Here is a 573,356-nt window from a genome sequence, read left to right as displayed (position 1 = left end):
AACTCGTGGACATTCAAAGAAGCTGAATGTTGGAAGATTCAGGACAGACAAAAGGAAGTACTTCTTTACTCAGCGCATAGTTAAACTATGGAATTTGCTCCCACAAGATGCAGTAATGGCCACCAGCTTGGACGGCTTTAAAAGAAGATTAGACAAATTCATGGAGGACAGGGCTATCAATGGCTACTAGCCGTGATGGCTGTGCTGTGCCACCCTAGTCAGAGGCAGCATGCTTCTGAAAACCAGTTGCCGGAAGCCTCAGGAGGGGAGAGTGTTCTTGCACTCGGGTCCTGCTTGCGGGCTTCCCCCAGGCACCTGGTTGGCCACTGTGAGAACAGGATGCTGGACTAGATGGGCCACTGGCCTGATCCAGCAGGCTCTTCTTATGTTCTTATGTTCTAACATTTGGGGCAGCATCGCAGAATGACTAATAAAGCAGCATGATGCGTGGATGGTCCTGCATAAATCCACCATTAATGCACTATTATTGGATCAATGACACATTGCAGAATACAATTGGCAATAAGACACACAAATATGAAAATAACTCACTGCCCTATATGTTCGTTCTGTGAAGTACATTTACAAATGTATTTTCATGTTTGTGGGTCTTATTTTGATTGTGTTTGATACATAGGGATCATTACTGCATATTGTACTGTATGTTGCAGAACGCACTTACAAAAAAAAAATTAGTCTGGGGAGAGGGCCATGGTCTGAAGCCATGAGTAGCCATGAGTCAGAATCGACTTGAAGGTAGTCCATTGCCGTTTTTACTTAATTACTTTAACACCATTTGTCTTTCCTCAAAGCCGTTTTTGGAAGGACAAATTAAATGAGCTATAACCACTAATCTCAGTTCTTTTTCAGAGATCTCTCCGCAACTCCTATTTATATTTTTAAGGGGGGAGGAAGACATTACTAGTTCCGTGGAGGCAGATATCTTAAATATCTTCAATAAAATGTCATTTAAAATATAATGAAATATTTCTGGCTAAGGAGAACCCCTCTTTTAAAGCACGTGTTCTGCCTTCTAAGCAGTAGCAAGGACTCCTGAAGCAGGAGATTTCAAAGGCATTGTCTAGCTTGCAGCTCAGTGTAGCTCTTAAATAAAATATGGATTAATAAAGCAGATGTCATATAGGCAGGCCATAGCTGGTATGCACTGTGACGTGTAAATGGCAATTTGCCACTTTCACTCAGTATAGGAGTATCCTCAGAAGTGGTGCCTGTTGCAGTTCTGAAACTGATAGGATGAAAAGGTGTTTTGTTATAGCTTTTTTTTAAAAAAATCCACATAACTCACAAAGAAATGCTTTTCACCGTACGGACACCAATCAATATAGTTTGTCACATCTGAGTACTCATTGTGGCTTCGCATATGTCAATCCTGACCCATGGTTTTAGCTTCTGTTTTCTTGTACTAAAAGAAAGCACAAAGGAACATCCTCGGAGCCCCAAACAGATGGAAGATCAGTGATTGAATCTCCCACTCTTTTTTGTTGTTATGTGCCTTCAAGTCGATTACGACGTATGACGACCCTATGAATCAGTGACCTCCAAGAGCATCTGTCGTGAACCACCCTGTTCAGATCTTGTAAGTTCAGGTCTGTGGCTTCATTTATGGAATCAATCCATCTCTTGTTTGGCCTTCCTCTTTTTCTACACCCTTCTGTTTTTCCCAGCATTATTGTCTTTTCTAGTGAATCATGTCTTCTCATGATGTGTCCAAAGTATTAGTTGTTGTTTTTTCAGCTGTGGATGCTCTCATCTGGAGGAGCAAGCTAAGTCCCTGCCTTGGAGCTACTGATGGAGGAGAAATTTGATGCAGTTAACATTTAAATGCGAATCTACCTAATTTACACTTTCTGAAACAATATGAGAACCAAAACACAGCCGTCCTTAGAAATTCTCACTTCTCTGAATTTTGTGGTGCAGTTCTCCAACCAAATGTTTATAAAAATGCATCAAGTAGGGGAAAGTGCACATAAAAATGAATATATTAACAAAAATAACATACAAAATGCATTAAATTAGGTAAAATGCCTTGCAATAATGCACACATTCATGAAAAGTGCATATAAAAATCTGTAGAAATTCACACTAAAATGCTAATGTGTTTTCATTTGTTAACAAAAATCAGAAATTGCTGCAAAAATGTGGAGAACTAAACTGAGAGAACCGAAATTGACAGATCCATCCATCCCTACCCAGAGCTACTAACTTTGCTGAAGAAAATAAAAATACAAGGCAATATCATGCCTGCATTCCCCCCTAATAAGTCTAACAACAGTTTAGTTTGTGTGTGAGAGAGGGCCATTAAGTTTTTGATTGCGTTTTAACATACAGTATCTGTTGTCTTTTAAAAGCAACTTCCAACAGAAGCGTCCCTCCAGCCACTATGGTGGTGGTGATGATTTCTTCCAGGATCATAGCATTCCTCCCCTCCACATCTGCATGTTGCAACCCTGATCCTAGCAACCCTGATCCTAATCAGTCTGCACACCCCATCCAAGGTTGTTATGGGGGGGAGGGGAAGTGCTCACATTTACAGTCTTTCTAACTTGGCGCCTTCCATATGTTTTGGACATCAACTCCCATAATCTCTGGACATTAGCTCTGGTCAGGGATGACGAGATGTATATTTTTAGGACCCACCCTATTTTTGTGATGTTTATGATTTTAAATCATTTTTAATGGTTTTTAATGATGTATTTTAAACTGTCCACCCTGGGATCTCAGGGTGAAAGGTGGGTGGAGGAGAAGAAGAAGAAGAAGAAGAAGAAGAAGAAGAAGAAGAAGAAGAAGAGGAGCTGCAGCAGCAGGCTGAAGCTGATGGGAATGGGATGTCAAAACATATGAAGGGCACCAGGTTGAAGGAGTCTGGATTTAACATATAGTTTGGCTGACAGAGAGAAAGAGATCAGGAAAATGGGGTGAGGGCGCAGAACTTGGAAAAGTTACTTTTTTGATCTACAACTCCCATCAGCCCAATCCAGTGGCCATGCTAGCTGTGGCTGATGGGAGTTGTAGTTCAAAAAAGTAACTTTTCCAAGCTCTGGGAGGGGTAATCACTCTTTCCACAATTGCTGCTGCTTCAATCATACTCAGAGTCACTCCTTCCTTCCATGGCTTCTTTTTTTAAAAAGGTGAGCGAGATACAGTCTTCAATCTTCTGTGTCACCTTTGTTTTGGTCTGACTTCATTCTGGTATTTCATTATAGACTTCATTATAGTATTTGACACTTCTGACACAGGAATCACATATTTACATAGGCCATTCAGTGGCCTGTGTATACAATTGGCCAAACAGAGTGGCAAGGCATTTTGTGGACTGTATCACTTGAGGCTGCAGATGAGTTTGCATATTTAAATACTTTGTCCACGGGGGAGGAGGAGTCCACATGCATAGATTACCTAGCTTGTCAGGAAAAACAGTCAAATCTAACTTTCCTGGCATGCTAGATTGCAGTGTGCAGGGAGGGTGGGGATTTTTTTAGGGGGGGCACACAAACTTGCAACTATGAGATCAAATTATATAGATGGATATTTGATAGTTGGGCTGATGTTATGGGGTCGTATTAGCAGATGCTGCAAGAAGTCCAGTATGATGCTACTTCTCCCTCCTCCTTTTAAGCTCAGCACAGCACTAGCATCTTATGCTTCTCCCTGAGGCACGGAATGATGCTGTGTCTGCTGTTAGCCCACATTTCTCCGGCAGCTGTTCCACCTACATCCGCGTTTGCTGAGCGTGTGCCTTCCCGAAGAGAGTTGCAGAGCAAGCTGAGAGCTCAGAGGCATTACAAAACGAGTGTCTCTGCTGCTGTTTTGAAACAACTGCTTGGAGGTTTGCAGTCCAGGGGCCACAGAAGCCGTGGGAAACCTACTGGGATCTCACAGGTAGGAAGGGAAGGTTTGGACATGGCAAGATGTAGATAACAAGCAGAGGTTTTTGTTCTTTTGGAGGCCTTCTGTTTCCTGGAACAGAAGAACTATGCTAATTTCTGGCCATCTATTGACAGTCCCCAAAGGTAGTACCTACTACACATGTTACCAATTGTAGGACATTTACTGCAGCAACTTCTCCTAGGTAAGCATTCTTGTGGGGAGGCAGTTAAGCAGATACCTGAGTACTATCAAGACTGGAAGAAACAAAATTTAAGAGTGTGTCTAATATAAAATTAAGATGAGTCTCCTCCCTCGGTTTGATGCCCATACCTAAAGAGAGGCAGGTTCCACCCCTCAAGCTGCATTTTATCTCATTTTAATAGTGCTTTTTACATGACCAGAGCTGGTATTAAACTGATTGCATGAGTGTGATCAATGGTGTGGGGTACTTCTGTTATAAACAAAACGCCCTAGCCCCTTTTAGGAGTTCTAGTGGCTGGTGGTTCGCTCCCAGATACTCACTCAATAGAGCTCAAGAACGAACGAAACAAGATGGAGGATGGAGTATATTTATTGCTAACACGTGCACATGGAGAAGGGCCAAGCCAGTTCTGACTCAACTAGGCACAGTCAAGTCTTTTATCAACTTTGTTTTACTAATTATTCATGCATCATTATGATCATAATTACATCACTTTAATCCCTGCCCATCTCCTTCTGGTAACATCCCCTTTTCCTAAAGTCCATATTTGGAACTTGTTATTCACAACTTGTTTACACCATTTCAACCTTGAATGTTTCACTCATATCTGATACCTTTCTTCAATACAGCTGCATCTCGCAACAAAGCCTTATTTTCCCAAAGCCTAATGTTTCCAATTATTTTGCAAACATAGCTTCAAACAAACAATGATAATGCAAGTCAGCAAATTAGCATTTCTCCTAACACACACACAAGTAAATTAACTGTCAGCAAATTAATACACAAGCAAGTTAACTGTCAGTTTGCTTATGCTATAATTCTAAACAGGCCTAGCACTTTTTACTTTAAAGCAACATGAGGGAAACTATATTTTTCATTTAAACACATGAAGTTCAGTGTCACACTTCTGGATCCATTACTGTTGCTTGAGGCTCAGGTGGTCTTCCTGGCACAGAGTGCCTTCCATCAGCTTCAGCTGGTGCTCTAGCTGCGTCCCTATCTGGCCAGGGATAGCTTAACTTCTGTTGTCTGCGCACTGGTATCCTCTAAGTCAGACTACTGCAATGCATTATACATGGGGCTATCTTTGAAGATGGTTTGGAAATTACAGCTGGTGCAGAATTCAGCAGCCAAGAGTGCTGACCAGGGTAAGATGGTCCAAGCATGTGAAACTAATTATGGCATGACTGCACTGGGTACTAAAATTAGTTTCTGGGCTGAATTCAAAGTGCTGGTTTTAACCTATAAAGACTTGTGCAGCTCAGGACCCCAATACCTCAAGGACTGCTTTTCCCCACATGAACCAACCCAGACCCTGCACTTGTCATCTGAGGGCCTTCTCTGTGTGTCCCCTCAGAGGAAGGTACGGAGAGTGGCAAAATGAGAATGGGGTTCTCAGTGGTGCCTCCCTGCTTGAGGAATGCTTTCCCTAGGGAGACCTACCTGGTGCCATCATTATCTGTTTTTAGGCACCCAGCAAAAATGTTTACATTCTAAAAACTGTTACCCTGGAGAGTATTAGATGTATTTGTGACCTCTTTTTTGCTCATCTTCTTAGTGGGGTGGGTTGAGTTAGATCTGCCTTTCTATATATACTATGGATGTGCTTTTTAAGTTTTTAATTTATTCTGGTTTTTTATACTTGCTGTTAGTGTTTGTTTCACCTTGAAAGTCGCTTTGGATCACTTTTTGTGAAAACAGCAGCTAATAAATGCAATAAATAACCAAAACAACCATGGAGCCAGCCCTGACCCTGAGACTCGGGACAAAGTTTTGAGGGCCTGCATCTGTTGCTGGGCCAGCAGGAGACAGATTGGGGGTGCTGTTGGTTTACTGGCTACCCTGTAGCCCAGCTGAGCTGTCAGAGTCAGTCCCAAGCATAGTTTTGGAGAACCCCAGGATGGTGGTCCTGGGTGCTTTCAACATTATTGCCGAGGTTGTTTCGTCTGGTCTGGCTGTTGCTGAACGTCAGCTCTGATCAGTCCCAGACAGCTTGCCTAATGGTTAGTCAGGAATGATGGTAATTGGAGTCCAGCAACACAGGGCCACAGGTACCCCATCCCTCAATTAAAGCTTTGATAATGGCAGCTGTCACCAAACATAATAGGTAAGCCATTTTAAGTTTACCAATAATTTTTAAATTATTGTTATGTTTTTTTATTGAAATGTTTTTGAATGGTTTGTTCATTTTATACTGCTTATTGCTATGTTATTTATGTCTTTGATATTTTGTTAATATGGGTATAATTATTATAGTGACTGAAATGTTATTCATATCACTCCCTCTAATAGCGAACTCAGGTGATGTGTGCCAACAGAATTAGAACTAAGCCTGGGCCACTGAGGAGTACCAACATGCTCAGGGGAACCTGGTGCGCATTACAAAACCCTGGGTAGGTGAATCGGGGTGGTGGTGGCCAGATCTGGATCTGACCCAACTTCACCTGCCCAGGTATGTGGTGCAATAGGAATCCTGGGTTTTTTGGGGGGGGATGTCAGGGCATTAGTCTCTCAGTCTAATTTACCTCACATGGCTATTGCGAGGATAAAAATGGAGAACCATGTAGACCTTCTTGAGCTCCTTGGAGCAAAGGTGGGATATAAATATGAATAATAAACAAGCAAACAAAAGCAACCTGCATCCCTGGGCAGGAAGTCCGATTTGAAGTCCCATTTGAGAATCTCAGGGGTGTGTCTGGCCTGTGATGGCAATAGCGCAAGGGTGGATTTTGCATGTGCGTACATCCTGGCAGCTGGAGGTCGGCAACATGTGCAGCTGGCCTACAACTCCTGCAGCTTATTTTGGGCACGTGGGGAAGCCTACACACACACAAGCAATTGAGATTAGGTTACATTGTTTTTATAATGTGGTTTGTGGTTTTAGTATATGAGAGCACTTTTGCTACACTTCATTCGGTGACCTCTGTGGGAAGAAGGCTTTAAAAAAAAAAGAAATCCACCCCAAAGGTGACCTGTAGTAGTATAAGGTTATAGTCACCTAAGACATTTTCCTCTCTCCACAAGAAAGAAGCCAACTCAAGCCCCTTTCTTTTGTTCCTAGGCAGCTGCCGCCAGTTCATTAAATGGAAGATCTTACATTTCCAGTTTGAAGGGCTGCCAAAGCAATGCCATGCCTTTCTCAGCCTGTTCCAGCAATGTCTTCATGTCCTTTAAATGTCAGCTTTGATTATTCTGCTGTCATCTTGTGATTGAGGTAGGAATATGAGACCCTTGTAAATCCCATGTCTCTCAAAGGATGAAAAGTGAAAGAGAATCTCTATAGCCGTCAATCCATCAGCTGATGCAGAGACTCCAAGCAAAGAGGCAGCCAGATTCGTCACTCGTGTGTGGTGAAGGCAGTGAGATGTGCAACCATCCTCAGCTTAGTTGACAAAGCAGTTGCAGTAACTGGCTTATTGCTAATTTAATTTGACACAGGAAGGCTGCTGTGTTGATACTCTTAGTGACCCCTCACCTTGCTAAGAAGTTAAGGGCAGGCGGCGCAATCCACCCAGCATCCCTCATTCATCTCAAGTGGGACTCCTGTCTCAGAAGTGTTTTGATCCAGATCCAGGATGCTGGATTAGATGGGACATTGGCTCTTCTTATGTTCTTATGCTATCTAACACTGGAACACAGGAAGCTGCCTTACAATGAAGCAGACCCTTAGTCCATCTAGCTCAGTGTGGTCTACACTGACTGGCAGCAGCTCTCTGGAGTTTCAGGCAGGAGTCTGTCCTGGCTCTACCAGGAGATGCCAGGGATTGAACTTGGGCCTTTTGCATACATCTGCATACAAAGCAGATGCTGTACCACTGCACCACGACCCTTCCCCAGCAGTTTGGGTGCCTCATACAGAAAACAGCTCATTTTTTTATCCTGTTTGTCCCCACAAGTCAATTTTGCAGTGTGCGTCCCACCCCATATTTATACTCTGACTTTCCCTTTGAGAAGGGATACCAAGGTGATTGTTCCACAACAGATCTTTACAGCAGGGTAGGAAAGCCCTTCAGGTGTTGCTGGATTACAGCTCCCATCACCCTTGATCATTGGCCATGTTGGCTTGGGCTGACGGGAGTTGGAGTCCAGCAACATTTTGAGTCACAGATTCCCCACCCCTTCTATAAAGATCTCTTGTGGAAAGCATGCCGTGTTCTGTCACAAAGAGCCCCTTCAGACTGGTGTTTTATTGCGGATATGTTCTGCAATACGTTCTTGACGCAACAAAAATGCATTAGCAGTGAATTTATCCTGCTTTATTAGTTGTTCAGCAATGCTCTCCCGATGCTACCCCATAGTATTGCTGTCTGGAGAGGCTATAGTGCAACAGAAGAAGGACCAAAAAAGCAACAGCCTCCAGAGCATTTGTGAGATGAAAAGTTGCAGGATTTCCGCGGGAAGTTACAGGACATGCACTGATTGGAAACAAAGGTCTGCACAATTAGCTGAACTCGCCCACCCCACCCATTTACTGTATCCAGACAGGGGGCTTGCCAAATATACATCAGTTTTGCTGACGCAGGCAGGCAGCAAAAACAGACTGGTAACTTATAAAACAATTGTACCCCCACGTTCAGTAGAAAATTATTCTTTGGCGTGTAGCGTTACAACAATCACTTAAAAAAGCAACTGAAGCAGAAAATCAATAAGATTAACAAAAATAATGGAACAGCAGAGGCAGAATAAAACACAGCAGCTGCTTCAAAGAGAGGTTAAAAACAAATCTACCTAACTGATTGCCGCTTTCTGCAGGAGAGGGCACCCTGCAGATACCATCCTAACAGCAGGTCTGTTCTGCACAATGTCTGAATTGGGCCTTTAACGTGATGGCACCTTTGGCACGCCCTCCCATTGCACATTACCCAGACACCTGCTTTACTGGCTTTGGCACCGTTAAAGATGTTCTTCTTTGGACATGCCTTTTCAATTGAGTTCTTTATCCCAGGTGGTATCTGTATTGGATTTGAATTTTTTTACATATCTGCAATTGTTTTAACTGTTTTTTTATATATGTAACTTTGGTTTATGGTTTTGTTTATGTTGTAAATCACTTTGAGATGCCTCCTCGAGGTTGCTAGGTTGCTAGGTAGGATGCTGAAAGCCAGGACCTCCAAGGTGGCTTTCTCTGAAATGCTACCGGTTCCACGCGCAGGACCAGCCATACAGGCCCAGCTTCGCAGTCTCAATGCGTGGATGAGACGATGGTGTCGGGTGGAAGGGTTCGGATTTGTTAGGCACTGGGGATCATTTTGGGACAAGCCGGGCCTGTACAAAAGGGACGGGCTCCACTTGAACCAGAATGGAACCAGACTGCTGGCACTTAAAATTAAAAAGGTAGCAGAGCAGCTTTTAAACTGACTGAGGGGGGAAACCCGACAGGAGCTGAGAAAGGTCCGGTTCGGAATAAACCTCCCCCCTGGGATAAAAACCAAAGAAATGATGAAATTTTAAAAGGGGTAGGCCTAGAAGTAGGCATTGTGAGAGCAGGGGCACAGGATATAAATTCAGAAGAGCAAAATTACCACAGGCCTAACCACAAGTGCCAAAGACACTTGAAGAGAGACACTGCTTACAAGTGCCTGTACGCTAATGCTAGGAGCCTCCGAACCAAGATGGGAGAACTGGAGTGCTTGGTCTTAGAGAAGAGCATTGATATAGTGAGCATAACCGAGACCTGGTGGAACGGAGAAAACCAGTGGGATACGGTTATCCTTGGATATAAACTATATCGGAAGGACAGGGAAGGACGTATTGGTGGCGGAGTCGCTCTATATGTGAAAGAAGGCATTGAATCCAGCAAACTCGAAACCCCAAAAGAGGCAGACTCCTCCACAGAATCATTGTGGGTGGTGATACCATGCCCCAGGAGGGACTTAATACTGGGAACGATCTATCGTCCCCCTGATCAAAATGCTCAGGGAGACCTTGAGATGAGATATGAAATTGAGGAAGCATCCAAACTAGGAAATGTGGTAGTAATGGGTGACTTCAACTACCCGGACATAGACTGGCTGCATATGTGTTCCAGTCATGACAAAGAAGCAAAGTTTCTAGATATTCTAAATGACTATTCCCTAGATCAGTTGGTCATGGAACCGACCAGAGGGACGGCAACCCTGGACTTAATCCTCAGTGGGGACCGGGACCTGGTGCGAGATGTAAGTGTTGTTGAACCGATTGGGAGCAGTGACCACAGTGCTATTAAATTAAACATACATGTAACTGGCCAATTGCCAAGAAAATCCAACACGGTCACATTTGACTTCAAAAGAGGAAACTTCACAAAAATGAGGGGATTGGTAAAAAGAAAGCTGAAAAACAAAGTCCAGAGGGTCACATCACTCGAAAATGCTTGGAAGTTGTTTAAAAACACTATATTAGAAGCTCAACTGGAGTGCATACCGCAGATCAGAAAAGGTACTGCCAGGGCCAAGAAGATGCCAGCATGGTTAACGAGCAAAGTCAAGGAAGCTCTTAGAGGCAAAAAGTCTTCCTTCAGAAAATGGAAGTCTTGTCCGAATGAAGAAAATAAAAAAGAACACAAACTCTGGCAAAAGAAATGCAAGAAGACAATAAGGGATGCTAAAAAAGAATTTGAGGAGCACATTGCTAAGAACATAAAAACCAACAACAAAAAATTCTATAAATACATTCAAAGCAGGAGACCATCTAGGGAGACAATTGGACCCTTGGATGATAAGGGAGTCAAAGGTGTACTAAAGAACGATAAGGATATTGCAGAGAAGCTAAATGAATTCTTTGCATCTGTCTTCACAGTGGAAGATATAGGGCAGATCCCTGAACCTGAACTAACATTTGCAGGAAGGGATTCTGAGGAACTAAGACAAATAGTGGTAACGAGAGAGGAAGTTCTAAGCTTAATGGACAATATAAAACTGACAAATCACCGGGCCCGGATGGCATCCACCTGAGAGTTCTCAAAGAACTCAAAGGTGAAATTGCTGATCTGCTAACTAAAATATGTAACTTGTCCCTCGGGTCCTCCTCCGTGCCTGAGGACTGGAAAGTGGCAAATGTAACACCAATCTTCAAAAAGGGATCCAGAGGAGATCCCGGAAATTACAGGCCAGTTAGCTTAACTTCTGTCCCTGGAAAACTGGTAGAAAGTATTATTAAAGCTAGATTAACCAAGCACATAGAAGAACAAGCCTTGCTGAAGCAGAGCCAGCATGGCTTCTGCAAGGGAAAGTCCTGTCTCAGTAACCTATTAGAATTCTTTGAGAGTGTCAACAAGCATATAGATAGAGGTGATCCAGTGGACATAGTGTACTTAGACTTTCAAAAAGCGTTTGACAAGGTACCTCACCAAAGGCTTCTGAGGAAGCTTAGCAGTCATGGAATAAGAGGAGAGGTCCTCTTGTGGATAAGGAATTGGTTAAGAAGCAGAAAGCAGAGAGTAGGAATAAACGGACAGTTCTCCCAATGGAGGGCTGTAGAAAGTGGAGTCCCTCAAGGATCGGTATTGGGACCTGTACTTTTCAACTTGTTCATTAATGACCTAGAATTAGGAGTGAGCAGTGAAGTGGCCAAGTTTGCTGACGACACTAAATTGTTCAGGGTTGTTAAAACAAAAAGGGATTGCGAAGAGCTCCAAAAAGACCTCTCCAAACTGAGTGAATGGGCGGAAAAATGGCAAATGCAATTCAATATAAACAAGTGTAAAATTATGCATATTGGAGCAAAAAATCTTAATTTCACATATACGCTCATGGGGTCTGAACTGGCGGTGACCGACCAGGAGAGAGACCTCGGGGTTGTAGTGGACAGCACGATGAAAATGTCGACCCAGTGTGCGGCAGCTGTGAAAAAGGCAAATTCCATGCTAGCGATAATTAGGAAAGGTATTGAAAATAAAACAGCCGATATCATAATGCCGTTGTATAAATCTATGGTGCGGCCGCATTTGGAATACTGTGTACAGTTCTGGTCACCTCATCTCAAAAAGGATATTCTAGAGTTGGAAAAGGTTCAGAAGAGGGCAACCAGAATGATCAAGGGGATGGAGCGACTCCCTTACGAGGAAAGGTTGCAGCATTTGGGGCTTTTTAGTTTAGAGAAAAGGCGGGTCAGAGGAGACATGATAGAAGTGTATAAAATTATGCATGGCATTGAGAAAGTGGATAGAGAAAAGTTCTTCTCCCTCTCTCATAATACTAGAACTCGTGGACATTCAAAGAAGCTGAATGTTGGAAGATTCAGGACAGACAAAAGGAAGTACTTCTTTACTCAGCGCATAGTTAAACTATGGAATTTGCTCCCACAAGATGCAGTAATGGCCACCAGCTTGGACGGCTTTAAAAGAAGATTAGACAAATTCATGGAGGACAGGGCTATCAATGGCTACTAGCCATGATGGCTGTGCTCTGCCACCCTAGTCAGAGGCAGCATGCTTCTGAAAACCAGTTGCCGGAAGCCTCAGGAGGGGAGAGTGTTCTTGCACTCGGGTCCTGCTTGCGGGCTTCCCCCAGGCACCTGGTTGGCCACTGTGAGAACAGGATGCTGGACTAGATGGGCCACTGGCCTGATCCAGCAGGCTCTTCTTATGTTCTTATGTTCTTATGTTCCTGGGCAGGCTTTGTACTTTTGGTTTTCCCCAGGGGCAAAAGAGTAGGGAATGGAGCTAGATGCTATGAGGCAGACCAGTTCCCTACTGCACATGAATTTGTAGTCCTAACTGAGACGACTTGCTTGTGCAAGTTCATATCTACAGCTGTTTCTCTGTATCTACACTGGTTTGTTTGTTTTTGCATTTATTCCCACCTCCAAGGAGCTCACAGTGGTATAAGTGGTTCTTCCGCTCCCCTCCGTTTTATCCTCACAACAGCCTTATTCATCTTACTGTTCATTATTTATTTGTTAGCACATATATATCCCACCTTTCCTCCAAGGAGCTCAAAGTGGTGTACCAGATTTTCCCCTCTGCATTTTATCCTCACAATGAGGCTGAAAGACAGTGACTGGCCCAAGGTCACACCGTGAGCTTCATGGGTGAGTGGGGATTTGAACCTGGGTCTCCCAGGTCCTACTCTGACTATTACACTACAGATCAGGGATTCTAACAATCGAACCATTTTTTAGGGAGGGCGCTTTTGTTGTTAAATAATTAGGAGCCAGACACCTTTGCCAACCTCTTGCATCTCACCCAGCAATCTACCTGTAAAATCTGCCTTCTGCCTACCTTAACCTTGGCTGTGACTTAACAGATTCCTGTGACAGACTCAACATACCAAACTGGCTGTGTTGACATCCTTATGTTGAACAGTTAACAGTCAGCAAATTCATGCTGTGTGTTTTGATTTGGGGGTCCATTTGCTGCTGTGTTATATTATCTTATTTGCCATATTTCATCAGTAGAGGCCCCTCATATAGTACAAGTGGAGCACTGCCAACCCAAAGTTGTAGCCTGTTCCTTTCTCTGTTCCTTACGTTCATATTCAATACATTACTTCACATTTAGAGACACTCTGGACTTGTTTTGGTCCATCTCCTGTGTTGGCCAATCATCTCTGGACAGCTGTGTCATTCACAATCATCCCTATTTTTTTTTCTTTATTTTAAAAATTTATATCACACTTTTCACCATCTAGGTCTCAAAGCAGCTTACAACAATAAAAATATACAATATACAAAATATAAAACATCAATTAAACCTCAGAAATCTAAAATATCAAAAAAGCAGAAAAGATAAAATTTAAATGGTCCCACTCCTGTCTCCAGGGATATTTTTTTTAAAGAAATCAAATATGAGTGGCTTATGAATGGCAGTGGACCCCTTTGAACCTCCTTTTTAAAAAAAAAAATATCCTGCTTTCCCAATGGATTAAACTACTGGCCAATGAGGAGTCCCTCAGAAATGCACTGAAAGTCCCATAGGGTTTGGGCAGGCTTATAAACTGCCTCCCCAAACAATCAGATGCATAATTTCCATCTGAGGCAATCAAATGCATGCATTTGCTGTCTGCCAGTTGTTCCAATCTGAGTTTGCTTTACTATTCCTTCATTTTTGCAAGCAGCAAGGTAAAGCAGCAAGAAGCACAATCTTTTTTTTCCTTTTACTGGCCCGCCTTTGACAGCAGAAATGTATCTCTGTGCGTTCATTGGTCTGGGTTTATGACTGATAAATTAATTTTATCAAAGAGAGGAGTAGTGGGAAACAACCCCCAAATCATATTTTTCTGGCATAGGAGAGGAAGGGGAGGGAAAAGGACCAGACCACTCATGGGTCTGGCTTCTCTGTTTTGGGGAGGGGAAAACTTGACCTTTTGTGTCTACATGCCCAGGCAGAGCAGCAGCATTGCCTTTTGCGGGAAAGCCAATTTTTCCAGCCGCCTTATAATCTCTGAATATTGCTAGCATTTCTAACCTGTAGTTTGGATGGTCCACATACCATGCTGCTTACTTTGTAAATCTAAATATCAGTATACCTATGTCTTTCTTTGGCTGCCCTAGCATGCTTATTAGCATTCTTGGTCCTTTTGACTTTTCCTTTATCTTTGACTCATGCTTCTTTACCTCAGCATCTCTCTTTTTTCTTCTCCTTCCATCCTCACGGGCTCCAGAATCTCTTTAGCTATTTATCCCCTTCTCATGGGAAAACTATTGCCAACCTGATGCTCCAAAGCATCAATTTTGAAACAAAAAGCCCACAAAGGGCTTGGGCAGTGCTCGGCAGTAGCCGCAGCCAGCACCCAGCTGCTGGATTTTCCCACCGCTTTGCTGTGGCTGCCATTTTATACCACAAACGACCCCGGCAAGAGAATTTCTAGAAGCACCTGTGGAGGAGCCCTTTTGGTGAGCGCTGGCATTCCTTTCAGTGGCAAACCAGCTATGGTATCCAGAGTCCCAAAGGGTGGTGAGTCTGCCTTTGTGATACAGTGCAGCCCAGAAGCAACCATGGTGGCATCGCCACCTCTTCCCTTGTTTCCCGTGCAACAGCCCTGCTTGACGCGCGGCAACCATGGTTTCCTGCCCCACTCATCTTGCTCAGTGCAAATTAAGAATAGGAGCTTCTCTCCTCAGATGAGGACTCCTCCATCATGCCTCAGCTGCCCCCCTCCTTCAGGGAGGGAGACTCCAGGTCTTATGTCAGATTTTGAGGCCAAGTATACCCACAGAACTACTTACTCCAGGCCTTTCCTTCCCTCCCCCTCTATAGTTTAGTCTCAGCAGCCATCTCTCCAGAAACCTTTCCTCCCAAACCTCTCCTGCCCTGAAGGCCTCCAACAGGTGAAAGAGGCTATGGTTTCTGACACGGCTGCTGAATTGTCTAAGGAGGAAACGCCTAAACGTTTTAAATTTTTTTAAAAAATTAAATTGTGTTTTAAATTGTTTTTAAAAGATGTGTTTTTAAATTTGTATATTTGTTTTAATGTTTTTAGTTACTGTAAACCGCCCAGAGAGCTTCAGCTATGGGGCAGTATATAAGTACAATAAATAAATAAACGTGCCATGCCCCCTGCTTCAGTCCCAGACCTTTCTGACATGGCACCCCCTCAACTTAAGCATCCAGCAGGGGGCAACCAGATCTGACAGAGACCTCTCTTAGCCTTTTCAATGTTCTAAGAGGAATATCCCCATTGAGATCTAATATGCCTTTATAACATACAACCTGATACACTGGAAAACTAGGGGCTTGAAGAGGGTGAATGGCGCGAAATGCTAGGAATCTGACTCAGTCTCTAGCGTAGCCAGTGAAGAGGCACTTGTGTGAAAACAAAACCAACTTTATTTTATAACAGATGTATTTTACTAAGAAGCAAGTTCAAGTTCACTGGTTGTTCATAAGTATGTGGTTTCATAAATTGCCTCCAGGTCTTTGACTTAAGTTGCTCTATGTTCTTTAAACACTTTAAAGCCCTACCTGGCCTACTCTAATATTCCTTCACTAGCTCCAGCCTCTCACCAACTAATGCAAAAACAATAAACAACGCTGACCCTACACTCTAACACTAAAAACCCCAAGCTTCTCCTAACTATGCCCCTAACTAACTGCCAAAAGAGTCACACACTCAAATATATTGTTGCGTGCCTCCCCAATCTCCAAGTGGTGAGATTTCCTGGGGTCCCTGCACTTGCCCTAAGTTTGGTTCCCTTGGGAAGAAGGTCAGCAAAGACTGTGGTGTCTTTATGAAATATGGTTTGTTTATTTACACACATTCCAACCTGAGCTTAGGATGGAGGTGTTCAAGGCATCAGCAGTCCAATATCCAGCATTTCCATCAGGGTTACAGGAGGCATCCTAAAGCCATGGTGCAGATAGCCAGTCTCTCTGCCTGCTTCAGTTCCCAGCCTTTCTCAGACACAACACACAAGCCTCTCCTAGGCGCCAGGAGGGGGGGGGAGGCTCTCCTGAAGAGTTTCAATGACAAAAGGATATCCCTGGCTCATTCACCAGTTGCTGGGCACCTGATAGACCCATTAACCTACCTGGCCACTCTATTAGCTTAACAAAAGAAACTCATCTGACCAGCAGAGAGAGTTTCTCACCCCAAGGCACAGGATTCCAAATCAGAGGCTGGAAGGGGACTCATAGAAATTATCCATTACAACCCCCTAAACTCACAACACCATAGACCTCTCACTCTCAGTCACTCAGCCTATTGCTATCCAGCACACTCCAACATTCTGCTCGCTCATTCCCTCTCCCAGCACTCACCACGTCTTTAAATACTCTAATATAAACCACTTGCCTTAAACATTATAACACACAAACATGAAACATTTGCATAAAAGTATGGAACATCACATTGGCTGCCTGCTTCCTTTCATTCTAGAGATTGATGCCCAAGTAACATTTCAGATCCCGTGGGAGGAAACAGCACCTCAGAATCAGGGGGCTGGTTTGGACCAAAGAGGCAGGCCGCCACCACCCACCGTGGATTTTGTCCCGCTAGCAAACAGAGATCCTTTGCTTGCTGTCCAAAACTCTGCCTCAAAGCCAAGGTGGTTTGTGGGTTTTTTGGGGGGTGGGTGGGGAGTGTTTGTTAGTTTTTGTAAAACCTAAACTGGAACTAAGTTTTTTTCAGAAAAACCTGGACTCGAACTGCTTTAGTCTCTGGTGAACTGGAACACATAAAATACTAACTGGATTCCCTTAACATGACAGTGATTACTATCCATTGGTGCTAGAGCCACTTGCTTCTGTTTTTTCCTTTTCTTTTATTAGCATTTTGGTACAACAATAGCAGAGATGACATGTATTATGTGCCTGACTATCAATACAGAGTTTGTATTTCGGGTTGAAGTTACTGTTGTGGAATCATTTTATTAAATACAAACAGATTACTCCTTGGAGAGGCAGCTGTACCCTGTGTGTACTCATGCCATTTTTTCCTGAGGCTCATAATTCTTAATCATGTGTCCCCCTGCTCAAGTTAAGCCCCTCAGGCTATATCATGCTTTGGGTAAATTTTTTCCTGTACATTTTCCTTCTCAATAAGCCAAATTGCAAGAGCTGTGCCTGTACACTTTTTTAAGCCCACCAGAAGATCTGGAGGTCTAATTTAAAATTTCTCATCTCCATCACAAGCTCACTGTATGGGACTGAGTACATTATTTTGGTACATTAGGTTCTCATTAGAGAAGATTGACCAGGTGGCCTGTGTACCTTCTCAGTCTGCTCACTTGGCGCTGGGCAACATCAAGGCTGCTGCTGCTCCCTCTTCTTAGGCTTCTTTCTCTTTAAACTGGACTTGCACCAGACATTCCTTGAAACAAAACTCCTCCAAAAAGAGGACTGTCCTCTGTAAACTAGCACATGGCTACCCCTCCCATTTCCTCCTTCACCCTCCTGTCTTGAGCACAGTAGGATACTGGATACCTGAACTGGGTATATCTGTATGCTGTTGCTTAGAGAGAGTGAGAGAATTCAGACTGGAAGGGGCAAGCCCACACGTGACTGTTCTTGAATGCTCTTCCTAGGAATCCACTTGGAAATAATGGTCCTGTCAGTTGTGTCTGTTATTTTCCCAGCAGGCTGCACCAAGTGTTTTGCAGCCAGTTGATTGAAAATTAAGGTTATCAAAAGAAAAACATGTACTGCCCCAAAGGAAGTGCCTCACGTTCATTCAGACTGATTTTGTACTAAGCCACAGCATAACATTGGATGGGCCTATGCTGCATCCTGGTTGGAAGACCAGAGCAAAGAATACTTTTGTCGTTCTAAATGGACATTGTGCATCACTCCCTGGTAATACTTTACATTTCCTTATTGTAAGTATTCACATCATGGAACACTGCTGGCTATCGGGCAACTCTGGAACTAGCCTTCTTTCTTCAGTGCAGGGATGGGGAACCTGTGGCCGTCCGGATAGTGCTGGACTATAACTCCCATCATTCCTAACCATGGTCCATGCTGGCTGAGGCTGATTGGAGTTGGAGTCTAAAGGAACCCCTGCTTTAGGAGTATCTTACTTTTAGCACTGGTACATTTATCACAGCTACATCAGGCTTAGCCAGTATGGTGCCCTCCAGATGTTAGATTAAAACTCCCATCAGCCGCAGCAACTGTGGCCAGGAACAACGGAAGCTGTAATCCAACATCATCTAGAAGGTACCATGCTGTACATGGTGTGAAAATATGGGAAGAGGAAAGCCCAGTTATTCTTTTTTAATTGCAGATTCTTTTCCAAGAGTCTCGTACCAAATCTCCAAAGAATTCCGTACCAAATGGTGAAATCAGATGGACAGAATCACCACAATTTCTGGAGTAGGCAATTTCATTCCTAAGAGAAGCTTTCAAAGGGAAGTAAATGTTCTTGATGATAGGGCATATATATGCAGTATTTTCATTAGGTACATATAATGACATGCAATATTTCAGCTACTCAGCCTTTTAAACTTGTTTTTAAAATGATGGACACTGTCCAACAGAGATCCATAAAAGTCGTAAGTGTTGGTCATGCTTCTGGATATGTATATGTAAGGGAGCTAGCTTTGTTTTTTCCAGGGTACAACTTTTAAATGCTATGTAACCCTACAACATGAGCTTTCCCAAAAATCCAGGAAAAAAACAAAGGTTTCACAATGTTGCCCTCAAATCTGTCAAGAAGGTGTTATTAACATAATAGCCTTGTGTCACAATTCAACATCAAAGCAAAGTAAGATCAACGGACTTCAGAACACATGTAACGTGTTGGATTGTGGTTCCTGGTTTGGGGAGGAAAGAGCGTTTGTACTGGTCCTGATGTGCTGTTGCACACAAACGTGTTGCTTGGTAAAGCACCATTGCCCTCTACTGGAGGGAGTGCAACATGTGCTCTCACATGTGGAGGCGAACACACTCTGACCTTGGCTTCCTGCACTTGCCATCACAAATATTTTAAGGGCAATGGAAGCAAAGGGATGCAGCATGGAGGTGCATCAAACAAACCAAAGTGTGTCTTTCAAGGTTTTAGGCTGCAGAAAATAATGCTCACCTACTTGGTTACATATCCTATTCATTCTACTGTTTATTCACTAATAGGCAAAAAACCCTTGCTATTTAAGAACGTACCTATAGCTAACAGATATTTCTATCGAACTTTAAAAAGCAGGGAAATTTGGCAGCTATAGTGAATGCACCAGGGGAGCAAGAGACCTGACTTCCTCTCTGAGATATTGTACTGCCCTACACATTTGTAAAAATGCAAACACAATTTGGGTTGGTCTTTCACAGTCAAATCCACTTCCTGTGTAGCTTGGAAGAATTTGGTAACATGTGCCTCTGAGCATATGGTGAGTGGTGGCAACACCTGCCATCTCCAAAGATGGAGAATTACATTTTTGTATGTTTCTTGGTGTTCTTCTTACTTTGCTTCTTTCCTGTATTACTGTTATTTCTACAGAAAACCTAACCTAGAAAATTATATTTCTCTCATTATTCATCTTAGAAATTTGTGTGAAATTTATTTTTATTAATTTCAAAGCCTTTTTATTAGTCAATGCCATATGATGGTGAAGACAGCCTTTTGTGTTTCAAACTAGAGGTTATGTTCTATTTTTATTTTGGATGCATTAACAATTTAATCTGAAACTGCATTTTGATGTAAAATCAGACTGATTAAAATATGTTGCTACTTAAGCAATGACTCTAGCTATTTGAAAAAACAAACGGCCTGCCCAAGATGCATGTTTTCAGCCTGCTATGCTTAAACCACTCCACTCAAGGAAAGGTGGGCATGGTCAATTAAAAACATGGTGCACAACTAAACATTTGCTAGAATATATTTCACCTCCCACTGTTTTATTTTGTACAAACTGAGACACACCTAATGTGCACTGGAGACTGTGCTGCAGAATAATCAGTGCCATTATTCCCAATTATTTTTGGAGTTTTTTTAGTGTAAATTTTGCAAAGTGTTGCTGTACTTTACATATTCACAGAAACAGAAGCAAAAGAAAATGATTTCCTATAGGAAACGTCACTAAAATTGTAAAGTAAATCAAACATATTTAAAGTGACTATCTGAACTATGTCAACTGTCTTAATATTGTTGCTTCCTCTCTGCTGAAACAAGATCAGCACAGCACGTCTTGTTTTTGTTATTTGAGCTGATTGCAGATGTTGCCAGCAGTCACCATATGCTCAGAGGCACATGTTACTAAATTATTCCAAGCTACACAGGAAGTGGATTGGACTGTGAAAGACCAACCCAAATTGTGTTCTCATTTTTACAAATGTGTAGGGCAGTACAGTATCTCAGAGAGAAAGTCAGGTCTCCTGCTCCCCTGATGCATTCACTATAGCTGCCCAATTTCCCTGCTTTTTAAAGTCTGATAGAAATATTTGTTGGCTATAGTTACATTAAGAACATAAGAACATAAGAAGAGCCTGCTGGATCAGGCCAGTGGCCCATCTAGTCCAGCATCCTGTTCTCACAGTGGCCAACCAGGTGCCTGGGGGAAGCCCGCAAGCAGGACCCAAGTGCAAGAACACTCTCCCCTCCTGAGGCTTCCAGCAACTGGTTTTCAGAAGCATACTGCCTCTGACTAGGGTGGCAGAGCACAGCCATCTTGGCTAGTAGCCATTACAGAATTACTTGGGTGCGTGGCAGCATTAATCATTGATATCCCAACCCATTCATAACTTTAAACTAAAGAGATTAAAGAACCCTATTACTATTAAAAGTAGGAATGATTACCTCTCCTAGGCCCTGAGTGGGCGGCTGAATACAGCTGAAGCTATGTGGAAGTGTGTGACGCCCTTCCCTGGCTCTCCCTGTCAGGTTCCTACCTGACTTATACCATACGGGCTTTTTTTGCCTTAGTTAATTTCTCTGCTTTCCAGGAGGTAAGAAATGGGATCCAGTGCAAGTTTGCTGAGAATGGGTTGATCATTTATTTGCCTGCATATTGAGTTCAATGCGATTGACTCCCCTGTAGTCATGCTTAGGATAGGTGAAACTGACTATGGGGGGATGGAGAGAGGAGGGAGAGGAGGAAGCACTGGGGGAGGGGAGCAGGCATGAGGGGGAGGGGAGGAGGGCAGGTTTGATCATTTGCATGCTTATTGAGTTCAGTGAGATTTTCTCCTGTAGAATCATCTTAGGATCTGTGAAACTGACCATGGAAGGAGGAGGAGAAAGGAGGGAGGCTGGAGTGGGAAGGAGAGGAGGAAGAAGGAAGAAAAAAGGAAAGAAGGAAGGAGGGAGGGAGAGGAGGGGGAAGGAAAGAAGAGGGGAGGGGAAAGGCAGGTCTGATCATTTGTACGCTTACTGAATTCAATGGAATTTACTCCCTTGCAATCATGCTTAGAATAGGTAAAACCGACCATGGAGGAGAGGGAGGAGAAAGAAGGGGGAGGGGAATGGAAAGGGATAGGGAGGGGGCAAAAGGGAGGGGATAGGAGGGAGGAGGAGGGGAGGGCAGTTTTCATCATTTGCATGCGTTTTGAGTTCAATGGGATTTACTTCTGTACAATCATGCTTAGGATAGGTGAAGCTGATGCGGGAGGGGCAGGGAGGGGAGAAGAGAAGAGGGAGGAAAGGGGAGGGGAGGGGATTGGGTGGGCGGGCACTGGGCAGAAGAAAAGGCTCTTTCCTTTCCAAAAGGAAAACACTGTGAACATTATCTTTGTTTTTCAGGGTTTCCCCCAATTTTTTATTCAATGGCAGGCACATGTAGTCTCCCACCCAAATTTAAACCAAAGCTATCCCTGGCCACATCCACACCAGACATTTATTCGCTTTAAACAGTCCTGGTTTCCCCCAAAGAATCCTGGGAAGTGTAGTTTGTGAAGGGTGCTGAAAGTTGCTAGGAAAGGCCCTATTCTTCTCTCAGAGCTACAATCCCCAGGAGAGGGGCTGACTGTTAAACCACTCTGGCCACTGGAGCTCTGTCAGGGGAATAGAAGTCTCCTAACAACTCTCAGCACCATTCACAAACCATAGTTCCCAGGATTCTTTGGGGGAAGCCATGACTGTCTAAAGTGAAATACAGGTCTGGTGTGGGTGTGGCCATCTGATTAGCCAAGTCAAACAGCTGTGAGTCTGGCTTTTAGAACACTGACGGTTCTTACTGATCGTGCCCGATGCTATAATAGACTTCAATGTTAAATTTCTTACATTCATTAAAAATCAGCCATGCATTTTTTAAACTTTTAAACTGCAGAAGATGAAGGTCACAGTATGGGGCAACGTCTAATAGGATTATAGGTACTCTGTGAACATGGCTGATTTTTAATTAATTTCAACAAATTATGAGACCACTGACAGAAAGAAGTCCAACAGGGGTCTGGAATTTCCCCCCCCTCATTTCACATTTTGAACTCTCGATTCTCTCTGAGTGTTTTCACACAGTACATAGTTACTATGGAATTCACTCCCACAAGAGGCAGTGATGGCCACCAACTTGGATGGCTTTAAAAGGGATTAGACAAATTCATGGAGGATAAGGCTTTCAGTGGCATCTAACCCTAATGGCTATGTTCAGTCTCCATTGTCAGAGGCAGCATGAATACCAGTTGCTGGAAATTCCAGGAGAGGGTGCTGTTGTACTCAGGTCCTACTTTTAAAAAGGTAAAGGTGTCCCCGCACTTATAGTGCGAGTCGTTTCTGACTCTTAGGGTGGGGTCTTGTGTCATTTACTAGGCAGACGGTATATATGGGGCGGGATTGCCAGTTCCTTCCCCGGCCTTTCTTTACCCCCCAGCATATGCCGGGTACTCATTTTACCGACCACGGATGGATGGAAGGCTGAGTGGACCTCAACCCTTTACCGATTTGACTTCCTCCTTCTGTTTGAATCGAACTCCAGCCGTGAGCAGAGCTTCAGCTGCGTTACCGTTGCTTACCACTCTGCGCCACAGAGGGCCAGGTCCTACTTTAGGGCTTCCCATAGGCATCTGGCTGGCCACTCTGAGAACAGAGTGCTGGACTAGATGAGCCTCTAGCCTGATCTAGCAGGGCTCTTCTTATGTTCTTACTTTACAGCATGCTTCTCCCAAATGTTCCAAGTACTTCATGCATTATCTCAGTACTTCTTACAATAGGTGGAGCAAAACAAAACAAAAATAGTTTTGAAAACACACAGCTGGTATGAAAACAAATTTTGCCTTCAAGACAGCAAATGGCAAAGTATTTTGTTGACACAGTCTAAATAATTGACAAAGACGACAGAATGCAAACAACTAACTGAACCAGAAAGTATTACAAAGCAGGGGCAGGTGGGGGTTTGCATGTATGAAATTAACGCCGGAGCAACAAGGACGGCCTTTCAATCAATCACCACCTGCGGCGACCACATTTCACATCAGCCAGAAATGGCCTCAGTCCCCCTATCTGTAATATGGAGAGAACAACAATGGCCGATTTTGTAGGCTTATTGCAATGTACGTGAAACTCCTTTCATTCCAATGCAGTGATACATGCCAAGTATGCCATTAGTTTTAAGAAATAACATCCCAAATCTGGGATTGTCATTTACATTTCCTTAATTTTTTTTACCATGGACTGTGAAAAAGACAAATAATTGGATGTTTGATTGATCACTAGAAGCTAAAATGATGAAACTGAGGTTATCATACTTTGGACACATAACGTGAAGACATGATTCACTAGAAAAGGCAATAATGCTGGGAAAAACAGAAGGAAGTAGAAAAAGATGAAGGCCAAACAAGAGATGGATTGATTCCATAAAGAAAGCCACAGACCTGAACTTACAAGATCTGAACAGGGTGGTTCATGACAGATGCTCGTGAAGGTCACGGATTCATAGGGTTGCCATAAGTCATAATTGACTTGAAGGCACATAACACATTTTTTTCTGCATTAAAGTTTACACTTGTTTGCCTGACATTACTTGGACTAAACCTTAATCACTGGCCACTAGTTATGCTGGCTGATAGGAGTTGGAGAACAAAAACATCTGAAGGAAACAGGTTCCTCTGCCCCTGGACTAAACCAGTGTGCTTACACAAGGATCCACACATTGGGCTAATTACTGGCTCTATTGTGTGGACAAAACATGGGCAAATTTTGACAAATGGCAAATTACTATCCTATCTAAAAACTAAGTGCTCCCACATGTAGACCTGACAGGTTCCTGACTGCTTGGATAGAGCCCTGTGCATGTACAGGTATATGTGCATGTATAGACATTCTAACGTGTGTGCATCAGAGGACATCCCTCTATGTCCGTTTCATTCACGGCACATAACATTTGAAAAGGGCACACATCTGAACTAGGGATGGAAAAATCTGTCAATTTTGATTCTCTCCATTTCTCATTTTTTTCAGTCTTAAATACTCCACATTTCTGCAGCAATTTGCAATTAAAAAAAACACAGACTCATGAAATTCTCCAGCATTTTAATGCAAATGTCTCCTCATAAACACACTTTGGTAGGCAGTTTTGATTAATGTATACATTTTGCAAGAAATTTATTGTCATTTAATGCATTGTATGTTATTTTCACTTAAATATTCATTTTTATGCACACTTTCCCCTAACAAATGCATTTTTGTGAACAGTGTTTGGCAAACTGCATTGCAAAATTCAGGTAAGTGAATTTCAAAGGATGGCTGTGCTTTGGTTCTCATATTGTTTCTCAAAGTGCAAATTTGATAAATTCAACTTGAAATGCAAACTGGATTCCTCACGCATTCCAAATCTGAACATGGGATAGGCTAAGCTGTGGCCCTCCAGATGTTTTAGACTAAAGGCTCCCATCAGCCCCAGAATGGAACTTCATATGCATTATCTTGGCCTTAGGGGGAGAAAATTCTGCTGGGAGGGTGCAAATTATTTTCTAAATCCTCCTCTGCAGGTGCAACCTTTGGCTTGTCCCCAACAGGGCCTCAGGACAGATTGGAAAACGATGTGGAAATCAGGCTCTATGCCAACATTCCTAACTCTTGCGACATCTGCAGCAAGTGCAATGCCCCACTCAAAGTCACTGACGTCACCTGGACATCACACAGGTAATACATTTGGGGATCACTTCAAAATTAGTCTGCAGGAGCTGGATCTAGGTTCAAGGGAGCCCTGGACAAAGAATTGGGACATTACATTTCTTACTACATAAGAAACAAAAGCTGGATTCATCACAAGTTACATTGGAGGGGGGTTCTGTACCACTTACTGGTACCTACTAGGACCTCTTGGATGTTTTGTTATTAAGAACATGAGAAGAGCCTGCTGGATCAGACCAATGGCCCATCTAGTCCAGCATCTTGTTCTCACAGTGGCCAACCAGATGCCTATGGGAAGCCCACAAGGAAGACCTGAGCACAAGAGCGTACTCTCCTCCTGCAGTTTCCAGCATCTGGTGTTTGTAAGCATAGAGCATAGAAGTCATGGCTAGTAGCCACTGATAGACGTATCCTTCATGAATTTGTCTAATCCTCTTTTAAAGCCATCCAAGCTGGTGGCCATCACTGCCTGCTGTGGAAGTAAGTTCCTTAGTTCATGCACTGTATGAAGTATTTTTTGTCTGTCCTGAATCCTCCAACATTCAGCTTCATTGGATGTCCACAAATTCTAACGTTATGACAGAGGAAGAAAAACTTTTCTCTATCCACTTTCTCCATGCCATGCATAATTTCGTACGCTTCTGTTGCCTCTTTTCTGTAAACTAAAAAGACCCATTTTAGTTCAACAATAGTGAATATTCAGCAAAATATCCACACAATTTAGTTCAACAAAAATTCAACAATATTCACCCTTATTGTCTCTTTTACTCTGCCCCCCTGGTCTCTGATCATAAACGAAGATGTCAATCCAGTGTGCAGTAGCAATGAAAAAGGCAGTGTTAAGGATAATTAGAAACAGAACTGAAAATAAAACTACCAAGATCATAATGCTGTTATACAAATCTACGATGCAACCAAACTGTTTCTCTAAGAAAGTCATACTTCCCAGCTCTGCTCTACATTCAGGGTTGGCGCTGGCCCACGCAAGTTTGCTGCCAAAGCAATTCAAGAGTCCTATCCCAGAAACCCTTACAGTGTAAGCACAATCAAAGAGATCCTTGGGCATGCATCTCAGATCACATGCTGCTTTATCAGTGCTGTTAACACAACTGCCATCTAAACAAGTGGCTCACCTGTTGTGGATGGACTGTCTGGCCCTTCACTGCATTCTTGATAAGCTGGATCCTTTCAGCAAGTTATTTAAAAAAATGTAACTACTACATATAAGACTTTGTGTTCATCTGTAATTTAACTCCACCACAGGCTGAATGAAACAAAACTGTACTGCAGCATACCTACTGAATATGCAACAGCAGAGATGATTCAGTATGTAACTTAAGGGTTAATTCTGAAAGTCAACTAGCCAACAGCGGGACTGGTGGAGGTGTTGCAGGCACAGTGGCATGATCTTCAGTAAGGTACCACGTGCTCTGATTGGCTGTGTAGTTCTGAGAGAGTTTTTCCTCCGTTTATTTGGCTGTATGTTTCTCTCTTATGTACAAGGGCTGAAGTAAGACAAACAAAACCCCTCTGTTCCATTCTCCTCAAATATACATTGTTTATGTTCAGTTTGCTAAGTAAAATCTCATTAGGACTTTTCTCTCTGGGTTCTATCTGCGTTATTTCAGTGACTTTGCTAACAATACCTACTGACATTTTCAGTTCCCCAGATAACCTAACCCAGTCCATTCAACAGTTGAAAAATTCTTAGGACACAGTGCAGATTCTCCAATCAGTCAAATGCATTACTCCACTTTGGCTTATTCCAACTGGAGATTGTTCCTGCACATTCCAAAACGTCACAAAATACTTCTCATCATTTAAATATTAATCCCACAGAGAGGCTACTATAGAACACAAAAAAGGAACAGCAAACACAAACTTGGTAAAGTCAGGATTTTTTATTAACTTCTGTTATCTGTTCTGCTGCAAAGCAAGAAACCTTATCTGTAGAAGGTGGCCACACCTCCACAGTTCCACTTCAAAATGTGAGATCTGGCTCTAATCGCCTGCAACCTTCTCTAATTCTGAAGGCAACAATACAGTTTTATTATAAAACCTGATTGAAAGCAGACTGCTGTACCGGAGCAGGGGGAAGAGAGAAATAAAACCTGCAGAGCTGAAAAGCACGTTTGTGCCATGGAATTAAGGCTGTTAGAGTTCTACTTTATCAATGCTTAGGCTTATTTTAGGAACAAAGGTTATTCTACTCCAGATGTAATTATGAACTTCAAACTCTGACATCATATAATTACATTTATTCAACTAAAAAACCACGCACAAGACACTGACTAGTAGAAGGCAGACCCAAAAAAAGGTGAATGTTTTGATTTGCAGTCACTTGTGGGTCTAGATCACCACAATTTGAATCAAAGGGTGCACATTTTCCTTGAAAATTTCCTTGATAAGCTGTTCAGAGTCGGACCTTCAGTATACCACTAATTTAGGACACTCTACAGTGAAGAAAGTGTTTTGCATAGGTTTAATTCAGGTCACTCCTCAATGGATTTTATGTATTTCTCATATGCATCTTCACTCATGAGTTCATCAAGTTCTGAAGGGTTATCCACAGTCATCTTGATAAGCCAACCTGTGAGCAAGAAAACAATACAGCTTTTTAGAAAAAGCATACATAGCTCCATGAAATTCTAGGAATTGCTAGCACTTAACCTGAGCAGCTTCCGTTCATGTTGGCACGCAAAAGTCTCAGAGAAAATTAGTACTACTTCACTAGTTGAAGATGAGAAATAATATAATAATGATAAATGTAGGGTTAATGTGGTGGATAAACAAGCTGAGCTGTGTACCAGAAAGTCCTTTTTCCAATCTCATTGCTGCTATGAACTCACATGGGGAGGGAGCCTTTTTAAGGTTGAGGGCTGCATTCCCTTCTGGACAATCTTCCAAGGCCACATGCCAGTGGTTGGAGAGGCCAGAGGCAAAAGTGGGCAGAATAGCAAATGTTAATTTTACCTTTGTACAGTAGGCTACTTTCTACACACATTCACACAGCCATCTCTGTCCTCAATCCAGGTAAGCAAAAAGCATTGTCAGAGTTCAAGGACAACATTCCAGCCTCGCAAAAGCACCCAGACACCTTTCACCATGTGAACAGGGCCTATTTTGGGGGCCCTTCCCACCAATTGCCACCCTAATACTAACTTGTTCAGGATGTGGGAAGGACTGGTATGACTGGTCCATCAGTATGGTGCCAGGCCTTTAAATATTACATGAGCACCACAGGACAACGCCGTAGAAAAACTGCTTTCACACCACTGCTAAAACAGCTAAAGGACATCCTAATCCTCTGAAGTTTTAATTACAGCCAAATTGACAGTGTTCCATTCCCTCAGAGAAGTAAGTCTGCAAACTCTCCTTCAGTGATGCTGAAAGACCAGCTTCATCATGCTCCTCCCTCAACTGTCACCTACATCAGTCATTCCATCAGGCTATACAAGAGAGGGAGACAGATGGGGCTGCAGGGCTTCTCTGTCTACTCTAGTGAAAAGACCAGCAATTTTTGGCTCCTCCTCTCCTTGAAATCTTTCCATTCCAGCAACTGCCTGAGAGTTTGCTTTGTTTCTCCTCCCTCCCAATCACTTTTCCTTTTGTGTTACGTCTTTCAGAATGTAAGTCTGAGGGCAGGGACTATCTTATCACTGACATTTATAAGCTGCTCTGGGAACCCCTTTTCAGCTTTTAAGTAAACAGTTTAGTTCCCTTTGCAACTGACGATTCTGAGCTCACCCTGGAAGCTTCACTGCCACAAGCACAACATAATAGTAAATGAGTTTGACTGTTAGCATCCCAATCTTCTGCTCAACGATGGGGGAAACACTTTTGAGAAGCAAATTGCAGTCTCTTACCATCTTGGTAGCAAGATTTGTTGACAAGTCCTGGATTATCAGCAAGGGCAGTGTTAATTTCTGTTACTTCTCCTGTGAGGGGGGAATAGAGTTCACTAGCAGCCTTCACACTTTCCAAAGCACCAAACTCATCTGAAATACAGAATTGGAGAGAAGCAAAGCACTTAATCTAGAAAATGAAGATGTGACATTGAATGGGTTTCAGAGAAGTCGAGAACTCCACACCCTAGAATTCAGGAGCTCCAGTGTTGAAAGATTAGGCAAAGCCACCAGGAGTTCAGTTAAATTTAAGTTCCATTTCAACTTAAGAGTAGAAAAAACCTATGTTTCCTCTCCCTCTATATAAGAATTAAAAATATGGAAGAGCAGCTTAGATCCCAAGAAGTGCACAGTTAGTTCTGTTCACCTAAGAGGCATTTTTCAAACAGCACCCCCCCATGCCACATGGCCAGCTTTCAAAAGTAAGTAGCTTTCAAAAGTTGTTTGTGCTATAACATGGCATGGGGGGGCATTGAGAAGACCTACTACTCAAGGTTTTTTTAAAAGAAAAATCACTTGGAAAATTGGTTTTGGGGGTTCTAAGCCAAGAAAGGCATTACTATTTAATTTGAAATTCATTGTTTAAGTATTAATTGTTAAATGTTGTTAAGTGCTGTCAAGTGTTAAGTCATTTTTATTAATGGCTTGGAGAAGGTGCAAGGAACGCTAAACAAATTTGCAGATGATACAAAATTGGGAGGGATAGCTATTACCCTGGTGGCCAGAAACAAAATTTAAGAAGGATGCAGGGAAACTGGAACTCAGAGGAGGAGGATCAGGGAACTGGAAACAAAGCCCTATGAAGAGAGGCTGAAAGAACTGGGCATGTTGAGCCCCAATAAGAGAAGACTGAGGGGAGATATGACAGTCGTCTTCAAGTACTTGAAAGGTTGTCACAAAGAGGAAGGCCAGAATCTCCTCTCAATCATCCCAGAGTGCAGGGAGCAGAAAAATGGGCCCAAGTTACAGGAAGCCAGATTTTGGCTGAACATCAGGAAAAACTTCCTAACTGTTAGAGCAGTACAACAGTAGAACCAATGACCTAGGAAGGTGGTGAGCTCTCCAACCCTGGAGGCATTCCAGAGGCAGCTGGACAGATATGCTTTAAGTTGGATTCCTGCATCGAGCAGGGGGTTGGACTCAGTGTCCTTATAGGTCCCTTTCAACTCTACTATTCTATGATTCTAAGTGTTAAATTATCAAAAAGCAAAGTAGAAAACATGCTTACCCTGTTTGTTCAACTTTGTTCCAATTTCTGGAAGGCTACAATAAACAACATCTCCTAATGCCTCCTGAAACAAAAATGTTCAAACATCAGTAGTCATTAAGCAAAACAGCTATCAAAACATTAGCATCCCCCATAAGAATTTAAGCAGACAACAAATGCCATCATATTACAACTCCCCTCATAAGCTGGTGGTACTATTCCTATCGCCATTCCCAAGATTCACCTCAAATTTCAAAGGCTACAGATCCTCTTTTCCCACATTTGTCTTTGAATAAGCTTTAGAATGTCAAACTAAAACTTCATAAACAAGGCATATATATGTTTGGATTCTCCTGCACAGCAAGGTCAAATTGGAGGGCAATGAATGAAGAGAGAAGCAGCTGGGGATTCTCTCAGCCACACCAGCTTAGGAGTACCTTGCACACACACAGTACCGTGTTACCATCTGGCCACCTACAGCCAGACAAGCTGTTGCTAGGGGAGGACCGGTCCCCTTCCCTAGATTTCTTGTGTGTGTGCATTTTAATTGGATCAAGGCAAAGCATCAAGTACTGCTGCACTGGCTCCAACCTTCCTCCTGTAATATAGGAACTGGGTGGTATTCAACACTAGTCCTACTCAGAGTAGACCCACGAAGTTAATCAGCATGACTAACTTAGGTTCAGTGATTTAAATGGGACTACTCTGAGTAGGACTAACTAGATAACTTACTGACTGCACAGGGGTCTAGAGAATAACACTGTGCACCAAGGGCATCTAGAGTAGACATGCGGGAACAATGAAACACCAGTGGACCAATGGATGAGTTAAACATGGCCACAGCTGTATTGGTTACACTATGTGAGGGTTTGGCATAGCACAGGGCAGCTTTTGCTAACCTGGTGCCCTTCAGATGTTTTGGACTGCAACTCCCATCAGCCTCAGCCATAGTTATCATCCAAAACATTTGGAGGGCACCAGGTTGCCAAAGGCAGGCATAAGGCAAGGATCTGCCTGTTAGGTAGCCTGTCCACTGACTAGGAATGGGTGAATCTGTCAATTTTGGCTTTTCTCTGTTTCTCATTTTCCCAATCAGTTCTCCGTATATCCACAACAGTTTGCCATTTTTTATATTAAAAAAGTCCTTGTGAAAATTCATCAGCATTTTAGTGCAAGCTTCTCCTAAGATACACATTTTTGCATGCAATTTCCCCAAATATAATGCATTTTACATTTTATTTTCACTAACATATGCATTCCTATGCAAACTTTATCCCAGTATATGCATTTTTGTACACATTACTGGGTGGGAGAACTGCACGGCAAAATTGGGAAAGGTGCCAATTTTAAAGATCGCTGTGTTTTGGTTCATGTACTGTTTCAGAAAGTGCAAATTAGGTATATTTGCCTTTAAATGCAAACAAAATCGAATTTCTCCCCCATCCCTACTGCAGGCTGATGCAAGGCCCACCCTGCCTCTTGAGAAACCATGAGGTGGCTGCCACACATTCTGGACACGCTGTGGCACCAGCCATTCCTTGTGGGTCTCACCAGCAACCTGGGCTCGCAAAAATCTGCCCCAGCCCACCCACCCCCAACCTAGGGCTGAGGTGTAAAGGAGCCACCTCCTCAACCATTTTAGGGATCTCCTCACTAACCAGGGATTCCCCTCAGTGCCCTTCCCTGCCAAGCATTGTGACAGGTCAAAATATAACTGCAACACAACATGCTCTTTTGAGCTATGAAGAAAACATTTTCGCACAGATGCTCTTTATTTTCACAGGTGAGGAATGGAGGCACTTTTCAAGCACTCCATGACAAAGTCTCGCTTTGCATCTTGTGCAATTTGTGTCCCACCAAGCTGGACGCAGCCCAAACGATAGGCACATTCCCAATTTCATTTAAGGAACTACATTATCCTTATGTAGACAGCCAAAGGTTTAGGTGGTACCTGCAAACCAAATAAATATCTAAGTAGGCACAGAAACATTTCTATTTCTTAGGCTCCAACACACACAGGGCCATTCTGTTGTTGCTGTTGTGCTTGCAAATTCATATACCTTCTTGAAATATTTAGGTGCACAGGAAACCAACCAGGCACGTAGGAATTTTCCAGCTCCAGTTATAAGGAAGTACTCAGCCCTATAAACGCTAACATTAAAAAGTATTGTCAACAATTAAACAAACAGAAAGCAATAAGATCTTTGAGCCAAGACTCCCATTGAGTCCTAAGTGTACTATATAGAACCCAAACTGATGAAGGGGGGAGAGAACAGTTAAAGTGGCCAATAATGTTCTCTAGACAGGCTTCCAGTTCCAAGTCCGCAATTTGGCTCTGTATGCAGAATAGGCAATTAAGGCCATAAAGGAGCCAAAGACCAAGGCCGACACAGCAGGTTGATAGATGTAAATTGTGCAGGATGATGCCAAGAGCTGAGGAGGAAAACAGTACCTGGGCAAAGTTGCTGATTCCTACAGTTCCAATACTGTTTTCAACCGTTATCCATTCATGCTTGTCTGTGAATCGACGGGCTGAATAAAGCAAATGGGACATTTCAATACATCTCGCTTCTCTAAACCCTATTCTTTACCTTAAGGTTCTATCTTAAAAACCGTAGGCATGAAATGCATCTAAGCTTTCCTAGTTCCAAATCCTCAAAGAGTTAGAGAAAGTCAACTCTTAGTAGCCCGCCTGTTTTACATACCTAAGCATTCAACAAATACACATTTTTCCTACCTTTTTCTGCTATGAATACTTCTTTTGTTTCTTTTATTTTTTAAAAAAATATTAAGTTGTAACCCATGTTAGTCATGTTAGTGGGTCTGCTCTAAGTAAAACTTAGTTGGATACAACCAGCTGAAATAACCGTGTTCAAATACTGTGCTAAAATACAAAGATTTAATGTAACATTAGAGACAAAGCTGTGGGACCTGCAACAAAATGTTGTAGTGTATTCTCATTTCCTAATAGGAATGCTCCTGTTCAGGGTTCCAGCCTGCTAGCCACGCCCTCCATCAGCAGTCCATTGCATTCTCCCTCCACATCCCCATCAGTTTTCTTTTCCAGCAGACACCCAACATTCTGTGACTACTGGACATGCTTAACCCCTCCCCGACTTTTTCCCCAGGGGTGTCCCCTTGGGTCTACTTCTTAAAAAATGTGTTTTGTACTTCTGTTTATTTATTAAGTGTATATCCTGCTCTTCCAAAGGAGCACAGGGCAGCAGGTTCTAACAAACCTTGGGGTTCCCCCGAGCGTGCAAGAGCTTCTTGTTTCTCAGTGGCCCCATTTTGCCTCCAGTCCTGGTGGCACTCATCACCTGAGTTCATTATTAGAAGGAACAACACTCTTAAAACATTTCAAGGCAGATAGCTTTCCCATCGCACACCAGGAAGGGCGGGATATTAATTAATTAATTAATCAAAGTGTTTTTAAAATAAAGGAAGCAAAAGGAGATTCTGGAACACAGGGATTCTATATTAGAACCTATGGAAGACTTTACAGCTTCAAAATAGAATGTTGCACTGCTACACTTTTATTTTATTTATTTATTTATTTATTACATTTATATACCACCCCATAGCCAAAGCTCTCTGGGCGGTTTACAGCAATTAAAAATATTAGAAACAATATACAAATTTTAAAACACACACACACAAAAAATTAAAAACAATTTAAAAACAATTTAAAAACGCATGATAAAATGCCTGGGAGAAGAGGAAAGTCTTGACCTGGTGCTGAAAAGATAAGTGTTGGCACCAGGTGCACCTCATCATAAAGGTCATTCCATAATTTGGGGGCCACCACTGAGAAAGCCCTCTTCCCTTGTTGCCATCCTCCCAGCTTTCCTCGGAATAGGCACCTGGAGGAGGGCCTTGGATGTTGAGCGTAGTGTACCGGTGTACTTTTGCGCCAGCTTCGATATGTTAGTTTGCATGGGCAGAAGAGCTGGATAGAAAGGGTGCACTTCCCTCTACCCACAATCTGTAGTACAGATCAGAGGGCTGGTGTATGATAGTGGTTTAAAAAAACTGACCTATACAACAAATCTTATTTCTGCCCTGAACAAACTAGGTAGCCCAGCCCTGTATTTAAGCACTTGCCTATTAGCCATAGGCAACAAGGAATTCCATTCAAGCAAGTGAGCAGACTGATGCATCTAAGCATCTGGCATAGACACAAGCAGGTCGCCAAAGAAAAGAAAAATGCAGCAGGCTGTTGGAGGAGGGACAGAGCTCTCTCTATCTCTCTCTTTCTCTCTCTCCCCTTTGCCAGCTTCCCTGGGGCAAGCTATTCCACAGTGCATACACGTTTGTTTTTAAAGAAATTACTGAACGATGAAGAAGCCAAATACTGCTGCATTGGACCTTAAAGACTGAAGTTCAAGTTCCACTCTAGCCCTGTACTCACTGTGTGGCACTGAACAAATGGCAATGCTCAACCTCAATTCCTCTATCTGCACAATGCACAACAGAAATTATGCACTTTAAAGTGAAGACAAGCATATTCCATCCTCATGTCAATGGGCACCAAATCTGGAATTTAATAAATCCTGGTGCGAATTCATCCAAGACTGCAATCCTTACTCTAGGAGTAAACCCCATTGAACACAATGTGACTTACTTCTAAGTAAAGAACTCACATGCAGCATTCCAATATTCAGTACTGCTGAATTACACCCTGTACCCCCTCCTTATACTTGTAAAAGCTTACTTTACTGTAATCCAACCTTGTAAATAAACCCATACCAGTAACTAACCTGCAAAAGAGGGGGGGGCCCACCTAGCATGCTAGTTGTTACTGTACCCCTGCTCAGGCGTAATGCCCAAACAGGAAATAATAAACCATGCTGAAGACACAAGGCCATGCATTTTTGACCATCCCATCATTGCCTGCTCGGTTATCTCCAGACCTTCCTGTATTTATTTATTTATTAAATTTATATCCCGCCCTTCCTCCAGGGAAGATCTCCTTCGGATCATGCAGAGGCTTTCTGCATTCAAGCAGATATGGGTAGAAGCCTGCTTCAGCCCTTCTAGGCTCAACGCAGGAAGGTCCAGAACACAGAGCATTGGAGGCAAGGCCAGCATGTGGGCCCCATGACTCCAACACGGGTGAGTATTTCTTGTTTGGGCTTAAGGCTAGCAAAGGATGGTATAATTTCCCTATCCGTGTGATCATTCTACACTTGACGCATTAAAGACGAATCACCTTCTGGCTGCATTCATAGGCACTGGGTGTGACAATATAGCCAAACAAGGGGCTACCAAAGAAATCAGCATCCCTATGCCAAGCACTGCATGCCATAATGTGATAAAATGCACCCCACCTCCCAACTGATTAATATCTGAGTCCTGGTGTTATCACATGTTATGTTCCAGTCTAACCTGTTCTATATTCTGGTGGGAAACTAACGAAGATGAATTTGCAGCAGTCAAATACATAGAACAGGGTTATGGAAACTTAAAATGTGGTGACATCAGGACACAGGTAATGTAGAGAGTGATCTAATTTGGCATATTTATTTTACTTGAATGCTGTACACAAAGCTGAAAACTGAAGTTGCCATTCTTGCCTAATACTGTACTTGCAGCTGGCATCTGTTCCTTGTTATTAATGAACTCATGAAACAGAAAAATGTCCATGGCAAAATAAAGCACTGGAAAAATTTCCACCCACATCACTGCTGCAATCCTATGCATACAGTGAATATAGTGATGCTTACTTCTGTGTAAATATTCATAGGGTTGTACTGTAAGTTACAGCAAGATTCCAGGTTGGAAGAGATAGAGTGGGGAATAGAATAGAACAGAACTATCATTCAAGCTGCAGCAAAATATAATAACCAATACCTCTTAGATTGGCTTTAAAAATAATCTTAACCTTAGAAAGAAATGTGTATTTAGCTATCGATGCACAGATAAGAACTCAATGAAGAAATTCTTCCAAGAATAACAGAGCCTTCCTCAACCTGGTGGATTAACATGGTTAATGGTCAGGGATGAGGGGAGTTGGAGTCTAGCAACATCTGGAGAGCATTAGGTTAAGAAAGGCTGCATTAATAGTTTACAGCAGGAGAAGGGATGGGGAGGAGGGAATGATAGCATGTCACTGATGCAGATCATTTATGGCCTGGTTCACACATACATGATCATAACTTGCCAATGAAGTGAGGGCTTGCAACTGTTGGAACATCAGCAGTACAGATAAATACAATTTTTTGCCTCACGCCGTTGCAAGCCCAATGGTTGCTTCTCTAGTGCGGCCATGAGGAAGCCAGAAGCTTCTCTTTCCACTTTTCATTAACCACAGTTTAGCATTATGCTTGAACCATAAGCGGTGGTTAATCTTAGCTACAGTTTACTAAAACAAGCTAGCTTCATAAACCAAGTTTTGCAGCTCAGATCAATGGATGATCTGTGAACGCTGCCACTATCCAGCTTACATTACCAACCCTTTCTTAATGAAATAAATTGTTGAGCATGGTAGCAAAGGCTTTGCTCCCATTGAGCAAGTTCTCTTAGGTCTCAATCCCAAAGGAAGGACACTTCTGCCAAGTTAATTATTCATATGGCACCTCCCACTGAAGCGGGTCTACTGACAGGAGGCAATTATATCAAGTTGATACATTATGTAGCCTGCATTAGTTGCCAACCTGCTTCCAGATACAATTCCAAGTTTTGGTATTACCTTTAAAGCCTAAATGGCTCAGGTCCAGGATACCTTATGGATCATCTCATCCCCTATTATCCTGCCCACTCCCTAAGATCAGGAGAGGCCCTCCTGTGTGTCCTGCCAAGGGTGGAACCACATCTGGGTGGGACAAGAGAAAAGGCCTGCTCAGTGGCTGTGCCCAGATTATGGAAAAACTTGCCCCATGAAGTGCAGTTGCCCCCCCTCTCTGTTTTTCACCTGTTACTGGAAAACCTTTTATCCTAGTAGGCATTTATTTTATGAAATAGGCTATGCTTTTATGATTTTTTTAAACTGCTAATCTTGTCTCTTATTCGCGATTATTATATATTGGTTTATGAAATGAACAGTAATGATTTGTGTTGTAAGCCATTCTAAGTGGCAGGCAAGCTAGAAAGGTTTCAGCAAAATAAAATAAAAATATTGTTCAACAGAAGGAAACGCAGCATAGTTTACACACAACACAATGCTGGTTCAAACATGCAAAATAGTATAGGGGTACAACCCTCTCTTGGCTCTTCCATTTCAGCTGATCCAGCAAGCTTTTATTTAAAAGTGTTTAAGCAAGAGTATGCAGTCATAATCATTGGACACAAGATTAATAGAGGAGCAGCTTTAATTTTTAAGAGATTGTGAGTCTGAAAACCTGCTTTGTAAATTTAAACACGTCTTTCACTCTGTTTCCAATGTTCAAAGTGTCACTGCTTATGTAGCTAAAACAGCACAACCCATGCGCAAGAGGGAGGTATCAGCAGGCTCAGGGAAACCCAAATGTTTGCAGAAGTACAAAAAAAAATCTTAGAAATGTATTTTTTTAAAGGAGTGGATCCAAAAACAGCCCAATGAGGACTAAAGCAGGCTCAGTTGCCATGGAATCCTAGCTCACTGTTAGGAGGGAGAAAACAGAAAACCAGAGGGGAGGGTGGAATGGAATAAAGTGTTCTGAACAGGAGAATGCCATGCTGCAACATTTTGTTGCAGGTCCCACTTGTAAATGTACCCCAAGAACAAGTACTTCAAGCAGGATTGAAATGATGCCAGGTTACCCCTACCCTAGCACATCAACTCAAATGCACAGGATCATTTTACAGTCCTGCATGAATATTAGGCTGTAATCACTAACAGGCAAAAAAAAACAACCCTTGCAGTTTAAGAACGTACCTATAGCCAATAGATATTTCTATCAAACTTTAAAAAGCAGGGAAATTCGGCAGCTATAGCGAATGTACCAGGAAAGCCAGAGACCTGACCTCCTCTCTGAGATATTGTACTACCCTACAAATTTGGGTTGGTCTTTCACAGTTCAATCTACTTCCTGTATAGCGTAGAACAGCCTTTCCCAACCAGTGTGCCTCCAGATGTTGGACCACAATCCCCATCTTTCCTGTCCATTGGCAATGCTGGCTGAGGCTGATGGGTGTTGTGGTCCAACAACAACTGGAGGCACACTGGTTGGGAAAGGCTGCCTTAGAAGAATAACATGTGAAATGGGATCGGATGCAAGTTTGCTGAGAATGCATTGATCATTTACACGGTTATTGAGTTTATAATGAGATTTACTCCCTTGCAATCATGCTTAGGAAAGGTGAAACTGACCACGGAGGAAGGAGGCTGGAGCAGGGAGGGGAGAAGGAAGGGAGGAGAAATGGAGGGGAGGGGCAGGAGGGAGGTGATAGGAGGGGGGAGGAGGGTTGATCATTTGCATGTTTATTGAGTTTAATGGAATTTACTCCCCTGCAATCATGATTACAAAAGGTGAAACTGTCCATGGGGGCAAGGGATAAGTGGGGGGGAGGAAGAGCGCTGGAGTGAAAAGGGGAGGAAGGGAGGGGAGCAGGAAGGAGGGGAAAGGGGAGGAAGGGAGGGGAGCAGGAAGGAGGGGGAGGGGAAGGAGGGGGAGGGGAAGGAGGGGGAGGGGAAATGCAGGTTTGATCATTTGTATGCTTATTGAGTTCAATGAGATTTATTCCTATGCAATCATACTTAGGATATGTGAAACTGACATGGGAAAAGAACAGATAGGAAAGTGGAGGGGAGAGGGGGTAGGGGTAGGGAGAAGAGGAGATTGGGTGGGTGGCCACTGGGCAGGGGGAAAGTCCCTTTCCTTTTCAAAAGGAAAACATTATAAACAGTATCATTATTTTTCTAGGTTTTCCCCACCTTTTCATTCTACAGCAGACGCATGTCTCCCACCCAAATTTAAACAAAAGCTGACCCTGGCCACATCCTCACCAGACATTTATTCCACTTTAAACGATCATAGCATCCCTCAAAAAATCCTGGGAAGTGTAGATTGTGAAGGTTGCTGAGAGTTGTTTAGGAGACTGTTACTTCCCTCACAGAGCTCCAATTCCCAGAATTCTCTGGGAAGAGGGGCTGACTGTTAGACCACTCTGGCCACTGGAGCTCTGTCAAGAGAATAGGAGTCTCCTGATTAGGCAAGCCAAGCAGCTGTGAGTCTGGCTTTTAGAACACTGACAGTTGGTTCTTACTGAGCATGCCTGCCCTATCGCAGACTGCAATGTTAATTGTCTTAAATTAATTAAAAATCAGCTATGCATTTTTTAAACTTTTAAACTGCAGAAGATGACGGTCAGAGTACGGGGCAAGGTCAGTAATAGGATTAGAGGTACTCTGTGAACATGGCTGATTTGTAATTAATTTCAACAAATTATGAGACCACTAACAGAAAAAAGTCCAACAGGGGTCTGGATTTTTTTCTCGTTTTAGACTTTATACTGACTATTCTCTCTGAGTGGTTTGTGTTATCGCCATGAAAATTTAGAGGGTTGTTAAGCAAGCGTTTCTGAGTTCGGGACTATAAGTTTTTGTTTTGAAATGAGCTTATGGGAAGCAGCAGAATGGCATGGGGGTATTTTCAATCTAACATGGCGAAACGCAAAAAAAATCCATGCTGGCTATAATATACAGCCACTCTCGTAGCTGTATAATCTCTCTCTCACACACACACACTTTGAAGCCCTCCCAAACTCCCTCTCCCCTTTACTTCCCCAGCATCCTCTGCACCATGAGCAAGCTCAACTTAGGGGTCCCCCCAATATGCACAAACCACTTGGACACAATCTAGACCCAAGTTCTTCAGCACAAGCTACCATCAAAGTGAATGAAGAGTCTTGCAGAACCTTAAACAATACAGCAGTGGGGAACTTTTTTTACCATTGCCTTCTGGGCGCCACATGTCTATGCTGAGTGGGGCAAAAATCCATGGGCAACGGATGTGACTTGTACATTTGTACAACAAAGCATGCTCCGGTTATCACGAGATTTCTACACACATACACTGGCGACAAATAGCCCAACAGTGGCCTAAACCATCGTTTAAATTTGAATGTACAATTGCCCCAGTCGTATGGGAAGAATATTATGCCAATTTGTTTCAAAATACTAACTCTAGCTCTCGGAATCCAATGTACATACCAACCGATATCCCTTCCTGGCCGCCTGTCTTAATGGAAGAGATTTTAGAACTTATAGCGGACTTGAAGCCCAACAAGGCTCCTGGACCTGACAGTATACCTCCGGAAGTGTTCAAGACTAATGCCAAGTGGTGGGCCCCAATCCTTGCCGTATTGTTTACTACAATAAACTCTACAATGCAAATTCCTGAGGGTTGGGGAACCGCAATTATTGTACCCATCTATAAGAAAGGCTCTCTTTTAGACCCGGCCAATTATAGACCAATTAAGTTTGCTAAACATAATAAGCAAACTGTATACGAGCTATCTTTATAAAAAACTATTGCATTGGATAAATCTAAATGAAATTTTGGCCCCAGAACAAGCCGGGTTTCGTCTAGGGCGTTCAACCCTTGATCATGCCCTTGTTCTGCAACACTTGATAAACAAATATAGTTGCAAAAAGAGAGGAGCCATGTATACGGCTTTTATTGACCTCAAATCGGCATTCGATCTGATTTCAAGAACAAGACTATGGGAGAAATTGTCAGCTCTGAATATAGATAGGCGCTTACTATTACTTATACAGGGTCTATATGCCAACACATATTTGCAAATTCGCTGTAATAATATGAGGCATTTAACTAATCCAATTCCTACATTTAAAGGACTAAAGCAAGGCTGTATATTGGCGCCCCTTCTGTTTAATATTTATATTAACGCAGTAGTGGAAAGCCTTGCCTCTACTTCCTCCCACTCTCCGAAATTGGCTGGTGCCTCGAGATTTTGCCTTCTTTATGCAGATGATATAGCCCTCTTATCTCTAACACCGATTGGATTGAAAAGACTCCTGAGGGCATTTGCTTCTTTTTGTTTGAAGGAAGAACTTGTAATAAATTATGAGAAAACAAAGGTCCTTGTATTTACAAGGAGAAGAATACATCATGTATGGAGAATTAATAATTATTCTATAGATCAGGTTAAATCCTTCAGATATTTGGGAATCGTTTTCCAAGCAATTGGTTCCCAGCAAATGCACTTTAAATATTCATTGCTAAATGCAAAGCAAACAACTAAGGCCTTACTTTCATTCTTCTATAACAAGGGAGGCCAACTTGTTCCACCTATTATAAAAGTTTTTGTAGCAAAAGTTATTCCACAACTACTTTATGGTGCCCAACTATTCATAAGCGAGAATATCTCAAGCTTAGAATCTATTCAAAATTCATTTCTTAGAGCTGTCCTTGGAGTACCTTCTTGTGTGCCTAGCTTTATATTGAGGTTCGAAGTTGGCCTTCAGTCTATTGAATCCCTTGTTTGGAAAATGAAAATATTACTATGGCTAAAATTGCTATTTAATCCGAATGGACTGGCCCCTCATGTTCTATTAGATTCCTTTCATTCTCCTTGGGTTAAATCTGTCCTTGATAAAATATCCAAACTAGGATTTTCTCTCCCAATTATTTTACAGATGGGCCTAGATTCAGCAAGTACAGCAATTAAACAGCATATTAATGACAATGATTTTCAACATCATTTAATGCAAATTAGAAACCAAAGACATAATCCTAAGTTTTTCACTTTAATGATTTATTTATCGACTTTGGAATTACCTAAATATAGGAGAGCTTTTACGTTAGTTAGGTTGAATATACTTCCCTCTGCTTTGTTAATGGGTAGATATAACAAAACACCCTATTCCGAAAGACTATGCCCATGCGGGGCTGATGAGATCGAGACCAATGAACATGTGCTTTTTCGTTGTTCCTTTTATCATGACTTAAGACAGCAAATACTTGTGCCCATTTTAAAGTCATTACCCGTTAGATCAGAAAGATTTTATCCAGACTATTTGCTAGGGGATTCTTCTCCCCAGGTCACTTTTGCAGTAGCTAAATATACATCTGCTGCAATTCATTGGAGAAAGTTATGTGTCAAGTGACAGTTACTTTTTAAATATTTTAAAAATACAATTTCTGTACATATATGCAATTTTTCCTGCCGTTGTTTTTGTGTATAACTGGTCTTCGACTGTAATAATAAAGATTTGATTTGATACACACATACACACACCCCTTCATCAAGGCAAACAAGAGGAATCATCACAGTTCAAGGTAAAAGCACACAGTGAAGGTGCAGAGCAGGTCTGGTGTGGCTTAGGGAAAGGGCATAGCCTTGGGGATATAGCCTGGGGATAATTGTGAGGGCCACATAGAGAAGCCTAGAGGGCCGCATTCAGCCCTTTGGGCCTGAGGTTCTCCACACCTGGACTAATACATTTGTTGTGACATATGCTTTCATGGGCCTGAGCCCATTTGCCTCATGCACAAAATACTATCCTCAACTTGCAGAATTTAATCTTAAGGAAAGTGAAAAAAACCAGAGGGGGTTGGGGTGGGAGGTAATGCAGTAAATTATTATGCCACACACCAACAAACGCCAGATTGAGTCCAAAGAGTCAGATCCAATCAGAATGAGCGTCTGACTGGAGATGCATTGGCAAACCAAGATGATGCAGCAAGAAAATGAACCCTGCTCAGACAACATTACATCCATGGATGTTCCAACGCTTGAGAGGTGGACGCAATAATGCATCCCTAGCCATGTTCCCTACCTCCATTATTTGATTAGGTCTTCTGCACACAGGCTCCATGCATGAGATCTACATCCTGCAAAAATCCTGAGTAGATTGCAGAAAGTCAGGCCATGGGCCGAGGTGTAAGCTCTGCACTGCACACAAGACGCAATTAAAGCTTGAAAAACTAGAGCTGGGCCAACCAGTACAATCAGTCTCCAGCCCCCACCCCAAAGGTTAAATATCCAGGAATCCCACATCATCTGGGCAACACTTGAACTCTGCACACACCACACATTTAAACTACATTCCCTCCCCCCAGGAATCCTGGGAACTGGGGGAAGGGGAATTGAATTAATAATAATAAAATAATAAAATTTTATTTGTTAGTCGCCTATCTGTCCGACTTAACGGACACTCTAGGCGACTTACATAGAATAAAATATACAATCAACACATTCAGCAATTTAATCTAACACCAAAAACAATAATTAAAACATCAAGAAAAACTAATCACCCCAACGTTCTTAAAGGCCTGCCTGAATAGCCAGGTCTTTAAAGCTCGACGGAAACTCATCAGGGAGGAGGCATGTACTTGAAATGTATGTCTTAAACACAGCCTCAGTTTTGTGCAGCCTAATCCGAGGCATGTTACTCAGAAGTCAGTCCAATTCTGTGCTCAACATGCCTTACTCCAGACTAAGTGAGCTTAGAATGGCTGCCTTGACCATATCTACTCAGAAGTAAATCCTACTGAATTCAATGGGGCTTACTCCCAGCCAGGGCTTTTTTGTGATAGTACTACTCAGAACCTGGCAACCGTTGGGTACTGGCACCCACAAAACTTTTATCAAGGCATGAGCACCAGCACCTCATTTTTTAAAAAAAAAACCCCAAAAAAACACTGCCCCTAGGTAACAGTATATAAGTGTCTCAGGTGCCCGAGACTCTGGATTTTGCTGCAGGAGCAGACACTGGATGCAAATCTAGGCACATCTGCTCGGGGCTTAAGCCACCTTGAACTATGGATGGGCAAGAATCTAGATTCCGTTCACATTTCAAACTGAATCTATCAAACTTGCACGTTCCAAAACACAATATGAGGAGCGAAACATAGCCATCCTTCAAAATTTGCACTTATTTGAATTTTGCAATGCAGTTCACCAACCAAACTATGTTTACAAAAAATCATGTTAGGGTAAAGCGTGCATAAAAATAAATATACGAGCGGGGGGGAAATCAGAAATGTATTAGCGCAGTGTTTAAGGTGTTGGACTACGACCTGGGAGACCAGGGTTCGAATGCCCACATAGCCATGAAGCTCATTGGGTGACCTTGGGCCAGTCACTGCCTCTCCGCCTCATGAAAACCCAATTTATAGGGTCGCCATAAGTCGGAATTGACTTGAAGGCAGTACATTTACATTTGATAGGGAATTGCTTGCAAAATATGTAGAAGACATACATACCCCTACAAGATTAATTACTAATTGCTATTAGAAGAAATTTGCTAAAATGCTGGAGAGTTTTCAGGAGGGTTTAAAATCGCAAATTGCTGCAGAAATGTGGAGAACTGAATTTAAGACTCGAAAAATGAGAAACCAAAACAAAGAACTTTCCATCTCTACCTCGAACTCGGGGGGACTGAAACTTCTGAGTAAACATGCCGAAGTTCGGCCTGGGCCACTGCACTCTCAGGCACGCTTATTTAGGAATCAGCTCCCTTGGAGGCAGAGGGGCTTTCTTCTGAGTAAATACGCCTACGCTTGGGCTGAATGGCGGCGTTCCTAGGCACGCTTCCTTGCGAGGAACCCCCTTTCGATTGAGAAGAGCTCCCTTCCGAGAAAAACATGCACAGGCTTGGGTTGCAAGGATGCAAAGCAGTAGACACATACACACCCCTCAAATGAAATGAATGAGAGCTACGTTAAAGGGCAGCACTGACTACTTTTGCTATCCTCCTCGTCCTCCGCAGCCCCATTCCTTGCAAAGAGGGGGAGCGGCTTGCGCAGGAGACTTCCCTTTTGGATTAGGCCCCTTGCCCTGCATCCGCCGCAACCCCCAGGTGCTTCTCCGCCCGGGGCCCAGCAGCGCTCATTCCTCCTCCTCGCCTCCGTCTCGCTTTCCCTTCTTCTCGCCACGCCGGCCGCGACTCACCGGCGAGCAGCAAAGCGGCGCTGGTGCTGAGCCTCCTAGCAGGGACGGCCTGGCGGCTGCAGCTCTCCACCCAAGCGGCCGGAGGGGGACAGCCGGCGAAGGCGCGGCGCGGCCTGCCCAAGCCGGCTGCAGGAGCGGCAGTAGCAGTCCCGAGCCCGACCCGCCGCAGCGCTCGCCAAGCCGTCAGCGCCGCTGCCATGGCGGGGTCGCTCCACAGAAACCGGGGCCTGAAGGGACAAACAGCCAAGAGAAGCGGGAGGAGACAAGGCGGAGGCGGGCCTTGCTGAGGGGGCCTGGCCTGGTGAAGTGAAAGAAAGCCCTGAGGGGACGCACAAGAGGGTGGCGGCGCCAACTGTTCCTTCTCATTGTATTTATTTAGGCATTTATTAACTGCCCATCGACCATGTCCTCTGGGCGGTTTACAAAAAAACCCAACAACAACCGAGAATGCAACTATACAAAAAATTAGAACAATAACACTCAATACCAAATCTCCCCATAAAAAAACAGTCAACACACGCAACATGTACCCCTTCTAAAACAGCATTTAAAACCTGGCTTCCAGAAAAGAAATGGTTCCAAGGACGAACATCATGTACTAACCACGATTCTAAAAAGGGCTAGGGGCATGTTTTTGTCACCACAAAGAGCTTAGGATAGGCACCAGGTGAGCTTCACTGGGGAAGGCATTCCGTAACTGCTGGAGAAATTGTCTTTGTTAAAAGTAAGATGGCATGGTATAGCCAAACATAACAAAACAGCCAAAAAAATAACTGGGGAAATCATTGGGAAACAATACTGAGACATAAATATACATCACAAAACTGAGAGACTCTGCATAAAATAATATTGCAACATCTACATTTCATGCATTGGTGCAGGAAGGGAATTAAGGGCATTGTGTACAATATGAAATAAAATCCCACCACACGGCATAAACTTTTTCAGAGTCCTCTGCCCCTTTGCAGATCTTCAAATCACGACTAATCTTTTCCAAAACTGCCAAGTTCCACAAGTTTTTGTAGAGTAATGTAAATTTTGAAGCGCAGGAACTCCTCATGACAGCCCCCACAGTTATGTCCCAAAAGACAGTGCAGAAACTCACTCAGCTATGTGTTGATTGTACACACACACACCTATCTAGACATATGCACCAAAGAGCAATGTGGTGTAGTGGTTTGAGTGTTGTACTCAGACCTCAGAAAGAATTCAAATCCCTACTCAGCCATGGAAGTATATAGGAAGCTGCCTGCTGTAAAACTGAGTCACACCATTGGTCCATCTAGCTCAGTATTGTCTACACTGAGTGGCAGCAGCTCTCCAGGGTTTCAGGCAGGGGACATTCCCAGCCCTATCTGGAGATGCCATTGGGGGTCAAGCCTGGTATTTCTGCATGCAAACCAGATTACCGCTGAGCTATGGCCCTAAGGGTTCACTGGGTGACTTTGGGCTAGTAACTTTCTCTCAGCCTAACCTACCTCGCAGGGTGGTTGTGAGGATGAAACTGGGAGGGCGAGAATCCTATCATCTTCGAGGAAAGGAAAGGAGAATCACATTGGAGGAAAGGTGGGGTATAGCAAAATAAATAAATTGTAGCAAGATAAATAAATTGTAGCATAATGCCCCCCTTTAGGATGCACACCTTAACGTGGTGAGGGGGTTTGAGTGTGCTGAAGAAGCTGAGAGCAATGCCGTCAGGAGTCTAGACCAAGAGGCTAGACTCCTAGCAGGGGCACCCAAGGTGGCATGGTCAAAGCTGAGACACCAGACTAAGATGCATCCAAACTCAGAGGAAGGCAATGGTAAACCACTTCTGAATACCTCTTACCATGAAAACCCTATGAACAGAGTATCCAAAATGCAACACAAGATAGTGCTGGAAGATGACACCCCCAGGTCAGAAGGCACTCACTGAGCTATTGGGGAAGAACAAAGGACAAGTACGAGTAGCGCTGTGACTAATGACACAGCTGGGTCAAAGCCGAAAGGAAGCCCAGAGGCTGATGCGCACAGATGCGAAAGGAGAGTCCGGAGTTGTACGACACACCCAATAGGAACATGGAATGTGAGAAGCATGAACCAGGGAAAGTTAGAAATTGTCAAGCAAGAAATGGAACGTATCAACATTACAATACTTGGTGGGAGTGAATTAAAATGGACAGGAATGGGACATTTTCAATCAGGCAACTACAAAATATTTTATGCAGGAAATGAGAAATCAAGAAGAAACAGGGTTGCTTTAATAGTGAGAAGTGATGTAGCAAAAGCAATTAGGAGCTACAACGCAAGGTCTAAGCTAGTGATATCAATGAGATTAAACGGAAAACCTATTAACCATCATCCATGTCTACGCTCCAATGTCAAACGCAGAAGAAGAGGAATTGAAGAGATTTTATGCAGAAGTACAGGAGGAAATTGATCACACCCCAAAACAAGATGTGATGATAATCATGGGGGACTAGAATGCAAAAGTAGGGAACAGAGAAGAACTAGGAATTGTGGGGAAATGGGGCTTAGGAGACAGAAATGAAGCAGGAGAAAGACTTATTGAATTCTGTAAAGCCAATAATTTGTTTCTTGCCATCACTTTTTGAGCAACCAAAAAGACGACTGTACACGTGGACATCACCAGATGGTCAATATAAGAATCAAATTCATTATATAATTGGTAACAGAAGATAGAGAAGTTCCATACTTTCTGCAAAAACAAGACCAGGAGCAGACTGCGGTACAGATCATGAACTGGTCGTATCGAAAATCAGAGTAAAGCTAAAGAAGAAGAACAAAAGCAATCATAATGCCAAAATACAATTTAAATAACATCCCAGAAGAATATAAAGATCAAATAAGGAACAGGTTTGAGGCTTTAAACTTAGTTGACAGAGAGCCAGAAGAACTATGGAATGAAGTCAGAGACATTATCAGGGAAGAATGCAAAAAGACAATACCTTTAGTTAAAAAGAGAGAAAGACCTCAATGGATGACTGAAGAAACTCTTAAAATGGTTAAAGAGAGAAGAAAAGCAAAACCAAAAGGAGATAGATACATGGTCAGAACCCTAAATGCAACAATACAGTGACTAGTACATAGGGACAAAGAGAACTATTACAATAGTTACTGTATAGAAATAGAAGACAACAAAAAGGGAAGAACAAGAGCCCTATTCCAAAAGATTAGAGAAATGAAAGGGAAATTTAAACCACGAGTAGGGATGTTGAATAATCAACAGAGGAACACACTGACTGACCGAGATGAAATAAAAGGAAGATGAAAGCAATACACTGAAGAACTCTATTAAAGAGATGCAAGGATGACAGATTCATTCACGGAGGAACCATATGATGAAGAAGCAGAAATTTTAGAATGTGAGGTAAAAGCTGCTCTTAAAATACTTGGAAGAAGCAAATCACCAGGAACAGATAGCATACCAATAGAGTTGCTACAAGCTACTGAGACTGAATCTGTCCAAAATTTGACAAAAATTTGTCAAGAAATATGGAAAACTAAACAATAACCCACAGACTGGAAGTGTTCAATATATATCCCAATTCCAAAGAAAGGGGATCCCAGGAAATGCAGTAATTATTGAACGATTGCCTTAATATCCCATGCAAGCTCAAGATTCTACAACAAAGGCTCTTACCATATATGGAGTGAGAAATGCCAGACATCCAAGCTGGATTTAGAAAAGGAAGAGGCACCAGAGATCATATTGCAAACTTACGTTGGATAATGGAAACGGAGCAAGGAATTTCAGAAGAAAATCACCCTGTGCTTTATAGATTACAGCAAAGCCTTTGACTGTGTAGATCATGAAAAACTATGGAATGCTTTAAAAGAAATGGGGGTGCCACAGCATCTCATTGTCCTGATGCGCAACCTGTACTCTGCACAAGAGGCTACTGTAAGGACAGAATATGGAGAAACCGATTGGTCCCCAATAGGAAAGGGTGTGAGACGGGTGTATTTTATCACTCTATTTGTTTAATCTATACACAGAACATATAATACGGAAAGCGGGATTGGACCAATATGAAGGTCTGAAAATTGGAGGGAGAAACATATGCAGACAATACCATACTACTAGCAGAAACCAGTAATGATTTGAAACGAATGCTGATGAGAGTTAAAGAGGAAAGCACAAAAGCAGGACTACAGCTGAACGTCAAAAAGACCAAAGTAATGACAACAGAAGATTTATGTAACTTTAAAGCTGACAATGAGGACATTGAACTTGTCAAGGATTATCAATACCTCGGCACAGTCATTAACCAAAATGGAGACAATAGTCAAGAAATCAGAAGAAGGCTAGGACTGGGGAGGGCAGCTATGAGAGAACTTAGAAAAGGTCCTCAAATGCAAAGATGTATCACTGAACACCAAAGTCAGGATCATTCAGACCATGGTATTCCCGATCTCTATGTATGGAAGTGAAAGTTGGACAATGAAAAAAGCGGATAAGAGAAAAATCAACTGATTTGAATTGTGGTGTTGGAGGAGAGCTTTGCGCATACCATGGACCACGAAAAAGACAAATAATTGAGTGTTAGAACAAATTAAACCAGAACTGTCACTTGAAGTTAAATGATGAAACTGAGGTTATCCTACTTTGGACACATCATGAAAAGGCATGATTCACTTTTGTTATGTGCCTTCAAGACGATTATGACTTATAGTGACCCTATGAATCAGCAACCTCCAAGAGCATCTGTCATGAGCCACCCTGTTCAGATCTTGTAAGTTCAGGTCTGTGGCTTCCTTTATGGAATCAATCCATCTCTTGTTTGCCCTTCCTCTTTTTCTACTCCCTTCTGATTTTCCCAGCATTATTGCCTTTTCTAGTGAATCCTAGCACCAAACAGTGCTTGGAAATGCATGAAAAAAATAAACCCCAGTTGGCTTCAGGAGGGGGTGATTACCATGATTTGGAGTGGAGAAGCAGAGGCAGAAAGAGTTGCATGATCCTTTCTTTTCCGTATCTGATGCTTCAATTCCTCCTTCCAAGGAGTTTCCACCTATGGTTTTCCAAATGCATGCTTAGAAAACACTCTTTTGGAACGCCATAGGAGGAAAGTGGTTGAATACGGCAATATAGAACAGAGAAGAGGTAGACAGGAAACTTACTAAGCACTCCTTCCACTCTACTACAAAATGGCCTTTTCCCTTAATTTTTTTTAAAAAAGTTGTTAGGGCTTTGTTATTTATGTTTCTATGAAACATTGAGTTACTATGAAGTTCTAGATGTACAGGTCAGATTGCTTTGGGACCTTACCCTTATGTTTTCTATTTTAATGGATGTCCTGGAATGCAGAATATTTTATATAATACTCTGTTGTCTGTATGCCATACTACAACTATTATATTAGTTTTATATTATAACATTTTGTAATTGCACGTATTGGTGTTAAAGTTAATTGCCGATTTTCCACATAAGCTAGGATTGCCAGGTCAGAAGCATCCCAAACCCTGAGATTTTAGGGGTGGGCCCTAGTGATGTCACAGGGCAAGCTGTAGTGATGTCACAGGCAGAGCTTGGAAAAGTTACTTTTTTGAACTACAACTCCCATCAGCCCCAGCCAGCATGGCCACTGGATTGGGCTGATGGGAGTTGTCGTTCAAAAAAGTAACTTTTCCAAGCTCTGGACAGGGCAGGCCCAAGTGATGTAACCAGGGTGAGCCTTAGTGATGTCACAGGAGCAGGCCCTAGTGATGTCATTACCATGATACATTAAGCATCAACCACAGTTGCTAGGAGCATACAATTCAAACAAAAACATTTCTCTGATTGGAAATTAAGGAAGAAATCTTAGCTAAAAGAAGAAGCCTGGGTAGGGAACATTTAATCTAGCCTACTTGTTTCTGGCAAGAAGGGTTTAAGTGCCCTCAGGCCAGGCCAGTCACCAGAAGGTTATTGTAGGAAGAAAGGAGCCTAGTGTTGTGGAGATGTTAAATGGGAGCACTCAGGAGTAAAGATGGATGCCCCTGAAGGCTGCAATTCTAAACACACTTACTAAGCCCCATAGAACTCAATAAGACTTACTTCTGAGTAGATATGGTTTGGTTTGTGCTGTTGGTAAAGCTTGACTAGGGATCCCCTGCAAAGATATCCATATCCAAGCAGGGTTGGCAACTCCCTGCCTAAATGCCCTGCCCCTACCTTTTAACATGTCTGCTCCAAACTTCTTTACAGATTTGACCCTTCACTTCAGAAAGAGGTTTGAGAAATCAGTAAGAGTAAGAAGATTATGTACCCTTTTCTGTCCAATTGCAGTGAGGTTAAAGGTAAATGAATTGCAAACAGAAAAAGAAAAAGAAAAGACAGTGATGATTTCCTAAATGCAATACCATACCAGCCACAGCAAAATTCATATGAGTAAGGCAGAAAATCCAGCATCCCACAACCAGTCAGGATTCCTAACCAAAAAGAAAAACAAAAAAAATCCTAGCAGCCAGTCAGCCAAAGTCACAGAAATTCCCATGCAGTACAACCTGACTCAGGGGCTGCAGTTAGTGCAGAATGCTGTGGCGAGATTGCTAATATGAGTGAGACCCTATCAGCACATACCTCTGCTCTGAAATCTGCACTGGTTGCCGATTTGCTACCAGGCCAAGCTCAAGGTGTGCTTTCCATGTTACTGCTCTTGTAAGAAGCCAGTCCTTTAGTGTGGCAACACCTACGCTTTGGAACTCTCTGCCTATTGACATTAGGCAGACACCTTCATTGTATTCTTTTCAGCACCTGCTAAAAACATTTTTGTTTAGGCAAGCCTACCCAGCAGGTAGAAGCTACTGTGTTTTTTATCTGTTTTTAACTCGTTGGTTTTATTATATTGAATGTTTTTAAATACCTGTCTTTAACTGTTTTTGCCAATAATTGTTTTGTTTTAATTCCTTCTGTAAACTGCTTTGAGATTTTTTGCAATAACGTAATATATAAATGTAAATAAAATACATAAATAAATTTTGGAGTCACTGTGGCCCTTTTGTCTCTTTCCACTATTAGGAACAAAGGACAACCTTATACTGACTCAGGCCATTTGATACCATCTAGCTCAATACTGATGACATGGACTAGCATTGGCTCTCCAGGATTCCAGGCGATAGTCTTTTCCTGGAAATTGAATTTAGACCTTTGCATGCAAAGCATATGCCCTGCCACTGAGCTACAACCCTTCCCCTGTTATATTTTAAACTTGTTCTTTTCAATTCACTAATGAATGCACATCATACCTAGGGCAGATCCACACCATTCATTTAAAGCACATTCAACACACATTTGAAGCACATGAATTCCACCACAGAATCATGGGAACTGCAGTTTGTTAAGGGTGGTGGGAAAAATAATTGTGGGGGGGAAACTACATTTCCCAGGATTCTTTAGGGGAAATCATACACTAAATGTGAGGTGGATGCTTTAAATGTATTGTGTGGATCTACTTAATAAACTTCACCTGCATGTAAATGGTTTTAATTAATTTTTTATAATGAAAATGAGCTTTAGTGTTTACTAGGTGACCATGGGCTACTCACCATCTCTCAGCCTAATCTGCCCCTCAGGATGAAAACAATAGAGGGGAAGTATGAACACCCCAAGGAAGAAGGGCACACTTAAAATGTAGAGTTTCTTCCTATCCACTTTCTCCACACCATGCATAATTTTATATAGCTCTATCATGTCCCCTCTTACTCACCTTTTTTCTAAAATAAAAAGCCCCAAATGTTGCAGCCTTCCTTCACAGAGCCATCTTCAGCCTATCTTTAACGTACAACATTCCTAACTAAAGCAGTTTGTAAGAATAAATTATGCACTCAACTGGCAATGATTTTATAATTTGTTTTAAACAATTCAGCCCAATGATGCTCTGGATTTTTAGTGTTTATTACATTACACTTAATTACAGAATAAAGCAGAATGCACAATTAAGCAAGCATCAGTTTTATAGTTGTGTTTGGCATTCATCTATCAGTACAGGATTAAGGCTACCATCTTAAATACAATTACTGGAGGGCAGGTCAAGGCCTCAGTCAATGAAAATAATCCTGCTTTCTTCCACAGCATTTCACAAACACGGGAGCCACAATATCTAAAGGCAGCTGCAACTGTTGTAAATTGAAGTAGGAAATGAGACCAGTTGTTAGTTGCTCACAGGTCCTTCCAGTTGCTTGTCATAGGCTGGTGTATGGTCAGTTTTGCATTTTATTCCAAGGAAACTGCAAGTTTTCTTCAACATGAGGTCAACTATCTCTTCCTCTTCTGAAGCCTTAAAAAAAACAGACTCACAGTTTTTAGGATTATGTACGTAACAATGGATTGCTTAGGTAGAATCTGTGCCAATGATATTACAGGTAGGAAAAAGCAGAACACAAGAGGTCCTACTACATACTGTAATAGGTCACTCTGCAGTCGCTACAGGGTAGGGTGGCCAGGTGAAAAAGAGGACTCCTGCGCTTGTAACAGTTGTGTAAAGAGGGAACCTCAGTAGGGATAGCTTGTTATCCAAGCTAACCCTGCTGAAATTCCCAGTTGAATTCAAACGTTCCGAATTAATGTGCATATGCATAGGCTGTGCACAAAGACTGTAAATACTTGCCAAAAGAAAGGAAGACAAACATGCAGAAAAATGTATTGATGGAGATGATGGTGATTCTTGACAATACCTCACAGTTAGCAAGGAGGGAGCTTAACCATGAGCCCGGGTTTGGATGCCACACTAAATCAAACCTTGGCTCAGCATGGCATGGGAGTCACAAGGACTGGGGAGGAGCAAAGTGGCTGTGAGCTCCTCTCTGGGAGCCTGTATGTTTACACAGTCCTGGTAAGCCATAGTTTGGCTTGCCATATCATTCAAATCTGGCCAGGGGCTGTGCTCACATGGAATGCTAAAACTATAGTTTAGTACTATGTAGATGTGGAACAGTGAGTCCAAGCAAAGAATCTGGATCTCTCTTTCCCCTTTCCACAGCCAGGAGGCAGACCTCCACAGATGTTAGTTCCATAAGAACAGCTGCTTGTTGTGTTGTATGAACCACGAAGCCCGGCTTAAAACAAGCTCTGGTTTTTAAACAAGCCAGCTTCATAATCTACAGTCTTAAATTGGCTTGTTCTGGAACTTACCAGAGTTTGTTGTAAATCAGGTTTCCTAGTTCATAGGCCACGACAAGCAGCATTATTTATTTATTACTATTTATTTATTATATTGATATCCCGCCCTTCCAGAAGAAGCCAGAACAGCAAACAAAAAAACACTCTAAAACATCGTAAAAACAGAAGACTTTAAAACGTATTAAAACAAAGCATCTTAAAAAACATATTAAAACAAAGCATCTTTAAAAACATCTTTTTTTAAAAAAAAGCATTAAAAACAACTAAAAAAGCAATTCCAGCACAGACGCAGACTGGGATAAGGTCTCTTCTTAAAAGGCTTGTTGAAAAAGGAAGGTCTTTAGTAGGCGCCAAAAAGATAACAGAGATGGTGCCTATCTAATTATTTGAAATTATATGAAAGTGAAAGTAACCGGAGGAGGAAAGAGGTGGGGGGCAGGTGATCCTGGATGCTCTGGTCAGCCTTGCTGCAGCTCATCCACATACCACTAAATTGTGGTTTAGTGTTATTTGCTCAGCTCATGCATTGCCTTGGTTAGTGGGATCTCCCATTATATAAAGCCCTAGGGCAGATAGCATCCTTAAACCCTGGGATTCACACAATCCTTCTGCAAACAAACCTGGTAATGCTTCTGTTCCTCGCTGAAAGCCACAAGGATCACGGAAATGAAGAGATTGAGCACCACAAATGTCATAAAAATGATGCAGGAGCCAATCAAAAAGGACCCCAAAATAGGGTTGTAGTCCAAGACCTGAAAGACACACATAAATTTCAATAAAGCATTTCAGGATAGAGAACATTATTTTCAGGGACACTACCTGTGAATTATTTTAAAACTTCAAGTAGCTAGTGTCCTGTGTATGCATCATTGTTACCGAGATACATTCTGGCTTAATGCTGAACAGTATGCTTCCTTGTACATGTTGCGTAGTGTAGATAAATAATACTTTTTTTGGTGGGGGGACCGGCCCAGTGAGGGTTGTGGTCTGAGAAGAGGGGTTGTAGCTTGGGGAGAATTCCAAGGGCAAGATAGGGAGGTCTAGAGGGCTGCATAAGGCCCCCAAGCCTGAAGTTCTCCCCTACTCCAGTCTTAAACCATGTACGTGGATGGTGCTAAACAAATAACTGTGCTATGGTTTCATTTTATCCAACCTCAGCTGCAAGAAAAATTTCTGACGGTCAAATGCCAAACCTCTTCATAGTTGAAGATTCCTAGCTGAAGGCTGACCATTGTCTCTGCAGAATCAAACAGGGTCTTGTAAGAGTTCAGCTTCCAGCCATATATCAAGTTTGTCTGCAAATTACAGAGAAAGAAAGAAAGAAAAAGAAAAATGAAGAATAAGTCTCACATGCCAATCACAAAGGCTAGTTAGCAACTGACACAGATCACTTGGAAAGTCTAGCTTCTCAATAATACTCATGACTATTTTTCTGCTCATACACAGAGTATCCTGCAGTGCTGGTGTGATGTTTCTAAACCACTTCAGAGATGAAGGGTTTAGGTTAATTAAGGGTGAAGACAAACATAACAATAATTTAAAACACCAGATCCCAGCAGGGAAATGAGCCCATTTTTAAAGCATAATTACTGTTGCTGCCAGTGCTTCCTCAAACCCTTTCCCCCTCTCAAGCTAGTTTAAAACACACAATTCGGACAAAATACGGACAAACTCTCTCTGTAATACCATTTAAAGGACAAAACTCCATAACTGGTGCCAATAAGAGTTTTCTTCACATTGCGTAGAGCAGTTTCAGAAGAGTAAATTTAGTGAGGACTACAAGCTCTGGCATAGAGTTAAAATCCACACAACCCTTCACCACAGTTCCAGTCCTGATTGCCTCCCCGCCCCCAGTCCAAAGGTAAAGGTGTATATACGCAGACCGTATATATGGGGTGGGATTGCCAGTTCCTTCCCCGGCCTTTCTTTACCCCCCAGCGTATCCCGGGTATTCATTTTACTGACCACAGATGGATGGAAGGCTGAGTGGACCTCGACCCTTTTTACCGGAGATTCGACTTCCTCCTTCCGTTGGAATCAAACTCCGGCCGTGAGCAGAGCTTCGGCTGCATTACCGCCACTTACCACTCTGCGCCACGGAGGATCTTATTATGGGTGGAACTCTTAAAAAAAATATGAACAAGCCAATCCAAATGATGGACAGGGTGGGAAAGGGTCCCACTGAAAACAGATGAAAGAGAAGACTACTCACAGCAATGGAGTAGGCAAGGAACATGATTATAATCACAGTCGCAAATCCTGATATGTCCCCCCAGGCCCTCCTCAAGGTCGAGGTGATCATGTTCAGCTTGGGATTCAGCCGCAAGAGGTGCCAGAGTTTCACGGTGGCAAGGAGTACCAGAAAGGCAACCAGGTAGCCCAGAACTGCATCAACAGTTGCCGTCTGATTGAAGCTTGCAAACCTGAAGGAATACGGGATCCATAATGAGCATGGAGGCTGGTCCATTTGGGCAAAAGGTGAACCACCCTACCAACCTCATTTGCCCTTGCCTGCCTGCCTCTGAATTTCAAAATGTGTTCATTCATAGATCCATCCCATCCCATTTTTGTATTAATTTGCATTTTTTTAAAAAAGCACACAAACTTTATTTGTGTTTAAATATATGTAGTATCACAACGCGTACATTTTAATACATCTTTTATCTCAATGTGCACGGTTCTAAACATTTTTATCTAAAAGTACACATTTTTATTTTAATGGATTTTGGTACTTTTTAAAACAAAACAAAACTATTGCAGAATTTGGAAGAGTGCAAAATCAAAAGGATAATTATGTCTGGATCCACACATTAAGTGTGGGAGATGCAGATCACGTCAGTTTGCACTGGAATTTACAGTAACTGAATTCCTGAAGCATCACTGCTTGCATGGAAATCACAAAAGCTGGTTAGCAGTTCTTCCCTTCCCTATGCCCGTTGGGATGAGGACGGAGAGCCCTTACTCATCCTTATGCTCTTGATAGTAACTGATGTCCTGCAAGCCCAAGATTGTCCGTCTTACAAACACCAGCAGGGCGCTCCAGCTGATGAAGATGATGGCCAGCTCCAACAAGTTCCACTTGCTGCAGAAGTAATTCCATTTTAGAGCCCGCATCAACTTTCCCTGTTGGAACAAAGTGTTCAGTTCCAAAGAGTGCATAATGTGACCAATAGGGGGAAAGGCAGATTATATTGCTTCAATGCAACCTCGTTTAGATGACTTAGATGACTAGCCAACCATGACCTCACATCTAATGTCACATGATCAGGCATTGAGGATAGGGCGGCCCCCTTTCCCCCCCACGGAAAGTTCCTCTGCTTTTAAGCAACTACCTAATGTGCAGAAATTTAACATGGAAATCAAGCTAAGAGAAATACTTCTGAAGACAAAGCCATTCAACACTATTTAACTGTTATCTATTCCCAACTATATTCACAGTGCATGTGCAGAGAGCTGAGGTGGCCTAAGCCAAGGATGGGGGACCTGTTGCCCTCCAGATGTTGTTGGACTCCAACTCCCATCAGCCCCAGCCAGCATGGCTATTGGTCAGGGATGATGGGATTTGTAGCCCAACAGCTTCTAGAGGGCCGCAAGTTCCCCATCCCTGACATAAGCCATGAGCTGCAAAACTCTGGTCGGTTCAAAGTTCAGCTCAAATACAAATATGTTGGTCAGCCTTAGGCAAGCTACTATACTATCTCCAATGACCTTTGGGAATGCCACAAGAGAAGGAACTAATCAGCTTTTAGGAGAGCATTCCAAAGCTCCAAGGTCCCACCCTCTCAAGAATTACAAGTCTTGGGTTGTAGTTCTGTAGAAAGACCCACAGAAATCAATGGGGCTTACTTCTGAGAAGATCTATTCAACTGCACTGTCAGAGTTCCTTAATCCCTGCTGACATTTTCTATGCATAAGCAAGAACCAGTAGGGAGTGGCAATTGATTGGCAGTGTGAAGGAAAGACAAGCACTATAATGAAATCCCTGGGTTGGTGGCAGCAAGTGCTGCAGTAGTATAGTAGCAGTATTTTATTTTTATTTTATTTATTTGCGGTCATAGACCCATAGTCTGGATGCAGCAAAGTCTAAATACAATATAATACAAGTCATTGCATAATCTATAGTACAAGAAATAAATACAAACCATTAAGAACCATAATGAACCAAATAAAATAACACTCTGGCTGCGAAATTCATAAAAGGATATTAACTACAAAAAAGAGGAATACGTATCTGCTGGGCCGCGTGTACAAATTTGGCAACTTGGATGGTAATTTCTTTCTCTGATCCAGAGAGTAAATAAACAATCTTAGCTACCGGCGGTTTGTGACTGACTTTCGCCAATATAAAATTAAGGAACTTAATATGAATCTGAGAGTACAAGGGACAGAAGAGGAGGGTATGTTGGAGGGTTTCAATGTTACCAGCACCACAAGGGCATACACGAAGTTCGTAAGGGACCCCCCTGAACCTCCCTTCCAGTACCGCAGAATATAGTGAGTTGAACCTAGCTTTAGAAAAGGCTGAACGAAGTTTAGGAATTGTGAGCAAATCTAAATAGGAAGCAGGTTTTCCAGGATCAAAGTTTAGATTCAAATATAAAGGAGAGCATATTTTAGTCGCCGAACTAATTGAAGTCTGATAGTCAATGTCCTTAAATCGGGAGCGAATTATGGCTAGAGCATTGCTTGGCAATTGAGATGATAAGTATTCTCTAGAGAGGCCCATTTGCGTCAGTTTCATTTCCAGTTTTTTGTTCCAATTGGAAGGCCAATTATCTTTCCAGAGTAGGGATAAAAATCCGGGAGGAGTATTAGATGATATTTTAACCCAATAATTTACAGTCGTCAGCCAAGCCTGACATTCCATCGAAATAAACCCACATTCTAATCTAAGTGCCGCGGAAGGTACACATCCTAATAGGCAGCGTAAAAGAATGGAAAGAACAGCCACAACTGAAGTATTCAATGAATGGATCCAAATTGGAATTCCATATAAAAGTTAGGGGATGATTTTATTTCTAAATATCTGGAAGATCGCTGGAATGAATTGTCCCCCTTTATAATAGAAATATCGCAGCAAACTCTTTAAGGAATTCCTAGCTCTCATAACCGCCATTCTTATATGAGTAGAACAGTTCATCGAAGAATGGAAAGTGATGCCAAGGTATTTATATTGGGCTACTTGTTCAATTTGGTGTCCATTAATTGTCCATACTGGGATGTTTATTCGTTTTGAAAACACTAGGATTTTTGTTTTATCGTAATTAATCACTAGGTGGTTCGCTATACAGTATGACATAAACGCTCTTAACATACGTTTAAGGCCTACCTTCGATAGTGAAAGGAGTACGGCATCATCCGCGTATAGCAATAGAGGACAACTCTCAGCCGCTATCTTAGGAGTATGGAAATCGTGAGAGAGGCAGCGTTCATTCAAATCATTTATGAATAGAATGAAAAGGAGAGGGGCAGCCCCAGAACATATGTGAGCAAACCATTTGAGCCTCTGGTCTACAGAAAGCATAGACCAGCAGTAGGGGGACCTGTGGCACTCCAGATGTTATTGGGCTCCGACTCACATTAGCCCTGCCCAATAAGGCCACTGGCCAGGGGTGGTGGGAGTTGTACTACAAAACATCTGGAGGCCACCAGGTTGAGGAAGCCTGGTCTAAAGGCATTGTTCTCACCTAGGGTACAAGAGGTCCCAAGCTCATATCACAGACAAGCCTTGCTTTCTGGGTTCAGGGTGGAAGGGAGCCCTGTATCTTAGAGAAGGTCTTCCACAATGCAGAGATACTGTGCCTCTAAATACCAGTCTGTGGGAACTGACAGCATGTCAACACCCAAGTCTTGCTTGTGGGCTTCCCATTGTGGCATCTGATTGGCCATTTTGTGAAGCAGGATGCTGGACTAGGTGGACTTTTGGCCCGATCCAGCAGGGCTCTTTCTGGTGTTCTTACCTGTCCCACCATGTAGTAGATGACAAAGAGGAAATAAATTACTTCTGCCGCTACCACAAAGATATGCAAGCCATCCGTGTATGGATAAAGCCGGACACTCTGCAGCTCGGACCGCGTGAAAAGGGCCCCTATGAAAGCAAAGGAGAGGTTAATATTCTGCTATACAGGGCAGTCCATCTTTCAGCAGGTACGACTTGTTGTGAAAAGTTAAGACAACCTGCACAAAGGTGAAATGCCCTCTTCTATGCAGCTATTACATGTATTGAAACCCTGGCTATCTTTCCATCTGACTGCCCTGAAGCTCACAGTATCTCCATAATATGCTGAGTTGATATTTAATTCCTATGGCAATTAGGAGGCAAAATGCACCAGGCAGTCTCCCAGAGTTATGCACAACCTGGTCTTTTCTTGCCTGAAAACACTGGAGCAGATATCAGGCTCTCACCTAAGGCATTGGTTTCAAACATGAGGCTTACGATGCAGAAGAGGTTCACATTTGCATTGTAGACAGTGAACTCGACAAACACGGCTCGCGTGAAGGTATCCAGCCAGACATTATTGAAGAGGTACTGGAGGATTCTGCCAAAAAATGAAAAGCAGGAATGTGATGAGTAGCAACCAGTGGGGCATCATGGATGGGGCTCTGTCGCTCTCTGGGCTTTCCAATACTTAGTTGGTGCTGCTACGGAATCAGAGGGAGAACGGCAAGGCACAGAGAGCTTGATGCAGTGCAGCAGGTGGCAATGGAGCCAATCCAACACTCCTGTTGCTGTTGGCTGTGGTCCTAAGAATGGGAAGATGCTAAGGAGTCAATGAGCAATATTCAGTCTGAAAATCCGGAAGAACATGAGAGGGTAGAACCCATTAACTTCATCCATAAGGTCAATCCAGCACAAAGTCTCCTTAGATAGTCATTGATTTAAGCCAGACTTCCCCAACCTGGAATCCTCCAAATGTTTTGAACTACAATTCCTATCAGACCCACAGCCTCCTTTATCTGGCCTGAATGTGCAAAATGTAAAGAAGAACTCAGTAACCTCAGCAGAAAAATGCAAACAATGCCAATGCACAATCGAAATGCAAGCCCTGCATAACAGCTATTCCAGGTCTCAAACTTTATCATGAAATTGCACCCTGAAAATTGCATGTGTGCAATTGCAAAATGCATGAACGCTTTTTTGCAAAGAACACAAGTCTATCGCTCTGCTGAGACTTTTCCCTTCTATTTTGATTTTCTTGCAAGAGATCTCCTTGCAGAGAAAGCAGCAGCAACTGCATGCTCTGCACAACATCAACATCCATTTCCCAGATGGGGGCCAAGGATTCCCACCCCTGAATTAATTTAACTGATTAAACTTTACAGAAATACTGCTGCTAGCTGCTGCTGCCACAACAACAACAGAATAAACGGGGGGGGGGGAACCACACGCAACAGAGATAAGGTACCTGGAGGCATTGTGGGCCTCTGTCCCCAAGTGTACCACATATCCGCCACCTCTATAGACAGCCAGTTTGCCCCAGATTGCGTGCCCTCTCAGTTTGGACTGGCTCTGATACTGCCACGCAGAACTGAGCTCTGAAGAGTTATCCAGGGAAGAGATGTTCCAATGCACTCCATAGTCTGCCACGTCTTCCGTGTCAAAAGAATAGGAAGCACGGCATTCACCAACCGTCAGCTGCAGTTTTGGAGCTACTGGGCAAGTGTTGCCCTTCACTCGCACTTGGCGGATCCGGGCACTGCCCACCAGCTTGGAGTTGCCATCTGTGATAAAACCTTGTTGGAATTTTAAGAGAGTGGGGGGCAGGGGAGAGAGAGAGAAAGCGTCCCTTCTGTAAACTTTTGCAGTGCTTTCAAAGTTAGTATGTGCCACACCAATAAGTTTTATTTTTACTCATTTATTGTATTTCTAAGTATGGCAATGTTGTCTGACAGACAAACAAATATCTTAACAAAGCACAAAATTCTGGCAAATAAACACATAGGTCACATCCACACCTTACATTCAAAGCACATGGCTTCCCCCAGAGAACTGTAATTTACTTCCCACAGAACTATAGTTCCCAGCACCCTTAACCAACTATAGTCCCTAGGATTTTTGGTGGGAAGCCATGTGATTTAAATGTGTGATTTGTGGATGCGATAACTGAGGCAGCATGTTACAATTCTAAACATATCTGCTGGCATAAAAACACCATAAGGGTAAGATTCTATAAGGCAATGATAGAGAAACTTTTTCAGCCTGAAAGCCACATTCCTTTCAAGGCAACCTTCTGCGGGCCACACACCAGTGATGGGCAGGGCCAGAAGTAACAGCAGGCAGAGCAACAAAAATGAACTTTACTTTTGCACAGTAGGCTAGTTTCTACACACATTTGCACACAAACACACACACACTTCTCCATCTTCCATCCAGGCAAAGAAGAGTTCAAGGGCACATTCCACCTAGGCAAAAACGCCCAAATATGGTGCAAAGCAGGGCTGGTGAGTGATGTGGTCTCAGGAGGGTCCGGAGAGCCAGACAGAGAGGCCTGGCGGGCCACATTTGCCTCCTGGTCATGGACCTGAAGTTCTCCATCCCCGCTACAAGGGAAAACATGCATACAACGGAGACTAAAATTATTCCAGTAGTAAATTTAAAACACTACAACTTTAAAACAAAAAAATCCCTCAAAAAGCACTGGGTGAACAGAAAAGCCTTTGCCTGGTGCCAAAATAGATATATATATGACTGTAGGCACCAGGCGAATATCTCAAGGGAGAGCACTCCATAACCACTGAAGAGCCACAGCAGAGAAGGCCCCTCTCTTTTACAACCACCCTCAGAACTTCAGATGGAGGGGCCACTTGGAGAATGGCTTCCATCGATGATCTCAGGGTACAGATAGGAACATATTGGAAGAGGCAAACAGATATGGGGAACCTCAGGTTTAAGGAGGCCAATGCAGCCCTCCATGCTCTCTGTCTGGCCCTTGGAACTCTCCCCAAGCCACACTCCTCACTGGCCCCATTTCAAACTCAAAGTGTTTTTGGCTGGCTGGCTGAAATGTCTCCTTGATAATGTCTCTCACTTGTCTGGATAGAGGTTAGAGAGGGCTCCACAAGTGGTTGCAGATACAAGTCTACTGTACAAAGGTACAATTTGCATTTGTTGCTCCACCTACTTTTGCTTCTGGCCCCACCTACCACTGATACTCGGCCCCCAGAAAGTTGCCTAGAAGGGAAGGTGGCCCTGGGGCCGAAAAGGTTTCCTCACCCCTGTTTTAAAGTAAAATACTGACGTCCCAAGCCATTCAGAGCTCTAGAAACAGATCAGGAGCCAATGAAGGCATAAGTTTCCAGACTGTTTTCAAAGTAGGGATGGACAAGTCTGTCATTTTCAGTTCTCCAGGTTTCTCATTTTTCCAGTCTTAAATTCAGTTCTCCACATTTCCATGTTGACTTGCTATTTTTTTTTTAAATTCCTCAGGAAAATTTGTCAGTATTTTTGTGCCAATTTCTCCTTATCAACATATTTTTGTATGTTGTTTTGACTGATATACACATTTGTGAAAGCACTTTTCTCTTATATATTGCATTTTTATATGATGATTTCACTAATATATGCATTTTAATGCCCAACTCTACCCTATTATATACATTTTTGTACCCATAACTTGGCTGGAGAACTGCACTGCAAAATTCGAATATCTGTGAATTTCAAAGGATGGCTGTGTTTTGGTTCTCATCTTGTTTCAAAAAGAGTGAATTTGGTAGGTTCACCTTTAAATGTGAATTGAATCAAACGTCTCCCCCATCCCTGACTCAAAGACAACCCTACATACAACACATTACTGTAATCCAAACAGGAGGTCAGTTTTCTCTCTAAGATGTTTAGCTTAAACATTAGGATGTCCTGCCTCAACATAACCAGAGCTTGGAAAAGTTACTTTTTTTGAACTACAGCTCCCATCAGCCCCAGCCAGCATGGCGACTGGATTGGGCTGATGGGAGTTGTAGTTCAAAAAAGTAACTTTTCCAAGCTCTGAACATAACACATCTTTGTACCTCGATGTGGGCCATACAAATTGCTGACTAAGGTAGTTCTGGCCCATTTGAAGAAATCCTGATAACTGAAGATGTCTTGGAATCCATCCGTGAAGCTGTTCTCAATGTGTTTGTTCAGATAATAGGAGTTAGGATCTCGCTGGCCATAGGCAACCAAGAGCAACATCCACAAGAAACCCAAGTAGGCTGGGGAAAGGAACAGGAAAGCAAAGCAACAGCAGTTATATTTCCAAGGGTGCTTCTAAACAGGGGGCATTGCATCACAAACAGTTAGTAATCAGATCTAATTTTGCTTTTGCTTTCATACATTCCAGTTCATTCAGCCATGGAAATTCATTCCTATTCTGCTACTTGTTGACTACACCAGAAGGTGGAGCTTCATGGAATGTACCTGGGCTGTATTTTTCATAATCACTTCTTCCCTCCCCTCCTTTTTTCTGTCCTAGGCATACACACAGGAATTTCTGTATCTGTGTGCTAGGAATGGAAAGAGCAGTCATTAGGTTCTCAGTTTCTCCTTTTCCCAGGATTAAATTCAGTTCTCCACATTTCTGCAGCAATTTGCGATTTTTTAAAAAGAAAAAAAATCCTCATGAAAATTCTCAAGCATTTCAGCATAAATTTCTCCTAATGAACACATTTTTGTAGGGAGTTTTGAGTAATAAGCACAAATTTTGCAAGCCATTTTTCATCATATAATGCATTCTTGCATGCTATTTTCACTCATCTATTCATTTTTATGCACGTCTTCCCCTAAAGTATGCATTTTTGTAAACAATGTTTGGCTGGCGAATTGCATTGCAAAATTCAAATAAGTGTGAATTATGAAGGATGGCTATGTTTCGGTTCTCATGTTGTTTCGAAAGTGCAGATTTGGCTTGATATGCAAACTGAATTGAATCCTCACCCATCCCTACTATGTGCACAGACACCTTTAAAAAAAAATCCAGAAAGTGTGCAAGAGCACAAGATAAAACGTTACCAGAATTAGGACGCAATCCTAACCCCACTTTCCTGAGAGTTAGTACTCTTGAATTCAGTAGAATTTGCTTCCAAATTGACCTGGTTAGGATTATGCTGTAAGTTATTACGTTTCACAATGTGTAGTGCAGGGTTGTTTGTTTTCGTAGAGGGCAAGTGGTGGCTGGTGCCCACTGGCACTGGCAGGGCAGATGGAAAGTTGACTAACAGTAGGTAGAGCCAAAGCCAAGCACAGGCAGAGCCATCCCCTGGCTGGTTATAAGGAAGAAAGCAGGCAGGTGGGGCTGGCTGAAGTTGGTAGGGCAGTGCCCCATTCATCCTTAAGGGACAACTCTCCACTGTAGAGGGCAATACCAATTTCCATTTGTCTTTTTCATTTTTGAACACTAAAGTCTTGCTCACACAAAAAAGTGTACTGCAATTACAGTCTCCAAGTTAACTCCCCACATTTACTGTGTTGAGATCTTGAGAGAATAGCTCCTCCAAACTGGATGTGCCTTGGGGTGTGGGTGTGTGTTTTATTGAAACTTTTGTAGTTGTGTGGTGTTCTTTTTTTTAAGAGCTGTCAGAGGGCAGTCCTATGTTTGAGAGCTCTCTTTTTGAAGAGCTGTCTGGTCCAGCTTAACAATGAAGAACTCTTAAGAAGAGAGACTGCAGGGCCTTGAAGTTGCCATCAAAAGGTAGCACCTGGGCAGCACACAGGACACGTGGACACAGTCTTCCCCACCAGGCTGAGATCCTTGCGTTTCTATTTAAATTTATAGTAATAATTTCCGAGTCTACATCTGTATATATAAAAATGACACATGCAATTTTTATGCAAATCTGTCCTCTTTATTTTTGGCATTAAATGGCCACCAAATTCAAAGCCTTCTCCTAAACCTCCTTTTTTCACCCACTGACCCCGGTCGTTTTGGAGTTCATAAACGTACCCAGTATTTCTCTAATCAGGGCAAATGCTTTCTGCTCCTTGATGTGGTTATTTTTCATCTTCTCAATGTCGGTAGCAGGGGGAGGCTGGTAGGTGTTGCTTCCGCTGTCCCTGCGGGCCCCAAAGATAGGGTTTGAGTCACCTGTGGAAGAAGAGGAGGTAGCAGCCTATTACTGGCCTAGAATGTATCAGATGGAAGCAAGAAATATTGGGAGACTGTGGCTAAGTGACAATCGGCCTACAAATCACCAATCTCAAGTGGGTGCAAGCAGATTCTTGGCTGTTGTGAGAAGTGTAGTTTCCGGTGAGGAACAGTGAAACTGAATTTGGACTAGCACTAGATCCAGTTTTGATTGTTAACATCAGGCAACTGTGATTGTCTACATTTTTCAGTCTGAGGGCACTGTCCTTTCTGGGCAGCCCTTCAAGGGACCACAAGCCAGCAGTGGGCAGGGCCAGAAGCAAATGTGGGTGGAGAAAAATTGTTAATTTACTCACACATCCCTCTCTATCCTTCATCCAGGCACGCAAGAAGCATTATCAGAGTTCAAGGACACAATTGCTCAAGGAAGGTGTGAAGGAGATACAGTGAGGGGCGAGCCCTGGGGCAAAGAGATATGACTGGGGAGGGGACATGGCCTGGAGAAAGCCCTGAGGGCCAGATAGAGAGGCTTGGAGGGCCACATCTGCCCCCCTCCATCCTGAGGTTCGCCATCTACATTATGATTGTGGTGCAGGAGGGGGGGAGACACAAATAGGAATGAGATTCAAAACTAGCCGTTACAATGATTGCAAAGATTAAGAAAGCTTCTCTTAGCAACACAGATTGAAAAGGGTTGAGCTTTATCAACTGTTCAACAACCTGAGCCAGAACACAGGCATCACAATGTAAATGAGCTCATAGACATACCCACACCAAGCAACAAAAGCTCGATGAAGTAGGACGGGATTTGCTGGGGTTGGGGGCTCAAAGATAAGTAGGTGGGTTTTCGACCATTGGAATAGGCTCCAAAGTATTGTGTTGAATGTTATAGCCTTGTTTCATGCACTGGCACCAGGATTTTCAGATAAAACCATCTGTGGATTCCCCCACAACCTGGCCGCCATTGCATAGTAATTTAGCAATAGTTTGATATGTCAATTTGCTTTTACCAAAGCAGAAAGTTAACCTCTGCAGGTGGAAACACTCAGAAAGCAACCTCCAAGAAAGACCAAGGGTGCTTCCAAACCCCCTATTTATTGAGCATTCATCCTGATTTGTTTGCAGGGAAACTGGGCAGTGTCAGCTATTTATTGAGCATTCATTCTGATTTGTGTGAAGGGGGCTTAGATGCTGCTGCATAAAAGCAAGTGTTATCCCACACTGTCCTATGCATTTTCCCATCATCACTTTCCTTATCTCAAAAAGTCCAATCCTTTGGGGAAGCCAGTTTGTTGTGCGAGATCTCCCAAACAACTCTAATTGTGCAACCTGAATTTGCCAGTATGTGATTGAATCCCACTCCAAAATAGCAACAGTCTGGAAGCACCCAAAACTGCTGAGGTCATTCATAAGGGGGCAGGCACTCCTTCAAGGACCCAGGTCATTTGTTTATTTATTAGTTATCACATTTATATCCCACCTTTCCTCCAAGGAGCTCAATGTGGCAATGTTTCTCCCCCTCTTCATTTTATCCTCACAAAAACCCTATGAGGTAGGTTAGGCTGAGAGATAGTGACTGGCCCAAGGTCACCCAGTGAGCTTCATGGCCAAGTGGGGATTTGAACCCTGGTCTCTCAGGTCATGGTCCACCATTCTAACCACTACACCACACTGGCTCTCTCGTTTAGAGCTTTATAGGTTGAAAGCTGGCACTTTTAAATACAGAGTAAACAAAAATATCTTTGTGGTTTGTCAACCATCTCCAGGCACAATTCTAAACAAATAAATAAATACACAGCATTGTACTTTTACTTGCAGTCACTGCCTTGTGGGGTGGGGAACCTGTGGCCCTCCAGATGTTGGACTTCAACTTCCATCAGCCTCAGCCTGCCTAGCCAACAGTCAGCAATGTTGAGAATTGGAGTCCCGCAACTTATGGCAAGCCACAGGTCCCCCACCCCTGCACTAGCTGATTAATAGTACAATCTTATGCCTGATCAGAAGTAAAACCAAAACCAAAAATCCCCACTGAGTTCAGTGAGATTTACTACCAAGCAGGTGTTACACACAATTTCGAGGTTCATACCGCTGGATGAGATCCCAATACTCAAACAACATGAGACTCAAGGTTCCAAACCAAAGTTTTATTACGTTTGCAAACGGAGACCCACAGGCAGCTCTTGCCAGTCCAGTGAGGTCTGAAGTTACAGTTCTCACAAGCATAGATATATTCTTCTATCACTAGGCAGATTGCACAAAGCACGCAGGTGGGAGTCTTGGGAATCTTGGGAGTCTTAGCCTGGCATAGTTACGCACAGCATACAAGATGATACAGTTGTATGTGAATCTCACTTGTTGTTCCAGTGTCGACCTTCATCCCTTAACCCTTGCATGTCAGACAACTTAACATTGGCTTTTACTAAAGATCTATTTCACATGGAAATTAATTCAAAATTTTCCATTCTAACACAGGTATGCATAGCAATCCTAAACATACTTACTGGGCACAATCTCCACTGAACATTATAGGACTTACCTCCAAGTAAACATGTACAAGAGTGCACTTTGCTACCACAACATCTGTCAGCACGATCGTTTAATTTTTAAAAAACCAGTATGATAATTTAATTTAAAAAAAACATAGTTATCTATAAACACTGAGGCCTTCATCACCAACCAAAAGCTTATTCTTAATGCTGACTGTAGTGCTGTTTTGCGCTAAGATACTTATTGGATATAATTGTTTTATGCTGTTTTAAATTTATATGTAACCAGCAGGTTTTCATTGGGAAAAGGAAGATAGAATATACATATTTAAAAATCAATTTAAATACCTCAGTAGAGAAGCTGAATTATTTAAAAATGCAAAATAGCACAGACTTACCTAATACCTAGGGCTATGGACAAAGAAAGCATAGTATGACTGAAGCGTAGAAAAGATCACAGATATCAAGCAGTGCATATGATCCAACACCCACCATGGCTATTGAAATGGGCAGGAGGAGAGAAAATGTTTGGCTTAAGGTGCGATAAAAATAGATCTCCCCCCAAGGGGGAAAGGCCTAAGTGGAGCGAGGAGCTCTGCTTCACAGGCAGTGAAACTTTCACTTTTCTAAGATGATGAGGGAATCTGGCAGGTGTCCAGTATAGCTTGGCCTAGTGCTAATTTTGTCAGTGAAACTGATGTGGTGAGAGGCAATTTCACAACGAAAACCTGATGATCCGCAGTTCTAATTGCCCCTTACGGTACACAAATTCAAGGAGAGGATACAGGTCTGCACATGTACAGGTGTTTGTGGGAAAGAGTGTACACTTGTTGATTTGTATAGTTTAGCTATAACAAACAGTGAGGTTGTTTTAGGTACTGCTTTGGGGAATTTGTTTCTTTTCTGCTTTGTTTTGTATTTCACTGATTATATTGAGGTTCCAATTCATAATTTTATTCTATTATAATGTGTTAATGCTTTTCTTTGGAAGCTGTCTTGAGAATGGTATAAAAATTTTAAAAAATAAAAGGATATACATGCTTTAGATAAATAAATACAAGGTATTGGTTTCCTTTGGATACAAAAGCATTGGGGATTTATGGTGTCCTTGTGAGATGTATTGTGATTTACAAATATACAAACAGAGCATATTGGAAGTAAATCGACTCATACAGCGGGTAGCACAAGCACTGATCCTGCTTCAAATTTCCCAAAGTAACAGCACAGATCCCTACAGCATGTTCCCCATCGCTTCTGGTCCAGTTAACTCCAGCAGAAAAAACAAAGCAAACAGCAACAAAAATCTCCTGGCTCTCTCCTCCATCTCTAAATTAGAACTACAGCTGCTTCTGGCTTTGTCTGCCTTTCCCTTAAAGTCCAATGCTGACACTTTGTGAAGTCAGAGGAAAGAAATTCTAGGCAATCCTTTCCCAACAACAAGCCCTCTAGATGTTTTGAACTCCGGCTCCCATCAGCCCCAGACAGCATGAACAATAGTCAGGGATGATGGGAGTTGAAGTACAACTACATCTGGAGGATATCAGTCCAGAGAAGACAATGTTATTAAGGTAGCTTAATAGTCACCTGGAGCAGACAATGGACCATCAATAGATGTGTTCTCCTCATCTTCCTGTTCCATCTTTTTTAGAACCAGAGCAAAGAAAGCAGCAAATCCAAGAACCTGGAAAGCAATGGTTGCAAACATGGAGACATGTTTTGACATAGATAGAAGTAGTCTTTAAGACTGAACTTGACACCCTGTTGCCACTTTTCCATTGGGAGAAAAGAGATTGATGCAGTCCACTTTGCTTTCTAAACAGAGATGGAGCCCATGAACCACTGGAAAAATTGGACATTGGGAATGTGTTTCACTCTGTCTGAAGCTGGCACAGATATGATACCACTGGCCTAGAGTGGTTTAGTTGTTGTGGTTACACACACACACACACACACCTTGGAACAATCGTTTTATGGAATTGCTGATAATTCTGTGTTAGAGTTCATGAGCCAGTACACATGACTACAATTTTCAGGCTTCCCTTTGTTTGGACTCATTATGCTTAAAGAAGTTTGCAACTTGTTCCCATGTTAGAGTAGGCATATCTGTAAATCAAAAGTCAAAACAAAACTCTGCAATCCTTCCTACATACGTTTAGAGGGTCTCTTGGTACACTGGTTTGACCTCAGACTAGTAACAAGCAAATAAAAATAAATAAATAAAAGGGACATCAGAAGGGCCCCATAGCATCCTTTCTGCAAGTGGCCCACAAAAGCAAATCATTTGGTGCCTCCTCTTCATTCACTAGCCCAGGATATCCAGTTGTATTCAAACCTTGACCATTCAGTGACATTGCCCCTTATATGAGCACATATAAATGGCACATTCACCATCAAGTCCTATGTAACTACAGCATGTGATAAAAGGAAGAGCCATAGCCCACTGGTAGAGCATCTGCTTTGCATGCAGAAGGTCCCAAATTTAAGCCCCAGCATCTCTAGGTAGGGTTGGGAATGTCCCTTAGTTTGAACCCTGGAGAGCCACTGCCAGTCAGTGCAGACAATACTGAGCTAGATGGACCAATGGTTTGACTCGGTATAAGGCAGCTTCCTATGTTCCTAAAGGAGCCTACCTTTAAGGGTTGCGTGATGAAAAGACTTTCAAAGAAGGAGATGGCCATGGAGATCAGCCACTTGATGGAGTTGTCCTTGCCATAATGCAACCCATACAGCATTGTGAAGAATCCGGATACGCCGCTGGTGATGGCTACCAGGAACCAGCCAATGAATACAAACCACCAGGGCAAGCCTTTGGGTGTTGGTTCCTTCTTACGATCTCCTGGAAAGCTGGGAGTTGGTGAGTCCCTGCTGAAGCAAGAAAGCTGGGTAATGATGTTGTACCCCATATGCAAGAACGCAAATCAGTGGTGAAAATCAAATGCCAAAGCAGCATCTTAGCTGGAGGTATGTGTTAAATGAAAAGGAGAAGGGCATAATAAGGTGACTGATGGCTGAGTAGGATGACCTCCAGGCCCCTTCCAATTCTATGATTCTTGATTGTGACTGTGAGGTCTGCCAAATTTGGTCAACCCAGTAGGACTCCCTCCTCCAAACTGGGAAATGTGCTAATTTGCTCTGTGGAAGGCAGCCTTTGCCCACCAGGTGTTTTGGACTGCACCTTCATCAGCCTCAGCCAGCACAGCTGTGCGGTGCTATGCTGGCTGGGCTGATGGGAGTTGCAGTCCAAATATCTGGAGAGCAACAGGTTGGTGAAGGCTGGTGTCAGGAGTGACTAAAGAAAGTAGATTGAGCAATTGCAGCAGAGACTCAGCCAAAAGAGGCTGCAAGTCAGAGAGTGAAATATAGCCCTGAAAGCATTTTTTGGGGTGCAAGGGATCCCCTAGAAATTTGATGGGGGCAGCAGTGTCAATTGAGGTGTTAATGCCGTGAATCTCCACCTATGCTAAACCTGTATGTTTGTGTAAACACACCAAATATCACAGAGTGCCTTACATTTCCAGTGACCTTATTTCCTTATTCCAAGCAAACCAGCCCACGATACCCACTGAAACCTCACTATTCTGAGAAATAAAACAAACATATAAAATATATCTTATGTATTTTATACAGAAATATATAAAATTCAGAGAGCCAGTGTGGTGTAGTAGTTAAGGTGCTGGACTACGACCTGGGAGACCGGGGTTCGAATCCCCACACAGCCATGAAGCTCACTGGGTGACCTTGGGCCAGTCACTGCCTCTCAGCCTCAGAGGAAGGCAATGGTAAAACCCCTCTGAATACCACTTCCCATGAAAACCCTATTCATAGGGTCGCCATAAGTCAGGATCGACTTGAAGGCAGTCCATTTCCATTTTTCCATATAAAATTCAAGAATACCTCTAAGATATTAAACATCAAACAATATAGTCAAAAGGGTTGGACACCCCATTAAATGTGATATACTGGGAATGATTTTTCTTTCGTTGCCAGTGCAAATGTTGCCACCCTCAGAGTAACAGACAGGTCATTGCCTGAGAGATGGGCATATACAGTGTAGGACAACAACAACAGAAAGTGGCTAGCATGTAAAACTGGGGAATAGGAGGAAGGAAAACCAAAATGCTAGAAAAATAAGTATTTATTTGTAATCCAAGCCCAACGCATTTCAGCCTTTGTATATTTAGGCCTTCATCAGGGGAATAAAGGCTGGCAAGAAGTATCTCCAAATAGAAAACTGCCGAGGAAGAGGAAGGTCTTCAATAGGCGCCGAGACGTTTGCATCTGTGAAAGCAGTTTGCTATTTGGAGATGGCATACAGAATGAACTGAGTATGCCTGAAAGCATATTCACAATAAGTAACTGTTCCAACTAGAACCAAAATTCATTAGTCTTGAAGAGACAGTAGGACAATGGTAACATTTATGATATGGACAGAACCTTGGAATCACCATTGGAGTTAGCTAATATTTTCTGATTGGTTTGGAATGATGTTATGTGGGCAAGGACTCATAAGATTAGTCAAATCATTGTCACAGGTTCAGAGCTTGGAAAAGTTAATTTTTTGAACTACAACTCCCATCAGCCCAATCCAGTGGTCATGTTGGCTGGGGCTGATGGGAGTTGTAGTTTTAAAAAGTAACATTTCCAAGCTCTGCACATGTTGTACCTGTACTCTATAGAACAGCTTGCACACAGTGCCTCAGTGCAGTCTCTCCTGGATGCTTCTGAGGGGCTGACCCTGCATATGGCCCTGCATATGCTTGTAAAGAATAAAGGCCTACCTTTTTGCTTCAAGCCTGTGTCTTCAATTTTATTTAAGGACCCCCAGCAAAAGATCCCAATGGAGAAAAATTTCTTCTACAATAGTGCTTGTAAACACCTTTATATAAGTCAAATGCATGGGCGCATGGCAGTTGGGGGAGACCACAGTTTACTGTAGAAATCATAGAGTTCTGCATTTTGTCTGGAAGTTATATGCAGAGATAGCACCAAAGCTGGCCTTCCCCAAATATATTATTTTACCTCTCGCTGATGGGTGTTGCAGAGCACAGCTGGCTTTCCAGGAAGACTTTCATGTGCCGAACCTGCCTTACAGCCTGAGAGTAGCTTTGTGGGTTCTGGAATCTATGAGGCCCCAGCAGTTCCATTTCCATCTCCACATGCTGCAGCTGCATGTGGAGGCAACGGTTGTAGTCTCGATGCTTCAGCCTTTCGCCCACTCCTTTCTCTGGAGTTGGGGTCCTTGTTTTCTCTCCAGAGGAAAAAGAAAATTAAAACATGTTTACTTGGAAGTTACAGGGACACATTTATTTATTTAACTACAATCCTACACATGCTTATCCAGAAGTAAGCCCCATTGACCTTGATGGGATCTTCTTCTGAGTAGGCATGGCTGGGATGATGATGGTGATGATGATTCCTTTTAATAGCAAACTCAGGTGGCGAGTGCCGACAGATTGGAGACAAAATGGGGCCAATGAGAAACAAAAGGGCTGCATCAGTATGTGCCAGGGAACCCTGAAGTTTTCAGCAATACAAAACATCTTTTTTGGAAGAAGGTGGGGGAAAGAAGTGGGGGGAAATATAATGCTTAGTAGCCACAGAATATTGACAGTCAGTTGGAAAAGAAAACTGGAAATCTGAGGGGAGGGGGAAAGAATGGAATGGAGTATCCTGGAGAAGGGCATGGCTGGCAACCTAATAAGTAGCAGGTTTTGTTGCAGATCTTCTATTTTTATTATTATTTATTAACTTTGTTAGTCGCTTTTCTACACAAATACGTGCACACAAAGCGACTTGCAGTTAATAAAAATTAAAAGATTAATATAAACGTTTTTAAAAATAGTATATAAGGGGGTGGCGCAACCCTTCTTAGGAAGGCTATACAACAGAAGCCCTCCAAAGCCTTCCAAAATTAATAACCAAATGCCTGGGAGAAGATAAATGTTTTTGCCCGGTGCCTAAAGATGGATAACGATGGTGCCAGGTGCACCTCCCTGGGGAAAGTGTTCCACAAACTCGTTCTCGTGTTGCCAGTCTCCACACCTCCTTTGGAAGGGGCACATGAAGAAGGACCTCCAATGCCAAGCGCAGGGTCCGGGTTCATATAAGGATAAGCGGTCCATGAGGTATTGGCGTCCTGATGTGTAAGGCTTTTTAGGTCAAAACCAGCACTTTGAATAAATAATAATAATAATAATAACAACAATAACCACTACTACTACTACTATTTTGTAAAGCTCTACAGATTTTTTTTAAAAAAAGGATATTCCTGCCCACAAGCATTCTATGTAGTAGACAGGACACAAGAGGAAAAGGATGCAGCGGGAAGAGGAAAACAAGGAAACTCAGGCACCAATTCTTAAAGTTAGAATCTACAGAAATCAAGCCATTTGGGGGATAAAAGGAGTGAGAAATAAAAATGCCCATGCCACACTGTAAATAACTGTTCTAAAAGGCCAACAAAAAGATTGTGTTGTTTGCTTGTTTATGACACACCACACCCCAGGAGCTGAGAGCCACTCACAATAATTCAAAATCATGTCTATCCCTGGCCCAAAAGGGCTCAGAGTCTTAAGTAATGGGCATTAACAGTCTGAAGAAATAAATGAGAACATTATTTTACTATTATTATTGATGATAATAATAATAATACATTGTAAGTATGACAACAATAGTTTAACAGAGCTAGAGTTCTGCAGAAGCCTTATTGTTTTGAAGCAGGCAGGTCTGGAACTGGGACAGTCTTTTCCCACTGAAGGGAACAAACCATGAATTCATTTGCATAGCCCCGCCTCCAAAGCAAGTGGGAGGAGTGACCTACTTCCAAATAACCTCTACTACTAGAGAATTCTTTCAACGGGCAACATTTTCTTCTCCCCATTATTCCTGCATGCTCTTCTTCCAAAATACAGCATTTTGAAAGTGTACATTGCATTCAGTTAATGACAGGGAGATTCCTGCCTAAAGCGCAGTTCAGAGCATTGTGTGAACTATATACCTGAAAGACCTTCTTACCTAGGGTTGCCAGGTCGGAACCATCCAAAAACCTGAGAAAATGGGGGCGGGCCCTAGTGACGTCATGGGGCGGGCCCTAGTGACGTCATGGGGCGGGCCCTAGTGACGTCACGGGGCGGGCCCTAGTGATGTCACAGGGCGGGCCCTAGTGACGTCACAGGGCGGGCCCTAGTGACGTCACGGGGCGGGCCCTAGTGACGTCACGGGGCGGGCCCTAGTGACGTCACGGGGCGGGCCCTAGTGACGTCACGGGGCGGGCCCTAGTGACGTCATGAAGCATGATACATTGTATCAACCACGCTTGCGTGCAGCATACCATTCAAAAAAAAATTTCTGATTGGAAATTAAAATAGAAATCTTACCTAAAAGAGGTCCAGCTGAAGTGACAAGGTCATTCCTTCTCACCATCTTAGGGAGTATGGATGGAAAATGGAAATGGAATGCCTTCAAGTCGATCCCAACTTTTGGTGACCCTATGAATAGGGTTTTCATGGTAAGAGGTATTCAGAGGTGGTTTACCATTGCCTTCCTCTGACTTTGGACACATATACTTTGGACACATAATGAGAAGACATGATTCATTAGAAAAGACAATAATACTGGGGAAAACAGAAGGGAGTAGAAAAAGAGAAAGACCAAACAAGAGATGGATTGATTCCATAAAGGAAGCTACAGACCTGAACTTGCAAGATCTGAACAGGGTGGTTTATGACAGATGCTATTGGGGTCGCTGATTCATAGGGTCACCATAAGTTGAAATTGACTTGAAGGCACATTAACAACAACAACTGAATTAAAGATACAAAAAAGGAAAGTGGAAGGTGTTTTATTTTATTTTTTACAGCCTGGAGAAGTGGTAAGAGGTAAAGTCAGGAATGAATGCATTTTTTTAATGAACAAGATAGCATGTTGAACTATCTTGTAAAAATGAACTAAGAGTGCTTGCAGCAGCTATGCTAATGCAGAGTGAGCCAGTTGTTATCTGCATGGTGCTATGAAGTCAGTTGTATGTTAACTGTATGCTCATGCAACAGATGGTATAGCACAGTGGGGAGGAGAGCCTGGCTGGGAGTCCAGAGTCTATGAGTTCAAATCCCCACTCGTGTCTCCTGGATGTCAAGGGCCAGCTAAAGATCACCCCCACAGTGAGTGGCTCAGGGATTATGTGCCCTGCCACCTGTGGGCAAGGTGCATAGTCGCAAGGAGCCGTTTCCCCCAGCTGGCAGTTGCGGACAAGGAAGGGACTGGCTTGTGCAGCTGTGGCAAGCTGAGCAGGCCCTAGCCAGGTGGGGAGTACTAGCCTTAGATGGTAAACCGCCTCTGAATACCGCTTACCATGAAATCCCTATTCATAGGGTAGCCATAAGTCGGAATCGACTTGAAGGCAGTCCATTTCCATTTCCATGCATATAATTAAACAGATGCAGTCAAGTTTTTGGACTTTATTGTGATTGCTGGCCAAGCAGGATAGGGCTCATGGGAGTTTTAGTACAATATCTGGAGGATGCTACTTTGGCTGCCTTTGGGATAATAGATGGCAGCCTTAAGTCTGAAATGGTGTTTGGAATTCTGTAGAGACCAGCCAGTACACATTATGTCATAAGGCCAATTCTTAACCATTTGGCTGTGGCAGTTACCTGAAATTGCTCTTTCGTGGGCTCTCACAAACACCACCAAGCTTTTCTTTTAAAACAGATCAGCTTGTTTAAGTACATACAAAGAATAAAAAAGGAAGTCAACTGACAAGAACAAGACACTTTTTTTCTAAGCAAAATTGATCAAAGAAAAAAAGTATGCTTGTGTGTGTGCCTGTGCGTTTGTGTGTAACACACACACACACACACACACACACACACACACACACACACTTACATGTAGCATAGAATCACAGAGCTAGAAGGGGCCTTTTAGTCCTTCTAGTCTAAGCCCCTGCTGGAAGTCCAAAACCCAGAACAAGATCAGGTCTGTTCGCTTAAATTGCCACATTAGAGACTTAATGAGACAACACGAGTCAGTTTATTGGGAACTTTCCTACAACAGGGTGACCATATGCTTAGATCTGATAGACCTGAAGCAGCTGACAATTTAGGGCAGACTTCCCCAGCTTGGGGCCCTCCAGATGTTAGCTGGTGGCAGCTGTATGCCCAAAGATATCTGGAAGGCACCAGGTTGGGGAAGGCTGCTTTGGGGAGATGGGAAATGTGCAGAAAAATGGAACAATGGCACACATTCCTATTTGTTGTCATTTCAATCTCACTCCCACATCCTGTCAAGAAAAGACAATTACATGATGATTCTGTCCGTTTCCAGCAGTGCAATTATCCAGAGGAAATAGTAAGAAACTGAGGATTAGGGCCAAACTCTCTCTTTCTCTCTCCAGCCTCTCTCTCTTTCTCTCTCTCCAGCATCTCTCTCTTTCTCCAGCATCGCTCTCTTTCTCTCTCTCTCTCTCTCTCTCCAGCATCTCTCTCTCTCTCAGCATCTCTCTCTTTCTCCAGCATCTCTCTCTTTCTCCAGCATCTCTCTCTTTCTCCAGCATCTCTCTCTCTCTCCAGCATCTCTCTCTTTCTCCAGCATCTCTCTCTCTCTCCAGCATCTCTCTCTTTCTCTCTCTCTCTTTCTCTCTCTTTCTCCAGCATCGTTCTCTTTCTCTCTCTCTTTCTCCAGCATCTGTCTCTTTCTCTCTCTCTCTCAGCATCTCTCTCTTTCTCCAGCATCTCTCTCTTTCTCCAGCATCGCTCTCTTTCTCCAGCATCGCTCTCTTTCTCCAGCATCGCTCTCTTTCTCCAGCATCGCTCTCTTTCTCTCTCTCTCTCTTTCTCCAGCATCTCTCTCTTTCTCTCTCTCTCTCTCTCTCCAGCATCTGTCTCTCTCTCTCTCTCTCTCAGCATCTCTCTCTTTCTCCAGCATCTCTCTCTTTCTCCAGCATCGCTCTCTTTCTCCAGCATCGCTCTCTTTCTCTCTCTCTCTCTCTCTCTCTCTCTCTCTCTCCAGCATCGCTCTCTTTCTCCAGCATCTCTCTCTTTCTCCAGCATCTCTCTCTTTCTCCAGCATCTCTCTCTTTCTCCAGCATCTCTCTCTTTCTCCAGCATCTCTCTCTTTCTCCAGCATCTCTCTCTTTCTCCAGCATCTCTCTCTTTCTCCAGCATCTCTCTCTTTCTCCAGCATCTCTCTCTTTCTCTCTCTCCAGCATCTCTCTCTTTCTCCAGCATCTCTCTCTCTCTCCAGCATCTCTCTCTTTCTCCAGCCTCTCTCTCTTTATCTCTCTTTCTCCAGCATCTCTCTCTTTCTCCAGCCTCTCTCTCTTTCTCTCTCTCTCTCCAGCCTGCTACCCACAGCAGCAGTGGACGCCGGACGGGGCCAGCTCCTTCTTAGCCCCGAGGACGCCCGGCCGCTTCACCCCTCGTGCTGTGGGCGCCGCTGGGCGGCAGCGGCCGCAATGCGCTCCCTGGCCGCCGCTGCCGCCACTGCCGAGCTCCATCGCGGCCACTCCCGCCCAGCGGCGCCCACAGCAGGAGGGAGAATGACAGCGCCGCACTCACCCGACTGGCCTTTTAAGCAGCGCCCGCCTCGCGCGCCCAGGGCCAGCCCCTCGTTGCCGCTCCCGCCCGCCCCTGTCCAAGACAGGCTGCTGCCTGGGAAGACAGAGCCCGGCCCCAGCGGCACCAGCTCTCCCTGCCTCAATGACAAAGGGCGGGAAGGCAGCCAATGAAAAGCTGGAGATCATCCAGTTTAAGCAAAGTATTGCCGGAGGCCGGAGACGGCCCCTTTTCCCCTGAAACTCCGGCCAAAAACCGGAGACCTGGCAACCCTATTTACCTCTTATATAATCAATCAATCACGGCGGTCTGCAAGTGAGGGCCTCCTGCAGATGCCATCTTATCAGGAGGTCCATTCCACACAACATAGGAAGCGGACCTTTAGTGTTATGGCACCGACCCTTTGGAATTCCCTCCCCTTAAAAATTAGACAGGCACCATCTCTGTTACCTTTTCGGTGCCTACTGAAGACCTTCCTCTTTCAACAAGCCTTTAAGCAGAGACCTTATCCCAGCCTGCAACTAGGTTGGAATTAGTTTTAGATGGTTTAATTGTTTTATTATTGATGTGTTTGCCACCCTGGGCTCCTTTAGGAGGAAGGGTGGGATATAAACCTAATAAATAAATAAGCAAACTGAAGGCCTGGCCCTGCTATTAGGCAGAGTGAGGCGACTGCCTCAGGCAGCAGCAGTTCCCTGACTGTTCCTCTCTGTTGGAGGACAGTTCTATGTATGCCACGTGGCCTGTCCTGGTTCCCCTAAACCCTCCAGCTGCCAGCATTGAAATAAGATTCAGCTGCCAGTCCAGTCAGCTTCTATGTATGAAATGGGGAGGGGGTGTCATCTTGCCTTCGCCACAGGCAGTGCACAGGCAGTGCAGTCTCAGAGAATGAAATGATCAGCCGTTAGGACTGCATGCCTGCCAGACTGTTCTCTGTCCTTGGGAGCCGCTATCACCTTTGCATCCCTGACTCCTGAAATTGCCAGCTTGTCACTTACCTTGTAAATCCACCAAGCCAAGAGTGATGATAATTGGGTCGTCTTTCTTCTTGCTCTCGGTGTAAAATTCTTGTCCGATCCTGTTCTGCTGGCAGATAACATCCTCAACCAAGGCCAAGAGCTTGTTGATGTCGGTCGATCTGCCAAAATCGGGTCCTGGGGAAGGCAGGGGAGCCTTGAGGGTTTTGAACAGGGAGTTGGCAATTCGCCGGATATCCTGGATCAAATCAAAAAATTATGGCGACGGTGAAAGAAACAATTTGCTGAAATTATGAAAATGTAATCTGTGTTAGCTTCACACAGAGAACAGGCAAGCTTTTCCTACTTTGATTCAACATAGAAACCCTAAGAAACCATTTCCACCCAAAGTAACATGAACAGAATGATAGCTCAATTGTAGAATATTTGCTTTGCACGCAGAAAGTCCCAGGTTTAAACCCCAACATATCTAGGTAGGCCTGGGAATATCCCGTCTAAAATCTTGGAGAGCTGCTGCCAGTCAGTGTAGGAAATATTGAGTTAGATGGACCAAGGGTCTGAATCTGCCTAAAGCAGCTTCCTACCTTCCTATATATCGGGGTTCCTAAACTGTGGTCCGTGGAGCTTCATTCAGGTGGTTCGCGGCATGTCTGTGGGTTTGTGGTTCAAGACAGGAGATAGCACATCCATCACAGTAAACATTCATATTGATTTTTAATTGTATTTTAATTGCTTTTATTTCTTACATTGCATTATAATATGAATTCTATGGAATGCAATAAAATATAATATCTAAGAAATAAATGAAGCAATTAAAATACAATTAAAATCATACAACATCTAACACAGTGCTTTGCAAGTGCTGCAAGAGGCAGAAAAAGATCATAAAGTGGTCCACTGGGCCCCTCAGCAATTTTCAAGTGGTCCATGGGGAAGAAAAGTTTGGGAACCGTTGCTATATAGCATTGTGGAAAAAAAGAGGACAAGGCTCTTGAATGAAGTCGTATTTGTCTCACAAGGAAAGAAAATGTTGGGAGAAGAGAGCAACTACGTAGTATTCTCATAATGTACATTGAGCCTATGCTAGGGATGGGATCCGTTGGCCAGTGCCACTTTGAAATCATTCCATCGACCTAACAGGCAGGATCGAATTGAGTTCATTCTTTGTCCACTATCCATTGCTTTTACCGGTCCAGTTTTCTTCCTCCAAAAAATATCAATATCAATATCATTATTTTGAAATAAAATATAATTATTTTGAAAGGAATTATTGACATTTTGGGGAAAAACAGTATTTTGAAAGGAAGTAGCTATATTTTGCAAGGAAAGTGACTATTGCATCCTCCTCGTCCTCCACTATTATAGGCTTGGCTTTCTTCCTCCATGCTTGGAGCTTGGATTATTCAAGGGGAGGGAGAGGTACAGAGAGAGACAGAGAAAGACAGAGGGACAGCAAGACACACACACAGAGATGTACTGCTGTGCTGTGAATAAAGCCAATAAAAGAACAATATATTTGAGGGAATACTTAAAGGGAGAAATCTGGTGTCAGGAGAAAGCAACTGAAGTTCAGAAAAAAATGGATCTCTCCGCAAAGATGGAGAATATGTGGACCGTTGAAAAATGTGGTGCTAAATCCTAATTCAAATGAATTCTCACCTATCCCTAGCCTATGCTGCTCAAATATTGTGTCCTTGATTATATGGATGGAAGGGTGTTTTCAGGATAAGACACTCGGGCAGAAATCCAGGGCCCCACTCAGCAAGTGAGGAGCGCAGTTCAAAAATGCAGCAGTTTACCAGATTTTAAAGTAGAGAAATATTCATTACCATCTTAGGAAGTGGTGTAGGTTGGACAAGATCATGATGTCTGGAGTCTAAATTTTTATTATTTGATTTATATCCCACCCTTCCTCCCAGTAGGAGCCCAGGGCAGCAAACAAAAGCACTAAAAACACTTTAAAACATCATAAAAACAGAGTTTAAAATATATTAAAACATCTTTAAAATATTTTTTGAAAAAAGCTTTAAAATGTTTTTTGAAAAAAGCTTTAAAACATCTTTTAAAAAAGGTTTAAAACATGTATTTTTTTAAAAAAATAAGGTTTAAAAACATATTGTTATGGGTTTGGGATTGAGATGGATGATTTCTATGAGTCCCCTTCCAGCCTCTGATTTGGAACCCTGCCCCTGGGGATGAGAAACCCACTCCACTGGTCAGATGAGTCCCCTTTTGTCAATCTAATAGAGTGGCCAGGTGGGTGAATGAGTCTATCAAGTGCCCATTAACTGGCGAATGAGCCAGGGAGATCCTATTGTTATTGAAACTCTTCAGGAGAGCCCCCCCCCTCCTCAGGCCAAGGAGAGGCTTGTGCTTTTTAGTTGAGTCTGAGGAAAGGCTAGGACCTAGAGGTAGGCAGAGAAGCTGGCTCTCTGCACCATGGCTTTCGGGTGCCTCCTGTAAGCCTGATGAAAGATGAAAGATCTGTTGGACTGCTGATGCTTTGAACCTCTCCATCTTAAGCTCAGGTTGGAATGTGTGTAAATAAATAAACCATATTTCATAAAGACACCACAGTCTCCACTGACCTTCTTTCCAAGGAAACCAAACCCTAGGTAAGCACATGGACCCCTGGAGATCTCTCACTGCTTGGAGATTGGGGTGGCGCGCAACACTATTAAAAAGCAAATCCAACAGAGATGCAGACTGGGATGAGGACTCTACTTAAAAGGCTTGTTGAAAGAGGAAGGTCTTCAATAGATAACGTAAAGATAACAGAGGTGGTGCCTGTCTAATATTTCAGGGGAGGGAATTCCACAGGGTAGGTGCCGCCACACTGAAGGTCCATTTCCTATGTTGTGCGGAATTGACCTCCTGATAAGATGGTATCTGCAGAAGGCCCTCATCTGCGGAGCACAGTGATCGACTGGGTATATAAGGGATAAGATAATCTTTCAGGTATCCTGGTCCCAAGCTGTATAGGGCTTTTTACACCAAAACTAGAACCTTGAACTTGGCCTGGTAGCAAATGGGCAGCCAGTGCAATTCTTTCAGCAGCAGAGTGACATGTTGGCGATACCCTGCCCTAGTGAGCAGTCTCGCCACTGCATTTTGCACCATCTGCAGCTTCCGGACTAACCATGTCTATGTGAGGGTAGCCTCACATAGAGTGCATTACAGTAATCCAGCCTGAAGGTTGTCAGCACATGGACAACAGTGGACAGACTATCCTGGTCCAGAAATGGCCTCAGCTGTCATACCAGCCAAAGCTGGTAAAAGGCACTCCTAGCCACTGAAGTCACCTGGGCCTCTAGCGACAAAGATGGATCCAGGAGCACCCCAAACTATGGACCTGCTGTTTCAGAGGGAGTATGACCCCATCCAAAGCAGGCAACTGACCAATTATCCGAACTCGGGGAACCACCAACCCATAGCGCCTCCAAACTCATTTTATTGGCCCTCGTCCAACTCACTGCTGAGTCCAGGCAGTGGTCTAGGGCTTACACGGCCTCTCCCAATTCAGATGTTACAGAGAAATAGAGCTGAGTATCATCAGTGTACTGCTGACACCTTAGCCCAAATCTCCTGATGACCGCTCCCAAGGGCTTCATATAGATGTTAAACAGCATGGGGGACAAGATGGTACCCTGCGGCACCCCACAGCACAACTGCCACGGGGCCGAAAGACAATCACCCAATACTATTATCTGAAAACAACCTTAGAGATAGGATCAAAATCACTGTAAAACAGTGATCTGATACCCATCTCACCAACTCAGCCAAGAAGGTTACCATGGTCAATGATTTCAAAAGCCACTGAGAGATCGAGTTAAGAGTAGCAGAATCACACTCCCCCTGTCCTTCTCCCAATAAAGGTCATCCATCAGGGAGACCAAGGTCGATTCAGTCCCATAACCAGGCCTGAACCCGGACTGGTATGGATCAAGATAATCTGTTTCATCCAAGAATACTTGCAATTGCTGTGCCACAACCTTCTCTATCACCTTCCCTAAGAAGGGGGTATTTGCCTCCAGTCGGTAATTGTTGCAAAACAATGTGTCCAAGGTGGGCTATTTCAGGAGCAGTCGGATCACAGCCTTCTTCAGGTGGCTGGAACCACTCTCTCCTGCAACAGTGCGTTGACCACACCCTGGATCCACTAGGTCAAACCCCCTCAGCAAGCTTTAATAAGCCAAGAAGGGCAAGGGTCGAGAGGACACGCTGCTGGCCACATCATCGCAAGCACCTTGTCTACGTCATTAGGCCGCATCAACTGAAACTGAAGTTGCAGCAGATGTTGCACTGACACCTCACTGGGGACTACAGCAGATGTGGATGGGGCATCAAGATTGCTACGGAGGTGAGCAACTTTTCCCTCAAAGTGCCTTGCAAACAATTCACAGTAGGCCTCCTAAGGGTCTAATATGGAAAAGCTCCACTGGACGGCTACTTAAGGATGCAATGGTGACAGAGAAATGGGACTTCTTCACTGCCCTCACCGCCGCACAGTAGGCACGGTTATGACGTTTTACTCGTGCCCGATCAGCTTCATAGCACGTCGTTCACCACTTGCGCTCTAGCCGTCATCCAGCCTGTTTCATTGCCCTTAACTCACTTATGTACCAAGATACAAACCGGGCTCCACAATGCCAAAGAGGGTGCTCAGGGGCAACCATGTCAAGAGCCCGACATGCCTCGCTGTTCCACAGCTTGACAAGGGCTTCAATAGGGCCATCTCCTCTATCTACTGGGAACTCCCCCAGGGCATTTAGGAATCCAGTGGATTCCATTAGCCTCCGTGGGCGGACCATCTTAATCTGTCCACCACCCTGCAGGGGAGGATCGGAGCCAAATCTGCTTTACATGCACCAGGTCCCAACTTCACTCCCTGGGCTAGGAAACAAGTAAATCAGCAAGTAAATCAGGAGGAATTCAGGAGGAATGCTCATTGTTGTATAATTTCCCTGGAAACAAATCAAGATGAATGCTCAATCAACAAGTTATCTGGAGGAGCCCAGTGATATAGAGCACCTGCTTTACATGTAGAAGGGTCAGTAGCTGGCATCTCCAAGCAGGATTGGGAGAGACTCCTGTCTGAACCCTGCAGAGCTGCTGCCAGCAAGTGTAGATGATGCTGAGCAAGATGGATAAGTGGTCTGACTCGGTATAAAGCAGTGACCTATATAATCCCTAAACGGTACACATACAACAATTTAACACAATTCTTAACATGCAAAATTCAGAAACAAGTATGCGTTACATGTCCAGATAGGCTGGTTGAAACAAAACAGTTTTTAGCAAGCATTTGAAACAACACAGCGAGGATGTCTTCCTCATGTTAATAGGCAAGGAGTTCCAGAGCACAGGTCCTGCCACACTGAAAGCGTGACTCCTCACAGATGTGGAGCAGATGTTATATGGTACTCGAAAGACTGCTATGTTTCGTAGATTGAAGCCCTGGAGCAGACACGTCCCTCAAGTAAAGTGGCCGCATGCTGTTCTCTAACCGCATCACTGTACATACAGTCACGTAACTAAAGATTAGGGGGAAGTGTGTTTTAATGAGAAGTTAGGGAAGGGGAACAAACTTCAACAACAACGACAGGCTGTGGTGGACAATGCTAATGCTTCTAGGATCCTCACCAGTTTGTAAAAACTATTGAAGCTCGTTCTGCGAGTTATGCTCACAGGGTGGGGATCTTCAGGCCCAGGGCCCTCAGGACTGTCCCCAGCCACACCCCTTTCCTCAAGCCATGCCCCTCAGGCCTGCTTGGGTGCCTTCCACAAGTGTTTTTGTCCTTAAACTCTGACAATGTCTTTTGCTTGCCTGAATGGAGGATAAAGAGGGGTGTATGCGGAAACCAGATTACTTTGCAAACATAAAATTGCTCCACCCACTTTCTGACCCCGCACCCCACTGGCATGGCATGCCCGGAAAGTTGCCCAGAGAGGAATGTGGCCCGTGGGCTGAAAAAGTTCCCTACCCCTGCTATAGCAGTCCCATCAGATGGAAACTGGGAGGGGGGAGATGATGCACCCACCCAAGGGCATGAACTGAGGGAAAATAGGAAGAAATAGAGCAAAGAGAATGCCATGGCTGAAGATTTTGGACCCCACTGAAGTGCAGGAAACATTTGAGTAGTTAAGGAGAAGGAACAGAAAATCACTCTGTTCTGATTTTACTTCCACCTCAGGCAGCAAAATGCCTACGCCCTGTGTGATTATGCAACAACTAGAATCAAGAGAATCCTAACTTTTAATATCAAACTACCAGACAAGCTGGAGCCTTAGAAAGTTGCTGGTTTTATGATCAATCAAAGCAAGATTCTGGCAAAACAAAATGTCCATCCCCAGCAACTCTAGTTGCCAGGTTTGCTTGAGACTCTGAAGAGACAATGGCAGTCACAGGAGGACTAGTCCAGAAGTTACAGGAGGACTAGTCCAGAAGGCATTAGGAGCTGATAAGGAGGACACTGCCCTGCACCTCACCTCCCAGCAGCAGTGTCATTACAGCTTACCTGGAAGAGGGAGCAAGGTGGTGGGGGATGGGATCCATTGGGCGGTGCTGGTTTGAAAGGATTCCATTGACCCAACAGGCCAGTATTGATTTGAGTTCATTCTTTGTCTGGTAGCTGCTGCTCTTACCAATCCATTTTTTCCCCACAAAAAAATATTGTGATACTTTTAAAGGAAATATCAATATTTTGAAAGGAAATAGCAATAAAATTATCATTCTTACTATCAATATTTTGGAGAGTTGTTTTTTTAAAACGTTTTTGAAAATAGCCGCAGAAAATCCCTGCATAAAAATCTGATCCACAACAATAAAGCATAAGCAAATTAATTGGAAATTGGATACCAAACCTGAATTGGGTGGAAATCTGGCACATCTCTAGCAGGCACACTGATGCAACCGATACATAGGTCAGGCCAGACTATTTTGTTTATGTAGCTTAGTGTTGCCTTTTCTGACTGGCAGTGACCCTCTAGGGTCTTAACATAGGAAGCTGCCTTATACTGAGTCAGACTATTTTTCCATCTAACTTGGTATTCTTGACACTGACTGGCAGCAGCTCTCCAGGGTTTCAGGCAGGAGTCTCTCCCAGCCCTACATGGAGTCTCCGGAGACTGAACCTGGGACCTTCTGCATGCAAAGCATGTGCTCTACCGCCACTGAGTGATGGTCAGGCAAAGTATATGACTGCTTTGTGTGTTCACTTGACTTGCCTTGATCACAGCCTCTGGAGTGAGTGACACATTCTGAGGAGCCTGATGAGGAGCGACAGGTAAATCAGGAGACACTCGCCCACTTTTCCCCGGTTTCTTTGCTTTCTTAGGCTGAGATCGGATGTTCCTGAAGATCTGGACGATGAGCAGGTTGATGGGGAACATGAGAAGAGAGCTCTCAAATCCGATCATCACCTCCTGCCATGTGAACTCTATCTTACCTGGCAAGGTCAGGTGGAAAAGAGGAGTTACAGTTAGAGTTGGGGAGACATCTGATTTTGTTCGCATTTTGATGAGAAACTGCCTAATTTGTACTTCTAGAACCAATACCCAAACCAAAACACGCCTATTCTTCAAAATTCACACTTCTCGAATTTTGCAGTGCAGTTCTCCAAACAAACCATGTGTACAAAAATGTATACGTTAAGGAAAAGTACATATAAAATGCATAAATTCATGAAAACAAATACAAAAATGTTTAATTTTAGGGCAAATTATTTACAAAAATGTGTATATTATTCAGAACTGCATGCAAAAAACGTGTTCATTGGGAGAAATTTGCCCTGAAATGCTGTTTAATTTACACAAGGATTTTATTTATAAAAAAGAAAACCCCACAAATTCCTGCAGAAATGTGAAGAACTGAATTTTTTTGTTGTTGTTATGTGCCTCCAAGTCGACTACGACTTATGGCGACCCTATGAATCAGTGACCTCCAAAAGCATCTGCCGTGAACCACCCTGTTCAGATCTTGTGAGTTAAATTTAAGACTGGAAAAATGAGACTGAGACAAACTGAAATAGACAGATTCATCCATCCCTAGCTATAGTCTTATTCTGCGAAAGCACTGTATGAGTGTATGCATCAAACGTTTTAAGTGTAGGTTTCACTATTACCTAACAACAGGCAGAATGTTTATTTGAGGAACAGGGAAAGCAAATTCACAGTAAATTGAAGTGTGGGATGAACTTCTAGGAGGAGAGGTGGGATATTATTATTATTATTATTATTATTATTATTATTATTATTTGGGATGCCAGCACTCCAGCCTGAGGAAGCCATGCCCTATGATTTGGAGGCTAAACCACATAATCCCAGATACATGTTGGAGAGCGTTCCTCGAAGCATTTATACAGCAGGCTTCACACACTCAAAGCACTTCACACAGGCAGTCTCCGAAATCCTTAAAACGGCTCTGTAAAGTAGGTCAATGTGGTTATTCCCAGAATTCTGAAGAAACTAACAAAATAATGATCTACTTAAAGTTACTTAGTAGCGATGCCAACCCCAAAGCAGGGGGAACCCATCGGACCTATAGAATTCCCTCTCAATCATCAGGCTATTTATCTATTTTTATTTAGACCAGGGATGTGGAACCTCTGGTCTCCAGCCCAAACTTGGCCTGCCACATGCTTCATTTGGCTTGTGAGGCCATTGTGGGGAAGCCATGCCCACCCACCCTACACCCGACATCATACATGACATCAGGTGTGGGGCAGATAAGGGCGGGGCTTCAAAAGAAGAACTAGGAGCATAAAGTGGACTCTTGATTGTTCCTTTGCTAGAGCAAGGTGTGCTCCCAATGTTCAGGAAGAGGGTGCCTTGCTCAAGGAGGGGGAAGTGGTTTCCATTCAATGGCTCTTTGAGGCCACCCCATGTGGCGTCTTTTCACTTCTGATATCGGAGGTGGAAAGGAACAGCCAGGGAGGCTGGCAGAGCACAGGGCTGGCAATGCCTCTTACACTGTAGTTCCCAAGTTTGGGAACCCAGCATGAGGGATTTTTGACAGGTGAATGTGACAACCACCTGTCAGCCATGTCATAATAACACCATGTGATTGACAGGTGGGTTGCCCCACCCACCTGTCATAGTTGGCCCGGAAGTTGGGGCCAGAAGGGTTGCCCACTCCTGATTTAGACAATTTATATACCACTTAACTACAGTTGTCTCTATGCTGTGTTCCTTCACCACGGTTCCTCATTTCCCAAGCAAGCAGTGCAGATGGCATGGAGTTACCTAAATCCATTTTCTGGTCAGCTGGATCCTTGGGCACTCCCCAGAACATGATGCTGGTCAGCATGGTGCACAGAAGTAGCGAGAAGCAGCAAGATACCCTCTGGGCTCGCGTGAAGGAGCTCCGTGGTGAACGGTTGAAAATGGAATACCAGATATGCCCATCGCGGAAACCCTTGGAGGTCTTCATAAAAAACAGGTTGCTGGAGAGGAGCAAACAAGATGTCAGATTGGACAGGACCAGGAGTAGCATTTTAAAAGAAACAACATTCCAATCGGGCTTCAGGACTGGGCATGGAACTGAAACAGCCTTGGTCGCTCTGGTGGATGATATGAGGAGGGCGTTAGATAGGGGAGAACATACCTTCCTCATCCTCCTGGATCTCTCAGCGGCTTTCAATACCGTTGACCACGGTATCCTGCTAAACCGCCTGAAGAGTTTGGGAATAGGAGGCACTGTTTTACAGTGGTTCCGTTCCTATCTCTCAGGCAGGTACCAACGGGTGGCATTGGGAGATGAGGTTTCAGACCCTTGGCCTCTTAATTGTGGAGTGCCACAGGGTTCTATTCTCTCCCCCATGCAATTCAACATCTATGTGAAGCCGCTGGGTGCCATCATCAGGAGTTTTGGGCTGCAGTGTCACCAGTATGCGGATGACACTCAGCTCTATCTCTCATTTAAGTCCTCACCAGAGTTGGCTGTGAACACCATGTCCAAGTGTCTGGAGGCCGTAAGTGGATGGATGGGCGAGAACAGACTGAAGCTGAACCCTGACAAGACCGAGGTGTGGCTCGTGGGTGACAAAAGAAGGCTGGGAGATATCGACTTGGTGCTGAATGGGGTGAGATTACCGCTGAAGGACCAGGTCCGCAGCCTAGGGGTCATTCTTGACTCCCAGCTGTCCATGGAGGCTCAGGTTTCGGCAGTGAGCCGGGCAGCTTGGTATCAATTGCATCTGATACGGAGGCTGCGACCCTACCTTCCTGTGCATCTGCTCCCACGAGTGATACATGCCCTGGTCTCCTCTCGCTTAGACTACTGTAATGCGCTCTATGTGGGGTTACCCATGAAAACAGTCCGGAAATAGCAACTGGTACAGAATGCAGCGGCACGTTTGATCACACATTGTCGCTGCCGGGATCATATCACCCCAGTGTTAAGAGATCTGCACTGGTTACCAGTTGTTTACCAGACCCAATTCAAGGTGTTGGTCTTGACCTTTAAAACCCTATACGGTTTCAGGCCACTTTATCTGAAGGAACGCCTCCAGCATCACCAATTAGGCCGCCTAACAAGTTCAGCCACACAGGACCTTCTCTCGGTCCCACCAGTCAAAACAGCTAGGCTGGTGCGGACCAGAGAGAGGGCATTTTCGGTTGTGGCCCCCACTCTCTGGAATTCTCTTCCTTTTGACCTTCGACATGCCTCCTCCCTGATGGGTTTTCGCTGAGCCTTAAAGACCTGGCTATTCAGGCAGGCCTACAGAATCCTCGGGGTGGATGAGTTTTTATAATGTATTAATTGATGTTTTAGACTACCTTGTGCCTTTTTTGATTGTATACTGTATTTTATTATGTTTGCTGTAAGTCGCCTAGAGTGTCCGTTAATTCGGACAGATAGGCGACTAACAAATAAAATTTATTATTATTTATTATTACCACCTAGATTCTACAGAATCAACCAGGGATTGGCAGGGATGGCCAACTTCATTATAACCTTTTTTTTAAATAAAGAAAATGTTTTGAAAGCTTTTTTTAAAAAGTTTTTAAAGATGTTTTGTTTTAATGTATTTTAAAGTCTGTTTTTGATGTTTTAAAGTGTTTTTAGTGCTTTTGTTTGCCGCCCTGGGCTCCTGCTGGGAGGAAGGGTAGGATGTAAATCAAATAATGAATGAATGAATGAATATCTACCTAAATAAAAATATAAGCACCATGCTGCAGTTCACAGCCCTACAGACAGGTGGCACTTTGAATATTTTACGTTCAGGTCATGCACAACCCCCATTCATTTCAGTGGGACTTGTCTAGCCAAACTTCCCAGAGGGCTTTCCCCCCCTATTATCATACCCAATTTATCTCAAAAGTATCTGTTTATGCAGATTATGCTTCAGTTTGCACACATCACATCCACATGGAAGGGATGGCATGCATGCATGCCATCAACCAAGATGGCAGTGGAGGCATCAGCCCCTTAGGGAAGCCTTGCTCACCATCTTGGTTGATGACAGGCATGTGTACACAGCACGGGCAGCACTCACCAAGAGAAAGGTAGGTAGGTGGAACATGCGTGTGTGCGTGCGTGTGCTGGGGCCCAGGGAAGGCTGGTGCCCAAGGGCCCCGGCATGCCTGGCACCAGCCCTGACACTACTCAACATGTTTTGCCTCTCTCTCTTTCTATTTAACCTAACATACCTGAACTGCTTCATATCCTGCTCAGTGGCTTTGGGGAACACTTTATCTAGGACACAATCTCCGACATCAATGGATAGCCAAGAGTTGCAGAGGAAATACCATTTCTGATCAGTGGCGGTATCATGAACCAGCACACGGTTCACATACCTGTGAACAAACAACAGAAAGAAATTAACACTGCTGATTTGGGACAGTTCTCACAACTCACAACCCATCTGAAAGTGCACGTGAGCCTCCATTGCCGTATTTGTGCCATGTGTGATTGTTCTTAATGCAGATTATGCAACTGTGCATCATAGCCAATCTAGTTTTTATGGTCATTTAATAGAAAGTAACAGCAGCACTTTGCCTCTCATATGAGAACAAAGTCAGAGCAAAATCATCATTATCTTCATCATTTATCAATCACAAAAAGAAGTCCCAAAGTGACTTGACAAGTAAAATACAACACACAAAAGCAATTTAAAACTGGGGGGAGAAAAATAAAACAATGAACAATACAGAATACATAAAATGCTCATCTAGTAACATATTCAGAAGGATGAGTCCTACCCACCCCACTAAAAGATGAACATCACCACAGGAGACAACTTAAATCCCAAAGCCTGGGTAAATCTTAGCCTTGCACCAGGTGCATCCCTGAGGACAGCATTTCACAGATGAGAGGCCACCACTAAAAAGGCCCTTTCTCATGTGGCCAGACTCCATACCTCCTTCAGGCTGGGAACACGGAAAAGGGCCTCTGACAAAGACTGTGGGGTCTGGGCAGGCTCATATGGGGAGAGGCAATCCTTGAGGTATTATTATTATCATTATTATTATTAGGCAGTCATCTTCATTGTATTGTTGTTTCATACCTGCTAACAACTTTTTTGTGGTTGCAAACCTACCCAGAACTGTAATTTTATTTATGTATATTTTGTTTTTTAAACTGTTAAATATTAGGCAGGTGCCATCTCTGTTATCTTTTTGGCATCTGCTGAAGACCTTCCTCTTTCAACAAGCTTTTCAAGTACAGACTGTATCCCATTCTGCATCTGTGTTTTAAGGTGTTTTTGCTTGGGCTCCTGGGAGGATGGCAGAATATGAATTTAATAAATAATAATGCTTAGAATAGACCCATTGAATTGTATCCAATGTTAGTTCTACTCTGAGTAGACCCATTAACAATATATTAAAAATAATGACAATTACAATAATTAGTTGCTTTGTTCAAAAAGAACTCAAAGCGACAAACATTAAAAACAACCTAAAATACTCCCAATACTATGCATAAAAAGCAAAATCCAACTCACCCCCACCCCTCTAAAAATATGCAGAGAATTAAGTCCCAAAGGCCTACATGAATAAAAATGTTTTTATCTGGCATCTAAAAACAGATAGTGATGGTGCCAGGTGTGCCTCCCTGGGGAGAGTATTGCACAAAGGAGGAGCCATCACTGAGAAGGCCTGGGAATTTAGGTCCATTAATTTCAGTGGGTCTACTCTGAATAGAACTTGGATATAACCCACTGCAATTCACAGACCTAAGTTAGTCATGTCCATTTATTTCAAAGGATCTACTCTGAGTAGGACTAGCACTGGATGCCACCTATACTGGACAAAACAATTAAACTATATTAAAGCCCAAATGCCTGGGGACTTCCGGGAAGGGTGACTTAGCCTGTGCCTGCTTTTGAGACGGGCTCCTGCCTCAAAAGAAGCTTATTCAGATATATCAGTCAGTTTTTTCTTTTTTTTTTGACTGATTAAACTTCTCCCGGGTAGGGAGAAACGAAGAGATTAACCTCAAAGCCTATTTTTGTTGGGACGACCAGATCTCATTAATTTATGGGACGAGGTCCAGCCGACGAAGGTGGGACGGATTTTCAACAGCAAGCTCTATCTGTTAAAGCGAACGTTCATCTTATCTTCTAAGAGAGAACGCACTAACAGGCAAGCACCCTTCTTTCTATATTTTTCTTTTACTTGACTTAAATTGTTGCTGTTTAAAAGAGATTTGCCAGATTGATCAGTTTTTGACATCTCACTGGGGAGCCGTAACTTCTCTCTGCTACGCACTAATTAATAGCTTATCTCTGTTTTTGTTGCAAAAAGCTGTCCTGGATTTGCATTCTAAAGATATACACAGAAGAGGGATTTCTATTCCAGATTTTTATTTTGAAAAATATTATACTGTTTTGAGACTACTCTCTTTTTGGTCTATTTTATTTTGACGAATCTGTTTCTTGACGATTGCCATTAATTGTTTCGATCCTGGGAACTGCATTTTGTTTACTTAACTATTGGAGAGATAAGGCTGTCTGCTCTGTTTATACTGTGATGTCACCAAGTTTGGAGTATTAACCCAATTGTTGCTGAAATAAGAAGTGGTTTTCCTATATTTTTCTTTTAAAATGGCAATTAAGAAAGTGGCTGAAAATCTGGAAATAACTATGTTTCAGAAAATAATGGATGAGATTGAGATAACGAAAATTGAATTGAGTAAAATGAAGCAGGAGATTAAAGATATAAGGGTCCCTGTGAGAGAGGTGACCCTGGAAGGGGTCCCTGTGAGAGAGGTGACCCCGGAGATTGGAACAGGGGTCCCTGTGAGAGAGGAGACCCTGGAGACTGGAATAGGGGTCCCTGTGAGAGAGGAGATCCCGGAGATTGGAACCAACGTGGAACAGGAACAAGATTTGGAGTCTATGGACTTTAGAAATAAAATCTATTGTTTGGAACTCAATGTTATCTCTGAAGAAATGAATGAAGATTCTAGAGATAAAGTTATCAATGGCATGGATAATCTTCTGGACTGGAATGATGTGATGGAGCCCAATATAGAGAAAATCTATGGAATTAACTGCAGCCATGTGACAATGGAAAAACTTTTAAGAGATGACCCAGTGTATTTTGAAAAAAAGAACAGAGATATGATTTTACAGCAGTATTTCAGCAACCTATTCAGAATGGATGGCAAGAAAATATTTGGGATAGAGGTAATTCCCATCAGACTCTTACTTTATGACTATGGCTTTGACAGCAAGATTATTATGGAATACTGATAATGGAAGATTGGATATTGAAATTACTGGACTTAACAAGACTACTGAAGATGGAAGATGGAAAATGGAACTAATAGAGATAATAGAACAATGGCTACTGAAATTATTGAACCTAACAGATTCTGATGTGATGGATTAATTGAAATGTTTATTTTGACTATGGTTATGACAATAAGATTATCATAATTAGTAATGAGATGGATTAATCGATATGCTTATCTGGAAAAAAAAATTGATAGATATATTTCTTAAAGAATTGAAACCTCTCTTTGACTTTTTGTGGAAAGAATAAAGTAATGTTTATGAGATTTGATGATTAAGTAAGATAACTACTGGAGGAAAGTGATTTTATAATATGACTTAAGAGACAGGATTGTTATATATTATAGACTTATAACTGATTTGATCTTTGACAAATGGGAAGTCAATATTTTACTCTTTATTTTTTATTTTTGTTTTTTTTTTTTCTTTTTTTCTTTTTGTTTAACTATTTTTGATTTTGTTTTTTGTCTTTGAATGTTTTATGATTTTGTCTTGTATGTTTTATGAAAATCTGAATAAAAAATTATTGAAAGCCCAAATGCCTGGGAGAATAGGAATGTTTTCACCTGGCTCTTAAAAGCTGACAATGGGGAGAGCTTTCTGTCAGGTGATTGACAGGTGGGCAACCCTGCGCACCTGTTACAGTGGCCCATGGGGGTGAGGTGGGGGTATTCAGGATCCAGCCCACCATCCAGACTCTGCTTCCCAGCCTTGGTTTAAAGGACACTCCTTGCTCTCCTCCATCTCTTTGCCTCTTGCATACCAGGAAGGGCTCTCTCCTGAATTGTCATGCCACAGTCTGATGCTCCCCAGCTCCCCGAGAGGAAAGAGCGTACACAGGAGGAAGACATCCACGCCTCCTCGCTCAAAGATGGGTGTATCGGGGTCCACCAGGTGGTGTGGCTCGCTCTCTCCTTCCTGGCCATACAAAGTGAGCGTCACCTGGGATAGCAAGGATATGCAGCGATCAGTTCAATTGCTATACTGTACACCTGACCACAGTGTTCATGCTTGTAATTGTGTGCCACCAAATCCTGAACTGCGCTGTTCTAGCAAATGACAGCTAATGGGTGTCTAAGCAGAGCAAATCCATCCTAATCTGCACTGCCTGGCAGTGGCTATCTTGGATTTCAGGTAGAAGTCTTTCGACAGTCCTATGGAGATTAAACCCGAGACCTTTTGCATGCAAAACAGATGCTCTAGAGCTGAGCTATGGCCCTTCCCCTAACTACAGCCTTTCCTTCATGTACAACAATAACCAGGCTCCCACTGGTACCTTAGAGGTTGTAGCAGCACCTCGACGGTGTCCAGTAAAAACAGTCACCAGATAGCGATACTGAGCAAAGGGGTCATTGTCCTCCAACACCGTTATCTTCACCTAGAGAGAAATATGGCAACATCAGCAAAGACAGGGGAATGATAAATGAAAAGATGCCATGCAGGGAAGGGGAGATTAATTACTAGGTCTGGGGCTGCTGGTTAAAGAAAAATGAAGCACCTTATGCACAACTTCCAGGCTATGCAGAACTCTTCTTCAGTCAGAATCTAAAAAGGATCTTATTCTCTGTATTCAATATTTTTGAAACATTTTGAACATTTTGTGATTATTATGCCATTATTTATCTGAAATATATTTGTAACCCAGCTTGACCACTGTCCAGTTTCCCATTGGCTCTTCCATTCAGAAGAGGTCCACATGACTCAGAAGCTCATATAGTGAGAGATATTTACATATCTATTGATTTGCAAAAAAATTCTACACTGCCAATGCTAAGAAAAAAATGTCGTTGAACAGCATGAACTCAACAATAAAATTACATTCATAAGACAAGTATAAATGCATCAGAAACAGTCAATCAGGTTCATAATCCATATAGCTGATCTACCCCTCAGGTAAGGGCACCAGCAGGATTTTTTTTTTCTGGGGGGCGAAGTAAAACACTGAAAGAATATTGCCTGTATATTTTGTCTCATATCTCAGGTTCTACCAATGCTACAAATGTACCCTTTTTAAAAAATGAAAGATGGGTATCTAAGGATTATGGTTAATCAGGGGGAGGAAGGCAACTACCCAACCTTCCCCTCCCCCTCCCCCTCCCCCTCCCTCCCCATGGTTGCCCATGCCTCAAAGAAAGCCTGGATGAACAGGCTGCTGCTCTAGTAACAGATATCATTAACATAAGCAACAAATGAGATACTACCAAACTATCAGACTAAGGTCTGTGTCCTTCAATGGTGAACATGGCACATCGCCATCTTGTGGCTACTGCACAATTCTAAGATGTGCCTGGAAACAGGAGCAGGTGTGTTTTTCTGCTCTGATTCCCACCCCCTAATAATTTCTTTATACCTCCAGTGACACACGTGTGGTCTCCAAATTTTTGCAATGCCCTCTACATGGAGTTGCCTTTGAAGTTGGTCCGGAAGCTGCAGCTAGGCTATGAAGTGGTGGGTCAGCCTACCAAGAACGAATACATCCATTCTGAAGGAGAAGCATTAACTGCCAACATGTTCCTGAGCCAAGTTCAAAGTGTTTGTGTTGACATCTACAGCTCTGCACCAACCTTCCCCAACCGCGTGCCATCCAGGTGTTGTTGAACTCCAACTCCTGTCAGTCACAGTCAGCATGGACAAAGGTCTGGAGCGATGAAAGTTGTAGTCCAGCAACATCTAGAGGGCACCATCTTCAGGAAGGCTGTCCTACATACAGTAGCTTAGGACATGGGGGGGAACTTGTTTTCAGCCTGAGAGCCACATTCCCTTCTAGGTAAACATCTGTGTTGTTGCTTCACTTTTAAAACTGCATATGTGCCCTGGCCTGCTCCTATTAATTGTTTGATTGATTTTATTGTGCTTTAACAATATTGTATCCAAACTTGGCGTTCTTTTATAATGAGAAGTGCATGACAAATTTCACAAATAAATAGTTTTACTGCCTGCACATTTAGCCATCATTTCACCTATTGCTCACCATCCCATGGTAACCATCACCTTTGCAAGCTGATGGGGAATTCTTCATATTGCAGGAGAGAAGTTCTAATTTTGTACATGACTTACTTTGGCATCATCTTGGATGTCTTTTCTTCTGGCCCAGATTAGAACCAGCAGGTAGATGAGGAAGATACAGCCCACAGTTGTCACCACTACGGGGTTGTCCACAAAGGTGGCAAACAACTCCACCGTTCTGCTGACGTCGACAGTGTTTGGCATCACAAAGAAGGAGCTGCCGAAGAATGTCAGGTGGTTACAAAGACACTGAGTGCCATTGAGAGATGTTTTGGGCCCAACCTGCAAGCCAAGGAACAGTTGTCTTTATGACCATATGTTGTATCCAAATAAGTTATACTCACAGCAGACTAGGGATGGGCAAGAATTTTGATTCTCTTTGTGTTTCAAGCTGAAAATATCAGATTTGCACTTTCTGAAACTATATGAGAACTGAAACACAACCATCCTTCAAAACTCGCACTTACTCAAATTTTGCGATGTAGTTCACCAACAAAACAATGTTTACAAAAATGCACGTTACAAGAAAGTTTGCATAAAAATGAATATACAGTATGAGTGAAAATAACATGCAAAATGCATTATATGAAGAGAAATGACTTGCAAAAATGTGAACATATAAATTGTGGCACAAATGTGGGGAATTGAATTTAAGATTGGAAAAATGAGAAACGGAGAGACCCTAATTTGACAGATCTTTCCATCTCTAGGGTAGACCCATTGATATTCATGGGCCCAAGCTATTTATAGCCATTAATTTCAGTGCATCTACTCTGAGTAGAATTAGCTTTGGATCCAACCCTGCCAACCTATCCCATCTGCACAAAATCACAAGCTTATGGGTGGTATTGAATGCTACTCAGGGTAGACCCATTGAATGAATAGGGCTTAGATGCATACAACCCTACGTGTAGACATTTTCACATTCTTATAGGAAGCTGCATTATACCAAGTCAGCTCATTGGCCCATCTAGTTCAATACTGTCTACTCTGTCTGGTAGCAACTCTCCAGAGCTTCATTTCCAGCCCTATCTGGAGATGCCACAGATTCAACGTGGGACCTTCTGCATGCTAGAAAGATGTTCTGCCACTGAGCTATGGTCCTTCCCTAAATACTTTGCTCAGTACACCCCAAATCTAGCTCCTCCACTGTGTTATTCTCTGGCTTCTTTCTACTCACGCGGCATCCGTAGCTGTTCCAATTCCCTTGGTGTTCATCCCAGAATACGCACTGAGACACAAAGCAAGTGATGGAAATATTTATGTCATGGGTGGCAAGGGGTTCCAATTCTGTTTCTGGTCTCACTACAAAATAGTATTCCCCTTCTCCAAAAACAAGGTCTTCTGGGTGAAGGATCCAAGAATAGACCTTATCTGGAACAGAAGAGGTTAAGGTAAGAACTTCTGGGGCTGACCCTATCTGTATGCAACTCCTCTTCTGGCTCCAAGTCCTTGACCTCACCCCATGAAGAAAGGGCATCCAACTCAGAATCATAACACTAACAAACTAGCATTCCTAATTGATGTTTTGACAGCACTAACTAATTTTGAACCACCAAGAATCTACATTTAGTCCCAGGAGAATCAGGATTGTTTTGAGAACCCCTTCCAGGCTTACACCACCTTTTGGTTGAGGAGCAAGCAGCAAGGCATCTAACAGAGAGTTCATTTTTACCTCTAGTGTTTCTCTTGTGAGGAAGGTGTGTCATCAATTCATAGTCAGTCTCGTTGGGATGATAGCCATATCCCAAATATAGGATGAGTGGAATGTCTTGGTCCAGTTCGAGATGGATCACTAGAGATGAGTTTACTGAAGTCACGTTGACTTGGAGAGCACTGAGATTTCCCAGATTCATCACACTCAGACCATCTTGCATTGCTGAATTCCGTGGCAGCATTATCTATGTTTAAAGACAACAATTAAATTCTGGAGATGCATCCAAACCCTGAGAAACTGCAAAATAAGTATTAGAGGGGAGACCCAATTGAAGTATAAATATAAGTATGTGCATTTTTATACATTACATTTCTGTTCCACCTCTTCCATGGAACTCAAGGTACCTTACATAGGGTTTCAACTGCCCAGGCAGTCTCAGTCCAGGTACTGACCACATCTAGACTTGTTTGCCTTCAGCAAGGTGGCTGCATCAAATATCTTCAGACCATGCCTTGGGTCCTTTGTAGAGATGCTCTATATTAGGGATGACTAACTGATGGCCCTCCAGATGGTGCTGGACTACAGCTCCCATCATCCCTGACCATAGGCCAGGGATGAGGAATAGAGGGTTGTCTCCAACTATATCCTACTCAGAGTAGACTTAATTAAATTAATGACTTTAGTTATGCCCATTAATTTCAATGGGGTTACTCAGAGGAGCTGCGGCCATTTCCGAATTGGGATAGCCTGATCACTGTTGATCCTCCAGGCTGGATTACTGTAATGCGCTGTATGTTGGGGTGCCCTTGAGGTTGGTCCAGAAGCTGCAGCTGGTGAAAAATGCGGGGGCACGACCGCTCACTGGGGAAGGGTATCACCAACATGTGACCCTACTGCTGAAAGAATTGCACTGGCTGCCCGTTAGCTACTGGGCCAAGTTCAAGGTTCTAGTTTTGGTGTACAAACCCTATACAACTTTGGATCAGGATACTTGAAAAATCTTCTTACCCCTTATATATTTAGTCGATCATAATGCTCTGCAGGTAAGGGCCTCCTGCAGATACCATCTTATCAGGAGGTCCATTTTGCCCAACATAGTAAGCGGACCTTTAGTATACTGGCACCTACCCTGTGGAATTCCCTCCCCTTAAATATTAGACAGGCATCATCTGTTTATCTTTTCGGCGCCTACTGAAGACCTTCCTCTTTCAACAAGCCTTTTAATTAGAATCCTTATTCCACTCTGCGTCTCTGTTGGAATTGCTTTTTCAGATGTTTTTAAAGCTTTTTTTTTAAAAGATGTTTTTAAAGCTTTTTTGTTTTCATATATTGTAAAGTCTGTTTTTATGATGTTTTAGAATGTTTTTAGTGCTTTTGTTTGCCACCCTGTGCTGCTACTGGGAGGAAGGGTGGGATACAAATTCAATAAATAAATAAATAAATAAAATAATGTGGGCTGGAACCCTGGATCTGGTCAGTGGGCCCAGTCTTATCTCCCCCACCTCCATGGGCCAAGTTGTCTACCTGTCACTCAACTGATGTCACAATGACACGAGGTGACTGGTTTTGCCCATGTGGATGATCAGCTGGTTGTTAGTGCTTGCAAAGTGCTATGTGCTATGTACAGAGCTTTACCTGTGCCACCAGTTGACTGATTGGTAGTGCCTATAACCACCCCTTTGGCTCAACTGCTTGTTTAACTGCCCCACAATTAGATGGGCAAAGAAAAAAAATTGTTTGCACTTCAAGCCAAATCTATCAAATTTGCACTTTCTGAAACAGTATGTGAACTGAAACACAGCCATCGTTCAACATTTGCACTTACCTGAATTTTGCAATATGTTTGCCAACCAACCAATGTTTACACAAATGCACATGATAGGGGAAAGTGTCCATATTAGTGAATATATGAGTAAAAATAATGTACAAAAATACATTATATGACGAGAAATGGCTTGCAAAAATGTGTACATTAATGTGTACATTAAATGTGGGTGAGCTGGGAGGAGTTGATCTGAACCGGCTTTGCCCACCTGGATACTTAGTACAACACCAGCAGAGGTTGCAGGGATGGGGGGGAGGAGTTGCTATGGTCTACAGAACTTCCATCTCTGTCTCCAGGAAACCACTCTGTCTTGGAGCTGGCTGTGAGGGCCTGCACCTGGTGTCAGGCCAAGGAGACAGGAAACTAGGGTTGCTGCCAGTGTACTGTCCACCTTGCTGCCCAGCAGCTTCTCTGACTGAGCTGGTGGAGGCCATCTCGGCTGTGGTATTGGAAGAGCCCAGAACGATAGTCCTGGGTGATTTCCATGTCTACGCTGAGGCTGCCTCTAGTGTTCCAGCTCAGGACTTCATGCCCTCCATGACAACCATGGGGCTGTCTCAAGTTGTCACCGGCCCGACGCATAGGGCAGGGCACACCCTTGAGTTGGTTTTTGCTCCAAATGGAGGAAGGGGTGGTCTGGAGATGGGAGGGTGGATGTAACCCCATTGTCATGGTCAGACCACTTCCTGGTGAAGTTTAGACTTATGGCTCCGATCCTTTCCTGCAGGGGTGGTGGACAGATTAAGATGGTCCGCCCCTGGAGACTAATGGTAAGCGGACCTTTAGTGTAGTGGTACCTACCCTTTGGAATTCCGTCCCCTTAGATATTAGACAGGCGCCATTTCTGTTATCTTTTCAGCACCTATTGAAGACCTTCCTCTTTCAACAAGCCTTTTGAGACCTTATCACAGTCTGTGTCTGTGTTGGAACTGCTTTTTAATGTGTTTTTAACTTTTTTTAAAGATGTCTTGAAAGCTTTTTTAAAAAATGTTTTTAAAGATGTTTCATTTTAATGTGTTTTAAAGTCTGTTTTTATGGTGTTTTAAAGTGTTTTTAGTGCTTTGGTTTGCCGCCCTGGGATCCTGCTGGGAGGAAGGGCGAGATATAAATAAAATAATAAATAAAAATAAATAAATATTAAGTAAATAAAAACTGCCTGCAAAAATGTGTTGGTTAAAGCAAATTCACACTAAAATGCTGGAAACTTAAAAAAAAAACCTACAAATTGCTGCAGAAATGTGGAAAACTGAAGATCGGAAAAATGAGAAACGGAGAGGACTGAAATTATCAGCTCTTCCCATCCCTGGCCACAATTGATGTCAGGTGTGTAGGGCAGGTGTGTGTGACAAATATGAAGTCTGGCAGACCAACCTAATTAGGCCCACGGGTTAGAGGTTCTCCATCCCATCATTGGCTATGCTGGTTGGGGCTGATTAGAGTTGGAGTTCAACAACACTGAAGGGCCACAGGTTCCTCACTACTGCTCTGTATGGCTAGGAGTTGGGCATTCCCCTCACCACAACACAGCTCAGCAGTGAGTAAACGATGTGCGGCCCTATTTCCAAAAAGCACACAGTCCTGTTCTTCTTGGAAATGCATGTAAGGAAAATTACCTCAATGTCTTCTGTAAGGTTATGAACTGGAATGACCAGTCCACCGAGGCTGGTGAGGGTGAGACCTGCCACAGCGCCGTGGATATCAAAGCTGTCACTTGCCGAAAAGGGGTTCACAGACAAGCTCACCATCTAGAAAAAGGGATATTTCATGATCAAAACACATTTGCTCAGTTGTATTCGATATCAGGCTTGAAATGACCAAGATTCATACACAAGGATCCCATTGCACCAGAAACTCATTTGTGATCAGGCAGGTGATGGGACGAATGAATTTAGCATTCCCACTGGTTCAGGAAGCTTGTGTGAAGTGGTCGGGCTTTTGGATGGATTTGGTTGGCATGACTGAAGGCCAAGAGATTCAGTGTTACATGGGCATACCATATGAAGAGGTATAAACACAGAACCCTCATTTTAATATTTAACTCTGGGATGTATACCTGCTCCTTGGGGACTCCCTTAGCATAAGGTTCTTTGGATTCACACACACACACAAATGATAATCCTGCAATACTGGAAGTCCCCTTGGTGGACCTCTGAGTTAGTTGTACATTAAATCTCCTATATTGCACTATATACAGTTCACCTAGGAATAGATTCCTCTATTCATTCCAGAATTTTCTGGAAAGTCAATCATGTGGTTTTGTAATTTTGAAATCAGATGGTTGGTGGCTAATGCAGACATGTTGGTTGGTTGTCATTTGTAGCTTTACATGTGCTTGCAGCTAGAAAGCTACAAGGTACTTTTTTGACCCAAAATCAGTCAAAGGGGATTTTTTTTTTAATCTATTTGATTTTGGGAACTTTACAATTGTAAGTTTTTATAATTAGCACTTCTGGGAATGGATACATTTTAAGTTACTCTTGGATTGTCTTTTTGTGGTTTATACTGTATTGTACTAGTCATTGGGTTGTACCCAACTAAATGTGGTCGGATAGACCATCTGAAATTAATGAACCTAAGTTAGACAAGTCTATCCATTTCAGTGGGCCTACTCTGAGTAGGACTAACATTGTTTTAACTTTTAAAAAAATCTTTGCCCCAGTGAAAATCTGGCTAATATGCTATATCTTTGTGCTAAGCAAACTGCCACATACTCAGCTAGACACCCTCACACTATCACATTTGTATGACCTGAACCTCATATGGCTTTTTGTTGTTGTTGTTGCTGCTGCTGCTGTTAGTATCATCATCACCATCATCATTTATTACCTGCTTTTCACCCAAAGGTAGCAGGGTGGGTTACAACATTTTTAAAATGCAGCATTAAAAACAACTAAAAACAAAGGGTGGGTCCTAAAAATACACATCTAAGGCCTCAAAGGCCAGGGTAAAGAGGTGTGTCTTCTTGTTGCTACTACTACTGCCACTACTAATGTTAGTATTATTTAGGCTTGTTCGTCACTTGTTACACAGAGGTCTCCAAGCAACTTACAACATATTTAACAACACAAGCATAAATAAAATATAATAGTGACCCGTTCATACAAAAACACATGGAATTTATAAAAAAAACAAATGCATAAAAAATTATTCTGCTGCTCCAATTCTTCTTTGCCTGTCTTCTTTTTTAAAAAAAAGTTTTATTGATTTTTATACACCTTATACCCAACATCTGTCCCCACCCCACCCGCTATACATCACTTCAAATACCCATTTATTCATATCCTTGTATTTTGCACTCCATACTTCATTACCGTTCTCACTCATCTCATAATACACCCAAACTTTCTTGTTAATTTCTTCTTCTATGCTAAACAAAGATGATCTGACTATATCTGTTTGTTCGAATACCTACACCTTCCTCAGCTTAGCCTTGTGCCCTTGGTGCGGGGCGCCTTTTGTGGGGCAGAGCATGACCCCAGACAGTGATGGGAAGGGGGATTTCATCCTCTTGCCTGTGCCTGCTCTCATGGGATCACCAGCAATCCCAGGAAGGGGGATTTCATCCTCTTGCCTGTGCTTGCTCTCATGGGATCACCAGTAATCCCAGGTGATCCCACAAGAACTGTAGTGGGACAGGGACATACCCAGGGTTATAAAATACCTTGGCCTGCCAGATACTGACTGTTTGTTCTAATACCTTATACTTCCCCTCCCCCATCATTTTTTCCACCCTTTATTGGATAGGTGAGGAACAGGTAAGTGAGTTATGTAGGCCACTTCTGTCGTGATTTCTTCGTTTATATTGTTATGAACACCAATAAAAACCTTAATAAGAACAGAAGACAATGTATCCCCAGAGCAAGCCAAGTCACAGTAAACACGGTTCACTTGCCCTGATGTCCATTGTCTCATCGCTGTCTCCTGAGATGCTGAGAGAAGAGGCAGAGGGCAGAGTGAAGCTGGCAGAGCTGGAGCTGGAGATATTAATGGATGTGCTGCCTGCATTGTCTGTCTGCAACCTTTCCAGAGAAAGATCGGGGGGGGGAGAAGTCAGAGAAGATGAGAACACAGAAGAGAAAAACAAGGAAGTAGAATTTAAAGGCTGTAGAAGAAAAAGGTGGTAGAATTAAGTGGGTACTTTTTACCAAGTCAGGCCATTGGTGTACCTAGCTCAGTATTGTCTACACCAGAGGCGGGAAAACGTTTTCAGCCCAAGGGCCACATTCTTTTCTGGACAACCTTCTGCAGGCCACATGCCAGTGGTGGGTGGGCCCAGAAGCAAAACTGGGTGGAGCAATGAATGCGATGTTTTAAAAAACCCTTTGTACAGTAGTCTATATCTTCCATCCAAGCAAGCAAGAAGCATGATCAAAGTTCAAGGACACATTTCAGCCAAGCAAACATGAAAAGTAGCAAAAGTCAAAGATGCAAGAAGAGGCATGGTTTACCTGTTGATGTACATGGCTGCAGAGGGGGCTGTGAGCACCAGGGGTTCGTTGTCAGGCAATTTCCCAATCAAGAGAGCACTCTGGAGGTTTTCAATCGTGGTTAGAAGCTGCTGTGACACCAAACCCTATGAGAGAAGAAATGAACCACCCCCTGTGACATTCTTCAGTGGCAGCTTTAGAATGCATAATTATGCTCTTGCCTTGCTTAGATCTGGGGCGCTTCCAGACTGTCATTGTTCCCAGGTGGGATTCAATCTCATACCAGCAAATTCTCATACCAGCATTAAGAGCTGATTGGGAGGTCCTGCACAGCAAACTTGCTTCACCAAAAGATCAGACTTTTTGTGATAAGGAAAGTGATCATGGGAAAATACACAGAAAACTGTGGAGTAAGATTTGCTTTGATGCTACATCATCTAACCTTCCCGCAAACAAATAAGAATGAATGCTCATTAAATAAATCACTTTGGGATGCCTCCATAAATGTAGCAAACAAACAAACAATAGCCAACATCTTCTGATCTCCACCCAAACAGAATGAATGCTCAGTTAATAGGTCATCTGGGAGCACCCTTGGCATGAATCCAAGCCTTCCAATTGCGTCTTGATTCCTGCTACAGCTACTGCAGTATTGCACCTATTGCAATCTTTTCAAGGGCTTATAGGACTAAAGGAGAGGGGGAGAATATGTTTCAGCCCGTGGGCTACACTTCCTTATGGAAGACCTTCTGGAGGCAGCATGTAGCGCTGGGCAAGGCCAGAAAGAAAGGTGGATTTGGCCAGAGGCGAAAAGTCAGCAAGGCCAGAGGCAAAAGTGGGCAGAGCAACCGATGCAATTCTTGCACATCTGGGGTAACCTTAAAGCTTGGCTAATTTATTGTAGCAGGACCTTGCATAGCCAAGAACCTACTTCATCAGAACCTCTTGACTATAAAAAAAATCATGCTACAATTGAGGACAGGCAAATCTGACCATTTTTTCTCTCATTTTCTCAGTCTTAAGTTCTCTGCATTTCAACATGAGTTTGCTACTTTTTTTAAAAAAAAAAAGTCCTCCTGAAAATTCATCAGGATTTTAGTGTGAATTTTTTCCTAATACTTCTGCCATTTTGCCTCACATACACATTTTTGCAAAGCAATTCCCGCTAATATAATGCATGACTGTGTGCTGTTTTCACTAATATAAGCATTTCTATACACACTATCCCAATATATGCATTTTGTTATGCATTGCTTGACTAAAGAACTGCACTGCAAAATTCCAAAAAAATGAGAATATGGAAGGACGGCTGTTTTTTTGGTTCGCACATTGTTTTGGAAAGTGCAAATTATATAGGTTCACCTTTAAATGCGAATGAATCAAATTCTTCTCCCACCCCTAGCCACAATAATCTATATACTTTTGTGTGCCTTTGTCTCCAACATTTTCGAGTTAAATGCCCACCTGTGCAGTCTCTGGTGCGGAAGCATCGTCTGTCTCATTTTGTGCAGTAGCTTCAAGGACATTGCTCACTGCATTGAACAGATAGCTGGCAGCCTCCTTGCGCTTCAGGTCATCTTCACCATCTTCGGTATTCACAATCAGCAAAGATTCACTGACATCCTTCAAAGTATGACCTGCTTCCACCTGGATGAGAAAAGAGGGCTCTGAACACCTCCAGAGTAGAGAGAACACAGCAGGTTTTTCTTAATTCCCTTCTAAAATTCCAAATTCAGATGAGGAGGTAATGATGGGCCAACACCCCTCTTAAACCCACTGTGGATTAGTGAGGGTCCTCTGCCAGGGGGCATTCAACACACCCATGTTATGTTTCCATCCAATGAAGCTGAATGTTGGGAGATTCAGGACAGCCAAAAGGAAGTACTTCTTCACACAGGACATAGTTAAACTATGGAATCCATTCCCTCAAGAGGCAGTGATAGCCATCAACATGGATGGTTTTAAAAGAGGATTAGCCAAATTCATGGAGGACAAGGCTATCAATGGCTACTAGCCATGATGGCTATGTTCTGCCTCCACTGTCAGAGGCAGTACGGCACACCGAATATGCCTTTAGATACTGGGGATCACAAGTGGAAAGAGTGCTGTTGTGCTCAGGTCACTTGCCGGCTCCTCTTAGGCACGTATTGGCCATTGTGAGAACAGGATGCTGGACTAGAGAAGCTTTTGGCCTGATCCAGCAGGGCTTATGATCTTATGCCTAGTGCAAGGAGGAGGGTTCCATCTACCATAAGCAGGTTCCTTTTCCTCCATGCAACTTCTGCCCCACCTTAAGTTGTACCATCTTTCTCTAAGAAAAAATAAATCACAGAATAGTTCTTTCAATTTTCTCCCCCCCCAATTTTCCAATTTTTTTCTTACCTGTTGTAGAACCACTCTCTGCTCCTAGATTCTCATATTGTCAATACATCTGTGGCCACTGTGCATGGACCACATGCAGCTAGGAAGAAATGCCCATTACTTGCATAACTCACCTGGGCAGAGGAAGAGAGCTCTTCACTCCTGTAAGTGATTTCTTTGAGCACCTCTGACATCTTAAGAGCTGTCTGCATTGATGTTACATTAACAGCGGAGAGGGTCGTCAGCATTAGCTCTCGTAACTTGGAATGCAAAGGGAAATCATGAGAGACCATATCAATGGGTGGTTATTGTTTCCTATAGATCTGGGGTGGGCAGAACACCACCCCAAGGGCCACAATCCTTTTTTGGTCCATGGGCACATTTATATTTCTGAGTGAGTGCCATGGGTACCATCCGCTTGGGCCATTTCTCTCTCCTCCTCCTCTGGATCACCCCATGCCCCCCAAGGCACAAAAAGAGAAAATGCAGACACATTTCCCTTTTCCAAGTGATATGAGTAAAAGTCAGATCCAGTAAAATCAATTTGAGCCTTGAAAATCCCACAGAGGTAAAAAAAAAAGGAACTGGGAAAGAGTGTCACTCTTCCAACTTCCTTCTTCAGCTCTATGTACTTTTTGGGAGATAGAAAGGTAACCACCCTTGTCACCTCATGACCAGAGTAGTGATGGGGGACCCCTCAGGGGCTTCATAGGCACCAGAAGAAGACCTCAAGGACACCACTGAGCACATGGGCACCATGTTGACGAGCCTGTGATTTGCAGCACCCTACAGAATATCAGATTGGTTGAAAAATGGCCATTTTCTAAGGTTGCCCCTGTTCTGTGGTATCCCTTTCCCTCTGCCATAAGTAAAGAAGCCACCATCAGTTGCTTCAGATGTCTTGTGAAGATGTATCTTTTTGTGCAGGCTTTCCCTAACCCATAAGATTAGAGCTTGCTTTATGTGTTTCAATCCCGTGAATTCCTGTTTTATTTTCTTTTATGTTTTTATACAGATTTTTTATTTTAGTTTGTATTTTTGCTTTAATGGATATCGCTCTTATATTGTACATAGTGTACACAGCTTAAAGATTTTTTAAATATGAAATGGTTTAGAAAGGATTTTAAATAAATAAATAAATAAATAAAAAGAGTTTCTGACTCCCAATGGTTTAACAATAGCAAAAACAAAAAGCCTTTCTCCTCCCCTCTCCCCACCTCCTACATTTAGTAGCTGAAATCAAGTAAGCTTGAGAAAACAGGAGTCAATTTGTGTTAAAGAATTAGTGTGTGAACTCCTGTTCTGGTACTGAAAGCAAATTCCTGGGCTTTGCTTGTGCTCAGAGGTGCCAGGTCCTACAATTCTATGTCCTCCTTCCTGAGCCACTATTTTGTACTTGGCTTCAGTTGGTGGACCTTAGGGTTCTAGAGAAAAACAACATAGACCCTGCAAGTCTAAAGTATGCTCACCCCTGCACAGGTTGGGAAGGGGCTTTTATGTCTAATCTGAGATGGCATTCACTCTTTTGGAAGTACAACAGCAGGGACCATTCAGTCAGTAACCTAAGGGTTAATTCTGTTTACAGTTTGACAGTTACCCAGGAAGGGGGTGGTGCAGGGCAGAATTATCCATTAGGCTTAGTAGGCTGAAGCCTAGGGGACCGGAGCTCTTGGGGGCCCATGCAAGAACTTCCGAACCGCCTGCCATCCCCTTTTTTGCGGTTTGCCATCAATCAAGATGGCGGCCAAGGTTTCCCTAAGGGGCTGAAGCCTCTGCCGCCATCTTGGTTGATGGCATGCATGCGTGCTACACGCGCGCATTGCTGCCATCAACCAAGATGGTGGCAGAGGCTTCAACCCCTTAGGGAAACCTCGGCCGCCATTTTGATTGATAGTAAACCTGTGTGTGCAGTGCGCGCAGCCGCAAAAAAAGCAGAAAGGTAGGTGAAGCGGGGGGGATGGGATGGGACTGCGGGTGGCTCAGAAGCTCCTGTCCTGCGATCCCTCCTGCGGCTGTTTCCGTGGATCTGCCTAAGAGGAGAAGGGAACACCAATCAGCCTAGGGGCCCTCCTCAGCTTAATCGGGCCCTGGGGTGGTGGAGATGTTGCCCAGCAACCAGTCAGTTGGGAATTCATTGTCCATGAGGGAAACTGTTGTGATTTGACAGTTGGAGGAGTTGGAGAGAAAAGTGGTTCTGAAGAAAATTTTCCCCTGTGTAAGCCTGACCTAAGAAAGACAACCCTCTCTGTATATTTCTCCTCAAGTTATATCATATACCCTCTGTTTTGTTCAGTTTACCCTCAGTAAAATTTTATTTATTTATTTCATTTATATCCCACCTTTCCTCCAATGAGCTCAGGGTGCTGTACAAACATGGTTCTCCCCTTCCCATCTTATCCTCACAACAAGGTGGTGAGGTAGGTTAGACCAAGAGACTGTAACTGGCCCAAGGTCACCCCACAAGCTTCATGGCTGAGTAAGGATTTGAACCCTGGTCTCCCAGGTCCTAGTCCAACACTGTAACCATTACACCACACCATATTACCGGTTTCTTTTCTCTCTCGACTCCATCTGCTTTATTCCAGTCACTCTGCTAACATACTCTAATTGCAAACTCAGAGATAACCTACCTGCTGGCAATATAATCAGAGGAATATTTTGACTCCGTGAGACTGAAGGGAATTTATACACATGAGATGAATGTGTAGCCTTTTAGAGCATAAGTGCGTGTCCCTGTGTCTTTCAAAAGGATAATTATTAATGCTAATTAAACCATTCTTTATGCTTCTCCAGCTTCTTTCATTTGGACATCTAGAGGGGTTTTGGAAATACCATTAGGATTTGGACCCTCAAAGCACTCTTAAGAATACAAAGCCCGTGCCACAATGATTCACGAACTGGGGAACAAGGCCATATCTACAGGACACCCTGCTTATTAGGAAAGGACCCATTAATAGGATGGGCTGCATTTTCATTCTTCCACACAAGATTACTGCAGTGGTATCTATTTGGGGAAGAAGACTAAAGTAATTACAACAGAAAATTTATGTAACTTTAAAGTTGACAATGAGGACATTGAACTTGTCAAGGATTATCAATGCAGTTATTAACCAAAATAGTCAAGAAATCAGAAGAAGGCTAGAAGTGGGGGCAGCTATCAGAGAACTAGAAAAGGTCCTCAAATGCAAAGATGTATCACTGAACACTAAAGTCAGGATCATTCAGACCATGGTATTCCCGATCTCTATGTATGGAAGTGAAAGTTGGACAATGAAAAAAGCGGATAAGAGAAAAATCAACTCATTTGAAATGTGGTGTTGGCAGAGACCATTGCTGATACCATGGACTGCAAAAAAGTCAAATAATTGGGTGTTAGAACAAATTAAACCAGAACTATCACTAGAAGCTAAAATGATGAAACGGAGGTTATCATACTTTGGACACATCATGAGAAGACATGATTCACTAGAAAAGACAGTAATGCTGGGAAAAACAGAAGGGAGTAGAAAAGAGAAAGACCAAACAAGAGATGGATTGATTCCATCAAGGAAGCCACAGACCTGAACTTACAAGATCTGAACAGGGTGGTTTATAACAGATGCTTTTGGAAGTCACTGATTCATAGGGTTGCCTTAAGTAGTAATCAACCTGAAGGCACATAACACACACATCTATGTGGGGACACCTTTGAAATGAGACCCTAACCTTCATTTGGTACAGAATGCTGCAGCAAGACTGTTATCTGGCACTTGAAGATGACAACATACAGTAGGGTCCCACTCATACGGTGGGTTACGTTCCAGACCCCTGCTGTAAAGCGGAACTCATTGAATAGAATGGTGTGCAGTGCCCGAAAACCGCCGTAAAAGCAGAACAAGCGCCATATGAGTGGGGCTTTAGTCTAATTGCGTCTAATTGAAACCGCTGTATTAGCAAATCGCTGTAAAGCGAAGCACCATAAAGAAGGGCCCTACTGTATTAGGTATTTGTTTCCAGGCTCAACATAAAATGTGGGCACTGGCTTTAAAGCCTAAACAGCTTGCCTTTCAGAAACTGCTTGCTTCCCTATGAACCTACTTGGAAGCACTGCTCTCTCTACTGCTTGCATACAAGATCCAGTATGCAGGCAAGAGAGACAGGGCCTTTTCAGTGGTGGTGCTGTGATTGTGGAACTCCATCTGTGAGGAGAATTGATGGCCTCTTCCCACCTTTTGAGAGTTCATAAAGATCCTTTTTTTACCTAGCTTTTAATTAGTGATCTGCTGTTTTTAATGATATCTCTGCTGGAGTTGTAATGCTGCCTCCTTTGGATGTTTTAACTATTAAATGGAAAGAGTATTTTATAATTTGCTTTATGCTGCATTATTCATTTTTATTGCCAGCACTTTGTTTATTACTTTAATAGAATAGTGGGATATAAATAATTAACAAATTAACTATCAAATATCTTCTTTACTGTTGCAACAATGATCTCTGCCCACGCAACTCTTAATGCTGTTGGCACAGTGGGTCTTTGCATAGGTGTCACTGCCATTGGGCAAAATCCTCTGAAGCCACAGAGGGCCTGGGCAGCCACATGCCAGGCAGCTGAATGCTGAGGGAAGTGGCTGTGATCAGACCAGATCAGCCAATGATATCAGGAGATTTTAATTCTACAATCCATGAGTATTTTTAGTAACTAAACTATACAAAGGTTGCTGACACACCAAAGGCTTTTGAGTAAAAATGGTTCTAGGAGTGAATAGATAGAGCTTACCTCTTTCCGTGTATCTGTCCGCAGAGATGAATTAACACTCTCTTCTCTTGTCTCTTGATTAAGTACAGAAGATACTGACTTGTACAACTGGAACAGAGACATACTGTTGTTCTCTCCTTTTAGGATGCTGTTTGATTTTTCTGAAATAATGGCCTGCAAGGTCTGGTTCCCACTGCTTATATCCTCATGCTGAACCTGTTAAAACAAGGAGAAAATGCACATAACTGTTTATTCCACAACCACCAAAAACATTGTCAAATAAGAGCATAAGAACAGCCTGGCTGTTGGATCAGCCAATGCCTCATCTAGTCCAGCATCCTGTTCTCACAGTGGCCAACCAGATGCCTGTGGAAAACTCGCAAGCAGGACCTGAGCATACTAACAGTCTCCCCTGCTGCGGTTTGCAGCAACTGGTATTCAGAAGCATACTTCCTCCAACAGTGAAGGTAGAACATAGTCATCCGGGTTAGTAGCCATGCCATGCAACTGAGTGCCACATAAATGTGATGTTATTGTTAGCCCTAGCTCCTTTCTTTTAGCAGTATGTGAGGCAGTGTCTTTTTTAAAATAAGTGCCAGATGCAGATGCCCAAGATTCAGATCAGGACCATGATGGCAGCAGCTACACTTTGGAACTCCCTGCCTATTGACATCAGGCAGGTGCCTTCGTTGTATTCTTTTTGGCATATTTGCAAGCCTATCCGGACACATAGAAGTTACATGTGTTTTGATCTGCTTTTGGCTTATTGTTGATTGAAATGTTTTTAAATACCTGTTGTTAAATGTCTTTTATTGATAATTTTAATGCGCTTTTTTTAATAATCCGCTTTGAGGTTTCACTATAATCAAGCAGCATATAAATGTTGTTAAATAAAATAAATAATAATAATAATAATAAAATTTTATTTGTTAGTCGCCTATCTGTCCGAACTAACGGACACTCTAGGCGACGTACAACAATATAAAATACAATATACAATCAAAGCCACAATCAACAATTAATCTAAAACCATCCTTCAATTAATACATCATAAAAACTAATCCACCCCAGAAATCCTATAGGCCTGCCTGAAAAGCCAGGTCTTTAAGGCTCGGCGAAAACCCATCAGGGAGGAGGCATGTCAATAATAAAAAATGATATTGGGCTAGGGGGCTTTAGCCATTTGCTCTCGCCATGGTCCCAATCCAAATCAGTTCTGTCACGTCTGTTGCTTGCAATGGGAAGAAAGTTTCCAGACAGGGGCTTCATTTTGTAAAATGTGCCCTTTAGATATCACAAACAGGTTGACGCCAACAAGTCTGTGGGGTTTTTTTTATCTTAGCAGATTATCCACCTGCTATGTCTCCTTTCCTTCTTTCCTTTCTGTCCCTACCACCAAAAACTGGCGGGATCTTGGAAAGGCCAGAAAAACATGTTCAGGGGGCTAGACTAAGCCTCTGAACTGTGGGTTACCCATCCTTGGTTTACATAATAGATTCCGTTCTTTTCACCTTCCCAGATTACAAAATTTAGGCATTGATAGCTGATAAAGTAAGTGATATCGTACCTACCCTGACAGTGGCACTAGTGTAAACGGTGTCACCATAGCTGTTGCTCACAGCAATTTTAATCTGTAAAAGAAAGTTATTGTCTGCTTGTCCGAGTGGCAGGTAAACTGAGGGTAGAGCAGAATCTAGTCCACAATGCAGGAGAGAGTCTGAAAGAGGCAGGAGAGAGGGAGATCAGTTCAGGCGACAGAGTGGGAAACAGATTTTTCCATGTCAGAGAAGTCTCCAATGTGACAACAGCAAGAAACCATTTCTTATGTTGGAAGTGGCGCAAGAGGAACTCCTGTTTGGGATTTTTTGTTTGTATCCCCAAAGGCCCCCTCTCGGATGCACACCTTAACGTGGTGAAGGGGTTTGAGAGTGTTGAAGAAGCTGAGAGCAATGCCATCAGGAGTCTAGACCAAGAGGCTAGACTCCTAGCAGGGGCACCCAAGGCGGAATGGTCAAAGCTGAAACACCAGACTAAAATGCATCCAAACTCAGAGGAAGGCAATGGTAAACCATTTCTGAATACCTCTTACCATGAAAACCCTATGAACAGAGTATCCAAGGAAGTCACAGACCTGAACTTACAAGATCTGAACAGGGTGGTTCATGACAGATGCTCTTGGAGGTCGCTGATTCATAGGGTCGCCATAAGTCGTAGTCGACTTGGAGGCACATAACAACAACAATTCCCAAAGGAAGATAGAGTTAGGGTCCTCCAACTGGCTAGGCTTGCCTACCTTTACCTGTGCTCCTCTCTGCCTAACTTCCTTCTGTTGTATACTGATATGCGCAGGGAAGATGACCTCCCCCCCCCTTTGTCTTCTTTGACTGTCTGAGGAGAGAGGAGACATCTTTGTCTTTACTCTTTTCTCCTGTACCATGAAGGCAATACTCAAGTCTGGGCATTGCACTTCCAACTTAGTTAGTTAGTTAGAACTAGGTATCTTTCCTATCTACTATGTATTTCTATAAATTTATTATTTATTTATTTTGTATATTTGTACGCCACTTTTCATCACCAGGTGACCTCAAAGCAGCTTCCATAGCAAGAACAAAATAATATCATAAAAACAATTCAGAACATAATAATAATTCAAAAACTACAGCAGTATCAATAAATAACACCACAAAATATCACAAAACAGGCTGAAATCTCAAATCTAGCCTGCAAAAGAGACTAGATAAATAAAGTATCTTTTTCTTATTTTACTAAGTCTTAAGTCTCAGTGATTATATGCAGGGTAAAAGGCTGCTTCTTAGGTAAATACACACACTGGCACATGCAGCTCAGAACGCTGAGTTACTCTGCATATGCGTAACATCTTGATCCATGCTAGGCTTGGATTACAATGACTAGATGCACATTTGTTTTTCATTTTTTCATTCTCTATTTATGCCCAATGGTTCTAACACAGGAGCGGGAAATCTGTGGCCCTCCAGATGTTGCTGGACTACATCTCCCATTGTCCCTCACTAGGGATGGGCAAACCTGTCCATTTTGGTTTCTCTCCATTTTTCTTGTTTCCAGTCTTGAGTTCAGTTCTCCACATTTCCGCATCAATTGGCAAATTCTTTTTTCTTTTTTTTAAGTCCTCATGAAAATGCATCAGCTTTTTCATGCAAATTTCTCGTAATATGCACATTTGTATACAATTTTGCCTAATATACACATCTTTGCAAAGCAATTTCCCCATATATAATGCATTTTTATATGCTATCTTCACTAATATATGCATTTTACTGCACACTTGGTACAGATGCATTTTGGTTCCCACTCCTTGGCTGGGGAACTGCATTGCAAAATTCAGAGATGTGCAAATTTCGAAGGGTGGCTGCATTTTGGTTTGTGTATTGTTTCTGAAAGTGCAAATTAGGTACATATTATCAAAGCAATCCTCCCAAGGCTCCAGGTATGAACAATTCAATAAAACAAATAATTCTTTACAGAAAATTTTGCTATTAATTTTGTGTGGCCCAGTGTGGCAAAATGGTTACAATGTTGGTCTATGACCTCGGAGGCCAGGGTTTAAATCCCCACTTGGCCATGAAGCTCACTGGGTGACCTTGGGCCAGTCACTGCCTCTCAACCCAACCTACCTCACAGGGTTTTGCGAGGATAAAGTGCTGAGGGGGAGAAACATGTATGTGGTATGCCACCTTGAGCTCCTTGCAGAAAAAGTGGGATATAAATGCAGTAATTAATAAATAAAATAAGACAAAGGGTAATAATTACCAACACAGTTTTGTGCAAATTCTGGGAGCTCTATGTACTTTGCAAGCAAGGAAAAGGTAACCACCCTTGCCAGCTCAGGATCAGGGATCAATCACTTGGTGGAGGTGGTCAGGGGCTTCATGGGCACCAAGCAAAGGCCTCAGACTGAAAAAAAGGCTCCCCATGTAGAGTCTGGCCCTTGCCGATTTCTTCGAGTTACAGAAGTGCATTCAGTGATAGATGATGGAACATGTGAATTAGACACAACCATCTCTGGCTCTTACTTGGCTCCAAGTAGAAGCAATAGGTGAGTGTGGGGGTGTCAACTGGAAGGCATCGATCCACCAGGCAGGAAGAGTGACAGGAGATAGAGAAGCTGGTGAGTACTGATCCTTGCGCAGGAGATACTGTACATACTGGGGCTACAGGAGGAGGCACAGTGCTGACAATGTAGGTTTCTTCACCATATTTGTGCTCATTCATTGCTGGGAGGTTTAGAAAGAAAACAGGTCAAGAGTGAGTTTGTTATGGTTTGTGTAAGGCTGGAATATGCACTAAGTGCTTGATGTTTCTGGATTAACCCTTATACATTTTGCTAAACAGTTTATCGTATTATACTGGTGTCTCCAGTGCTGCACCTGTGGGCACTGCAGCAGCACCCATGGGAGCATATTGCAACACCCCTGAGCATCTCCAGCAGCTGGTATTCAGACATGCTGTGGAGGCAAAGCATAGCCATCATGGCTAGTAGCCACTGATAGCCAATGTACTGTTGTTATTGTTGCTGCTATTGATGATGATGATGATAATGATATATTATCCTAATGTTCTACTCGTAAATGCTCAAAGCAGCTTACAGACAGAAAAAAAACCAATCGATAGCATACAATATTAAAACCACCAATTTGAAGCAAACAATTGTTAAAGCAGTAATTAAAGCAGATTGTCCAAATTTTGGGTGTCTTACTTGTTACTTTAATTCGAAAAGCTTCCCCTTGGCTTTGCAAGAAAGTGCTGTTGAGCACCAGAGTCGCTGTGCCGCTTTGAAGCAACTTGAGGGAGCTTTGTGGGAAAACATTCAAGCTACAGCTTGGTGGGAGAGGACTTGACTGGGGTTGGAGAAAGGAACCAAAGGGGAGGGAAGGGGAGGGAGGAGGGGAGGGAGAGAGAGAGAGAGAGAGAGAGAGAGAGAGAGAGAGAGAGAGAGAGAGAGAGAGAGAGAGAGAGAGAGAGAGAAGAAAAATCATGGATCAAAAAGAAAAAATTTCAAGTCAGCTTTCTACTAGGTCTTCCAAAGAGGTTGTTCTCAAGATCTAGCTGGATGTTTTATCTAGTTTTCAAACAGCTGTGTTAAAATCTCCCTTTTAAAAAAAAGATAATTAGGTGTTGGTAATCTTGCCTTCTGTCTCTAAGGGTTCTTCCAGACTGTTGCTAAATTCAGGTCATCTAATCTCCTCGCAAACAAATCAAAGTGTATGCTCGTTAAATAGCTGACAGCGTTAAATCTCCCTGCAAACAAATCAGGATAAAAGCTCAATAAATAGGGCATCTGGAAGCACCCAATATTGGCTATTTAATGAGCATCCATTCTGATTTGTTTGCAGTGAGGTTAGATGATGTTGCATCAAAATAAGTATTTCCCCACTTTTCTGTGCATTTTCCCATCACTTTCCTTATCACAAAAAGTCTGGGGGAAAGTGGACAACCAATGAACTGCAATTGTGTAGCCTGAATTTGCTGGTAGCAACAGTCTGAAGGCACCTATCGTCTAATCTCCCTGCAAGCAAATCAGGATGAAGGCTCAATAAACAGGTCATCTTGAAGCACTCACTGCAGCTCTAAGGCTAAAAAAGGTTCTCCTATCTATCTATCTGTCTATCTGTCTGTCTGTCTGTCTGTCATTATTACTTATTAGCTTGTTATCTAAAAGGTCTCCAAGTAAATTACATGTAAAACCATAAACATAAATGCATTATACCACAGAAAAAAGAAAAATCCATATATAACATTCATATTTTAAGGACAGGGCAGCAGGCTGTCTTCTCTGTAGGGAGACTTTGGACTTAAACAGGCATTTAATTATTTCATTAATTTCTCCTGACACGTTTGCCATTCCACATGGGACGCTACTATGCTTTGGCATGCAATCTACAAATATTCTTTCTTAGACTGTGCATGTGTGTGTGCATGCCCGAGCCTTTGACACCTGAGATGTGTAATTTTAGGATCCACCCTATTTTTGTGATGTTTGTGGTTTTACGTTGCTTTCAGTTGTTTTATGCATGTATTTAATTGTTGTAACCCACCCTGGGATCTCATGGTGAAGGGCGGAATCATAATCATAATCATAATAAATTCTTAATGTGGGCAATGGGCTCACCTTTCTGTGGAATGTATGATCTAAGTACCACTTGTGCAGAGTAGCCTTTGAGTCTGTTCCTGCGGAGACTTGGAGCGTAACATCTTCAGTGACATTCACTGGTTTGCAGTTTGTCTCGCAGCTAGGAGGAATGCAGGGGCTGCAGTTAGCAAGCTCAAGGAAATGCCCAAAGGGCACAGATTCTGCTTGTCTACCAAATGAGCTCTATGGTGTTGGGCACATGGCTATCACCAATGCTGCGGCTCTCTGATATTCATAGCTGGGATTTTCAGATATTGTTCAGTTGAACAGCCTTTTTTAAGGCTGTTGTTACATGATTTCCCAAGCACACCTGACCTGTTGGATCTGCATTTTGTCATTCACCCACCACCCTCTCTGCGCAGCTACCACTTGCATCACAAGAATGTAAGAAAAGTCCTGCTGGATCAGTCCAAAGGCTCATCTAGTCCAGCATCCTGTTCTCACAGTGGCCAACCAGATACCCTAATGCAGGCACAGTGAAACTCTAAGGATTCAGGCCTCTCTGTCTGGCCCTCACAGCCCCCTCAGCCACACCACCTTCTGGCTCTGCTTTGCACCCTCAGTGTTTTTGCCTGGCTGGAAGGTGTCCTCGAACTCTGATCATGCCTCCTGCGTGGATGAAGAATAGAGTGGGGTGTGTGTGCAGAAACCAGCATACCTTACAAAGGTAACAATTTAAACTTGTTGCTCCACACATATTTACCTCTTGCCCTGCCCACCTCCGATATGTGGCCCTCGGAAGTTTGTCCAGAAGAAAATGTGGCCCTTGGGCTGAAAAATGTTCCCCTGTTCTAATGGGAAACCTACCAGCAGGACATGACCACAGTAGCACTCTTCCCACTTGGGTTTCCCAGGAACTGGTATTCAGAAGTAACAGCTTCCTTCTGAGGCTTTCATCTGGCGTTATCAGGACCTCAGAGCTCAAGGAAATGAAGTTCAACACACCTGATTCGCGGTCTCAGGTCTTGTTTTGCTGTAATGTAGAGGCATTGCTCATCCTGCTTTTCTTCCTTCTCTGGGCTTTTGACTGTAACTTTCACAGTCACTGCGGAGCTGGGAGCAGGTAAGCAGGCAGGTGGGATGTGGACCTCTCTTTGGTCTGTGGGGATGGATTGCTGTTGCACACATTGCTCCCATTCTGGCCAGCAGTAACCTTCAAAGGCAATTTTCAGCTGAATCAATTGCTGAAAGGATCTCTCTCACAACCACCCCAGAACTCAGCACCCATCCAAATATGATGGGATGAACTTTCTATGGTGAATCAAAGTTGGTGTTATTGGTTTTTATGTTCCAAAGAGACTGCAGCTGCAAACACCTCATATGTTTAAAGTGCATGACTTCCCTCAAAGAATCCTGGGAACTGTTGTTGGTTAAGGGTCCTGGGAATTGCAGCTCTATGAGGGGTAAACTACATCTCCCAGGATTCTTTGGGGGAAGCCATGTGCTTTAAATGCATGGTGTGTATGCAGCCATTGTCTGCCCCAAAATAGAGAAGGGCAAATCCTTCTTTTCCCAATTCGAAATGGGCTTATCCTTTCTCAGTTTTTTCTAACAATTCTCAGGATAAGCTCTGAGATTTCAAAAAGACCTGAACCATTGGGGTATAACGGAATTGAGCACTGGGTACACAATTTAAACCTGATGTAATGTATACTGATGGCTATGTGCAGTAATTTCAAATGTTTTGGTTATGGGAGGCAATAAATTTGTTATTTCCAAATTGCAGGGATTCTGAACACCATCACTGTCCCAAAACTCGACATCACTACCCCCAAAACACATAAGTTCTGCAGAAGAGGTATCTTTCCTAGCCCTAGGCCAAGAACCCCATAAAGGCCCCCACGGAGCTCCATAAGTCAGTTACCATCTGAAATCAGACAAGTACCTCTCATCATGATATTTATTTAGGCAGCCATTAAATACATTTCCTTGAATAAGTCTTCCCCTAAAGTGTGACCCAGTCATTTTGTGGAATATTGATTGCACAATTATGGAAATGGTTTTATGCTTTTAGTTTATTGCATCTGTAGTTTTTGTGGTTTATTTTATTTTATCTATCCGTAGCACAGAGTGGTAAGCGGCGGTAACGCAGCCGAAGTTCTGCTCACGGCCGTACCCGGCATATGCTGGGGGGTAAAGAAAGGCCGGGGGAACTGGCAATACCACCCCATATATACGGTCTGCCTAGTAAACGTCGCAAGACGGCACCCTAAGAGTCGGAAACGACTCGCACTATAAGTGCGGGGACACCTTTACCTTTTGTACTACTTTGGTAGCTTTGGTTGTGAAGCAGTTTATAAATCTTCATATAAATATCCTCTTTCAATGAGCGCCCCCAGCTCCACAAAACAAGCAGGTAATCAGCTATATATGTAACTAGACTAGGGACAGACGAATCTGTCATTTTCAGTTTCTCTCAGTTTCTAAATTTTCCAAGTATAAATTCAGATCTCCACATTTCCAGTGTGAATGGTTTACATCGAACATAGACAAGTTTGCATGCAACTTCACCTAATATACACATTTTTCCAAAGCACTTTCCCCTGAAAATATGCATTTTTGTGTGTTATTTTCAGTAATATATGCATTTTTGTGTGTTATTTTCAGTAATTCATGCATTTTTTTGGGCACTGTACCCCAGTATATGCATTTTTGTATACCTCACTTGTCTGAAGAACTGCACTGCAAAATTCAGAGAAGTGAGAGTTTTGAAAGATGGCTGTGTTTTGGTCCTCGTATGAGTTCAAAAAGTGCAAATCAGGTAGGTTTGCCTTTAAACACAAACCAAATCGAATTTCTCTCCCATCCCTAAACTAAGCTGTACAAACCAAACACATGAGCTTGCTTAGAAAATGAGGATGATTTCATCTACTTTTGAGTGGAGAGTCCTGGTCACAGTGCAACGGGAAGAAAACAGCAAAACATATCACACATACCACAAGACCAAGTGTAGACAGAGTTGTTGCTGTCATCAGGCCAGCCAAGAACAATAGTTGTGAAGAGGCCGGCATGGCGGCTGGGCTTAATATAGATCTTATTTTTCCCTTTGGCATCCTAAACCAGAGAGAAAAGGAATAGTCAGAGCAGTTGTATGTTCCATCTGCAAGCAGATGCAGAAAAGGAACAACCAGAGCGATCACAGGGCTTGAGCAACTCCCCCACAAGGAAAACTCACATCTGGGGCTTTTTAGATTAGTCTAGGAAAAAAGAAGTGACATGATAAAGGTGTGTAAAAGAATGCATGGGGTGAAGAAAATGGATAATGCTAAAAGCTGGGGGCATCCATTTAGGCTGATTGGCAGGGGATTCAAGCTAGATGAAAGGAAGTACTTCTTTACATAGCTGAAGCATGGAATCCACTCCCATAAGAAAAAGTGATGGCCAAGATGAAGTGATGGCCACCAACTTGGGTGGCTTTACAAGGGAGTTAGACAAATTCATGAAGGATAAATCAATCAGTGGCTACTAGCCACGACAGGTATGTTCTCCCTCCACTGTTGGAAGCAGTATGCCTCTAAACACCAGTTATGGGAGTCACAAGTAGGGAAAGTACTGTTGTGCTCAGGTCTTCCTTGTTGGCTTCTCAAAGGCACTGTGAGAACAGGATGCTGGGCTAGTTAGGCCATTTGGTCTAATTCAGCTACATAGTTCTTCTTACGTTCTTCAGGGTCTTATGTTTTGGTGCATGTTTCATTTGCTCTAAGGAACTCTTGCCTCTTGATGCCTTCTGAGAACCTTCACTATTTTTATCTTGTCATGATATAGACCATGATTAGTCCCAAACTGCAGTCAAGGCAGCCTTTCTCAACCTTTGGGTCCCCAGATGTTGCTGGGCTACATCCCATAATTCCTGACCATTGGCCATGCTGGCTGGGGCTGATGGGAGCTGTAGTCCAGCAACATCTGGGGAACCCAAAGGTTGGACAAGGCTGAGTTAGGGGATAAAGGCTGGGAGGAATGGACATTCCCAAGGCTCCATAATGACTTTATAAGCATGCAGGAATGTGAACTTAACACTTTTTGTGATGTGAATTTTCCTCTTGCTTTGTAAAAACAAAGCTAAAAACTAAAACTCTTTTCTTGTATGTCATCCTAATAGTATTACTGAAGGGCAGCCACATTTACAAAAAATAAAGACAATAAGTTGTATCCAATATTGTAGTGAACCATTAAAATCATGGACATGACTAACTTAGGTCCATTAATTTCAACAGATTTTCTCTAACATAGCTGGATACAACCCAATAACAGTGCAATCCTAAGCACGTTTACTTAGAGCAGGGATAAGGATCCTGTGGCCTTCCAGATGTGATTGGACTCCGACTCCTATCAGGCCCTGCCAGCGATGATTGAAGTTGTACTCAAGGATCACAGGCTCCCCATCCGTGACTTAGAAGTCCCTGGTATTCAACAGAGCTTACCCCCAGTCAAGAATGCTTAGGGTTTCAGCCTGGATAAATCCAGTGCTATAACCACTCCATCACATTCTTAAAAAAGGAAAACAATCCCTATGAAATATTTCCGAAAGGAATTTGTCAGCTATTTTTTTTCCATCAGTACTCACAACTCTTCTTTCACCATTCATGTTAGAATTCTCTCCGTCCTCAAGGGTATCTGTCCAATACAGAGAATAACACAGAAGGCTTTAACAGCACCTGCCAATGTAAGGCTGACCTTTTCCATATAAACCATGGTTATTTTTTCCTGATCTGCATGAAAGTCATAGAGTAGATGGTAACAATGGCTCCTATGAAGGATTAGATTTGTTCCCAGTAAGGAGGGAGACAGAATTCAGCTCACAGGGCTTTGAGGCCTTGTGCTCAGCACCCAGCTGTTGAATCTGGTTCCATTCCTCTCTTACAGCCCCTGTGCACAGCCTAATGCATGCGTGGAACCATTTTTCAGCCTGACGGCCCCAGGCCAGCCCTACCATTAGGCAGAATATGGCAACCACCTCAGATGGCAATAGCAGCCCCCTGCTTGTTCCTCCTGAGCCCCCCCCCCCCGCTGTTATCCTCTGCTGGAGGACAAAGTTCTGTATGCCACATGACCTGTCCAGGACCCTCTAAACTGGGCCACATGTTCACAATATATTTAAAGCAGTATCATGCCACTTTAAACAGCCATGGCTTCCCCCAAAGCATCCTGGGAGATGTAGTTGGTTAAGGGTGCTGAGAGTTGTTCCCAATTCCTCCCACAGAGCTACGTTTCCCAGACTGGCTTAACAATCAATCCCTTTTCCCAGGGAATTCTCTGAACAGTACCTCTGTGAGGTGAATAGGGGTTTCCCAACAACTCTTAGCACCTTTAACAAACTGCAGTTCCCAGGATTATTTGTGGGAAACCATGGCTGCAATCATTCCCTCTTCCTGGGAATTAGAGCTAGCAGAAACTCCTAGCAGATGGAGCCTAGTCTCCTGTCTCAGGTGGAGTCATGGATGCTGTCCCATTGCTATCATTGAAGCAGGAGTCAGCAGCCATTGTGACTGGTTTCTCTGGTTTGAATGGGGAGCGGATGCCATCTTGTCCTTCACCTCAAGCAGCAAAATGTCCTAGGCCAGCCCTGGGAGGGCCACATGGCCCTGTAGGTAGCCCCCAGGGGCCACATGCCAATGGTGGGCAAGTCCAAGGCCAAAAGTGTGTGGGACCAAAGCCAATGCACACCCCCTTCACACCAACACAACACACACCCTATTTATCCATCAGCCATTTACCTCACACTCTTTCACTCTCACTCTCTCAAACTCTCTGTACCCTCCTCTCAATTCACAGACACTAGTGCCTTCACTGCTATCTCTATTGTGTGAACCAGAGCAATGCTGGAGCATTTTTGCACCCAAAGCAGCAGTTTCAAAATGATACCCCTCTTCTGAAACTCAGATTTGGAAAGCAGCTCTGGTCATCTGGTTTGCCAGGCCAGAAAGGTTCCCCACTCCAGGTTTAAAATGTGCTGGGAATAATACTCCCAAACATGGTAAACAGCATAATACATGACTGTATTATTTTGGCTGCCAATAAAAACCTCCTGAGTGGAGAGTACTGCTTGCCAATCGTCCTGGGCATTGGGATGGGAAGATACAGTCAATTTCAGTTCTCTCAGTTTCTCATTTTTCCAACCTTAAATTCAGTTCTCGACATTTCTGCAGTAATTTGCCATTTTTTTAAAAAAAAGAATCAAAAAAATTCTCTAACATTTTAGTGTGAATATCTCTTAATAAACTCATATTTGTAGGCAGTTTTGACAGATGGATGCATTTTTGTAAGCAATTTCTCATCACATAATGCTTTTTTGTACGTTCATTTCACTCATATATTCTTTTCTTTTTCTTGCACAATTTCCCCTAACATATGCATTTTTGTAAAGAATGCTTGGTTGGTGAACTGCATTGCAAAATTTGAAGAAATGCAGATTTCAAAGGACAGCTGTGTTTCGGTTCTTATATTGTTTTTGAAAGTGCGGATTTTATATATTCAGCTTGAAATGCAAACTGAACTGAATTTCTCACTCACCCCTAGTCCTAGATAGACAGCAGATGTTTTTCAGTGAGAGTTAATGACAGGCCCTTTGCAGACAGAAGCTTAATTTAAAAATTATTGTTGTTCTATTAAATAAACTTTATTTGATGCAAGTCATTATTTGGCATCATCAAGGACCCGCAGTTACCTTCTTCATGAGAACTGTTAGATGAGACGGTGACAGTTCCTGCATCAATGCTCATGTTCGAGAAGGCATTCATAGCAAACACCTTGACCAGAAAGGTACCTGAGAAAGGCAAATGGCAGAAGTTAAATAGAGAGCACAGTTTTTTAAAAAAATAGCCTGGAAACTGTTAGGGGGTGGAGCTTGTTAGGTCAGGCCGCACAGTCTACTGGTGCCTATCAGGGAAGGGTAGTGCCTAGTCAAAAGGGGGGCTGAACATGGCATCATGTGGCAGAAGCAGGGCTTGATGGACAAAAGGTGGAACCAATAGAAACAATGCAAACAAGTACCGTTCGCACATGAGTTTATAGCACCTTTGGCGCACAGAGTGTTGGCAATACTGAGCTAGGTGGACCAATGGTTTGACTGTCCATGGAATGGGTGGAGGAGAGGGCACCATATTGTCCTTCACCTCAGGCAGCAAAATGTCCATGAGGCTTAGAAGGAGACCAACAACAACTACCTATGAAAACCATTGCTACCTCACAAAATTCATTTTTATGATGTTTAGGCTTTCCCTGAGGTACGGCCCAGTCATTTACCAAATATTAATTGTAGGAATGGTTTTATTCTTTTTAGAGTTTGTAGAAATAGTTTAATTTTTTTCCCAGAATTTGTATTTTTTATATTTTGTCTTGTTTTTATCCTGTCGTAGAACACTTTGATGGCCTCCGGCTGTGAAGCGGTTTATAAATTTGTTAAATAAATTAATAAATAAAAACTGCTTCAGTTGAAACCTGAAATGGTAGCAATGGTAAGCACCTTTTTAATATTTTGACCAGGGTGCCCAAATGCTGCCCTGGGCTCCTTTTGCAGGAAGGGGGGATAAAATTTAATAAATACATAAACAATCCCTTCCCTGTAGTATACTGTACAGTAGGGCCCCACTCATACAGCGGGTTAAGTTCCGGACCCCCGCTGTAAAGCGAAAACCACTGTAAAGAGGAACGTATTGAAGATAATGGTGCGTGTCGTGCAAAAATGGCGCGAAAATGGCATGCGACGAGCAAACACCGCCATAAAAGCGGAACAAGTGCCGTAGGAGTGGGGCCTTTCTGCAATTGACAACCGCTGTATTAGCAGAATGCTGTAAAGCGAAGCGCTGTAAAGCGGGGCCCTACTGTATACTGTAAATATTCCCTTCCCTGCTCTCATTTTTTGTATTTGTAAGTAAGGCTCATCCAACTCAACAACATGTTTGTGGTTTTGTATGGAAGTACCTTCAGACTTCACTGGGATTCTGTAGGTCTCTGCTTCTCCTTCAGGGAAGTCCTTCAAGTAGGAAAATGTCTCATTCAACCCAGTCACCTCAAACCTCAGTTTTTCAGGAGCACCATGACACACAGAGACTTTTATCTCCAGATCTTCTCCTGATTCCACAGAGGAGGAGCTTAATGTGGCCTGAAGACCAGAGATTGGTTCGACTAAATGAACGGTGAGGATTTCTGAAATGTCTGTTTCTGTGGTGTTGCTGGACGCCACGATTTCAAGGTGATGTAGCCCAGGACCAATCAGCTGCTGGGATGCACCATCCAGGGTCAGATTATGAGGCACAATTCCTGTCTTTGCACTGGACTCCATCAGAGTCTCGTTATCAGCCAGCACAGTGTAGGTCACTCCACTACCTGAAAAGCAAAAGAGTTCCAACATGGACATCTGTGGGCTGTAAATTATCTTTTGTTCTGCATCCTTCCACTATAAAATCACTGTTATAGGATTGGGGGACTGATCTTCATTCCAAGGAAACCAAACCCTTGGTAAGTGCAGGAACCTCTAGAAGTCTCACACTAGTCAGAGATTGGGGTGTGCATAACAGTACATTTATTTCATGTACCAAATACTATATTAATTCATTTAATGTAATACTATAGTGGTAACATTTATTTATTTATTTAATTAATTTATTTAATTTATTTATTTATTTATTTATTTATATAGCACCATCAGTGTGCATGGGGCTTCATACTGACTTACAAAATAATCAAATGTAAAAAAAATAAAAACACCATTAAAAATGAAACCAAGACAGATGTAAAGCAACATCAAAACAAGCCAAAAAAAAAAAACCTGTTAAAGTTAAAGTTTAAAATATTAGAAATCAATTATAACATGCCTTTGTGGATAAAATTGTTTTCAGTGCCTGTCTAAAATGGGAAAGGAGGGAACCCACTGGACCTTCCTGGGGAGATAATTCCACAGCTGTGTCACCACCACTGAAAAGGCCCCCTGTTTGCCACCTGCCAATCCAATTGCTTTTTGTCAGTGTAAGCATCTTTGCTCTGCTCTTCAGCCGAAAAGGATCTTAGAGCAACTTACTGGGGTGGGAGGGGAGTCAGATTTACAATCTAAAGGCACAACAGAAAAGTTTCAGTTCTTCTAATGACCTACTAGGATGGAAACAGTATAGATAACTTGATGGAATAGCTACTGCTAGGAGACAGATGATGGAGAAGAGGAACCAAAGAATCTTTCAGCAGAGCCGATGAAATAGCACTGCTTCCCTTTTCTCCTTCTGCTACAGTCTCATGGAATGTCTGCTGCTAGATTACAGTTGAAAGAGAGCCAAAGAGAGCTGGTATCTTAGCAGAGTCGATGCAATGATCCTGCTTGTCTTCCCTCCCTCCATTGCAGCCTGATGGCAATTAATTGTTAATGAAAGCTACCTCAGGTACCAGAAGTCATCATTAGGCAGGAATCCTCTCTCCCTCCCAATTTCTTTTCTAAACATGGGGAGTGTGACCATGCCAGTGGCATCCCCTATACTGCTCTTTTAAAGAAAGGGGATGGAGGTTTAAGAGCTATTTGGGAGGCTTTGTGTGGTGGTGTCCAATGAAAAGTGAACTCTGGGATAAATTTGGATGTGTATGCAAAAATACAGAGGTGCATTTCACTGAATTGCACCCAAGGTGGTGGGCTGCAACATTCAATTACATTGCTAAGGCACTCCGAAGCTATGTTTTGCTGAATCACTTTTTCCTGGTTTTTATACCTATTTTCCTCCAGATGACTTACATCACCTTTGCTGTTAAGCAACAGTTCCTTGCCTGATCCTATATCTCAGGAGTATAACACTTTTAAGAAAGGAAGCGGCAAATCTAGTTCCTCTCAGTTTCTCATTTTTCCTATCTTTACTTTAGTTCTCTACATTTCCACATCTGTTTCTGTTTCTGGTTTTGTTATTGGTTTTTTTTAAAAAGCCCTCATGAAAACTCGCCAACATTTTAGTCGTATAAGCAATCTTATTGTTCCAATCCACTCTGAAATCATTTTGTTCAAACTACTATTGAGCTGCAAATATATATCTACCTAAATAAAAATATAAGCACCATGCTGCAGTTTGCAGCCCCACAGACAGGTGGCACTGTGAACTATAGCGCTAATGCTTCTCCCCCACCACCTGCAATCCACTTGCGCTACCTGCCACTGCCTGCATTGGCAAGCACGCAAGGCAGCAGTGGCAGCCTGGCCAAGGAGGGGAGCCGGGCAACTGGGTGGCAACCTAGGCATTTGTCCAGGGGAGGAGGTGGTATGGGGCAGCAGCAACTGCTGCTGCTGCAGCAGCCTGTGTTGGTGGACAGGAGGCCGGTGTGTGGCCTAGGTGTGCTGCGTGGTGGCAGGCACTGTTTGTCTGGGGAAGCAGCAGCAGAGGAGGAACAGATAAGGGAAAAGGGTTGGAGGGGGAAGTGGGGGTGCCTGAGGGTGTGGAATTATGTGAGGGGAGTGTGGTTGCCTGGGGTGTAGTGGGGGAGTTGGGGCTGGGGTTGGTGAGGGTGGGGGGCTGAGGAGTAGGGCAGGCAGAACTAGCAGGGGATTGAGGAGCGGAACAAGCAGGGGGACAGAGCCCCCCTAGCATATATATGTATAGATATTTATATAAATATATACATATATATACACACACATATATCTACTGCTCTGACCTCCATTAAGTTCCACTTGAATCCATAACGTCTCCTCATAAAGAGTCCTGCAAAGTGAGTTGTTTCCTACTTCGTACTTGCTGAAGCACCCGGTGACCAAAAGCTTGTCCATTTTATCTTGAACCGTCATCAGTTTCTGAGCTGTTACATGCCATTCACTGGTTGTGCACTCCACGAAGATGGTGAATTCTCCAGGAGAAGTATAGCGATGGGTCACATTGCTGGACAAGCTTAAGGCACATAATGGAAAATGTTAGAAACTGAACAAGCGAGACCTGCAACAAAACATTGTGGTGTGAGGTGCTCCAGTTCAGGGTTCTAGCCGGCCAGCCATTTCCTCTGTGATGTCACCTGTTTATATGTATATACTTCATGGTAAGTAAAGTTTGTGAGTCGGTGGAATGAGTGACAGGAAGTGGGCATTTGCATGTGGTTGGTGACTGGCTGAGGGAGTGGAGGGCAGAAAGGTAGATGGGTGATATCTGGAGGGAGTGAGGTGTGCTTGAGGAGATGTGTTAAAACAATAGAGGTCGGATTTAAATTCAGTTGGTTCCATGGCAACTGAGGACAGAGATTAAAAGTTACAAGGTCTAGGTTTTGAGTGGGGTCCAGGGCGAGACTTATGATTGTAAAAGAGAATAGACAGAAGTTAAAACAGTAATTTAAACATATGTGCTGGAGGAGAATAAAGTTGCTTCTTAATTGATGATATCTTTCAAATACAAATAATCAATATTCTGTTGTTTTCATCATCCCACGCCTCTGGCTTGATTTCTCCCCAAAAGGGAAGGTAATATAGATGAAGTCATGCAAGTATTTGGACCCGAGGTAAAGGTCCTGGTGGCAGAATTGCTCAGTGCGTGATGGAAGGCATTGCCTGCTGAGGTAAAGGCCTAGTAAGACAGGGTCTTGCCATGAAAAGAAAGACAGCAGGGATGCCACATCCTCTTTGAGGATACTCCATTCCATTTCTCTCCCATTTCATCCTCAGTCATCCTTCCTTCGGGCCCCTCCACTTCATACACTTCCATCATGGAAAACACTCCAGGGGTGGGCGTGGCCAGAGGCAAACGTGGGTGGAGCAATGGATAAGACTCTTACCTTTGTACATTAGGCTACACAGCAGCCGTGCAAAAAGAAAACATTTCAACACACAAACACACAGCATCCAGGCAAGCAAAAGGCATTATCACAGTTCAAGAACCTATCCCAGCCAGGCAAATGCACTCTCAGAAGGCCTGGGAAGAGGGGTGCAGCCTGGAGAGAGTCCCAAGGGCCAGACAGATAGTTCTCGAGGGCCTCCTATCCTATGGTCTCCAGGCCTGTAGTTACCCACTCCTGATTTAGAGCATCTTTGACAATTTAGAAACCATTTAGTGATGATGACAGTAGGTGGTATGCTGTGATCACTCTACTCAGTGTAGACCCATTGCAGTACATAAACATGGCTAACTTAAGTTTATTCACTTCAGTGGGTCTACTCTGAGTAGGACATAGGGCTCATCCATACCTCCATTTAATCTGTAATGTAAGCCCCTTAGGTCTCTATTAATTCACCCCTGTCCACGTGACGTTCCCCGCCAACTTCCACCTCCCTGCTCTTCTCCTAACTAAATCTGGAGTTTCCTTACCCAGCAATACTCTGAATAGTTCTGGGTAGCAAAACTCCAGATTTAGTTAGAAGAAAATCAGGGAGAGCAGAAGTTGGTGGGGAACGTCATATGGACGAATTAATGGAGACATGAGGGGCTTATGTTACAGATTAAATGGGGGTATTAATGAGCCCTTAATTGAATACAACCCAATAATGGTCAACTAATAAAACCATATAGCCGGAGCAAGATCATATACGTCCCCCTTGCCGAACTGCAAAAGCTTTGGCTTACGTTGGTGGGTAGTATGGATCCATAGTGTTCCCGTCTCCAGTGCTAATTATGCAGGAGAGATTGCCAGAGTAAGGAGAGAGTAGCCATTTCAGCGATATGGTGATATTTTCAAAGATTACACTTGTCTCTGTCACAGCCAGCCGCAAGCCTGTAAAACAGTGCACACAATAACAGCGCCACTCTGCGACCATGGAAAGGCTGAGGTCATGCACGTGAAGCTGCCTTCTACCGAGTCCGGCCACACTGGTCCATCTTTGTACAAGGCAGCCACTGAAAAATGCTTCCCAGCCTACGGCCAATCCCCATGGTGTGGGTGGAGAAAGTGCTTCGCTTACCTTCCATGCAATGGTATTGAACAGACAGATAGCTTCCCAAACTTGGGCAAGGGTCTCCAAAGAAGGTCCCATCAGCAGCTACCTGGCATGCTTGGAGTCCATGGCACTGCCCTGCAAGGTTTGATTTGACAATTTTACAGCAGTATTACAGAAGCTTTAAGGCCATTGAAGTGACAGCCAAGGTGTCACAAAGCAATCCTACCCATGTTTACTCATAGGACCATCGGAAAGTGGCTTCTACCAAGTCAGGTCGTTGGTCCATCTAGCTCAGAACTGTCTTCACCAACTGGCAGTGGGTTTCCATTTTAAAAAATGCCTCATGAAAATTCATCTGCATTTTAATGCAATTTTCCCCCCTAATGGACATGTTTGTATGCAATTTTGCCTAATATACACATTTTTGCAAAGGTATAGCCCCTGAAATAGACCCTCCGTGGCGCAGAGTGGTAAGCGGCGGTAACACAGCCGAAGCTCTGCTCACGGCCGGAGTTCGATTCCAACAGAAGGAGGAAGTCGAATCTCCGGTAAAAAGGGTCGAGGTCCACTCAGCCTTCCATCCATCCGTGGTCGCTAAAATGAGTACCCGGCATATGCTGGGGAGTAAAGAAAGACCAGGGAAGGAACTGGCAATCCCACCCCATATATACGGTCTGCCTAGTAAACGTCACAAGACGTCACCCTAAGAGTCGGAAACGACTCGCACTATAAGTGCGGGGACACCTTTTCACCTTTAGCCCCTGAAATAACATTTGTATGTTATTTTCACAGATATATGCATTTTTATGTAAGTTTACCTTTAAATGGAAACTGGATTGAATTTGTCCCCCATCCCTACTCACAGCACTGAAACCCCAAAGCCTTACCTGCAACTTCATCCTTAACACTGATCCAGCTGCATTCTTCTTCCACATCAAACTGCAAGGGAGTTTCTAGCACACAGTAGTGAGGAGTTTTCCGGCCATAGAAGCTGTCTCCAATTTGAATGACTTCTCCGGAGCCACACTGCACCGTGGCGTTGAAATTGTCACAGGCAATGCTGCTGCCTGATTCTGCACAAAAAAGGAAACACCGTGAGTGTGCATTGTTGTCAGCTAAGTACCAATAACTATAGCTCAGTGGAAGAGCATCTGCCTTCCTCACCTGAAAAAGGATATGGTAGAGTTGGAAAAGGTTCAGAAAAGGGCAACCAGAATGATCAAGGGATGGAGCAACTCCCCTATGAGGAAAGGTTGCAGCATTTGAGGCTTTTTAGTTTAGAGAAAAAGGCGAATAAGGGGTGATATGATAAAAGTGTGTAAAATTATGCATGGCAATAGTGGATAGAGAAAGGTTTTTCTCCCTCTCTCATAACAGAAGAACTCATGGGCAGCCAATGAAGCTGAATGTTGGAATATTCAGAACAGACAAAAGAAAGTACTTCTTCACCCAACGCATAGTTAAATCTATGGAATTCGCTCCCACAAGAGGTAGAGTTGGGCACCAAGTGGATGGCTTTAAAACAGGATTAGACAGATTCATGTAGGATAAGGCTAGGATAAGGGGGGAGGGCTGTAGTTCAGTGGTAGAGCATCTGCCTTGCATGCAGAAGGTCCCAGGTTCAATCCCCGGCATCTCCAGGAAGGGCAGGGACTTCCTGCCTGAAACCCTGAAGAGCTGCTGCCAGTCAGTGTAGACAATACTGAGCTAGGTGGACCAATGGTCTGATTCAGTATAAGGCAGCTTCCTATGTTTCTATATCAATGGCTACTAGCCATGATGGCTATGTTCTGCCTCCACAGTCAGAAACAGTATGCTTCCGTATACCAGTTGCTGGAAACCACAGGAAAGGAGAGAGCTCTTGCACTCAGGTTCTGATTGTAACTTTTCCATAGGCATCTGACTGGCCACTGCAAAAACAGGATGCTGGACTAGATGGGCCATTGGCCTGATCCAGCAGGCTTTTCTTATGTTCTTGCATGCAGAAAGTCCCAGGTTCAATCCACAGCATCACCAAGTACAGCTGGGAGAGACCCTGTCAGAAATCCTGGAGAGCTGCTGCCCAGACTTGGCACCAACGGGCAGCCAGGTTGGGCACTGGCCAAGGGCCCCTGGTGTTGAGAGGGGCCCCTGCTGCTGGAGCTGGGCAGGTGTAGCTCCCACTCTGCAATCCACACTAGCATCGGGTCACGGAGTCTGCACCCCACAACCCAATGCTGGTACAGATCATGAAGAAAGGCAACCTCCCGCCGCCACCATGGGCTGGCTGCGCAACTTCATGCGGTGCCGTAGCACTGCATCACCATCCTGCGCATGCATGCTTACCATCACCCAAGATGGCGGTGGGGGCATCAACAGCACTGCTGCCTTCAAAGGCCCCTGCAGTCTGGTGCTCAAGGGCCCGCTGCAGTCTGGTGCTGCCCTGGCTGGTGCCATTCAGTGTACGCAATATTGAGGTAGATGCACCAATGATCTGACTCAGAGGAAAGCAGCTTCCTATGTTCCTGTCATTGGGCTAAGGTGGCAACTTTATTGGGGAAGGGCCAGAGCTCAGTGTGCTTTGCATGCAGAAAGTCCCAGTTTCAATCCCTGGCATCTCCAGGTAGGGCTGGGAGAGACTCCGTGCCTGAAACCCTGCATAGCCACTGCCAGCCAGTGTAAGCAATACTGAACTAGATGAACCACTGGTCTGACATGTTACAAGGCAGCTTCCTAGGAACCTGTTCCATACTCTCCAGCATTTCCCCGCTGTCTTACACATCACAGAGGAAACAGTCTCGTGGACTCCTAATAGCTCTATTCTCAAGCTGAGGATCACTGAGCCATCCCCAGACTGCCCTCCCCTATATAGGGCATTATATGTTACTGAAATCTCTTCTTGCTTTACGGTAAAGCAAACCTCCATCATAGCTCACTTATTTTAAATGGTTGTTTTGTTTTTAATATATTTAAAAGTCTGTTTTTTATGATATGTTAAAAGTGTTTTTAGTGCTTTTGTTTGCCACCCTGGGAACCTACTGGGAGGAAGGGCAGGATATAAATAGAATAAATAAATAAATAAAATAAAGCAGAGTTGCCTCCAGGTTTCAGGGAGCCCTTCGCAAAATATAATATGCACCTTCTCCAAGAAGATCTACGTGGCCGCCAAGCGGGGGGCCGCTGCCGCCACCGCCATTTACAATGGCAGTGGGATGGGGAACGACATCCAGGCCATGACCCATCCTGCTTCTGTGGGACCGGCTGGTGCTGGGGAAAGCTTACTCGTATTTTGCCATCAGAGAAGCTGATTAGAAGTTCAACTGAAGGTGCCGGACTTGCAAGCATAAAAGGAAAGAGAGAGAACCAACTCACAGCTTTGTTGGGGGCAGCCTGAGATGTTTCTGCCACTCCAGGCGCCTGCACCACCCTCTATTTTCACTGGAAGTTGTAGTCGCTGTTTTTTTAAATAATGTTATTTGTTATTTAATTTTTGTAAATGGTATTGTTTTCTTGATGTATTTTTATATTTGTGTTTTTCTTGTAAGCGACCTTGAGGGCCTTGTAGCCATAAGGCGGGGTATAAATAAACTATAATAATAATAATAATAATAATAATAATAATAATAATAATAATAATAATAATAATAATAAATACAACTTTTACAACTTTGCTCTGTGGCATTATGGGAAATTAAGCTGGTGGCTCCAAGCTGACCATTTAAAAAAAACCCATTCACTCCTGGAGATAAACATAATAGTACTAATGTTTCCTCTTAACCCTTCCCTGACCCAAACAACGAATCCCATGCTGTTGCTTTTCCAAAAGCTTGAGTGGAAATTTCATAGGCTTGGGAGCACGTCCAGAATGCTCCTCTAGGTGGCATGGATAAGATTCAGAAAACTATCAAGAGAGAAAATTGTAGCTACCAGAAGTAGGACCTACAACAAGATGTTGCAGTGTGAAATGCTTCTATTCTGAGTTGAGGCCTTTTCTAGGATACTTCATTTCATGACCAACCCTTCCTCCTGTTTTTCTGGGCTCCCCCCCCCAACAGTCATTTAGCATTCTGTGGCCACTGACAAAACTTATTTGGGCTGTTTTGGGGTTCCCTCCTTCTTCTGTACTTCTGCAAACTTTGGGGTTGCTTGAGCATGCTGAGATCTCCCTCCTGTTTCTCAATGAACCTGTTTTGGAACATTTCTCTTGGCACCCCCCCACCTGAGTTCATTATTGGAAGGAGTAAGAGCAAGGTATTGTACACACACTAGAACTACTGATCCAGACAGGAAAATTGAACTAATCAAGGAGATGTTGATTGAACTAATCAAGGGATTGACACTTTCTTTAAGCATGGAGAAGGGTTAGGTTGGCCTCGTGTCCTGCTTTATGGAGGACAGCCCCTTATTTGAGATGTCTTCTGTTTGGACAGCTGTCTGATCCAGGTTCAGTTTAAAGATATAGAATCAAAAGATTGAAGTTGCCCATCAACCATTATTACCTCAATAGCAGACTAAGGAGGCACACAGGTCACCTGAGGTGCTTCTAGACAACCTGTTTATTGGTCCTGATTTGTTTGCAGGGAGATTAGACAACACGGGCTGTTTATGATCACTCGTTCTGATTTGTTTTGGGGGAAGTCAGATGATGTGCATCAAAGCAAATGTTTTCCCAAACTTTCCTTTGCATTGTCCCACCACTTTCATTATGGCACAAAGTCCAATCTTTTGGGGAAGCAGGTTTCTTTGCACAAGATCTCCCAATCGACTATATTTGTGCAATTTGAATTTGCCAATCTGAGATGGAATCCCATGTGAAAATAGTGACAGTCTGGAAGCACCCCTGGCCACTTATCTTACTATGGTGAGATATACTGTACTACTATTTAAATTATAGTAATTATTTCTAAATTCACACCTATAAATATACATAAGCAAATCTGTACGAATCTGTGCAAATCTCTCTCTTACTTTTTTACCTCCTTTTGCCTGATGTGCAATGTAAGTAGCCACCCTAACGAGCTCTTACCAAACTCGCAGATAAAGTCAAATTCCTGGCTGCAGTTCTCTGTTATACCCCAATCATAGCCAGAATTTTTCAGGATATAGCCACACGAAGACAAGAGGACTGAAGGCAGATCTTGGTGCCACTTGGTGAAGGTGATATTCGAGGTATCCAGCCAAACCATGGAGCCTGCATAGACAGAAACCTGCATAGTGAGTGTATATACACTACCAATTGTCTATGCGACAGGTAGGGATGGAACCATTTGTCAACTATAGTTCTCTCAGTTTCTCAGTTTTCTACTCTTAAATTTGGTTCTCCACATTTCTGCAGCAATTGGCAATTTTTTAAAAAAATTATCATGAAATTCCCAGCATTTTAGCTCAAATTTCTTCTAATAAACACATTTTTGTATGCAGTTTTAACTAAGGAACACACTGATGCAAGCAGTTTCTCCTAATATATTGCATTTTTGCATGTTACTTTCATGGATATATGCAATTTTATGCACATTATCTCCTGTGCATGTTTGTAAACATTGTTTGGTTGGAGAACTGCATTCTGATGAGTGCATATTTTGAAAGATGACTATGTTTCGGCTCTCACAGTGTTTCAGAAAGTGTGGATTTGATAGATTCAGCTTTTAATGTGAACCAAATCAAATTTCTCCCTCATCCCTTGCTGCAGAAAAAAGAGCCTGCCAAGATCTCCTTATTTGGACAATAGGAACCGCCAAATCTGTCAATTCACATTTCTCTGTTTCTCATTTTTCCAGTCTTAAATACAGTTTGCCTCATTCTGGCATCAGTTTGCAATTATTTTTATTTTTATTTAAAAGTCCATAAAAATTTGTCAGCATTTTAGTACACTTTTCCTACCACACAGTTTTGTAAGCAATTTTCTGCAATATAATGCATTTTGTTATAATGCTGTTATGTGCATTTTAATACACATGTTCCCCTAATATATGCATAGTGTACACATTTCTGATTGCATCACAAAATTCAGGGAAGTGTGAATTTCAAAGGATAGCAGTGTTTTGGTCTGCTTTTTTTTTTTTTTTTGGAAGTGAGAATTGGGTAGCTTCACATTAAAATGTGAACCAAACCAAATTTCTTCCCCATTTCTATAGGATAATGGTCCTAAGGAAATCCAAAGCAGATTTTGTGCACACCCGCAAGGCTGTCAGGTGGAGACAGCCCCAAATCAACCAGGGTCAGGTTAGATCTCCCAGAGGGATCCAGGCCTGTCAGGGGGCAGGACATTTGACAGGAAAAAGGTGCTTTAGCTGAGTGCACCTGTTCCCAGCAGGGGAGTACACACTTGCAGTCAAACTGAGCAGGATTGAACTATCTGATCACCAGCGGAAGGTGCAATCCTGCTGGTTGTAGGGATCTGCTTTGCCAGAGTGCTCTCTGCTCACCAGCTGATGAGCAGAGGATTTAATCCTGCAGGCTGCAGGGGTCTGCTTCGCTAGCATGTCCTCCACAGGAAACGTGCTGGCAACACAGCACCCAGCAGGATTGAACTCTCCTGCTCGCTGCAGTGCCAACAGAGCAGGGGGAGGATACAGCATCTTCTTCCACTCCCCTTCCAATCATATGTTTAATTAGGGTTTTAAAAGCCTTAAACATTAGCCCACAGCCAGAGCTTGGAAAAGTTACTTTTTTGAACTACAACTCCCATCAGCCCAATCCAGTGGCCATGCTGGCTGGGGCTGATGGGAGTTGTAGTTTAAAAAAGTAACTTTTCCAAGCTCTGCCCACAGCCCTGAATTGATTCAGGTCTGGATCCGGGGGGGGGGCTGTGCATAATTCTATTGCCCAGCCTCTGCTTGAAGATCTCAGGAACAGAGAACCTCTCCCCAGGTCATTGGTTCCATTATCAGAAGAACAGAAGAACATAAGAAGAGCCTGCTGGATCAGGCCAGTGGCCCATCTAGTCCAGCATCCTGTTCTTTCAGTGGCCAACCAGCTGCCTGGGGGAAGCCCGCAAGCAGGACCCGAGTGCAAGAACACTCTCCCCTCCCGAGGCTTCCGGCAACTGGTTTTCAGAAGCATGCTGCCTCTGACTAGGGTGGCAGAGCACAGCCATCATGGCTAGTAGCCATTGATAGCCCTGTCCTCCATGAATTTGTCTAATCTTCTTTTAAAGCCATCCAAGCTGGTGGCCATTACTGCATCTTGTGGGAGCAAATTCCATAGTTTAACTATGCGCTGAGTAAAAGAAGTACTTCCTTTTGTCTATCCTGAATCTTCCAACATTCAGCTTCTCTGAATGTCCACGAGTTCTAGTATTATGAGAGAGGGAGAAAAATTTTTCTCTATCCACTTTCTCAATGCCATGCATAATTTTATACACTTCTATCATGTCTCCTCTGACCTGCCTTTTCTCAAAACTAAAAACCCCAAATGCTGCAACCTTTCCTCATAAGGGAGTCACTCCATCCCCTTGATCATTCTGGTTGCCCTCTTCTGAACCTTTTCCAACTCTAGAATATCCTTTTTGAGATGAGGCGACCAGAACTGTACACAGTATTCCAAATGCGGCCGCACCATAGATTTATACAACGGCATTATGATATCGGCTGTTTTATTTTCAGTACCTTTCCTAATTATCCCTAGCATGGAATTTGCCTTTTTCACAGCTGCCGCACACTGGGTCGACATTTTCATCGTGCTGTCCACTACAACCCCGAGGTCTCTCTCCTGGTCGGTCACCGCCAGTTCAGACCCCATGAGCATATATGTGAAATTCAGATTTTTTGCTCCAATATGCATAATTTTACACTTCTTTATACTGAATTACATTTGCCATTTTTCTGCCCATTCACTCAGTTTGGAGAGGTCTTTTTGGAGCTCTTCGCAATCCCTTTTTGTTTTAACAACCCTGAACAATTTAATATCATCAGCAAACTTGGCCACTTCAGTGCTCACTCCTAATTCTAGGTCGTTAATGAACATGTTGAAAAGTACAGGTCCCAATACCGATCCTTGAGGAACTCCACTTTCTACAGCCCTCCATTGGGAGAACTGTCCATTTATTCCTACTCTCTGCTTTCTGCTTCTTAACCAATTCCTTATCCACGAGAGGACCTCTCCTCTTATTCCATGACTGCTAAGCTTCCTCAGAAGTCTTTGGTGAGGTACCTTGTCAAACGCTTTTTGAAAGTAAGTACACTATGTCCACTGGATCACCTCTATCTATATGCTTGTTGACACTCTCAAAGAATTCTAATAGGTTAATCTAGCTTTAATAATACTTTCTACCAGTTTTCCAGGGACAGAAGTTAAGCTAACTGGCCTGTAATTGCCGGGATCCCCCCTGGATCCCTTTTTGAAGATTGGTGTTACATTTGCCACTTTCCAGTCCTCAGGCACAGAGGAGGACCCGAGGGACAAGTTACATATTTTAGTTAGCACATCAGCAATTTCACATTTGAGTTCCTTGAGAACTCTCGGGTGGATGCCATCCGGGCCTGATGATTTGTCAGTTTTTATATTGTCCACTAAGCCTAGAATTTCGTCTCTCGTTACCACTATTTGTCTCAGTTACTCAGAATCCCTTCCTGCAAATCTTAGTTCAGGTTCAGGGATCTGCCCTATATCTTCCACTGTGAAGACAGATGCAAAGAATTCATTTAGCTTCTCTGCAATCTCCTTATCGTTCTTTAGTACACCTTTGACTCCCTTATCATCCAAGGGTCCAATCGCATCCCTAGATGATCTCTTGCTTTGAATGTATTTATAGAATTTTTTGTTGTTGGTTTTTATGTTCTTAGCAATGTGCTTTTTTAGCATCCCTTATTGTCTTCTTGCATTTCTTTTGCCAGAGTTTGTGTTCCTTTTTATTTTCTTCATTCGGACAAGACTTCCATTTTCTGAAGGAAGACGTTTTGCCTCTAAGAGCTTCCTTGACTTTGTTCGTTAACCATGCTGGCATCTTCTTGGCCCTGGCGGTACCTTTTCTAATCTGTGGTATGCACTCCAGTTGAGCTTCTAATAAGTGTTTTTAAACAACTTCCAAGCATTTTCGAGTGATGTGACCCTCTGGACTTTGTTTTTCAGCTTTCTGTTTACCAATCCCCTCATTTTTGTGAAGTTTCCTCTTTTGAAGTCAAATGTGACCATGTTGGATTTCCTTGGCAATCGGTCATTTACATGTATGTTTAATTTAATAGCACTATGATCACTGCTCCCAATCGGTTCAACAACACTTACATCTCGCACCAGGTCCCGGTCCCCACTGAGGATTAAGTCCAGGGTTGCCGTCCCTCTGGTCAGTTCCATGACCAACTGGTCTAGGGCATAGTCATTTAGAATATCTAGAAATTTTGCTTTTTTGTCATGACTGGAACATATCAACCTGCCCTAACTCTTAAAAAAGCCCCCCTAATCTTCAACCAACGTTCCTCCTCCTGTAACTTAAATCCATTCGTTCTAATGTTGCCCCCTAAGAACAAGTTTTTGCCCTCTTCTACTTGACGGACCTTCAAGTGATTGAACTTGCTTCAAATATACTTGGCTCCTCATGCATGCAAACAAAATGTTTTTGCACAACATCATTGGCATCAAACTGACAGCCCATATCCCACCCATTTAATATGGATTTACCTTTTCCTAAAAAAAAAACTATCTTTAAATAAACAAAAACCAAATGTGTTTCCAATTATCTGTTTGCAGTATCTGAATGACCTTTTACAATATTAAGCCTCCATCTGAAAGTCCAACATATCGCTAGCATAACATTTTTGAAAATTGCTTCATCTTCTTTTGTCATTTAGAAGCACCCCATCTGGTTCCTTATTCTTACACAGCCTCTGTCTCCCCAGCTGCATTTTCTAAGGAACACTTATTTTAAATTCAACCATTAAAACTAGAAGCTTGATTGGGGAAAAAAGATTAAAGCAGCGATATCCAGTGCTCTGCATTTTCCGTTAGTTAGATATGCATTGTGCAAGGCGATTGCCATTTCACAGATCTCAGGAATCCAGTTTAAATGGGACTCTGTCACCAGCAGGATTTGGTTGGCTAACATCTCATCAGTGAAACAATGAAAACATTCTTAGTATAATTTGATCCACTGATGTTCTGCATGCTTGTTTATGTTTTACATTTATATCCCACCTTTCTTCTAAGGAACTCAAGGTGACGATACATAGTTCGCCCTAACCCCCATTTTATCCTCACGACAAACCTGTGAGGGAGGCTAGGCTCAAAAAGTGCAGCCGGCCTGAGGTCACTCTGCCCTGCCCAGTATTACGCAGAACTCTTATCTTTTCCTACCTTCGGTAGTCTCATTTGAGGCAGAACTGTAGGTTATCCCAATCCACCACTCTTTGTCCTCAGAGATGTGCTCCTGCAAAAATGTCTGGGTTTCCTCATTTTCAATAAAGACCAGGTGGCCCCCTCCTCTCTCGCACCAGCTCTGGGCACTCGTGAACGTGCGCTGGAGCCTCACAAACTCATAGCACGACTGGTTGAAAGCCACTTGATATTTTGAACACGGTATCCCTTCCACAGGGGTTAAATCCTCTGCGGTTGAACATAAGGCAAGAAGGACAAGAATTATGACAAGAAGCTTCATGCTTGGCTCAACGGCTCACTAAGTCCTGTCTGGGGACTGATGGGAGCCCACCACTCTTTGTGACCCTTCCTGCAGATCTTTGGGGTGTCATTCTATTCTAGCATTTGTTCCCCTCCCTCTTCCCTTCCCTGGATAATACTAGCAACAGTCTGTGGAACAGCTTGCTCCCAATAAACAAAGGTTATTGCATCTGCAAATGCCCAGGGGGGGGAGAAAGATGGCCTGACGCTAAGATGCACCAATGGATATGAGAAAGGCCATTGTTCAAACTGTCCATCTCCAAATGAAGACAGCATACGCAGTGGGCTTTCATTTATAACCTTCCATGTGAGCGGAGAAGATTACTTTGATATATATATACACAGTGGGCACACGGCAACTGAAGATAAAGGACCCTGTAAAAGAAGCTATTGTACTTTTATGGCTGGGCATTCAACCTCAAAATAGCAATTTAGAAACCAAGAAAGCTGGTGCCCCATGATAATCAGGCAGAAATTATGTATGTGCAATAAGGCATTGGGACTGCTGGGGTGTAGTCATCTGGGGTCTCAGACCCCTTACTTTTTGGGGAGCAGGGTCCCAGCAGAGTCCCTATGTCTCCAGCATCCTACAAGCCAATCAGAATGAAAGGGGAATGTCTTCTGATATGCCTTCTTGTCCTTTCCTGCTTACTGAAGCCAGAGTGAAAGGAGATGAGTCAGCCACTGAGAAGACTCTTCTCAGTAGCTAATATTCTCCCGGCTTATTGTGGGACAATGCATTGCACATTGCTATGAAGGATTAGCAAGGATCTCATTCTCAACCCAGCTGTGACTATCATGAAGGGACCCTACACTTCTGAATTTGCCACTACACTACTGTTCTTACTCAGAGTAGACCCTTTGAAACTGATGGACATGTCTAACTTAGGTCCATTAATTTCAATGGGGCTACTCTGAGAAGAACTTAGTTTGATACAAACCTCTGTTTTGCCACACATAAAGCAGGGCACATAAAGCACTTGCATGCACTAGAGATGGATGAATCTGTCAGTTTTGGTTTCTCTCGGATTCTCCTTTTTTCTGTCTTAAGCTCAGTTCTCCACATTTCAACATCATTTATTTTTTTAAAAAAGTCCTCATGGAAATTCATCAGCATTTTAGCCTGAATTCCTCCTAGCGTACACACTTTTGTATGCATTTTTGCCTAACGTACACATTTTTCATGCTACTTTCACAATGAACATTCAGGCACACTTTACACTAGGATATGCTTCGTTGTACACATTAATTGGCTGATGAACTGCATCGCAAAATTCAGAAAAGTGTGAATTTTGAAAGATGGCTCTTTCGGTTCATATGTTGTTTCAGAAAGCACTAATTTGATAGGTGTGCCCTTAAACGTGAACTGAATCTTCCCCATTAGTAGCACGTACCTTGATGCACATGGGCAGCCAATTCCAGCAGTTCTTCATCTTTAAATAAGGGGTGAAGGATTGTGGGAATGAGATACAGACAGCATGTGTAAATGGCTGAGGATGGATCAGGCCAGTGGAGGCTGAGCACCTTGGACAGCTCCTTGAAAGTTTGCGCTAAAACCCTGAGTGGATTCACTACCCCACTGACATGGGAGCCACCGGCTGCCACTGGATCAGGAAGTCTCCTGGTGCTGCAGCATACATCTAGATTTTTTAGCCTGCCATTGTGTGAACCAGCCGAGAGAGTTACCAGGATGGCAAAGATCAAAGACAGACGTAGCATTTTAAGCACAGCAAAAGCTTTTTGGTAACAGCCTGCTTGATACCCACTTTTTCCAAGTCTTAGGATGAGTTGACATCAACTGATTTTGCAAGCTTGCAAATGAACTGGGGAGAAAGTCCCTTTCCTTCCCTGATACTAATTAAGTTATAACTGTGATAGGCACATACAGGCCAGCACCTATTAAATCACCACATATGTATGTCTAATTAAGGTTTTAAAAACCCTAATTAAACATTGGCCGCACCTCCAAATCTATTGAGGGCCAGATCTGGGGTGGAACAGGTGGTCTCCAGGTCAGCCTGGATCAGCCCAGAGGGCTGCGCACAGCCATAAATGTGATGTGTGTTGAGGGATGAATTCTAGACTTCCTGAGAGTTTGCCCAGGTCTATGTGAATCTGCTGACTCCATCGGTTAAGCGGACCTCAGGCTCTTTTTAAAAACAGTATAATCTGAATACCTAACTTTCCTCTCGCAATGGAGACACACAGTGAAGAAGGAATTATAGGAATGTCCTAGAATGGACATTCTGCTTCTTTTTCTCCCACCTGTTTCCAGTGGTTCCCTTACTTAATTTTAGCCTCTGGACTTAATGATCTTAGAGGTGTGGGGGGGTTCTTTAGAGGGTAATGTGCAGTTGTTACTATCTAAATGATGGCCAGCAGGAGTGCAATCCTCTGGGGTCATGGGGGGCTGTAGATCCCCTTACTTTTTTGGGAGCAGGGTCCCAGCCAGATCCCTGTGTATGAGCCAATCAGCATGAAATGGGAGCATGTTAGCTACTGAGAAGAGTCCTTGCCCTTTCATGCTGATTGAAGCCAATCAAAGTGAAAGGAAGTGAGTCATCCACTGAGAAGACTCCTCTAAGTAGCTAACACACAGCCTCCTCTTGCTGATTGGCTCCAAGGGATGTCTGTTCTAGTGAAGTATGGACTTGCAAACTGACAGGGAGAGCAAGGGTGCTGAGGAAAAGTGGAAAGGGGGTGTGGCTGTGAGGGGGCATGGTGTGACTATCATGAAGGGATCCTGCACTTCTGAATTTGCCACTACACTGCTGAGCACAAGCCAGCGACCCACATCAGCTATGCTGTCACAGCAGGCAGCAGCAAAAAAGAGTAAAGAAAAAAGAAAACAGATATGAGTAATGAAACACATGGGAATTTTAAGAAATGAATAAGAAAACAAATGAGATCTTTAATACTGAAAAATAATAGGATTACAAACTATTTTCTTTTCTTGCATACCCTTTCTCTGCAAGTTTGCAGCAGAAACTTACACATTGTCAAAGAACAGATATGCATAAAATTTGCATATGATTTGCATGTGCGGGTTTATATGTACAGACGCACCTTTTGCTGCCATTTAAATAGAAATATAAGCCATTTTCCCACCATAGTGGGGGAGACTGTGGCCAGGTGGCCCGTCTGCCTGCTCAGTTCAGCTATCCAGGTGTTAACTGTGATGGGCAACTCTGAGGCACACCCGGTCTCCCTTCTTACAGTTCTTGATCTTTAAGCCAGGATTGGACTGGACAGCCCTTTAAAGAGAGGGTTGTCCTCCAATAGCCCTTCAAAGAGAGGATTATCCTCCATAAAGGAGGACACATGGCCACCCTAGAAGGTGATGCTGCATGCTGTTTGCACCGGCTGGTAAGGAGGAGAGAGACGGGAGAGGCCAGCAAGCCCACCTCTGTGTGCCTCCCTAGGAACCTTACCAGCCTTGAGGCCCATGAGTTTCATCAGGACTGGGAAGGGAAAAGAAACACCAGCTGTGGTTATTTGCCACTCCCTTTTTCTTTCCTGTTTGTTTGTTTTGCTCTGTCGCTATTGTGGACAAGGGATGGGAGGTTCTTGCTGCGCTTGCGGTCAGTGATTCATGCCACTCAGGCTGACAGCCTGGATAGGTTGGAGAGCGGATGTGTGTGTGTATGTGAAAGGTGTTCAGCTGCTCAAAAGCCACCAAGGGACAGTCTGTTGGCACAGAGGGGGGCCCTCTTTGGGTAGAAACACACTCCCTGTTCTGCTAGTTCCAATGCGTCTCCACCTCTCTTTTCTGAAAATGGGGGCACAGGACTCTAGTCAAACCATGCCTGTTTTTACTGTAAACCTGATGGGAGCAGCTTGAGTGTGTTTTAATTCAGCTTCAAAGAGATTTGCCAACTCATTGGCAAATCAACCATTCCCCCTCCAGGTGTGGCTAATGGAAACACTTTTGTGTAGATAATTTTAATTAATTAATTTAATATCCTACCCTTCCAGTTTTTACATGTTCATGTTCACCCAAATGTTCCCCATGCCCTCCAAGGCACTGCGCAGAAATGTGCCCCTTTCTAACAAAGGTTTCCTTGATTCCTCAGAGCCCATTTCATAACATACTTTCTTCTGCATTATATAAGCTTAGTCAGCTAATCCAGCTGCTGCTGTCACAAGGCTATTGAGGTGCTTATCTTAATTGGTAAGATGACTGTAATAAATCCTCCCTTGATAAGCTATCTTGACTGGGTACAAAAACTAACCCTTGTGTCAAGTTTTCACATTCAGTACATGCACTCAAAGTTAACAACTGAGACTTAAGGCTGCAAACCTACACCCACCAGTGTGTATGTCCCACTAAATTCAGTTGGACTGGCTTCTAAATAGACATGCTAGGATTGCACTCAAAGACTCATTGCCAACTCTTTATTTAGCATTCCATTTATACCCCACCTTTCCTCCAAGGAGCTCAAGGTGGTGTTCATGGTTCTCCCCTTTTCTATTTTATCCTCACAGGAACCCTGTAAGGTAGGTTAGGCTAAGAGCCTGTGACTGGCCCAGTGAACTTCATGGCTAAGTTGAGATTTGAATCCTGGTTTCCCAGGTCCTAGTCCAATCACCTAACCACTACATCACACTGGCTACAACATGTTACTTCTAACAAGGGCAATGCACATGATCCTCCCAGAGTACAGATTCTGCAATTGGTAGGGTGCACAACCAAGTTTGAGATTTGCATGGACTGCCTCATGTGCAGATTCCCATGCGCATATTCCATTCCGTCGGCCACCAAAACTGGGTGGATTCACCTAACCACTACATCACACTGGCTACAACATGTTACTTCTAACAAGGGCAATGCACATGATCCTCCCAGAGTACAGATTCTGCAATTGGTAGGGTGCACAACCAAGTTTGAGATTTGCATGGACTGCCTCATGTGCAGATTCCCATGCGCATATTCCATTCCGTCGGCCACCAAAACTGGGTGGATTCTATTGTATTAATACATTCACATGTAATGCTAAGCCATTGTTTATCACTACATGAGTAGTAATGAGCCTGAACAAAATGTAGGGATGGGCAAGAATTCCGATTCAGTTCCTATTTCAAGCCAAATCTATCAAATTCATACTTTCCAAAACAATATGAGAACCAAAACACAGCCATCCTTCGAAAGTTGCACTTACTCGAATTTTGTGATGTAGTTCGCCAACCAAGCAATGTTTACAAAAAGGGGAAAGTGTGCATAGAAATGAATATATATGAGTGAAAACATGCAAAAAAAAAGCATTATATGATGAGAAATGGCTTCCAAAAATGTGTACATTAGTCAAAATTGCTTACAAAATTGTGTTCATTAGTACTAAAATGCTGGAGAATTTTCATGAGGATTTAACAAAAATAGCAAATTGCTCCAGAAATGTGGAGACCTGAATTTAAGATTGGGAAAATGAGAAACCAAAACTGATAGATCTTTCCATCCCTAGCAAAATGCCAGGCTTGCATGCTCTCCTCCCCCCATCTGGCTAGGTGGAAGACTTCTGTGGAAATTAGTTTCCCTTTCAGAGATTAGCTTGTCTTGTTGATGAACCAAGAATTCCAAACTCTGTTAAGTTTCAAAACAAACCACCTTCAAACTACAGTTTATGAAGCTAGCTTGTTGCTGAACTAACCAGAGTTTGTTTTAAGCCAATGCACTTGAGGAAACGAGTCAGATTTGTTCTGGATTTGAGAAGGAGGAGCCCACAGGGCATGGTAGGCTGGTGGATGCAGCACTGTGGATAGCTCCAAGTGTGCAGCTTCCTCCAACAAAGGCTGGAAGCAATCTGAGCCCTTTTGGGCCTCTGCAACGTCAGAAGCTTTGTACTGAGTCAGACCATTGATCCATTGAGCTCAGTATTGTCTGCACTGACTGGCAGCAGCTCTCCAGGTTTTCAGGCAGGGCTCTCTCGCAGCCCTAACTGGAGATGACAGGGATTGAACCTGGGACTTTCTGCAAGCAGAGCAGATGTTCAACCACTGAGCTATGGCCCTTCGCCAAGTCTACATCTTCTAGGCTGCATTCAGATCTGGGGTTTATTGGATTAGTTTTACTGATTATATTTATAGCGCTTCTGTCTCAATTTCTAACATTCCTTTCGCACTGCTGTACCTGTTGCTTTATGGAACTGGTGGTGCCTACCCTTTGGAATTCCCTCCCCTTAAATATTAGACAGGCACCATCTCTGTTGTCTTTTCAGTGCCTGCTGAAGAAGACCTTCCTCTTTCAACAAGCCCTTTAAGTAGAGACCTTATCCCAGTCTGTGTCTATGTTGGAATTGCTTTTTAAGATTTTTAAAATATTTTTTTAACAGTGTTTTTATGATGTTTTGTTTTAAGGACGTTTTTAAGATGTTTTGTTTTTAAGATGTTTTTAGTGTTTTGACCCTTGTTTGCCGCACTGGGCTCCTTCTGGGAGGAAGAGCAGGATATAAATTTAATAAATAAATGTAATAAAATAATGTTATTGGACATGTTGTCACTCCCCCACCCTTTCTGCAGATGTGCCCTTCTGTTCCCCCATGAAAACGGCCAGAAGGATCAGTAGCCAGCCAAATTTTGTCACTTCAGTTCTGCAATTTTCTTTGTTAATGGGATTGCAAATGGATATTTTTCTGGAAGCGATTACCATGGAAATGAGTGCTAAACTTCTGCTATATTCTGCTAGATTTCCAGAAGTGGCTTTTATGTTCAGATGCAGAAATTATCAGGTAAGGAAATGTCAGGAAAATGGAATGAAGTGCTGTCTGAGTGCAATGCTAGACATCACCCTCTTGTGCAGACCTTTGTGTTTTAAAAGGGCTATCCCTGTGGCCTGAAGATGGGCACTTTTCCTATATTCTGTGGCCTCCTTCATGATGCATGCCCTGCACCATTGCACTGGCAAAGTCATGTGGACAGCACTCAGTTCCTCAGGCACAGGGAAAGGAAGGCGCTAGGGCCATGGTTATGGCTTTACAAACCCTGGTTCCATGGGAGGTGGTTCAGTGGACTCCTGCCAGCTGGTCTTGGGTTCAGTAGTCTCCCAGTCACCAGCATCTGGCTCAGAGCCTGGAACCTGGTTTGACTCCTCAGCCACTAATCATGGCTTGGTGTCAAGGGCACTGTTGGATCCCTGAGTCCATCCATAAGTCCACCGTAAGATTAAATGATGCCAGATAATATATGTTGCTGCAGGTGTCTGAGCTGGAGCTGTTCTTTGGTCCACTGTAAGATTCAGTGGGGGGCATTGAAGCTGATGGGTGTGGCTAACTTAGGTTCATTAATTTCAGGGGGTCTACTCTGAGTAGGACTTTGGGTGGTGTTCAACTAAGTCTACTCAGAGTAGGCCTATTGAAATTAATGGTCCTAAGTTAGTCATGTCCATTAACTTCAGTAGGTCTACTCTGAGTAGGACTAGCTTTAGATACAACCCACAATTTGCTTACTCAAGAGCTTTCTAGGTGATGTTAGTGGGTAGAATGGGCACATGCAAGGGGAGCAGGATTGTGGCAGCTAGCTTCACATGGGGGTGTTGGAAGGTCTGAAGGACGCCCATGCATCTGCAAGCATCCTGCTATCACAGGCAGTATGCCCCTGAAAACCAGTTGCTGGAAATTGCAACTGGGGAGAGAGCTGTTATGCTCAGGTCCTGCTTGTGGGCTTCCCAAGGGCATCTGGTTGGCCACTGTGAGAACAAGATGCTGGACTAGATGGGCCACTGGCCTGATCCTGGAGGGCTCTTTCTAGGTTCTTAAGCGCACATGCATAAGGAACTCTCTGCAATATCATGAAACCTTGATTAATGCTCAGGTATTAAATACACTTTTATTTTATTGCAAACAGAGATCGTATCTCAAAGAATATGATTAGACTTTGCAACTCCTGGCATAAGGCGATAACACCCAATCAGTTTCAATTAAGATATTTCACTTCACTCTGACCTTACCCATTTTGCTGTTGCATTCTCTGGTTCATAACACAGTCTGGGCAGATTCATATCTGCACCAAGATTGCAGCTACTATCATTTACAGACCCTGTTTTTACTACTGAATTATGGAATTGTAAAGTGCACCCAATAAAAGAGCTTAATTGTTTAAAAACAATTAAGCCTGCTTCATTTTGTACAGCAACATTATGTCCCTCACGCAGATAAATGATGGGATCAAAGGTCACTAGCTATTGACAACTAAGATATCATTGCTGTTGACTGTAATAAATAGAAATGAACAAGAGGGTCCTGCAGCAAAAGGTTGCAGCATGGAGAGCTCCTGCTCAGGTTTCCAAACAGTACACACCATTCCATTCCTTCTCCTGCCTTGTTTTACCATTCCATCATCCAGCTTTGCCTCTTTTGGAGCCAAAGAAGGCTATGCACTTTTGATGTCCTCCAAACAGCTTTTCTGCTTTCCATTTCTTTGTCATGCTCTGGACAGAATGTTGGGAACAGAGTATTACATTCACAGATTGGGCCTCTGTGGTATCCATTTTAAAACATGCAATGGATAGCTTAGTGCTGAAGCACAGACGTGGCATGTAAAATGTCCCAGGTTTGTTTAGGTTGGGTTATGTTCAACAAATTCCTACTCAGAGTAGACCCATTAACTTAAATGGGCCTACTCTAAGTAAGAATAGCATTGTATACCACCTGTTGTATCCAATGTAGCACTAAGTTAAAGTCACTTAGCGGTATACTTGTTCCACTGGGGAAATGTTTTGTGCCAGTGGAAAGTTGTACAAGAGAATGCATAAACAGGTTGCAGGTAACTTGGCTGCATAATAGTGCGATCTGTTGTGCAACAAGTTTCTATTAGGGCAACTGTTGTACTATATTCCCCCAGTGTGTGTTAGTTTTAATTACTGATATTCTCTCCTTTTTTCTTTCTGTTTTGATAGCAAAATGACAGAGTAAATTAATCTTTATGCCCTTAGCTGTGGTCAAAGGAAGTAGGGCCTGCAAACAGGAAACTTCTAATTAAAGGCACATGAACCTATAAAAGTCTAAATAGTGCTTTGTTTGCCCTGGAGAGACTGCATCATAATTTTTTTTAAATTGCCACAAATCAGGTTTGTAGGGGGTCAAAACAGGAGGACAAACCTAGAAAGCATTGGAATGCAATAGGCTAATGTTGCCTGGATTCTCCGCAAAAAAACAACAACCGCTACTGTACCTACTGTAACATATTCCCCTAGCTTTGGTTTTACTTTATAAGGAAAAGATCAAGATTAGGACCTCTGTGCTTTTCTCATATTGGGTAGCACCATCCTGCACTGTGGTGTAGTAGTTAGAGTGCTGGGCTGAATAAGGTTTAAATCCTTACTCAGCCATGAAACTCACTGGGTGACCTTGGGGCAGTTGCTGCCTCTCAGTTTAACCTACCTCACAGGGTTGTTGTGAGGATAAGATAGAGAGTGGGAGAAGCATGTATGCCACCTTGAGCTCCTTGGGGGAATGGTGGGATAAAAATGCAATCATAAAATAAAATCAATATTCCAAGGCTCATGTGGAGCATATAACCTCACTGTTTGTGCTGTTCAGGTTTGTTCTACCTCCACTATGGAAAGCAGTGTGCCTCTGCATGTCAGTGGCTTGAAATCACAAGTTCAGGCTAGACCAAAGATAGAACTTTTTAGAGCACATAGAATTGCTCTCACAAGATGCGGTGATGGATGGTTTCAAACGAAGGATGAGACAGATTCATGGAGGATAAAGCAATGTTCTACCTCCACTATTGAAGACAGTGTGCCTCTGCATGTCAGTGGCTTGAAATCACAAGTTGGGAGACTGCTGTTGCACCATTTTGCTTTTGGGGTTCCCATCAACATCTGGTTGGCCGCTGTGAGAACAGGATGCTGGGCTGGGTGGACCTCTGGTGTGATCCAACAGGGTTCTTCATATGTTCTTACACATTCTTAATAGTGGCGACTTATGGCTCCATGTCTGTGGGGCAGTGGAATACACTCCGGGATTAGTCCAAATGTTCAAGGAGCAAATTTTGAAGAATAGCTATATATATGTATATTCTGCCCTTCCTCCCAGTAGGAGCCCAGGGCAGCAAACAAAAGCACTAAAAACACGTTAAAACATCATAAATACAGACTTAAAAATATATTAAAACAAAAAATCTTTAAAACATTTTTTTAAAAAAGCTTTAAAAACACCTTTAAAAAAAGAAGAGGTTTTAAAACATATTAAAAAGCAATTCCAACACAGATGCAGACTGGGATAAAGTTTCAAAAATCTTGATGAAAGAGGAAGGTCTTCAGTAGGCACTGAAAACATAACAGAGATGGCGCCTGTCTAATATTTAAGGGGAAGGGATTCCAAAGGGTAGGTGCCACTACACTAAAGGTCCATTTCTTATGTTGTGCACAATGGACCTCTTGATAAGATGGTATCTGCAGGAGGCCCTCACCTGCAGAGCTCAGTGATCGACTGGGTATATAAGGGGTAAGATGGTCTTTCAGGTATCCTGGTCCCAAGCTGTATAGGGCTTTGTACACCAAAACTAGAACCTTGAACTTGGCCCAGTAGCTAATAGGTAGATGGTGCAATTCTTTCAGCAGTGGTTTGACATGTTGGAGATATCCTGCCCCAGTGAGCAGTCTCGCCACCACATTTGCACCAGCTGCAGCTTCCGGACCAACATCAAGGGCAGCCCAACATAGAGTGCATTACAGTAATTGAGCCTAGAGGTTACAAGTGCGTGGACAACAGTGGTCAACCTATCCCGGTCCAGAAACAGCTGCAGCTGTCTTACCATCTGAAGCTGGTAAAAGGCACTCCTAGCCACTGAGGTCACCTGGACCTCTAGTGACAAAGATGGATCCAGGAGCACCCTCAGACTACAGACCTGCTCTTTCAGAGGAAGTATGACCCCATCCAAAGCAGGCAACTGACCAATTATCTGAACTCGGGAACCACCAACCTATAGTGCCTCTGCCTTGCTAGGATTCAGACTCAGTTTATTGGCCCTCATCCAGCCCACCACCATGTCCAGGCAGCAGTCAAGGGCTTACATGGCCTCTCCCAATTCAGATGTTACAGAGAAATAGAGCTGGGTATCATCAGCGTACTACTGACACCTCGCCCCAAAGCTCCTGATGATCACTCCCAAGGGCTTCATATAGATGTTAAACAGCAGAGGAACAAGATGGTACCTTACAGCACCCTGCAGCACAACTGCCAGGGGGCCGAAAGACAATCACCCAATACTATTTTCTGAAAACAACCTTGGAGTTAGGATCGGAATCACTGTAAAACAGTGCCTCCAATACCCATCTCACCAACTCAGCCCAGAAGGATGCCATGGCCAATGGTATCAAAAGCCGCTGAGAGATCAAGTAAGAGTAACAGGGTTGCACTCCTCCTGTCCTTCTCCCGATAAAGGTCATCCATCAGGGAGACCAAGGCTGATTCAGTCCCATAACCAGGCCTGAACCCAGACTGGAATGGGTCAACATAACCTGTTTCATCCAAGAGTATTTGCAATTGTTGCTCCACAACCTTCTCAATCACCTTCCCTAAGAAGGGGATATTTGCAACCGGTTGGTAGTTCTCGCAAACCAGTAGGCCCAGGGTGGACTTTTTCAGGAGTGGTCGGATCACCACCTCTTTCAGGGTGGCTGGAACCACTCCCTCCCGCAACAATGTGTTGACTGCACCCTGGATCTACTCGGTCAAACACCCTCAGCAAGCTTTAATAAGCAAAGAAGGGCAAGGGTCAAGAGGACACATTGCTGGCTGCAGTGTCACAAGCACCTTGTCCACATCATCAGGCCGCATCAACTGAAAATGTTCCCAAGACGTTGCAGCAGACATTGCACTAGACACCTCACTGGGGACTAAAGTAGATGTGGATGGGGCATCAAGATTGCTACAGAGGCGAGCAATTTTACCCTCAAAGTGCCTTGCAAACAATTCACAGTGGGCCTCTGAAGGGTCTAAAACTCAATTTTCTGGAGTGGATGTCAACAGACCCATGACAATATGGAAACGCTCCACTGGGGGGGTTACTTGAGGATGCAACGGAGGCAGAGAAGTGGGCCTTCTTTGCTGCCCTCACTGCCACACAGTAGACATGGTTATGTTTTATGTGTGCCCAATCAGCCTCACAGCATGTCTTTCACCACTTGCGCTCTAGCCATTGTCCAGCCTGTTTCATTGCCCTTAGCTCACTGGTGTACCAAGGTGCAAACTGGGCTCCATAATGCCAGAGAGGGCACTCAGAGGCAACCGTGTCAAGATCCCAACACACCTCGCTGTTCCACAGCATGACAAGGGCTTCAACAGGGTCACCTGCTCTATCTACTGGAAACTCCCCAGGGCATTCAGGAATCCTGTGGATTTCGTTAGTCTCCAGGGGAGGACCATCTTCACCTGTCCACCACCCCTGCAGGGGAGGATTGGAGCCATGTCCAAACTTCACCAGGAAGTGGTCTGACCATGACAATGGGGTAACAGCCACACACACCCCATTCTCCAAACCACCCCTTCCTCCATCTGGAGCAAAAACCAAGTTGAGGATGTGTCCTGCCCTATGCATCAGGCTGGTGACAACTTGCAACCCGAGCCGGAATAATAGAGGCAGCCTCAGCATGGACGTTGAAATCACCCAGGACTATCATTCTGAGCTCCTCCAATACCACACCCAAGATGGCCTCCACCTGCTCAGTCTGAAAGCTGCTGGGCAGCAGGGTGGATGGTACACCACCAGCAGCCTTAGTTTCCTGTCTCCTTGGCCTGACATGAGGTGCAGGCCCTCACAGCCAGCTCCAAGACATAGTGGTTTCCTGGAGACAGAGATGGAAGTTCTGTAGACCACAGCAACTCCCTGCTGCCTGTGCTGGTGTTGCACTGAGTATTCAGGTGGGCAAAGCTGGGTCAGATCAATTCCTCCCAGCTCACCCACCCAGGTCTCAGTAATGCACACCAAATCAGCACCTTCATCCACAATCAAATCTTGGAAGAGTGTAGTCTTATTGTGTACCAATCTGGCGTTAAACAACAGCACACACAGGCCAGAGGGCACAGCAGATGAGCAACAAGGAACCCGTCCATGGGAGGAGTGGGAGCGAGGAACAAGGTGCAGATAGCCTTGCCCTCTTCTTCTATGATAGTTCACCACCTCCCCATGACTATACCTCCCTCTACCCATGATCACTGGAACTGGGGTGGTATCACCCATGTTCTACCTTACTAAGACTCCTCCTAAACACCTGGTATGGACCCAACAAGAGCCCACCAACAAAACCTACCTGAACCAGTTATCCCAGTAGGCCTCCGAGAGAATTGGGAACAGTCAGACCCACTCAATAACTTTCACACAGGGCACATCTACCCCCCCCCCGGTCTCACATCCAGGAGGGTCAGCCTTCTGCCAGTTACAGACTCTCACTCTGAAGGCATCTGGCGACTTTCTCCTATAATTCAGTTCACTGCACTGGCTCTCACCCTGTGCTGGAACTACATATTTACCATACACCCTCCCCACTACCAACCCCCTCTAGACTGCTTTAAAAAAATAGCAGGGGGTAGCGCCCTCGCCCTCAGGACTCCCCAAGGGCAGCCAAGCTTTTATGCCCCCTGACCTAGCCAGGAGCTGATGCAAGAGGCTGCAAGATTAACTGCAGCCTCTCTCTGGAGCTGGGGTCAGGCAGGGATCTCAGTCCTTGCAGCACTTACGAGGGACTTCAGCTGTCTCAAGAGACAGCAACCCAGAGGAGCAGACAAGCAAGCACCCAGATGCTCATTCCCAGGGCAGGTCTTCTCCAGTCCCCCAAAGCTGCAGCTCCCGCAAGATACCAATAATGACACATTGTCTAGAATCAAAGAAAATATGCTTCTTCCTTCAGAAATATTTACCCATTTACAAATATTAGGGAAATGTAACTGATAGATAAATCAACTAAAATTCATTGGATTAATTCATTACAGTTTCTCTGATCAGTTTGCAGCCCTAATAAGCAACATTAACTACCTTCGTTACAGTTATACTCCGTATGTCTTACCCCAGGGGTGGGGAACTTGCGGCCCTCCACATGTTGTTGGACTCCAACTCCCATCAACCCCAACCAGCATGACCAATGGTCAGGAACTATGGGAATTGTATTCCAGGAACATCCAAAGGGTTACAGGTTCCCCAGCCCTGTCTTAGCCCATATATGCTACATATGCCTACTCAACCACTTCGATCTGCAGTAGTTGCACTTTCACAGGTGCCGCTTAACTTTCATTCTCCATTTATGAGAAACTGATATTTTAGTCTGGCAACATCTGTTCTCTGGAACTCCCTGCCTCTTAATACGAGGCAGGCCTGCTAAAAAGTGTTTGTTTAGGCAAGCCTGCTGGGGCATGTAATTTTACCCTGTGCATTTGTTTTTTAAATCTGTGGTTATGTTTTGATCGTTTGACTATGCCTACTGTTTTCAAAGTCTTTTTGTTGCTCTAATGAATATTTTATCCCAGAGGTCCCCTTCCTGGTGTCCGCAAGCTTCATTCAGGTGGTCCGTGGCATGTCCACATTAAAACGTCATCTTGATTTTTCATTGCATTTTTATTGCTGGTTTTGTCGTATTACAGCTTGGGTTCTATAAAATGCAAATAATACAATCAAATACAATTTAAGAAATAAAAGAAACAATAAAAATACAGTTAAAATCCATCCAACATCTAGCATCGTCCATTACAATTGCTACAACAGGCAGGAAAAAATCATTCAGTGGTCTGACAAAACCATCAGCAATTTTCAAGAGGTACATACAGTCTGGAAACCACTGATCCCATTTAGCGTAAACTTGCTTAGATCTATTCGTGACTTTATTGTCGTGCACTAGCCTTGCTACATAAATAATAATAATAATTTGTTGATAATAATGATAATGATAATACAATAGTTGAGAATAAGGTTTGTTTATTATTCTCTTGCATATCAAAGTGGTAAAGACACAGGTGCTGGATGAAGTGAACTTTCCAAGCAAATAAAAAGCCAAGGTAGCCCTGATTTTGGGGGGCTTTCTCCTCAAACTGGGCAATTCAAAACCCAGCAAATTCAAGGCACCAGATAGCTGATTAGCCTTTCCCCTCTTTTTAAACTGGAGAACAGTTGGGAGGAGAGTCCAGAGTCTGTGAGTTCAAATCCCCGCTCATGTCTCCTGGGTGCAAAGGGCCAGCTAAAGATCACCCCACAGTGAGTGGCTCAGGGGTTACGTGTCCTGCCACCTGTGCAGCTGTGGGCAAGCTGCGTAGTCCCAATGAGCCCAGTTGCCCCCCAGCTGGCAGTTGCAGACAAGGAAGGGGCTAGCTTTTGCAGCTGTGGCAAGCTGAGCAGGCTCTAGCCAGCTGGGGAGAACTAGCCTCAGAGGGAGGCAACGGTATACTACCTCTGAATACCACTTACCATGAAAACCCTATTCATAGAGCAGCCATAAGTCGGGATCGACTTGAAGGCAGTCCATTTCCATTTGTCAAACTGGAGAAAGTGTGAACCAGAGGGAGGTGAAGTCAGTGCAGGGGATTAACGCTGGGCTGTTATAGACCACATGGCCAGCCTTCAGCCACTAACCGTAAGCTGGAGGCGGACTTTGTCTTTTACCCCTGTAAATATAAGCAAGCAGAAAACCGGTCTCTTCCCCCCCAACCCACCCCGCAGCACGAAACATTAACAACGCCAGCTGGGCAGATGGCAGCCCCTTCAGGGATGGTGGAAGCTATTTTTGCCCGGAATGTAGAGGAACACCCCGAGCCCCTCAAAGCAGAAGTGCGCGGTAAGTGCCCCAAGGGAGCTAGTCAATTGCAAAGGAAATCCCCAAGGTGGGAGGCGAAGGGGGAGTCCTGCACTTCTGCAGAGAAGTGTTATTTTTCCTCGCTTGGGACAAGCTTGGAACGAGAGATCTGAGAGACTGAGAGGGGGAAAGCGCCCTGACAGCATCTCCTTGCAATCGTTGCATCTTTGCTCAGAGCAGCAAGTCCCGCTGAGGGGGGGCGGGGTTGCTGACCAGGTAGAACGTTTAAGATCGCGGCTAAGTCAGATTACAGTTGGATTCCACACACATGTACACCTTTCTGTCTGTCTTTCCGTCTGTCTGTGAACATTTCCTACCACGTGGTATGGAGTGTGGATTCCCTGACATTGACACTGAGGCTCAACCTCCAGCTGGAACGGAAGAGGGTTAAATACATGGAAATCCCTAAAGCTATGCGGCGGCATCCACACCAGACACTTATCCCACATTAAACTGTCACGGATTCCCACAAATGATCCTGGGAAGGGTAGTTTGTAAAGGGTGCTGAGAGAGACCCCTCTTCCCCTCACAGGGCTACAATTCCCAGAGTGGGTTAACAGCCAATCCCTCTTCCCCAGAAACTCTGGGAATTGTAGCTCTGTGAGGGGAATCGGGGTCTCCTAACTCTCAGCACCCTTCGCAAACTACAGTTCCCAGCATACTTTGGGGGGAAGCCATGACTGCCTCCCTCACTCCCATTTCCCCCTGGTACTTCCACTTTTCCCTGGTCGTGGTTGAATGTGCTCTCATCTTTATGTTCCTCCTCCTCTTGCTGATACTTTACCTGCCTAGTCAGCAAGTTGCCCACTTCCTTGAAGCTTGCGTATAAATGTCGGGACACCCTGCTCTATTTTTCTTAGAATGGGTGACAGAAGATAATCATGAAATACTGTTTATCACATTTTGATCCTCTCCTCCTCCTCCAAGGAGTTCATGGCAGCATACATGATTCTCTCTCTCGCTCTCTCCCCACCCACCCCATTTGATCCTTGTCTAACAACAATCCTGTTTGGTAGGCTAAACGCAGTGCATTCTTCAACTATGGGTCCTCAGATGTTGTTGGACTACAGCTTAGCCAGTGGTCAGAGATGATGGGAGCCTGGCAACATCTGGGGACCCAAGGTTGAAGAACGGTGGGCCACTAGAGTAAGAGTGACTGACACACATTACTTTGAAAGCACATGACAGGCAGGGCCATAGCTCATTGGTAGAACATCTGCCTTGCATGCAGAAGGTCCCAAATTCAATCCCTGGCATTTCCAGGTAAAGCTCGGAGAATTCCCAGTCTGAAATCTTGGACAGCTGCGGTCAGGCAGTGTAGATAATACTGCACTAGATGGACCCATGGTCTGACTCTGGATGAGGCAAATTCTTATACCCCCTTAAAAAAAAGAAGAACCCTGGTGTAGTTTGTTAAGGGTCCTGGGAATTGTAGCTCTGTGAGAGGTCAACTGTAGTTTGCAGGATTATCTGGGGGAAGTAATGTCCTTTAAATGTATGTTGTGTACCCAGCCAGCCAGAAATATACTGACTCAAGGGCACTCAATGAAATTTAATGGCTGTGCTAAGGATCTGAACCTCCTCAGTCCTATCTTGACATGCTAACTGCACTGCACTGGCTTACTCAACCATGTGTATGTGAGTGTGATCTTAGAACAGGAATGGGGAACCTGTGGCCCTCCAGATATTGTTGGACCACAACTCCCATCAGCCCCAGTCAACCTGGTAGACGGTCAGGGATGATGGGAGTTGTAGTCTAGCAAGATCAGGAAGACCAAGGATTCCCTATCCATATATATTAAGATAAAGTCTAATATAGCTCTGTTGCTCCTTCTAGTAGCAAACTCTGGTGGTAAGTGCTACAGTTAACAAACTACCATCCCCAGGATTCTTTGGGGAAAGTCATGTGCTGTAAATGTATGGTGTGTGTATGCAGCCATGCTGTTATTTCTCTGTTTTGTTATGTTTTTATGTGTGGATTTTAGCCACATGCACATGCACCCACGTCTCCCCCATTATCACTGCTAGAGTTCCAGCCTGGTTCATGCTGCAAGGAGGTTGGGGGGGGGCAGCCAAAGGTGGGACGGAATCTAGATTCTGCCTTGGACAGCGCAAAGGCGAAGGTGAGCCTTGAGCAGACCAAACCTCAGGATCGCTGTTGTCATGGCAAAGCCAACAAAGAACTCTTGCATCCCCTACATCACTCTGCCAACTGGTTCATACTACTCATTGTTGTCATCAGGCGATAATAACTTTACTACCAAAGATCTACTGCTGAAATTCACAGCAGCCAATGCTGATGCACTGCAGTTCACACTGACCTAAGAAGAGCCCCGCCAGATCAGGCCAAAAGCCTGTCTAGTCCAGCATCCTATTCTCACAGTGGCCAACCAGATGCCCAAGGGAAGCCCACAACAGAATGTGAGTGCACTTTCTCCACTTGCGATTCCCTAGACTGGAATTCAGAAGTCATAGACCCTTCGACAGTGGAAATAGAACATAGCCATTGTGGCTAATAGCCATAGATAGCTTTATCCTCCATGAATTTTAAAGCCAGCCAAGTTGGTGGCCATCACTAACTCTTGGGGAAACAAATTTCATAGTTTAGCTATGCACTGTGTGAAGAAGTACTTTCTTTTGTCTGTCCTGAATCTTCCAACATTCAGCTTTATTGAATGTCCAGAAGCTCTAATGTTAGAGAGAAGTTCTTCTCCCTCTCTCCTAACTATGTTTCTCCACAGGTTATTATGTGGACAAATGTGTGCTAGAAAACCTTGGATACAATTCAGTTCTCTGCACATGCATACATAAATACTATTTAGTTCTTGCCATCAGATGCTACATATACTTATATCTGGAGCTGCGTTCACTACACACTTTACATTTAAAGCACCCTCCTAAGAATCCTAGGAACTGTAATTTATTCCTCACAGAGGTACAATTCACAGCTCCCTTAAACTACAATTCCTAGGATTATTTGGGAGAAGGGACGTGCTTTAAACACAACGCTAAACATTTCCAATTATATAGATCCCACAGGCAACTTTTTCTCTCGCCTAACTATCTTTAGTGTCAAAATGGGTTTGCCCTAATGTTTAACCCAATTTTTCCTACCTTTTTACAGCAGCAACATGTTTATTATAAAATGACTTGTTCTAATCCATTGTAAATGTTTTATGAAAGAGCTGGGTTTAATCTAACATGCTTATTTGCATAACATGACTTGATTAGCTACAATGCCCATCACCCTAAACAAACTACAGTTACCAGGATTCTTTGGGGAAAGTTCATGCGCGTTAAAGGTTAGACAGTGTCAACTGTTGATTGCTCATTCTTCTTGATTTGTTTGTGGAGAGGTTATACAATGGGCTCCCATCAGTTCTCATATCACATGGCTGTGCTGGGTAGGGCTGCTTTAGGACCTTGTTCAATAAATAAATAAATAGTTTTAAATTTTAAAGTTGTGTTTTAAATTGTTTTTAAAATATGTGTTTTAAATTGTATATTTGTTTTAATGTTTTTGATTGCTGTAAACCACCCAGAGAGCTTCGGCAATGGGGCGGTATACAAGTGCAATAAATAAATAAATAAAATAATAAAGGCTGGCTATGTGAGATTCAACTAGAGGTTAGCCCCATGGAATCCTTTTCCTTATTTGCTTGTTTCTTTGAACATCCAACCTCCTGTCCTTTTTAAAAGCAGTTTGCAATGTGCCATGAGAGAGAGAGAATTGTTCACAGAGGGAAAATATCTAAAGCTCCCTCCGGCTGACTGACCCATTTTCAGAGTTTTTGGAACTTGGCTCCTTTTACTTGACATTCCTTTACAGCCAATGGCTTGGAGATATTGCTGTCATAAATCCTGCCATGCTCAATACTTCTAATACTGGCATTGTTACGGGAACGTGGGTGTCTTGGGATATAAATGTAAATACCGCTATGAAAGATTGTGACATCTAACAATGTTTCTGGTAAGTCATATTTCTACAAGGAGAGAGAGAGAGAGAGAGATTACCAGTGGATTTCAATGGACAGCATTGTTGTCTGTACAATAAGTGAGAATTTCCAGTTTGTCACTTAAGAATGTAAGGATGTAAGTAGAGTCCAGTTGGTTTATATTGAAGCTACTGCTTTGGTCTGAGAAGGGCTGTGGCTCAGTGGTAGAGCATCTGCTTCGCGTGCAGAAGGTACCAAGTTCACCTCCAGGCAGGGGTGGGAATGGCCCTCTTCTGAAACCATGAAGAGCCACTGCCAGCCAGTGTAGACCAGGGTTTACCAAAGTAGCTGAGGTTGATCTCCTGGGCTCAGTGGGACTGTGCAGGGAGTGAATAAAGACCTGAAGGTTGAAAAGGGCCTCGGGGCAGAAAAGAAGCTTTCAAGGTATAATGCAAAAAAAATTAATTAGGAACTATGAGCTTCAGAAACAAAGGGCATGGGCATGTACGGAGTGCATCTTCCTTGCCAATGAGGAACCTCCGTGTTTAATAAGATGATGCCGCAATACAATCGTATTCCTTATTTTTTACATTTTAGGATTAATGAGTACTGGTGAGTGATTATTAATAAATGCTGATTATATATTCATATATCTTGACTATTTCATTTACATGCCTAAAAATTTGGGTTGGGGTCAATGACAATTTTATAAGCTTGTCAGGAGGTCAATGAACTCAGGAGTTAAGGAAGCCCTGGGGTGGACAGTACTGAGCTAGATAAACCAAGGGTCTGACTCAGTATAAAGCAACTTCTTCTGTGTCTATCTAGTCTAGTATCCTGTTTCTCACAGTGGCCAATTCCATGTAGGGCATGGTCCTCACCCACTGGCCCTAAGCATGGAAGGTCCCTAGAGCCAACATGGCTCATACCTGTTAACAAATAACATCTGCAACAAAATGTTGCAGCATAGAGACTTCCCTGTTCAGGATTCCAGCCACTTCATTCTGTTTCCCCTAGTTTTCCATTTCTGTCCTGCTCCCTGTTGGGTTCTTCAAAGGCTGGTAGACCAATTAGAGTTTTCGTAAATTAGCCGAGTTTAGTTTAGTGTAGCTTGCTCAGGGCTCTGTGCCGCATGGGTGTGATTTTACCTGACAGAAAGCGAGCTTTTACCTTGCTTGAAATCACTCAGACTTAGACTTGGTTTCAAAATAAGAAAAGATTATTAAGAGAAATACATACTGGATAAGAAAGGTGCTACTTCTGGCTAGCTAAGTTGGAGGCTGCAGTGACCATGCATGGATGTTGCCCTTCACGCTAGAGGAGAGGAGACAAAGAGAACGTGGCTCCTTCTCCTCCGGTGATCAGCAGAGAAGAGAGAAATGGGAAGGCGAGTCAGAGATGTGAATAGCTACCTGAGACATCAGTTTACATGGAAGGAAGACAGACAGAAAAGATGAGCACAGCTCAGTGCCCGTCTGCCCAGCTATGAGGACTATCTCTCTACCTCTCTCCCCACAAAAAGAGGACCAAAGGGGAGTTGTTCTTGTCACACTTCTAACACCCCCAACCATCAGTCACCATTCAGTGGCCACTGAGTCCTCATTGGTCGGCTTTGGATATATGCAATGTGTGGGTTTGTCCTAACAGTAGAATCATAGAATCATAGAGTTGGAAGGGGCCTTGTAGGCCATCGAGTCCAACCCCCTGCTCATGGCAGGAAATCCACAGCTAGAGCATCTCCCGCAGATAGCTGTCCAGCCTCTGCTTGAAGACATCCAGCAAAGGGGATCCCACCACCTCCCTAGGCAGTCGGTTCCATTGCCGAACTGCCCTTACTGTCAAGAAGTTCCTTCTAATGTCCAATCTGAATCTACGCTCCTGCAACCATTAGACCTAGTCCTACCCTCTGGGGCAGCAGTGAACAAATCTGTACCCTCCTCTATGTGACAGCCCTTCAGGTACTTAAAGAGTGTAATCATGTCGCCCCTCAGCCTTCTCTTCACCAGACTGAACATGCCAAGTTCCTTCAACCTTTCCTCATAAGACTTGTTCTCCATACCAGCTATCATCCTTGTCGCCCTCTTCTGAACCCGCTCTAACTTGTCTATATCTTTCTTAAAATGAGGCGCCCAGAACTGAACGCAGTATTCCAGATGAGGCCTGACTAATGCAGAATATAGTGGGACTATTACTTCCCTCGACCTGGAAACTATAGCTCTGTTTATGCATCCCAAAACCGCGTTTGCCTTTTTTGCTGCAGCATCACACTGCTGGGTCATGTTCAACCTGCAATCCACTACAATTCCAAGGTCCTTCTCACATGCACTACTGCTAAGCCGGGTATTTCCCATCCTGTACCCGTGCATTTTGTTTTTGTGGCCTAAATGCAGGATCCTGCATAGGTGGGGGGATACATAGAAAAAAACAGTAGGGGGGAGGTAGATGTTACAGTAGCATGATGTTTTTGAAGGGCTTCTTCCTTTGAATAATGCCACCCTATTGACTCAGGACACCTTTTTCCCTAATACCCCTGACACCTATGTCTGATTCTACCCTCATATTTTTAAAACTGCCAAAACAGCCTAGTCCAATCACTTTTGACATGTTACAAAATTGATCCTCAGATTGCCATAATAGGTTGGCAGGAGTGAGGATTGGGCAGGATGGGGCCATGCAACAAAAATACTTTTGGTGCTCTGCTGAGGTAGAAGCAAATATCCCACTTCATAATAAATCCTTCCCTTTTTGCAGGCGAGATCCCAAGCTGGATGGAGGGAATCCTTCTCCGCAATGGTCCAGGCATGCATACAATTGGGGAAAGCAAATACAACCACTGGTTTGACGGCATGGCTTTGTTGCACAGTTTTACAATAAAAAATGGTAGGTTTATATGTATGGAGTATGAATTCTTGTTATTACTAAAAACGTCTCAGTTCGCCCATGTTTTCCTTGACTCTTAGGGCTGACTCCTGTTGCCTTTGATTACTGTGATGTTCCTCAGATGTGTGTGTTATAATCTGAAACTGTTGTGCTATTTTCTGGAAAATGAAAAGCAGTACAGACATTCTTCTTGGTGTCATCATTGTTGTCATGTAGCTAACATAGTGCCCTCCAGATATTGTTGGACTACAACTCACATCAGCCCCAGTTGGCCTGGCCAATGGTTAGAGATGATGGGAACTGCAGACCAGCAACATCTGGAGGGAACCTGTTAGCTATCCCTGATCTAATGTATCTCCTTCTTCATGTGTTCACAATGCATTTTGGTATCTTCAGCATAATGGAGACATGCATGGGGATGCCAGGAACTGAACCTGGGATTTCTGTATGCAAACCTTGTGCTGTACCACTGAACTACGGCCCTTCTGCAAACCAAGGATGATGCGCTTATCAGAGTTGTCAGCCATGTTACCTTAATGGAAAAATAATGCTCAAGAGGCGGTTTTACCCTTAGTTACCACAGGATGGAGACACACCACAGGAGATGAAAAGCAAGGAGTCCATGCCATAATAATGGCATTAGTCTCTTATGGTGCCAAAGACTAGTGCATTCATTATGGCATAAGCTTCTGTAGAGAATAGGTTGTGGCTGTCTCTGTCATGCCCTGCATGAGTGTGTCCCGGAGGTATTGGCTGGCCATTGCTGGACAGAGGCTGTGCACACAACATCCAATTAAAGCACATGGCTTTCCCCAGGGAATTTGGGAACTACAGTTTGTTAAGGGTGCTAGGGATTTTAGCTCTGTGAAGGATAAACTACAGTTCTGAGGATTCTTTGGGGGAAGTCATGTACTTTAAATATATGGCGTGCAAGCAGCTAGAGAATGCTAAATTAAGGGATGCTGAGGTATAATAGAAAAGGGCAGCTTCTCAAGCTCAAATGCAGAGACAGCTAGGGATGTGGGAGAAATTAACCACATTTAAAGCCAAATCTATCAAATTCACACTTTTTGAAACAATATGATAGCTGTTTAAAACAATAGCTGTTGTTTTAAATATGTTTTTAATTACTTGTATTTAATTGTTGATAAAAAAAATTTGTAAACTGCTTAGAGGTCTTTCCATTCAAGCGGCATATAAATGTTGTTAAATAAATAAAAATATGGTGTAAGACTGCCCCTCCTGATAGCAATAATGCAGTAACATTGGGGAAGCATCACAGAACAACTAAAGACAAATGTTGTCTGGATAGTCCAGTATAAATCCACTTCTAATCCACTATTATTGTGTCAATGGGATGTTCTGTTTATTTTATTATTACATTTATATCCTGCCCTTCCTCTCAAAGGAACACAGGGTAGCAAGCAAGCAAAGAAAAACCTAAAGACAATCCCAGTACAGATGCAGACTGGGAAAGATCTCTACTTGGCTTGTTGAAGAACACACGCACATGCACACGCACACGCACACACAGAGACAAACCCCCGCCTCCTGCTGCCCATCTAGAGGGGGTCTAGCACGATTTTTAAATATTTAGCACAGTTGAGGCTCATGACTTAGAACTCTTCTCCCTAAACCAGTGTTTCCCAACTAGGGGGCCACCAGATGTTGTTGCACCACAATTCCCATCTTTCCTAACCATTGGCAATGCTGGCTGAGGCTGATGGGAGTTGTGGTCCAACAACATCTGGTGGCCCACTAGTTGGGAAAGGCTGCCCTAAACCCTGGAGTAAGTTAAAGGGGGTTCAGCCCAGTCGTAGACCATCTGATTTGCATGCAGAAGGTCCTAGGTTCAATCCCTGGCATCTCCAGTTACAAAACTTCTGGAAGGCACCAGGTAGATAAAGGCTGGTCTAGAGGGTTGCCTATTAAACTAGAGGGACAAATATTATAATTTGGAATAAGGCAGCTTCCTAAGTGTATGTGGGATGGGGTAAGCGATTAATGTCGTTGGCTTCCTAGTAATAAAGGAGAAGTACTCTGCATATGTTCAGAGGCACTGCATTCTCTAGCTCACATATTCCAAGGTGAACATCCAGCACTGGAACAAGTGCTAGAACTGGGCCACAGTTTACAATTAAAACCATATTGCTATTTAAAATGCTATTTAAATGGGCTCCTACTGGGAGAAAGGGTGGGATATCATTATTATTATTATTAACAACAACAACAACAACAACAATAAATGGATAGCCTTGCACCTTGTAATACCTCCTCTTACCTTCAGGAGGAAAGTCTGTGCAAGTCTTTTAAAAGGCTGGGAAACCTATGGCCTTACAGACGTTGATGGACTCCAACTCCCATGAGCCCTTTTCACCATGGCCAATGGGATGATGGGAGTTGTAGGCCCACAACATCCGGAGGGTCACAAGTTCCCCAGCAACCTTCCCCAAGCTGGTGCCATTCAGCTGATTTGGACTACACGGTCCATCAACTCTGACCATGCTGGCTAAAGCTGATGGGAATTTTAGCCTAAAACATCTGGAGGACACCACCTTGGAGAAGGTGGCTTTAAAGCCATTTCTGTGTGCTTCTGATCCTGGTTGCTGAGTTCTCAGCTCTGCTGCATCATCACCAGACTGTCCAGGCAAACAATAATCTCAAAGGGCAAAAAGCATGTTTGTACTTGTGATTTCTTGCCTTTTCAAATAATGAAGCAAAAGCCTCTTTATGTAGGATTAATGTGATGCCAGGGGAACGCCATGGTGCCCAGACTAGTATACAACCCACAATTAATCTATGGGATTCGCCTTTGCGGTGATGGACACTTGCTTAGACTAGTTTTCCAAAGGCAACAGGCTTCATTAGATGGCTGTTTGGTTTGATCATCCAGCAATGTGTGATCCAATGCAACTCTATGTTCAGGGCAAGGGCTGCAGGTCCTTGACAGAGCTTCTGCTTTGCATGCAGAAGGTCCCTGGTTCAAACCCCCACATCTCCAGGTAGGGCTAGAAGAGAACCCTGCCTGAAATTCTGGAGAGCCACTACAAGTGAGTGGAGACAATACTGAGCTAAGTGGACCAATGGTCTGACTTCATATAAGGCAACTTCCTATGTTCAGTGGGACTTACTCCTGGGGAGTACTACCCCAAGCCTGTGATATGGCCAATCCAGTACTGGGGTGAAAGAATAATACAGATGGCAGAACCCACAAATATCCCACTGGCGATGACTTTTGCTGATTCCCCCCCTCTCTGAAGCCCCCAGTGCTGTTTCTCACACTTGTTACAGAGGGTCCCCTGACCTTCCTGCCGGTGAAAGCAAAGTCTGGCTTCAGCTAGGGATGGGTGACAAGTTCAATTCAGTTCACATTTCAAGCCAAATTTATCAAATTTGCACTATCCAAAACAATATGAGAACTGAAACACAGAAATTTGCACTGATTTGAGTTTTGTGATGCACTTCAGCCAACCACACAATGTTTACAAAAGTGCATGCATTAGAGGAAAGTGTGCATAAAAATAAATATATGAGTGAAAATGACAAGCAAAAAATGCATCATATGATAAGAAATGTCTTGCAAAAATATGAACGTTAGTCAACACTGCATATAAAAAGCATTTATCAGGAGAAATTTGCACTAAAATGCTGGAGAAGTTTCATGAGGCTTTTTAAAAAAATTATTACAAATTGCTACAGAAATGTGGAGAACTGAATTTAAGACTGGAAAAAATGAGAAACTGAGAGAACTGAACCTGGCAGATCTTTCTGTCCCGAGCTCCAACCCATAATCTACATGTCCCAGTTTTCACCTATCTCTTCATATAGTGACATCACAATTGTCATCACTAATGCATGTATGTAGTTAGTTGTTTTTAAAAGAGGGGGGGAACTCATCCACACAAAGGAAAAGGGAGGGAAATACACACACACATGGATGAAGGGAAATGGAGAGCCAGTGTGATCATCAGAACATGGGTAAACAATGTGTTGCCCTCCAGATATTTTCCCATCATCTCTGACAATTGGCTTGGAATGATGGGAGTTGTTGTCCAAAACAGCTGGGTTCCCTGGGAAGAGGGACTGGTTGTTAAGCCACTCTGGGAACAGTACTCTGTGAGGAGAATAGGGGTCTCCTAACAGCTCTCAGTGCTCTTAAACTACAGATCCCAGGATGCTTTGGGAGAGGCCATGACTGTCTAAAGTGGTATAATACTGCTTTAAGTGTACAGTGCAGATATGGCATAAGCCGAGATCCAGGACCGTCTATAACCCCATCCCATATCATGATTTGGGGGGGGGGGGATTTTTCATGGAAAACTATCAGGGTGGCCAGTATGGAGCCCTGTAGATGTTGTTGGACTATAGCTCCCATCATCCCTAGCTATATTGGCCACCATATTGGCCACCTCTGACAATATATTCATTTTTACATCACGTCCCCATCATAACAGATTTCAGGGCAGTGTACAGTATTAAGAAAAATATTTTAAAAATTACAAAAGCAATGAAAACTTTAAAACTTACTCAAAAACAATAGGACTATAACTATGATGTCGGGATAAAGAAGGACACTTCCAGACTCACTATTTTGGGGGTGAGATTCAATCACATACCAGCAAATTCAGGTTGCACAATCAGAGTTGATTGGGAGGTCTTGCACAAAAAACGGCTTCCCCAAAAGATGAGACGTTTTTGAGAAAACAAAAGTGATGGAAACTGCACTGGAAACTGTGGAGGGTAACACTTGCTTTGACACGTCATCTAACATCCCCACAAACACATCAGAATGGATGCTCATTAATTAGCCAACGTCATCTAATCCCCCTGCAAAGAGTGTTCCTCTTGTGTCCTTAATGTGTGATGATGATGACGATTACATATATGTCCCACCCTTCCTCCCAGTAGGAGCCTAGGGCGGCAAACAAAAGTGCTAAAAACACTCTAAAACATCATAAAAAGAGACTTTAAAATATATTACAAAATATCATTAAAAATGTATTAAAACAAAACAGGTTTAAAAACAGGTTTTTTAAAAAAGCTTTAAAAACATATTAAAAAGCAATTCCAACACAGACACAGAATGTGTGATCCTGAAGTGATTCTTATAACTAGGTCTGCTGATGTCAAATCAGAGTGTGTCTGTTACACACAAATATAAAATTCAGTTTGTAACACAAGTAGGAAACTAGGGCCATATTAATCCACCCATGAGTAGCTCAAATGTGCATATATGAAGCTTTCCTTTCCTTTTCTTATCAGGTGAAGTTTTCTATCGAAGCAAATACCTCCGCAGCGACACGTACAATTGTAATATTGAGGCAAACAGAATTGTGGTGTCAGAATTTGGAACAATGGCTTATCCAGATCCGTGCAAAAACATATTTGCCAAGTAAGCAATTATTTCTGTGCACAGTTCAATGCTTTCTTTTCCATCCTATGTGCTTGGAGTCCATTCTCTGACGTCCTCAAGGAGGAGCAACTGTCAGGGCTGCCCACCCACCCCTGTCCGTCCACCCCTGTCATTGTCCCCATTATCTTGCGTGAGTTGGAGGGAAATCACCTGCAGCGCAGAGCCTCCTGTACTCATGGAAGCTCCCCACATGATGTAGAACCCTGATTTTCTAGGAACATAGGAAGCTGCCTTTACTAAATCAGACTATGGGTCTATCTAGCTCCATATTGCCTGCACGGACTGGCAGTGGCTCTCTAGGGTTTCTGGTAAGGAGTCTTTCCCAGTTCTGCCTGCAAATGCTGGGGTCTGAACCTGAACCTGCATGTATAGCATATGCTGTACCACTGAGCTACATGCAAAGGGCCTATGTAATCAGAGCAAGCTCCCGACTGCAGATGGTCACCCTCTCAACTTGTGGAAGGTGACACTGGCCTGGTCTGCACATGCTAAACCACGGTTTTATGCTAAACCATAGTTTGGTTTATTGAACAATGTGTGAACCCAGCTCAGCAGCTCAACTGTGGTTTGTCAACTATGGTTAACATTAACCATGGCTTAGTACTATGTGTGAACCAGAACAGTGACAGGGCACAGAGATGGCACAACCCTTCCCTTTCTAATTTCTTTTCAATATAATGCCTCCTTGCAAAGTGCTGTTTTTCACACAGACACACACCCATCCCTTCAACTGAAGGTTGATGGTACTGCTAATTTTCTCCTGCCCTTTTGCTTCCATAGTGGAAACCTCAATGGACCGCTGTGAGCTATTACGTCTAGCAATAGCCCAAACAAAGGAAATGGTCAGCCAGCCATCTTAATAATAAATACCTATCTGGGAACAGGATTTCCTTCTCATTTTCATTGGCTCAGAGGCCTCTGTTGCCTTCTGCATAGGCAGACACAGCCTAAGCTACAGCTGCAAATATTTCTTTGCAGGTGTAGCTTGAAATTAAGCCAAGGATGCAAAGCATCTTCCTTTGCGGACTTGAGCCACACCTGCAAAATAATACAAGTTTGCTCAGTCTGTTTAACATTATCATATCATTTGCAAATTCAACGTGAATATAAATCAGAGGATATGTGTGTGCAATTTCACCCAGGTCACGTAGCTGCAGACTGCCATTTTAATGCAGGCTCTGCCTACCTGTCTGATAAAAATAGCTTCACTTCTTTCACATTATGTGACAGAGGACAAGAGGAAGTACCGCAGCTCACTGGTAGAGCTCATGTTTTGCATGTAGAAAGTCCCAGGTTCATTCCCCGGCATCAGGTAGGGCTAGGGAAGATCCCTGTCTGAAAAGCTGGAGAGCCACTGCCAGTAGAGCTCAGGAGTTGGACTACCAGGCCATTTGGGCAAACTGCATCCATCTTTTTCTGGTCTCATGTCATATATGATGTCAGATGTGGGAAAGTTCAAGCTGCAACCAAGAGGAAGAATAATTGGAAAACTATATATATACACACCAAAAAACGATACCAAATGATACCCCGGCTAGAATTCAAGAAGTTTTGTCCTTTGTAGCCCAGTTTGCGTTCAAGCCGTGGCTGCAAATGTTTCTTTGCAGGTGCAGCTTGAAATCAAGCTAAGGATGCAAAGTGACTTCCTTTGCAGGCTTGAGCCTTGTCTGCAAAAGAACAGCGTTCTGGCCCAAAGTTGGCGCTTTTAAAAAATGTGAATGCTGCAACCTGAACTGCAAAGTAAAAGATTCTTCCTGTGGAGGCGTAGCTTGAAATCAAAGGAAGGGAAGAATCAGGAGGGCACAGAAGATGCTTCAAATTCTTTCCTTTGATTGTATTTCACCTGATGTCGTTATGACATGTGGTGAATGGCAGCTCAACCCACCGGTCAGAGTGGCCCATGGGGGTGGGTGAGTTGGAACGTTCAGAAGCTGGCCTGCCAGTCAGATCCACTTCTCCACCCCTGGTGGGAAACAATAATAAGCTATAACTAATGGTCTGACTTGGTAGAAGGCAGTTTCCAATAAGTACCTCTCTGTTGTACAGTAGGAGCAAACAGAGATTGCGTAATGGGAGGCAAAAGGATTAGTGTTATGTGTCACAACAGTGGTAATCCAGCCATACGTTTCCACCCATAAACAAGTTTTGAAAACTTAGACAAGTTGCAGTGATGGAGCACAATTTCTAGGGAGACTGGCCAGGTTACTTGGTAGAGCGGAGGCGGGGCCTTGGGGAGAGGCTGTGAGCTGGGTGGGAAAGGCCCTGTGGGCCAGAAGTCCCTCCCCCCTCCTATAAGTGTTCCTCCTCCAGCCCTGTATACAGTCACGTGTAGTACATAAAGCAGGGGTGGGGGATGTGTAGCCCTCCTAGACGTGCAACTCCTTCCTGGACTTCCAGCTCCCATCAGCCCCAGCCATCATGATCAATAGTCAAGGATGATGGGAGTTGTAGTCCAAAGCATCTGGAGCAGCCACAGGTTCCCCATCTCTGCTATAAAGGGACTCTGCTTGAGTTTTAGCTGGGAAATGTGCATTGATGTTTCATCTTTATGAAGATATCTGTCTGCATTAATTTTGTGGAAGATTCCCTACCGGCATTTCAGAGAAGGGGAACGCAGCTTCGGAAGTGACCTATATACTAGATACCCAACACTCCATTTTTCAGAATAAAAAAAAAATCAGTACACCAGCTTTCCCCTAACCTGGTGCCTTCAAGATATTTTGGAGAACAACTCCATCATCCCTCATCATTGGCCGTGCTGGCTAGGGATGATGGGACATCTGAAAGGCACCAGGTTGGGGGAGGCTGGTTATATAGACAGAACTTTGTTGTTGCCTCAAGTATAATACTGTTGAATGGGGTTTATTCACACATTCAGAGTAACCACAAGTTGTCTAATCAAATAAGGTATATATATGTATGAATCAGACCATCCTTTTGAACATTTTTTGGCACTTAAAATTATATCCTGGTAAAGTTGGTAGGAAAGATGATCACTAAGATGCAGTTTCCCATTCCCCTTGACCACAGGGCATTCTGTTATCTATCTCACACAATACCTGAGTTCACAGACAACTGTCTCATCAATATCATGAAAAATGGGGAAGATTACTATGCTACAAGTGAGGTCAATTTCATTAGGAAAATCAATCCTCGGACTCTAGAGACCTTGGAGAAGGTGAGTGTGGATGTTTAATGTGTAGCCGCTATCGGCGCCAATCAGCTGGTTGGTGCTGAGAGCCCGCCTTCGAAAGAGCTTATTGTAGCCACTGAGTGGCAGTTAGAAGGAGCCCTGTCGTATCTGTGTCTGCCAAAACCTACTCTTTAGGAGGAAAGAGTTATTTTGCAAAAGGCAAGCAATAGGGGCAGTGGCAGATTTGGCAAAGATGCACCTCAAACGATAAAATGCTTTGCTACAAGAGGACTATTGACAACTGTAGAGAGCATAGCCTCATTTCAAAGGGACTTGTGCAGGCAAATCCACTGGGTTGTTGTACTCATCTATCTTTCCATCCAGTGTATCAATTATATTGAGTCAGAGGTTCACCGGTTTTGATAGCATGCATAAGGCATCTTTTACTCTGGGCATGCATTTGACACCTTTCCCCCAAAATTCCTGTTTACAACCATTCTCCCTCTGCCCCTAGCTGTTCTATGGACGTACCCATAACACACAAGGCCCACAACTCATTGGGCAAGCCACACTTTGGCTGCATCTGCACCTTACATTTAAAGCTGTATCATACAATTTTAACAGTCATGGCTTCCCCCAAAGCATCCCGGGAACTCTAGTTTGTGAAGAGTGCTGAGAGTTCTTAGGAGACTTCCTATTCCCCTCACAGAGTTACAATTCAGGCACAGATTAAACACCCTCGCTTTAAGCTTCCTGATGAAGTGGCCAACCGATTAGCAAGGGTACCAACAGGTTCAGTGGAGGCTGGTGCTCATTGGGACTGATAGAGGTGAAGGCAGGGAGGCCAACAGGCGGAGCTAGAGCCAACAACAGGCGGAGCCAACTAATTCCTCCTTCCTCCCGAGTTCTGCAATAGCAACACGGAGACAAAGGAGGAGGAAACTACAGGCAGGGCCACCCCCTGGACTGATTGTAAGTAAGAAAATAAGCAGGTGGAGACTACTTGAGAGCTGATTGAGGCCAGTGGGCAGGGCCGGTCCCAAAGGGCAGCCATGTTGGAACCTGGCTGAGGGCCCCTGCCCAAGGGCCCCTAGAGCCACAGAGGCTCCTGAGGGGCCTCTCGATAGGGTGGGGGAGGAGTAGCGTTCCTTTTCAGCAATCTGTAGCAGCTTACTCTGCCGCGGATCATAGGGAGGGAACTTCTTCCACCCACCCATTCGCTGGCTCCACCTACCCGTCTGTCCTGACTTTTGCAGTTGCGCGTGCAGGACTACCATTAACCAAGATGGCGACTGAGGTTTCCCTAAGGGGCTGAAGCCTCTGCCGCCATCTTGGTTGATGGCAGCAATGCGTGCACGTAGCAGCCCGCACAGCCGCAAAAGACAGGAGAGACTGAACCAGCAAACAGGCGGGCAGAAGAAGCTCCCTTCCTGCGAGAAACAGGTAGGCACGTGTGTGTGTACGTGTGCACCAGGGCCAGCTGGTGCCCAAGGGCCCCAGCATGTCTGGCACCGGCCTTGCTGGTGGGGCACTGCCCCATTTGCCCAAATGGACCAGCCTCCATTGAACAAGTTCCTTAGCAAGGATACCAATGCTTTCCGGGATGTAAATTAAGATCATTAACATATTCCCCCATCATCCTTGTTCTGCTTCCATCTTCTGTTTTTGCCGTGTGGTAGGTTGACTACACTAAGTACGTGGCCATCAATCTGGCAACTTCCCATCCCCATTATGACAGCGCTGGAAATATTCTCAATATGGGCACCTCCATTGTGGATAAGGGGAGGACCAAATACGTTATCTTCAAGATCCCTCCTTCTGTACCAGGTGAGAGGCACACTGAGCTGGCATCTCTGAGCTCTTTGTTAATGTGAATTAAAGTGAATTAAAGAAGTTTTCCTTAGTCAATAGCAGGGATGGGATCTGTTGGGTGGTGGCGATTCAAAAGCATTCTGTTGACCTAACAGACTGGTACCAATTCAGGTTCGTTCTTTGTCTGCTAGGCACTGCTTTTACCAATCCATTTTCCCCTCACAAAACATATTGATATTAATATCAATAATTTGAAAGGAAATATCAGTATTTTAAAAGAAATATTTAAAAAGAAATATTGATAAAATCATTCTTAATATTGATATTTTAGAGGTGGACTTAAAAAAAACAATCCATTTTCAGAAATAGCTGCAGAAAATTGCTACATAAAAAGCTGATCTGCAACAACAGAGAATAAGCAAATTAATAGAAAATGTGGTACCACATCCAACTTGGGCAGAATTCTAGCACACCCTTAGTCAATAGGAGGGTTTTTTCAAGCCTCATTGTGGTGCAGGGGGTCAGTGGGGGGGGTTACGGTTGGGAGAGTTGCAGCACACATCTGGTGTCCATAACAATTTATCCAGTTTCCAGATGTGCCAATGGGCACAAAAACGGTGGACAACTAGGGCTGTGCACCAGATGTGGCCAAATCCCATACTGAAGTGAGCCAGTTTGGGGAGCTTTGGGCTTTTGCTGCATCGGGTACAGACCACCCTCAATCACCTCAGGTCGGGCCTCCCTGAGCAATCTGGGCAGTCAGGGGGCAGGGTGTCAAGCAGGAAGAAGGATTTGGCTATGTCTGCTTGTTCCCAGGAGAGGAAAACACACGTGCGCAATCAAACTGTGCAGAACTAAACCCTCTAGCTGGCTGCAGAGGTCTGTTTTCCCAGCATGTTCCCTGCCCCGGTGGCTGCAGCCCCAGACTTTTATGCACTGAGTGGGAAGGTCTGGAATCAGCATTTAGCCAGAAGGTCTGGAAAGCCAAACACTCTTAGAATCAGGGCAAGCCAATGTGGTGCCTCCCAGATGTTGTTAAACTCTACCTTTCCTTCCTCTGCTCCCTCCCAACCATATGTTTAATTACGGTTTGAAACACCATGAAACTTTAGCCTCACTCCCCAATTGATTCGGGGCCAGATCTGGGATGGGTCAGGCGTTCCCTGGGTCAGGGGTAATTCAGGGGCCGAGACCAGGAACCTGGATCAGGTTGGGGGGTGAGCTGTGCACAGCCCTGTTGTGACAACCCTTGGTGACTGTGTTTTCTTTAAAAAAAAAATAGCAAGTGAAAAGAAGATAAAGAAGACGTGTCTGAAACACCTTGAAGTCATGTGTTCCATCCCCTCCCGTTCCTTGCTGCACCCAAGCTATTACCACAGCTTCGGCATTTCAGAAAATTACATCCTCTTCATAGAGCAGCCCCTCAAGTTGGATATACTCAAGATGGCAACGGCCTACATCAGAGGAGCCAACTGGGCCTCTTGCCTCGTGTTCCATAAAGATGACAAGGTATATATACACCCTCCACACACACACCCCTCCACCTCCTTGCTTAGTAAAGCAGTAGTGAATTTTCTGCAACTGCCTATTAGTGTTATATGACTCTCTCTCTCTCTCTCCTTTCCATGCATATTGTTCATTATTAGCCTGTCCATTTCCTTTGGAATGCCACACCCTCAAATGAAATCACAGGTGCCCAAGTCCACATTTTCCTCAGAATATGGATAGTTACAATCCGCAAGCTGTTTCATAATTTTTTATTATTATTAAATGTATAGCCCACCTTTCCTCCAAGGAGCTTAAGTTGGCATACGTGGTTCTCCTCCCTCTCCATTTTATCCTCACAACAACTCTGTGAGGTAGTTAGGCTGAGAGACTGTGACAGGTCCAAGGTCACCCCAGCAAGCTTCAGGGCTGAGTGGGGATTTGAACCCTGGTCTCCCAAGGTCCCAGCCTAAGGCTGCTTTCACATTGCACTTCATTCAATTACTTGGAAAATTTCTTACCTGGTAATTTGTGCATTATATTTGATCTTTCACACAGTGTAAAAGCTAGTTCCAGAAATCTAGTGAAATCTAGTAGAAGTTAGCGCTAATTTTGATGATAAATAATACCAGAAATAATCCATTTGCAAGCTTGGGAACCCAGAAGATCGTGGGTTGATTTGTGCTAGCTGCAGCCACACACGTGACAGGCGTCCCAGCATGCAATGCGTTCCCGCCCTTTATGTGTGCGCCAATCTTTTTTGCCTGACGAAAATTGTACCGGGCCATAGGCTCAGGTAGCAGCATTCCCTTCCTCCTTTTCCCACACACACCCCTGTCTCCAGTCACTAAGGCTGCTTTCACACTGCACTTTATTCCATTATTCTGAAGATTTCTTACCTGGTAATTTGCAAATTATATTTGATCTTTCACACGACATACAAGCTAACTCTGGAATTGTAGTGGAATATAGTGCAAGTTTAGCTCAAATTTCAGTGACAAATGATACCAGAAACAAACCATTAGTAAGGCTGGGAACCTGGAAGATCATGGGAGTTTTTCGCTAGTTGCAGCTGCTCACATGACAGGCATCCCAGCATGCAGTGCGTTCCTGCCCTGTAGTTGCGTAGGGGTTTTTTGCCTGACAAAAATTGTACTGGTATCCCGGCATTGGCACCCACCCCAGTGTCAATACAACTAAAATCATTTAAAAAGTCAGATCCTAAAGGGAGAGGGCTTGCATGGCGACAGGATGAGATCTTAGACCATCTATACAATGGGGAACAGTGTGCATGTGTATAATGAGTGAGGGACAAAAACAAGCCGTGTCAAAGGCAGTAGCATGAAATACCGGTATATCGGCTGAAAAAGCTGCTCTTCCTTAACACAAAAAGTACTGCAAGCTTTGCCTTTTTAATCTGTTAAACTAACGCAATCAGCCCCATGTGTGAAAGCAGCCTAACTCAAGCAGTGAATTAGGGGGGAACTACAGTGCACGTGTGTATAACGGGTGAGGAAAGAAAACAAGGTGCTGTTTGTTGCAACAATGCAAAAGATAGTTGTGCGAAATGCCAGTATATCAGCCCCAAACCCCACAGTTCCTTAACGCAACAGGTTCTGCAGGGTGAAAGGAGTTTTAGAACTCAGGAGGTAAAATCTACTATCTTAATCCATTAAACTAACGCAGTTAAGTCCCATGTCTGAATGCATTCATTCATTCATTCTTTATTCGACCAATAGGTCGGCTTAAAACATAGTAAAATAAAACATACATGTAGCAATATGCTATATGGCATTTTAGTTAATACATAGTTTTAAATTTGAACATTAATGATTAAAAAGGTATAAAACATTAAAAGACTTTGATTTGTTAATTGGTTTCTATAAAATCAAAGTTAAACCTTAAGTAACTATATTAATAACCATTTATTAATTTGTTTATTAATCATTAAATAACATAACATAACATCCAAGGATTAACTATAACCTATTATGTGGAGCTCTATTATTTATTAAGGAATCACCATATTTAACACTAAATATCAACCAATATATCAGATTATGATTTTTCGTTTTCAGTGAGAAAGGTTTTTATGATATCAGATCGTAAGTTTTGTATGGCTACACTAAATTTTGCTACTTGGTTCGTTATTTTAGAGGACGTATCCCCAAGGAGATATTCCATCTGATCAGATTCAGATTTATAAGGAATGATCGCTAACAAAGGAGTAATAATTTGTTGTCTTAAAATCTTGTAGAGAGGGCAGTGGAGAAGTATGTGTACATTGTTCTCCACTGCATCTTCGCCGCAAAGACATACACGTTCTTTATAAGGTATTTTAAGTAGTCGACCATCCATAACTGCTGAAGGCAATACATCTAATCGTATCTTAGAAAAGGCTTTTCGATATTTAGGTGTTTCTAAAGTCAACAAGTATGACATTGGCTTGAAGAATTTAGGATTATGTCTTTGTTTTTTTATTAAATGTAATTGCTGTTGATGGTCTATGTCTATCAAACGCTGCCGTATACCGGCTGATGCTGCTTCATATCCCATAAACTTGATAAGGTGAAGAAAGAAGCCTATCTGAGACAATTTATCTGTAATTAATTTCGCCCTGGGAGATTGATAATTATCAATCAAAATATCTGGCGCAATTCCTACTAGATTAAAGTTAAGTTTTAACCATAAATTAATCCTCATTACCCATATCTTGGTTTCAATTAGTTGGGTTCCTACTTCCAATCTTAAAATATTATTGGGAACACATGTCGGAATTGACAGAATGGATCTCAGAAAAATGGTTTGGATTGATTCAAATGTATTAAATTTCAAGTTCTTGTTTGTTTGGGATCCGAAAGTCCATTGTGCCAGTATTTTGGCGTTAAAAATCTTCATGACTGGGAGAATAGCCTGTCCTCCTTTTGAATAGAAAAAAGCCTGCAATACTTTTAAGGTTCTCCGTGCGTTCAAAATCATACACTAATTATGTATCTGATGGCTACCAGAGGTATGGAATACATATCCTAAGTACTTTTGGGATTTAACCTGTTCTATTTTGTGTCCATTAATTTGCCAATTGGGTTTAGATTTTTTGTGAGTGAATGCTATTATTTTTGTTTTTTGGTAATTTATTGTTAGTAGCTCAGTCGAACAATAAATTGCTAATTTAGCTAAAAGCCGTTTAAGATCTATTGGGGTCCTTGAACATAAGGCTATATCATCCGCATATAGCAGGATATTCCGCGGTTTCTTAGCCAAAATAGGTGGATGGGATGCAACTGATACTAGGTTGTGTACTATATCGTTAATATAGATGTTGAATAAAACAGGAGATAGTACCCATCCTTGTTTCACTCCTCTTGATGTAAATACTGGGTTAGTTAAATGGCCTTTGGCGCTACAACGAATTTGTAGTGAGGTGTTTTTATATAGTTCTTGGATCAAAGCCACAAGGCGTTTATCCATTCCTAAGTGTTTTAGTTTCGATCATAGGCGAGGGCAAGAAATCGAATCGAATGCCGCCTTTAGATCTATGAAGGCCACATAAAAGGACCCTCCTTTTCTATTCGCATATTTATCAACTAAATGATGTAACACTAGTATGTGATCGAAAATAGATCTTTTCGGTCGAAATCCTGCCTGTTCAATCGCTATTATATTGCTTTGATCGATCCAATCTGTTAACTTTATATATAAATGGGCCGCATACAATTTGCTGATTGTATTTATTAAACTAATGGGACTGTAATTATTCGGATCATTGGCTGGGCCTTTTTTATAAATGGGGACTATTGTGGCCATACCCCAGTCCTTAGGTATTTCTAGTGATAGATCAATATGAGTGAATAATGAGGCAAGAACCGGGGCCCACCAATGGATATTTTCTTTAAACGCTTCTGAGGGGATGTTGTCCGGGCCAGGTGCTTTATTTGATTTCAGTTTATTAATTAAGTAAATAATTTCATTTTTATTTACTGGTGGCCATTCTGGAATTCTCTCATTTAACACATAGGATGATAATCCGGTTTCGGCCTCACACTCAGCCAATACTGCTGTACGATACAATTTTTCTGGTGTGATGGCATGGCAGTCGTCATCATCATCTTTATTGTTTGCGGTCATTGACCAGCCATGCAGATACAAGTGTTTAAACGCAGAAAGACAAAAGAATGACATAAAAACAAGTAAACAAGTTAAATCGTATAACTTATATATAAACAAACTTAGGAAGATAAAATCTGGTACACTTAAGTTAAGATGTACATGCTAAAGCACAACATTTTGCCACTTTAAAAGTTATTTCATTTCTCAAATGTGAGAGAAGGAAGGAGGTATAGAATGTGTCAGATCTACCAGGTAGGTTTTTAGAGTCGGAGCAATATAAGAGGAAGGAAGCCCTGGTTTGACTCAGAGTGTGTGGCAGCAAAGAAACAGCTGGGAGCTCATTATCAACACTGTAGACTAAGTAAAGCTACCTTAATTCCCCCAGCATTACACCTTCACAAAAAAAGTACAAGTAATCAAAAAGAAAAAGAGGGAGGCATTAAGCAGAGCCTAGATACAGTTGACCCAGGCAGCTAGAAGCAATGATTCCTCTCTCTTTTGGCGTATTGTAGGGTAAAAGGTAAAGGTGTCCCCGCACTTGTAATGCGAGTCATTTCCGACTCTTAGGGTGACGTCTTGTGACGTTTACTAGGCAGACCATATATATGGGGTGGGATTCCTTCCCTGGTCTTTCTTTACTCCCCAGCATATGCCGGGTACTCATTTTACTGACCATGGATGGATGGAAGGCTGAGTGGACCTTGACCCCTTTTACCGGAGATTCGACTTCCTCCTTCCGTTGGAATCGAACTCTGGCCGTGAGCAGAGCTTCGGCTGCATTACCGCCACTTACCACTCTGCGCCAAGGGCTGCAATTAGAATCTTACAGGATGACCTGTCTGGTATCTGCCAAGACATGGGAGACTCATTTTAGTGCACTCTACTCAGCCGGGCTAGACTCTGCAGTAACTTCAATTATTAATTTGGCAGACACTCGTTCATGGCAGCCAGTCTCGATATCAGAAATAAAAAAACTAGTCGCTGTACTCAAACCTGGGAAGGCTCCTGGCATTGACTGTATTCCATCAGAGCTAATAAAAAACAATATAGGCTGGTGGGCCCCAGGCCTGGCCTCACTTTTCACATTTATAGATCAGTCAGCACAAATACAGACAGACTAGGGCCTGGCCATGATCATCCCAATATATAAAAAGGGTCAAAAGGATGACCCCTCCAATTACCACCCAATTAGTCTGCTTAGTACAATAAGTAAGCTCTATGCCAGGCACCTGTTGTGGAAACTTTGGGACTGGCTTGATCGGGTGAATATATAAGTTGAGGAGCAAGCCAGCTTTAGGCCCTGTCGCTCCACCTCTGTTCAATGTTTGATCTTACATCATCTGATTAGGAAATGTAGCTGTAGGCCCAATGGAGCTCTTTTCCCAGCTTTCATCAACTTTAAATCTGCATTTGACAGTATCTCCCGGAACAGGTTGTGGGCAAAACTGGAGGCCTCCACTCTTGATCACACGACTATTCATATTAATTCGCACCTTGCATGAAAATAATTCTCTTAGAGTAAGGTGCAACCCACAGGGTCATCTGTCCCCCTCGGTCCCACTAAACAGAGGAGTGAGACCGGGCTGTATTCTGGCTCCCCTATTATTTCATTTTTACAACTCACTAGTTCCAACTTTAACAAACCCAGATTTTCACTCGCCCAAATTAGCGAACTGACCCATTCCTGCCTTATTGTATGCAGATGACACTGTTATATTATCTTACCCAGAAGTAGGACTCAGGCATGGCAGTCAATAAACCCCTGCAACTATGTTGGATGTAACTTCTATAGCATAAAGCAGTCACATCTGCATGTGGTCCAGAGGCTCTGTTTATTTGTTTATTTATATGTTTATTTATCCCACTCTTTCATTTATTTGTTTTTGTGGGTGACAACATAAAAACCCAACACCAACTAAAACACCAGCTTCCTAACCTGATGTTCTCCAGATGTTTTGGACTACAACTAGGAATGGGGAAAAGATTAGATTCTGATTGCATTTTAATTAGAAACTACCTAATTTGCATTCCACAAACAAATACATGAACTGAAACACAGCTATCCTCTGAAGTGCACACTTCTTCAAGGTCTCCAACCAAAAAACAGGCATATATTAGGGGAAAGTGCAAGTCTGATGCCCCACCACTGAGCTACAGCCCGTCCCCTGATAGAAGATAGTCAGGGAAGAATTATGTGTAGTTCTTTCCTAAGAAGATAAGGAACAAGAAGGGAGGGGGAAAAATGGGAGCTGGACAAAAAGAGGCAAGCAGGAGGGGAGGCAAACTTGCCACCTTTATGAATGTTCACCTTTATGAGCATTGATGCCCAGCAGCTGAACCAGCATATTGTATAGAGAAATTAAAAGTTCTAAATTCAAGGTCCATATCTTCCTATGGGCAGGAGCTAACATATGCAATACAATGACAGACCTTGAAAATCAATCATGATCCCTCCCTCTTATGTATTTTATTTTTTTTTATTTAGCAAAGTAAGTGTGTGTTTGTGTGTGTAATATATATCTGAACAGGGTGGTTCATGACAGATGCTCTTGGAGGTCACTGATTCATAGGATCAGAATAAGCAGTAACTTTTTATTTATTTAATGTTATTTAACAAAATTTGTATACTGCTTGATTGTAATGACACAATCAAGCAGTTTACTTAAGAGAGCCAGTGTGGTGTAGTGGTTAGAGTGCCAAACTAGGACCTGGGAGACCTGGGTTCAAATCCCCACTCAGCCATTTTGCTCTTTGGATGACCTTGGGCCAGTGACAGTCTCGTAGCATAGCCTACCTCAGAGGGTTGTTGTGAGGATAAAATGGGAAGGAGAGAACTATGTATGCCACTTGGAGCTCCTTGGAGGAAAGGTGGAATATCAATGTAATAATAAATAAATAAAAATGAATTATTGAGATTTACATACTGCCCTTCACCCAGCAGCCACAGGGTGGATTAGAATAACTGACCACATAAACCAAAATGCAACCCATTCACAATTTTAAAAAGCAAAATATCTAAAACTAATATATAGAATTTCTCAGTCTGATTGAATAAAGTAATTTCCAACTTTATGGCAGTAACGTTCTTAACCAGCAGTTATGTTGCCATTTTGCAGACCTGGATTCACCTGATTGACAAAAGAACTAAGAAGCCTGTGTCTACCAGGTTTTACACAGATGCCATGGTTCTCTTTCATCACGTAAATGCTTACGAGGAGGATGACCATGTGGTTTTCGACATCATCTCCTACACAGACAACAGCCTGTACCAAACATTCTATTTAAAGAACCTAGACAGTAACTTTGAGAACGTCAAGTTTAATTCCATACCAACTTGCAAGCGATTTGTGGTTCCTCTGCAGTGCGACAAGGTAAGTCTAAAATGTATCTTTTGCTTTTGGCGGCAACAATCAATTGTGAACACAAAACAGTCGTTGTGAAGCAGAACATCTACAAGCAGAAACACAGAGAGGGCAAGTTCTGTCAAGGCAGTGCAAAAGTTACACATGGGATTGTTGGAGTTAGGGTACTTCCAGAGTCTTACTATTTTTGAATGGGATTCAGTCACATACCAGCAAATTCAAGTTGCACAATTAAAGTTGGTTTGGAGCCCTTGCTCAACAACTCATTTTGCAATAAGGAAGGTGATGGAGAATGCATATCTGCTATATCATCTAACCTCCCTGCAAACAAATCAGAATTAATACTCACTAAACAGCTGACATCATCTAAGCTCTCTACAAACTTTGTGCAAACGAATCAGGATGAATGCTCGATAACCAGGTCTTGCATCACAGGGTAGCTGAACCTGGGCCAGGATTGGCATCTGATACTGAGAAGTCAAATGAAGACATCAGGTTGATAAGTTGATGATAAGGGTTAAGAAACAGCAGATATTTACAGCCCTTGGTTGCTCTGACTGTGTCTCAGCCTTTCCCAACCAGTGTGCCTCCAGATGTTGATGGACCACAACTCCCATCAGCCTCAGCCAGCATTGGCAATGGTCAGGAAAGATGGGAATTGTGGTCCAACAACATCTGGAGGCACACTGATTGGGAAAGGCTGGTCTAGAGAGTACAATCAATTTGGACTCAGAGGAGATTGGAACAGCTGTTATCAGATGTCCAATGGCAACCAAGGGCTGTAAATATCTGCTGTTTCTTAACCCTGTCTTCTAATAAATATTTTGTTAGAACTCATCAACATGATGTCTTCACTTGCCATGTCGGTATCAAATCTGAGCCCAGGCTTAGCTACCCTGTGGTGCAACACCGGCTCGTCCGGAACCAATCTTAGATTCCAATGCTCTTCTAGAATATCACATTTCCTCAGGAACAATCTCACAAAAAACTTTCTGGTGCTCCCTCCAAATCCTTGTTAGTTATGACCTGAGCCCTGTAGATGAATCACTGGCACAGTATTTCTTAAGCATTTCCTTCCAGTCTCCAGATGACCTAGCTTGTTTTCCTGGTCAGCCAGAAGAAAACACAATCAGAAGCACATTGCCTTCTGAATGACCTGGACACAACCCAGGTAAGCTAAATAACAAAATTATTTCATCACATTATTTACTTGCACTGCACAATGTGTTTGAATTACTCCTGCAGCCAAGGTTTTGGCTGATAAATATCTGTGTGTAGATCTCACACACCCCCATAAGAACAAAATGGAAGAATGTCCTTTTCCCATGCAGACTCTGTTTCTCGTCTTTCTGTCCCATAAAAATCCTAACTCCATTTTCTTCCACCCCCTCGTGAGAGAAACAAAAACTGACAGATCCTTCCATCCCTACTTGTATCACTGGGATTACACTCCCCTGAAGTTCATCCCTTAACACATATACAAAGATTTTTTTTTACATGGCCATCTTCTATATTTCTGCAAGGGGCTGGTTGTCTTCTGTTGAGAAAGAACTTACGCTGCGTCTTCTGTGTGCACCCAAAATTTCAATTCTCAGCCATCCACACACAGACTGGATTAATAGAGCCCACCAGGGCCAGCCCAAAACACTTTCCTGCCTAAAGGGAAGGACAAGATGGTGCTCCACAATCAGTGGGATAATTGGACCAACCTCAGCCTGCCCTCAGCCAGCCCTGAAGTGCTTGCCTTCATACTAACAACCTCCTCCTGTCCGAAATGTATCATAAGGCTGAGCAAAACTCAGTTGCATAAGGAAAGGCTCTGTAAACCCCTGGGGAAAAAAACAATAAATACATTGCTGTGTATTAAAATGCTAATGCTGTGCTTTGTTCTTTGGCAAGTAAGTTATATTTTTCCAAAGTAATAAAAAGATTCAATATATTATTCAGGAAGTCAAAAACGCTTAACATTATTGGGTGCCAAAGAGCAAGTGGTATGCATTTTCTTGATAGTTATACTTTCCTTTCTCGAGATACCTGAAATGGTTCTTGGACTGCGACAGGGAAAGAAGAATAATCAATGAACATATTGACGTTGGAGTCAACAATCCAGAATGCACTTCCTTGGAATTAAGTCCCATTGAAATCTAAGGGGCTGATTTATGAATAACAAGGCTTAGAAATCTGCTTCTCTCCAAATCAGGAAAGCTCTCTTCTTCCTTCTCATATCACTGGGCTAGCTCCAGGAGAGGCTGGTCTAGGAGGGCAAAAGGGGGCGCTGCCCCACCAAGCTCAGTCTAAACTCAGCCATCCCCCACCTGCCTGCCTTCTTCCTTACAACCAGTCCAGGGGCTAGCCCTGGCTGTCAGCTTCCTCCTCCTCCTTAGCCTCAGTGTTGCTCCTTGTAGAACTCGGCAGGGAGGAGGATGGGGACAAAAGGAGAATGAGTTGGCTCTGCCTGTCATTGGCTCAGGCTCCACCTGTTGTTGGCCTCTCTGCCTTCCACTTCATCAGTCCCAATGCAGACCAGCCACCACTGCCTTTCATTCCATGTTCAGAAGCTGAAGGGACTGGAGGTTGAATCTTACTTTAACACTGATGATGGGACAGTGTCCACATGAGGCCACAAAGCTCTGTCCTCCAGCAGAGGCAGATGGCTGGGGTGTGGGGGAGGTCAGGAATAATAGCCAGGGTCTGCTGCCATGATCTACCGCCACCGCCTAGCATCTACCCCCGAAGGCAGCCACTTTGCTCTGCTCAGTAGGGGTGGTCTAGAGTGCCACCTTTTCTTTCTAGGTCACATCTACACCATACATTTAAAGCACATTTAAAGCACATGATGTCCCCAAAGAATCCTGGGAAGTGTAGTTTATTAAGGGGCCTGGGGACTGTAGCTCTGTGAGGGGTAAACTACAGTTCCCAGGATTCTTTGAGGGAAGCCATGTGCTTTAAATGTATGGTGCGGATGTAGTCAGATTTACTTGAAAAGATTTGGGGAGGAACTTAGATTCTCTGAGAGGTCACCTGACCACATTGCCCATTGTAAGTGACTACACCAGAAAATGGCTTTCTCTTCAAAAATATGGGTTTAAATGCATGCAATGTATGATATATTCATGGCGATCAGTCCATTATTTATTAAGGATCAGACTTCATTTGTATAAGAATAAGCAAAGGAAATAAGATGACTTTTTTGTGAGCTCCAAGGTAACTTGAAATGTGTTTCCTCACTTCTGCAGAGGGGAGGGAGGACAAACACAATCCTGCAAAATGGCTTGTGTGTTGCCATGCATAAGTGCACATGTCTCTATTTAGCTGCATGTACATGCGCTGGAGAACCTCAGAGGGTTGTGGCAACCAAGTGCAGTCATAATGAGAATGCCATGTGTCCATGCACCTGAATCACAAAGTAAATATGATGGTGTAATACTCTGTAGCATGTATATAGTACTTAAGAGAGTACAAAACACTCCACTAATATGTATCACCAGGATCAAACTGAACGCTACGTGGGAGTTCTGGAACTGGAACTTCCTGCAATTTAGTGTTTCTTTGTTTCTTAAAAAGCACCTGCAGGCAGGGGCTGGTTGGAGATTAAAAAGCAGCTTTGGGGAAGGACATGGTTTGGGGTGGATGGGGGCAGAGGGGATGAATCCTTTGCCTCTGAGCTGGTTTCCCATCTTAAAACCCCCACTGAAGCTGCTGTTAGCCCCAGAGAAATTTATGGAGAAAAATGCCCATTAAGTTTTCCTGTCCGCAGGTAGGACCAACTTCATAGAAAGCTGCCTTATACTGAATCAGACCATTGGTGCATCTAGCTCAGTATTACCTACACTGACTGGCAGCAGCTCTCCACGATTTCAGACAGGGTTCACTCCCTGCCCTACCTGGAGATGCCGGGGATTGAACCTGGGACTTTCTGCATGCACAACAGACGTTCCACTTCTGAGCTATGGTCCTTTCAGTTTTGACAGGGGAGAGGGAGGGTTTCATTGTGGCTAAAGTATGTACACAAACGAATTAAACCAGAAATGCCTAACTCACAGTCCTCAGGCTGTATCCTGCCTCCCCAATAGGTTTTTTGTGGGGGGGCCAAGACTGAATTGCAAAACTCTCAGATGATGCCTAACTTAGCCTTCAGTGATTCTTACAGCATCCCTGTAAGGTAGTCCAGCGTTATTATTATCATGTTGCCCATGTAGGGAGCTAAGCGATGGTGGCTTGCGTAAGGCCACCCAGTGGTGCAGTTAGGTAATTTTTGAATTTGGGCTTAATGATCGTATCCTTCCTGCCTCTTTTGACAGTTGTTCAGTAGAGCATCTGCCTTGCATGCAGAAGGCCCCAGATCCCTGGCATCTCCAGGTAGGGTGGGGAATGTCCCTTGCCTGAAACCCTGAAGAGCTGCTGCCAGTCAGTGTAGAGACTGAGTCCGATGGACCACACTGAGCTAGATGTCTAAACTCAGTAGAAGGCAGCTTTCCATGTCCTTACTGCACTCAAACATGTGGTAAGCCACCCGGCTGCATTTGGGGGCCCTCCTGCTCTTTCCACTGTGTGGGGCCCTGGACCTCTGCCCCAAAGCCCTGCCCTAACAGCACCACAGAGGTCACCTAGTGAGTTCACTGAAGAGGTGAGGTTTGCACTGCAGACTTCCCAGTTCACAGCCTTAACCATCAGCTCTCATGTGATGCACCCATGATTTGCAGGCCTTTTCCTGACAGGGAGGTGCATTCTGTGCCGAAAGCCCCATCCCATTTGAAGTGGTCCTGAAAACGGAATGTTTTCACATCATTGGTTTGTCGGAAGAACTCATTCTGCCCATCAACCTGTCTGACAAGTTTTGACCTGACCGGCTGAGGCAGTGTTCCTTGCTACGCCTTTGAAACAGAGTTATACTCATGCTCTGAAAACAACAGCTCTGGCCAAATGATAGAGTTTCCCTGCTCTCCACATTTCTCTTCCATCCAAATCTGTCACCTTAAGAACTCAAGAGCATAACACAGGAAGGCCTTTTGAGTGGGGGGGGGGGAAGGGAACAAACGTCATTGGCTAAGGTGATTACTTTCCCCTTAAAATCTGGATATTAAATCTCAGCATTAGTGCACTGGCTTCAAATCTGTTCAGTTTTATACCATGACAAGAGGGAGCTGTAGCATACTGTTGCAATATTTTCTCACCTCCTAATGAACGTGCTCCCCTTCAGGATGCTGGTTAGCCGGCCATGCCCTGTCTCAAGCAAGCCATTCTGTACCCATATTCCATGTTCCTTTCCCAGCTGACACTCAACATTCCATGGCTACTGAGCATGCTCAGTCCTCATTGGGCCATTTTAGGGTTTTTTCTTCCCATAGGCTTTAACACACATATCTGCATACATAGGCAAACATCAAGGTTCCTTAAGTATGCTGATTTGTGTCTGGTTTCTCTGTTGCTCCCTTTGGCTTCTTTTCTGCCAACACGTACCTCCTCACTGTTACAGGGAGTGTGTGTGTTAGCTGTGAAGAACCTTTTTTTTAGGTAGCCCAAGGGCAACCTACTGGGCAACCTTCTGGGGCCTGCATGCCAGCATGGGTGAGAACAGAGGTAAAAGTGGGTGCAGCACACTTTCCTCTAACATGCGTTTCTGTAAACATTGGTTGGCGAACTGCATTGCAGATTTCGAATAACTGTGAATTTCAAAGAGTGGCTGTGTTTCTGTTTTCATATTTTGACAGGAAATATCAAGAAATGAAAGGAAGTGTCAATAAAATGATCATTCTTAACATCAATATTTTAGAGGCAGATTTTTTAAAAAAAACATTTTTGAAAATAACTGTGAAAATCACTACATAAAAATCCAATCCACAATGACAGGGAATAAGGAAATTTGGTAGTAAATCTAAATTGTACGGAATTCTAGCACATCCCTAAAACACACACACATACACAGAGTACTTCCCTTAAGGAAACTGTTGCCTTCAAAAGTAGAATGACTGGCAAGGGGCTTTACATAAGGGGGAGTTCTTCTAAGCCCCTTCCACCCACTGCATTTATGCATGGAGGGGACAGCTTAACAGGCATGGGTGGCTCAATCCCAGCCCTTCATTCAGTGCTGCACTTCTAATGGCCCCATCCCAAGATGTCAACATGTGCACTAGCCACACCACTGGAAGCAGCACTTTCAGCATCAGTGTGCTTATCTGTGTGCGTACAGGTGCAGGTGCATCGGAGCTACTCCACATGAGAGGGAACTTGGATGAGACAAGCTTCCCTCTTGCTTACCTGTGTGTGGTTGAAGTGCAGGGGGTGTGGATAGTGGGATCATTATCAGATGACCCCATTATCTGGCCCCATGCATTTTGTGAAGGGATTGGGGAGTGTTTATGATCACCCCTAGAATATTACCTGTAACTCCAGAAATACAACATATGCAAAATGCAAACATCCTGGATGCCTCATGAAGGATGTTGAGGAAAGACCTCCATCCCGATTTCAGAACCAATCGCAATGTTTAGAAAATTGTCTGAGCAATTGCTTTAAATTGCTTCACATTGGCTGGATTGTCATGCTCTAATTCTCTATACTTGTGGTCCTCTGAGTTGTTCTTATTTACATCCCATGCACACCAAATTCATCCTTCTCGAACATGGATGGACAGAAGCATCCACCATTTTCCACATACGGCCTTTACTAAAAATGTCCCCCTCCAAATTCTGGAATTGCCATCATTGCAGCCAAGTTACTTTTCATCCTTTGATTCATAATTTCATGAACCGTGTTAATGTAGCTCCATGATAGACAGTGGAGGCTCGTACATTAAGGCAACTGGGGCACTGCCCAACCAATCATAGTCTTCCCTCAGGCAGAGCCCACCCACCTGCCTTCTTACTTGCAACCTGTTCCATCTTCCTCCTCTTTACTCTCAGGGTTGCAGCGAGGAGGATGGAGGGGACAAAATTAGAATTAGGTAGCTCTGCCTCTCAGTGGCTCTGGATCCACCTCCTGCTGGGCTCCCTGCCTTCCACCGCACCAGTCCCAAATGGTCACCAGCTGCCACTAGTGGTAAAGTATCTGCTTGGCCCTCGGAAAGTCACATATTTTATCCCCAGCAGGAAACCCCAACCTGAAATCCCGGAGAGTTGCTGCCAACCGGTCTATGGAGCCAGATGGACCAATGGCCTGACTCAGTATAAGGCAGCCTTCTAGGTTCCTGTTTAGCTCTGGGAATGCGCCCTTTGAAGGTTCGCCATGTTTTTCTTTCAGGATGCAGAAGTAGGTTCGAATTTGGTCCGACTGCCATCCACCACTGCAACTGCAGTGAAGGAAAATGATGGAAGCATCTACTGTCAGCCTGAAATATTACGTGAAGGTGAGAGGCTGTTATTTGGGTGGTGGGGAAGGAGGTACATTCTGTCTTCTAATCCTCATAATCTCAATTTGCAGATCTGTAAAATATAATAGTGCCCTGCTTTCCTGTGCATGCCCTTTTTGGTGGGAGGGGAAAGGTATGCTTAGGGTATATTTACCCAAAGCCATGGAGCAGCGTGCATCTTGTGAGCACAGCACCATTCTGCTGTCATATGTGCAGATCTTGAGACTGGGTCTCCCTCTGTACCAGAAGTGGGGGAATCTTCTTCAGAACCAGGGCCACCTTTCCTTCCAGGTAACTATCTGGGAGCCACATTCAGTTGGCTGGCAAGGCCAGAGGCAAAAGTGGACAGAGCAACAAATGTGAATCCCACCTTTTGCACAGTAGACTAGTTTGTTCACACTCACACACCCTTCTCTTGACTCCATCCAGTAAAAAGCATTATCCCAGCCAGGCAAAAACACTTGAGAAGGGTGCAAAGCAGGGCTGGTGTGTGGCCTGGGGACAATCCGAGGGCCAGGTAGAGAGACCTGGAGGGCCTGAGGTTCCCCATCCCTGCACTTTGCATTTGTGGATGTCATGAGCCCCATGGAGTGATCAGGAGGAGGAAAAGGAATGGGACCCTGGGGAAGGGCCCAGGGGAGTTCAGGAGGAGGAGGCTGAAAGAGAAGAAGCCTCCAGCAGTTTAGGTGATGACAACTCCACCCCTGTAGTTCCAGTTACAATTGAAGAAGCACTGTCTGATGTTGAGCCATCCTCTCCCCTGACTCAGCCCTGCCATGTTGCCCGAGCCGTCACTCGCACCTTCTCCCAAGGAGGAGGAATTGGAGGCTCAGCCAGAGGCAGTGTTAGAGGAGAATCTGGCTGGAGTGCCGCTGTCGCCAAGCATGCACTGGCTGATGTGCAGGTGCCAGCAAACAGCGCCAGCTTTTCAGTCTGTTTGTAGGAGCACTTGCTTGCTCACACAGTCCCGTTCAGAGAAGCCTTCCCCACGGAAATAGAAAACCCACCCCGAACAGTGTAGCGTAGTGGCTAGGGAGTTGGACTAGGACTTGGGAGACCAGGGTTCAAATCCCCACTCAACCATGAAGCACACTGCGTGACCAGCCTAACCTGAGGGTTATTGTTGAGATTAAATGAGGAACAGTAGAACCATGTGTACCTTGAGTTCCTTGAAGAAAAAGGTGGGATATAAATGCAATAAATAAATAAAATATTTAAAGAGTCTCAAGGAGATGTCTAATTGCTCCAACAGCGTCTGAGCTTGAACAGACATGCCTAGTTATGCTGTGTAAAGACACAGAATCCTGTATAATCTGTAAACTGATCTATGAAATGCTGAAAGCTAAGATGTCACATCAAACATAACAGAGAAAAACACAACAGTGAGTCTGAGTGTGAATGCAACATGGTTGGCCAGAAAAGTGGGATGATGAGGGAGTTTTTGAATTCAAACCTGCAAGTTCTCCCCTACAGTCTGAAGTAGTACAGTTTGATTAATTAAAAAATGCAGAAATGGTAAATGTTGATTAAAAGGGGGCAATGGGGTGACAATTTGATGAACTGTGCAACATAGTTGCATAGGGATTTTAAGATGGTTCCCCTGGTCCTACTCCAGCCCTCTAACCACTACACTACACTACACTACGCTACACTACACCACACCAGCTCTCTTGTGCCTCTTGGGGACTATTCTACCACCAATCTTGCAGAATGACTGGGGAGGACCCTATGTGACTCCAGATGTGAGCACAGCTGGAAAGACTACCTGTTCCCAGAGGGATTACACAGAAAGTCTTACTGTATTAGCATTCATTGTTAGTCTCTCTAAATATCTTTACATTCTGTCAGCAGTGAGCCTGTTTTCCTCTTGTTGTTTATGATTTCTATTTCACCTGCAGAAATAGAACTGCCTCGCATCAACTATGACTACAATGGCAAAAAGTACAGATATATATTTGCCGCAGAGGTTAAATGGAGCCCAGTTCCCACAAAGGTATGCTGTTTCAAAGCACACTTCCTCTTAAAACATAACTGTGAGCAATACCGATATGCACTGTGTTGATTACATGAGCTACACAATCTGACTTTGTTATTGAAATACATTGAAATTCCATTTAATCCCAGTGCCACCTTTGCTCTGATCTACTATTTTGCAAAGAGACTCCGACTGCTATTTAGAGGCCAGATGTAGAGAAGGCCACATATTCATGCATAGCACATGGACAATTTCATGCTCACCAAAGCTTTTGGCCCTGATCTACAGGGCCGGCACCAGAGGGGAGCCAGGTCGGGCCCTGGCCAAGGGCCCCTGCACTCCACAGGGGTCCCTGAAGGACCCCTCCTTAGGGTGGGAGGGTAGTGCTCCCATTCTGTGATCCATGGCAGCAATGATGTCCGACCCTGCTGCAGATCGCAGACAGGGAGCTCGCAGGCACCCCCCCTAAAGACCGCACAGGCACCCCAGAACACATGCACAGCCAGCATGCACTTAAATACACCCCATTGTTCCACCTATTGCACTGCCACATCAGCACGCTGTGTGTGCATGCCTACTATTACCCAAGATGACAGCAGAGATGTCAACACACACACCACCATTTTGGGAGATGGCAGGCATGCGTGACAATGCAAGAAGTGGCACGACCAGGTGTATTTATGTGCTCATATGCAGGGTGTGCAGGAGCCCAAAGCAGTCTGGTGCCAGCCCTGTTTCTTGCCTCGTAGGTTCTTAACAGAAAATTAACAGGCCCTCATCGGGGGAGCTTTAGATCTGAGATGGGGAATCTGTGGCCCTCCAGGTGTTGGTGGTGTTGGACTCAAACACCCATCAACCCCAGCCAGCATGGCCATTAATCAGGGATGTTGGGAATTAGGGTTGCCAGGTGTCCTGTTTTTGCCTGAAGACTCTGGATTTTAAGGGTCCTCTCCAGGTCTCCAGGTGAGTCATCTTAATCTCCAAACTATCAGCTTTCATTTTTTAAAAGAATTACGTTTCTAGGTGGTCTGGTTCATGAGATATACACCAAAACATCAGCCGCCACCCCCCCATACCTTCCATGAAATGATCTCTTAGCTGGCTGCTCTAACCTCGCCTTTTCAGGTTTGTAGCCAATAAGTGAAGTCAGGGTTGTGATTGACAAGGGATTTCTGGGCCTCCAGGCAGTACTAGACCCCATTACAAAAACTGTTGTTTTTTTCCTGATTATCTGAAAATCTCATAAATTGAGAAAGTATATAGCTTTCAGCAGTACCAAAAGTTTTTTTCCTCTTGTGTTCAGGAGTCAAACAAGTTTAAATTTTCCTGGGCTGTTGAAGATGGCAGTGTTTTGAAAACCTTCCCAATATGAAGCTTTAATCCAGTACTTGCTTTTCTGGGAGTAAAGCTGCAATGCTAATCCCACATACTGGGAGTAAATCCCACTGAATTAAATAGGACTTACTTTTGAGCAGACATGGTTAGGATTGTGCTGTAAATTAACAGGATTTTTGAGTGAGCAAAGAACTGTGTTTGCATTGTAAATCTTTCTCTCCCTCTCCAATCCTGTTTTTTAAAGCAATTAGGCAGGGCTTACATATGTATCATTGCTTTTATCATGTAGGAAACTAATACTGATTTTATTTTATTTTTAATGTTCTGAAATGACCAGCTCATTTGGACAATAAACTATTATATGGGGTGTATGTGTTTTTACATCTCCAGTGTGTGTGTGTGTGTGTGTATGGAGACTTCCCAACAACCCTGTGAGGAAGGATTGCCAATTGGAAACCAAGGTAGCTCACAACAAGAAATAAATCCCTTTAAAATCCATAAATAGTATAAACAGTTGCAAAATAGCTTAAAGTGGCATGATTCTCAATTTTGGGTTGGGTGAATGTTCCTTATCCCTTGAGGCTACAGCTCTGTGCACACTTCCCTGTTTGAGTAAGCCCCATTGAATACATTGGGACTTGCTTTTGAGTAAACAACCATAGGATTGCACTACAAATATCTTTACAGGTTGTGTAAATAATAAACATATTTGACAGTCATGCTTACATAAATATTTCTTCATACCAGGTCCCAATAAGTATTTGTTTTCACACTATAACTGTACATTATTTCCTCTACATTTTAAGTGCGCCCTTCTTCCTTGGGGTGGTCATGATTCCCTTCTGTTGTTTTCATCCTGAGGGGCAGAGTAGGCTGAGAGATGGGCAGTAGCCCATGGTCACCCAGTAACCTTTATAGATTATTTCCATTTTTAAAAATTAATTAAAATGATTTACATGCAGGCAAAGTTTATGAACTAGATCCACACAATACTTTTAAAGCATATCCAACTGGCATTTAAAGCACATGACTTCCCCTAAAGAATCCTGGGAAGTGTAGCTTCCCCCTCACAGTTATTGTTCCCACCACCCTTAACAAACTACAGTTCCCATGGTTCTGTGGTGGGATTCATGTCCTTCAAATGTGTGTTTAGTGTGCTTTAAATGAATGATGTGAATCTGCCCTAGGTATGCTGTGCATTCATTAGTGAATTGAAAATAATAATTTTAAAAGATACTTTTTTAACCAGGGGAAGGACTGTAGCTCACTGGCAGGGCATATGCTTTGCATGCAAAGGTCCAAAATTCAATTTCTAAAAAAGACTATTGCCTGGAATCCTGGAGAGCCAATGGTGGTCCATGTCATCAGTACTGAGCTAGATGGTATCAAATGGCCTGAGTCAGTATAAGGTTGATCCCTTTGTTCCTAAAAGTGGAAAGAGACCCAAGGGCCACAGTGACTCCAAAACGTATTTATGTATTTTATTTACAACATTTTTGTTGTTGTTATATGCCTTCAAGTCAATTACAACTTATGGCGACCCTATGAATCAGCAACTTCAAACAGCATCTGTCATGAACCACCTTGTTCAGATCTTGTAAGTTCAGGTCTGTAGCTTCCTTTATGGAATCAATCCATCTCTTGTTTGGCCTTCCTCTTTTTCTACTCCCTTCTGTTTTTCCCAGCATTATCGTCTTTTCTAGTGAATCATGTCTTCTCATGATGTGTCCAAAGTACGATAACCTCCGTTTCATCAGTTTAGCTTCTAGTGATAGTTCTGGTTTAATTTGTTCTAACACCCAATTATTTCTCTTTTTTGCAGTCCACGGTATGCGCAAAGCTCTCCTCCAACATCACATTTCAAATGAGTTGATTTTTCTCTTATCCGCTTCTTTCACTGTCCAGCTTTCACATCTATACATAGAGATTCAGAATACTATCTGAATGATGAATGTTCAGTGATACATCTTTGCATTTGAAGACCTTTTCTAGTTCTCTCATAACGGCCCTCCCCAGTCCTAGCCTTCTTCTGATTTCTTGACTATTGTTATATACCGCTTTATTGTAAAAAAAATCTCAAAGTGGTTTACAGAAGGAATTAAAACAATAAATTATTGGCAAAAACAATTAAAGACAAATATTTAAAAACATTCAAAATAATAAAACCAACAATGAGTTAAAAACAGATAAAAAACACAATAACTTCTACATGCCTGAGTAAGGCTTGCCTAAACAAGAATGTTTTTAGCAGGTGCTGAAAAGAATACAATGAAGGTGTCTGCCTAATGTCAATAGGCAGAGAGTTCCAAAGCATAGGTGTTGCCACACTAAAGGACTGGCTTCTTACAAGAGCAGTAACATGAAAAGCACACCTTGAACTTGGCCTGGTAGCAAATCAGCAACCAGTGCAGATTTCAGAGCAGAGGTATTATGTGCTGATAGGGTCTCACTCTTGTCAGCAATCGTGCCACAGCATTCTGCATTAACTGCAGCCCCCAGGCAAGTTGTGCTGCATGGGGATTCTGTGACCTTGGCTGAGTGGCTGCTAGGATTTTTTTAGTTTTGGTGTTTGGGTAGGAATCCTGACTACTTATGGAATGCTGGGTTTTCTGCCTTACTCATAGGAATTTTGTTGTTGGTATGGTATTGCATTTAGGAAATCATCACTGTCTTTTGTTTTTCTTTTTCTATTTGCATTTCATTTACCTTTAACCTCACCCCTTTACATCCATAGAAGCAACAACAGTGGTTCCATGCGCTCAGCTCAACCCTCTTAAACCCACTGATGATGCACCTTGTTGGTTGCATTACGGTTTGCTTCTTGCCCAATAGTGGTAAAAGAGAATTCACATACTGGGAAATGTGGCTGCAATTGTTCCCAAGCTGCTGTCTGTGAAGGTATACCAAACCATGTATGTTTTCTCTCTGTCAGTTATTACTCACTGGAATTGGGTTGGCTGTCAAAGTGAGTTTATAGCAGCCCACAAAGTAGACAGAAAAGGGTAGAGAATCTTCTTTCTCTAATTCATTTCTCAGACCTCTTTCTGAAGTGAAGGGTCAAATCTGTAAAGAAGTTTGGAGCAACCATGTTTAAAGGTAGGGGTGAGGCATTCCAGGCAGGGGGTTGCCAACCCTGCTTGGATATGGATATCTTTGCAGAGGATCCCTAGTCAAGCTTTCCCAACAGCACAGTCCAAACCATATCTACTCAGTCCTATTAAGTTCTATGGGGCTTAGTAAGTGTGTTTAGAATTGCAGCCTTCAGGGGCATCCATCTTTACACCTGAGTGCTCCTATCTAACATCTCCACAACACTAGGCTCCTTTCTTCCTGCAGCGGTCGACTGGGCTGGCCTGAGGGCACTTAAATCCTTCTTGCCAGAATCAAGTATGCTAGATTAAATGTTCCCTTCCCAGGCTCTATTTTTTAGCTAAGATTTCTATCTTAATTTCCAATCAGAGAAATGTTTTTGTTTGAATTGTATGCTCCAAGCAACTGTAGTTGATGCTTAATGTATCATGCTTAATGACATCACCAGGGCCCACCCCGTGACATCACTAGGGCCCATTCCCATGATAGTGCTACGAGCTGCCCCCATGACATCACTAGGGCCGCCCCTGAAATTTCAGGCTTTGGGATGCTTCTGACCTGGCAACTCTATTGGGAGTTGTAGTCCAACAACAATCTGGAGGGCCCCATGTTCCCCACCCCTGCTTAGATGCTCCATTGAATCACTTCCTTCTTTATTGCCCATGGCCTATTTCCTTTCCTTTATAATTGATTATGCGGCTCAGCACAATTATAATTGGTGCTTCATGCTGTATATAGATCACAGGTTTAGCAACAACTGCAGGGCCCTGAATTAAATATGTCTGACCCTTAATTAAGGCTCTGGCTTCCTCCTGACTTAGGTCAAGGAGGAAAGTATGGTGAAAACAGAGCAGGGGAGTAGACTTCCCTTCTCAGCAGCAAGTATCTGACCCAGGGTTCAAAGGTTTCCACAGCCAATTGCCACTGGCAACTTTGGAATGTTCCATGAAATGTGACTTGTGCATGATTCATTGGCCTCAGTCTCTGTTTATTGGCCAAGCTGGAGGTGTGGAAATGGAACTGTGAAGTAATATCCATTTGTCAAGACCCTATCCCATACTCTGGACTAAGGATGGGAAAGAAATTCAGTGCAGTTCACATTTAAAGCCTTTGCACTTTGAGAAACAACATAAGAACTGAAACACGGATATCTTTTGAAATGTGCACGTTTCTGAATGTTGCAATGCAGTTCTCCAAACAACCAATGATTTCAAAAATGCAAATATTAGTTTCAATGTGTATCTGATGAATACATTAGTGAAAATAACATACAAAAATGTATTATATTCTGAAAAATTGCTTGCAAAAATGTGTGTATCAGTCAAAACTGCATATAAAAATGTGTATATTAGGAGAAATTCACACTAAAATCCTGAAGAATATTCATGAGGATTTTTTTTTTTAATCGTAAATTGCTGCAGAAATGTGGAGAACTGAGTTTAAGATTGGAAAAGTGAGAAACTGAGAGAACTGAAATTCAGATCCTTCCATCCCTATTCTGGACCATAACTGCTTCCATGTTCCACGTCCAATATTTAAACAAATTTACTTTTGAAATTTTAAATATATATATATATATAAGGCTTTTTTATTCATTCTATAGCAATAACATTAAGCATCAGATTGCCAATTCGATATTTCTACGCTTTAAAAACAATGGGGACGTTGGACAGAAATTTAAATGAGTGTGTTGTTTGTTTATGACTTACAATTCTAATTTATATCCCATCTTTCAGGATAGTAATCTTACCAAGGTGGCTCACAAGAAAATATAAAAGCAATAATAAATACAGTTTAATAATATAATATAATAGATTACGACTTTTATGTGCTGCATTTCAGCTGATGCTCTCAAGGTGGTTTAAAATAATGGCTTGCAGTTTAATAGAAGTGATACAAAAGACAAAGAGGGACTGCAAGGATGCATCAAATTCAGTTATCATAGCCTCTGCATGAGACAATTCTGGGATGCCAGGAGACAAATGGCAGTAGATTCTAGACAGGCTACTAGAGGGGACCTTGCTGGCTCCCATCTCCCTCTGGTGCAGCCAGGTGGAAGTGGCTGCTGCTAGAGACATTTTGGGTAGGAAGGAGCCAAAAAGGACTCAGTCCCAGCTGAGCCCATGAAGTGGGCCTCGCTGTCTCACCTCTCAGCTGTATGGAATGGCCATCGCTGGAGGTGGTTCTTGAAGGGGAGGAGCCAAAAGGCAATCGGTCCTGGGCAAGCCAATGGTAAGGGCTTTGCTGTTACACCTCTCCCTTTGAGGCAAACAGGCGGAATGGGGTTTGTTTGCTTGCGTGCAAATCCAAATCAGGGAAAATACATGAAGAATTCTAGCCTGAAAATTTTCCCCTGCTTTGCTCTTCTAGGTTGTTAAATTTGACATTCTGACAAAGTCATCGCTTCATTGGGAGGAAGAACATTGCTGGCCGGCTGAACCAATCTTTGTTCCTAGTCCTAGTGCCAAAGAGGAAGATGATGGTAGGTGGCACAAGAGTCCTATTTAATGGAGAGAAGGGTCCCAGTCCAAGGAAAGTTAGTCATGCTTCAGTCCCACTTTAAAAGGAATGCGGTTTTATTAGTCATAAGTTGCCATTGAGGGGAGAAATTAGAATCAGTTCGCATTTAAAAGTACACCCTACCTAATTTGCATTTTCTGAAACAATGCAAGAACCAAAACACAGCCATCCTTCAAAATCTGCACTTCTCCAGATTCTGCAGTGCAGATCCCCAGGCAAGTAATGTGTACAAAAATGCATTTACTAGGGTAACATGTGCATAAGGATGCACATATTGGTGAAAATAACATGCAAAAACAGATTACATTAGGGAAAATTGCTTTGCAAAAATGTGTATATTAGGCAAAATGGAATACAAACATGTGTATGTTAGGAGAAATTCATACTAAAATGCCGATGAATTTTCATGAGAACTTTTTTTTTTTTTAAACCACAAACTGATGTGGAAATGTAAAGGAACTGACGTTAAGATTGGAAGAATGGGAAACTGAAATAGACAGAATCACCCATCCTAATTCCAAATCACATTGCATTTAAAGTCTTTTCCTCTTTTGCGAACAGGTAAGGCTTTAAAGACCCTCCGTGGCACAGAGTGGTAAGCGGCAGTAATGCAGCTGAAGCTCTGCTCACGGCCGGAGTTCGATTCCAAGGGAAGGAGGAAGTCGAATCTCCGGTAAAAGGGGTTGAGGTCCACTCAGCCTTCCATCCATCTGTGGTTGGTAATATGAGTACCCGGCATATGCTGGGGGGTAAAGAAAGGCTGGGGAAGGAACTGGCAATCCCACCCCATATATACGGTCTGCCTAGTAAACGTCGCAAGACGTCACCCTAAGAGTCGGAAATGACTCGCACTATAAGTGCGGGGACACCTTTACCTTTTAAGGCTTTAAAAAGCTGGTTTCTATCAAGAATGGAGGCAGACCGCAGTTTTTTAAAGGGAGTCGGAGGATGTATAATAGAGGAATTGTTAACCTTATTGTGATGTGGATGCTCATTTATTATCCTGCCGATGTCTCTGGTCAGACAAGTTTGGGAGGCTTTGGAAGCCTTACCAAAACCTGTAAAACCAGTGAATACACAGTTGGGGGTGGGGGGGTGAGGAACTGTTCATGTGAGCAATTGGCTTATACAATGCTGGCATTACAAACGTCATTCAGTCAAATTATTAGTCATCTCAAAAATGCAAACATTTCAGCATAATGTCCTGATTGTTGGCCCCTCGTAGGCATCTGGCTGGCCACCGTGAGAACAAGATTCTGGACCAGATGGACTTTTTATGTCCTTGTGATGTCAGGGACAGGGCATCAGCAGAGCCCTACATTATCCTCTATGCCACGGGTCCCAAACTGAGTCCTGTGGACCAGTGGTCCATGAGCTTCACTCAGCTGGTCCATGGCATGACCACATTAAATATTCTTATTGGGTTTTTTACTGAATTTTTATTGCTTCTTTTGTTTCTTATATTGTATTTTATTGTATTGCAATTTGCATTCCATAGAATTCAAATTGTAATACAATAAAATACAATATAAGAAGCAATAAAAATGCATTTAAGATCATACAGCATCTAGCGCAGCACATTGCAATTTCTACAGCAGGCAGAGAAATCATAAAGCGGTCCACCAAGACCATCAGCAATTTTCAAGGGATCCATGAGGGGAAAAGCTTGGGAACCACAGGTCTACGCTTTAGAGCAAACATATGAACCGGTCTAATAAGACTAGCCTAGTGGAGTTTATAGCCAAGCAAGGATTTGATCTCATATCTTCCAACAGTTTCTCCACTACATTGCATTGGCTCAAGTAATGGCCACTGCTACAGTTGACATGTGAAATCTAGCAGTTACCAGTGGAGTTTGACTCCTTTCTATTTTAAATGGAGCTGTTTTTAAATGGCTACATTGGCACATATAATCTTTCTGTGACAGCCCCTGGGTTTGCATCATTGGCACAAGTTCACTGATGCAATGCAACACACTCACTGACAACGGGCAACTCAGAACAAAGCCTTGACACACATATAATGGATCTTTCATGCAGCCTATTGGAATGGCTTATCATCAAAGGGCCCATCTTAAACTACTTAACAGAATCCTGGAGATTAAGGCTCTTTTATCCAAGCTCAATGGCAGCGTTAGCAAACTCAGCAGCACTTATGAGTTTCATCACCCTCTGTCAACTCTGTTTTGGAAGAATTATGAAGAGGAGGAAGACATAAATATATGGTATATGTCACTCGGGCTGTTAACTGATTCAATACATTTTAATTGGCTTTATATCAGCCTTTTGAACATTTAATTAACAATTAGATGTAAATGTTTGCAAACTAACAAAACCTCAACATAGGTGCTTGTTGACATTTTGATTGAAAGTGTGAGAATTTCCAGTTTAATAAACAAGTTTCTATGCAAGATTAGAACCAAAAGCCATCATTAATATTTTCTTTTCCTATTATGCTAACTGCAGTTTTCAAACCAAATGAAGCAAAGCCCTGGGTGGGCCTTGGAAACGTTTCAGGGTGGACCCACCCTGGAATGTACTATAATGTAAAAGGGATTCCTTGCCAGACCAGTCAGTAGAGAAAGTGTTCCCTGAAGGTAGAGTTTGAAGACTAGTAACACATGAAAACCAAAACAGCCTAAAACACACATTCGCTCTCTCTCTCTCTCTCTCTCTCACACACACACACATACACACACACACACACACACACACACACACACGAGTGTGCCATTAACTTTGTGTGGAGAAGAGACATGGATTCATATCTCACTTCAAATCTCCTTCCACTGATATGGCAGAATCAAAGCATTCTTTAAAAAGTAAAGTGTGCTGGTAAACTCGCAAGACCATTGAGGCACGGATTAATCCACAAAGGCTTTAGTAGCTGAATCTATGTACTTGCAGGCCTATGGACGACCCACTTAGCTCATGACCTGTTGGCTAATATAGTTCAACAGTATCTCCCTTTATAATCTGGGACGCATTCCTGCTAAAGTGAGCGCTCAGCATTTGAATGTGTGAGGACAAACAATTCCAACAGACTGCATGAAAGAACCATTATTTACACCTGGAAATGCTGACTTAATTGAAAAAGCTGACACCCATACATTTTGCTTTTTAAAACATGTCACTTTCCTTTGTCAACTGTCCCCATTGCATTTGTTTATCACATTTGTGCCCTGCCCATTTTTCAAGGAGCTCAGGGGTGGTGGTGTAAGTTTGTCGTTGATGTTATATGCCTTCAAGTCAATTACGACTTATGGCAACACTATGAATCAGAGACCTCCGATAGCATCTGTTATACACCACCCTGTTCAGATCTTGTAAGTTAGGCCGACAATAATAAGCATACATAGGGTAGTATTCAATGCTAGTCCTACTCAGAGCAGTCCTATTGAAGTTAATGGACATGACTAACTTAGGTTCACTAATTTCAGTGGGTCTACTCTGAGTTCAATACAACACATAAGATTTAATTTTTAATATTAATATTTGTATTTCTTCTTCTTTTTCATTGATATCAACAAACAAATGCAACCATCACATCAAAAGGGCAGGTTTTCTTAGAAGTACCTGTATTCAAAATATCATTTAGAAAATCTGCTGCATGATTTTAATCAGGGGCATTCTGATAGTCGACTAATAGGCTGCAATAGACTAATTTAACTCAGGGGTGGAGAACTTCAAGCCTAGGCTCCAAATGTGCCTCCCCAAACCTCTCTTTCTGGCTTTTGGGGTTCTCACCAGGCCAGGCCATACCACTCAGTGGTCCTGCATCTCTCCTTCATTGAGGCCACATTCACACCATACATTTATTCCACTTTTATTCCACTTTAAACTGTCATAGCTTCCTCCAAAGAATCTTGGGAAGTGTAGTTTTTTTAAGGGTGCTGAGAGTTGTTAGGAAGCTCCTATTCCCCTCAGAGAGCTACAAGTCTTAGAGAGGTTTCACAATCAATCCCTCTTCCCAGAGAACTCTGGGAATTGTAGTTCTGTGAGGGGAATAGCAGTCTCCTAACAACTGTCAGCACCCTTAACAAGCTACACTTCCCAGGATTCTTTGGGGGAAGCCATGACCGTTTAACGTGGAATAAATGTCAGGTGTAAATGTGGCCCGAGTGTTTTTGCCAGGCTGAAATGTGTCAAACTCTGATCACGCCTTTTGCTTGCCTAGACTGAGGATAGAAAAGGGTGTGTGTGCGTGCGTGTGCATTCATTCAGAAACAAGCCTCCAAAGGTAAAATATACATTCATTACTCTGCCTACTTTTACCTTGGGCCCTGCTCACCACTGCCATAAATTAATATCCACCCTATTCCCATCTTCTTGAAAAAGCCTTACTGTGGGGGGATCTGTTTTAGCATATCTTCCCTTGCAACTTTAGGTATCATATTGTCAAATATCGTGACATCGGAACCCCAGAAGCTGCCTTTCCTGCTGATACTGGATGCCAAAACGTTCAAGGAAATAGCACGGGCTGTGGTCAAGGTAGATATGCACTTGGACTTGCATGGACTCTTCATACCTGAGACGAATGTGAAAACAAAGACCGAGGCAGATTTGGAGAATGACCATGAGTAAAAAATGACTCTTCCATCTTATAAACTCAACAACATTAAGTATTGCAGCAAACTGTTGAACAACTTGCTATGATATTCTAATCCTCAGCACACATACCTGTATATTTACCTGTACTCGGAGCCGGCACCAGAGGGTGGCCAGGTTGGACCCTGGCCGAGGGCCCCTAAAGGGTCCCTCCTTAGGGTGTGTGGGTAGGGGTAGCTTCCGCGATCCACACCACAGATCATGGGAGAGAGTTCCGAGGCATCCCCCCACTGCCATACAGACCCACAATGACCGCCTGCAACATGCTCTGCCTACCTCTCAAAGTAAATACTGGTTGTCAGGGCGACGCCAGGCATGCCGGGGCCCGTTGCACTGCAGTTACAAGTCTGCCATCAACCAAGATGGTGGCTGAAGTTTCCCTGATGCCTCCACTGCCATCTTGATTGATGGCAGGGATGTGCACGCAGACCATCATTTACTTCAAGAGGTTGGCGGAGCATGTTGCAGGTGGCTGTCTTGTGCCTGCGCGGCAGTTGGGAGGTGCCTTGGAACTCCCTCCCTTGAAACGCTGTGCAAATCCTTCAGGGAGAGGTAGGTGGGACGGTCGTGCAAGTGTGTGCCAGGGCTCGGGGAAGGCTGGTGCCCAAGGGCCCTGGCATGCCTGGTGCTGGCCCTGCCTGTATTGCTGGAATAACAGCCTGGTCCTTGGCACTATGCACAATGATCAATATGCCACATCTTAGCATTTGTTGTTTGGTACTGCAAAATGTAGGGTCCAGTCCACAACTCCCCTGCACTGTGGAGCTATGGAGAATTGTAGCATAGTGGCAAATTCAGAAGTGCAAGTTCCCTTCATGATAATCACGCTACGCCCCCTGATAACCACACCGCAGGATTCACTTGTCTCTTCTGCAAGTACAGAATTATAGAACCAGAATATAGCTGCTATGTGCATAGCCCCCCCCAAATCTCTCTCTCTGGGGGCTAAATGTTGCCAGAAACTTTAAGAATTCTGAAATGAAGTTTGGGACTAGGATTTGGGAGACCAAGGAACTTTGCTATGAAGCTCACTACTCACTTACCCTAGGAGCCAATCAGCATGAAAGGAGAAGTGTGTGTTTAGCTACTGAGAAGAATCTTTTCAGTGATTGGCTCACCTCCTTTCACTCTGATTGGCTCCAATCAGCATCAAAGGACAAGGAAGCACATTGTTAGCCAAGTGAGAAGACTCTTCTAGTGACTAACATGCTCCCCTTTCATGCTGATTGGCTTTTATATAGGGATCCTGCTTGACCCTGCTCCAAAAAAAGTAAGGGGTCTACGACCCCCTGCAAACCTGGATGACTACACCCCGATGGACAGTGATGTACAGATGACCGTGGAAGGCCCTAGCTATTCTTGAGACTAGGGATAGGGGAGAAATTATACTGAGTTTACATTTAAAGATGAACCTTCCCAATTCACAGTTTCTGAAACAATATGAGAACTGAAGCAGAGCCACCCTTTGAAATTTGTTATTCTCGGAGTTATGTAGTGAAATTCTCCAGCCAAGTAACACATAGAAAATATGCTTATACTGGTTAAAAGTGTCCATTAAAATACATATATTGGTGAAAATAATGTACAAAAATGCATTATTTTAGGGGAAAATTTGCAAAAATGTTGCAAAAATATGTATAGTAGGCAAACACGCATCCCTACCTGAGATCCATGGGGCATTTGCAACAGTCGGGGTGCAGTGAGAGGTTTCACCAGGCCCCACACACTAATGATATGTGAGAATTTCAATTCAGTTCACTTCAAGCCAAATCTATCAAATTCACACTTTCCAAAACAACATGAGAACCAAAACACAGCCATCCTTCAAAATTCACACTTATTCAAGTTTGTGATGCAGTTCACCAACCAAACAATGTTTACAAAAGTGCATATACTAGGTTAGAGTGTGCATAAAAATGAATAAATGAATCAAAATAACATGCAGAAATGCATTATATGTCGAGAAATGGCTTCCAAACAGGTGTACGTTAGTCAAAACTGCCTGCAAACATGTGTTTATTAGGAGAAATTCACACAAAAATGCTGGAGAATTTTCATGAGGATTTTTTTAAAGAAAAAATTGCAAATTGCTGCAGAAGTGTAGAAAACTGAATTTAAGACTGGAAAAATGAGAACAGAAATTGACAGATCACTCCGTCCCTACCACACCCCCGGAACAGTTTGTGCCCTGCCTGGAGGCACGACAGTCCAGTCATCTCAAAAATCACCCAGCCAAGAACACATAAACACCAACATTACTGGTCATGGGCTGAGATCTCTTGCTCTGAGGATACCTGGGGATGTCAGCCACCTGCACTAGCTTGGGGGAAAGAGTTGCAGATTACACATGAAACGGAGTGTAGGAAATTGGATTGTATCCAGCAGTGTTGTGACTAATTCATAAGTACAGGGTCCTTTCATGATAGTTGCAACCTCATGCTTTTGTTTTGTTTTGCTGCTGGGTTGAGAAGGAAATCCTTCTTAATGCCTTCTTCCACAACAACAGACATCCCTAGGAGCCAATCAGCAAGGAAGAAGAGAGTGTTAGCTACTGAGAAGAATCTTCTCAGTGGCTGACTTACTTCCTTTCACTTTGATTGGTTCCAATCAGCAGGAAAGGATAAGGAAACATATTAGAAGGTTCTTCGCAGTGGTTAATACACTCCCCTTTCATGCTGATTAGCTTGTAGGATGCTGGAGACATTGGGACCCTGCTCCTAAAAAAAGTAAGGGGTCTAAGATCCCCTGAGAGCCTGGACGTCTACACCCCTGATTGTATCCTTGGGGTAGGACTGAGTCCCTATTCACCCAGTTAGTAGATGAGGTAGTTCTAGAGCAGTGGTTCCCAACCTTTATGAGCACGGGACCCCCTTTAAAAGCTGAAACTTTTTTGTGACCCCCTCCCCCCAGGGAGGCAGGCTAGCTGCCAGGAAGGAAGGGGGAAAGCAGCCTTTCTTTGCAGGCTTGCTTAAGAACATAAGAACATAAGAAGAGCCTGCTGGATCAGGCCAGTGGCCCATCTAGTCCAGCATCCTGTTCTCACAGTGGCCAACCAGGTGCCTGGGGGAAGCCCGCAAGCAGGAGTGCAAGAACACTCTCCCTTCCTGAGGCTTCCAGCAACTGGTTTTCAGAAGCATGCTGCCTCTGACTAGGGTGGCAGAGCACAGCCATCACAGCTAGTAGCCATTGATAGCCCTGTCCTCCATGAATTTGTCTAATCTCCTTTTAAAGCCATCCAAGCTGGTGGCCATTACTGCATCTTGTGGGAGCAAATTCCATAGTTTAACTATGCGCTGAGTAAAGAAGTACTTCCTTTTGTCTGTCCTGAATCTTCCAACATTCAGCTTCTTTGAATGTCCACGAGTTCTAGTATTATGAGAGAGGGAGAAGAACTTTTCTCTATCCACTTTCTCAATGCCATGCATAATTTTATACACTTCTATCATGTCTCCTCTGACCCGCCTTTTCTCTAAACTAAAAAGCCCCAAATGCTGCAACCTTTCCTCGTAACGGAGTCGCTCCATCCCCTTGATCATTCTGGTTGCCCTCTTCTGAACCTTTTCCAACTCTATAATATCCTTTTTGAGATGAGGCGACCAGAACTGTACACAGTATTCCAAATGCGGCCGCACCATAGATTTATACAACGGCATTATGATATCGGCTGTTTTATTTTCAATACCTTTTTGTAGCTTCTTTTTGCTTCACAAGAAGCCCTCTCCTCTCATTCTAAGTAAGGGCGTTGCCAGTAGTGGCAGTGCAAGGAGACAGGAATCAGTGATAGTAATCCCCTCTTCTTCCTGGTAGCTCCACCCTCAGCCTCCTTTGGCATCTGCCATGTATTTTATAGGCAGATGCCTGCCCTTAGTGCGCCTGAAAGATGCTCTGGCGCTTCAGCAAAAGGCCTCCCCTCTCGTTTGGAGCAAGGGGGAGGTGTCATCTGCAGCAGCAGTGGAAAGCAGACAGTGTAGAAGGAGTGAAGACTTTTTAAAAAAATTAATAAATAATTCATTTCTTTACTGTTCACGGCCACCTATGGATTACTTCGCGGCCCTCCTGGGGGTCCTGGCCCCCAGGTTGGGAACCACTGTTCTAGAGTTTTACCAGTTCATAATGTGGAGGTGGGAGGGTTGCATGACTGAGTGGTGCTTTGTATTCAGAACTCCCTCCATGCAGGAAGCCAGCATCTCAGGGAGGAGTTCTGACTTAGCCATCTCCTTGATATGCTAGTTTTTAAAATGGAGTTTCTTTTTCATCGAAAAGCACTTAACCATGCAGTTCCAATATGAAGTAGGGCCGCCAGCTGGCCAGGGAACAGCAAAGAAAATGGGCCTGTGCAGTGAACTTCTGACTATTAGCTACTTGAGCAAAGTGTGTTTACAGTGTGTTGTGCGACGTGAGTCACACTTGCCAAATTTTTATGTGATCTTCATGGCCTGTGTTCTGCTCATAATCAGGAGAAAAAAAACTCTATAATTTGGGTTTGTCAGAAATTCTGGCCTTTAATTGTGATTTCTTGAGATATGATGTCAGCCTGGGTGCTTCATTCACTAAGTTCAACAACCAAAGTGAAATGCCAAGTTAAGGTTCTAAAATATATTTTTTTTCCAACCTGCTGGTTTAGGTATAGCTTCTGTTTATCATGAATCATCCTGTGGCCTTTCAAAATGAAAGCAAGGTTCATCCCCCCCTCTTGTCTGAGTAAGAGAACTATTATTTCAAATCTGGCATGTTTTTATATCATTTTAAATTATATTTTAATTATATTTAATACAAACTTATCTGCTTCGACTCCTTCAGATGGCCTTGTTTTTAGCTCTTTTCTTTAGGAACATCTGATGCAAGTTCAGTGGGTTTACTGACTCATAAGTAAATAATGCTTTGTCATTTCAGCAGAAGTGAGATGGATTGTGTGCTTACACTTGTACATTTCCCCCCATTTAATGGACTGTCTATTTAAGGGAAATAAAAGCAAGTTAACTCCAAGTGTTGTATCCAGAGAATATGACAATTATCAGTGACAAAGAAATTTGACATGCTGTAAACAGAAAGAACACACAGTCTTCTCTCATATGGTATTCCCTAAGGTATATCAAGCAAAATGTTTTCATAAAATAAAGATAAAGCCTGGAGCAAAAGAAACCAGAACATGATTTGGCTTCAATTTTAAAGATATATGATGCTACTAGATAAACAGTTGAAAGTATAACATCTAATTATGTTGTAGTGCCACAATTATTTAAGCAACACCACTTTCTTCTGTTATTTTGCAGTTTAACAAGCTGCAAAATACTCCTGCAGAAGTCTTACTTATGATTAGACATGCATAGTGCTGCACGGTTAACCTCTTATTCCCCTCCACCCCCAGACTGCATCCACCCTCGGGCAAGGGACACCATTTTTGCAAGTCATTTTTATTATTTTTTTAAATCCAAACATAATGTTTTCCTACTATTTTTGCAGGGAATGGGGTTATGTGGAACAGCATTCTGCAATGTTATATTTTTAACAAGCCCATTCAATCTCTTCCTTTTCTCTGGAGGGATATTTAACAGTGCACCTATAAAAGAAAATGAGCTGCTAGGGAAAATGTCCACCCTGTCTGTAAAAATATGTGTGGTCCTGTAGATATTCAACAGCTATCCGCTACAATGATGGCCCCAAATAAGTAGCAAAGAGGCAGCCTTTTTCATGGTGGGAGCAATTCTGAATTGCCCAGACTTCACAAAGCACCTCAGGATAGTTTTTTTCCTGGGGGGAAAACAAAATGGTGGCTGCTTTGATGCCCAACGCCCAACCCCCCAAAAGAATTTCACCTTACCCTCCTTGAATTGCAAGCTTTGTGAAACAGCTGGGAAATGGACCTTGTTCATTCATTCCAGCCTTACTTATATAGCTCAATCCAATGCATGTCCACTTGGAAGTAAATCTCATGGTGTTCAATGAACTTGCTCCCTAGCAAGCCTTCCATCCTGGCTCAGCCAGGGGCTCAACTGGCTGAACAGAAACAGGAGTACGTCCCCAAAAAAGGGATGTCCCAGGGAGTGGTGGGGCAGCAGGAGACTTAACCCTCTTCCAAATTCTGTTCTGCTCAGTCATGTGACAAGGGATGGGGGCCAGGGATTTCCATTCAGTTCACATTTCAAGCTAAATCTATCAGCTTCACGTTTTCCAAAACAATATGAGAACTGAAACAAGCCATCCTTCAAAATTTGCACTTCTTCAAATTTTGAAATACACTTCACCAACCAGCGAATGTTTGGAAAAATGCCTGTATTAGGGGAAAGTGTGCATAAAAACGAATGAGTGGAAATAATCTGGCTAATGCGGCCAGATAGGCGGCCTAGAAATAAAATTTTATTATTATTATTATTATTATGAGTGGAAATAACACACACAAATGCATTGTATGATGAGGAACAGCTTGCAGACGTGTTTGTTAGGAGAAACTTACACTAAAATGCTGGAGAATTTTCAGGAGGATTTTAAAAAAATACACAAATTGCTGCAGAAACATGGAGAACTGAATTTAAGATTGGAAAAATGAGAAACTGAGAGAACCGAAATCGACAGATCTTTCCATCCCCACATATAACCTGGCAACCTGGCAGAACCTATGCCGGCATAAAGCGTGGCGTAAGTCAGAGTCTATTTTCAAGTCTTGTTTTCCCTCTGCCAGGCTTGGGCCAGATCCTGAACAGAGTTTGGAATGGGGTAAATTATACCATCATAATTTTCTCCAGCATAAATTATGGTGGCTTCCTGTAGTTTGGATTGCTCTTCCAGTTGTTAAGGTGTCACCAGACTCTGTTGTTTTGAGTGATGCAGCTAGCGATGGACTTCAGGGCTGATGTTCACTGCCCCACAGACCATGGGGCACCAAAGCACCATTCAGAAAGTGGCAGGTGATGGGGGCAGTGACAAATGGGCCTGGTGCAGAACTTGGAAAGTTCATTTATAAGAGGAACTAGTTCAAGTTCAGGTTCAGGTTCAACTAGTGAAGACTGATGGCTTCAATGTCAGTGGGGCAGTGAATCCACTCTGGCTTTTAGTCTGAACATTTAAGGAGCTGTCCAAGGTGAAAGCACATCCATCCCTTTATAATGCAAACTAGTTTGGTTCACAGTTCAGTTCAAGTTCATCCAAATGATCCTCAACACATTTTACCCCAGCATTTGGAATGTTACAAGTAGCTATGCTGAAGTGTAGAATATATTAAAGAAGACTAAGCAACATCAAGACGCACACGCAGTAAAATGTCAATTGTTTCATTTGTTGTTCCCAACAATTATGATCTTTAAACTTAAAGGTCCAAAGAGTCTAAAGAATAAAAAAGCAGATATGAGAATGAACTTGAAGATGAATGAGAAATCATTCAAAGTTCTACCCCCAAACAAACTTAATTCATGTTCAGTTCACTTGTCAAATATTTGGGAACCACTTGCAGGTGTAGCTCAGAGATTTTTGAACTAACCCCATGAAATTTGTTAAATAAACTAGGTCATTCCAAGCACTGGCCTAGTGTTAGCACATGAGCATACGAGGGTCCACTAGGGCTGGTGACAGTCACCAAAGCATTCATTCTTTCACAGTGAAACTGGAGGCAGCTGGCTGAGCATGTGCATGGTTACAGATGCTAATTTTATTGGTTTTACTTTAAAAATATGGGGTTGTATCCAATGTTAGGCCTACTCAGGGTAGACCCATTGAAACAAATGGACATGACTAACTTAAATCCATTGATTTCAATAGGTCCACTCTGAGTAAAAGTTAGTAAGTTACGACAACCCATAGTATTTTCTACCAAAAAAGGTGCTTATTCCCAAACAGGCCCGGTGCCAGCGGGCAGCCAGGTCAGGCCTTGGCCTAGGGCCCCTGCATCCCAGAAGGGCCCCTGAAGGGCCCCTCCTTAGGCTGGGGGGTGGATCTCACTCTGTGATCCACACCAGCATCAGATTGTGGGATTCAGTAACCTGACACTGCTAGGGATCACAGAACAGGACCTCTTAGGCAACATTCCCCTCCGATGGAGGTGGCGTAGGCTTAAAAAAGCCTGCCTGCCCAACTACCTGCCACATCACCATGTCAGCATGTTATCATGCTGCACATATGCCTGCCATCACCCACTTTGGTGGCAGGGGTGTCTCTAAGGGGTTGACACCCCCCCATCTTCACTGATGATAGGCATGTGTGTACTGTACGCAGTGCGCTGATGTGGCAGGTGGCTGGGGCCGATGGGCCTATTTAAGCCCTGTGCTGTATGCATTGGGAGAGGGTGTTGGGGAGTTTGACGCCATAGGCCCAAGGCAAGCTGGTGTCCAAGGGCCCAGTCATGTCTGGCACCAGCCCTGTTCCCAAGTAAATATATTTCGCATCTGGGCGGCAGAAACCAAAGACATTTTATTCCTGTAATCATAATGGTGCTGTAATAAGGGAGTCTAAACTGCAAAACTACACAAGCTCAGAGTATTTCTTTTCTTTTTTAAAAATCAGGATTGGCAAACTTTGAGTGGAAACACACTCACTGTTCTGCCGGTTCCAGTGCATCTCCACCTCTCTCTTCCGAAAACAGGGGCACACAATGCTAGTCAAACCCTGACCTTTTTTTACTGTAAAACCTGGTGGGAGCAGCTTGAGTGCTTTTTTTTTTTTAATTCAGCTTCAAAGAGGTTTTGAAACTGATCTGTAGATCAGCCTCCTTCCCCCTCCAGATGTGGCTAATGGAAATGCTTTGATCTGGAGACTAGTGTAATAATTCACTGTCTAAAGGTAGGAGGGGCTTAAGATCCTTAAGTCTAGAAAGTCTAGAAAGAAGGGTCTAGGTGGCCATTTGCAGAGAGAAAGCAAACCTAATTCTGTCTTAACAAAGAACTTGGCATGGTGCAAGGAGATGACAGTCCAAATGCCATGGCATTATCCTGTCTGGTGCTGGCATTAGTTTGGCTCCACCTAGAATCTGATAAATGTCTTTTGAGTTGAGGAATGCTTCAGAGCAGAGGAGATTTGGGAGATCACCATAATGTATATAAATGCAGTAAGTGGTCTCTAAGTCAGACCCACTGAAATCAGTGGCCTTAGATGCAACCCAATTTTCCATTAATGCTTCATTTGTTTTGATTAACTCCAGAGGGCATTATATATTTACTGCAAGAAATTCAGGGAGGAAAGCTGAAAACCCAGATACATTTAATAGAAATCACCACGATTGTTTCTGATTGTTAGCCGTTGAGGACCAATATGCATAATCCTTCCGTGCATTTAAAAAGTAAAATTTAAACATTTGCTCATGGCAAACATGTTTTATGGACATGTTCCTCCACAATGGGTCCTAGTTCCAATGTTCAACAAGTGTTAAGGTTGTGGTAGCGTACTGTGTCACCATAGCTTGAACTTGTGTGACTTGACTATCTTTTTCTCATAACGACGACAACTTCCTTCCCAGATTAGTTTTGCTGCTTAACAGAACCTGAAAGCGTGCTTACTACTCTGTGTCTTTTTTTCTTTTGGCCCTAATAAAGAGATTGTGTCGCAGTTTGGATCTCCCCCTCCCATCAAATAAATTGACATAACTACCTGCATATATATATATTGCATCTTACTCTTTTTCGTCAGTCTACTGGGAATCATAAAACTACATTAATCACTGCCATGTCCCCTCCCAACTTTTTTTTTTTTTGGTGTGGGGTACAGAATGAGATCCTTGTTAATGTCTAGGAGCCAATCAGCATAAAACAGGAGAGTGTTAGCACTGAGAAGAGTCTTCTCAGTGTTTGACTTACCTCTTTTTACTCTGATTAGCTCCAATCAGCAGGAAAGGACAAGGAAGCATGTTAGAAGACTCTTCTCAGTTGCTAACACATTCCCCTTTCATGCTGATTGGCTTGCAGGATGCTGAAGACATAGGGACCCTGCTGGGACCCTGCTCCCAAAAAAGTAAAGGGTCTAAAAACCCGAGACCCTGCTTGACTACACTCCTGGTATACAGATGATGACGGCCTCCTTTCACCATTATGTCCCAGAGCAGGTTACAGAAATTTAAAATACAGTATTAAAAACCAAGAAAACAAATTACATTCACAGGAGTAGGGTAGGTCCTGAAAACATACATCTCAGGTGGTGAAGACCAGGGTACATCTTTACAATTCACCAAAAACTGTACAGCAAAGGTTCCAGACACACCTCTGTACAGAGAGAATTCCACAACTTAGGGGCTGTCACAGAATGCCCTCTCTCGAGTCACCAGCCCCCAAATGAGAAAATAATATGGGATGGCATTCTGATGAGGATCTCGTTATATTGATACTGGGCAAAACTCATGCATGAACAGCACTGAGTCCGCAAGAAACTGTTGTGTGGAAGGAAGCACCAAGACAGATGCTTTTCTCCCTCTAATACTAGAAACTGAATGGTGGGAGACTCAGAACTGACAAAAGGAAATAATTTGTCACACAGTGATAATTAAATGATGGCATTCGCTTCCACAAGATGATGCCAAACTGCCTTGAAACGGAATTAGAGAACTTCATGAAGGATAAGGCTAGGGACTACTGCAAGCTGTAATGGCTATATATGCTGCCTCCAGAATCAAAGGGAGTGCGCTACTGAATTACAGGTTGCTGGGATGCAAATGCTGGAGAGTGTGATTACCATCATCATGCCCTGTTTGTGGGCTTTCTATTGGCATCTGGTTGATCACTGTGGGAACTAGATGATGGACAAGATCAGGAGCGGGAAACCTTTGGCTCTCCAGTTATTGCTGAACTACAACTCCCATCGGCCATAGCAAGCACACCCAATGGCCAGGGATGATGGGAGGTGTAGTTTATTGACATACAGCAATCCAAAGGTTCCCCACACCTGCACAAGATAAACTTTTGGTATGATCCAGCAAGGCTCTTATTTATTTATTTATTTATTTATTTTCTATCCCGGCCATCCTTGCAAAGCAGCCCAGGGTGGCCAACAATACAATTCAAATAAAATAAAACATATTAAAAACAATTCAAAACAATTACGTGCATCTAAAAACATTTTAAGACAACCACATACCTACACAACTAATAATTTCGAGGTTCCAAGGAACCTTTTATCTTTTAAGCCATCAAATGCCTGGGTAAACAGGAATGTTTTTAAATTTCTTCTGACTCTCAGTATTAAGAACATTAAGAAGACATTATTAACATTCAGGAGGAATTTAAAAACATTCGTGTTTACCCAGGCATTTAATGGCTTGAAAGATACTGTTATAATTTGTAAATTTTAGTAAAGATCATTTATAAATTAAAGTCTGATACACAGGGCATACACTATTTTTGAGTGGTACTCAAGCACACACTGGAAAATCCGAGTTGCGCAATTAGTTGATGGGATTGGGAAGTTTTCCTCAACAAACCCACTTTCCTGAAAGGTTGGACTTTTTATGATATGGAAAGGGTGAAATAACACTTGCTTGACACAATATCATCTAACCTCCCTGCAAACAAATCAGGATGAATGCTCAGTAAACATGTCCTCTGGAAGTGCCCTTGGTTTGGAAATGGAAACTGAACCCGATGGATGATCTTACCCAGCATAATCGCCTTCCTGAGCTCATGGCTAAGTAGAGCTTTAGTTACCCAGGAAGGGTAACTGGATACATTGGATCTTACAGGACTTTTGGATTTCCTACTTGAAACGTTTTGTGCAACTTGAAAGCCTGTTACCCTAATCAACACAAACTAGTTCAATGCAAGTGTGAAGGGTTGGGCTCAGCTGACCATGGTCTCCATGCTGTGCCATGGCAAGCCTGCCAGAAATAACCACTGGCTGGCTGTAAGTGCTGTTGCATGGCAGATGGCTGCCTCACATGCTCTCGTCCTCCCCATGGCTGCGTAAGGAGGTGGGGCAACAGGCAGACAGCCTGCAAGGCAGGCCCAGATAGGGATGAGGGAGTAATCAGTTGGCATTTAAAGATACACATACTTAATTCACACTTTATGATGTAATATGTAGACCCAGACACAGCTATCTTTTGAAAATCTCTGAATTTTGCAGTGCAGTTCTCCATCCAAGTAATTATACAAAAATGTTTCTACGAGGGTAAAATGTGCATATAAATGCATATATAGTAGTGGAAGTAGCACACACAATGCATTATATTAGGAAAAAATTGCTTTGCAAAAATGTGCATATTAGGAAAAGCTGCATATGGAATGTGTTAATTAGGAGAAATTCACATTAAAATGCTACGAAATTTCAAAAGGACTTCTAAAGCAAAAATTGCAAACCAATGTTGAAATATGGAGAACTGAACTTGAGGCTGGAAAAATGAGAAACTGAGCCCGTCCCTAGTCTCAGAGAACTGCCAGAGGATGCAGAGAGTAGGAAGCACAATATGACATTGGAAGGATCAGGAATAACCAAGCTTCCAGCACCTGGTGGTGAGCCAATATTAGAACTAGGGATTGAAAGATTTCTGTTCTCTTTGTTTCTAATGTTTCCAGTCTTAAATGTAGTTCTCCACATTTCTGCAGCAATTCACAATTTTTTTAAAAAAAAAATTCTCATGAAAATTTTCCAGCATTTGAGTGCAAATTTCTCCTAATAAACACATTCTTGGCCATTTTGACTAATGTAAGCATTTTTGCAAGCCCTTTCTCATCATATAATGCATTTTTGCATACTATTTTCACTCGTATATCCATTTTCATGCACATTTTCCCATAACATATGCATGTTTGTAAACATTGGTTGACAAACTGCATCGCAAAATTTGAATAAGTGCAAATGTCAAAAGATGGCTGTGTTTCAGTTCTCATATTATTTCAGAAAGTGCTGATTTGATAGATTAGGCTTAAAATGCAAACTGAATCAAAATTCTCACCCATCCCTAACTGGAACACAGGGAAGAGGGAGGGATACGTCAGTTGTACAGAAGAGAACAAAAGGTGTCTTGGTGTCATAACCCTGGAGCAGAGCTTGGAAAAGTTACTTTTTTTGAACTACAACTCCCATCAGCCCAATGCCATGGCCATGCTGACTGGGGCTGATGGGAGTTGTAGTTTTAAAAAGTAACTTTTCCAAGCTCTGCCCTGGAGTCAGATTCCCCTTCTGTTTTGGAGGAATGAGGCTGAGGCCTCTGAATCAGAGACTAATGGCATGCAGGGGAGCCTCAGAGGCTCTTCTGCCCAATGAGTCTGTGGTGCCTTTCCCCACCCAGCCTGAGGATTTGGCATTTCCCAGTGGGACCAGAGCCCTCCTCTGCTTTGTCAGACTGCTGCGGCCAACTGGGCCCCTTTAACTGAAAAGGCAGGACTAGCAATTGGAATGCTGCTGCTGCTACTACTACTGTTATATAAAGCAACATCTGACTCCTGTTTTTAACTGCATAGCCTGAGCCTGCATCCAGCCTCACCATGATCAGCACTTGCATCATAACATTTCATCTCATCTGAGCTTGCTTTTATTTTGGAGCAATTGCTGCCAGGAGGGTCCTAATGATGAGTTTCTTGAACTTTGACTAGGAATGGGTGAATCTATTAATTTTGACTTGTCTCAGCTTCTCATGTTGTCCAATCTAAAGTTCAGTTCTCCCCACATCAAACTCCTCATGAAAATTCATCAGCATCTTAGTTTGAATCTCTCCTAATACTGTTTGTTTGCAATGTTTGTATGCAGTTTTGCCCACTATACAATTTTTGCAAAGCCATTTTCCCTAACATAATGCATTTTGTATGGACCTTTGACTGATATATATGCCTTTTTGGCTGGAAAACTATCTCGCAAGATTTGGAGAAGTGTGAATTTTTGAAGGATGCCTGTGTTTCAGATTGCATACTGTTTTGGAAAATGTGATTTGGGTAGTTTTGCCTTTAAATGCAAACTGAACCAAAGTTCTGCCCTATCTCTAACTCTGATTAAAGAACAGTCATGGCTGGTGCCTGTAGGCACTGGTGGGGAGGAAGGCAGGGAGCCACAACAGTAGGTAGAGCCACAGCCAATGACAGGCAGAACTAACTCATTCTAGTTTTGCCCCCATCTTCCTCCCTGCTGTGTTCTAGCAGTGCAACACTGAGACTAAGGAGGAGGAAGCTGACAGGCTATGCCACCCCCTAAACTGGTTGTTAGTAAGTAAGGTCCCAGGCTATGGTCTGAAGGCACATAAGGCCAGCTCCCTGCTGAAACTTAGCAGGATCAGGTCTGGTCAGTGCCTGGATGGGAGACCGCCTGAGAACCATATGCAAGCCACCTTGGGTTTCATGGAAAGAAAGGTGGGGTATAAATGTAATAAATAATAAGAAATAAGAAGGAATGCAGGTGGGGGCTGGCTGAGTTTGGTGGGGCAGTGCCCCACTAGCCCAAATGGACCAGCCTCCACTGGTGAAGAGGTAAGGACCCTTTATGCCACACCTGACATAAGAGGGAGCGTGGGGAGAGCGACTCTGAGAGCTTTCCAACAACTCTTTAGAATCCCCCCCCAGCACACAGTAATAGCAAGAAGACATTGCCTTCATTATAATGACTGTATTCAAGAAAAATCCACAAATCGCTTTGCTGGTGTAAACAGTCTTGAGTCCAGTAACATCCTGCTCCGATTGGAAGCCTTTGTCGAACCATCTTGATTTGGATCAATTTTGGAGTCATAAGTCCATCACCATGGAAATAAATGGCCGGCTCTTTGTCTTCAGGGATGCAATACAATTAGGACTCTTGAAATCAATACACAACCACTTAAGGAGTTGCACAATGCACTTAAATGCTGGAAGAAATGTCAGGCTGAAGATGACAATCAGGGTGAAGCTGAGAACACACTGTCACTTGCAGGCAGGCAATATAAAAGGGTGTGATATGTTATTGTGGAGCAGGGCAAGGCTAGCTAATTTTCCTTTTAGGATAACCTGCTTAACTCCAAATCTATGCCACTGCAATGACTATCCTGAAGTTAGCTGCTAAAACTGTGATGCATGATTAATGTGCATTAATGTGCATGAATAAAACAGGAAGACCTGATTCTCCCTTAACCCAAATATTGCAGTGCCCTCAGCTGTGATCAACTTGATATGTGATGTTTTTCCCACCCAGGGATTGTTTTAAATAAACACCACCACCCTCACTTGTAAAGGATTTATTATGGACACAGTGGCTTCCTGGCCTGCCTGCTTCCTCTTCCTCAATTGACACCTGGCAATAGCCAGTCCATCAGGCTGCAGAAGAAGGAAAGTAAGCAGGGGCCCTCCATTGGCTTTACTGAAAGATCAGCTGCCTTTGTCTCTTCCTCAATAGTCACTTGGCAATAGCCATTCCATCAGGCTGCAGCAGAGTAAGAGAAGCCGGGCCATTCCATCAGCTCTGCTGCAAGACCCACTCCCTTTGGCTCCTCCTCTCCTTGAACTGTTTCCATCCCAGCGGGTCATTATGAGAACTTTGAAAATTTAAAAACTAGAGTCTGGATTTGCTTTACTTGTCTTCTCTCCACATCCTCCTTTTTTCCCCTTTTTGTGTTATGTCTCTTAAAGCACAATCCAACTTGTATTTATGCTGGGCTGGGGGGACCACTGGCTGAGCCTGCAGGCTCCTGACACTGCCAGGCTCCACTGGGCTCTGCTGGCGGAAGCTCCTCATCCCAGCTGAACCACGGCACCGCCAGGACTCTGCTGGCTCAGCAGGGGTTCTGCCGGGAAGCCCAGCCCGGCAGATGGAGAGCCAGTAGAAGCTGGCAGAAGGCCCGAAAATGGGATATTCTGGAGGTGTGGCAGAGGTGGAACCAAGGAAAGAGGACTTCCGCTATACCCACCACCCCTTCACAGCATTCCCACAGGTCCCAATCAGGCCAAATGTTTCACCGGCAAAAAGGCCACTGCAGGTAAATAATTATAATGGTGGTCAATGGAGAGCACTTACTCCCAGTAGGAGTATTCATCGGGGCAAGCTTTTACCTCCCGGTCCCCATGCGCAGCTCCTGACTGAGCCGGCATTCAGCCGGCCTGGTGGCTCCCATAAGGCAAGTGGATGCCGCGGAGCTTCCCACTGGCTCCTCTTCCGCGGCCCCCCCACCAGCTTCCCATAACTTGGATTGGTCGGCCCGTTTGTAAACCTGGAGGTAGAGACTGTCATGTTTGTTTTATTGGTCTGTAATTTGTTCTGGGGACCTCTTTAGCTGGGGTAAATTTCTTTTAAATAAATAATGTAATACAAACACTCATGCTGGACTTCACAAGCGACAGTGCACATTTTTTACCCTATAGAGGTGTTATTACTGTGTGTGAAACTGCTCTTATTTCGTGATAAGATACAGACCTTGTTCAATTATTGCAGCTTCACAGGAAGCTCTCCTGTGGATACAGCCACAAGGAAGAGGAGCCATCTAATCTAGTACAACCAGATTGACATGGAGCATTTCATAGAATGTGCAGGGGGGGAACCTCAAGCCCTGGAGCCAAATGTGGCCCACCAGGCCTCTCTATTTGGCCCTTAGGACTCTCAGAAGCCCACGCCCCCTCCCAGGCCACACCCATTATTGCCCTTGCTCCACAACCTCTGCAAGTGCTTTTGCCTGGCTGGAACATGCCCTTGAACAGTGGGCAGATCCACACCATACATTCAAAGCACATCCAATGCACATCTAAAGCACATGACTTCCCCAAAGAATTCTGGGAACTATGCCTTTCCTCTCATAGAGCCACAGTTTCCCAGCACCCTTAACAAACTACAGTTCCCATGATTTGTTGGTCTTGTGCTTGAAATGCATTGGATCACCTTTACATATATGGTGTGTGGCCCTGCCCGATGATGGGGGGGGATGTGTAGGAATCTCTGGCTTTCGTGAGGCTGGAACATAGCCTACTCTACAAACACACACTGATCCTCCCACTTTTGCCTCTGGCCCTGCCCATCACAGGCTTATGGGCCCCTGAAGGTTATCCACAAGGGAATGCAACTCTCTGGCTGAAAAAGGTTCCCCACCTCCTGCCTTAGAAGTAATTCATATCAGGGTTGTTGTTATTATATGCCTTCAAGTCTATCACGACTTATGGCAACCCTGTGAATCTTTTTTAGATATATGAATAAGGTTTTTTTGGAAAGAAGCATTCAGAGGTGGTTTACCATTGCTTCCCTCTAAGCCTACAGCACGCGGTATTCCCGAGCCGTCTCCCATCCAAGTACTAACCAGGCCTGATCCTGCTTAGCTTCCGAGATCAGACAAGATCAGGCGTGATTAGGGTAGTATGGCTGTAGGCTCATAACAGCTACAAAATGGGCAATTATGTTTATGGGAATCACCACCAGTATGTGGTGCCATGTCTGATGTTATTTCCTCACACGGCCACAAGCACAGGTCACTCAGTGTGGAGGATTAGTCAGTGCCTGAATCAGACCTGAATACTTTTTTTAAAATTGCAGAAAAATAAATCTAACAGGGAAAGCTACTTATATCAATTCCTTCAAGATATTACCAATAGCATTTGCGCAGCTAGTATTCTTTGGTTTCCTTGATGAAACAGGTTAAAAGTGAGAAGAAATAAAAGCATGGTTGTGATTGAAATCATTGATTAGATGAGTTGATGAGGCTGAGGTACACAGCTTAAATACAGAATACATGTGCAAGAAATGCAGAAGGGGAATGGCCAGTTTTGCCTCTGGCCCTCCCCATCACTGGCATGTAGACCCCAGAAAGTTGCTAATGAGAGAATGTGGCTCTCAGGAGGAAATAGGTTCCCCATCCATGGTTTAGGATTATGAGGCACCTCTAAATAAATTAATTACAATATTAAATGTAAAAGTTTTACACAATTGGTTAAAAAAATAAAAGAAATAGGTAGAACAGACTCTAAAACAGACATTATTTGTCTGATTTGACAAAAATATACTTAATGACTACAGTTATTTTTCATATTGTGCATATAAATCTGTGCAGAAATAACTACCAATTACGTCAAAAATTTCATTCAGATAAATGTCCATAAACTGTCAAACAGTACCCATAGCAGGTGAGGTCTGGTTCAGGTCAAGGGCATGCCACACCAATCCTAGCCCGGCTCAGTCTCAACCTCAGAAAAGGTCTGACCTAATCAGTCTGTTGTTGCATTGCCTCTTCCATTTATTAAGTGCAGAACTGTGTGTGTAACTGCTCTCATGCTGCTGTACACTAAATGTTTTCATATATGTTAAGTAAGTAGCTACTTGCTATGGGCGGTATATAAATGTAACAAAATAAATAAATAATAAATAAAATTTTCATTTAAAGCAAGGGGTTCCCAAACTGTGGTCCGTGAGCTTCATTCAGATAGTCCATGACATGTCGATGGATATGTGGTTAAAGATGGCAGATGGCACAACCATTGCACTATACGTTCATAGGCAGAAAAATTATTATGTGGTCCAGCAAAACCATCAGCAATTTTCAAGTGGTGTGTGTGTGGGAGGGAAAGTTTAGGAACCACTGACTGAAAGGTATGTCATATGCAAATAGGCTTATTGCAAGATGTTTTAGTTAGTTTTTAGTTGCATCCTCGCCTATACATGCAAATATAAAAGTTTATTATTTCTATCTTCACTGTACTTTTTGTTAGATTGAATACTAAACTTTTTTTGGGTAATGTTATGGGGCCTTTTAAACTTGACATAGTTTAGAGCCTCAGCATGTCTTAATCCAACCCTGGGACCAACCCTGACTGACTAATTGTTTACAGCTCACTCCACCCATGCCCAAATATATATCTGCCAGCTGAGGATAATGTTTAATGTGCCTGACAAAGTGGGCTTGGACCCAGAAAGGTTCTGCCACATAACTCTTTGTGGGTTTTGTTGCATCAGACGAATATTGTTACCTTCCTGGTTATCTCAGGACTGTTTTCCCAGGGTAGCTATCCTGGGGAATAAGAAATCCCCTGGTGCTTCCACCACGCTCCCTTGCTGACTCTGGGTCCTATCGTAAGTCACTGGGCTTGGCTGGAGAAGGAGTCGGCTTTCTGCCTCATTTAATCTTTGGTCAAATCTGTACCTTACACTGAAAGCACTATTATACCACTTTAAACAGTTATGACTTCCCCCAAAGAATCCTGGGAACAGTAGTTTGTTGAGGGGTGCTGAGAGCTGTTAGGGAGAGCCTATTCCCCTTATAGAACTACAGTTCCCAGAGGGGTTTAGTCATTAGTCCTTCTTCTCCAGACAGGGCCGGCACCAGCCTGCAGTGGCCTCCTCGGCAGTGGTGATGGAAGTAGTGGTTGTCAAGAATAGCTAAGTTTGGTCAAGCTAAAATGGCTCAACCAGAGGGAATTCTGTGGGGCTTTGTTGCAAAGACCTCGAGGATACTCTGTGCTGGGAAACCCAAGTGTTTTAGTGCCAGACAGCTGCAAATTGCTAATGTCAAGAAGATGCAACTGAGTCCTATCTGTTATCTCTTATCTGCTTCCTAAAATCAAAGTCAGGAGTTTGGGTATTGCAGATCAAGGACCACATGGTGTGACTGTCTAGCCCTCCTTATCTTCAAGAAGATGACCACGGAAGGGGCGTCTAGGATGGCTAATTGGCCCCCTCCCTGTTGACACCCAGAACCCCATAAAATGAAGGATGATCCTTCAGTTGTTCCCTATTCCATCTACCTTGAATCACCTGAAGATGCTTGTAAGCCATTGGGAACCAGGCTTTCAACTTGAAGTGATAATTAGTAAGGACAGGTAAGCTTTGTTATTTTTCTCTGTCTGCTTGAATCTCTCACAGTGTTATTCAAATGTATCTCTTACGCAGCCCCAGGGCTGGCTCCAAAGGGCGGCCAGGTGGGGCCCTGGCTGAGGGCTCTGCAGCCCACAGGGGTCCCTGAAGGGCCCCTCATTATAGTGGGGGAGTAGCCGTCCTCTTCTGTGGCAGGCTCCCTACCGTGGATCGCAGGGAGTGAGCTGCCCACCCACTCACATGCTCTCCCCCCCACCCACCTGCCTGCTCCTTCTCCCTCTGCCCCTGCCCGCTCACCCACCCCCTGCCTGCTTACTCGATCGCTTGTTCTCTCCCCACACTCACACCCTCCCCTGTTCCCCCAATTGCTTGTCCTCCCCCGCCCCCAATTGCCCTTCCCCACCTGCTCACTCGCTTGCCTGCCCTCTCCCCCAGCTCTCTCACCCTTGCCCCCTACTCACTCATCCTGCCCCCCGCCTGCTCACTCACTCCCCTGCCAGCACACCCACCTGCTCCTCCGCCCACCCAACCTCCTGCTCCTCCGCCCACCTGGTAGGTAGGTAGGTAGGTAGGTATGTGGGGTGTGTGTGCGGGTTCCAGGGCCCAGGGCAGGCTAGTGCCCAAGGGCCCCGGCATGCCTGGGGCCAGCCCTGCTCAGCCCCATTGAGGGTAATTGGCTTTAAAGGAAAACAATGCTACTCTCTTTTTTATATGTACGTTTCTTTTCTTTTAAATAAACTACCTCTTCTTAATGGTGTGTATTGCTTGGAGTTAATGACCCTAAATTCAGTCCTTGACCACACGCTACTGACTGCTGTTGATTAATTTAGGTTAATGCTCCAAAGCAAGGAGTTTAACAATAGGTCTGCTCTAAGATTGAAATTAGTGCTCTGCGTTCCCCTTACTCAGAGTGTGGGATAGTAAAGGGGTAGTGGCAGTATACCTTCTTGGGTTGGCTTTAGGTATAAACTAACTCTGGGAAAGTGAGTGTTTGCCCGGAAAGCAGTGGCCCAGGGAATTCGGACTGTTCTTGGAAGCAAAGGCATCCCCTTGGAGTTGCTGAGGTCGAAGGACCCCAGGGGGCAATCTTTGACAGTGGCGTCAGAGGCTTATATAGGCCCAGCCACTTCGTGGATTAGTGCGCTGTGTGTGCACACTTAGTATCATCCAAGATGGTGGGGGGCATGTTGACCTGGGTGGTGGCAAACATGTGCTTGCTGTGTGCTGAAGTGCCACTGCAGAGCCACCGGAAGTTGCATAGCCAGCCCGCACTGCTGACAGCGGGGGTGCCTGGTAGGGCGGCTGCCAATCCATGTCAGCATTGGGTCGTGGGGCGTACACTCTACAACCCGATGCTAGTGCAGATCACGAAGCAGGAGCTACACCCGCCCAGTTCCAGCAATATAGTCCCCCCTCAGCGCCAAGGGCCCTCAGCCAGTGCCCAGTCTGGCTGCTCATTGGTGCCAGGCCTGTTCGCAGGTTATTCTGGTACTGAAGTTCCCCATCCCTGTCCTAGATTATGGAGTTGTGTCTAGAGGTGACCAACTTTCAGTTTTCCAGATTCCATCATATAGTGCAAACTTTGGTGCTGTGCATCTATCCATAACACTAAAAGATCCAGACATTATATATGCATGTATGTACACAAATTGTTGTTGTTATATTTATATCCTGCCCTTTCTCCCAGTAGGAGCCCACAGTGGCAAACAAAAGCACTAAACACATCATAAAAACAGACTTTAAAATATATTAAAACAAAACAACCATTAAAAATATATTAAAACAAAACATATTTTAAAAAAAGATTTAAAAGCATATTAAAAAGCAATTCCATCACAGACACAGACTGAGATAAGGGCTCTACTTAAAAGGCTTATTGAAAGAGGAAGGTCTTCAGTAGGTGCCAAAAAGACAACAGAATGGCGCCTGTCTAATATTTAAGGGGAGGGAATTCCAAAGGGTAGGCTCCACTACACTAAAGGTCCGTTTCCTATGTTGTGCGGAACAGACCCCCTGATAAGATGGCATTTGCAGGAGGCCCTCACCTGCAGAGCACAGTGATCAACTGGGTATATAAGGGATAAGACGGTCTTTCAGGTATCCTGGTCCCAAGCTGTATAGGGCTTTGTACACCAAAACTAGAACCTTGAACTTTGACCAGTAGCTAATAGGTAGACAGTGCAATTCTTAAGCAGCGGGGTGACATTTTGGTGATACCCTGCCCCAGTGAGCAGTCTTGCAGCTGCATTTGCACCAATTGCAGCTTCCGGACCAACCTCAAGGGCAGCCCCACATAGAGCGCATTTCAAGAAATCCAGCCTGGAGGTTACCATGGACAACAGTGGCCAAGCTATCCCAGTCCAGAAACAGCCAGTAAAGGGCACTTCTAGCCACAGAGGTCACCTGAGCCTCTAGCAACAAAGATGGATCCAGGAGCAACCCCAGACTGTGGATCTGCTCTTTCAGAGGGACTACGACTCCATCCAAAGCAGGCAACTGACCAATTATCAGAACTCAGGAACCACCAATCTACAATGCTGTCATGGCCCCGTCAGAGGACTCATCAGATGAGGATGACTCGGGAGTAACAGCAGCAGACCCAGAAGGCGAAATGGAGGAAACTCCTGAGAACCCAGCTCCTTCTCCCCCTCAGCTGCAGAGCACCGCAGACACAGCTGAAGCCCTTCAGCCAGACGCACACAGTGAACAGGATACTCCCCCCTCACCTGCAGAACGTAGACAACAGAAGGTCAGGCAGAAGAGGGGCAGGCCTGTCCACTTAAGGCCAAAACGCTGATGGCTCACACCTGCTGACAAACCTGCTCCTTAAAAGTCAAACCTTGGCTTCAGCTTGTTGCTGACTACAATGTCAGGCGTGACCACTGTGTGTCTTCCTATCTCCTAAACCTTGGCTTGGACTGATCTCTTGGCAAACTAGACCCGGACATTCACTGACATCTCTTCTGGATTTCTGGCTTGGCACGTAAGCTTTGAACGGCCTCTGCCCTTATCTTGCTTCCTCCTTGCTAGCCTGGCAGATTTATAGCCAAGCTGCCGGCTGAGGACTTACGGCCTGGCAATTACCAAGGAATCTCCAGCCCTGCCTGCACCCCCACCGACACTGCTGTCTCAGTGAAGAGCTGACAAATGTCTCCATCTTGCTAGGATTCAGACTCAGTTTATTGGCCCTCATCCAGCCCACCACTGAGTCCAGGCAGCAGTCTAGGGCTTGCACAGCCTCTCACAATTCAGATGTTACAGAGAACTGCTGACACCTCAACCCAAATCTCCTGATGACTGCTCCCAAGGGCTTCATATAGATGTTAAACAGCATGGGGAACAAGGTGTGGCACCCCACAGCACAACTGCCATGGGGCCGAAAGACAATCACCCAATGCTATTCTCTGAAAATGACCTTGGAGATAGGATCAGAACCACTGTAAAACAGTTCCTCCAATACCCATCTCACCAAGTCGGCCTAGAAGGATACCATGGTCAATGGTATCAAAAGCCTCCTAGAGATCAAGTAAGAATAACAGGGTCGCACTCCCCCTGTCCTTCTCCCAACAAAGGTCATCCATCAAGGCGACTAAAGCCGATTCAGTCCTATCACCAGGCCTGAACCCAGACTCGAATGGGTCAAGATAATCTGTTTTATCCAATAGTACTTGCAACTGCTGTGCCACAACCCTCTCAATCACCTTCCCTAAGAAGTGGGTATTTGCGACCAGGTGGTAGTTGTCGCAAACGAATTGGTCCAGGGAGTGTTTTGTCAGGAATGGTCAGATCACCGCCTCTTTCAGGACAGTTGGAACCACTCTCTCCCGCAACGATGCTTTGACCATATCCTGGATCCACTCGGTTAAACCCCCTCAGCAAGCTTTAATAAGCCAAGAACGTCAAGGGGACACGTTGCTGGCCACATTGTCACAAGCACCTTGTCCATAAGGCCGCATCAACTGAAACTGTTCCCAAGAAGTTGCAGCAGACATCGCACTGGACATCTCACTGGGGACTACAGTAGATGTGGATGAGGCATCAGGATTGCTACGGAGGCAACTTTACCCTCAAAGTGCCTTATTATGATAATACTAATATATACTCCAAAGCTGAGGAAATACTTCAAGGAACTGCTCTTGTAAGAACCCATTATTACAGCTGTGTTGGGAATTTCATAACCAAGAGAGTTGTGCTTGGACAGCACGTAATGTGAAAGCCAGTAACTGAGTGACCTTGTCTCAATTATTTCAAGACAAGTAATTTGTTTGTTTCTGCTGCACCTGCTAATGATGATGATGTAGAGAAGCAGAACTGTGTTTCTGGTTTTCCCTTCAACTTGTAAACAATGACTTGGCTTCCTGAAGCTGCCTATCTAGGTCAAAAAGGAAAGCAGGTGATGTAACAGATGGATCCAGGTAGTGCAAACCTAGCCGCAGAAAATTGGAAAGCAGGCTGTTGAAAACAAAACAGGAAATGGCTCCTTCCTCTCCCACCTGTCTCTTTTCCTCCAGGCCAAAAAAGGAACTGCCAGTCATATTCAGAGTAGACCTATTGAAATTAATGGACCTAAGATGTTAATGTTAATTAATTTCAATGAAGCTATTCCAAGTATGACTCAGATGGATACAGCCCTTCCTCTTTTTGGTAACTGAGGATAACACTATGCATCTGACAATATGGAATCCATGAACATTTATGCCGCACAATACAGGTTTATTGAACTTAGCATGCAAATATATTGTTTACATAACAAGATAAATCATTCATCCAAGTCTGAAATAAAGTTGAAGGGGGTGATACTGAAATCACTGGGCACCATGTAATATCTAGCTCCAGCTTGTTTGGCTCTAGTGTTTACAGTAGTGTTCTTCCAAAAAATACTTGCAGCGTTTTAGTATATAACAACAGAGTCCTATGCACAATTAGACGTTTGTCCCACTAAGTTCAGTGGGGATTACTTCCAAGTAAGTATGCAAAAGATTGGGCTCCAAATCTGTGAAAATTCTTCATTGTTTATTTATTTACCAAAAATTATATACTGCTTGATTATAAACCTCTAAGTGGTTTATAAAAGACTAAAATTATTGATAAAACAGTTAACAATAAATAATTAAAAACTTTTTAAACTAACTAAAACAGCAACAGACTATTTTGTAAAAAAAAGACATCAACATCTATGGGTCTCTCTCAATAGGCTTGCCTAAACAAAAACTTTTTAAGCAGACGCTGAAAACAATATAGCAAAGATGCCTGCCTGATGTGAATAGGCAGAGAGTTCCAAAGTGTAGGTGCCACCACACTAAAAAAATGATTTTTCACAAGTGCAGAATGGGTATTATGTGCCACCTGTAACAGTGCCTATTCCACAGATTGAAGTGCTTGAGCACACATGGTGTAAGACAGTCCCGCAAGTAAACTGGTCCCAAGCTGTTAAGGGCTTTATATACCAATAGTAGCACCTGGAACTTGGCCTGGTCACAATTCCCCCTCACATTTCTGGTCACAAATTGGCAACCAGTTCAGATCCCTGAACAGAGGTGTTATACTTTGATAGGGTCTCACTCCTGTCAACAATATGACTGCAGCATTCTGCGCTAACTGCGGTTTCTGGGTCAAGTGCAAGGGAAGCTCCACATAGAGTGCACTACAGTAATCCAGTCTTGAAGTTACCAGCACTTCAGCTACTGTGGTCAAGGTCTCTCAATCCAGGAACGGCTGTAATTGTCTTACCAGGCGCAGCTGGTAAAAGGCACTTCTAGCCACTGACACTACCTGGGCCTCCAGTGACAGGGTTGGATCCAGAAGCATCCTCAGACTGTGTGCCTGCTCCTTTAGGAGAGAGCACCCCATCCTGGACAAACGATTGACCAGTTTCTTGGTTCACTCACCCACAGTGCCTCCGTCTTGCGAGGATTCAAGCTCAGCTTATTTTCCTTTATCTATCCCATCACCAGCACACTGGTGACACCTTGCCCTCAAACTCCTAATGACAGCTCCCAACGGCTTCATACAGATATTCAATAACATTGGAGGAAAGATGGTACACTGCGGCAGCCCACAGCACAACTGCCAGGGCGCCAAAAGACAATCACTTAACGCTCCTGTAGATAGGACTGGAACTACCATTAACATGGTGCCCCAATTCCCATTCCACGGAGCCTGTCCAGGACAATACTGTAGTCAATGGTATCAAAAGCCATCGAGAGATCAAGAAGCAGAAGCAAAGTTGGACTCCTCTTGACTCGGTCTCTGTAAAGGTCATCCATCAGGGCAAGCAAGGCTGATTCAGTCCCATGGCCAGGTCTGAACCCACATTGGCACAGATCAAAATAATCTGTGCCATCCAAGAACGCTTGCAGCTGCCCTACCACTACTCTCTTCACCACCTTCCCAAAAAGGGAGTGTTTGTGACTGGTTGATAGCTATTCCAATGTAAGGGATCCAGGGCCAGTTTCTTTAGGAGTGGCCTCATGACCGCCTCTTTTAAACTAGCGGGACCACCTCCTCACACAATGAAGCATTAACCACACTGTGTTTAAAGCTGTGAGCATGTGCAGAGTTGGAGCTAGTGACTAATGCATCTTCAGATCACTCCACACATCCAGGGCTAGGAGAGCGTTAGCTGCTAACCTTATACCGCTCAGAAATTCTGAACATTACTGATGGTATGGTTGAGTCTGGACTGTTGCTCTAGCTGAAAAGAATTACCTTGCCAGCTTAAAAAAGCACAAAACCAGACACATTTTCCATCACTCTGTATCCTTTTATTCATCATCGTTCATTGGAACAGAGGCAACAGCTACCAACCACGCATGGTCACATGTGGAGAAACACACGTGGACACTGACTTACTATCATGTAACATGTTTATTCCCAGTAATGTGCTTAGACTTGCAATTGGCTGTATTTTTATAATAATAATAATAATAATAATAATAATTCTGAATATTAAATGATATATAAAATAACTTAAATAAAGCAATAACCTATGGCCGTCCTGCTCTTACTGAACTCCAGTGGTGTAAGTCGTTTGGGGTCTCGGGGGGTCTTAGACCCCTTGCTTTTTGGGAAGCAGGGTCCCAGCAGGATCCCTATGTCTCCAGCATCCTATGAGCCGATCAGCACGAAAGGGGAGTGTGTTAACCACTGAGAAGAATCTTCTAATGTGCTTCCTTGTCCTTTCCTGTTGATTAGAGCCAATCAGAGTGAAAGGAAGTGAGTCAGCCACTGAGAAGATTCTCTTCAGTAGCTAACACTCTCCCCTTTCATGCTTATTGGCTCCAAGGAGCACCTGTTGTTGTGGGAGAAGGCATTAACAAAGATCTCATTCTTAACGCACAGAAAAAAGGGGGGCATGGCTGTGACTATCATGAAGGGACCCTGCACATCTGAATTTGCCACTACACTGCTGCTGAACTTCCATCACCCCTAGCTAGCATGGACAATGGTCAGGGATGATTGTTGCAATCCGGCAACATCTGGAGGACCATAGGTTAGGCTACACACACACCATACCCACCAATTGTGGGAACTGTAGTTTGTTAAGAATACTGGGGATTGGAGCTCTCTAAGGAGTAAACTCGTTCTCAGGATGCTTTGGGGCATAATGTGCTTTAAATCACCCCTGCTGTAATTGTTCAGGCTCAGCTTAAGGCGCTTGAAGAGCCAGTTGTTTTTATAGGCACCCTTGTGCCACTGAGAATGACTGGACGTTTTTAAAGGAATTGTTACTGGGTGTCCACTTTTTCATTTGTATACAAGCCCTGCCTGACATTTGGATTGAGACAAAAGTGGTTCAAACTTAAAAGAAAAAAAAAACGGAGTTAATACAGCCTTGCAAATACATTTCCACAAGTTCCTAGCCTAGCAACATTCTTGCTAGCCTGCCCACCTACCAGTAAATACATGAATTAAAAAAGCAAATTAAAATTAAAAACTGCTGTTTATGTTCCACGCCCTGATGTAGCAAAATTCTTACCACGAAAAAAATAAAGATCCAGGGAACCAGACGTCACAGAGAGAGAAATTTTGTTAAGAGGTTTTTCAGAAAGATTGGTGGTTTGTAATAACCCTAATAATTATTGTATCATCATATGCCCCTACGTTCTACTGTTTCTGTTCAGGTTTCACTACAATGTCACACCTCTTGTCAGTGTTTCAGTGGCTTCCAATCTGAATTTGGGTTTTTAGTTCATTGATTAAATTTTGTGTCCATTTGTGTCCACTGGGTGTTCAAAAGCTAGAACTGGGCGTCCATTTGGACGCACAACTATTACTTGAAAAAATGCCTCGGAGCATGAGCGGAGCGCCTGTTCTGTGTGTGGAAGTAAAAGAGGGTAATGATTGTGATGTTGTTACTTTATTATTATTATTATTACGTGTGGTGCTTATGACACATGCCTCCCCGTTCATTTTTTGTCGAGCCTGAGGCGGAATGACGGCTCTCTCGTTCCCTTTCCCTCCCCTCCCACCGCTACCGGCCGGTCCTCCTCCCCAGCAGACGGAGTCGGAGCAGGATGGGGCGGCGCGGGGAGATGACGTCAAGGGCAAAGCCGGGGCTGGGAGGTATGGCCGGGGACCGGCTCGGATTCGAGCAACTAAGGAGCAGCGGCGGCGGCGAGAGCAGCAGATACGGACTGAGGTGCGAAGCGAGCCGCTGAGGCAACGGGGTCTGCTGGGCGCGTGAGGGGAAGGCAGCGAGCAGGCCCGCGAGGAGAAAAAGGGGAAAGGGCGGGAAGAAAGAGGAAGCGGCCCCGGCGCGACCAGCACCGCCGCCGCCACGAATTGGGCTGTGTCCGAGCAGGGACGCTACGATGTCGAGCGGGGCGCCGAGCAGCGCCGTGTCGGACCCCCAGCACCCGGCCCGGCTCCTGAGGGCGCTGAGCGCCTTCCGCGAGGAGGGCCGTTTCTGCGACGCCCATCTGGTGCTTGACGGCGAGGAGATCCCGGTGCAGACCAACATCCTGGCCGCCGCCAGTCCTTACATCAGGTGAGGCGGGCAGGGCGGGAGAGTTTTGGGAGCTCTCTTGGTTGGTTTTAATCCCACGTGAGCATGTGCAGAGTGCACTTTCCGTGCCCAACTCACATCAGAGGGTCAGGGAGGTGGGGTGGAGCATTCCCTGCTCCTATGGGATCTGCAGGTGCGCCAAGCACTTTTTATTTTCCCGTTACTGGTATTACCACTATCTCAGACTAATTGGACAAGCTCAGCCCAAGGTAGCGTAGCGTAGTGGTCAGAGTGCCATTCTGGAAGGGGGACGATGACCCAGGTTCAAATCCCTATTCAGCCATGAAGCACTGTAGGTAACTTTGGGCTAGCCAGCCTAAGCAACCTCAGAGGGTTGTTGTGAGGCTAAATGTTGGGAAGGGGATAGCCATGTACACCATTTTGAGGTCTTGAGAGGAAATGGTGGGGTGTAAATGCAATAAATGGGTAACGAAGAAAGAGACCTTGAGCACATGCATAGTGAACCTTCTGTTCCCCACTGAGAAACTGAGTCCTAGGAATCCCTGGTCCAGCTCTCTGTCAGCAGTCAGTGATGTCTGTGGGAAACTGGCAGGTAGACTGTTTAGACAAACACCGCTTTGTTGGGCCAGGACTTCCAATTATATCCCAAGGCAATGCCTGCTAACAGCAGAAGAGCCCTGCTGGATGAGACCAAGGTGGGTTTATCAAGCCCAGCATCCTGGGCATTCCAACAATGGCCAACCAGATGCTTTTTGGAAACTTAATCCAGAAGCTCTGATCCTTCTAACAGGAATCATCCGAGATTCTTGGAATGAGTTCTTATTTGAGAGCTTCACGGAGACATATAGCTTCTTGGACTCTGTTGACAACAGCTTTCTGTCTCCAGCAGTTGCTTGTTAGACATCCCTGGGGAGCTCAAAAGTAGGTGATGGTAGTGGTGGCCATCTCTGATAGTTTGTTATCCTCAGCATCTGGGTATATGTTACCTCTGAACATACAGGTCTTGTTTACCTATGATGGCTATTAGGTTTAGAAATCGCTTTCAAAGTGTTCTGCCTGACTGATGAGAGTGGTTTTCCGGAGCTTGTGCAGAGCGTCTTTTCTCCTCAACACTGAAGGTGCATCCCCCACACACACCACTACAGATTTCTTGACAGGCCTGAGCCCCACTACCTCTTATTAAATGCTGTGTGCCAGGACCAAGACTGAAAACTGGGTTGCCAGGTGTGTGTTTTTAAGGCAGGGTAGCTGTTCCTTTAACCCTGTGTGACAGGAAGAAGGTTTTCCTGGCTTGCTTTCCCATAAGCATGCATTCCTGAGGTGAAAGAAAGGCTACTTTTTAAGCACACTGTCTTAACCAGCCTGGATAGTTAGGAGTGCTAACAAATATGTAGCAATCTTGGCACCTAATTAGGCCTTTATAGGCCTTTTACAGGCCCCTACAATCCTGTGGTTTCATTGCAGAGAACACATAGTTGATGTATGAATGCTGTAAGCCAGTGACTTAATGAAAACCTTGGAGGTCTTGTATCATACCTTCCTTCCATCATTGAATACAGGAAGCTGCCTTATGCAGAATTGGACTATTGGTTCATGTAGTTCAATATGGTCTGCACTGACTGGCAGCGGCTCTCTTGCGTTTCAAGCAAGGAGTTCTCCCAGCCCTACCTGGAGATGCCAGGGATTGAACCTGGAACCTTCTGCATGCACTTCCCCACAGAACTAAAGGGATACATGCAGTTCCGATGTGATCTCCCATCCAGGCACTGACCAGACCCAGACCTGCTTAGCTTCAGCAAGATGGCTGTACAGTGTCCCTTTACTATGTCCAGAGACCATGGATTCTGGAAAATCAGATTAGAAATAGCATATTTATTTATATTTCTTTATTTGTATACTGCTAGTCTATTTCCCAAAACATCCAGGCAGATTACAACAAATAAAAACCATTTAAAAGTACAGTAAAAACAAAGGCCAGCCACTGCAAAAAGCCATCATCTTTATAGCCTGCATAAGCTTAGTAGAACAGAAAGGTTTTCAGCAGGCATTTAAAGATTAAAACATGAATGATTAAACTGTACATATCAGGAGCAAGATTAACTAGCCACCAGATCCTGGATTCTAGTTTCAAATCTTTTGCCTTCTCTTTCTTGAGTTTTCCCATTTCTTGTTGACCCAGTTGGTTAGCTAGCAACCTAGCTGTTCACTCCTTTTTCTCTCCCCAGCCCCACCCTGCCCTGGCCTGCTATTTTCTTATTATCCACCATTTCCCAAACAGTAGAAAGATAACAAATTAAAAAGTACAGACAAAGGGGCATAAAGTCTTAACTGTGTTTTAATAAGACGCCAAATAGGCCCATAGACAGACACACAAAGTTGTATGGCTCTGTGCTGTCATTATGATCCCATCTTGGGTATGGTGCCCTTTAAATTTTCTGAGCTCCTTAAAAGCACATTAATCTCATCGTTCTGTAAACAGGAGAAAGCATGTAACAGTACTTTATGATTCAGAGAGGCAGGCAGAAGCTGGTAACCGGGCAGTAGACTCTGAAGAATTCAAGTCTAGGTGAGAGCTTGCCATGCTGGGGAAGTTAATGCCAAATTCCCTTCTTGATTATGCTCACAAGCTGCCTGAACTTCCTTTGGGTGTGATACAGGAAGTCTTCTTTATTTGTTTGGCAACATAACTTATTGAGGTCACTGTCAGCAATCCCTGTTCATAGGACAATCAAAGGCAACTGTTTTCATGGTGGGGGATGCTTTTGAAGTTACTGGCTAGCAACTAATTGAAAGGCCGCTTCCTGGAAGATTCACGCTTTGTGTGGTAAAAAGTGCTTTTATCTATATAGAAGGAAATGCTGGCATTAAGACAGACATCAATAGAGACAGGAGTTTCACAATTTGTTACATAGAAGTAGCAAAAACACTACTTATGCATAAGGTGGAAGATGTTGTGTTTATCATTTTAACTATGTAGTTCCTCTCCCATTCCTGTGCTTCATTTTAAATATGTTTTAAATACACACATGTTTTAAATAAATTAAACAACACACACCTATCTAAAAGCTGACTGGACACTTTTAAGTTTAAAATGATATCCTTTGTTAAGGTATGTAACCTGGTGTTTTCATAATGCTATGACACCCTCGAAGAGAGAGAGAGGTGACTTGTTATTTCCTTTTTGTGAGGAATCAATAAATTAACTAATAATCTCCAGCTACCTAACCTAATAGGAAGGGCCTGGCTGCAGCATTTTCAGCATTAGTTTGTTCTCTGCTCTGTCTACTTTGATTAGTAGTTCTAGGTCAGGTCAATGCCCGTGAAATATTTGGTCATTACTCTTTGTATAACCTGCGTTAAAGGCACTTTGCCACTTTTAGAGGCATCATGACAAATAAGCTTTGTTAACTATTGGTGGTTTGACAGTTGTTATTTCATCGCATAGTTTATGGCTCTGGCAGCTTGCAGGGCAGTTATTATCTTTTATTAATTTAAATGGGGGGGAAAGCTTGCTTTAAAATTATTTAGATTGATAGTCAACACCTTTGATGTCAGTTGTTATGCTGATTGCAAACAAATACCCAGCTGATAATTAAAGGTTCTGAAATGCAGTAGTGTCGAACTTATACAGAATTCACATGTCTTCTAAAGCGCCAACTCCTTATGTTCAAGCGTAGTGGTAACATATAGGTTGAATCCACTGGAAACATCAAAATATCATTATGCCTAGCATAATAGTGTATAGTACATTAGTGTATAGTACTTTCAGCTGCAGATAGAAATGAACTGATATTGATTATAGCTATACATTAAAAAAGAGAGCATTCATGAACAGTGTTAGCCTAGTTTGTGCAATAGGACATGTTCAGCTTTAGCCTTAGCTAGCTAATACTGATGTCTGTTGAAAGAAGAGTTTCTCAGTTTTTCATTGGCACAACACACACAATAGTTTTAGTCCACAATAGGAACAAAAAACAAAATGTTTGCAGATGGTTGCAAGCATTTGTCTCCACATTTGACCCAGGGAAGTTGAGATGGACCAGATGAAATCTTTTATTGAATCAGCTTTTGTGGGTGCAAGACTGTGCAAGTGGTTTTTTAATGTAGAGTCTTAAATTGGACAGAATGGTAATTAGAAAGAGAGCAAAAGTGCATATTTTTAGGATCAAACTATAGTTAATGCTAAACATGAGTTTTTATAATTGTCTAGCACTGACCCCTTGCTTGAGAAAGGGAGCCACAATCAGGAATCCAGAGAGGGATTTTCAAACCCATTCCGTTCACTGCTCCTTCCTTCCAAAACTATTCCCACTGCTGCTACTTCTCCTGAAGGTGCTTTTTACTCCTACCCAAGTCTGGACCTGTGTGGCTGTTTTTTCTCAATAACAAAAAAGTACACACCCCAAGCATATGTCTAAAAATGTGTGCTCATCATAACATGCAATTTGACCTTTTTCAAAAATAGAAAGTACTATTTCTAAAGCATATTTCATTGACCAGCAGATAGTCTTCTGTTCTGGCATGGCACCTGTTCCTATTGTTCATGACAACAGAAATTCAGCATGTGAATTATTTATCTTTCAATTTATATCCTAACATGGCCTTTAAAGCCTCAGTGCATCTGCAAAGGAACTATGCCAGGGGGAAAAAGACCCTCTGGGATTTCAGGTTAGTTCAGAGGGGTTTTTTCACCGAATTCACAGAATTCGGGCTTAAACTCAGCTGGACTATGAAAATTAGCGTCTTTTTTATTTAGGGTTTTATTTAGATGGCTAGTGTATTCTGGCAGGGCTGGTTTAACAAAGATAACAGCACATAACTTTACATTAAGGTTTTTTTCAGTGGAACCCATGCTACGTATTTGAAACCAAAAGATCCGGATTTCCCATTAATGCAGCCAGATTCTTTGTAAGGAGACTCTTCCTCCCTGCCAGTGTAAATGTAATGTGCCCCGGATAGAATAGGGAAATGGAAATGCTGATGGATGAAAAAATGATGTCAACCCACATGTCTAATTAAGAAAGGGAGAGGCCAGAACCAGACAAAAAGCCTGTTGCCCTAAGCAAGGGGACAAGAAGGAGAATTAAAATTGCCTGAGAACAAATCCCAGCAGCACAGTTGCTGGAAATCATAGCACTTTGCTAGATGTATGTCTGTACTATAATCTAATACTATAGTGACTATTGCTTTCTTTTTTTCCCCCTGCAAACAGTAGGCTTGCAAAGATTCTGGTTACTTGCTGTCAGCTCCCTTGCAGGATGACAGTTTTCAGGTTCATCTGGGAAGAAGCCATGATTTTTTTAAATCTAAGCACCTGTTTTCACTGTTTGCTATCCTGAGACAAGAACCCTGAATTTACTTCAACCGCTGACTTGTTTACATTTTTAAATGATGATTCAGAAAGGGAAGTGAGCAGAAAGAGAATCAACAACCGCTTGCAACTATACTTCTTAAAACTGCTTCTGTTTCAGCCTAAGATCAGTAATAGTGGGAGTGTGTTGCTGTCTTTTTAAAAAATGGAGAAAGGTTGTTGTCTCTAGATGTAGTTCATGGCTCTGAAGAGAAGCATATGGACATGTGAATGACTTGGAATAGTCAGCAAAATGATGTATGGATCAGTCAGCCATGAATACTCCTCTAAGATTACTCCTGGATCTAGAATTAATAATATATGTTTGCTATGTTGATGGGCCAAGCAAGATGATCTTGGATATTCTTGTTGCCATTATATTTTCACCAATTTTCTTTATGGATACAAGATAATATCATGTCATCCAACTCAAAATAACAGTGACCTGGTTTGCACATCGTGGTAAGGCAGAGTATGGCGTACCATGACCCTGCTAATGCGCTAGTTTCTAGCGAGGAGCTCTCGCCCACTTTGCTTCTCCTTAGACTTTTTTGGTCAGTGCAACATGGCAGCTAAGCCAAGGTTTGGCTTAGTGTGCCATCCAAACCTGCAATCATGTCTCTCCTCAACCAAAACCTGTAACTGTAAGACAAATCTTGACTACAAATAGTGGTTAAGGAGGAGATACCTTAAGTGTGATCCCGGATTCAGACAACTCCTCGGCTTAGCTGCTGTGCCACACAGACCTAAAAAGCCCAGGGAGGAGCAAAGTGGCTGTGATCTCCTCCTTGGGAACTAGCATGTTTGTGCTAAGACATGGCTTGGCTTAGTGTCACATACAAATGCAGCCAGTGAGTAAGCGCTGAAAGAGTTACTGTGATGATTCTTTTCTGCTGTCTACAGCTCCTTATGCTGTCACAGATGCTGTCGTGGTATTTCAAAATAACCTAGTTTAAATCTAAATTAAATACAAACATATTAAAGCCTACACTTATTGAGTTATTTATTACAGTATTTATTTTTTATTTGATTTATATCCCACCCCTCCTCCCAACAGAAGCCAAGCAGAAGCTCTTTATAACATGGGAATTGGGGAACAAAGGATGCACCTGCATTATAGGGGTTCCACATTATACCCCAAACCATGGTGTTATATAATATTGTACTTGGGAACATTGTCTTATCCACAGTATATCCAAATCTGCAGTACAGCGAGTTGCATTATAATGAGCTTCTACTATATTTAAAACATTTTTACCCACTTTTTCTTGCAAATGAAATTCCAGAGTGGGTTACAGTTAAAACAAATCCATAATTTGTTATATATAACAAATACATAATGCAATTACTTTTAAAAAGGCAGTTAAATTACAACCAGCCAGCTAACATAAACATCAGTTCTGGCACTAAACTTGTAACAGCTTGGGCAAATAACCAGGTCTTCAGCTGGCATCAAAAACTTAAAAGAGTATCGTCAAGTCATGTTTCAGAGAGGAGGTAGTTCCAAAAGTGGGGCATTCATGACCATCTGTCAAACAATGATGGGTCAAACATTGCTTGCACTCTGTCAAACCATGGCTTCAGCTCCTGATTTGAGAACAAATTGTGGTTTGAATATACCCAGTTTGCCTAATTCAAACAACATAACAAACTGTGTTTTGTAGCAAAGTGTGACCAGAAGCTTCTAGTTTCCTTTCCTCACATGTAACAGAGTGGGGAAGATGAGGATGAAGCACACAGACCATTTCCTTGTGCTGATAACAGGAAATCATGGTTTGTTATATTTGAATTGGGCCATAGGCAGCTTTTCTATGTAAAATAACCATGGGGAGAGATACTGTCATTTGTAATGTTTAACCTTAGAAGGTTTATATTATTCTGGGCTCCCTATTAATCCAAGGACCAGTAAATCATCACAGGCTCTAGGATTAAGAGGATGACCTGGATCTCACCAGGATCATCTGCATAGATGATTTAGGCAACTCTTTTTCACACCGGCCAGTTATCTGAACGCCACATTTCTCAAATTACAAATATTTTATAACTCTGCCAACCAAACAGCATGAGCTCTATTTACTCTCAATCTCATGGAGAACCACCAGTTACTACTAGCCCCATCATCCTCAGCCAGCATGGCCAATGGACAAGGATTATGGGAGTGGTAGTCCCCAAACACTTGAAAGGCCTCATGTGGATTCTTCCTGATTTATGTTATGCTATGATTGTATAGGCAGTACCAAGGTAGATGAACCAATGGTGTGACTTGGTATGAAGCAGCTCCATATTTTTCTGTGTGCCTCTGTAGCCTGCTGTCTAGTCCCATTTCTGCAGTTGCAGCTCATCCACACCAATCTTATGTCTCTGGGGTTGGTAGCTGGAATGAGGGCAGATGCACCACTTAGGGGGCTGAATGTGAAAATTGGAGGGAGAAACATCAATAATTTAAGATATGCAGACGATACCATACTTTTAGCAGAAACCAGTAATGATTTGAAAAGAATGCTGATGAAAGTTAAAGAGGAAAGCACAAAAGCAGGACTACAGCTGAACGTCAAAAAGACTAAAGTAATGACAACAGAAGATTTATGTAACTTTAAAGTTGACAATGAGGACATTGAACTTGTCAAGGATTGTCAATACCTCGGCACAGTCATTAACCAAAATGGAGACAATAGTCAAGAAATCAGAAGAAAGCTAGGACTGGCGAGAGCAGCTGTGAGAGAACTAGAAAAGGTCCTCAAATGCGAAGATGTATCACTGAACACCAAAGTCAGAATCATTCAGACCATGGTGTTCCCGATCTCTGTGTATGGATGTGAAAGTTGGACAGTGAAAAAGGTGGATAAGAGAAAAATCAACTCATTTGAAATGTGGTGCTGGAGGAGAGCTTTGCGCATACCATGGACAGCGAAAAAGACAAATAATTGGGTGTTAGAACAAATTAAACCAGAACTGTCACTAGAAGCTAAAATGATGAAACGGAGGTTATCATACTTTGGACACATCATGAGAAGACATGATTCACTAGAAAAGACCATAATGCTGGGAAAAACAGAAGGGAGTAGAAAAAGAGGAAGGCCAAACAAGAGATGGATTGATTCTATAAAGGAAGCCACAGACCTCAACCTACAAGATCTCAACAGGATGGTTCAAGACAGATGCTGTTGGAGGTCACTGATTCATAGGGTCGCCATAAGTTGCAATCGACTTGAAGGCACATAACAACAACAAATGTACAGAAACTAGAAGGAAAACATTCCTAGTCAGAATTGTGGGACAGAACCATAGGAAACAATGTGTCCAGCTAGTGGAGAAAAAAACACTCAATCCTAATTGGCTTGTGAGAGAGTTAGTGTAGCATAGTAGCAAAGAAACCAAGCTATGAATCAGCAAAGCCCAGTTCTTCTCTGCCACAAATTCAGGCCATGGCCTTAGGCAAGCTATTCTCTCCTTGTCTCTGCTCCCAATCTGCAGTATTAGACTAAAAATGCTGGCCTACATTTTAAAGTGTTGTAAGAATTAAAAGCAGATAATATTTATGGAATGCTTTGAACAGTCAAAAGTGCTATTCAAATGCTAATTAGTATTATTACAGACCCTAAAGGGAGGTATGAGTTCAGTGGGTGGCAAATACAACACAATTTAGGCTATTTTTATCCTGTGTAAATTATTCAGATATCCAGTATATAATAAGAATAATTATATTTCGTTTTATGACATCTGTCCCTAATCCATGATTCAAGTATTAGCACAAAATGGAAATATATTTGATATAACCTGGTTATAGCTGAATGTGCCAGTTAGACTGGGTACACATGGGTATATTAGCATATCTATGAAGAGCTTTGTCTGAGCTGTGTGTGACTTTTTGCATTTTTTCGTTAGGTGCGGGCCTGTAGCAATAGAATAACCTGAGTTCCCACAGGTCTATTGTCAGGCTGTTTGGATTACAATTCCAAATTACACTTGCAGTGTCTGGAGGACTGAATAATTAAACAACCAGCATTTCTACAGAGTATGTGGTGTACATCGTGTCAGAAGTGATATCCCTTACTCCATGTCCAAATATAGATGATCATTTCCAAAGTGATAACTTACCATAATTTGCAGATAACCACTTGCTAAGTTTATCTGTACTGTTCTGCAAAGGGATGAGAAGAATTTTTGATATTCCTCTACTTCCCCCAGATATGTCATCAAGTGTACTACTGTACAATTTTTCCATGTGGTAGAACAACAGAGACAATCTTTTTACCAAAGAGTTACATGTAGCAAATTGTGTCATGAAAGTAGCCCACAGTCCATCTAACAATACTGCTGTCTGCAAGGTCATGAAAGTATTTTCTTGAGCGAAGTTCCTATTTCCAAGATTCTATAACGGCCTTTTCACAGTTGCTTGTTGTTCAAAATATGTTATTAATATTTCTATCACTTATTTAATAGTTTTGTCCCATTATTAGCCCCAATGCTCAAATCATTGTTGAGTAATTATACTGTAAACTTGTTCCTTGAAGACTTGATTATTATTTACTTTATACTTTGCATAAAAGAACCATAAATAGATCCACAGTTGCTATCTGCTGTTGGTGAAAGAGGGTGTGCACCTTCCTATTCCGTTCCAGACTTCTTGCTCCTTTCTGTTTGGCACTTTCTGATCTTTATAGCATTTTAGTTGGTTTTTACTGAAGTCTGAGGAGACAGATGACTGAAGTTCCTTAGTCATTGCCTAAATCTGGTGGTGTGTGTCACTCAACTCCAAATTTTAATGACAGAGTGAGATTTAAAATCGGTTCTGGAGTTTATGTAAGAACATAGCTGGGTGAGTAATAATGGCAGTCACAATGTTACTTTCTTTTAGTCATTGTTTTTGGCTAATGGAAGTGTTAGGTTATTCCTCATATGGCGGCATGGGCTGTCACCTTCATTTCTGCCTTTTCATTATATCTTGGCATACTAGTTTGTATTTTGTTTTTTAATGTGACTGGTAGCCTGTTGCAGTCTAAGCCCCAAATATGTATACTCCATAGATAACTCCCTGAATAGATTTACAAACCAGTTGGACCAGACCAGAATTTTTGTGGGCTGATTTGTTTGTTGAAGATAGCCCCTTTTTATTTGAGCTATTTGATCCAAAGTTACAGTACTATCTGAAAGACAAATTTAATCTCCCCATGTTCATTCTTTAAAAGTCCGCTTGCTTGAGGTTAGAATGTAACAGCACATGACAAATCACTTTTGAACAGAAGAGAGTTCTGAAAGTTTGTGTTATGGCAGGAGGGTCTGGTATTCAAAATATTTTTTTTAAAATGCATATTGGCTATATCTAAGTTCTTGGAAAGTAGCTTCTGGATCTTCACGTTTGTCTATAAATCTGTTGGCTCTTAGAATTGTTACACAGACCATTCTGACAGACCGTTTTGCCCTTTATCCTAGTCCAGATAATAGTGATTATTTCAATTAGAGGTGTGAGAAATGTCAAGATGTAGTACAGATCGAAGGAATGCTAACTTAAGAAGATAGTAGTTGATCTCTAGTTTTATCCTGTCCTGCTGGAAAAGCAGGTGTTATTATTTATTATGTGTATTTAATTATACAGAATTCCTAGCCCCATTTTCTTATGACATTGAAAGTGTACTTTGCAGCACTGAATGTCCCCCATGCTTTGATTGAAATTCTCAGCTGCTCTTCTGGTCTCTTTTTATCTTTTAGTGTTTTGTTAATTACCCAGTAATTGGCTTCTGCAAACTCTTGTATCTCTCTAGCACTTATGGTTCCCTTACCCTAACTCAACAAGTTTTCCAGTTTCGTATGTTCAGTGTCTGCCATGGAGCCCCTGCATATTGCAGAGAATTCTGGGGTTAGGAACATAGGAAGCTGCCTTACACAGAGTCAGATCATCAGTCCACCTAGCTCAATATTGTCAACACTGACTAGCAGCAGCGGTCCAGGGTTTCAGCAGAGGTCTTTCCCAGCCCTACCTGGAGATGCCTGCGATTGAACTTGGGACCTTCTGCTCTACAGTGGGGTAGGTTGCAGACTCACATGGGGTGCTGGCCGTACTGGTTCAGCCATGTTGTTGCTCCACTTGAGTTTGGCTGTATTCTAAGGCATAGCCCTGTGTGGCTATGCATTGCTGGGGTGGGGCGGGGGGCATGGTGGTACTTATGTACCATTACTGATCTTCTTACTAAAGAGTCCCTGACATACTTCTAAGAACCCCAGTGCCTTACACTTTAGGCTGTGCTGCTTCTACCTTGTAACTTTTAGAAAGTGTGCCTAGACATTGTTTTATCATATTACATAAATGTGTGTAGCATTAAGGTATATTCACATGTCTGGCCCCCCTTCTAAAATTGCTTACCTATTTTTTCTCCCCTCAACTGTGTTAGTCTGAGGTCAAGCGAATACTAGATCATTCAAGTAAGTACTTGTTTTTTTTCTATAGGGCTATTCTTGTTTAAGAATAGAATTCCAGAAATGTCTACTCTTGTTCAGAAGATGCTGCAAGATGGCAATGAATCATCATTTCGAATTGTACATAATAATAAAAATATGTCTCTCTAAGAGTCTTGATGCTGTTTTTAGTTTTATGAAGAAAAGATTTAGCAATGGTGACTTGTTATGCTACCAGTCCAGGCAGTGCCAGCTCTAAGGTTTACAGCGTTGTAATTGAGATATTGAGATGTGACCAGCTATGTCAACATTAGCTTAGCTTTTGCCTATTTAATGCTCCAAGCTAAGATCTTTATAATACCTTGTTTGGCTTTGCCAATGCGGAAAGATTAAAAAGCTGACTTTTCACTAGTTGAAAACCACATTTTTATTCTTAAGTATTTATAAGCTGTTGCATATAAATATCTAAGCAGTGAACAAAAGTATATAAAGGTGCGTAACATAAATTCAATAATAAAACAATTACAAAACATAATAAAAATCCTTCATTATAGGTAGTATCAGCTGCAAACTAAAATCAACATTCAGCTGAGGAAGATCTGAATAAAAAAGGAATAAAGAGGAATTCTGTAATGCTGGTGCAACAACATGGAAGGCCCTGTTGCTGGTAGACAGGTGCTGAACATGTGGCACCGTCAGCAAGGCCTCATCAGCTGAGCTCATGGACTGGGCAAGGATGTCGGGGGCAAGATAACCTGGTCCAAGTTGTTTAGGGTTTTACAAATAAAACCCTAAACTTGGCCCAGTAGCATATAGGCAGGCAATTCAATTCGTTCAACAAAGGTGTTGCATTTTTATAAAAGAGCAACCTAGCTGCTGCATTTTGCAGTAGTTGCAGCATCCAGATCAACTTTAAATATAGCCCCACATACAGTGCACTGCAATAATCTACTCCTTGGGTTACCAATGCATGTACCGCTGTAGGCAAGTTGCCCTTGTCCAGGAATGGTCATAGCTGGTGTCCCAGCCACAGCTGGTAGAAAGCACTCCTAAGCACTGAAGATGCTTGGGTCTCCAGCTGCAGTGATGATTCTAGTACTCCCAGACTATGAGCTTGTTTCTTCAACAGAAGTGCTACCCCATCTAGAAAGGTCAGTTGACCAGTCTCTTGAGCCCAGGAACCACTCACCCATAGGGCTTCCATCTTGCTAGGGTTCAGTTTGCCTCATCCAGCCCACCACTGACTGAGGATTTGCACCACCACACCTAATTCAGATGTTACAGAGAAAGAGAGCCGTGTCTTCAGCATACTGATGGCACTGTGCCCCAGGTCCCCTGAAGACTCTACCTAATGGCTTTGTATAGGTATTAAATAGCATTAGGGACAATATAGTGCCCTGCAGCATCACATCCCACTATTGCTAGGAGGCAGAAAGGCATTCATACAGTGCTGCTCTTTAGAAACAATCCCACAAGTAGAAGCACTGAAACACAGTGTCCCCAACTTGCGGAGGTAATCCAGGAGGATACCACAGTTCATTGTATCGAAAGCTGTTAAGATATCAGATAAGGATATTAGGGTTGAACTCCCCCTGAAGAGGGTTGAATCTTTTATAGGTTTCTGAAAATTGAGGGCTTATTTGGGTGCATTTTGGTTTTTAAGATGCCATTATCCTCTCAATGCATTTGAGGAAGGATGGGGTGAAAATGAAACAAATATTGTCATAGCTGGTTCTGTGGGGTGGAGGGTGAGGAGAAACAGGGACACAGTGCCCTGGTTTTTATACAGAAATGTTGCAAGGATTTGTTTTTATTTCCTTTGCTCATCATGTAAAGAGCACCTGAAAACAAATACGTAAGCAAAAAATTCAGAAAATTGGCATTCGGAGCAGGGTGTGGTGAAAGCTCATATCTTTAATGTACACTGCCAAAAGGCTAGGGTGTGTCATGGAAGGGGGGGGGGCAGAGGAGAGTCGGAAACACTACTTTCTTTGTAGAACCAATCTTTATGGGGAAGGTGTTAACCTTAAAGTGCTACAGCGTATTGATTTGGAATATGATGCCCTCAAAACGTTTTCATGAATCAAAGCCAGAACTGACAACAGGGAAGGGTTACAGGTATCATACAACACGTAAGATGACTAGTCATCTTTTATATAATAGAATTAAGCAAGACTTAATAGGGAGATAGTTTTTTGGCAGCTCACAAATTTTCATGCAGTATTTAACTAGGGAGAAATAAGTTAGTTTAGTTGTTGCTTGGCACAAAGTCAGTTTGGATCCAAAACTACCACAAAGATTTCAGCAGTAGAGAAATCTGTAGACAGCTGGATTGACTAGCACCAAAGTGGTTAACTAATGGCATTGGATTTGTGTCTGTAATTGTGGATTTGCTCCAATAATGACTAAGGGGTGAGGTATAAAGTGCCAGAGGAATACATGAGTAACTCCCTCAAAGTGCAAGCTAGGTTCTTTTCCTGTATCTTATTCGGGGGGGGGGGGGACCATGGATAACAAACTGTGGAGATAAGAGCAGCAAATGGGGAGGAAGGGGAAGTTTAGCATACAGTAGGGCCCCGCTTTACAGCGTTCCGCTAATACAGCGGTTGTGAATTGTAGAAAGGCCCCACTTTACAGCGCTTGTTCCGCTTTTACGGCGGTTTTTTTGCCGCCGGGCACCATTTTGGTCAGTGTAAGTCAATGGGATCTGCTTTACAGCGGTTTTCGCTTTACAGCGGGGGTCCGGAACGTAACCCGCTGTATGAGCAGGGCCCTACTGTACCTGATCTTTGTGATCTCTTTGTGGTTTCAACTGCACACCTGGCTCATTGTTGTACATATATTTTAGGAAGGTCTTCATTTAAAGATGTGTATTTCCTGCTGTCACGTGCATTTTGACCCTAAACTTTATGATGATCCAATAACATATGATACAGAGCAAGATTACAGTATTCATTACGTCCTCCCTATGGTGAATGAAGGGGGTGGATGTGTGCCTGAGACACAAACTAGGCTGAGACTTCTTTTATTGTAGCACCTGTACAGATCTCAGGGGTTTTCTGTTAGTGGCAAATACTGTCTTTGAATGTAAGGATGAGATCTTAATTCCAGGTACTACTTATGGCTTTATAATGTGCTTACTGGAAAAAGCTGTTACTCTTTTGTACAACCTTAAGCAATAGCTTTATGCTGACTCAGTCATTGTTTCCTTGAGCAATGTGTAAATAGTCTAGATTTGTATATCTGATATTACACATATCTTCAGATTGTATTTTGCATATCCTGCCTAGTAACTACCTATCCCTGATGGAGAGATGTTGTTTCAGGATTATACATAGTTTATTTAACGTGTGCGCGTGTGCGTGCACACAGAGATAGCTGAAGAGAGAGATGTCTAAACAAACTTTACTTACTACTTCTTGTTATATACAGACAGTGTAGGTTTAATATTGAAAAGCCATTTTATGATGAACAATGCTTTCTTTTAAATGGCAGCTAACGTTTAGTTTTATGATCATGCCTCTTTTTCATGTATGAGTCACACACTTGTTTTCTATAGTTCACTGTTCATGTCTGTACCGGTGTGTTCTCCTGAGACATGTCTTGAGAATAGCTGAGACCATCTGCGTTATATTTAAAGTAGTTTCTTTCTAAGGATTCATTTATGGCTTTTGTTGCTGGGAAGCCTCAGTGACTTAGGGTTGTATCCAATGCTAGTTATACTTGGAGTAGACCCATTGCAGTTAATGGACATGACCAATATAGGCCCGTTAATTTCAGTGGGTCTCCTCTGAATAAAACTTAGGCATAATCCACTGTATTTTCCTCCTCCTTACAATGTGAAGGATATTGTCTTCTATAAGCCTGTTTAAAGCTGGAACTCTTCCTCAAAACTACTACTCGAGTCAGTTTCACTCCTAAAAGAATGCAATGTAAATAAACAACAGAAAATAATTCTTCATGGTGTGTATTTTTCTCCTGCTCTGCTTGCCATATCCTTTCCTGAACTGTTTTGAGTTGCCAATTGGAACTCATTGATGATGACCTCATCACAACTGAAGCATGATTTATTTGCATTTATTCTGTTTGTAAAAAACTACCATTTATATGCTCCATATATTATTGTATATGTATAATAATAAAACATAATATATCATTCAAAACAATCATTAAAATGACTGGCCAGTCAAAACAAGCTTCAAACAGTTGCATGGGCCCATCAAAACAAATCCGCAAGGGCCCTGCATAAGCTCTTGAAGATATCACATTGTTATAAGATAGCACTTGCTGCATGGCCTTGTTGCCAGATCTCAAAGGACATGTGGAGATGAGCATGCTTTGCTGGATCCAACCAAGGGCCAACTAGTTCAGGATTCCCCCCTCCCCCAATACCAAATTATCTCATTGATTATAACATTAATCAAACTATTCATTTCAGACATTGCTAGGTATATTTTACTCTTGTATTGGCTATCCCTTACAACACATGACTTTTCCTATTCCACTCTCTTCATCATTGCTGGCAAAGTGTGGTCTCTCTGAGGTATCCAGATTGGTGTGGGGTCATTTCCATTGTAACAGATTTAATGGATGCTTCCCAGGAATTGTGCAGCTTGTTGTTTTGCAACCTTAGGCTTATATCTGGGCAGTTTTGGAAAACTTTGCCCTTGCATCAAATGAAATACTTCAATACAAATCCTGTCAGCTGAGCTGATTTAGGGAGTCTATGCATGTGAAATAAGGAACAACAGTTGTTTAAATTCAAAAATTCAAAATTCCTGTTAAATAAAGAAATTAGCTCTGTTTTCTTAAGAGCTGGCATTAAAACCTATTGTGCTGTGTGCATTAAAGATCTACAGGCTCATACTGTGAAGCAATACCACTAACCTAACTAGCTACCTTCTCCTGTGTCTTAGTATCATTGTTTAAGAGTGTGTATAGAAAGATAAGTCAATGACAAATTTATTCTGAAAGCTGATTAATTTTTGGTATGTGACCTTATGTTTTGTTCTCATCATTTTAAAAAGTCAACCATGTTTTCTAATTTCAGAACAAAGCTGAATTATAATCCTCCAAAGGACGATGGCTCTACGTATAAAATTGAACTTGAAGGGATATCTGTAGACATTATGAAAGAGATATTGGACTACATCTTCAGTGGTCAGGTTTGTGATGCCAAAGTTATACCTACAAACCTCTATGCATAAGGACTTCTAGTCATAATCTCCTAAAACTCCTTTGAATGGAATTGACAGAAAGTAGACTGGGATTGAGCAGAGGATCTGGTTGGTTTGCTGGATCCTGTCCTCCCCAACTGTCAATAACCCAAAGTAAAACAAAAAAAAAAACCCCTTTGCAGCTCAAGTTGTACTAGCAGAGGGAGATCCTTGGCATTGCCAGCTTCCATTTAAGCTTTAGGGTTTGTTATAAGCACTAATCCCACTGAGGCTTCCTGTAAGTGCCAGTCAGCTGATCGGCACTGACAACTAGCCCCACTTTGGGGAGGGATCAGTTGTGCTACAGAGTTCCTAACTGTAGCGGATCCCATGTAGTGTAGGCGATCCCACAGGGTTTGCTGTCACTGCCGATTAGTGGTGATAACAGCAAGCCTTGCTTGCAAAAGAACAATCAGGAACACACTTTAGGCTCCTGGTGGGTTTTTTTACAGCAGTGTCTCTCCCTGCGCCACATCTGATGTCATATATGTTGGGTGTGGTTTGAGGGAAATGGCCTCACAGGCCAAATTGAGACCCCTGTTGGTCTAATTTGACCCACAGGCCGGAGGTTCCCCACTCCTGAAGTAGACCATGGGTCATTAGTGGACTGTGTGCCAGTTTCCCATGGACCACCTCATGTCTGCTAGTTGATGAGATTTTTGCAAATCTTTCTAAATGAGATGGATGTTGGTATGATCCTTCAAGGCAGTTACTATGTTATTTAGCAAGAGTGCACACTGTTATGCTTTGACTGTTGAGAGATCTTGAGCGTGCCCTCACATACAGTAAAACACGAGCCCTGCTAGATAAGACCAGCTAGCGTAGCATTTTGTTTCTTGTAGTGGCTAGCTAGATGCCTTTAGGAAGCCAGCATCCTGAATATGGATGCAAATGTCTTCTTGTGGTTGATTCCCAGTGACTGGTATGAAGAGGCATTATGCTGATGAACCTGCAGGTTCAGTTTAGGTGTTACGGCTAGTGTCTGTTGATCTCCTCCATGAACTTGTCTGATCCTTTCTTAAAGCCGTTGTCGTAAACCTGCCCTTCACCAGGGATTATCCCTCATCACCCACCCACCCCATGCTTGGGTCAGGAAATCCCCACCCAGTAGGACGCTTGCCTCAGGCTAGGTCAGATATGCTCTCTGCACCACAAGCTTCAGCTCTTCCACCTTTCGTCCCTATTATCACAATAGGATGTAGGTACAGGAGCTAAATAGGACCCTGATATGGTAGCACACATGACCAGGCAGACACGCAGGAATTTAAATGAACCAAATAACTTTATTAAAATACAAGATGTTAAGTAGTATATTGATGTGTAGTCCCTGTCTTCCCTACCTGTCCTACCCCCCTCTAGCTAATATGTAATCCACCCTTTTCCAGCCAGCTCCCTCCCACAACACAACCTCCCTCCTTCCAACAACAACAATAATAATAATAATAATATTTAATTTGTGTGTCACCTATCTGGCAGATAGCCACTCTAGGCGACGTACATTAAAATGGGATAAAATACAATAGTATCAAATGCAGTCACATTAATCTCAATAAATAAAATACTGGACAGTCATCAGTACATTTATAAAAACATTTACATATACAGCATATAATAGATGACAAAATCATGGAGATTAACCCATCCCAAAGATCTCAAAGGCCTGTTGAAATAGCCATGTCTTCAGGGCCTTGCGGAATACATCCAGGGAAGGGGCATGTCGGAGATCAAACGGGAGGGAGTTCCAGAGAGTGGGGGCCACCACAGAAAAAGCCCTGTCCCTAGTACCCACCAACCTAGCTGTTTTGGTTGGTGGGATTGAGAGAAGGTCTTGCGTGGCTGATCTGGTCGGGCGGCATAATTGGTGGCGGTGGAGGCGCTCTTTCAGGTAAACTGGGCCGAAACCGTACAGGGTTTTAAAGGCTAATACCAACACCTTGAATCGGGCCCGGAAAACAACCGGCAGCCAGTGCAGATCAAATAACACCGGCGTAATGTGATCACGGCGGCGGCTGTTGGTAAGTAAGCGCGCCGCTGCATTCTGTATAAGTTGCAATTTCCGGGTCGTTTTCAAGGGTAACCCCACGTAGAGCGCATTACAGTAGTCCAATCGAGAGGTGACCAGGGCATGTATTACGAGTGGGAGCTGTTGAACAGGGAGGTAGGGTTGTAGCCTACGTATAAGGTGTAACTGATACCAAGCTGCCCGGCTCACAGCCGAAATCTGAGCCTCCATGGACAGCTTGGAATCAAGAATGACCCCAAGGCTATGGACCTGGTTCTGTAGGGGCAGCCTCATCCCGCCAAACACCAGCTGTCTTTTATTCAAACCGTCCTTAGAACTCTCACTCACACACACCCTCCCACCTGGCAGTCTTACATCACTCACACTCCCAGGCATTCCATTAATTCCTTCAAACCCATAACACATTTTCTAATAGTTCCCAACCAGTGGTTTCATTACACCATCTAAGCCAGTGATTATCACCACATCTTGTGTCAGCAAATTCCAATACCAGGTTGAAGTCATGTACCCCTGGCTCCAGAAGTCACATTATATCGTAAGCAAGGGTATAGTCATCCAGGGTCTTGGGGGGGGGGGGAATCTTAGACCCCTTACCTTTTGGGGAGCCAGATCCCAGAAGGGCTCCTATGTCACCAGTGTCCTATGAACCAATCAGCATGAAAAGGAAGTGTGTTAGCCAAAGTGTGTTAGAGTCTTCTAACTTGCTTCCTTGTCCTTTCTTGCTGATTGGAGCCAATCACGGTGAAAGGAGGTGAGTCAGCCACTGATTCTAGCAGCAGGTAAATAAACATGTAGACGCTGAATTCAGTAATTCGAGCAATATCTCTGACAGTGAGAAAGGACAGTCAAATGGTGACAGTGATAGAGAAGCAGAAAGCAGTACTGAAGCCTGGCCAGATTATTCTATAATCTTAGAAGAGGTCTTTGCTGTGAAAGGGTGTGGCTGTGGGGAATATGGCTGTGACTATTATGAAGGGACCTTGCACTTCTGAATTTTCCACTGCACTGCTGATCATAGGTGATCTATATTTGCATGTGCAACAAGTGAAATAGATAGTAGGGGGGAGGGAGGACAAGGGAAGGAAGGCCCAAGGGCATAACTATGGCATAGCCAGGTATACACTTCTGCTTCCCTCTCCAGTGCTGTGCTGTTACCTGCTCACTAAACTAGAGGCAAAACTCCATCAAGCCAGGGAGGAGGCAAGCAGTTAGCTTTAGTAGTGGACCCTAGTGCCACACTCTCAAATGTGAAACTGAACTTTCGATAAACTTCACCACTGCTCTGATTGTAACTCCCCCTGCCTACTCTCCAAAATAAATATTTTACAGATCAAGCTAAATGAAGACACCATCCAGGATGTTGTTCAGGCTGCTGATTTATTGCTGCTTACCGACCTGAAAACTCTGTGCTGTGAGTTCCTAGAGGGTTGCATTGCTGCTGAGAACTGTATTGGAATTCGGGACTTTGCACTACACTATTGTTTGCGTCATGTTCATTATCTTGCTTCGGAATATCTGGAAACACACTTCCGGGATGTAAGCAGTACAGAGGAGTTCCTGGAACTAAGTCCTCAGAAAGTAAAAGAAGTGCTGTCCTTGGAGAAGCTGAACGTTGGGAACGAAAGACATGTTTTTGAAGCGGTTATTAGATGGATCTCCCATGATTCTGAGTTAAGAAAGGTACAGAATTTGAAGCTATGTAAGATTGCTGCTGAAAAAAATCCAGCACTTCATCGTGCTCAAATTCCTATGTGTTACAGGATTTTGTTTCCTGTTTTAGACCGCTGGTGTTACCAGCATCACTCTGTATGCACTCTGCAGTGAAATAAAAGAAAATTCTGCACCCAGACTTATCCAAATTCTGCACCAAGAAAATCTATATGCTGCAGCACGTATACATTAAGAGCAGATTTATCAGTTTCCATAATTCTTTCTGCATTTTCCTAACTTGCATAATTCTGGCTTTGGTGGTCATAGGGAGGAGCAAGTTTCTCTGCTGAGCGCTTCAGCCCCAGCTGCTGGTTATCTTATTCAGCTTCTTCTCTGCCTTCTGAGATGTCAGGAGGCATTCTTCACTCACTTTAAAGCCTATTTTCTCAGACATAAAGGCTGGAAACATGCTTTGAAAAATGAGATTACAAATAAGTTGAATTTTGCATCTGGTGCCATATTCTGTGCTTCTGCAGAATTGCATCATGTATATAACCCTGAGTATTATCAAAGTAATACAAATCTTGCAGTGTTTTTTTTGTCAGTGCTCTTCTCCTCCCCCCGAGTGTAGTATAAGCAGGGATTCTGAGAAATAAGATTTCCATAAAGCCACATGCTATTGTGACTATTTTGTAATCTGTTTTTTTTTTTAAATATCTTTCTGCCTCTTAGGTTCACATGAAGGATGTAATGTCAGCTGTGTGGGTTTCTGGGCTAGATGCTACCTACTTGCGTGAGCAAATGATGAACGATCCATTGGTACGGGAGATTGTCAAAGAGTGTAGCAACATTCCACTCACTCCGCCACAACAGGGGGAGGCAATGCTAGCTTCTTTTAAACCCAGAGGATATTCGGAGTGCATTGTGACTGTTGGAGGTGAAGAAAGAGTGTAAGTGGCTCAAAGGTGGCATTCAGGTCTCGATAATGGGCAGGGGGAGAGGGTCAAAGACCAGTTGGGGAGGGTGAGATTGGCAGGACTATGGATTGGATCTAAAGATGTCCTTCCACGTGTGGAAGGTTTCTTCTGCTCATCAAAAGGGCATTTACACCTTGCCCTATAATGCAGGACAGGAAAAATTAAACTAAATCCAAATATGTTTTTTCTGTTGCACAAGTGGAAGCATGAAAACTGCTATAGAGCCTGCCTGTTACATTGCTGTGTGAGCGCTTATACCAGTTAACGTGCAAATGTTTGTGGAACAGTGCTAGCAGCTATTTTCCTCCTGCTCACGGTTCTTTGAGTCCAGCCCCTTAGCAACATTATCAGTGCAAGGAAGCACATTTTTCTTCAGAAGCAAAGATATATGTGCCTTTGACATGCATACTACACAGGTCCATTTAACTGTTTATAACAACCATTCAGCATGAAGGCCCTGTAAGCTGGCGAAAGACAGAGCTGTGTCCCTGAGGCATAATCATATGTGATCTGAAATAAATTGAATGTGTCCAATATGTTCCAAGTTCAGTTATGTGTACAAATGATTCTCTAAGTCACTAGTGTATAAAGCAGAGCTTGGAAAAGTTCCTTTTTTAAATTACAATTCCCATCAGCCCCAGCCACCATGGCCACTGGATTGGGCTGATGGGAGTTGTAGTTCAAAAAAGTAACTTTTCCAAGCTCTAAGCCCTACTGAAACCCTTCTCCTCAAATCACTATGGTGAAATAAATCATGTTTTATTCCTATAGAAAAACTGTAGCCCATGGCTCACAGTACCAGTCAAATGTGACTTCACTCTGTAGAGCAGCATACTGCGTCAAAGGATAAACAGTGCTCGAGTATTGACTCTGAACCAGCCTTGCAACCAAATCTACACAATCTACTTGCCTGCCTGCCCACTGTATTCAAATGTAGCTGGGAAAGGGAATGCACAGTTTCCATGACATGTTGCTTAGAAGCAGTTGTAACTCACCACAAGTGACTAGACATGTGTGTTACATACAAGCAAAGTGTAACCACATGTGCTTGGTGATCAAAATGCACAAGCTGTACCACAAAAATATGGTGACAGAATAGCAATACCAGGTCAAACCATCTCAGTGTTGTCTGACAGCAGCTTTCCAGGGTTTCAGACAGGATATTCCCAGCCCTACCTAGAGATGCCAGGGATTGAATCTGGGATGTTCTACATGCAAACCATGTGCTCTACCACTGACCCTTTTCTCTGACCTATTATGGTCCCACCCACCCCCCGGATTAAGTCTCAAACAAAACTCAGTGTAAAGCACCCAAAAACAATACTTCTACAATGAAGTGCAATGAGGTCTGCATTGTTGGGTTCTAATCAAGATTTGTTTTATGGACAGGAGTCAAGTGGCATGTTCTTACAGCATTGAGTTAATTTCTGCCTTTTCTCCTGTTCAGATCCCGGAAACCATCAGCAGTAATGCGCTGTATGTGCCCTCTTTATGATCCTAACAGACAGCTGTGGATAGAACTGGCTCCTTTAAGTACACCCCGGATAAATCATGGTGTACTTTCAGCAGGTAGGAAAATTTCATGTTTGTTTGTTTGTTTTTTGCATCTTTGGATGACAGCCTTGGAGAATACTAACTTGTGAAATACTTAAGAAGGTTCTCGAGTATTTTAGAGGGAAAAAACAAGGAAGGAGGGAATGAATTAAAGTTTGGTGATGTATTTGTGGTGCTACCTATTTTTATATGCAACCAATAGAATGCATGCGATATATGCTTCATGTACAGCTTGTCATGAGAGCCAAGGGGTTGCCATCAAAGGATAAAATTGGCAACGACAACACCACATGCATCAGCTTCTTTGGAACCTACTCATACAATATAAACTTCATATATGTACAATTTGGTAAACTTGGCAATAGGAAAACTACATTCATTCAAACTTTCTGTGTTGTATTAAATATTGGAATATAGGTGGGTTTCCAGTTTAAATCATAAAGAAAACCCATGAATTTGAGGTATTCTTAGAAAAGCTGTTTGGTATTTGGTAGAAACTTGCTAAACATGTTTTTGCAGGATTGTTCTACTTTAGAACAACTGAAATCTTACTGCACATACTCTCCAAAGAAAAAAACTATTCCAAGTTTTTTTAACATGTTCATTAGGACAAAATTAACTTGTTCTGGTATAAATAAAACAAATTCCATATTTAACTGTTACAATAGAGATATTCATTGTTGTTACTGAAAGAGTAAGCTGCAAAAAAAGAAAAAGAAATGTCAAGGCTGGTTTGAACCTGTAACTGCCCTAAATTCTTGATGGGAAGCAGCCATTGAAGAGGGCTGTTCCCTTTATGTCCTGCTTGTGGGCATCTGGTTGGCTGCTGTGGGAGAGAGGATGTCAGGCTAGATGGTTCTCTGGCCTGATGCAGCTAGGCTCTTAGTTCTTATAAATCCTTATACCAGCTAGAGGTGCCCCCAGTACTACTTGCATGTTGAAATCTTTATATGGTTTCTGTTTTTCAGAAGGGTTCCTGTTTGTACTTGGAGGTCAAGATGAAGATAAAGCCACTTTAGGCTCTGGAGAAAAATATGATCCAGATACCAATTCGTGGAGCTCTTTACCACCAATGAACGAGGCAAGTTTGTCTTTTTATTAGCCCTCCCCCCATTTCTACAGTTGAATTTTGTTTTGATCAGATCTTTGGGTGTCTATCCTATTATTTATTGAACTATTTATTTATTTATTATTTCATTTATACCCCACCTTTCTTTTCATGATAGAAACCCAAGGCAGCTTACATATGGTTCCCATGCAGGCAGGCACTGACCAGACCTGACCCTGCTTAGCTTCAGCAGGGTGCTGGCCTCATGTGCCTTCAGACCATAGCCTATCCCGCCTACCCTCCCAGAAGGAGCCCAGGGTGGCACTCTGTGTTAGTTATAAGTATCTGTGTTAACAAAAACTAGGATATCTACTTCTTTTAAATTGTTCTATTTATCTGTAAGTGAACATAATAAATGTTCTGTTTCTTTCCAATAGGCACGGCACAACTTTGGCTTGGTAGAGATTGATGGAGTGTTATATATTCTGGGAGGTGAGGATGGAGAACGGGAGCTCATCTCTATGGAGTCCTATGACATTTACAGTAGGACTTGGAAGAAGCAACCAGACCTGACCATGATTAGGAAGGTAGGAAGGAGCTAAGCAAAAACAAGATAATGTTTTTCAAAGCTATTTCTAAATAATCGCATTTTGTTTAACACTGCTTGAACATTTGAGTTGCTCATTCCACACTTCCAACACGGGAAGCTGCCTTATCCTGAGTCAGACCATTGGTCCATCTAGCTCAGTACTGTCTTCACTGACCGGCAGTAGCTCTCCAGAATTTCAGACAGGGACTGTTCCCCAGCCCTACCTGGAGAGGTTGGGGATTGAACCTGGGACCTTCTGCAGGCAAAGCAGATGCTCTTCCCCTAAGCTACACTCCTTCCCAGCTTGTGTTGTTTGTTATGAATTGCCAAATTTATTAAGTGCTGTTCACAGATTAAAAACACTTACTGGCCACAGACTTCACAGTCCAATAGATGTGACATAACAGGGAAAAAAGGATGGAGAGGAAAGAAAAAAACAAGTAGACCCCAATTCTTAAGTTATAGTTGGTCTTGAAATGGCAGCTTGAGGGAGAAGAGCCAAATGACTCCTAGTCTCTCAGCTGATGGAGAAGGCCCTACAGCCTCAACAAAGCATGTGCTGTGCTATTAAGTCCCTTCCCCTAGAATAGCATGTGAGAGAGAATGAAAATATGGGGAAAGATTTCAGTTGCCTTACAGTCTCCGGATTTACCATCATTAACACATTTTGGGGATTAATACTTAACAAGGTAACTCCTGTCTACTGGTTATTTTTTTTTAACTATTTATAACTTTTCTTGACATTTCCTATCTCTGTTTCTTTCATGAGTCTCAAGCAGAACTCCTACCTGAACCTCTCTTGCAAGTTTTGACAGTTTCTTTATCCTGCCAACATGGCTCCAAGGAGCCCTTGAGGCCACCTGCAATAGATCAAAAGGTTGAGGGCCAGTTTGCACATTACAGTGATCAACAAGAGTGTCGAAGGTTTCTATATGTACACATGGTGGAGAATATTGGTCAGTTGTGACTCCTCTGACATGTTTGTGGTTTTTTACATCAGTCAAAGCATACCCTTGTCCATTCACTGCTTCTTCTCATTATTTGGATATGGTATTGAAAGGCAAAAATTTTATATAAAACTGGTGTAGTACTGGATGTGAACAAAAATGGTGCCCTTCCATCTTGTAAAGTAAAAAATATGTGCTATCATGGTCTTAAGAAGAAGAAATACAAAATAGTTTAAAGGATATCATATTGGACTATCCTCTGCAGAAAATTCCAAGTTCAATCCCCAGGATCTCCAGGTAGGATTGGGAAAGACTCCTGTTTGAAACCCTGGAGAACTGCTTCCAATTAGAGTAGACAATACTGACTTAGATGGGCCAATGGTCTGCTTTGATATAAGGCAGCTTCTTACCTTCCCTCTGTTCCTGTGTTCAGAGAGGTGGATAAATCTCAAGTTGATTCAGAGCAAGGTTAAATTCCAGAAATGCTATCTTGGTTGCAAATGACTAAACACATTCCAGATAGCGATCTATTCTTAAAGCATTTAACTCGCTGACTGTTGTATTTTCTATTTAAATTGTATTAGGGATGATATGCTGTAATGATCTACTGGTTAATGTGTGAGAGAACTTGCCTCCACACCCCATAGAAGTATATTGATTTTAAAACTTGTGCTTCAGGTTATGTGCTTTTTATTGTTACTGTGTAACATTTACATACGTCACCAAATTCATCTTACCTGTGCATGACAACTTCAGAAATTTTTGTTTTTAAGATTGGATGCTATGCAGCTATGAAAAAGAAGATCTATGCAATGGGCGGTGGCTCGTATGGCAAGCTTTTTGAGTCTGTTGAATGTTATGACCCACGGATCCAACAGTGGACAGCTATCTGTCCACTAAAAGAGAGAAGGTTAGTAAAGAGTTATAATTATAAGTAATAGTAATATATGACATTGTCTTAATCCTGCAAATAATCCAACATTCCACTCATGAAAATAAGGACATGTTTATGTATTTATAAACCACTCTTATAAAGCTAAAGATTGCAAAAGGACAAAAATGCAAAAATACATTTGTTGCGGAGTGGTGGAGCTTTATCACATACACCAATGCATAAAAACAAGGTTCCCAAAGCTTTTACAAACCTATGGATTTTGTAAAGGTGACCAAATAACAGATTATTTATTTGTGTATTTAAGTGCAGGAAAATCTATTTTATATATGATGTACTTCCTTCACTCTCAGTTAATGAATGATTTGAGTTGTTCTTAAATGTATCAATAAAGTGGGGGGAAAGCTGTGATATGTCCTTCCCTGGCTCTCCCTGTCAGGTTCCTACCTGCTCGTGGTTACTGCCTGTCTCTAGGCACCACCAGGGACTCCACCAGTCCGGACCGCACTCTCTTATGGTTTACCTATCCGCTCTAGCACAGATCTCAACAGATCCCCCTGCTAGGCAACCACCAGTAACGTCCCAATACTAGTATTCCCAGAGACTCTGAATACTGGTATTGTTTGCTCTTCACCGCTGCAACCATTTGTTACAGTTCACCTTCAGCCTTGGTCATTACTTTACCCTCCCTTCTGGTCTGTGAAACCCCAGCCAAGGATCAGGCCTTTGGTAAACCAAATTAAGTATTTATTACAGATAACAAAGCTAACAAGATTAACAAGATTTCTTCTTAAGGCACATAAGCATATGGTTTTACTCAATACTAATCCGAACTCCACCTCCCTCCTGGCAAACAACTCTCTAAACCCCACCAAGCAACCCACTCAGTTCTCTTCTCCCCCCCGATTCCACTCTCACCCTTCCTTTTATACGTTCAGCCATTTTTAAACACTCAGCCAATCATCTCGCATTCCACTGCCCATTCACTCCCCCTCCTCTTTCACTCCACTTACCATGTATCTTCTAAAACAACAACACTTACCATATATACATTAATATAGGAACATCACATTTCCCCCCCCCTTAAACAACAGCAGAGTATTATTCCTGTTCCAGGATTTATACGTCGCGTTAACAAATAAAAGTCTCTATGGGGAAAATGTCTTTCTTTGTTCCTCTGTCTGGTCACGTCACTGCAGTCCCAGCCATTTGCCTGGAAAGTCCATCGGCCAGTACATTGTCCTTGCCTTTTATGAACTGGAAGTCCACTTGATAGTCCTGTAGGGCCAAAGACCACCTCTGCAGCATAGTGTTATGGTTTTTCATAGTCTGCAACCATAACAAGGCCCGATGATCCGTAGTCACTGTGAATCTTCATCCCCACACGTATGGGCGCAACTGGTTCAGTCCCCACACGACCGCTAGGCACTCCTTCTGGACCGACGAATAGTTTTTCTCCCTCGGCGTCAGCTTGCGACTCAGGTACGCCACTGGATGTCTGGTGCCTTCTCTCTCCTGTAGCAAGACGACTCCCAGCACCAGGTCCGACGCATCTGTAGCCACGATGAATGGTTTCTCATAGTCTGGTGCTATTAATATGGGTCCTTGGCACAAGGCTTGCTTCAGTAGATCAAAAGCCTTCTGACATTCATCCGTCCATACCACACGCTCAGAACACTTCTTCTTTGTTAATTCATGCAAGGGGGTTGCTATTTCCCCAAAATTTCTCACAAACTTCCTATAAAATCCAGCCACACCCAGAAATGCCCTTACTTGTTTTTTGGTTAAGGGGATCGGCCACGCTTGTATTGCCTCCACCTTGCTCCATAAGGGGGTGATTTTCCCACTCCCCACCTTATGTCCTAAATAGATTACTTCCTTTAGTCCAAACTGGCATTTCTTAGCTTTTATTGTGAGGCCTGCTTTTCTTAAGGCCTCCAATACTGTTGTCAGGTGTTGGACATGCTCAGGCACCGACTTGCTAAAAATGGCCACATCATTGATATAGGCCACTGCAAAATCTGACATGCCTCGCAACACAGTATTGATTAGCCTCTGAAATGAACTTGGTGAGTTCCTTAGTCCCATGGGTTAGGTCACAAACTCATATAACCCATCTGGTGTACTGAAGGCAGTTTTGGCTCTGGATTGCTCGTCTTGTTCCATTTGCCAAAATCCTTTACAGAGATCTAGTGTAGAGATAATGGTTGCTGCCCCCAATAACTCTAACATTGCGTCTACCCTAGGCATAGGATACGCATCTGGGACAGTAATTTTATTGATTAGCCGATAATCAATGCAAAACCTGGTCGTTCCATCTTTTTTCGGAACCAGGACAATACTTGAGGCCCAGGGACTGATGGATTCCCTGATCACTCCTAATTCCAGCATATCTTCCACCTCCTTTTTGATCTCATTCAAAACTTTCCCATTCACACGGTACGGAACAGATCTGATTGGGGCATGATCTCCAGTATCAATGGAATGTATAACTATACTGGTTCGGCCAGGTTTGTTGCTAAAGAGATTCCTATAGGTTTTCAAAACTCTCAGAATCTCCTCTTTTACTTCCTCCTTCACCTCCTCTGACCATTCCACTTGATCTACCCCTCCTTTGTCTTTGCTTTCCTGTACCAAATCTGGAAGTTCAGGCCCACTTCCCTCAGGGAATAAGGTAACTTGCAACACCTGTGCATCTCTGGTATGGTAAGGCTTCAACATATTTACATGAACCACTTTGCTTTTGTTTAATTGGTCTGTGGTAATTACATATGTCACTGTGTCAAGCCTTTCTCTGATGGTATATGGTCCTTCCCAGTTAGCCTGTAATTTGTCATGTTTCCTGGGTATGAACGCCATAACCATATCTCCCACATCATACACACGTTCCCTGGCTGTTCTGTCATACCAGTAACGTTGCTTCTCCTGTGCTTGACTCAAATTCTTTTCCACCACCTCCATCATTGATGTTAATTTATTGCGGAATTCCAATACAAAATCTACTACAGATGTTTTGTACTCTCCCAGGGTTCCTTCCCATGAATTTTTTAATAGTTCCAAAGGTCCCCTCACTTTTCTAGTGAACATGAGTTCAAAGGGTGAGAAGCCTGTTGACTCCTGAGGGACTTCTCTGTATGCAAACAAGAAGCATCCCAACCGTTCATCCCAGTCTTGTGGGTGATCTTGAACATAGCTTCTGATCATGCCCTTCAAAACGCCATTGAATCTCTCTGTTAACCCATTAGTGGCGGGATGGTAAGTAGTGGTCTTTAGATGTTTTAGACCACAACATTTCCACATACATTGCATCACTTCTCCCATGAATACACTGCCTTGATCCGTCAGCACTTCATGAGGGAAACCCAGCCTCATAAAGATTTTTAATAAAGCCTCTGCCACTACAGGGGCTTCCACGGATCTTAGTGCTTCTGCGTCTGGGTACCTGGTGGCAAAATCCACCACCACCACTAGATATTTCTTGCCATGCCTTGTGGGTTTGGAAAAAGGGCCCACCAAATCTATTCCCACTCTATAAAAGGGTTGTCCAATTATAGGAAGGGGCTTTAAGGGTGCCTTAGTCTTTACTCCACTTTTTCCCACCTTTTGGCATATTCCACAAGATAGACAATGTTGTTTTACATCTTTGGAGATGTTTGGCCAATAATAGTGTGCAGCCAATCTCCTCTTGGTTTTTTTTATTCCCAGATGTCCTGCACATGGGACATCGTGGGCTACCTCTAGCAATCTGGTTCTGTATTTGCTAGGTACTATTAATTGCTTCACTGGTTCACATTCATCCTTTCTCTCAGCAGGCATCCACAGTCTATATAAAATCCCATTCTCACACACAACTTGATTCCTCAGTTTGTCAGTGAAAGGAATCTGTTGGGTCAGAGCTTGTTCCTTTATCTGCTTCAAACTTATATCTTTATGCAGCTCTTCCCTGAATTGATCTGCCTCATCATTATCAGAGACCACTTGATACAGTTTGTCTCCTTCAGCAGGCCTGCTAGTGGTTGCTATGGTGACCTGAGGCTGGTTAACAGATTCCACCCTGTTTGTTTCAGCCCCCCTTAATATGGCTTCTTTTTCTCTGCCAATTTGCTGTCTGGTCACTACATAGATCTTTCCTTGGGCGCCCATTACATCCCTTCCCAGTATTACTGGTTCTTGTTGCTGGGCATTAATACCTACTTTATATCGGCCCTCTCGGCCTCTCCAAGTCATATCCACCAGGGCCACAGGCAAACTTTCTGGTTGACCCCTCACTCCTTGGATAGTCACAGTTTCCTGAGGTAATATTACCTCAGATTTTATTAAATCTGGCCTCAGTAATGTCTAAGCGGCACCAGTATCAAGCAATGCCCAATAATTTGCCCCTTGTACACTCACTTCCTCTCTCAGACTTGAATCAAGGTCTGTTACTTCTGTCCAGTTTATCTGGCAGAACTGAACCTTTTTCGCTGTTTCTAAAGCCTTGGGCTCTGTTTTCACTGCCCTTGTCTGAGCAGGATTACTAATGGGGTTGGCAACCTCACATTGAAAACGTAGGTGCCCAGGTCTACCACATTTGTAGCATAATTTCTCCTCACTTTTAGGGTACACAGATCCACTCTGGGGTGTCCTGTGCCCTTCAGATTTTACTGGAGGACTCACTCGCTGTGGTACCACATCCCTTCTGCCAGCATTATATGGTCTGGGTTTAAACTCTCTTGATGTTTTCCCCACCCAGCCAGTTCTGTTGGAGGCGAAGTGATCCGCCATCTCTGCGGCCTCCTGCACCGATGTAGGGGAACGGTCTTTGACCAGGAGCCTTATTTCTGGTGGTAACTGATGGTATAATTGATCCAATATCATGAGGTTTTTCACCTCCTCCACAGACTGAGCTTTGGCACTACTCATCCACTTTCCAAATATATCCATCAATTTTGCTCCCAGTTCCACAAAAGACCTCCCTGTCTGTATCTGGCAGTTTCTGAAAAGCTTTCTAAAATAATCAGGCCCCAGTCTGAATCTTTTAAACACTGCTTCTTTGGATTCAGCATAGGTGACGGGCCTGTCCGAGGGGAAATATTGGTATACCTCAGCCAATTCCCCTTTAATCAGGTTTGATAAACACTGCATGTATTTACCTTCAGGTAGCCCCCACAACTGAGCTGCTTTTTCAAAAGTGCTGAGGTAAATTTGAGGATCTTGACCAGGCTCATAGACAGCAAAGTCCTTTGGAGTAATTTTTATTTTTGCTCCATCTCTGTCCTTTCTTGTTTCATCAGAATGAAACTTCTCTCTTTCAAATTTTAACTTTTCTGCCTGTAATTCCGCATCCACTCTCAGTTTCCAACTCTCGCTGTTTATCTTTTTCCTCAGCCTCAAAGACCCGCTGCTTTTCTTTCTCATCAGCCTCCATCCTCAATCTCTCAGCTTCCAACTCCCTCTGCTTGTCTTTTTCCTCAGCCTCCCATCTTAACTTCTCTCTCAAGTACTCTATATAAGCGGGATTGCTTAAATATCCTTCTGGGGTCTCTTCTCTGACAGGTTGTTTTTGCTGGACAGTAGCAAATCCTATAAGTGCTACCCTCAATTCATCTACCCCTTTACCCTCGTGAGGTAAATTGAATGTTATGCACTTCTCCACCAGCTCCTCTCTTTTCATTTTTATGTATTCAGCCATGGTGTTTGAGTTCACTCACTCTTTGCCACACACTCTTTGCCAGTCACTCTCACAAGTAATCTTGTTTTGTTATTTCTGTTTGCCACACAACTATTAGGGATTGTCTAGTATTCGTATCTCACTGCTACAGCCAACACCTGTGACGTAGTCTCCTTTGTCACCATGTGTCTTTGGGACTCTCTTTGGTTCGTATCTGGATTCTCTGTTGTTCGTATCCCACCGCTACTGCCACCACATGTGATACGTCCTTCCCTGGCTCTCCCTGTCAGGTTCCTACCAGCTCGTGGTTACTGCCTATCTCTAGGCACCACCAGGGACTCCACCAGTCCGGACTGCACTCTCTTATGGTTTACCTATCCGCTCTAGCACAGATCTCAACAGATCCCCCTGCTAGGCAACCACCAGTAACGTGCCGATACTAGTATTCCCAGAGACTCTGAATACTGGTATTGTTTGCTCTTCACCGCTGCCACCATTTGTTACAGTTCCCCTTCAGCCTTGGTCATTACCTTACCCTCCCTTCTGGTCTGTGAAACCCCAGCCAAGGATCAGGCCTTTGGTAAACCAAATTAAGTATTTATTACAGATAACAAAGCTAACAAGATTAACAAGATTTCTTCTTAAGGCACATAAGCATATGGTTTTACTCAATACTAATCCGAACTCCACCTCCCTCCTGGCAAACAACTCTCTAAACCCCACCAAGCAACCCACTCAGTTCTCTTCTCCCCCCCGATTCCACTCTCACCCTTCCTTTTATACGTTCAGCCATTTTTAAACACTCAGCCAATCATCTCGCATTCTACTGCCCATTCACTCCCCCTCCTCTTTCACTCCACTTACCATGTATCTTCTAAAACAACAACACTTACCATATATACATTAATATAGGAACATCACAAAATCACCCTTGTTTCTTGCAGCAAGGATCACTGCCTGGGACACTACTCTCGTGCCAAAGGCTCCTCTTTACCTGCTCTACATAACTGTCCACAATTTTTTACTCATTAAGAAAACTTCAGAGTGTTTAAGCTTGCAATTCAAAACATATTCAGCCAACTGTTGATATTAATAGGTAGTTATGGGGTGGAGGTGGGGAGGAAAGGAAACATTTACATGCATCTACAGTTGAGCAATGTACTCTCCTCACAGAAATTTTGCTTGTTACATCTCCTGTGTTACTCTGCATGGGAGCAGAGATGTGCTGCATAGCCTCATCCCTTCTGTCTGCACAAACAACTGAACCATTTGTACTGATGGAACCTTCACACATATGTGCAAAGGGTCAGTTGCTACAGATTGTCCCATGGGCACTGGGGTGGAGCTACTTGTTGCATTTCTACTCCCCCTGGGGAGTGACACAGAAGTTGTAACTAGGTGAGAGCCTCTGGAGTGACAGGAAGAATTTGCCAGATGCCCACAACTGATCCTAGATGTTGAATCAGCTGTAAGTAGCAAATGCTGGACCCTCATTGTATGTGAGACAGGGTGGGAGTTGGCTTTCTCTTTTGTGGCTGGAATTGGGTGGCTCATGTGTGTTTTAATAAAACTGCTCCTAATTTGTGAGAAGCTTTTCTGGAATAATTTGACTGGTTATAGGTTTTGTCTGCGGCCTTTTGTTGTATGTAGTTTGTGCAGTGGGTTGTTCTCCCTTTCCTGTTCTTGAATCCCTAAATTGTATTCTGGTAAATAAGTCCCCTAGTGTTTTAAGTGACTGTCGGTAATATCACGGATCATATTATGAAGGAAAAAGGGAGGAACCTGCTAGGTCTTGGGGGATTATGGTAGGTTTTATGGGATATAAGATATACAGACAATTGAAAGATGGGGATGGTAAGACAGCTGAAATGGCTGAGAACTACAGTGATGTGTCATTATAACAAAGCTTTCTAAACAATCAACTTTTAAGTAAAATAATGGAGACAAGCATTGGTGAAAGCTACAGGTAGCTCGTGTTTGATATGGCTTTTACATGTATGTTACATTGAGATTGCACCATCTTGTTTGGTTTTGATGCCTTCATGTCATGTATTATTTTCCTTAACTTTAGCTTTATTTTAAGGGAGAGGGAGTTTTCTCTTTGGTATAGCATATATCTCATTACATTTGGTGGTTGTTAAAAAAAACCCTTTCACTTGCCAAGTGAGTTTGTTTATTTATTTATTACATTTATATACTGCCCCATAGCCGAAGCTCTCTGGGTGGTTTACAGCAATTAAAAACATTAAAAACAAATACATAAATTTTAAAACACAAAAAACAATTTAAAATCACAATTTAAAAAAATTTAAAAACACATGCTAAAATGCCTGGGAGAAGAGGAAAGTCTTGACCTGGCTCACCTCGTCAAGAACATTGTTCCATAATTTGGGCGCCACCACTGAGAAGGCCCTCTCCCTTGTTGCCAGACTCCCAGCTTCCCTCGGAGTAGGCACCCGGAGGAGGGCCTTGGATGTTGAGCATAGTGTACGGGTGAGTTTGTGTCAGGAGAGGCATTCCATCAGGTATTGTGGTCCCAAGCCATGTAAGGCTTTATAGATTAAAAGCAGCACCTTGATTTGAGCTCGGAAACATACAGGCAGCCAATGCAAGCGGGCCAGAATCGGTTTGATATGACCATCTGGTTCCTGTTACCAATCTGGCCACTGCATTTTGCACAAGCTGCAGCTTCCGAACCATCTTCAAAGGCAACCCCACGTAGAGCAATCGCAGTAATGCTAATTCCAAGCTTTCTCAAATTCTGCTTAATGTCAAGGGAGTGGGAATGCTGGGGTAACCTCGACACTCAATCTTCCATGCTTATATTTCTTTTTTCTCCCAGGTTTGGGGCTGTGTCCTGTGGAGTTGCTTCAGAACTCTACGTCTTTGGCGGAGTGAGAAGTCGTGATGACAATCAATCCAGTGAGATGGTGACGTGTAAATCAGAATTCTATCATGACGAATTTAAAAGGTAACAACTGTTACATAGCTCACCAGCATGATCTAGTAACCACAAAAATGGCTGCCAACCTCCTTGTCCCTTGCAGTTCAATTGAATGGTCCTAATGCAACTAAACAGAAAGAGCTGCCCTCTAGAGGCCATCTGTTTGTCACCCTAGCCCAGTACCGTGTGCTGTCATTGAGACTTTGTAGAGCTGCTACTAGGCAGAGATCTTTTTCTGACCCGTTACTTGATACCCTGCAGCGGGAAGTCCCAGGGATTGAACCAGGAATCCTTCTGGATGCAGTGCATGTACTTTGTCACTGACTTGTGTCAAAAAAAGTTGTGCCTTACTGTATTAGTAAATCTGACCCATGACATTTTTTTCAGATATTGGAATAGGTTTATTTTTATGAAAAAGTATTAATATATGCCAGCAAGCTTGGTTTGGTTTTTTATCTAAATCTAACTTGACCTACAAGCTGTATATGCATAATTTACATGAGAACTTCTTCACAGTTCTTCCTACTGTGGGTTATACTTGAAATGATAAACAAGACTTAGTTGGTTTCAAATCTCATTAACATCCTATCATTTTAATCTTCCACAAAAAGTCAAAGAGAAGTTTCCAATCCTTGAGATATATGTCAATCAATTTTTTTTCTAAATAAACATGCCAATTAATCCAAACTAAGATAACCGTTGGAGGAAGGTGATTTTATAATCTATTAAGAGATAGGTTTGTTATATATTATAGATTTATAGCTGAACTATGACAAATCGGAAGTCAATATTCTTTCTTTTTTATATATATATATATATATTTCTTTTTGTATTGTACTAGTTATTGATTTGTGTTGTTTTCTTTTTGTATTGTTTTGGTTTTGAAAATTGGAATAAAAATTAATTGAAAAAAAAAAGAAATGATAAAGAAGACTAAGTACATAACAGTAGTGCCATAGTAAAATGGTACCACTTGTATCCTCCTGTTAACCAGAAGAAGGTGCTATTTTACAAGGTTTGAATGTTTTATTTAGAACTCTGTGTCTCTCTATGTATAACTGTGTGTCAGACAACCACTTTTGTGTCCCTATTTGCTTGCTGGTATTGAGATTATGAGCTGTTCAGCTATGTGTCTTTAAAGGCACACCAAACTCTGCTGGAGTAAATATACTAGAGAAGGAGTAGTGGCTCAAAAACTAGGATTAGAGCCATTGCAAGAAGTTAATAAAAATACAGAAATCCTCATATTTTAAGATGCCTTTGTTGCTGGTCAGTCTAGCCCAGGGTTACCTATTCTGGTTCTCAGGTGGAGGTGTCATGCCACCTGAAATCTCTTTTATCTGAAGATGAAGGGGACTGAACCTAGGACCTTTTGTGAGCAAAGCATGTACTATATTACTGAGTAATGAATCCTTCCATCATGTGAAGGTTGGACCATGTTAGATAAAATGCTAATTTTCACACTTAAAAAAGTGGTGCACTGGCAAGGGCAGGGCACAAGAAGAGGTGTGGTATTTCAGGTATTAATTGTACAAAATGCAGCTGGTATGGACTCTGCATCCACCTGGTCTTACTATGAAACCTTTGCACATAGTAAAGGATTCTGGTATGCGTTGTAGACAGACATCACTGGGAACTTTAAAATTCTATCCTTAAAATATGCATGCACTTTCATTCATATGCATGCACTTTCATTCATATTTTTGCCTTGCATGGGAATATTTGTGAAGCGTGTACCTTTTTTTCATTCGCATCTCTCTTGGTTGCAGAGTATACTCTACAAATTGTACTTTAAATACTGCCTTTTCTTGCAGGTGGATCTACTTGAATGATCAGAATTTATGCATCCCAGCCAGTTCTTCATTTGTGTATGGAGCTGTGCCCATTGGGGCTAGCATTTATGTGATTGGGGACCTTGATACAGGTTAGAAGCTAAGCAATGGATATCTGTTGTGGTGTTTTTTCCTTCATTGTATGTCTTTAAAATTATTTGTTTATCAGAGGACTTTCTATGCAGCAGAGGCAGCAAATGTGCTCCTCAGGGGTCTTGCTGCTTACATTTTTAGAGTATGGATTGTAGGAAACTCTTAGTATTTCCACGTTTAATTCTTTAGTACTTTTGTAACTTTTGTTCCACTTGCTTAAAACTAAAACCCATACCCAGGGGTGTAGTTGTCTGGGGTCTTGGGGGTGGGTCTTACACCCCTTACTTTTCTGGGAGCAGGGTCCCTGTGTCTCCAGGATCCTACGAGCCAATCAGTATGAAAGGGGAGTGAGTTAGCCACTGAGAAGAGTCTTCTAACATGCTTCCTTGTCCTTTCCTGCTGATTGGAGCCAATTAGCATGAAAGGAGATGAGTCAACCACTGAGAAGACTCTCTTCAGTAGCCAACAGTCTCCCCTTTCATGCTTATTGGTTCCTAAGGTAGTCTGTTGTGGGAGAAAGCATTAATAAGGATCTCATTCTCAACCCAGCAGCAAAAAAGGAGGGAAAGGGGGGTGGCTGTGACTATCATGAAGGGAACCTGCACTGCTGCCCACACCTAAAACATACAGGACAGACTTCACTCATCAACTTTCAATCTGAGTCCCTTTTGGAGAGCAATATTTCATTACTATGCTAAGTGTTTCAGTTGTATGGATTTTATTGATATAAAGCTGTAACTGGGGAAGCAAATTACCATGTTTCCACTTACAATATTTATACCCTAGCTTTCTTTCTGTCCTTTCATCTGTTTTGTAATGATAGATGTGAAATGTTCAATTCACTGTTGGCTACCAACCCCCACCGCCAGTCTATATCAGAAAAGTAGCCATGTTAGTTCACTTCAGCAAAAATGACAGTTCTGTGGTATTTTAAAGCATTAGCTTTTCTGAACTGCAGTTCACAAAAGATTCATGTGATGAAGGTGTCTCAGATCAATGAAAGCTTGTTGCGCAATAATTTATTAGTACTTGATTTGAAAGCACCATGTACTGCTTGAATCGCATTTATTTGCCTCGTTCATTCATCCATTTTGGTGAAGGCATTTTTTGTGTACCCAGAGCAGTTAATTTTGCCAATGGATTATTTATTTATTTTATTTTTATTTATTTCATTCCATTTCTATACCACCCTTAGCCAATGGCTCTCTGGGCGGTTCACAGCAAGGAATAAAATACAATACAGTAAAAAACAGATAAAATCCCTAAAACAAACAACTTAAGCATTTAACAACGTAATATACAGTTAACTTAACATGAAGCAATTAAAATGCCTGGGAGAATAAAAAGGTTTTAACCTGGCGCCGAAAAGATGGAAGAGTAGGCGCCAGGCGCACCTCATCGGCAAGACTGTTCCATAATTCGGGGGCCACTACTGAAAAGGCCCTAGATCTAGTAACAGCCCTCCGAGCTTCCCTATGGGACGGGACTCGGAGGAGGGCCTTAGATGTTGAACGTAGTGATCGGGTAGGTTCATAGTGGGAGAGGCGTTCCGCAAGGTATTGTGGTCCCGCACCATGTAAGGCTTTATAAGTCAAAACTAGCACTTTGAATCTAGCCCGGAAACAAATAGGTAGACAGTGCAAACGCGCCAGAACAGGTGTTATATGTGAGGACCGTCTGGTCCTCGTCAGCAGTCTGGCTGCTGCGTTTTGCACTAGCTGTAGTTTCCGAATTGTCTTCAAAGGCAGCCCCACGTAGAGTGCATTGCAGTAGTCCAATCTCGAGGTCACCAGAGCATGGACGACTGAGGCAAGGTCAACATTATCCAGATAGGGGCGTAGCTGGGCTACCAACCGAAGATGGTAGAATGCATTACGTGCCACCGAGGCCACTTGAGCCTCAAGAGACAGGAATGGTCACCAGAGCATGGACGACTGAGGCAAGGTCAACATTATCCAGATAGGGGCGTAGCTGGGCTACCAACCGAAGATGGTAGAATGCATTACGTGCCACCGAGGCCACTTGAGCCTCAAGAGACAGGAATGGATCGAAAAGGACCCCCAAGCTACGAACCTGTTCCTTCAGGGGGAGTGTAACCCCATCCAGAACAGGTTGAACATCCACCACCTGGGTCGAGAAGGCACCCACCAACAGCGTCTCAGTCTTGTCAGGATTGAGCTTCACTCATCAGCTGGGCACATCAACACAGGCTCTAAAAACCATCTGTTGGTCATGTTCAGCCTTTGCTGATCTATGCAGTGTTTTCTTCAAAAGCAGAGGCATTAGAAACTACATCATAAAAGGAAATCTTTTAGCATTCCACAGTATCACTGCTAACCGCTTTTCTGGCTTCTTCCCAAAAGACAAGCCCAAATATCATCCAAGCGTTAAAGCAGTCCATTAGTACTGCGTTTATTACATCTCAGACTTTTAACATTTTGCTATAAAATGTTTTCAGACTTGTTTATTTATTTAATTTTATTTAATTTCATTTATATACCGCCCTAAGCCTGACGGCTCTCTGGGCGGTGTACATAAGGGATAAAAACAGCACAATATACAACTACAATAAATATAATAAAGTCAAAAACCAAAAACAAACAAATAACAACAAAAAGCAAACAGCATCATAATACAACACTAAAAGTACAGTTAAAATACACTTTAAAAACAGATTAAAATACACTTTAAAATGCCTGGGAGAATAAAAAAGTTTTCAACTGACGCCGAAAGGATAGCAGCGTCGGCGCCAGGCGCACCTCATCGAGGAGACTGTTCCACAATTCGGGGGCCACCACCGAAAAGGCCCTAGATCTAGTCACCACCCTCCGAGCTTCTCGATGAGATGGCACTCGGAGGAGGGCCTTAGATTTTGAGCGCAGTGTACGGGTAGGTTCATATTGGGAGAGGCGTTCCACCAGGTATTGCGGTCCCATGCCGTGTAAGGCTTTATAGGTCAAAACCAGCACTTTGAATCTAGCCCGGAAACAAATAGGGAGCCAGTGCAGATGAGCCAGAACAGGTGTTATATGAGCGGACCTTCTGGTCCGCGTCAACAGTCTGGCGCTGCATTCTGGACTAGCTGTAGTTTCCAAATTATCTTCAAGGGCAGCCCAACGTAGAGCGCATTAAAATCTTAACAGGTACAAACTTTAATGAGGTGGGTGTCCTTCTGATTTCAGTAGATCATATGTTGCTTGCGCCTGTTCTTAATGATCCATCCCTGAAGTGTCACGTTAGGTGTCCTTAAATAAATATAATTTTACAACCAGCAAATACTTTTTTCTTGATGCATTTAAAGGCACAGCAGATGGGGAAGGATTGGATACAAATGTTGCAAATAAATATAACAGTCATCTGCATATTTGCAATAGAGCCTTTCTATATGCACAACAATGTAAAATCCATTTGTTGTTGAACTTGGTGTTGCTTTTGCATTTTTAATAGTGGAGGAAACCCACTTTGACAATAGGTTGCCATTAGAAATTTCGTTGATCATATTGGGTAAACCTTTTCCCAAATGCTGTTGAAATACTAAAACTAAACATGTTTTTCCTAATAGGTACCAATTACGATTACGTTCGAGAATTTAAAAGAAGCACTGGAACCTGGCACCATACTAAGCCACTATTTCCATCAGATCTTCGCCGCACCGGATGCGCAGCTTTGCGTATAGCAAACTGCAAGCTTTTCCGGCTCCAGCTCCAACAAGGATTGTTCCGCATCCGCGTTCCTTCTCCTTGAGATATCTTCAGAACCTGAGGAGATGGAAAGAATATAAGAGAGTGTCCACCATAACAATATAGCTTTATATAAAGGAGAAACAAACACCTTGCAGCAGAAACTTAAACTGTATGCTCGGCTTTCATATGGTACCTGTTCTGACTTTTTTTTTTTAACTGCTTCAATGCTTGAGCCTCAGCATTTGCTTTGGGGCAAGTCGTACACTGAGAAATGGTCAAGGAGATATCTACAGTTCAGTTTATCTAAAGATACTAAACCATGCTATTGAAGCAGTTCCTTTGCTTCAAACCAGGAGGAGTAGATAAAAAAATGAGACCTGTTGAAATGGACTGGGGGTGGGGAATAAGTAAGGTGCAGTTTCACCAAGGAGAATTGTTATGAATAACTATGCTGTGTTAATCTTAGATGTGGTTAATAACCCAAGAAATACTGTATGAAAACGGATCTCACTAGTACGCCAAAAGAGACTGTTCACTATGGAGAAAGGTGGGGAATTTCATCTTCTGCTTCAAGGCCTTCCTGACAATTTAAGGCCTGTGCCTGAAAGGATAGAATTGTACATATATCACTTTTCGGTGTGTTTTCATTCCTAAGAAACTTTTTAAAAACATATATTTAAAATGGACTAAACAGAGCTAAAGATTACAGAACAATAGAGAGCTGACAATTACACAGATTTTTTTTGTAAACTTGTGTAAGGCAAGTGATCTAAAATGGGGTGTCATATGTGGGCCAACATGCAGTCACATGCTGCCGTAACTGCTCATTTTGAAAAGGGGACGGGTGGGTGGGTGGAGGCACAGCTTTCTGGAATTGTCATACTATTTCTATGCAGCACACAGACCTGCTTTTTTTTTTTAAGGGTGATAACACTAAGGAGTATCTTTCCAAACAAGCATAAAGTTGCTGCAGGTTTACAGGGCTGAAATTTTTGATACAAAAAGTGAGGAACATAAAAGATTGGTTTTAACTTCTGGGGAGGGTGGGAGTGGAACTATTAAAATAGTAATACATTTCAGACTCAGTCTGGAAAATTATATTGGGATCAACAGCTGGTGTACAAATGACCTCTTTCTGAAAGATAGTTTCACTGAGTACTGTTGAACTTTGGAGTGGAGTTATAGTGAAGAATTTTATTTTTTTTCCAGGTTTTTTTGTATGTTTTTGCTCACAGATATTAATATTTAATTGAATTATAGATAGTAAACTTTTTGCCGGTAGAACACTGTTTACCTCACTACATAAACTTTATTTTGTTACTTTGTTAGTGAAACACAATCATATAAAAAATAAAAAAATGGAAAAGGCCATAGTCTTGCACTACAACTTTTGGAACCCATATTGTTAGAAGACATAGTGCTCTCCACCTTGAAAAGTTCTTAGGACCTCAGTAGTGCCTGTTACTGGGCCAGATGTTGCTCTGGTTTACCCGATCATGAACCTAGAGGGACATCTTGTCCTAGAGGATAGCATTGAAAGAGGCCATAAGTACTACCAAATAACAGGACTATAGCGTATGAATTCTGTTGGTAGAAACAATTCAAAATCTATGAAATTTTGACATGATCCGGCCAAAGGTTAAGCACCTTTTAAGGATGACTGCAGGATTGGTTGGAGCACTCCAAGGAGCCAGTCTTTTCTTTCTTTAGTGCAAGGCTGCCTATCTCTCCAAACAATTGGTGACTGTCTAATTCAACCTTCCGCAACCTGGTACCCTCCAGCTGTTTTGGACTTCATCTCCCATCATCCCTCTCCAGCTGGCTGGGGCTGATGGGAGTTGTATTCCAAAACTCTGAAGAGCACCAGGCTGGGGAAGGTTGCTGATTGTTTGGAGTGGCTGTTCTGAAAGCTCTATCTTGCACTGACCATGTTTATAATAGTAAAATGCTAATGTACCTTATTAAGGAACAAAACTCCATACTGTGAGTCTAATCACGTTGTGAGGATGAATCTTACTTTGATTTCACAGACATTTCAGAGAGTGTTGGTTTTATTTTTTTGCTTTTTTAAAAAATTAAATGCAAGGTTCTTGTTTAAAAAAATAAACAGGAAAATGAAATCTACAGTTTTATATCTAAGTAGTATATCTTTTTCTTCCTCTTCCTTTGTGGTCTCATCCTTTGAGCTGCTGCACAGGAAATACTGAGGGTGAGATGCAGCAACTGCTATGGAGTGGCTTAGCACTGCCACATTGTCAAAGCACGTTCAGTCACTGCATGTAAAGCACCAATGTGACAAAAAGTGTTGGGTGCTGGTAATTGAACCAGAGGGGCAACTTGTGATTGGGATGTGACTAGTAATGAGTTGCCTACATGGGTCAACCACAAATATTTCACTGACTACAGAGCAATCTGTACCTAATTCTGTGTACCTAAAATTTGATTACAACCATTTATAGAGCAAACAAGTTAGCAGAATTATCCTACAGACTGGAGTAGCCACAATGGTAGACAGGGAAGTAGCACAGTAGGACCGACTGGCATCATTTGCCAGCCTTGGGATCCTACTGTTAGCTACATGGGGAAAAACTTCTGCATCTAACTTTGTGGCTACTCCAGTCTGGAGGATGATTTTGCTAACTTGTGATTTTTGGAGCCAAACTAGATGTTATGACAGCAGATGTGTGTGTTAGAATTGTGTAGCTGCCGAATCCCTATGACGTAGGGCGGGGGGGATATGTTTCCCCCTCCTTATTTCCCTCTGTGTGCTTCTCCTGGGGAGAAGCATTTTCAGGGAGAAAAGGGTTGGAAAAGGAGACATCTCTCCCTTTCTGCTCTCCCACGCTACTTTATAGAAATTCTGCACAGCTTGCCATGCTGCCATGTCCAGTTTTTGACCTTTAAAGTCTTGGGTACAGTTTCTTATTTATTCCAGTGGGCCCTGCACAGAATAATATCTGATCCTAAGCTTTGCATTTAGTGTACCTTGCCTGTATGACCAATGATAGCTTAATCTGTGGCTTGGGTTGCACAGTGGCTGTAAGGCTTAGTGTGCATTGTGTAATAAATGTGCTTCTGGATGCAAGTCAAAACTACTTGTTTATCTTACGCAAACTCTGTCTTATGTTCGGTTTGGAAAGAGCAATCAAAGGCTATTGAAATTCTGGTTGGAATAACCTTTGAGATCCTGGTTTAAAATACAGTCATAACCAGCTTTGTCTCTAAAAATTAGGTTAAGGTAATACAAGACACATTCTGCAAAGAATGGAATGTATCTCGGAATCCTTAAAGAGACAGCCGGTGGTACAAATAGGAACTCATGCTTTATACATTACAATTTCTTTGCTCAATACTTGTGTCAGTATATAGTTTCTGAAAGTACAGAGCCTGCATTTGTCACACATAGTGCATTATGCAATAACAAAAAACTGCTATAAGTGCCAAGAGTTCTCTTTTTACACAGGTACCGCAGATCTCATTCATTAGAGTGCAGGGATGTTTAAGACTTATATACAGCGTTCCTCCACAAGCTGCAAAAAGAATGGCAGAATTCTTCTGTAAGCAAACATTACACATCTTAGAACTGTTCAAATTAAGGTACTGTGGGACTTTTATTATTTTGTCTTAATTTATACAAAACTGCCTTTGAAAATATCACTGCCTGTAGGGCATATGGGCACTCTGCTGTCCTATTAGTATTCTAGTGCCATGCATGTAAATAGAAAATGGCAGCTGACCATTTTTATTTTTAACTTTGGTTTAAATGTTTTTTAAAGTGTCAGCACGATCCCTTCCTTTTGGGTGTAGTCTGGACCCATGGGAGGGCGTCGTCATAGGGCTCAGTGGAGCCCTGCTTCTCTCCTTCGCCTTCCTTAGCTGGTCCTTAGGATTGCATGTGTATCATGCCAGCAGTTGCTTTTAATGGGAACCCCCTTGCTCGCAGTGAGTTATTTGTTGGCAGGGGCCCTGGGGAGGAGAGAGGTGGCTGGATGGATGTGTGGGATGTACATGTTGACCTTATTGCAAGTTATGGCTGGGAGCAGCAGTCCATGTACCCCCAAGGACAAGCCGAAAAGAGAAGAGTACTCCATTTACCCTTATGCCATGTGCAGCTCTCAGTTGGGCAACAGATCATGTCATATGCAATGTTTTAACTGATTTTGCTTATAGAAGGAAGGTTGTACATCTCAGGTTATGTAACCCTAAATGTGAGTTACTACAAAGGTACAACAAGTACTGACCAACTATAAGATTCATGTACCTCGTAATGAGTATACAACATTGTGCTTCTCCCCTATCCAGATGCTGAAAAAATGTTTACTTGGGGAGGGGCTTGTTCCTTGATGTTTTGTTTTTACCTTGGCTTTTTGCTGCAAAGCCAATATGAGCAGAAATGGGGATGAACTAAAAATTAGTTGTACTGATCTGTTGGGTTTTTTTAATCTTACAATTTATTCAATTTAGTTGTGTGGTGGGGCTTGTGTTTTTAGTTGTGTGGTGAGGCTTGTATTCAAAGTCTGGCCAACGACCATCAGTACTGTTACTTTAGTATATTTGACCTGTTAGCAGGAATAAAAAGCTTCTTGGGGTATAGATTTCTGCAGTAAACTGAATTATATAAATGAATTTCTTTTATGCAGTATACAGCTTCATACAACCTTGCATACAAGTTTAAGAAAACAGCAACCCACCTTTGCCTGACTGCCCCCACTTACCTGAAACAGGGTGGTTCAGTGGCAGAGTTGTCAACCCTGTTGTGGCTGTCCAACATTTTTTATTTTGCATTGGTTGGCCACCTCCATAATACATGCCTGCTTTCTGGGTGCCATTGTATTCTTTAGCCATTTGAATTTGTCAGTCATAGGGTTTGAACTTCTAAAATTCTGCACTTGCCAAAAATAGCATCACATCCTCTTCTCTCTGTTCTGATATGTAAGAATACATGGGACTGTATTCAATGAAGTCCTACTCAGAGTAGATCCATTGAAATTAATAACCCAGACATGCCCATTCACTTCAGTGTGTCTATTCTGACTAGCATTAAATACTGCCCTTCTGGGTTTCTCCACCTCTGATCCTCTTCATGGATGTAAGCAACAACCATCAAAGATCTGATTGTTAGCAGTTTACTCCCAATACAGCATGTAGGCGTTCTTTGGTTTGATAGCTAGTTGAACATTTGTGAATATACTGCTCAGCTGGTCCTTTGGAAGTTCAGCTGACATGGAATGAGCCACTAATGGTGCATCTGAATTTGTTGAGGTGTAGTTGAATTTTTCTGGCTGTTGGAACTTGTCAATTACCATTTATTAAAGCAAATGTTGATTTGAAATTATACAATCAAGTAATAGTGTGAACATTGCCAAGTGCCTAATAAAATAGGACTTAATAGGGGAGTCCTCCCTCTGTAGGTGGAGGTGACAATTGTTTTGCACCATAAGAATTTAATCAACAGATAAATTAAATAAACATATGTAGAAATTATTCTTAGTCCTAAACCAACCTGTTCCTCTTATCTTGCTAACGTTATGAAATTGTCAAACATTTAAAATAGTTGTGAGGTACTTTTCTTCCAAAGCAGCCTTAACATCAGTGGAAAGGCAGGAATTTTTAACCATTACTTCTTTTATCATGTGTTTGTATGCAACTTTAAAGGGCAAGTGTAAAAGTACCAGATGAATCTGTTGTCTGGTTGCTTAAATTACAAGTGTTTTACTGACTGTGGGTTGCAATCCAGAGTTGTTATTGGCCATTGAGTTAATATGAATGTGAATTTTAGTCTGCAGCCTTTGCCTTTTCTATCAAGATCGTATTGAAAGCTTTGTGCGTGTGAGTGAGTGAGAGAGAGAGAAAATAAATTATGTTCTTATGGTTGCTTGGTCGATTTCTTAATTAGGAATGAAAATGTAGTTATCCCTTCTGAATCTATGCCTAATTGCACTAGATACTTCTCCAAATAAAACATTTCTAAGGCTCTTCATTAAAAACAGTGTTAGAATTCACCTTTTTAATACTGCTACTGCTGATACAGCTATTTAGTATGCTTGAGCATCTGAATTGAACCACGTAATGCCAGTTTTCACTGGAATTTAAAGCTGCAGTCCCATACACCCTTATCTGGGAACAAGCCCATTAAATTCAGTGGGGCTTACTTCTGTGTTGACATGCATGGGATTGCACTCTTAAGTTTTCTTGGTAGGTAGTTCTTGTGTTAAGTGGCAATGTCTATAGACAGCCTGTAGTTCCCTCTAATTCTCTTAGTAACACAAGAGAAACAGTTACTTAGCTTAACAGGAAGAAACATGAAGAATGGTGTTTATTGCTTCTGCTAATTCTTTAGAAACTAGCAAAATACCCATCACTGCAGTGTTAGTGGTCTGTATAGGTAGGCTTTGCATGTTCCAAAGGGTATAGATCCTACAGTTGCTGAAGTCTGCAGGGAATACAGCGCACAGGACACCCAGAAGAGAGTTTTTGGTTTTGCTGTACCTTTATCCCCATGTGCAGAGAGCCAGGCCTCTTGCATTTTCCTGTTCCATCTTGCCACCCAGACCCTCTTGTCTTGGCCTGCATCACCTACCAACCTCTCTGCAAAAAAAGGGAAGAGGGCAACACCTCTTCCGTTTGCATTGGCCCAATTGTATTATATCTATCTTGTTAATCACCTGAGATTTTTTGTTGACAAAGCAGTAGGTATAAATATAACCAATAAGCTAAAATGCTAGTTAGCTGCTCAGTGGAAAGATGTATTTCAGCAATCTGCTCTGCAACATGCCTGCCTTCAGCTGCATTGAATTATTAATGTTATGTCATAACTTGAATTTTGACAGTAAACTATAGCAAAATAAAATAACAGGTGCAGGTTAAAGCAGGAATTTCCAGCCTTTGCTTCTCAGGAAAAACAAAACGATTGTTTAACACATCTGCAAAGTTAACCTTTGCTTACTCTGTGTGGTACAACTAGTCATGTTTTTGTTCTGCTTGATACCAAGAGCCTTGTTCTTCTCTTCTTTAAAGGTGCTATGTTGACATAACTCTTCAATTCTTTAGCACTGTGCTTGAAAAGTTTAAGTCGATCCTTTACTTGAATGCTAACTATTAGTTGATGGTGACTAGTTCTTCTGTTCTCTCCTAGTTGAGGACAGGGGAGTATCCATATTTAATTTACATCTTTTCTATGTGAGCAGCCTTTATACTGTCCTTACTTACCCCTTCATTAAATGAAATAACTGCCCTTTACTGAACAACATCCATTTTGTGATCTAAGTATTGCTGTAAATGTTGAAGTATTCAGTTTTTATGAGGGAATCTTTCCTCAGAGTTGTCCCTATGAAATAGTTCAGATGGGTTTCCCGAGTTGTAGCCAATTCCCAAAAGGTGTCAGTAGGTAAAGATGAAAAAAATACCTGATCAAGTTGCTTTGAAAGTATGCTGCCTACCTCAAGGTGTCCCGTGCCATTTTGCTAATTATTAACTACGAAATGGTAAGCTGTTCACCCCCAAACACAGTGAAGGCAGGATGCTAATGACAGGCAAATCAAAAAATTGTCAAGTTACTTGATTTCTGCTATGAAGAAAGGCACATGCCCAGTCAAGAGCCAACATTAAACACATCATCAAATAGCAGCTTCGGACAGGACAATGTTTGGTAGAAAAATGACATGGGATTCTCCCCTTCCCTGCTTGCACCATGGTTGCCCTCTGGAATGGGGGGGGGCTGCCTGCAAATCTAGCCTGGTGTAACTTGAGTGGAGGTTGTGCTATTATGCATTGTTGAGACAGAGAGAAGCCTTTCAGAGATAGAAAATAAAAGCAGGCAGTAATACTTCAGGTTCCTTGTCCAACTGCAGTGTCAATGAAAAATATGAATGCAATCTTCCTCTCGATTTATGAGCTCCCCTGATAGGCTTCGTGAAGTAAAAACCTCATTCATATTTTTGTTATTTTAAAATCAGAGATTGAAAAACAGAACACAGTTAAATTGACTGCGTCTTTGTCCTCAGGTTGTCCTTGCAGTTTTGCTGCAGCAAGGCAAGGCTGTCATTTAATAACATTCTTATCTTTACCTGATAAGGGAGAGAGAGAATTGAACATGGATCAATATTTTGTTCTGGTTTTCTGAGCCCTCTTAGTGAGACCTCTCAATTATTGGCATCTCTTGGACTTTTCATTTTTTAAAATCAATAATAAACCTAGCTTGCTTCCTGCAAGCATAGCTGCGTTCCTGGCTGCCACTGGAAACCCCACCAGCTGGAGGCTGGTTCATGCTATGGCCAGATGTCTCTTATCAGATATGTATTCCGCCTATGCTGGTTTGGTTTGCTGTTTGCCGCAAGGCTGTCTGCTATTTCGAGCCACACCTTTGCATCCAACCATTGGGTGAAACATGAAATGGCACAGGAACACCAGAAGCTGCCTTATCCCAAGTCAGGCCATTGGTCTATCTGGCAGCAGCCCTCAAAGGATTCAGGGAGGGGTGTCTCCCAGCCCTACCTGGAGATGCCGGGGATTGAACCCGGGACCTTCTGCATGCAAAGCAGATGCTGTACCGATGAGCTATGGCCCTTCCCCTCAGACTTTTCTAGTATTCAGAATGTCATATCAAAAAGACAAATTGTACGATTTAGGTTTTTTAGAAGAATATTGGCTCAATTAAATAGTAAATAAAAACATGTAAACAAACATCTAATGATTCTCATCCCCCACCTTTCAGGACAGAAGAAAAACAGTTACAAGTTTCACCACTTCCCTGCCCACTATTTATCTGCTCAAGTTTTCCCTCCCAATTCTTTCACCACCCCTCTGGGAGTGGGTCATTGGGCGTTTGTTGCTTGTGTTCTACACACAGCATCTAATTCAATCTTCATTTGTCGGAAAATGTTTTATTCAACTTTAGAAATACCCACTTCTAATCCTTGAGGCTCCTACATGGTTATAGGAAATTCAGGTAAATCTCTTGTCTCTTTTTTTTTTCTGTACAAATCCATAGCAGGTGAAGCAATGGCAAGAACTGTATGTGTTTCTGTGGAAAGGAAGTTAGGAAACCATGAACACCTTTCCACCTCTTTGTTCAGCTCAATGTTTGCCTCCAGAGCTATGCAGTATTCATTTGTGTTCTCTCCTAGAAAGGGCTATGCAGACAAAAGAGCAACAATCTCTAACTTCTTTTTAAATACTTGTGCTTCATTACATGAAGATGCTAAGTGATGCCTTCCACAGCACCTCGTTAGGTAGGGTCATAACCACAGCATACATTTAAAGCACATGGCTCTCCCCAAAGAATCCTGGGAACTGTAGTTTAGCCCTTGCAGAGCTACAATTCCCAGCACCCTTAACAGAATCTCTGGGTTTTTTGTGGGGAGCCATGTGTTTTAAAATAGCCCCTGGCTATTTAGCATTTCTAATCAGACTTGCTCGTTCAAACTCCTAAGAGAGTTATTTCTTTGTTTCAGGCAAAATGGCTAATGGAGGTGCAGGCAGACTGGCTAGTGATTTTGTGTTTGGGCTAATAATTCTTGTGAGCTTAGTTACAAGAATAGATTAATCTCTTTTAATAATTTAGCTGCCATTTGTTACATTTGAGCTACTTCGGAGTTTCACTTAGCACAGATGTTATTCATTGTATTAGTGGTCTTCGTTAATCTAAAAATTACAATCTAGAGAAAATTATATGCATATAAGTTTTGATAAAATAAATGAGAGGGAGCAATTTTTAACTGTGTGTTTACATCAACACTAATTTCTATAGGACTTAAATGCGCCCAATATTCTGTGAATTGTGCTCACAGCTTTCTTTAGATGAGCTCAAAGAGAACGTTAAAAGATTTAAATATTTTGTTTCTTAATTGGAAAATGTATTAGGTTCTAGAATTTTAAGTGCAATTTGGCTTTGTTCATGCACTGTAAGCCAAAAAGTAATTAGATATTTCTTGTGCTTCTGACACATCCATGGTATTTGTTCACAGAAATGTAGGTTTATTTAAGGAAACATACAATTTTTATACTTTGTCAAGTGGCCTTTCTAGAGAAAGTACACATATTGATTAACATTGGGTAGCTGTGTAATTTCAGAGGATTTTTTATTGTATTGACAGACTTTATGCATTTTTTCAAAATAATATGCTCTCTTTTTTTAGAAGTGTGTAGACATAATGGGCAAAAAAAAACCTCTTCACAGTTTCCATCATTATAAATTTTGCTTGAATCTGTTAGTGTTGGGGGCAAACCCACAGTCTTCAGTATTGTGTGTATTATCTAAGAAACATTCCCTAGTAGTGAAGACAATGGACCAGCTCCTTCCTCCCATGTGATCCACATGCATTATGAGCTTTGCAAAAGATCAGAGCTCTTGTTTGCCTACCCAAAGGCTGTAAACTCCCATCACCCTATTTTTGTACATTAGCAATATTAAAGTAGTGAATTGTAGGCATGAAGTACGGCTTTAAGACAGTAGATGTAGAGAACAATCAGGTGTGTGATGTCTCGCCTTTGGGAGAGGGAGAGAGGTTCATAGCCAAGGAGTTGTTAGACTGAAGCAATTAGCAAAAATGAGTTAACACTATTCGTGACTTAAGTTCATGAGACGGTCTTCCCATCCATTGAAGTTTACGGCTGAAATGCTGAATTTCCGAAAACTATATTTTCTTGCCTTTGCTGCTACTTTTAATCACCATTTTAACAAACATGAACAATCTAGAAATACTAATGGTATGATAATTGGAAACAGATGAGATGACCTAAACATTCAAAGGGTAAAGAAGTTTCATATCTGCTATCTTTTATTAGTTAGTGCACAATTTACTTTAGTCTATGGATTCTACTATATAGTGTTTGGGGAAATGTTCAGTTAAAATGCAAACTGAACAACGGAAGGTTGACACAGGAATAAGTTTCTTATTTGATTTTAAAAATGGGATGTAGATGCACCTTAAGTTGCTTATTCATTTCCATGAGAGTGTTTGCAATCCTAAGGCCTGTAAATTGCCAGTTATAATAGTAGTAAATAATAATAGCCTTAGTGTTGTCAATGCTAATTCACAATCCTCTGCAAAACATAAGGGAAGTGTTTACTAGTGGACCTCCAAGATCACTTTTGTTTTGTCAACTCGGTCAACTGGGTTTGTTCAGATATCATACATCACCACAAGATACCCCAAGGAATCCCCTCTTGTGCTGAATAGGTGACACACATGATGAAACCAAACCAAAATATGCAGACAAGGCTAGAAATTATGAAACTGCATAGAAAACTGTCATGTGGACTCAGTCCTGAGCCAGAAGGCCCAGCGCTCTGTACTTCGCCTGGTAGCAGCATTTCCAACATCTCAGGCTGAGGTTTTTTTCTGGCCAAGTCCCCCCCCCCCACTATAGATACCTGGGACTATCTGTGTACAAAACCATGCAGAAGGAAGTTTGTTTTTTTTAATCGTTCATAGAAAGCTGCTGGCTGTGTTCCCTTCCTGTTTTCTTATCCCTTGCTCACCCTTTGTACTTCAACTATTGATCAGTGTTGGTGAGTGTATACTTACACTACTGCAGGTACACATACCACCCCGACACCAGTCATGGGACAGAGCCCATTCCCTTAACTGCTTTTCCAAAACATGACAAAAAAGTGATTTTAAGCTAGCAACGTCTGCCAAGGGATTCTCAGTCGCTCACTTTTATGGCATCTGAACAAAACTATAGTTAAGTATGCAGAGTTTTTTTTCCTGATTTTGTCTTGTAAGGGATCCTGCATCTCTTGCTAGTTTTGTTTTTTTAATAAAAAAAAACTATAAGAACAGCTAAAAGTTGGGCTAGTTTAAACATTGTGCATGCTAACTTGTATGGTTATGTTTGAAGAAAAATATGTGCAATTCTAATGGCACTTTGATCAGCTTATGAAAAATGGGCTTTGCAATGGAACATATATTAATGCATAATGAATAAGTAGTAATGTCTTTGCTGTTTGTATATCCTTCTCAAGTGTTTTGTCAGTTACTGTCTCCGTTATTGTTTTTTTTAAAAAAAAAGTTGTGATCCTGAGAAATAATGTTCAAATTTGTTAATTAGCTGAGAAAAACAGTGGCTGTGATCCAGTAGCTCTAATGCAGACACATAGGACTTAAGTACAGGGGTTTCCCCATTCTATGACCAGTAGAATTTTGTGCTCATAGGGGGTAATTGCTTTATGCACGTAACCTGTTTCTCTTCCTAGAGTTAAGATAGATGTAATATTTAAACTGTGATGACATCGTGTCCTTCACCCATATATATATATATTAACTTTCCTTTGTCTAAAGCAAAACTGCAAATACATTACTGATCCAGGGGATTTGCAGGGAGGAAAGGATAGTGTTGGTGACACTGTCCACTCCTGGCTTTCCGCGTGTTCAAATATGAGACACTCCCCAAAGATGCAGAACTTTAGCACATGCCCTAGGACAGTAAAAGTTTTATGTTCGGATCCAGCGTTATGTTAGGGTACCCCCCAGATCTCCCATTTGGTAAGAAGAGCCTGGCTGCTGGATCAGGCCAAAGGCCCATCTAGTCCCACATCCTGTTCTCACAGGAGCCAACCAGATGCCTGTGGGAAGCCCACAAGCAGGACACTAGTGCAGTGAACTCTCCTACTTGTGTTCCCCAGCAACTGGTATTCAGAGCAATATTGCCTCCAGCAGTGGAGATAGAACAGAGCCATTGTGGCTGGTAACCATTGATAGCCTTAAACTGAGCTATACACACACCTTCATTGCTCTGCAAAGCTGTATGTCAGTCTTCACTCATTGAAGAGAACCTGTTTGTGAGTCAGAGTTTTAGGAGTATTGGATCATGCCCTGTATATATTAAGTGTTTGCTTTAGGATCATTTTCACGGGACCTTTGTCCATCAGTCTGTTTTCATGGATAACCTTGCATGACACCGTTTAAAAAATATAATTCCTTTATTCTTGTTGGTAAAAACTTTTGAGGTTTACATATTCTAAAGATGCAAAAAAAAGGATACAAAACAGTTCTTGGATTAAGTAGCACTTTGTTTACACGTTCAGTATAATGTTGGGCAGGTAAGGGTTTTTTATTTTTTATTTTATTTTAACTTAAAGCACATGGATTGTGCTGTAGAGGCTTTGTAGCCACTGTGCAAATTGTGGCGTAATACTGTATTAAGGATCAGTGAAAGTGTGTGATATTTTTTAATGTAGTTTGTATTGACCGGGTTTTATAACATGTAAGAAAAAGAGTGTTGTATTTTGATCTGAAATTTGTGTATGGTAAAGTCACTTTGCTTTATGTATTGGAGGTTTGTTGAAAACTTGAACTATTTTATAGAAGGGTGCAGACCAAAATTGAATTGTCATAAAGATGTCTAATGAACTAACCAAATAAACATTTTATGGTTTGCATACATCTATTGTCCCTTGCAAGAAACATTTTCTTTCTTTTTTTTTTACTCCAAAAAATAAAAAGATGAAGTTGAAAATAGCCTGGAAAGGAAGTTGAAATTATTAGAACATCTTGTGAAGTGCCACCCTGATCACGAAACAGGACTTGTAGAATGAATTTTGCCCATGATTTGGTGCAGAGATGGCCAACATCTATATTTTCAGAGGCCTGTGGTGTTCTAGGAACTTAAAATGCATTTTGCCTCTCAACCTGCAAATCCCAATTAGTCTCAGCCAGCATGGCCAAAAGTCAGAGATTATGGCAGTTGGAGTTCAGCAACATCTGGAGGGTCACAGGTTCCTGATCCCTATCCTAAAGCCTCTAATCAGTCGCTAACACTAATTGTAGGGACTTCGTAGTTGTGGAGCACATGTGCTCAGTCCTGGCTACAGCATTACATACAAAACTTACAGATTAATCATTTTATAAATAACAGTCCTGCAGTCAGTTAACAGCCAGAATTCAGATCCTAATAAACACAACCTTTCCTCTGTGTGTGGAGAGGGAAAAACAGCATCCATTTAAGGGTAAAAGAACTGCTACATTTAGAGCAACAACTTTTTTTTTCTCTCTATCAGGATGCATTTTATCAGAAGGAAATGCTGAATAGTTCTCATATCTAGTGGAAAAAGGGCAAGAGTCTTGACACTGACTGAGCCGGGTGGAGGGGAAATGGCCCTTCCCCAAATCTGAAATTCCTGCTGGCACAGCTTTCCTGTTGCAGTACCCCTGGGCTATTTTAGTAAAATGTAGTGTGGCTGTATCTCTCTCACTTACACTTGTGCACAAAGCAAAATAAAGGTTTTACGATAGAAATTGGCACATTTATTTCCCAGCAAAACCAAGTGATAGAAATAACTTGTATAAAACAACAGTGTGCATAATATTTAATGGAACATTTAGTTCTGCTTTCCACTGCCACTATGACACGCACACCCCATTTGAGACACATTAATTTATGTGTGTTTGCAACTGTATTGTGGCGGGGGGAGAGACAGTGGGTGGTATTCAATGCTAGTTCTGTTCAGCGGAGAACTTGTAGTTAATAGACAAGACTAACAAGTTCACTAATTTCAATGGGTCTACTTGGAGTAAAACTTAGTTGACTACAAGCCAGTAGGTTCAGTTCCCCCAGAGTTCCTTACTCCTTCACCTGGAACCTCTTGACACATCGTTGCATCGGAAAGTGTAGGAGTGAGCTGTGTGTATTCATTTGGCACTGCAAATAATTCTGAGCATTCTCAGAGTGTACATAACTTATTACTTCCTGAGATCCAGAGCCAAGCCTGGGAGAGGGCCGGTGTGTGTGTGTGTGTGTGTGTGTGTGTGTGAGCGAGCGAGCTTTTTGCATAGCAGCTAATAAAAATGTTACAGCTATTAAGGCCATTAAAAAGGTAGTGCCTTCTCTTCCATTACTGTGTTTTGATCCACCTCCTCAAGGTGGCGCTAGTGTCCAGCAGCAATAAATACTGAATGGAATCCTGAGATTCAAGCAGCCCTTACTCTGCTGTAGAAACAAGATCAGAATAAACTTGACGACTACATGTGGATTTTGAATGCATAGGGATGTTGGGTTCCTCGGGTTTTTAGGGGGAGGTCTCCTTTCAATGCCTGTAAGATCTAGGTCAGCAACTAATTTTGCCTATGGACCACTTTGTCAAGGAAGTAGAAGCTTACAGAACAAAGCTGCCTGCACACTCTCAAAGTGGTTTCCCACCACGTGTCATTGCCACAGAAGTTGTTCCCCTGTGCTTACTTTTTGCTTCTCGGGGTGGACATTTTGGCTGTGGGACCAAATGCACAATTCTGGTGGCTAAATTTAGCCCAAGATCCTCCCATCCTCAACACTTACTGGCAAGAGTCTTTGAACCCTCCGCAAATTTAATTGCCCCCAAACAAAAGCCATTTCCTCTTTCAAGGATGCAGGCATCTCAGATCTAGAGAGCTGTGTTTCTAAGGGTCCTGTTTCCAATTACAAAATTCTTTCGTGGAATCCAGGAGTTAAAATGTTTTATAGTTTGCCACATGTGTTCATTCTACACTGTGAAAATGTTTGGCACCCACTTTCAGCTCTAGACACATGTAAGATATGTGGCTAGTTGAACGAGAATATGAAGGTACATATTCCAATATGTATTTTAATGTTCATCATTCCAAAGCAGTGCAGGATGGACGGACCACATATACAAGTTCTGATGCAGTTTATATCACTGGTTTCAGCCAATGATGTGCATATTGAAGTCTGCTTCTGTACTTAGATCTCCTTATTTTGGATCTACACAGACTCCGGCCCCATCTGCACTAGACATTTAAAGCTGTCACACCACTTTAAAGAGTCATGACTTTCCCAAAGCATCCTGGCAGCTGTAGTTTGTTGAGGGTGCTAAGAGTTGTTAGGAGACCCCTATTCCCCTCACAGCTACAATCCCCAGAGTGGTTTAACAAGCAAGCCGTCTTCCCAGGGAACTCTGGGAATTGTAGTTCTGTGAGGGAAATAGAGGTTTCCCAACAACTCTCAGTATCCTTAACAAGCTACAACTCCCACAATGCTTTGGGGGAAGCCATGACTGTTTAAAATGCTATGATACTGCTTTAAATGTATAGCGTGGTTGAGGCGTCCAGGCTTTTTGCAATTCAAAATCTATAAACAAAAAATATTTTTTTTCCTTCCTTAAACACAAAAAAGAAAGTGTGGACACACATGTTAATATGCTATGGAATTGTTTTGAACGCACGTTCTCTGGGTTGAAAACAAATGTCCCTGATGGCTGCAAAGGTGTATTCAGACTGCAACATAGGAAACTGCCGTATGCTAAGGCAAAACATTGGCCCATCAACTCAGTTTTGTCAACACTGACTGGCAGTGGCACGCCAGGGTCTTCTCCCAGCTCTACCTGGAGATGCTGGTGACTGAACATGAAACCTTTTGCATGCAAAGCATGTGCTCTACTACTGAGCTAAAGCCGCTTCTCTGCTTCCACTGCACCTCAGAATATGCGCCTGTTGTCACCCCCAAATCACCCCAGGCATGAGCTAAAAGCATACCTGTCCTCTTTGGGCAAATGCAACCTCCTTGATGTTGTTCATAACATGTGAACTGAAGTAGGACACTGACAAGCTGAAGGAATGTGACCTGTCTGCCTAAGAAGAGCCTTGAGAAAGCGCTGGTGTGGAAATGGCCCTCGGGTAGTTTTGAAGTAAAGGTCTGCCTCTTCCAGAGAAGTGAAGAAATCATGCGATGGGGTGGGGGTGGGGGGAAATGAATGGAATGAAACAAGGCAAAGAAGCTTTTGACATGAACGAGAGAGATGCTGGCGTTGTCTAAGGACACACGAGCTGTGTCTGAGCGTCCCTTCAACATATGAGGAAGTGGGCCACAGTCCTCCGCATGTGGAAGTGGCGCAGCTACAGTCCTGCGCTCCCTGTAGCCTAAATCCTCATTCTTACTGGATTTAGCATTTCAAAGCACAGTGTTGAATTGCAACTCCCGCCAGAGGCTTAAAGATAACCGTGTTGTTATTTATAGAAGCTGCATAGCTCTTCTGCTAGGGTATCCTGAAAGGAATTGTATGGCAAATGGGTGGAGAAACCCTTCCACCACCACCACCACCACCCCGTCCCAACAGCCTGTGTAGGAAATGATGGGACAGTTCTGTGATTGCAGTTTGTCATTCATCCCATCTGCTTCTGTTTAGATGGAGAACTGTAGGTTGGAGATGGCAAGGGGAGAAATCTTTGGCCTTCCTTTCAACTGGCTCTTGTGAATTGGAGAGAGAGGCTTCTAAAAGCTTCTGAAAGTTTCTAAGCGAGGTGTCTCTTTTGTCAATGGACTCTCTGCTTACAAATGTCTCATTCACAAATAGGTGCCATTTTTGAACTGACAGAGAGGTGCCGTCCATCCTGGCAAATGTATTTATTCTCTTTTATTCAAACTATTTGTAAGCCACTTTTTCCTGTAACCCCTTCTCTATGTGTCCCCCTGCCCCAAGATGATTGGAGGATGGCAGGGCCTCTTCTGTGGTAGCCCCTCCATTATGGAATCCCCAGGGAAGCTCACCAGGCCCCAACTTTGACATCCTTCCAGTGCCAGGCAAAGATTTTTTTTATTCTCCAAGGCACTGGGATAGCCCTGATGGTCTGACTTTAGGTGGCTGCTTTTGTCAGAAACTTGCCACTACTGGGCTGGATGGGCCAAAAATATGACCTGGTATAAGGACGATAGGCAAAGTGCTAATTCTGAACTGGCAGACATCCCTCCCAACATTAAAGGAAAGGGCACACACGCACACACCTGTCTTGTGTTTCCATTTCACTTCCCATACCGGGGACAGTCAGCACAGTGCCCTCCAGATGTTATTTGACTATAATTCCCATCAGCCCCAACCAACACAGCAAAAAGTCAGGAATTAAATAAGCAAAACCGGGTGACCAGTTCTTCATTGCAAGTTCAAATGAGCAGCTGGGATGGAAATTTCAAGGAGAAAAACTGCTGGTCTCAGCATCATCAGAGGAATAGCACTGGATCCCTTCTGTTGTTATGTGCCTTCAAGTCGATTTTGACTTATAGCGACCTTATGAATCAGCGACCTCTAATCGCATCTATCCCTTCTATCCTGCTTTATATGATTACTGCCAGGTAGCAGCTGGTAGAGGGAGGAGGTTGTTGTATTGTCCCCATCTGAAGAACAGCGCCTTGTCTAAAGTTATTTATTTATTGGTTTATTCAGTGGAGGCTGGTCCATTAGGGCAAATAGGGCACTGCTGCTGAAGCAACGTCTGCACTCTGCTCTCGGGTGACATTCAGACTGTCCAGCCTCCCCTCCCCTCAGTGGAGGCTGGCCCATTAGGGCAAACAGGGCACTGCTCCAACAATCTCATTCTGCCCTCAGCCAGCTCCCACCTACTTATCTTCTCACTAACGAGTCCAAGAGATGACACTGCCAGCCAGCTTCCTCCTCCTTCGTCTCAGTTTTGACCTTGTAGAATTTAGCAGGGAAAAGGATGCTTCACAAAGCTAGAAGCAGTTGGCTCTGCCTGACATTGGTCCACCTACCATTGGGCTTCCTTCCCTTCTGCCCCACTAGACACAATGGACATCAGCCACTACTGTATTTATTCATTTAAATAATTTTATACCTCTTAAAATCATAGTTTCTAAGCGCTGTGTCTTAGGGATACAATATATGTCTTAAAATTAACCATACAATCAGAAAACTCATGAGATCTAGTGGGTTTGTGGCTGAGGCAAGATTTTGAAATGGTTTTTTTCTCAGCTCCAATCTAAGGCTGCAGTCCTAACCCCAATAACCTGGGAATAACCCCCACTAAATTTAATAGGACTTACTTCTGAGTAGATGTTGTTAATTTTATTATTAATTAAACTTCTATCTTGCCCTCAGTGCCGGATTTAGACTTGGTGAGGCCCTAAGCTATATAAAGCTTGGAGGCCCTTTGTTAAAAAATTACACCATATATATATATATATATATATATATATATATATATATTCAGTAAACATAAAATTTTAAAAGCCCCCCCAAAAAAATTCTGAAATTTTTTGAGGGCCCTGCAGATTGTGAAGCCCTAAGCTGTAGCTTGTTTAGCTTATGCCTAAATCCGGCACTGCCTGCCCTTCCTCCCAAAAGGAGCCAGGGCAGAAAACAAAGAACTAATTTTATTATTTATTTATTTTATTTATTTATTAGATTTTTATACCACCCAACTAGCATAGCTCTCTGGGCGGTGTACAACAAAAAAATACAAATACATCTCATAAAATCCCATGTTAAATACAACAAAAACATGTAAAAAGGAAAAACAATCTAAATCAATTACACAAATTTTAAAATTTAAATTAAAACGCCATAGAAAAGAGGCAAGTCTTAAGCTGGCGCCGAAAAGACAGCAGCGTCGGCGCCATACGCACCTCATCGGGGAGACTGTTCCAGAGTTCGGGGGCCACCACTGAGAAGGCCCTAGTTCTTGTCACCACCCTCCGAGCCTCCCTATGAGACGGGACTCGGAGGAGGGCCTTCGAGGTAGAGCGCAGTGTCCGGGCAGGTTCATATCGGGAGAGGCGTTCCAACAGATATTGTGGTCCCGCGCCGTATAGGGCTTTATAGGTTAAAACCAACACTTTGAATCTGGCCCGGAAGCATATTGGCAACTAAACACTAAAAACGTCTTAAAACATCTTAAAAATAAAACCTCTTAAAGACATCTTTTACAAAATCTTTTAAAACGTTTTAAAAAGCAATTCCAACACAGACACAAACTGGGATAAGGTCTCTACTTAAAAGGCCAGGTAGCAGCTGGTAGAGGGAGGAGGTTGTTGTATTGTCCCCATCTGAAGAACAGCGCCTTGTCTAAAGTTATTTATTTATTGGTTTATTCAGTGGAGGCTGGTCCATTAGGGCAAATAGGGCACTGCTGCTGAAGCAACATCTGCACTCTGCTCTCGGGTGACATTCAGACTGTCCAGGCTCCCCTCCCCTCAGTGGAGGCTGGCCCATTATGGCAAACAGGGCATGGCCCCAATGATCTCATTCTGCCCTCAGCCAGCTCCCACCTTTTAAAACATTTTAAAAAGCAATTACAACACAGACACAAAATGGGATAAGGTCTCTACTTTAAAGGCTTGTAGAAAGAGGAAGATCTTCAGTAAGCGCCAAAAAGATAACAGAGATGGCGCCTGTCTAATATTTAAGGGGGGGAATTCCACAGGGTAGGTGCCGCCACACTAAAGGTCCTTTTCCTATGTTGTGCGGAATGGACCTCCTGATGAGATGGTATCTGTAGGAGGCCCTCGCCTGCAGAGCTCAGTGATCGACTGGGTATATAAGGGTAAGACAGTCTTTAGGTAGGACTGTGCCATTAGCCACTATACTCCCCAAGTGCTGATGGCATAGAAAGATGGTAACTGGAGGCACAAATGTGGGATCCTTTTGAGACCCACTCCCTAAAGTTACATCTCTGTGTTACTTCTAAAGCCTAGACAGAGAGAGATGCCACAGGACATGTTACTTCTCAGGACATAGGCAGGGAGTTTGGAGTGAACACAGCTGGCTAGGATATTAGGCTATTTCTGTGGAAATTGGTTCATCATTTTGGCTGATGATTTATCTTTTCCTAGGATGCATTGTTTCATTTTTTTTAAAGTGAGGGGGGAATTTCATGAATCACACATACACAAAAACTGAGAGTGAGAAATTATAGATTCCTATCCTTTGAGGTCCAAAAGTAAATAGTAATCCTTCGTAGTTCCTGATGTGTGTGCAATTTTTCTTTCTTTCCATGTTCTGCCTTTGATCATCTCGAAAGAGGAAAGGACAGGGATAAAATGATCAGTAAAGCAAAAATGTCAGCATGTCCCTAGTTGGTTTTTTTGTTTTTTAAAGGAAGCCTAAATGGCGATGAGACTAACATAAATTTAATAAAAGTGAAACCTGCATTGCAGTCCGGGCATGTTGTATAAGTGCCCCCATGTTTAGAAACGAGAACAGAGAGGGAACATTCTACATTACTCCTTTTGGTATGGATTGTTGGCTAACAGTGAACACTTTTCCATCGCGGGAAATGTGCTCCTTTCTCCCTACATCCTGGAATGAGTCATAATGTTGCATCAGCCCCAGAATGTTCTATGTACTAGAGGTGTGACGTCTTAATCCGCTTGCATTCCATCCCTCCATATGCAAGGCTTGTCAGTTTCAGAACCACGCCCACATGACTCTCCAGGTTAATGATTCAAGCATGTTCTAATCTCAAGGTATCTTATGACCCGCATCATGTTACCTTATCTGTGGCAGTTAAGACTGAAACTCCATAATCTTTGATCAGCAATGAACTGTGTGGTGCTCACCTGGAGATGTGCCTCTCCTTTTGACAATTTATTAACCTGGTTGTTTCAGATGAGGTAAGAAGGAAGACACCACGATATCGTACGTGAACCTCGTACGATTTCATTTGAGCTGAGGCCAGATACCTGCTTTTAAGTAAATGTATTAGGCTAGAATGTGTGGTACAGCATTCCAGCAGAATGTGTCTCTAACCTAGCAAGCCAGTGTGATGTAGTAACTACAGCATTGGTTTTGGATAACTGGACCCGGGTTCAAATCCCTACTCAGTCACAAATCTCAATGGGACTGCCACTGTCTTTCAGGCTAACCTGGAGGAGCCAAACTGAACTGGTCTCTAAGCTCCTCTTCTCCCTCAACTGAATCCATTCAAGATGGTTATTAAGAAGTAATATATAACTTTAAGAACTGGTGCCAACCTTTGTTTTCTTTTCTCCTCATCCCTTTTTCCTTTTGTGTTGCGTCTTGTAAGCTGCTCTGGGAACCTTTTCAACTGGAGAACTGAGATTTATTTATTTATTATTTAATTTGTATTCCTCCCAGCAGGAGCCCAGGGCGGCAAACAAAGCACTAAAAACACTTTAAAATATCATAAAAACAGATCTTAAAATACATTAAAACAAAACAGCATTAAAAACATTTTAAAAAAACAACTTAGGCTTACAATTTGTTGCCACTTTCAGACTGTCACTATTTTGGGGTAGGATTCAATTGCATACCGGCAAATTCAGACTACGCAATGATCATTGATTGGGTGATCTTGCACAACCCACTTTCCCCCAAAGTGGACTTTTTGAAATAAGGAAAGTGATGAGAAAATGCACTGGAAACTGGGATTTTCTAACCACAAACAAATTAGCAGAAATGCACCAGAAGCCGGTCGTCAGGAAGTACCCTAAAAGACACAAAAGGAAAAGAAACCTGGAGGGAAGAGGGAGAAAAACAAAGCCAGTCACTAGTTCTTACCACACATTTAAAGCACACTCCCCTCCCCCCCCAACAATGATCCTGGGAACTGCAGAATTGTAGGGCTCCCGGTGAGATCTTCTTCCGGTAAGAACTATTCCTTGCTCGCTTAGCTTTTTGCCAAAGGGATTTACAAACTATCTTGACTCTGGAGATCCATCATACATGTTGATTTAAAGGAAATATCTATAACTGTCGTACACTCTTTGTGAGTTTTATTCCATTCCGTTTGATAAGATAAGAAAGCTTTAAAGCGGAGAAGGAGAAATCGCCATTACTCACGAACGTCAGCCGAAGGCTCTAATGAAGCAGTCTCTACATAAAAAATGCCGAAGCTGTGAATGCTGTGTAATTTGATCACTGACATTTACCTCCCATCAATCCCTCAACAGTTCTTTGAACTAGTTACTGTAAACGACTCTATAAATCACTCTAAGCTCTTCAGCTTCTGCCCACAAGTGATTACTAGCATAAGCAGTGAGTGGGGCAATGGAGGGAGCTAGTCCAAAGAGCAAAATGCAAACAAAAATTACGAACTACTTCCCTTATGCACAGGATTCACTGCACACTTCAACAGGCTCTTCCAACAACCCGGCACTTAACCCTCCTTCCCTACAGACGTATGAATGGACTTTAGAACACCCTTTTTCAGTCAAAGCTTATGCTGCAACCGTAGCTGCAAAATCCCTGGCAGATGAACTAAGAGACGCTGGTTTTAATTGTATGTCAAACACAGACCTTGAGAGCGCATACACTGAAATGATAACCATTGACTCAGTTCATGATTCACCAAGACAATCATTTACGTTATCAGAACTGTCTCCAACACCTTACATCCAAACCTTTACTCCCCCTTCGGTACCTATGATTTCCAACTCCGGTTGGCCAGTAGAACTGCTTGAGGAATTGACTTTGGTGAAAGGATTCCTTGCAGAAACAAACAGCCTACTCACCACCCTGGTGAAATCATTTTGCACTCACCTCTCCCAGGAGTCGGCAGAGCAAAGAGCCCCGGTAACCCTGTTAGATGCTAAGGTGCAAAAGGACTCAAACTTAAGCGATACATCTGAAGTGAAGAATAACAACAACAAATCAACTAAAAAACCTTTAACGGCCAAGAAACAAAAACAAAAGACCAAATCTAAGAAATCAAAAAATCTCAAAGCCACCAAAATTTCCCCAAGCAATAAACTTAATTTCAAGCCATTATTTAAGCTCCTCGACTCTCAGACTACTAACTCAACTCTTAAGAAACAATATCAGATCAACTCTAAATTCACCAATACAAACAGTCTACAAAAGAATGATGCCCACTCAAAACCTGGGGGAAACAATGATATTCCAGACCCTTCAAATTGCGATATACATTTCAGCAAACTGAGAATGTCACCACATAAGAATACAAAGACTCTTACTATCAATACCCAGAGACATCCCTGGAACCTTGCTCTGCAAACAGACAAATTAGTATTGTCATATAACCAAAGGTATTTGGATAGATGTCCTCCATTTCCAAGTATCCCTTTTCTTGACAAATGTTTTGCCTGCCTGCTTCATCCTTTATACAACACAAGCTACATTAAGTCCTTGATCAATATATCTATAGATACTAAATATACTCGTCTGATAGTCACTTTGCACTCGTCAATACTTGCCAACCAGATCTATCACAGAAGGGAGGATTTTATGGACCTAGGCTTAACAATTCAAAAATATTATGTTAATTCTGCCCCCCCCATACCTTTAGTTACATCCTTCCATCAACCTTCCAAGGAGCCCATCTTGCAAATCCAGACAACTCCATCATATGACAACTCGGTGTCTTCTATACAGTGCAGCCCTCAATCGGAAGTTAATACACAAGCCCCCTCTTCCCGGCCACACACCCCAGCGATGTTGACGAATGAACTGGATCCGGAGGAGCAACAACTCAAGGATCTATACTTTCAACTTCCAAACTCAGAACGTACGCAGATAATCAATAATCTTCATAATCTAATCCTCCGACTGAAAGTTATGAACGACACAGAGAGCCCTCCGGAACTCCGGCCAAATTCTCCCTGCACAGCTAAGGAACATTCTAAAGCCAATCCTTTCAATACGAAGAAATCGAATTCTATCCCCATCAAGAAATCCGGAGCAATTTTTGCAGACCCTTCTGGCTCTCTAAACCGCATAGAAGAAATACAGTGACACCCTACCCACAAAATATCGCTACTTTGCGGTCCCACAACTGCTCCTTCACCATCCCCTCCTGGTTGTAAGCGAAATCCTTCATTAACCCAGCTGCCTCTGCAAATTATATCATGGAATATAGCAGGGTGGAACAACAAGCTTAACAATTCTGAACTACTTGTTTATTTACACCATTATGACATAATATTTTTACAGGAGACATGGTACACACACTCTTTACTCATCGATGGCTACTATACGGTTGATCTTCCAGCTAATCCCCCTGATGGGGACAGTAAAGGCAGAGCCAAAGGCGGATTGGCAATCTTAATATCTACCGCCTTGACTGCACACCTGTACAATATCTCCCCTTGTACGAACATTGCTGTGTCTCTTCTGTTGTCCTTGCCTACTTTAGAATTGTTATTAATTAACGTTTATATGCCTCCATTAACCTCAAGGGCTGAAGTTGATAAAAAATGGGACGAATTAGAGGCTTATATAACAAAGTTGGAGGCAAGTCATCCTAAAGCCTTCCTAATCATAATGGGTGATTTCAATGCTAGAATGGGCCCTAATAATGACACCCTTATGGCCTCGAAATTGTGGGGTGGGGAGGATAACGATCAATATGCTCATTTACCTGACAGGGCTTCTAAAGACCACAAGGTAAACTACCCGGGCATATGCTTAACTCGTCTATTAGGAAACCGTAGTCTTAACATTCTTAACGGTCTAAAACCATGGGATGCATGTGCTGAATATACCTTCTTATCCAGCAGAGGTGGCAGTGTCATAGATTATGTTATCATCCCTCACCATCTATTATATGCTATTGTTAACTTTTCCGTGGGAACGAGACTTGACAGCGATCACCTCCCGCTAACTTTTTCAATCCAGCTAAATGAGAGAACTAGATTACCGATGAAACATCAACCGGGATCCAATACAGCCCAACTCACACACAAAAGACAAACTTGGACCCCACTAATAGCTTCTAAGATAGCTGCATTTATCGCTTCACCTCCTGCTAAACTCATCCAGCAGCACTTAAAAAATACCTCAAATATCCCAACAGCCCTAATCACATATGAATCCTTGATAGAGTCACTAAATCTGATATTAGCTCCCAATTCGAATAACAACAGGGCAAACCCCAGAGCTGGCTTGCCTATCTGGTTTGATCAAGAGTGCAGAACCGCTAAAAAGGAACTAAATCTGGTATATACATGCTACCGACAACGTAATAGTAGCAACCTCCCCCCGGAATACTACATAGCAAAAAAGAAATATAAGACGATTCTAGCCACCAAAAAACGACAAGCTCAAATGGAGGGCTGGAAAGCCCTAGTGCTGGCCTCCAAAACCAAAAACTCTAAAGGTTTCTGGTCTATTATTTCAGGCATAACGAGACCTGCCTATTTTGCGCCATGTAATATCCCTGCCCATATATGGGAACATTATTATACTATTATACAACATGATACTTTGCATTCTTCTTCATATTACCCTTTCACCTTTGACCTCTCAAACACAATATTATGGCCCCCTGTTTCTCAGGAAGAAATAGCCGATTTAATTATTAAATTAAAATCTGCCAAAGCACCAGGAATCGACAATATACCTCCTGAGTTATTGAAGAACCACAAGGATTGGTGGGCTCCTATTTTGGCCAACCTATTTACCCTTATCAACAACATGGGCTTAATTCCCCAAGCTTGGAGGGAAGCCATAATCATTCCTATCCATAAAAAAGGTCCCAGAGACGACCCTAATAACTACCGCCCAATTAGTCTCCTTTCAGTTACAGGGAAATTATACACCAGCTACTTAAAAAATAAACTCTCATCCTGGATTGAGGATGAGAACATTCTAGGATGGGAACAAACAGGATTTAGACGCGGACGCTCTGTTTTAGATCACTGCATTGTTTTATATCACCTAGCAGAAAAATACAGGAATCAGGTGGGAAGCGGATTATACACAGCCTTTGTAGATCTAAAATCCGCCTTTGATTCCATCTCCAGGGAATTCCTATGGTCAAAAATGGCAAATACTACAATAGACAAAAGACTATTGCTCCTTATTTACAACTTACATCTGAACACTTCCCTTAGGGTCCGTTGTGGCCGAAACGGGGAACTGACCAATACCATCTTCACAACGAAAGGGGTTAGGCAAGGCTGTGTACTGGCTCCCCTTCTCTTTAACTTATTCCTGAATGATCTAAGATCCAACTGTCTTTCTCCAGATTTTCACTCACCCAGAATCGGTCTGCACAGATGCCCTGTCCTGCTTTATGCGGACGACGCAGCCCTTCTATCCTACTCCAAAGTAGGCCTCAAACGATTGCTGAAAGTGTTTATGTCCTACTGTTTGGAAAATCACTTAGTTATCAATTATAGCAAAACTAAAATTGTAGCTTTTTCCAAGAGCCGTAAACTTTCTCATTGGACAATTAAAGGGCAAGAAATTGCTCAAGTCTCCTCCTATAAATACTTAGGCATTCTCTTCCATTCTACCCTCTCCTGGGCCCCACATATTCATGGGGCGGTGTGTACTGCTCGTACCACATCCAAGAACATCTTACGTTATTTTTACATCAAAGGTGGGCACTACATCCCTGCAGCAATACAAGTCTTTCAATCCAAGATTATCCCTCAATTACTGTTTGGTGCCCCTTTATGGATCTTGGCTTACAAACCCCACATAGAGGCTGTTCTATCAATTTTTCTCAGGCAAATCTTTGGGTTGCCAAGATCTGTTCCGAATGCAGCCCTTAGATTGGAAGCATGTGTACCATCGATTGAATGCCAAGCTTGGACAATTGCCTTTAACTATTGGATTAAACTCTCCTATAACTGTCCCCCTGGGTACTTAACTTCCCTTTGGGATGATCCTTATTTCTCCTCATGGATGAAATCCTATCACGAAAAACTTCCCCGATTAGGCTTCTCCTTAGAACAGTTAACCCTATTAGATTCTAAGTCAGCCAGTCTCTCCATTCGTACCAGACTCAAAGATTTAGACCGACAAATTTCTACTACTGCAGCCCTCAAAACTTGCTCTCCCCTACATCACAAACTGCCTTTAAATCCGTCAAAATATCCTTTATATCTTGCATACCTAACAACACCCAAATTCCGACACGCCTTCTCAAAAGCCAGATTTAATTGTCTGGACTCGGCACTTATGGATGGTAGATACTACGGTATTCCACACGATCAACGTTTTTGCCCGTGTAAAACGAATGCTCTGGAAACCCTCGCCCATGTCTTGTTTGCCTGTCCCTTTTATCAACAGGAACGATACCAATATATCACCCCACTTATAACGAAATTTCCCAATTTACCCCCTGAACGTTTGATAATCTACCTCCTGAGTGGTTCTAACAGATCTCAAACCGAGTTGGTGGCCAAATTTCTCTATGTTGCTCAATATAAGCGTCAAAACAAGTTTGACACATAATGAGAGTCTCTCATCCCTATGTTTTACTTTCATGCTTATTAATTAACCAATCTTTACTTGTTTTATATTTTTATTCATTTTACCTTTGTACAATGTTGCTCTTTGTATTTTATCCAATACCTATATGGGTCTATGACCGTAATAAAACTGAACTGAACAGAATTGTAGTTCTGTGAGGGGTAAACGGCAGTTCCCAGGAATCTTTTTTTTAAAAAGGGGGGTAAATGTGCTTTAAGTATATAATGTGTTACAAAGCTCAAATAAGCATTTTTTTTCCTGGCAGAGAGGTGAGAAGCAAGCTCCCTGCAACTGCTCCTGTGGCTGATGGATGAGGCCAGAGTGCTCTCCCACTTGATGTGACGTTCTTTCTGGGAACCAGGAGTGCAGCCCCTGGCTGACCCTTCGAAGCGTGGCTGTCCTTCCGTTCTGTAATCCCAGAGCAACTGCCCGCTGTAGACATCATCCTCATAGTATCGTTCAGCACACTGGGGAAGTGGGTAGGATGCCGAGCAGTAGTGTAGTGGCAAATTCAGATGTGCAGGATCCCTTTGTCACAGCCACACACCCTCACAGCCACACCCCCATATCACATAATATAAAACCTTAAAAGATTATAGAATAATCTTGAATACTGCTTGCTGCTGCTCTGTAACTGTCACCATCTGACTGTCCTTTCTCACTGTCAGAGATACTGCTTGAACGACTGAATTCAGGGTCTAGGCGTTTATCTACCTGCTACTACCAAACTGCTTGATGATGTCGATCGGATGCTATCATCAGGATTCACTGTCCCTTCTTCTGCAATTACTCTCCACAACTTGGCTTTTTGAAGTAGGAACTAACAGGAATTCCTTTCACTCTGGCTCAGGAATCAGCAGGAAAGGACAAGGAAACAAGTTAGAAGACTCTTCTCAGTGGCTAACCACTCCCTTTTCATGCTGATTGGCTCCTAGGACACTGGAGACATGCTAGGACCTGGCTCCCAAAAAATTAAGGGGTCCCAAAACCCTGGACAACTACTTCCCTCCTGCTGAGTCTTTTGAACCAGGGCTATTCTGATCTGCAGCTGTCTCTTTGCTGCTTTGAAATGAATAATGATTTAATATATTTATATGCCACTTAATACAGCTTAAGACAGTCTCTAAGCAGTTTCCAAATAACAGATACAATAATATAACAATGAACCATCCAACAATTCAGTAGATTATCCCTGGGAATACATTGCAAAGTTTTGCAGAGGTTTTCAGATTCGGCCTCACTCCATTCCCCCACCCCACCCCGATTCCTTTGTATCTCTCATCAAAAGCCAGTTGAGTTCATCAAGGGGAAACTGATTTCGTTCCAGATGAATAATTTGTATTAGCTGTCTTCTGCCATGAGGAACTATGGAGACTTGGTGGAGGCCTGTATGACTTCCATCACTCCTTTGACATGTTTACTCCCCTACAAGTCAAAACAAGTCTCTCTCTCTCTCTCTGCCCTCACAGTTATCAGCCCTGCTGCACTAGTTACTTTTGTCCATGGTCAATTAGTATTTATACTTTCCTGACGCTGTAAGAAGCATAAAACTCCATGATCCTCCTGATAAGCGGGAGAGGCTTTGAAGATAGTTCACGATAAAGTCTCTTCTCTGTACACAGAGGTTGCTTACATATCAGAACTTCAAAGCACATTCACAGCAAATTCTCACCACCCCCACCCCAAGAATATTGGAAACTGTCGTTTGTTAAAGGTACTGAGAACTGCAGCTCTATGACAGGTAAACTGCAGTTCCCATAATTTCTTTTTATTTTTATTTGGGGGAGGAGGGAATGTGCTTTAAAGATCTTATAATAATAATATAATAATAAATTTAATTTCTGTGTCGCCTATCTGGCCAATGGCCACTCTAGGCGACGTACAAAATCATTAAAATACAATTAATAAAATACAGTGATACAATATAAAACAGTGTAAAATCAATAAATCTGCAACAACAGTATTAAAAGAGGGCAGGAGGCATTACAGTTATAGCAGTTAACCCTACCCAGAAACCCCGAAGGCCTGTTGAAAGAGCCAGGTCTTTAAGGCTTTCCGAAATACATTTAGGGAAGAGGCGTGCTGGAGATCTTGTGGGAGGGAGTTCCAAAGAGTGGGGGCCGCCACTGAGAATGCCCTCTCTCTAGTACCCGCCAATCTGGCTGTTTTTGTTGGCGGGATTGAGAGAAGGCCCTGTGTGGCCGATCTTGTCGGGCGGCATAATTGGTGGCGTTGAAGGCGCTCCGTGAGATAAACTGGGCCGAAACCGTGTAGGGATTTAAAGGTCAATACCAACACCTTGAATTGGGCTCGGAAAACAACTGGAAGCCAGTGTAGATCGAACAACACTGGTGTGATGTGATCCCGGCGGCGACTATTCGTAAGTAATCGAGCCGCCGCATTTTGTATAAGTTGTAATTTCCGAACCGTTTTCAAGGGTAACCCCACATAGAGTGCATTACAGTAGTCCAAACGAGAGGTGACCAGGGCGTGTACCACTTGTGGGAGCTGGTGATCAGGAAGGTAGGGTTGCAGCCTTCGTATGAGGTGTAGTTGATACCAGGCTGCCCGGCTCACTGCCGAAATCTGAGCCTCCATGGACAGCCTGGAATCAAGCACAACCCCAAGGCTGCGGACCTGGTCCTTCAGGGGTAGACTCACCCCATTGAACTTCAGGTCAATATCGCCCAACCTTCCTTTGTCCCCCACAAGTAGTACCTCGGTCTTATCAGGATTCAGCTTCAGCTTGTTCCTTCCCATCCATCCACTCACGGATTCCAGGCACTTGGACAAGGTCTCCACAGCCGACTCTGGTGAAGATTTAAACGAGAGATAGAGCTTGTGGGGGGAGAGAGAAGGAAGGGAACCACAGAATGATTTTGATGACCTCCCAGAGTTAAACCAGTAAGACCAAAACCCCAGTTGAAAACTGAGTGTGAAACTAGCACTAAATGATTGTCTGCTGTTGGCTACTAGCCACGATGGCGATGCTGTCTCTCTGCGGTCAGAGGCCACATGCTTCTGAATGCCAGTTGCTGCACATGGCAGGAGGGGAGAGTGCTCCTGAGCTCAGGTCCTTCTCGTTTATTTATTTATTATTTAGTCTGTATCCCTCCCTTCCTCCCAGCAGGAGCCCAGGGCGGCAAACAAAGCGCTAAAAACACTTTAAAACATCATAAAAACAGACCTTAAAATACATTAAAACAAAACAGCATTAAAAACATTTTAAACAAACAACTTTAAAAAAGGTTAAAAACATTATTAAAAAACATATTAAGCAATTCTAACACAGGCGCAGACTGGGATAGGTTTCAACCTTAAAGGCTTGTTGAAAGAGGAAAGTCTTCAAAAGGCGCCGAAAAGATAGCAGAGATGGCGCCTGCCTAATATTCAAAGGGCTTCCCTGGGCATCTGGTTGTTAGAGCAGGATGCTGGACTAGATGAGCCATTGGCCTGATCCAACAGGGTTCTTCTTACGTTCTTCTGCTAAGCCCAGAAACGTAAGAGTCTGCCTTATCGAGTCACACCATTAGTCCATTACGCTTACTGTTGTGTACATCAGTGGTGGGGAACCTCCGGTGCACACGCCTGTCTTGGCCCGGTTCTAATTTGGCTGCAAGGCTGTTTCCCCCACCTTCCCTACCCCTGACGTCACACATGACTGGCAGGGCAGCTAGGGATGCTGCTCCCTGCCAAAAGCGGAGTTTGCAGGCGCTGCTGATCAACTGATTGGTGGCGCCTGCAATCCCCTGCACAGTTGCTCCCTAGGGGAACTCCTCAGTGCAGTACTCCTTAGTACTGATCCCAGCAGGGCTCACTGTCAGCAACCATCAGCTGACCGGCACAGTCAGTGAGCTCCCCTTGCACAGGAAAAATTGGGAGCTCTTGATTGTGCTGTTGGAGCCACGGCCACACCCTGCCCCACAACTGATGTCACACTTGACGGCAGGCAGATGTGGGGTAGAGGGGTGTGGGGTAGGAAAAATGGCCTCAAGGGCCAAGTGAGAACCCATGCTGGGTCCAAGCAGGCCCGTGGGCCAAAGGTTCATCACATTGACTGGCAGCAGCTCTCAAGGATTTCCGACAGGAGTCTTTCCCCAGCCCTACCTGGAGATGCAAACCTGGGACCTTCTGCATGCAAAGCAACTGCTCTACTGCTGAGCTACGGCCCTTTCCCTTGGCGGGAGGTGAGCTTTGATATCATGTCGAGGATATCAGGCTCCAATTAGCTTGGCTGCATCAGACCCAAAGCAAATTGTTGCTCTTATGCTCCAGAAATGTGACGTAACTGACGAATGCAGTTGTAGCCAGTGGGGCCTGGTGGCTCCATGCCAGTGGAGCAGTGGAATCCACTTTGGGTTTTAGTCTGAATTTCTGCCAAAGTGCTGAACCAGCTGAAGCAGGCTGATGGCAGCTGCGCGCACAGCGCACAGGGCATTCAGAGAAAGGGAGGAGAGGTAGGTGGAGCAGGGAGGCAGCGGGCCCCCACGGTCTTTAGAGGGGGCTGGGAAATCCCTCTCTGCGATCTGTGGCAGGGTTGGGAGTCGACCCTGCCAAGGATCATGGAAGGGGAGCACTACCCCCACACCCTAAGAGGGGCCCTTCAGGGGCCCCTCTGAGCCATAGGCCCAACCTGGCTGCCCTTTGGCGCCGGCCCTGGGGGTTGTGATGCTGGGCCTTGGGCAGCCTTCAAGAACTCCAGCAGTGTGGGAATGAGCTGGTATGAGCCCCTGGGATGGGGCCTGAGGGAAAATCCTTTCAGTCAGCAGGCAATGGAGCAAGTGCTTGCAAGAGCCAAGGGGCCAAATTATACATGGCATTAGTCAAGCACATTGGAATGTGCTTCACATTCAGAAAAGGGCAACCAAAATGCTCAAGGGGTGGAGCAATAACCCTATGAGGAAAGATTACAACATTTGGGGCTTTTTAGTTAAGACAGTGGTTCTCAAACTTTTTTGGTTCGCGGCACACTGTAAAACATATAAAAATTTTCTGGCGCACTGCATGTACAAAATTAAATATATATTAATATATTTTAAACTATGAATAAAAATAAATCTCTATACAAATAGGTTTCTTCTCATTTTTAAAATATACTTTCATAATATTCGTGGCACACCTAGTCACCTCTTACGGCGCACCAGTGTTCCACGGTGCACCGTTTGAGAATCACTGAGTTAAGAGAATAGGAGGGGGCATGGTACAAGCAAATAAAATTATACACGATGTGGCAAAGTGGATGGGGAGTATATCTCTTTCATAATCCAAGAACTTGGGGCCATCCAATGAAGTTCAATTGTTGGATTTTTCTACATCCCCAGAAAATCTGCTGTTAATCTGCTCCAACAATTACCGTAAGGTCTGTATCTTGTAGATTAGAGGGAAAGCAACACAAGGAAATTAGAGCAGCCTTTGCCAACCTGGTGCCCTCTGGCTGTTTTCGACAGCAGGTCCCATCAGCTCCAGCCAGCACTGGGGCTGATGGGAGTTGTAGTCCAAAACATCCAGAGGGCACCAGGTTGGCAAGGGCTGCATCACTAGATAATGTTGTGTTCGTTTTGTTTCAATAACCTCCTTGGCTGGGTCAACTTTGTATAGAAAGATATGAAGTTGGTACTGCTATTTAAAAGGAGAATTAACCACATCGTTACTGATCAAATGCGGTTTGAACAAATTCAGTTCCCACATTGTATCCTCAAGGTTAACAGCTTTCACAGAAACAATTGGATTACCTTGGTGTACCAGGAAAGGGCTGTAGCTCAATGAGAGAACCCCTGCCTTGCATGCAGAAGGTCCCAGTTTCAATCCCTGGCTCTCTGCCCAGATGGTTGATGTCCGACCTGCCCTAGATGGGGTTACACTCCCCCTAAAGGAGCAGGTCCGTAGTTTGGGGGTCTTATTAGATCCGCTCCTGTCACTGGAGGCTCAAGTAGCCTCGGTGGCACGGAATGGGTTCTACCAGCTTCGGCTGGTAGCCCAACTATGACCCTATCTGGATAGGGAGAACCTTGCCACAGTTATCCATGCTCTGGTAACCTCTAGATTGGACTACTGTAATGCACTCTACGTAGGGTTACCTCTGAAGACGGTTCGGAAACTTCAGCTGGTGCAGAATGCTGCGGCCAGAGTTCTTACTGGGACAAAAAAAATTGATCATATAACACCTGTCCTGGCCCAGCTGCACTGGCTACCAATATGTTTCCGGGCCAGATTCAAAGTGTTGGCTCTTACCTATAAAGCCCTTAACGGCATCGGACCGCAATACCTGGCGGAACGCCTCTCCCGCTATGTACCTACCCGGTCGCTGCGCTCGACGTCGAAGGCCCTTCTCCGTGTCCCAACGCATAAGGAGGCACGGAGAACGACAACTAGAGCTAGGGCCTTCTCGGTGGTGGCCCCCGAACTATGGAACACCCTCCCTGACGAGATACGCCTGGCGCCTTCTTTGCTATCTTTTCGGCGCCAGGTAAAGACCTACCTCTTCGCCCAGGCATTTTAAAAATTTTAAAAATTTTAAAATTTGCATTTAAAATTGAAAATTTTTAATTATGTTTTATTGTGTTTTTGTATTTTAACCTGTTTTATTATGCTGTACACCGCCCTGGGAGCTTATTGCTACAGGGCGGTCTAAAAATGTAATAAAATAAATAAAATAAAATCTCCAGGCAGAGCTGGGAATGCCACCTGCCTGGACACTTGGACAGCTGCTGCCAGTCAGTATAGACCAGTGGCTCCCAAGCTCCGCCCTGCCCCACAGACCATTTGAACATTGCTGAGGGTCTTGGCAGACCACTTAATGATTTTTCTGCCAGTCATTTAGCAAATGAAATGTCCTGTGCTAGATGCTAAAAGTATTTTTAATGGAATTGAAATGTTAATACAGTTAAATAACTACGGAATAAAAGAGGCAATAAAAATACAATTAAAAATCAATATTCTAATGTAAGGGATGTGCCACAGGCCACCTGAATGAAGTTCACGAAGCCAGGGGAGGCTGCAGTGTTAGGACAAATGGGGCAATGCCCTACCAATTTCAGCTGGCCCTTAGCCAGTCCCCACCTGCCTGCCTTCTTATTTATTTATTTATTTATTTATTTATTTATTTATTATATTTATATACCGTCCCATAGCCGAAGCTCTCTGGGCGGTTCACAACAGATAAACATCAAACATGCAGTTAAAATCACAATTAAAACCACAAATCAGGGGTTAAAAATTAATTAAACAGAGATTAAAACATAATTAAACACATATTAAATGCAAGTAAATACTAAAATGTAAAAATACTAAGATGTAAAATATTAAATGTTAAAATGTTAAAATGCCTGGGAGAAGAGGAAGGTTTTGACCTGGCGCTGAAAGGATAATAATGTTGGTGCCAGGCGTACCTCATCAGGAAGAGTATTCCATAGTTCGGGGGCCACCACTGAGAAGGCCCTTTTTCTTGTTGTTACCTTCCGGGCTTCTCTCTGAGTAGGCACCCGGAGGAGGGCCTTTGATGTTGAGCGCAGTGAACGGGTAGGTTCATATCGGGAGAGGCGTTCCGTCAAGTATTGTGGCCCCATGCCGTACAAAGCTTTATAGGTTAAAACCAGCACCTTGAATCGAGCCCGGAAACATATGGGCAACCAGTGCAAGCGGGCCAGAATCGGTGTTATATGTTCGGACTGCCTGGTCCCAGTTATCAATCTGGCCGCCGCATTTTGTACGAGCTGCAGTTTCTGAGCCGTTTTCAAGGGCAGCCCCACGTAGAGTGCATTACAGTAATCTAATTTAGAGGTTACTAGAGCATGGACAACTGACACAAGGTTTTCCCTGTCTTACTTACTTACATTGAGTTCTTACTTACATCGAGTCCAGGGAGGTGGCCCTGCTTGTCAGTTTCCTCTTCTTTGATCTCTGGGTTGCCATTACAGAACTCAGTAGGGTTGGGGCAAAACTAGAATTAGTTGACTTTGCCTGTCATTGGCTGTGGGCCTCTCTGCCTTCTGCCCCACCAGCCACCTCTGCACAGTCCACTGTCCGTGGAGCACTCTTTGGGAACCCCTGCCTGAGCACTTTCCGTATGATCCTAATTCAGTTCTGATACTGAAAACAAATTCTTAGGCTCAGCCTGAGCTCAGAGGCACCCTGGTCTTTAATTCTAATTGCACATCTTTTGCACCCGGCTCTGGTTGGAAGATCTTGGGGCTGAAGTTTAAAAAAGCAAACCTAAATGCAACAAGTCTGTAATTGGCCAACCCACCACTCATTTACACACTATACACACAGTATTATTGTACAAGAATTTCAATTCAATTTTGGAACTAAAAACGCTGACCCCTAGTGGTCTCAATGAGGGGTTACAGTTTCTTCCTCTCTTGTGAATCTCACTATATATTGATGATCCCTTTCATACTCCTTTGCCTCAGTTGTATGTAATTCCCTGTTACACCTGCAGTCAGGAACCTGGGTTTGTGTATATATATGAGCATGCTCAATGAATTCTTCTTTGTGGTCATTATTATTTTGAGCAGATTTGCTAGAGAAGAATATTTTAGACCAGTTCATGTAAGTAAAAAAAATTTCCCCACAGATATATTATGTATACTGTATATGGTTTTATGCTGTATGAAATTCTTGTACAATAATATTGTGTGTTCATATGATTTTGTCCACAGCCCCTGACAAGGCCAAACTACTGAGTGGCCGAAACGTGTTGGGCTTTTGTTATAATTCCCCCCCCCAAGCATTTTGGGGTTCCCCCCCTTTTTTTCCATTCTCATGCTGGGTAAACACCATACATTTAAAGCACATGATTTTCCCCAAAGAATCCTGGGAGTTGCAGCTTATCCCCTCACAGAGCTACAATTCCCAGCATCCTTAACAAACTGCAGATCTCAGGATCCTTTGGGGAAAGTCATGTGCTTTAAATGTATGGTGTGTATGCCGCTTCAGAGATTAGACACAAGGAAGAAGAGAAATCCATTATTCCAAGTTGTATGAGGAAAGGCTGAAAGAGTTGGGTATGCTCAGCCTGGGGGAGAGACAATTAAGAGGCAGTATGATAGCCATCTTCAAATATCTGAAGTGTCATCGAATAGATTAGGGGCGTGGAATCTTTTTTCAGCCTGAGGGCTGCATTCCTTTCTGGACAGCCTTCTGGAGGCCACATACCAGTGGTGGGCAGGGCCCAGGGGTATAGTCATCCAGGGTCTGGGGGGGGATATTAGACCCTTTACCTTTTTGGGAGCAGGGTCCCAGCAGGGTCCCTATGTCTTCAGCATCTTATGAGATAATCAGCATGTAAGGGGAGTGTTTAGCCACTGAGAAGAGTCTTCTAACATGCTTCCTTGACTTTTCCTGTTGAATGGAGCCAATGAACAGAGGTGAGTCGGCCTTTAAGAAGACTCTTCTCAGCAGCTAACTCTCCTCTTTAATGCTTGTTAGCTCCTAGGGATATCTGTCGTTGTGGGAAAAGGCATTAACAAGGATCTAATTCTCAACCCAGCAGCAAAAAAAAAAGGAGAGGGGAAGGAAACATGGCGGTGACTAACATGAAGGGACCCTGCACTTCTGAATTTGCCACTACGCTACTGTCAGGGCCAGAGGCAAACATGGGGGAAGCAGCAAATGTAAATGTTATCTTTGTACAGTAGGCTAGTTTCTTGCACAACCACTCAGCCCTCTCTATCCTTCCTTCAGACAAGGAAGACGCGTTACCCGAATTCATGGACACATTTCTGCCAGGCAAAACCACTCAGGGTGCAAAGCAGGGCCAGTTGGGGGTATGGCCTCAGGAGAGGGGGTGTAGCTTGGGAACTGTTTCGAGGGCCATACAAAGAGGCCTGGAGGGCTTCATTTGTCCCCTGCGCCTGAAGTTCCCTATTGCTAACACAGAGGATGGAGCAAATTTGTTCTGTGTTGCTCCAGAGAGAAGGGACCTAAACCAAGGGGTTCATAATCCCAAGAAATGGGATTCTAACTAAGGATTAGGAAGAATTTCCTGGTGGCACGAGCTTTTCAACATTTAGCAGCCTGCCTTGGGAGCTGATGAGCTCTCCTTCCTTTGACGTTTTTTAAACAGACTGGTTGACCACCTTTCAGGTAGACTGTAGTCGCAGATTCCTTGCATAGGCTAGGTGCAAACTGGATTGAATGGCATGTGAGGTCCCTTCCTACCATGATGATGCAGAAAAGGGCAGCCAAAATGATGGAGAAGGAGTGACTCTGCTACGAGGAAAGTTTGCATCATTGGGGGGAGGGTAGTTTAGAGAAAGGGCAAGTCAGAGGTGACGTGATAGAAGGGTATAACATTATGCATGGCATGGAGAAGGTAGACAGAAAGGTTTTTCTCCCTCTCTCATAACACTATAACTTGTGGACATCTAATGAAGCTGAATGGTAGAAGATTCAGGACAGACAAAAGAAAGTGCAAAGTTCTTCACCTAGGAAAAACAAACCAAATGCCCAGTTATAAGATGGGGGGTACTTGGCTTAGCAATACTACATGCAAGAAGGATCTTGGGGTTGTTGATCAGAAGCTGAATATGAGCGAACAGTGTGATGTGGCTGCAAAAAAGGCAACTGATATTTTAGGCTGCATTAACAGAAGTATAGTTTCCAAATCGCGTGAAGTATTGGTTCCTCTCTATTCGGCACTGGTTAGGCCTTATCTTGAGTACTGCGTCCAGTTCTAGACACCGCACTTTAAGCAGGATGCAGACAAATTGGAACAGGTTCAGAGGAGGGCAACAAGGATGATCAGGGGACTGGAAACGAAGCCCTATGAGGAGAGACTGAAAGAACTGGGCATGTTTAGCCCTGAGAAGAGAAGACTGAAGGGAGATATGATAGCACTCTTCAAGTACTTGAAAAGTTGCCACACAGAGGCGGGCCAGGATCTCTTCTCAATCGTCCCAGAGTGCAGGACATGGAATAATGGGCTCAAGTTGCAGGAAGCCAGATTTTGGCTGAACATCAGGAAAAACTTCCTAACTGTTAGAGCGGTACAACAATGGAACCAATGACCTAGGGAGGTGGTGGGCTCTCCAACACTGGAGGCATTCAAGAGGCAGCTGGACAGGCACCTGTCAGGGATACTTTGATTTGGATTCCTGCATTATTTATTTATTTATTTATTTATTTATTTATTTATTTGTTGAATTTCTATACCGCTCGACTAGCATAGCTTTCTGGGCGGTGTACAACAGAGGAATATAAATATACACAATAAAATCCAATAATTCAGTGCAAGGAACATGTATGTAGGCATCCACAAATCTAAAATCAGTTAAACATATTTAAAAGACTAAAATAGACTAAACTGCCTGAGCAAAGAGGAAGGTTTTAACTTGGCGCCAAAAAGATAGCAACGTCGGCGCCAAGTGCACCTCATCGGGAAGACTATTTCACAGTTCGGGGGCCACCACTGAGAAGGCCCTAGTTCTTGTTATCATCCTCCGAGCTTCCCTATGAGTCGGAACTCGGAGGAGGGCCTTCGATGTGGAGCGTAGTGTACGGACAGGTTCATATCGAGAGAGGCATTCCAGCAGGTATTGTGGTCCTGCGCCGTATTGAGCAGGGGGTTGGACTCTATGGCCTTATAGGTCCCTTTCAAGTCTATGATTCTATGATTGTAAGTACTTCACACAGCATAAAGCTAAACTATAGATTTCGCTCCCACAAAAGGCAGCGATGGCCACCAACTTGGATGGCTATAAAGAGGATTAGACAAAGTCATGGAGGATAAAGCCATCAGTGGCTACTAGCCATGATGGCTGTGCTCTGCTTCCATAGGCGGAGGCAGGATGCTTCCAAATACTGGTTGCTGGAAACTGCAGGAGGGGAGAGCTCTGCTTCACTCAGGTTCTTGCCTGTGGGCTTCTCATGGCATCTGGTTGGCCATTGTGAGAACAGGAGGCTGAACGAGATGGCTCCCTGGCCTGAACCAGCAGAGTCATCTTCTGTTCTTCTTCTGTTATCCTTAAGTCCAACTTGAGAGAACAAAGTTGAAATTCCAGCAAGCCAGTTCTTACATTTAAAAAGAAACTAACTTTTATGTGATTTAATATAGTGTCCTTCCCATGCACAATTAGCAAAGCAAGAGGCTCAGAGTGATGAAAGCAGTCAGCGACATATAAGTGCCAGAGATGAGCAAAACATTAGAGAGCTTTAGAGGAAAAATACATTTCAGCCATGCTCCTTGCTGAGATCAGAGTCCAGGAATCATTATGCAATGTCCAGGAAAAAACTCTACTGACTTTCATCCCTAGGCTGCTAATCCTTTCAGGATTTCCACACTAGTTCCCTACCATAAAGGAACTGATTTGGTTTCTGTTAGATCCCTTTCCAGTTCTGACAGGCATACATACCAGCCAGAGCTGGAATTGGTTTAATAGAAACCGCCTGTTTCTTTGGCAAAAGCAGGAAAGCCCGGAGAATGTATGTGCTGTTTGGATACTTTACTAAAGTCGGTCACGAGGGGAAAGTCCTCATTCTTCCCAGGAGACAAGAGACATACTCCCTTTGCTTGTTAATTGTGCATGGCAAATGAAGCAAGAGTTGTCAATATATGCTGAGGAAATGTTTTACTTATATCTTGTACTGTCTCTTATCTACATGCAAATAGGAGCTGCAACAAAATGTTGCAGTATAGAGTGCTCCTGTTTAGGATTTCAGCCAGCCATATCCTTTCTTGACGTATCTGTTCCAGGGGTTCTCAGAACGGTTGTCCATGGACCACCAGTGGTCCACGAGCTTCACTGAGGTGTCTGTAAAAATGCAATTAAAATACATGCAGCATATATACAGCAGCACATTGCAATTGCTACAGAAGGCAGAAAAATCATTAAGTGGTCTGCCAAGACCCTCAGCAATATTCAAGCGATCCGTGGGAGGGAAAGATTGGGAACCACAGCTCTATTCCATTCCCCCACTCCAATGTAGGAGTGGCTGAGCCAGTGCAAACAGGAACTGAGAAACAACTCTCATGTTTTGAGGATATTTGAGGGTATAGATATAAGACATCTGTCAGTTGCTGCATGCACACCATAAGTTTAAATCACACACACACCCAAGAATCCTGGGAACTGTAGTTTATTAAGGGTGCTGGGAACCATAGCTCCATGACGGATAAGATACAGTTCCCAGGATTCTTGGATGGGGGATGTGCTTTAAATGTATGCTGTGAACTCAGCCTATCTGGCACTACTCATTTCTCCATTACCCTGGTGAGATTCAACTGAACAGTGTAATATCACAATACACCAGTGTCAGACTGGGACCGGGAGACCAGGGTTCAAATCCCCAATCTGCCTTGAAGCTCACTGGGTGATTTTGGGCCAGTCGCCGCCTCTTAGCCTAACTTACCTGACAGGGTTGTAGTGAGAATAAAATTGGGAGGGAAGAACGATGTTTGTACTTCACCTTGAGCTCCTTGGAGGGAAGGTGGGATAGAAATGTAATAATATTATAATCTAATAATAGTAAACAACTGAACCTTCCAGAACTCCCTGGTCTTCTGAGAAGGCCACTTTCAGCTCTACATGATATCAACATGTGAGGCTAAATTCTCATCTGCATTATACATTTGAAGTGGTATTATACCACTTTAAGCAATCATGGCTTCCCCCAAAGAATCCTAAGAACAGGAGTTTGTGAGTGGTGAGAGTTGTTAGGAGACCCCTATTCCCCTCACAAGGCTACAATTCCCAGAGTGGTTTCACAGTCAGTCCCTCTTCCCAGAGAACTCTGGGAATTGTAGCTCTGTGAGGGGAATAGGGGTTGCCTAACAACTCTCAGCACTCTTAACAAACTACAGCTCCCAGAATTCTTTGGGTGAAGTCATCAGGCCCAGCTCCAGCAGGCAGCCAGGTTGGGCACTGGCTGAGGGCCCCTGGTGCTGAGAGGGGGTCCTGCTGCTGGGGCTGAGCAGGTGTAGCTTCAACTCTGCAAGCCATGCTAGCATCAGGCCACAGACCCTGCAACCCAATGCTGGCACGGATCATGAAGAGGCAGCCACCTTCCCAGGCAACACCCCCTCTACCACTAGCACGGGCTGGCTGCACAGTGTCATGTGGTGCATGCTTGCCATCACCCAACACCCCCCCCATCTTGAGTGATTCCAGGTGTGCATGCACAGCACGCTAATCCACTGATGTGGCCAGGCCCTGAAGTTTGTTGCCTAAGGGCCCGCTGCAGTCTGGTGCTGGCCCTGCAAGCCGCAACTGTTTAAAGTGGTATTATACTGCTTTAAATGTATAGTACAGATGTGGCCTAAGTTGGCAAGCTATGAGAGGTGGCTAACCTTTCTGTTAAGGCACCACAGTCATGGATTCCATCCTTAAAGAGCATCATTTGGCCCAGCTTTGCATTACCTTCCAAAGAGGATGAAAACCTTCCTCTTCCAGGGTAACATGTTTTAAAAATTGTGCTGTGTTTCTGTATTTTAATATAATTTTATTGTGTCTGTGCAATTTTCCTGATATTGACCTCTTTTGGATCTACAGCTGCTTCTTTGCTAGAACTCTTTAATACCTCTGAAGTGTTCCTTTTCCTCAGTTAGCAGGAACTGGAATTAAAACGGCTGATTGATGGAGCACTTAAAATGTTTTTCTTCATTTGCCTTGTTTCCTGTGCTACAGTATTTCTTCATAAGTAAGTCTATTCAGCAAAGGTCCCCTGAAATGTTAATTAAAAGCTTCCTCCTTGCACATTCAGTCTGTTTTGTTGCTTCATGTTCAATGTGGCTGGGGAATTTAGTGATGAATTACCCCCTAATTAGTCAGCTTCTGTTTCTTTTCATAATGGGGGTGTGTGCTTTAATTACCATATTTTTCTCATTATTTCCCCCACCCTTTTATTCCTTATACAGTGAAACAGCATTATGTTGTTTAAGGAAAAGGAAAGGTGAGGAGGCAAGGAAACCAGTAATTAAAGAACACATACACTCTGGTGGGGAACAGAAGCTGACTAATGAAGGGGCAATTCGTCACTAAACCCCCAGCTGCACTAATCAATATAAACAGTAAAACAGGCTGAACCTGCAAACACAAAAGCTTTTGGTTTAAGGCAAAGTAGCCCTTAAAAGCCTCAAGAGCACTTTGCTTGTTGACCCTGGACAAACAAATCCGGTCTGAAAAGAACATGAGAGTACCACACAGAAAACCCTAGATTGCCGTAATTTGGCAGTGAACTTTTCTGACTCTCAGTAAAAAATGAATCAACAAAGGAGGGCAATTCCAGCAGCAAACTACACATTGGAAAAAAGTGAGTAAGACATAAAATTAATGACAAGAGGGGCCTGCAAGAAAATGTCATGTATCCTTGACCTCTAGCAGGAGTGTTCTTGCTCGGGGTTCCAGATGGCAAGACATGTCCTCTTTCAGGATACTACAGGACAAAGGTAGTCAACATGGTGTCCTCCAGATATTGCTGAACAACCCCTCCCAGCATCCCTACCCATTGCTGAGGCTGATGAGAGCTGGAGTCCAACATGTGGAGGGCACCACGTTGGCTGCCCCTGCTACTCAAGCAGACCAGTTTACCCATCCTCTCTCTTCCTCTTCCTCTGGTTGTCTGTTTTTCCTTTCCAACATTTGCATGCCTCTGTAAAGAGACTAAGGAAGAACCTAGGCAGGCCTCTTGAGGGATTGTATTTCAGAACTCTGGAGCCACAACCAAAAAGGTTCTGCTCTTAGAATAGTCCAATACACTGATAATTTTATTTGTTTGGCTACAAGCCATAACAAACATAGACATTCAAAACTGAGCCACAAAGTTGCCTCTTCATTTCCTGGCTGCCAACGCAAATAAGGAAACACACAATGCAACATAATTTTCTTTGTCTAATAGCGAAGTACATACAAACCACTTAGTATAACAAAACTCTCCCTGTGACTAAACTCAGGCAGGTATTTTTCACAAGGCAGTTTAAATAGAGGCCACTGGGTAATGTAGTGAATAGCGTCCTCTATAGCCGTTTTACAAAGACAAATGCTGTTCCAAAGGGAATTTCTCATAGCATCCGTCCAGAAAGGCAGAGGACATAATGCCAAGTCTTAATTTTGTAAAAACAATTGTACATGGAGCTAAGGTAATTCCAAGTAGTTAGCTTTCTGATGATCTGATTCTTAACACATGGATACAGCCTAGAAAATCTCAAAGAATGGATAGTTGGCCTATCAGTCAAAGAAGATTTCCCATGCAAGAGAAGCTTTAACTGTGATTTAGATATTGACTGGGGGCAGACATCCCCCCAAAGAATCATGGGAACTGTAGTTAAGGGTGCTGGAAATTGTAGTTCCGTGAGGAGGAAACTATATTTTCCAGGATTCTTTGGGCGAAGTCATGAGCTTTATGTGTGTTGGATGTGCTTTAGACGAATGGTGTGGAACTGCCCTGGATCTTAGTCAGCTCACTATCAAGTTCTCTAGCAAGTGTATATAAAGCTACAGCAACTCATGTTTGAGAGTTTAAGAGTGAGCCCTAAGCTATAGAAACCAGATGAGAAGATGGCAAGGTGACAAGCTCTTAGGATAAGCTAATTCCAGCTCTTGCCAAGATGGCTCGTGGAGCAATGTTCTGTTAGCAAATCTTAAAAACTGGTGGTGTTACGTTAATATTTCCTTTCACTGCTCCCCTTGCAACTTAAGTGTGGACATGTGCTGGTGTCTTCCTTGATGCAATTAATTAATAAACAAATCAGATCAAAAGCAGCTCATTCTTCAGTTCCTGCTTGCAAGACAAAGTTCCTTGTTCCTGCTTGCAAGACAAAGTTCCTGGAATGATCTTGCATGTGCTGCAGTGCCACTCTTATATGGCCAGACGATTCTGCTGCTCATTGTCTCAGCCAGACCAGATGATCTGAGGAATCAATAGGAGCCTAGGTGTCTCCATACAACTGTTGCTAGGGTAAGGACAGGGGACAAATTTGTTTGTTAGCATTTAAAGCTGAATCGATCATATTCACACCTTCCAAAACAATATGAGAAATGAAACACAGCCGTCCTTCAAAATTTGCACTCATCTGGATTTTGTGATTCAGTTCTCCGACCAAACCATTTTTACAAAAATGCATATATTAGGGGAAATAGTGCAAACAAGTGAATATATTGGGAAAATAACAATCAAAATATTAGGAAAAATTGTGTGCCAAAATGTGTATATTAGTCCAAATTGCATACAAAGATGTGTTTATTAGGAGGAATTAGCACAAAAATACTGAAGAATTTCCATGAAAAAACCCACAAATTGCTGCAGAAATGTGGAAAAAATGAGAAGCAAAGATCCAAAATTGACATCGTTCCTATAAAAGATACCATTGTAACACTTCGGAGCAAACGGAACAGCGTGTGTCTTATCTTACCTGATAAGGATATTCATTTCCCCTGAGTTTTCTTTTAATCTGTAACTGCTCAGTCCCATTTTCAAAGCTATCTTCATTGTTTCTTGAAGGGGGGCGCCCTCCCTCCTTGTTTTAACACTGATTCATTTTTTAAACAGCCAGTTCACGTTTGTGCACGTCACTTACTTGGATTAGTCTTTCTCCCCCCTCCCACCCCCCAAATCAGATTTGGCAGTATGATAGTTTCTTATATCTTACATGTTTTTAGTGGAATGGAAACATTTGGTTTATCTTCCCTCACAAGATCTCTGACTCAGCTCTTACAAGAAAGGGGGGCATTGGCAATGAGCTGGACATCGTGATCTCCCTGGTCCCTTCCAGCTCTATGATTCAGCCAGCTGCTTTCTTGGGGAAGCCTCACTTGAACTAAAATGGGATCTCTGTGCCCAAACTGGTGATGACAGTTAATGTTGCTGCCTTATATTGGGCTGTCTTCAACCAAGTCCTACTGAGAGGAGACCCCTTGAAACTAATGAACCTAAGTTAGTAATGCCTATTAACTTCAAGGGGTGTACTTTGGGTAGAACTAGCATGGAATACTACCCCCTGTGTCAGACCATCCGTCAAAGCACAGGGCTGTCTATTCTGGCCAGCTGTGGTTCTCTAAATTTCAAGCAAGAGGCTGTTACCAGGCCTATTACCTCAGATCTCATCAGTTGTTCCAAGCAAAAAGTAAGGTATTGGGTCAGGGTAGTGCCTCAAGGCATGTGACACAGCCACCTTTCTGAAGCTAAGTAGATCCGGGTCTGGCTGGTGCCAGGAAAGGAGATTTCTTGGAAACCCCATGCATGCTATCTTGGGTTCCATGATGGAAGAAAGGTGAGATAAAAATAGAGGAAAAGAAGGAGAAGAAAGCTTCCCAGTTCTAGTACAGTCTGCTAAGTTGATGATGAACAAAAAGATTGCCTTAATGACCGCTAATGGCTCATTAGGCTAAAATTTAAGAATTGCCTTGCTGGGATCCAACTAGGGTGTGGTCCAGGGCTGGCGCCAGAGGGTGGCCAGGTTGGGCCCTGGCTAAGGGCCTTGCAGCCCAGAGGGGCTCCTGAAGGGGCCCTCCTTAGGGTGGGAGGGTGGCACTCCTGTTCTGCAATCCGCAGCAGTGTCAGGTCCTGCAACCCAACCCTGTTGCAGAGAGGGAGCTCCCAGGCACGCCCCACCTGCCTCTCCCGTAAGTGTGAATGTCATGCATGCTGTGCATGCTTTCCTGCCATCACCCAAGATGGCGGCAGGGGCTTCCCTAAGGGTCTAATCTTGATTGATGGCAAGCATGCATGCTACATGAGCACGTCATTCACACAACATGAGAGGTAGGTGGGGCACGCGCATGGGCTCATTAGCACCACACTACCTGTATGGGGGAGTGTGGGGCTACAGTGTTGTGGGCCCAGGACAGGCTGATGCCTGAGAGTCCTTTCATGCTTGGCACCGGCCGTGGTCCAGTCCATCTAGTCTGGCTTTCTGTCTCCAGCAGTAGTGGATCAGATGCTTCTAGGAGCTCAAAAGGTAAGGCAATTCTCTGTTGTATGTCCCCAGGACAGAGATACACTCCTGGTTCAGAGGAGGAATTTTCTCTAGCTCCCCTCACAGCATTTTCTTTTAAATCTAAGTCTTGCAAAAAGACACACACACACCCCCATGTAATCACTCTTGTATAAATCCTCAGGTTTAATAAAACCAAATGAAAATGGATGCTGCTCCTCCCTCCAGCCCAAGCCTCCATGTTGATCACTGCAGAAGTGGCTTGCTGGGTGGGAGTGAAGCGGCTATGCTAGCTTTCTGACAGGTGGGGCGTTGTTGCTTACCAGGAAGGAGTTGACGAGGGGGGAGGCAATGGGGAGCTCGGCATAGTGCAAACATTTTATTTATTTGGACTCTTTATATACCGCTTAATATATAAAAAAATCTCTAAGCAGTGTACAGAAAAGTAAAACAACTACAAGTATTATAAAACATGCACAATAAAACTATAATACATACGTAATACAAATTATTAATAAACAAATACCGACCAACCCAATTTCCTTTCACACTTCCCCACTTAACATCACTCAGCCTCCTGGCTCCCATCCAGGACTGCACCTATCCACCCTGGCTCTCACCCAGGGCCCAAAAACACACAAATCTCCCCAAAGTCTCATGAGGAAGTGAGTTCCCAGGGGATCCTAAAGATGACCTTTAGGACCCATGTTTTATAAGCTTGGGAATCATCTTGAATGCTGGATCTTTCCTGGTGCCTGTGAATTTGCCGAGTTCTTTGCTGAATGCTCAGAACCGGAGCCTGGAGTTGTTGCAGCCAACCAGGGCTTATGCTCTCCCTCTCCACCAGCAAATTGGCCTTCTCCATTTATATCCTGTCAGCCAGCATCTTGCACTCGGGCTGCTCACTCTCATCCTGCGGCTTGCGCCCTTGCCAGATGTGAGGTTTAAATACAATCAGGGATGTAGTCATCCAGGATCTTGGAGGGGTGTCTTAGATCCCTTACTTTTTTGGGAGTAGGGTCCTAGTAAGGTCCCTATGTCTCCAGCATCCAACCAGCCAATCAGCATGAAATGTGTTAGCCACTAAGAGTCTTTATCATGCCCCCTTGTCCTTTCCTGCTGATTGGAGTCAATCAGAGTGAAAGGAGATGAGTCGGCCATTGAGAAGGCTCTTCTCAGTAGCTAACTCTCCCCCTTCATGTTTATTGGTTCCTAGGGATGTCTGTTGTTGTGGGAGATGGCATTAACAAGGATCTCATTCTCAAACCAGCAGCAAAAAAGGGGGAGGGAGCATGGCTGTGATTGACATGAAGGACCTGCACTTTTGAATTTGCCACTACACTACCGAATGCAATACCTGGGTGGGGAGGTGGGATAGAGGGGTGGGGGAGCATTCTTCAGTAAGGAGCCCAGCTGAATCTGTTTCCACAAACTCATCAGCCCCGCCCTCCAGCAGAAGCACCGGCTTGGCTCTACTGGTACATTTGCACCATGCCGCCTTCCCTGCTGCCTTGCCCCTCCTGGGAAGCAAGAGCAGCCACTTTCCAGGAAGCCCAGTGAGCTGCTTCTGACCCAGTCTGAGACATCCCAGAGAGCAGGAGACAGAACAATGGGCTCAAGTCAGAGGAACCAGATTTTGGCTGAACATCAGGAAAAACGTCCTGTCAGAGGGGTATGGCAATGAAATCAATGACCTAGGGAGGTGGGGGGCTCTCCCACACTGGAGGTATTCAAGAGGCAGCTGGACAGCCACCTGTCGGTGATGCTTTAACTTAGATTGCTGTGTTGGGTGGGGGGTCAGACTGGATGGCCTTCAGTGCCGGATTTAGACTTGGTGAGGCCCTAAGCTATATAAAGCTTGGAGGCCCTTTGCTAAAAAATTACACCATATATATATATATATATATTCAGTACACATAAAATTTTAAAAGCCCCCCCCCAAAAAAAAATCTGAAATTTTTGAGGCCCCTTGTCATGGCCCCGTCAGAGGACTCATCAGATGAGGATGACTCGGGAGTAACAGCAGCAGACCCAGAAGGTGAAATGGAGGAAACTCCTGAGAACCCAGCTCCTTCTCCCCCTCAGCTGCAGAGCATCCCAGACACAGCTGAAGCCCTTCAGCCAGACGCAGCCAGTGAACAGGATACTCCCCCCTCACCTGCAGAACGTAGACAACAGAAGGTCAGGCAGAAGAGGGGCAGGCCTGTCCACTTAAGGCCAAAACGCTGAGGGCTCACACCTGCTGACAAACCTGCTTCTTAAAAGTCAAACCTTGGCTTCAGCTTGTTGCTGACTACAACGTCAGGCGTGACCACTGTGTGTCTTCCTATCCCCTGAACCTTGACTTGGACTGATCTCTCGGCAAACTAGACCCGGACCTTCACTGACGTCTCTTCTGGATTTCTGGCTTGGCACGTAAGCTTTGAACGGCCTCTGCCCTTATCTTGCTTCCTCCTTGCTAGCCTGGCAGATTTATTGCCAAGCTGCCGGCTGAGGACTTACGGCCTGGCAATTACCAAGGAATCTCCAGCCCTGCCTGCACCCCCACCGACACTGCTGTCTCAGTGAAGAGCTGACACCCCTGCAGATTGTGAGGCCCTAAGTGGTAGCTTGTTTAGCTTATGCCTAAATCCGGCACTGATGGCCGTATTGGCCCCTTCCAACTCTACGATTCTAGGATAAATTGCTGGTAACGTTTGCTCTCCCACTGTTGCATACTTACTGGGATTTTTTTTTAATGTAAGAGTGACTGAGAGGAGGAACAAGCTGCCACCCCCAGCCCAGACACATTCCACCAAGCTCTACCCACAGCAATGAATATTATGAGTGAAAAAATGGGAATGTGTAGATCCTATGGCACCAAGTGGACAAACAGAAAAATCAGGTCCGAATGTTGTGTTTGAGATATAAGGCCCATGTCTGGAAGCACCTTTAAACAAATGATTACAAAATCACCAGTGCTATCTCTTGAGAAGGAAGCTGTCCTAGAACCTCCTGTCCTGTGTTGTAAGCAGGGCATTTTTAAACGAATTGTTACTGGGTGTCCATTTTTTCATTCAAATGGCTTGCACATGGAAGCCTCTCTACCGCATGCAAGCCCTGACATTTGGATTGAGGTGACAGTGGTTCAAGCTAAAAACAAAAGGTAGGGGGAGTGAATGCAGCCTTGCAAATGCATTTACAGAAGTTACAAGCCTAGCAAAATTCTTACTAGCCTGCCCACTCACCAGTAAATATCTATGAGTGCAAGACTGTTTGTTTCACAGAATGGTGTAGAAACTGCTGCTTATGATCCATGCCCTGCTGTAGCAGAATTCTTCTGGGGGGGGGAACCCCCAAAGATACAGGGAACCAAACATCCTAGTATACAGGAAGCCAGATTTTGTTAAGGAGTTTTTCAGAAAGACTGGTGGTTTGTAATAACCCTACGAATTATTGTGTAATGTGCCCCTGTGTTCTACTGCTTCTGTTCAATTTCACTAAAAGGTCATACCTCTAAGTCAGTGTTCCAGCGGCTTCCCATCTGAATTTGTGTTCTTGTTTATTGATTACATTTTATGTGTCCATTTGTTTCCACTGGGTGTCCAAAAGCAAGGATTGGGTGTCCATTTAGACACACAGCTATTACTTTAAAAAATGTCTTGGTTGGAAGGCAGAAATGGATCCTAAAAGTGAATGGAAAGGATTAGCGACAATGGCCTTAAAAGGTTGAACGCAGAAGTCTCTGTCAGTCAAGAGGCCTTTTGAGAGTGACTTTGGCCTGTTAATTCTAAAGAAGTTACATAAACCGCCACTTCCTCCTTCTCCATCTAGTGACGTTGTTTTGATTGGGAAAAGACACGACAAGCCTTCTGCAATACTCTTAATCTGTTTGAATCATTTAGTTATAGCCACAATCAGCTGCATTATGATTTTCCACTGATCTGTACTCAAAGTAGTTTAGCAATAAATTTAAAAAAGTCTACATACAACAATGCAATAGCCATAATGCTTAATTAAAATGACATCACTACAGCACTAACAGTTCAACAAGCAATAATTCATTTAAAATATATCAAAGAAAGTTCAGTGATCACAGAGCTTACCAGTAGACCAATGAACGTCCCAAAGTAGCCCTAAAGCTAACGGCAGTAATAACTAGCAACACCTCCCCGCAATTTTTACAGTTACTGTAGACCAGGGGTGGGGAGCCTGTATGTAATAAAAGCACAACATGTTTATTGATCCAGCAACCGTTACAAACAGTCAACTAATTCATTACAAAACCAATTACTCCAAGATCTATTGCTCATCGAGCATTTTGGCTCTAGAATCAATAACCATATTTAAAAAGCTAGCAACATTTTTAAAAAACAAAACAACTATTACCGTTTGAACATACTTTCAAACTGGCTTTGTGTTAGTTCTAGTTCTGCCATGTTGCATAATGTTGCTCACATTAAAAGTAAAGGTGTCCCCGCACTTGTAGTGCGAGTCGTTTCCAACTCTTAGGGTGACGTCTTGCGACGGTTACTAAGCAGACCGTATATATGGGGTGGGATTGCCAGTTCCTTCCCCGGCCTTTCTTTACCCCCCAGCATATGCCGGGTACTCATTTTACCAACCACAGATAGATGGAAGGCTGAGTGGACCTCGACCCCTTTTACTGGAGATTCAACTTCCTCCTTCCGTTGCAATTGAACTCCGGCCATGAGCAGAGCTTCGGCTGCGTTACCGCCGCTTACCAATCTGCGCCACGGAGGATCATAGAAGTATAGCGTGTTATTATTATTTACATTTATCAGTTGCAATATACAAGAGAAAAAAGTCTCACTGTGACTTAAGATAAAATACAACAAATAAAAGCAATTTAAATGCAGAAAAAAATAAACAATTCAAAGCACATACAATACTCATCCAGTAAAATATTAATAAGAACAAGTCTTACCCCACTAAAAGGCAAGCACCATCGTAGGAGGCAACTTAATTACCAAGGCCTGGATAAAGAAAATGGTTTTAACCTGGTGCCTAAAGACGGACAAGAAACGTGTCAGGTGCGTCTCCCAGGGGAGAGCATTCCATAGATGGAGGGCTACCACTGAAAAGGCCCATTCTCATGTGGCTACCCTCTGTACCTTCCTTGGGTGGGTCACACAGAGAAGGGTCTTTGGTGAAGACCACAAAGTCCAGGCTGGTTCATATGGGGAGAAGCAGTCCTTGAGGTATTGCGGTCCTGGGTCGTATAAGGCTTTAAAGGTCAAAAATCAGCACTTTAAATTGAGCCCGGAAATTATTTGGTTGCCCATGCAATCGGGCCAGTGCAGTAATATGCTCAGACCATCTGGTCCCAGTCAATAATCTAGATTCTGAATTCTGTACAAGCTATAGTTTCTGAACTGTCTTGTAGTGGTCAGAATGTTCGATTATTAGGACTAGGGAGACCCGAGTTAAAATCCCCACTGAGCTAGAAAGATGGAGATTGAAGGCTAAATGAGACACAATAGCTCATCCTTCGTTTTGAAAAGATAAAGCCCAGCTCTTACCCAGATTTGTTCAAACATAGCTTTTCCCTATTTCAGCACTATCTGGAGCTGGGTCATCCAGTCAGATGTTTTCCAAATTTGTCAGCCCCATGCTTAAGCTCCATCAACGCGAATTTAAATTACAAAATCAAGCAGTAACTGGATCACAGTTTGATGTTGAATGATATTTAAGTTTCCAGTATTTCAGTTAGCTAACATTTAGAGGAAGAACAGTGGTCAAAAGGCTCACCACAGACACTGGCTTCCCATGCTATTTTCTGCTATGGTTGTGACATACCCTGACGCAAAATATAAGAAAATCAGCTTGTGAGGTTGCCATTTTTGTTTGGTTATTGTGTTTCAGCAAACCCACACAAATGCCCAAACTCTCTCAGTTGAGTTCTTTCTCATCCCAGAGTAACTAGGTCAGGGGTAGCCAAGATGGTGCCTTCCAGATGCTCTTGGATTACAGCTTCCATCATCACCAGGGTTGTTTTTGTGCCTAGTAATTACCACCAAAAACTGGGGGAGGATATGAGGAATATTTTTTTAAAAAACCTTACATTTTCACCCTTAAATGCCTAGACTTTCGTTTCCAATACTATGGAATATTAAGAGGATTTATATCCTGCCCTTCCAGTGTTAGTCAAAATTCAGATAATAATTTTAGAAATACTATAAGATAAGTTCTAGATCTAAATCCATTGTGCTACTGCTCCAACTTTGTAAATAATATTTCCCTGCTTATTTTGTTCCTTACAGTTCTTTAACATCTGTTGTAGCTGACTACTTCTGTATTGCAATACCGTGATGTTGGTCTGTACAGAGGACTGTAAAATATATGAAATACCTCTCACTGACTTGTGAAACTTTACACTGAACATCTATGCTAAATGAGGCAGGCAGAATAGCCTTAACTGGGAATAATAACAAGATATTCCAGGGCTATAGGAAATTATGATCATATCCTCAGTATGTAGTGAAAGAAAATGAACAAAATCTATTAGAATTACTCTACATCTCTCTTTTTTTAAAATATACATAGAAAATCTAACAAACATAAAAATAAATTAAGGCTGCAATCCAATACACACTTACCTGGGAGTAAATCTCACTGAACCCAGTGGAGCTTACCTGAGTAGACATGCATTGGATTGCACTGTAAATGATTCAGTTTACTAGTCTCAAAAAACATATCTAAAGTACATTTAAAAGTACATCTAAAGAGACAATCTGATCATATATTCTACTACAGTAATCAACACATTCCGTTTCTCTAAAAAGATATTGTTGCGCGCTTCACCAATCTCCGAGTGGTGAGATTTCAGGGGTCCCTGCGCTCATCCAAGGTTGGTTTCCTTTGGGAAGAAGGTCAGCGGAGACTGTGGTGTCATTATGAAATATAGTTTGTTTATTTACACACATTCCAACCTGAGTTTAGGATGGAGGGGTTCAAGGCATCAGCAGTCCAATATCCAGTTTTTCCATCAGTGTTACAGGAGGCATCCTATAGCCATGATGCAAAGAGCCAGCCTCTCTGTCTGCCTCCAGTCCCCAGCCATTCTCCCCAGCCATTCTTCCCAGACAACTGTAAAAACACTCAAAGCACAAACTTCTACTAGCCGCCAGGAAGGGGGAGGAGGCTCTCCTGAAGAGTTTCAATGACAAAAGGGTCTTCCTGGCCCATTCACCAGTTGCTGGGCAACTGATAAACCCATTATCCTTCCTGGCCACTCTATTAGCTTAACAAAAGACTCATCTGACCAGCACAGCACGTTCCTCATTCCAAGGCGCAGGATTCCAAATCAGAGGTTGGAAGGGGACCCACAGGGATCATCCATTCCAATCCCCCCAAACTCACAACAATATATTTTGTCCCTCTACATTTAATATTTACTCCTCATCTTTTTAGCTCCGTTTAAAAAAACCTACAGGATAACACAGAGGCAGAATGGCTATAATATGTGATCAATGCAGTTTGTAGCAGTGTACTACACAGGAGAATGTTATTATAAACTATGAATCAAAGTCTATGTAGAACATTGATATGATATTAGTTACCCAAGATAAAAGGTTTTAAATCTTTTACAGAAATTGTGAAAGGATTTTAGACTTGATTTTGTAAACTAGACAAGAGATTAGCAGGACCTCCTCTATGAGTAAAGTATGTTCTTACATTGATCCCTTTGGGTTGAACATTGCCTGGGACTCAGGAGCCGCCAGTCTTCCCCACCCACCTCAGGGGCCCGCAGCACGACTCAGCTCACACGCGAGAAACATCATCCCCTGCACTCACCATAGCAACCTGACCAAGCAAAGGGCGGCTGAGGTAACAACAAAAAATTACTCGCGGGCAGCACGTGCGCCTGCCAGAGGTTCAAAAGAAAAGGCAAGGAAGTGATATAGGCTTATGGGCTTTATGGATGGAGACTGGCATCGCTCTAAAGCCCTGGTCATCTCTATGGTGAAAACTCTAAATACTTTGCATTGGAAGTCTGGGCAAAATGGGCAGAAAACTGCCTCCTCGCTTTGCCTTCCATCTCTGGATCCACAAGGGCTAGGGACTAGCTTCTTTTAAAAAATGAAAGCTGAGAATCCAGGCCACCTAATGGACTAAGCGGGCACCAGGTGGCAACCCTAATCTTCACTGACCGTTGGCCATGCTGGCTGGGACTGATGGGTGTTTAGTCCAACAACATCTGGAGGGTACCAGATTAGCTACGCCTGAACTAGCCAAATGGTGAGGTAAATTTCAGCACACATCTGGTGCAGGTGTGGGCTTAAATGTCTGTAGTAACTGACAAGAGGGGAGATCCTTGAGAGAATGCTGTGCCTTGTCAGGGAGATTCAGAACTTTAATTCCAACATAATTTATTTAGATTTACATAAATTTCAGTATATTTTATTTTGTTAACTAGGGGCTCTGTCCCGCTTGCTTCTCTCACCAACCCCCTTACCATCGTCAACACCAGTTCCCTCCTGGGTCACCAAAGCCCCCCTCCCTCACATGGTTTGCTGTAGCTCTCCCCCCTCCCCGTTTCTCTCAAGTGTTGCCAGAACTCCCCTCCCTCTTCTCCCCATCACCACCAAGGGGTTGCCAGAACTCCCCTCTCCCTTCTTCCCTCCACCACCCCAGGGGACACCATAGTTCCCCCCCTCCCACCACCACCACACGGGGCACCATAGTTCCCCTCCCCTTCTCCCCCACCAACACTTCCCTCCCCCATGCAGCCTCCCACCCACCTGGTGAAGCTGAGCTCCAGGTCTGGTCATGTGGGCCCACCACCGCTTCCCCCACTCCCAGGCAGCTCCCAAAACCAACCTGCCTCCTCTACTTATCATCTTGCTGCTGCCCCTCTCCTTGCAGAGGTTTACCTTGCCTTGCTTGCCTCACCGGCGCAGAAGCGTTTATGGACAGTGTGGCACTTACAAATATATATATATTTGTTAACAGTCATTTAAAAAGGGGGAAGGCACTTTGTGATGCACCAAGGAAATCTGACATTTTAAGTTTGTTTATGTTCCAGGTAGTTTTATTTGGGTTTGAATTATCTTGACACCACCTTTTAAAACTTTTTGTCTTGTGATGGTCTGATGACTAGATACAAATAAACAAATCTGATCTATGTGTCTGTATAGGCTCCTAATATTTGCCAAAGACAGAGAGAGGAAAGTGTGGATTTACGTTTAAAGAATTATGAGCCACTGAATTTCTTTAAGGGAAGCAGAGAGACAGAGTGTCAGAGTGAATTAAAGAAGGAAAATTAGCCAAATTATCCCTTATGGAGAAAGGGTAACCATGGAGATTAGCAACTCTTGCATTTTTTATTTATTTAAGGAATTCATGCCCTCTTTTCATTATATGTCTCAAAGCCATGTGCAGAAAAAAATATTAGTAGTAGCCATGTGCAGAAAAAGTAGTAGTAGTATTTATTAAGCTTGTTGGTCCCTTCCTACCTGAAGGTCTCTAAGCGACTTACAACACCTTAAAAACATAAATACATAATACCATAAAACAGAACAAACAACCTCTATAGCAATCACAGGAAGCTTTGGCAGCAGACTTTGAACAAAACATCAGCTCCTTCTAATCAGCTCTTTCCTCAATAGGAAGAGCATTCCAGAGACAGGGTGCCACAACTGAAAAGGCGCTCTTCCTTGTCATTATCCTCCGAGGCTCCCTCAGAGGGTGGGAGGGACTTGGAGAAGCGCCTCAGAAAAAGATCTAATGGTCAGAGCAGGGTTATATTAGGACAGGCATTCCAGAAGATAAAATCTACAATATACAAAATCTCAAACACAGATTAAAACATAAAAATAGAAACATGAGAGCAACATTCATAGTGCAAAGGCCTCCTGAAATAAAGCCATTTCCACCCAGTGTCTGAGCCTTAGTAGGGACAGGGCTTGCCTGATTTCTAATGGGAGAGAGTTCCACAGAGTTGGATCCACTACAATGAGGGAATGACTCCTTGTTGTCGTCAGCTGTGCTTTCGGCCTGGGAGGGCGCACTAATAGTGTTTCCCTGAGATGATCTCAGTGATTGGCTTGGGACATAAACGGTAAGGTGCTCCCTAAGGTATCTGAAGCTTAACTTGTTCAAGGCTTTGTAGACTCGTACAAAAACATCCACAGAAACAGATGTTTGAGGGCACCAGGTTGTGGAAGGCTGATATGAACAGGATTGGACTGACAATCATTCTTACAATAAACATGGCTCAGTGCAGATGCCACATCAGGACCACACTACAGACCTATGTGCTTTTCCCCATCCTTCCTGACAGCGATGTGGGTTGGAAAAACCTGGGCAGAATTTCCCCACCATTACATCTTTCCATGGGAAAAAATCCCAGTTTTAGAAATGCATTATTTCATAAAATTAATAGGAAAATGAATGAGCAAAATACAAGCCAAATTGGGCAACTGGAATGGGTACAATACTAGTGAAATCTAAAATCAAAGTTGCAGTTAACACTTTTTGGGTGACTATGTCTAGGAAGCATATATATTTATGTGCAGTGCCCTTCACACATGCTGACATTAGTGTGTTAACAGCTTTCAGGGTCTGCATGCTTTTTGTGCCGTTAAAAGGGGAAGTTATCCTGTTGAGTTGTCATGTCTTAAAAATAGTTTCCAAGTAAAGTTCTGAACTTGTTTGAATATGTTTAAACCAAACATGGGGAACCTGCCCCCACAATGCTATTGGAGTCCATGGCCAGTAGTTGAGGATGGTGGGAGTTGCAGTTCAACAACATCTGGAAGGCCACAGATTCCTACCCCTGATCTAGACCATACTGGGTGGCCACAGCTCCAAAGATTCAGATTATGTTTTGCATGGTCTTAGCAGACATCCTCCTGTAAGAGGCATCCCCTTCATCTCATACCAAGAGAATGCCTCGTCTGTGTTCGCCATCTGCAGTTTTTATATCAAAAATAATGATCTCTCTTTTTTTAATCTGCCAACTGCTTAATTAGGGAGTCCCCATCAGTCAACCCAATTCCCGTGAGTAATAATTGAATAATTTGTGAGAGAAATCACACATGGTTTGTGTTTTAATAGTACTTTCTTTGCTGAGAGAAGACAGAAACCTGCTTGCTATAACTAAAGCTTTATTAAGGGAATGCTTACAAGATCTACTGTGCTAGCTCAGGCTCCTCCCACCTGACCTTTACTCGTCTAGAGCTTAGTTTCCAGATCTCCATGGCAGTCTCCCTGCAGTTCCCCCTGCTGGATGGAACTGCTACCTATTATAACATCCCAAATGTCATATTTGTTATAAGAACATATAAACAACGTAAATATAACTCCTCGAACTAAACAATTAACTTGAAAGTAGTGCTGGTTCTGAATAACTGATAATTAAAATGCATATCAGTCATCTAATACAAAATCTGTGTATCGTTTAGGTGGTTTGATATGATTGCGGGTACGTGTGCTCTTGACAAGGTCACTGTTCAGTGTTGGTGATACAGTTACATGTGTCTCTTTAGTTTGTGGTTCAGGGCCTGGAGTATGGTGTGCATCTTCATCAGCGCATGGAATGATGGAATTATCCTGTATATCATCATCCCCCATATCTGAGGTGTCTTTAAGTCCCTGAGGACTTATTAGGCGAATGAACTTAGGATTCCGTTGATATGAGCGCCCATTGACTTCAACAATATAAGTCTGGGGATTTATTTGTCCCATGCATGTTCCTTTTGTCCAAGGACATGTCTTGTCTTGAGGAAATAATTGGACACGTACAGAATCTCCAGTGTGCAGAGGTGGTAGCTCTTTTGAATCCCTGTCATAATAGCTTTTAGTTTCATTGTGTTTGTGTTGCAGCTGATCTGTGACTTTCATTGCAATTTGGGGTTTCAATAATGCAAGAGCTGTAGGTAGAGAGGATTGTGTGCTTCTGGACATAAGTCTTTGCACTGGGCTGCTATTCATGCCAGCAGTTGGAGTATTTCTCCACTCTAGGATAGCTTGCCATATGTTTTCTTTATTTCTTGCTGTTTTCTTGAATAGAGTTTTTGCAATTTTGACAGCTGATTCAGCTTTGCCATTAGACTGACTGTTGTAGGGAGATGACGTTATGTGGTGAAATTCCCAGTCTTTTGAAAATGTGGCAAATTCTTTGGAAGTGAACTGTGGTCCACCGTCTGAAATCACACAGTCAGGTATGCCAAGTCCAATGAAGTGGTTCATGATTCTTTCTGTTACGGTTGCTGATGTATCTGACAGTTTATCCATTTCCCAGAAGTCTGAATAGTAGTCTACCAGAATGAGATAATTGCTGCCATTTTCTGTGAAAAGGTCCATTCCTACCTTACTCCATGGTCTGTTAGGAATGCCGTGTATCACCAATGGTTCTTTTTGCTCCCTGGCTTGGAACACAGCACACACATCACAGTTGTGTACAAGCAGGGCTGTGGAGTTGGTGTCATGGAGTCAGAAGCAATTTTGGGTGGAGTCAGAGTCAGAGTCAGAAGCAATTTTGGGTGGAGTCGGAGTCGGTAGAAATGTACTGACTGACTTCAAAATAAAATTAATATTTTAATATTAATATTAATTTATTAATATTAATACATTATTATACATTTGCCATTTATGAAGGAGTCGGAGTTGGAGTCAGACAGTAGAAAAATTAATATACATTTGCCATTTATGAAGGAGTCAGAGTCGGACAGTAGAAAAATAGAGGAGTTGGAGCCAGACAGTAGAAGTCGGAGTCGAAGGTTTGACATACCGACTCCACAGCCCTGTGTACAAGGTCTCTGATGTCATTAGTAATGTTTGGCCAGTATACCACATCTCTAGCTTTCTGCAAACTTGATCTATTCCAGTATGACCGCAATGTATTCTTGATAATATGTCTTTTCTCATGGCCTTTGGAATGAGTATTCGGTGTCCTTTGATTATGATGCCATCTTGGACACTTAATTCATCACGATAGTTCCAGTATTCTTGAGTAGACACTGGAGCTTTGTCATTAAAAATCAGCCATGTTCACAGAGTACCTGTAATCCTGTTACTGACCTTGCCCCATGCTGACCTTCATATTCTGCAGTTTAAAAGTTTAAAAAATGCCTGGCTGATTTTTAATTAATTTAAGAATTTTTACATTGAAGTCTATTATAATGTCAGGCATGCTCAGTAAGAACCAACTGTCAGTGTTCTAAAAGCCAGACTCACAGCTACTGGGCTTGGCTAATCGGGGGGCCATACCCACACCAGACTTTGATTTCACATGAGATAGTCAGGCTTCCCCCAAAGAATCCTGGGAAGTGTGGTTTGTGAAGGGTGCTGAGAGGAGGCTCTTATTCCCCTGACAGAGCTCCATTGGCCAGAGTGGTTTAACTGACTGCTGCTCTGATTGAAGCTCTGTGAAGGGAACAGGGCATCTCCTAGCAGCTCTCCCACCCCCACAAGTGTGTGCACATGTAACATCAAGATATCTTTAAACTGAAAGCGCTCATGTATGGATGGAGAAGTGCATATGGAAAAATTAGATCTGTGTCACTTGCATGCACAATAACACTGTGGTGTATACATAGCCTTATTTTGCTTATTAATCTGCTTTTGTTTTAGTGCTTTTTTTAAAGAAGCACCTTAAATTATATTTTACAATCCTACTTGACATCTGTTTGGAATTTGTTATAATAATGGTTATTTATTTTAATTTTATATGATACCTATTTAGTATTACCTTGGTTTTATGCAAGCCACCTTGTGTACCTTCTTAAAAAAAGGCAGAATACAAAATATTTATTTTGATTTTTACATACTTATTTTGTGTTTCTTACACTGCCTTGAACACTTATGCAAAAAGGTGGCAATTAATCTTAATAGTAGCAACAGTATTAATAGTCAATAATAATAGTAATAATAATAGTTAATAATACTTGAAATATAATCTTACCCTTTATATACCCAATTGATCGCTGCGCTCTGCAGGTGAGGGCCTCCTGCAGATAACCATCATATCAGGAAGCTGTTCCGCACAACATAGGATACAGATCTTTAGTGTAGTGGCACCTCCCCTTTGGAATCCCCCCCCCCTTAAATATTAGACAGGCACTATCTCTGTTATCTTTTCAGTGCCTACTGAAGACCTTTCTCTTTTAACAAGCCTTTTACGGAGAGACGTTATTCCAGTCTGCTTCTGTGCTGGAATTGCTTTTTTAGATATTTTAAAACCTTTTTTTTTTTAAGTGTTTTGTTTTTAGTCTTGTTTTTAAGATGTTTTGGAGTGTTTTCAGTGTTTCTGTTTGCTGCCCTGGACTCCCTCTAGATCTAGGAGGAAGGGATATAAATTTAACAAATAAATAAATATAGTAATGCTTTTTCATTTTATTTAAAATATTTATTTCCCATCTCTCCATGCAAGCGACTGGAACAAGAGTTAAAAATAAGAAACAGTCATGATTTTTTTAAAAAAATGACAGATTAAAAAAAACACCAAGATGACAGTGTTTTGTTTTTTTATAAAAAAAACCCCATCTAACAAGGAGATCAGGATGATTTATTATCCTCCTCGGCTGTTGTTTCTTTTCTTCCTGCGTCCCCCCCTCCCCGCAACAGCCCCTAAGCTGGAATCTCCCGCTCCACCCCCCTCCCCACTTTGTGACGCGCCGTGCCAACCAGCCTGACCCCCCTCCTCCCCCTTCTTAGCCCCCAGTCTGCCTGAAGAGAGCGAACGACAAGAGTAGCAGCCCTGCGGAGCAGCTCTTCCAGCTGGCATTGACGTCAGAGCGGGCCGCACGTGACCGTGGGGGACCAATCCGACGAGCTCCGGAGCATCTCCCGCAACAATCTTTCCGCGGAGCTCGTGCCTCTTCCTCGCCAGCGGCAGGAGGAGGCAGAGGCACCGAGGAGGAGGAGGAGGAGGAGGAGGAAGCGAAGACAGCTCCACGCGCCTTTCTCCCCTGGTCCACGCCACGCGCATCCCTCCCTCCCTCCATCCTGACGCCCGCTCCCTCCGCCTCCCTCGGACACGCGTCTGCTGAGCCCATTCAGACGTGCACAGCAGCAGCAGTAGCAGTAGCCTGGGCAGGAACAAGGAGCAAGCAAAGGGGAGACCGAAACCTTTCTCTCTCCCCCTCCCCATTATTATTATCGTCGCTTGCTCTGTCTTCGCCGCCGCCGCCGCCTTTCCGCTCACACAAAGAGGATTCCCACGCCCGCCCCGCGCCTTGCCTTGCCTGCCTTTTGGATGAAGCCTACCTTTTGTCTCTGGCTTCCTGTGCGTGGGGAGCGATCTTTTCTTTCCAACATGGATTTGGGGAACTGAGCAACGAGGCCGCCACTCCGCACCCTTTCCCCACCCCCAGATCGCCACCAGAAAACAAAAGGAGACGAGAGGATCAAAGCACCCGCAGCCAAAGGAAAGAAGCTGAATTTTGGAAGTTTCCAATTCAGGATATTTTGGGGGGTGCCCTCCTTTCCTTTCCTCCTCTTTGTGTACGCGCGCGTTTTTGTTTTTGTTTTTAAGGGCGGTGTTGCTTTCCCCACCTCTCCTCCTTTCTCTCTTTATTTTATAATTTTGTTTTTAAGGGGGGGGGAAGCAACCTTTGGTTTTGTATGCGTGGGGATTTTTTTTTAATTTCCAAGACGATTTTGAGGGAGGCGAAAGGGGGTGCGTGGGGCGGGGTGGGCAGTAAAAGAGAAGAAGGAAAGGAAGAGGAGAGGGGAATAATTCCGCACCCCTGAAACGCGCCGCCCGCGGACCTTCTCCGAGCCGCGATGGATTTCAACGGCAGCTGCGGCGGGGGAGGCAGCGACCCTCGGCAGATCGAGGAGAGCAAGCCTTTGCTGGGCGAAATGTCTGCGACGGAAGGGCATAAAATGGGGGCCGCGCTCTGCAGGCGAGGCGTCCACTGCAGCGGGATGAGATACAAGCTGCTCCAGGAAGGGGACATTCAGGTTTGTGTCATCAGGCACCCCCGGACATTCCTCAGCAAGATCCTCACCTCCAAATTTTTGAGGAGGTGGGAGCCTCACCACTTGACCCTGGCGGAGAACAGCCTCACGTCAGCCACGGTAAGGAACACGTTTCTCTCCCCCGCTGGAGGAGAGCTGCCATCTCCCCATGCCCCCCTCCCACTCCTCCGAAATAATTGGAGTCCCCTCTTCCGGGCTTGGAAGGGAGGGATATCGTCTTGGTTTTCACGCGTGGATTTGGTTCCCTCTCTTAATACAAGGCAGAGATGTGGTGTCAGGCGACAATGGGTAGCAGCGGGTTAAAATGATTGTTGGAAAGGCAAATACTTCTTTCTTTCTTTAAAAAAAAAAAAAAAAGGAAAGGTAGCCATACATACAGCCTTAGGAAGCTGCTGTAAGGAGTTTTGGCCGTGTCCCTGGGAGTTGGGAATGTGGAGATCAACCAAAAAACAATGATGCATATTTTTTTTTAAAAAAAAATCTGCTTGTATATATGCATGCAAAATTGAAAATATAATCATGCAATTTTTTTTTAAATCTGTGTGTATATGCATGCAGTTCTTTTTTATAAACAAATACGCTTGTGTTTATATGCGTGCAAAAATCTACCTGCAACTGTTCGATAATTTTATCCAAAGAGCAAAACGCAGAAGCAATACATAGCTGAAGATTGTTTCAACCTTAGGCCAAGTTACTAAAATCAAATAAAATCTTATAGGGATCTTCCTGTCCTTTAGCAGTTTGGAGTATCTGATGTTAAAGTAGTAAAACCTGGTTGATGAGAACTTGTCTTGTAATGACTGTTTTCTGAGTTGAATACATTTGTTAATGGAAATTAGTCCACAGTAACATCTCATGGTGGAGGCTTGTGTCTACTGTCTTTGCTGTCCCCTGCCTCCCAAATATGAAGTAGTGGTTTCATGCTTTAAATAATCACTTTTTCCTTTTTTAAAAAAACAAACTTTTAACTTCCCTTTTGGAAAAAAACCCATGCCCTGGCTTAGAGCCGTGATGTAAAATTAAAGTCAACTTGAAAATGAAACAAATACTCAATGAACAGTGTAATCCTGTACATATCCATTCAGAAGTAAGCCCCATTAAGTTCAATGGGACTTACTCCCAGGTGAGTGCATCTAGCATTGAGCTGAAGATGGTGTATTGAAAGTGGAAACGAATGACACAGGTTGAATGGATTGATAGGACATTCATAATGGTTGATATGGGATGCTTTTACTATGAGTGGTAAAAGCGATTTAGGCCTTGAGTTTGGTTGATGGTTTTTTTCTGGCATGTTGGTGTGTGTTTATTCTGTTCTGCTGATGGTTGTGGATAGGATAGGAATTTAATTCATCACCTTCTCTCTCTCCTCCCCTTTTTCATTTAGGATTAGTCAGGAAAAGGTATGAGCAAATACAACAAAAAAGTGTATTTAACCTTCCAAAACTTCCTTCTGCTGCACACGCTCTATTGAGATGAATGAAAGATAGTCAGAAAGTAGCTTCATGCATTCATTCGAATAAAGCTTGTCCAGCTGACAGTGCCAGAGGCCTATCCTTGTTTTTATTATGTGGCATGGTGTAGATAATGTAACACTTTGGTGCATATACCATACAGTTAAATCAACAACATACATCAGTGGCATTCAACTTTTCATTACTATTATTATTATTACTATTATTTTAAATACATTTTTGCCCACTTTACCTTCGTGGAGCTCAGGGTGGCACACTTGGTTCCATCCCCTTTTATTTCCGCAACATCCCTGTGAGCTCTGTTAGGCTGAGAGACAGTGACTGGTGCGAGGTTACCAAGTGAGCCTCGGGGCTGAGCAGGGATTTGAATCTCTCTGGTTCCTAGTTCAATGCTCTTAACTACTACAGTAGAGCTGGTTTTCCATTTCCAGTCCCAGTACCCACTTTTAACCCACATGTGCAACACAAGAGCCACTTCTACAGCCCCAAAGCAACCCTCCTTGAAAATAAGTGGGCTTACCTCCAAGCAAGCATGCATCAATGGCAGCCTTCATTTTTCTCTGATTATTTTAACCTTTACTGTGTCTTGATCTGTCTCCTCTCTTTTTCCCCCTTACATTTCTCCCCCCACCGCATCCCCGGGCTTTTCTCCATCCATTTTTTCCTCTGTCTTCAAAAGATATTTATGGCCCACCTTCCGTTCAGGTTGGTAACCCAGTATGAGCAATTGAGGCCCATACCAGGTAAACATATACTTAAAAAAAAAAAAACCCTGACAAGCTGGCACTATGTGCAAACGATGTAAGCTGTCCAATTCTAATGACCTTTGACATGTTTACAACCAAGCAGAACTGCAAACATGCAGTGAATTCATATTCAGTGCAATGTCAATGCTTTGTCTCCCCCCCCCCAAATCTGTGTGCAGTAGAATGTTTGGGCAGGCCTTGCTTTGTCATTGACATAGAAGCAGAAGAGCTTGGACTTTCCAGTGCTTTATCTGAAGACTTCTTTTTTTTAGTAGTGCTATGGCACAAAATGAAGTCCTGTCTATTTTGTACTTTATTTCACTGGATTTATATACCACTTAATCATCAAAGTGTCTACGCTTTTTACATATAATGTGTTGTATGTATGTTATGTTTGTGAGCTGCTTTGGGCAGGGGGTGTCCGCATTAAAAACCAGATCCTGGGAATCACTAGTGGGGGGAGACTGCTGTTGTCTCAGGTCCACAGGACTTGCTTGAGGGGTCCCCATGAGCATCTTCTTGGACACTGAGGATGCTAGACTAGATGGGCCTTTGGCCTGATGCAGCAGAGCTCTTTGTATGTGGCTGTGTATAATTACTACGTATAAATACTTATTACTGCGGCACCAAGGATGTGAAATGGATGGCCTGCAATCCCTGCTCCACCTGTATAAGTCAGGTTGGAGAGCCTGTGGCACTCCAGATGTTGTTGGGCTGCAGTTTCTCTCGTCCCTGACTATGGGCTTTACTGGCTGATGGGAGTTGGTCCAGTAACATCTGGAGGGCTGCAGGTTCCCCAACCCTGATCTAAGTCCAGAGATAGCCTATGAATAATACTTTTCTTGAATACCTTTCCGGGTTTAGGACCTATCTGCACTATACATTTAAAGCAACATTGCACCACTTTAAACAGTCGTGACTTTCCCCAAAGGATCCATGTAACTGTAGTTCAAGGGTGCTGAGAATTGTAGCTCTATGGCGGGCCTCTTTGTAACTACAGCTTGTTAGACACAAGCTTTTTAAGGTGAATCTTGAGACAAGCCCTACTAGACCAAAGGCCCATCTGGACAAGCATGCTACTTCCCACAAGAAGGCCAACCAGGTGCCTATTGGAATTTGTGTAATTATCTTTGTGGTCCACACAGTTCTCGGCCAAGCTGTGCAATGAACTAGAAACACCTTAGATTTTGTTCTTTCTTGTGTTTCAAGATTATCTGTTTAGCTATTCATTCATTTCAATTTTCATTCAGAGTGATGTTGACTATCCAATGGATTTGGGGGGGGGGTTATTACCCACCTCCCCCCCCGCCCCCATGACTGAGAATTTATACATTTACATCTATATAGATTAGCTATCAGATTTTTTTTAAAAAAAATGTACTGGGCGAATGGCATGGAGATTATAGTGATTATATATTGAGGGACTATTGCTCATTGGTGAGAGCCAGTGTGGTGTAGTGGTTAAGGTGTTGGACTACGACCTGGGAGACCAGGGTTTGAATCCCCACACAGCCATGAAGCTCACTGGGTGACCTTTGGCCAGTCACTGCCTCTCAGCCTCGAAGGAAGGCAATGGTAACCCCCCTCTGAATACTTCTTACCACAAAAACCCTATTCGTAGGGTCACCGTAAGTCAGAATTGACTTGAGGGCAGTCCAGTTCCATTGCTCATTGGCTGAGCAGATGCTTTGCGTGCAAAAGGCCTGCAGTTCCATCCATGATACTTCCTGTAGGATCCTGAATTGCTGCGGCCAATCAGACTACTAAATTCTACTGAGCTAAATAGACCAGTGGTCTCAGTCATTCTTCCCTAACCTGGTGCCCTCCTGCGGTTTTGGGCCACAAATCCCATCAGCCCCGGCCAGCGTAGCTTGGGTCCTCCTTGTGGCGCTGATGGGAGTTTATAATCTAAAACATCCAGAGGGCACCAGGATGGGGAACGCTGGTCTAATTAAAAGGCAGCTACCAGTGTTCTGCATTTCAGTGGTTCCCAACCTTTTCTCCCCACGGACCGCCTGAAAATTGCTGAGGGTCTTGATAGACCACTTAATTGTTTTTCTGCCTCGTGTAGGAATTGTCATGCGCTGTGCTAGACCCTATAGGATGTCTAATTGTATTTTTATTGCATCTTTTATTTCTTGTATTACAATTTGCGTTCCATAAAATTCAAATTGTAATACAATAAAATACAATGTAAGAAATAAAACAAGCAATAAAGTACAATTAAAGGTCAATATGAACGCACGCCGAGGACTGCCTGAACGAGTGGTCCACGGACCAGAGTTTGGGAACCCCTGCTGTATTTGATACTGACAGTTCTATATTGGACACAAGTCAGTTCTGTTAGAATCCATGCTAGTTTTGGCACTGATTTAGTGGGTTGTCCATTGAACTACTCCAACAGAGCCAATTTTTGTTAAGCAGTTATCAGCATGGGATATAAATTATTACAGAGCATGTTTTCCTGGTCTGCTTTACTGTCTGTCCTTATTGTGCAAGAAGCTTTAAACAAGATGCAGTTTTGCAAGCCACACACAACTCCTTTGTGGGTTATTTCACTGCTCAGCAGAATTATTATTCCTCATAATAATTTCATTTTGGACCAATGAGCAGAAACATTTTTTTTGTTCCACTGCCTAACGTCCCGCTAGAACACCTTAATATTTACAAACTTTTGTTTTCCAGATAACTGCTTGCTCAGGGACATAGCTAAATGTTTCCCTGTGGGCTAGATGAAGTTCCATAAAACAAACGCTATAGGAGTCTTAAGTATTTGTTGATTTCTAAAATGTATTCGTTATACTCTGCAACAACAGCACCCGAAACAACGTAGCAAACTACTAAACTAACATTCAACAAAATAAGTAAAATCCACCTGCAGATGCTCCTGCCTTGCTGTTGTAACTTTTACTTGAGCAATTTTTTAAATTAGAAAACTTCTATATGCCTAAATAGGAGTGTCCATTTACATGAGGGGAAGGGATCAGGCTTTCCCCACTCTAGGCACTTATTTTGCAGTCCCACAGATTGCAGTTAGGAAAAAAACCAGCTTTGATAGGTGAAATAATTTCCTAGCGCTCATGATTACAGATACACATTTTAAAAAGCCAACTGTTCCAAAGGATTGGCGCATGAAAGCCCATTTCTGACATTCAACCAGCTGTTAGCTCTTGTGTTTGATAGGAAGCCAGCTCACGCCACCATGCAAATGACATAAGAACAAAAGAGTGCTGGATCAGGCCAATGACCCATGTAATTCTGCATCCTGTTTTTACAGTGCCCAACCAGATGTCTGTGGGAAACTCACAGGCAAGACCCGAGCGCAAGAGCACTCTCCCCTCTTGGTTTCCAGCAAGTGGTCTTTAGAAGCATGCTGCCTATGACCACGGAGGCAGAGCATAGCCGTCATGGATAGTAGCTGCCGATAGCCTTATCCTCCATGTAATTCTAATCCTCTTTTAAAACCATCCAAGTTGGTGGCCATCACTGCCGCCTGTGGGAGCAATTCCCATTGTTTAACTATCTGTGAAGAAGTGCTTTCTTTTGTCTGTCCTGAATCTTCCAACTTTCAGTTGGATGTCCATCAGTCACAGTGTTGTGAGAGAGGGAGAAAAATGTTTCTGTATCCGCTGTCTCCGTGTCGTGCATAATTTTATAGACTTCTGTTTTGTTGCCTCTTACTTGTCTTTTCTCTAAAGGAAAAGGCCCAAATGCTGCAACATTTTCTCCCAGGTGGGATGGGTGCACTGCACACAAATGTGCAAAAAAAAACCCCAAACCCCAGCCTCAATACTGACATCATTTATTCACTCATTCGTTCAGTGGTGTTAGCCTATGTTACCATGCAGATATCTCAGAAACAAAGCATGAGGAATCCAAGCAAGGACATCAGACCCATCCACGGATATTTATTTTTCTGCTCTCCCCTCTCCCTCGCCCCCGGCCATTTATTGTATTGGAACAATTGTCTCCTATTAGACTTCAACATGTATCTTTGAAATCAAGTAGCCTTTACTCCAGTAATAGGCCAGAGAGTAGCGTCATCTGGATTCTAGAGACGTATTCCTTTTTTTCCCCTTCTCTGTTCTTTTTAGATCTTTTAAGTTATCGTGTTCTGTCCTTCTTCTCTTTACTACAACAGGGCAATCCTTGTTCCCGGTACAGTAGCCTTAAATTCATGCTGCTGTGACATGAATAAGGGCAAGTGGTCTCTTTTACCCTTTTGGTAAGACGTTCGTGATTTGAACCCTGCCTGGAAAGCAGAGGTGGGGAAACTTCAGGCCTGGGGGCGGAATGTGGCCCTGTCTGTCTGGCCCTTGGGACTCTCCCTGGGTCTTACCCTTCCCCCACCCTGCTTTGCACACTCCGTGAGTGTATTTCCCTGGCTGAAACTCGGACGATGCCTGTTGCTTGCCGGGATGTCAGATAGAGAGGAGTGTGTGTAGAAAATACTTCTGTAAAAAAAAAAAAAAGGTGACATTAATTCATAGAATCTATTCATTGCTTCATCCACTTTTGGGGCATCAGGCCCCACCCACCACTGGCATGTGGCTCCTGAAAGGTTGCCCAGAAAGGAATGTGGCCCTTGGACTGAAAAAGTTTGAAATGTCTTTGAAATGCACCAGCATTTCTTTTTTTCACAGCGCACTTTGCAGTTGTACACATCGTTGCGTGATAACGTAATCTGAAGCAGCATCTACTGTCCATGTAGTCTGGAAAACTAGTCTGGTGTGTTGATATACAGATGTACAGGGATCAGTATTGGTATACAGAGGTGGCTAAGTCACTGTGCTGCTACCTATATTGCCTATTTCGTTCATAGACAAGTTAAACATGGTGAGGGGGACTGGCACAGTCCTGCAACATCAGCAGCTCTGCTCCAATAGGAGGTGGCCTGAGGAAGTGCGCTCTCTGTGCTCATGTATGCAGTGGTGGCTTGGTGGCTCCATGTCAGCCAGGCAGCGGAATCCACTCCAGGTTTTGGACCAATCTTTCAGGAACTGTCCAAGGTGTTGGATAGTTCCTTGAAAGTTTGGACTAAAGCCTGGAGCGGATTCCACTGTGCCACTGACGTGGAGCACCAGCCACCACTGCATGTATGCAGCATGCACTTGAGAAGTGCACTCTCTCAGCACAAAATGGATTATAACTGTTCCAACAGAATGTTCTTTAGATTGAAAGATAGTGTGGGACAGGGACAGCATGGGGATGACTGAATGCACATTGTCACATAGTGTGTACATGTCCTAAGAAGCTGCCTTAGAGTAGGACAGGTTGTTTGTTCGTCTAGGTCAATATTGGCAGCAGCTCTTTTGGGTCTCAAGCAGAGTTCTTTCCCATTACCTGCTATCTGATCCATTAAAACAACAACTGGAGATGCCAGGGATTGCACCTGGAACCTTCTCCATGCAAAGCATGTGCTCTACTACTGAGCTGTGGTTTTGTCTCACAGACATGGATCTTATTTGATAAGTGCAGCACTTTATGACTGGGAGCTTAAGGCTAGTTCATACATGAGAGCTGAATATCTGATGGACTTTAATGTGTTGAATGAGCTATTGCACTTGAGGGACTGTAGACAGTGCCTTTAAGTGGAGCTGGTGCACATGTCCTGCTGTGAATCCCCAAATTATGAATGATTGGTGAGAACTGAGAACACCTGAGTGGATCCACTCGAAATATTGAGTCCACTGAAGAGTGTTGTTTTGAATCAGCATTGAGTGGTGCATACCTTCCAACTTGCGACAGATGGAAATGGGGACATGCTTATAAAACCTGTTTTCCCACCAGCAATGACTCTTTACTCTTACAGACGGTTGAAGCTTGTGTATTCAACAGTAGCTCAGTCCTCCACTGTCTTAAAAGTCAAGAGGGTGATGGCTGTTTTGGTCAAGAGATTACATTTTTTCCCCTGGCATTTGTTATCAGCTGTGAGAAATAAACCTTGCCGGCTGCAGTGTGCGAAACAGTAGACTATACATGACATGGTGCCTCAGTGTGCATGCACTCACATGCACATTAGTTATTAGTGATCATTAGGGGAGGTGAACCCTTATGAAATATTAAGTTAGCAGGTCACACTGACAAAATTCAAGCAAGGCATCCCCAGGGATACAGACCAGAAAAAAAAGAGGTTGCCCCGAGTAGATAGGAACAGTATGAGCATTTGGTGATATGAAAGATTAAACCTGAGATGCCAATCTTCCCTTAACAATACTGGAATCAAGTGTGAAGCACGGCAACTCAGTGGAACGGCAACTCAGTGGAACAGCAACTGCTTTGCACGCAGAAGATCCCAGATTCAATCCTCAGCATCTCTAGGCAGGGTTGGGAAAGAGTCCAAGTCTGAAACTCTAGAGAGGTGCTGCCGGTCAGTCCTGATCTAGGTAGACCAGTGGTCTAACCCTGTATAAGGTAGTTTCCTTTGTTTGCATATGTGGATCTTCCCTAAGGTCTGCATGTAATTAGACAAATTGTGGCTCAAAAATGAGCCAATTGTTTGCTTCTGTCTGATCCACCTGGGGATCCTTGGCAAATCCGTTTTCTCTGAATTCTGATGCAAACTGACCTTATCTGCTGCTCTTGGTCTAATGTGTGGATCAGAATGTAATTATTCTTCAGAGTTCTTATTGTCAGAATTTTGTGATAAAGTTGCTGGCTCAAAAAAGTACTAACGTGCATATTTTAGGTTAAATTTAGAAATACACTGCGATTGAAGTACATGTGTGAATATGTATTTTGTAATAAAACATAGGATTTAAAATATTTTTGTGCAGAATTTTTTTTAAATTGCAGCTTAAAGCGGAAATACGATAGAAGAGAGGTATAAATGAGCACATGCAAACTAGACATGGACTGGAAAAAGACTGATGTATCCAACCTTATTTCCACCCATACCTCAAATAGTAATTGCATCGATTTTGGCTGATTTACTTCCTTTTCACATTTGACATGATTTGCAGGCAGGTCTCCCTCCTTAGTAGGTTAGGAGATGCTTTCTGGTTTGTTATATATTTACATATCTATTGTGTGTTTGCAGAAGAGAATTATCCAGCAATGCAGAGCGGCAGCTACCAACAGTTCTCCTATAAATTTTTCAGAGTTTTTGGAAGTGCCAAATAGTATAACTTTCTTATCTGCTCAGCTTCTGTGATGGAAACGGAAGACAGCTGCCGTGGATCGGAGAGCAGGAGCTCCTAGGCCCACACAAGCACACATACACGATACAGGCCATGTGGGCTTCAATAAGACTGCCCGCCCCACCTACCTGTTGTGTTAGCACATCAGTGCGCATGCCCCACACATTGCATGCCCATACCTGCCATCACCAAATATGGTGGTGGAGGTGTCCCTAAAGGATCGATGCTCCTTCCACTATCTTGCAAGAGGTAGGTGGGGTGGCTGGACCTATTTAAGCCACACATTGCCTGTATCGGGAAGGGGTATTGCTTGTACGTGCCGTGGGCCCAGGGCAGGGTGGTGCCTAAAGGCCCAGTCACGCCTGATGCTGGCCCTGTTTTAAGCATTTTCTGCCTCCTAAAGGAAATGCCTTGTATTTGGCTTCATTAGTCATCACTTCTACAGTGAGAGCAATGTTGTGCTGATGTCCTGCTTGCGAGCTTCTCCTGGGCATATGGCTGGCCATTGTGAGAACAGAATGCTGGACTAGATGGGCCCTTGGCCTGATCCAGCTACAGGGCCCTTCTTAAGTCCTAGACTCCCATCCAGCTGCTAAGCGAGTGGTGCTCAAACTAATAAATCTGTTAGTCCTTTAAGGTCCAACTATTTTTTTTAATAGACTAATGCTGCTACACCCTCTGGAATTAGACCCACATTAGTGCCCTGCTGCTGCTAACAAGAATTGCTTCTCAGAAGAAGTATCTTCAGATTTGCCTCCCACAGCTACAGAAGTGAAACTAAAAACAATGTATCAACGTCCACTTTTCGCTTTCTTGAGGGAGGTTAATGGGTAACTTTGTTGTCATCGTGCAATCATATCCTGTCTTTAGTAATGAGAGATACAGGGTTGACCAGATTCTTGCTAGTGAAAATATGCTTTCATCCTTTCTGTTTTTCCCAGGCTGTCAACTTATATATGCACACATCGTCTGAACATTCACAGTTGCTGCAACCTTGCAGATCTGGCTTTGGGTTAGCACAGCAGTTCCTAAAGCATAGTCTGTGAGTTTTATTCAGGTAGTTTGTGGCATACCCACATTAAATATTCAAATTGATTTTCAATTTTTTCCCCCTCCTTTCATTTCTTATACTGTATTTTATTGCATTACAATTTAAAAAAAACATTAAGCAGTCCGCCAAGGCTATCAGCAATTTTCAAATGGGTTATTTAATTAATTAATTAATTTATTAGATTTTTATACCGCCCAACTAGCATAGCTCTCTGGGCGGTGTACAACAGAAAATACAAATACATCTCATAAAATCCCATGTTAAATACAACAAAAACATGTAAAAAGAAGAAACAATCTAAAATCAATTACACAAATTTTAAAATTTAAATTAAAACGCCATAGAAAAGAGGCAAGTCTTAAGCTGGCGCCGAAAAGACAGCAGCGTCGGCGCCATATGCACCTCATCGGGGAGACTGTTCCAGAGTTCGGGGGCCACCACTGAGAAGGCCCTAGTTCTTGTCACCACCCTCTGAGCCTCCCTATGAGATGGGACTCAGAGGAGGGCCTTCGAGGTAGAGCGCAGTGTCCGGGCAGGTTCATATCGGGAGAGGCGTTCCAACAGATATTGTGGTCCCGCGCCATATAGGGCTTTATAGGTTAAAACCAACACTTTGAATCTGGCCCGGAAGCAAATTGGCAGCCAATGCAAGCGAGCCAGAACAGGTGTTATATGTTCCGACCGCTTGGTCCTCGTTATTAATCTGGCCGCCGCATTTTGGACAAGCTGTAGCTTCCGAACTGTCTTCAAAGGCAGCCCAACGTAGAGCGCATTGCAGTAGTCCAATCGTGAGGTTACCAGAGCATGTACAACTGATGTAAGGTCCTCTCTGCTCAGGTAGGGGCGTAGCTGGGCTACCAAAAGTTTGGGAACCACTGTGAAATACATCGTAATTCTGTGTTTCCGAAGCCCCCTGAACCTACAGTTGAGACAGACATTTGGGACTTTAGGGGGAAAATGTGTACACAAACTCAGTTTACAAATCCAGGCTGGATTTTCTTTTTGGTTTTCGCTAGCGATTGGAGAAGGAAAGGAAAATGCATAGTGTGTGTGTGTGTGTTTGGTGGAAGGGATTTTCTGAGATTTTTTTTTTGCTGAAAGGTAGTGTGATGTAGTGACTAGAATTTGCAGTTTGGCTGTGGGAAACCCAGCTTTAAAGTTCTGTTCAGTGTTGCGTTGGTTGCGTGACACTTGATCACTGCAGCAGCATCACTAGAAATAAGGACTGAACTAGAAATGACAGTGAGGGATTGGTTTGTCTAAAACTGCATCTGCCCCAGTCACTTTGTTTTCAGATTATCTCTAATTTGTGTTAATAAAACATAAAGGTTATTGTACTGTGTGTAGGTGTTGTATTGTTTTTTTTAAAAAAGGTTAAAATTATTGAAAATAAATTTAAATCCAAGTCTGACTCAGTCAGTAAACTAATGGGCTACAAGCCTAACCTATATCTGAGCTCTTTGAGGGGAACTGTATGGAAACAGAACATAGTCAGTAAATAGAAGGTAGGCTTAGCAATGATGAATTTGACTGTCTGTAAATGCTTTTGAATCTGTGGATCTTAGCTAACAGTGCCTGAAAATAATGGGTTGTATTCACCTAAGTCCTACCCAGACCAGACCCATTGAAATTAAGAACCTAAGTTGGTTGTGCCCATTAACTTAATGGGTCTACTCTGAGTAAGGTTAGTACTGAATATCAGCCACTGTTTTCACCTACATTGGGGATGGGACACCTCAAGCTCCACAGGCCTCTCTATTTAGCCTTTCAGACTCTCCCCAGACTTGCATCTCTCACTGACCCTGATCCACACGTTCCTCAAACCCTTTTTTGTTTCTCTGGCTGCAACTTTCCTTTTGACTGTGATAATTCTTCTCGCTTGTTTGGATGAGGGGTGGAGATATGTATAGGCATGTAGAATCCTCTGACTAGCATGTAGCCTACAGTGCAGGTGCAAGAACCACTTCTGTTGCTGTGCCTACTTTTACTTCTGACCCCAACTCACCACTGATGTGTGGCCCTCAGAAGGTTGCCCATGAGGGAAAGCAGCCCGTGGGCTGAAAAAGGGTCCCCACCCCAACTAGAGATACGAAGGTCTGGAGGGAAGAAACACCAAAAAATTGTGGGGGGAAACCACCTGTCTTTTCCTGGTTCCCCTCCCCCATTTTCCCAGGCCTTCACATCTCTACTCCGACCACATGATGTACAATTTCTGGGTCCTAAATGATTAGCAGGTCTGGTATACTCAGTGCCTGGATGGGAGACCACCTGGAAACCACCAGTATGTCACCTTGAGTTCTATGATGAAAGAAAGGTGGGGTATAAATGTAAGAAATAAATCAATAAATAAAAACACATAAAATGCCATTGTGTCCCCCCCCAATTAGTATTGTCTGTAAAGTATCTCTTCCTTGTCCTTCCATTATGCTTTTATTAAATCATTAATCAGTATTTTTGTGGTGGTTTGTCCACATGGTTCTCAAAGCTGATCGCAATAATGAAATATATCAATTAAAGCCAGTTGGATAGTGGCAAATTCAGAAGTGCAGGGTCCCTTCATGTTAGTCACAGCCACGCCCCCCCCTTTTTTTCTTTTTGCTGCTGGATTGAGAATGAGATCCTTGTGAATGCTTTCTCCCACAACAACAGATATCACTAGGAGCCAATAAGCATGAAAGGGGAGAGTGTTAGCTGCTCAGAGGAGTCTTCTGAATGGTTGACCCATCTCCTTTCACTCTGATTGGCTCCAATCATCAGGAAAGGACAAGGAAGCATATTAGAAGACTCTTCTCAGTGGCTAACACACTCCCATTTCATGCTGATTGTCTCATAGGATGCTAAAGACATAGGGACCCTGCTGGGACCCTGCTCCCAAAAACGTAAGACACATACACCCCAAGACTCTGGACGACTACACCCCTGGTTAAAGTATTGCATTATTGATGATGATGGTAGTATAGTGTCATCAGTGTGCATGCCATTATGCAAGCTACAGGAGACAGATCCCTGTCCCAAGGTACTTACAGTATATAATTCAACCCAGAAGATGAATGAAATAAATGAAAGTGGAGATGGGGTAGATGTAGGAATATATATTTTAACTATGCATACTTGGGCTTAGTTACAGTAGAGCACATGGCCAAGGGCCGTCTAGCACAGCTCATTACAGCTGCTATAACAGGGTAGAAAAATTATTAAATGGTCCTCTAGGACCCTCCACAAACTTCACATGGACCGTGAAGAAAAAAGTTTGGGAACCTCTGATCTGTACCAACTGGCAGGGCTCTTCGAGGTTTCAGATGGGGACTTTCTGAGCCCTACGTACCTGGGACCTTGCGCATGCCTCGCTTTTTTTCCACGGTGGACCCACAGCCTGCCTTTGACAGCTCAGCCTTGTCAGGCTGACTGGAAGTAACTAGCTACAGTGGAGGCTGGTGCCTCCATGTCAGTGGGGGAGCGGAATCCTGAAGCACCTTGGACAGCTCCTTGCAAGTCTGGAATAAAACCCGGAGTGGATTCCACTGCTGCACTGATATGGAGCCGCCACTGGCACTGTAGGAAAATGCTCCCAGGAAGAAATCAAATAGAGCAAGAATGACTTGTATTCAAACTGTACAAATTCAGAGGATGCTACTTGTCTGTCTAACATCTCTGTAGAAGAGACAGTTACAGATTCCATGCTTTTAAACCTTATTTGGCATGAGCGCTAACATCCAGGCCCAGACGCTAAACTGTAATGATGGTTTGTAGCCAACTGTTGTCGTGTGTCTGGCAGATGGACGGAGCAGAAATCCAGCTGCACTTCCCGCAGGGTCTGGTCTCCAGGACGGTGAGCTCATTTGTTTGCTTTCTCTCTAAGCAAAGCAGTTGGCGAGGGGAACATTAGCTCATGTAGTCCAGGATGCAGATTGATTGTTGGACATGCAAAACGTTTTTCCAATTTCTAGTACCTTACAATATTAATTCAGGGAGTTGTAACATATGATATGTTAGTCTCTTGGGTTTGCTGGTTTGGAATAGTGCTGTGGTGACAATTGTACTCTGTGTCTGCCTGCTCTCCCTCCCCTGGACCTTTCTCTCTCAATTAATAAAGAAAAAAATTGCATTCAAAAATGATCGAAGGGGGAGAAAACTTTATTCCTCCTATTCACTTTAGCTAGTGGGCTGAGTCACAGGCTAGACATGCTAGAGAGATTGTAGTCATCCCCTGGACTCATTAACCAGTCTTCTCAACCCTTGATGTGACAAGCTCTGTCCTGAATAAGAGGGAAGCCCATCTAAAGGATCCTCAAAGGTGGATGGTGCTATGGGAGCATGTAAACCTGCATCCAGTATTTGTGACTTGGGATTCTTGAAATAGTTCTGCTTTGAGGGATGGTGAGAGTCTTAGTTCTTTCATTTCTCCACTCCATCCCTCCCCCCCGGTATCTTTCTGGCTTCTTCTTGGTGGGTAGGGGGAAACTTATAAGCATGAAGGTAGAACTCTTAGAAGAGCTTAAAAAGGGATAATTGAATGCATTACTGAGAACCAGTGTGGTGCAATGGTTAGACTGTTGGACTGGGACCTGAGAGGCCAGGATTTGAGTTGCCAGGTCAGAAGCATCCCAAACCCTGAGATTTTGGGGGTGGGCCCAGTGATGTCATGGGGCGAGCCCAAGTGATATCATTCAGCATGATACATTAAGCATTAACCACAGTTGCTTGGTGCATACAATTCAAAGAAAAGCATTTCTCTGATGGGAAATTTTAGCTAAAAGATGGAGCCTGGGTAGGGAACATTTAATCTAGCCAACTTCTTCCTGGCAAAAAGGGTTTAAGTGCCCTCAGGCCAGTCCAGTCACCAGAAGGCCATTGTAGGGAGCCTAGTGTTGTGGAGATATTAGATGGGAGCACTTGGGAGTAAAGATGGATGCCCCCAAAGGCTGCAATTCGAAACACACTGACTAAGGGACAAAGTCCCATAGAACTCAATAGGATTTACTCCTCAGTAGATATGGTTTGGATTGTGTTGTTGGTAAAGCTTGACTAGGGGAGAGCTTGGAAAAGTTACTTTTTTGAACTACAACTCCCATCAGCCCCAGCCAGCATGGCCACTGGATTGGGCTGATGGGAGTTGTAGTTCAAAAAAGTAACTTTTCCAAGCTCTGGACTAGGGATCCTCTGCAAAGATATTCATATCCAAGTAGGGTTGGCAACCCCCTGTCTGGAATGCCCTGCCCCAACCTTTTAACATGGCTGCTCCAAATGTCTTTACAGATTTGACCCTTCACTTCAGAAAGAGGTCTGAGTAAGGGTAAGAAGATTCTCTACTCTTTTCTGTCTGTCCTGTGGGCTGCTATAAATTCACTTTGACAGCCAACCCAATTCCAGTGAATAATAATTGACAGAGATAAAACATACATGGTTTAATCTACCTTCATAGACAGCAGCATGGGAACAACAATTGCAGCCACACTGCCCAGTATGTGAATTCTCTTTTACCACTATTGGGCAAGAAACAAACCGTCATGCAAACAACAAGGTGAATCATCAATCGGTTTAAGGGGGTTCAGCTGAGTGCATGGAACCGCTGTTGTTGCTTCTGTGGATGAAAAGGAGTGACGTTAAAGGTAAATGAAATGCAAATAGAAAAAGAAAAACAAAAGACAGTGATGATTTCCTAGATGCAATGCCACACCAACCACAAGAAGATTCCTTTGAGTAAGGCAGAAAACTCAGCATCCCACAACCAGTCCGGATTCCTAAACAAAAACAAAAACTAAAAAAATCCTGGCAGCCAGTCAGCCATGGTCACAGAAATCCCCATGCAGCACAACCTGACCTGTGGGCTGCAGTTAGTGCAGAATGCTGTGGCACGATTGCTGACATGAGTGAGATCCTATAAGCACATAATACCTCTGCTCTGAAATCTGCACTGGTTGCTGATTTGCTACCAGACCAAGTTCAAGGTGTGCTTTTCATGTTATGAATTCCACACAGTACTTGTTCTGCTCTTGTAAGAAGCCAGTCCTTTAGTGTGGCAGCACCTATGCTTTGGAACTCTCTGCCTATTGACATTAGCAGGTGCCTTCACTGTACTCTTTTTGTCACCTTCTAAAAATATTTTTGCTGTGGCAAGCCTACCCAGGCATGTAGAAGCTGTTGTTTTTTATCTGTTATAACTCATTGTTGGTTTTATTATTTTGAATGTTTTTAAATACTGTCTTTAACTGTTTTTGCCAATAATTTTGTTTTAATTTTTTATGTAAACCACTTTGAGATTTTTTTACAATAAAACGGTATATAAATATTGTAAATACAATACATTAATACATTTTAGAGTCACTGTGGTCCTTGGGTCTCTTTCCATTTTTAGGAACAAAAGAATCTACCTTATATACTGACTCAAGCCATTTGGTGCCATCTAGCTGAGTACTGATCACATGAACTAGCATTGGCTCTCCAGGATTCCAGGCAATAATCTTTTCCAGAAATTGAATTTTGGACCTTTGCATGCAAAGCATATGCCCTACCACTGAGCTACAACCCTTCCCCTATTTAAAAAATACATATTTAAAAATTGTTCTTTTCAATTGACTAAGGAATGCACATCATACCTAGTGCAGGTCGACACCATTCATTTAAAGCACATACAACACATATTTGAAGCACATGAATCACATCACAGAATCATGGGAACTGTAGTTTAAGGGTGGTAGGAAGTATAACTGTGAGGGGGAAACTATACTTCCCAGGATTCTTTAGGGGAAGTCATGTGCTTTAAACGTACTGTGGGGATTTACTTAATAAACTTTGCCTGCATGTAAATAATTTTAATTAATTTTTCAAAATGGTAATGAGCTATAGTGTTTACTAGGTGACCATGGGCTACTCACCATCTCTCAGCCTAATCTGCCCCTCAGGATGAAAACAGCAGAGGGGAACCATGACCACCCCAAGGAAGAAGGGCACACTTAAAATATAGAGGAAATAAATATGAACAATGAATGTGAAATCAAGATGCTTGTCAGGACATAGTAAGAAGAAATATTCATATAAGCATGACTATCAAATACGTCTATTATTTACACAACTTGTAAAGATATTTATAGTGCATCCTACGTTTGTTTACTCAGAAGCAAGTTTCAATGTATTCAATGGGGCTTACTCAAATAGGGAAGCGTGCACAGAACTGCAACTTCAAGTGGTAAGGAACTTCATTCACCCAACCCAAAATTCAGAATCATGCCACTTTAAGCTGTTTTGCAACTGTTTATACTTGGTTTTATGGTTATTGGATTTTAAAGAGATTTATTTCTTATTGTGAGTTGCCTTGGTTTCTAGTCTGCAACCCTACCTCACAAGGTTGTTGGAAAGACTACACACACACACACACACACACACACACACACAAAGTAAAAATATATACACCCCATATAGTAGTTTATTGTCAAAACCAGTTGGTTATTGCAGAACATATTTTTAAATAAAATATAATCAGTATTAGTTTCTAACATAATAAAAGCAGTGATACCAAAGTAAGCCCTGCCTAATTGCTTTAAAAATAGGATTGGAGATGGAGAGAAAGATTTACAACACAACCACGATTCTTGGTATGTTCACTCAAATGTCCCATTAATTTACAGCACAAGCCTAACCATGTCTACTCAAAAGTAAGTCCTATTAAATTCAATGGGGTTTACTCTGGGTGTATGGCATTAGCGTTGCAGCCTTACTCTCAGAAAACCAAGTATTGGATGAAAGCTTTATATTGGGAAGGTTTTCAAAACACTGCCCTCTTCAACAGCCCAGGAAAATTTAAACTTGTTTCACTCCTGCACACAAGAGAGAAAAAGACTGACAGCGATATACTTACTCAGTTTGTGAGATTTTTAGATAAGCAGGAAAAAACAAGTTCTCTGAGCTGCAAAGGGGTCTAGCTACTGCTTTGTCAATCACAATCCTAACTTCACTTATTGGCTGCAAACATGAAAGGGTAGGATCAAACATGAAAGGGTAGGATCAGAGCAGCCAGCTACGAGCTCATTTAACTGAAGTTGCGGGGGGGGGCTGACATTTTGGTCATGAACCAGATCACCTAGAAACTTTTTTTTTTTTAATGAAAGCTGAGAGTCCAGAGATTAGGGTGACTCACCTGGAGACCTGAAGAGCATCTGGAGTCTCCGGGCAAAAATCTAGCCAGGATACAAGTTCCCACTTTGTCATGAAGCTCATTGGGTGACCTTGGGCCAGTCACAGTCTCTCAGCCTAACAGGTTTGCTGCAAGGCAAAGAAGGATAATCATCTACTCCGCCTTGAGCTCCTTAGTGGACAGGTAGGATATAAATGTAGTAAAAATAATAACAGCTTTTTAAAAACAATGTTTATTCTTTTTAAGCTGGTGTCATGATATTGAGTTATCAGGGTTAGTTGCCAGGAAATAATACCCAGCTGGTGAAAGAGGACCCATTGCACCCATTGCATATCCCAGCAAGAAAGGGATTGTTTCCTAAAGATTAGACACTTTGTGAGGCAGAGTGCCGAAGGTTTTGCAGCTTATGTGGATCCACAGAAATGGCGCAGATGTTAAGTTAGGAGAAGGGCCGGAGCTCAGTGGCAGGGCATCTGCCTTGCATGCGGAAGGTCCCAGGTTCCACTCCTGGGATCTCCAGGAAGGTTTGGGAGAGACTCTGTTTGAAACCCTGGAGAGCCACTTCCAGTCAGTATTGACACAACTGACCTAGATGGACCAATGGTCTGAGTCTGTATAAGGCAGCTACCTATGAGCACCTGGTGCCTGTGTGAACATTGGCTGCCCAGATTGGCTCCTAGTTTCAGACTCGTGATGGAGTTAAGAGATGGGCCTTAAGTCTTTGTACTCTAGCCCATCCCTTTTTTGGTACCTGTACCAGGGTGGGGTTACAACATGAAATAAAATTAAACGGTGATGCATACAAGAATAAAGTAAATAAAAGCAAATAAACTGTAAATTATATGTGCAATTGTATACCAGTTTGAGAGCTGGGTCTGCCATAGCTCAGTGGTAGAGCATTTACTTTGTATGCAGAAGGTCTCGTGTTCAATTCCCGGCACCTCCAAGTAGGGCTGGGAAAGACTCCTGTCTGAAACGCTAGAGAGCTGCTGCTGCCAGTCAGTGTAGACAATATTGAGTTGGACCTATGGTCTGACTCTGTATAAAGAAGCTTCTTGTATTGGTATGTAGCATAGGGGCTAGTATTCGATGTTGCCCCGGGAGACCTAGTTGACATTTCTGCTCAATCAGTGTTAGAGGTTGCTTTTATCTCAGGTCGGATCATTGGTCCATCTAGCCTTATACTGTCTACACTGACTGGCAGTGGCTTTGCAGGGTTTCAGGCACTGGTCTTTCCCATCTCCTGCTACCTGATCTTTAACTGGAGATGCCATGGATTTGAACCCAAGACCTTCTGCATGCATAGCATGCTCTTTACTACTGAATGGTCTCTTCCCAAACCCAGTTGTGAAGCTCACTGTGTGGTCTGCACTATACATTTAAAGTGGTATTATAGTGTAGTGGTTAAGGTGTTGGACTACGACCTGGGAGACCAGGGTTCGAATCCCCACATAGCCATGAAGCTCACTGGGTGACCTTGGGCCAGTCACTGCCTCTCAGCCTCATGAAAACCCTATTCGTAGGGTCGCGATAAGTCGGAATCGACTTGAAGGCAGTACATTTCCATTTAGTGTTTTAACCTTTAATTTGTGCTGTGCCCTCAGTATTTAACCTTTTAACTTGCATTAGGTTAATCTGTTGGTTCCCAAACTCCCCCCCACCCCCAGGACTGCTTGAAAATTGCTGATGAGTCTTGGAAGACTACTTAATGATTTCTCTGGCTGTTGTCGCAATCGTCATGCGCTAAGCTAGCAGTTGTATGATTTTTAATTGTATTTTTGTTGCTTCTTTTATTTCTTATATCTTGTGTTTTATTGTATTCCATAGAATTTAATTTGTAATGCAGTAAAATATGAAATAAGAAATAAACGAGCATTAAAAATGCAATGAAAAATCAGTGTGTATATTTAATGTGATGAATATGCTGTCCCAGTTTTCAGCCACAAATCCACTGACACACTGTGGGCCACCAAGTGATACTTGTGGACCGCAGTTTCGAAACCCTTGGGTTAACCAAAAACAATAGAAATAGTTAGATAATTAATTTTCCATTCTTATTTTTTAAGTTTCTTTTTTATAAGAAAATTATACACACAAACACCGTTAAACATACTACAGCGGACTCCAGAATGCCTCTGATTTATTTATTTTTGGCTCTTATTCTGGCTTGGGGGCTTAATACTGACTGATGACTGCTGAGGAGCCACAGTGGCCTTGTGTGCCTTTCATATTAAATCATAGTTAAGAGAAACCGTGGTTTAATGTGAACAAATAATGTGCGGGCACATGCTGCAGAAATCTTAGGCGCTTCGAGCATTCCTGCCTCACTGCCAGGAAACAAGCTGTGGTCAGGCTTGTCTTGTCATCTGAACATGGGCTCATGAGTTGTTTCTCTCCACATAAACCACAAACAGAAAGCCAAGAACAAATCTTTATTTTAACTATAGTTTAATGTGATGTGCAAACCAGGCCACTGTGATGTAATGAGTTGGTTAATCATTTATGGAGGCTTGTCTACCTTCTTGAGTTAAGAGTTCCGCCCTGGACATTTTGTAGGGTGGCCTACAAATATAAACAATTTTAAAAAGCATCTTTTAAATAAATAAATTCTGTAGGCAGCACTCTGCGGGTGAATCATGACTTTCCTATGGATGCCAAATAAGTCTGTGGCTGAGGTGAGATTTGAACCAAGGTCTTTAGCAAACCCTCAAAATAAATCGCTCCAGTGGCAAGAAGTGAATGTATTCTATCAGGAAGCAGTGGGACTAGATCTCAAGGCCTGGTCTAATAATGAAAAGCTGATCTTTGTGAATATCTTTTCTTTACTTTGTGAAGAATGTGTTTCCATTCCTTAAAGTATGTCACATTATGAATAGCAGTACAGAATTGGCAGAGGCCTCAAAGAACATGCCAGGTGGTCCTCAAATTATAGAAAAAGAAAAGTCTGTTGTGAGGCTTGAGTGTACTGGCCAATTTAGAATGTAATGGAAGAATAAACTTGTTTACCAAAGGATGTGTGTGGGCCAAATTTAAGTTTGAATTGGCCATGTCTGCAAAATGATGTTCAAATTTGGTATTTACTAACAAATAGTATTCAGAGTAAGAAAATAACTAGGTACTTCATTTTAAATACATATATTACTATTATTTTTATTCCTTTTCCAAAAAGTAAACTCAAAGCTTTTTATAACAAAGTATATAAACAATAAAACCAACAACACAAGATGCATTGGAAAATACTAGCGTAATTAAAAACCAACAGCACTAGCTATGCTCTGGTATTTGTGAATGCATATGGCAGGAAAGTTTTGTGTGTATTGGGGAAAAAATGGTTGGTGGTTGTTCTGGATTATTTACCAGTGAAATACAGGCTTTATGTTTCATTCTGTCCAGATGATGAAACCTAAACTGGTTAGTTTGCTTTGCTGCTTCATATGCCCGCCCAGCCCCAAACGTTCAGAAGATGGTCTGAGTGTTTTTGTGCTGCTTCAAAAACTGGTGTGTAACAGAAGAAAGCAAATCAAAGCTCTCTTTCAGTTGGGAAAACCATCCCCTTGAACTGTTTCTCTAGGAATTAGGGTTTGTAAAACCTGGTGTCCTAGAACATCACACATGAAACAATAAACAGTGCCTGAAGGTAGTGGAGACGAGATATGACACGCTATGTTCCTTTACTAAATATATGGTAGGAAATGTGTTGTAATTTTCCAAGGTTTTGTTTTGTTTTTGTTCCGCCAAAACAAGCAGAGAGAGGGAGTCTTCAAGTTCCTCTAAATCAGTGGTTCCCAAGCTTTTCCCCCTACAGACCACCTGAAAGTTGCTGAGGATCTTGGTGGATCACTTAATGATTTTTCTGCCTGTTGTAGCAATTGTAATGTGCCAGATGCTGTTTGGCTTTTAATTGCATCTTATTGCTGCTTTTATTTCTTGTATTTTGTTGTATGATAGTTTGCACTCCATAGAATTCAATTGTCATGCAATAAAATAACAATATGAGAAATAAAAGAAGCAATAAAATACAATCAAAAATCAATATGAATATTTAATGTGGATATGCCACAGACCACCTGGATGAAGCTCATGGACCGCTCCATGGGCTGCAGTTTGGGAACCTCTAAATGAATCCACCTGAGCTGATCCTTTAGAATTAGGGGACAGGTATGAAATTATTTGGGGAAAACTTATTTTGGCATGTATTCTCAGTGAAAGTAGTGGTAAATTAAAAGTGGATCATGTCCCACACTTTCTCCCTATGTATATTTTTCTTATGTATTCCTTATTTAAAATATCTGTTTAATATATTTTAACTGGTGAATCATCTGCCTTTAATTGATGGACATTAAAATATACTTGGTTATTACTCGAATTTTGGGCTAGTGGGCTTTTTGAGGCGTTGATGGAAGTAAGAGTCTAATTTAAAAAGCAACCACTATGCATTGCTAGAGGAAAGCATGCTTTCTTGTTCTATTTCTTAATACAACAACGCACCAGACCCAGACAACCTAAAAACAAACTAACCACAAACCCTTTTATTCTTGGCTCTACTGATTTTGAATTGCTCCCTCTGGATTAATCAACCATACTTCAAGCTGGCCAATCTGTCAGGTAAATCAATTAAACCTTGCAGCCACATTTATTTTATGACAGGGGTAAGGAACCTGTGGCCCTCCTTGGTGCTGCTGGATTCCAGCTCCCATCGTCCAAGCTAGCATGGCCCAGGATAATGGAGTTGTAGTTCAACAGTATCTCTGGAGGAACACGTTTCCCACCTGTTGCATCTTGATTTATAATTTCCATACCATTTCCCATGGAACAGAGTTCTCTACAGCTTTTATCAGCATGAAACAACAGTGAGAGGTAGTGTTAGGCCAGCTTTCATTAGGGGTGTTGCCTATGCAAATCAAAAATCTGTGAAATAGTTGTTGAATTTGTGATAATGAGATGTCCCAACTTTCTCAGTCAACGTTTGACATTATTTTTCCTCTTTTTTTTTAAAAAAAGGAGGGGAACAACTTGGTTGTTATGGAGCTAATACCCAGATTATTGTGTGTTGTCTTCTAATTGCTCATTTAGAAAATGCACCACCAACTGTCTCTCAGCCTAACCTACCTCTCAGGGTTGTTGTGAGGATACAATTAGGAGGGGAGAGCCATGTATACCACCTTGAGCTCCTTGGAGGAATGGTGGGATATAAATGGAATGAATGAATGAATAAATAAATAAATAAATAAATGATTCATAGCCCTTTTGAGATTCAATCCTTATATAGTAAATCAGCAATGAAACGGCAACACTCAGTCTTTTCAACATTTTCCATTTTGAGAATAATGATTGGCAGAGTTCGGTGGCAGATTGTGTTTTGGTAACAAAGGAGCATAGGAAGCTGTCCAACCATTGGACTATCTAGCTCAGTATTGTCTACACTGACTGGCAGTATCTCTCCAGGTTTCCAGGCAGGAGTCTCTCTCAGCTCTACTTGGGGATGCCGGGGATTGAACCTGTGACCTTCTGTATGCGAAGCGGATGCTCTGCGGCTGAGCTATGGCCCTTTCCTTGTGTATGTATACAGAGAGAGAGGAGGGGGAGAGAGAGAGACTGTGTTCATTCCCCAGCACACACAATGCAATGGTTTTTCTGTCAGCAAGTTTGGGCAAGAGTTCTGTTCAAGAGCTGGCTCTACGATTGCAAGGTTGCTCATGGGCAAATGATACAGTTCCAGATGTGTCATTGCTTTGACTCAGTTGAGCATCTCTCTTCCTGTTCTCACTGTTGCTCGTAAAGCTCAAACGTAGGAAGTGTTTGCAAAGGGCATGAAGTAAATGTACGACGATAGGTAGCGTTTCTACTTTGCAACCGAATGTACATGCAATGAGACACCAAACCATGTGACAAAAAGCACTTTCACAGTCACAGCTGTGAGCAGTCACCAAGTGGGGTGGGGGTGGGAGTCACAAGCTGCACACTGAAGGTGGCCCTTAAACAATAAGTAATTTTGTAAGGGTGCAAGCCAAATCTGCCCTCTTTATAGTGAAGCAGGGTCACTCTGACCCAGAGAAGTTGGTAGCTGGACTGCAGCTAAGCAGTGGAGCACATGGTTTGCACACAGAAGGTCCCAGTTTCAATTTGTGCACTCTCCATCTAAAAAGATCACATAGTAGGTGATGTGGAAGACCTCTTTCTGAGACCCCAGAGAGCCACTGCCAGTCAGAGTAGACAATACCAGGCTATATAGGCAAATAGTCTGACCTGGTATAAGGCAGTATCCCAGGTCTCTAATTGTTTGATGGTACATTTTTAAAGCTAAGCAGGGTGCTATCTATGATACAGACTCGTGACAGTTTTATTCTAGCTCAGTGGTTCCCAAACTCGTCTCCCTCCTCCCCCGGGACAACTTGAAAATTGTTGAGGCTCTTGATGGACCACTTAATTTTTCTGCCTGTTGTAGCAATTGTAATGTGCCGTGCTAGATCCTGTATGATTTTTAATTGGGTTTTAATTGCTTCTTTTATTTCTTGAATTGTATTTTCTTGTATTACGATATTGAATCCAGACATGTTGTTGGGCCGCCACATGAATGATGCTTGCAGACCACTGGTGGTCTGTGAACCGCAGTTGGAAATGTCTGTTTTAGCTGCATTTCGCTCAACAACTAAGTTGAGCTCAGAGGTTTTTATTCTAGCTTTGAGTGCACCTTGGTTGTTGGAAAAGTGACATACAAATATTATATCAAATCAAACTGTTGTGGTTTCCCTCCAAATAATTGTGGGAATTATAGTTTCTGAGAATTCTCTGTTCATGTTCTTTAACACTCCCCTCATCCCTCTCCACAGGGTTACCTGGAGATTTATAACTTTATTTTAGAGAGGGAATGCTTATTAAACCAGTTGATCTAGATACACTCCGTATCTTAGTTTGACCAGTAACTTATGGAAGACTGCTAGGGTGCCAGCTTCTTTTTATTCGCCCCTTTTTGTGTACCACTTCATAGCACCTTTGACATGCACGCTTGAACAGGTGATAATGCTTTCATCCATCCATCCATGCCTGAGTACTGCTGATTCCTGAGTATCTAGCTGCTGTGAAAGGCACGGGAGCAGGGCACTTTTTCCCCCTGACCAGATGGCAAGCTTAAAAGATTACAGCCTTAATCGATCGAAAGCATTGGTAATGGTTTGCAAAGGCCTAAACAGCTGTCAGCCCATATATTTGCAGGAGCGCCACCCCTTATCCAAGCCAATTTGATTCTTACGATTTGTGGGGGGGGACTCTGCTTGCATTCCCCACCAGGATTCATAGAAGGACCTTATCTGTGGTAGGTAGGGCCATGACTCTGGAATGATTTCCCCCTAAATTTAGGACTGTCTCTCATATTGTTGTTTTTCAGACGTCACTAGAAGACATTTTTATTTACCCACACTTTTGCAGTTTAATAATAAGATCTTAATCCTTGGCACCAATGTGTGAGTCAGTGTTTTAACGAATTTTTAATTATAATGTGCAGTCTGTATCTGTTTTTATTGATAGGAGCATAGGAAGCTGGCTTATACTGAGTCAGTTATATTGGTGCATCCAGCTCAGTATTGCTTACACTGACTAGCAGCAGCTCTTCAGCGTTTCAGGCAGAAGTCTCTCCTAGTCTTATCTGGAAATGCCAGGGATTGAGCTTGGGACCTTCTGCATATAAGGCAGATGCTCTGTTGCTGAGCTGCAGCCCTTAAATATTTGTTATATTTTGCTTTTATGTTTGTACATCCTCTGGAATTCCTTCTGGTGATAGGGCGATTCCTGAATACCATAAATCAATAAAAAAAATACATGGGAGCCCCAGGTCAATCAAAAGAACTAGAAGGGTAATACAAATGAAATACTTGGAAGAGGTATAGCAGACCTCTGATACTTTGTGCTGTAAACTTTAGGATAAATTTTGGTTACAGCTTGTGCTTAGTCTGGAGAGCCACGAGACCTGGTTTGGACACCAGGAGACCTGGTTTGGACGATACACTAAGCCAAACCATGGCTTAACTCAGTACAGCAGCAGAATGACAGGGGAAGAGCAAAGTGGCCACAATCCTCTCTCCTGGAGCTCTGCAGTCGCATATTCAAGATAAGCTATGGTTTGGCTTAGCGTGGTGCACGAAGAAGGCCAACATAAGTTAAAACCCTATAGGACCACAGCACCCCTGCAAAGCCAACCATATGAAATAGATAAGTCTCAAATGTCTGCTTATAGGCTTGCAAAAGAGGAGCCATCTGCACTGGAGGGAATTCCATCTTTATGGGGCCACCACTGAAAAGGGCCTCTCTGATATACCCACCGGTCTACTTGGCCTAACGGTCTGCCTTGGCATATGAAGAACTGGAGTTGTATTATTGCAGTGCTCTGGATTCTTGAAGCCTCCTTGGCCCCAGCCTGAAGTGGCCTGCAAAGAATCTGTGTTGCTTGTGGGGCAATGCACCAGTGGTGGTGGTTCTTTGCTTTTGTCCCCCCCCCCCGTGGTTTCTGTAGAACGGCACCAGTGGGTCACTGGTTAGCTGCTGTTGTGATCTTCTGTCTACTTTATCGTGTTAAAACTGAGACACTGGCACCATGAAATGAGAGAACCTTCCGTTTCAGAAAGATGATATGTCTTACTTCCTCCTTTCCCTAATAGCTTAAGTGGAGTCTTGGTATAGAACTGCAGGGGGGTGGGGGTGGGGTGGGGTGATATCTGCTTTGCAAGGAAATCACTCAAATGTCAGGTGGGAGAGAGGCAGAGGGGTGAAAAGGGAAGATCAAAGCCTGTGGGAAAGAGGTCTGTTTTGCTATGTTTTTTTGTTTTCACTTTGAGCAAGCACAACAATTTGCTTGGGATGGAGAGGAAGGGCCCTGTGAAAGTGAAGGAAATTGAGCTTGGGCAACAGCTGAGGAGAAAAGACTCCTGAGTTCTGTGGAGTTTTGTCTGTGCTTGCACAGACTTGTCACACAGCCTTGTTGCACAGAAGTGTCGTAATAACCAGTTATTTGGTAGCTCCTTTTTAAAAAAACAAAAGCAGATTATGTCCAAACTGATTTGCAATAAGATAAATAATTTGTCTGTGTGCGTGTAGTTAGCATTAGCCCCTCCAACCCCCCCCCAAAAAAAACATTATATGGAAAGATAACTGAGGTTCTGCACCTAAAAAGCCAATTTTGGTAACTTGCATAAATTATGTTATTAAGCAAACTCTTCTTCTCTCTCTCCCCCCAGTATTTTTAAAATTATACATAATTTGCATGTTGTTTTTTGAGTAGGGGGAACTTTAGACTACTGTTACAGTTTTAAATTGTAGCCCCTTCTGTGCTTCTCTCTGGCCCTGTCTGTCTTCCTCCTCCCCCCCCAAAGCAGGACCGTTTATATTATATTATTAGTCAGGCCATTGGTCCATTTAGCAGAGTGTTGTCTACTTCAGCTGTTCACATACTTCACGCACACACCCCGAGACCACATGAAAATTGCTGTGAGGTGTCGGCAGACGGCTTGATAAAACTTTTTTTGTTCTACAAATCAAAGCATATACAGAATGCATATTGACATAACATTTCCCCCCTTCAACATCGCCTTCATTATCAAAACGAGCATTGTATTATGAAAACCACTGACCCTAGACTTGGTCAGATTGCTGAGAAGGCACCTTTAACTGGTAAATGAGTAGATTTCACCGGTGCAGTATTATGAATATAGCAGGTCCTAGGCCAGGGCCTTTAAGGCTTTGTTAGTCTGTTTGACAATCTGGCCTGGGCAAAAATATTATTGATTTCCATTGTCAGAAAAAATAAATTGAGTGCAGGGCCATGTACAGTGCTCCCTGTCCTTTCTCCAGACTAGCTGGATAGAGCTTGTGGGCCACCGTTTGAGAACCTCCGGCCTGTTCCAATTGGTATTGGCTCTCAGGGAAGGCAGTCTTTCCCAACATTTGCAGCCAGAAATCCTCCCAAATCATAAGACCCTCTGACTGCAAAGCGTGTGCTCTACCACTAAGCAATGCACTGTCTCTTGTGCTGCCCTTGTTTCCATTCTGTTTCCAGCTTCAGATCATGGTTTTGTTTCTGTTTGCTAATTCTTACCCCTCCCCTTTTCAAAAAGCTTTTGTTTAAATAATTAGACGCCTGTTCCTACACACATATTTAGCCCTTATCTATCCTTTGTGTGTGTGTGTGTGTGTGAGACAACTGAATCTTAGGGCAATATCCCTGTTTCTACTTGTGCAAAGATTTATGCTTGTGCAACAGAACTATCCTCATTCTCCTTTCCCCATGTGCCCTCCCCATATCTGTTCTGGAGGGTTTAGATGCGCATGTTCTGGAGGGTTTAGATGCGCATGTGTAAATCCTTGCGCTGATAGAACAAGAGATTTAGCGCTACTTTGGATACAAGCCCTAGGTCCGGCAGCTCAAATACTTCAAGTTGTGTGTGTTAAAAAAAAAGTCTTAAGCTGATTATGCCCCCCCCAAATAAATGAATTGCCCATTTTAGACAATTGCCAAAACACTGTCAGCATGAAAAATCCTTTTTGAATGGATGGGTACAGTGCGCCTAAAATTGCAGAGCTTCATGAAAGGAAGAAAAACAAACTAAGACTGGACACCAGGGAGAGCTGGATGTTGTTGACACTCTGCAGACTTCAGTGACCTTTTGCAAAATAATAAGAAGGTGTGGGGGGGAGAGAATTCCCACTGCCCTTCTGCTTCTTCTAGGGTGTTTTATTATTTCTGTGATTAAATGCAAAAATGCATCCAATCAAAACCCATAAAAGAGTGAAAAATCACAAGATGCTAAGTGATCTTATTTAAAAAAAAAACCACAGTGTGTTTCAGCCTATATGCATTCTAGGCCTTCAGCAGGGATTAGTTCAAAGTGCAAACACAAATTTCAGTGGTGTCTGGATTAGGGTTGCCAGGTCGGAGCCATCCAAAAACCTGAGAAAATGGGGGCGGGCCCTAGTGATGTCATAGGGTGGGCCCTAGTGACATCATGGGGCGGGCCCCAGTGATATCATTAAGCATGATACATTGTATCAACCACAGTTGCTTGGAGCATGCCATTCAAAAAAAATTCTCTGGAGATTAAAATAGAAATCTTACCTAAAATAGGGTGTAAAATAAGGTCATTCTTTCTCACAAGCTTAGGGTGATGCAAAATGGAAATGGACTGCCTTCAAGTTAGTCCCAGATAGGGTCTTCATGGTAAGCAGTATTCAGACAGAGGTGGTTTACTATTGCCTTCCTCTGAGTCTGAGAGGCAGTGACTGGCCCAAGGTCACCCAGTGAGCTTCATGGCTGTGTGGGGATTTGAACCCTGGTCTCCCAAGTCACAGTTCAACACCTTTAGGGAACATTTAATCTAGCTTCCTTGCTTCTGGCAAGAAGGGTTTACGTGCCCTCAGGCCAGGCCATTATTGGAAGAAAGGAGCCTAGTGTTGCAGAGATGTTAGATGGGAGCACAGATGGATGCTCCTGAAGGCAGCAATTATAAACATGCTTATTAAGGAACTAAGCCCCATAGAACTCAACAGGACTTACTTCTGAGTAGATAGTTTGGATTGTGCTGTTAGTAATGCTTGACTAGGGATCCTCTGCAAAGACATCCATATCCAAGCAGGGTTGACAACCCCCTGCCTGGAATGCCCTGCCCTTATCTTTTAATGTGGCTGCTCCAAACTTCTTTACAGATTTGAGCCTTCACTTCAGAAAGAGGTCTGAGAAATGTGTAAGAGAAAGAAGATTCTCTACCCTTTCTGTCTACTCTGTGGGGTGCTATAAACTCACTTGGACAGCCAATCCAATTCCAGTGAGTAATAATTGACAGAGAAAAAACACCCATGGTTTGGTCTACCTTCACAGGCAGCAGCTTGGGAACAACAACTGCAGCCACACTTCCAAATATGTGAATTCTCTTTTACCATTAGTGGGCAAAAAACAAACCATCATGCAACCAACAAGGCACATTTTCAATGGGTTTTAGGAGGTTGAGTTGACCACATGGAACCACTGTTGTTGCTTCTATGGATGTAAGGGAGGAGGGTCAAAGGTACATGAAATGGAAACAGAAAATGAAAAAACAAGACAGTGATGCTTTCCTAAATGCAATACCATACCAACCACAACAAGATTTCAGAGCAGAGGTATCATGTGCTGATAGGATCTCACTCATGTCAGAAACCGTGCTGCAGCATTCTACATTAACTGACAGGGCTCTCCTTATGTTCTTCAAACCCAGCATCCAACCCTGGCTGGTCAAATGCATCCTGTAAGTTCACAACCAGAAAGCAAGGCGATAGACCAAGGATTTGCAAACTCACCACCACCACTACTTGAGCATTACTGAGGGTCTTGGCAGACCACTTAATGACTGCTTTGCCTGCTGAAGCAATTGAATGGTTTTAAATTGCATCAAGATGAAACATCTTATAAAAGATTATACGAAATAAGAATAATCTTTTATAATGCTTGGGAAAATGGCAGGGAGTAGAAAAAGAGGAAGGCGAAACAAGACATGGATTGATTCCATAAATGAAGCCATATGATTCCATAAAGGAATGTTGAAACAAGGGATACTTCATGCATTTTAATGGGTCCCACAGAAACTTGTATCAAGTTGTCTGGTGTAGTTGAGCTGCAAACCTCCAGGGACAAAAGAACATCAGAGCCACAAGTACATATGCTCTGTAAATTGGATTATTAGATAATTTCAAAGAGAATCAGGCTCTCCAAAGAGGATCACATTTCCTGATAGAAATAGTGGTTCAGGTTTTAGTTAGTACAAAGAAAACAGTCTCCACTAGGAAGTAGGGCACCTGGCAAAATAGATATTCAATTTTGAAAGAGGCAGCTTCTCAACAGCCAACATTTTATTTCATTAATAGTTTCCATGCATCCATTCACTTTCACATGCTGCCAGGTTTCTCATATACATGTATATAACGTTTACTGGAGCTAGGATATACTAGTTAGATAACTCTTCCTGCTATTTTGATTTTAAATATTTTTTTATGATTTTAAATGTAACATTGAAAATATTTGTTTGTACTAAATGTATTTCCTGTTTGAGGCCTATGGCCAGACAGTAATAATAAATGATTGATGATTGATATGTTAGTTGGTTTAGATTATTTTATAAAGAAAGGTGGGATGTAATTCTTTTTTTAAAAAAATTACTTTTTGGGATAAGTTTTGGTCTCTTGTTCCTTATTGTTTCAGTAATAAATACTTTTTATTTGCTGTAATGCTATGATAAATGTTTATACAGCAACTTGCAGCTGGTGCCAAGAGATAGGATAGTGTGTTCCTTTACTGAAGCTTCAAATCTTTACTCATATCTTGTCCCTAATGTTTGAAGCTGAATTATACACAGTCAAACTGAGTGTATCTACTCTGACCGGCAGCAACTCTGTTTGGTTTCAGGCAATGGTATTTCCCATCTGAAATCCTGTTAACTGGAAATGAGAAGGGTTGAACCTGAGACATGCTGCATACAAAAAAGGAAGACATCTCTACCTCTGTATGCATTGGGGGGGGCATGATCAACAATCGGGGAGTTGAAGGGTTGCATTCTGCACCATAATCATGTTATACTTTGTTGTGAAGCAGGTGGGTGTCACATTATGAACTGAATGCCAAAATGTACGTGAACTGTCATTCCTGAGTATTAGGGTTGATTTCAAGTACATGTGGCTAGTAGTATGTGTACTCTCATTGTGGATACATGAAAAAAGCAAACTGCTATCACAGAACTATACACCATTTTAAATGCATGGACTTGCAAAGATGGCTTTATTCTGCTTTTGTGGGAGAATATTCCAGAGGAGGTGCTCTTTTCTTGCCTTCGGTTTCCATTCATTAAGGAAAAAATTGCTACTACACCAAAGAAAAGGGTGATGGTGTCAGTGTTGTACTGAGTTGCCAAAATACCTAAGCCCATCATTTGTAGCCACATCATCTTCTGGCTCCTCTTACTCTACCCAAAGTTTCACACTCCCTCACTGCTTGATTAATACATTCTGTCTGCTTTTTAAATACACCTAGGCCAAAACAGGTTTACAGCAGCCTGTTGTCCCAACAGTTGTCATTCAAGTTACACTCTGATATGGCAGCAACTTGTCAATCCTTGTGATTTTTACAACTGAGCTAGTACATGATTTTAATTGTTTAAAGCAGGCTGGGTTTTAACACCAACTAAAAGGTTGGGACAGCTATACGAAGGGAAAAAATACTAGCATAATCATTTAATGGTAAACCTTGGACTGGGGATGCTTCCAGATTGTCATTGTTTTCAGGTGGGATCCAATCACATCAAGGCAAACTCAGATTATGCAGTGCAAATTGTTTTGTAGGTCTTCCACAACAAGCCTGCTTCCCCAAAAGATCAGTCTTTTTGCAGTAAGGAAAGTGGAATAACGCTTGCATGACACATTGTCTAACCTCCCCACAAACAAATCAGAATGAATAAACAGGGCACCTGCAAACGAACATTGAACGTTTTTCACCACGCCCATGAGACATTCACACATATCATGCTTAGCATGGATGCAGCCATACTCAAACTGGTCTAGGCTGTGGCCAGTATATCACATTGTGGCCTTAGCGTACTACTGGTTCAAAGGACAACTTTTCCTCCAACTTTGCTTTTCTTTTGCAAAAGCAAAGGAAAAGCACCTTTACCTGGTGGCCAACCTGGTGTTGCTCTTGGAATGTGTGAAACAGCTTAGAGGCTGTGCAAACTTGTCCCTGGTGCCTGCATTGTACAGCTTCAGCTACACTTGGGCCAAATTCCCTGAGGGCAAAGTGGACGGGGCTACATACACCACACACTCCAGTTTGTCAGTTTGGATTTCTCACTGTGTGCTGAGAAAATAGCTGTCTCCCAATGCCCAGAAAGGAAATGCAATGCAGAAGAGATTCCCAAATGAGCTAGTGATGGAGGAGCGCTATCTTATTCCATGGCCAGTATGGAAGCCAATCAGGGTGGCGAAGGAGGGACAGAGCACTGTGCTTCATCAACTCCTTATAGCTGACCATGGAAGAAAAGATTGCTCTCTTCTCCCATGGCCAGGTGGTTGCAGAACATGGCAGGTGAGGGGTGCACGAGAGGGGGAAGGGGACATGGCCTGAGTAGAGTTCCAGAGACCGCATTTGGAGACCTGGTGGGTCAGATTAGGACCAGAAGCTCCCTAGCCCGAGTTAAGCTATGAAGAGTAGGGCTCCTGCTGGGAGGAAGGGCGGGATAGAAATCAAATAATAAATAATAAATAAAAGGAAGACATATCACCATCAGTTTTGTATTTATCAAAACTTCAAATGTTTTGAAAAGCAATTGAATAAAAAAATGTACTTGCCCATTTCTGCAGTCCCATACTAAAATTAGGGGGGAACTGGTGAAGTTGAAGGACATGTGAAAAAGATATACAAGAAAGCTATGTTGTCTTAATGAGTATAATTAGTATTTTCCAAATTCCTTTCCAGTTATCACGGTAGTTCTTAATTGAAACCCTTCTGTGTTCTTAGGGGAACATTTTAGGACAGTTTATAACTTCCCACCTGCCACCCTTCAACTGCAGTTGTATTCAAATTCCCTGATGTGAAGTGTCATTGCTACTGTAGAGAAGTAATTTTAACTAAATAAAATGGGAATGCTGTAAATAAATGCTCCACGTTGTCAATATGATATTCTCTTTCTCTGCCTCTTTGTCAGTTGCCTTTTATTGACGCTCTGCAAAGCTGTAGCTGAAGATTTTGACTTTGTGTGCGTGTGCTGAACTTGTGGCTAAGATGCTCATGAAAGTTAATGACAAGAGGTGATTACGTGAAATATGTTTCTGGCTTTAAGATCTTCAGGCTGAGCCTGCAGGCTGCCGCGTCGGCAGCGGTTGCTAGGAGACGGGCGTTGCGGCTTGTCAGCCTCAGCAGGAGCCATGGAGGGCAGGCCGGGCCGGCTCCTCCTCCTTAGTCCAGCCGCTTCTCCCTGCTCCGGAAAGGACGGCCGGCTGCTTCACCCCTCCTGCTGTTGGCGCTGCTGGGGGGGCCCATCGCGGCCGCTGCCACCCAGCGGCACCCACAGCAGGAGGGGTGAAGCCGGCGGCCGTCCTTTCCTGAGCCTCCCGCTGAGCCTGCAGGCCGCGTCGGCAGCGGTTGCTAGGAGACGGATCCGACGCGGCTTGTCAGCCTCAGCAGGAGCCGTGGAGGGCAGGCCGGGCCGGCTCCTTTTTAGCCCCGGAGCTGGTTCCTCTGCTCTGGAAAGGACAGCCGCCGGCTTCACCCCTCCTGCTGTGAGCGCCCCTGGTCGGCAGCGGCCACGTTGCCCCCCCCCCAGCGGCGCCAACAGCAGGAGGGGTGAAGCGGCCGGCCGTCCCTTTCCGGAGCCGGAGAACCGGCTGGACTAAGGAGGAGGAGCCGCCCCGGCCTGCCCTCCACGGCTCCTGCGCTGAGGCTGCCAGGCAGGCCGCAAGCCGCATGGGCCCCGTCTTGGCCGGGGCTAAGAGGGAGCCGGCCCAGCCTGGGCTCCACTGCCACCCCACCACTCGCCTCAGTCCACCCACGGCAGCGGCAGCGGCCGCGATCCCCCCCCCAACCAGAGACTTCAGCAGCCTGAGCCCCAGGGTGGGGAACTGGCTCCAGGCCGGCCGGGGCTAAGAAAGACGGAGCCAGGCCGGCCCAGCCTAGCCTCCGTTGCCACCGCTCGCCTCCACCCACCCATGGGCCATCAGATCACCCTCACACGCCCGGGCCCCGGCCTCACTTGTATGTTCTCTCTGTGGGTGGTGGCGGGAGCAGGCAGGGGCTGCTGCTGGAGGAGTCCCTCCCTCACTGTGTCGGCTGCTCAAGTCCTGCCTGCCTGCCTGAAATTGTAAAGAGCGGAAGTCGGCCAGCCGCAGCCCAACGTATGCGTGGTCAATCGCGCATGCGTGGCTGAGGGGGCCAATAAAAAGCCGGAGATCCACCTTTTAAATTAAAGTATAGCCGGAGGCCAGAGACGGCCCCCTTTTGCTGGAGTCTCCGGCAGATTGCCGGAGACCTGGCAAGCCTAGTCTGGATATACATTAAGTCTTCGATAATGCCTCGTTGTGGGGCATCAAACTTGGCCAAGTTTGACTTTTTTTCTTGCGTTGCTAAATAATCCGGATGGGGTGTGGGGGGAGAGTGGAATTTGGGGAAAGGAGTAGGAAGAGAGGGCTAAAAATATGTGCCTGGCTGTACTTGTGGCTTGGCAGACTTTTCCATTGATTTTGCTGACAGCATCTATCCCTCTTTTTAGGTGGTGGTGGTGAATTCATAACGGACCATTGGTAATCTGATGTCTTAATCCCACTAATAAATCTGCCCCTGTCCCTGCTGCTTCAGCTATCTGCTTCTGAATTTATGAATCTGGTAGTTCCCTGTTGTTGACTTGAGAAGATGGGATAGCAAATTTGAAAAACCCAGAGGGTTTCACTTTTGTTGGCAGAATATGTGCAATAGGGACATCATAGTAATAGTAGTAATGTGGGGGGGTGTTTAAAAAATAATCAAATATCTTGGGACCAATTAATTCCATTAGTTTGCATGGCTGTGTATAGGTTTCTTTTTAATGAATAGTGGGGATGTGGATATGTGTAGAGCTCAATCCCAGCCAGCAGTGTACAATTGGGACCAGTTCACATTACACATACTCGTTGCTTACTGCAGGGGTTCTTAACCTGCCTAGATGGGCTTCAGGGGATCCGTGAACCAGGCACCAAAAAATGAAATTCCAACGCAATACAATAAATTTTATATATTTATTTATGGAGGTCTCTAGCTTTCATCGGATTCTCAAAGGGATCCGTGAGCCATAAATGGTTAAGTACCACGGTTACAGAATGATAATTTATAGAACTGTTGCAGATCAAACATGACACTTGTGATTTTTGTATCAAAGTGACATCACACCAAGCACAATGGATGAGTGGAGACCTAGCAACCTCAGGCAACCTCCTGTGAGAGGTTGCGATTGCCTGGTGGTTGGTTTGCCAAGTATCCTGAGACTTGGGAGGTTGTGGCCAATGTTAGCTCTACTCATAGTAGATCCACTGAAATTCATGGAGATGACTAATTTATGTTCATTAATTCCAGTGGGTCTTACCTCAGTAGAACTCAGCTGGGTATAAACCTTGGGGAGCAGAATCTGGAAGCAAAGAGGCTGGAGCCAAATGGTGGAGCTTGTTGATAGAGGTAGAGTCTGGTGGGTTCAGAGCATGGGCCAGTTTGAAGTGTCCTTTGCCAGTGGCCTCATGGTGGAGCCTGATGGACACAGAATAGCAGTACCTCAAGCACAGAATAGCCTGTCCCCAAGATTCTGGTCCCTCGTGAGACTTTGGGGCAGACTCAAAGACCTGATACCTGATACCTTTCCCTGGCCAGTACCAACTAACAGCTCTCAAAAATAAGATGAGGACATTTCTATGTGGTGTACATAAAAACAAACGATACTCTCTCCAGGGAATGCTCTTCTCAGAGAGGCATGCTTGATACCTTCTCTATCCAACTTGAGGTGCCAGGCAAAGCCCTTCCTATTCCCTCGGGCCTTTAGCACTTGATGTGTGCTGTTCTAGTTACTCCTTTTTTTATTATTTGACGACTTTTAATTTTTTCTTGAGTATTATGTATGGCATTTAACCTGTCAGTGAGTTTTCTTGATTTGTGTGTGTTTTTATCTTATGATTCTTGTTTTAAATTTGTGTGTGTTTGAAATCGTCGTAACTCGCCTGCAGACGGTTTGGTATTAGATGACTAGAAATGAAATTAATAAATAATAACAATAATAAATAAACAATAGAACAATGAAGTCATTATAAAACCAAACATTACCTTAAAATGCCTGCTGCTGGAACAAGAAAGTTCTAGCCATACGCCTGAAGGTCAACAAGGAGGGTGCCTGTCTAATCTCAGCGGGGAGAGAGTTTGACAGGCTTGGGCCCACTATATTGAATGTGCAGCTTCTAGTTGTTACAAGCTGTGCATCTGAGCCATGAGGGACCGCCAACAGAGGCTCCCCCAAAGATCTCAAAGATATGGATAATTTGTGGCCCTCCACTCTTGTTGGACTTCAACTCCCATCATCATAGGGACATAGGAATCTGCCTTATACTGAGTCAGACCCAATGGTCCATCAGTTCAGTATTGTCTACACTGACTGGCAGAGGCTGACCAGTTTCTGGCAGGGGTGCCAGAATTCCCAGAGTGGTTTAACAGTCAGTCTCTCTTCCCAGAGAACTCTGGGAATTTGAACTTTGTGAAGGGAACTTGGGTCTGCTAACAATTCTCAGCACCCTTCACAAGCTACAGCTCCCAAGATGCTTTGGGGCAAGCCATGACGGTTTCATGTGGTATGATATTGCTTTACGTGTATAGTACAGATGGGCCCTCAGTCCTTTTCCATGGATGCAATGATCTGCATAGGTTTGAATGGGAAATGGTGTGTTTTGTGAAGGAGGTGTCAACATTTGTTGAAAATGCTGGCAGCATCTGTATGTATTAAAAGAAAGTGAATCCTTGTCTCCCAGGGATAGTGAGTGGGGCCTGAAGCAGTTGTGTAGCCTCATACCAGGTTTCATCTCCCCCCTCCTTTTCCTGTCGGTTGTCATGGAAACGTGCCAGTCTGTGTCTCTCTCAGATTAATTCAATGGAAAGGGTGGCAGGGCGGAGATGTGGGTCTTGTTTCAGCGGCAATGTTTATGCTCGAACAGAACAGAGGATTCAGTGCCTCTACAGTGCCAGGATGTCCCTGAACCAAGACCACCGCTAACAATTTGCTCCAATTTCATGCCTCTTCAAATAGCAGTGGTCTCTTCCCAGGTTAACTTTCGCATTAACTTTTCTTTCCCTCGGCTTCTACACACAGAGCGCAGGAAGTTGTCTCATACCGAGGAGGTGCTCTGGAAGTTTGGAACAGAGGAAGCCGCCTGATACCGAGTCAGACCATTGGCCCATCTAGCTCATGCCTATCAGTGGCTCTCCAGGGTTTTGGACAGGGGTCATTCCCAGCCCTACCCAGAGACACTGAGGATTGAATCTGGGGCATTCTGCATGCAAAGCTGATGTTCCACCACTGACCTATGGCTCTTCCCCTATAGGAACATAGGGAGCTGCTTCATACTGAGTCAGACCACTGTTCCATCTAGTTCAGTATTGTTAACACTGCCTGGCAGCAGCTTCCCAGGGTTTCAGGCAGATGTTTTTCCCAGCTTTTCCCAGCGTTACCTGGAGACAGCAGGGATTGAACCCAGGACCTTATGCAGGCAAAACAGATGCTGAGCTTACAGCCTTTACCTGCTGTTACTGCCCTAAGAAGTGGCAAGGCCCAAAATGTTGTTCTCAGCTCTGGAACCTTCCACATTATCCCTTTACTGCTGTATCTTCCCGTGGTAATTCATTATCAAAATACCTCTGGGTTACCACTTCTGCCTATGGCCATGCTACCCTGAACATGCCTGATCTCGTCTGATCTCAGAAGCTAAGCAGGGCCAGGCCTGGTTAGTACTTGGATGGGAGACTGCCTCGGAATACTGGGTGCCATAGGCTTAGAGGAAGGCAATGGTAAAACACCTCTGAATTCCTCTTACCATGAAAACCCAATGAATATATCAAAAAAAGATTCATAGGGTTGCCATAAGTTGTAATTGACTTGAAGGTGTATAACAAAACAACCACCACTTCTGTATGACTAGTTTACTGCTGGCAAACTCTATAGATTAGAGGTTCCCAAACTGTGGTCCGTCGACCACTGGTGGTCTGTGATCTTCGTTCAGGTGGTCTGCTACATGTCTGTGAAAATACAATTAAAGATAATACAGTGGTAATACAGACCCATTGAAATTAATGAAACTAGTTAGTCATGTCTGTTAACTTCAGTGGGTCTACTCTGAGTGGTACTAGCATCGAATACCACCCACATCATCTAGCACATCACATTAAAGGTAAAGGTGTCCCCGCACTTATAGTGTGAGTTGTTTACGACTCTTAGGGTAATGTCTTGTGACATTTACTAGGCAGACTGTATATATGGGGTGGGATTGCCAGTTCCTTCCCCGGCCTTTCTTTACCCCCCAGCATATGCCAGGTACTCATTTTACCGACCACGGATGGATGGAAGGCTGAGTGGACCTCGACCCCTTTTACCAGAGATTTGACTTCCTCCTTCCGTTGGAATCAAACTCCGGCCGTGAGCAGAGCTTCGGCTGCGTTACCGCCGCTTACCACTCTGTGCCACGGAGGGCCCTACACATCACATTACAATTGCTTTAATAGGCCGAAAAATAATTCGGGGTGGATTTCACTGCTAGTCCTACTCAGAGTAAACCCATTGAAATTAACAGACCTAACTAACTTGGGTTCATTCATTTCAGAGGATTAACTCTGAGTAGTACTTAGTTGAATACAACCTTCAGTACTCAGCCAAGACCCCCAACATTCAGGTGGTTTGTGGGAGAAAAAAGGTTGGGAACCACTGCTGTAGGTGAGGGGCTCATTCTAGCAGTAAAGCACCATTATACTTTAATTGCCAAAGTAGATGGAAGGTTTTTCCCATCCATTCATTGAAGCCAGGAATTATTATACTACATGGCTGTTCCCATTGTTCTGAGCCCACATCAGAGTGCTGGCTTTGACCTATGGAGCTCTTTATGGCTCAGGACCCCAGTATCTGTTGGAATGCATCTCGCGATATGAACCTACCTGGACCCTTATATCTTCTTCGGAGGTCTTTCTGCAGTTTCCCTCCTCTGAGGGAGGCTCAGAGGGTCGTGACAAGGGAAGAGGGCCTTTTCAGTAGTGGTTCCCTTCCGTGGAATGCGCTCCGCAGTGAGGTCTTGTTGACACCTTCATTGAAATAGTAAAAATAATTATTATTGGAACTTCCATTTGAAGATCGCATGAATGTTGGCCTGCATTTACCGCCAGTAACATGTGGTACTGTTTGGTGTTGCTCTTGTCCTGTTCACACGACAGATTCTTTGTTGATGGAAAAGAGCTTTAGGCTGGAGTCCTATAACTACTTATCTGGGAGTAAGTCTCATTGAACTCCATGGGATTTACTTCTAAGTGGAGACATAAGCTTGCACTGTTAAAAGTGGGCACGGGATTTGTAAAAAGTTGGGTAAGTGCCCGTGTTGGGGCTGTTTTGTTACCCGCACCAAGGTATTTGGGATGAAGCAATAAATAAAGTAGATTAGCATCACCATTTCACTTTTTGAAAAGGCTGTTGGGGGTGGGGGGAAATACCCACTTTTCACCACCCTGATCGAGCACGGCCAAGTGTTTGAAGGATGTTAAGGGATTCACGCTGAGCGATCCTGGGTTTTGTGGCAAATGAGGCCATTGGAAATGATACTTGCCAGAGTCTCTTCTTGATGAAACTGCTTCCACCTAGCTCTGTTTTGAATGTAGCTAAGCGTTCCCATTAGCTCTAGCATTAAAACACATCTGTGCTGGCTTTACTGTTGATCTGAGTTTTTACGTGTTGCTTTGCCTTAAGTGCCCTGTTTGGATAATTCATTGGAAGCTAAACCTTCTGTGGCAACTCTCTGCTATATTAGAGGGAGAGGGAATTTTGTAGCAAGGAAGGAGATTTTATTTGCTTGCTCTTTCTCTTCTCCACCCAAATTGTTTTGAAAGTGTCCTGGATAGTCCAGTTGTATGCACAGAAGAGCCATTTCTTCATAGACCAACATTTGCTTGGTGGATGGATGGGGGAGGGGGGAAGAGAGATTCAGAAGCAATAATTGAGGACTTCCTCATTTAACTGCTTTGGAAAAAGCTGGAAAGCCGGACAGTGACCAGATGAAGAGTACAACGCGTACATATCTGTTTGCCATTTTCTCCTCTGACAAAAGGGGAGCCGGGCACAAGGGTGGTGTAACTGGGAATCTCCATTCCATGCACAGAATATTCTCCCCAAATAAATAAACAAATAAACTAATAATAATAATAAAAAATTAAAAAGCATTCCAAAAATAGTTAAAACCATTCTCTTAACCAGCGATCTCAGAGTTGACAGGAACAGTGTCTTTCAGCCATCAAATGCCTAAGTAAACAGGAATATATTGATATTCCTCCTGAGAGTCAATAATGAGGGGGACAGATGCACCTCACCAGAGAGGGCATTCCACAAATGGGAAACTGCCACTGAAAAGGCCCTGTCACAGGTCAATGCTGGACAGTGCCCGGTTGCACCCACCACCACTAAGGTCTCTTCTGCTGATTCTAGGATCTGAGATGGTTGGTATGCTCCTGCCTGCATGCTCTGATCCTTATCTGAAGCCCTACTACAGATCCCTTGGCCCAGAAAGCATGGCTGGCGATATTGAGGGCTAGGGCCTTTTCTGTTGTAGCACCTAACCCTGTGGAACTTCAAGTCGAGTGAGGTGCGTTGGGCCCTGTTGCTGTATTTTTTTTTTTTGGTGGTTGGCAAAAGCATGACGGTTAAAGCCTTTTTAATCTTTGTTGCCTTAGTTTTGATTACTGTTTTGGATTTTGTTACTATCCTGCAACTATCCTGAGTGTGAGATGTCTTTTTATTTTTTAACGCTTTGGGCCTCCTTTGAACCATCTTGTTTGCAGTCCTACTGAATGTTTTTTTCATATGACTACACATGATTCTCAGGCGATTGGGGCTGTGACTTATCTTTTAATGTAATAGTTCTTCTAATCTGATAGCTCCTTTTCTAATGTTTGTGTGTCACTAAAATGGTGACCTACTCCGACTTCTGCTCTGATTTGTGTGTGTGTGTTTATTTTTAAAAAAGAAAAGAAGAGAAAACGGGAATCTGTTCTGGAATGTTGTCTAGGTCAGGGATGGGGAACCTTTGGCCCTTCAGGTGTTGTTGAACTACAGCTCCCATCAGCCCTACCCAGCATGGCCAGTGGCCATGGATGAAGGGAGAAACATCTGGAGGGCCAAAGGTTCCTCACACCTGGTGTAGGTTTTAAATATTTTCTATTTAATGTGGTTTGGCTTTCGATGGCATCATTCATCCTGGGCTTTTGGTGCTTAAAATAGAAAGAACTCTGAGCCTCATGTCTTCCTTTACAAACATACTACAGTGATAAATAATATGGTCCAATACAGGCAATTGTCTCCTCTTGATCAGCACTTAGGAAAACTCGACTGATCTCTAAATTGTAACTTCACTTGATCCGTATTTTGCAGGAGGGATTCAAATGCATACCGAAAATTACACAATTACAGTAGATTAAAGCACTCAAATCAACTAACCCCCCCCCCCAAAAAAAACCAAACGTGGACTTCTTCAGTTAGGAAAGCGACGGGGGAATGTGTTGGAAAAGTGTGGAATGAATGCATGATTATTAGGAAGGTGTACGAACACCCTGCAAGCAAATCAGAATGAATGCTCAATAAAGACCCCATCTGCACTATACATGTACAGCGCTATTATATCACTTTAAACAGTCATGGCTTCAAAGAATCCCAGGAACCAGTAAGAGGTCACTGGCAGCGAAGGCGGAGCAGTGTTGTGCATCTGGCTTTTGGATGGCAAGAAGGGGAGGGGCAAGGCAGGGGGAGCGCAGCCCCACTGACCATTACTGCTGAGAACTGTAGTTTGAAGGGTTCAGAGATTTGTTAGGAGATCCCATTCACCTTGCAGAGCTATAACTCCCAGAGTTTCCTGGGAAAGGGGATTGATTGTTAAATCACCCTGGGAATTGTAGCTCTGTGTGAGCGGAATGAGGGCTCCTAACAACTCTCAGTATCTGTAACAAGCTACAGTTCCCAGGATTCTGTGGGGGAAGCCATGACTGTTTAAAGCGGAACAATAGTCCTTTACATGTGTACTGTATAGTGCTGATGGGGCCATAGTCAGACTTCCGATTAAGCTTCGTGCAAGCAACTCAGAATGGATGCTGAATAAACAGGTCGTCTGGGGCAGTCCCCAGGCGTTAGTTGAGTCTGGATGAAAACGCTGAGAGGAGTAGTAAATTGTTGCTAAACTGTGTTATATCCTTGAGTGCAATCCACTGTGGGAGGAATAGCTTTGGCGTTGAAGGCCAAAATTAATTGGAAAGGGAACAGGTTTGGTGTAAGATCATCCATTTCACTTTCCCCATATAGATTAGTTGCCATGTGATTGTTCATGGCTTATAAATGGAGAGTGTTTTCACAAGAGCCTCTGGTTGGTTGGCTGAGAGGTAGGGGTGTGTGTGTGTGTGTTGGGGAGAGGTATGGTTTAAAAAAAAGTTCCTGTGAAATGCAGCCTGAGCATTCCAGCTGTTTGAAATAAAAACAAGAAATGTCCTAACTAGAAGGAAGACTATTTCTGAAGAACTCTGGTTCTAACATTCCCAAATGCTATCCAGATGTCTCTTGTTGCTTGATCTTCCTGCGGCCAACGTGTAATTTGGTTTTGAACTCTGTCCAGTCAGTATTGCAAGTCTTGAAATAAAGTAAATCAGTGAGTTGTTCTTGGATGTGTTCCCCTGATCCAGAGCGACCCAAATCAAACTTTTGGTCTAACCTCAGGCCTGCATGTTCAAATAGTTTCCTTGGCCTCAAAAGTAGCAAATGGCCGGAGATAGCCACTTTGCGGTATTTAAACAGACGACTTGTGCAATCACCAGTGCAACTCAAGCAATTGCAATTGAGGGCGGTAGTTCACAATGTGCAAAGCATACCAGGGGAAGGAGGCATTGCAGCCATATGAATCTTAGGATTCCCTACCATGTGTCTTTGACTGGGCCTGAAATCGTTGGAGTGTGGTGGAATGGTTGGACTACAACCTGGGAGACCAGGGTTCAAATCACTGCTCAGCCATGAAGCTTATTGGGTGACCTTGGGCCAGTCACTGTCTCTCAGCCTAGCCTACCTCACAGCATTGATGTGAGGATAAAACTGGGAGGGGGAGAACCGTGTCTGTACGCCACCTTGAGCTCCTTGGAGAAAATGTGGGATATAATGATGATGATAATGATGTATACACACAAACAGAAGTAGTTACTGCTGAGTGTAGGTGCAATTCAAGGGTCCACAAATGTGCTCGCTAACACATCCCCGATCTAGCAAGCCCAGCAATGGAGATAATTGTTGCACTTGTCCTGAATCTGGAGAAGAGAGACGATTCTGCCTGGCATTCACCCTTAAAATTTGAGCACAGTAAGATGGCACCCAACAGTGGCGACTCCTCCATTAGGGCGAATGGGACACTGCTCCACCAACCTCAGCCAGGCCCCACCAGCCTGCCCCCTTCCTTACATCGAGTGGCTCTGTCTTTCACCTTCCTCCTCAGTTGCAGTGTTTCCTTTGTAGAAAGAAGGGATGAGGATGGGGGCAAAACTAGAATGAGTTGGCTCTGCCCATCATTGGCTGTGGCTCCACCTACTTTTGGCCTCTGCCTTCCACTCAGTCAGTCCCAATGGGCACCAGCCACTGCTGGCAATCAAGACTCACCTCTCCCTTCAGCCTCAGTGGGGGAAGGAATGAATCATGGCAGGACCACGCACCCCTGAGGTAAAGCATTCTGAGACTTGGCCATGAGAGTTTAGCATTGTGGCTCCAGGTCTCTGGAATTCTGTTAAGTGAAGCAAGACCCACCTTTATTATGTTTTCGACATTTGTTTAACACTTTTCTTTTCTCCCAAGCCTTTCCAACGTAGCCTATTTTATCTCTGCAGTTTTCAATTTTTAAAAAATATCTTAATATTGTTTTTATGGTTGTATTGTATTTTATTTCTCTATTCCACTTCTTTTATGTTGGTTTTTGCATTGGGTCGTGTTCACCTAAAACCTACTCTGAGTAGACCTGTTGAAATGTGTGAACCTATGTTAGTCATGCCCATTAACTCCAGTGGGTCTACTCTGCGTCAGACTAGCATTCAATACCCCCCACTGTATTTGGTATTTTTAAGTTTTACTGGAGTTGGTTTTAACTGGAGAGTGTAAGCTGCTTTGTGGAGGACATTGCTTAAGCAGAATAATGAATAAACAGAAATTGCACACTTTAGCTGGCTACTGCACTCTGCAGCACTTTGGTACTGCCCACACTGTTGACTTAGCAGGGAGTGGAGAGGACTGGCAGGATGAACAATGGGGAAGTGAATGAAGGACTTTATTGCAGGAAACTGCTGTTGTATTCATGGCTACAAGTTTGCCACTTATTTTGCCATCACCAAGAATCCCTGGGACAACTGCCTGTTTTTGCCAAATGTGCCATTTTGTGTGTGTGTGTATGTGTGTGTGTGGGAGAGAGAGAGATCTTACCTGGACTGCATATACAGTCCAAGGGTGCTTGGAATGGTAGCTCTGTGAGGGGTAGACTACAGTTCCTAGGATTCTTTTTGGGGGGGAGGGGAGTGTGGCTTTTAATGTGTGATGTGTAGCCAGCCAAGGTCCAGAAATCCACTCTTGTGCCTGCAGTGAGCAAAAAAAAGAAAGGTGTGTGGGTGGGTGGGTGGAGCAGCATGATGTGTCAAGTGCATGTGTCATGATTTTCTCTTGTTAAATGTAAAGGGAAACAACCTTCAGATCATTGGCCCATCTCAGCATCGGGGGGGGGGGCGGCGGCAGTGCAAACAGCGGAGTCGTTCAGGCTAAAATAATGACCTCCTCTTTTAAGGGAATATTTCCACTTGTTCTTCCCTCTTTGCTAGTAAAGTGATGCCTTCTGTGTGCCGGGAAATGGTCTCTTGTTTCTCCCAGTGACAGAGCTGCCTGGTATTAACTGGGAACGGAATCTTTCCATGAATACATATTGGCTAGCATGTTGTGTGACAACAGCTCAGCAACTAGCTATATAGAGCCCACTATGCAACAGCAAATACCAAAGATGGTGATAAAATGGGATCATTTACCAAAAAACACCATAAACATGCTTGGGAAACTGATGATGTGAGAGCCAAATCCCCTTCTGGTAATTCTTTAATTGCGTTCCCCCCCCCGGTTTGTATGCATCTGCTCTTTCCTGTGAGACCTACCTGCTCGCCTCCCCCAAAATACACTTCTGCAGAATCCACATGCATATCTGCAATCTGGATGTTCCTAGCCTCTGAGGGTAGGAGTCAGTTGGCACAGATCAAGGGAAAGCATCCAGTAATGGGCACAACATATTTAATAACCAACCCCCTTTTCAGCTTTAAATTTTCAGGGAGTTCCTAACATGCGGGATCATTTCAAAATGCAACAGCCCACCTTTTCATCCGGAGCTGCCCACCAAATGAACTGGACAATTTTACTACAATTCTGTGGAATGATCACAGCTTTGGGTCAGAGAAGAGAAGAATCTAAGGGAAGGGCCATAGCTCAGCAGAGCATCTGCTTTGCATGCAGAAGACCCCAGGTTCAATCCCTGGCTTCTCCAGGTAGGGTTGGGAGAGAACCATGCTTGAAACCCTGGAGAGCTGCTGCCAGTCAGTGTAGACAATATTGAACTAGATGGACAGGTGGTCTGACTCAGTGTAAGGCAGCTTCCTGTGCATATGGTTGCAGCTATGTGGCACCTGCAGAAAGATCTCTTTCTAATGCTCCCTCTGAATATTTTGAAGGCACTGATGCCATAAATAAAGGTCACATCAAATATTGCTTAAGAAAACTAGTTATTCCATAAATGTTTCTTGAGGAATGTTTGATGCTATCTGGCCAGGTTTCCTAACGGCCAGCGTGCATTTCCTTATTCTCTGTGTGCTACATTATAGGGGAAGACTGGGGAATCTTGTAATCTGAGACAGGGCTCAGCCTGGAATACGTAACATGATGACAGAGTGCCTTTGAGCATGCACTGACTCCCTTGCCCATGCTACTCACTAATTGCAAACCTCCTGCATGTACTTCAGATTAGGAGGTAGGCGAGTATAGTTTTCAGGTAGGCACCAGTTCCTATTACTTCTCCCCCCCCCCCAGTTTTTTCTGTTGCTTTTTAGTAAAGCTGCAATGTTCAGCCAATCAGTTAATTTGATTAACTCATTGAGAACATAATATTTGACACATGGCAGCATAATAGTAAAAAATAAGAATAATTTAATATGTAGATTAATCAGCTAAAAACATTAGTTGATTAAGTGATGTGTGTGAAGGGCACACATTTAATTTTTGAAGGTATTTTGCTTCTGGTACACTACTGTGATAGAGAATGCAAGAGAGGGAGGGAATTAAAAATGACATTTCCTTCTCTCATTGGTAGCTGTGGTATATAAACTGGTACTTTGCTCTCCCTTCAATATCTCAGAAAGGCATCAATGTTGAGGAAGCAAACTTAGTTTGGTTACTCTTACTGTAACAATTTTCAGAGGCGTACCCATATTAGTCTCTTGCAGCAAAAACAATAAGGAGTCTTGTGGCACCTTTAAAGACCAACAAACGTATGATGTAGTCCAGGAAAGCGTCTGCCACAATAAATCTGTTAGTCTTTAAGGTGCCACAAGGCTCATTTGTTGTTTAATTTGGTTAATTATTGGCCTTTTAACAAACTGATCAACTGAGTAAAAAAAAACCTCCAGGGTTTGAATCCCCACATAGCTATGAAGCTCACTGGGTGACCTTGGGCCAGTCACTGCCTCTCAGCCTCATGAAAACCCTAGTCTTAGGGTTGCCATAAGTCGGAATCGACTTGAAGGCAGTACATTTACATTGCAAATTACAACACTTCTGAGATCTCTCTCTCTCTCTGTCTCTCTCTCTCAGGCTCTGAAAGCTCAAGAAACCTTTGCATATCAGTAGTGTGATAGATGCATTTTGAGGTTTTGGTTTAATTCCTTAATTTTGTAGCCAAGCCTTTAGGAAGCTTCACTGGCAGTAGGATTTTTTTTAACTGAATGTGGGAAACCCAATAGCACATCCACTGAATGCCACAGAGGACAGGTGCCTCTCCCAGGTTCCTTAAGTAGTAGCAAATGATGGGTGGAATGTGTTTCTTATGCAGCTCACCATGTCCACGAGTAATAAACTGTAGTAAAGAATATTCCAGGACTTGACCTAAGCCACACCTCACTGGGGAGTAAGTTCTGGAACCAATTGTGAATTATTATTGGTGTCATAACTAGGGATGGGGTTTGCTGTCTGATTTAGTTTCATTTTTCAATTTGTCGAATTGGCACACATTTAATTTTTGAAGGTATTTTGCTGCCATAAATTGCATTTTGTTAGTTATTGCGATGGCCGATTCCCCCCTTCTCTTTGAAAGCTTTTTCAAAAAAGTACATTATTTTTACATTATTCCTTATGCTTTTGTTATGCCGTACAGAGGAAAGCTGATTACCAAGATAATTGTGTAATTCTTGTTGAAGATTTTTTTAAAAACAACACTATTGCTGACAACTATGAATGCACACAAAGAGTCAGAGCATATTTGAAGACAAAGTGAACTTGTGGATTTTCTCATAATTCAATAACAGATCCGATTTTCCTTATCTTCTACCCCATTTCTAGTGATAACAGGGGAATGGTGATTCATGCACACGCAATTTGCGATCTTATGTCCATGAAATGCATGGAAGAGTTTTGGAACAGCAAGCGAACACAGCAAGCTGTCTTATACTGAGTCAGACCTTTCGTTCATCTAGCTCAGTATTGTCTACACTGGCTGGCAGCATTTTGGTCTGGAGATATTCCCAGCCTTATCTGGAGTTGCCAAGGATTTGAACTTTCTGTATGCAAAGCAGATGCTCCACCACTGAGCTACAACTCCGTGGAGCAACGAGTAAACATAGCAGAGTGCCTTGTACTGAGTCAGGCCATTGGTCCGCCAAGCTCACTATTGTCTATACTGTCTGGCAGCAGCTCTCCAGGGTTTAATGCAGGGAATCTCTCCCAGCCCTACCTGGAGGTGCCAGGAATTGAACCTGGGACCTTCTGCACGCAAAGCACATGCTCTGCCACTGAGCTGTGGCCCTTTTAGTGGTCCAGCAGATCATGTTATGCTGCTGCTCGCCATTTCCTTGCTGAATAGCCTAGGAGACCTAATACTGTAGTGTTGTTATGTAGTCATCTTGTCTATTCTAGCAGCTCAGACAGTCACATTTCTCCTGAGAAACTACAACGGTCAAGGTCTGTGTTGTGAGTTGGTACCATCGGGCATCTGCCAAGGCCCATGCCCCAGTAACAGGCCCACTGACGTCTCCTGGAGCCTCCTGGCCTTGCTGCTCCTCCCTTTTGTTGCAGCTGCCAGCTCACCTGCCCCCTTTCAGCAAGCAATCCTCCAGAGGAGCCAGCATGTAATCATTATCCCAAACCACATTATGACTCTGCCATTTATCAAGTCAGACCATCTAGCCCAGAATGGTCCCCTCTAACTGGCATCAACTCTGCAGAATCTCAGGCCAGGAACAATTTCCATTATCTGCCAGGTCCTTTTGACTGGAGAATTCAAGGACCCAACCTGGGCTTTCTGCATGCTAAAAGGTCCCAGCAGCAGCTTGCATCCTTGTCTGAAGTGTGGTGCCCATTAATTTTGATATTGTGCCCACCTTACAGCCAAGCAAAGTGGGTTCTGGCCCCTCTAATATAAACATTGCATGGTTTTTGTGATAGGAGCTGAAGAAGCAAGAAAGTGACGTAATTTAAGAAGGCTGTAGAGTGAAACTGGGTGTTGCAATATCAAATCCTCACTGCTACTGACCTATTTTCCTCCTGTCTATTCTATGTTAATGTCTGCAGCGAAGAAAAGTGTTTTTTTTTCTTCAGAAACTCATACTTTTTTATTAATTAGAGCAAGCAAATGTATCTCTAAGACAGGTTTGGCACACATTTGGACCTCCAGATGTTCCTGAACTACAACTCCTATCATCCCTGGCCATGGCCATGCCTGCTGGGGCTGATGGGAGTTGTGGTTTGGCAACATCTGGAGGGCCAAAGGTTGCCCACACCTGCTCTAAGAAATCCTCATTGATACCTACCTGGATTTCCAACTATGCACCCCATCAAAAGTCTCATCTCACGCCTTGCCTCTTGCAATATTTTTCCCCCTTTAAATAAATGAAATGCTATAAAAGCTGGTGGAAATCTGAAGTGCATCACCCCTCCTTGCATTTCACAACATGGCTGAGGCTCTGGAGCATTGAAGCCAGTTAGAGGAGACTATCCTGGGCTAGGTGGCCCAACATTCATAAAACTTCTTTCATAGAAAGAGGGTGTGTGTGGAGGTACCTAAGCGACAGTTTCCTCAGGCCATTTGGCAGGACAATATGGGGAATGACTTTAGTCAGAACTGCATATCTATCTGAATTCTGCACCTTGGTCATCTGATTCTCATAACTGCAACATGTTTGCATATTTCATTCAGGTTTTTGCTAGCCGTGGGGAGGATTAAGGAACATTAAAACTCCACCTTTCAAAACTCAGATAATCTAGCAGGCCTCTCCTCTGGCTCTAGCTGTTTCACAAATCATGGACTGATCTTCATAAGGTCTAGTAATATGCAAGGCAGGGTTGAACCCCTGGGAAATCAATAAGAAACTGAGAGGCAAGCAAACAAGTGCCAAGCCAGTTTCTAAATTCTCCTAAAACCAGGTTGGAGAACCTGTGGCCTTTCTGATGTTGTTGGGACTCCATATCCTATCAGCTCCAGCCAGCATGGCCAGTGGAGCCCCAACAACAATCTGAAAGGCCACAGGTTTTCCTTCCTGATCTGGAATTATGGGTTTTCAAAAAAGTTTCACTAGCGATATTACACCCCACCCAAACTGTCCAGGAAGGCCATCCCTAGTAAACTCTTTAGAGCCATTTCACACTTGATATTCTTAAAGTGTGTTAGTTACAAACATTTGAAGTACGACTGCATATGGGTGTATTTGTCAGAGAGGCAGGCTTAGCTGTTGCATCTCCTTGTTAAATGTACACTTGTGGCTGCCTGTAGTTTGCTATCCGTGCTGTTCTTGTGTGAAACAATGACTGTTAGTGAACAGCAATACAGACAGTGGAAGCTGGTCCATTAGGGCAAATGGGGCACTGCCCCACCATGGTCAGTCTGCCCAATAAGTCTAGGTGGTGGCCCTGGCTGTTAGCTTCCTCCTCCTCCTTAGTCTCAGTGTTGCCCTTGTAGAACTCCGCATGGAGGAGGATGGGGACAAAATCAGAATTCATTGGCTCTGCCTGTCATTAGCTCTGCTGCCCCCGACAGTTGGGCTCCCTGACTTCCGCCCCTCCAGTCCCAATGGGCACCAGCCACCACTGCATACAGATAATTCTATGAGTGTCTCGTTTATGCTCTCTATTGATTCATTGTTAACTTTGAAGAGGAAAGAATAAGGAAAAAAAAACCCAACTATTTCACTTCTTTGATGTGTAAGACGACTGCATTATCAACTTCAGCCTCATTATTTATTTATTAAATTAGTTAGTCACTTTTCTAAATACTTGCACACTCAAAGCGACTTATACAGCTAATAAAAAATAAAATAAAGTGAAAGATTTAAAATATATAAAAAGTTAAAAACAAAACAAAAATAAGGTGGTCGAGCAACCTTTCTTAGGAAGGCTGCACAACAAAAATCCTCCAAAAGCCTTCCAAAGTTAAGAACCAAACGCCTGGGGGGAGAGAAATGTTTTTGCCTGGCGCCTAAAGATGGCTGATGATGCCGCCAGGCATGCTTCCCTGGGGAGAGAGTTTCACAAACGGAGGACCACCACTGAAAAAGCCGGTTCTCATGTTGCCACTCTCCACACCTCCTTCAGAGGGGTGCACAAAGAAGGGCCTCCGATGCCTAGCGCAGGGTCCGGGTACATGTAGGGAGAGGTGGTCTTTTGATCTGTCACTTTTTATTTCCTGTTCCTGGAAGTCAAGTTAAAGACACAGTTGCATATGTGAATGATTCACAACATCCACCCACCCCCCATGGTATTGCGTGCATTAAATCCCCTGTGTGCTCCCTTATAACCAGTTTCCTCTTCCTAGCTTGTGTGCTGAGGGAGGGATCTGAAAGAGGGAAGCAAGGAGGGAAACTGGAAAGCCTCCTAACGTTGCTTGTAGGGCCCCAGTAAAGCTGTCCCATGTTTTAAGTGATTATTGCCTATTCTGGGTCATGGCCCTTGAGATCCTCCTGGCCAGCCTTTTAAAAATTGGAACTTTGGGGGCTCTGCCAAAGTCTCTGGGACATGATTTGGCCCCTGCATTTTTTTACAATGAGTTTTCATCAGGCATTTATGTCTTTCCTAAACTGAACTCCTGTTGTTGTTACCTTGCTGGCTGTGATCTGTCTCCGCTGTTGGAGGCAGCATGCATCTGAATTCCAGTTGCTGTAAACCACAGGAGGGGATGGTGATGTTGCACTCAGGACCTGCTTGTGGGCTTCCCTTGGGCATCTGGTTGGCCACTCTGAGAACAGGATGCTGGACTAGATGGGCCACTTGTCTGATCCAGCAGGCTCTCCTTACGTTCTTCTGCCAAAAGGGTGTGGCCTTCCTTCCTTTTTTGGGGTCATACCATTTTAGCCTGATTTTGTTTTGGATGTTGTAAGTTTGAACATTGCAAAATGGCCCAAAGTGCTAGCGGTGGGACTGGCTAAACATATAAATAAAGTCGTAAATTATCTGGAAACATGCATCTGCCTTGGAAATAATGTTTGCCACTCTGCTGGGTTACAGTTTAAACCTGTGGTCACCAACAAGGCACCCACAAGTACCTGTAGGTCACCAGAACCTTCTATGGCAGCTGCAAAAGGTATCAGTAAATATCCCCCCAAAAATCACAGTTACACCAAAGACTGTTTGCTCTTCCAGGTTCAGTTCCTTTCTGTATTGGCTCAGCCTCTCCTACATTGACCCCTTCCTTTAAGCTTGCCCACATAAAATCAATAATAAACTAAAAACCAATAAAAACACATGTAACTTCTACATGTCTGGATACGCTTGGCTAAACCAAAATGTTTTAAGAGGTGCCAGAAAGAGTACAGCGAACATTTATTTCATCAAGTAGCATTGGCAGTTGACACGTGCCGATGCCTGGTTTGAGTCTGTCCCTGATGCAGCATTGCTGCAGGGCATTGTGGGAAATATTTAATGGCAGCACTTTGCTGAGGGCTTCCCTTTAACCTTGAGCCAGGTCTGGGCCTCAGCAAGGTTTAAGTTCCAGGCCTTAAAGTTTCACAACCTGGTAAAGCTGGCTGGCTGTCCAAGTAGGTAAAAAATCGTGCCAGGATCTAGTTCTAGAGTACCAAATGAGGATCAGGAGGACTGGAAGTCGAGGTTTATTCTAATGTGCAGCTAGACACATTTTGTGCAATGTCAAAAAGAAATAGATGAGAAAAGATAAAAAGAAATAGAAAATGAAGATAAATACAGGTTCCTTTCAAATCTTCATAACCTTATACTACTAGTCAGTGCTTTTTTGGTAAAAACCAACCAACCATATATTGGTAACAGTACTGTGGGTGCCAACACATAATGGCTGGTGTAGGCAGAAAAAAAAGAGGTGCACCTACTCCATACTGGTGAGTACTCTCACAAAAAAGCTCTATTAATAGTATATATAGTATAATGGGACAAATTACTTGACTAGTTTGGTGGCGGGCAGTGTGCTTGCTGCTTGTGCAGTAGGAAAAAGTTTAGAATAAACCCTGCCGGGAGCAGTCACAGCCAGGCAGAGGTTGAAATTCAAGGCAGTAGTCAGCTGCATTGACGGATTTGCTTAAGGAATCTCAGCCACATGGTGCTATAAGCAGGGGCTTATTGGCCTAACTTTTTGAAAATAGCAAGATATGTTGCCCTGTGCTAACTACTGTCATAGTTTTATTTTGCCCCTTCACCCTCGCCCACCACGAAATCAAAACCAGTTGATTAGTGAACATCCATGATACTTTTTGGTTTTGGAGAAGGACACTGTTGTTGCAAGACTAAGAAAAGTCCCAAATAAGTGTGAGTTGAGGCAATTTGTCAACAGAAGGAAAAAGAGGAACCTTGAAGGAATGACACACATACAGTAATTCTGCTTCCTGTTCCTGGTGCGTTCTGGCTCTGGGATTATTTGAATGCTGTAAAGAAGCTGTTAGTATAGAGAATGTACCCTTTTTTAATCAAATGGAATGGCTACTGGCTTTGAGGGTGGCTCTGGCTTGCAAATCTTGCCAAGCCTTCCTGAGATTGTACAATACGTTTTGGTTGGAGTCTTCCAACCACCTTTGACTCTGAGGGTATATGCACGAGCTTGCTAATTCAAATGGTCCATTGTCACCCACGATGAACTTTTCACGTTACATGTGCTGTGCTGTGCAGTATGGGAGGGTGGCGTACAGAGGGAGATGCTTGCATTTTGTTTAGATTATATTTCTTGACCGTCTTTTCTTTATTCTGCTTTTGGTCAACAGGCCCTCAGGGGGCTTTTGGGTGTTTCCCCCACTCCTGTGCTGCACCGGATCTTTAAAAACGATAGGTGAAGTGGGCCAAAGAGGAGATGGGCTGGTTAGCAAGTCCTTTGCCAAGGATCCTTGAGGATTCTGGAGAGAGGCCCGCTCTACCAGATGGATTCTTTGATTAATGGAAGGATAGCGATGGTAACAAGGAGGGGGGGATTGAGTGATACCTTCGGACGTCAGCTGCAGTTGAGTTTGCAATCTGATTCAGAGGGTCAAGCAGATACTGTCTCCAAGGCTGAAATGTGAGCCTCATTTTTCTTGTGACTGGCTCGAGTTCAAAGCAGTGGTTCCCACTCTGTGTGTGTGTGTGTACTCTGCTGTGATCCGATACCTGTGCTAAAAGAAAAACCCACCCACCCTGTCCTTATAAGTTGGATATCTGGATGATTTTCAGCGTATTGGGAAAAAATCATTTCAGACAACCTAGTTCTAACAATAGCAACAGCAAAATGACTTTCTCCACCTAAACTGAAATAAAGAAGGCTAACCAGGAGTGGATGTTTGTGTGAAAGGACTATGAGCTCAGTTAGTTCAGGTCAGGTACTGAAAGCAAATTCCGGGACTCAGAATATTCTCAGAGGTGCCCTGTTCTTTAATTCTAACTCTATGTCTGCTGTACCTGGCTCTGGTTTGTACATCTTTAAGTGGTGGTTGTTATATGCCTTCAAGTCGATTATGACTTATGATGACCCTATGAATCTTTTTTGGATATATTCATTGGGCTTTCATGGTAAGAGGTATTCAGAGGTGGTTTACCATTGCCTTCCTCTAAGCCTACGACAGCCGGTATTCCCAGGTCGTCTCCCATCCAAGTACTAATCAGGCCTGACCCTGCTTAGCTTCTGAAATCAGACTAGATCGGGCATGTTTAGGGTAGTATGGCCGTAGCCTGTACATCTTTAAAATGGAAATGGACTGCCTTCAAGTCGATCCGGACTTATGGCTATCCTATGAATAGGGATTTCACGGTAAGCGGTATTCAGAGGGGGTTTACCATTGCCTCCCTCTGACGCTAGTCCTCCCCAGCTGCCTAGGGCCTGCTCAGCTTGCCACAGCTGCACAAGCCAGCCCCTTCCTTGGCCGCAACTGCCAGCTGGGGGGCAACTGGGCTCCTTGGGACTGTGCAGCTTGCCCACGGCTGCACAGGTGGCAGGGCACGTAACCCCTGAGCCACTCCCTGTGGGGGTGATCTTTAGCTGGCCCTTGACACCCAGGAGACATGAGCGGGGATTTGAACTCACAGACTCTGGACTCTCCTCCCCACTGTGCTATAAAGTAGACCCAACAAGCCTTAAGTCTGCCCACCCCTCTGTAAACCATCTCATTTAAGTTGCCCTGCTTCTTTTTCCTCTGTTGGGAAGAATCTTGTGGCATAAGGACATGGAAAGTTGCCTCTTACTGCGTCAGACCATTTGTCCGTATAGCTTGTTATTATCTACACTGACTGGCAGCAGCCCTCAACGGATTCAGGCAGGGGTGTCTCCCAGCCCTACCTGGAGATGCCGGGGATTGAACCCGGGACCTTCGGCCTGCAAAGCAGATTCTCTGCCACTGAGCTACAGCCCGTTCCTTTCAAAGAACATAGAAAGCTGCCCAATAACTTAGTCAGATCAACAGTCCTTCAAGCTCTTGTATATACTGGCAGCAGCTCTCCAGAGCTACAGGCAGGAGTCTGGGGATTGAACCCGGGACTTTTTGCATGCAAATCAGATGCTGTACCGATGAGCTACGGCCCTTCCCCAGTTCTCAGCTGGCAGCATGATTGGCTGCACACGAGAGTTGTGGCAGAAAGTGCACAAGTATCTGGTTAGTAGATCTGGAGGGAGAGGGAGAAGAGAGGACAAAATGCCCTCCCCTTCCTCCTCCTCCTCTTCTTGGAGTGTAAGGGCTTATCCAAACGGAGCGGGATAATCCACAGTTTCCATATTCGGTTTGTCATCTGATAGTCCTCACTTTGCCTTTTAGTTCACACTTTCCCAATTAAAATAAACTTTTTTTGCACCCGCACACGCAGCGGTAAGACCCCTACATTCTTTTTGCTTTTTCCAAGCTCCGCCTCTAAACCCTCCCCCTATCAACCAATTGGTCAGCAAAAAAATTACGTATGCTCCTCTCCCCCTTTGCAACGAAGCACAATATGGGTGTAAAGGAGTTCAAGCCTGGGAAGGAAAGGCTGCTGGTTGGTTTCAGTCGCCTTCCCACAGAGAATGAAATTGACAAAGCTTTCAGAGCAGGCTTGAAACCCACCTTTTCTTGTTTGCATTTGTGATATTACACTTAAACGAATGTATGCTTTTATGCCTTTATTGATATTTAAGGAGATACACATGCTGGCAATTGCACTTATTTCTCCAAAAAAGCAAGAAACGTGTCCCCCCCCTCCTTCTCCCTTTGCTTCCCAGGAGAATGAAATTGAGAAAGCTTTCTGGAGCAGGCTTGAAACCAACTAGAAGCCCTTTACTTGTTTGCATTTGGATATTACACTTAAAGGAATGTATGCTTTTCTGATTTGAAGCAAAAACCCCAGCAAGTAGAATGAAATTGACAAAGCTTTGGAGGCAGGCTGAAACCCACGATCTCCCCCTTTCTCGCTTGCTGTGCATTGCAGATCTTCTCACCCAGAGCGGCTGCCCAGTTTGCAGGCTGGCAAAAAATAAAATGCATCTGCGCAGTAGTTGCAGACCCCCCCCAACACCCCACCATTGTGATGATTGGTTCAATTTTCCTGGGCTTATTCTCGCAGATGCGCAAAAGTGCAGATACATGATTGGCTGGAATGAGGAGAAGGGGCAAGGGGAAACGCCCAAGAACTGCCCATCAGCTGTAAAGTCCGCAGTATTGCATCCTAACTCCTGAAGGCACAGCAGATGATTCCCGATTTTAAACAGCAAATCGTATTTTTGCCGGTATTGCAAGGAGTGGATTTAACCCGCGAAAATGCGTAACAGCGCGAGACATCATTTGGACAACCAAAAAATAATGAACACACATAGCAGGTGTGTCACACATTTTGCAGTCGTCTGGATGAGCCCTGTGTGTACTTTCTTTATTCCCTGTTACAACTTGAAAAGTTTCTCTTTTATTAGGCTGCGGTGAGTGTTTTCAAGATCAGGTGTTTGAAATGCTTACCAGAGAAGCATTTTCTTCTGTTTCGTCTGCTGCGTGCCTCAAACGTGCGTATTCTGTATTGCTGTCTGCGAAGTATGAAGACATTTGATTCAGTTTGCATTTCAAGCGGAATCTTATCAAATTCACACTGTCCAAAACAAGACGTGAATTGACACACCGCCATCCTGAGAAATCCACACTTCTCCAGATTTTGCAATGCAGTTCTCCAACCAAACTAATGTTTACAGAAATGCATAGATTAGAACTGAATTCACCCGTACGTGCAAATAAATATCTCCATCTGTGATCCCAGGGAGAAGAAACAGCTCTAGGTGGCCTAATAAGAAAGACAAAATCCTATTGGTGGTTCTTTTTAGAAATAGTTGCTGGAAGGCTCTTGCCTGTTTTCTCATGGCGCACAAGCAAAAAGAAAATTTTGGATTATATCCAATGTTAGTCCTATTCAGAGTAGACTCATAGAAACTAAGTCCCTCATGTAATAAAATGCCACAATCCTGCAAATACTCCTTGCTTAGCTTTTGGCACAGGAATAAAGCACAAGGCCATTACACTGTGGAAAACAACTGAACAGATTCATTGAAAGACAGGTTTATGTTGGAAATGCTGTCTGCCTATTCTTTAGGATCCTGAGCTAAAGGATGTTTTGTGCATTCAGATGACACTAGGAATTATTGGGAACCAGATGCACTTGTAGAAATTTGCCAGTATATGGGAGAGTGGAGCAAGGAGGCATTGGCTATGTTTGCACATCATGCTAAACAATGGTTTAGTGTTACATGCATACATTGACCATGTTTGCACATCATGCTAACAGGCTCATGTACTCCTCTCTTCCTCCTGTGTGGCTGGGGGGAGGATTTGCTTTTGTTTTCCCTTAACCACAGTTTGTCATGTCTCGTGATATGATAAACTATGGTTAACACTAGCCATGGTTAATTTCAGACAAGCCAACTTCAAAGAATGGATTTAGAAGATGGTTTGTTGAAACTAGCTGTGGTTAGTGGATGTACATTGCGACAAAAATCTTAATTTTACAAACAGTGATGGGGGGTCTGAACTGGCAGTGAATGAGAAGGGAAGTGATATTGGGGTTGTAGTGGACAATTTAATAAATACATAGATCCAGTGTGTGTGAAAAAGATTAATTCCATGCTGAGGATTATTAGGAAAGGAATCAAGAATAAAACCGTGTCTGGACCATGGTTACATTCAAGGGTCATGACATGTTCAGAGAAAGCATGTCTCTGAACTATCAGTTGCTGGAGAACAACTGTCCTGTTTGTGGGCTTTCTAGAAATATATGGCTGGCTACTGTGGAGAAATGGGATACTGGATTAGATAGGCCTTTGGTTTGAACCACCAGTACATGCACCTCTTTGAACATGGTCTGGTAGCAGAGGTGTATCCTGCACCTTCATTTTGTTGTTTCTGTGCATGCTGAAGATGCATTTCTTTGCTCTGGCTTTTGATGAGAGAGAGAGAGAGAGAGAGAGAGGATCTACTCTATTCTTTTTATTGTGTTTGTTTTAAACTGATTTTAATATTGCATTTTTAAATTGCTGTAACCTATCCTGGGACCTTGTGATGAAGGGTGGGAAAGAAATTTAAATGTATGATTATGATTATTTTCCTGGACAAGGGAACTGCCTATCCACAGAGCCTCCATCAGCTTATTACCCCCCATCCAACCCACTGCTGCACCCAGGACACTGCAGATCAGTGGTTCATCTCAAGGTTATTTGTACATGCCTCCCTTCCCCCCCCATGCTGCAGTAATGCAAGGCAGCTGCTGTTTCCCTTGATCTCTCTTCCATGTCTTATGGCCTGTTTGCCAGGTCTAGTCACTTTCTCCATTTGAAGAGATGCATCTCATTTTAAGTCTTGAGCTCTATTCTTCTCACACATGGGCAGCTGATAATTGCAAGATGACAGTCTTTATTCAGTATTGTGAATTCTAATCTTGCCATTTTCTGGCAAAGATGCTCCATGGTTTCATTTCAGGATCATAGATTTGAGCTATCTGGCAGCTCAGGTTTAGCAAAGTCATTCTTTAATAAGAAACTATATTCTGATGCAGCATGTTCGGCTTTGCAAGGTTGGCTTAAATTAGATTGCCAAGGTATTGCTTAGCTTTACACATATGGCAGCATGAAGCCATTTGGGGGGTGTTTGGTTTTAGGATGGACGATCCCGACTTATGGCTACCCTATGAATAGGGTTTTCATGGTAAGTGGTATTCAGAGGTGGTTAACCATTGTCTTCCTCTGGGGCTGAGAGGCAGTGACTGGCCCAAGGTCACCCAGTGAGCTTTATGGCTGTGTGGGGATTTGAACCCTGGTCTCCCAGGTCGTAGTCCAACACTCACCACTACACCACACTGGCTCTCGGTTTTAGGATAGGTTTTGAATAATGTGTAATCCATCAAGCTGAATGTAGCCCACCTGTTTTTGATGCCTGCAGAATCAGTGGTGGACCTAATGGCCTTTGTGGACTGTTAATTAATTCAGGCCTGGTTTAGTAATTGGATCTGAATGTGCAATACTGTAACTGGATCTTAAGCAGTAGATACAGAAGCTGGGAATTTCCTTATAATAATGAGAAATTGCTCTTTTGGGGGGAATTTACGAAAGCTAGGAGGCAGAATTCTCTCCTCAGGGCATCAGGCTGTTGAAAAGACCCCATCTAACAACGAAAAGGCATTTCGCCTTTTGCTCTCCTTCAGAACTGCTGATTTCTGTAGTAAACTGACACCCAAACCTAACACAGTTCTGTCATCTTATCTGCCATTGTTATTGACACAGCAGTACCATGTTGCATAGAAGGGGCATGAGGGAAATTAAAACAAACATTCATTCCTATTGTAGCGTGGGATGAAATGCAAAAAACCCCGCTCCCTCCTGAAGGTCGCCTTGGAAATGTTTCACCAAACCTTCCTGGCCTTCCCTTGCTCTGTGGATTTGCCATTGTTTTGCCCTATACATTAATGTGCCCCTGTGGGTGCCCCTGGTGGTCCCAGCTCTTCACAGAGTGTGCTGTAAATGGGTGTTGTTTGTATGACCAAGCCATGGAGCCTAGACCCTTTAGTGTGGGGTCGGAGGGAGGGAAACTGCTGAGGTGGTGTTTATAACGTGCCTAGAAATCTCTGCTGAGCAGGGTGCGTTTTCACAAAAAGAATTAATTATGCAAAAGTGCATGCCAAGAACAACATGGTTTTGGAATTTATGAGTCATTAGCAAAGCATAATGACCAGGGCTTGAACTTAGTGTGCCACGGCAAGGGCATTTAAAACAATTAGGCATTTAAACACTGAGCAGTTAATGGCAGCAGGCAAAGCAGAATCTAGAGGAGGGGGGTTTGGTCAATGTTGCATTTGGATAAAAAGCCATTTCTTCTTTCACCAACTGATTTTTTTGTGCGTGTAACACAAATCATGCAAAATGCAACAATAGCATCCATTCTGTTGGCATTTTCTTAGACAAGAGTGGCGATTTCATCCCTGAAGTTTTTGCTTGCCTGTCGAAGGCAAAATAACATCCAGGGTGGTTAGCAACATGCCGCATGGTTTTCCTCTGCTGAAAAGACATGAGACAAATATCAGACTGATGCCACATATTTCTAGATCTCAAGGTGATGGTCCATGGTCTGGTCCAATGTCACAGATTGCTTCCTGTTGTTGTTGAAGAACAGGAATTGCCTATGCTTTCTGCTGGGGAGAACTCTCTGTTTATTCTTTACTCTAGCAGCAAAAACTCTTCGCCTTTCTAAGTCAGTAGAAGGCTTAGCTTGCCTTTCCCTTTTTGGCGGCAGTATGTGCACATGAGTTACATGTTGCCCACTGCACATGAACATCGGCAAGGAGGCAATAGGCCCATCGTCTGGCCTTGTATTTAACTAGATGGGATGTTGTTGGAATTAATTCAGCAGTAGCCAACCATTTTTTAAGCAAGTGTGCCAGATACCAAGTCCAAAGCGTATGTGTTTACATCCCACCTTTCTCCCATCATGGAAATCAAGGTGCTGAGGGTTCCCAAACAGTCCTCAGTTCAGGCTCTTGCTGACTCAGACTTGCTGAACTTTGGCAAATTTGCTGCTGTTTCCTTGTGCCTTCAGTTCATACCCAGGGCAAGTATGAATTACGCCACTTTAGAGGACAGCCCAGTCCATCAGTACTGATTTTCTCACTGAGCAAACTCTTGATGTGCTTTCAGTTGAAGCCAGGATTCCCCAGAACACAGTTTGAAAATTTACCACCCTAGAGCGATTGCAACAGGCAGTCTCTGGGTTATGAACTGGCAATCTCAATTCCTACTGTTCCTTAAGCCAGGCAGACTTTGGGCTTGAGGGGCCTACCTTTGGGGGAGGGGGTTGGAACCCTGAGCTCCACCAAACAGCACCTGGGTGCAGTGCGGGGCGAAGTCACATTCCAAATGGTGTTCTGGAAGCAGAGTCATTGCCTCCTGCACCCAGTGAATCATGCACTGGAATGACCTACCTGTATACAAGTACAAATCTCCATCTGCGTTACTGCAGATCACAGATTGTAGCAGCCTCTTTTGGGGTGGGTGCATGGGGAAGCCTTTTTCTCTGCTGCTGTTCAACAGCAGTCGAGAAACTCTTGCTGATCTACTGCATATCATCCAGGGATGAGGCATCACAATCTGGTTCTGGGGTCGCCATCCTTTTTTGGGCCCGTGGGCACATTTGCAAACTGGATGAAAGTGATGCGAGCACTGCACAAACACAACACATCACAACCAACCACACTGTAAACCAACTGTAGTCAGTTTTATTGACTACAATGGAATGCTTCTTTCAGGAAATGTGGGGTGGTGGGAGGACGCTATGAGCACCAGGGAAGGCCTGTGTAGGGGTATGTGGGCCTGTGGGCACCAAGTTGGCTTCCCCTTATCTACTAGATTCCAGTTCTACCTTTTGTGTACCCCTTTAACAAACTGCTGTATCTTTCATATGTGGACAGGCCTTAACTTCAAAGAAAAATAGTATAGTTCTGCAGAGTACATAAAACAAGACAACTGTCTTCTTTTTTTTGTTGTTAAAGCATAACCAGATTATGTGGTGATTGTGTCATAAAGGTTAACACATTGTGGGTTTTTTAAATCTAAATCAGCCTTGTAGCTCTCACTGCCCCCCTCCCCAAAAGGTCCCCAAATAATTTGTCTGTTTGGGTCATTATTTGGAAAGAAAAGACAGGAAAAGGCTACTGCGATGTTACCATAGTTGCAGTGCAGGATGTGGTTTCTATGGTAACGAGTCACAATGACATAGACAGAAAAGAGCTACATTTTTTGTGAATTTTAAAATCCTCATTCTCTCTCTCTCTCCTAATGTCCTGTTTGGATAATGGCAGAATTTTTGGTTTGCCATCTGTGCTTTCTCTTTCAGATACTTTAATCTGAAAATGAGTCTTGTTGGATTGGTGGAGGTGTCCATGAATTTGGTTGTCCCTTGGATCAGATGTGGAACAGCTAAGGCAAACTGCCAGATATATTTGCTCAAAACAACAACAACCCAGGAGTAATTACCCAGCTCTGTGAAAGCATCCTTTGTGCTCTAGCAACACAGAGAATTATGTAGACAGACAGACAGACACATGAGCTGATCAGCATGTTCAGGATCATATGTTGTGGGCCTTTTGGAAACTATGCCACTTCAAGAATGGAAGTGGGATACTGTTTCAGGGATGCTGGAGCATCATGGAACAGAGCTTTAAACTCAGTTTTTCTCAGTGTGTGCTTTGTCCAGAGAGGGTGTATTTTTTTTACAATGATAGCTGGAGGTGAGGTAGAGATTCCAACTTGAAATCCCTCACCTGCATTCTGAAATGGTATAGTTTCTTGAGAGCGATGCCACCTGAGTTTTAGGATAGCTACTTATTTATTGTTCCCACCCAAAGGAAAATTTGCATATAAATGGCAAATTTAGAAATAATGGGGAAGACTATGCTGTCCAGGTGCTGTTGATGGGCTTTGAGGCCTCTCCTGCCTTTACTTCTTAGAGTTCTTTATCTTTAAACCAGACTCGGACTGGACAGCCTTTGAGATATAGGACTCCTTCAAAGTGAAGACTGCTCTCTGTAAAGTAGGGCCCATGGTCACCCTAAGAAGTTTGCTGACTGCATAAAATTCGCTCTGAATTTTTTGTTGGCAACCTTGCTGTAAATTTGATTAATTCTAGAAATTGTTGACTAAATACTTTGGCTCAGAGTAATGCTGAATGCACTGGATTGTCTTCCTTGTCACCTGCTCTGTAGGGACATGGGGATGGAAAGTTTTACTGTAAAAAAGTTTTTTCCACTTTTCAAAGCAGTGTTGCACGCCACCCCAGTCTCTGAGTGGCACGAGACTTCTAGGGGTTCCTGCGCTTACCCAGGTTTGGTTTCCTCAGAAAGAAGGCCAGCGGAGACTGTGGTGGCTTACAGGATATATGGTTTTTATTTACACACATTCCAACCGGGGTGTAAGATGGAGGGGTTCACAGCATTAGCAGTCCATCAGATTTTGCTCCCCGTTGCCTGTCGCTTTGGGGGTCCAGAGGCTAAGCAAGCCTCTTTGTTTTTCTCCCCTAGTTCCCAGGTTTTCCAGACTAGACTAAAAACACAAGCCTCTCCTTGGGTGCTAGAACAAATTAAACCAGAACTATCACTAGAAGCTAAAATGATGAAACTGAGGTTGTCATACTTTGGACACATCATGAGAAAACATGATTCACTAGAAAAGACAATAATGCTGGGAAAAGCAGAAGGAAGTAGAAAAAGAGGGAGGCCAAACGAGATGGAAGCCACAGAGCTGAACTTTCAAGATCTGTACAGGGTGGATTATAACAGATGGTTTTGGAGGTCGCTGATTCAAAGGGTCACCATAAGTTGAAATTGACTTGAAGGCACATAACCACAAAACTCCTTGGCTCCAGGTTGGGGGGAGGGGGCGCCTCACCTGAAAGAACTCCAAAAGCTCTCTTTGGATATGCAAATTGACCATTCAATAAATCCATTAACTCACAGGCTATCGCTAAACTATTAGATTATGCAAAGCAAACTAGTTTGACCAGTGGAGCAGGTTTCTTTCTTTGCCGTTCCCAAATCAGATGCTGGCAAGGGGATTCACAGAAATCATCCATGTTGTTGTTGTTGTTATGTGCCTTCAAGTCGATTACGACTTATGGCAATTCTATGAATCAGTGACCTCCAAGAGCATCTGTCTTGAACCACCCTGTTCAGATCTTGTAGGTTCAGGTCTGTGGCTTCCTTTATAGAATCAATCCATCTGTTTGGCCTTCCTCTTTTTCTACTCCCTTCTGTTTTTCCCAGCATTATTGTCTTTTCTAGTGAATCATGTCTTCTCATGATGTGTCCAAAGTATTATAGCCTCAGTTTCATCATTTGAGCTTCTAGTGACAGTTCTGGTTTAATTTGTTCTAGCACCCAATTATTTTTTATTTATTTATTATTAAATTTGTTAGTCGCCCATCTGGCTGGTTGTCCAGCCACTCTGGGCGACGTACAAGATAAAACAGTACATAAAACAAATTATTGGTCTTTTTCGCAGTCCATGGTATGCGCAAAGCTCTCCTCCAACACCACATTTCAAATGAGTTGATTTTTCTCTTATCCGCTTTTTTCACTGTCCAGCTTTCACATCCATACATAGAAATCGGGAATACCATGGTCTGAATGATCCTGACTTTAGTGTTCAGTGATACATCTTTGTATTTGAGGACCTTTTCTAGTTCTGTCATAGCTGCCCTCCCCAGTCCTAGCCTTCTTCTCATTTTTTGACTATTGTCTCCATTTTGGTTAATGACTGTGCCGAAGTATTGATAATCCTTGACGAGCTCAATGTCCTCATTGCCAACTTTAAAGTTACATAAATCTTCTGTTGTCATTACTTTAGTCTTCTTGACGTTCAGCTGTAGTCCTGCTTTAACTTTCAACAGCATTCGTTTCAAATAATTACAGGTTTCTGCTAATAGTATGGTATCGTCTGCATATCTTAAATTATTGATATTTCTTGCTCCAATTTTTACACCTTCATCTTGGTCCAATCCCGCTTTCTGTATGATATGTTCTGCGTACAGATTAAACAAATAGGGTGATAAAATACACCCCTGTCTTATACCCTTTCTGATTGGGAACCAATCGGTTTCTCCATATTCTGTCTTTACAGTAGCTGGCAGATGCTGGCAAGGGGATTCACAGAAATCATCCATCTCAACCCCCAAATCCCATAACAATAGTAATGTAATGAATGAGCACAATGCAAATCAAGTTGGGCAATTGGAATGCATATGCCATCAGTTGAATAATAAAAAAAGAAAAGTGATTATCCCTGGGAAGCACATGTGTTTATGTCCACAGCTCTTCTCAGTGTGTTGAAATTAGAATGTTAACAATTTTTAAAGTGTTCATCCCTCCCTCTTAAAATCTAAACCAGGACTATATGCTATAGGCTGGACTACACCTCCCATCATCCCTGACTGTTGCACATGCTGGCTGGGGACAGTGAGAGCTAGAGTTCAGCAACATCTGGAAGGCCACAGGTTCCCCAACCCTGTATGCTACTGAATGGTCATATCTTAAATATTAATTATTCCCAGTGCCGTGTGTGTGTGTGTGTGTGTGTGTGAGAGAGAGAGAGAGAGAGAGAGAGAGAGAGAGAGGGAGAGAGGGAGAGAGAGAGAGAGAGAGAGAGAGATGGTACTCACCAGTACAGAGTACCGGCATCTCTTTTTTGGCTGCCCGAGGCACCCATGTTATGCTGGCACCCACAACACTTTTATCAAGGTACGAGTACTGGCACCTCGTTTTTTTAACCAATAAAAGCACTGATTATTCCACTTTAAAATATTGAAATTAATTTAATAAGGTAGGCCCCTGCCTCTTGGAGCTTACAGTGGGCAACCGGGTAAGATTCCTGTCTGAGGCTACTCAGTGTTCTGCGCATTTCTCCTTTATGTGAACTGCACTGCTTTTGTTAAAAGTTGCTGTCTACCCAAGCACCATGTGGATCACGGTGTTCTATGCTGCTGGTTGTGGCTTGTGGAGTTGGGGTACTGGGACATGTAGAATTACTGCAATTATACTTTTTGGGGAGGGGGGTCACATCGTGAATGTACACTTGAAGGTATCGGTCTTGCTTTCATCTTCTAAAGCAGCCTTCCCCAGCCTGGTGCCCTCCAGACGTTTTGGATTATAGACGAGTAGTAGTCCAAAATAGGTACCAGATTGCGGGAGGCTGTTCTAAAGTATCCAGCACTGTCCAGTTTCTGAGGCACTATGTTAATCTGGATATGGCCCCCCAATCCTTTCTGTTTGGCCCTCAGGCAGGTCTCTCTCCATGCCACATCCTTCCCCTCCCCAGGCCACTCCTTTCACTGGCCCTGCTCTGCACCTTCCTCTAATCTTTCTTATAAGTCTGGAAAGAGTCCTTGATCTGTGGAAATAACTCTTGCTTGCCTGGATGAAGACTGATATGCTTGTGTGGCCACACTCACCCCAGGAAGTTTGTCCATGTGGGAAGGTGGCCCTTGGGCTGAAAAAGGTTCCCCATCAAAAGGTTGTAGGTGGATGGTTGCTCTGAGCTAATGTGGCTGTCTTATAGAAACATGTTCTACTCTTCAGAAGAAAGCTAAGGTTGTATTAGCTGGGTGCTCAGGCTACCTTTTCTGGACTGGACCAAGCCATGATGCTTTCTATTTTTTGTGCTGCATGATCAGGCATAGGCACATGTGTTTTTGCTAAAACAGAGCACAGATGGTGGGGGAAAGTGACCCCACTGTCTGGTTATCACTTGGGACGTTTATATGCCTCTCTTAACATGTCTGAAACATTTTTATTCTACCATGATTTTAATGTATATTAATCCAGCCAGCTGTTTCCTCTGTTTGTTTTTCTGTTCTCTGTTCTTCCAATTTCTTTTCAGTTTATTATATGAAAGACTCTTTTACTGATCTAAAAATGCCTTGCAGGAGAGTCCCTTGCAGCCAAAAGGCAGTATAAGAAACATTAAATTAAAAACAAAAGAAAGCTCTGCTTCCTTAGGGTTCTTAATCTTAAAACTGGACTTGGACTGGACAGCCTTCAAACAGAGGACTGTCCTCTCCTCTGTATAAAGTAGGTCACATGGACCCCTATCCCCTGGAGACCCTGAGAAGGAAGGCTGAAACCTTCAGTTCCATGCTCAGACCTGACAAGCTGCATCTGGGCACACACTCCAGGATTTGGCTTGAGGCCTGAAAAATGTCTAGGCCTGACATCTTGGCTCAGACTTGAGTGCTCTTCAAGTGGCTGATAAGCAGGACCCAAGAGCCGCCCCTTCTTCTCTTCCTTAAACTGCAGGATCTCAGATAGTCATCTTTGCGACAGCATCAGTTCTGGGTAGAAAGTTGACATGCACATTGCTTATCCACAATCGGGAAGAGTGCATTGAGGTGGTTCATTTCTTTTTTTTCCATTTTGGGCTAGCTCCCTGACCCTCCTTCTTTCCAATGGAAGTGGGGGGGGGAGAAGGAAGGGGAAGCACAATTGGAATTATATTTGTAAAAGGGGTCCCCATTGGTGGCTTTTCACCCCTTTCATTTTTTAATTTTTTTGGGGGGGGGGGATGGAAATTGTGTTATTGAGATTTTGACAAATTTGCCTTGGTGTCGGATGGGCAGTGATGAGAAAAGGAGAGTTGCCCTCATTGAAGATTCGTGTTTGTGTTTTTTGCCGTGCCAAGGGAGGGGAACCAGGGTCTGTGTCAAGGGATGGGGAGTGACTTGTTCATAAATAAGCACTTCTTCTTTTTTCTCTTCTTGTTTCTCATTATTGCTGCTACAATGTAAATTTCTTTCCCACCCTTCCTCACAAAAGAGCCCAAGGTTGCAAGCAACAAAAGAGTGAAACGATGCAATTAAAAATAAAACAAGAACATCTGAAAAACATTAAGGATATCTAAAAAGATTATATGCAGTCAGATATCCTCACAGCTAGTAATTTAAAGTTTGCTGGGATCAGTATATTTCCGCCACTAAATGCCTGGGTGAATGTTTAAAAATTCCTCCAGGGGTGATACTTAACGCTAGTGTTTAGAGTAGACCCATTGACTAACATTAACTTAGAGCCACTGGCTATCATTAACTTCAGTGGGTTTGCTCTAAGTAGAATACCAACCCAAGTGTTTCTACCTTAACAAGAATATTAGATACTTGGAAACAAAGTTCTGCACTGAAGAAAACAGGAATTGATTTGGAAATGATGGCAGCAGTCAGGAGTGATAAAGTGAGGAGTGATGTCATGAACCTCCAGTGAAGTATTAAACGAATGGAATCCAATTACGAATGCATTAAGAAAGAGCTTGGAATAGCGGGTAGTGTTGTTATAAGGAGTGTTTTGTAAATAAGATTTCTCTTCTCTATTATATCAAGGGTTTTAAAGTAGTTTTTTATAGTCATGAATGCGTTTAAGTTGTTTACAGTCTCTATTAGATATTGATATGATATTTCAAATTTCTAAGTATACTAATATTTAAAGACTGACATTTGAGGATAGAAGGATGATATTTATGGTATTTAAGTTGTATATTTTGTCTTACATTAGAGAAGGAGAGAGCTTATAAATTAGATATTAGAAGCGTGATTGGACTTAGTACATTTTGGGTGGTATGCGTTTTTAAACTTTGTTTTTGTAAATTGACACAAGCTTTGTATAAGGTCCCTCCAGGTACCCCTGGGAGACAATTCTGCCTGAAATCCTGGATGGCTGCAGCATTGGCCACCATCTTGCTTGATGGCAGGCATGCACCAACAGCGCAGCCAGCATTTACTTCAAGGAAAAGGTAGGTGTGGGGTGCAGGTGAGCATTGCAGACCTGCACAGTAGTAGGGGGGTGCCTGGGAGCTCCCTCTCTGCGATCTGAGGCAGGGTGGGGAGCCGATGCTGTTGCGGATTGCAGAAGAGAGCGCTACCCACTCACCCTAAGGAGGGGCCCTTCAGGGCCCCCCACCCAGGGCCCAACCTGGCCACCCTCTGGTGCTGGCCCTGAGTGAGCACATATGGGGTAAGGCAGTCCCGCAAGCAAACTGGTCTCAAGCTGTTATAGGCTTTATATACCAGTATTAACACTTTGAACTTGGCCTGGTAACAAATTGGCAACCAGAGCAGCTCTCTGAGCAGAGGTGTTATATGCTGAGAGGGTCCCACTCCTGTCAGCAACTGAGCTGCAGCATTTTGTAGTAACTGCAGTTTCTGGATCAAGTGCAAGGGAAGCCCCACATAGAGTGCATGGCAGTAATCCAACCTTGAAGTCATCAATGCATGAACTGCTAAGGCCAAGCTTTCCCGGAATGGCCATAGCTGTTGTACCAGTCACAGGTGGTAAAAAGTGGTTCTAGCCACTGAAGCTACCTGGGCCTCAACTGACAAAGCTGGATCCAGAAGCACCCTCAAATTGTGTACCTGCTGTTCCAGGGGTTGTACATCCCACCCAGGGCAGTCAGTTGACCAATGTCTCGGAGAACGGGAACAACCCACCCACAGTGCCTTCTTCTTGCCAAGATTCAAGCTGAAGATTCACATTTGTTGCTATGGATATATTTCCTGAACAGTTGAAAAACTGAGGATATCACTGTTGGGTATATGTGAGAAAAGAGTGGTGACTGGTATTCATGTTGTCGCAAAGATGCTGAGGTGGTGATCAACAGTAATTCACATCTTGCACTGCTGTTTCTGCTTTTGAATGGGGAACAAGATGCGTGATTTAGATCTGTACTGCTGTATGTGTTGTTGACCCAGGAATTTGGTGTGCAGCTAAGCCAACTATGCATGTAATATGGAGCAGCGATTTGGATAGGTGTGGCTGCCTGTGTTTTTGAACAGGGAACATGATGTGCAACAAAGACAATTATGCATGTGATGTGCAACAATATTTTTGATCTGTGTTGCTGTCTGTGCTTTTGAAGAGAGAACATGATGCGCAGTTAAGCTTCCTGATGTAGGACAGTGATTTAGATCTGTACTGCTGATTCTGCTTTTGAATGTGGACGTACGTATATTATCATAAAGCATCATAAAGCTAGTATGTATGGAGTGTGTGACGCAGTCGTTCAGATCTGCACTGAGAATACAGCACGTTTGCTTTAATAAGTGCCCTGAATATGCAACACTGAAATGGAAAAGTCGATCCAGACTTATGGCGACCCTACGCATAGGGTTTTCATGGTAAGCGGTATTCAGAAGGGGTTTACCATTGCCTTCCTCAGAGGCTGAGAGGCAGTGACTGGCCCAAGGTCACCCAGTGAGCTTCATGGCTGTGTGGGGATTCAAACCCTGGTCTCCCAGGTCACAACACCCTAGCCACTACACAACATTAGTAGGCATAAAATAGCCACAGGAATACAGGTACTAGCTTTGCACAGCCTCTGCCCTGATGATAATTGGCAGATCCCTGTGGCCTGCAAAGAGGTTTCGACCTGGTTGATTTGAAGGGGCCACCTCACGGCTGCCTGTGCATGCCATTTGGGCCTCAGAAAACTCCAAGGGATTTTGTAGTGACTTAAGCGCTGATGGATATTAAGCAACATATGGCCAAAGGTCCCTGCACACCTGCTTGACATCCTAGCAATGTTTACGGCTTTACTTTCTCCCTACGTTTATGACATTGATATAATTGTTTGGGTGGGGATGGCAGCATAACTTTACTGTGTTTGCTGGATTTATAGTAAGCTGTAGCAGAACCTGACATTTCTTGCATTTTGGGTAATGTTTGTCTACGAGTATTCTGTGACTATTGCCTTTCCCCCCCTTGCCTCTCTTAATGGCAGAGAAATCAGTTCTTCTGCTGGTACACATTTTGTGTAGGTATGAACAGGCCACGAGAGCTAGTGTGGTGTAGTGGTTAAGGTGTTGGACTACGACCTGGGAGACCAGGGTTCGAATCCCCACATAGCCATGAAGCTCACTGAGTGACCTTGGGCCAGTCACTGCCTCTCAGCCTCATGAAAACCCTATTTGTAGGCTCACCATAAGTCAGAATCGAGTTGAAGGCAGTACATAAAAATGAACAGGCCACACACTTTCAGAGGGAGGAGGAATTAACCTTCTCTCGACTACTTTCACCTGACAGTCCTAGGAATCCAGCAATGATCTTCCCAGCAGGCACAGCATTTGCCCCCCTGTGGCAAAAATATTTTTTATTTTTATTTCCTTAAAAAACCTTTGGCTTACAAGGTAAAACGTAGAGATGGAAAGATCTGTCAGCTACGGTTCTCTTTGCTTGCCATTATTCCATTGCTAAAATTCACCTCTGCAGCAATGTGCAATTTGGAGCAACAGTTCAGCCAGGCCCCCATTGGTTTCTCAGGTCATCTGGTCTGGCTGAATTGATGAGTTGCAGTACCTTCCCTGGCCATTTTTAAGGTTGGTGCTGTAGCACATGGAAGATCAGGCCATGAACAGCCTGCAAGCTGCCTCTGTGGCATAGGGAGGGACGGAGGGACAGACCCTGAGTACCCTGGTGTGTTACACCTTACAATGAACCCTCTATGGTAGCTGAACACTGTTATCCCTATATTGCAGATGTTGGGGGGCGAGACTGAGGGAGGGAGAGAGAGTGGCTTGTCTAGGGCTACCTGGTGAGTTCATGGCAGGGGTTGCATTTGAACTGAGGACTTCTTGATTTGTAGTTCAGGCTGTAATCCCATACAGTCTTAGTTCTGAGTAGACACATGCAGTTTAGTCATTATGCCACTCCAGCTTTTGGAGTCATCCAGCTGTGAGTGAGCAGTGAAAAAGGGGTCAAAGTTCTTCTTTCTTTCTGTCTTCATGCGTTGGTTGCTAGCAATTTCTTTAACTTCTGCAAATGACTTGACATTTCTGTTGGGATTTTGAACCAGCACAGCTTGAAGCTGAAGTGGCTTACCTTTTGCATGACACCCGTGTGGTTAATGTGTTTCCTGAGCTTAAAAATAAATCAATTGACTGTTAGCTGGGGCTGAAAAATAAATCTTTGGCGCCTAGGCACACAATGTATAAAAATATATTTCCAGCCCTGCAATTGGCAATCATCAACAGCTTTGGAATGAGCTGGGGGTGGGGGCGTGTTAGCTACTGCCCCCTGTGCAATCCCAGGATTGCACATTAACCAGCTCTCAAATCAAACACACATTTATTTTCTTAATCCCTCTGGCCCAGTACAATAACACAGCGAGGTTGCTGGTAAATGGGAACCTGCATTCCCATCTTGTTCTCTCACTTGCTCATAAGTAAACAATGCTAGCCTTCGCCCTGTGGTGTTTTTTTTTTTTAACCGTTTCGTTTTGGAAGGACCACAGCATATTACATCAAATGTATCTTGAATTATATAATGAAAGTAGAAACCTCACAGTATCCCCCTCACAGTTACAGATGTTGTTTTCAGGTATCCCTTTCGGGTAAGCAAAATATGCAATGCTCGTGTGGGTTTCCATTGGCACGAAAGCAGAGGAACATCTGTTTTTGCTGCTTGCCAAGACCTGGCAGAGCCTGGCTTGCATTCAGCCATAACACCAGACCATGGTTTGTAAAGCTAGACTGTGGTTTGCTATTAATTCTCCGAAACTTTTCCAGCCTACTAACCATGGTTTTTGAAGGGCTGCCAAACCAGGATTTCAAATCACAGTTTGAAGCTGGTTTGCTGACCATGGATTGCTGTTGTATTTTGACAAACCACAACGGTAGCCATTCTTCTGCCTCAAGGGGCTGCTGCACCATGGAGATGTGAATGATTTTAGGAAGCCAAGTGCTGGAAGATGGAAGGAGGCAAAGAACCGTAAACTGTGCCTTGCCTGTAGTTCATCTGGAAGCTAATCTGCAAGTGTGGGTTTTTAACGTAAAGTTAGCAAAACCACATGTTGGCATGATGTTCAAACTGAGCCAATCATAAGGGATCTGTGGTGCTTTCAGGAAGCTCTGACGCCTCCTCCGCCTCCTCTTTTTTTTCTTTTTTTTTCCCATTCAAGCAGTTTAAGACCTTTATGTGTGGAATCATCCCTTTTTTCAACTCGGACACACTGTCCCCCCCCCCGTTCCTTTTTCCTTGTGTGTCGTGTCTTTTAGATTGTAAGGGACTGTCTTGTTTTAATTTATTGTCCGTAAAGCTGGAGCCTTTTTGGCTGAAGAGCAGGGTACAAATGCTCTAAAAAAATAATCCCACAATGCCCCAGAGTGATGGTAGTATGGGTCCCCTGTGGCACCATGGGGGAATTTAAAGTGGCAGGTGGCTTCCCAAATCCAACTGATGGCATCAGATAGGCCTTCAGGCAGAGAAATAAACAGATTGGCAGTGCTGGTGGGTCCTGCTAGAAAGCTTAGGTTCCCAAGCCGACTTAACTCTTTCTCAGCAGGTGTTGTCTGAATATTGCCCTTTGCAATTTCTTCTTGCAGACGGCACCTTCGTTTTTTTGTTTTGCAGGAAGTCAAATGCAAGACATGTTCTTCCAAGTGTGGTGTAGAGCTTAGAGTGTCAAGCAAGAACGTTGGGAGAGCAGGGTTCAAATCTCCACTCAAACAGAAAAAACTTACTTGTCATTAACTAAATGCAAAGTTTAGAAAAAAAGAGTTAAGGATAAATAATACATAAATGTAAGAATTTTAATGTATCAAACAATAAAAGCAAACTTCCAATGCTTATTCCATTATTCACTAGTTGAACGGACAAATACATATTGTTTTTTAAAAGTTCTCCTTTGGTGTTTTGACCAGATGCGTTTCGACACCCTGTCTCGTTCAGTGGCCAAGTGCATAAAATCAAGGCTTCTTTTTAAAGGTTTATTCATTATTTGCTGGATTGAAAAGCTGATTTGTGTCATCCCACATTAGTCTGTGATATATATTGTTTCCAGTTTGAAAGGATTTTTTGTTCAAAACCTTGGATTTACATTCTTACATTTATGTATTATTTATCTTTAAATCTTTTTTTCTACACTCAAATCTCCACTTAGCCATGAAGCCCACTGGGTGATCTTAGACCATTCGCTGTCTCTCAGCCTAACCTACCTCCCAGGGTTGTTGTGAGAATAAAATGGAGAAGAGGAGAGGCATGGTCACCATTTTGAGCTCCTTGGAGGAAAGCTGGGGTATAAATGTAATAAATAAATAAAACATATACGCACAAATGTGTGATAAAGGTTGCAGTGGGGATGTCTCCAAAAAAGACCTGCACTGAACGTTGCTTTGATGTAAACAATAACAACAACAAACCCTTGGCCTTTCCCACTGAAGGCAACAGTAGTTAAAAAAAACCCCAACACTTGTCTCTAAATCGCAAGATTATTCTTCCACAAGCTTTCCTTCCAATGTCTGTTTGCACAGCTTGAGAAGCTAAGCCACTCCTCTCCAGGCAAAATCCTTGCCACTTTCCCTCCTCCACGGGTCTCTCTATCTGTTGGTACTTTGTACTCTTTTAAATCTGATGCAAACATTCTGTGTTATCTGTGCTAGATTTTTTTTAAAAAAATGCCTATGTAAATATACAGTGACTGCACCCTGGGGCTGGAGTAGCCATGTTTATGAATGATTCCCATGTCCCCTCAGCAACCAGGCTGTGGCAGCCTCAACCGATCCTTTCTCTTGTTTCCGTGGTGTGGAATTGGCAGAGGAGGAGTCTGTAATTTAGGCAACTATTACGGTGATTTGCTGGAAACTCTGCACTTATTTTTTTTTCCGGGGGGGGGGGAGAAATCCTTTGGCAAATTCTCTTTCTCTTCTCAAGGGCTGACCCTGCTCTTCTAAAGTGTGGGAAGGAGAATTAGGCCACATTCATACTGTACATTTATTTCGCTATTATCCCACTTTAAATAGTCATGGTTTCCCCCAAAGCATCTTGGGAAATGTAGTTTGTGAAGGGTGCTGGGAGTTGTTAGGTAAGCCATATTTTCCTTTACAGACCTGCAATTCCCAGAGTTCTTTGGGAAGAGGAACTGACTGTTAAACCACATGGGGAACTCTAGCTCTGTGAGAATATGGGTTTCTGTACAGAGGTAAAACCTGCATTTCATTCCTCTGCCCACTTTTGCCTCTGGCCATGCCTACCATTGGCATGAGCCCCCGGAAGGGTTGCTCAGAAGAGAATGTAGGCCTGGAAAAGGTCCCTGCTCCTCCCTACAGCAAGGATGGGGAAACCTTCCAAATGTTGTTGGATTACAACTCCCATCATCCCTGATCATTGGCACTACTGGCTCGGGTTGATGTGAGTTGGAGTCTTAACAACATCTGGAGCAGAGGCTCTTAACCTGTGGTCATAGATGGAAAAAAAAAAACCCCAGTAACTTTGACAGTGATCTCACAGCTTCCAGATCCTCCTTGCCTTGTATTCCTGCTGTGTGAGTGTGCACACGGACATGTGCAGGTGATGTGCTGTCTTGGGAAGAATTAAATCTACATTGGCACAGACACAGCATGGCATGTCCAAGTTACTGTCTCCCTGTTGTGGCTGTTTTTAAGTGGCGGTGTGTGTATGTGTGGCTTTTTTGCGTAACAGCCATGATAATAAAAAAAAAGTTTCTGTATCTCCAAAGGGAGCTACTGCAAAACCTCCAAAGATGTGGACAGATTAAAATGATTTCTGCAGAATACACCATGAAAATTATATGTTCTGCAGTAGTATGAAGTCTCTTCAGTCACAACAAATGGCTAGGGTTGCTGCACCCCTTGCTAACTTGATTTCTGCTTTGCGGGGGCCAGTGCCTCCCCCTCTGTGCCAGATGGTCCCTGATGCAAGCTATGTAATCTGTCAGACAGTTCCCTTGATGTTTTTCTCTCTCGTGCAGTTATTCTGAAAAAGGCACTCACCCAGCAACAAGCTCACCAGCACAGTCTCCGTGCCAAATCAGTCAGACCTGCCAAATGCTCTAAAAATGGGGACTTCCTTGCACAGAGAAACCTTCCCAGACCAAATCTGATAACCTAGGGCTACTAGTTATTCCTCCTATCTTTTTCCTAAGTAAACGCGAGCAAATATCTCAAATGTCTCGGTAGCATAGCCATTGGAGTAACCACTGGGACAGCAGCAACAAGTTACAATGGCAGCGCTCCTGTTCAGAATTCCAGCCAGGCATTGCTCTCTCTCTCTCCCTCCCTCCCACCCCCCAACAGTGAACATTCTGTAGCTACGGAGCATGTTCAGTCCTCATTGGTCTGTGTTTTGGAATTTTTGTGGCCTTAGATTGTTTTCGGGGTGGGGGTATATTTTCTGTACTCCTAGCAAAGCTTGGGGCTCCTCCTAAACATGCAGTTCTCTCTCTCTCTCTCTCCCTCCCCCTCACTACCTCTCTTTCTCTCTCTCTCTCTCTCCCTCCCCCTCACTACCTCTCTCTCTCTCTCTCTTCTATCTATCATCTATCTTCTATCTTCTGTCTATCTATCTATGATGGGCCCTTCATAGAACCAAAGGTAGTACAAAATAGGCAGCATAGGCTTATGGTATGTATGTGGTCATTGTAGCAGGTTTGTTTGGCAGCTTTTCAAAAACTTGCAAAAGTAAGATAAATAATAATTACTGCTTGCGTGCACCATGACCTCTACCATACCAACTTCAGCTCTCTTGAAAATGAATCTCTCTCTCAGCCTTCTGTTTAAATTGGTCTCTTGCAAAAACAAGGCTGTGCCGAATGTGGAGTCTGTCTGATTGATGTCTGGGCAAATACAGAATTTACCAAAGAATGTCAGGACTGCTGCTTAAGAAAGAAATAGTTGTTGGAAAGGTTTTTGGGGATTCTGACCCATTGGTTCAGATTTCAGACTCGCTCTGGTTTTACATGGAAGGTTTTTTAAAGAACAGACAGCTTAAGAACTAAACATTAAATAAAACCTTTTACCTAGCTTTTTAAGGAGTCATACAACATCTGAGTTTTTAATTTTGAGGAGTGCATTTATATCCTACCTTTCTTCCAAGGAGCTAAAGGTGGTATACATGTTTCTTCCCCTCTCCATTTTATCCTCACAACAACTCTGTGGGGTAGGTTAAGCTGAGAGGCAGTGACTGGCCCTAGGTCACCCAGTGAGCTTCATGGATGAATGTGGATTTGAACCTGGGTCTCCCAGGTCATGACTCAAACCACTTCACCAAACTGGTTCTCTTATCAAATTCTTATCTAGGAAGACAGGAATGTGATCTTGGCCAAAGAATTTCTGAAAAGATACGGCAGGCCCATTAGGAATTATATGCCTTAATCGTAAAGAAGCTTTCACAAACGTTTGCACTACCTCACTCAGAAAATATATATTTATTTATTTATTTATATCAGAGCAGTCTGCAAATGTTGGAGATGTGGTAACATAGGGTGAACATATTGCACTGTTTTTTGGGGGGATGTACATTCATTAAGAAGCTCTGAGAGTAAGTGTTGAAGAATATCAAGGAAATAACAGGTTATAACTTAACACAGGAGTCATTGGTCATTTTGTTTAGGCACATTTAAAAAATGAAGTAAATAGGGAGGATAGAGAAATACTTTTATTTACTTATGTCAACCAGACAATTTGTTTGTTTATTTATTAAATATATATCCCACCTTTCCTCCCAAAGGAGCCCAGGGCGACAAACACATTTACAAGAAAATATTTTAACAACAAAAAGCATTCTAAAAACAGTTGCATATGAAAATATTCTTCCATTTGGTGACCTCTGGGTTGACAGGAACCCTCTCCTTCAACCATCAACTGCCTGGGTAAACAGGCATGTTTTCAAATTCCCCCTAAATGTCTGTAATGAGGGAGACAGACACACCTTATCAGGGAGGGCATTCCACAAACAGGGAGCCACCACTGAAAAGGCCATGGGCACCACCAACAAGGCCTCACCTGCTGCTGATTGTAGCATCCCAGATGATTGATACTGGGGGAGGTGTTTTTTAAGGTACTTGGGTCCCAAGCCATTTAGGGATTTAAATGCTAGTACTAACACCTTGAATCAGGGCCAGTAGCCAAAAGTGGAAACAGAAACAATCCCTATCATTAAGACAATGGGATATATCAGGGGTGCGGGGCCAGTTCAGCCTGAAGGTCGCATTCCCTTCCGGAGATCACATGCCAGTGGTGTGTGGGGTCACGGACAACAGTGGGTGCAACAACAAATGTAAATTTTACCTTTTACAAAGTAGGCTAGTTTTATACACACTCATACAGCCCTTTCTACCTTCTATCCCAGCCTTTTCCAACCTTTGGGGCCCTCAGATGTTGCTGGACTACAGTTCCCATCAATCCTGACCAGTGGCAAAGCTGGCTGGAGCTGATGGGAGTTGTAGTACAACAACATCTTGGGACCCAAAGGCTGATTTCTAGGTAAGCAAAAGGATCAGAGTTTAAGGAAAACACTCAAGGAGACTGTGAAGCAGAGCCGGTATGTGGGAGAGTCATGAGGGCCAGCTAGACAAGCTTGGAGGGCCACATTTGCCTTGGCCTGAGGTTCCCCAGACATACTAAAGTTGACAGGCATTATCAAAAATAGAGAAGGGCAGCAAGGGAATAAAATATTTACTGAAAAATTATCATTGTTTGCTATGAGTTGGGATAACGAAGTACAATATGATATGGAGCCATATAACTTGCTGGGAGTCGTGTAACGGATTGTTAGAAACTCTTATTATTACTTCTCTCTGCTACGGATTCACACAAGCAGTTTTCAGCATATGTTGCCACTTACTGAAAGCCTTTTATTTTAAATGATATTTTTAAAAAAATGTTAACCCAAGAAATGGAGTAGGCTAAAAATCGAGCTTTAGAGACTTGTGTGTGTGTGTGTAATGTAAAATAGCAACAGGAGTTATTGGTTCCATTTGGATAGGCTTTTTTTTTTTTTGCATTATAGTGCTGCCTCAGAATAGATTGCTAGCACAAAATGTGTTTTTGTCCTTCTTTTAAGAGTAGCTTTTTAGCACAAAATGTGCTGGTCTTTTTAAGAGTGGTTTTCATACAGGATCAGATAACTGATCCTCCTAGCTACCTGGCTGGAAGCAACTCTCTGGGGTCTTAAAAGAGAACCTTTCCAAGCTTTGCTAACGGAAGGTGCTGGGAACTGAATGCAGACACAGCCGTGCGCTTTGATCCTTCCCCTTGGTTAGAGTGTTGGACTAAGACTGGGGAGTTTAAATCCCCACTTATGCTGCAATCCAATACCTGTCTACTCAGAAATAAGCTCCACTGGGTTTAATGGGACTTACTCCCAGGTAAGTATGTACTGGATTGCAGCCTTAGCCATGAAACTCTCCCTAGGGGATCTTGGGCCAGTCACACTCTCAGCTTAACCTACCTAACAAGCCTGTTGTGAGGATAAAATAGCAAAGTGGGCAGAGAACCATACAGTTCCTTGGAGGAAAGGTGGGATATAAATGAAATAAACTGAATTTTGGAATATACATTTAACAGTGCAAACCGATACACGTTTCCTTATAAGTGAGTCCCACTATGTCCTATGGGTGTTACACTCTTGTAAGTATGTGTAGGACTGGTGTTGAAATATATTAATCCTCATGTCTAACTGCTTGTTTCACATTTTAGTGTCTTCAGGGCAATTCACACATTAGTTCGGAGCTGAAAATGTTTTGCTAAGTTTGATATTGAATAGTCACATAAACATGGCACAGATTTCACATTTCCCCAAAGGGAATGGTGGGCTTTTGGGGGGTTGGGGGGGGAAGAGGAACTACATGAACTCAGAAAACTGTTTTTAAAAGCTGTTGTGCTAATTACTAAGCTGTCAGTTGCTGAAAATCTTTTAAGTGGAAGGTGGGAGTTGAACCCAAAGAGTCTCAGATCCAGATCCCAGTTTAGCTCTCTTGCCCACTACTCGAAGTGTCTCACACGGAATGTTGTTGATAACACTACTGGAAATGATAGCAAGGTTTTTTGAGTTAATATTTAATTTAGGGAGCTTTTCCTATTTGTGGGTGTGCACTCAAGTGCATACTAGCAAACTCAGGTTGGGCAATTAAAGTGGATTTGGGTTCTTGCTCAACAAACCTACTTCTCAAAAAATGGGGGGGTTGCAATAAGAAAAGTGATGGGAAAATGCACTGGAAAGCTTGGAATAACAATTACTTGACTGACGTTGTATAACCTCCCTGCAAACGAATCAGAATGGATGCTGAAGAAACAGCTGCTGTTGTCTGACCTTCCTGCAAATGTGCAAACAGAGCAAAATGAATGCTTTTCAAGCAGCTTGTCTGGAAGTGACCTTAGTGGAAGATGCTTTTCTCAGCCTGTGTTCATCTCCAGCATAAAAACTCTGATGTTAGAAAGAGCCATATAAAAACTCGAACCCGCATGTAAGACTTGCTAAGAAAAGAGGAAGCTGTTTTAGAAAATTGGTCCATCTAACTCAGGATTATCTACATTGATGGGCAGCAGTGCTCCAGGTTTCAGACGGGGGTCTGTCCCAGGGACTGAATCTAGGACCCTTTTCATGCGAAGCGCATCTCTACCACTGAGCTACAGCTGTTCCCATATTAATCCCCTAAAAAGGTAAAGGTGTCCCCGCACTTGTAGTGTGAGTCGTTTCTGACTCTTAGGGTGACGTCTTGCGACATTTACTAGGCAGACCGTATATATGGGGTGGGACTGCCACTTCCTTCCCTGGCCTTTCTTTACCCCCCAGCATATGCTGGGTACTCATTTTACCGACCACGGATGGATGGAAGGCTGAGTGGACCTCGACCCCTTTTACCAGAGATTCGACTTCATCCTTCCGTTGGAATCGAACTCCGGCCATGAACATAGCTTTCGGCTGTGACCACTCTGCACCATGGAGGGTCTTATTAATCCCCTAGCCCCTTCCTAATTTAGAATGCAGGTTCACCTGAGGCCACTTTCTCTTCGTTCCACCTCCCAGCAGCCCCACTCCCAAAAGGCAGCAGAAATAAGCTTTTAGCAAGTGGGTGAACGTCTGTTTAGAGCATCTTTGTTCCTTATTCTTTGTCCTGAGCTGCCTATTCTGTAAAATGCCTATTATTTTATTTATTTATTAAATTTATATCCCACCCTTCCTCCCAGAAGGAGCCCAGGATGGCAAACTTTAAAAGCAGTTTAAAACATCTTAAAAACAAAAGTTTAAAACATATTTTAAACAAAGCACATTTAAAAACATATTAAAACAAAACATCTTAAAAACATCTTTATAAACATCTCAAAAAGCAATTTCAGTACAGACCCAGTCTGGGATAAGGTCTCTACTTAAAAGGCTTGTTGAAAGAGGAAGGTCTTCAGTAGGCACTGAAAAGATATCACAGATGGCACCTGTCTAATATTTAAGGGGAGGGCATTCCAAAGGGCAGGTGCCACAACACTAAAGGCCCGCTTCCTATGTTGTGTGGAGCGGACCTCCTGATGAGATGGTATCTGCAGGAGGCTCTTGAGTACAAAATGCAATGATTGACTGTGTATATAAGGGGTAAGATGATCTTTTCTCTCAGTCCTGTTCCATCCCCCCCTCCTTGTTCCCTCCCTGCCCTTTTCTGAGATCTTGTTGCTGTCACCGTACCAACTGTGGAACGATTGAACTATGGCGTTCGCTCCCACAAGATGCAGTGATAGCCACCAGCTTGGATGGCTTTAAAAGAGAACTAGACAACTTCATGGAGGAGGAGGCTGTCAATGGCTACTAGCCATGATGGCCATGTTCTACCTCCACTGTTGAGGGCAGTGCACCTCTGGACACCAGTTGCAAGTGAGTAGAATGCAGCTGCACTCAGATCCTGCTAGCATGCTTCCCACAGGTATCTGGACTAGATAGGCATTTGTTCAGGTCCAGCAAGCTCTCTCTGTGTGTGTCTGTGGAGGCATGTATATTTGAAATAGGTATGTTGGGGGCAGAGCTGGGGCACGTAATTCCTGTGCCTGCTACACAGTTTGAACCCTCACACTTTCTTTTGAACACCTGAAGAGAGCTATTGTTTTTCATTGTTTGAAGTGCTTCAAGGTGCTCATCTTGTTTATCCCCGCAACAGATTTTTAAAAGCAGAACTGTCAATGGCTACTATCCATGATGGCTATGTCTGCCTCCACTGCTGGAGGCTGCACGCCTCTAAATATCAGTTGCTGTAAACTGCAGGAGGGGAGAGTGCTGTTGCACTCAGGTCCTGCTTGCGGGCTTTGCATTAAGGCATCTGGTCGGACACTGTGAGAACAGGATGCTGGGATAGATGGGTTTTAACCTGACCCAGCAGGGCCTTTCTTACATTCTGCCCCTAATTGACTTCTTTCCAGCTGTGTCGCTCCTTCGTTCCCTGGCTTGCCTCTGGCACCTTTTGACAAACTATTGGTTAATCATCCATGTGCACACACTCGACCCCATCTCTGTTTTCCTTGAGGTCTCTTTGTCACTCAGGTATGGAATCCATTCAAGCTTTTGTGCAAACAAGAAAGGAGTAAAGTCTGGCTCCAGAGGGGAGCAAATGTTGACTTAAGCTTTGTCATGGTAGTTCTACTGATTAGAACATGGGAAAGTTGGAACAAAACATTATCTGCAAATGAACACTTGCTATCTTCAGGTTCCTTCTACTCCTTCCCCTCTGCTTACTGTGGAGATCATGGGTTGCATCCAACTAAGCCCTCCGTAGAGTAAAAATGGAAATGGGCTGCCTTCAAGTCGATCCCAACTTATGGTGACCCTATGAATAGGGTTTTCATGGTAAGCAGTATTCAGAGGGGTTTACCATTGCCTTCCTCTGAGGCTGACAGGCAGTGACTGGTCCAAGGTCACCCAGTGAGCTTCATGGCTATGTGGGGATTCGAACCCTGGTCTCCTAGGTCATAGTCCACCACATTAACCGCTACACCACACTGGCTCTCTTCCTCAGAGTAGCCCCATTGAAATTTATGAACCTAAGTCCTTCATGCTCATTAACTTCAATAGGTCTAATTGGAGTAGGACCAGCACTAGATACCACCCTATGGCCATATCTGCATTATAGTTCTAAAGCACTATTATACCTGTCTAACAGCCATAGCTTCCCCCCCAAAAAACCTGGGAACTGTCGTTTATTAAGGCAGCTACATTCTCCAGGGTGGTTGAACAACCAATCCTCTTCCCAAGGAACTCTGGGGATTGTAGCTCTGTGAGGGGAATAGAAGTCTCCTAACAACTCTTTCCGCCCTTAACAAACTTCAGTTCCCAAGATTCTTGGGGGGGAAGCCATGACTGTTTAAAGTGGTATCATAAATATATGATGTGGATGTGGAGCCTGTCTCTCTCTCTCTGTTCCTAACCTTCCTCACAGGCTTGTTGCGAGGGAAAAGTGAGGTAACCCCATCCATGCATCCTGCAAGGTCCAAGTCTGAAAAGGATGCCCTTCCTGCCTAGGAAGGCCCAGTGGCCATTCTGGATAGTAGAGGGGCTACTGCGCAGCCTACAAACATTTTGAAAGCCTGTGCCCATACCACACTGAACACGCCTGATCTCAAAGGTTAAGCAGGGTCGGGCCTGATTAGTACTTGAATGGGAGACCACCTGGAAATACTAGGAGTGCTATAGGCTTGGAGAAAGGCCATAGCATGCAGTGGTAGCACATCTGCTTTGCATGGAGAAGGGCCCAAGTGCAGTCCTTGGTGCCCTCTCCAGCTAGAGCTCAGAGACACTCCTGCCTGAAACCCTGGAGAGTCACTGCCACTCAGCATAGACAGTACTGAGCTAGATGACCAACAGTCTGACTCTGTACAAGGCTGCTTTCGACGCCCCTGAGAACCCTTTGAGACAGGAAGATGCTTCCATTCTGACAGTGCGTCACAGGAGAGCTGCATACAAAACCGAAAGTTATTTGTGCTAGCCTGGTAACCCCTGACAGTCTTCAGACCCACATGTCTCCCAAGTGACTTTCCAGAAAGTCACCTCTGCGGTAACCATCACCAGTGGCTGAGGCACCACCCTTCAATGGTCTGGGTTTGGTCCAGGAGCCTCTTGTTGCCAACCCTGACAGTAGGATATATCTTTCAGAAGTGCCAAACACGATTAGCCTTTGTTCCTGTGAAGGCAGAAATTGGTGAGAATCAAAAAACCCTGGAGGTGCTTATAACTCTGAGATCCTTTGCCAGATGTGATAACATTTTGTTTTGGGTTTTTTTCCTCTTTTGTAAGAATGTGTAAGTAGGTAGTAATATGAAGGGCCCTTTTTAAAGGCCACACACAAAGCCAGCCTTGAGCATGGAAATGATAATGATGATGATGATATCTACAGTCTTTAGTTTTTCAGGAAGAAATGAAAACACAAAGATCTGAGTTACTATTGTATTACATTGTAGCACCAAAAATCATTTCCTGAAAGAAACATTTTACAATCTGTGCTCTGTGTGTTTATTATATATACTGCCTAACAATAATAATGATGATAATTTTGCAAAACATTCCTCTGTTGAAGGTTTGGTCATTTTGTGGTTAAAGCAAAAGGAAGCATGTGTCAGCACAAGAGGAGGTTTTTGGTTAAGCAAATCGTAGCTTACAGGAAATGACATAGACACAAGCTGTATTCTCTGTGCTTCCTTTTTAATTTTAAACTGTGGGGCATTTACTAGAAAGGAAGTAAATTCCTGGAATATGAGAGTAAAGGTTACCTCCTGAAAGAGGGTATTCTCTTTTAACTAACACACACATTCACACAATTTCTATGGTTAAACTTTCACATGCTATTTTAAAAAATTTTTTATCACCTTCGATGCTCTTCCCTGTTCTTGCACTTCTCCTGCTCACAGACGTCACTTTTACAGAAACAACTGGGCATGTAATGATTTGGCCAGCTACAGACTTGGGCGCTGTTGACAAGCCACTTGCATGCAGTTGGGAGGAACTTGGAAATTCTTACCCGTATATAAATCTTTATGGGTTGCATCCAACTAAGTTCTACTGAGAGTAGTCCCATTGAAATTAATGGGCCCAAGTGAGGCCACATCTGCGCCTTACATTTAAAGCAGTATTATATCATTTTAAAACAGTAATGGCTTCCTCCAAAGCATCCTGGAAACTGTATTTTGTTAAGGGTACTGAGAGTTGGTAGGAGACCCCTCTTCCCTTGACAGAGCTACAGCTTCCAGAGTTCCCTGGGAAGATAAACTACTCTGGAAGTTGTCTCAGCCGAGGTCAGAGTGATTCCTGGAAAAGGTGCATTGTGGGACAGGGAGAGATTATTCCAAATTTTGTTTAGCTCAGTCTTGTGATCTAGCAATCCAGCAGAAGTTACACTGGTAAAAAGGGTGGTGTAGGTGAAACTCTATATTAAAGGCTTGTATTCCCTCAGTCAGGCTCAGGTTGGCTCAGCCAGCAGTAATCCTGCTTGTAAGGTACGCTGGCCTAAATCAGGGCAATCCAAGTTACACCAGTGTCCTTGTGCTGTGTTACTTTCTGCCTTCCCTACCCTAGAATGCATCCACTCCCCCCCAGGTGACAGTTACAGGAAAACCACAGTAATAGTACACAAAGCTTTTTTGTGGGGAGGAAGCCTGTCTGTCATTTTCAGCCGTGTTCTCATTGGGAATCCTTGAATCAGACTTCAACAAGTTCCAGCCTGCTATGGAATACAGTTTGAAAAACTACACATGCACACCCACACACCTGGCAGTCAACCCTGCATATTGTGTATTTCAGAACATTCATCTCTTGAGCCAAGGGTGCAGTATCCTGTTCTTAATCAAAATGGGACAAAAGCACAATTTATGGCTTGGTTGCTGTTGAATTAGATTGACTGCTAACATTGTTTTGGAGTTAGTTGTATTTCTCCCAATGGATGCGGTTCCAAAACAAAAGACTTTATTTGCTGGTAAGAGGTGTGAGCCTGCCCCTGGCACCGAGCGAGCGAAAATTGGCCTGGCATATATAAAATATATAGATTTTACAGCGTAGCAGAGTTTAAACAGATGAATAGCTCCTTGTTCCCAGTAGCATTGACATTTCCATTTCCAGACCAATCTGTAGGCTGCAATAACCTGAAGTGTTGCCCAACTGCAAATAATAATAAAAAATTCTTGTAAAAATTTAAGGCAGTGAACTGAAAAACCACAAAACAGCTGTTGCCCAGAAGCCATAGCAAATACAGCCTGAAGGCCTAAACTGAAGTTAACAAGAGTGCGCCTTACAATACAGAATTAAAGCTTTCTCAGAAAGGGAGACCTTCTAACTTTTTTTTTTTTAACTAAGAAGGTACCTGTTTATTTCCAGCTTCAATCTGAAGTGCTGGTTTTTATTTATTCCCATGTGCTTATATCCTACCCTGCCTCCCAAAGGGAGCTCAGAGGAGCTAACAATACCTGATTGCATACACTGAAGTACACAACAGTTCATCCTCATCCTCATCCTCATCATCACACAGAGGAGGGCCAGGATCTCTTCTCAATCATCCCAGAGTGCAGGACATGAAATAATGGGCTCAGTTTACAGGATGCCAGGTTTTGGCTGAACATCAGGGAGAACTGCTCTAACTGTTAGAGCAGTACGGCAATGGAACCAATTGCCTAGGGAGATGGTGGGCTTTCCAATGCTGGAGGCATTCAAGAGGCAGCTGGACAGCCACCTATCGGGGATGCTTTAATTTGGATTCCTGCATTGAGCAGAGGGTTGGATTCGATGGCCTTATACACCCCTTCCAGCTCCATTATTCTATGATTCTAAAATGTTGAAAACATCATAGAAGCAGCAATAACAGTGGTAGAGAAAGAAAAGGTAGTTGATTCAGCAGAGAAGGCTGGTTAGGGACATAGGAAGCTGCATTACACTGTGTCAGACCATTGGTCCATCTAGTTTATCGTTGTCTGCACTGACTAGCAGTGACTCTCCAGGATTTTAGACGGGACACTCTCAGTCATACCTGGAGATGCTGGAGATGGAACCAGGGACCTTCTGCATGAAAGGCAGGTTGTTCTTCCACTGAGGTAGAGTCCTTGCAAATGTCATTAGTAATTTTCAGAGTTCCCTGGGAAGAGGGACCGACTGTGGGAATTGCAGCTCCATGAGAGTAGAGGTCTCCTAACATCTCTCAGTACCCTTAACAAGCTGCAGTTCCCAGGGTGCTTTGGGTGAAGCCATGTCTGTTTAATAGGTATAATTTGAAGGTATAATATTCCTTCAAATGTATAGTGCAGATGGGACCCTAGAAGCTGAAAACAAAAACGTTTATTTTGACAGGCTTTTAAAGTGTCACTTCCTTGGCTGTTTTCAGGGGGTTTTTTTGTTTAGTTATTGCTTTCAGATTATATTGCTTTAAAATGTATTTTGCATTTATGTGAATGTTTGTAATTGTATTGGGTTGCATCCAATTGAGTCATTCCATTTGTGAAAGGGCTTTTGATCTAATGGATGCCTTTGCTATTGGAAGAAAGGAGGGAGGCAGTTTCCCCCCAATTTTTCCTCTCCTGCCCCCGAGCCATTGTGGATGGTCCCATAACCCTCTGGAGCAGATTTTCAAAGGGGGGGCAGAGGAGGAATTGGTGAACATTGCCTTTCCTCCTTAGCGGAGTTGTCCGCTGGTCCAAAATTGGACTCAACCCATTGCATTTTCTTTTTAACGTAAGTTGCTCTACAGAACAGCTCAGGATCCGTATCGAACACAGCCTAAGGCCCAAGTCAAAGTGGAAAAGAGTTCATGGTATGATCAGGGTTTATTTATTCATTTGCATGTATTTATTTATTACATGTTTATACCACCAAGGAGCTCAAAGTGGTATACATGGCTATGTCTTCTCCATTTTATCCTGACCACAACCTTGCAAGGTAGGTTAAGCTGAGAGATAGTGACTGGCCCAAGGCCACCCAGTGAACTTCATGGCTGGGTTGGGGAATTAAAGCTTTCCCAGAAAAGGTCTTTTAACTTTTAACTCTGTGAATGAAAGGGGGGGGATATTAAAATTATTATTATCGCAAACAGCCCAGGCCCCTGCTGTGTTTACTCAGACATAAAGCTCCACTGAGATGGAGTTTATTCTCAAATATGTGTGCATCGGTTTGCAGGCCACACTGTGAAGAGAATTCCAAAGACTTGGTCCGGACAAACAGCTTTCCTTTCATGTTGCATAATATTGTCTTGTCAGAGCTCCATCAGGGGTGATATGTTGTGGCCATGATTCTAGATTTGTCGTGTTGCAGGATCCATCCAGTGTGTTAAGCACTGATGGTTTAGTCCCTGCTCCTACTGGTTGGAGGAGGTAACTGCAGACAGTTCAAGCCAGGGTGCCTTCACCATAGCACAGAATCCTCCTGGGTCTCAGAATCTGGGGACTCCAGAGTGCCAATCCTGTGCCTCTACCAGCTATAAAGCTCTGGGGAAGCCACTGCATTCTATCAGTTGAGGCCGCCTGCTGCCAAGGGAAGCATATAACTGCATCAGACCCAAGGATTATATCAGATGGTACGACTCCCGCTCAGAGTAGGCCCACTGAAATTAATGGACGTGTCTAACTTAGGTTCATTCATTTCAGTGAGTACTCTGATTAAAAGTTAGCTTGCTACACCCTAAGCTCCAGACGAGCATATTGAGTACCCCATTCTGCATCGGTGACTTGCCCCCTTTTGTGGTAAAGCAAGCCCCTGTTTTGCTAAAGCAGCCAGCTTAGAAGTCTGCCTTGAAAGTTGTGTTCACTATCCCTTGCATTAAGCGTTTAATTTCTTCTAATGCGGTTTCTGAAACAAAAGCCATTGCTTGCTTTTCCAGCTCTGTCTTCACATGGAAAACCGGGGGGGGGGGAGATGAGCTTCATTTGCTGACATCTTTTGGTTTCTTCTGAAGTCATTAGGGAGCGTTAATTGTGAAGTTCCTCTGCACCCTTCTTCTTCCTCTGGGTCTCGGGAGGCCAAAGCTGGGCGTATGGGTGGAGGAATGAATGTGACAGCTGGGAGGGAAATAAAAAATGATTCCGTGATCTTGGGTGGGCAGGTGCCTCGTGTCAGCATTGTGAAATCCCTTCAGAGTTATGCATCGGATAATGGAAGACTTAAGCCCAGTATCTCCCCCTCCCCTTTCATCTCATCAGAGCAAGGAACAGATCCTGATGGAATAAGAACCTTGGGGAAAGGGGCACAGGTAGAAGCAAAACTGTGCTTTTTCCATTTTGTAATTATTCCTTCCTCAGCTATTGACATTTTAAACTTTTTATTGATTGATTGATTTAAAATAGAGTTACTATTTTCAGTACACACACACACACACACACACACACACACACACACACACACACACACATGAGATATAACCATAAAACCAGTGTGATGTAGTGGTCAGAATGTCAGACTGGGACCTGGGAGACCAGGGTTCAAATCCCCACTTGGCCATAAAGCTCACTGGGTGACCTTGGGCTGTCTCTCAGCCTAACATACCTCATCGGGTTGTTGTGAGGATAAAAATTGGAGAGGGGGAGAACCATGTTTGTATGCCTCCTTGGGGGAAAGGTGGGATATAAATGTAGTAACAGTAACAATTACACCATAGCAATAAAATTAACAATAAAATGCCAAGAACCATCAATGTCACAACAGTGGTCAGCCCAAAAATAATAAGTTCCACTTAAATAACAGAAGTGATTACAGCACTTGGAAGTAGCATCGTTGACAAAACTTATATATTATAAAAGAGATACTGGAGGACATCCACCAAACGACTTTATTAAGAAATTGAGTGCGATAATAGTTGAAGTGTGTAATTCCAAGATGTTGAACTGTATATATTATTTCCACTCGTATAATTTGACCTTCTGCTTTAAAAATAATAGTAATCAAGGACACTTAATAAGTGCGCAGAATGCTTTTCAAAGCACAATGGATTTTTTAAAATATATGGACAGATGCTATTAGAAAATTATGTTTACAGTACAGATTTTACTTCTTTTGTAATTATTTTATTTCCCCCCCATTTATTTTAAAAAGATTGCAGCACCAATTCTGGCACATATAAGGATATATTTATTTATTTAGAATACTTGTAATCCCAATGTAAGTTTTTAAAGCTTTTCTAAAAAAGATGTTTCTAAAGATGTTTTCTTTTAATATATTATGATGTTTTAGAGTGTTTCTTAGTGCTTTTGTTTGCCACCCTGGGCTCCTCTTGGGAGGAAGCATGGGATGTAAATTTTAAACAAATAAATAAATGTACAATCCTGAGAAGCTCTTGAAGCAGCTTGCAAGATTCTCTCTCTCTCACACACACAAATCTCATTCAAGTCTGGTATCAAGAATAGATATAACTTGCTCCCCTATGGTGCTAGGATTGTTGAAGTGGCTTTTCTTGCCTTCACCCTTGGACTTCCTTGGGTTGCAACGTGGCCTGTGTCTACTATGCAACACTGATGATGATGATTTATTAAATTTCTATCCCACCCTTCCTCTCAAAGGAGCTCAGAGCAGCAAACACCAGAGCGTAAAAAACAGTACAGCTAAAAATAAAAGTATATTTAAAACATTAGAAACATCTAAAAACAATCGCACATCCTCGCAGCTAATAATTTCAAGGTTGCCAGTAACAGTATCTTTAAGTCATTGAATGCCTGGGATACATAGGAATGTTTTTAAGTTCCTCCTGAATGTTAATAATGAGAGACTGATACACCTCCCCAGAGAGGACATTCAACAAATGAGGAACCACTACGGACAAGGCCCTGATGACCTCTGAGGCAATGGGGTGTGGGGTTGAGCCGCTGGATCTTGTACAGACCACGGTGGAGGCAAGTCTTGCCTTGCTGGCGGTTGGTAGGTGCCATCTTTGATCTTCCTTGATTAGCTTATGCAGGCAACAATTGCTGTAGAGACAGAATACTGTATACACTTCTGAAGGAGCAAGTCTGACCATTGGTCCATCTAACTCAGTATTATCATGGGCAGAAGCTGTCCAGGTTTTCAAATAGCCATACCTGGAGATGCTGAGAATTGCACTTGGGGTCGTCTGAATGCAAAGCAAAAGCTCTACCCAAGACCCTGGAGAGCTGCTGCCTGTCAGTGTAGGCAGTAGTGAGCTAGATGCACCAATGGTTTGACTTGGTATAAGACAGCTTCCTAGGTTCCTAACTTGCATAGGATCGGACTGCAATATTCTTCTTTGTAATAATGAAATGCAATTGCATCCATTTCGGAAGGGAAAGTTGCATTACGCTTTGAGTGCTTTTTTAAAATGAGCAGAATTGCTCTCTCTGTGGAAATTGGCTTTCTATATCAAATAATAAAACTGCAGCTGAAATGTTTAGTTTGAAGTGGAAAACAAAGCATGAAACCACAGGCCCCCTTTTTGCATTCCTGAGATGGCAAAACTCACACAAGATGGTTGTTAGTTCTGGCACTGGGAGGCTTTTAGCGTGGAGTTCTTCAGAATTCTATTCCAGCAAACAAAAAAGGACAGTGATTCCCCCCCCATATGTCTGGAAATATTTTGCTTTTTATGAGATTGTGAATAGCAAAACCTAAATGTATGACTGGAGTTCAGAGGGCCACCGGCGTTGAGATGGCTTAATTTGGTTGATGGTAACAAGCACACTCAAAAAAGCCTGGGAAAAGATGCACGCCTCCAAATTGTGGTTTCTGTTGCAAAATCGACTGGCCTGTAACAGGTTTCAGTGTTTTACTCCGAAAGCTAAGATTCCCATTGCTCCAGAGAGAGCTGATGTAGCATCCCTCCTTGTAACAGCAAACTCAGGTGTTGAGTGCAAACGGGATTGTAGCCAAAACAGGCCACTGAGAAACAACAGGGAGGAGGTTTTCAGAAGTTCTGAGCACCTTTAAAAGGGGGGGGGAAACCTAAGGGACCCCCCTTGCAAATGGTCCAGTGAGGACTGAGCATGCTCAGTAGCCACATAATGTTAATTGTTAGTTGGAAATGAAAGTGGGGTGTTGGTGAGGGAATGGAATGACCAGCTGGAGAGGGCATGGCTAGCAGGCTGGAACCCTGAACAGGAGCACTCCTATTAAGACGGCTTACAGCAGGCTAAAATAATGCAACCCTCCCTCTGATTTTCCATGTGTCCAGCAGCCCTTAGCCCTGTGGCCGCTAGATGGGGTCAGAACATGCTTCCCATCAGTTCTGCAATCCCAGAGAATTGTCAGTTGGAGGAGCACAACCTGTTGACCTGGTTTGCATGTAACACTAAGCCAGGTGCCTGGAGGGGGGATTGTGGCTGCTGTATTTCTCCTCCAGTTCTGCTCCTAAAAGCAAAGTCATGGTTTGACAGTGTGTTGTCTGAAACCAGGCTTGTGGTTTGTCTTGCTTCAGACAATCACGATCTGTAACCAAGGTTTGTTCTTGCTTTACAGCTTGTGGTTTGTTTGGAATTGCTAAACCATGAGCCTGGGTTTAGCCGACAAATTATGGCAAACCATGGTTTAGCTCACAGAAGCAGCAGGACCAGAGGAGGATCAAAACGGCCACAATCTCCCCTCTGGGAATATACACACTCGCACATTTGCGCTAAGCCATAGTTTGGTTTAGCATTATATGTGAACTGAGACATTCACTCAGTACTAAGTTCAGTTATGTTTGCTAGTCCCGGTAAGTATGTTTAGGGATAGGATTTCAGCCTTAATGAATGTTCAGGTTGGTCTCATTTGCAGAATTTTAAGCATTGTTAGCAAAGGATATTAGAGTCTCCCCTCCATTCTTCATAACAATAGACATTTATTTTCTGGACAGTTCTCCTGCTAGTTTCAAATAGCAGACCGGACACTAAACCTATTCTGAACACCATGTGCCTGCGACTTCTCGGCAAAAATGTGGAGTCCAGGTTGCCAATCAGCTCATATGGTTCAACCCCAAATGGATGACAAAAGATCTGCCCATTACTAATAACCTCAGATTTCAACACTGAGTTGTGGAATGGAAAGTCTGAAGCAGTAGTTGTTGTTTTGGAAGAAACCACTATAAAGAAAGGCTAAACAAACAGCATCTCTTTGTTACAAGAGAATGAATGAGTTAGTGTATCTGCGTGACAGGTTTCCAATTCATTATATCACAGTGTGAACACTGTGATTCATGGGGACAGGATTCAAAATCTTCTCCAGGGAACTATGTCAAATGAAGTTCCTATACTATAAAATGAGCAGCTTTTGTTTCTTGGCGTCTGGCACGGAGTGCTGCAATTCTGAATTTGCCTGGTGTGTGCACGCAACACAACACTATTGTATTTTGGATTTATAGGCTGATTGATCGATTGGTCTCTTTGAACAACGCATGAAACTCTTCACTGTTGTTTAAATTACTGGGTGACCCAGAAAACCTGCTTGATGAAAATATTTGTTGGTTTGTTTGTTTGGAGGGAAGGAGCAAGAAGGAAAGGGATAGAAAAAAGTTTTAATACTCATCGCTTTTTGGATCTCTTAGGTTCTTCATCAGGGAGTTCTACAAATAAAAATATTTTTTAAATACAAAACTGTGTACAGACATCCTAAAACCTCTGCATGGGCTATGTTTATATATCATAATAGATTTTGAAAGGACAATTCAATGAAAGAACAGTTTTAGCAAATACAATTCTACACATGTATGAAAAGCCAGTTCTTATATATTAACTAGGGGTTGCCACTCTTTCACGCTTTACAGGCCAACCCCAGGTACCCCCCTCCCTTCATCAACTCCCCAGAGGCCCCTAGGTGTTGCTGCACTGCTGTCTTGCTCGGCCAGCACCAGCTCACTTACACTCCTCAGTTGTCACTCACATGCTTGCCTGCCCACCTCACCCTCCCACCATGCATGGGCCAGCTGGCATCACAGAAGCGTTGATGCGGTAGTCTGCAGCGTCTCCTGTCTGTGGCGAAGCGAGCTTCAGCAAAGAGAATTGCAGCATGATGACTTTTTACATTTTTATGTATATAAGATATAATGAAAGCAGTACATATCCAGTGACAAAAATAGATTACATACTCAAATACTTCAGTTCAATATTTGAACCGGGGGGAGGAGTTGCTGTGGTCTTCAGAACGTCCATCTCTGTCACCAGGAGCTGTCTTGGAGCTGGCTGTAAGGGCCTGCACCTGGTGTTGGGCCAAGGAGACAGTAAACTAAGATTGCTGCTGGTGTACTGTCCACCCTGCTGCCCAGAAGCTTCTCTGACTGAGCTGGCGGTGGCCATCTTGGCTGTGATATTGGAGGAGCCCAGAATGATAGTCCTGGGTGATTTCAATGTCCATGCTAAGGCTGCCCCTAGTGTTCTGGCTCGGGACTTCATGGCTTCCATGATGACCATGGGGCTGTCTCAAGTTGTCACCGGCCCAACGCATAGGGTAGGGCAAGTGGTGAAAGACATGCTGTGAGGCTGATCATGTACGAGTAAACCATAATAACTGTGCCTACTGTGTGGCAATGATGAAGGCCCACCTCTGCCTCCACTGTCCAGTGGAGCTTTTCCATATTGTCAGGAGTCTGTTGACATCGACTCCATGAAATGGAGTTTTAGACACTTGGCCCATTGTGAATTGTTTGCAAGGCGCTTTGGGAGTAAAGTTCCTTGCCTCTGTAGCAGTCTTGATGTCCCATCCACATCTACTGTAGATCCCAATGAGGTGTCCAGTGCAATGTCTGCTGCAACTTCTTGGGAACAGTTTCAGTTGATGTGGCCTGCTGACATAGAACAGATGCTTGTGATGATGTGGCCAGCAATGTGTCCTCTCAACCCTTGCCCTTCTTGGCTTATTAAAGCTTGCCAAGGGGATTTGACCGAGTGGATCCAGGGTGTGGTCAACGCATCATTGCTGGAGCGAGTGGTTCCAGCTGCCCTGAAAGAGGCCGTGATCCGACTGCTCCTGAAAAAGCCCACCCTGGACCCATTGGTTTGTGACAATTACCAACCGGTTGCAAATACCCCCTTCTTAGGGATGGTGATTGAGAGGGTTGTGGCGCAGCAATTGCAAGTACTCTTGGATGAAACAGATTATCTTGACCCATTCTAGTCTGGGTTCAGGCTGGGTTCTAGTCTGCGTTCAGATTATTGGACTGAATTGGCCTTAGTCGCCCTGATGGATGACCTTTATCGGTAGAAGGACGGGGAGTGCGACTCTGTTACTCTTACTTGATCTCTCAGTGGCTTTTGATACCATTGACCATGGTATCCTTCTGGGTCGAGTTGGTGAGATGGGGATTGGTGGCATTGTTTTACAGTGGCTCCAATCTTATTTCCAAGGTCGTTTTCAGAGACTAGCATTGGGTGATTGTCTTTCGGCCCCCTGGCAGTTGTATTGTGGGGTGCCGCAAGGTACCATCTTGTCCCCCATGTGGTTTAACATCTATATGAAGCCCTTGGGAGTGGTCATCAGGAGATTTGGGGCAAGATGTCAGCAGTACGCTGACGATGCCCAGCTCTATTTCTCTGTAATGTCTGAATCGGGAGAGGCTGTGCGAGCCCTGGACCACTGCCTGGACTCAGTGGTGGGCTGGATGAGGGGCAATAAGCTAAGTCTGAATCCTAGCAAGATGGAGGTGCTGTGGGTTGGTGGTTCCCAAGTTCAGATAATTGGTCAGTTGCCTGCTTTGGATGGGGTCGTACTCCCTCTGAAAGAGCAGGTCCATTGTCTGGGGGTGCTCCTGGATCCATCTTTGTTGCTAGAGGCCCAGGTGACCTCAGTGGCTAGGAGTGCCTTTACCAGCTTTGCCTGGTAAGTTAGCTGCGTCTGTTTCTGGACTGGGATAGCCTGACCACTCAGGGGCGTCAGTGGGGCGGGGCGGCAGGTGCGGGCCACACTGGGTGACACCTCCAGATGGGGGTGACACCCAGAGCCAGCCACCCCCCCCGGTACCGCCTAGGCTCCAACGAGAGCCTTCGCGTGCCACACCGGCTGCCTTCCTCGGCTGTTAGAAGGTGGCAGCGGCGGCGGCGGCACACTCCCGGGCCCTGTTGTTTGGCCGCGTGCGCTATGCGCACGCTATGTGCACGCAATCACTCACACTCTTGGGAGACAAGGCGCTGAGGGCCGCACCGGGTGACACCAACCCTAGTGACGCCACTGTGACCACTGTTGTCCATGCACTGGTAACCTCCAGGCTTGATTATTGTAATGTGCTCTATGTGGGGCTGCCCTTGAGGTTGGTTCAGAAGCTCCAGCTGGTGCACAATGTGGCAGCGAGATTGCTCACTGGGGCAGGGTATCGGCAACATGCTACCCCACTCCTGAAAGAATTGCACTGGCTGCCCATTTCCTACTGGGCCAAATTCAAGGTTCTATACAACTTGGGTCCAGGATACCTGAAAGACTGTCTCATCACTTATACAGTAGGGCCCCGCTTATACGGCGGGTTCCGTTCCGGACCCCCACCGTAAAGCGGAAAACGCCATAAAGCGGAACCCCATTGACTTTAATGGGCTGCGTCACGCGAAAATGACGCGAAAACAGCGCAAAACGTTGCAAAAGGGGGAAAAAACCCTTTAAAATTGGAAATGAAAGGCGCCACATCAGCGGAATGCCTTAAAGCGGAACGCCGTAATGCGGGGCCCTACTGTATACCCAATCCATCACTGCGCCCTGGAGGTGAGGGCCTTCTGCAGATACCATCTTATCAGGAGGTCTGCTCTGCACAACATTGGAAACGGACCTTCAGTGTAGTTGCACCTCCCCTGTGGAATTCCCTCCCCTTAAATATTAGACAGGCGCCATCTCTGTTATCTTTTCGGTGCCTATTGAAGACCTTCCTCTTTCAACATGCCTTTTAAGTTGAGACCTTATCCCAGACTGTCTGTGTTGCATCTGGTTTTTAATATGTTTTTAAAGCTATTTTTTAAAATAGGTTTTTAACCTTTTTTTTTTAAAAAAAAAGATGTTTTGAAAACTTTTTTAAAAAAATTGTTTTGAAAGATGTTTTGATGTATTTTTAAGTCTGTTTTTATGATGTTTTAAAGTGGTTTTAGTGCTTTTGTTTGCTGCCCTGGGCTCCTACTGGGAGGAAGGACAGAATATAAATCAAATAATAAATAAAATAAATAATTCTCCTTTGGATGATCTCGGTGATTGAGCTGGGATATAAAGTCTCAGGCGGTCCTTAAGGTTTTGAAATAAGTGTATAATAAAAGGTATTATAAAAAATAGTTTAGAAGCACAGTTTTGAGTCAGAACTCATTTTCTTTTTAACAATTGTGCCTGAATTCTGATGGTTGCAGCGAGGAACTTGGCTGTATTTTCTGTAAATGTAGGATTGGAGTCTGCCCTTAAAATTGAAATATATTACATTGTAAAGAAAGAGTACTAGGTAGATAAATCGGGATCTTGTATCCCTGTTATGATAAAGAACAGCCTTCATCAACAAGGTACCTTCCAGTTGTTTTGGACTAAAATATCTGGAGGGCACCGGGTTAGCAATGGTTGATACAGAATGACATGGACTCATATTTCAACTGAGTCACTTGCAGAAGCACAGACTCTCAAATGCCGAGGCAGCCTGGTAGATGGCGCAGCAAATTGCACCATCTAGCCTTTGAAAATGCTGTCCTGTATCCAGTACTTTTTGATTTAAAAGGGGGAGGGGCATGCAGGTACTGGTATCTTGATAAAAGTGCCATAGATGCCAGTACAACATGGCTGCCATGGGCAGCAAAAAAAAAGAGGTGCTGGTACTCTGTGCTGGTATGTACTGTTCCCCCTGCCCCAAAAGCATCTAGGAATGCTTTTTTGTGAGAATGATATTTAATATATCTAGGAATATGTAATGTTCCTAAGTACCTGGCAGGTTACCTAGTTGTAATTTATTTATTATTTGATTTATATCCCGCAGGAGATTTATATCTCCTCCCAGCAGGAGCCCCGGGCGGTGAACAGAAACGCTAAAAACACTTTAAAACATCATAAAAACAGACCCCAAAATACACCAAAACAAAACAATGTCAAAAACATTTTTAAAAAGCTTTAAAAAGATCTTTTAAAAAAGAGTTAAAAACATATTAACAAGCAATTCTAACACAGACACAGCTTTGTAACATGAGTCAGTATCATTTCCTGCGTACTGCAGAGAGGAGGCTGAAAGAGTGTGGCATGCATAAGGGCAGCTGGGGAGTTCATGGCAGGGGTGAGATTTGAACCAGGACTTCCTGATTTGCAGCTCAGTTGCTACACCATCTTCACACATCATTAATATATAACAATATAGACTAAGCAGTCTGGTTTTGTTTTAGTTAAAGGCATATAAATGTAAATGTACTGCCTTCAAGTCGATTCTGACTTATGGCGACCCTACGAATAGGGTTTTCATGAGGCTGAGAGGCAGTGACTGGCCCAAGATCACCCAGTGAGCTTCATGGCTATGTGGGGATTTGAACCCTGGTCTCCCAGGTCGTAGTCCAACTCCTTAACCACTACACCACATTGGCTCTCTAGTATGGCTTTAATACACCATTTGTCATTAGGAATTTTGCCTAAATTGATCATGACAGATTGGCACAGATTTCAAGACAAATGTGTGGTCATAATGATCTGTTATACCAAATTTTGTCAGATTCTTGCCACTGCCTTCTCGGGACCTCTCCCCAGCCCATTGCTGACTCAGCTTAACTTTGTTTAAAATGTAAATGTACTGCCTTCAAGTCGATTCTGACTTATGGCGACCCTATGAATAGGGGCTTCATGAGGCTGAGAGGCAGTGACTGGCTCAAAGTCACCCAGTGAGCTTCATGGCTATGTGGGGATTCAAACCCTGGTCTCCCAGGTCATAGTCCAACATGTTAACCACTACACCACACCGGCTCTCTTAACCTTGTTTAGCTGGTGCAATTTGACTGGGGCACTGGCTTGCAAGCACAATGTAATCGTCACATCCTAAATATACCACAACTGGGCTTTGATCCTTGTGACTAATTGATAGAAATAGGTAATCAAAAAATTTTTTTGATCTGCAAATCTTTCCTTCCTCCCCAAGGATCTCACACACAGCAGCTAATGTCACACCACATATTACTGAGAGTGGGAGAGAGACAGGCTAAGCTTGTTTTGCAGCTTCCAGAATTTTTGAAATATATTTGAAAATATATTCTTATTCTTATTAAAATTTATATCCCGCCCTTCCTCATGGAAACAAACAAAACACAGGTGGCAAACATAAACACTAAAAACACACTCAAACAAAGCAAAACATCTTTAAATAAAAACAGCTTCAAAATAAACAGAGAGAGAGAGAGAGAGAAAGTGGCAGTTTGTGACCTAAACTGTTGTGATTTTCTTAGGATGAAGCCACTGGGATATTTGCCCGTTAGCCTTTGTTCTGGCAATTAGCAAGGCCAGGAATGTTCATTGATTATTCTTACTTAGTCGTCTCTAAAAGCATCTGAACTGCACTTTGCTAGAAACCAGGGTGTGGCATATAGGATATGGGGAAATTGATGTTCTTCAGATAAAGTTCCAACTTTCTTTTTTTAAAAAATCCTCATTTTCTTCAGAACATAAGCAACTACCTTGCACTGAGTCAGAGTGCTGGGTCCATCTTGTTCCGTATTTGTCTAGACACTTGTTTTCCGGAGTCTTTCCTAACTCCATCTGGAGAAGCCAGGGATTGAACCTGGGACCTTGTGCTCAATGCATGTACTCTACCATTGATCTAGATTTTGAATCCACCCCATCTGCAGAATTTGGACCAAGTGGTGTATTGTTTGCAAGTGTATACTGCCACTCCTAAAAGGGGCTCAAGATAATGTAAATAGTTTTCCTTCCCTTAGATGTGTGGTGACTGGCCCAAAGTAATCCAGTGACCTTTGTGGCTGGATGGGGAATTGGATCTAGGTCTCCCCAGCATATATGTACCTTACATTATACAGTATTGTACAACAGGCATGGCTTCCCTCAAAGCATCCTGGGATGTGTAATTTGTGAAGGGTGCTTGCAGTTGTTAGGAGACTTCTGTTCCCCTCACAGAGCTGTGCCCTCCAGATGTTGTTGGGCTTCAGCTCCCATCATCTCTGACGAGTGGCCATGCTGGCTGGGGCTGGTGGAAGTTGGAAATCCAACAACATCTGGAGGGCCGCAGGTTCCCTATCCCTCTTTTACACTTAGTGGACAAGGGGTTGATATAGGAGAGCTAGCAGTATTGGGAATATTATCATTTGTAGACCAGGGAGACTTGGATTCAAATAAAGGACCAGTCCACTCATTAGGCAAACCTAGCTTCGGCTATGGGGTGGTATATAGGTACAATAAATAAATAAATAAATAAATAAAATCAGGCAATCACCTCAGGTGGCAAGGGCCTACAGGGGCAGGCGGGTTAAAAGCAATTTAAACTTTAAATTAAAAAAAATTAATATCCCATGCAAGTAAAGTAATGCTCAAGATTCTACAACAAAGGCTCTTACCACATATGGAGCAAGAAATGCCAGATGTCCAAGCTGGATTTAGAAAAGGAAGAGGCACCAGAGATCATATCGCAAACATACGTTGGATAATGGAACGGACCAAGGAATTTCAGAAGGAAATCACCCTGTGCTTTATAGATTACAGCAAAGCCTTTGACTGTGTAGATCATGAAAATTTATGGAATGCTTTAAAAGATATGGGGGTGCCACAGCATCTGATTGTCCTGATGCGCAACCTGTACTCTGCACAAGAGGCTACTGTAAGGACAGAATATGGAGAAACCGATTGGTCCCCAATAGGAAAGGGTGTGAGACGGGTGTATTTTATCACTCTATTTGTTTAATCTATATGCAGAACATATCATACGGAAAGCAGGATTGGACCAAGATGAAGGAGGTGTAAAAACTGGAGGAATATCAATAATTTAAGATATTGCAGACGATACCATACTCTTAGAAGAAACCAGTAATGATTTGAAAAGAATGCTAATGAAAGTTAAAGAGGAAAAGCAAAACAAAAGCAGGACTACAGCTGAACGTCAAGAAGACTAAACTTTAAAGTTGACAATGAGGACATTGAACTTGTCAAGGATTATCAATATCTTGGCACTGTCATTAACCAAAATGGAGACAATAGTCAAGAAATGAGAAGAAGGCTAGGCCTGAGAAGGGCAGTTATGAGAGAACTAGAAAAGGTCCTCAAATGCAAAGATGTATCACTGAACACCAAAGTCAGGATCATTCAGACCATGGTGTTCCCGATCTCTATGTATGGAGGTGAAAGTTGGACAGTGAAAAAAGTGGGTAAGAGAAAAATCAACTCATTTGAAATGTGATGCTGGAGGAGAGCTTTGCGCATACCATGGACTGCGAAAAAGACCAATGATAGGGTGTTAGAACAAATTAAACCAGAACTGTCACTGGAAGCTAAAATTATGAAACTGAGGTTACAAAAACTTACAAAATCTGTACAGTGTGGTTTATTCTGTTGGAGGTCACTGATTCATAGGGTTGCCATAAGTCGAAATAGACTTGAAGGCACATAACAACAAATATTCTAAAAAGAGAATGTCTAGCTGCCCAAGAAAAGTAGCTGTGACTCAGGTTATATGCACCATCATACATTTAAAGCACTATGATACCACTTTAACAGTCATAGTTTTGCCCCGAAGAATCTTGGGAACTGTAGTTTGTGATGGGTGGTGACAGTTGTTAGGGGAGCCTTGTTCCCTCACAGAGCTACAATTCCCAGAGTATCCTGGGAAGAGCGATTGACTGTTACCTCTCTCTGGGATTTGTAACTCTGTGAGGGGAACAGGGGTCTTCTATTAACTCTCCGCACCCTTAACAAAGTTCCAAGGGTTCTTTGGGGGAAGCCATGACTGTTACAGTGGTATACTAGTGCTTTAAATGTATGGTGTGGACATGGCCTCAGATATTCTCCCAGGGCACCACTCCCAGAATGCCTCACTCTGAGGAAGGACCTCATTCCATTTCTCAGACCAAGGTAGAAAGGAGGTGGCTTACTTCTGCAGCCACATTAACAGCTGCAAAATATCAAAAGTAAAGGAAGAGGGAGAGAAGAGAGCAGGAAGGGCAGTGGCTTGCTTCAGGGATATGATGAAAACCAGTATACAAGAACAGAAATATAAATAAATCAAGTTTGCTTTCTTGGTCTTGAACAACTCACCATCTGTCAACATCGCCTACCTTGCAGGAGTGATGTGAGGATAACCACATGCCTGTCACCGTTAGGTATTTTGGAGGAAAGGCAGATGTTATAAATACATAAAATGTAGTGGGCAAGCAAAAGAACCAGAAATATGTAAGGCAGGATTGGAAGCAGATTTAGGACGTTGTTGCACATCTTTTCTGCAAAATGTTGGCGGTTTTCTTCCTCCTTCTTGTAATCAAGACATTTAGAACCTGTGGCCAAAAGGTGTGAGATTCAGTTTCTGTTTTTCCACACCATGAACTCAAGACCCCAAGTTTGTCTTCCAAGCTTGCAAAGAACATCTGTGGGTTTGACTACTGTATGTAGAATGAGATAACTTGCCTGCAGTTGTACCCAATGTTAAGCTTGCTGAGGGGTGGGGGAGAGATTCGATCCAGTACACATTTAAAGGCAAGCTTACCTAATTTGAGCTTTCTTTAACAATAAGTGAAACATAGAAAGCCATCCTTTGAAATTCACACTTCTCTTAAATTTGCAGTGCAGTTTGTCGGCCAAGTATGTACAAAAATGCATATATTCATGAATGGAACATACAAAAATGCATTTTACTAGGGAAAGTTGCTTTGCAAAAAAATACGTATATTAGGAGAAATTCACACTAAACTGTTGATGTATTTTTATGAAGACTTAAATCGCAAAACTGATGTGGAAATATGTAGAGCTGAATTTAAGTTTGAAAAAACGAGAAACTAACAGAAATGGACCTTTCTGCACATTTCCTATTGTCAGTTTTGCAAGGCATGAAAATAAGGATGCCATTCCATATCTCCCCTTTTAATCCCAGGGTAATATTGAGGAAGAAGACTCTCGAGCAAGCAAAGGTTTGCTGGCCTCAGCATTTTGCATTTGTCAGCACAGAAGCCCCAAGTATAGAGCAGATGAAATAGCCTGTTGTCGCCATGGGAATCAAACCTAACTCTGTTTGTTTTTGTTCCTCTTGTTACTGTTCAACTTGAGAGTGACTAAAGAGTCTCTCTCTCTTCTCTCTCTCTCTCTAAGTTCCACATATACAGATTCTAAAGCAGAGGTAGCCAATGTGGTGCCTTCCAGTTGTTTTTGGACTACAACTTCCATCAGCACCAGCTGGTATGGCCAGTGGTCAGGGATGGTGGGAGTTGTAGTCCAACAACATGTGGAGGGCTTCACGTTGGCTATCCCTGGATTAAAGCACAAGACAGTGCCTGCCTGCAGGCTCATACTGTAAGAGACACGATATAAAAGGAAATGGGAATGTGGAGGAAAAAGGGAAGAAAGCAGATTCAAGTACCAGTTGTGGAAGCTACATATTCTCAGCACTTAATATACAGAGAAATAACCCAGCAGCCCCTTAGAACATTCCCCACCCCAGCTGATGGCAGAGGTTGGAGTACGCTTCTCTTCAGCTTTTTCACTCCTCGGGGCAACAATTTTCAGCTTTCCATTTTTTGCAAAAGAGCAATCAATTTATTTTTTAAAAAATAGTTATTAATGTAGTTACTGTATATACCGCTTCCTAGGCAGACATTATTGGCCTGCTGGAGCACCCAAATTATCAAGGAGCATTTTCTTGATGAGAAAAGGCTAAAGAAGTTGGGCCAACACATCATCAACAAAACACGACTGGGGTGGAGGGAGATGATGGAGGTTTTATAAAATTATGCACAGTATAGAGAAAATGGATAGGGAGGTTCCCCTTTCCCCCAATAATACTAGAATTCAGGGACATCCAGTGAAACTGATGGGCAGGAGATTCAGCTGGGAGGAGGGGGAAGAGTCCTCCTATATACGAGACATAATTGTCTGTGGAACTGACTGCCACTAGATGTTGTGATGGCCGCTGGTTTAGATGGCTTCACAAAAGGTTTATACTGGCTTTTGGAGGAGGGAGATGTCTATCCACAGCTATTAGTGATGATGGCTTTATGGAAGCTCTAGTTTCAGAAACAGTATGTTATTGAACGCCCACTGCTGAGGAATCACACTGGAAGAGGCTTGTTGTCTTTGCATCCTGCTTATAGACTTCCTGGAGACTTCTGGTTGGCCATTGTGGAAATCAAGATTCTGGATTACATGGATCTTTGGTCTTTCACAGCAGAGCTCTTTTTCTTCTTCTTCTTTTTTAAGTTAGCCCTATTGCATTTGCAGACATTGGGTTGAAACCCAGGCTACACCAGTTCAATTTAGGCCCCGCTGAAATAAATGGGACAAATTAGTCATGTATGGCTTCACTGATTTCAATTGGAATTAAGAGCAATTAACAACTTGGATCCAATGCACTAGAATTATTCACACCGTCAATGCTCATAGTACTTCACATTATAGTATGTTCCTAGAGGGAAGGACAGTTGCTGCTCCTTCTCATGCAAAAGTTCTAAGGAACATATCAGGTGGAGTATAAAGACTTGTGGCTGAATGGATGAAGAACCAGTCCCATTGAACAACATTCCAATTGAGGAGATTCAAGGCAGTATGGCCATTTTGTCAATTCTTTTTCATCTGTGATGGGCCAGTCATACATGCAGCGCACCACTTGATGAATATATATGCATGATGAACCAGCCTTCAGCTAGGGGAACCAGGGCTATGCATTTTGTAAATGGGTTATAAGAAATCAAGTGGTCTAAGTGCAGCTGTGAACCATCCCTCTGTTGAGTGGATGACATTATCCCTTAGTAGACTTGCTCACACATTACACTGAGCACAGGTACAAGTGCTAGTGTGAAAGAGTGTATGCTTGCTGATTTGTTCAGCTCATCTGTTATGCACGCAGATACACAAGACTGTACATTTATGGGACCAGGGCTGGCGCCAGGCATGACTAGGCCCTTGGGCATCAGCCTGCCCTGGGTCTGCGGCGCCATAGCCCAACACTCCTTCCTGACAGAGGCAGCGCAGGGCTAATAAGCCCATTCATGTGCCTCACAACACCTGCCATCAACAAAGATGGCAGCAGGGCCCTTTAGGGAAGCCCCCACCTCCATCTTGGGTGATGGTAGGCATGCACACGCAGCATGCACGGCTTTCATCCTGACAGGAGAGGTAGGTGGGGCATGTGGGCGGGCTTACTGAAGCCCATGCTGCCTATATAGGGGGTTGCCTGGGAGCTCCCTCTCTGCAATCTGCTGCAGCATCGGTTGCAGGACTCGACACTGCCGTGGATTGCAGAACGGGAGCACCACCCTTTCACCCCAAGTAGGGGCCCTTCAGGGGGCCCTCTAGGCCACAGGGGCCCTCAGTCAGGGCCCAACCTGGCCACCCTTCAGCACCGGGACTGCATTGAATGTTGTATTTGCATAACTGTATGAGTGTGAAGCTCAGCCAGTTGCGCACACAAGCACACATTGAATGTAACATGTGAACATCCATCATCATCATCATTTGTGTTTGTTAGTGGCTTTTTCCACAAAAAGTGACCCAGAGCAACTTACAAAGATTATAATACTGTAATATAAAATAATAAAAGGTAGTACAAACATTCAAGTGTTATGTGTTTGTCCTGTTATCTTGTCTCTTCCTTTTTCCTTGTAGCAATATGATTCAACGAAACACATGGATCATTTTTCTCCACTTTAAAGAACTCTTACAACACCAGGCTGAAATTCTTTTGCATCATCCATATTTCTGAATTTACACGTTTCTGGGACTTGCTGTCGCATTTCCCTATATTTCAACTCTTGTGTTGGGGCAGACATTCTATGTTGCAGTGACCCTTGAGCAAACAGCTCAACTTCCTTATAATTCAAACAAGTCATCGTGAAACTATGAATAAGATCAGCAGGAAGTAAGGGAGAGGCAAGGCAAAAGTTGCAATCAAATAGTTATAAAACAGTAGCCTGAAAAACATTGGTCAAAGACATTCTATAAAAACCTGCATAAAACATAAGGATTTTTTTCTTTGGAAAAACGGAGCCATATTATTAAACAGGTATACAGCACTTTTCGTATGCTTTTAAATGTATAATCCTTAACTCAGTCATACCCCTCAGTGACCCGCTAAGGCAAGAGTGAGTAATCTGTGGCCCACCAGATGTTGTTGGACTACAACTCCTATTATCCCTGACCACTGCCTTTCCTGGGAGTTGGAGGCTAACAGCATTTAGTGGGTCACAGGTTAGCCACATCTGCGCTATAGTTAAGTTATTAATGTTCCCAGTGTACCCTGTGCTGAATTTCAGTAGACTGTTGTTTTCACAGGAAAGTTTTTGTCCTGGACAGGACAAATGAACATGCAGTGGAAGTGATGATTATGATTTCTTTAACAAAGGTAGCTCTGGAGGAGCAATCAGTTCAGGTGTCTTTTTCTTTATTCAGCTCTTCTTGCAAACCAGTGGGGCCATAGTAGCCGCTAGAACAGGGATGCAGAACCTTTACAACCAGAGGGCCACATTCTGTTTTGAACAACCTTCCAGGGGCCACATTCCAGTGTTGGGCAGGGCCAGAGGCAAAAGTGGGTGAAGCATGGATGTTACTCTTACCTTTGTGCAGGAGGGTACCTTCCAGCGATGCAAAACCCAGGTTTTATATATACATGTACATGTACATCCCATATCCTTCATCCAGAGATTTGTACACACAAGAGGCATTATCTCAGTTCAAGGACACATTCAGCCGGGCGGAAGCACTTAAGGAGGGTACAGATCAGGGCTGGTAAAGGAAGGGGGGTGTAGCTGGGGGAGCAGCATGGCTTGGGAAGAATTCCAAGAGCCAGATAGAGAGATCCAGAGCCAGCTGGGGGCCTGAGGTTCCCTACCCCAGTGCTAGAGCATTGGATTTGGATCAGGAGGGACCATGAATTTCTCTGGATGCTATCAGGAAAGTTGCCATGTTATTCATCTAGCCCACTATGTAAGGATGAAACGAGAGAACCCAACCCATGCCATCCTATCCCTGTAATATTTTTTTGTATTTTTGAGAACTGTTTCATATTTAAATTTTGAATTATTTTTTTAAAAAACTTCTTTGTCAACCAGTATTTTTTTCAGTGGTGTCTTCTCCCTTGGTGTCATTTTGATGCACAGAACTTTTTTATTTATTTCCCAGGCCTTTTAATGTATCATAGTTTTCATAAGCTGTTTTTTAAAAACTCTCTGCAAGTGTCTTTATGCTGTATTTTATACTTTTACTTTTAATTGATTTTTTTATTGTTTTATTTCTTGTTGCGATTCTTGCTGAGAACTTTTTTTCCAGGGATTTGCCAAATAAATGAGAAAGACAAAAGAAATGTGGATCAACAGACAATGATGGCCACCAACTTGGATGGCTTTCAAAGAAGGTTAGAAAAATACATGGAGGATAAGGCTGTCAGTGGCTACTAGCCATGATGGGGCTGTGCTCTACCTCCATAGTCAGAGGCAGTATGCCTTTGAATACCAGTTTCTAGAGTGCTCTTGCGCTCGGGTCCTGCTTGCGGGCTTCCCATGGGCATCTGGCTGGCCACTGTGAGGGCAGGATGTTGGACTAGATGGGCCACTGGCCTGATCCAGCAGGTTCCTCTCATTTTCTTAGATATAATGACAGTACACACACGCAGAGCTTGGAAAAGTTACTTTTTTTGAACTACAACTCCCACCAGCCCAATTCAGTGGCCATGCTGGCTGGGGCTGATGGGAGTTGTAGTTCAAAAAAAGTAAATTTCCCAAGCTCTGCACACGTTACTGTGATTATCAAAACAGAGACTTTGTTTGCGTGGTAAAATGTTTACCTGAATTGCAAAAGGGATCCAGAGGAAGTCTGTCTGAAGTGCTGTTTGGTGCTTTTATATAATGAGTGTGTATATGTGTGTATATTGTTAAAAGTCAATAAAAATGGGTACCAGATTGTGTTAGAGGCAGGTCATTGATCTGGAAAGGTTGAAGCAACTGGTGAAGAGAACTCATTCATAGCAGATAACGTATTTCTTCATTTTGTTTCCTTAAACTGTCTGTGGAAACAACAGAATTCTGTTTCTGCTATACTCTTTCTGCTTCCCAGAATAATTAGAGCTAGCGAGAGTGAGAGAGAGGCTGGCTGTTCCACTTGGGTCTCAAGCACATTACATAGATTCCAAGTCTATGATTTATGCAGTCTTTTGGCATCGTGGTTCTCATGGAGGCAAAGACATCCCTTGGCCTCAAAGCAACAACAATTTATGTCAACGATTTATAAATCTTTCTGAAACTGAAAGAAATGCTAGTGTTTCTTCTAGACAAACAAACAAACAAAACAGAAAACACAACTAACCAAATTAAACATTGTATGGAAAATACCTTAGCTTATTAAAAAAGAAGAGGACCGTAGCTCAGTGAGAAAATATGTGATTTGCATGCAGAAGGTCCCAGGTTCAATCCTCCAGTTACAAGGACCCGGTGGCAGATGATTGGGTGACTTCTGCTGAGACCCTGGGGAGTCACTGTGGCATCTACACCTTACATTTAAAACTCTGTGATTCCACTTTAACCAGTCATAGCTTCCCCCAAAGCATCCTGGGAGCTGTAGTTTGTTAAGGGTGCTGAGAGTTAGGAGCAGAGCTTGGAAAAGTTACTTTTTTGAACTACAACTCCCATCAGCCCAATCCAGTGGCCATGCTGGCTGGGGCTGATGGGAGTTGTAGTTTAAAAAAAGTAACTTTTCCAAGCTCTGTTTAGGAGACACCCTTATTCCCCTCACAGAGCTACAATTCCCAGAGTTCCCTGGTAAGAGGGATAGATTGTTAAACCACTCAAAGCTTCATATAACACATTTTGAGTTAGACCACATGCACACTATTCATTTATTCCACTATTATTCCACTCAGAGGTCCCTGGGAAGAGAGGTTAATTATTAAACCATTCTGAGCATTGTAGCGGTGGGGGGGGGATAAGGGTCTCCTAACAACTCTCAGCACCCTTAATAAATTATAGTACCCAGGATGCTTTTGGGAAAGCCATGACTGTTAATGTGGTACCATAGTGTTTTAAATATAAGGTGCCGATGTGTCCAGTGTACACAATTCTGAGTTGGATGGACAAAATAGTGTGACCTGGCGTAAGGTACCTTCCCTGTAACATTCCTATGTAGCGTGGGGCTCAGCAGTTCTGGGGCAGGTGTAGTGTTCTCCACACTGTTACAAACTACCACCAGGCATTATGTTCTACTTTGTGGAGCATGCAATGGTGGGCAATCCATCTGCTGAGCTCTTTGGCATCTGAAAGGCTCTGTACATGCTTGCATGTAATGGCAAGCCAGACTTCGTGGCTTACCATGCTTTACCGTTGGCGAGTAGCATGCTTGTGCATGCTGCTTGATCGCTTCTGGTGGTTACGTGCAAATGTGGCCATTGTCAGTTTCTCCACCCCTGCTCCAAGTTCCTCGGGGCCATGTTGTGGGACATGGGGTACGGGTGTTAAGGGAAAATTATAACATGATGAGGGCAAGATGCCTAGTAGGTAAATTTTGCATCCAGAATTGGGAAGGGTACTTTCTTTGGCCATGCTTGATGTCTGCACTTGGCATCTTTTGGGCTGCTGTTGGGTTCTCAGTGCCCCAGCCGGGTGTGCTGGCTGATTCCTGCCCTTACCCCCATTTAAAAATTTTAAAAATTGGGCACTCTGAATCAGCACTGGATGGCTGGGAGCCACCATTTTAATTTCCCAGAATGCCCTGGAGTGTTGAAATGGCATGTCCCAGCTGTTTTCACTGATTCAACTTGCTGCCTTCATCCTGTCCTTAGGCATAGCTGGGGGCCTACCAGACAACATGTGGCCAAGGGCCCCTTCAGACCTAGACCTGATCCTGTCTGGGGCAACTATATTGTGTAGTCTGACCCTGAGGTACAATAGACTTCAATTGAGAGCTATTCCACCTGCAGTTTCATGTGCAGTGTTTGAATATGTTGCCATGTTGAAATCATTGTGTCATCCATATAATTCTGTGTATTTATATCATTTTTATACTGTCCTTTCTTCAAGGAGCTCAGGAATGGTATACATAGCCTCCCCTTTTAACTATTTTATCTTCAGGAAAAAGCCTGTGAGATAGGTTAGGCTGGGGGAGGGAGAGAGGGAGAGAGACTTGGGCAAGGCCATCTAGTAAACTACATGGCTGAGATACGAACCCAGATTTCAGCCGTAGATTGACACTCTGGCGGCTATAACATACTAGCTGTCGATTAATCGTGGAAGAGTAAAACTCCCTTGGAATTTTACCCTGTCCGTTGCTCTTCTTCATAGGAAGTGTTCTTCATAGGAAGTCATAGGAAGCCATTTGTTGGGGAATGGTTTAAAGTCTGGATTTTCTGCATTAAACAGGAACACCTGACCCTTCAGATGCTGGACCACAACTCTCATTAATTTGGACTGTTGGCCATGCTGGATGGGAGATGTAACATCTGGAGGGCCAAAGGTTCCCCATGCCTGGTCTAGCTCCCCTCTAGCTCTTTCATTCTGTGATTCTTTACTATTTCTTAGTCCTGCACATCAATTTGTTGTTATTAAATATATTATTTATTTATTTATTAAATTTGTATCCCACCCTTCCTCCCAGAAGGAGTCTAGGGTGGCTAATAAGCGATAAAACACCGAGAACATCTAGAAAACATCTTAAAATCTCAAGAACAAAACAAAATTTAAATAATATTTTTTTGAAAAATTAAAAAAAAAAACATTTTAAAAACAATTCCAACACAGATGCAAACTAGTTTAAGGTCTCTACTTAAAAGACTTGTTGAAAGGGGATGGTCTTCAATAGGTGCTGAAAGACAACAGAGAGGGTGCCTGTTTAAATATTTAAAGGGAGTGGATTCCAAAGGGTTGGTGCCACAACACCAAAGGTCTGCTTACTATGTTGGGAAGAATGGACCTCCTGATGAGATGGTATCTGCAGGAGACCCTCACCTGCAGAGCACAGTGACCAACTGGGTATATAAGGGGTAAGACGATCTTTCAGGTGTACTGGTCCCAAGCTGTATAGGGCTTTATACACAAAAAGCAGCACCTTAGACTTAGCCCAGCAGCTAATGGGAAGTCAGTGCAATTCTTTCAGCAGCGGGACAACTTGTTGATGATGTCCTGCCCCAGTAAGCAGTTGTGCACCGGTTGTGGTAAACTAATCCATGTGAGATGAAAGCTGGGTTTCTGAAGAGCCCATACAGTGGCTTTTCCATGTGCTCTACTTAGGAAAAACACACACACTAACTTCTCAGTGCTGAGATCGTGTGTTTATCAAAGCACAGTGATTCATGCTGATTGGCCTTCCCATTCCTGGGCATCAGAATTAGTTTGTGCATGATTCAGGCCGCAGATTTTCCTTTAGCTTGAGCTGTTTCTGGCACAGGATGCAACTCAACACGACTCAGCCAGCACGCAGGAGTGGGTGAGCGGCTTGAATCACTTTAGAAGTTCCTTACTTAAGGGGGGTGCAGGCTCCAAAGGTGGTTCTGGGGCTCTGCCAAGTGGTTGTATTCTTGAATTTGAGAGGTCCATAGGATCCAGTCTGCATTAACAACATGGATTTGTCCTGTGGCTTATAGCTTGTGGCTTGTTTGGGAGAGCTAAACTAATATAATATAAAAGCTGTACACTGCAAAAAAAACAACCCCCCCAAAACCCAACCTTTCAGTTATTGAAAAATGAAGAATATTTATGGGATGCTTATCAAATTGCATCTGCTCCACATTTTATTTTATCTTTTAAAAGGAGACTGCAACGACTTCCCTTGCTGACGAGGCAAGTGGCTTTTCAGTTTTGAAATTCACGTTTAAAACGGCTTGCCTCATCAGCAACTAACGGAAGCATCTAAGAAAACCCCATCTCTTCAACTTTTTCCTCTGTTCTTTATTACCATGTCATGGGAGATCCCATGAAAATGCATCAGAGATGACAGTCCAGTTCAGCTATTCTGCAGTAGGTATCTCCTTGTTTGCTGTACGTTGTGAAAGCAAATAACTTCTCATGTTCTTGAGCATTGTAAGGGGTTGAGTTGGACTTCCCTAATCTTGGGACCAGCTTGTTTGCCAAGCTCTTAGCAACCCATATAACTTTTTAAAATTTGAAGAGAGTGGGTCACTTCCCCTACCTTACCACTGGTACTTACTGCCTCCTGGGACTCCTATGTTTTTAGATAACATCTCCTGAGCAAAGCAGACCCTAAGCAAGTGCTTTAATATTCTTCAGTGTTTGTAATGTTGTAACGTTGATCACCAAAGGATCTTGGGTCTCTGGCTTCCTTTGAGAATGAGATAATTGCTCTCCAGTAGGTTGCCTATGACGTACAATATGAGGAGGAACCCCTGGGACTTCAGTCCCGATATTGTGGGTAAATGAATAAACAGAAGGTTATCAAGTTTCCTGCAAAACAGTCCCTTTGTTTGAAGGAAGCAAGGAAAAGGAGGTGTCTTTCTTTCTTTTTCCTACGCAATGTGCGATAGGAAATTATAACACAAAAAAAGTATTATTTAGGAAGTACCCTTTATAAGGTTCTCAAGCCAGGAAGAAATGATGTGATTGCAAAAAAACAAAAAGCACCCCCCCCAAAAAAACCCCTCACCCCAGCCTCTCGAAAGTAGAAATGGCATTGCAGTTGGGAGTGAGGTGAGGTGCATCCATGGTGTTTCAGCAGGAATTTTCTGTGTAAGCAATAATAGCACAGTACAGCCTTCTGCAACATGGTGCCCTCCAGATGTGTTGTACTATAACTCCCACTTATTAGTTATGTTAGGCTATAACATTTCACCCTGGTGTGCCAGCTTCGTGTTTGCAAGGAATTTATTTCATTGAGTAATGGCAGTCCCACCTGGGAATCTTGAAATGGTACACCTTACAGTGTTGCAGATTTTCTGCCCAGGGCTGGTCGCTGAGGGTAGCATTCAGAACTATAGTTTTTGTTGTCAGTTATGTCTGGTACAGTCTGTGTTTGGCAGGAAAAGGGTTTGTTAGAGACGGTTTGGCCATCTTGTTGATTTCCTAATGAAGAGAGCGGTGTGAAGGTTGTTGTGATTAATGCTCTTGACAAAAACTCTGTGCTTAGAAAAGTGAGGGGAAGGTTAGAATAGACAGTTCTCCCAGACAGCCTAGTTTACTCTGTGCAGAGAGTTTTGTTAGTGAGTCATTTATATCCTGCTCTTCGGCCCATGGGGGCCAGTGTGGTGTAGTGGTTAGAGTGTTGGACTATGGCCTGGGAGACCAGGGTTCAAATCTCCACACAGCCATGAAGCTCACTGGATGACCCTGGGCCAGTCACTGCCTCTCATCCTCAGAGGAAGGCAATGGTAAACCCTCTCTGAATACTGCTTACCATTAAAACCCTATTCATAGGGTCGCCATAAGTGGGAATACTTGAAGGCAGTCCATTTCCATTTTCTTCAGCCCATAGGAAGCCCAGAATGGCTTCACAGCAAAAGAAATATAAAATGGAATGTCTGCGTATCTATCTACCAAAAATTAAAAAGTATCCATTAAAAACACTACCGTAAACAAATGGAAAAAGCAGCCATCTAAAATACAAAACATTGAAAGCCTGTCGAAAAAGAAAAGTTCCTCAAGAAGAAGAAAAGGCCAAAGAAGGGAGCCTGACAGATCTCCACAGGGATGGTATTCCAGAGCTGCACCAATAAGGCTGTGCTGCTCATGACAGCTCACCCAATGGCCTGGGATTATGGTACTCTGAGCCTGATTTTAAGGCCTGTATGGGAGGTGATGGGACTTAAGGTTCTGTTATTTTTATTTTATTTTATTTTTTCCATTTGTATCCCACATTTTTTCGAAAGGACTCAAGGCAACATTAATGGTCCTCCCCCTTCCATTTTGGTAGCTTAGGCTGAGAGATAATGACTTGCTGAGAGTTGCCCAGTGAGCCCTTCATTAACTTGAGTGGGGATCTGAACCTTCCTAGTCCTAGTCCAACACACTAACTGCTACACCATGCTGCTGCTGCTGCTGTTGAGCCTTCAAGCACACAAGGCCTCTCCACCCCTGAATTGGCCATGGGGTCAGTGGGGATTTCCAGAAACAGCTAAAAACATGGCTCTTGGCTTGTAGAACACAATCTATATCAACCAGTAATCATTCAGGGGTCGGTATCCTGTTTGGACCTGTGGCACATTTGCAACCTTCTGGGCACCACGCATATGATGCAACCATGCATGCATGCCCTGCAACAATGCACATGCATGCACATAGATTTTTCTCCCCCCAAAACCCACCAGCATTTATGCTTGAAAAAAGTATTTTCACGTTTTGTCAAGACTAATGTGGAGAATGCAACTGGGGAGGCAAGCATTAACATTCCCAAACCTAATTCCGGGGGGGGGGGCTAGGACTCTGTGGGCACTAAGGACAGCCTCTGAGGGCACATCTGCACCCACGGGCCCCACATTGGGTACCATACATAGAATTAGGAAGGCATCTGTGAATTTCTTATTAGCAGTTTGCAGCTCCCAGTGCTAAACCCTGCTTGAAAACCAAGTTTCTGTTTTTATATTTAGCTGTAACATGACGTTTTATTTATAATCATTGTGACTTCCACCTACTTGCAAAGATGTCATGGAGACCCTTGCGTGGAGTGGAGGTTTGCACTAATGCAAAAGGGGCTGCAGGTTGCACCCGCTCTGCCTTGGCTTTACTATATAAATCTCGAAGCTGTTTGCTGTATGTACAAATGCTGATGTCTGCCAAGCGGGTAGGATTCTTCTTCAGAGGCCTAAGACTTGCTGACAAGTTTAATGTTCAGCTATCAGTGGTGTGCTTGATTCCGCTGCTTTGTAACAGTGGAACAAAAACACAAGGAAAGAAATCCAGTGCCACACGTACATGACGCCTTCTGTCACTCAATCGCTAATCCCAAATAAACATGAAGGGATTTTCCCCACCTTGTTTCTTTTCTTTTTTTTCTTTTTGCTTGTGTGTCTTGGTGTGTCATCTTTTCTTTCTGGTTTTTTTATATTGCTAAGATTCCTCTTCTTTTAATTGAGGACCTCTTAACTCTGACACATGGTCCTTCCCATTCTCTTTGCACACGGCTGGCAAACAGAGACCGTCTGCTGCTTCACCAGTACTACTCCAACCTAAACTTAGCATGTATGTATATATGTATTTAGTTATTAAATTATTTCTATACCGCCTTTCATGTAAACGTCACAAGGCAGTGTGCAAAAATATACAAAAATTGAATTGAATTGCAGAATAAATAAAATAGCAGCCAACATTGGGACCAGTTTGCACATGAACCAAACCATAAACCATGGTTTAGTGTGAATGAGCTAATGCACTCAGAGGGTTGCTAGAGAAAAGATTGTGGCCACTTTGCTCCTCCTTCGATCCTGATTGGTCCATCCTTCAATTCCTCTTCTAGGGGCAGAATGTACAATTAGATACAGAATTCAGCTTCCTGAAAACTTTGCTAAAGAAGCAAGTTTCCAGCTATTATGAATGTGTGTGACAACAGTTCTTGCAGAAATCTAAGAATCCAGAAATGGGAATGGAAATGGATTGCCTTCAAGTCGATTCTGACTTATGGTGACCCTATGAATAGGGTTTTCATGGTAAGCGGTTCAGAGGTGGTTTACCATTGTCTTCACCTGAGGCTGAGAGGCAGTGACTGGCCCAAGGTCACCCAGTGAGCTTCATGGCTGTGTGGGGATTCGAACCCTGGTCTCCCAGGTTGTAGTCCAATACTCTAACCACTATGCCACATTGGCTCTCTAAGAATCCAGAAGCATACCTGAATTAGCAGAACTCCAGCTGTTAGTGGTGGAAAGACTCCATTACCCTGTGTAGTTCCTTGCCCATCCACATGCTTAGCAAAACCAGACTACATTATGTATAACAATCAAAATGTGTCAAAGAAATTATGCACAATGAGGGAAATGAATGATATTTGCTCCATTTGCTTTTGCATAAGATGTACTCTATACAGGATACAGAATTTTTCTTAAAGCACAATTTGGATGGCGCTGGTGTAAAATGTAAGCTTCTTGTTTAGTTAGCACAGATGCAGATGGTCTTGTCCATTCCCACATGAATATACAATACTAGAACACTTCATAAACGTTTTCTTATGTTTCCTTTTTTACATTTGTCTGGGTATATGGTCAGTTCTAAATAACTGTATTATCCTTGACTTAACCCTGCTTAGGATCTTTTTGATGTGGTAAGCTAAATCTCTTTATCTCATTTGTTTTTCCTGCAGCCAACTGGGTACATGGAAAACTCAATTTCCTACAGCTCAATTGAAGATGTTCAGCTGCTTTCTTGGGAGAATGCCCCTAAGTATTGTTTACAGCTCACGATCCCTGGAGGCACAGTCTTGTTGCAGGTACAGTAAACACGGAAAAGAGCCGCTCCTTGCTTTCCCATGCTGAATCCAATTTCTCTGTTTGCTGAATGTGAGATAAGCTGATGAGGGCCAGACATTTGCTGTAATCAGCTTTTGTTGCTTGCTAACAGATTTGTGCTAGGAGAGGATAGCTGTCCAACCCTTTGGGGAGTATTTTGGTTGCCCTGAAAGAATAGTACCAAGTAGACATCTATCTGGCTGGCAGAGAAAAGTTTTGACATTAGATGGAGATGCCATTAGATAAACTGATGAAGAAGGTGGTGTGAAGACGAATGGAGCCATAGAAGTGGAATATAGCAAGTTTAGCACATAGGATAATAGAACTGTAGAGTTGGAAAGGGCCTATAAAGCCATCGAGTCCAACAGGTTCAGCCCAAGGGCCACATTCCCTCGTACCTAATCTTCCGGGGGCCACATGCCAGTACTGGATGGGACCAAAGCAAGATAGGCGAGGCTACACACTCTCTCTTTCTCATATATGCATCCCCCTCCCTGCATCCATTCATACGCATTCCTGTATCACATATATCACATGTATCCATACACATCTGCGCATCTGTTTTGTACACGAGCCACATACCCATTCATACTCTCTCTCACTTGCTCTCACGTACACTCATATTCTGTCTCACACACACACACAAGCACTCACGCATGCATGCACTAACATACTTATTCATTCACATCCAGACTCTCACTTTCACTCCTAGCTGCAAAAAAAAAAAAAAAGACAAAGGAGATTCAGCATGTTCCAGTTTTGTAGGTCACACTGTTCGTAGAAAACAAGCAAAAAAAAGAAACAGCCCTAGAAGATCAACGTATTTTACTGGATAGGAAGCATAAGACATTTCAATGTGCAAAGGAATTTTGCTTTTAGTCTCATTGAATGTGTGTGTTGTGGGGGATGCTGGTGGAAGTTTCTCTGACCTATATCCATATTTTTTGCCAGTTCCTCCATTCCAGATATCTTTCTCTTGCAGACAAATTTCCTGTGCTGTACTAAATAAAATATTAAAACCCAAAGACAAATAAGAGTCAAGACCCACAGCAGTTAAAGCAACAATGCAAACTGTGGGTTTTAGTTTGTCTACATCCACTGACCGCCTTTTCACACAATAGGAATCTACCTTATTTGTCTTATCAGAATATCGGTCTAGCCAGTACACTCTGCCACCAGAGTGAGCAACCTTTTTCAGCCCCAGGGCCGCATTAATTTCTGGACAACCTTTTGGGGGCCACATGACAGTGGCGGGCAGGACCGGAGGCAAAAGTGAGTGGAGCAACAGTTGTGACTTTTGCATTTGTACGATAGGCTAGTTTTTAAACATACTCGCACACTCCTCTGTCCTACATCCAGGCAAGTCAGAGGCTCTGTTGGAGTTCAGTGACACCTTCCAGCAAGGCAAAAATAATCAGGGTGTAAAGCAGGGCCAGTGAGAGGTGTGACCTGAGCAGGGTTCCAAGGACCACACGGAAAGGCCGTATTCGGCCTGCAGACCTGAGGTTCCCAGTTCCTGCTTGGCTACTCTGATTGGCAGCAGCTCTCTAGGGTCTCTTACAGAGAAGTTTTTCCCCGTCACCTGCTGTCTGACCCTTTTAAATGGGAATACGAGGGGCTAAATCGGGGACCTTCTGCAGACAAAGCATGTGATCTACCACTCAGTTATGCTCTTTCCCAAAGAAACCTCAGCATATTGCAGGAGATTCTGGGACACATTCCAAGATGCACATTCATTTCATGCAGGGCCCTGTCCAGGCCCATGAAGCTGCTTTGCTGTTCTGGATAAATATACAAAGTGCCCTAGAACGAAGGCAACACTCCCATATGGCTGCGTGTCTGCAAGGAAGTTTGATAATGGAAGACAATATGTGTTGCCAAAGAAGCTTCTCCCCTTATTGTTCTTAAGGAGAAATAAGTGATAAGCTCTCAAGGAATCACAAGACACCCCCGGACACAATTCAAAACTCACTACATTAAGGCTGTAGTTCTGTGCATGCGTCTCAGGGAGTGAGCCCCATTCAACATGTTAGGATTTCCTTCTAAGGAAATATGCATGGGTTTGTGCTGCAGGATGCAACAAAAATCAGCACTTTTGAATGTTTTGGAAGATTCAACACAGACAGAACAAAATACTTCTTGACGTAGCATGTGGCAATCGCTTCCACAGGAGGCAGTGATGGTCACCAGTTTGGGATTAAAAGAGGATTAGACAAATACATGGAAGGTAAGGCTATCAGTGGCTACTAGCCGTGATGGCTCTGCCTCCATAGTCAGAGGCAGTGTACTTCTAAATACCAGTTGATGGAAACCACAGGCGGGGAGAGTGCTCTTGTGCTCAGGTCCTTGCGTGTGGTCTTCCCAGAGGCTTCTGACTGGCCTTGGTGAGAACAGGATGCTGGTCCAGCAGGCTCTTCTTTTGTTCTCAGCATCTCATTGATACCATTCATGTATCAATTGTAATAAAGAACTCAGATCTGAAAACTGCCCCGAGTTATTCCCAGAACCATATTTAAAAAAAGGATTATATAATGAAACATGAGGACTGCGCTTCTATTTGAATCCTTATCTGTTTTAGTTTGATCTTTTTAAAGGGAGTTGTTGGGACGAGAGGGGGGACTCTTTATGGGGGAAAATAATAAAACAACCCCGAATTCAAAGCTCCTGCCAAGTATTAAGGGAGTTTGGCAGGCCTGGTAGTTTTTTATCTGCTGCGGATGGTCGTGTTTTGCTGCTGTTGTTCTGAAAGCAAATTAATAGCAGTCGTGAGAAATGGGCATAAAAAAAAGGAACACTTTGCTGAAATGTTTTCCTCTTGAAGACCTGAGGTCACAATATTGTTTCATCAGAACCGCTAATGGAACTGAATGGATTCTGGGCTCCCATGAATGTTTATGTTGGAGCCCTCTAGCAGAGGCTGAATGGGGCTCCCATACAGGGTAGCTGGCGTCCTAGCACAGACACAATTGCTCCCGTATGTTTTCAGCTGGAGCTGTTGCGGCTGGACTCGTGATGCGTGACCGTCTACGGATGCAGCTAAAAGAATGGGTTTTCCTTGCAAGTAGGTTCTGTTGGATAGAATCCCAGCGCTTGACAAGCCAGGAGTAGAACACTAAAATAGAAGCCAATTACTCAGGGAACTCAGATGGAAAAGCTATATTTAAGTCATGACACAATGAAGAAGGTAATTAAACGAAGGTATGTTAGATAAGGAATGCAACAGCTGCTTCCCCCCCCTTTCTGGCTAAATTGTACGGTAAAGGTGAGACTCCCAGCAGATTCGTATAAGAATTCTGTGTTCATCTACACATCACAGCATTTATGCACTATATATCTCAGGGATGGGGAGCCTCAGGCCCAGGGGCCAAATGCAGTCCTCCAGGTGCCTCTGTCTGGTCCTTGGGACTCTCTTCAGGCCATACCCCTTCCCCAGCCACACCTCTTACTGGCCTTGCTTTGTACCCTCCTTGAGTGTTTTTGCCTACCTGGGACATGTCCTTGAACTCTGATAATGCCTCTTGCTTACCTGCATGGAGGACAGAGAGGTGTGTGTGTAGAAACTAGTCTACAGTATCATGGTAACATTCACACTCCTCGGTCTGCCCACTTTTGCCTCTGGCCCTGCTCATCTCTGACATGTGACCTGCAGAAAGTGGTCCAGAGGGGAATGCAGCCCTTGAGCTGAGTAGGGCTCACTCTGATATGTGTGTGTGTGTGTACACACACACACAGTTTAGAGCTCTATGTATATTGCTATGGAAAAAGTGGTTAGAAATCTAGAAAAAGTAGACTGATTAAACCCCCCCCCTTTTTTTTCAAATCTCGTGATTTTGAGAACTTAGGGACCGGGACCGTCATTTCATAACTTGCAGCTAAAAATGTGAACACCATTGTTTGAAATTCAGTGGCCTGGTTCACACATAGTGGTCTTGGTTCAATAAACCATGGTGTTAACACTCCTGGGTAACCTAGTTTTAAAAATCGGTTTGTATTTAATGTTGTGGTGGCAAAGCACAAACGCCAGACTTTAGTTTCAGGAGATTAGGCTATTGAATTTTTTTTTAAAAGTGAGTGACAAGAATTTCTTTTGAAGAATTGCCACACCTCAGCAGTAGAGCATCACCGTTGCATGCAAAAGGTCTCGAGTTCAGTCCCCGGGGTCTTAAGGGCCACATTCACACGAGACAATGATTTCACTATTATTCCACTTTAAACAGGCATGGCTTTCCCCTAAGAATCCCGAGAATGTTGTTTGTGAAGGGTGCTGACAATTGTTAGGAGACCCTTGTTCTCCTTGCAGAGTTCTCTGGGAAGAGGGACTGACTGTTAAACCACTCTGAGGATTGTAGCTCTGTGAGGGGAATAGGGGTCTCCTAACCACTCCCAGCACCCTTCGCCAACTACCCTTCCCAGGATTCTTTGGGGGAAGCCACGGCTGTTTAAAGTGAAATTATAGCGGAATAAATGTCTGGTGTGAATGTGGTCTAGGTAAAGCTGGGAAAAAGGCTCCTATTTGAAACCTTATAGAGCCACTGCTGGCCAGTGTCGATACTAGTGATTGGATGATCCGATAGCATGAGTTGATATAATACAGTGTCCTCTGAAGCTTAGGCACAGATAGCTGTGAGAAATGCTGTAAGGAGGGCAAGCCTTTGGACTCGGAGGATTGGCCTGGCTCACATTCTGCTCTTTCTCTCTGTTTCTGGTTCTCTCCTTGGCCAGAGACAGCTACAGTCCTCCTTGGTTGCTTCCTCCCTCAGCCCTTTATATGCAGAATTCAAACCATACCCTCTTTCTTCCACCCTCACTTAGCCCCATGCAGTGTGTTATTCATGAGGCAGAGGCCACCTAGGGATGCTGCTTCCTAGTCAGAATGAACATAAGAGCCTAGTTGTGGGATCAGACCAAAGGCCTCTCTAGTGCAGCATTGTGTTCTCACAGTAGCCAATCAGATGCCCCTAGTCCATGCCCCTTGTCCAATCAGTTGTCCCTAGTCCAGCATCCTCACAGTTGCCAATCAGATGCCTCTAGTCCAGCACCCTATTCTCACAGTCGCCGATCAGATGCCCCTAGTACAGCATCTGGTTCTCACAGTAGCCAATCAGATGCTATGGGGGGAAGCTGACAAGCAGGACCTTAGTGCAAAAGCACTCAGTCTTCCCTCTTCTAATGACACCCCTGCCGTGGAACCTTCCCCTATAAGGTGGAGAGTGCCCCCTAGACCCCCCACAAATGCCACATGACGTGGCATCCCATAACTTGTTTCTGTTACATTAGAGGTGGATTCTGACTTTTGGGAAGTGTGAAAGCTCAGTGGTAGAGCATCTGCTTTGCACGTAGAAGGTCCCAGGTTCAATCCCCAGCATCTCTAGGTGTGGCTGGGAATGTCCCCTCCCTGAAACCTTGGAGAGCCGCTGCCAGTCAGCAGACAATGCTCAGCTAGATGGATCAGTGGCTTGCTATAAGGCAGATTCCTAGGTTCTTATGACTACTTTAAATACACCACTGACTATTCAATGCACACCTGACACAGGGAGGTAGAAACTCACTGTGAGGAAATGGTTGGGACATGGAAAAAGTCACAAGTACAGCAGCTCTGGGATGTGAAAGTAGATTGCAGAAGCATGCATCCTATCTGCATCATAGGGCTACTAACACTGGCCTACCTTACAAGGTTATTGTAAGGATTACAAGGTAATACGTGTGAAGTATCAAAGTTAAGGATTTTATTATTATTATTATTATTATTATTATTATTATTATTATTATTATTATTATTATTATAGCACCAGGGGAGCGATAACCTTTTACCTGCTTGTCGCCCTACTCCATGGTCAATAATTTTAGTTTTCTGACATTTTCATAGACTGGGGAGGGCAGCTTACGGGCTTCCCTTGGTGAATTCTGACTTTTATACTGTGTTTATGTATATGTTTATGGATATGGATATTGTTTATGTATTTTGCTTTGTAAATTAATTTGATATGTGTTTTTTAATTGTACCTTGTGTATTCTATTGTAAACCGCTTTGAGATCTTTTAGATAGTAAGCGGTCTATAAATGGAATTATTATTATTGTTGTTGTTGTTGTTATTAAATCAACTCATTTAAAATGTGGTGTTGGAGGAGAGCTGTGTGGATACCATGGACTGCGAAAAAGACAAATAATTGGGTGCTAGTACAAATTAAACCAGAACTATCATTAGAAGCTAAAATGATGAAACTGAGGTTATCATACTTTGGACACATCATGAGAAGACATGATTCACTAGAAAAGACAATAATGCTGGGAAAAACAGAAGGGAGTAGAAAAGAGAAAGACCAAACAAGAGATGGATTGATTCCATCAAGGAAGCCACAGACCTGAACTTACAAGATCTGAACAGGGTGGTTCATGACTAGGGTTGCCAGGTCGGAGCCATCCAAAAACCTGAGAAAATGGGGGCGGGCCCTAGTGACGTCACAGGGCGGGCCCTAGTGACGACATGGGGCGGGCCCTAGTGACATCATGGGGCGGGCCCTAGTGACATCACGGGGTGGGCCCTAGTGATGTCATGGGGTGGGCCCTAGTGACATCACGGGGCGGGCCCCAGTGATATCATTAAGCATGATACATTGTATCAACCACAGTTGCTTGGAGCATGCCATTCAAAAAAAATTCTCTGGAGATTAAAATAGAAATCTTACCTAAAATAGGGTGTAAAATAAGGTCATTCTTTCTCACAAGCTTAGGGTGATGCAAAATGGAAATGGACTGCCTTCAAGTTAGTCCCAGATAGGGTCTTCATGGTAAGCAGTATTCAGACAGAGGTGGTTTACTATTGCCTTCCTCTGAGTCTGAGAGGCAGTGACTGGCCCAAGGTCACCCAGTGAGCTTCATGGCTGTGTGGGGATTTGAACCCTGGTCTCCCAAGTCACAGTTCAACACCTTTAGGGAACATTTAATCTAGCTTCCTTGCTTCTGGCAAGAAGGGTTTACGTGCCCTCAGGCCAGGCCATTATTGGAAGAAAGGAGCCTAGTGTTGCAGAGATGTTAGATGGGAGCACAGATGGATGCTCCTGAAGGCAGCAATTATAAACATGCTTATTAAGGAACTAAGCCCCATAGAACTCAACAGGACTTACTTCTGAGTAGATAGTTTGGATTGTGCTGTTAGTAATGCTTGACTAGGGATCCTCTGCAAAGACATCCATATCCAAGCAGGGTTGACAACCCCCTGCCTGGAATGCCCTGCCCTTATCTTTTAATGTGGCTGCTCCAAACTTCTTTACAGATTTGACCCTTCACTTCAGAAAGAGGTTTGAGAAATGTGTAAGAGAAAGAAGATTCTCTACCCTTTCTGTCTACTCTGTGGGGTGCTATAAACTCACTTGGACAGCCAATCCAATTCCAGTGAGTAATAATTGACAGAGAAAAAACACCCATGGTTTGGTCTACCTTCACAGGCAGCAGCTTGGGAACAACAACTGCAGCCACACTTCCAAATATGTGAATTCTCTTTTACCATTAGTGGGCAAAAAACAAACCATCATGCAACCAACAAGGCACATTTTCAATGGGTTTTAGGGGGTTGAGCTGACCACATGGAACCACTGTTGTTGCTTCTATGGATGTAAGGGAGGAGGGTCAAAGGTACATGAAATGGAAACAGAAAATGAAAAAACAAGACAGTGATGCTTTCCTAAATGCAATACCATACCAACCACAACAAGATTTCAGAGCAGAGGTATCATGTGCTGATAGGATCTCACTCATGTCAGAAACCGTGCTGCAGCATTCTACATTAACTGACAGGGCTCTCCTTATGTTCTTCAAACCCAGCATCCAACCCTGGCTGGTCAAATGCATCCTGTAAGTTCACAACCAGAAAGCAAGGCGATAGACCAAGGATTTGCAAACTCACTACTAGCATAATCATTTAATGGTAAACCTTGGACTGGGGATGCTTCCAGATTGTCATTGTTTTCAGGTGGGATCCAATCACATCAAGGCAAACTCAGATTATGCAGTGCAAATTGTTTTGTAGGTCTTCCACAACAAGCCTGCTTCCCCAAAAGATCAGTCTTTTTGCAGTAAGGAAAGTGGAATAACGCTTGCATGACACATTGTCTAACCTCCCCACAAACAAATCAGAGTGAATAAACAGGGCACCTGCAAACGAACATTGAACGTTTTTCACCACGCCCATGAAACATTCACACATATCATGCTTAGCATGGATGCAGCCATACTCAAACTGGTCTAGGCTGTGGCCAGTATATCACATTGTGGCCTTAGCGTACTACTGGTTCAAAGGACAACTTTTCCTCCAACTTTGCTTTTCTTTTGCAAAAGCAAAGGAAAAGCACCTTTACCTGGTGGCCAACCTGGTGTTGCTCTTGGAATGTGTGAAACAGCTTAGAGGCTGTGCAAACTTGTCCCTGGTGCCTGCATTGTACAGCTTCAGCTACACTTGGGCCAAATTCCCTGAGGGCAAAGTGGACGGGGCTACATACACCACACACTCCAGTTTGTCAGTTTGGATTTCTCACTGTGTGCTGAGAAAATAGCTGTCTGCCAATGCCCAGAAAGGAAATGCAATGCAGAAGAGATTCCCAAATGAGCTAGTGATGGAGGAGCGCTATCTTATTCCATGGCCAGTATGGAAGCCAATCAGGGTGGCGAAGGAGGGACAGAGCACTGTGCTTCATCAACTCCTTATAGCTGACCATGGAAGAAAAGATTGCTCTCTTCTCCCATGGCCAGGTGGTTGCAGAACATGGCAGGTGAGGGGTGCACGAGAGGGGGAAGGGGACATGGCCTGAGTAGAGTTCCAGAGACCGCATTTGGAGACCTGGTGGGTCAGATTAGGACCAGAAGCTCCCTAGCCTGAGTTAAGCTATGAAGAGTAGGGCTCCTGCTGGGAGGAAGGGCGGGATAGAAATCAAATAATAAATAATAAATAAAAGGAAGACATATCACCATCAGTTTTGTATTTATCAAAACTTCAAATGTTTTGAAAAGCAATTGAATAAAAAAATGTACTTGCCCATTTCTGCAGTCCCATACTAAAATTAGGGGGGAACTGGTGAAGTTGAAGGACATGTGAAAAAGATATACAAGAAAGCTATGTTGTCTTAATGAGTGTAATTAGTATTTTCCAAATCCCTTTCCAGTTATCACGGTAGTTCTTAATTGAAACCCTTCTGTGTTCTTAGGGGAACATTTTAGGACAGTTTATAACTTCCCACCTGCCACCCTTCAACTGCAGTTGTATTCAAATTCCCTGATGTGAAGTGTCATTGCTACTGTAGAGAAGTAATTTTAACTAAATAAAATGGGAATGCTGTAAATAAATGCTCCACGTTGTCAATATGATATTCTCTTTCTCTGCCTCTTTGTCAGTTGCCTTTTATTGACGCTCTGCAAAGCTGTAGCTGAAGATTTTGACTTTGTGTGCGTGTGCTGAACTTGTGGCTAAGATGCTCCTGAAAGTTAATGACAAGAGGTGATTACGTGAAATATGTTTCTGGCTTTAAGATCTTCAGGCTGAGCCTGCAGGCTGCCGCGTCGGCAGCGGTTGCTAGGAGACGGGCGTTGCGGCTTGTCAGCCTCAGCAGGAGCCATGGAGGGCAGGCCGGGCCGGCTCCTCCTCCTTAGTCCAGCCGGTTCTCCCTGCTCCGGAAAGGACGGCCGGCCGCTTCACCCCTCCTGCTGTTGGCGCCACTGGGGGGGCCCATCGCAGCTGCTGCCACCCAGCGGCACCCACAGCAGGAGGGGTGAAGCCGGCGGCCGTCCTTTCCGGAGCCTCCCGCTGAGCCTGCAGGCCGCGTCGGCAGCGGTTGCTAGGAGACGGATCCAACGCGGCTTGTCAGCCTCAGCAGGAGCCGTGGAGGGCAGGCCGGGCCGGCTCCTTTTTAGCCCCGGAGCCGGTTCCTCTGCTCTGGAAAGGACGGCTGCCGGCTTCACCCCTCCTGCTGTGAGCGCCCCTGGTCGGCAGCGGCCACGATGCCCCCCCCAGCGGCGCCAACAGCAGGAGGGGTGAAGCGGCCGGCCGTCCCTTTCCGGAGCCGGAGAACCAGCTGGACTAAGGAGGAGGAGCCGCCCCGGCCTGCCCTCCACGGCTCCTGCGCTGAGGCTGCCAGGCAGGCTGCAAGCCGCATGGGCCCCGTCTTGGCCGGGGCTAAGAGGGAGCCGGCCCAGCCTGGGCTCCACTGCCACCCCACCACTCGCCTCAGTCCACCCACGGCAGCGGCAGCGGCTGCGATCCCCCCCCCAACCAGAGACTTCAGCGGCCTGAGCCCCAGGGTGGGGAACTGGCTCCAGGCCGGCCGGGGCTAAGAAAGACGGAGCCAGGCCGGCCCAGCCTAGCCTCCGCTGCCACCGCTCGCCTCCACCCACCCATGGGCCATCAGATCACCCTCACACGCCCGGGCCCCGGCCTCACTTGTATGTTCTCTCTGTGGGTGGTGGCGGGAGCGGGCAGGGGCTGCTGCTGGAGGAGTCCCTCCCTCACTGTGTCGGCTGCTCAAGTCCTGCCTGCCTGCCTGAAATTGTAAAGAGCGGAAGTCGGCCAGCCGCAGCCCAACGTATGCGTGGTCAATCGCGCATGCGTGGCTGAGGGGGCCAATAAAAAGCCGGAGATCCACCTTTTAAATTGAAGTATAGCCGGAGGCCGGAGACGGCCCCCTTTTGCTGGAGTCTCCGGCAGATTGCCGGAGACCTGGCAAGCCTATTCATGACAGATGTTCTTGGAGGTCGCTGATTCATAGGGTCTCCATAAGTCGTAGTCAACTTGGAGGCACATAACAACAACAACAACAACAACAACAACTATTATTATTATTATTATTATTATTATTATTATTATTATTATTATTATACAATGTATCTTTTTGCTTGAGGGCTTTTTAGGAAGAAAAACATATTTTTTTTTAAAAACCCACCTGCACTTTCCCCCTTTGGATGTTTGCTTAAACTGGGTTCTAAATTTGACTGAGTTCTGCCCTATGGTGTTGCTATTTTTTAGTCTATTCCTGGCAATCAAGTGTACCCAGAAGGAAAAACAAACAGGACAGAAATTCTTGATAAGCATAACAATGGATGCAGATAATACACAGCTCACCACTTTTTGAACCGCATGACGATTTTATTTTGTTTTACTTTTTGTCAAAAGAATCTTCCAGGGAAAGTCCGGGGGGAAAGGTTTAGCTTGATTAGGAATACAATTGTGTGCATGTTCTCTCTCCCACCCCCTTGATCTCTATGTCCTCTTATTTTTGCACCTGTTTCTATTTTAGGTTCTAGTTCTGATATCCACCTTTCAGAATTTCCTTCCTTTGCATGGAAAATATCCTTTTCAAGACTATATTACAAGGGCTGTGCAAAACCTGTTAACATACCATGGCTCGCCCAGGCAAATGGGTCAGATGCATAGCTTGCTAAATATAGGAATCTATTTCTTGCTCTTGAAAGTAGAATTCTTCTTTTTGTAGTTTTTCTTTCTTTCTTTTTTTAAATACACGTCCATATGTCATAGTCAAAGTCATAGTAAAATCTAAAACTTTTGCTTTCCCCCCTTAAATGCACTATTTTGCCATTAGGACACATAAAGCAGGTCGCAAAATGAACATTGCACACAGCAATCAATAAACACCAACACAAAATTGCGCAGGAATCAGCATGTGAAATGTTATCTTGATTGGAATACTGGAGAGGTGGAAACCTAAGATGATGATGGAAGAAGAAAATAAATAAAATCCATTGCTACACATCCCTTGGGAACATCCCTGTCTCTCGCCTCGCCCTTTTCCTGCATTGCTTATAGACTGCTTGGCTTCTGATCCTACTGCTCTGACCCCGATTCCTGCGTGACTCCCTTGGTTTTGTGGTAGACTCTGGACTCTGACTTCAGACTGACCCTGGATGCTGCCCTTGAGCTGCCCTCCCTTGTGTTTCTGCTGGGGAGTCTCTCGCCTCCTTAAGGAGCCTGGTGAGAAAAGGACAAAGCTGGCAGCCAGTGCTGCTCCCTGGCCTGGTTGTAAGTATACAGGTAGGCATGTGGAGCTGACTGAAGGTAGACTGAGCCTGAGGGTAGACTGAGCCCTAATGGGCCAGTCTCCAGTGTAAATCAAGAAAGCTTGGGCTAACGTGGAGTGGATTTTGCTTGGAAGGACTGTGAGCTCCATTCAGCTCCGGTGCTCAAGACAAGTCCCTGGGCTCAGACTTCTTTAGTGCTGTTATCTCTTTTGAACCAAGCTCTGGTTTGCGGATCTCAAGATTCTAGTTAAAAGAGAAGCGGCAGAAGCAGATTCCCACAAGCCTGACGTCTGCTCACTTTGGATCTGGTATGTGGAAGACAAACAGCAAATGCTGCTCGCGTGCAGAAATGTCTGCTGAGTCCCAGCAGATTTGTTTCCCCTCCCTCTTTTTGTTGATGTTGAAGAACGAGCCTGTTAAGATGGTTTACACAAAGGGCCCTGTAGATGACTGTGTTCTTTGTAACAATTTATTCCCTGCACAAACCATCCCTTGTGGTTCTCTTGAGTAATGCAGATGTCAGCAGAGGCTGACGCTAAAGCAGGGTGGCAATGCAGGGTGGCAATGCAGAGTCTTGCGTTGCGGCTCATTTGTCAGAAGGCATGTAGATGTTGTGTTCTCTTGGCCAGTTCCCACCAAGGCTGCACAGCCATCCCACTTGTCCATAGGCTTCTCTGAGGTCAGTTGCAACAACGCTCAAAGCAGAGATGCTTCAGGTCAGGGACCAGTTTCCTGCTGCCTGCATCACAGTTCAAGCCAAGATCTAATAACTGTTGGTCAGAATCTCCCTGATCCTGGGGTCAGGTGTTCCTGGAGAGCAGCCATGGCCTGCTGTATTGCTTTAAGATCTGATGCGCTCCTTCAGTCTGCGTAGCTCATTGCTGAGGGAAGCCATAGAATTAGAATAATAAGAGTTGGAAGAGGCCTATAAGACCATCTAGTCCAACTCCAGGCCCAATGCAAGAATCCAAGTTAAAGGATACCTGACAGATGGCTGCCCAGCTGCCTCTTGAAGGCCTCCAGTGTTGGAGAGCCCACCTCCTCTCTAGGTCATTGGTTCCATTGTCATACTGCTCTTAACAGTTAGGAAGTTTTTCCTGATGTTCAGCTGAAATGTGGCTTCCTGAAACTAGAGCCCGTTATTCCAAGTCCTGCATTCTGAGATGATCGAGAAGAGATCCTGTCCCTCCTCTGTGTGACAACCTTTCAAGTACTTGAAGAGTGCTATCATATCTCCCCTCAGTCTTCTCAAGGATATGCATGCCCAGTTCTTTTGATCTCTCATAGGGCTTTGTTTCCAGTCCCCTGATCATCCTTGTTGCCCTCCTCTGAACCTGTTCCAGTTTGTCTGCATTCTTCTTAAAGTGCGGTGTCCAGAACTGGACACAGTACTCAAGATGAGGCCTAACCAGTGCTGAATAGAGGGGAACTAGAACTTCATGCGATTTGGAAACGATAGTTCTGTTAATGCAACCTAAAATAGCATTTGCCTTTTTTGCAGCCACATTGCATTGTTGTTTCATTGTGATCAGCAATAATTCCAAGATCCTTCTCACATGTAGTATTGCTGAGCCAAGTATCCCCCATCTTATAAGTGTGCATCTGGTGTCTTTCTCGCAGGTGTAGAACCTTTTACTTATCCCTGTTAAATTTCATTCTGTTGTTTTCAGCCCAGTGTTCCAGCCTATCAAGAATTTTGTTTCTGGCCTCCAGGGTAATAGCTATCCCTCCCAATTTTGTATCATCTGCAAATTTGATAAGTGTTCCCTATACCTCTTCATTCAAGTCATTAATAAAAATATTGAAGAGCACTCTGCCCAGGACTGAGCCCTGCAGTACCCTGTTGTAAGTCACCAGGGCTGCTCCTTTGTGCTCCCAGGCTGTTTTTCACCTGCCTCTTTTGCTCAGTTCCTCCTTGCCATGCTGTGGGCATCATCCTTAGGAAGTGTGGCACTGGCTTGGCCTCTCTTGAGTTCCAAATTCTGTCATAGAAACATTTGAAGCTGACATATGCTAGGGCAGACAATTTGTACATGTAGCCCTGTATGGTCATTACTATTACTGTTGTTGTTGTTGTTGATGATGATGATAATTTACTGAATTTATATCCCGCCCTTTCTCCCGAAGGAGCCCAGCGCAGCAAACATAAACAAAACAATTTAACAAGAAAAAGAAAAGCAATCTAGAAACAGTTAGAAACATTCCAGAACACAATTACAACTGACAGCATTCTAAAGCACAGTTAAAAATATTCCACAACGCAGCTGAAAGCGTTCTTTCAACAGTGGTCTTCGGGTTGCCAGGAACAATCCCCTTCAGCCATCAAATGCCTGGGTAAACAGGAATTCTGTTGATGGTCACAACAACAACAACAACATTCTCATTGGAACATATGAAGCTGTCTTATACTGAGACAGACAATTAGTCCACCTAGTTCAGTATCATCTCCACTGACTGGCAGCCAACTCTCCAGGGCTTCAGCTGGGGATTGAACCTGCAACCTTCTGCATGCAAAGCAGATATCTACCACTTAGACTGCACATCATCACCATCAGAGAGGACGTTTGAAATCTCCAGGTACAAAGATAGGGTGCCAATGGAGTAGGAGACTGTCTGCCTGAAACCCTTGCAGAGTCACTGCCAGTCAGCGCAGAGAGGACTGTGCCAGGTGGACAGATAGTCTGGCCTAGCATAAGTTGGTTTCTAGTGTCCCTAAGAAAAGGAAAAGAGGATGTAGAGCAGCCTTTGCCATGGCTGCTGGGGCTGGTGGGAGTTGTAGTCCAAAACATCTAGAGGGGCACCAGGTTGGCAAAGGTTGCATCCGATGAAAGAGTGATTGTCAATCTTCCTGCTCTCCTCGGGTAACAGAACTGTGGGCATTACCCAATTTCTCTCTTCCCCGCATCTTCTGTGTTGCATAGTTCTGTTGTGCCTGATTCAATTTATTTTTTTTTAATAATAAATTTAATAAACTAGAACATGTTTAGTACATTTATCAAAAATAAGACATTCACAAGAAAGGCATCCATAAATACAACTCAAATTCCATCATCTTAAACAATTAACAATCCATAGATTTTATAATCATTACATTCATTAAACTAAAATTCCAGTAACTAATATTTCAATAAAATAATAAATAGTGATTAATCATTAATAAATTATTAGTAAATATACTTCATAGGGCATAATTGTTATAATTGTTTATTTATGGCAGCAGATAGTTCATTCCAAGATCCTTTATGCTCATTTTTCCATTCCGTCCTTCAGTATTTTATAAGGTTGCAGCAGTGCAGTCAGTTTTATAACCTCCAATTGTTCCCAGATTTTCCTCATCAATTCTATTTTATTTGGTCCTCTCTCCTGTTTCCATGTTTTAGCAAAGAGTATCCTTGCAATTGTTATATATAAAATATGGGATTGATATTTCTTAATACTCTTGTCCCTGCATACAAGTTAAAAGACATAACAAAGGATCTACAACCAACTGAATATTGAACATTTCTGTAATTATTTCTTCCACTGAATTGGTGTTTTTGTTGCCTCTTATGGTTTTTAAGCAGTTGGATGAAATTTATGGCTGCTATTTTTCTTTGTTTGTATTGGCTGTTTTATGTATTTTAGATGTATTCATTCTTTCACTCAGTCTACTCTTGTGGGTCTAAATAGAGGCACTGCTTTCGTGCCCCACTAAGATGTTAATAAACGCACCAATGCTAAGAAGATCATATTGTTACTGCTGTTGCAAAGGCTCACAGTGTATGTATTCTGCATATAGTTAAGTCTGAAACTGAATTGTCATACGCTGTGCTTTTTGCAGTTCCCTGCCATTTAACTCCCAGTGTTTACAGTTTTCCGTTGCACCCATGCAGTGTTGGCTGGTGCCCATTTGGGACTGGCAGGGTGGAAGGCAGAGAGGCCATTCATAGGTGGAGCCTGAGCCAATGACAGGCAGAGCCAACTAATTCTAGTTTTGTCCCCATCTTCCTCCCTGCTGTGTTCTAGCAGTGCCACACTGAGACTGAGGGCAGACTGAGGTTGGTGGAGCAGCACCCCACTTGCCCTAATAAGCCAGCCTCCACTGCACCCGTGTCTATACATACTTGCCAGTGGAGGATTACTCTTCATACAACTGACGGAATGGACTCAGCCACAAAAGTTGATGTCAGAATAAATTTGTCTTTAAGATGCCACAAGACTTTAATTTAATTCAGTCTTATTTATTTTTGTATTTATGCATTCATGCATGTTGCAACAGGCTTGGGGAGCCCCACTGTTTCAAGATGCAGGATATGCATTTATTACATTACTTTCGAATTAGTAAATAAATCTGTAGTAGGAGGAAGGGTGGTGGCCTAAGAAAGTGCTGCCCTAGCATATCTGCTCTTGGAAGCACATTTTATTTATTTATTGCATTTATATTCCACCTTTCATCCAAGGAGCTCAAAGTGGTGTACATGGTTCTCTCCCTCCGTGGTTGGACTACGACCTGGGAGACCAGGGTTCGAATCGCCACATAACCATGAAGTTCACTGGGTGACCTTGGGCCAGTCACTGCCTCTCAGCCTCATGAAACCCCTATTCATAGGGTCGCCATAAGTCAGAATCGACTTGAAGACAGTACATTTACATTTAACAACCCTGTGAGGTAGGTTAGGCTGAGAGGTAGTGATTGGCCCAAGGGCATCCACTGAGCTTCATGGCTGAGTGGGGATTCGAACCCTGGTCTTCCAGGCCCTAGTCCAGCACTCTAACTACTACGCCACACTGGCTGTTATATGCTGCCATCTAGGAGATAATACACGGTGTCTCTCACACCTGCATAGTTTGGTGGGTTTGGAATTGTATCTGACAAACATAATTATGCGTAATTGGATCAGAAGCGCTTTCAGGTGGGGTGGTTTGGGGTAGATGGGCATTAGCTGTATTTCCCACGGACAGTTAAAGAAAAGAGTGAGGCTAGCCCTGGAAAGCCAAGGAAGTGTTTTACGGCTGTTGGGAAGGTCTGTGCTGCAATTCCATCTTTACTTACTGCTGGCTTTGAAAATGGATCAGTTGGGAAGGAGAGAGCTGTTAGAGAACAGCCTTTCATGCACACAGTGGATGTGTTTTGAAACTAGCAGAAATCCGGGAGTAAGACGTGCAAGGTTAATAGTTTCAAACAAATGAAAGGGTGGGCTGCTTTCCAGACTTTAAAGACTCTGTGAGTGATTGGCTTGTGTTTTGGTTTAATGGTGTGTAGCATTAGTAGAACCTAATGCTTGTATTGATACAGTTTCTCTCTCTCTCTTTTTTTTTTTAATTGCAGGCTGCAAACAGTTACCTGAGGGATCAGTGGTTTCATTCATTGCAGTGGAAGGTAAGGTCTTTGTATTTCTGTAATCTGAAATAAGGGAATAATGCGAAAACAAACTGAGCAGCAGAGCATTTTGTGCTAGTCAAAATTGAGATTATTCACCAAGATTGCAATTTATCTTTTAGTATAAAATATTATTCAAGCAATGGCTAGAATTCTTTGGAATTTTATACATTTCTTTAAATTCTATAGATTTCACAGATCTACATTCCTACATAGCCTATAGACCTATGCAACTGAAAGATTGTATAGATCTGTAAGCCAGGTTTTATAGATCTATAGGCTGGGGCATTGCATTTTGGGTAAATTAAGTTGTCAGGCAGCCACTGTGGATGGAAGCTGAGTGTGCTCCCATTGAAAAGCAATATCCCCACCTGTGCAAGGACTCAGTAGTGAGGGTAGTGAGGGACCCTTCTGGGGCCTTTGGCCAGTGCCCAACCTTCCTGACTGCTGGTGATGGGCCTGTTGTAAATAAGCAGATGTCATAAAACACCATATACTTCCAGTATGAATCTGACCCCCATCAATAGCTCCTCCTTTGAAACTTCCTACCAGGGAGGCAGAGAGAGTTTTTAGGGATGATTAGCCAAAGGAGACTCATCGCCCTTAACCTTGTAGATGTTCTTGAAGTAATAGGAACCGGGTTTTTTTTGCCTGCCAGCCAGTGTAGACAATACTGAGCTAAATATACCCAATGGTCTGACTCTGTATAAGCAAACAAAAAAGAGATAGTAATGGGCTGTTTATTATGCTTAATGTGTTTTTGAGAACTCTCCCTTCACTCCAACAAACTCTAGATCAAAGAGGTCTGGGACTATCAGTTTGAGATTAGAATTATCTGCATACATTATAAATACAACATTTAGACCTCTTTGATCCAGAATTTGCTTCCCCCCTTTTCTGTCCTGACTTTGTACATAAGGCAGCATCCAATGTTGATCCTGTTTCTCCCTAAAACTCTTTTCTTTTTTTAATGATAGGTTCTGCTTCCTCCCCACTCTCTCCTGTGCCCCCTTAAATCATAGCCAATGTATTTTAAATCCGGGTTTCTCGTTGCCAGAAAAGAGTTGTTAACGTTGAGCTGTTTACCTTGGAGGAGAGCTGGCAGGTTTAAGAGAGTTTATAACAGGCAGAGTCACAGCCAGGATGTTGAAAGTTTCCAGACAGATGGCGTCCAGGGGAACGAAAGTTGCCCTTTCTAGATGTCTTCCAAACAGCCTCCATCCTCCATTAAATGCATTTAAAAGAAATGGCAAAGAGATAGGGGAAGAGTACCGTGCCCCTGGTTTCATGTTGCCCTTTGTCTAATTTCATGCATATGATAAGTAAAGACTGGCACCATTAAATGATGCAAGGAGGTTGTTTTAACTATGTTAAATTCATATGGTTATATGTAATATATTATGAAAAGAGTGGATGAAACACACCCAGAATTCAAAATGGGAGTCATGGCAGAAATATACATAAGAACATAAGAAGAGCCTGCTGGATCAGGCCAGTGGCCCATCTAGTCCAGCATCCTGTTCTCACAGTGGCCAACCAGGTGCCTGGGGGAAGCCCGCAAGCAGGACCCGAGTGCAAGAACACTCTCCCCTCCTGAGGCTTCTGGCAACTGGTTTTCAGAAGCATGCTGCCTCTGACTAGGGTGGCAGAGCACAGCCATCATGGCTATACAATGCTCAGATCACACAACTACTGGGAAGCAATAGTGAAGACTGGCAGGATTTAGTGTGTTGCTTCTGATGCCTTAGGCTGAAATCCAGTACACACTTACCTGGGAGTAAGGCCCACTGAAGCCAGTGGAGCTTACTTCTGAGTAGACATGTATTGGATTGTACTGTTAATTTACAAAGGATTTGTCTGTTTTTGTTGAAATGTCAGCCTAATGCTAATTGCTTATTCTTGATTATTTTGTCTTGTTGCGTGGGTGCTTTTATCACTCTATGGAATTTGTTGTCTGTATTGTTTTTGATCTTAATATCTTAATCGGTTGTAAGATGCCTTGAGTCTTTTTGTTTGTTTTCAAAAAAGGCATCTAAGAAATTTAACTAACGAATTGGAAAGCGGTTAGTGGGGAAGTGAAGAGAGTGAGGAGTGGGGAAGTGAGAGGGAGAAGGGGATGTGAGAAAGAGAGAAGGAAAAGAATGTTTGGGCTCTGGCCCCTCCAGGTTGGCTTTGGAGAAACCCTTGCCTGAAACCATGGAGAGCTGCTGCCAGTCAGTGTAGACAGTACTGAGCCAGATGGACCAATGGTCTGACTCAGTATAAAGGTAAATTCCTATGTCTTATTGACCAAGTGCTGCTTTAAACATATATTTGCCAGCATGCAGCCCTCAACAGATTACATCTAAAGAAACGTGGTCCTAGACAGAAAAAGTTCCCCCACCCCTGCTTTAAAAGTTGGGTGGGGAATTGTGGGTTCAAAAATCATTTGCCAGCCTTTCTGCGTCATACTTGGACCAGTCCTCAGTTTGTATCCAGGACAGATTCAGGATAAGGACAGCAGCTCAGCTGTTTGGTTTCCAGAACTGGAATATACTCTTCTTCCCTTGCTGCGGCAGCAAATGGTGCCACTGCCATTCCTCAAAGCAGTGAGAAATCCTAGGCAAACTCAGTTCTCCAAATGATGTAGACAAAGGCACGCTGACTGGCTGACTATCCGGTGGTGTTGACTGTGATGGTGCAGAAAGGGGAAGGATGGAATGAAGTATCTTGTAAAAAGGCATGTAAAAATTTTCAGAACAAGAGTACCTGATGCTGCAACATTTTATTGCAGGTTTCACTGGTGATAAGTCTATCAGATTAATTCTAAATGTCTAGTAACAATTTGAAAAGCTTGCCTTTTAATGGCAGAGCCACACTGAAGACAGAGGGAATCACTATTTGGGAGGGCCATAGTTCAGTGGTAGAGCATCTGCTCTGCATGCAGCAGGCCCCAGGTTCAATCCCTGTCACCTCCAGGTAAGGCTGGGAAAGACATCTTGTCTGAAACCCTAGAGAGCCACTGCCACTTCGTGTAGACTATACTGAACTAGATGGAGCAGTGGTCCGACTCAAGGCAGGTTCCTATGTTCTTCCATCCTCTATTCTCTGTGGTACAAGCCCACTTTGCTTGGAATGATCTACTACTTGAGCACCTACTGTGTTCACTTAGATACCAAAAGTATGGCTTAGGCTAGGGGTAGGCAGAAGGTAGAGTGGAATTTGGTACAGATTTCGGGTGCACATCAGGAAATCTTCTTAAATGTTAGAGTGGTACAACATTAGAACCAATGACCTAGGGAGGTGGGGGGGCTCTCCAACACCGGAGGCCTTCAAGAGGCAGCTGGACAGCCACCTGTCGGGTATGCTTTAAGTTGGATTCCTGCATTGAGCAGGGGGCTGGACTGGATGGCCTTCTAGGCCCCTTCCAACTCTACTATTCTATGATTCCATGAGCAGCCAACCTGGTGCCCTTCAGGTGGTTTAGATTGCATGCAAAGTATGGCTTAGGCCAGGGTGGGCAGAAGGTAGAATGGGATAGAGCTCAGCATGGTTTAACAATAGCACCAACAAAAAGGCTCCCCCCACTCCTAAATTAGTTAGTGAATGAACAAGAATGCGGGCCGTGGGAACCAAGAGTAATTTGTGTGCGAAAGGGTCGAGATCAGTTTTGTTCCAGAAACCAAATCCCCAGGCTGAGGATAGGCTAAGAGACACCTTGAACCTTAATTCTAAGCATACAGAAATCCTGTAGGACCGTAGCTCAGTGGTGGAGTGTCTGCTTTGCATGCGGAAGGTCCCTGGTTCAATCCCTGGCATTTCCAGGTGTGACTAAGAACGTTCCCTGCCTGAAACCCTGGAGAGTTGATCCCAGTCAGTGTGTAAGATGAAACTGAGCTAGACAGAGCGATGGTCTGATTCGGTATAAGGCAGCTTCCTATGTTCCCCTGTGCCAGCATCTAGCGCCAGTTGGTGGATCTGCAGTTTCCAGTAAAACAAAACAACAAGCATAGTAGATCCATGAAACCTGAAGTCTGCCCACTCCGGACTTAGACTGCATTGGGACCTCGACTCCTTTCAGGAAACTAAAGCTGCAGTCCTCCTCACCCCATTTACATGAGAATAAGGCCCATTGAATTTAATAGGACTTCTGAATAGACATGGTCAGGATTGTACAGTTAGGGTGTTCAGCACACTTTTTTCTCTTTCCTGTTGTCAAGATGTGCTATATATATTTGTTACTGGAAAGAAATCCCATGTTTCTTTGCCAAAGGTGAGTCAAAGACCGAACTAGATATGACTTTAATCCTGTAGTTTGCTATTGTATAGGATCCCCCCCATAAGAACCTAAGAAGAGCCCTGCTGGATCAGGCCAGAGGCCCATCTATTCCAGCATCCTGCTCTTACTGTGGCTAACCAGATGCCTATGGAAAGTCTGCAAGCAGGACCTGAGTGCAATAGCACTCTCCCTTCCTGCGGTTCCCTGTAACTGGTAAATAATAATAATAATAATAAATTTAATTTCTTCGTCGCCTATCTGGCCAATGGCCACTCTAGGCGACTTACAAAATTATTAAAATACAATTAATAAAATACAGTAATACAATAAATACAATAGATCTACAACAACAATATTAAAACTGGGTATAGTTTAATAAGCTGATCTGGATCAGGACTATGGTGTAGTAGAGGGAAAGGTTTTTTTACCCCATGCCACTGCAGCCCCTGTCTGGCTTGCCCCCGCCCCCTGCACCAGCTGCACAGTGCCAAACGACATGGCAATAGTCACATATAGTTTGGTCCTGGAATGCAATTCTAAAAACAAGAATAAGCATAGGCACAGCAGCAATAAAACAGCAGAATGAAGTACAGCAGGAATGACATATCAAAAACATCAGCCCATTGTCTAGAAGATCGCTTCTCAATCGTCCCAGAGTGCAGGACACAGAATAATGGGCTCAGATTTCGACTGAATATCAGGAAAAAAGGCCTAACTGTTAGAGCGGTATAACAATGGAACCAATGACCTAGGGAGGTGGTGGGCTCTCCAACACTGGAGGCCTTCAAGAGGCAGCTAGACAGCCACCTGTCAGGGATACTTTAAGTTGGGTTCCTGCATTGAGCAGGGGGGGTTGAAGTCGATGGGGTTATAGGCCCCTTCCAACGCTACTATTCTATGATTCCACGAGCAGCCAACCTGGTGCCCTTCAGGTGGTTTAGATTGCAACTCCCATCAGCTCTGCTCGACACAGCTGTGTCGGCATTGAAGCATCTGGAGGACATCAGGATGGCAAAGGGTGCTCTAGCACACTGTTCTTCAACCTTGGGTCCCCAAGTGTTGCTGGACTACAATGGCCATGAGGCCATTGGCTAAGCTGGCTGGGATTGATGGGAGTTGGAGTCCATCAACATCTGGGGACCAAAGGTTGACCGAACAGTGCTCTGGAGGCTGTAAAATGCCAATTGGAATAAAACAATCTTAAGACCCTACTTAAAAGCCAGGCAAAGGAGGAGCCAAACAAACTTCTCCAGGGAGACTGTTTCATATATTCAAGCACCGCAAGTGAAAAAGCCCCCTCTTTCTCATCTTCACCATTTGCCCCTTCACTGGCCTCAGAAACCATGAGAAGATTCTGAGCTTGTTCACCCAGGTGGAGGTGATTCTTCAAAGATGCTGGTCTCAGGCCATTTATGGCACTAGTGCCATCAGAGTAGGACTTGGGGGCAGAAGCCCAGGGCTCCACTCAGCAGAATGAGCAGGAGGAACGCAGCAGGGCTGGCGTACCACATTTTGTAGGAAGTGAAGAAATATGTGTTACCATCACAAGAGCCCTTAAACAATTCTCTCTTAAATTAACCAGCTGCACGCCTGATTAGGTCTTTAAAAATTGAACCAGGAAACAAATAGCCAGTGGAGCTTGTACAAAATTGGTTTAACATGGTCCACCCTGAAAGTTCTGGACTGTCTTCAAGAGTAGGTCTATATAATGCACATGGCAGTAATCCACCCTAGAAGTGACTAGAGCATGGACAATCGAGGCTAGGTCTGATTTCTCCAGGGAATAATCCAGTACCAATAATGACCTTACCGCTGGTCACACTTGAGGCATGTGATTGTGCAACTCATTGTCCCAGGCTACTTTGTGGATCATCTCGCAAGTGTTTGGCTATGAATGTGTGAAAAAGACCACAGAACTTTCCCGGGATAAAACTGCCTCTAAATACTGGCCTTTGAGGCATTTGCAGCCAACAGAGCCTGTCTTGCACAAAGTGACAAGACCAGGCTGTTTTGCTGTTGAGGCTAGAAGCAATGACAGGCTGTTACTCAAACAGACCTCCACAAAAAGGAAGCTCTGCCCTTCCTGCTGATCTTGGCTCTATGTCTCACTGTGTTCCCAGTAATTTCTAGCAGTGGCCATTCTGAGCAGTACCATAGGAAGACAGAGGTGTTATATTTGTACATTTATTTTTGCTGTGGGGACGAAGAGGGATAGCTTTAAGGAGCAGATTAGAATCCCTTGAATCTAGGTATAACTGTATGTCTTTGGCAGGACATGCCACTAGGCCTCGTGGATGTGGCCTGCTCATTGCACTTTTCTTGTTCCCATAGTATGAGCTCCCATAATATTTGCTTAATTCTTCCCCGTGCCTTTTGCTGAATCTTGGAGGCCATGATAGGTATGTGCCAGGAAAGAAAAAAAGAAAACAAGATTTTAGGTTGCCTTTTAATCAGCTTTGCCTCTCAGGGTAAGGTTAGTTATAAACAGTGGTGCTGTCAGGGCAGGACTTTGGGGCAAAAGGCCAGGACCCCACTCAGCAGAATGGGCAGTGGGCCCCTGAACACTGCTGGATTGGCTTACCACATTTTGAGGTAAGTGACGCAGTATTACAGGAGTGGGGAATCTTTTTCAGCCTGAGGGCCACATTCCCTTCTGGGCAACCTTCTGGGGACCACATGCCAATGATTGGCACAGCCAGAGACAAGAATGGGTAGAGCAATGAATGTCAATTTTTACGTTTGTACACTAGGCTAGTTTACTCACTCGCTCACTCACTCTATTCTCCACCTGGGAAGCAAGAGGCATTATAGGAATACCCCGCTATACGGACCTTCACTTTACGGACACTCGCGAGTATGGACATATTTACAGTAGCACCATTCCCCTGTTTACGTACGCTCGCTTCGCAAGAACGGACACTTAACGGCATGACGCCACCGCCCGATCAGTTTCCAACGACAAACATTTTCTTAAAATAAGGCCTACTGTGTTTATTTTAGTTATAAATGCATTATGTACATCAGTGATGCCCATATATGACGATTGCAGTGCAGTATATGCATCGATAAGTGAAAAAAGGCAGTGCTTCACTTTAAGTACATTTTCGGTTTACGTACTCGCTCTGGACCCATTGCGTACGTTAATGCGGGGTATTCCTGTATCAGAGTTCAAAGACACATTGGGTGTGTGGCCTGGGGAAAGTCATGAGGGCTAGATAGAGAGGCTTGGAGAGCCACATTCAGTTCCTAGACCAGCCTTTCCCAACTAGTGGGCCACCAGATGTTGTTGGAGCACAACTCCCATCAGACTCAGCCAGCATTGCCAATGGTCAGGAAAGATGGGAATTGTGGCCCACTAGTTGGGAAAGGCTGTCTTAGACATTACCATCTAAAAAAGGGAGACCCCCCCTCCCAATAAGACCATTAAGTTCAAAGTCTCTAACAAACCACTACAGTAGGGCCCCGCTTATATGGTGGGTTAGGGAACAGGCCCCCGCCCTAAAGCAGAAATCGCCGTAAAGCGGAACCCATTGACTTTAATGGGTTGCGTTGCGCGAAAATGCTGCAAAACGGCAAAATTGGCTTTAAAACGGGGAATTCCCCCTGATTGAAAGTCGCCGCATCAGCGGAACATCGGAAAGTGGAATGCCATAAAGCGGGGCCCTACTGTACTTGTATCATGTTATGTGCACTTTCAGTTTCATTTTGCTGTTCTCAAGAACACTTTATATGCCTTGTGTGAACCCTGCCCAGGCCCATGTGACTGTGGGCGGGGCCAGCCATAGGGCACGTTGTACTTTGACCAGTCCCATGCACTGGGGGGCAGGTAGTCTTTCAACAAGGTCAACAAGGCATTTGGTATGTTTGTTTCTCTCCGTCACAAACAGGGAAGGGAAAGTTGATAAGAGGCTATGGTGAGCCTTCGTGATGCACCTTACGGCATTGTTGCCATAGTGCCAGTTTAAAAATAGGGTTGTTGAGTGGCTGAAGTTTTGTATTTAAAAACAAAAAGAACAATATTAAAAGGCATTTGCAGCCTTTAAATCTGTGCAGAAGCACTTTTTCAAAATCCTTGGGATCAGATCAGAAGAATTTGCCCATGTGACTCCTTTATCATGAAAATAGCAGTCTAATACTATAGCACTGTCTTGGTGAATTTGTTGTTGCGTGGTTTCAGTTAATGTCGGGGCAAGGAGCTTTTTTAGTGGCAGGAAAACATGTTGTGGAACCCTGTAAGAAATCACTTCTCAAACTTTTATCTGTTGAGAAATAATGTTCCTTTATTTCCTGGATCACAGACCATCTTCCTAAGAGAGGTCACATCCATACCATATATTTAAAGCACACTTATACCACTTTAACAGTCATGGCTTTCCCAAAAGTATCCTAGGAAATGTAGTTTACCCCTCACTGAGCTAGAATTCCTAGCACCCTTAACAAACTACAGTTTCCAGGATTCTTTTTGAGGGGGACAGAACCAATCCCTGCGGGACCCCATACTGGAGGACCCATGGAGCTGAGCAATGCTCCCCAAGAACTACCTTCTGGAGCCGGCCATCCAAATATGAATGGAACCACTGCAATGCAGTGCCCTTAACACCCAACTCAGACAGTTGCCCCAGAAGCATACCATGGTTGATGGTGTACAAAGCCGGTGAAAGATCAAGGAAAATCAACAGAGTCACACACACACGGTCTCCTGACATTTCATTGTACAGGGCAACCAAGGCAGTTTGCATACCAAACTCTCTAACTCACCTCTAACATACCCTAAGAAGGGAGACTGCAGGGGCCTTGAAGTTCTCCATCAGCAGTTAGCACCTGGACAGCAGACTGAGCAGGCACACACAGCTCACCTGGTCACAGTCTTTCCCACTATGCTCAGATGCTTTATAGTTCTATTTAGAGTATAACCCTTATTTCTATATTTGTAGCTATATGTATAAATTAGCATATGCAAATCTTATGCAAATACATCTTCTTATTTTAACACTGTGAAAGTGGCCACCCTCTTGACACTAGATATTTGACTGTCACGTCAAATGGCTGGTTTGCATGCTCTTTAGATAGATAGATAGATAGATAGATAGATTTTCATTATTTTCAAACACAAAAATGAAATAATTTGTATGGTATCAAAAAACAGAGAATACAGAATACATGCAATGTGTTTTCCCTGTACCTTAAAAACAGAATATTGCCCCACTAATAACCATAAGTGGGATCAAAAAGGAAAAAAAACATTCAGCATGTTCTAGCAAGCTGAGCCTTTCTTCAGGATATTCCATTCTGCCCCCCCCCCTTCTGGTATTCAGTTGTTGTTTTTAACTTGACATTAATTATTCTATGGCTACTATGCTTAATCCTCAATGGACTCTTTTTTTTGGGGGGGGAAGCTTAAATTTGTGGGTTTTTTGTACACTTGCACACTTTGGGGTTCCCCTGAGCCTGCCAAACCTACCCTGTTGTTTCTTAGTAGCCCCATTTTGGCTCAAATCCTGTTGGCACTTAGCCACCTATGTTTACTATTAGAGTGATTATATTTATACTCCACCCTGATAGGCTTGCAGTCTTTTTACTGAAGACTAGACATCTTCATTTATCCACACCACTCATACCAAGAGTGCATTACTCTTTCATCTGTGCAATCACTATCATCTTTATTATTATTTATTAAATGTATATCCCTCCCTTCCTCTCAAAGAAGCCCAGGCAGCAAACACACAAGCAATAAAACAATTGAAATACCTAAACATATCCAAAAACATCCAGGAACAATTCCAGTACAGATGCTGACTGGGAAAGACTTATATTTAAAAGGCTTGTTGGAAGAGAAAGGGGCCGAAAAGACAACCAGGATGGTGCCTGTCTTAATATTTAACTGGAGGAAATTCCAAAGGTTAGGCGCCATAACACTGAAGGCCTGATTCCTATATTGTGCAGAATGAATCTCATGATCAGATGGTATCTGGAGGAGACCCTCACCTGCAGAGTGGTGTTCAGTTGGGTATAGAAGAGATGAAACAGTATTTTAGGTATCTTATCCTCACTCAGTGCTTGTCTCCAAAATGCTGGAAGAGCAGCAGGGAGGCAGGAGTAGGGCACTGCTGGGTCCTGAGGAGCTAGTTTGATGGGCCCTTCAACCATCCATGGGCCCTGGCAGCTACCCATCTTTCCTGATTTCTGGCACCAGATGGGAGATGGGGATGCTAGTGTTCAGGAAAGACAGGAAAAACAACCTGGCTGCCTATTAGGATCTCCTGCACATTCTTGGATTGTGTGGTGGAAGGTGAACTATGCTTTAAACACAGGCCAGTCTATATAGTTCACATATCTCTGCTTCCTACAGCTTGTCTGAATTCATATTAGCATGCTGTGCTCCATTCTCACGGGCTATGAAGCTGGTTTCGATTCAAACTGGCCAGTCTTCTTAAAGCTGCATCCCAATGGCGGGTGGGGTCAGAAGCAAAGAGGGAGGGTCAAAAATCGGTGAGGGGCAAAATTTACTGTACGTATTTTACTTCAATTTCCTTTATGTAAAATACATAAAATGTACATAAAAAAGTTAACGTGTACGTCTAACCCTGGGAAAGTGCCGAGTGTAGTGGAGCAGATCAAAATAACTGATGGGTGACATCAAATGATGTCACATGATTGATGGATGAGCAAGAGTTTGCTAGAAATGGCCTCAGAGGCCATTTGGAGGTTGAATCAAGCCCACAGGCCCCTTAATCCGTTATTTCTGAGAAAGCAGTGGCCACTAACTATATGGCTGTTTTGGAACTGCCAGCTGATAGGCACCTGGATGATCCCAAATTCATGATCCTCCACCAAACAGCAGGTGTTCTTCAAAGCTCTGGTGACAGACCAGTGACTAAGATATGAAGCATTTCCAGGTCATGACAGTCACTTGAATATGTTACAGATATCCTCCTTCGATTTTATAATACACCGAATGTCATTTTGCAATGTGAAACCTTTTTTCTCAGCTGCCTTGCTCCCAGATGGATTGATGGTTATTTATCATTTTATTTATTTATCTGTTTATTAGATTTATATCCCACCCTTCCTCCCAGCAGGAGCCCAGGGCGGCAAACAAAAGCACTAAAAACACTCTAAAACATAATAAAAACAGACTTTGAAATATATTAAAACAAAACATAAAAAAACTTTAAAAAAAAGATATTTAAAAACATCTTTTTTAAAAAAAGCTTTAAAAATGCATGAAAAAACGCATGTTCTAATCTAGGGTAAAGAAACCCAGTTTTATGGTAGCATAAAGACTGACAAATGTGCTGTGGCATAAGCTTTATGACATGACTAAATTAAATCTACTTTGAGTTTGACTTAGTCCAACCTTCACCATCCTGGTGCCCTGCAGATGTTTTGAGCTGGTAGCTCCCATCGGCCCCAGGCAGAATGGCTGATGGAATTTGCATCCCAGAATATCTGGAGGGTACCAGGCTTATTTTTAATTTTTATTATTCCATTTATATCCCACCTTTACTTCAAGGATCTCAAGGTAGCTTACAAACATGGTTCTCCCCCTCCTAATTTGATCCTCACAACAACCTTGTGAGGTAGGTTAGGCTGAGAGACAGTGACTGGCCCAAGGTCACCCAGTGAGCTTCATGACTGAGTGGGGATTTGAACCCTCATCTCCCAGGTCTTAGTCTGACACTTACTACTATACCACACTGACTGTTGGTGAAGGCTGGTTTAGTCAGATAGCACCTTTAGACTTTAAGATGCCACAAGGCTCTTTGTTGTTTTTACTGCAAGAGAGTAACACAGCTACCCCACTGCAAATAATTTTATTTAGAAATTTTATAGAAAATTTATAAGCCACTTCATCAAGAAGGTCTCCAAGTAGGGTACAACTGAAATTGTAAATATAATACAGCTAAAATTCACAAAACAATTGAAAAACTTGCTTCCAACAATCGTCATTAAAACACACATAAAATGGGCAAAACTTTAAAAGTAAGTACAGTATATCTAAAAGGAACCTTAGGAGGTCGCTAAGAGGGGCAGATTGTATTTGACTTTCCTGCATAAGGATGCCCCACCTGTACAAAGCTATTCTATATAATAATTATTATATATTTGTAGCCAACCCTGAAACATGGATGCCTCTACAGCAGATTTTAGTTGGACACTCTCAAAACCTCAGAGGAAAGGGAGGATTGCAAACATAATAAGAGTCCCAGAACAAATAAACCTCCCCTCCGAACCTTTACAAGCGAGCAGCGGCTCTTAAAAGCTACAGCAACTGCTCTGAGAGAGAGAGAGAGAGAGAGAGGAGGAGGAGAATGGCTTATCTAAACTGCCAGTGTAGAAGGATCTGTGTGGGTGCTCTGTGATGCCCTTTGGCAGCAAGATGTGTGGATATAAATCATTTTGGATGGAAACAGCCCTCTGAAACGTGACACTTCCCTGTAATATAAGGGTGCCGGAGCTGCAAAGTTCTGCTTTCATCAGCTTCTGTTTCCCCACCTCTCAAGTCTTTTTAAAACTGCCCCTGTGCACCAAATCTGCACATTTTGGTACCCAAGGCATCCCTGAGGGTCTGGCAACAGCAACAGCAACCACGTTTCTCGAGCAGTCTTGCTGACGACACTGATGATGCAGGTGCACTGGGGAGAGAAGTCCATTTTTCAGCCATTTATGGTGAAGCTGGGTTAAAACCACAGCAAGCATGTTTTGCTGAGGAAGGGGGAGCAAAAGAGGTAGGTGAACAGATTTTTTTAAAAAAATGTTCTCCAGTGCTTGAAGGACCTTCTGGGTAGGAGGGAGAAAGAGGGAGGTGGAGGTGGGGGTGGGAGAGGCTAGGAAACCAGTTGCAAAAAGGTGGAGAATAAAATGAAAAGGAATCAAGACTGACAAGCAAACCTTTTAATCTGATTTGGACATGTAATTGCCTTGAATGATGCTTGGTGGTGAAATGGTCTTTGCTGAATTGGAAATTGATCTGAAAAGGAACCCCCTCAGGAGATGAATGTTCATTGTTAGCTAATCAAGCGCTGAGTTTTCGAGATTAGCTAGAACTAATAGAGGAAGCTCCTTTGCTTGAGACGTTGCTGCTTTTATTCAGAGCCAGGCTCTTAGTTATAGGGAAATGTTTTTGGGTGTGTGTGTGTGTGTGTGTTTGTATAGATAGATATATGCATTTATTTTTCAGTCTTGTGGCTGAGACAGGAGGCCGGTTACCTGGGCAACAGTCAAATCGGGCCTGGTTTCTCTGCAACGGGATGCTTTGTGGCTATGCAGTCTCCATGAGCTCTTCTTTCCTATGAATAACAGGTCAAAGTACAAGAAGATAAGGCCCTTGTTGCCAGAGCTGGCACCTGCTTTTAAAGGGGTTAACAAGCACTCAGGCCCAGCAGGCTGCTTCCAAATATCAGTGGCTCAGAGAAAGAGAACCACTGTCTATAAATTTGAATCAGATGTAGCCCAAAGAATGGAATGTATGTGTGCTGGAAGTAAGTGTGTGTGTCTGTGTTACATATGTAATGCAGAATCAGGGCTGGCTTACTTGCGGCCCTTTGGAAGATGTTGCTGTGCTATAACTCCAACATCCCTAACCATTGGAAATACTGGCTGGCACTGGTGGGAGTTATACTCTGAAACATGTGGAGGGCACCAGGTGGAGGAAGACTGATTTGGAACCTCACCCCTATGCCCACTTTCCATCCCCTGTTAACAGGTGTGGATGAGTAGGTTGTGCAGAGGAGAAGGGCCGTAACTCAGTGGCAGAGCATCGGCTTTGCATGCAGAAGGTTCCAGGTTCAATCTCCGGCATCTCCAGGTAGGGCTGGGAGAGACCCCTGCCTGAATCCCTGGAGAGCCGCTGCCAGTCAGTGAAGACAATATTGAGCAAGATGGACTAATGGTCTGACTTAGTATAAGGCAGCTTCCTATGTTTCAGGAAGGCTCCATCTGCACTGTACCTTTAAGCATTGTTATACCACTTTTAAACAGTTATGGCTTTCCCCAAAGAATCCTGGGAACTGTGGTTTGCTAGGGGTTGCTGAGAGTTGTTATTCCCCCTCACTGAGCTATAATTTCCAGAGTGGTTTAACAATCCGTCCCTCTTCCTAGGGAACTCTGGGGACAGCAGCTTCAGTACTTTTGTTGTCTGAGTGATTCAAGGATTGTACATACCTGCCATTGTAAAGCGTGTCTTAAAAAAAAAAGTTAAGATGTCTGAAGGCACCACTTTGCTGAAGCTTAGCAGGTCTGGGTTTAGTCTGCGTGGATGGGAGACCGCTTGGAAACCACATGTATGCCACATTGGGTTCTATGATGAAAGAAAGATGAGATAGAAATGTAATAAATAAAGAAATGACAGTAAGGATGATGATACAGTAGGGCCCCACTCATACGGCGGATTAAGTTCCGGACCCCCGCCGAAAAGCAAAAACCGCTGAAAAGAGGAACTCACTGAATAGACTGGTGCGTGACGACCGAAAAGCGCCGTAAAAGCAGAACTAGCGCCGTATGAGTGGGGCTTTAATCTAATTGAGACCGCTGTATTAGTGAAGCGCCGTAAAGCAAAGCGCTTTAAAGCGGGGCCCTACTTGTAATGAAAGAGCTACAGGTTATTGAGACCTAGCTCCCTGGCTGACAGCATATTGAAAACCTTATTGAAATCCTGATCCGTGTCATGTAGTATATATGAGCCGTATGCTACCTCCAGATCAGAGACTGTAGTGGTCACATCCACACCTTACAACATTCCTATACCACTTTAGCAGTCATAGCTTCTCCTAAAGCATCCTGTGTATTGTTAAGGGTCTCCTATCAACTCTCAGTGGCCTTAACAAAGTACAGGTCCCAGGATTGTTGCGGGGGAGCCATGACTGTTAAAGTGGTATACGAGTGCTTTACATGTATGGTACGGATGTGACCAGTATGCCATTGAATACCAATTGCTGTGGAACAACAGAGAGAGGGTTAGATCCCATTCACACCATACATTTATTTCACTATTATTCTACTTCAAACTGTCATGGCTTCCGTAAAAGAATCCTGGGAACTGTAGTTTTTAAGGGCGCTGAGAATTACCTGGAGACCCCTATTCCCCTCACATAGCTACAATTCTCAGAGTTCCCTGGGAAGAGGGATGGGTTGTTAACCCACTCTGGCAATTGGTAGCCCTGTGAGGAGAACAGGGGTCTCCTGACAACTCTTTTCCCTTTTCTCCCCCACAGGAGGAAGTGTGTCTTTTAAAGAAATAAAATAAAATAAAATGCTGCTTGTTGCCTTATCATGCTGTCTAGAAAAAAAATATTTCAGAACTATTGTTTTCATTCATATGCAAATATACGCAGATATTATTGATGCATTATTTGATTAAAGCTCATACAGTTCAGCTGAGATTTCTTTGATCGAGTGACCGTCCTGATAAAATTGAGTTGAGAGAAAGGGGTGCCTATTACTTCCCCTTCCAATTCCTTTTGTTTTCTTTGTTTTCTAAACTGCTCTTCAGACAAATAAAATCTCTTAAAGTCACAGGCTAAAAATTAGTATCAAAGCTGAAAGGAAAAACAAAGCATAGACTGTACAAAGCAAGATAGAGGTGAGTGAGAATATGGGGCTAGCCCTGCTTTCTGGGTGACAAGCATATGCTGGAGCCCTGTGCATGTGTATCTGTAATCGTGTAGCCCTTTTATGGAAGTGCCGTCGCTCAGAGGCAGAGAATCTGCTGTACATGCAGAAGGTCCGAGGTTCAATCCCCGGCATCTCTGGGTAGGGCTGGGAAAGCTCCCTGCTGGAACCTTTGGAGAGCCACTGCCAGCCATTGTCAACCATAGATGAGCTGAGAGGTTTAACTCACCATGAGACAGCTTCCTATGTTTATTATTTATTTATTCAAAGTATTTATGAGCCGCACTCGTCATGGAGTATATCAATATTGCCCTTAGACTGAAGCTGAACCGGTAGGACCTGGGGTATGGCTGGCACACACAGTGGCATCTAGGGGGTGTGCCCAGTGGCATCCAAGGAGGCCAGAACTTAGACTAGACATTCTTGCTAATTTTCATTCATTTATTTCCAAAACCTTATAGACTGCTTTTCGTTTCTGAATCTCAAAGCAGTTCACAATACACTTTTTAAAAAAACCGTTTAAACCACACATATGACTAAAGAATTGACTTTAAGTGCTTCTGAAATATCGTGTGAAACCGAGCCAATGAATAACTCACAGGACAGAGTTCCAAAGCTCCAGGGCAATAACTGAATTTCTACCTACATAGGGAGGCATTCTTTGTGTTTTTGAGAGTCCCAGCTGTGGAACAATGACTGTAGATCACGGGTGGGGGACCTTTTTGGCTCCATGGACCAGATCCTTACCAGGATTGGCTTCACTAGCCGAATTTGACTGGTGGGCTGTCAACGTGACAGATGTACCAGTTGACTGATGTGGGTTGCCACTCCCACCTGCTACAATCTCTTGTGCCGGGATTATTTACAGCAGTGTTTTTCAACCTTGGGTCCCCAGATGTTGTTGGACTACAATTCCCATCATCCCCAGATAGCATGGTCAGCTGTCAGGGATGATGGGAGTTGTAGTCCATCTGATTTACAGTGTAAATGGTGGAGAACCTGACCCAAAGTCACTTTCTCTTCCTCTGCAACACACAGCCGCAAGGGCTGGTTAAGTGCATGCCAGGGCAAGCTCTCCATTTAAGTGCAATGACAGTTAAGCCTAAGAGGCAAGGCTAATGGCCCTCCCTTTAATGAAGAGTGCACCTTTCAGTGCTGTCCAGACCCCTCTGCAATTATTAGGAAATCCATACGAAAAGTGCAATGCTTCCTTGGCAGACAAACGGGTGTTGGAAGTGTTTCCTAAGCTTCAGAAACTGGGCATGTATTGCTGTAAAGCAAATCAAGGCTCACAGCAGGAGGGGACCACTTTTGTGAAATGTTTAGTGCTTAGGCTGAAGTGATATGCTTGGGGGGGGAACAACAGTCTTTGCAGTAGAACAAAAATCTAAATAATATCCACAACGATATTAATTTTAGTATCTCATGAAGAGTAATTGATTGATCGATTGTTGTACTGATAATTTAATTACCAATTTTGTTTATCACACTGAGCACTTTTATAGTGCAAAGAAAGAATTTTATAAAACAAAATAAAAATTGCAATGTATACCGCAACTTGGCTGAGTGATTTGGTTCTTTGTCTGTTGCTTTTAGTCTATAGACAACGGTAAATAAGTATATACATTTTAGCTATGACTGAGTGGATACGAGTGGGGAACCAGTCAGTATTTACCCTATTACAGTCCAGCATAAATGTTACAGGTGACATAATTTTTAGAGACTCTTGTCACAGGTCACAGATTTTTGCTGAACCATATTAGGGTAAATTCTGACTGGTTTTCCTCTGTAGAGAAGTCCATGGGGAAAAGTTCCATCAGGATGCAAACCCAGAGACAGGGAGGCAGGTGGAAGTGACATTGAAATCAAACACTGTTTTCAACATGTGGAACGAAGAGGAGCCTAAACTTCCAAACTTTGCCCATCTTTAGCATGTGTTTTTAAATTTCATTTTTAAAAATGTGTTTTTAAATTTGTATATTTGTTTTTAATGTTTTTAATTGTTGTAAACCACCCAGAGAGCTTTGGCTATGGGGTGGTATACAAATGAATGAATGAATGAATGAAGCAATGCATTGGAGGGGGCTGCCTTTGAAAACTGCTTCAGTTACTGCAGAATGCAGCCAGCCTGTTGACAGGTTCAAGGCGAACAGATCATATAGCACCAATTCTGTTCCAGCTACACCAACCGCCTGTACACTTCCAAGCCCAGTTCAAAGTTGTGGTTTTGACCTTTGAAGCTCTTTATGGCTCAGGACCCCAATACTTACTGGAACATCTCTCCCAATATGAACCTATCCAGAAGACCCTTAGATCTTTGTCTGAGGCCCTTCTCTGGGTTCCTCCTCTGAGAGAGGCTTGGAGAGTGATAACAGGGGAGATGGCTTTCTCAGTTGTGGCTGCCTATTTGTGCAGTGCTCTCCCCAGTGAAGTCTGTCTGGTGCTCTCGCTGACATATTTTTGGCGCCAGGTAGACTTACCTGTTTCTCAGGCCTTTCCTGGACTGACATGATTCTATTCTATTACCAATGTGCTGCCAAAGCTGGCTATGGCTGGGGTAGGGGGAGGCTTTTTTGTGTGTCTGTTGTATGGAAATGTTAGGGTTTCATCTGAAATTTTCTTTTTTTTCCTATGGTATAATGTATTTCTGTTTTAATGTAATTAATTTTTAATAATATAACATTACACTAAATGCATTAATAATATAGGGCCATTTTGTTTTGTTTGTCTTTTTCAATGTTCATTATAGATTTCTGCAATAATTGCCTGTCACAAGCTTTTAGGAGTGTTAGTTACTCTTGCTGTTTGGTTGGTTTTTTTAGCCGTAGTAGGGAAATTCAACATAGCTCAAGTTCCATAAAGATAAAAAAAAAACCAACAACTGAGAAACAAACAATCTTGCTCTAATGAGAAAAATACGGAACTGTTAATTGATATGAGTAGGACTAGAGCTGATGTTTTGCCAACCCAAAGCAAGACCCAGTGATGGAGGCTCCGAAGAGACGAAGTTTGCCAATACAAAATGGAAGTAGAACTAGAAGATTTCAAGGAATATATCTAGGTTGTTTTCTGTTCCATGCTGGCTGTGTTTGCACATAACACTAAACCATGGCTTATCATTATGAGGATGAGGCTATGTGAGCCTCCTCTGGCACAGCTTTGTGGGTTTAGAAGGTTCCACTTCATGTTTAGACAAGTCACAGCTTGTTATGATGTCCGAACTTAGACAAATTGCTGTAAGTCTCAACTATGGTTAATGGAAGCAAGCCAATGTCAAACCATGGCTTGTTTCCACTAACAATAGTTAACATTCACCAGTTTAGGGTTCAGACGTCTCCTAAACTGCAGTTAATGTAAAAAAAAAATGCTACCAATCTTGTCCTGGCCAGCCATTGTCTTCTTTCTAGGATGGAGCTGGCTATGTTAGGGAATGCATTTGCTAGTAGAAAGCACAAGTGGTCTTCCTCATGGGAAATTATTCCTCAAGCACATGGAGCTAGAAAGGTCGATCTAGATTTTAGAAATGGTAAGGTGTGTTTCAGGACTGTGTACAGTGGAAGGTTGTTTGCCGAACAAAGCCATGTGCGCAGTAATTATAGGAACATAGGAAGCTGCGTTATACAGAGACAGACTGTTGGTCGATCTAGCTCAGTATTGTCTACGCTGATTGGCAGCAGCTTTCCACAGTTTCAGGCACGGGTCTCATCCAGCCCTACCCAGAGAGACCTAGGATTGAACCTGGGACCTTCTGCATGAAAGACAGATGCTTTTTGATTGAGCTGCGCCTATGGGCCTTCCCAATGTCATTAGTAATATTAGTGAGAGAGCCTGTCTAGACATTTCTTCAAAAGAAGGTATTTGGTGATGGCTCCCTCGATGGATGGATGGATGGATGGAAGGTAGGTAGGTAGGTAGGTCCTGTCCTTCCTCTTGAAGGAGCCCAGGGCAGCAAAACAGAAATAATGGGTTGTATTCAACTAAATCCTACTCAGAGTAGACCCATTTAAAGTAATGAACCTGTTAGTCATGTCTATTAACTTCAGTGGGTTGTATTCTCTCATTATTGTTTGAAACTAAGTATAGATATATAAACTTCAATGGGACCAGCACTGAATACCACCCAAACATTAAAAAAATCTTTAAAAAAGAAGTAAAAAACATCCACTCAGCCAGTAATCTCAAGGTTGCCAGAGTGTCTTTCAGTCATCAAATGTCTGGGTAAATAGGAATTTTTTCAAATCCTCCCAAAAGTCAATAATGAGGGAGAGAGGTGCACCTAACAAGGAAGGGCATTCTACAAATGAGAAATCGCTGTTGAAAAGGCCTTTTAACCCCCAGTTACACATGATAAGACTTCCTTAAATATAAGTTGCATGTATATGTCACTGTGAATGTGAGAAATTTGTAAATGGGCAACTTCACATTGCCTTGACAGATCTTATAAAAACACTGTCAGTAAACCTTGCCTGGTTGAGGCCTGCCCTGCCGTAGGGCTAAGAAGAATTTCCCTGCAGAACCCTTGGCATTTTTCATTTTGCTGGAGCACGGTTTCCTCTATAATCAGAAATAAATCAATAACTTCTGGCATACTCAGCCCGTGGGAAGCTGACACACATTTCAGATGTAGCGTTGGCGTGGTCTGCAAGAAAGCAAGTGATTCACTGTGGGGAGATTTCCTAGCAGAAATCCTGTCGTGGTTGGAAGCTGGGGTGGCCTAGGATTTTCTAGCCAGGAAGAGGATACGTTTAGATGTCTATATATAAGTCATGGAAAAATGCTTCAGTCTCTTGGGTGAAATTTGTTTGGGACATGGTGTGTGTGTATGTAGGATGCAAGACTGGCAACAAATGGAGTGGGGGAAAGGGATTTGGGGCAGGAAAGGGAATGACAAAAAAAATGAGGTCAGGTTTTGTATTTCTTTAGGGGAGGGCCTGGAGACTTCACAAGGGAGAGCAGAAGCCTCTAGATGACAGTGTTCTTTCCATCTGTGTGCATTTTGAGTCCCACCCCGCTGTGCTGAGATTATTGCAAGGGTTTTGCTGATGTCATTCAATACTCTAGTGGCTTGGGCACACGTCTTGACAAAACAGTCTTGGCGGTTAGGGAAGAAGGGCCATACGATGTTTCTATATTATATACGCCATTCAGAAATTCCACGTGGGTTATGTTCTATTCAGTCCATCCAGAATGCAGAAAGGTCTTGTTAACTTACGGGAGAGAGAGAGAGAGAGGATGTTCTATGGTGGTACCAAGGATTAAATAATATTGCATTGTATTGTTTTGTTTTGTTTTAAAAATAACATACTTTCCTTAACTTTATATGTAATATCAGATGGGCAGTGCAATCTATTCAAAATAAGACATACTCCCAGGAAAGTGAGTGTAGAATTGTTGCCTTAGTGTCAATTTCCAAAGCAATCATTGTGTTAACTATCAAGTAACTTCTTGGTTGATTTCCACTCCGTTATTATCCAGTAGCAATGAGTCAGAATGGGCTGAAAAATAGGAAGGGAAGGGGTAAAAAATGTGAAACAAAGGCAAATATTTGTAGTCCCGTTTTAGAGTTCCCAGCAGAAGTCCACGCATGAGTTGCAGGTAGACTTTTGAGGGGTGGGTGAATGGATAGAAATCAAGGATGCCAAATGAGGCTGACAACAGAGATGAACTCACTATTGTGGGTGACTTTTCGGGGGCGACATGCCAGTGGTGGCTGGTGCAATGGATATGATTTTTATTTTTGTCCAGGAGGCTCTGCACTCCAGCCGTGCAAGATCTCAGAGGTTTCTACCTGTAAATCTCCATCCGGTAAGCAAGAGGCTTTGGGGCCACCTTCCAGGCAAGTAGAAGAACTCAAGGAGCGTGTGGGGCAGGCCCAGTGAAGGGGGTAGCCTGGACAGGGGGGTGTTAGAGTCTTGAGGGCCAAACACAGAGGCCTGGAGGGCCCATTCAGCCCCTAGGACTGATGCTTCCCACCATTATTGTTGTTATTATTAGGTAATGATGATGATAATAATAGAATTTATATACTGTTTTCCATTTCAAGAAGAAATATTAAGAGTAAAACAATGATAAAAATACAACTACTTGAAATTAAAGTATATATTAAAAAACTACGTAACAAAATCCATAATAAAAATATATAATAAACAAGCCCATTAAAACAGCACAACAGTTAAAACAATTAAAACCACTATCAGAGTGGAAGGTTCAAGTCAGGGGATCAGGGAATTTATTTGTATGTATTTATTATTACATTTCTATCCCACCTTTCCTCCAGGAAGCTCAAGGTGGCATACAAGCATGGTTCTCCTCCCTTGATTTTATCCTCACCTGTGAGGTATGTTAGGTGGAGAGACAGTGACTGGTCCAAGGTGACCCTTCATGGCCAAGTGGGGATTTGAACCCTGGTCTCCCAGGTCCCAGTCTAACACTGTAACTACTACACCACACTGTCTCTCAGTGCTTGTTTAATATGTTCATGTTCCACATTTTGCTGGAGAAGTCAAAATACCTAACAACAAATGAAGAAATAGAGTTGCTTATCGTAGTAGAAATATAGTAGTTATAGCCTGTCTCTCATTTTTGGGAGAGGTGTCCAAAATGCCTTCTCCGATGCTGCCCTCTTCCTTCCACCATTGGTTGCTCCTGCTCTTTGGTGCAGGGACCGTTGTCATTGCATCTTGTCAAAGTGCCATGTATGTTGATGGTCCTGTATTACATAAAGACAATTATTTAAAAAAAAAAATCAGGGAAGCAGGACACTGATGGGATTCTCCTCACCATCGGGCAGGGCAATACAGATGGTCTGCCTGTCATGTACATTCCATGGTAAGTTATAGGGGATGGACTGTAGTTCAGTGGTAGAGCACCATGCTTTGCATGCAGAAGGTCCCTCGTTCATATCCAGTTACCAATCTTATATCTTGGATGGCAAGTGATGGGAAAGAGTCTGCCTGAGACCCTGAAGAGCTACTGCCAATCAGCAGAGCCACTGTGGTGCTGTGGTTAGAATGTTGGACTAGGATCTAGGAGACCAGGGTTTGAATCCCCACTCAGCCATGGAGCTCACTGGGTGATTTTAGGCCCCTCCCTCCCTCCCTCCCTCTTTCTCTCTCTCTCTCTCTCTCTCTCTCTCTCTCACACACACACACACAGAGGGGGGGGCTGTTGTGAGGATAAAATGGAAAGGGGAAGAACCATATATATTTCTTAGGGCTCTTTGGAGGAAAGGTGGGATATAAATCTAATAATAAATAAATATATAAACTGGCAGTGCTGGGCCACTAAGGGTGTCTCCAGACCTGTCAGTATTTTGCAGGAGGGATTAAAGCGCATGTCGGGAAATTAAGGTTTGTGCATTTAAAATGGATTAAAGCGCTGTGTCACCCTTTTGCAATAATTCCACAGAATGGAATTCCACAAAAAGAAACAGACTTTTTGCAGTTAGGAAAGTGACATGGAAATGCATTGCAAGGTGTGGGATGAATGAATGATTAACAGGAAGGTGTATAAACATCCCACAAGCAAATCAGGATGAATGTTCATTGTCGTGTAACCTCCCTGCAAACAAATTGGAACAAATGTTCAATAAATACCATATATATATATATAATATATAATATATAACCTTCATATATATATAACCTTCAAGAGAGCTTTGTGCCAGGAAATCAGGATTAATAAATTGTCTGAATCCAGATCTGGCACAAGGAAGCTTCCTATGTTTGCACGCACATACTAATTGGTAAATGGTTGTCTGTACTCAAAATATGAGGACAAAATGGCAGTTGTGTTCGAGCGAGCATCTCTAGTGTTTCTGCTGAGAAAAGCAGAATGGCATCCAGGAGCAAATCCAGGATACTAGAGTTGAGGTCTCTGGAGGGCTGTTGTATATTTCCGCCTCCCCTCACTGTTCGTCAGTGTTACAGAAGCATTTCGTAAAGATAACAGCGCATTGTGCAAGTGTACTTAAGCCCCTCTGGCCCCAAGAGCTGAAATGGAGAGAGAATGAGAGAGAGAGAAAGAGATTGATCTTCCTCCTCTTGTGACTCTTCCACAGTGGGAGTTTAGATTAGCCCTGAAGCTCTAAGCTCCGTCTCAAACAATATCTTCTGGGCATTGGCTATTCCACGTATTTTTGTTCCCTTCCTCCTTTGAACTGCAGTTTTGGCTTTAAAGAAAAACAGTTCTTAATGGAAAAGTATTTTTAAAAGCCTGCACAAAGAACTATGGGCAGGCCTTTTTAAAAGCAAACATTTTTTAAAAAGTTGCAAGGGAGATTGTGGCAGCTGTTTCCAAACGGCCCGGAATCGCCCAGTGTCAGCAGTTCTTCTTGAGCAGAGATCCCGGTCAGATAAGAAAAAGCAGAACTGGAAGTCGGCTTCACGAATGGATTCTGAGGTGTGGGGGCAATTTATGGTGGGGCATGTCGGGGGCCTGGGGTGGCTTGCTGGTACATGCTCCTCTTTTCTTTCAGCCTTTCTTCTTCTTTATTTGATAAGCCAGTCAAGCTAAACAGCCTGTGAATGTGGTGCAGCCCTCTTTCTTCTTTCAGACTCTGTTCCGGCAGAAACACAGCCTGCAAATCAGCAACTGTTCGCTTTTATTCCATGCTTTTCAGAAAACCAAGGAAAGTTTGGGAAAGAAAGTCTCTGGGGGTGGGAGAAGAACGACGGAAATAGGTGTGGAACAGATGCACTAGGTGAAAATTGTGGCCATTCGTTGCAGGATTGCGTTTACAATGTTTGGTTTTATTCTCAATGAATATTGTTTTTAGCTGTTGGTTTTTTGAAGAATGTGATGTACGTGCAATTAGTAGTGTAAAACAAAACCCTGTAAAGCAGTAGCTTTAAAAAGCAAACCATTTTATTTAAAGTACGGCCTTCCCTGGGCCAGGGACCTACTGTCAAAGTGGTCTCTGTCCCACTCAAACTTGCGCCATAGTAACATTTGTCCATGGGTGCAAAAGACTAACATGCCTACCCCTCTGTAATTAATAGTGTGTCATCCTTACTGCTGGTGTCTGTGGAAGATTATTTCGATAGCCCCAAACTACTCTCCTATCATCCCTAAGAGCTGGGGGAGGGCGGAGGAGGAAGCAAGAAATGGACCCCAGATACCTGCTGAGGAGTCTGAAGGGATGGCCAAATGATGGATAGGTAAATAGAAGGCATTACAGGGCAAATGAAGGAAACACTGGGAGGGGTGTCTGACCTTCTGAAGGGGAGCCAGCAAAAAAAAGTGTGGGGGGTCACCCCGATATTCATTACTGTTTGATGTTATGTTATGCTTTTTGCTTTTTTTTTTAACAATGCTTGGTCTTCAGAAAACAGCTAATAGGCAGTGATAATGAGGACATTTATTTATTTATTTATTGCATTTGTATACTGCCCCATAGCCAGTGTGGTGTAGTGGTTAAGGTGCTGGACTACGACCTGGGAGACCAGGGTTTGAATCTCCACACAGCCATGAAGCTCACTGGGTGACCTTGGGCCAGTCACTGCCTCTCAGCCTCAGAGGAAGACAATGGTAAACCACCTCTGAATACCACTTACCATGAAAACCTATTCACAGGGTCACCATAATCGACTTGAAGACAGTCCATATCCATGTATCCATAGCCGAAGCTCTCTGGGCGGTTTACAACAATTAAAAACATTAAAAACCAAATATACAAATTTAAAAACACATTTTTAAAAAGCAATTTAAAAACACATGCCGAAATGCCTGGGAGAAAAGGAAAGTCTTGTTGTTGTTGCTACTATTGTTGTTGTTGTTGTTGCTATTGTTGTTATTGTATCCTGTTCTCTGTGCTCTACCTATATTTATTTTGTGGACTTGTTATATTTACATTCCACCCTTCCTCCAAAGTGTATGTGGTTCTTCACACACACCTACACACCTTTTTTTTTAATTCTCTCAACAACCCTATGAGATAGGAAAGAAAGAGAGATGGCGGCTGGCCTGAGGCTACCTAGTGAGCTTTATGTTGGAATAGGGGTGTGAACCCAGGTCTCTCAGATTGTAGTCCAGCCTTCCTCAACTAGGTGCCTTCCAGAACTTGTTGGACTGTGTAGCTCCATTTGACCCTGACATTTGGCTATGCTGACTGGGGCTAATGGGAATTGTAGTCCAAAACATTTTGTGGGCCCTGGCTTAGGAGAAGGCTCTCCTAGTCCAACATCAGAGCCATTACAGCATACAGGCTCTTGTGTTAAAGCAGGTTTTTTTGAATGGGCTGAATTTTAATGATGATCCATTCAAAACAAGTTAGTTTTGTTTTGATCCAAATGTCTGCCAGGATGTGACACTGCAGGTGAAATTCTGGCCAAGTAGAGGCTGCCTTGTTGCTTTTGGCTTTTGGCCAGACCCCAGTAATGAAGATCGTTGGAAGACCATTAGGGTCAGCCAAAGTTACCAATGTTTAAGGTGTCACTAAAGTCAGTGAACTTTCTCACTGGGATGTAAAGAGGTTTGAACTCCACTGGATTGCAGCCATTGGATGTCATCTAACAAGTGCCACATCGTTTGTTGTTCATAGGGGAAGGGCCATGGCTCAGTGGTAGAGCATTTGCCTTGCAAGCAGAAGGTCCCAGGTTCAATCCCTGGTGTCTCCAGGTAGGGCTGGACTGGCTTCCTGCCTGAAACCCTGGAGAGTCGCTGCTAGTCAGTGTAGAGAATATTGAGCTAGTTGGACCAGTGAGCCTGACTCAGTATAAGGCAGTTTCCTAGGTTCCATTTTAAGGGAGCCCATGTAAAGTTCTGTCCATCCATCCTCCTTAAAAATTAGTTGCAGCTGAGAGTAGCAGTTATTTTGTGAACAATGTGCAAGACGCAGTCCTGAAATATCTGTTTTATTGCATTTTATGGTTGTAGCCTTCTATACTGCTTTAGTATTGTGAAATGATAAATGGTTTGTAAATTCATCAAATAAATAAATGCAAGTTAACAGATATTATTTTATTTTATTACATTTATATCCCACCTTTTTCTCCAGGGAGCTCAAGGTGGCATACATGGTTCTTTTGCTCCCCAATTTATCCTGACAACAACCCTGTGAGGTAGGTTAGGCTGAGAGACTGTGACTTGGCCCAAGGTCACACAGTGAGCTTCATGGTTGAGCGGGGATTTGAACCCTGGTCTCCCAAGGCCTAGTCCAACACTCTAACCGCTACACTACACCGGCTCTATGAGTAACAACTTTGCTTGTGACCACTGAAGTAATACCTATAATGCAAGTTTATGACTTACGCAGAACAAGATATCTCTGAGTGGCCCCATTAAACCCGATAGGGAACATGTGAGAGAAATATGGGAATATCAGAGAAGATAGTGATGGCAGCCAGCACCATCACTGTCTGGGGTTGATGGAAGATGTCATCCAAAACATCTGGAGGGCATCAGGTTAGGGAAGGTTGCTCTAAAGAGATATCTTGGCCCAATAATTTTACAAAATCTGGTCAGTGGAACTCTAAAATCAAAGGTTGTATTTGGTGGTGCGCAGCGTGTGAATGGGAACACACTTGTGTGGTTTTATTATTGTGGTGTTGTATTCAGGCCTTCAGCCTGATGACTGAAATGCTGCTCTTTGGCTTCTTTCTATTTGCATAGAATTTTAATTCAAAGGCCAGCTCTAATTAAATCTGCTGTTGGCACGGTTTTCCAAGCTTGGTTGTTTTCAAACAGCCAGGCCCATAAAAGTCAAATCCTGTGGCATAGATGGCGTAGAAATCCCTTCCCTCGTTTTCCCTCTTTTGTTTTTCTGTTGTCTTTGGGGCTGGGAAATGGCTGCACTTTTTATGTTATCATTAAACATAAACTGAGATGCCACCTGGGGAAAGGGTTGACTGATGAGTAAATAGAGATCAGGCATTGACAGTTCTCGAAATCAACCGAGCTGCATTAGCCAATGGAAAACTCATCACATCAGACTATAAGATGAAGCAAGATAAAGGCTTTAATGCTCTTTGTTCTGTAAACGAAAAAATATAACCATAAAAACAAGCACCTCAGAAAAGTATTGGAGAGAATGTTGCTTACATTTGTTATGCTGAACAGTAAGCTATCTCTGTAAAGGGTCTTACTCAGTGACAGGAGTGTGAAAAACAATTTTAGTTTATCTGAAACCACTTCTTCATGTGAAGCCTTCAGTGATCTGCCATGCAGCTTTCTGATCAGGTCCACCCCTGTCCATTTTCAACAGTGCTGCAGCATCGGATGCTCCCAGATCAGTCTAGAGCAGCCTTTCCCAACCAGTGTGCCTCCAGTTGTTGTTGGACCACAACTCCCAGCAGCCTCAGCCAGCATTGCCAATGGTCAGGAAAGATGGGAATTGTGGTCCAACAACATCTGGAGGCACACTGGTTGGGAAAGGCTGATCTAGAGGCTTCAAGAAATGATGGTGACACCCACATGTCACCATGACTGGTTCCAGAACATCAGATATGTCAAGGCTCACCCTAAAAAAAAATAGCTTCCAGCATCTGACATACTGCCTTTCAAGGGAGGCTGCTCCACTGGGGCAAATGGGGCACCGCCCCACCAGCTGCTGTCTGTCCTCAGCCAGTCTCCAGCTACCTGGAGGACAGGCCAGATAAGGGGAACTCGCCACAGACAAGTCGTGCCTGTGCCTTGTTCCGGTCCTCCCCACACCCGCAGGAATGTTGGTTGTCCTATCAGCCTGCCCTCGGATCTCCAAGTGTTGCTTTTAAATGCCAGGTCGGTATCTAATAAAATCTCCCTCGTCCATGATTTAATTGTTGACGAGGGTGCCGACCTGGCATGTGTAACCGAGACCTGGGTGGGGGATCAGGGAGGAGTTGCTCTTTCCCAGCTGTGCCCACCTGGTTATACGGTTCAACACTGTGGTAGATCTGAGGGTCGGGGAGGTGGGGTTGTTGTGGCCTATAGGAGTTCTCTCTCGCTCATCAGGCACCCTGTCCAGTTGACGACTGGTCTGGAGTGTCTTCACCTTGTGCTGGGTCAAGGAGACAGACTGGGAATCCTGTTGGTGTACCGCCCACCCTGCTGCCCAACAGCTTCCCTAACTGAGCTGACTGAGGTAGTCTCGGAGGTATTGTTGAGGTCTCCCAGACTATTGGTACTGGGAGACTTCAACATTCATGCCGAGACTGCTCTTACTGGGGCAGCTCAGGACTTCATGGCCTCCATGGCAACCATGGGGCTGTCTCAATTTGTTACTGGCCCAATGCATGTGTCAGGGCATACTCTTGATTTGATCTTCGCCACTGGACATGGAGATAGTGATCTGGAGGTGGGGAGCCTTTCAACAACCCCATTGTCATGGACAGATCACTGCTTGCTGAAGTTTAGGCTTACAGCACCCCTTTGCCTCCTCAAGGGTGGGGGACCTATTAAGTTGGTCCGACCCCAGAGACTAATGGATCCACAGGGTTTCCAGAGGGCTCTGGGGGTTTTTCCGGCTGATAAGACTGGCGCTCCTGTTGAAGCCCTGGTTGAACTGTGGAATACGGAGATGACCTGGGCGGTTGACATGATCGCTCCCATGCGCCCCCTCCTATGTAGAGCTCATGCAGCCCCATGGTATACCCCGGAGCTGAGAGTGATGAAGCAAGAGAGGAGGAGGCTTGAGTGCAGATGGAGGCGGACTCCCGACGAATGCAATTATGCCTTGGTAAGTGCATCTACTAAATGGTATATAGAAGCGGTGAGGGCAGCAAAAAAGCAATATTTTGCTGCCTCTATTAAATCATCTCTTAACCGCCCAGCGGAGCTCTTTAAAGTTGTCTGAGGGCTTCTTCATTCTAGCCCTTCGGATATCTTAGAACCATCTCAAACCCGCTGTAATGACTTTGCTGTGCACTTCCAAGATAAAATCTCTTGCATCCGCCGGGCCTTAGACTCCAATATTATGGCAGTTGAACCCAATGAGGTATCTGGAGCACGGTCTTGTCCTCATTTATTGGATGAATTTCAGTTGGTACAGCTTGAGGACGTTGACAAGATACTTGGACTGGTGCGTGCAACCACTTCCGTACTGGATCCTTGCCCCTCTTGCCTAGTGAAAGCTGCCAGGGTTGGAACAGCCGGCTGGGCCAGGGAAGTGATAAATGCGTCCTTGAGAGAGGGAGTGGTCCCCTGCTGTCTGAAAAAGGCGGTGGTGAGACCACTCCTGAAGAAGTCTTCCCTGGACCCAGATAACCTGAACAACTATAGACCGGTTGCGAACATCCCATTTTTGGGCAAGGTTCTAGAGCGTGTGGTTGCCAACCAGCTCCAGGTACTCTTGGATGAAACCGATTATCTGGATCCATTTCAATCCGGTTTCAGACCCGGTTTCGGCACCGAAACAGCCTTGGTCGCCCTGTATGATGACCTATGTCGGGAGAGAGACAGGGGGAGTGTAACCCTGTTGATTCTGCTTGACCTCTCAGCTGCTTTTGATACCATCAACTATGGTATCCTTCTGGACAGACTCGCGGAATTGGGAGTTGGAGGTACTGCTTGGCGGTGGCTCCGCTCCTACTTGGCGGATCGTCTCCAGAAGGTAGGGCTAGGGGAACACTACTCGACGCCCTGGACTCTCCATTGAGAGATTCCCCCGCAGGGATCGGTTCTGTCCCCTATGCTCTTTAACATCTACATGAAGCCGCTGGGAGCGGTCATCAGGAGTTTTGGAGTGCGTTGTCACCAGTATGCTGATGACACGCAACTCTATTTCTCCTTCTCATCTTCTTCAGGTGAGGCTGTTAACGTGCTGAACCGTTGCTTAGCCGCGATAATGGACTGGATGAGAGCTAACAAACTGAAGCTCAATCCTGACAAGACTGAGACACTGTTGGTGGGTGCCTTCTCGACCCAGGTGGTGGATGTTCAACCTGTTCTGGATGGGGTTACACTCCCCCTGAAGGAACAGGTTCGTAGCTTGGGGGTCCTTATCGATCCATTCCTGTCTCTTGAGGCTCAAGTGGCCTCGGTGGCACGTAATGCATTCTACCATCTTCGGTTGGTAGCCCAGCTACGCCCCTATCTGGATAATGTTGACCTCGCCTCAGTCGTCCATGCTCTGGTGACCTCGAGATTGGACTACTGCAATGCACTCTACGTGGGGCTGCCTTTGAAGACAATTCGGAAACTACAGCTAGTGCAAAACGCAGCAGCCAGACTGCTGACGAGGACCAGACGGTCCTCACATATAACACCTGTTCTGGCGCGTTTGCACTGTCTACCTATTTGTTTCCGGGCTAGATTCAAAGTGCTAGTTTTGACTTATAAAGCCTTACATGGTGCGGGACCACAATACCTTGCGGAACGCCTCTCCCACTATGAACCTACCCGATCACTACGTTCAACATCTAAGGCCCTCCTCCGAGTCCCGTCCCATAGGGAAGCTCGGAGGGCTGTTACTAGATCTAGGGCCTTTTCAGTAGTGGCCCCCGAATTATGGAACAGTCTTGCCGATGAGGTGCGCCTGGCGCCTACTCTTCTATCTTTTCGGCGCCAGGTTAAAACCTTTTTATTCTCCCAGGCATTTTAATTGCTTCATGTTAAGTTAACTGTATATTACGTTGTTAAATGCTTAAGTTGTTTGTTTTAGGGATTTTATCTGTTTTTTACTGTATTGTATTTTATTCCTTGCTGTGAACCGCCCAGAGAGCCATTGGCTAAGGGCAGTATAGAAATGGAATGAAATAAATAAATAAATAAATACCTGCTGCCTCACTTACAGAGCAGCCCAGGGGGCAGTACTGCCTGTCCCTTCCTCCTGCTCAGTGTTGCCCTTGTAGAACTCAGCAGGGAGGAGGGGTGGGGCAAAACTAGAATTAGTTGGCTCTTCCTGCCATTGGCTCTAGCCATATCTGCTGTTGGGGCTCCTTGCATTCTGCCCCTCCAGACCCAATGGGCACCAGCCACCACTGCTGCCTCTGAATAGGAAGGGTGTATTTAACTGTCATTGCTAATAGCCGTGGCGGCTATTAAGAACCCTGGTTTTCTGATGGCATCACACTTTGCTGGGATAATGTGGGGTAGGGAAGGGAACGTATGGGAAACTATTTGGATGATCACATGCCTATCCAGCACAGCCCATGTTTCTGGTTCAGTTTGCTTAATCATTCCTTCCTTCATTTAATTGATTTATTAGCTGCCATTCAAGATACTGCACTGTTCTATAGTGGCGTCTAACATTTACAACCATATAAACTGTAGAACAACATGATCACAATAATACCAACAGCACCCTTCTGTTGCATTTAATTCCTGATCTGCTCTTTAATGTAAAGCAGGGATGGAGAACCTTCAGCCTGTGAGACCTTGTTGGACTACAGCTCACATCATCCCTGACCATTGGCCCCTGCTTTCTGGGGTTGCTGGGTGCTGGAGTCCAGCAACATCTGGAAGGCCACAAGTTCCCCATCCCTGATATAAAGGAATATTTCTCCCTTCTGTGTGGATATAGCATTAGTTATTTTTAACTTTAATTCAGCCACAAGGGCCACGTTCTACCTCCACTGTCCGAATGCCAGTTGCTGAGAATCACAAATGGGGAGAGTGCTGTTGCACTCAGGTCCTTCCCTTGGGCATCTGGTTGGCCACTGTGAGGATACCCAGCAAGATTCTTCTTGTGTTCTTACGTTTAACTTGGGTTTGTTGAGAGGAATATTTGTTGTGTACTATTTAGAACTTGAAAGCAAAGCAGGTCATATATACAGATAAATATTGAAACAGAGATGGAGAGAGAGATGGGCAAATTACCTTTTTATTGTACTTTTATCTAGTCTCCCTGCTATCTTGCCTGATTTGTATGACACAATAAGCTTACCTGGACCACACCAACGTGCTGACTCCCAGTGAGAAGTTTACACCCATTTTGCTTTTTTCCCATCCTTTTTGTTCCTGTGCTGCCCTATGAACCTTGAGTTCACACATTGTCTGAACCTGGGCTCGTGGTTAAGCTCTCTTTGTGGGGGAAACGCCGTAACTCAGTGGTAGAGCTTCTGCCTTGCATGCAGAAGGTCCCAGGTTCACCCTCTGGCGTCTCCAGGTAGGGCTGGGAGAGATGCCTGCCTGAAATCCTGGCGAGCCACTGCCAATCAGTGTTGGCAGTACTGACCTTGATGGACTAGGGTGTGACTCGATGTAAGGTGGCTTCCCATCTCCCTCACTAACCATGAGCTGCAGCCCAAGAACAAACCTTAGCTTTACTACGAGCCTGGGCTCAGGTGGCACGCTTAGCCCAAACGCTGGCTTAGCTCAACACGAGCGCATAAAAGGTCCGGGGAGGAGTAAATTGGGGCCAACATCCTCTCCAGAAGCTTGCAAATTCATGCAGTCCCAGTAAGCCAGGGGCAATGAGCCTCAGGCCCGGGGACCAAATGCAGACCTCTGTCGGAAGGCAGAGCTGGGGTCCCAATCCCGGGGAGCTGGATCCCAGAGAGTTGGGAGAAGAGTATTCGGATGGATGGCAGAGGGAAGGAGGAGGAACTTCCCCCCTTTGGAGCGAAGACGAAACAGAGGAACTGCCAGTGATAAGGTCGCTTAGTGACGGGGAGCCTGAGCCCTCCCTGGACATTCTCACGCCTCCCCCTCTTTCAGGCTCAGAGCAAGAGGGGAAAGAGGGAGGGCTGCTCACAGCCGAAAAGCGGGGAGGCAGTTTACTATCAGCCCCTCCCCTATCCCCCATCCTGGAATCGGAAACTTCAGAAGAGGAGGGGGTGATGCTTCCCCCCTCACCGCGCACACGCAGACAGCTGAAAAGACAGGAGAGAAGGGGGGGAAGGTGGGCAGTACCTGAGGGGCAGTTAAGGAGGAGCAAAAGTTTGCGCGCCCATTTGGCCCCTTCTTAAAGAACAGGCGGGAAGAAGTCCCTTGCTCTGTCAACTTTCTCCCAATGCCGCAGGACCTGTATCCCTGTATTGCTTCATGAGAAAACGCAGTCTTTGTTTGGACATTACCCTAATAAAACACGAATTAACTACAGCCGTTGGTCTGGTTCCTGAGTCACATCCTGGGCCTGACAGCTTGACAGAGCCACCTAAATCACCCTCAACGCTCTCTTCACTTGACTGGGACAAGATGTCAAAGGGAGCAGCGGGGGGGACGAACCCCACTTCTGAGACGGAAGAAGTGGAACTCTTGAGGACTAAGGTAGCTGATTTGCAGACGGATGTTCAAGCCCTGCTAGCAGCAGTCAAGGCGCTGAAGACGGATAATCAAACCTTGAAGGCCACGATAGACCAGATGCGAACAGCCCCTCCAGCTGCCGTAGTAAAGGTTCCCATTGGATTGCCCCCAAAATACGCGGGACAAAGTGATCAGTTGGCAACCTTCATGGCTCAATGTGAGTTATATCTGGATGTCAGGCACACGGAATTTCCAGACGATGGGGCTAAAGTAGCTTTCGTGATTAGCCTCCTGGAGGGAGAAGCTGCAAAATGGGTGACTCCGTATCTCGTGAGAAAGGATACTGTCTTAGGAAGGTACAGAAGATTTATACAGGAGATGACCGAGATGTTTCAAGACCCGCAAAGGGCTGAAACAGTAGCGCGGCAACTAGGCGCTCTGAAGCAAGCTAAAGGGACTGTTTCCGAGTACACTAACGCTTTTAAAATTCTGTCCCAGGAAACTGGTTACAATGACGCCGCCCTGATGTTTATGTACCGGAGTGGATTAAATGCTGAAATCCTGGATGAGTTGGCCAGGACCTCCCCCCCCCGCTGACCTACCAGGGCTCATCTGGCTATGCCTACAGATAGATCACCGGATGGAAGGAAGGCGCCTGGAAAGGAAGCAGGAGGTCCCGAGATACTCAGCCTCGGCATCCCGCAACAAGACCCTTCCCACTGCAGGGATGGCAGGTAATGCAACTGAGGGACAGGGAGGGGCTAGGCCAAGACTGTCGGAAGAAGAAAAGGAAAGACGCCGGGAACGTTTATGCTTTTATTGTTCAAAGCCGGGCCATGTGGCCAGAGACTGTGGACTGAAAGGGGGGAAAGCCGAGCCGTCGGGAAACTAGAACACCCAGTCCACGTGCAGGCCGGTGGACTGGGGGCAGCATTGTATAAAGGCCCCCCAACGATCCAACCTCCCTCAAAGGGGGTGTTGGTCTTGCCTATTCGGATTACAACTTCCAGAGGAGTGGTGTTTAATTCCACTGCCTTAATTGACAGTGGAGCCTCCACAAATTTTATTGATGCAAAGTTAGTCAAGCGTCATGGAATTTCCCGGTGGAAACTGGACGCTCCCCTAGCTGTGGAGACTATCGATGGGAGACCCCTGAAGTCAGGAGGGGTGACACAAGCCACGGAGGAAGTGAAACTTCAAATCCCTGGGCACGAAGAGTTCATTTCGCTATACGTGTCAGATCTCTCGAACTTTGAGGTGATTCTGGGAATGCCCTGGCTAGCAAAGCATGAACCCAAAATAAGTTGGAAGGAGGCGGTGGTGTGGTTCACCTCACAGTATTGCCAGGAGAACTGTCAACCTGAAGGAATCAAGAACACCCTAGCGGGGGCAGTGCAAGACATCGAGCAAGTGACCCTGCCGCCAAAGTATGAAGAATTCAAAGATGTGTTTGATGAAAAAGAGGCAGAGACTTTACCCCCCCACTGCCCTTACGACTGTGCGATTGACCTAGTGCCAGGAGCCAGCATCCCATCAGGGAGAATCTACTCTCTCACAGAGAATGAGAGGGAGGCCCTGAAGGAATTCCTGGATAAAAACCTGAGGCGAGGATTCATACGCCCCTCACAATCCCCTGCTGGAGCGCCACTATTGTTTGTGAAAAAGAAGGGGGGGGAACTCAGACCCTGTAACGACTATCGCGCATTGAACCAGATCACCATCCCCAACAGCTACCCGCTGCCCCTGATCTCAGAGTTGCTGGACCGACTGTGCTCTGCAAAAATCTTCACGAAGTTGGATTTGAGAGGAGCGTACAATCTGATCAGAATGAAGGAGGGAGATGAATGGAAAACAGGATTCTTGACCGCTTACTGACAGTATGAATACCTGGTCATGCCCTTTGGGCTTTGTGGAAGTCCAGGAATTTTTCAAAAATTCATGAACGACGTGTTTAGAGACTTGTTGGACACGTATGTAATCTGTTACTTAGATGATATCCTGGTGTTCTCAAAGAACCAGGAAGACCACGACCAGCATGTGAAGACGGTGTTGAAGAGACTGAGAGAAAATCACCTGTATGCTAAATTAGAGAAATGTGGATTTGACCTCAAGTCTCTAGACTTCCTTGGATATCGAATCTCAGCGGAAGGCGTGGAGATGGACCCAGGGAAAGTAAGCTGCATATTGGACTGGGGCCAACCTGTCACCAAAAAGGATGTACAACAGTTTTGGGGGTTTGCCAATTATTACAGAAAGTTCATTCCAGGGTTTTCCAAATTAACAGCTCCTCTGACTGACTGTTTAAGAGGGAAGAAGAAGTTTCAATGGACAGAGAACGCCACCGAGGCCTTTGAGGAGCTGAAGAGAAGGTTTGCTACTGAGCCCATTCTGCGCTTTGCTGATCCGAACCGCCCTTTCGTAGTGGAAGCAGATGCTTCAGATTTTGCCATCGGGGGGGGTCCTGCTACAATTAGACCAAGAAGGGAAGGAGCTGCACCCCTGTGCGTACTTCTCTCGGAAGTTAAAGCCTGCAGAGAAGAACTACACAGTTTGGGAGAAGGAGCTGCTGGCCATCAAGGACTCTTTTGAAAACTGGAGACAATACCTAGAGGGGACCTCTCATCAAATTGAAGTGCGCTCCGACCACAAGAATCTTGAAAGCCTCCAAACCGCCAGAAAGCTGAACCAGAGACAGATAAGATGGTCCCAGTTCTTCACTAGGTTTAACTTCCAGATTACTTACCATGCCCAAGCCAAAAACCAGAGAGCAGATGCCTTATCCAGACAGCCACAATACAAAGAAAGTGAATCCAAGGACCAGCCTCAGTACGTAATCCCGCCAGAGAAATTAACGTTGGGAGTATGCCAGCCTTCATGGGAAGAGGAACTCAAAAAGGCACAACAAGAAGATGCAGACATGCTAAAATATCAGCAGGAGACGGGACAAGGTCAAGACTCAGAAGTAACCTTTCACTGGAGAAATGGACTGTTATGGTTCAAAACCGCCAGATATGTGCCAGAAGGGGAATTAAGGCTCAGAATCCTACGCCAGTGTCATGATTCCATCACAGCGGGACACTTTGGGATTTACAAGACCATTCAGAATGTGGCCAAGGACTTCTGGTGGCCTAAAATGCGTCGGGATATTGAGAGTTATGTAAAGTCCTGCTCTGTCTGTCTGCGGACAAAAACACAAACAGGGACACCAGCAGGACTGTTACAACCGTTGCCTGTCCCACACGAACCCTGGAAGGACCTCTCCATGGATTTTATAACTGATCTACCCAAGTCCCAAGGAATGACAGCCATCTTAGTAGTGGTGGATCTACTTACCAAAATGGCACACTTTCTTCCTTGTGCAGGGGCCTAAGAGGCTAAAGAAACGGCCAAGTTATTCATAAAAGAAGTCTACCGGCTGCATGGATTGCCAAACAGCGTAGTCTCAGACCGAGGAACTCAGTTCACAGCCAAATTTTGGAGAGCAATGTGGAAACAGTTGCAGACGGAATTAAAACTCTCCTCCGCCCATCACCCCCAGACAGATGGGCAGACGGAACGCTTGAACGCCGTTTTGGAAAGATATTTACGAAGTTATGTGTCCTATCAACAGACTGACTGGGTATCATATTTGCATTTTGCAGAGTTCGCCTACAACAATTCTCTGCACTCCAGCACTCAACAAACCCCATTCTTTGCTAATTATGGATTCCATCCTAAAGTCTTTCCAAGCAGCTCAGAAGGAATGCTGGTACCGGCAGCTGAGAACTTCCTTAAGGAATTGCAAGCGGCGCAACAGACACTGAAACAGCAGTTAAACGAAGCCAAAACGGAGTACAAGCAAGTTGCTGACCTGCACAGGAAGGAGGGCCCCCCCCTTCAACCGGGAGACCAGGTATGGCTGTCCACCCGCTTCCTCCAGATGCCGGGCAAATGTAGAAAATTACAAGACAAGAGGGTGGGTCCTTTCGAAATAGAAACTCAATCCCGTGGCGTACCGACTGAAGCTGCCTGACACGTTTAAAATACATCCTGTGTTCCATCGATCCCTCTTAACGAAAGCCGCCCCTCCCAGTGAGTTACGGCCGGAGGAACCTCCCGGAGCTCCACTCCTGGTAAATGAGCAGCTTGAGTTTGAAGTTGAGGAGATCTTAGATTCCAGGATCAGACGCCACAAGCTGCAGTACTTGATTCACTGGAAAGGCTATGGGGTGGCTGACAGATCATGGGAAGATGCAGCTGATGTGCATGCTCCAGAATTGGTAAAACTTTTCCATCAACGTTTTCCCCACCGTCCCAAGCCAGACAAGGAGAGGGGGGCACAGCCTGGGAGGGGGGATGGTGTCGGAAGGCAGAGCTGGGGTCCCAATCCTGGGGAGCTGGATCCCGGAGAGTTGGGAGAAGAGTATTCGGATGGATGGCAGAGGGAAGGGGGAGGAACTTCCCCCCTTTGGAGCGAAGACGAAACAGAGGAACTGCCAGTGATAAGGTCGCTTAGCAACGGGGAGCCTGAGCCCTCCCTGGACATTCTCACGCCTCCCCCTCTTTCAGGCTCAGAGCAAGAGGGGAAAGAGGGAGGGCTGCTCACAGCCGAAAAGCGGGGAGGCAGTTTGCCATCAGCCCCTCCCCTATCCCCCATCCTGGAATCGGAAACTTCAGAAGAGGAGGGGGTGATGCTTCCCCCCTCACCGCGCACACGCAGACAGCTGAAAAGACAGGAGAGAAGGGGGGGAAGGTGGGCAGTACCTGAGGGGCAGTTAAGGAGGAGCAAAAGATTGCGCGCCCGTTTGGCCCCTTCTTAAAGAACAGGCGGGAAGAAGTCCCCTGCTCTGTCAACTTTCTCCCAATGCCGCAGGACCTGTATCCCTGTATTGCTTCATGAGAATAAAATAAAATAAAAATAAAACATGAATTAACTACAGCCGTTGGTCTGGTTCCTGAGTCACATCCTGGGCCTGACAACCTCCAGCCCTCCCTATCTGGCCCTTGCGACTCTCTCCGGGCCACACCCCCTCTCCCAAGGTCACGCTTCTCACAGGCCTTACACCGCACCCTCCTTGAGTTCTTTTGCCTGGCTGGAGGTGTCCCTGAAATGTGCCTCTTGCTTGCCTGGATGGAGAGATGCATGTGTAGAAACCTCTGAGATTTTGCTGGACTGGAGTACAGCCTCCTGGACAAAGATAAAAGTCACATCCGTTGCCCCAGCCACCACTGGCATGCGGCCTCCAAAAGGTCACCCACTTGGGAATCCGGCCCTTGGGCTGAAAAAGGTTTCCCATCCTTGTGGTAAACCATAGTTTGGCTTAGCGTGTTGTACAAACCAGGCTAATGTGTATCTGTTTCCTAAAAATCCAAGGGGGGGAGGGAAGTAATTTTCCACCACAAAGTAAAAAGTTACGTCACGTTTCCTTAGTTCTTAAGATATTTGTAGGATTTTCCCTCTGCTTGCAGAGCTGAAGCAAGAAGGCATAAAAATGCAAGAGCCTCCTTTGCCTATATGGTATGTGGAAAGTTGTTTGTCTTGTGGTCTCCCTGTGGGTTTTTTTAACCTTACACCTGAACTTGTGTGGTTTTTATTTTATGTTTTCTTCTAGAAAAAGATCTACAAGTACAAGAAGGTTCTGAGTAACCCAAGCCGCTTGGAGGTGGTTCTGAAAGAGATCCGGACCTTGGTGGACATGGCCCTAACGTCCCCTTTGCAGGATGAATCAATCCATCAGGCTCCTCTGGAGATTGTTTCCAAGTTGCTCTCAGAGGTAAACTTTTTGTTGCTGGATCTTTGCTTATTATTTTTAAAAGCAGAAGTCTTTAATGCATGCTTGGATTTCCAAGGCCAAGCAAAATCTTTGGAGAAGTGGTGCTGTTCACTTTGCTAAAACCGGGATTCCCAATTCACCCCAAATCCTGGGGAGGGGGGGGAGCACACATAGAACATCTTTGCCCTGTTTTACCATTTTCATTAGTGAGACGGGAAGGTTAGAACAACAAAGAAGCTAACTGTGCAGAGGATAAGAAATGGTTTCAAAAGCAGACTCTGTGAACAGCTGCTGAAGGATGATAGGCATGTATTTATTTTTTGGAACTGGCATTCTACTTTCTCTGTAACACCTCCAAAGCAGCTGGAAGGCAAATTAAATATTTAGAATCTTTCTTCTTAATATGAGTTTCTTGTAAACAAATTATATCCAATTTTAATTTTTTCAAATAATGAAATACTTTCTTTCTCTTCTGCGACAAATTAGTTCCATTTATATTCCAAGTTAGATATTTGTAATCCATTTTCAAGCATGTATTTTAGAAAAGTCTGTGCCTGTTGCTCCCTTTGATCCATCATCATCCTTTTCTTCCTCTACCTGTTTCTGTTGACTTTGTTTCCCAGGAATTATGTCCATATCTTTGAGTTTATCTTCTTCCATGTCTTTTGAAGCTTTTCTCAAGAAATCCCTTGCTTTTTGAACAGTATTTAATCGATACTTCTGTTGTCTAAATGTAAAAATCACTCCATCTGGAACATCCCATCTAAATTGAATTTTACATTGTTTAAGTTTTTCTGTGAAGAAAGCGTAATCTTTTCTCTTACGTAGAAGCCTAACAGGAATTTCCTTCATCACCTGTATTTCTTTACCGTCAATTTTGAAGACATTGTTAAAATGATGTTGCAAAACCATATCTCTGGTCTTCTTTTTTAAAAAATAAACAAGCACATCTCTTGGGATTTTTTTTATTGTTGCATATCTGGAATTAATTCTATAAACTTTGTCTATTTCAAATTCCATCCGATCTTCATTCCTGTCGAAGGATTTTGCCAAAACATTAACAATTTTCTCTCTGATATCTTCACCTGTTTCCTCAGGGATTGCACGGAATCTCAAGCAATGTTCTTTATCTCTAAGTTCCATAACAGCAATATAGTCCAAATTTTTTTCCAATTCCATATTTGTAATATCTATTCTATTCTCTAAGATTTGCACCTTATCTTTAACATTTTTTACATCCTGTGTTAATTGCCCAATGTTATTTTTAATCTCACCCACTTCTGTTTTAATATAATCTTGTAAATCTTTAAAATCCTTTTTCATATTGCAAAATTCATCTTTAAGTTGTTGTCTGTCCTGTTTCATCTCTTGTTTCAACTCTTGTTTAAAATCACTAAATCCCTCCATAATTTTCTGGAACATGTCCATCCCTTCCTGTGTATCAATTGAAACTCTTCGCTCCAAAACTTTGGCTGCTTTCCTAGTTGTCATTCTTGAAAAAAAAAAAACCTTTTCTATTATTAGCCATGTAGAGGCAAACAGTTTCTTTTCTCCCAGCAACAAAAAAGTTAATATTCCAGGCCTGTTTAACCAACACAGTTCTTATCTCCAGCACATTCAGGAATGTAAAACAAATCCAGTTCTCAGCATCCAGCAGTTAGTAAGATACACGAACAGCAGATTCGTTCAAAAAAAAAATTAATCCAAAAAAATAAAAAAATATTCTCAGATATATTTCCTTCAAATAATCAAATCATCTTATCTAATAAATTGCCTCTTATCCGTTTAATCTTTGTAATTCCAGCTTTAAGCCAGCTTTTTGTCATAAAAAATAAAGCAGGTTCTTTGAATTGCTCCCTTCTTCCTTAGCTTTGTATAATATGAAAAAAGTGTGAGTCACCCAAGTTTCTGAGTTGCCGATTCGTAAACAAGTCTCTTTTACGATAGTAATTTAAGTTAGTTGATAAGATTTAGACAGAAGGAGGCTAGCTCGTTAAAAACGTTTTTAAAAGAGAAAGAAAAAGAAAAAGTCTCGCTTACTTTCAGCACAGCCTGTTGGAAATCCAGACTCTGTCTTCCGCTGCTAGAAATGCCTTCTTATCTCAGGGGGATTCCTGATCAAATCTAGCAATCTACAGCTCGACGGAGTTCCGTGGATAATCTCTTTGGTTCCCCTTTTATCTTGGAGAACATTTACGCCAGTCAAAAATTCCTCTTGACTGGCTTTTAACTGAAATAAGCTTCCTCTGAGATAGAGCTCACTCAGAGACGACCACCAGCCAGCACTCCTTCCGGGAAGTCCCAACAGTTTGGAACGTAGTTTTGGCAGAAAACCTGGCCACCTGGATACGGAAAGCACAAGGCTGAGCAAAATATGACTGTACTGCTGTGGTGTGGTGCCCATTTATTTGTCATACCAATGAAATGAATCAAAACCCACCAACCACACATGTTCATTTACGGAGAGATGCTGTTGGACATTGATATAACGGTTCTTGGAAATCCCAAATGTACACTGCCTGACAAGAATGTTCTTACCTCTTATCATGTTTGTACCCCTTGTGTTATGTATGTTTAATTGCTTTAATAATACAAAATTTAAAAAATCCTCCAAAGCAGCTTACAAAACTAGTGCCATATATTCCGGCGTATAAGACGACTTTTTAACCCTGGAAAATCTTCTCCAAAGTTGGGGGTCGTCTTATACGCCGGGTGTCGTCTTATTAGGGTTGCCATATTGCCCGGATAGCCGGGTTTTACCCGGATTCTAAGCATGCCACACGGCGCCCGGCTAGCCCCTTAGGTGGCCTGGATTCTCAGCTTTCATTTAAAAAAAAAATTAAGTTTCTAGGTGGTGCGGTTCTCGAGATATATATAAAAACGTCAGGCACCCCCCCCCCCGGTTAAATCTTTTTTTAAACTACTTTATAGCACTTCGTAGCTTTAACCCCGCCCATTCAGGATTTCAGCCAATCAGTGAAGTGTTTGTTTGGTGGCAGTGTCTGCAAAACCTCATTGCGAGGCCAGAAAATGGTGTTTTCCCCTCCTGTTTATCTGAAAATCTCATAAATTGGGTAGGTATATACATTTCAGTTTTTCCCCCTGTTGTGTGTAGGAGTCAGATCCTGGGCAGTGTTTTGAAAACCTTCCCAATAGTTGCTTTTGGGGGTAAAAACAGTGCTAATCCCATATGTCCAGAGTAAATCCGATTGAATTCAGTAGGAATTACTTTTGAGAAGACATGATTATGAATGTGCTGAAAATCAATGGGACTTTGGAGTGAATGTAAAAAAGAATGGTGTTTGTGTTCTCTTTCTGCCCCCCCCCCCAGTCCTATTTTAAAGCAAGTAGGCAGGGCTTACTTAGGTATTGCAGTTTTTATTCTGCAGGAAACTAATACTGATTTTTAAAAAACTAATACTGATTTTTCTGCAGTGACCAATTGGTTTGACAATAAACTATTATATGGGCTGTATGTATTTATACATCTGCAGTGTGTGCGTGTGTGTATGGAGTCTTTCCAACACCCCTGTGAGGTAGGGTTGGAAACCAAGGCAGCTCACAACAAGAAATAAAGCCATTTAAAATCCAATAACCATAAAAACAAGTATAAACAGTTGCAAAACAGTGTAAAGTGGCATGATTCGGAATTTTGGGTTGTGTGAATGAAGTTGCTTATCACTTGAGGTTGCATTTCTGTCCCTGTTTGAGTAAGCCCCATTGAATACGCTGGGACTTGCTTCTGAATAAATAAATTTAGGATTGCACTATAAATATCTTTACAGTTTGTGTAAATAATAAATATATTTGATAGTTATGCTTATATAAATATTTCTTCATTTATCATATTTTTGGTTTTTGGTTAGGAATCCTGACTGGTTGTGAGATGCTTAGTTTTTTGCCTTATAGGAATCTTGTTGTGGTTGGTATGGTATTACATTTAGGAAAGTGTTACTGCCTTCTGTATTTTTTTTTCCTATTTGCATTTCACTTATCTTTAACCTCACTCCGTTACAGCCATAGAAGCAACAGCAGCATATGCAAGATAATTAACTCCCATTAGTGATAAGAACAAGAATTTATAATTATTATTTCAATTAAAACAAGAGGCTTATCAATACTTTGAAGAGGACCAGATATTTATTTTTTTTCTGAGCCCAGGACTGGGTCTTTCATGATGCCCGGTGTGTGTGTGTGTGTGTGGGGGGGAGCAGGAGAGTAGTCGATAAGACAGACATCCTGGCATTGATAATCGAATTAGCAAGGTATGTGTGGGGTTGTTGTACACTTCCAGGCTCAGTTTCATTTTGAGTATGGAGGTGGAACCTGTGTAGATGTGGTTATCAAAGGGAGAAGAAATTTTGAGTTAAGCAAAGCTCTGCTTTTATAAAACCTAAGAAACATACAGTACTTTGAATGTCTGAGTGCCTGCACCAGTGGAATACTGGAGGAACTTGTAAAACTTGCTGCAACACTATTTAGAACTGAGCATGTGGTGTGAAAGACTCCTTTTCCTAACATTTTGGCTTGTTTTTCTCTGATTGTGTATTTTAATTGTTTTTACTATATTTGTAAGCTGTGCTGAGCTCTGTTTTTAACAGCAAAAGGGCAGGATATAAATTCTCTTAATCAATCAATAAATACTCCATAGTGTTGGAAACTAGAGTCTAGGCATTTAATGTTGCTTTAAAAAAAAATATTTCTCACATCTTTCCCCAGTTTTTGGTGGTAATTCCTAGGCACAAAAACAAAACAACTGGACAATCCAAATATTAATATTTATAAGTTTATAAGTGACAGTTTTCCCACTAAGTACCTGCATGTCATAAGCAGGGGTAGTCTTATACGGCGAGTATATCCCAAACTCTATATTTTAACTGGAAAAGTTGGGGGTCGTCTTATACGCCCAGTCGTCTTATACGCCGGAATATACGGTAAATCCATGATTGGGTTATATTTATTTATGACGTAGAAATCACTACAGTTTCTTCAAAATGTAAAACTTTCAGGGGAATAGGAATGTTAGCCTACTGTAGCAAGATAACAAAGAGTCTTTAAGACATAAAGATTTATTGTTTCATAGGCTTTCATAGTCTAGACCGGAGGTTCCCAAACTTTCCCCCATGGACCACTTGAGGACTGCTGAGGGTCTTGGCGGACCACTTAATGATTTTGCTGCCTGTTGTAGCAGTTGTAATGCACTGTGCTAGATGCTGAACTATTTTTAATTATATGTTATTGCTTCTTTCATTTCTCCTATGATATTTGATTATATTACAGTTTGCATTCCATAAAATACAATTAAAAATCAGTATGAATATTTAATGTGGACATGCTGCAGATCACCTGAATGGAGCTTGCAATCACAGGTGGTCCATGGACCATAGTTTGGGGACCTCTGGTCTAGACTCGGCCACCTTTTTTCTGTTGAGGGCCACATTCCCTTGAGGGCAATCCTTTGGGGGCTGTATGTTGTCAGTGGGCAGAGTTAGTTTGTAGTCAAATCCAGAGCCAGAAGTGGGTAGGGCCACCCCATTTGTGTGTGTGTCTCTCTCACCCCTCTTCCTCCCTGCCCAGTGGGCTACCAGGAAAGGGACAAATCAGTCTCGTCCAAGGTCTGAACTGATTGCTTACAGAGGGCTTTTGAAATTGAGCCGTATGAAATTAAGCTGAGGGCCACATGTGGCCACAGGGGCCACCAGTTGCCCATCTCTGTTATAGGGCATGCTCTAGCCAAAGTTAGGCACTTCAAGTCCTCTTGTTAAGCACATGCTTCACCCTGTCCTTTTGAAATCAACAGGATCATGCCCTGCTATATGACAGCATGCTGTGGGAATAACTGAATGTGGCTGCTCTTCAGGACAGGAAAATTAAGAGAGATGGACTTTTGTTCCTATCCATATTCTTTTTTTAAAAAAAAAAAACCACACACACAAAGGAGGCTTGCTTGTTGATCTTCTAATTTGTTTTCTCCTTTCAGAATAATAACTTAACCACTCAAGAGCATGAAAACATTATTGTGGTGAGTACAGAATAACATCTTTTTGTCATAACCTCATTTAGTTTTGCTTGCTGTCTTCTCATTCTCTCTGTTTTTTCTCTGTTCATTGTTCTTCACTTTTCCACTGCAAATTTAAACCTGCTTTAATTCTAACTACCCCTCCCAAGAAATTGGGAAAAGCAGTTTCATGAGAATTTCTGAAGTGAGTGTTTGATAGCAGAGGTCTGTAATGGTTTCTCTCAAGGGATAAAATCATAATTTAAAAATCCATTCTGTTGGGAAAAAGTGTATTATTTTTCCAGTGTATTCTTTCCATATCTAGTTGGACAGCTTGATTATAAATACTACTCTAAAGCACACTTCTGACTGTCTCAGGACCGGGTGGTTTCAGCAAGGCAGGGGACAAATCGTAGATACACATTGGATGCTCACTTTGCTTAGGTAATTTGTGTTTTGTTCCATGAGGGTCTTTTTAAGCAGTCTTTTGATTCTTCAGCTTTTGCGGCTTGACCCAATACATTATTACTGATTTATGAGCCTGAGATTTAATTGCAGTGATACTGCTGGAGTGCAGCCAGGGAAGAGTAATATGTTTCTTGAAAGCTGTGCATCCTCACAGTGGCCCGGTTTGCACATAACGTTAAACCAGGTATGAGGAATCATTGACTCTCCAGATGTTGCTGAACTTCAGTTCCCATCAGCCCCAGCAAGCAAGGCCAATGGCCAGGGACAGTGGGAGTTGTAGTTTGGGCCAAATATTCCCTAAACCCCTGCGAAGCCAAACCTTGGCTTAAATTGAACAAGCAAATGTGCAGGCTCCTTGAGAGGAGATTGTGGTTGCTTTTGGGGGCAGGGGAACGCACAGGAGCCATGACAGTTAAAGTGCTATCAAAGAACTTTAATGTATAATGCTGATGTTGTCATTGAGAGCGTGAGCCCCAGCTAAACCCAAATCCACAGTTTTTGAATCCTAACCCTGCCCTTTCCTCGATGCGTCTCTAATCTGAAACGTGCCTGATTAGTTAGTTAAATGGGAGGAAAAGTCAGTATTCCCGCTCTTCAATGTGTGTGCAGATATATATATATCTCCTAATGATTCCAGCAATTTGTCAGAGAGGTGAAAATTGCCTCCCCCTCATTCTAATTTAATTTCGGCCGCTGGCGATTTCCAGATTTGCTTGGTAATCCAATCTAGAATGTTGCTATCACCTGATCATACCATGTCTCGGCGAATCTTCCAGCAAAAGTGACACAATGGCAAAGAGCAGCTATCACCAGGTGTGAATTGCACTTCACCACCACTTAGGAGCCCACTTGAGCTGGGTGGTCGTCATGGCAATCCATCTCCAAAGCGACAGTTAACATTTCCTTTCTATCCCAAATAGGTTAATTTGTGCTCGCTGTTACTGCCTGGCAAGAATATAGTCAGAATGTGCAGCAGAGTAGTGGTGTGGAGGGGAAGAACCACTTAAAAATAACAGCAAGTGTTTGCTGTTGTCCTGCTTTGGAGTTCAGCAGTAGAAGCCCAGAGGTTCACTCAGCGTTGGCGTGAGACAGACGTAGGCTTGGTACAGAGACAGAAAGAGGAAACAGTCCCAAATGCCTGTTGGTGTTCACATTAACCGCAGGGTTGAGTTCACAGCAGGGAATACAACATGGATGGCCATCTTGGGGCACAGATTGCAGAGGCATCAGGAGGTTGTGGTAGCCCTAGACCGGTCAGGAGATCCTACAGGCCTGGCTGTGAGATAGGATCCCTTTTTATCATGATTTGTGTTTGCAGTGCTATTAGGGCAGTTATACATGATCACGTTTTCTTTACCGTTTGCACCTGCAGAAGTTCTGGGGCAGTCATATGGCTTCATTTGCAAAAGGTGCTTGTCCTGTAATTGCCTGTTGAAATCCTGTAACTTTTTACAGCACAAATGTTCTGTTTTTTCTTTTTATGTCCCGCTTTCGGTGTGCTATAGGCAGGACCAGCACCTGCAGGCAGCCAGATTGGGCCCTGATTAAGGGTCCCTGCAGCCCGCAGGGGCCCCTCCTCAGGGTAGGAGGGCGGAGCCTGCTCAGCAATCTGCAGCAGCATCAAGTCATGTGACGCAGCACTGCTGCAAATCACAGAGCTGAAGCTCCCAGGCACCACACCCCCTGATACAGGTGATCTTAAATAAGCCTGCCTGCCTCACTTACCTGTCACATTAGTGTGCGCATGCCTGCCATCACCCAAAGGGGTTGACTCCCCTGCTGCCATCTTGGGCGATGGCAGGTGTGCATGCACAGCATGCAGTGCATGTACACTGATGCCAAAGGTAGGTGGAGCGGATGGGCCTGTATATGCCCTGGGCAGCCTGTATCGGGAGGGGGTGGTGGGAGCAAATGGTGCTGCGGGCCTGGGCAGGCTGGTACCCAGGGGCCTAGTCACACCCGGCGCTGGCCCTGGCTACAACGCAAGAATGCCTCTCCATATAGAAATAATGTAGCAACATTGGGGAAGCATCACAGAACAACTAATCGAATGGAATGTTGTGTGGATGGTCCAGTGTAAATCCACCAGTAATGCAATATTATTGTATCCATAGCATGTTGCAGAATATACCCACCAACCAAAAAGCCCACCCACCAGGAGGGTCCCGTAATGTCAGGATTTCACCATTGATTTCCTGTCCTGTGCTACACTTCCGATGCTCTCCTGGCCGAGTAGACTGAAGGCAGAACCTTGCCAAGTCGCCGGGTGGGGATGTGGTGTGGGGGAGGATTACAGTGAGAGAGCACATGCTTTGCCTGCACTGATTCCCAGGTATTTTCTGGACCCAATTCAAAGTACTGGTCTTGGTCTTTGGAGCCCTTCATGGGTTGCAAACCATGTACCTGAAGGATCACCTGTAATAATATGTACCTGCCTGCACAATAGTTACCATCATATCATCAGAGGTCCTTATCTGATGCCCCCTCCCTGATCTGGCACGCAGCAGGTGACTGCAGTGGTGGCTCTCCAGCTTCAGAATGCTCTCCCCAGAGAAGAGAGGCTCAGCTAGCACCCGCTCTGATGTCTTTCTGACACCAAGGAAAGATCTTTTCATTTCTCCAGGCTTTACTTGGATTCTTTTGATGTTTTCATACTGGGTGTTTTTTTTTAATAGATTTGCTGTTTTTGGCTAATTTTAATGACTGTGTTTGGATATAACACTAGACCATGGTTTATCACTGCATGAGATGAATTTTTGGGCAGACATGGGATGACGTTTTAATCAGGATGATGTCATGTGGACCCTGCAAAAAACTTGCATGCATCAGCACCACCAAGTCTATCATAAGGTGCCGTGTGGAAGCACCCCAGTCGAAAGATATCTCTGTCTGAGACTTTGGAGAGCTATTACCCAATGGTGTGACTGGGACCCATTGGGACTGGTAGGGCACAAAGGCAGGGAGGCCCATAGTAGGCGGAGTCAGAACCAATGGTAGGCGGAGCCAGCTAATTCTAGTTTTGTCCCCATCCTCCCTGAAGTTCTACATCGATTAAGGAGGAGGGATCTGACAGCCAGCGACGCCCCATTGGCTGGCTTTTAAGTAAGAAAGCAGGCATGTGGGGGCTGGCTGAAGGCAGTCTGAGGTTGGTGGGGCAGTGCCCCATTTGCCCTAATGGATCAGCCTCTGGCCTGACGGTGTTAACGCAGCTTTGTATGTTTTATTTATTTAGTCCATTTATATACCGCTTATATTTAAATAAAACTCTAAGCGGTGTACAACAAATGTTGATTGTTTGGTTTCTACTTTGGGTGTTCTTTTAAATATTGTGTGTGTGTGTTTGATATCTCAAGCATGGGTAAGGAATGAACAAGTGATGTTCAAAACACACATACATTCAAGGTGTTACTAATAGTACACAAAGCCCTAAACAACTTGGGACTTGTTTCTGCGAAGGATGTCCTTATCCCTTATGTGACAACTCCACCGCTTCAGTCTGCAGAATTTTACAATTGCCACATAATGTTAATTCTACCCTTGTAAGGAATTGATCTTTTAGTGTGGCATCTCTTACACTCTGGAACTCCTTGCCCACCGACATCAGGCAGGCGCCTTCTTTTTTGTTTAGTCAAGCCTACTCAGACATGTAAAGTCAATATGTATTTTAATCTGTAATTTTAGTTTATAATCCCTATTTTAATCTGTCGGTTTCATTTATATTCTGTTTCTTTTAAAGCTTGTTTTTAACTTTGACTCGTATTGACAACTTTAATTTATATTTTGAATGCTTTGTAAACCGCTTAGAGGCTTTATTTACAATTAAGTGGCCTGCTAAATAAATAAATCCACACAAACTGCTGGAGTTAGAAAGATTCGATACAAACTGTCCCAGCTGTTGTGCTTAAAGAGTTCAACTTTGTAAACTGATACCAGGAATCTTTAGCTTTGGGATAGAAAAGCCCCAAGGCCTCCCTGGATACTGAGAATCTTTTGTTCTAGCAACACTTTGTATTTTACAATGCAGGCAGCAGTGACATAATTTCATTATGCGCATCACAGCAGCTATAAACCTCTAATGCATTTACTGTAGGTAACCACATTGGGTTGCCTAGTGATGGACAGAGAAGGGATGGACGAAGCTCTGGGTACAGAAAGCAGCTTATTTTGACAGAATAATTTTCACAAAAGGCAGGAAAATTCTGATGCCCTCACAAACAAAATCTGGAGTGGTTTTTTGGTTGTTTTTACAGTGTGTGTGTGTGGAAGCTCAGGCCCCCAGACCTCTCTGTGTGGCCATTGGAACTCTCCCCAGGCCACTTCCCTTCTCCCAGGCCACACCCCTCACTGACCCTGCTTTGCACCCCAAGTGTCTTTGTCTGGCTGGAATTAGCCCTTGAACTCTGATCATGTCTCTTGTTTGTCTGGATGGAGGGCAGAGATGTGTGTGGCGCAGAGTGGTAAGCGGTGGTAACGCAGCCGAAGCTCTGCTCACGGCCAGAGTTCGATTCCAAAGAAAGGAGGAAGTCGAATCTCAGGTAAAAGGGGTCGAGGTCCACTCAGCCTTCCATCCATCCATGGTCGGTAAAATGAGTACCCGGCATATGCTGGGGGGTAAAGAAAGGCCGGGGATGGAAATGGCAATCCCGCTCCATATATATGGTCTGCCTAGTAAACGTCGCAAGATGTCACCCTAAGAGTCAGAAACGACTCACACTATAAGTGCAGGCACACCTTTACCTTTACCTTTTAGAAAGTAACCTACTGTATAAAGGCAAACTGTACATTTTTTGCTGTGCCCACTTTTGCCTCTGGCCTTACCCACCAGTAGCATGTGGCCATCGGAAGGTTGCCCAGAATCACATGCGGCCCTAGGCCTGGAAAGGGTTCCCCACTCCTGTTTTGCAGGAAGGAACCCTGAGCAGCCTTTGCAAATAAGTCTACCAAATCACTAGACCACAAACATTTTTACTTGTCCACATCTATGTAATGTTAGGTTGTGAGATGGGGGGGGGGAATCCATGTGTGCTTCCAATTTACAACAGCTTTCTTTGTGTGTTCACCTAGCAGCAGCTCTACCTTGCCATATTGACGTCTGTGTAATGTTGTGTGAAAATGTGTTATCTGCATGCTGATGGGACACATCTGTGACTTATAAGGTCATCTTCGTTGCGTTGGCAGAACAAAAGATTAGAAATGCATTTGCTGCACCAAATGTGTTTAGGTGTTAGGGAGAGCTGGTCTTGTGTCATAGTATATAGGTCAGCCTGTTACCTGATTTTCTTATTATTTGTTTGCTTTATTGTATAAACTTTATAGTGGGTCTGATGCCTCTAAGGCATTGGAAGGGGAGAAGTGGAGTGGGAGGAGGTCTCCAACAGGGCCTCCAGAAACCAGTCTCTAGCATCTTACCTCCTCTGCCGCCAGCAGTCTAGCCTCCTTGCGAAACCAGGAAACTTAGCTCTATGGGTCAAAAGCACCCTCTAGGCTTTGGTACCAGCTTGAAGGCTGTCAGCTGACCTCCACAGGCCCTATCAAGCCCTGGCCTCCAACCCAGCTGCTCAGTTTGAGCAACTAGAGAAGCTATGGCCCCGCCCTGCTCTAGCCCAGTTCCTCTGTATCTTGAGCATCAATCAGCTTGTCTTACTCCACAACACCTGCCTCTGATCCCTTGGATCCTTTTCTCCTAGTGCTGGATCTGTGGACCCCCAGCCAGCTCCGGGCCACGTGGTCTATGTCTGAACTTAACTGGGAACTAATAGTACATCATTGTACATCAATGTGCAATTTGTACATCATTCACTGTATGGCAGTCCTAAAGTTTGTTTTCCTGTTTTTGGTCACAAGCAGATAAAAAATATTAGATAGATGTTGGTTTAATTACGGTTAAATTGTTTTGTCTTATATATATATATCAAAACTGGAAAGGTGATTACACGCTATCACTAAATGAATGATTAAGTAAATTATGGGGCTATGCAATAATGTCAAGACAATTATGTTGCTGTGAATGATGGAAGCAAAATAACATATAATCAACATTTGTACATGTTTATTAATTTTTGTAAATGAGAACTTATTTAATGTAATTTATTTATATAATATGTAAACAGGAATCACATATTGATGAGTTTGAATTAGATTTTTTCTTTAACTTAGAATAATAGTTCTATCCCTGATAAAGTCGAATATAAATGTGTCATCCATTCCCACCTCTATTTTCAGGCACTTGCACCTTTGCTGGAAAACAACCACCCACCTCCTGACTTGTGTGAATTTTTTTGCAAGGTATTTCTGCATTTTTAAAACAATCTCCAGAACTTTGTTTGCTCAGCACTTATCCACACGACAGACGTAACCCCCATAGGGGGTTTAAACATGCATTCAGTGTTCTCTGTGTTCAGGAGTTTCCTTATCCTCAGTGTTTGTGAATGCTACTTTCAGGTGCCCCCATTACAACCATGGATCTTTCCCTGTTTTTGAAATAAATGGGTCAGTTCTTCCACATGCAGTCAGCCTCCATGCACCTGTCAGAATCCCTGTGTTCATATTGAAACAACTGAATCAGTCCACTTAATTCTGGTAGAGGTATCCAGATGCTTGAATGCAAAGCTAATACATACAAAGAAGGGAGACTGACCATTGTCTAGTTGCAGAGTGCGTGCTTTGAATGCAGAAGACCCCAGGTCAGATCCTTGGCATCTCCAGTTCAAAGGATCAGGTTAGAAGCTGTTGAGAAAGATCTCTGGCAGAGACCCTTGAAGAGCCTCTGCCTGTTAGATTAGGCAATGCTGGGCTAATCTAACCTGGCTTGGTATAAGGCAGCTTTCTGTGATCCACAAACAGAGGATGCCACTTTATATGAGTCAGACCATTGGTCCATGTAGCTCAGTACTGTCTACACAGTACTGGCAATGGCACTCCAGGATTTCACAGCAGGGTCTCTCTCAGACCTTCCTGGAGATGCCGGGGACTGAACCTGGGACCGTCTGCATGCAAAGCAGACGCTCTACTGCTAAGCCAAAAAAGCAGTCACTAGGTCACCATATCTGTAATTCTAGTGACCAAAGCCTGGCATAAATTGGCAAATTCAACATATACGGACAATAGCTGTCACTTAACGCTTCACAGGATACAGATCCGCAGTAGCCAAAATGTGTTTTTAAGGGTTCTTAGTGAGCTATATTTTAGGAGGCTTTCACACAGCCTCACTCGCCCGATGTTGGCACGTTCTTGTAACCCAGGGTATGACAACCCATTTTGGAAGCACATATTTTACTTTTGCTGATTGAATTGATGGATTTCTGTAATTGTCAGTGAGAGACGATGCTTCTTTTCAGCTCTTTTTAACACACACGCATGTGTATAAAATTACTATTATTATTATTATTATTATTTGATGCAGCACTGCAGAGAACGCCCTCGATCCATGGTGGTCATAGAAGTGTTCACTCCGGTTGTGCAAAGAATCCTCAAACACAACATGGTGAGTTGAGATTGATTGATTTATTTCTATTCCATTCCATGTATGGGTCGCTTCCTATAAAAACCTCGAAGCGATTTAACTTTCAGGCATCTCTTGTTTTTAGAAGTTTTTATGTTGCTGCATACCGCCCTGATGTTTTGCGATGTCTTTTCTAAACTGAATTGGGATTTTTCAACAAATTGCTTCCCACTAGCCATTCTCATAGATACATAGGAAAATGTCTTATACTGACTCAGACCACTGGTCCATTAAGCTCAGTATTGTCTACACTGACTGGCAGTGGCTGGGCAGGATGTCAGACAGGGGTGTCTTTTCATCCTACCTGGAGGTGCCAGGGATTGAACCTTCTGCATGCTTGGGGGTTGTGGTGTAAGACTGTTCTTTAGCTACAGCCAAGGCTAGGTCAACTGTGCAGGCTGTGTGTGTGTTATGTGCCTTCAAGTCGATTACGCCTTATGGCAACCCTAAGAATCAGCGACCTCCAATAGTATCTGTTGTAAACCACCCTGTTCAGATCTTGTAAGTTCAGGTCTGTGGCTTCCTTTACGGAGTCAATCCATGAGAATTTGGATTTATTGTGGGTAAGTGGCAATGTTTTTTCTTCGCTCAGCATCGCTGACTGCGAACAGACTCTGCCTCGTTAGCTGTGATGGGATTGGGTCATCGCCACACGTGGTATCATAGGAACATTTGTTATTCTAATGGCGTTATAAGTGGAAGCATAAATCAGTCAAAACATCTAGATTTCTTTTATGATCTCATGCACTTTTGTTTGCAGTCAAACCAGGAGGCTTAGGGTCAGGCATTGAATGACAACAGACTGAGGAATTTCATGAAGCAACAAGAGCAGAGTGTTTTGCCAGGAGGAGACTGCACATAGAATCCGATCACAGGAGGCAGCCAGACACCCCCCCCAATGCTCATACTACTTCATTCCCTACTGACCCCCATCACATTTTAAACACCTGAAGAAATGTCTAAAGACAGAATCAGCTATTTATATGATACCGTGGTCCTTGAACATTAATAATTTTTGGAACACTTTATTTGTTTATTTAAAATCAATTGACTTTAGTAACTTAAATCCATTAATTTTAGTGGGTCTACTCTGAATATGACTTAATTGGATATCACCCAATATTTATATACTGCTTTTCAGCTCTGAGTTTCCCAAAGCAGTTTGAAAAACAGAAGTTAAAAAAAAAAGCATTTAAACCTAAAATCAATATATAATTTTTCTGGTGCAATTAAGGTCATTACAGAAACTGTAACTAAGTTCCTGTTGAGAACATAGATGATAATGAGTAAATCGTGCTCTCCTACCTGTTGATAGAGATATTGGATAATTTGGTGTCTTAGTTTTGTGCATTAACTGTTGTACAAGGTTTATTGTGAGGTCTATTGAATGGATCAATAAGTATATGGATTATATGTACATATAAACATCAGAAATTGGCTTGATGGAAGAAGTCAGCAAACAGAGAGCTGTGTTGGAAATTGGGTTTTGTGTCTTGTTGGAATGGAAAATCTAAGTGATGATCTGAATGTGTTCTGTCCCCACTGTCAGAGGCAGTGTGGCTCTGAATACCAGTTCTGGGAACCACAAGTGGGGAGAGCACTGTTGCATTCATGTACTGCTTGCGGGCTTCCCAACAGGATGCTGGACAAATGGGCCTTTAACCTGATCCAACAGGGCTTTTTTTTAATGTTCTTATGGCTGTATTGTTTTAATTAACAGGAACGAAAGCGGGAGGGGAATATAAGTGGTGACTACTATGGCCCTCTCCACATTGTTAAATATGTCCAGACAAAAATTCCCTTTTTAAAAATGCACAGGTTGAAGCCTTGCATCCGTTCTTCTGTGACTTTATTTGCATCCTCTTCTGTTTTGGGCAGGATTTTGGGAAGTGCCCTAGGTTGAGGCTTTTTACTCAGGAGTACATTCTGGCCTTGAATGAACTGAACGCTGGCATGGAAGTAGTGAAGAAGTTTATTCACAGGTCAGTGCTTGTTCACTCAAAATCTGTGTCCTCCAAGGGTGTTGATCCTTTCATTCTTCCTTCTCTTCTTCATCTCAGTGCCTTTCAAGAACTGCTGCCAGTTCACACCAGGACTCAATTCCCAAGCCCAGGGCAATTGATCCTGGCCAGGCACAACCTGTGCCTCCCTTACCAGGGCTGAGTAAACCCACAACAACCCTGCAAGGTAGGTAGACTGTCACCACCCCTTAAATCTGATCATCCACTCTGGGCCAAGGGGAAACCCAAAGTGCCAGAAATAGACCTGCCAAGAATTCCAAAGGACAAGAGCCAGGAATGCATTCCTTGCCTTGGAGCCTTCAGGTAAAATACCCAAATATACGGTAGCCTGTGGCTAATTGGCAAAGGTGCTGGATTCAGAGCCGATTTCCCCCTGACATGAACACACACTGGTAAATAAGAGGTAGCTTTATTAAAATAAAATATAAGTGCAAAAAGTATAACACTATAACCAAACACCCCCAAGGTCTAGATAAAATACAGAGAGAGTTCAAATCACAAATAACAATAACAAAGCTGTCTAGCTTAATCTATACTCACAATAGAGGTAAACCAGCAGAGTAACATCATGGTTTCACATCTCCTCAGAGATGTGTAGCCTGGATGGAAGATGGAACCCCGACATCAGGTTGTACCAAAGAACATTGGGGAACAAAGACCTAAAGTCTTGGTCCTATTATGGGGAAATGCCCAGCAAGAGACAGGAATTAATTAGCCAATCAGTAGCCTTTCTGATGATGAAATCTTCTGGAGCTTTTACCCCTAATGGTCATGCACACCTCCAACCTTTCCAGGCCTGTGGCCTTGACGTACCAGTCTCGGGCTGATAAGCAGGTGTTCTTGCTTACTGCTTAATTAACTGAGTTCAGCTGTTAGAACAGCTGTCGCATGGCCTCATAGAGGCCTTAATTCAGGCAAGATGTCCCCCCCCCACAATTCCTTGCCACAGAACCATTTTAGAAACCAGATGTTCTTGGCACTCCTCAACAGCAGACAGTTACAGCTTGCCAGTACTCAGTTTTAAGTGCTGTTTTCAGCAAAAGGCGCACACTGAACAACCGTTTCTGAGCATTTTAGTCTTGCACTGTGTTTTCTATCCATAGACTCAGGCTGCCATCTGCACCATATATTTAAAGCACTATGAAACCCAGTGGTGGCTAGTGGCTCCATGTTATTGGGGCAGTGGAATCTGCTCTTAAGCACCTTGGACAACTCCTTGAAAGTTCAGACTAAAACTCCGAGCAGATTCCGCTGCCCCAGTGACATGGACCCATCAACCGCTACCGATGATGCCACTTTAAAAAGTCATGGCTTTCCCCAAAGAATCCTAGGAAATGTCGTTTGTTAAGGGTGCTGAGAGTTGTTAAGAGACCCCTGTTTCCCTCACAGAGCTACAATTCCCAGAGTTCTCTGGGAAGAGGCTTTGACTGTTAAACCGCTCTTAGAATTGTAGCTCTGTGAGGGAAATAGAGGTCTCCTAACAACTCTCAGTACCCTTCATAAACTACAGTTCCCAGGATTCTTTTGGGGGAAGCCATGACCGTTATGGTGCTATGATCCTGCTTTAAATATAGTGCAGTTGGGGCCTCAGTCTTTGTTTCCTTTGTTCCTTTATTGTAGGGATTGTAGGGATGGGGGAGGAACTTGATTCAGTTCTCATTTAAAGCCAAATTTATCAGATTCGTACTTTCCGGAACAGCATGAGTACCAAACATAGGCATCCTTCAAAATTTGCACTTAACCGAATTTTGCAGTGCAGTTCTCCAACTAGCCAGTGGTTTGTAAATATATGCATATTAGTGTAAAGTGTGCAAAAAAAAGAATATATTAATGAAAATAACATACCAAAATGCAGCAAGTTAGGATAAATTGCTTGCAAAAATGTGTACATTAGTCAAAACTGCGTTACAAAAATGTGTTTAGTAGGAGAAATTTCCACTAAAATGCTGGAGAATTTTCATGAGGATTTTTTTTTTTTAAAGAAATGCAAATTGCTTCAGAAATGTAGAGAACCAAATTTAAAATTGGAAACATGAGAAACTGAGAGAGCAGAAACCAGCAGATTCTTCCATCCTCTTTTACTACAGGGTGGGCAACCTTCAACCTAATTTCATGCAGGTGGCAAGGGAGGTAGAATGGGAGAGGGGTGGCAAAGAGAAGGGGGAGAGTGAAAAGTGGGTATTGGAAACGGAGAGAAAAGGGATGGCTCTTCCCATTTTTGGCTCTTGCTTCGCCCCCTGGCATGCAGCCTCCAACAAATTATTCCCGATGAAATGCAGCCTCATGGGGGGAAAGGGCTCCCCACTCCTGCTTCACTGCAGTAACGTTGCCTTGTGTTTGCGCCCTCATGCTGCTACTGTTGTCTTTCCAGCATGCATGGCCCTACCGGACAGTGCCCCCACCCCAGGGTCCTGCCAAATCTCGTTGCCGTCTGTTTAGCAGCCATTTATTCATGCTACGAAGAATTCATCAACAGGTTAGTGATTGCAACCTCTGAATTGATGTTCTCCTCCTTGGCATTCAGTCCATGGTCCACTCGTTCTTCTTTGGGTTTTGGATGCCTGAGTCATTGCAAAATGCACCATGGTGCACTGTCAGTCACGAAAGGCGCTTATCTCAGCTTTGTTACAATTTGTAAACTTCTTAGAGGTTTCTGTTTACAATCAAGTGATATATAATATATACATTTTGTTAAATCAATTCAAAAATAAATATACTGCAATGGCAGTTGGAGAAAGATTGTGTTGCCACTTCCACATTTATTGTGTGGACTTTGAACCACATCTGTGCCATTCACACTGCATGCGTGTATTTCGGTCTACTCAGGTTCCTTTACCTTATTTATTTATTTATTTATATATATATATATATATATATAATTACATTTACACTCATGGTTTTCCCTAAATGCCAATACATTTTCTCTGTGTGTTTCAAATATGTGGTAAGATTTAAATTGTATTTGAACTTACATGGCATTAGGAGCAGCCAACGCTGTACCCTGCAGATGTTGCTGGACTACAGTTCCCATCAGCCCTGGCCAGCATGGCCAGTGATAAAGGATGATGGGAGCTGAAGTCCAGCAAGACCTGGAGGGCACCATATTGGCTGCCCCTGCACTGCATGAGTGCTTCCGAAGTCTGAATAGGAGCAAGACATTCCTCCATCCCACCCTCCAAGCCCAGTGTTAAGTATTTTTTTTAAAAAATTAGAGTTCCAGTAGTGAATCCTGGCTGGGAGCTGTGTCACATGTCCTAGAACCCCCTATGCCTTATGTGTGTGTGTGGGGGGGGACAAGGTCAGACACGTGCTCAGCGTAACTTCTCTCTTTCATTATATTTCATATATCCCACAACTCCACTATATAGAAGAACCAGTTGTCTAGTGGCAAATTCAGAAGTGCAGGGTCCCTTTATGATAGTCACAGCCATACCCCCTCCTCCCTCTTTTGCTGTTGGGTTGAGAATGAAATGCACGTTAATCCCTTCTCCCATGAACAGCCAGTAAGCATGAAAGGGAAGAGTGTTAATTACTGAGAAGAATCTTCTCAGTAGATGACTCACCTCCTTTCATTCTGGTTTATTCCAATCAGCAGGAAAGGAAAAGGAAGCATGTTAGAAGTCTCTCATCAGTGGCCAACACACTCCCCTTTCATGCTGATTGGCTCATAGAATGCTGGAGATATTGGGACCCTGCTCCCAAAAAAGTAAGGGGTCTAAGACCCCCTCCCCAAGACCCTGGATGGCTATACCCCTCAGAAGAACTGATTCTAAGGATGCACGCTGCTACATACCTTCCCTGTTTGAACCAGGAGTAGTGGTGGACCGAGAGGAGAGATAGCAGTTAAGGCAATATAGTTTCTGCAATAGCACAGATTTGTGAATCTTTGTGTCAGCAATGTCTGAGCACACAGAGAAGGTCCACACAGCAGCCCTTAGCCCTGGCCCAGGGCAGATTCCTGTAGGGAAGGGTCATAGCTCAGCGGTAGAATACAGACTTTGCGCACAGAAGGTTCCAAGTTCAATCCCTGGCTTCTGTGTGAAATTCTGGAGAACTGTTGCCCATCAGTGTAGACAGTACTGAGCTAGATGGAACAATGCTCTGACTCGGCGTAGGAAGCCAGCTAGTACCTATGTACTCCCCCAGGGACAGGTCTACCCACATTCCCACCACCTACCCACCACTGTTACCAGTGTAGGGAGAAATGGCCAGAACCATAGGATGTGCTGGCAATCCATTGGGCTGAGAGAGTGTGGGTGGGGATGCCACCACTCTCTACCCCAAGGGGTCACCAACCCATTGCCTGCTGGCACCATGGCACCCATGAAGGCCTTCAGTGGCTTCTCCAGCAGGTAGCCCAGAATCTGAGTTTTTTTTTTTTTTAAAGTCTCTAGCCCTCCTAGAAAGAAAGTTATGGAGCAAAGTGTGAAGGTACCCTTCTAAGCGATTTATGTGAAACGAGCCAGCCTGGCTGCTCCTGCCTGTCACTATTATTAGCCAATGAGTGAAGTCAGAGCTGTGATTGATATGTGAGCCTAGGCTTTGGTTTAGGGTTGGCATTGCGGAAAAACAGGGTTCTTGTGCCTTTAATAGCCGTATGGGAGGCAGAAATAAAACAGGTCAAGCCTTTTCTAGTATTGAAATACAATTATGGGGAAAGCTTCACTCTCAAATTTTGTGTTATGACACACCCCAAATGGCAGCCATTTTGTGATTGGTGCCTGCAGCACGCTCTCAAAATTTGAAATCTGGTCCAAAAAGGTTGGCAATCCCTGTTCTATCCCTTCCTGAAGCTGACTCTCTAGCAAAGCTGGTTGCTTGCCAGGGCAATACTATGGTATGAATTTCATCACAGTTTTTGCGTCATTTGGAAGAGAGAGCTGCATTCCTTCCCATTATGGCCAAGTTCATAGACCTTCAGTGAAATATGGCCTGTACTGTAAATTCTTTTGGGGAGATGTTTGTTTTCCTCTGGTATAAATAGGGCAATTGCAAGGGGCCAAGATGAAACCGGAGCATCTGTTGCAACACAGCTAGGCTGCAGCGTCTGGCTCTCTTCCCTGCTATTTCTGCAATGTCTGGCTACTAAAATTTTGATTCCCCCCCCCCCACTATATGTACACAGCCGGGACAATTCTCCAAGCCTGAAGGAAATTCGGAATGGCTGCCAGCAGCCCTGTGACCGTAAGCCCAATTTGCCCCTCCGGCTCCTCCACACAAGCCCCGACCTGGTGTCCCAAGAAGCGACATTGACCGAGTCCCGCCTCAAGTCAGTCATTGTCACGTCAAACGAGATCCATGTGGAGGTTGAGCGCAACAACACGGCCAACCAGAAGATGACGGCCAATGTTGGCAACGACAGTGAGCCCAACCTGATTGATTGCTTGATGGTCAGCCCCACCTGTAGCACCATGAGCATCGAGCTCAGCGCCCAGGCGGACCGCATCCTCGGCTGCTACGTGGAAATACTCAGGATGCTGTGAGTACTTCTTTCCTGGCCTCTCAAGGCAGCCTCTCCTGAACCACAGGTGGTGGGTGATGGGGCGGTGGGGAGGTGGGTGTGCATTTCCGCCTGGCTTCTCCTCACCAACATCTGCAGGCGTCCAGCGAGATGTGCAAATAGCAGAGCAATAAATCTAACACTGGCATTAATGTCTGCAACAGGCATCTGGACTGGCCAGCGGAGCTCCAAAAATAGCCTCCAGCTGATGAAAATGGCCAGTTTTTTGTTTGCCCATTGACCCTTGAGCGTATTTTGCAAGACTAGGATGTCTCTGCCTGTGGTTCTGCGTTATTCCTTGCCTGCCAATTACCCCTCTTCTTCCATTTGGGGATTATCTCCAACAAGATTGTTTTCAGACTGTACTGGCTCATAAGGGGCCAGCAAAAGAAAACCTGTGGAGAACCTCTGCCCCTCCAGATGTTGCTGAAGTACAACTCTCATCATCCTGAGCCTTTGGCCATGCTTGCTGGGGCTGATGGGGGTTGTAGGTCAGCAACATCTGGAGGGCCAAGGGTTTCCCACACCTGGTGTGTAATGGAAGGCACAGATGCAGGGATTTCGGAGTGGGGTGCTGCTCATACAAGCTAATTCAGCAGGGGTCTCTCAGCCTCCCTATGCTGATCCTGGGTGGATTTCCCCCCATCCTAGTAGGCATTGCAAGGGGAACCATACACAATGGTAAAGCACATCTATTGCACACAGAAGGTCCACATTTCAACCCCTGGCATCTCCAGTCTAAAAAAAAGGGTCAGGAAGCAGGTGACGGGTAAGACCCTTTTCTGCCAGAGGCCTGGCCAGAGTGGACAGTATCGGGCTAGATAGAGGCAGGGCTGTAGCTCAGTGGTGGAGCATCTTCTCTGCATGCAGCAGGTCCCAGGTTCAGTCCCTGGCATCTCCAGGTATGGCTGGGAAAGGCTCCCTGTCTGTAAACCTAGAGAGCCACTGCCCGTCAGTTTCAACAATACTGAACAAGTTGGGCCAATGATCTATATCAGTGTGACACGGCTTCCCATGTAGATTCACAAAGGGTCTGACCACAGCTGCTTACCTTGCGTGGCCAGGTAAATCACGCAGCTCATCTGGCTGCTTGATGTGTTCCTTGTACAAATTATGCCTGTTCTCTTTTGGTTGCTGCTGCCAGAGGCAGCCTTACTTGGGAACCTAGGAAGCTGCCTTATACTGATCCAGACCATTGGTTCCTCTGGCTCAGTACTGTCTACCCTGGCGGCTCTCCAGCATTTCAGGCAGGGATTGAACCTGCATGAACGCAGATGCTCAGCCGTTGAGCCAAGGCAGCAACCCAGGTCCTTGGGCTGGAAAGGAGGTTTTGGCTTGATAGTGAGAGGAGATTATTCCCTTCTAGACTCCTATTTCCATTCACATTTGAGCCATCACAACTGCCTCTGACCTTCACTCACTGCACCTACTGTCAGCATGGAGGGCGAATTGGAAGCTTGGCAGCTTAGGTTACTCAAAGGCAGGGGCAGGGAACCTGTGGCCCTCCAGATACTGTTGTCCTCCAGCTCCCGTCATCACCAACAATTGGCAATACCTGTTGCCACTGATGGGAGTTTGAGGCCAATGACATCTAGACAGCTAGAGGTCCCTCCCCCACCCCCACTTTAAGGTGATGATCTGAGTGAATGACACCATGCAGCTCATTTTGAAAAGGATTCATTCAGTACACACACACACACACACACACACACACACAAAAACACACACACACACACAAACACACACACTTGCCTTATATGCAGAGGATACGGCAAACCAGCCCTCTAGATACTGCTCTGCTTGTGCTTCTGTGTTATGCTCCTGCTTAGTTTGCTTTGCTTGTTTCTTTAGTATAAATATCTTTATACTGCTCTTCATTGCAAATTCCCAAGGTGTTTTTTTCTTTGCATTTTTCTTTGGTTTTCTCAGTTCCATAATACACAAGCACATGAAAAACCCAATTACTTAATTCATACTTCCACATCCACAATTACTGCTTCATTTGTTTTGTATTGATTCCAATGCAGCAACGACAAAAAAAACCCTCCACAACTCCTTATATTTTGCTATTTGATTCAAAACCATATAATAAATAAATCCCTTGAAACCCACTCTATAAAGGAAGATAGAGGTTTTGGAGTTCAGATGAAAATAATGAGAGTATCTATGAGGATGCCCCTTTATCTAATTATTTGTATCTACTTAGACTTGTAAGATGACTCCTAATTGCATGCTGTGCTGTATTTGAATTGTATTGTATATTGTTTTGTGATTTGTTTGTTCCTTGTATTGTATTTTGAGTTTTGCTTGGTATATTGTTTTGATTTTTCTTTTGTACTGTATAAGTTTTTGAGATTTTTTTTAAAGTCGCTTTGAGTTTCATTCTGGAAAAAAAAGTGACTAATAAATATCATTAATACCACGAAAACGACAAATAATTGGATGTTAGAACAAATTAAACCAGAACTATCACTAGAAGCTACAATGATGAAACTGAGGTTATCATATTTTGGACTTGATTCACTAGAAAAGACAGTAATGTCGGGAAAAACAGAAGGGAGTAGAAAAAGAGGAAGGCCAAACTAGATGGACTGATTCCATAAAGGAAACCATAGATCTGAACTTACAAGATATGAACAGGGTGGTTCAAGACGGATGCTATTGGAGGTCCCTAATTCATAGGGTCGCCATAAGTCATAATCGACTTGGAGGCACATAACAACAAACTCTGAGTAGAACTTAGTTGAATACAACCCATTCTCAAGCTACTGCATTACCTTCAGATATCCTCTTGATCATGGCTTCAGAGTGACAAAGGCTGCAACCTTATTCAGTAGGACTTAACTTCAGAGTAGGCATGGCTAGGATTGTGCTGCAAGGTGGCAGTCCTTTTCCTAGCAAACCCTGTTGAACGCAATGGCACTTTTGAATAGACATGTATAGGATTGTGCTGCAAGTGCAAGTTGATTACCTTGTAGAGCAGGCAGAGAATAACCTTCGCATCTGGTTGTGCTTAAGAGATTCTCTGTTAGGAGTGCCTAATGCTTACAAAGCGGAAAGCCATAGATGGGTCCTGCATCCATTATTTGGTTTGAATAATTGCAATTTCTTATGGTAATTATTCCCAGAAGATGCTGTCAGCTTAGTATTGCACAAATAATCTTACTGTCTCTGTTGCCTGCATCACACTTAGTGGGAGTGCTGAATCAGATCTGTCAAGGAACAATTAAATGGATTGCGATGTTGATTCTCCAAGTTCGGCTCAACACTGCCCTCAATAAGAGCTTTATTTAAACTCCAGTGACTGCAGAGTTGTTTAGTTCACAGGCTGAATGGCTTTGTTTTCAGAGTGAAATACCAGGGTAGGGATGAGGGTAAAATTCAATTCAGTTCGCATTTAAAGATGAACCAACCTAATTTGCCCTTTCTTAATCTATACACAAACTGAAACACAGCCATCCTTTGAAATCTGCACTTCTCTGAATTTTGCTGCAGTCAACTAATGTGTGCAAAAACGCATATCCTAGGGCAGTGGTTCCCATCCTTTATGAGTACGGGACCCCCTTGGTAAGTTAAAAAAATTGAGTGACCTCCCCCATGCTAATTGTAATTTTAGTCTCTGTTAATTGAAAAAATGGTGTGTGGCAAAATCATATCTCCAAATATCCCCTTCCATTAAAAGCTCCCTGCAGACAGGGAGGTGTTGCTTTCTTTTCTTAATGCAAAGGTCCAATCAAATTGGGATCCCCCTCCCCCCCCCGACAGTCTGAAGATGTACAGTCCTGTCTCCCAACAGCAGTGGGTTACAGTGTTGGGCAAATCCCCACTGAGCCATGAAGCCCACTGCATAACCTTGGGCCAGACACAGTCTCTCAGCCTGACCTATCTCACAGGGTTGGTGTAAGGATAAAATGGAAAGGGGGGGAACCATGTCCACCATGTTGAGCAACTTGAAGGAAAGGTGGTATATAAATGCAATAACAATTAAATAAATAAATACATTTCTGCTGCAATACCAGGAGTGGTGTAGTCGTGCAGGGTCTCAGGGGGTCTTAGACTTTACTTTTTTGGGAGCAGGGTCCTATGTCTCCAGCGTCCTAGGAGTCAATCATAGTTAGCCACTGAGAAGAGACTTCTAACATGCTTCTTTTGTGCTGATTGGAGCCAATCCGAGTGAAAGAAGGCAAGTCAGCTACTGAGAAGACTCTTCTCAGTGCCAACATTCTCCTCTTTCATGCTTATTGGTTCCTAGGCATTAACAAGGATCTCATTCTCAACCCCACAGCAAAAAAGCGGGAGGGGCATGGCTGCGATCAACATGAAAGGACCCTGCACTTCTGAATTTGCCACTACACTACAGAATACTAGGATCCCAGCCTCAACAAACCTGCTGAGCTTTTCCTTCTTTCTTTTTTATTTATAATCAAGAAGCAGCAATGTGTCGGTGATGGGGATGCTGGATTGTGCACTGCAGACAACAAGGTGCACAGATTGAGGAGGAGGGTTAGTGCTTTTAGGCCTTGGGATGATCATCAGAACTGATGGCTTGTTTAGTGTGCACTTGGAGCATGAAAGTGGAGCAGAAGACAGATCAGTGCATGCACACACACACACAAACACACCTGCCCCTCCTGCAAGCATCTGCAGGTGTGCATGCATACAGGCACGTGGGGGGGGAAGTCCTCAACTGCCACAGTGTCTGGGGAGAGAGAGATTGGGGGAAGCAGAGTGTAGGTGGAAGAAAGGAGGGACACTGGCACGCACACTTAGCCTCAGAAATGGAGGTGAGCAAGTCCTGTGCTTCCTCAATGCTTCTTGGCTCTTTCTGGGCTGAAGGTGAAATCTAGATGGCCTCGCAAATAAGAATAATTTTTAAAAGGAGATGTCGGCAAAGCAGGAGCCAAGAAAGCCAGGCAGGCTGGCTGCCAGGAAGGAAGGGGGAAAGCAGCCTTTCCTTGCAGCCTTGCTTCTTTTGGTTCATGAAAAGCCCGCTCCTCTCATTCTTAGTAAGGGCATCATCAGCGGTGGCAGTGCGAGGAGACAGGAGTCTGCGATAGTAATCCCCTCTTCTTCCTGGTAGCTCCACCCTCAGCCTCCTTCAGCATCTGCCACATGTTTTATAGGCAGATGCCTGCCCTTGGCGTACCTGAAAGACACTCTGCCGCTTCAGCAAAAGTCCTCCCTTCTTGTTTGAGGCAAGGGGGAGGTGTCATCTGCAATGGCAGTAGGAAGCAGACAGCATCCAGGGAGTGAAGACTTTTTAAAATAAACTAATAAATAATTCATTTCTTTGCTGTTCATTGCCCCCCCCCAGATTACTTTGCAGCTCCTGAGCAGTTCCAGTAGATCTCTGAATGACAAGATTTGCATAGGTATCCATCATGGGCCATGGAAAATTGTGTCAAACCCCCCAGAATTCTGTGTCTTATCTGTCTGTCAGTCTCCTGCCCTTCCTCCCAGTAGGAGCCAGGGCGGCAAATAAAACACTAAAAATACTCTAAAACATCTTCTGTATCTTCTATATCTTTCCACCCCACATTGCTACCCTAGCTTGTGCCTGTTATTTTGGCTATTTTCTTGCTGGTTTTATATTGATTGTTTTTTGTTTTCGCTTACCTTTTAGCCGCGTGTTGATTGCAATTAATTGGCATGACATTGTTAGCTGTGCACTGCTTTCAAAGCATAGTAATTGAAAGTGGTATCTAAATAATCTGAATAAATAAACAGGCTAGCTGCACAAAAAAGAGTCCTTAACCAAGCTGCAATCTGATTTCTTTCATGGAAAAGAAAGGCCTACGTGGGGGGTGGGGGTGGCGACTGCTTAGGTCTTCTTTCAGCTTGGCCCTGCCTTCTCTGCATTCCCCTATAGGTCAGCCCCATGTCCAAATACCCTGGATGCATTCTCCAATATTATGTTTATTAGGGTTGCCCCTGGTTGCTAATATGTTTTGGGATTGTTTCGGCTCTACGTGATCTGCAGGGCAGATTTTCACTTGAACCGAAAGATGAGACTAGGAACAGCGGGAAAGGCCTCTGGTGGTGTCTTATGGGACAATGGCAGCAGTGGGCCCAAGGCAATATATATGTATGTGTGCGTGCGCGTGCATGCAGCTTAGGCAGAGGCTTATTTAATTTGCTGAGGTTAGCAAGAGTTGCAGACTGACTCCCTGCAGATTTGAAGCTGGGAAAAAGAGAACTGACCAGGGGTGTTATGCGGCAGCTCGGGGAGTCTGTGTGTCTTGAGCTCCCTGTCACCCTGCCGGCCACAAGCTTTCCACGGACTTGGCAGATAGGGTTGCACAGTCAGAAATGCACAGCTACTAGTTTGTTTGTGGGGTTTTGCTTTGCTGTGCATGATTGGGGATTTTAAGGAGAAACCCCTTCTGTGCACCCCTAACCAATAGACTTCCAAGGCGGGGAGAAGTACTCAGCTAGCCTGTTGATTGCTGTTGATTGATGCCTTCTATGTCAATGGTGAGCCAACCTTAATTTCTGAAATAAGAGGTGCTGGAACTCAACGCCTTATGAATGTTAACCCTATTTGCACTGGGAACATGGGAACAGATACCTTGAAGAGGGCAAACTCTTTCTTCGTTTAGTTGAATATTGGCTGTTCCAGCCTTCGCCACCCTGGTGCCCTCCATATGTTTTGGGCTGCAGCTCCCATCAGCTCCAGCCAGCAAGGATCAGCTCTCCTTGCACGTAAAACATTCTGGTTGTGTTTGTCTCTCCCAGCCTTCCCCAAATTGGTGATCTCCAGGTGTTTGGGGCTGCAATTCACATCACTCTTGAACATAGGCTGTGCTGGCAGTTGCAGCCCAAAACATCTGGAGCGCACCAGCGTGGCACGGGGTCTATCCTGACTGGCAGCAGTTCTCCAGGATCTCAGACAAAGAGAACAAGGTCTTTTGCCCCCCCCTGCTACCTGAGACTTTTTAAACTGGAGATGCTGCAGATTGAACCTGGGATCTTCTGCATGCAAAGCACATGCTCTACCGCTGAAAGGCCTCTCCCTTCTGCTTAATCTGCGGTGGTGGTTTAAATAATTATACAGCCACGAGAGTGGCTGTATACTATAGTCAGCAGGGATTTTTCACGTTCTGCCATGTTAAATTATTAATATTTATTTAAGGTATTCGGGTTGTATTCAGCTAAGTCCTACTTAGAGCAGACTCATTGAAATTAATGAACCTAATTTAGTCATGTCTATTAAGTTCAATGAGTCTGTTCTGAGCAGGACTAGCATTAAATACCACCCTCTATATTTATTCAATAAAATATTTATTGAAAAATATATTAATACTGTGCTTTCGGCCTAACAAGGTGGTCAGTGGTTTATAAGCAAAGAAAATAACCCAGTTTAAACAATGAACAAAATTTCAACTGAGCATTAAAGCTTTTCATTAAAACAGAGCATTGGAACAATCAAGAAAAGCAGAGTTAAAACATTCAGTCTCAAATCAAAAACCATTAAAAGCAAAGCAGAATTAAAAAAAAAATCAGTGTGATATTTGAATCTGAAACATGGATCCAGCTGAAATTACCTTGGATCACTCTTTTAAATGCTGATTTATAGGTGGTAATGATTGTCACCTCCCAATTTTCCATTGAAAATGTACTCAGGACAGGTTACATCATAGCCTGGTTCTCATGATATGCTAAGCCAGACTTTACAAGTCACAAGTGGCGGGAGCTCTGTTGCACTTGGGTCCTGCTTGTATGCCCCCTGTGGGCACCTGTTTAGCTACTCTGAGAAGAGAATGCTGGACTAAATGGGCCACTGGCCTGATCCAGCAGGCTCTTCTTACATTCTTATCAGTGTGCCGGTTCCTGGAGAAGAACCAGCAGCTGTTTTGCTCTTCCCCTGCCCTTTTTAATTTTATTTTCTTTATTAAATTTATATCCCAGCCTTCTTCCAAAAGAGGAACCACTTTTGCCGCCACATTGAGCTAAAGTTTGGCTTAGGATGTTGTCCAACTCGGGGATTGCAGTAAAGTTCTTGCCTCGCTAACCACAAGCAAATAGGGCAAACTTCACTTACAAAGCTGCAACATAGACCGTGCGGCCAGTACTAGGTTGCCCTTTGTTGTGGAATTTACATCAGTGCCCATTTCAAAAACTGTGTGCGTGTGAGCAACTATAATCAGATCTATGATCATCTTCCATCATATCATTTTATAAGACAGGGATAAATCATGCACGCAAGTTGTGCGTCCAAGTTATGCAATGGTCTACAAATGTGATTTTACAAATGGAACACAGAAAATGGAACAAACTGGTGAAATTCTAACAAATGAAGGTGATTGCCAAAAACATTCTTTACCGGGAAGGGGATTTAGTCTAGGGCAGAGGTGGCCAGCCTGTGGTCCTCCAGATGCTGCTGAACTACAGCTCCCTTCATCCCTGAGCACTAGCCATGCTGGTTGGGGCTGATGAGAATCCAGCCTTAGGTGGATCTCGTTCACATCTACTGTGGTGGATGTCCCTACCTATCTGATAAATGAACAGCTGATAAATGAACAGTGGATACTACACTGTGTCCAGGGATAATAGCACTTTTTCTCATTTCAGATCAGGCTATGATGATTGGAGACCAGCTCTCGCCAGTCTGCTTCAACCCATCCCATTCCCCAAAGAGTAAGTTCACAGCAGCTAAGTGCATATTGATCTCTTCCTGCGGCAGAATTTTTAAGAAATCTTAGTCAGATCTTACGGCTACCCTGAAGACGTTGGGTAGAAGATTCGAAAAAGGCTTGTTTTTAAATGTTGCAACATATGCCAGGGACTTTTCCAAAACTCAAGGAGCCAAAATATCCAGTGAGGACCTGGCACAAGTTTTGGGACAGAAAACCTGGACTTGAGGTGACACTTCAGCTGCGGCACCAGCTTCACCATAGGGCTGAACCAAAACATCTAGTTGCAAAATATTTAGAAAGAGAGCATTCCTCAGATACACTCTGAGCTCACCTTAAGCCCTCAGACACACCGAGCGAATCAAACACGGTCTGATGTGCTTCTCCCTGCTGACTCTGCTGCTCACTTCAGCAGACTCCTCTGACTATGGGGCACTTTGTTGGCTTTCCCTTGTCAGCGGTGGAGGAGGAGGAGTCAGTCACGAGCAGGTCAGAGAGGCAGCGCTAGCAACTGATGGAACTGTCAGAGAAGGACAAAACTTAAGGCAGCCTTCTCCAGTTTGGGCCCTCCAGCAGTCTGGACAACAACTTTCATCAGCCCTAGCCAGCACAGCTGTACTGGCTAGGGCTGATGGGAGTTTATTATTTATTTATTTATTTATTGCATTTGTATACCGCCCCAGAGCCGAAGCTCTCTGGGCGGTTTACAGCAACTAAAAACATCAAAAACAAACATACAAATTTAAAACACATCTTTTAAAAACAATTTAAAAAACGCATGCTAAAATGCCTGGGAGAAGAGGAAAGTCTTGACCTGGCGCTGAAAAGATAATAGTGATGGTGCCAGGCACACCTCGTCAGGAAGATCATTCCATAATTTGGGGGTCACCACTGAGAAGGCCCTCTCCCTTGTTGCCACCCTCCCAGCTTCCCTCGGAGTAGGCACCCGGAGGAGGGCCTTTGATGTTGAGTTGTTGTCCAAATTAGCTGGAGGGGCCAGATTGGAGAAGTCTGGCTTGAAGGCTTCAGCCACTCTTCAGTTCACTGGTGCGCTTGACAATCCAGGTTAGAAGACTAGCTTCGGATGCATTGGAAGAACACACTCAAGTTTTTTCTCATATCTTACCTTCAGCCTAAGTCCAGAAAAGCAGCCCCCACTGGTTACTTTCTCTACCCAGTGAAAGGATGGGAAGGCCAGATCATGTTTGCTCAAGACTCCTGCTGGGCTGAGATTACTTCCCAGAGAGTACATGTGAAGAGGCTTGCTGGATCAAGCAAAGGCTCAGCCTGCCAGCATCCCTTTCTCCCAGTGCCTATGGGAAGCCCGCAAGCCGGACCTGAGTGCGGCCGCACTCTCCCCAGTTGTGACTCCCGGCAACTGGTGTTCAGAGACACGTTCTCTTCGACAGTGGAGGTAGAACACAACCTCATCCTCTGTGCGTTTGTCTAATCCTCTTTTTCAAGCCATCCAAGTTGGTGTGGATTGGTACATCTTGTAAGAAGAACCAAAATGATCAAGGGGATGGGGCAACTCCCCTGTGAGGAAAGGCTGCAGCATTTGGGGCTCTGTAGTTTAGAGAAAAGGCGGGTAAGAGGTGACATGATATAAAATTATGCATGGCATGGAGAAAATTGATACAGAAAAGTTTGTCTCCCTCCCTTATAACACTAGAACTTGTGGACATCCAATGAAGCTGAATGGTGGAAGATTCAAGACAGACAAAGTATTCCACGTAGCATAGTTAAACTACAGAATCCACTCCCAAAGGAGGCAGTGACGGCCACCAACTTTGATGGCTTTAATAGAGGATTAGACAAATACATAGAGGATAAGGCTATCAATGGCTACTAGCCACGACGGCTATGCTCTGACTCCCTTGTCAGAGGCAGTATGCTCCTGAAGTTGCTGGAACCTACAGGAGGGGGAGAGTGCTGTTGTGTTCACTTCCTGCTTGTGGGCTTCCTGTGGTCATCTGGTTGGCCACTGTGAGAACAGGATGCTGGACTAGAGGGGCCATGGGCCCAATCCAGCATGGCTCTTCTTATGTCCTTAAGTGAACAAGATCAGTTGTGTCATAGGTTCAAAAGGCAAAACAAGTGATTGTGCCAGCAAGCATAATGGGATAGAGGTGGTCCATTGAAAAATAAATAAATATCAAAAAACACACGTTCCATAAGCAGTGTTGGGATGTGACGGAAGAGTTGCCGATGGCATCCCTCTGGAACCTATTAATGACACCACTGTTTATGAAATGCAATTCCCAGAGAGTGAACATTACAGCCTGTAATTGTCCAATTTGCCAGCTTATCGCATCCCTCAGTGGCTGGGCGCTTTGGAAGGCCTTGCTTTCGCAAACAGTGCGCTTTGGAATGGCTGGGGAGATGCAACAACACCTGGTATCATTTTACCTGAGTAGGTTTTTCTAGCAAAGAGCCCTGGGGCAGATTGCAGATTGGCATCATGATGCAGTGCAGTCTGTGAGAGTGACCATTAATTGCTTTGCTAATGTGTCACGCTAATTAGATGCGACCATGCCTTAATTGCAGTGCAATTAATGAATACACCTGGGAAGGGGGATGGAGTAGAAAATCCTGTTTACAAGTGTGCAACTTCTGTCACCGGACCCTGAAACTTTCCATTTGCTTCTTTGATGGCAGAATTTCCCTATAGATTAATTTTGGTTTTGGCTTTTCATCTGGCAGCAGTTACTTTTTTTTTTTTTTTATCATGGAAGGCCTAAATGTGTTAAATATTGCTTTGGCCTGCTAGCAACCAGTGTGGTGTAGTGGTCTGACTGTTGGTCTAGGACCTGGAAGATCAGGGTTCAAATCCTCATCCAGCCATGAAGCTCACTGGATGACTTTGAGGCAGTCACTGCCTCTTAGCCTAACCTGCCTCACAGGGCTGTTGTGAGGATAAAATGAGAAGGGGGAGAACCATGTAGGTCAGCTTGAGCTCCTTGGAGAAAAGGTAGGATATGAAACCTGGCTGCTTCCCAGATCTGTCTCCATCCTTAGGTGAATCACACAGCCCTTTTGCTAGGTGGAAAGCAGGAATAAAGAGAAACTAGGCAAACCTTGCAAGGCTTCTTTAAGGCCATCATCTGCAAACCAATTCTGTATGAAAGGGATAGGGCTGTGCACAATCAGATCAAGGGGGCACCCTTGGAAAGCCAGGTGTGCCTTTTCTGTTCCCGAGTCCTCTTTTTGAAGCAATGTCTCTCACATTGTCGGAACTCAGAATATAGGTTGCCTAAACTAGAGGTGAGTTGAATAAAAACCAAAGAAGAACCCTTCTGGATCAGGCCAGTGGCCATCTAGTCCAGCATCATGTTCTCATGGTGGCTGACCAGATACCTATGGGAAGCCCAAAAGAGAGCAAGAGTGTTCCCCTCTCCTGTGGTTTCGAGCAACTGGTATTCAGAAGCATACTGCCTGCAACAGCAGAGCCATCAGGGTTAGTAGAATATTCTCCAGGGTTGGTTTTCATGTAGAAACGTGCACTTTGTGGGACAGACGTTTTCCCCAAAGAATATGTAGATCGTGCCTATATTATATTTTTTTGGCCCCATTCAGCAGCAGTGTCACAGGGAAAGGAATGGGATGCATGAGAACCCCCACGCACACACACACACTTTTATTAGGCCCAGCACATTTCAAACCAAATTGTTCTTCAGTCATTCTTCACTCTTGAATGACAAGTGACATCAAACTACTATTACAACACATTTTTTGAAATGTTGCAGCAGTTGCTTCTCAGACACCCAAAGTTTTCCTCCTTTCCTTTCCCTGCATGGGTTATCCCACCCAATCAGGGATCCCAGTATGATGTTGCAACAGTACATAAGAGAATGATGTGAAGGCATATCACATAGCTGAGGGAGCTTGGATCTGGTTGCTGCCTGGAAGTAGGAACCCACATGAACTTCACCTTGTGTTCCATCATGGGAGAAAGGCAGGATAAAAGTGTGATTAATACACTCATCAAAATGGAGGGTTCTCTTATTAGGTGTTTTTATCTCCCCATATCTTAATTTATTGGCTCTCCCCAACCCTTTGTGTTTTGTAAATACTTTGTGCCTTCTCTGTCCTGGTGCTTCCAGATGTTGTGGACTACAACTCCCATCAGCCCCAGCCAGCATGGGTACCAGGTTAGCGAAGGCTGCATTATTGTATGTGTTCATGCAATGTAGACTAGAGTCACATCCACACCATACATTTAAAGCACATTACATGCACGTGGCTTCCTCCAAAGAATCCTGGGAACTGTAGTTTACCCATCACAGAGCTACAAATTCCAGAACCCTTAACAAACTACAATTCCCAGGATCTTTGGGGGAAGCCATGTGCGTTAATTGTACATTAAATGTGTGTTGTGGATGTGGACGTATGGTGTGGATGTAACTCTATAGGCTTATTGAATCCATTCTCTTGGGGAGAAGAAGTTCCATGAAAAAAAGGAAGGGAACCATTAATAATTTCCTGTGTCTAATTTTCAGGGCTCTTGCACATGAGAAGTTCACAAAGTAAGTGTTTGTTTGCTTACAGCTATTTCCTGTGGTAGAAATAAGCCAGATCTAAAGAAAGGCTAATGTCTCTGAGTTCTTCCACTCCTTTAGCACTGATGTTTTGAAAGCTGTTGATAGAGTTAGAATTCTAGCACTTAGAGCCCCCCCTCCCCACGCAAACCAATCATAAACACACAAGGAAGCAGAGGAAAACCTGCTGCTGTTGGGGAAATTGCTTCTGGGCTAGTCAACATGAAAACAGTTTTCTGTTAAACCTCCTCTCATGAGGTACACTATTACAGTCACTTATTTCATCATGACAAGCTGTGCCTCTTTAGACCACTGCTGTGGGACAATGCATGCTTGAATTCCCCCACCCTGTTGTTGTTGTTGTTTTAAAAAAATCTCCCTGCATATGGAAACCTAGCAGCTCAGCAAGAGATGTTCTAGCCTAGTCCTTTAAGATGAAGTGCTACTTTCCTGCATACAAGGATAATTTTTTACGTGGTAGGCCAGGAGCAGTCAAATATGCAACCCCCCTACCTGCAGTCTGAAGTAGTACAGTCCTAGCATGTCTGCATCATGTGGTTATTCTGATTTCGCTCTGAGGCTAGCAGTGCATCTTCTGCCTGATTCAATGTTACCTATAAGATAGGGGTGGGGAACCTGTGACCCTTCAGATGTTGTTGGACTATACCTTCCACCATCCCTGACCTTTGGCCATGCTGCCTGGGGCTGATGGGAGTTGGGAGTCCAGCAGCATCTTCCTTACCCCTGCTGAAAGACCTGCAGGCAGAACAATTGGGGTACTTTCTAGTACTTGAATTGTTTAAGATGGATTGCCTGTGGGCTGTCACAAAGCCCCATCCTAGTCTATAAGCGCCACCTTGGCAACTCTTTAAGACCTCATAATTCCCTTCTGTGAAATGTTTTCTCCGCTTGCTTTCCTGCACACTCTCCAAAAGAGGGGCATCAATCACTTGAAAGTGTAGCCAAAATGAAATGCGACAGCTGTGTAAATTTTGGAACCTGCCGACAGCCATTCATCTTTGTGCTTTTATCTTTCGCCCTTTCAAGGGAGCTGAAGTACGTCATTCAAAGATTTGCAGAAGATCCAAGACAAGAAGTGAGTTCCCTTTCCAGCATGACGTTCAAAGGGGCAGGGAGTGTTTCTTGTCAGAAAGTTCTAGCTTTAAGTCGTTTGAGTTCCAAAGCATGTCACGCCACACTCTGCTTCTCTGCCTCAAGTTGGTCCCCAGAACACTTGGGGACTTTATGTATATGTATGTATGTGTTTATTTGATTTATATCCCGCCCTTTCTTCCAGTAGGAGCCCAGGGCAGCAGACAAAAGCACTAAACACTTTTTAAAACATCATAAAAACAGACTTTAAAATATATTAAAACACAACAACCATTAAAAGCATATTAAAACAAAACATCTTTAAAAACATTTTTAAAAAAGCTTTAAAAATATTAAAAAGACAGTTTAAAAATATATTAAAAAGCAATTCCAACACAGATGCAGACTGGGATAAGGTCTCTACTTAAAAGGCTTGTTGAAAGAGAAAGGTCTTCACTAGGCGCCAAAAAGATAACAGAGATGGTGCCTGTCTAATATTTAAGGGGAGGGAATTCCAAAGGATTGGTGCCACTATACTAAAGGTCCGTTTCCTATGTTGTACGGAACGGACCTCCTGATAAGATGATATCTGCAAGAGGCCCTCACATGCAGACCACAGTGATCAACTGGGTATATAAGGGATAAGACATAAGATTGCTTTATTATGAATGGCTCCTTGCCTCCTACATAAACATGCCCCCCAGCCTGGATGTCTGAGGTCTGTTGTTGATGTCACTGCAGCGGAGGATACTGCAACTGGCGTGAATTGATTTCCTGTAGAAATGAAAAGCCACAAATAAATAAACAGAAACATTGGAACCTTTGTGTTATGACACGTCTAGCAAAACACCCATCATGACAATAGATGGGGTGTGATACTGGTGTGGTCTGTATATTGTAGGAGCACCCTGAGCAGGGTGTAGGGGCGCATGAGGGTAAAGGATGCCACAAGCTTGCTGAAGCTGAGCAGGTCTGGGTCTGGCCAGTGTGTGGAGACCTGGAAGCTCCCTCATATGCCATCTTGAGTTCCATTGCAGATGGAAGTGCACCAAATAAATAAACAAGTAAACCATTCACTTATGGAAGAGAATGGAGAAGGGCATGCTGCAACGATGCCATTGGAACAGAGGCTCCCCCCCCCAGTAAGAACATAAGAACATAAGAAGAGCCTGCTGGATCAGGCCAGTGGCCCATCTAGTCCAGCATCCTGTTCTCACAGTGGCCAACCAGGTGCCTGGGGGAAGCCCGCAAGCAGGACCCGAGTGCAAGAACACTCTCCCCTCCTGAGGCTTCCGGCAACTGGTTTTCAGAAGCATGCTGCCTCTGACTAGGGTGGCAGAGCACAGCCATCACGGCTAGTAGCCATTGATAGCCCTGTCCTCCATGAATTTGTCTAATCTTCTTTTAAAGCCGTCCAAGCTGTTGGCCATTACTGCATCTTGTGGGAGCAAATTCCATAGTTTAACTATGCGCTGAGTAAAGAAGTACTTCCTTTTGTCTGTCCTGAATCTTCCAACATTCAGCTTCTTTGAATGTCCACGAGTTCTAGTATTATGGGAGAGGGAGAAGAACTTTTCTCTATCCACTTTCTCAATGCCATGCATAATTTTATACACTTCTATCATGTCTCCTCTGACCCGCCTTTTCTCTAAACTAAAAAGCCCCAAATGCTGCAACCTTTCCTCGTAAGGGAGTCGCTCCATCCCCTTGATCATTCTGGTTGCCCTCTTCTGAACCTTTTCCAACTCTAGAATATCCTTTTTGCGATGAGGCGACCAGAACTGTACACAGTATTCCAAATGCGGCCGCACCATAGATTTATACAACGGCATTATGATATTGGCTGTTTTATTTTCAATACCTTTCCTAATTATTGCTAGCATGGAATTTGCCTTTTTCACAGCTGCCGCACACTGGGTCGACATTTTCATCGTGCTGTCCACTACAACCCCGGGGTCTCTCTCCTGGTCGGTCACCGCCAGTTCAGACCCCATGAGCGTATATGTGAAATTAAGATTTTTTGCTCCAATATGCATAATTTTACACTTGTTTATATTGAATTGCATTTGCCATTTTTCTGCCCATTCACTCAGTTTGGAGAGGTCTTTTTGGAGCTCTTCGCAATCCCTTTTTGTTTTAACAACCCTGAACAATTTAGTGTCATCAGCAAACTTGGCCACTTCACTGCTCACTCCTAATTCTAGGTCATTAATGAACAAGTTGAAAAGTACAGGTCCCAATACCGATCCTTGAGGAACTCCACTTTCTACAGCCCTCCATTGGGAGAACTGTCCGTTTATTCCTACTCTCTGCTTTCTGCTTCTTAACCAATTTCTTATCCACAAGAGGACCTCTCCTCTTATTCCATGACTGCTAAGCTTCCTCAGAAGCCTTTGGTGAGGTACTATCATTTGGTGAGTGTTCTATCCCAGCTGGTGATATCACTCAGATGAGGATCTGACCAAGCAGGGGGATAGGATTCTAAGGGCAAGAGTTCAGGTTCCAGGCAAGCAAAGCAAAGTTCAGATTCCGGTTAGGCAGGGAAAACTGTGTCCCTGTAGATGTCGTTGGGGTCCAACTCCCATCGCCAGTGGTCAGAGATGATGAGAGTTGTAGTTCCCCATCTCTTTCCTGAAGAGAGAAGGCTAGATCCAGAGTTCCTTGATACCCGGAGGTGTTCCATGATGTGTACACTGAATAAGGAAATGTATACTATACCACGAGTGTGATGTACCATGTCCCCTGTTGAGAATGGGCGGGGAACCTTCCGCCCTCCAGATGTTATTGGATTCTAACTCCCAACAGCCGCAGCCAGGATGGCCAATGGTCAGGGATGGTGAGAGTTGTAGTCCCAACAGCATCTGGAGGTAGACAATTTCCCCAACCTTGCAGTAAGGCAAGGCAAGTTTTGAACTCCAGCTAGCACCCTGGATAGCTCTTTGTGGCACTCAGGCCTGACATTCATACAAGAAGGCTCACATGTTTCTTCAGCAGCAGACAACCTCAGGCTGAGACCTAAACAGGACTTTGGCTCAGTCTTAGTGGTTGGCTCTGCCTCCATTGGGAGCATGGCTTCAGTCCAGGCCAGAGTCCTTGGATGGTGGTGCAGCCTGTCTGGGGCCAACAATGGGATCCTGACACAGAGACAACTCCAGGAAATCAGGGTCAGCATTGATGGCAATTTCTTTTAAGTTCATAGCCTCATCCCCCAAACCTGGGGAAGCTAATCCTGAGGGCATGCCCCCCACCACTCCAGGTGATCCCAGTGTCTGGAACAAGGGTCAGTTTTGCACCCTCTTAACTGTGCCCCATGTTGCAACCACAGATTTCTATTCTTTTCATGCTTGCAGTTTGTCACTAAAGCACCAAGTTGGGAGCAAGGCAAAGCTCCTGCATAATTCTGATTTTGTTTCATGGTATGAATTGGCCACCTCTCAAATGTAAAAGGGAAATCCTCTCTTGCATCTGATGAAGTGGACTTTAGTTAACAAATGTTTATGCCACAATAAATTTGCTTGTCTTGAAGGTGCCCCTTGGGCTCTTAGGAACATAGAAAGCTGCCTTATGCTGAGTCAGATCATTGGTCCGTCTGGCTCAGTATTGTCTACACTGACTGGCAGCATCTCTCCATTGTTTCAGTTAGGGAGCATCCTCAACTCTACCTGGAGATGTTGGGGATTGAACCTGGGACCTTCTACATGCAAAGCAGATGCTTCACCATTGAGCTGTGGCTCTTCCTCTCTGTTGTTGTTGTTTTATTGACTTTCTTCTCTGTGGAATGGTGGAGAGTTGATGCTGCGGAGGTCCTCGCCTCCTCATTGTCTGTGCATTTGCTTGGCAGGTCCACTCGTGTTTGCTGAGTGTGCGAGCTGGCAAGGATGGCTGGTTCCAGCTCTACAGCCCTGGTGGTGTGGCATGCGATGACGACGGAGAGTTGTTTGCCAGTATGGTACGTGCCGGCCATAACTCTAAAGTCTTGCAAAAACTAGGGATGGGCCAGATGTTAGAGTATTCAGAAGTTTGGCCCAAATGTTGTATGCCACCAATGGGGGATCACCATGATGTAGCATTGTTGTAGCATTGTTTTGGAGACTCAAACATTGTGGCCAGTGGTGCGAAGGACTCAGGAAGAGTGCTGGTGAGTTTTTGCAGGCACACATGCACACACACACATAATTCACTCCACTCCTCTGAAAATAGCCAAAATGCCTCCTCCCAAATATGCAGCCTGTAAATGGATCTGTAAAGATGGGAGAATGCCATTTTGCTACTACAGCTCTAGCTGAAACACTCCATTGTTGGTAGCAACGTAGATATTTGTAATTCCTTCGGCCAAATATGTGCCTTACGAGCATCTTATATCTTACTATTACTCTGCATCAGGGTTGACTGACTAGATGTGAAGCCCTTCCTTCTATATACAATGCCCCTACCCTTTTTTTTTTTTTTGCAAAACCCAGATCATTTTTTTGGACTTGCAAGTCCAGTCCTGGGAGAGTTTACAACCATGGGTAAGAGAAGGCGATGTGTATGTGGGAGTCCCCATGTGTGAATTCCAGTGTGCGTTCATTCCAGCTCTTTGGGTCCATTTGCTGGTTTTTCCCACCCTTTCCCAGAGAATTGACTTTGGGACCAGGGCTCTGTCTCATGCAGGCGGGTACACTGTTCATGTTGGGGAAAAGTGAATGACCAAATGGGAAATTATTTGAATGAAGGATCCCTGATCCTAGGAGACTAAACCTCTACAGGAAGTGGTTGGGACAGGAGCACATAAGCTCAGTATGTGCTCTTGATCCGGAGGCAATCCCAGGGCAGGGTTGAAAGGCATACTGCCCCAAGAGGCCCAAGAGGCATCAGTTTTGCAATCCAGTCACTGTCCAGAGTAAAACTTCCTCTCGGGATATGCTGATGTGTTCTTGGATTAATCTCAGCCCTGTTGGGAGTTCAGCCTTGTGTTTAACAACTTGCCTGATTGCCATAGGCGAACAGGAATTCCATGCAGGCAAATGAAATGGGGTGATGGGAGGAGGAGCAAATCGCTCTTGCGACAACTCATGTGGTTTCTGGGCTAGTCATGAAAGAAGAAGACTGTGTTTCCATGTGGGCTCAAGAGGATGATGACGTTCCCCTGCTTCTGAGGTCTGCAATGTAGGCTACTAGCTTTGTTGCAGTTTCTAAAAGCGGATCCTGTGAGCCCTTATGGTTACCAAGAGACATATACTTCAAGTTTGGAAGGAGAAACACCCACCGTCCTTTGCTCAAGGGTTTGAAGATCTCCCTGCCCTTTCTACATTTGGATGTGTATCTTACAATTGTTAATCTCTGTTCGGATAAATGGACTGCATATGTTTATATATATATATATATATATATATATATATATATATGTATATATGTATATATATATATGTATATATATATATATATATATGTATATATATATAGCATTGATGGATTATTCTTTTTGTGAGCTGACCATGTTTCTTTTTTCTTTCTGTTAGATTAGCAATTAAAATATATATTTAAAAGTGTGCAGGTTACTTAATCTTGTTGGCTTATTTACGTGGCTGATTTAAGGAGTGCATTTATTTTTATTATATATATATTTGTACACCGCTATTTCATTCTTTAAAAAAAAAATCAAAGCACTTTACAACAAACAAAAACCCCATGCAGTAAAAACTATTAAAAATACAGTAAAAACAAAGGTCAACTATTGCAAAAAGATCTCTTGATTGCCTTGTATAAGCTTGGTCGAACAGAAAGGTTTTCACCAGGCATTTAAAGGTTAAAACAGAAGGTGTCTGCTGAATCTCTGTTGGCAGAGCATTCCAGAGAACTGGCCAGTGACACAGAAGGCTCAATTTGTTGATGTTAAATGAGCCTTGCCAACTCGGGATGACCAACTCTGTTCCTGCTGATGATCTCAGTGAACGAGCTGGGATGTGAAGCTGACATTGCTCTTCCTTCATGCCTGCACCTCTAACCTGAATCTCTCTCTCTCTTGCTGTCACAGGTTCACATTTTAATGGGCTCCTGTTATAAGACGAAGAAGTTCCTGCTTTCACTGGCTGAGAACAAACTTGGGCCCTGCATGCTGCTAGCTTTGAGGGGCAACCAGACCATGGTGGAGGTAATGCATCGAATAAGACGGATCCTTTCTATTTGTTGAACTAGGTGGTGCCAAACCCATAAATTTCTCACACGGCCCGGAATCTACAACCCAGATGTTTCATTCCAGCATTCGTTTGGTTATTTGGCTTGGAATGCCTTTTACCAATTTCAGTTGGTAAGACAGCGATGGCGTTCCTGGATTGGGATAGCTTGACCACAGTTGCCCGTGCATTGGTAACCTCACAGTTGGATTACCACAATACACTCTAAGTGGGGCTACCCTTGAGCTTGGTCCAGAGTGCCAGCTAATGCAGAACATGGCGGCTAGGTTGCTTGTGGGGCAAACTATGGAATTAGCACTGGGTGCCAATCTGCTACTGGGCCAAGGTTTTGGTACTAACATATGAGGCCCTCTACAGCTCAGGACCAGGTTACTTGAGAGACCCCCCTAATCCCTTATATACCCATTAGGTCACTGCGAAGCTCTCCTGCAAATTCCAAAGATATCAGAAGCCAGCGCTGCACAGTATCTCTGAGCAAGGCTTTCAGTGGGGTTGCCCCTGTTCTATGGTATAGAATTCTTGTTGGGGTACGACAGACACCTACTGTCTGCACTTTCTGGAAACTATTTATTTTTATTGAATATATATCTCACTTTCCTCCCGAAGGAGCCCAGGGTGGCAAACATAAAAAAAGACTTAACAAAAAAATGAAAAAGAGAAAAGTGTACTAAAAGAGTTAAAAACATTCCAAAACCAAATTACAGTTAAAAGCACTCTAAAACACAGTTAAAAACATTCTTTCTTCAGTGATCTTCAGGTTGCCAGAAACAGTCCCCTTCAGCCATCAAATGCCTGGGTAAACAGGAATGCTTTCAGATACCTCCTGAATGTCACTAGCGTTGGAGACAGCATCACACAAATAGGGAGCCACCACTGAAAAGGCCGGCACAGGTCAGCATCAACCGGGTAATGCTCAGTGGTGGCACCTTCCAACAGAAGAACCCGAGAAAGTAATTGTTCTCAGACAGGATTAGGCACAATGATTTCTCAGCCCCTGCATGTGACTACAGTCTGTCTTTGTCAGCTTGCTGCCCCTAGCAATTCCTATCAGCCCCAACCAGCATGGGTAATGGTCAGGGATGATGAGCGTTAAATATCTGGAGGGCACCAGGTTGGGGGAAACTGTCCTATGGAACACCTCTTCTGTGGTTCTGCTTCTTGCAATATGTACATGCATCATTTCAAAACAAAGGAAGGGTGCTTTGTTTTCCTTCAGAATAGTTAAGTCTATTCTTGTGTAAATGTGTGTAGATTTAATTGGTTATTTAATCAAATAAAACTCATAGGATTGACAGTGCAATTGCATATTTACTCAGAAGTTAAGTCCCATTGTGTCCAGTGGGGCTCAACCTCTAATAAATTTCAGATTGCACCCTAAATGTCTTTCATTGGGTGACAGCTCTACTGATTTGTCAGAGGGAGGAGGGAATGGATGAAGGACTGAATAATGCTTTTGAGCACTCAGAGCCAGCATAATGTAATGGACAGAATGTTAGAGATGAACTAAGGAGTCCTAGAGATGTAAAATTTCCAGAAATTTTGAAGCCATGGGCGAAATCATTTTTTTTTGGGGGGGGGGGTGGAAATTTTGTAAAACGTGAAAAATGCAATATTAGCACTTTTTACAGATTGAAAGTCACTTTTTTACTTCAGGAACATAAAATGTAATTATGTACAAGTTGGTTTGGTGTGAAGTTATCACATTTGGTATATTAAAAGTACATTTTATTCAAACTATTATTACAGATTGAATTTACTTTTTTAAATTTTTACTTTTTTTCTCGCAAATGGAGCTATAAGCTCCTGAACTGAAAGGAACACCTGAACTGTAAGGAACCTCTTTTGTTTTGCCAGTTGATGAGGAGCAGGCAAAAAATATTGTTTTAAAAAACAGAAGAAACCATCAACATTAATAACAAAGAAAATTATGTCTTCGCTAGTCCTCTGTAGTGTCAAGCAGACATAAAGCATCCATTCCCATAAAAAGAACTGAGAAAAAGAGGGGGGAACAAGATTCAATGAAACATTTTAGTCACCATGGTAAAATAAAACATTCCATAATCCATTTTTTCTTCATTTGTTTTCAAGTTTTTTGGGGGAAAAACAAAGGCTTGGGGAAAAAACATTTTTTCTGAATTTTTCTGGTTTTTTTCTGGGCCTTCACATCTCTAAGAAGTCCTGGATTCAAATCTCCATCAACCAATGAAGCTTGCTAAGCTAGTAAAAAAAGAAAAGAAAAGGTGAGTGCACTGCTATCAAAATATCTCCAGTGAATAAGCTGCAAAGCAAATGTTGTTTATGTTTCCTCTTTCAGATTCTTTGCCTGATGCTTGAATATAACATCATCGACAACAAGGACACCCAGCTTCAGATCATCTCAACCCTCGAGAGCACCGATGTGGGGAAAAAAATGTATGAGCAGCTGTGTGACAGACAGAGGGAGTTGAAAGAGCTGGTGAGTCTTTGGTTTGGCAGTCCTGTCGCAGCTCAAAAGCAGGGACCAGAGGAGATTCAGACGGGCCCCAAGGCACAGCTGACATTTTAAGATGGGCTTCCAGATTGGATTATTGCAATGTGCTTTTCATGGGGCTACCCTTGAAGGCGACCCAGAAACGTCAGCTGGTCCAAACTGCAGTGGCTAAATTACTGGCTGGGGTCCATTTAGATCTGGTATAACCCCCGTTTCAAAGCAGCTGCATTGGTTGCCAGTTTGTTTCTGGGCCCAACTCTGTGTTGGAATTGCTTTTTAAGAGGTTTTAAAGCTTTTTTTAAAATATGTTTTTAAAGATGTTTTGTTTTAATATATTTTAATGTCTGTTTTTATGATGTTTTAGTGTTTTTGTTTGCCACCTTGGGCCCCTACTTGGAGGAAGGGCAGCATATAAATTTAATAAATACATACATACATAAATAACTCAATCACTCACTCACTCAAGGGGCTCCTGTTAGTGTTTAAAGCCCTAAACAACTCAGGCCTCAAATATCTGAAAGACAGACTCAGAAGTTCAGGAGTATTGCTGGCCTGGGAGAGGGCATTCTCTGTGGCAGCCCCTAACCTGTGGAACTCCCTCCCCACAGAGGTGCATCTGACAACCTCAGTGTATAGTTTTTAGTGAATGATGAAGATGCACCTCTTTACCCTGGCTTTTGACACCTGAGATGTATATTTGTAGGAGCCCCCCTATTTTTTGTGATGTTTGTGATTTTAATCATTTTAATCATTTTAATTTAAAGTTGTTTTAATCATTTTAATGATGTATTTCACTGTTGTAAACTGCTCCAGAACCTCAAGGTTAAGGATGGGTAGTTAGTTAGTTATAAAGAAGAAGAAAAAGAAAAAGAAGAGGAGTACTTTGGATGTGCTTTGGGTTAGTTCTCCAAAGGTCACATCTGTGTGGAAATGTATAGCCCTCTTGAGTTAGCACTTTAACAGTCCTCACATCCCAAAGGAAAGTGTACAGGTCTTTTTATTTATTTTGGAGTGTTTATACCCTGCTTACCAAGCAATATTCTCGAGGCAGCCTTCACTGTGTTTAAAACACAATGAAACAGCAACAGCCTGTTATGCAAGAAACAGCCTGCTATAGAGAATGTGTCGCTAAAACAACGTGCTAAATTTCCACACATTTTGAGATTTTTAGACAGCATCCTGCAGTGTGTACAGTTCAGGAAGAGCTCTGAACATGCCTGATCTCTGGTACTCTGGGAAGGGATCAGAACAACGGCCAGCCCCAGCAGCCCACCACATGCAGTGTCCTTCTATAGACAGCTAGAGAACAGGAGGCTGGGGGTTCAGACGCAGATCCTGATGGAGGATATCTAGTACAATCAGGAGTTGGGAACTGGCGGCCCTTAGGCCTGCCAGGCCTCAAAATCCAACCCCCTGCATTCTCCTTAGGCTTCATCCCTTCCCTCTCATTGGCTCACCAACTCCAACTGAGGTGTACTGCCTCTGGACATGGAATACCAAAAGATCCTTCCCTCCCCTGCCACCTGAGGCCGTTTTACCTGGAGAGAAGGGAATTTGAAACCCGGGCATCCTGCAGACAAGGCACTTGCAGTACAAAATGTGTTTGTTCTTTTGCAGCAAAGGAAAGGCGGTCCTACCAGGTTGACACTGCCATCAAAATCCACAGTGAGTTATCTTTCCCTTTTAATTCTTTTTAATTATAGTGATATAACAAGCATGCTGGAAAAACATTTCTTCCCTCCTCCCCGTTTCCCACCATTCCTGACCATTGGCCCTGCATGCTGGAGCTGTTGGGAGCTGTAGTCCAACAGCATCTGACGGACATTGTGTTGGCTACCCCTGTCATATATTGGTTATTGGAGAGCAGTGAACTTTACATCAAGCCAGAGCTGGATTATCCATTAGCCAAGTAAGCTGCGGAGTGGAGTTCTAGATTGGGGGTTCCCAAACTGTGGCTCATGGACCACAAGTGGTCCACGAGCTTCATTCAGGTGGTCCGCGGCACGTCTGTGGGTCTGTGGTTGAAGACGGGAGACGGCACATCCATCACAGTAAATATCTATATTGATTTTTAGTTGTATTTTAATCGCTTCTGTTATTCCTTATATTGCATTTTATTTATGGAATACAACAAAATAGGTAAGAAATAAAAGACGCAATAAAAATACAATGAAAAACCTTGCAGCATATAGCAGAGTGCATCACAGTTGCTACAACAGACAGAAAAATCATTAAGTGGTCCACCAAGATCCTCAGCAAGGTTTTAAGAGGTCTGTGGGGGAAAATGTTTGGGAACTGCTGCTCTAGATAATGAGTGTTCCCGGATAATGGATGAAAGCCTAATTTGGCTTTGGTCCTGCTCTAACGTAGTGTGGTGTCCGAGCTATAAAACAGGATACCCGTTGCTATAACCACACTGCTGCTATGCCCTTGCCAAGTGGTCATAAGCAAGCTGCCTTCTCCCTACCTTATAGGTTGTTGTTGTGTGGGACACTAAGATTGTGTATGTGGACCAGGCCTGGAATTGGCACAAAGCATCCACAGGCAGCTGCTGGAGCCTCAGGTCCCACCCCTGCCCTGCCGCCTGCCCTGAGTGTCTTGTGTTGTGCAGTTTGGAGCCACCATTTAAATTTCCCATAATGCAGCTAATGCATATTGCAGTTAAAGCAAAATCCAGTGGCTTAACTGGTCACTATGAGACAGACAATCACTGTTACATTACGGCACCGCTGAAGGAATTTCATTGGCTGCCAATTACCTACTGGTCTAAATTCAAGATGGTGTTGTTAGTGGACAAAGCCCTAAACAGTTTGGGACCAGGAAATTTGAAAGTTCTACCCTACCAGTCGTATATGCAACCAATCACTGTCCTCTGCAGGGGAGGACCTCTTACAGATACCATCCCTTTAGAAGGTCCATTTCTTAGGATGTAGGAATCGGGCCTTTAATGTGTCAGTGCCTACCCATTGGAACTCCCTCCCATTACATATCAGGCAGCCCCTGTGCTGGCTGAGGCTGACCGGAGCTGTAGTCCAAAACATCTGGAGGACACCAGGCTGTAGCAGAATGCTCATACCAGTGTGGATCAAGTGGTGACGCCCCCAACTTTTAGCCAACTTTTACAGAATAGGATCTTCATGCCGTGTCGCAAGCTTTTGGGCTCGAAAGCTCTGGCTGATATTTGCAAGAGTTGGTGTGCCAATCTGATCCGTGCTGTCTTTTGTTGTCAGGATGCAGACCTGGCCCGGTTGTTAAGCTCAGGCTCCTTCGGCAACCTGGAGAACCTCAGCCTGGCCTTCACCAATGTCACCAGTGCCTGCGCAGAGCATCTCATCAAGCTGCCTTCGCTCAAGCAGCTGAACCTGTGGTCGACTCAGGTACGAGCTCAGCAAGCCAGAGAGGAGTTTCTTGAGCAATCTCATTCCGAGGTTGCCAAATGCATCGATATGAGAAGGGAAAGTTTTCTGATGGTACAAGAGGCCTGTTAAAATTGTGTTTGCAAGCAGACTGCTTTTCTCTCCTTTTTTTTGTTTTTGTTTAAAGCTGTTAGCCCCACTGCAAGAACCCTGTTGCGCTTACACATCTGGGGAAGAGCACCTGCTTTGCATGTAGAAAAGGAGTGGGGAACCTCCAGCCTGCAGGCCAAATACAGCCCTTGTTGCTCAGGCCACGCCCTTCCGCAGACCACACACCCCTCTCTCCAGTCCGTATCTCTCACCTACACCCTCCTCAAGGGCTTTTTCCTGAACTGTGATCATGCCTCTTGCGTGCCTGGATGGAGGATGAAGAGAGGGTGTGTGTATAGAACCCTCTTACTTTTATGTGGTTGGAATGAAGCCTATAGCATAAAGGTAAGAGTCGGATCCATTGCTCCACCCACTTTTTCCTCTGGCTCCACTCACCGCCAGAGTGCAGCCCCAGGAAGGTTGTCTATAAGGGAATGTGGCACTCTGGCTACAAAGAGTTCCCCACTCCTTATGTGTAGAAGGGTTCAGACCCAAGCTTTATTCCTGGAATCTCCTGCCAGGAGGAAGGGCGGGATATAAATGAAATAATAAATTAATAAATCTCTGGTTAATAGAAACAGGTAGCAGGTAGACCTTTTTCTGCCTGGGATCCTCGAGGGCGCCTGCCATTCAGAGTACATAATACTGGTATACAATACTCTGCCTAAGGCGGCTCCCTTTGTTCCTATGGAAGACCCACATAGAAAAAGGGAAATGAGTCCTGACAATACCAAGAATATGCAACAGAACAAGTCAAGGGTAATAAGTTAAAAAAAAAAAAGCTAGCGTATTAATAATAAAACGAATATACAAATGGACGTAATAGAAGACAGTATAACTAGAAAGGTTGAGGTACAGTGACCAGATATAACACAAGTGCCACAATGAAGTTGTAGAGATCATAAAATGCTAAATGATACTTAACGTCTGCAGTTTGAACTACATCTGGTCTTGATCATCTGCATTCACTTTTAGCCCTTTGTTTTGTCCTTTTATGTTAGGGCTCTACATTTTGTATCATTTTGTCTTTTCAGCCTTTTTATAATTGGTTATTTATTTGTTGGTTGGTTGGTTTATTTATTAGATTTATGTCCCGCCCTTCCTCCTAGTAGGAGCGCAGGGCAGCAAACAAAAGCACTGAAAACACTCTAAAAGATCATAAACCTTTAAAATATATTACAACAAAACATCTTTAAAAACATATTACAACAAAACATCTTCAAATACGTATTTTTAAAAAAGCTTTAAAAACGTTTTAAAAGTATTTCCAGCACAGACGCAGATTGGGATAAGGTCTCTACTTAAAAGGCTTGTTGAAAGAGGAAGGTCTTCAATAGGCACCAAAAAGACAACAGAGATGGCACCTGTCTAATGTTTAAGGGGAGGGAATTCCAAAGGGAAGGTGCCACTACACTAAAGGTCTGTTTACTATGTTGTGATGAACGGACCTCCTGATAAGATGGTATCTGCAGGAGGCCCTCACCTGCAGACCGTAGTGATCGACTGGGTATATAAGGGGTAAGACAGTCTTTCGGGTATCCCAAGCTGTTAGGGCATTGCACACCTAAACCAGAACCTTGAACTTAGCCCAGTAGCTGATAGGCAGCAAGGTTACCCTTGACTTGTTCTGTTGCATATCTATAGAAGACCCTACATCAGGGCTGGGGAGCCTGTGGCTCGCCATACTTTGCTGGAGTGCAACTCCTGTCATGCCATGTTGGCTGGGGCTGATGGGAGCTGGAGTCTAACAACATCAAGAGGGCCATAACCTCCCCATCCCTTTCCACCAGACTATTTCCTTTTCCCATGATGCTGTGCTCCATGTAAAATATTGCCATGTCTTTTCCCCCCTCCAGTTTGGAGATGCAGGTTTACGGCTCCTCTCTGAACACCTCACAATGCTGCAAGTGCTCAACTTGTGTGAGACGCCCGTAACCGATGCTGGGCTGCTGGCCCTGAGCTGTAAGTGAACAAAGAAGCAGGCTAGTGATGCGGTGGGGGATGCATGCACCTGGGCTCAGGCTTAATGATCTCGGGACTGCTTTGCAGTCTCTTCAGAGGGCTTATTCTCCCAGTGACTAGCCCTTTATTTTTTACTCTCCGGGGATGGGGAACCTGCAGCCCTCCAGATGTTGTTGGTCTCCAACTCCCCGTCATCCAGAGCCAGCATGGCCATTGGTCAGGGATGATGGGAGTTGAAGTACCACCATATCTGGAGGGCCACAGGTTTCTCATCACTGGCGTACTCATACTTTGAACTGGCAAATTCCAGTGACTCTTACATGCCATTTCGATCCATGTTGATGAGAATGAAATGAGGATTGCAATCCACTGAGAGGGATAACTGCTCCAAATAAATTCATTGAGCATAAAATGCTATGGTTGATAACCAGTCTCTCAAGCCCTCTTCCTCCTACATGATACTTTCCCCACCCATCAGTGACATTGGCATCAACTAATTCATTTGACTGGTGGGCCAAGACATATACATGGGCTGTGTGCCCTGACCCAAAGTACTCTGAATCAGCAGCATCACCCTGTATTTTAATTTTTTAATTTTGTTCAGAGTGTTGTTTAAGAGGAGGAGAGGAAGGGAAAGGAAAAGAGAACAGGAGAAAGACTGAGAAGACAGAGAGGGAGAAGAATCAACACATTCCCACTTGGAGTTATAACTCATTGGCCTGATCTGCAGATAACATTATGCCAATCTGTGGCTCAGCATGTACGTGCAAGTGTGCTGGTGGACAGAGCATTTCGCTTTCTTCCCTGGTCCTGCTGTGCAACCTGGACCTAAGCCATAGTTTGGCTTAGTGTTACATGAGAACCTGGGGTTGGCGTAACCATGGCTTAGCTCCCACTAGCACAGCAGGGGGAAAGCCGTGATTTTCGCTTGGCAGATCAGCACGCTTGTTCATTCGTGCTTAGCCATGATTTGGCTTAGCATTTTGTGCAAACAAGGCTTTGTGGAAATTAATTTGCAGCCCACTTTGATGGCTGCCCTAAGCCCTGTTCAGGCGTTTGTCCCTCCATGGGATATTCCTTCCTTCTCCATAATGTTCCTAGCAGTTAGCTGGAGAGTGGACCGTCTGCGGTGGAGAGAACTCCTGTGCTGATTTTCCAGAGTTCTAAAATGCACAGGGAGCCTACCTGAGTAGAGCAGGCTCCTCACTATAGACAGTGGAGGACTGATAATGGATCAGCTGATAACACTATACACTCATCCATCTTCATGGCAGGGCACAATGGAGAATTACAGCTTATCTGTGGAGCTTTGGGAGTTAGGGGTAGTCAAGGGAGATAGATTACTGGGAAGAGGGGGTTGCTTACAGGCTTCAGAAAGCCTGCACTCTTTATTTTGGTGGTTTGGGATTGGTTTTTTTGCATCCTCCTTCATAAAAAAAAATAGCACAAACGAGCAAGGACTGTGGAATGGGGGGGGAGAGAATGAAGTGGCAGGAGATGAGGGGCGCACTGGATTTCTTTTTAAAAGTGCCCAGTGCTGGCAAGCGGAGTCACCAAACATCCTGTGCTCCTGAATAGCCCCATGCCATTAAAAAAGAAAAAAGAAAAGAGTAGCCACATCGCTGAAAAGATGCCATTTGAGAGAAGCAGCTATAAAGGACAACAAAGGTTCTAGAAGACAAAGAGGCCAATGGCAACGGCTGAGGTAGGAGAGTATGCTTAGCCTAGAGAGGAGATGATGGAAGAGAGAGATGCTGCCAGATTTTCCAGTATTTAAAAAGGCCTCTTAAGAAGTATATGGAGAACAGACATTCAACCCCTGTATGGATAGCAAGTCAAGAAAGAATGGGCCAAACCAGAGTGGGGGGAGGTATGCCAAAGTTCCCTTGAAATCAGTGGGACGTGAACACATACTTATCTGTCTGCTTAAGGCCTTTCGGTTTCAGTAGTGCTTTTTTAGTGCATAATACCTGCATTCCCTGCCCCCCCCATGATCTTTAGTTTTTAGTAAACAGGATCTGCAATATGCAAACCTCCAGAACAGATTCCCCCCTCCTTCCCAGACAGTTTTGCGATATTCAGAAGCTATATAAGTGGCATGTATCCATGACAACATTTCGTTTAAAAATCCACATGAGGTCAATATCTTTTATTTGGCTAAGCAAAATATCACAAATCATGTGCAAGCTTTTGAGCTCTCCAGAATTCAGCAAACTCGCACAAGATTTTGTGACATTTTGTTTGGCCAAATGCAAGCAGTGTCCCTAATGTGGATTTTTTAATTTTTTTCTTGTGGGTTGATACAGCTGCCTTTGCCTTTTGTGTAAAATATTGCTTATTTATTTCCTAGCCATGAAAAGCCTGTGCAGCTTAAACATGAACAGCACCAAACTTTCGGCAGACACCTATGAAGATCTCAAGGTATGTCAGGTTTCAAAGCTGCAGCACATGGGTGGAACTTCCTGCCACTTTTTGATGTCCAGTGCCAAGAGAATAGGCCGACAGACATAAAGCACAAGTGACATCTTAGCTCCTCTGAATCTGATGATATTGCAGGATGCCAGGAAACCTAGACATCAGGTGCGCAGGGAACCTTTGGCCCTCCGGGTGTTGCTGAACCACAAGTCCCATCACCCCTGCCCATTGGCCGTGTATGCTGGGGCTGATGGGAGTTGTAGTTCAGCAACATCTGGAGAGCCAAATGTTCCCCACACCTGCTTTACACCTTTGTGCCTCTCTGCCGTTGGCCAGCTGGTGGTCATGCAGTGCATCTAAGACAGGGATGGGGAACCTGTGGCCCTCCATGTGTGGCTGGACTCCCATCAGCTCCAAACAGCATCACCAGTGGTAATTTCCTCCTGAGCAACCTTCTGGGGGCTGCGTACTGGTGATGGTTGGGGTCAGCAGCAAAAAGTAGGTGGGCAACACATGCAACCCTTATCTTTGTACAGGTACATACACAAAAACCACAGGTTACACACACACACACGCACACGTATCTCCATTCAGTCAAGCAAGCAAATGGCATGATGTCAGTTCAAGGCACTTGGGAAGGGCAATAAGAGGTGTGGTCGAGGGCAGGGGTTCCCACCCTGTGGTCCGCAACATGTCCGCATTAAATATTCATATTGATTTTTAATTTAATTTTTATTGCTTCTTTTGTTTCTTATATTGCGTGGAGAGGCAGTGTGGTGTAGTGGTTAGAGGGCTGGGCTGGGACCTTGGGAGAGCAGGGTTCAAATCCCCGCTTGGCCAAGAGTCTCACTGTCTCCCAACCTAACCTACCTCACAGAGTTGTTGTGAGGATAAAATCAGGAGGCGGAGAACCAAGTTTGTCTGCCACCTTGAGCTCCTTGGAGGAAAGGTGGGATATAAATGTAATAATAAATAACAAGCAAATTGTAATACAATAAAATACAATATAAGGAATAAAAGAAGCAACAAATAAGATTAAAAACCATACAACACCTAGCGTAGCTCATTACAATTGCAGAAAAATCATTTAGTCCACCAAGACTAATGTTTGGGAGCCACTGGCCTCAAAAAAGAGGATGTGGCCTAGGGAGAGGACTGAGGGCCACATTCAGCCTCCAGGCTCAAGATTCTCCACCCCCGATCTAAAGTAACTCCTGCTTCAATATGAGGGAACTTCATATGGTTCAGAAAGGAAGGGTCCATTTAGAGCATTATATTGTAGCCCTAGAAATTTATATATTTATTAGAGTTATATCCTGCCCTTCCTCCCAGCAGGAGCCTGGAAATGCCCTTGGAGGCTTTAGTTAACTCACTGGGAATGTGAAAACAGGCCATGGCCTCATAGAAAAGAGAGGGCCCACATCTCAGTGGTAGAGCACATGCTTTGCACACAGAGTTCAGTCCCTGGTATCGCCTGGTAAAGGAGCTCATGGGGCAAGACTCGGAGAAACCTCCACCCAGTGGCTGTGATTTGCACAGCACAGTAAATCATAGTTAATGGTTTACTGTGAAGGTGCAGATGGCTCCTACGTCACTTCCCTGGCACGAGCAGGAGCAACAGACCACCATTCCTGGCTTAACATTACGTCTGAACCAGAGATTGTTGTTTGGTTTGCTCCGTACAAACTAAAGTTGTCCTCCGGATTCAACCGAGTCCTGAGCCAAATCGGCCCATTTGGACATAGTCAGGTTCTCACATCCATAGATCGCCATGGGGTTGAGTTGTGGTCCCCAGGTCAACCCAGGGTGGATTGGCCTGAACCCAGATCACAGCCACAGGGAGAAGGGGGGGTGCATACAGTCCTAAAACAAACTACTATGTGAAGCCAAGGTTTGTGCTTTGCTTACTTGTCGTGGTTTGTCTGAGTGAAATAAACCGCAATTCTCAGTTCAAATGTAATGCTAGGCCAGGGTACACAGTTTGCTGTTCCTACTTGTGCTAGGGTAGGGGTGAATTGGGAGCAGTCTCCCCATTCATTGTAAACTGAAGACAGAGAACCTCAGGCCTGAGGACCAAATGCTGCCTCGAGGCCTCTCTGTTTGGCCATTGGAAATCTCCCCAACCACTCCTCTCACTGGGCCTGCTTTGCACCCTAAGTGTTTTTGCCTGGCTGAAATGCGTCCTTGAATTCTACCAATTCCACTTGCTTCCCTGGATGTAGGACAGAGAGGTGTGTGTGAACATGTCTAGAAACTAGGCTACTATACAGAGGTAAAATGTACGTTCTTTGCTCTGCCTGCTCTTGCCTCTGGCCACGCCCGTCACTGGCATGTGGTCCTCAGAAGGTTGCATAGAAGGAAATGCAACCCTCAGGCTGAGAAAGGTTCCCCACCCTGTTGTTAACATGGTTATGATGGCCAGAGCCAGTGTCCTGATTCACACATAACACTAAGCCATGGTTAACATTAACTGTAGTTAATGAACCATAGTGAAAGCCGAGACATCTGGCAGATTTTCACTTAAACCTTGGTTAATTATATCCCCCACTAAAGGGGAGACAAGCCAGGAAGAGCCACTCTTTGCTCGCAGCTTTGGGGCAGTGACGACTCCTTAACCATAGTTCAGAAAGAAGTCCAAGTTTGCGCATAGTGCTAAAGTATAGTTAATGGATAACTAAGGTTTATAAACCAGCTACAAAAGTTGGTTAACGAGTGACCTTTAACTATAGTTAATAAACCATCATTAAGCTGCTGGTAGCTCGGTTCACACATAACGCTAAGCCATGGTCTAATAAACTGTGGTTTAATATTCCACGGTTTGTCATTATGTGCGAACTAGGCCAATGTCTCACAAAGGCATGAGTGCCAGAAGCAGGGTCCTGGTCAAAATCTAAAAAGAACTTTTAAGTATTGAATCTTTATTTCTCTCTCCCTCTCCCCCTCCCTTGTTTTTTCTGTTTTTTTCACCAGGCTAAATTGCCTAACCTGAAGGAAGTGGATGTCCGCTACACAGAGGCATGGTGAAATCTTTCAGGCTGCATTTGTAGCTTTTGGTGAGGAGGGGGGAGATTTTTTTTTTTTTTTTTGGAAACAAAATAAAAGCAGAGAAATAAACTTTTGGCTTCTACCTATAGAGAGCAGCGAGTTCTGAGGACTTTGACTTTATGAGTTGTGTTTGTGAGGTAGCAGAGTGTGACTTTGCGCATGGGAGGGGGAACGGAGCATGTCCCCGCCAGGCCCTTCTGAATTCTTTAAGCTTTGTCCTTTGAAATTCAACATCATTTAAATGAAGGGGTATGTGGCCACAAAACAGGTGAGGAAACAAGGGAGGGGGGGAACCCTGTTTCGATTTTCATTTGCTATTTTTGTGTTGTTGGGTTTTTTTAAATGCCATATGGAAAGAAAAAACAAATACAAGATTATGCATCATAGTTTTTCCTTGGATGGACCTCAGCCTTTAGGTGCTTTTCCATCTTTCCTGCCTTTTTTTAAAAAGTATGAGAAATCAAGAGAAGAAGAAAAAGAAATATGATTTTCACCTCTCGCTATGTTCTTACGATCGTTATGCAAAGTAATTTTGTTGTACATACAATTTACATAATGCACCTATTTAAAAAAAATGGTTCACAAATAACAGGTCTGGGACCTGTCTTTTATTTATGAATTGTTAATTCTTTGATCTTTTTTGTTTGTTTCATTTTGTTTTGCATGTAGACTGTATAAACTAGTTGGTCTTACTGTTTTTTGTTTTTTAAAAACAGAAAACCCTCTTTGAATAATTGTCTTTTAGTAATGCCTACTGTATTACACAGTCTCTGTTCAACCCATCACCCTGCTGATTTCTGACTTACAAATCACTCAAAAGTTTCTTCAGGTAGAAGGAAAATATTCATATAAATACATTTATATATATACAAAAGCGAAACGGTGGGTCAGGGAGAGAGACTGTGAATTACCTGAGATGTTTTCAAACTGTGCTGGGGGTTAGGAAATTAGGAGTAGTAAGTACCTTTTTAAAAAAAAGAAAAAATGAAATGCTAGATAAAACTTAAGTTGAGCTGTCAACCACATGTGTTAGATTTGCCAAGGCGTGCCTGTTTGGTTTTTCTGTTTACGTCCAATATTTCAAGGGCAAGTTCCTCCTCCCTCCCACCCACCCTGTTGTGCATTTTCTGTATTTTATACCCTTCTCCCCTCCCCCCCCCCCGCAGGCTTTTGCTTATGTTCCAAGCATACACAGATCATTCACCACATTATGATTATGATTATGGTTTTTTCCTAGGATAGAGATATGCCCAGTTTGCTGTGATCAGTCTCTAAGCTCCACCTCAAAGTATGACCACTATCCATAGCCCTCTTAACACCAGCCTTCACCAACCTGGTGCCCTCCAGTGCTTTTGGACTGCAAGTTGCGATCCAAAAACATCTGGCGCCAGGTTGGTAAAAAGGGTCCTATACAATTGCTCGGGGGAAAAAAAGTTTGTTTTTTAAAAAAATTAATATGTGGTTTCTTTTATAAATATGCTTTTGTGTTTTTTTCCTTTTTCCTTTTCACAATAAGCATTCTTTGAATAGAGCAGCTTCTTTTTTTAAAAAAAAATTAAAAACAGACCAAAAACAAAGGTTTTATGTTTTTCCTTTTTGAGTTCAGTAGTAGCAGACATTTGTTCAGTTCTTTTGGCACCTGAAGAGATTTAACATCCAGGCAATGTAATTTTTATACAATATATTCAACGGGAAGCGATGCTTTTGCTGCTCTGGTTGTCTCTTTTCACCCTGAGGTCTCTGGCTAGGGAGCTTCTTGACACTTCAAATCTCCTTCATCTCTCAATTTCCCCTTTTTATAAACATACACGCAGCAGCAGCAGCAGCAACGACGGCGTTTGGTCCAAGTCTTAATTCACGTAGCGTGCCGGGAGTGGGGGGGGGAGTGTTCGTTTTTTCTGCCTTATATCCCAAGCTGTCTGATAAACTCAGTGAGGGAAGCAAAAAGTAAAGAAAAAAGGAGATGAAACGAATGCCGACATTGTATCCTTAGCACTGTTGCTTCTTATGATGGTTCGCTACTACTGTTCTGTAGCTGTGTAAAAAAGAGAAAAAAAGATGTGAAATAATTTCAGGAGGAAAAAAATAAAAATAAACTGTAAGTGAATATCTTTTAGTGGCGTGCATTGTCCTTTTTTCCCCTTCTGCAATTGCATTTTTTTGGGGAGGGGGGCACAGTTTGTGGTAATGTTACAGGCATTTGGAAGATGGACCAGAGAGCTGTTTGAAGGCTTGCGACGCATTTCGGGAAAGTCTTGGTTTTAATGTAAGTAGCTTTGGGTCACTTCTCTGAGAAAAGCAACTATGTAATAGTCATAGTAAAATTTACTTTTGTTACCGTAGGCTAATTTCTACACACGCTCTCGCCCCCTCTCTTTCTTTCAACCAGGCAAGCAAGAGTCATTGTCGGAGTTCACAGACACATCCCGGCCAGACAGAAACACTCACGGAGGGTGTGAAGCAAGGCTGCTGAGCTTTGTGGCGTGGAGGGAGCCCCAAGGGCCAAACAGAGATGCATGGAGGGCTGCATGTGTCTGTTAGGGAGGTTCCCATCCCTGCAGTAAGGTGTCCATCTGCTTTACTTTACAGAGGACAACAGCGGGCCAAGTATGGCTTAAAAGTACAAGGGGCTGCTGGTGGCTCCATGTCAGTGGGGCTGTGGAATCTGCTCTGCATTTTAGTCTGAACTTGCAAGGAGCTTAAAGCTGCCCGATACTAGCTAGCAGCACTTGGACTGGGGAGGCACACAAATCACCTATTCAGAGACTTCCCCATCATGGTGACATGTATTTCTGTTTAAATCACAGGTATTGTTTCTAAATTTGCATACAAAATAGTCCATGCACATTTTATGCATATGTTTCTTTTGTCTTTTTTTGGTGATACATAAGAGGCAACCCTCGTAAGGATTCCTGAAGCTGTTAGGGAAGGCCTGGATCAAACAGAACACTAAACTGTAGTTAAGTGGATCGTCCTGCTCAGGTTCACACACTCCCCTCTCTTCTGTCACCAAAATCCTATCCAGAGTTGTTTGTTGTGTCTGAACTGGGAGAACTCTGATTAATTTAAACTATGGTTTATTAAAAGAAACCAGGATACCAAACCACAATTTCAACTAACCATAGCTCCGCCTTTTCCAGTTCAGACACAACAACAAACTCTGGTTAGTTTAAGACAGGAAATGGAAGTTTCCTATCTCCACCTTACGGCTGTGTTACAAAAGGAGAAGGGAGGGGGAGCACATAAGCACAAGGCTTCTGCATGTAACACTAAACGACAGTTTGATGTTATGTCCAAACCAGGCCTCCATTAAAACATTAAATCATCATTTAAATGGAGAGAAAAATTATCTAATATTCAGTTAAGCAGCAGATGTCATTGAAAACTTTGGGGTAGGGAGAAGCAGTATTCCCCATTATTTCCTAAAAAATCACCCAGGAAGTTGCTGGACAGAGGACTGGAAACGGGCCCTATCTCTAACCATGATCCCATTTACTTCTGAAGGCAGGAGCAATTTGAACAGGACATCTGGAGGAGATCTTTAAGATCAGGCAGGTTTTTGTATTAAAATGGGGCCAAAGGAGAACCATGCTAAAGAATTTAATAGGGACTATTGGAAACCAGGTTTTTTTCTTCCTGCATAGCTCTGCCCTGAGTTTTCTTTCTTGGTCATGAAAGAGTGTGACAGAATGTTGCGAAATTACAACAGAGTATCGGAAACTGGCTTCTACACTGAGCAAGAAGCAGCTAGGTCTTCATGTCAATAGGATGTTTGCTACAGAACAGGTAATGTGTTTATCAGAAGGATATACAGGACTTCAGTTATCCTAATGACATAATTAAAGTTTTGTGTTTCTCTTGATGACTGGTTTATGCACAAGAGACAGCAATACTCTTGTGAGAACTTGTTTACAATAAGTACCATCTTTTCCAACTCCCTTTTAAGCATCCTTTTCCAAAGTACTTCTGCGGATACTTATTTATTGCATTCATATCTTTCCTCCTAGGCGCTCAAGGTGTCATACTTAAGACTCCCTATCTCTAGATTGTCCTCACAATGATCCTGTGAGATAATTTAAGCTGAACGTTAGTGACTGGCCTAAGGTAGCCCAGTGAGCTTCATGTCTGAGTAGGGATTTGAACCTTGATCACCCTGGTTGTAGTCCTGCTCTCTTACTATTATACCACACTGACAATGTCATTTGATTTGGAAGGACATCCAAAACACATCAATGAAAGGCCCCATCATCAAGCACCAGAGGCTCAAGAGTACTGGAGGCCAAAAAATGAAATTTCGCAGAAATTTAAACTTTAGTAAGCATCCAGTTCTTTCAAGGCCATCCATGTTTGGGGAAACCCCAAGATTTGGAGAAGTAAAAAAGATTTTAGGGGGAAAATTCAAGGAGGGGAGAAAACCCCAAACTGTACCTTCTCAGTTGGCTACAGAACTGCGGGGGTGGGGAGGAGAAATGGAATGGAGTATCCTGGAAAAAAGGTGTGGCTGGCTGGAATCTGAACAGGCATTCACAGGCGGTGCGGTGGAAAAGAAATGAAAATGCCAGGACTGATTTTGCAATGGAAAGCAGCGTCCTGAAGAGGAGCATTCCACATTGTAACGTTGGGTCTCGCACCATATACATGTGTTGTAGATGATACCCCGCCCCCCCCCAACATGACACAGCAATAGGCAGGTCATATTTCATGTGGATTTTATTGCTTCAGTTCCTGCAACGATGATGCATCCCATCTGCACGTCACATTTCAAGCACTATCATACAGCTTTAAACAGTCACGGCTTCCCCCAAAGAATCCTGGGAAGTGTAGTTTGTGAAGGCTGCTGAGAGTTGTTAGGAGACTCATTTCTTTTGCAGAGCTGCAGTTCCCAAAGTGGTTGTAACCATCAGTTCCTCTTCCCAGGGAACTCTCTGAGAAGAATCTCCTAAAAGTTCTCAGCAGTCTTAACAAATTATACTGGGTTTAACTTTTTTATTGATTGCTAGTTGCTTTAGGTTCACTTTTGTTGAGGAAAGCAACTAATTAATTAAATACAGTTCCCAGGATTTTTTTAGGGGGGGGGAAGCCACAACAGCAATAGTGCTTTAAGTGTATAGCGCAGATGGGGGCCTTAATTCACTTTCTACAAAATGTGTTAATGGATTCCCTCATGTCCAGTTCATTCAGCAGAGTGGGGCTCTGGATTTGGGTCCCAAAGTTCTACCCTGAGAGCACCACTGGACCGCCTTCTCAGTCAGGAGTTTTGAGAATCCTGTTTTCATTCTGACTTATTCTAATTTGGGGAATGTCTTAACAGTGAGATTTAAGCATCAGGGTTTTTGGGGGGGTTTACTTTGATGCAACCTAGCTGTCATACTTCAGGGTTTTACATGCATGTTTTTTCCTTAGCAAATGAAGTTTCACAGCAAGGACCCTGGAAGAAACCTCCTTTTCAAGTGACTCGTGTCAGAGATTCATCTCCTGTGGAGGGGGGGACGGATGTTGGTGGGGAGGAGAGAGGGATTCTTGCGGCCTCCTTGACTCCTCAACTCTGAGTCACCCCATCTAAGGAGACCAAAGCATGTTAATATATATATTAACTGGTGTTGGCAATGGCACTATTTGCAAAATGTTCCCTTCTTGAACCTGGGAAATTAATTTCCAGGGGTTGTATCCAGTGCTAGTCTGAGTCAGAACAGACCCATTGAAATTAATAAATATAACTAACTTAGGGTCATTAATTTAAACGGGTCTACTCTGAATAGAATTTATAATAAGTAATCATATTATAAAAGTAATATAATAATTATTATAATTTTTAATAAGTTAA

The 573,356-nt window shown here is 43.5% G+C and overlaps 5 protein-coding genes, 2 non-coding genes and 2 pseudogenes across 15 annotated transcripts; 5 read left to right on the top strand and 4 right to left on the bottom strand.

The window, feature by feature from the left end:
• Nucleotides 1-27,386: 27,386 nt before the first annotated feature.
• GCSH (glycine cleavage system protein H) lies at nt 27,387-45,718 on the bottom strand. 2 transcript variants are annotated; one of them, XM_061594261.1, is made up of 5 exons: nt 45,454-45,718; nt 33,065-33,144; nt 30,634-30,697; nt 29,367-29,498; nt 27,387-28,090 (listed from the first exon to the last, which is right to left on the bottom strand). In XM_061594261.1, the coding sequence occupies exons 1-5, from the start codon at nt 45,650-45,652 to the stop codon at nt 27,993-27,995; spliced, it is 573 nt and encodes a 190-aa protein (XP_061450245.1). In that variant the 5' UTR covers nt 45,653-45,718; the 3' UTR covers nt 27,387-27,992. The 2 variants fall into 2 exon arrangements, with proteins under 2 accessions (XP_061450245.1, XP_061450247.1); XM_061594263.1 differs by lacking the exon at nt 45,454-45,718 and adding an exon at nt 44,925-45,003.
• Nucleotides 45,719-53,409: 7,691 nt separating this feature from the next.
• On the bottom strand, nt 53,410-142,936 carry LOC133369005 (polycystin-1-like protein 2). The gene is made up of 43 exons (XM_061593780.1): nt 142,636-142,936; nt 137,375-137,539; nt 133,257-133,442; nt 132,394-132,504; nt 132,059-132,206; nt 130,173-130,402; nt 127,473-127,877; nt 126,217-126,315; nt 124,117-124,166; nt 122,489-122,606; nt 120,498-120,705; nt 119,532-119,652; nt 118,119-118,260; nt 117,436-117,636; nt 114,955-115,100; nt 113,405-113,599; nt 108,783-108,908; nt 107,752-107,934; nt 106,309-106,433; nt 105,753-105,879; nt 103,474-103,605; nt 100,054-100,279; nt 99,559-99,752; nt 98,430-98,660; nt 96,649-96,750; nt 96,136-96,314; nt 92,284-92,430; nt 89,875-90,074; nt 87,859-88,079; nt 80,649-80,869; nt 74,121-74,339; nt 71,732-71,963; nt 70,686-70,782; nt 66,475-66,615; nt 64,562-64,747; nt 61,963-62,290; nt 60,962-61,095; nt 60,517-60,644; nt 57,519-57,679; nt 56,769-56,979; nt 55,750-55,851; nt 55,177-55,308; nt 53,410-53,714 (listed from the first exon to the last, which is right to left on the bottom strand). The coding sequence occupies exons 1-43, from the start codon at nt 142,934-142,936 to the stop codon at nt 53,589-53,591; spliced, it is 7,437 nt and encodes a 2,478-aa protein (XP_061449764.1). The 3' UTR covers nt 53,410-53,588.
• Nucleotides 142,937-158,591: 15,655 nt separating this feature from the next.
• On the top strand, nt 158,592-209,037 carry BCO1 (beta-carotene oxygenase 1). The gene is made up of 11 exons (XM_061593856.1): nt 158,592-158,713; nt 165,418-165,546; nt 170,809-170,938; nt 173,990-174,137; nt 175,772-175,919; nt 177,187-177,413; nt 184,613-184,867; nt 192,098-192,203; nt 194,105-194,199; nt 200,977-201,088; nt 205,513-209,037. The coding sequence occupies exons 1-11, from the start codon at nt 158,629-158,631 to the stop codon at nt 205,707-205,709; spliced, it is 1,632 nt and encodes a 543-aa protein (XP_061449840.1). The 5' UTR covers nt 158,592-158,628; the 3' UTR covers nt 205,710-209,037.
• A 13,793-nt stretch (nt 209,038-222,830) lies between these two features.
• Nucleotides 222,831-222,949, bottom strand: LOC133369511 (5S ribosomal RNA; annotated as a pseudogene).
• Nucleotides 222,950-233,887: 10,938 nt separating this feature from the next.
• Nucleotides 233,888-275,721, top strand: GAN (gigaxonin). 2 transcript variants are annotated; one of them, XM_061593862.1, is made up of 11 exons: nt 233,888-234,024; nt 251,145-251,259; nt 254,663-255,013; nt 255,716-255,933; nt 257,408-257,529; nt 258,483-258,595; nt 259,000-259,149; nt 260,872-261,008; nt 269,483-269,611; nt 271,399-271,508; nt 275,072-275,721. In XM_061593862.1, exons 1-11 carry the CDS (start codon nt 233,900-233,902, stop codon nt 275,251-275,253), a joined length of 1,752 nt encoding a protein of 583 aa, XP_061449846.1. In that variant the 5' UTR covers nt 233,888-233,899; the 3' UTR covers nt 275,254-275,721. The 2 variants fall into 2 exon arrangements, with proteins under 2 accessions (XP_061449846.1, XP_061449843.1); XM_061593859.1 differs by having other exon boundaries at nt 233,888-234,372.
• Nucleotides 275,722-311,603: 35,882 nt separating this feature from the next.
• On the top strand, nt 311,604-569,643 carry CMIP (c-Maf inducing protein). Of its 7 annotated transcripts, none has more exons than XM_061594214.1 (22): nt 311,604-311,646; nt 454,962-455,087; nt 472,434-472,484; nt 494,098-494,157; nt 512,046-512,207; nt 518,188-518,229; nt 524,896-524,958; nt 526,076-526,156; nt 528,053-528,156; nt 530,567-530,671; nt 533,321-533,674; nt 542,267-542,332; nt 546,828-546,854; nt 547,914-547,962; nt 551,800-551,907; nt 553,975-554,091; nt 556,449-556,589; nt 558,222-558,269; nt 559,835-559,981; nt 561,967-562,072; nt 564,423-564,493; nt 567,458-569,643. In XM_061594214.1, exons 2-22 carry the CDS (start codon nt 454,974-454,976, stop codon nt 567,509-567,511), a joined length of 2,070 nt encoding a protein of 689 aa, XP_061450198.1. In that variant the 5' UTR covers nt 311,604-311,646; nt 454,962-454,973; the 3' UTR covers nt 567,512-569,643. The 7 variants fall into 7 exon arrangements, with proteins under 7 accessions (XP_061450198.1, XP_061450195.1, XP_061450197.1 ...); XM_061594211.1 differs by lacking the exon at nt 311,604-311,646 and adding an exon at nt 336,654-337,993; XM_061594213.1 differs by lacking the exons at nt 311,604-311,646; nt 494,098-494,157 and adding an exon at nt 336,656-337,993.
• On the top strand, nt 376,866-376,984 carry LOC133369474 (5S ribosomal RNA). Its single transcript, XR_009758904.1, has one exon. It is a non-coding gene; the product is annotated as a 5S ribosomal RNA (ribosomal RNA).
• Nucleotides 393,521-393,639, bottom strand: LOC133369443 (5S ribosomal RNA; annotated as a pseudogene).
• TRNAA-UGC (transfer RNA alanine (anticodon UGC)) lies at nt 498,894-498,968 on the top strand. The gene has a single exon. It is a non-coding gene; the product is annotated as a tRNA-Ala (tRNA).
• Nucleotides 569,644-573,356: the final 3,713 nt, after the last annotated feature.

The sequence above is a fragment of the Rhineura floridana genome, chromosome 13 (assembly GCF_030035675.1).
Source record: "Rhineura floridana isolate rRhiFlo1 chromosome 13, rRhiFlo1.hap2, whole genome shotgun sequence".
NCBI lineage: Eukaryota > Metazoa > Chordata > Lepidosauria > Squamata > Rhineuridae > Rhineura > Rhineura floridana.
This window is presented reverse-complemented; position numbering and strand designations above follow the sequence as displayed.

Coding starts and splice junctions, on each gene's coding strand:
- LOC133369005 (XM_061593780.1), bottom strand. CDS start 142,936: ATGAAGCTTCTTGTCATAATTCTTGTCCTTCTTGCCTTATGTTCAACC. Junction 96,751..98,429: donor ACATCCAAGATGATGCCAAA/GTAAGTCATGTA, acceptor ATTTCTCTCTAG/GTGAAGATAACGGTGTTGGA. Junction 53,715..55,176: donor AGGAACAGAAGCATTACCAG/GTTTGTTTGCAG, acceptor GTTTTTTTTAAG/GCTTCAGAAGAGGAAGAGAT.
- CMIP (XM_061594211.1), top strand. CDS start 337,697: ATGGATTTCAACGGCAGCTGCGGCGGGGGAGGCAGCGACCCTCGGCAG. Junction 337,994..454,961: donor ACAGCCTCACGTCAGCCACG/GTAAGGAACACG, acceptor TTTTTCCTGCAG/CCAACTGGGTACATGGAAAA. Junction 551,908..553,974: donor GAGAGTTGTTTGCCAGTATG/GTACGTGCCGGC, acceptor TTGCTGTCACAG/GTTCACATTTTAATGGGCTC.
- BCO1 (XM_061593856.1), top strand. CDS start 158,629: ATGGCAGCCCCTTCAGGGATGGTGGAAGCTATTTTTGCCCGGAATGTA. Junction 158,714..165,417: donor CCTCAAAGCAGAAGTGCGCG/GTAAGTGCCCCA, acceptor CCCTTTTTGCAG/GCGAGATCCCAAGCTGGATG. Junction 201,089..205,512: donor TGCCAAAGAGGAAGATGATG/GTAGGTGGCACA, acceptor TTGCAACTTTAG/GTATCATATTGTCAAATATC.
- GCSH (XM_061594261.1), bottom strand. CDS start 45,652: ATGGCAGCGGCGCTGACGGCTTGGCGAGCGCTGCGGCGGGTCGGGCTC. Junction 33,145..45,453: donor CGCCGCTTTGCTGCTCGCCG/GTGAGTCGCGGC, acceptor TGCTTTATTCAG/CCCGTCGATTCACAGACAAG. Junction 30,698..33,064: donor GAATCAGCAACTTTGCCCAG/GTACTGTTTTCC, acceptor TTTTTGTTTCAG/GAGGCATTAGGAGATGTTGT.
- GAN (XM_061593859.1), top strand. CDS start 234,197: ATGTCGAGCGGGGCGCCGAGCAGCGCCGTGTCGGACCCCCAGCACCCG. Junction 255,014..255,715: donor ATGATTCTGAGTTAAGAAAG/GTACAGAATTTG, acceptor TCTGCCTCTTAG/GTTCACATGAAGGATGTAAT. Junction 258,596..258,999: donor CTTTACCACCAATGAACGAG/GCAAGTTTGTCT, acceptor TCTTTCCAATAG/GCACGGCACAACTTTGGCTT.